Genomic DNA, 576,716 nt, shown 5'->3' on the forward strand with positions numbered 1-576,716 from the left:
GGATCAGGAGTCACATATCGGCCAGACCAGGTAAGGACGGCAGATTTCCTTCCTCAAAGGGGCATTAATGAACTCGATGGGTCTCTATGATAATGGTTTCATGGTCATTGTGAGACTTTTAATTAATCCCAGATTTTTATTGAATTCAGATTTCAACATCTGCGCAGGTGGGATTCGAATCTGGGTCCGGCTTGGCTCCCTGGATTATTAATTCAGTGACAATACCACTAGCCACTGCCTTCCCTTATGTTTGGTTGAATGGCCTCTTGATCTGTAATTATCTTGTGGATTCTGTGACGTCCCAATCGTCATTAGGAACTGGATTGAGACTGATCACTTCAAACCAGAGGACATGATCCAATATATAATTCCAACAGTCTACAATGTGGACATTGGGGTAGTGGTTTGTCTTGGGGTTGGGGGTGGCACAAAATAGGTGATATCGAATTAGTCAGCTGTTATACTCAGTATCTGCTATTTGCTCACATTGACTGTAATGAAATTGAATATTAGGAAAAGAGCATAATACTGCAGAAGCTGGAATTCTGAAATAAAAATAGAAAATGCTGAAAAAACACAAAAGCTCGAACAGCATTTGTGGAGAGAGAAACAGAGTTGACTTTTTGAGCAGGATATCAGGAGCAGTGTATAACAGATGGACAATCTGGGCCGGGATTCTCCAGCTGTTGGGATTCCCTGTTCCCGCCGGCAGTGCATCCCTGTCCACAGGTCTCCCGGCGGCCTGGGGTGGATCAATGGGAAATTCCTTTGGCAAGCGGGCGAGAGGAGTGAAATCCGCAGCCAGTGAATGTGCGCTGCCGAGAGACAAGTGGCTGGGGGATCGAAGAATCCTGGCCCACATGCTTTGCATCAGCAACAAAGATAATTTCTATCCCATTACTTTCGTTAGTTTTCACTGGACTGGAAGTTTAAGGCCAGTTACTAACTAACCAAACTGCCCAGCAACCCTTCAACTGTGCAACAAAAGAAAATGAGTGATTATTTACAATTGCTTACCTTACGCACCGAGTAGAATTAATTCCGACTTTGAAGCCCACCTTTGAAATAGCCACTGGAACTGATCATCTTCTGCTCGTGCTCTGAAACCTGGAGATTCAAACACTACTTTGCACAGAGAAAATAAATATTGTCAAGTAATGCAAAAATGGAATGAAAGTAAGATGAGCAAATTACTGACGTTTAATTAGCTAGCGGAAAGGAGAATAGCCTCGCCTACTTTGCCAATCCACAGACAATAGATGTTTGTATTACGGAAGTAGGCCTTTTGGCCCATCATGTCTGTGCTGGCCCTTTGCTAGAGCAAATTCAAACTAACTCCATCGTCCATGCTAGCTTCCCATAGCTCTGCAGCAATTATTGCTTCAAATATTTATCTTTAAATTGATGCAATAGTCTCTGCCTCGAGCAGTTCTTTGTGGCAAACCTCTAAATTGCCAATAATTCCGTAACATCACTGGGATTAAAAGAGATATATGGGCCCTGGAGCGTCCTCCCTTCTGTGAAGACGTCTGAAGAGAGTTAACCATTACTCACTGAACCAGTGCTCTGTGGAACAGGAATTAGGTCGTGGGAAAGTTCTGACTTACTCATTGGTACCCCCAGTTTAAAAAAAAATTCTGAAATCATTGTGCATTTTCTCAGCAACCACTAGGGTAGGATTCGAGAGATATCTGTTTTTGCTGCAATGTCTTCCAGCTGCATCCTGTTATACAATGTGAGGAGCCTCACAAAATGCTTGTTACATTTTCGACATGATTCCTAATGTGAGCAATCTGAAGTGCGGTTAAATCTTTGTTCCCCACCCCCACCCCATCATCCCCACCAAACTAAACATTCCCTGGAGGTACAACCAACTGATTTGAAGAGATTGCATTTCTTTGGGCTGTATAAGAGAACATGATTCCAGTGATTACAGTTTGACGTATATTTATTAAAAGGATGTTGAAAGGATGTGTTGAATAACTGCAACCTCTTTGCTACAAGGCTCCCTTTCTAATGTAAATTTAACTTGCTTCAATTGTTTTCTTTCCAACGTGCCACTTTACAAATGTTTTAACTTATACCCTTTCCTTCCCGTTTTATAAGCAGGATCTGTCTCATTTCTTATTGCTCAGTTCAACCTTTCAGCTCAAAGTGTAGCTCTAATGTAAATCAGAGATTCCTCTTGACCCTGAAACTTTGGGCTGAATGTTTCCGATCCCTTCATTGTCAGCTTCGAGGCAGTGGGGCAGGGAAAAACGGGGGAGTCACATCAGGATGACCCCCCGTGCAGTTCCCCTGCTGGGAATCTTTCTCGAGGCTGTCTCGGAAGTAAATTGGTTGCTTCTTCCTTGGAGGGTGGGCAATGATTTAAATTGTTTGGACAATTGCTCAGTGGAAGTGTAATCACTGGACTCATGCTCTTTGAGACAGTCCAAAGAACGAGAATCTCTTTGAACCAGTTGGTTGTACCTGCAGAACAGGTTCCGTTCAGTGGAGATGGGGGATTGGCGGGGTGGGTGGGGGGTGAGCGGACATGTGTCTGTGAAACCTGTGCCTTTGATTCGGGCAGAGGATTTCAGCAGCAGGAGAGATCATTGTGCTAGTCTGTACTGGTTCATACTGGAGTTGTAGACTGACTGGCACAAATGACAGAGGTTGGCTGGGACGGTTTGATTGAATTGGCCCAAAAGGCCGTGCTCTGCCCGGTAACAGATGGTGATTGGATGTGATCCCACTGGAATGTTTTTCAGAGCTCCAAGGGTTGAGTTTGGTTTCCGTTTTGATCTTGGCAGGCCAGGAAAGGACCTGCTATCCTCTCCTTCCTGTTTATCTCCAGTAAGGCTGTATTTCTGAACTGGCAGAGAGCCTGGATGAATCCATATACAGGCAGAGTGCAGAACCGACCAACACTCTCTCATGAAAGATAAAATGTGAACCTCGAGCTGAAGGCCTAAGTCTGCTGAGAAATAAGGGTCTGGATTCTACGCTGTCGGGATTCTCCGTTTCGCTGGCAGCGCACTCACGCCCAGGGATTTCCCAATGGTGTGGGGCTGCTCATAATGGGAAAATCCATTGGCCAGCAGGTAGGATGGAGAATCCTGTTGCCGGTGGGGCGCTTTGCACCAGAAAACTGGTGCGCTGGGACGGAGAATTGGCTGCAAACCAGAGGTTCTAGTCTGCAAGCTTGCTGTGAAGAAAGTGTACTAAAAGAACCACCATCTGGAGCAAAGACTATTACGTTTTGACATTCATACCTTTGTATTTGTCTGTCTTGTGTGTGTGGGTAGACAGTTAGAGGGGGTAGTAGGTATTAGCTTGTTGTTAACCAGTTGTGTTTACTGCATATTTCATGATACTTCTTGGTATAAATAACCAGTAATCGTGTTTAAATTTACAAACCAGGGGCGTCATTCTCCGACCCCCCGCCGGGTCGGAGAATGGCCGTTGGCCGCCGTGAATCCCGCCCCCGCCCCCGCCGAAGTCTCCGAAGGGAGAAAAGTCGGCGGGGCGTTAATGGCGCCGCTGCCGCGGAGAATGTCACGGGTCTGCGCAAGGCAGCCGATTTTCGGCCTGCCGATATTCTCCCTTCCGGATGGGCCGAAGTCCCGTCGACGTGATGACCGTTCACGTCGACGTGAATCAAACCTCCTTTTCATCGGCGTGACCCGGTGCTCCAGGCTCACGCCGACCAGCGAGGAGGTGAGTGACGGCCTGCGGGGTTGGCTCTGGGCAGGAAATGGCGTGGCCGCAGACTGATTGCGTGAGGAGAGGTGTGTCTCGGCTTGTGTGTGTGTGTGTGCGGCGGGGGGGGGGGGGGGTGGTTAGAGTAGGCTGGGCTCCGGGGGAGTGCCGGGAGGGGGTCCGTGCCGGGGTGGAGGTTGGGGGTTGTGGAGGGGGTCCGTGCCGGGGTGGAGGTTGGGGGGGGGGGGTCCGTGCTGGGGTGGAGGTTGGGGAGGGAGTCCGTGCCGGGGTGGAGGTTGGGGGGGTTCCGTGCTGGGGTGGAGGTTGGGGAGGGGGTCCGTGCCGGGGTGGAGGTTGGGGAGGGGGTCCGTGCCGGGGTGGAGGTTGGGGGGGGGGTCCGTGCTGGGGTGGAGGTTGGGGAGGGGGTCCGTGCCGGGGTGGAGGTTGGGGGGGGGGTCCGTGCTGGGGTGGAGGTTGGGGAGGGGGTCCGTGCCGGGGTGGAGGTTGGGGGGGGTCCGTGCTGGGGTGGAGGTTGGGGGTTGTGGAGGGGGTCCGTGCTGGGGTGGAGGTTGGGGGGGGGGTCCGTGCTGGGGTGGAGGTTGGGGAGGGGGTCCGTGCCGGGGTGGAGGTTGGGGGGGGGGGTCCGTGCTGGGGTGGAGGTTGGGGAGGGGGTCCGTGCCGGGGTGGAGGTTGGGGGGGGGGTCCGTGCTGGGGTGGAGGTTGGGGAGGGGGTCCGTGCTGGGGTGGAGGTTGGGGAGGGGGTCCGTGCCGGGGTGGAGGTTGGGGGGGGGTCCGTGCTGGGGTGGAGGTTGGGGAGGGGGTCCGTGCCGGGGTGGAGGTTGGGGGGGTCCGTGCTGGGGTGGAGGTTGGGGGTTGGGGAGGGGGTCCGTGCCGGGGTGGAGGTTGGGGGGGGGGTCCGTGCTGGGGTGGAGGTTGGGGGGGGGGTCCGTGCTGGGGTGGAGGTTGGGGAGGGGGTCCGTGCCGGGGTGGAGGTTGGGGGGGGGTCCGTGCTGGGGTGGAGGTTGGGGGTTGGGGAGGGGGTCCGTGCCGGGGTGGAGGTTGGGGGGGGGGGTCCGTGCTGGGGTGGAGGTTGGGGGTTGGGGAGGGGGTCCGTGCCGGGGTGGGTGATGGGAGGGCAAATGTGTTGGTCCACCTGGCCAGGTGCCAGCCTCCAACAGTTGGACCCATGCGGTCCATGCCACCTGGCTGGGGGGAGGAGGGGATATGGGCAATGATGACATGTCGTCGTTCCCCTCCCCCCCACCAGGCCGTCATGTTTTCAGACCATCCAGCGATGTTGGCCGCCGTGGTGGCAGCCGCTCATGTCTATGTTGCCCTGGATGAGGAGGAGGAGGAGGAGGAGCGTGCCAGAGAGGCGGCGCAGGCTGCCGCAGAGGGGCAGGCGGCAGCCGCCCAGGCTGGAGGGACACCTGACCGACAGGACGAGGAGGGGGAGGAGGACGTCGTGGCCCCACGGCAACGGAGGCACCCGAGGGCGCCCCGTGTGTACCGGCCCCGGCAGTCATACCAGGACCACACGGACCGGGAATGCAGGAGGAGACTCCGGATGAGCCGGGAAACCGTGGCACACATCTGCCACCTGCTGGCACACCTGTCACCGCGTGGCACTGGCGGGGGACACCCTCTCCCCGTGTCCGTCAAGGTTACGGTGGCCCTGAACCTTTATGCAACGGGGTCATTCCAGGCACCGAGTGGGGACCTGTCCGGCATATCGCAGACATCGGTGCATCGGTGCATCCGGGCAGTGACAGATGCCCTTTATGCCATGGCGCACCGCTACATCCGCTTCCCCGTGGACCGGGCCAGCCAAGATGCCCGGGCCGTGGGCTTCTCTGCCGTTGCCGGGTTCCCCATGGTCCAGGGCACGATCGATGGGATGCACGTCGCCGTGCGGCCACCTGCAGAGAACAGGGCCGTGTTCACTAATAGGAAGGGGACCTATTCAATGAACGTACAGGTGGTCTGCGACCACCGCATGATGATCCTGCACGTCTGCGCCCGTCACCCAGGCAGTGTACACGACTCATTCGTGTTGTCGCGGTCATCCATCCCCGGCATGTACGAGGGACACCATCCCCGGCTGAGGGGCTGGTTGCTGGGCGACAGGGGCTACCCATTGCGATCGTGGCTGATGACGCCTATACGGAGGCCACGCAATGAGGCGGAGAACCGCTACAATGATGCCCATGTAGCGACAAGGGGAGTGATCGAGAGGTGCTTTGGCGTGCTGAAGATGCGTTTCAGGTGCCTGGACCTCTCTGGGGGCGCCCTCCAGTATCGGTCAGATAGGGTCGGCCGCATCATTGTGGTGTGCTGCGTCCTGCACAACATAGCCCAGCAGAGGGGCGATGTGCCGCAGGCAGAGGAGGGCGGAGTGGAGGAGCAGCAGGAAGAGGCCCAGTCCTCCCCAGATGAGGGGGATGGGGGCAATGGTCAGGGCAGACGGGGTAGACACAGGCGGGTGGCTGTCCACCGTTACCGGCTGGCCCAGCGGGCACGGGACAGACTGATAGACGCCCGCTTCACTGACTAGATGGGCGTGGGAATCGGGTAGTATGGTCACAGACCGCACACCATGACAACAGCCGACCACCCACACCCCCCACCCATCCACCCACCCAGCACCCTCACCCCCTCCCCAACCCCACACACCCCACCCGCATGCACACCACCCCCCCACCCCCAATTGCCGATCCACCGGCGGCACAACGGGCCGGGCTCACCCAGTTGCGGGTGGACGCGTGTCTATCGCAGGCCATGGAGGATGATGACAACCCGCCTCCGATGAGCTCCTGGCTCTACATCGTTGGACTATGTCTGACCCATGGCCACAGTACCACCATCCACCCGGACCATCCCTGCATGCGGCTGTGACACTGCAGCGCACGGTCCCGTCCTCTGCCCGGGGGATGTTGATGGCGGCCCAGGGGGAAGGGGGCAGAATCACCTGGGGCTGAGGTAAGACCACCCATCACACACACACTTGCGCTCAACGTACATGACACGCCCGCACACTTTGGACAGAGCACAAAGGCAGCTTCGGTAGGTGTAACATTGACTTTAATAACCAAAGGAGTTCATGCACGTGCCCTAGCCCCTAAAACTCATCTGTGCCCTGCACCCGTGCCAACTTACTCAGTGTCTAATTGTTTGGCCTTACGGGCCCTTTGACTACGTCTACGTGGTTCCCCAGACGGTACAGCAGAACTGGAGGTGGACACCTGTGATTCCTGCCCTCTGACACCGGATCCCTTTGGCGGCCGTTTCCTGAGGCGTCCTGGCCTAGATGGGCCAGGCTGCGGCCCGGGCGACTGGGATGGCGAGCTGCCAGCCTGTCCTGCCCGTTGCCCACCCGATGCACCTGGGACGGAAGGGGGGGAGTCCGAGGTGTCGCGGTGTACCGGGACCTTCCCTACAGAGGGAGCCGGGACGGACCACACCACCTCCTCCTCCCTCGGGGTGCCCGATGGCCCCCAGGCCTCTACATGGGTGGGGGATGCGAACGGACTGGCCATCCGACGCGCCCCCGACATCTGGCGCTGCCAGTCCTGGAGGCCCGTGCTGGTATCGACAGGGGTCTGCAGGTTTGCAGCCATGGAGCCCAGGGGGTTGTCGAACCCTGTCTGCGACAGTGCGACGCCAGCTCGCACATGGCCACTGGCGCCGATGCCCTCAGCGATGGCCTGCTGAGACTGGGCCATGGCCTGCAGAGACTGGGCCATGGCCTGCAGAGACTGGGCTATGGCCTGCTGAGACTGGGCCATGGCCTGCTGAGACAGGGCCATGGCCTGCTGAGACTGGGCTATGGCGTTGAGCGCCTCTGCCATCTGGCGCTGGCACTGGCTCATGGCCTCCTGTGAGAGGGCAGCCATTTCCTGGGCCACAGACGCCGCCTGCACGGAAGGCCCCAGGCCTCGCAAACCGTTCCCCATGTCTGACACCGTCGCACCCATTGCCTCCACCGCGGACGCCACCCGTGCGGTGTCAGCCTGGGTGGCACGCATGACCGGGACCACTCCCAGCTCCTGGACGCGGGTGGACTCCTCCACCTGCGACCGCAGCCGCCGCAAGCCACCCGTCACCCTATTCGCTCGTCTCCGTGTCGGTGGTTGCATTGGATCTATGTGTGGGTGTGGTAACTGCAGGAACCCGGGATCCATCTGGGCGGCAGATGTTCGCTTGGCCTGGGCTGCCCTCCGACCGCCCGGTCCCTCTGCTGCTCCTACCTCCACCTGTTGTACCGGGACGGCTGTGTTGTGCGCACCAGTGAGTGTACCAGACGCCTCATCACTAAAGTGCCCAACTGTGGTGAGTGTTCCTGCGATGGTGGAGGGTGTTGGTGACAGCAGTGGCGTTGTGTCGTGCTCTTCGTCCCACTCTGAGTCCATGGCACTTTGGGGTGGGGGTTCGTCTCCACCCATCCACTGTGAGTCACTGTCCGGTATTTCGTCTTCCCGGGTAGGGGTGTCCTGGGTAGTGCTGTCCCGGGTAGTGCTGTCCCGGGTAGTGCTGTCCCGGGTAGGGGTGTCCTGGGTAGTGGTGTCCCGGGTAGGGGTGTCCTGGATAGTGGTGTCCTGGGTAGTGGTGCCCTGGCTCGGATGTGACGGGGGCCTGTGGCTGCCCCCCTCATCGCTGGGTAGTCGCTCCCGCACGTGACGGGGGTGTCGTCTCCCTGTTGCACCAGGTCTCTCCGTCTCCCGTGTTGTGCGAGGGGCATCCTGCGGGCGTCGCATGCTGGAGGGTGCGGGTCTCTCCATCTCCCGTGGTCTCCGAGGGGCATCCTGCGGGCGTCGCATGCTGGAGGGTGCGGGTCTCTCCGTCTCCTGTGGTCTCCGAGGGGCATCCTGCGGGCGGTGTGCATCTGCGGGGATGGGTGCCTGGACGTTTGGTCCTGCGATACACAATGAAGCATGCATGGTTAGACATCAGGCAGTGATCAGGTGATACGGGGGAGGGGGATATAGGGGAGGGGGGATATGGGGACGGGCTGTTGGTGGCTCACTTGCTCGTGGGGCCCCGACCTCTGCATCAGCAACCTCCCGGTCCTCAGGTCCGCCAGCCAGTTCCAGGGCCCTTTCCTCGTGTTCGGTCAGTGGCCTCTCATCAGCGGGCCCTCCTCCAGTCCTCACATGCTCCCTATTGTTGTGTGCGCGCTTCTCCTGTGGGGGGGGGGGGGGGGGTGGTGGCAGGGGTAAAAGGCAACAGTGTTAGGCAGGTATATGAATGCACGCCATCGGTTGCGCGTGCATTGCAGAGGTTAAGGTTAGGGCTGGATTCACTTGGGGATATGGGGGATATGGGGGAGGCGGGATATGGGGGAGGGGGGATATGGGGGAGGGGGGATATAGGGGATATGGGGAGGGGGGATATGGGGGAGGGGGGATATGGGGGATATGGGGGAGGGGGATATGGGGGAGGGGGGATATGGGGGAGGGGGGATATGGGGGATATGGGGGAGGGGGGATATGGGGAGGGGGGATATGGGGGATATGGGGGAGGCTCACCCTGCCTGCTCTGACGAGGTCGTTCACCTTCTTGTGGCACTGGATGCCTGTCCGTGGTGTTAGGGCCACAGCGGTGACGGCCTCTGCCACCTCCCTCCACAGACGCCGGCTGTGGCGTGGGGCAACTCTGCGGCCGTGCCCGGGATACAGGGCGTCCCTCCTCTGCTCCACCGCGTCCAGGAACGCCTCCACATCGCGTGACTCGAACCTCGGGGCTGAGCGACGGCCAGCCATCAAGTCGGGTGTTGCGGTCGGGTGTTCCGGTCGGGTGGGGGGGAGCTGCGCGGCCTTATGAGCCATCACGCCGTGCGGCGCGTATGACGCTGCACGGCGTGAACCACTGCGCAAGCGCGGATCCCGTTACGTCGCTGCTAGCCCATTTCGGGCCGCAGACTATCGGCCCATTTTTATGACGTGACGCAAGTGGGATTTGCGCCGTTTTTTGCGCCGATCGGCGGAGTTTCCGCCGATAACGGAGAATTTCGCCCCTGGTGACTGGGCGGCACGGTAGCACAGTGGTTAGCATTGTTGCTTCACAGCTCCAGGGTCCCAGGTTCGATTCCTGGCTTGGTCACTGTCTGTGGGGAGTCTGCACGTTCTCCCCGTGTGTGCGTAGCTTTCCTCCACGTGCTCCGGTTTCCTCCCACAGTCCAAAGATGTGCAGGTTAGGTGGATTGGCCATGCTAAATTGCCCTTAGTGTCCAAAACGATTAGGTGGGGTTACTGGGTAACGGGGATAGGGTGGAGGTGTGGGCTTAAGTGGGGTGCTCTTTCCAAGGGCCAGAGCAGACTTGATGGCCGAATAACCTCCTTCTGCACTGTAAATTCTGTGATTCTATGATTCTATGACTGAAAGAATTGGCCAGCCAAGGGCCAAAGACATCCGGTACTTTTATAATAGTTATTGGTTACCCTACTTGTGTTACAACTCCGGGTCGAGTGGGACTGGAACTGACCCCACTTCTCCAGGGTGACGGGAAGGGGGGGGGTCAAAGATTTAACCACAGCTCCCTGTGGTGGGTCAGGAACCATTCAAGCTGGAGGCTTCATGCTGCAAAGAGGGGACTGCATTAATGAAAGGATGCATTTGTGCCCGTGTTCAAACCAGTAGAGGGATATCCTCACCAGCCTGGTTCACCTCCTGGATCAGATTTTTAAAATTTCTTTTTTTTATTCCTTTCTTAATGTTACAAAGTCATTGTACAGAGTGGATAGGGAAAACCTTTAATCCATCTCATTGCTTGCTCCAAAATCCAATTCAAGTTCAAATTGAAGCCAATTCATAGCCTCCGTAAGAAAGACATACAAGATCCTAGCTGACAAGAAAAGGCATTGCGCCTCACCTTGGGCTTGATTCGACGCTTACTCTTAGCCCAACAGCCAAGAAGTGATACCTCCTCCTGGTTCAGAGGTCAGGTTTTAGATCATTGTTGCACAGGCAGCATGATCGGCGCCATATTGAGCTGCCCTCTCCAAAACTGACCTGCCTAGCAACACTCATTACTCCCATTGGGGCTTCTGAGGCTCCAGAGCTGTTGGCCCTTCAATTGGGCCGGCCTCGTTGAAAGGCAGCGTTGAAAGTGTGAGACTTAACTGATGTGTGTCCCTACGAGAATTGTGAGTTTGTCACTAAATCTCCATACCTTAATAAACCCAAATTCAAGGGGTCTAATAAGCATCCTATCATCACCACTTGATAGACTCCGGATGCCTCTAATCACTTTGCAATCAGTTGATTCCTTTTGAAGTGTGGTTATTATCGTAATGTAGGGAATGTGACAGCCAATAGGTAAAATCAAAGATCCCACAAACAGCAATGAGCTACATGTCATTTCCTGTGTGAAATAAGGACACCTAGTGCTGGAAACACACAGTAGGTACCGCAGCATCTATGGAGAAAAACAAAGTTAACGTTTCGTGTCATAGAACATAGAACAGTACAGCACAGAACAGGCCCTTCGGCCCCCGATGTTGTGCCGAGCATTGTCCGAAGCCAAGATCAAGCTATCCCACTCCCTGTCATTCTGGTGTGCTCCATGTGCCTATCCAATAGCTGCTTGAAAGTTCCTAAAGTGTCCGACTCCACTATCACAGCAGGCAGTCCATTCCACACCCTAACCACTCTCTGAGTAAATAACCTGCCTCGGACATCCCTCCTATATCTCCCACCCTGAACCTTATAGTTATGCCCCCTTGTAAAAGCTACATCCACCCGAGGAAATAGTCTCTGAACGTCCACTCTATCTATCCCCCACATCATCTTATAAACCTCTATTAAGTCGTGTCAATGACATTCATAAGAAAAAATGTCCTTTTGTCAGTCAGCCCTACTGTACAGATACCACTGGGGTGGTGGCGGCGGTGTGGGGGGGGGGGGGGGCGGGGGGGGGGGGGGGTAAGGGCCCTTCCAGTTGATTCCCTTATTTCCCCTCTCTTTATTTTTGCTGTTGTCATTTTGATCCATGGATGCTTAATGGACATATATCTTTAAGTTGAGCAGGGTAAGTGAGGAATTCAAAAGTTACAAAGGGGACACTACTACCTTTTGGACAGTAGAACCAGACTTTTTGGCACCCGTGAGATCGGTGGGGTTTGGTTCGATTGGTTGGCTGGTGGCAAATGAATTGGCTAAAAGGCCGTATTCTGCCTGGTAACAGGCGGTGATTGGGTCCTGCCTGAGTGGGCTACTTTTCAGAGAGCCGGGGAAGTTCTATTGGAGATCTGGACACTGAGAGACAAGGGCCTGCTGTCTCTCTCTGTCTCCTCATATTTCCTCTCGAAAAGCTGCATGGCTGCTGTATTTCTGAAATGCAGAGACCTGAATGAATCTACAGTGAAAACCATTACAGACTTGAAAGCAGAAATCATGAACTGAAAGCCTAAAGTGAAGGGAGCTGTTCTAGAAACAACCATCTGAAACAAAGACTCTTTTACTTTTATTATTTTACCCCCTCTTTTCCTCAACTGGGGTTGCCAAACCCATAACAATGTTAAGGGATATGAGTGCCAAGCCAACTGGAGAGGGATATGGTTTCCCTCCAGAGAGTTCAGTGAAAGCTACGGTATTAGTGAAGGGGATAGGGGGAGATTATATCCCGGTTCCATTGTATAAAGTACAATTGGAGTGTGACTTAATATCAGGTCCAGTAGTTGTCGGAGTGGTTAGGGAGTTACCAGTGGACAGGGTAGACTTACTTTTGGAGAGTGATTTGGTATAAGTGAAGGTTGTAGCTTCACCAATGATTTTAGAGAATCCGAGGGAAGTACTGTGAATAGCGCATGAGATACTAATGGCAGGACAGGTGGGAATTGGGAAAATGTATTGTGCATTAAATGACTCAAAGAATGGAATGCTGAAAGACATTAATCACACATCAAACGTTAAGGGTAGGGAATCTGATTCTGTTGATACTGATGAAAGTATCTCTATGAGAATGATTTCTCTTATAGGTTTGTCAAAGATAAAATCTAGTAGAAAGCCAGATTCTGAGAGCTCCAAGACTGAAGGCGATCTTAAGAAAAAGGGGTCTGAATCTACTAGTTATCACAATGGTGAAGGTGCCAGTGCCAAGCTCACTTTTCAGCCGATGCCAAATTATCCGCCCTACCGTATTTCACGGCATTGGCATCGCTGGAAGGAGAATCCCTCCTGTTGTCTTTGATTTTGAAGAAGAGTGAAAACAAGGCACAGTGTGAAGATATTAGAGGGAGTTCTAAAATCAAAGATGCAAATCTATCAGCAGAAGAAGAATGGGGAGAAGTTATAATAATGATACTGAATAAATGTAGACAGATTTGTAGGGACACACCAGGGTGCAAGTCCATTAACTAGTCATGATGTCGACACAGGAAACTCTGAACCAATAAAGCAACACTCATATCAGCTGAATCCATGACAACGGGCTCAGTTAGAAGTAGAGGTCCAATATATGTGAGAAAATGACTTAATTGAGCTCAGTTGGAGTAATTGGATCTCAGCAATAGTATTAGTGACTAAGTCTGATGGAACCACACGGTTCTGCATAGATTATTAGGGACAGAGTTCTAGGAATTTGGCCAAGCAACAGTGAAGGAACCTTGATATAGGATTGTATTCATTGACGTTCAGAAGAATGAGAGGGTATCTCATAGTAACCCATAAAATTCCAACAGGACTAGACGGAGTAGATGCAAGAAGGATGTTCCCGATGGTGGGAGTCTCCAGAACCAGGGGTCACAGTCTGAGGTTATGAGATAGACCTGCAGCACGATAAATAGGGCAGCACGGTAGCACAAGTGGCTAGCACTGTGGCTTCACAGCGCCAGGGTCCCAGGTTTGATTCCACGCTGGGTCACTGCCTGTGCGGAGTCTGCATGTTCTTCCTGTGTGTGCGTGGGTTTCTTCTGGGGGCTCCGTTTCCTCCCACAGTCCAAAGACGTGCAGGTTAGGTGGATTGGCCATGATAAATTGGCCTTAGTGACCAAAAAGGGTAGGAAGGGTTACTGGGTTACGGGGATAGGATGGAAGTGAGGGCTTAAGTGGGTCGGTGCAGACTCGATGGGCCGAATGGCCTCCTTCTGCACTGTATGTTCTATGTTCTATGTTTAGGAGAGAGATGAGGAGAATTTTCTTCACCCAGGGATGATCAGCCCGTGGAGTTCGGGACCACAGAATGTAGTTGATCCCGAAATATTTGTTTTCAAGTAGCAGTTAGATATAGGACTTGGGGCGAAGGGGATCAGAAGATAAGGGTGGGAAGGTGGGATCAGGCTATTGAGTTGGATGATTAGCCATGATCATAATGAATGGTGGAGCAGGCTCAAATGACCAAATGGCCTCCCCCTGCTGTTATTTTCTATGTTTCTATGCGTGTGATTCAACGACTGCATTGCGCCCAGCAACGATCCGTGCACACCAGGCTTTTGGTTGGTTCAATTGGCTCTGTTTTATAACCCTTGCTCTTGAGTCGCCAGGTATCTTTATGATACCGCCACGAGGTTCAAGTTCAAGTAATGATCAATAACTCAATACACCAATTAGTAAGATTCAAATCAAAGCACATTTATTATACACAGTAATCGCTACTCATGCACAAATTCTACGTCTAAGCTACTTCTACAACTAACAGGCCTATACTTAGCTTTGAACTGGCCCACCAGGTCAGGGGAACAAATGGTTTTTCGTTCGAGTTCTGAGTCTGCAGGATTCAAAGTTGGTACGGACTGGTAGCTAGGAGCGCCTATCTCGTAGCGAGCGTTGACTTAATACTTACTGGATCTTGGCGGCAGCTGAACCGGTCACTGTCAAAGGTTGGTTTGTGTTGCTGAGTGACCCGGTCAAGAAGAACGATTTGAACTTGGGGGTTTAACTTTATAGTCCCCAGGGGCTTCCCGCCTTTCGGGGCGGACCCTGTACCTGGTTCCAACTGATTGGACTTCGTTCCAATCGCTTGGTTCAATTTCTCCAATACGGGAGCGCTTCCCTGATCGATGGGCGGTCTTGAGGTGTCCGTTAACCTCTTTTGTGTTGGCTCCTGCTGGCGCCAAGGAGTCTGGCTTGGCCTTGTTTATCCCAAATGTTTCGATTGTTTCCGGGGATCGCTCATTAGTATGTAGATGGCTGCTATATTATTATGCAGATGGCTGCTTGTATCGATGCTGTCTGGGCTTTTGCAGAGTTTAATACACAGTAAACTTGCACCTGCTAGTTTCTGCCTCTGTTGGCTGTATTTCCCTTCAGCCTTTGCTGTTCTTCATTTTACGTCGGGAATTAGCCAACCCAGGTGGCTACACAGGTGAATAGTGGGATAGACCAAAATCGAAACTCGCACAGGACGTAAACCATTTTGAAATTCCCCCGGGCCGCTCCCGCTGGCGAGTTGCAGATCATGTCCAAATTTGCAAGCAGGCCATTCAGCCCAATCTCATTAGCGAGATTGAAGTTGAATGCAGTAGTGTCCTGGGAGTCACACAACTCTCCAGTGCTCCTTTACAAAAATGTAAAGCTGGCGAAATGACTACCATGGGGAAGTGCGGAGGTGAGCAACCCTTTTTATTTCCAGCACTTGGGGGTGGGGAGGATGGGGTGGGGGGTGGGGTGAGGTGAGGGGCTATGCATCCGTGAGGCCTTCAAGCCATCTTTAAATATTGTGGAGACCCGTAACAGGGGCAGCCACAGCTGCAGCCTGTCCACCCCCTCTCCAGGACAGAGCCATGCTGCATCTTCTCTCATTAATGTCAATTTCACCCCCTTTGACTATGAGCAGCCTCTAGTTTCACCGCTGAAGTTTATTTCAAATGAGGAATTAGCCTTGTTAGTTGTGAGAGCACTTCACACTCCTGAACTCTCAAGTGCCTCCTCAAAGGAACAGGTGCTATGTCTGGAAGGATGATTAGTGGACTGGATGTCCTGCAACCTTTGATGCCTGAATAATGTGCCTGTACTTTAGGAGTGTCAGCAACATAGAGGCAGCTGCCAACAAACAAACTCTAAAGAGCAGGGCTTCACCACTGAGGATTCCCTCATGGCGACAGGGTTAGTGTCTGGATGAGCAGAAGGCAGCTGAGCATGAGCTCCCTAATGTTGCTGGCAGGGATCTGGGGTCCAGGGGTTCCTGATCTGGCCAGGAGTGAGAGTGCAGAGTGAGGTTTGCCAGCACAACTGGCTCACTGGATGGCACTCTGAGAGAAAGTGGGACAGTCTTTGTAACAGTGGGTGTGGCCAGGGGGATTTGAGGGTCCCGGGATGGAACTGTAATAACCTGCACGGTACATTGTTTCCCCGTGCACTTTGAGGAGGAGGAGACCATCGAGGAGGGGCTGGAGGATGGAGGAGAAGTTGCGGCAAAGGTTTGACATGCCAGGAGGACCAGGGAGGCCTTCATTGTCTCCAGATTCTCCTAGATCAAAGCTATGTGTGTCAGCTCAACAGTACCCCCCAATCACACCGCTTCCTCTCTAACCACACTGGTCCCCCCTCCAACGGTCTGAGTAGCATCACTCCAGTATGATGAGGACTGTGGGAGGAAACTGGAGCACCCAAAGGAAATCCACGCAGACATGGGGAGAACGTACAAACTCCACACAGACAGTCACCCAAGGCTGGAATTGAACCTGGGTCGCTAGCATTGTGAGGCAGCAGTGCTAACCACCGTGCTGACCCGTCTTTCTGCCAATCACTTTGAATCTATCACCACTAGTCATTGACCTCTCTGCTAAAGTAATTTGACACTTCCATCCACTCTTGTAGCCACAGTTTTTCTCTAGCTGGTCCAGTTAATTTTCTAGCCTATGGTAACCCCAGGGTGTTGATAGTGGGGGATTCAGCTACAGTAATGCCACTGACTGTCAAGGGGAGATCTTTGGATTCTCTCTTATTGGAGATGACCATTGCCTAGCAGTTATGCGGTGTGAATGTTACTTGCAACCGGTCAGCCCCTAACCTGAATATTGGCTGGGTCTTGTTGCATTTGAACCCAAACTGCTTCAGTATCTGCGGAGCTGCGAGTCGTGCTGAACATTATGCAATCATTAGCGAACATCCCCACTTCTGACCTTATGGTGGAGGGGAAGTCATTGATGAAGCAGCTGAAGAATGTTGGGCTGAGATGATTGACCTCTAAGTACCACAACCATCTTCCTTTGTGCCAGGTATGACTCCAACCAGTGGAGAGAGTCCCCCAATTCCCATTCACTCCAATTTCTGTTAGAGTCGTACCCCCCCGTCTCCCCATTGGACCAAGGCTGCAATGAGGTCAGGAGCTAAGTGGCTCTAGTGGAACCCAAACTAACCAAACTAAGCATCAGTGAGAGGTTATTGCTGAGTGACTGCTGTTTGTTAGCACTATCAATGATACCTTCCATTACTTTGTTAATGATTGAGTGTACACTGGTGGGGTGATAATTGGCTGGGTCGGATTTGTCCCTGCTTTTGTGCACAGGACATACCTGGGCAATTTTCCACATTACCGGGTAGACGCCAGTGTTGTAGCTGCACTGGAACAGCTTCGCTAGGGGCTCAAGTTCCGGAGCACAAGTCTTCAGCACTATTGCCGGAATATTAGTCTTTGCAGTATCCAGTGCCTTCAGCCGTTTCTTGATACCACGTGGAGTGAATCATATTGGCTGAAGACTGGCATCCGTGATCTCTCAACAGCCCATCTTCCATTAGTGAGCTGGCTGACTGACTGTTCAACATGAGCAATGGCCTGGATACAGAAAGTTCAGGCATCAGATTCCAAGATTGATATAGAATATTGACTTGCTTCCAATTTTCCATTACCAAATAGGTCTCTTGGAACCAGTGTGATCCACACAAGATCCAGTTCACCTCCCCCATGTAGGAGACAAGCTAACAAAATGTTAGACACCAACTAGAAGGATTCTCTTCCAGACTGGCTGCTCTCTGTCATTTGAAAGGAAAGACTTGCATTTATGTAGCACCTTTCGTAACCTCAGGTTGCTCCACATCACTTTCCAGCCAATTAAATTTATGACATCTTCATAGTGGATAACATGGCAGGAGAGTGGAGCTGGAGACAGAACAGATGTCTCACGATTTTGATTCCACTATCTTCTGCCAGCTTAAATAACTTGGATAGATTGAACTAGGGCACTAAAAGGCATGTCAAAGTTTTCCCACATCATGAGTTCAAACTCCATCGACTGCAGTTTCAACATTGCATTTGAATATCTATATTTGTTTGACTGAATTCCAGGAAATGGGCACTATGCAGCAGAAATGTCAATGCCATTATGCTGTGAAGATAATTTGAGTTGATGCAGAATGTTAGCTGTGATAATTTATTTTTGGCACCTGTTATAAATATAAAAATCAATTGCACTGTAAAAAAATATTCATTCTTGGGATGTGGGAGCCGCTGGCTAAGCCAGCATTTATCCCTAATTGCAGTTGAGAAGGTGGTGGTGAGCTGCCTTCTTGAACCACTGCAGTCCCGAGGGTGTAGGTGCACACACAGTGCTGTTAGGGAGGGGGTTCCAGGATTTTGACTCAGCGACAGTAAAGGAACGGCGATAGATTTCCAAGTCATGACTGTAGCGCACAAAGACTCCATGAGACGAAAAGTGTGAAGTCGATGAGGCTTTATTAAGCGTGTCTGTTCCCCAGCAGCCCGATAGTAAACTGGCCTGCGGGGGAAGGCACCGGCTTCTTATACTTCGCCTTCAGGGCGGAGTATGAGGTCAACGGCCAACCAGGACCCGGGATCTGTCAGCCAATGACATTAGGGCTTCCAGTCCCACATGACCCCCAATACATACTACCACAATGACCATGGTATTTATATGGCTAGTCCAGTTCAGTTTCTGGTTAATGGTGGCCCCTAGGATGTTGATAATGTGGGATTCATCGATGGTAATGTTATTGAATGCTAAAGGAAATGGATACATTCTCCCTTGTTGGAGATAGTTATTGCCAGGCACCTGCATGGTGTGAATGTTACTTGTCCTTGTCAGCACAAACTTTTTTCAATGGTATTTCTTCTCAATTCATTATAAAAAGAGAACAGGTGGATGCCTGATGTTTCAGCAAGCAATCAAAGAAAAAGAGAGTGAAGTGCTACTGTCAATCCTGACTGCGGAGCTGCTATTGACACTGCTCATGCCAAGGAACCATGGAGAGACATGTACCATCCTCCTTATTTTTAATGGGCTGATATCATTGCCATTTCATATTTAGTGAGATTACCCCCGACAGCAATGAACTCTACTTGCTCTACTTCAATTCCCGGGACCAGATCCAACCATACTTTTATTCTTGTTGCACTGAAGAAATATTGATTGAGAAAGTTCTTCCATACACATCGCAGACATTCCTCTTGTTTCCTACCCATTGCACTGAAATAGTCTATATTAGGATATACAAAGTTTCTTGATATTACCAATCTATTTTTGTTATATGCATTTGATATTTGCTGACATGTGTTCATCTACCTCCTTCTCACTGGTTTAAGTGTTGCTTCCAACAATGTAATCGCTCCCTCTGATCCTCAACTCAAAACCGAATAGTTTCAGTTCTAGAACCATCTGGTATATCGTTCCTAATTAGAATTGTAACACCACCTTTAATCCACACTGCCAGTTCATCATTGGTGAGGAGGATACAATGAGTCTTGTAAGATTCTCTTTTAAATCCTTGACTGGTGCCTGTGTCTTTTTTAAAGCCTGATTTTAAAACTACAGCTTTTGGTTTTGAAACGGAACTCCCCCCCCCCCCCCCCCCCCCCCCCCACCCCTCCGCCCCACTGCAAGCTGCTATTGAACTGGCCCAGGCATGCCCCTCAATCCAGTGTGCTGTGTAGCATAGTCCTGTGATGCCATTTTGATGGACTTGGCTAGTAGCCAATCGACTCTTCTGAAATTCCGGGACATTTTCTGCTTTCGATTGGGAGTCTTTCGGAAGATTCTGGAACTGAAGGCAGGTTCCATTTTTGCTTTCAGTTTCATTCTGAGAAGGAGCTGGGCAGAAGTATTTTAAATATCTCTCCCAGAAACGCTGGAACTTCTTATCCCTCTGATACCTCGGCTAGAGTGAGCAGGTCTGGACACTATCAGTCCTGTGAAGGTTTAACTCCTGATTTAAATGCTGCAAACATTCTTTGCAGTCAGGCGTGTGCAAGTTAAACCAATGTGAGAAAGGCTGGGAAAAGCCCAGGTTAATATCTCTCCTGAGAATCCAAGAAGGGTCTTGATTCTCTCTAGGCCTTTTCTCTCTATGTATACTACAGCCAGAAACCCTGCACAAAGACCAACCAAGCAGCTGAAAGACAGAGTGGAAAGTCAACTCGCTGTAAACTCCCAGATAGAGAATTCTAATACTATCTCAGTGAGACTGAGAGTCAATCTCATGGAGGCCTGTACAAGTGAATGTAATTCTACAGAGGAATTCCTGCAGCCACGAGGTCTAATTGAAGACAGATTCTACAAGATCCAAACCAACAGATGGTTTTCAACACCTCACATTCTGAGAAGATCCCCGCCTACAAAGACCACTACCTCAACAGCAAAGAGTCTCATTTTTCATCAAGTTTAATCCCTGTTATTTTGAACCTTTCCTCCCCCTTTCACCATGTGTCTGTTTAATATGTGTCTGGGTGGAGGGTGGGATGGGGTTTGGGGAATAGTTAGATTAGTAGACCATTGTTCTATTATTTCTATTACATGTTTATCTCTTCTCTTATTATAAATAATCATTTAAAAAAAATGTTTTACTTACAAATCTGGTGCCTGAAGTCATTGGAGCAGTTGTGGGTCAAAAATCTAAGGAAAACATAGAAATTATTGGTTCATTCACTTATGTTGGAACTCCGGGCCTGTGGGGCTGGAATTGACCACGCACAAACGCAGAGTGTCGTAACAGTCTGCAAAGGGATATGGATAGGTTAAATGAGTGGGAAAAAATTTGCCAGATGTAAAATGTGAGGTTGTCGACTTTGGCTGGAAGAATAAAAAACAGAATATTTAACTGAAGAGAGCCTGCAGAATACTGCAGTAGAAAAGGATCTATGTGTCCTTGTACCTGAATCGTAAAAGGTTAGGAACAGCAAGTAATCAGGAAGGCAAATAGAATTTTGGCATTTGATTCAAGGGGTCGGAGTATTAAAGTATGGGAGTCTTGTTTCAATCATATAGCACATTGGTGAGATCATATCTAGAGTACTGTGAAAAGTTTGATCTCCTCATAGAAGGAGGGAACTATTTTTATTGAAGGCAGTTCAGAGAAGGTTCACTGGGCTGATTCCTGGGATGAAGGGGGTTGTCTTATGAGAAAAGGTTGAGCAGGTTCAGTCTACACTCATTGGAATTTAGAAGAATGAGAGGTGATCTTATTTAAAATGTGTCGATGCTGAGAGGATGTTTCTCCTCATGGGGAATCTAGAACTAAGGGGAACAGTTTAAAAATAAGGGGTTGTCCATTTAGACTGGAGAGGGAGGATTCTCTCTGAATGTTGTCTTCAGAATTCTCTTCCACAGTGGAGACTGAGTCATTGAATAACTCCAAGGCTAAGCTAGAGAAATTCTTGATCTAGCAGGATGCCTAGTGTTATGGGAGGGGGGGGGGCGATATGCAGGCAAATGGAATTAAGGCCACAATCCAATCAGCTTTGAACTTATTGAATGGTGGAGCAGACTTAATGGGCTGAATGGTCTACGCCAACCCCTATTTCTAATAATCTTATCAGGATATCTCTCTGCAACTGCATGTATGCACTCATCTTGGAATGATACAATACAGAATGAGTTCATTCAGCTCATCGTGCCTATTCTGGCTCTTTGAAAAAGCTATTGAATTAGTCCCAATATCCTGCCCTTTTCCTATGGTAATATTCCCTTTGGAAAGTTTATTTTTAGTATCAATGAACCTGTGACCCATTCAGACAGTACACCCCAGGTCATAACAATGTCGTAGCTTTGCTTTTCCTCATGCCACCTCTGGTTCTTTTGCCAATTGTTTTGGTATCCCAGCTTATCAACACTTTTACTAGTAGAAACAGCTGTTCCTTATTTACTCATTCAAAATTGTTTAATATTTGGGAGACCACTATTAAATCTGCCCTTAACCCCTCTGTTCTAAAGAGAACAATTTTCTAGTCATTCCACTTGACTGAGTCCTCATCCCTACTACCATTTATTTTGATCTCAGACCAGACCCCAACAGTGGCTAGGATACAGGACAGAAACCCCAATATTTTATTTTAATTTTGTAAGACTGTGAGGAAAGGAGTGATTTCACAAAGAAATTGGGCTGTGGTATATTAAAACAAACTTTGTTACTAACACAGTATTAAAATATCTTTAACATTTCCCCAGAAAATAGCTTACAATTACCTCTAAAACAATGCTACTCAATGCAGTGAATATAATACCCTTAACTGCCATCTTTATTCCTACTCAAACAACAAGGAAAACCATTTCAGCTCTCAATCCACTGTAAAATACCATTAGCACTCAGGAATACCTGCTGTACAGAGATGTTCTTTGAGAAGGAGAGATCTTGCGCCGCTGCTTTAAAGAAAAGCTCTGAATTCTGTCAGAACCATGCAGAGACTCTGGCTATAAGTCTTCAGAAGATGCTTCTCAGCTTGTTTCAGCCCCCTTGTTTTCAGACAAGTCTGCACTGCTTGGAAAGACTGTTAATCTATTTTAACTGGAATGCAGTGAGAGCAAAACTGCTTGACTTCTGGTTACAGTTTCATTTCACAACTGAGCTTTTCTGAAAAATGCCAGATACCTTAGCTCCACCCAGTAACAACATCATTTTACCAAGCTGCAATCTAATTAACTCCACAGGGAATCCCCTTAATCCAAACAAAACTGCATTAGCCCAAGCTTATTACGATGGTTTAATTGCACCCCTTGCTCCCAAAACTTTTGTTGTCTTTCAAAGTAGAATTCTTTTAAAACATGACTACAACAGTCAAATACTAAGTCAGACTTTTAATCCTTATTGCACCAAATACCTGTAACACAATACACCTGAAATTCCTACATTCATCATACATTCAATTAAATCTCCTTTGTTCTCTCTATGGGGTCTGAGCAGTGCTCAGTATTGAACAAACCAGCATTATCATAGTGGGTGCCTATTAAGTGAACAACTTGATTGACAGCACCAAATGGTTATCAGTCAGGAATGTCTGTTTTCATAAGAGATTTAACGGGAGGCAGCGGGGTAGTGGTACTGCCGCTGCACGAGTAATCCAGAGACCCAGAGACATGCTCTGGGGGCCCAGGTTCGAATCCCACCAAGACAGACAATGAAATTTGAATTCAATAAAGAAATCTGGAATTAAAAGTTCAAAGATGACCATGAAACCATTGCCAATTGTCATAGAAACCCATCTGATTCACTAATGTCCTTTAGGGAAGGAAATCTGTCGTCCTTACCTGGTCTGACCTACATGTGGCTCCAGGTCGAATCCCACAAAGACAGACAGTGAAATTTGAATTCAATAAAGAATTCTGGAATTAAAAGTTCAAAGATGACCATGAAACCATTGCCGATTGTCATAAAAACCCATCTGATTCACTAATGTCCTTTAGGGAAGGAAATCTGTCATCCTTACCTGGTCTGACCTACATGTGGCTCCAGGCCCACAACAATGTGGTTGACTCTTAAATATCGTCAGGGATGGGCAATAAATGCTGGCCCAGCCAACGACACCCGCATCCCACGAATGAATCAAAAATTGGTGAAGGAATAGGTATGCATAGATTTTGTTTTATCAATTAAAGTGATTTTGGGTTAAAATAGTGACATCATCAATAGACACATAACTTTATTTTATTTCAGCATGGCTGCTGAAGTTTGCCATCATGGATACAAGGTGAGTTGGCATGGAGTAGGTAATGGTGGAGATGAATGGGCGACGGTTGGCATGAGTTTGCATGAAGTTAGAATATGGGCTATAAAGGGCCAGGGGATTACAGGACTCATATGGCATAAGAGGGGCCTTGGGAGGTGGGTAGAGGGGCATGAGTTGGCATTGGGCATTAGGAGCCATGAGGTAAGTTGTTGGGGGCATAAGGTGGCACATTGGTTGACATGTGGAGCATGGAAAGTGTGTGAAGGGGCGAAGGGTAAGGGCTGGAGGGTTGTTTCTTCATTTACTCTTTTTAAATTGAATTGAACAAAGTGCCAAAACACAGAAGTTGGCCTTCCACCGAGCCCACCTCCACACTCTTCACTGGGACGGTGGGCTCAACCTCTAATCCAGCCTGTCCCCCCTTGCTCCCCCACCCCAGAACAAAAACTATACTGCAAGTGGCCTCAGAACAAAGATTAAACTATGGTTTGCCATTTTTGAAGGTCAGATTTGCAGAGTTGGGAATTCTCCCATCCCTGCGCACCCAACCCAGAAGCAGAAATCTGGGCCAAATTCTGTATGCCCAAGTCCAGATCATTGAAACAAATTGAAAAGTTCAGTGGTCCTAATACAGATCCCTGAGAAACACCGTTGAACGCTCTCCTCTCTGCCAAATACCCGTTTGCTAATTTTCTCTTATTCCTGTCCCTTAGCCAGTTTTGCATTCATCCAACAATTGTGCCTTTAATCCCCTGGGCTGCAATTTTGTTTAAAATGTCTATTATGTGGTTTTTTTTATCCAATACCTTTTGAAAGTCGATATACACATCAACTAAACTACTCTCATCAAACCTCTGTGTTACTTAGTCAAATAGCTCTTTTGATGTTCTTATTTGTAAAGGAAAAAGAACAGCCAAAACAGAAATGGGTTCTTTGAATAGTTAACCCAGGCTGATCCAAATTAACTCACTTTAGGTTTATAATTCAAGTCAGCACACATTCTTGATAGTCGGATGTTTTCTCCTCACACAGCCTCACCTGAAGGTGGCAACCCAACACAGGGACAACTCCATAGGCTGTCACTCTCCAATTCCTCACTCAAGCAGTTATTCAAAATGCTATTTGGCCATGAGGGTTATAATCGTTAACCTGGTCCATATTTGAAGGCCATGCATGCACCATTCTAAAAGTGATTGCTGAATAAACATCAGGAGGTTGGGGCAAAGCAATTGCTGATGTTTTATTTTCCTCCTTCTAGCCTGGCGACTCTTGAGACCAGCTATCGTTTGTGCACTCTCACTCCATCTGCGAACCTTCTGGCTTTTCATGACTGATGACATTTTACCAACCAAACCATTCAAGATAATGAGGGGAAACTAGCTAAATACATCAGGGGAAAATGAATGGAATAATAGTGGGAGGAGGCACAGGGCAGTTGGACCGAATGGCCTGTTTCAGTATATTTCTTTACGCAATTCCCTCTTGTATATCAGGTGCCGTTTAAGGTGCTGATGCAATGTTTTGTCATTATTAACCAGATGTTTCTCCTGAACAACACAGTATGAAAAGATTTATATCCCTGGATAACCCATCTTGGACATAGAGAAATCAAACAAGCCTGAGAAGTTGCTTTAAGGAATTTAAAGCAAAAACAAAGTCTGACTTTTACACAAACTATGTCAAAGAGAGAAGCTCCAGCTGACTTATTATTACATTGAAGTGCAATGTCCTAAATGTTCCTTCAGATGGCAACAAGAGCTCCAAATATTTAGTGGTGAATACTTCTCTATAACAAACAGACTATTGAAGTCCCAGGAAATCGAGTTAGCATCTTCCAAAATGCTTCCTTTTAAAGTGTAGTTTAATCAACAAAGCTAAGCTGCGGGTTTCTCTGTCGGCAGGATCCTCCGCTGGCAGCACACCTACACCCATGGGTTTCCCGACGACGTGGGTTGGCCACAATAGGAAAAACCATTGGTCAGCTGAGGGAACGGAGAATCTCGCACGTTCTCCCCTCGCCTGTGTGGGTTTCCTCCGGGTGCTCCGCTTTTCTCCCACAAATCCCAAAAGGCGTGCTTGTTAGGTGAATTGGTCATTCTGAATTCTCCCTCAGTGTACACAAACAGGAATGTGGCGGCTAAGGGATTTTCACAGTAACTTCATTGCAGTGTTAATGTAAGCCTACTTGTGACACCAATAAAGATTATTATTATTATTATTAAAACGGGGCTGGCTGGTTGGAGTATCCCACCCAAGGTTTGAGAATATCTGAGACTGTATAATTGTGTACCGTTTTGGGTGCCGCACTATAGGAAGGATGTGAACACATTGGAGAATGAAGAAGAGGTTTACAAGAATGCCAAGGATGAGAAACCTCAGTTATGAGGCTGGAGAAGTTGGGACTGTTCTCCTTGGAGGGAATAAGGTTAACAGGAGATTTCATAGAGATGTTCAAAATCATGAAGGGGCTGGACAGAGTAGATTGGGAGATACTGTTCCTGTTCTTAAAAGGGCCAAGAACAAAAGGGAACAGATTTAAAGTGATTTGCAAAAGAAGCAAGCGTAAGGTGAGAAAAAGATTTTTTCACACAACGGGTAGTTCGGGTCTGGAATGCATTGCCTTGAAGTGTGCGGGAGGCAGGTTTAATCGAGGCATTCAAGAGGGTGTTAGATGATTACTTGAATAGGAACAATGTGCAGGCGAACAGGGAAAAGGCAGGGGAATGGCACTAAGTCAAGATGCTCATTTGGAGAGCCGGTGCAGACACAATGGGCGAAATGGTCTTCTGCGCCCTAACACTTCTGTGACTCTGTACTTCAGTAGGATCCTACACTGGGCTAGATGTTCACCCATGGTGGGGTTTCGAACAGAATTGTGCTTGGATGTACATCTCCCATTGTTGTGGCCTTATCATGATCCCACCCAGTTTTCCTTGGGTAACTTTATTTGAATATTGTCAGTGGAGTTTAAGGCTATTTGTGCCCTCCATTTGGAGAGATCCTGGTGGAGGGAAGAGAAAATCCCATGTTGTTTCAGCATTGAACCAGGTGCAGTAGCTTAAGAGGATTTTGGCAGCCATTTCATGGTCCTATCCATGCCTTAGCGCAAATATAGAAAATATCTGAGGCTGTTGAGTTGTTGTTAGCTGTATTCTTCCGAAGTAGTAGCCGTCTTTTAGGCACTGAGAAGATACTCTAAAAAGGCATGGGTCAGTGGAAGGGGAAAGATTTGGCATCAAGTGTTTCCTGTGTCAACCCCTGTGTGGGACCTCAATGCAGGGAGAACTCCGATGAATTTACCAGGTCAGCCAAAGTAAGCGGAGGCAGATGGAGCTTGAACTAATGAAATGTTGGTATGTTAAATGGTTTGGCCCACATAGTCCTCCCGTATTGTCGAAGAAATTATAAGTCAGCACTTCGAGTTTTTACCAAAGGTCCTTTAATTAAACACGAAGTTCGTGGGGTGGGGGAGAGACCACAGTCATTCCAATTGTCCCCCCTTTACAGAGGTAAAGACAGGCAATTTATATGATACAGTAAGCAATATCTAGGACAGAAAGCATTCTTTAGATTAGCAAGAGACAGAAAACTGAGCAGGCCGGAGTTAGATTTTAATAACAGGCCTTGGGTTCCTTGCCTAAGAAAAATAATAATTATATGCTGTCAGTAAAACAATGTGCAGCTGTATGCTTGTTTACATTGTATGACCTTCTGACTATTTCATACAGAACTCTTGACTGAAATAAGGCTAAATATCCATCATGCTTTGCCAAGTGCCTATTTCCATGAAATATAGGCAAGCAGCTGGTTAAAATGAATACAGGGTATTAAGGCAACTAATCCGCCAACTAAAGTCCCTTCTACAATTCCCTCCTTGTTGATTTTATGATCAACACATTGTTAGTACATTACAGCGTCCTCAGCAGCAAAGGGTGGGTTATAATGTAAGGGGAATGGAGTTATGACAGGCACCTGATTGTTAAGTTGCTGGTACCACGGAGGCAATGCTGACATACTCGCCCCAATGCCCTGACAACATCCTGAGCAACATTTAAACAGTAACCATACGACAATCAGGATTACAACGATGATTAAAATCCAAATCACAATCCTCTGTCCTAATGTTCCCGACCACCCAAAGCCAAAGTCCCATCCCCCACCCGCATGCAATCGTGCTACCTCTCTACGAATGTGATCCACCAGGTTATCAATTTTCTCTGAGCTATCAGGGATGTATGTGCAGCAGTCACTGCCAATCGGGGCAGAAGTACCTCCCTTTTCAGCTAACAAGAAATCAAGGGCCATCCTATTCTGCAGGGCAACCGCTCTTATAGCAACCATCTCAATTTATATCTGGTTAACAACTTCTGCAGTGTCATTAGCTACCTGCTCAAGGATGTCTCGTAATTCGCATAGTTCGTATGCATTAGTGGCTATTCCTAATGGTGGTATCACTATTCCCAGCATTTGTGTCCATGTCATAATACTTAGTGTCGTCCTGTGATGGGGATGGTCCTGCAATTTCTGAACGTGATCTACATATCCCAAATAGCAGGAGCCTTCCCAATTTTCTGGTAACCACGGGTACAGTACGCCTTAGGCCCACAGATAAAATACATGCCAGTATATGCGGTCAGGTTTCCTTTACTATCAGCCATCATTAGTCTAATCGGATCCCCTCCCCAGGAGCCTCCACTAGTTTGATTTTCAACCGCTGACCAGTCAAGATGAATAGTCCTTTAACTGTAAGGCGGAGCATAGGGCGTTGCCAGTTCAAGGTCTGGTCGCACTGACTCGTGCCTACTGGGTAGTTCCCATATGTTTTATGTTTCCTAAAGCATATGCTACCCTTTGGGACTCCAGTATAATTGGGAAGGATCAAACAGGGCGGCTGGCGTGTCACATTAAATCTAGGCCATCACCATCCTTTAAACCTATTCATATCGTATCCAGCTGATCTCCAAACTAACATATCCTGTGTACCTTCCCCATGCCCTGTATTATTCCGTTGCAGGGCCCACTCTGCTATCCCGTTACTGGTGAATGGGATGGGTCGCACGGGGATGCCCTCCCCCGAGCATCTGGGGATTTGTGTACAAACCCAACAACTGGATTTATTTACCCTCTCTGCGTATGAGTGGGACATGTATATCAAGGTGTTAGTGTTCAGTTTACCCTCTACATGATGTTGGATTAATATGATAATCTATAAAAACATCAACGCCGTCATTCTCTTCAGGTCAGCGTTTCGCTGGTACTCTCAAAGTTCCGAATGATGTAGTTTACACCGAGTAGCGTGGATCCAATCTGGCCTTTCTTTTACTTTAATGACTGTTCGGGTTGTTAGCAGCACTTGGTCGGGTCCATTCCACCTAGGAGAAAAAGAATCTTTGTTTAGTGCTTTCACATATACTTTATCTCCAGGTTTAAAGGGTGTGTATTTCCCTCTTTTGGATGCATCTGAGCCTGTCGCAACTTTTCATGTATTTTTTTCAGCGGTTTCACACATGGCCTGGGTATATTTTAGTGATGCCTCATCTGCCCATATTAAGGCTATGGCCGCTGGAGTCATTGGGGGTTTAGTTCCAGTTGTCATGGGATGTTCCATTAATAGCTCACGGGGTTAAACCCGCATTACGATTTCTCTGATCTCTCAGGGCATACATTACTATGGGTATGGCATCTGGCCAGAGCAACCCATTTTGTTGACACACTTTTGTAACTGCAGTTTTAATTATTCCATCCGCCCTTTCCACCATTCCTGAGGATTGTGGCTGATATGGTATGTGCAATTTCCAATCAAATCCCATGGCTTCTGTTAGGGCTTTGGTCAATTTGCTAGTGAAATGAGTTCCCCTGTCACTGATAATACCCATTGGTATCCCAAACCTAGGTATTATTTCCATTAACAGAATATTTACCACCGTTCTAGCATCGTCTCTTTTGGTTGGAAAAGCCTCTACCCACCGGGAAAACATGTCCACTATCACCGATTATTCCTTTGACAAATCATAATGTGCGGGCTACTTTTTCAATTGTTACCGTAATACCTCGAGCATACCATTGTTGACATATGGCATGTGTCATTCCTCCTTTGCCCACCTGAGCCTGCCCATGGGCAAGGCGACATAGTAACAAAAACAGACTTCTGGGTCATACTGCGCAGGTATCTGGGTGGATCCAGGTTTGATGATTGTCATGATAGAAACCCACTTTTAGCCAAGAGCGATGCTCCTGTAGCAAGGCTTGCTCCTGTGCCTGTTTTAACTTTCTGTTATGGTGGACGGAAGTTCAACTGCAGAGCTTGTAGTTGTGGCTGCTGTTTGAGAGCCTCTTCCTTTGCTATTTTATCAGCAAATCTATTACCACATGAGACTTCATCGTCTGCGGGAGTATGCGCTTCACACTTTAAAACGGCTATCTTGCTGGGCAGCTGAACAGCATCTCGTAAATTTATAACCAATTTAGCATGTTTAATAGGTTGGTCGGAAGAAGTTATGAATCCCCTGTTTTTCCAGAATTGGCCAAATCAAGTACTACCCCAAAGCGGATCGGGAATCAGTATAAATATTGACTGTTTTATTCTTAGCTAGAATACATGCTTTAGTAAGGGCAAACTATTCGGCCGCTTGAGCAGACGTTCCCGAAGGCAGAGCAAAAGCTTATCATACATATGTTCTGTTTCCGAGGACGCGGGCAAGAGTGTAGCAGGGTTGACAGCTGGGGCTCGCTTGTAGGTAACGTTGGTTTTAGAGAGGATTACTTCGTACCCAGAGCGCCGAGCCGCAGTAAAATGCTGCGTTACGGATTAATTAAGCAGCAGCAAAATAGAGTGGCGAATCAATACTGTACAAGGGTGGTCGGGTACAAGGGGTACTGATTTTTCTACTGTGGCCGCTGTGGCTGCTACTGCTCTTAAGCAACTTGGCATAACCTTTACCACAGCACATAGGGCGACCGAGTAATAGGCAAGGGATCTTTTCCCTCCTCAGTGCTCTTGCACCAGGACCCCTGTTGCAAATCACCCTGCTTCATTCACATAAAGAGTAAAGGGCTTGGTGAAATTAGGAAGTCCCAAGGCAGGGGCGCTAATCATGGCTTACTTTCAAGTTACGAAATGCTTGCTCCCTCTCTGAGGTCCAGGTAACAACCGAAGGGGCGTCCTGTACGGTAGCCTTGCGCAGTACTGTGTCCATCTCTCTATATTCCGGTATCCACTGAATGCAATAGCCCACCATGCCGAGGAAGGTGAGGGTTTCCTTTTCGTACGCGGAGTTGGAACCCTTGTTACAGCCTGTATTCTTTCAGACCAAAGCCTCCGCTGTTCTTGCTGAAGCTGAAATCCCAAATATTGAACTATTTCCTGACAGAATTGCAGTTTGTCCAATGAGACCCTATGCCCTCTTTCTGCCAGATGTGATAATAACAAAAGGGTATTGACAAACTAGTCCTCCCTCTGAGACTATCAATAAATCGTCATCATATTGAGGGAATGTTGAGCCTACAGACAACTGGCACTCGTCCAAGTCTCTTTTAATACTGTTGATTCCGATATGTAAAGGCAAATAGATATGGACTTTCCGGGTGCAATGATATGGAGAAAAAGGCTGAGAAAGTATCCGTAGTTGGTGGTATAGAAGACAAAATGACATTTGTGTCTGGCACCAATGGAGCAATAGTTATAACAATTTTATTGATAGCTCTGAGATCTTGCACAAACCACCACTCGTTGGGTCTTCCTACCTTTGGAATAGGGAGTATAAGGGTGTTAAAGGGGCTTTATGTTCTCTTCAGCACCCCTTGCTATAATAGTGCATTGATCACTCCCTCTCTGGGATCCCTTTTTCTGCTTCCAGTGCCAACCTGTATTGTTTTAAGCAGGGCAGGGCAACGTTCTTCTGTAACTGCACCCTATGCACTGGGGCAGAATGTACCTTTCCAACATGATTTTTATGCTGGGCCCATAGATGTGCGGGTAGCTGGGCCAGGACTGAAGAGAGCAAATGATGGCTGTTTCGGGGAGGTTGGTGTCTTTCAAATGTAGCGGGCCATTGCTCCTCTTTCCAGGTCACTTTACCCTCCTCGTTGCCATAAAACTCTATCAGGCAATTTTGTCCGTCTATTTCAACATCAATCTGATGTATTACTTTTTTTTTCTCTGGCCTCTTTCATCAGTTCTCCTATTTGCTTTGCCTTAGCTGGATGTCTTACGGCCAATGTTAATTGGGGTTCTGAAGTTAAACTCATCCTAAAGAGGTCCCTCTGACTGGGTCAACTGTACTAACATTCCTAATCCCACAACACCGAAAAATAAAATGTTGTCTGCTTTCCCAGGTGACATTGCGCTTGTAAATTGTATGCCTGCTTATCCTCACAAGCATACCAAGCCGTGCAATGGGTCACTATATTCTCTTGTCTGGACTCTATCAGGTGTTTTAATACTTGTGCCCAAGGGTCATTAACCTTTTGTAAGACTTCCTGCAGTTTAACATTAAAAAAAAACATTTTTTTTAACAGTGGTACTGTAAGGGTTAACGTTCAGCTGCCAGCATACAACACAGACACAGAGTGATCGGGCGCAGGCTCAGAAGTTATTACATTTTGCAGCTGGTGAGCTCATATTTGAGACAGTTCTAGAAACATTCCATTATCAATGCAATGTATTACCGCTCCTAATTTGCAGAGTGTCTGCCTAATAGGGGAAGGTGTCACTAGGTGGGGTACATCCTTCCTGGGGGTTAAATGCTTCTTGGCCCCTTGCAGGATAGCCTCTTTCCCTCTAGTTGCTAACCAGTGTTCGAGGGACTCATTTCCTTCATTCAAATGATTATCATTATTGGGAACCCAGCCCCCATTTATGCCGGGTGGGACTGCAATCCCATCCTTCAAAGCTGGCCAAGGTGCACCATAAGAGTATGTTAGAAGCAGCAAAACATCTCCTGGGAGGGGGCTATAAATACCACACATTTAAGTCAATTTCCAATGATTGATTTTATAGGCATTAGCTATTCTTAGAGACGTATATTTTTCTTTGTCAATTCAGAAAAGGTCAACTGTCTGCTGAAATGGTTAATGTTTCCTGCAGAACCTAAGGGGGCGGAAAACTTGGAAAGATGCCATTTACGTCTTTTAACGTAATCTAAAAACTTATTCATATTCAATTACTTTTATTCGTAAAGGCACTTTCTTTCTTTTAAACTGATATTAATTTCCAATGTTTCAGTGCATTAGAGAAATCTCAACACAAACCACTTAAGTTATAATCTCGTACTCACAATGACAGATGATAAAAAATACAACCCACTTAGCACTTCATGCTTTGACTAAAATTAATTGGTTAAACAAAACACACAGATTCTCACAGCTCACAAATATCACAGTTAACCGTTAGCCTTATCACACGGCTACAGACAAATCTGAATTTCCTTCAGATAGGAACCCATCTGTTACGCTTTTACCTTAATCTTCTATTTACTTTTACTCCCCTGTATTTTTTTTGTTTTGAGAGGGGGTCAGCTTCATTAGATTCCTGGTCGAGATTCTCCGACCCCCCGCCGGGTTGGAGAATCGCCAGGGGCTGGCGTGAATTCCGCCCCTGCCGGTTGCCGAATTCTCCGGCACCGGATATTCGGCGGGGGCGGGAATCGCGCCGCGCCGGTTGGCGGCCCCCCCCCGTCGATTCTCTGGCCCGGATGGGCCGCAGTCCCGCTGCTGGAATGCCTGTCCTGCCGGCGTGGATTAAACCACCTCTCTTACCGGTGGGACAAGGCGGCACGGGGGGGGCTCCGGGGTCCTGGGGGCGCGGGGTGATCTGGCCCCGGGAGGTGCCCCCACGGTGGCCTGGCCCGCCATCGGGGCCCACCGGTCTGCGGGCGGGCCTGTGCCGTGGAGGCACTCTTTTCCTTCTGCCTTCGCCATGGTCTCCACCATGGCGGAGGCGGAAGAGACCCCCATCCACTGCGCATGCGCGGGGATGCCGTGAGCGGCCGCTGATGCTCCCGCGCATGCGCTGCCCGGCAAAGTCAGTTTCGCGCCAGCTGGCGGGGCACCAAAGGCCTTTCCCGCCAACTGGCGGGGCGGAAATCAGTCCGGCGCGGGCCTAGCCCCTCAAGGTTAGGGCTCGGCCGCTCAAGATGCGGAGGATTCCGCACCTTTGGGGCGGCGCGATGCCAGACTGATTCGCGCCGTTTTTGGCGCCGGTCGGTTGACATCGCGCCGATTGCGGAGAATTCCGCCCCCTATGTGGGACATATAGGTTTTCCTATCTCATTCCGTTGCTTTACGATTGTTTCTTTTCATTTTCTTACTCATTTTGACTCTGTCTTCTTTAAGGAGTTCACCTTCTTTCTCGCTCTGGATGTCTTTACCGAGGCTTCGGGATGACCTGTAAGGGGGCGTCTGAGTTTATTGCCCATCATGGCTTCTGAAAAATACTTTAGAGCATATACATATTACAACAAGGACTGTGGGAAATTATTAACAAATACGACAAGGTGTGCTCACTGTTGTTAGACCTTTTGTGAATCTCAAAGCCTGTTCATTGTTCAGTTGTTTTTTGGTCTCGAAGGCACCTTTGTTCTTCTCATGCAGCTATCATTAATTTACTAATTAAGATAACTCTCCAAGCATGAGTCACTGGCCAGTAATTAAGGCTGCCGAGCGGCAGACCCCCCCTTTCAGCTGGGGTCGCGCTATGGCTCTCTCCCTTTCAGCTGAGAGAGTCCTGTTTAGAGATTCGTTTTGGGGTTCACTTCCCATTAAATTAGGGAAATCGCACGACTACGCCAATTTGTCGAAGAAATTATAAGTCAGCACTTCGAGTTTTCGCCAAAGGTCCTTTAATTAAACACAAAGTTCGTGGGGGGGTTGGAGAGACCACAGTCATTCCAATTGTCGCTTTACAGAGGTAAAGGCAGGCAATTTATATGATACAGTAAGCAATATCTAGGACAGAAAGCATTCTTTAGATTAGCAAGAGACAGAAAACTGAGCAGGCCGGAGTTAGATTTTAATAACCGGCCTTGGGTTCCTTGCCTGAGAAAAATAATAATTATATGCTGTCAGCAAAACAATGTGCAGCTGTATGCTTGTTTACAATGTATGACCTTCTGACTATTTCATACAGAACTCTTGACTGAAATAAGGCTAAATATCCATCATGCTTTGCCAAGTGCCTATTTCCATGAAATATAGGCAAGCAGCTGGTTAAAATGAATACAGGGTATTAAGGCAACTAATCCGCCAACTAAAGTCCCTTCTACACATATTGATCACGATGCACTATATTCCTGAAATATCCATAACAGCGCACGAGGTTGAATGGATCCTCTTCACTCACCGCGCAATCAGAAAATCTATTCTTCTGTCTTTTATCTGTCGGGCTCCAGTGGTAACACATTCATTTATGAAACAGAAGGTTATGGTTTCATGCCTCCCTCCAGAGCAATGGCCACAAGATCCAGGCTAACAGTCCAGTAAGGGAGTGCGGCACTTATGAGGTGCCTGCTTTTGGATGAAATGTCAAACCAAGGCATGTTCCCCCCCCTTCAGGTAGATGCGAAAGATCCCATAGTGCTATTCTGAAGAACAGAGGAGATTCCCCTGTGGTCTGGCTAGGATTTATCTCACAATCAAAACCAAAAATATAAAGCCAATCTGGTCATTATCTTATTGCTGTTTGTGGGAACATAAATACAAGAATTGGCAGCTGTGTTTCCGACATTAAAACAGTGACTATCCTCCAAAATTGGCTGTAAAACACTTTGGAATGTCCTGAGCTTGTGAAAAGTTCTATACTAATGCAATATTTCCTTTTAAAGGATTGTTTCTGATACAACTTCAATGGAATTGGTACAATGTCACCAATTACAACTTCAGTTGCTCAGTAATCTTTGCTCTCAATTCTTTTTTTAACATTTTGGAGCACATTACTATGGCTCTTTATGCCTTTTCTGGTGAGTTCCCTGTTTTGGCAGTGGTTGCGATGACTGACAGTGACAGACAACAGGCTTCAGAAACACAATCATGTGAATTAAACTGAATTGTTGCTGGAACGTGTGACTTGATTCATATTAACATCAGTGATCAAGTCCCTGCAGATAATGCGCCCAAGTTCTCGTCTCTCCATTTAGGTCAAACAGTCTGTCAACATCTACAAAGTCACCTCTCATTATTCTAAACTCCAAAGGGTCTATCCAGACCCATTCTACTCAATCTCTCCTCATAGGAAACCTTCTCATCCCAGGATTAGTCCACCTTTGCTGTACTCCTTTGTAGCATGCAATGGACAGGACTAAGCGATCCAAGCTCTGCGGTCTTTCCGCATCCAGTCATGAATGACAAGTTCTTCCTTATGCATGGAGATCTAAATTGTACAAGGTACTTGAGGTATGGGCTCACAATTGCAGAAATACTGTCATACTCTTACATGCCAATTTCCTTGCAGTAAAGGCCACTTTTTCATAACCTTCTGTGTTTTGTGTGCAAGGGCACCCAAGTTCTTCTGAATACCAGCATTTTGCATTCCTTACCATTCACAAAATGTTTTGTTTTTCTATTTTGTGTACCAAAGTAAATAATCACACATTCCCCCACATTATTCTCCATCTGCCATCTTCTTGCTGCTTGCTTAGCCTATCTCTATCCCTCTCTGGACTCTTTGTATCCTCCTCACAACATAGGATTGAGGTGTTCCACTTATGAATGAAGACCGTGGAGCAAGAGCATGAACCATTAGAGGTCCTTCACCCGCTAACAGTCCAAATTAGTCTATCACATATCCTCCCAGTAATGCTGGCATCAGCTTACATGACTGACCAGAGGTCATCCACTTGTGCCTTGCTCAAAGGAGGAGGGGCCGGGAGATGGTGTGGAGGTGATCTAAACGTAGTCCCAGGTCATAACTCCTCCCGCCCACCCTAGATCGGTTTTCTGGAGGTTCAACATGGGGACAGAAGTAACAGACCACTTCCATAAGACCATAAGACATAGGAGCAGAATTAGGCCACTTGGCCCATAGAGTCTGCTCCGCCATTCAATCATGGCTGATATTTCTCATCCCCATTCTCCTGCCTTCTCCCCATAACACCTGATCCGCTTATTCATCAAGAATCTATCTATCTCTGTCTTAAAGACACTCAGTGAATTGGCCTCCACAGCCTTCTGCGGCAAAGAGTTCCACAGATCTACCACCCTTTGGCTGAAGAAATTCCTCCTCATCACTGTTTTAAAGGATCGTCCCTTTAATCTGAGTGGGTGTCCTCTGGTTCTAGTTTTTCCTACAAGTGGAAACATCCTCTCCACATCCACTCTATCCAGGCCTCACAGTATCTTGTACGTTTCAATAAGATCCCCTCTCATACTTCTAAACTCCAACGAGTATAGACCCAGAGTCCTCAAACGTTCCTCATACGACAAGTTCTTCATTCCACGGATCATTCTTATGAACTTCCTCTGGACCCTTTCCAAGGCCAGCACATCCTTCCTTAGATATGGGGCCAAATACTGCTCACAATACTCCAAATGGGGTCTGACCAGAGCCTTATACAGCCTCAGAAGTACATCCCTGTTCTTGTATTCTAGCCCTCTTGACATGAAGGCTAACATTGCATTTGCCTTCTTAACTGCCGACTGAACCTGCACATTAACCTTAAGAGAATCGTGAACAAGGACTCCCAAGTCCCTTTGTGCTTCTGCTTTCCGAAGCATTTCCCCATTTAGAAACTAGTCTATGCCTAGATTCCTCCTTCCAAACTGCATAACCTCACACTTTTCCACATTGTATTTCATTTGCCACTTCATTGCCCACTCTCCTAGCCTGCCCAAGTCCTTCTGCAGCTCTCCTCTGACCCAGGGACATCTGGGTGCCACTCCCCTTCCTCTTCTGGCTCCATTACCATCTCACTTTCCTCTGTGACATATGGCTCAGGGCTTTCTTCAGGCCTCCTTCCAACCTGGCTCCATCTCCAACCCGTACAAACACAACCATGCATTTGTCAGAAGGAGATATTTGCAGTGATGATTTACATTAATTTGTCACATCACAGAGGGTCAAATGCTAATACATGGCTTAAACATATTTTTTCATAAATTTAGAGCAATTGGGGAAAAAAAATCCAATTAACGGGCAATTTAGCGAGGCCAATCCACCTACCCTGCACATCTTTGGGTTGTGGGGGTGAAACCTACGCAGACACGGGGAGAATGTGCAAACTCCGCACAGACAGTGACCCAGAGCCAGGATCGAACCTGGGACCTCGGCGCCATTAGGCAGCAATGCTAACCACTGCGCCACTGTGCTGCCCTATGGCTTAAATATTTAGCTAATGGCTAAACAATCAGTCACGTCTTCACATTGCGGATACCCTTCATCATGTTACTAGACCATAAAACGTAGAAGGCCACTTGGCCCATCGAGTTTGCTCCGCCATTCAATGAGATCATGGCTGATCTGATATAATCCTCAGCTCCACTTTCCCACCTTATCCCCATAACCCTTGATTCCCTTACTGATTGAAAAATGTCTTATCTCAGCCTTGAATATACTTAACGACCCAGCCACTACAGCTCTCTCCGGTAAAGAATTACACAGATTCACACTATGAGAGAAGAAATTCCTCCTCATCTCTGTCTTAAATGGGTGACCACTTACTCTGAGATTATGCCCTTTGGTCCTAGACTCTGCCACAAGAGGAAACATCCCTTCAACATCAACCCTGTCAGCCCCCTGAGAATCCTATATGTCTCAATAAGGTCACCTCTCATTCCTTTAAACTCTAATGAGTACAGGCCCAATCTTCTTAACTTCTCCTCATAAGAAAATCTCTCCATACCCAGGATCAACCTAGTGAACCTTCTTGGACTGCCTCCAATGCCGGTATAATTGTTCCTTAGATTAAGGAGACCATAACTGTTTCCAGTATCCTAGGTGTAGTCGAACTAGTGCCTTGTTTTAGCAGGACTTCCCTATTTTTATACTCCATTCCCTTTGAAATAAAGACCAACATTCCATTTGCCTTCCCTATAACCTGCTGAATTTGCATGTTAGCTTTTTGTGATTTATGCATGGGGACCTCCAAATCTCTCTGTGCTGCAGTTTTCTGCAGTCTTTCTCCATATAAATAATAGTCAGCTCATTTATTCTTCCTGCCAATGTGCAGAACTTCACATTTTTGTACATCTTTTTCCATCTGCCAAGTTTTTGCCCACTCACCTAACCTGTCTATATCCCTCTGTAGACTCTTTATGTCCTCTTCAGTACTTTCCTTCCCACTTATTTTTGTGCCATCCGCAAACTTGGCAATAATGCATTCACTTCCCTCATCCAAATCATTAATATATACTGTGAATGATTGTGGCCCCAGCACAGGTCCCTGTGGCACTCCATTAGTTACAGGTTGCCATCCTGAAAATACTACTCTGATCCCAACTCTCTGTCTTCTATCAGTTAGCCAATCCTCTATCCATGTTAATATACTAGTAGCCTTTTGTGTGTTAGCTTATCAAACGCTTTTTGGAAATACAATTATATTACATCTACTGGTTCCCCTTCATCTACCCTGCTTATTACCACCTCAAAAAATTTGAATAAAATTGTTTCCCCTTTAAGAAGCCATGCTGACTCTGCTTGATTATAATATGCATTACTAAATGCTCTGCTATTACATCCTATATAATGGACTCTAAACATTTTCTCAATGACAGAGATTAAGCTAACTGGTCGATAGTTTCGTGTTTTTTGTCTCCCTCCTTTTTTAAACAAAGGGGTTACATTGGCATGACCATCGTGCTAAATGGGATAGATTTTTACCTGATCTACCAACTCAAAACTGAGGCATGTGCGCCATCAGCAGCAGCACAATTGTATATAAAAATAATCTTCAACCTTATGGCCCTGTATTACCCGCACTCAATCATTTCCATCAAAGCCAGGGGATCAACGCTGTTCAATAAACAGTGCAGAAGAGCAATCCAGGCACAATAGGTATACCGAAAAACGAGGTGTCAGCCTGGAGAATCTGCAACACAGGACTACTTACATGCATAACAATAGAAGCAGCACGCAATAGACAGAACTAAGCGATCCAACAACCAGTGGATTATATCTAAGCTCTGCAGTCTTTCCACATCCAGTCATGAATGGCAGTGAACAATTAAACAATTAACTGGAGGAGGGTCCACAAATATCTCCATCGTCAATGATGGAGGAGCCCAGCACATCAGCAGATTGACTTCCCCAGAATCACAGATGTCAGTCTTCAGTTAATTTGATTCACTCCACGTGATAGCAAGTAATGGCTGAAGGCAAAGACACTGAATACGGCAAAGGCTATGGGTCCTGACAACACTTCAGCAATAGTATTAAAGACATGAGCTCCACAACTTGCCACACGCCTAGCAAATCTGTTCCAGTCCAGCTACAACATTGACCTTACAATGTGACAAATTGCCCAGGTATGTCCTGTACACAAAAAGCAAAACAAATCCAATCCAGTCAGTTATCGCCTCATCAGTCTCCTCTCGATCATCAGCAAAGTGATGGAAAGCGTTGTCAACAGTGCTATCAAGCCACATTTACTCAGCATTAACCGTCCACCTGAAGCTCAGTTTAGGCTCAGTCAGGGTCACTCAGCTCCTGACCTCATTACAGCCATGGTCCAAACATGGACAAAACAACTAAACTCAAGAGGTGAGGTGACAGTGGCTGTCTTTGATATCAAGGCAACTTTTGATCAAGAGTAGCATTAAGGAGCCATAGGAAAACTGGAGTCAATGGGAATCTGGAGGAAAACTGTCCACTGGTTGGAGTTAAAATTAGCAAAAGGGAAGATGGCTGCTTTTTCACCACACGTGGCTAATCCAGAAAACATTGTCTTCCTTGTGGCTTACTTTCCCATTTAACTTTGTATACTCAGCAAATTGGATGGGTTACATTTGATCCTGTCATCTAAGTAATTCACACAGGTTATAAATAGCTGAAGGCCTCGCACTAATCCTTGTGGCACCCCATTGGTAATAATCTGCCAATGGACAATGACACGCTTACTGCTACTCTCTGTGTGCTTTGACGGATCCTGTATCCATGCTACTATATTACCCCAAACCCCATCTTCTGTAACAAACTTGGTGTGACAAATTATTGAATGTCTTTTGGCTGTCTTAAAATACTTTACAGGTAATGAAATATTTTAGCAATATAGTCACTGGTTCAGCATAGGAAACACAGCAACCATTTCCGCACAGCGTGATCCACAATCTATTAGTCGCGAATAGATTATCTAAATGGATAATCTATTCTGGACTAAAAACTGAAAATGCTGAATAAACTCAGCAAGGCTGATAGCATCTTTGGAAAGAGAAACAGAGTTAACGTAACAGATCTAATGATCCTTCTGCAGAACCGGATGTTGGTTGAGAGATAAACGTTAGGCAGGACAAAGGGAAATCTCCCCTGCTCTTCTTCAAAATAGTGCCATGGGATCTTCATCCATCAACTTGGGAGGGTCTCAGTTTAACATCACACCTGAAAGTGGTTCCTTCAACAATGCAGCATTCCTCAGTACTGCACTTGAGCACAATATCCACATTGACATACAAGTGTCTGATGTTGGATTCAAATGCATAATTTTTGGATGCACAGATGAACTATTACTGATATCTAATCGTCTTATTAAATTGGATGGAAGGAGGAAAGTTTTCACATCCCACACACTGCCAGTCCAGTAATGTTGCCAGTGGAAAGCTTCTGGGTGCGCACTATACGCCAAAGATACTGCCACATTGTTCCGGCTGTCTCATTTCTATCAAGGTTATTGTGCCTCATAGCACAGTGTCATAGCTCCCTTGGAACTCATAGTTCATACTGGGATGCATTAGGTGCCTTACAGAGATCTCAGATGTCTGCAGCTGTTAACATGAGAGGTGACCTGCCACTTTATTATCTGCTCTAACCATTATTACTGTTGGTAGACCTGTGGGGCCAAATCACCCCTGGTATTTGAAATAAAAAAAGAGGGGACTGGAAAAACTCAGCAGGTCAGGCAACGTTTGTAGGGAGGCATATTGAGCTCAAATTTCAGGTTGATGACCTTTTATCAGAACAGGAAGAAGTTGATTTTATTGCTATGCTTTCAGGGGCTGTGAGCATCGCCAACAAGGCTGGCATTTATTGCCCTTCTCCAATTGCTCTTGAAAAGGTGGTGGTGAACTGCCTTCTTGAACAGTAAATGCACCCACAGTGCTGTTAGGGAGCTCCAGGAATTTGATGCAGCAATGGTGAAGGAACAATGATATTGTTGCAAGTCAGGATGGTGTATGACTTTTGGGTGGGGGTGGGGGACTTGCATATGGTGGTGTTCCTTTGTATTTGCAGCTCTTGTTCTTCCAAGTGGTAGAGATTACGATTTGGAAGCTGCTGTCATAGAATCTTGCTGATTGGCTGCACTGCACCGTGTAGATAGTGCACACAGCTGTCACTGTCAGTGGTGGAGGGAGTGAATGTTGAAGATTGGTGGATGGGATGCCGATCAAATGGGTTGTTTGTCCTGGATAATGTCAAGCTTCCAAAGTGTTGTCGGAGCTTCACTCATGCAGACAAGTGGAGAGTATTCCATCACACTGCTGACTTGTGTTTTGTAGATGGTAGACAGGCTTTGGGGAGTCAGGAGATGAGCTATTCGCTGCAGAGTTCCCAAACTCTGACCTGCTCTTGAAGCCACAGAACTTATATGGCTGTTTGAACTAAGTCTCTGGTCAATGGCAACTCTCCCCCCAGGATGGTTCTCATGGGAATTCAGTGATGGTATTGTTGTTGAATGTCGTGGAGAGATGGTTAGCTTCTCTTTTGTTCAAGATGGTTATTCCTGTCAATTGGGTGGCATGAGTGTTACTTGTCATTTACGAGCCCAACCCTGAATGTTATCCAGGTTTTGTTGCATGTGGACATGGGCTGTTTCAATGCCTGAGGAGTTGTGAATGGTACTGAACAATGTGAAATCATCAGTGAGCATCCCAACTTTGACCTAATGATGAAGGGAAAGTCATTGATGAAACAAATGAAGATGGTTGAGCCCAGGACGCTACGCTGTGGAACACCTGCGGTGATATCCTGGGACTGAGATGTTTGGCCTCCAACAACCATAACCACCTTCCTGTGCACTAGGTATGACTCCAACCAATGGATAGATTTCTTACTGATTCCCACTGACTTCAATTCAGTTAGAATTTCTTGATGGAACGTTTTGTGGAATGCTGCCTTAAGTTCAGCCCTTTTGTCCATGTTTGATCCAAGGCTGTAATGAGGCCAGGAGCCAAGTAGTGCTATAGGTGCACAAACTGAGCATGAGTAGATTCTTACTGTGTTAGTGCACTGTCAGCCACCCATTGAGTCCTAGAGTGGGACAGTGGTTAGCACTGCTGCCTCACAGCACCAGAGACCCAGGTTCAATGCCAGCTTGGGTCACTGTCTGTGTGGAGTTTGCATATTCTCCCTGTGTCTGCGTGGGTTTTTCTCCAGGTGCTCTGGATTCCTCCCACAATCCGAATATGTGCAGGTTAGGTGTATTGGCCACGCTACATTGCCCCTGAAATGGTAAATAACTTATTCACACCAAAGAGTTGAGTCAAGTCAATTTATTGGCAAAAGCTTTTGGGAGAAAGCCAGGCACTCCGCAGTGCTCGTGGTCACCTTCTCAATTGTACAACGGCAGTTAGCCTCTTTTATACATGTACACTTGGTTAGTTCTAATTAGCTTGGGAGGTTACATACACGACCAATTAGAGCCCCCTAGCAACAATTAGCTTCCAATCATATTCCTCTGAAATCATTCGTTATCTAATGCTCGCAACTCCTTGTCTACAATTACAAGGATAACAGGTGTCTCAATAGTTAACGGTCAGTTTGTCAGTTACAGAATGACTCAGCAATTAATCGGAACGTGGCAGATGACAGACGATGACTGAGAGAATGACTCGCCAGTAACCGTATACTTATCAGGTCATTTCAGAATTAGATTGCTGTGGTAAGTAAGCTAGTATAGAATGACTCAGTCCACACTATTGCAGGCATAAGCTAATAATTAAACATAATTAAATAGAGAGATTCCTAATGAATAAATGAATAACCTCTAATGTAAATTTCCCTTAACACCCCTTTGTGTGCAGGTTAGGTTATGGGGTTACGGGGGTGGGGGTGGGGGGTTTGGATGAGTGGATATGGGTAGAGTGCTCTTTCGAAGGGTCTGTGTAGATCCGATGGGCCAAATGGCCTCCTTCTGCATCCTAGGGATTCAATGAATCACTTTGCTGATGATCATGAGTGAACCGATGAGGCTGATAATCCTTTCACAATTCCTGATGTGCTCCTCCCTTTCCAACTCTACGCGCAGTTTAAATTCCACATTACCCTGCAGCATGGATGCTGTTCCCCTGTTGCCCAGCTCTCCATGTTGTGTTAGATATCCAATCAGAGAAAATCAAAACAAATCCATTCCTTCTGACGACACCGAGAGTACAGCATTTAAAGGCATGTTGGAGAATCAAAAGCAAAAATTAGTATGAGGTAACAAGTATTTCATTCAGTTCCTTCATCCAGGAGATTTATAAATCCAGCCATCTAATCACCTAACCATCCAATCCTCAAGATTATTAACATTTCTATTTCATTCTTAAAACTGAAGTCAGTGACCAGTTAGATTTTCAAGGATCCCTCTGAAAGGGATTCATTTATTGTGAACGGTTTTACTCGATTCTGGTAACCATCGACAACAGCCCTCCAACTTTGCAAACCCATCCCCGTCATTGTTAGCTCCTCTCCCTTTCCGTGTTGTAAGGGACCCGTCTCACTGTGTGTGTGTAACTTTATTATCCACACTGATACGGGCAGAAGGACTGAAACTAGATTTAATTTTGCATTCACGAAGGGGCAGCACCAGCATGGTCAGACTCACTGGATTGATTTCAGCTACACGGTTAATCAAATCAAGCAGCAGAGGGCGAGTCCCTTCCCTCCTTATCTCCCTCTTTCTCTCCTCTTCCCCCTTCTCTTCTGCCCTCTCCCCTTCCTTTCGTCTCCCGCCCCCCTCTATTTTCGGTGGTTCTCTATCCTTATGGTCAGTTCACACGGGTCTCTCGCTCTCTCTCGCTGTCGTTGGGAGCTCTGAGAGAAGTCTCAGGGGGAAATCAGAGATCAGAGGGCAGGGGTGGAAGAGAGCCCGTTACTCAGCAGCGACTCGGCGAGGGAGCTGTGGAATTGACGTTAGTAGCAAGTGAAGCATCAACTCTGAATGAAACCCAATCAGATTAAAAGAGGATTTAACGTAGATAAAGCGCGTTTTTTTTAAAGCAGCGCCTTTCATGATCTGAAAGGGTTAATGGTAGCAGCCTTCATCATTTTCCGGATTTGCCTTTGGGAATGAGCAGGGTAGATCCTCCCATTTACGTCAGAAAGTTGGAGCCTGGATTCATATTGAAAACGGGCTGAATCTGTGGCCTCGGCTGCGTTGGACTGGTGGCGATAAAGAGGGTTATATCTCCGAGAAACTGCCAGAGTGTAAGACTCACACACACAGACAGAGGGGCATATCCCCGGGACTGGGTGTGTGGATGTGTGACATTGCCATCAGCGATGATTCTCTCTCTCAACTCGCTTCTCAAGTGGATCAGTTCAGCTCTGGGATAGCGGCACCGGGCAGCGTTGGGACAAATCACAGGAGGTAGCAGTCAGTGCCAGACATCCACTGACAGCTGGACACCGAGGCAGAGAGGGCAGGAGTGCCCAGAGCCCGTTAACCTGGGCAAAGAAACAGAGAGGGCAGGAGTGCCAATCGCCCATTAACGTGGACATCAAGACAGAGGGCAGAAGTGTCCAAAGCTGGTTAACCTCGACACTGCGACAAAGGAGGCAGGGGTGCTCAGATCTTGTTAACCTGGACATTGAGACAGAGAGGGCAGGAGAGCCCATAGCCCGTTAACCTGGACATCAAGACAGAGAGGGCAAGAGTGCCAAGTGCCCTTTCACCTGGACACAGAGACGGTGAGGGCAGAAGTGCTCAGATCCTGTTAACCTGGACACTGAGACAGAGGAGGCAGGAGTGTCCATAGCCCGTTATCGTGGACATAAAGACAGAGACGGCAAGAGTGCCAATTGCTCGTTAACCTGGACGCAGACAGAGGGCAGGAGTGCCCAAATCCTGTTAACCTGGACACTGAGACAGAGAGGGCAGGAGAGCCCAAATCCTATTAACCTGGACACAGAGACGCTGAGGGCAGGACAGCCCAAATCCTATTAACCTGGACACAGAGACGCTGAGGGCAGGAGTGTTCAGAACCTGTTAACCTGCACACTGAGACAGCGGAGGAAGGAGAGCTCAGATCTTGTTAACCTGGGCAGCAACACCAGGGTGAAGGCGCTCCCATTGAACAAGAGGCGCCAAGCTCCCAATTCCATCCGTGTAGCTGCAGGACAGGGAGAGATTCGAGCCTCCCCAACGCCCTCCCTGGTAAAGCCAGGACTATGTTCCCAGAATGTTGGCGAGGAAGAGCATCATCCCAGAGGAATATGTCCTGGCCCGGATCGCAGCTGAGAATGTCCGGCAGCCCCGCTACAATGTCCGGCCTCGTCAAGCTCGCTTCATCGCCAAGAACGGTTCGTGCAACGCGGCTCACAAGAACATTCGAGAACAGGGCCGCTTCCTGCAGGATGTCTTCACCACCCTGGTGGACCTCAAGTGGCGCTACACCCTCATCATCTTCACCATGTCCTTCCTGTGCAGCTGGCTGCTCTTCGCCATGATGTGGTGGCTGCTGGCCTTCGCCCACGGGGACCTGGACCAGGACCCGGACCCACGGCGGGGCGGCCCGGCCCCCGCCCCGGCCCCCGAGCCCTGCGTCACCAAGGTGCGCTCCTTCACCTCAGCCTTCCTGTTCGCCATCGAGGTGCAGGTGACCATCGGCTTCGGGGGCCGGATGATCACCGAGGAGTGCGCGGCGGCCATCACCGGCCTCATCGTGCAGACCATCTCGGGGCTGATCATCAACGCCGTCATGCTGGGCTGCATCTTCATGAAGACGGCGCAGGCCCACCGGCGGGCCGAGACCCTCATCTTCAGCCGCCACGCCGTCGTGTGCCTGCGCAACGGGAAGCTGTGCTTCATGTTCCGGGTGGGCGACCTGAGGAAGAGCATGATCATCAGCGCCTCGGTCAGGATGCAGGTGGTGAAGAGGAGCAGCACGGCCGAGGGCGAGGTCATCCCGCTGCACCAGATCGACATCGCGGTGGACAACCCCATCGAGTCCAACAGCATCTTCCTGGTGGCGCCGCTCACCGTCAGCCACGTGCTGGACCGGCGCAGCCCCCTCTACGAGATGTCGGCCGGCGACCTGCAGAGCCAGAACCTGGAGGTCATCGTCATCCTGGAGGGGGTGGTGGAGACCACGGGCATCACCACCCAGGCCCGCACCTCCTACATCTCCGAGGAGATCCTCTGGGGCTACCGCTTCGTGCCCGTCGTCAGCGAGGAGGACGGCACCTACTCGGTGGACTACTCCAAGTTCGGCAACCGCGTCAAGGTGGCCACCCCCCGCTGCTCGGCCCGCGAGCTGGACGAGAAGCCGTCCATCCTGATCCAGACCCTGCAGAAGAGCGAGCTCTCCCACCAGAACTCCCTGAGGAAGCGCAGCTCCATGCGGCGCAACAACTCCATGAGGAGGAGCACCTCCTCCCTGGCCATCCCCAAAGTCCAGTTCCTCACCCCCGAGGCCAGTCCCGACGTGGCCGACCAGTGACAGGCTGATTAGGCCAAAAGGCAGGAGTCCCACCAAGTACCGCTTCTCAGATGAGTTTTCTTACAAACTTTAGAGGGCTCGGTATATATGGGCGAATACTGAAACCGCTGGAATACCTATGGTGCCTTCATCCCCTACTTCCTTTGAGTTAAATCGAAGCCTGATTTAATCCAGAAGAACCCTGCTTTAAGCATCGTTCAGCCTTAGCTTATGTATAATTACCTTCTTATTCTTGGAATTGGCCTGGGCACACAAGTTTAGTGGTCTAATTCAAAGATACGTCTGCGTGGGTTGCTCCGGTTCCTTCCCACAGTTAAAAGATGTGCAGGTTAGGTGCATTGGGCATGCTAAAATTGCCCGTTTGTGTCCAAAGATGTGCGAGTTATGTGCATTGGCCATGCTAAAATTGGCCCTTTGTGTCCAAAGATGTGCAGGTTAGGTAGGTTTATGGGGATAGGATGCTCTTTCAGAAAGTCGGTGCAGACTCAATGGACCCAAAGACTTCCTTCTTCACTGTCGGAATTCTATGAAGCTGGGGTGTATTGATCGATCTCTGTATAGTGTCAAATATAACACTGAGTCTTGTCGGCTGTTTACAAATGAATATATACGATTTTGCGAAACTGTTGGTAGCATCAAATTGTGTTTACACTAGTTCACTTGATTTCATATACAGCAGCACTGTAGCACTAATAACATCAGCAGGTACTGCAGTAGAGTTTGACAGTTAACATTAATTTGTATTTTAAATCTTCCAGTGACTTTTTAACTACTTACCCAATTACTTGCCAAAGACTGGATGGGCAGGGACATGAAAACAAAATTAAAAATAGTACAATCCATAACCCAGTTAATTTCCAGAGCATATATGGGTTCTTTTAAATTGCATTCATACAGTGGCTATTGGTCAGAATCATGGTAACAAGTTTCAGCTCTGCAGCAGATTTCTCGGGTGGGACTTTGGTTCTTCTATCCGAGACAACCCCGCCGCCCCCCCCCCCCCCCCCCCCCAATGCTCTGAGGTGACTTGCATTCATTGAGCTCCTCTCTCAGCAGTTAGATATAAATGTTTAAATGAAGACTGTGTTGCTTACGTCCATTAAATCACTCCAGCCAAACTTCAGTGCATCCTGGAGTGCGAGGGTTAAACCAAGTTTGGCCCTGGACTAGAGTTACATTCTAATGTGAAACAGAAATGGTGAGAGATTAAATCCTCTTCCCCACTCTAAAAGTTTCACACCATATTCCTAACATTTTTAACTGCTGACTAATGGGAAACTGGTGCTTATCTATACAAGGTCCAGGCAGCAGCTGATTGAGGAGCTCACCCGGCCCAACTGTCTGCCCCTCTACGGTGGTTATATTTATGGCCGGGTGACCCTGGAGAGGAAACACACAGTGTCCGCCGGAGTGGTTGAGGCCTTCCAGTATATATGGCTACAGTCATGTGTGTGTGTGCGCATGTGTATGTGTGAATGTGCATGTATGTGTGTAAGTGGAGGGGTTGGAGTAGGTGGAAGTTGGGTGGGGGGGCCAGTGGCAAACAGGAGATGTTCAGCTATTGATGCCCCAGACATCCTGCAGCTTGATGGACTAACTGGTCCTTTCCTGCTCTTCAATACTGCTCATTCTTTCTGCTAACCTCTTACCTAATAAGTTTCAAGTAGTTATTTTTGTAAGTATTAAATATCGGGAAGACCAAAGTCATTACCTTCGGCCCGACTACAAACCTTGCTCCCTCGTCACTGGCTACACTCCTTTCCCTGGCAACTAACTGTCTTGAGGTTGAATGAAACTGTTCACAATCTTGTGTTATATTTGACCCTTAGAACAGCTTTGATCTACATATCCATGGCATCACATAGACAGCCAACTGCTAGCTCTATTGCATTGTCCAATGCTGTCCCTGTCTGAGTTCATCTGCTGCTGCAACTCACTTTCATATCTTTCTTATATTATTATCTCTGCACTTGACTATTCCCATGTACCCTTGACCAGCTTCCCAAGTTCTCCACCTCCTGTAAACTACCGCCCACATCCTAAGTTGCATCAAATGCCTTTCACCAATCACCACTATGCTCACTGACCAACATTGGCTCCTGGTTAAATATTGATATGATTTTAAAATTCTATTCTCATTTTTAAGTCCGTTCACCGCCTCAGTCCTCCTTACCTCTGTAATCTTCTCCAGCCCCGCAACCCTCCAAGGTATCTGTGTTTACACCTCTTGAGGATCCCTGATTTCAATCAGTCCACTATTGGTCGCTATTCCTTCAGCTGCCAAGGTCTTAAGTTCTGGAATTCCCTCTTTAAACCTCTCCGCCTCTCTATCTCTCATTTTTTCCTTTAAGATGTTCTTCAATACCTCCATTTTACCAAGCTTTTGTTCCTATATTCTAATACCACTTTTTGTGGCTTGGCGCCAAATTTTGTTTTACAGTTAGATCGTCTGATGCAACTTGGGATTTTCCGTATATAAATCATTGTCAGTGTTACATAACATTATTGGATCCTTGTCAATGAAAGTTAAAGGAAATTATCCGTGCATCATCATTTATTTACTTTCCTAATGAACAATTTGTCTTGCACGTCATGGTCATAAGAGTTTAACAGCACAAAAAAGAGGTCCTTCGGCCCTTCCTGCGGGGGCGGACATCAAGCGTCTTCTAATCCAATTTTCCAGCACTTGCTCCGTAGCCTTGTATGCTGTTGCATTTCAAATGCTCATCTAATTACTTCTTAAATGTTATGAGAGTTCCCGTTTCTACCACCCATTCAGGCGGTGAGTTCCAGATTCCCACCACCCTCTGGCTGAAAAAGCTTTTTCTCAAATCTTCTCTAAATCTCCTGATCTTCCTCTTAAATCTATCATACCTGGTTATTGACCCCCCCCCCCTAACTAAGTGGAAAGAACCCTGTCCCATCTACATCCTGTCATAGGAGCTAAATATTTAATCATTTGGAAAGCTGCAATAACTCTTCATAAGACTGTAATTGAGGGCAGCACGGTGGCGCAGTGGGTTAGCCCTGCAGCCTCACGGCGCCGAGGTCGCAGGTTCAATCCCGGCTCTGGGTCACTGTCCGTGTGGAGTTTGCACATTCTCCCCATGTTTGCATGTGTTTCATCCCCACAACTCAAAAAAAGATGTGCAGGCTAGGTGGATTGGCCATGCTAAATTGCCCCTTAATTGGAAAAATGAGTTGGGTACTCTAAATTTATAGAGAAAAAAAAATACTGTAATTGCATATAAATTGCTATATTACAGATGGGCAAAGTGGATAAAGTACAACACTGGAAGCTCTTGGATTGTATTTCATCTTAGCAGAACAGGGCAAATTGCATGTTTCCTTAGGACAGGACAGAAATTATTTCTCTGATCTGGTGGGACAAGATTTTTTGCCATGTAACAAAGATCAAACAAGATCCTAGCATTCTGAACAGTAATTGTCCCTCAACCAACACCTAATACAGATTACTGATTTATTCTCTCAATTCAGTTTGTGGGATCTTGCTGTGTGAAAGCTTGCTGTCGACTTTCCTACATTATAACAGTAACTTCAAAAGTACTTAATTGGCTGTAAAGTGCTTAGGGGCTAAAGTCGCTACATAAATGCAATTCTTTTTCTTGCCCTTTGAACAGGGTGAGCCAGTAATTTCTCCACTTCAGCTGTGTGTAATTTGATAATTTGATATCGAGATGGTTTTACATGACAAGGTTTACATGAAGCATTCTTCAATATCTGGACCCTAATCATTTTTCTGTTCATTTAAAACTTAAATGGTGCAATCTTTTCCTTGGTAGTCACCCACCCAATTTCAATGACTGGGTGAAGAGAAAGTTACCACCAAGATTTTTTACTACAATGATAGGAAATTTGTGTTTTGTCTGTTTTAGATTGTTTAATTTATGGTTCTGCACAACTAGAACCAGCATGTAAAGGGGTTTTAATCAATGCTACTCAAGGTTTCTGGGGTGGGTGGGGGTGGTGTCTGGTGACTGTAAATTGCAACTATTCAGCTCTGGAGATACCAGCCTCATATTGCTTATTTGTGCGAGATGATGAAGATGAGAATGATAGCAAGTTCACAAGGTTAACTAAAAAGAATGGTACTCAGTACTGATACTTGGTACAGTTTCCCTCTATAATCTTCCATTAGGGATTATTCACAGTAAGTGCAGTCGATGGTCACATTAATTGGAAAAGTTCAACAGATTTTCCTTAAATGAATCCTGAGGAGGGAACAGAGATTAAGATTTGTGTAAGGTTGTCCCAGTGCTTAATTGCTCTTGAGAAAAAGGAGCAAAAGAAGTATATTGAGGTGTATATTGTTGGAGCTGTTAGTTACAAACTCTTCGAGCACAATCACTTTTGGACTTGGGCCTGACTGCTCAGAAATATTTAATTGTCCTTTCAAAATTTTATCGAGGGATGTCAACCTGTAGGAGACCTTGTGGCACAGTGGGTAGCATCCCTGCCTCTCAGCCAGAAGCTCTGGGTTCGAGTCCCACCCCAGGACTTGATGGCCAAGAAAGTGCTTTCATAACGCGATCAAACAGTTTAGTGTGTCAACCTGCAAATACTCCCAAACATGCCAGTGGCTGGTAGTAAGAGCGGAAGAGACTCTTGGTCAGCCACGCTTGCTGTGGAGTGGCGCCTCTCAAGCTATAAGCACTAGCGTCAGACGAGGGATCTGTTCCAGGAATTACTAGCTATGGAAGCAGACAAAAGACTGCCTTACTGTGCCACTAGATGTGGGAAGAGAATTGGAATTGGAATGTCAACCTGTGGACTTTTCTTCAGTTTTGGAGACTGTGCCAGCACAACAAGGTGACCAATGAGGAGACACTAGTATCTTGCAAACTATTATTTGTAATGAAGCAAACTTGCTGTTGAATATTCTCTAATGGGTAATGCTTTTGGCAGTATATGGGTTCCAAAAGGCTATGCTGTACTCTCGATGTGGTCCAACCCATGTGTGGTACAACATTTATTGTAGTCGGAATGATTGAAGTGCCGTTCCATGAATCCAAGCATTTTCAGTGCCTTGGAGGCTGCATAAACTCCACTTTAAAGTGTTTTGGATGTGGATTCCTAAGTAACGGCATTTAGTAACTTCATCAGGAAATCATGATGTTGCCTTTCTCTACACATTCATTGAAATAGAAGTTGCTTCTAATCAATGTGTTGAAGAATAGCTGTTGTGACTAAATTACATCATGAGAGATATGTTGCCTACTTACAGTTCAAAGTCCATCTCCTAATGTGCAGCAGTCACTTTGATTGGTAGCTAAATTGGTGTCCTTCCTGGGAAAGGAATGATCTTTGAATGGATGCTTTCCTGTGGCAATGGCTGCTCAGTGTCCAGAGACACCACATCACTGACTTAAGGGGCAACCTCATGAATTGTTGCGAACAGCATGCAAAGGCTGTCTGTACTTTAAACCCCGAACCAACCCAGTAGGAGTCTGCAGAGTGATAAGAACAGATTAAAGATAATTTTCAAGAATTAATTTTCTGTGAAATTTGATTGCATTGGGAGGAGCAGCAGTGCTTCTCCCTTGACTAGGAAGCCTTACCTTCCCAGTGTTCAACTTCCAAAGCCACTGGCAATCTCTAATTTTATTCTTGGGCCTGTTCCTTGAATCCCAGTGTCTTCAAGCTCCCAACCCAGTTTTATTTCTCCAATCCAACAGTTTTCCTCCAGTTCCAGATGGGAGAGTTCAAATTATACCAGCTTCACTCTGAGATCCCAGGGCATTGTGGTATTTCCCTGTCAGCCACGCATGTCCCACACCTCTTGCCAGTAAAAATTGCCCCCCACACGCCATGTTCAGAAAGAGAGTTGTATATTTATTGTTCTTGAATGTCCAGGAGTATAATCCTCATTATGAAACCGCTGTACTTTTGTTTATGTATTTCATGTAAATAAAGCACTTATTCGTTCAAAACCTGAGTCTCACCTTGGTCGAGTGTTCATTTAGCCCACTTTTCATAAAGATACAAGAATGCAGTGATTTGTGTTATATTTCCAAAGGCTGGTTTAAACCATTAGCTTTCGCTGTTATGATTCCTGCATTGCGTTATTATTTATCTAAATATTGGGCTCAAGGATTTGCACTCCAGAGTATGTGGGACATCAGGGCAGGTTTATGACAATGACTGAACCACAAGGAAATATCTAGCATAAAATCTGAAAATTGTGCGAAGACAGTAATACCAGTTTCACAAGATATAGCAGAAGTGGTGCTGAGGCGAAAATCCGAATGGTTGCCAGCTGTTTTGTAACTTTGAGTTAGATACTGGTGAGTAAAAGTATGTATTTGTGGTCAAGTCTGCAAGATTGGAGCTGTGTTTCGTTTGAATGTTTCTTATAAATATAGCATATGGTGCTGAGAACTTGCATCAATTTAAAAACAAATGCTTGGTTTAATGCCTGCAGTATTAAGCAAGATTTTTTTTTTAACCATAGATTGTTTAAAAGAAACATCTTCAGAAAACAAATTTTCGGAATTTATTTTTGATAAAGAGATTCCATTAATGACATTTGTTTTTTTGATGAAAATTCCCATCTGTAAATGTTCTAAAGGAAGATAGCGCTTAAACCTCCTCCAGCATTAGAGCCCTCTCAGGTCCTCTGTATCTTGTCTCTTGGCATCTCTCATTCCCTTCATCTCACTATTGGTGACTGAGCCTCCGTCACCGAGGCCCCATGCTCTGGAACTACTATAAATCCATCCTCCTTGATGATGCGTACTAACCCCCTCCCAAAAAAAACAATTCTCTTTGACTCAGTGGCCATCTTTATAATTAGATAACTAATGAAAAGTAAGAAGTGGTAGATAAACATCTTATTTTGTGATCTTGAGTGGCGGTATTGGCTGTGAAGCGGGCTTATAGCAAATTGGCAGCTGATTTTTCACCAAATCAGTTTTTATTTTCCATTGATTTGAAAAATATTGCCGAGATTTTTAATTTCAGAACAGTTAAAAGTAATAGCGAGATATAATAAGCCTGTTCCGAAACAGTTTTAAATATTGTTTTGTGAACTTCAGTGGAAAGTAGGTTTGCTGCGGTGAGAAAAGTGGCTCCAGTTTTGTGCTGCAGAGTAGACCAATTTCACCCCCACTGTACCTATTGCTGCTGATTTCAAATAGAAAAGGAAGGAAGGCTTACATTTATATAATACTCAAGACCTACAGCCAATTTAGTTCTTTTGAAGTGCAGTCACAAATATAATATGGGCAACACATCAGGGGTGGAGGATGGCTGTTTGGTTGACAGCCAAGCATCATTTAATTGGGTAGTGAGTCATTTGCATTTCAATTTGTGTGGGAAGGCAGTGTGTTACCAGGATGGATGTGACTAACACTCGAGCTTGAGGGCAAGTTATGTGATTAAACTTCCAGGAATACATTTAATCACAATTGACAAACCTATCAATGACCTAGCCTCCACTGGTCTCTGTGAAAGAGGGCCCCAAAGATTCTGGGAGAAGATTCATACGCAGTCAGCTCTCAGACAGAAATTATATAATGACCAAATGATTTGTTTTAGCGATATAGGTTGAGGGATAAATATTTCCCAGGCCATAAGGGAAAGCGGAAAATCCCTGCCACAGAGTATTTTATAATCACCTGACAGGACAGATGGCACTTTTGCTTAACATCATCCCCGCTTCTGAAAGACAGCACTTTCTACAGTGCAACTCTCCCTCAGTACTACACTGCAATGTTAGCCTGGATTAATGGGGTTATGTCTCAGAAGTTGGACTTGAATCTTTGATTTCCTGAATCAGGCAACCGTTTAACCACTGACTTCTACCACATCTGGAATACCACACCTTAAGAAAGCTCTATTGGCTTTGGAGGGAATCTGCTCAGATTTCCTAGGATGATAACTGGACTCTATAAGATTAAGCTGTAAGGAGAGAATTAACAAACGGGTTATATTCCTTGGAGTTTAAAGATCATGGGGTAATGGTAGAAGTTTAAAACTCTCTCCAACAAATGGCAATGATGCCAGATCAATTGATTTTTTGATCAAAGCCAAAGTATTAAGGGATACTGGACGAAGACAGGCATTTGGACTTAAATCACAGATAAGCTATGATTTCATTGAATATGGAACAGCTCGATGGGGCTAGATGGCCTACTCCTGTTCCTTTGTTCTTGTGAACCAAGAGCTAAATAAGGTAACTTAAAGAAAGGCGATCCATGTGGCTGTTCTTGCAACAACCGCAAATTAAGGGTAAAATGGAGTCCAGTGGGACAAATGTGACCAGAGCTGGAATAGATAAACAGTGGATACAGCCCAGCATCTCACGTAAAGGAAGAGTTAATAGTTGCCCGACAGGTTTAATAGTGGAGATTAAGTGTCTAATTTGTATTGCACTTTTATTTTACAAGGACAATTTACAGTCTCACCAGTTTGTCATTTTTACAGTGGTCAAATTATGCTTCAGTCTTACTGAAAGTACATCTTGTAACTGTTTTTCAATTACGTATTGTATTTTATTCTTTTATCTCTGTGTTATTTGTAGCACTGACATCTTGAAGAGCACCACTGACTTTCCCTTTTTTGGGTTTGTTGCTCCAGTTTAATTTCTAGCTAAGTGTATGCTCCTGTGCAGAATGGAAAGGAATGGGATGCCACATCCTTTTATCTAGCAGTTACAAACACGCCCAGTTAGACCCTATGAAAACATGTTCACATTACTTTGAAGTAAAATGGATCATATTTTTAATCATACCACATGTTGTCAAAATGTCTTTCAGAATCAGTGACTCATTGAAGAAACTACAGATTTTTGTTTCAGTGGGATCGGTGTTGATAACTTTAGTTTGAGGGCAATTAGTGCTGCAATACTTTTGGGAATAAAATATCTTTCCTCTTTATAGAAAAATGCCAATGATGCACAGTTGGCTTCAATCGATTGACAGGTGATGATAATGGTATGAATTTAACAGTCACTTAGCCAGGTAAAGTAATGCATGAAATCTTAAATTGAATAATGAGTGAGTTTAACATAATCTCCCAGTGAATCAATATTTGGCTGTCAATTGGAACACCATCCTATAAAAGATACATTTTATGGCTCAATGTGGTGACCCATTCAAATTCCCAGGAGGAGTTAATTTCAAGGGATAAAAGGCATTGCCCTGGATTTAATGGCCAGCTGTGAAAAACCAGCATTCACCATTCACCTCCAAGAGGCTGCCCACAAAGCCTTAAGAGGGTTATAGGTCACAGATGTCCTTGTTTCTGTTGCCACGTTGAATTCGGCACCTTCCCTCAAGGATTTGTGATGTCAAAGAGCAGGAGAGATAGCAGGAAGACTGGTCAACCAATTTCTTTGAAGAATCCTCAAGTTGGCAAAGTTAAAAAGCTAGAAATTTAAATCATTGTGCCGAAAGCAAAATAAAAATGGGGACATACATATGGGATTAAGGGAGAAACAGAAGTAACAAACTCACTCTTTCAAAATTTATTCTTAGAAAATCCGCAATATTTAAGTTTTCTTTGAAGCAACAAAACTCTACATTTGTAAAATTAATTATTCAGGCCCAGCGAGGTTGTTCAGCAGTAACGGATTTACAACGTAGTTAAAAATTCCGTTATTCCAGATTAATAGAAGATTTAGGTCGTGACTTTCTGCTCCCATTAGCTTCAGGCAGCTTCGAAAACAGGAGAGGAATATATCACAAGATGGCCAAAGTCACGTTTTATGTCAGTATGAAAGGTTTCTGTGATTGCCTCGCCCCTGTCAGTGGTGGGCCACATTTCCTGTCGTTCAACATTGGAACCATCCTCATTAAAAGATTTGCATCTCATTATCGGATCCATGGGCTGGAATCATAAACCCCCTCAACCGGTCAAAAAATCCATCCACAGCAGCATGATGTCAGAACAGCACGAATCACGACTAGCTTCGAAAGACTTGCACCCGGCGAGCACCACTTTGAGGTGAGCTCGAAGGTGAGTGCAACATTCACAGAGCGGCTCATTATGAGGGCGGACTGAACTGTGACTGGGGCTGACCATCCTTTGATTCGGGGCTACAAACCTGACTTGGGAGTAACCATGCTGTGATTGGGGGTGACCAGACTTTAACTTGTGGGGCTGACTCCCGGGAACCTAGTTACAGGAGACCGGGGGGGGGTGCTAACTGCAGGGTACCAGGTACTAATCAGGAAGAATCTGGGGTAAAACTTGGGGGTGACCAGTGGGGATTGACTGCAGGGTACTGGGGGAAGACTCCAGGGTATTTGGGTCCTAGTCAGGGCAGAACGGATGGAAGACTGTCGAGTGTGCAAAGCACCATTCCTGAGGTTGCCTTCTGCTGCTGGGCTACAGGCATCTTGGAAGGGTCTCAGAGAGGGAAGGGAAGTTTGGGGCAATGTGGTGGGTGGCTCATCATGGACTGATGGTTATACTCCAGTTTGGTGGGTAGCTTCTGGAGGCAGGATGTTGACAAGGACAAAGCTAATGGAAAGACATGCCAATAATCATCACCTTGTTGCAACTGGGATCATTCAGTCATAACTCAATTGACATGCCTGGAGTTTAATTACTCACACAATTATGCCCACTCAAGCACCACCTATGTGTGTGAGTCACACTTACTGCTGCTTAGCACTTAACACTTGGCACACTGTCTTCCAAAATTGCTGACTTCCATAATGTGCCTGCAGCACTAGCTGACTGGAAAAGCAAATACATACCCTTAGAGAGTTGGAAATGGCACACTGCGAGGAGAACGCTTCTAGCTCTTGACTGAGTGAAGAGGTATGTGTTGACAAGTGCACCCCCAGAGACCAAGTTGAGTACAAGACCTTGGAGTGAAACTTGGGATGATTCCTGTGCCTGAGATGAGAGCTCAGGATGCATTAGAGTGGCCACTCGGTCATCTGGTGTTGGGCAAGAGTGGTGTGGACAACCAACATGCGAATAAAGGGCTGGGCTTCAATGTGGTGACCAAGACATGAGTCAGTGGGCGTTGAGAGGCAGCTTCAGATGATGAACGAGCAAAGAGTGGCCCAAAGGAGACAGAATGTAACCCCCGAGCCTCTCTCTTTGATACTGCAGTGTGGTGAACCTAAAAAACATGGAGCTGGGTAAATTTGCTGTCATTCTTCTCGCTCAGCAGGAGAGAAGAAGAAGATGATAATGACCGGCACCTGGCTCGCCAAAGGCAGGAGCAGAACTATGAAGGGGAAGGGGTGGCAGGGCCTGCTCTACATGCAGAGGGTGAACCCCGGAGAGCCGTCACTTAGAGGTGCCTCACTAAACCCAAGGTGTACGGATGACGCCTTACATACCTGCAGATGTCCGGGAACCAATGTCGCTGAAGACTATGCGTGTCCAGAGAACTGATTGGTCACATCTGCCACCTTCTCAGGATTTGACGTCCTGGGGACTTGGAGGGCATACACTTCCAGTGTTGTTGAAAGTTACTGCAGAGAAGGCTGGAGATGGCATCCTGTGTGGGCAGGAGTCTGAGAGTGCTGGTGACAGCACCACTGCCACTCCCGCCGACTAGGTACACCACAAGTCCGGTGGTGGCAGTGACTTTGAAAATTTGGGGGCAGTGGAGACGCCACAGGGATGAGGTAGAGGCTTCGGTTTGGTCCCCGATCCGAGAGAACCATCGGTTCATCCTGGGTAGAATGGATGGAGTGTTCCTGAGCTGGCACAGGGCAGGAATTAGAAGAACGGGGAACCTGTTTTTAGATGGGACGTTTGAGTGCCTTGGGGCGCTGGAGGAAAAATTCGGGCTTCCCCCCGGAAATGCCTTCAGGTACATGCAGGTAAGGGCGTTTGTAAGACGGCAGGTGAGGGAGTTTCCGCTGCTTCCAGCACGAAGGATCCAGGATAGGGTGCTCTCAGGGGTGTGGGTTGGAGAAGGCAAGGTCTCGGCGATCTACCAGGAGGAGGAGGAGACCTCGATGGAGGAGCTAATGGGTAAATGGGAGGAGGAGCTTTGGGAGGAGATAGATGAGGGTATATGGGCGGATGCCCTGGGTAGGGTTAATTCTTCCTCCACTTGCGCCAGGCTTAGCCTGATACAATTTAAGGTTCTTCATAGAGTGCATATGACAGGGGCAAGGCTGAGCAGGTTCTTTGGGGTGGAAGACAGGTGTGTGAGGTGCTCGGGGAGCCCAGAAAATCATGCCCATATGTTCTGGGCGTGCCCAGCGCTGGATGGATTCTGGAGGGGCATTGCGAGAACGGTGTCTACGGTGATGAACACCCGGGTTAAGCCGAGCTGGGGGTTAGCAGTATTTGGGGTATCGGACGAGCTGGAAGTGCAGGAGGCGAAAGAGGCCGGTATTCTGGCCTTTGCGTCCCTGGTAGCCCGGCGGAGGATTCTGCTACAGTGGAAGGATGCGAGGCCCCCAAGCGTGGAAGCCTGGATCAGCGACATGGCAGGTTTCATTAAATTGGAGAGGGTAAAATTTGCCTTGAAAGGGTCTGTGCAAGGGTTCTTCAGGCGGTGGCAACTGTTCCTAGACTTTCTAGCGGAGCATTAGGAGGTGGTCAGCAGCAGCAGCAACCGGGGGGGGGGGGGAGGGGGGTGTTTACTCCTGTGTTTATGTAGTTGTAAGATGTTTATTTATGCGTTCTTTGTTTTTCTTTTTTCTGTAAGGGGGGGGGGGGGTTGTTGAAAATATGAAAAATTTGAATAAAAATATTTTTTTTAAAAAGAAAGTTGCTGCAGAGCTCAATTTTTATGCCAGTGGCACCTCCACAGATGACCTCTATGGGATTTCACAAGACTCTACTTCACGTTCATCCAGGAAGTGACGGATGCAATCTTAGTGATTTCAATCAGGGTCAGGCAAGCAAGGATGCAAGAGCAATGGGCTTAGTGCACATCTCTGGCTTCTACAGGTGCATCAAGCAGTAATCCACTCATTGAATGTTCAGCTGGTCTGCGACCATATCAATTGTACTCAATTCCCAGGGAGTATGCATGGCTCCTACATTCTCCGGCACTCTCAGATCCCTGGCATGTTTCGGGCTTCACAGAAGCTGAAGAGTTGGCTCCTCGGGGACAAGATCTACCCACTGAGAATAAGGCTGATGAAACCTGTACACAGGCCACAAAGCACAACTGAGACAAGGTACAATTAGGCTCATGCTGAAATTTGCATTGGTGGAACAGAACATAGGGATGCTGACAATGAGATTCCAGTGTCTGGACTGTCTGGTGGAAACCTGCAATACAATCCATAGAGGGTGTCATGTATCACTGTCACCTGCTGTGCCCTGCACAACCTGGCGCTGCAACGTGGGCAGGACCTGCCTGAGGAGAGGATGGAGGAGTGGCACATTTCCTCCAATGAGGAGGATGTCGAAGGGGACAAGGCTGAGGAGATCTTCGAGGGAGAGGATGGCTGCCACAAGGCAATGGCAATGTCCAGATGAGGGAAATGAGGTCAGAACGTGTTTGCTGCCACTAGATTCAAGGAGGCTGATGAGTAGACCCCGTGAGGACATCCTGTTAACGTCATGTGGTTTCTATGAACATCACTCTCCCGATAGGCTCCTATCATGGAGTTGTGCACAGTCCCTACATTGCAGGAGGATGATGACGTCTTGCAGTGGGGACAGTGCATAGAAACTCATAGAGGTCCTGTGACTGTCTGGCTGATGGCAGCTCGCTTGTTCTTTAAAAAATGTTTTAAAAATAAATTGAGAGTACCCAATTATTTTTTTTCAATGAAGGGGCAATTTTGAATGGCCAATCCACCTAACCTGCACATCTTTGGCTTGTGGGGGTGAAACCCACGTAGACATGGGGAGAATGTGCAAACTCCACACGGACAGTGACCCAGGGCCGGGATTCAAACCCAGGTCCTCAGCGCCACAGTCCCAGTGCTATCCACTGCACCACATGCCGCCCTAGCTCGCTTGTTCTTAATGACTAGGGTCAAACTATGGCGAAAGTTGCACCTCTCCATGATCGAATGTCATCCTTTGTGAGCTGTACCCTTGAAGTTCAGTGTTACAGGAGGCTGAGCTATATGAGATAGGGAGGGGCCAACTGCAGATGGTGTAGAGAGCTGGCATTGACAATGACGGGAATGAGTGACATTACCCTGTGCATTGTGGGTGATGACCTTATTCCCTACGAGAAACAGGCATGACTGATATGTTCAGTCTCTGCGAAGGGGCACCATCAATGTGCTGGGGAACTTGCACAAAGCACACTGAAGAAGCCCTGAACTGAGCTCCCTGCTTGGGGCAGAAATCCAGTTTATAGGCCGGGACCAAAGGAACACCACACATCAGAAGAAGGAGGAAAGGGTGCAATGGTAAGGGGGTAAAAAAACATTCATGGCTAAACAAGTACGTCAAGGACAATATAAGGGCAAAAAACTATGGTATATCATATTGCAAAGGCCATTAGCAGGCTGGAAGATCGGGACACTTTCAAACATAAACAAAGGGATACTAACAAAGTAATAAAAAGAACTAAGGTAAATTACAAAAGAAAACTAGTGCAAAATATCAAAAAGGATAGCAAAAGCTTCTGAAAGTACATAAAAGAGAAGAGAGTTGCTAAAGTGAATGTTGGTGCCTTGGAAGATGAAACCGGAGAGGAAATAGTGGGGAACACAGAAATTACAAAGATGCTAAATCAATATTTTGCCTCAGTTTTCACGGTGGAGCACACTAGTACCATTCCTATAGGAATGGGCAATTCAAAGGTAATAGAAAGGGAGGAACTTAGAACAATCAACATCAATGAGGAAACATCAATATACTCAACAAACTATTGGGATTGAGGGTAGACAAGTCCCCTGTGCCTGATGGCCTACATCCTCGGGTGTTGAAGGAAGTGACAGTAGAGATAGTGAATCCATTGTTTATAATATTCCTAAATTCCGTGGACACAGGAAAGGTTCCAGTGGATTGGAAAAATGCTAACGTAACACCCTTATTCAGGAAGAGAGGGAGGCACAATGTGGGAAATTACATACAAGTTAGTTTGACATCTGTTGGGAAATTATTAGAACAATTATCAAGGAAGTAATATCAGGACATTTGGAAAATCAAAACACTATCCATCAGAGTCAGCATGGTTTTATGAAGGGCAAATCATCTTTGACTAATTTGCTAGAGTTATTCAAAAATGTAACAAGCAAAGTGGATAATGGGGATCCTGTAGATGCAGTATATCTGGATTTCCGGAAAGTTTTAAAAATTCATTTACAGGATGTCGGCATTACTGGTTAGGCTAGCATTTATTTCCCATCCCTAGATGCCCTTCACAAGGTGATGGTGAGCTGCCTTCTTGAACCGCTGCAGTCCTTAAGGTGTAGGTACAGCCACTGTGCTGTTAGGGAGGGCATTACAGAATGTTGCCCTAGTGACAACGAAGGAATGGCGATATATTCCCAAGTCAGGGCGCTGAGAGACCTGGAGCGGAACCGCCAAGTGGTGGGGTTCCCAGGTATCTGCTGCTCTTGTCCTTTTAGATGGTAGTGGTCGTGGGTTTAGAAGGTGATGTCTAAGGAACCTTGATGAGTTACTGCAGTGCATCTTGTAGATGGTACACATGGCTGCCACTGTTCATCAGTGCTGGAGGGTTTGAATGTTTATGGAAGGGGGAGCAATCAAGTGGGCTGCTTTGTCCTGGATGGTGTCGAGCTTCTTGAGTGTTGTTGGAGCTGCACTCAACCAGGCAAGTGGTGAGTATTCCGTTACACCCCTGACTTGTGCCTTGTAGATGGTGTACAAGCTTTGAGAGGTCAGGAGGTGTGTTACTCGCCATAGGATTCCTAGCCTTTGACTTGTCCTGGTAGCCACAGTATTAATGTGGCTAGTCCAGCTCAGTTTCTGGTCAATGATTGGGGATTCAGCGATGGTAAGTCATTGAATGTCAAGGGGCGGTGGCTAGATCCTCTCTTGTAGGAGATGGTCATAGCTTGGCACTTGTGTGGTGCGAATGTAACTTGCCACATGTCAGCTCAAGCCTGGATATTGACCAGGTCTTGCTGCATTTGGACATTGACTGCTTCATTATCTGAGGGGTCGCGAACGGTGCTGAACATTGTGCTGTCATCCACAAGCATCTCCACTTCTAACCTGGTGATGGAAGGGAGGTCATTGATGAAGTAGCTGAAGATGGTTGGGCCTAGGACATTACCCTGAGGAACTCTTGCAGTGATGTCCTGGAGCCAAGATGACTCCAAGTGTGTTTGATAATGTGCCACACAGAAGATCGCATGGGGTTAGGAATAATTTATTAGCTTGGATAGAAGACTGGCTGACAGAAGGAAGGCTGAGAGAGAGTCGAGATAAATTAGTCTTTTTCTTTATGGCAAGATGTAACTAGTGGGGTGCCACAGGGTTTGGTCCTTGGGCCCCAGCTATTTACAATCTAAATCAACGATTTGGTTACAGGGATTGCCAAATTTGCAAATGACACAAAAATAGGTGGGACAGTAAGTTGCAATGAGGAAATAAGAACCGTACAACTGGATATGGATAGGTTAGGAGAGTGGTCCAAAATGTGGCAGATGGAGTTTAATGTGGATAATTGTTAGGTCATGCATTCTGGTCAGAAAAATGAAAAGACAACCTATTATCTGAATGGGGAGAGACTTCGGGGTGCTCCAATGCAGAAGGATCTGGGTGTCCTCGTTCACAGAAAAGTAGCATGCAGGTACAGCAGATAATAAAGTAATGAAGAAAGCGAATGGAATGTTGGCATTTATAGCAAAAGGAATAGAGTATAAAGGTAAGGAAGTGTTATTGCAATTATTCAAAGCATTGGTGAGACCACACCTGGAGTATTGTGCACAGTTTTGCTCCCCTTATTTGAGGAAAGATGTAGTGGCATTGGAGGCAGTTCAGAGGAGGTTCACTAGATTGACTCCAGAGATGAGGGGTTTGTCTTATGAAGAGAGACTGAACAGTTTAGACCTATACTTTAGAGTTTAGAAGAATGAGGGAAGATCAAATTGAGGTTTTCAAGATGATAAAAGGCATGGATAAAGCAGACATGGAGCAGACGCTCCTTTTGTGGGGCATTCTCGAACGAGTTGTCATAATCTTAGGATACGAGGTAGCAAATTTAAACCGGAGTTGAGGAGAATCTACTTCTCCCAAAGGATTGTGAATCTGTGGAATTCGCTACTCCAGAGTGCGGTGGATGCTGGGATAATGAGTAAATTTAAGGAGGAGTTAGACAGATTTTTAATTGGTAATGGGTTGAAGGGTTCTGGAGAATAGGCAGGAGGGTGGTGTTAAGGCCACGATGAGAGCAGCCATGATTAAATGGTGGAGCAGACTCGATGGGCCAAATGGCCTAATTCTGCTCCTATATCTTATGAACTTAGTGAGAGTTTATTTACGCAGTGAACGTTATATACAATTGCTTAACACTTGTGCCCATGCTGTGTAACTAGACCTTCTTAACCTTTCTTATCCTGCTATTACATCTTGGTTCATCCCCAACATCCACAGCGGAGGCGCAGGCAGAGGCAGCCTGCTATCTGCTATGCCCTGTTGCCTGTGATGACCTTGATGAGCATCCTCTGGACATGACTCGCAGCACTACTGTCTGTTGGATGATGCAGTGCTGGATCCTCACTTGGTTGGTTGTCACCGACTTCATCATCAACACAGGAATGGTAGACGTCCTCCCCGGCGAGCTGGATGGTTCTGTCCTCAGTCCTCAAAGCCTGTGAGGACCTTGAGCCCTGGCATCCCTATTAGTAGCAGTTCTCACAAAGAATGAATTGGAAATACATGAACAGGCGAGAGCCATTCACCCCCTCAAGCCTGCACAGAAATTCAATGAAATCATAGCTGTTTTGTACCTCATCTCCATTTAGCTGCAGTTCCCCCAAATGTGCTGTGATGCTAATTTAGCAGAAATCTTTCCATCTCAATTTCAACAGCTCCAATTGACATAGCGTCCATCACCTTTTTTGAGAGAGAACTCCAGTTTTCTGCTTCCGTTTGTTCATAGACGTGTGGTTTTAATTGCTGAGAGGGGAAGTTAGTGTGTGTATTCAAACATGGTGTTATCTCCTCAACAAGGCAACTGGAATTTCAGCCCAGCAGTGTTGATGGAAAAGCTGGTATTGATGTCAATCTGATACTGGTAGCTGCAATAATATACAACATAGAACCAGCAACTCTATCCCAAAAGCAAAATTGCACATCAGCATTTTTGTCCACAGGCAGCTACAACATTTAATAATGCGCCTATAGAAAGGTCAACACCTCAGATTAAACCAAAATGTCATCATGACACTGCCGTCAAGAGACTTGGCCTCACTCAGGGTGAGATTGGGAACTCAATATTCCAGCCCTTAAAATCTTTACGAGAGAATGAAGTGAAAATAATGAAATATACGATTATTGCCATAGGAAGGAAAAGATTTGTTGCGAATGATGCATGCTTGGGTAGAGTTATTTTTAAAAAATGATCATTTGCCATGTTGGAGGTATATCATTAGCCTTAAGGTAATTGGAAGTAATTGAGGATTATATTTGTCAGCAGTTTAGAGATAGTTGCAAGATCAAGGTTGTAGTAAGGGGGAATTTTAACTTAAAGTGGGCTGGACTAAGACAAAAGTTTGTGTTGTAATATGCCTTTAAGGAATAGCAGCATGGCACCACTAGAAGGGAAGTGTGTCATGTGATCCAATCCTAGTTTCGCTTTTTGCTTTTGGGCAGAGCACACAAACACACAGCTCTTCTGCTAATGTCTTCAAGCTATCTACCTATGTGTAAATGTTATCATGTGCCTAGTCTTAATAAGTGAACCCACAATGTGTCTGCCCACTCCCTTAGAGTGATTGATGCCTTTGTATCATTATAAAAACATGACGGTTTGTAGTCAGAGTAGAAAAGGGTTTGTAGAATATATCCGAGATGAGTTGAATTCCAGCAAGGAATGATCTAGCACTGGATTTGGGTCCAGGATATTGAAGTGGGACAAGTAAACAATCTGAAGGTAGAAGAACAATTGAGAAAGAGTGACTATTACATAAGAAGGGTCACAATGGAGAAAAAGAAAAAGAGGAGTGCAAGGTTTAGGTATCAGGCAGACAGATAACAAATTTAACTGCCATGAAATTAATCCAAGCCCAGGTGAATTGGTTAGAAGTAAATAACTGGCCAAACAGCAGACCACAGTAGCTGATGACCCAACAGGGCCCAACCAGTGTGAATGTATGGGGCAAAAGCCAGGGGGCCATAGAGAAGATAAGTCAGAATAAAATGATGCTTGACTAAAATAAACAAATAATAGTGGATAATGCAGAAGAAAGGATGCCTGGCATACATGTGACTGCAGATCAATATAGTTGCCTCTTAATGCCATCTGAAATATGACCTAGCAAGCCATTCAGTTCAAGGACAATTAAAGATAGGCAATACATAGTGGCCCAGTCAGCAATACCCACATCCCATGAACGAATAAAGAGCAAAATTGGATTGTTAGCAATGTGATTAGCTGTTTTTGTGATGTTCATTGGGAGATGAATATTGGACAAGACAACTGGGATAACTCCGCTGCTCTCAGAAATATTGTAATTTTTTACATCCACCTGAGCATGCAGAAGGGCCCACGGATTAATGTTTCATGTAAAAGGACAGCATCCATAGAATCCCTACAGTGCAGAAGGAGGCCACATGGCCCATCGAGTCTGCACCGATCCTCCGAAAGAGCACTCTACTCAGGTCAACTCCACTGCCAACCCCACCCTATCCCTGCAACCTAACCTGCACATCCCTGGACTCCTGGAGGCAATCTATCTAACCTACACATCTTTTGACTGTGGGAGGAAACTGGAGCACCCGGAGAAAACCCACGCAGACACGGAGAGAACATGCAAACTCCACACAAACAGTCAGCCGTGGCCGGAATTGGGACTCTGTGCTGTGAGGCAGCAGTGCTCACCGCTGTGTCACCGAGCTGCCCCAACCGACAGTACAGCAACCCTGGAGTGGGACTTTAATCTAAAACCTTGCAATTTGGATGTGAGTCTTCTGCCAATTTAACCACGACTAAAACTTCAAAGGAGACCATTGAACCATTCGGGCAGCACGATATATTCAATATTTTGCCTCTGTCTTCACAGTAGAAGATAATAAAGATTTTCCAAAAACTACAGTTAATGCAGAGAAACTTGGAGCAATAACCAATAATAGGGAGATGGTATCGACTAAACTGATGGGATTAAAGGTAAATAAGTCATCAGGACCTGATAACCTGCACCTTAAGAGTATTAAGGGAGGTGGCAGCAGAGGTAGTGGGTGCATTGGTTATGCTATTTCAGAATTCCCTGAATTTTGGAAGTGGCCCGGTGGATTGGAAACATGGTAATGTGCCGTCCCTATTCAAAAGGGAGAGAGGTAAAAAGTAGGAAATTATAGACCGGTTAGCTTGACCTCAGTGGTGGAGAAGTTGCAGGGATCGATCATTAAGGAGGAGGTGACTGAACAGTTGGAAAGATAAATCTCAATCCACCATTGTCAGCATGGTTTTATGAAGGGTAAGTCATGCTTGACAAACTTGCTTGGGTTCTTTGAGGATGTGACCAGTAAAGTGGATAATGGGAATCTGTGGATGTGGTATATCTAGATTTCCAAAAGGCGCCTGACAAGGGACCGCATAAAAGACTGATCCAGAAGGTGAGATCACAGGGGATTGGGGGGTAGAGTACTATATTGGATTCAGGATTGGCTGACTGACAAAAAGCAGAGGGTTGAGATAAATGTGTTCTTTTCTGGCTGGCGAGCTGTGGTCCAGCAGGGGTCAGTCCTCAAACATCAACTGTTACAATCTAAATAAATGATCTGCAAGCAGGGATAGAGTGTTACATCGCAAAATTTACAGATGATACTAAAGTAGGTGGGAAAGCAGACAGTGAAGAGGAGATGAAGATTTTAATGATGGATACAGATGGCGAGGAGACTGGACCAAAATGTGGCAGATGGAGTTTAATGCAGATAAGTGTGAAGTTATCCATTTTGGCAGAAAAAACAGAAAGGCAATTTATTATCTAAATGGAAAGCAGATTCAAAATGCATCTGGGTCAAGGGATCTGGGTGTCTTTGTTCATGAATCGCAGAAAGTCGGTATGCAGGTACAACATTTAATTTAAAAGGCAAATGGAATGTTAGCGTTTATTGCAAAAGCACTGGAGTATAAAAGTAGAGAAGTGTTGTTAAAATTGTATAAGGTGTTGGTGAGACCACATCTGGAGTATTGTGTCCACTTTTGGTCTCCTTTTTTGAGAAAGCATGTGGTGGCATTGGAGGCAGTTCAGAGGAGGATCACAAGATTGATTCTGGGGATAAAAGGGTTGACGTATGGGGAGAGATTAAACAGTTTGGGTTTTTCCTCGCTGGAGTTCAGAAGGATGAAAGGGGATCTGATCGAGGTATATAAAATACTAAAAGGGATTGATAAAGTAAACGTGTACCAAATGTTCCTCGTTGTGGGGCAAGCTAGAATGAGAGGTCACAGACATAGGTTGAGAGGCAGTAGATTTAGAACTGAGATGAGGAGAAACTACTTCTCCTAGAAGATGGTGAATTTGTGGAACCAGCTGCCCCACAGTGCGGTGGAATCTGAGTCATTAAATGGTTTCAAGGAGATAGATATATTTTTGATTTTTAAAAATGGGTTCAAGAGATATGGGGAACAGGTGGGGAGATGGATTTGAGACCAGGAAGAGATCAGCCATGATCATCATAGAATCATAGAATTTCCAGTGCAGAAGGAGGCCATTCGGCCCATCGAGTCTGCACCGGCTCTTTTTTTGAAAGAGCACCCTACCCAAGCCCACACCTCCACCCTATCCTCATAACCCAGTAACCCCACCCAACACTAAGGGCAATTTTGGACACTAAGGGCAATTTAGCATGGCCAATCCACATAGCCTGTACATCTTTGGACTGTGGGAGGAAACCGGAGCACCCGGAGGAAACCCACGCACTCACGGGGAGAACGTGCAAACTCCGCACAGACAGTGACCCAAGCCGGGAATCGAACCTGGGACCCTGGAGCTGTGAAGCAATTGTGCTAACCACTATGCTAACCACTATGATCTGATTGAATGGTGGAGCAGGCTTCAAGGGCTGAATTGCCCACTTCTGCTCCTAATTCCTCTGTTTCTAAGTGTATGTCACATTCCCTTTTGAAAGTTGTGGTTGAGTCTGCCCACACCACCCTTTCAGGATAGGCTCAATAACCTTTTTCTGTGCCGTTGCTCAAGTCATTCTGGTGGGAAATTGGCAGGAAGCAGCAGAAAGATACACAGCTGGCAATTCACCCTTCTATCCCTCTTCCCACTCTAGACAAGAGGGTAGGTGGAAAGATATGCTACCAGCGACCATGCTACAAGGCTCTTGCGTCCCTCCCAGCCCATGAAGAAAGTTTTTAAAAATCCTTAATAGTTTAGACTTCTAGACCTGGATTGTCTTCTCACTGTCTTCACCTGGTTAAGAACGTCATTGCAATATCCCAATCAGTCATCATATTTGAATTGTGGCTAGATTCCAATGATATGGGGAGATGGTGGCGCAGTGCTAATATCAACGGGCTCGGAATCCAGAGGACAAAACTAATGTTCTGGACACAGGTTCAAATTTCACCATGGCCGTTGGTGGAATTGAAAAAGAGCTTTGCAATGCTGGACGAAGAAGGGTCAAGGACAGAATTGATCTGACTAGAGATAAGGAACAAATAAAAGATGCAATCACGCCACTCAGATTTATCTATGCCCCACCAATTAGTGGGAAGAATGCAGTGGGAGGAATCTGCAAGGAAATTACAGAGAGTTGCAAAAAGTATAGACTAGTTATAATGGCGGACTTTAATTATCCAAATAAAGACAAGGATAGCAGTATGTAAAGGGCAGGAATTCCTAGAGCGTGTGCAGCAGAATTTTCTGCAGCAGGATGTATTCAGCCTAGTGGGAAAACGAGCTTTGCTAGATCTGGTTCTTGGGAATGAGGTGGTCCAAGTGGATCAAATGTTAGCAGGGGAACATTTAGGGGACAGTGATCATCGTATCATAAGGTTTAGGATGACTGTGGAAAAGGACAAAGAAGAATCCAGAGTAAGAATAATTCACCGGGAGAAAGCCAACTTCAGTGGGACAAGTATGGATCTGGGCTGAATAAATTGAAGCCAAAGGTTGGCAGGAGAAATGGTAGCTAAACAATGGGCTACCTTCAAAGCAGAGATGGTTCGGGCGCAGTCAAGGTATATTCCCTCAAAAGGGAACGGTGGGGTAAACAAATCCAGATCTCCCTGGATGACGAAGGAGGTATAAGTTAAGATAAAGAAGAAACAATGTGCTTCCGACAGGTGTCGGGGAGGAAATACCACTGAGAACCAAAATTAATACAGAATGTTCGGGGGTAGGTGAAAATGCAAATAAGGGAAACAAAGCGAGGGTATGAAAAGAGGCTGGCAGTTAGCATAAAAGGAAGTAGCAAAATCTTCCATAGGAATACAAATAATAAGAGGGTGGTAAAAGGAGTAAGGCCAATTAGGGAGAAAAAGGGGGATTTACACATGGAGGCAGGGACATGGCTGAGATATTAAATGAAAACTTTGCATCTGTGTTTACCAAGGAATAAGAATCAACCCATGCCATGGTGAACGAGGAGGAAATTCAGTCCCTGCAAGGGGTTAAAATTGATGAGGAGGAGGTATTGGATAGGTTGTCTGTATTTAACATTGATAAGGCACCAGGAGCAGATGAGATGATACTGAGGGAAGCAAGAGTGGAAATTTTTCAATCTTCCTTAGATGCAGGGGTGGGGCCAGAGGAACGGAGAATTGAAAACGTTACACCTTTGTTCAAAAAAAGGGGGAAGGATAAGCCCAGCAACTACAGACCTGTCAGTTACATATTGATAGTGGGGAAACCTCTAGAAACTATAATTCGGACTGAATTAATCATCATGCGGACAAATATGGGTTAATTAAAGAGATCAAGCGTGGATTTATTAAGGGAAAATCAGGTTTAATTACTTGCTAGAGTTCTTCGAAAAGGCAACAGAGAGGGTTGATGATGGCAATGCTGTTGATGTGTTGTCCATGGACTTCCAAAAGGCAATTGGTACAGTGCCGCACAACAGACCTATGAGGAAAGTTATAGCTCATGGAGTAAATGAGACAGTAACGACATGGATACAAAATTGACTGAGTGACAGGAAACAGAGAGTGATTGTTAATGGATGTTTTTCGGGCTGGAGGAAGGTTTGTAGTGGAGTTCCCCAAGGGTCAGCATTAAGACGCATGATTTTCCTGATATATAATTAATACACCTTGGTGTGCAGGGAACAATTTCAAAATTTGTGGATCATACAAAATTTGAAAGTATTGAAAACTGTGAGGATGACAGTGTGGATCATCAAACGGACCTAGACAAGTGGGTGGAATGGGCGGATAAGTGGCAAATGAAATTCAAAGTGGAAAAATGCAAGGTGATACGTTTTGGCAGGAAAAACATGTAGAGACTGTGGTAGTATGTATTGGGGGTCATGTGGGACTGGAAGCCCCAATGTCATTGGCTGACAGATCCCGGGTCCTGGTTGGCCGTTGACCTCTAGCTCCGCCCTGAAGGCGGACTATAAGAAGCCGGAGTCTTCCCCCGCAGGCCAGTTTACTATCGAGCTGCGGGGGAACAGACACGCTTAATAAAGCCTCATCGACTTCACTCTATTCGTCTCACGGAGTCTTTGTGCGCTACAGAGACAATATAAAGTAAGAAGTACAGCTCTAAAAGAGGTACAGAAGCAGAGGAACCTGGGTGTACGCATGCATATGCCATTAATGGTAGCAGGACAGATTGAAACAGCTATTAATAAATACACATAGTATTCTAGACTTTATTAATAGGGACATGGAGTCAGGAGTCAAGAGCAAGGAAGTTATGTTAAGCTTGCGTCAGAACTAGTTAGACCTCAGCTGAAGTATTGCATTCAGTTCTGGGCATGGCATTTCAGGAATGATGCGAAGGCATTGGAGAGGATGCGGGAGAGGTTTACGAGAATGATTTTGGGGATGAGAAACTGTAGTTATGAAGGTAGACTGGAAAAACTGGGACTGTTTTCTTTGTCGAAAAGAAAGTTGAGAGGAGATTGATAGAGGTATTCAAAACTGTGAGGGGTCTGGACAGAGTAGATAGGGGAAACTTTTCCCATTGGTGGAAGGATCGAGAACCAGAGGAAATAGGTTGAAGGTAATTGGTAAAAGAAGCAAAAAGTATTTGAGAACAAAAGAATGTTCACACAAGCATTTTTAGGGTCCAGAATGCATCGCCTGAGAGTGGTAGAGGCAGATTCAATCAAGGCGTTCAATGATTATTTCAAAAGAAACAATGGGCGCAATTCAGCGGACTCAAGTTAAAGCCAGCTGACGGGCATGTTTAGTGTGGTGTTACTTGGCAGCTGCAGCGCTGAGAAACATCCCATTATCCAACGACACATCGCCGTTTTTTTGTTTGTCCTCGAGGACTTCCTACTGGCGAGTTGAAGGTTTCTCACAGATTATGGTTCCATTTTGTTCGGCAGCCATTATCTTTACCCTCCCCCCCCCCCATCAAGCCATCCCGCATTTATTTGACCCCCCCAAACCTTGGGGTGGTCCCCACAAAACCCCCTCACCCCCCACTCCTTGGGAAGCACCTGCCCTAGCCTGACCCCTAGCAGTGACATCCTGGCACTTGGGCACCCTGGCATTGCCAGTCTGGAACCCTGGACGTTCCCCTGGCACCCAGACACTGCCACCCTGGCAGTGCCAGGGTATCCATGTGGTGGGCGGCACGGTAGCACGTTGATTAGACTGTTACTTCACAGCGCCAGAGACCCAGGTTCAATTCTTAGCTTGGGTCACTGTCTGTGCAGAGTCTGCACGTTCTCCCCGTGTCTGCGTGGGTTTCCTTTTGGGTGCTCCAGTTTCCTACCACAAGTCCTGTTAGGTCATTTGGACATTCTGAATTCTCCCTCAGTGTACCTGAACAGGCGCCGGAGTGTGTCGACTGGGGGATTTTCACAGTAACGTCATTGCAGTGCTAATTTAAGCCTGCTTGTGATAATAAAGATTCTTATTATTATTACTGCCCGAGTGCTGTGGGCGTGCCAGGGGGCTACCCTGTCCTGTCCCAACCACCCAGGCGCAACGGGGGTCGCTAAATTGCGCCTAATGTGTAGCAGGTAGTACAGACATGATAGGCTGAATGGCCAACTTCTGCCTTGTAATGATTCTGTGATATCATACGGACCCAACATGTAGGAATGGACTTCTGCTTCATGTAGATGTGTGTCCTTGAAGACTGTTCAATTTCAGAAGAACTCATGCATGCAATACAGCCTCCTCTACACTTCCAAAAACCTGCCTTGATTGCAATATCAGAAGGGCATCCCCAACACTGACCAGTGTGGCATTTGCATTTATATTTTCCCCAACAATGAACATAGTGACAATATTAGAGAAATCAGAAGCTAACAATCAACAGATTGAGGTTATTTTAAACTGATACCTAATAGCAACTGGATTCCAAATTCAGGTGATACACCTGGGGCCAATTTAACATTTAACCCTATACACTATAAGCTCTTATTGTGTGAAGTAACCTTTGATGTGACACCTTATTGAATGTCTTTTGGAAATCCAAATACACCACACACCTGTTCCCTTTTATCCACCCTGGTTGTTACATTCTCAAAGAACTCTAATAAATTTGCCAAACGTGATTTACCTTTTACAAAACCTTGTTGATTCTGCCTGATTGTATTATGAGTTTTAAAATGCCCTCCACTATATATCCTTTATACTGAATTCCAGTATTTTTGCAATCACAGATGTTAGACTAATTGGCCTATAGTTTCCTGCTTTCTGTCTCCCTTTCTTGAATACATTTGTTACATTTGTGGTTTTCCAAACCACTGAGCCCCTTCCAGAAGCTGGGGAATTTTGGAAGATTGCAACCAATGTATCCATTATTTCAGCAGCTACTTCTTTAAATACCCTTGGGCTGTGAAAGAAAGTCTTGCATTTATATACACTTTCCATGACCCAAGCATGTCCCAAAACACTTACAACCAATTTAGGACTGTTAGTCAGCTGTAAGTGAATGTGAATCTCACAGTGACGGGCCAAAGACCTGTCTATGTTCAAAAAGTTCATGACAAGTTAACTAAGATGCGAAACTAGATTGAGGCTATTGCAAGAAAACTTGTTTTTAAGGTCAATGTTCAGGGAGAAAGTGTTCTGTGGCTTTAGTATTTTTACATAATCAAGGACATATCTACTTCACAATGTTATGCTGGCTTCTGTCTTCTGTTCATTTATCTGCCTTATGTAAATGTAACCATTCACTCATCCAAGGTTTGTACCTCGTTTTGGTGAGAATATTTCTCTCATTTGCTAGTTGGGCAGAAACAAGAATTTGGGTGATAACGTTTTCTATATTTCAGTCGCTAGTGTACAGTGTGAGGGTTATGATTAAGGAGTCTCTAATAAGGTCTTATGGGGCATGAAAAGGTAGGCTCCAGACCACAAAGAATATTAGGTCCACTTATGGAAGCAAAGAGTGACACCAGACCCCAGAAAATATTTTGCATAAAATCCCAACAGAGCACGACACCTGGCCTATAAGCCACCTTACCACCCAATGAAGAAAGAAGATTGCCTCTGTAACATATGAACTAACTTACAGCTAAAAAATATACAACAAAAATATGTATTTAATATTTTTGTTTTTTTAGGCATGGTTCAGCAAAAAGCTTCTGTAAGAACATTTCACAGGTGAACAATATAATGAACATGGATATAATTTTAACGGTTGGTCTGTAACCGCTATTTGGACATCAATTTATCCAGACTGTGGCAACATCTTAAAACACTGATTCTATTCAAATTTGGCACCAGTAAGATGTGTGTGCCACTAATTATTTCCTTTATTCAATCAATCTCAATTCAAAACTGTGCCAGAAAATTGTTTCAGACAAAGCTAATTTATCCAAAGAAATAGTTGCACACTAAACATTAATATTTTTCCAGTAAAAGGATCCAATTTTGTCAGGAATTTAATAAACCATTGAGATTTCTTTTGATGGAACTGTGGAATGCTACCAATTACATGAATGATTAGAGTTTCCCAATATCCCCAAACTTGACACTAGCAAGTAATTACGATCAGCAAAACAAGTTACTTGAATAAATACAAATATAATAGAAAGAGGCATTTTAATGTAAGAATAACATGGGGCGAAATTCTCCGGAAACGGCGCGATGTCCGCCGACTGGCGCCCAAAACAGCGTAAATCAGACGGGCATCGCGCCGCCCCAAAGGTGCGGAATGCTCCGCATCATTGAGGGGCTAGGCCGGCGCCGGACAAATTTCCGCCCCGCCAGCTGGCGGAAAAGGCCTTTGGTGCCCCGCCAGCTGGCGTGGAAATGACATCTCCGGGCGGCGCATGTGCGGGAGCGTCAGCATTCCCGCGCATGCGCAGTGGAGGGAGTCTCTTCCGCCACCGCCATGGTGGAGACCGTGGCGGAGGCGGAAGGGAAAGAGTGCACCCACGGCACAGGCCCGCCCGCGGATCGGTGGGCCCCGATCACGGGCCAGGCCACCGTGGGGGCACCCCCCGGGGCTAGATCGCCCCGCGCCCCCCCCCCAGGGCCCCGGAGCCCGCCCGCACCGCCTTGTCCCGCCGGTAAGGTAGGTGGTCTAATTTACGCCGGCGGGACAGGCATTTTAGCGGCAGGACTTCGGCCCATCCGGGCCAGAGAATCGAGCGGGGGGGCCCGCCAACCGGCGCAGCGCGATTCCCGCCCCCGCCGAATCTCCGGTGCCGGAGACTTCGGCAACCGGCGGGGGCGGGATTCACGCCAGCCCCCGCCGATTCTCCGACCCGGCGGGGGGTCGGAGAATTTCGCCCATGATTCCTATAGCCACAAAAAAGGCTTGAAAATCTCAGCGGGTCTGACAGCATATTTGGAGAGCAAGACCGGGTTTGAGTCCAATACGACTCTCCTGTTGGACTGGATCCTTTCTGAAAAAGTCATATATTTTTTTAAAACTCGGAGTACCCAATTATTTTTTTCCAATTAAGGGGCAATTTTAGAGTGGCCAATCCACCTACCCTGCACAACTTTTTGGGTTGTGGGGGCGAAACCCGTGCAAACACGGGGAGAATGTACAAACTCTACATGGACAGTTACCCAGAGCCGAGATCGAACCTGGGACCTTGGCGCTGTGTGGCATCATTGCTAACCAATGCGCCAGCATGCTGTCCTCCAGAAAAAGTCATATTAGACTTGAAACGTTAACTCTCTTTCTCTCCCCACAGTTGCTGCCAGTCCTGCTGTATTTTTCCAGCATTTTCTACTTTTATGTCAGTTTTCCAGAATCCACAGTATTTTTGCTTTTGTTTGATTAATATAGTGACATTTGTAAATGCAAAATATCCCAAAGCACTTTACACCAATAAATTATTTTAGAAGTGAAGTCACTGCCATAATATTGCCACAGCTTTGTTATTAATTAAGTCAATGAAACAAAGCAGGAGAAGATACTTTTGGACCTCATTAAAAGCAGTGTAAAAAATAAGATTTCCCCATAGCAAGAAACTCTACTTCAGAGTTGAGGATTGAACATACATACAACAAAGAAGTTAGGAGGAGTAGGCGACTCAGCCCTTCAAGCCTGCTCTGCTGTTCGATAAGATTGTGGCTGACCTGACTGTAACTTTCCGCCATACCCTCCGATAACCATTCACCCCCCCCCCTTGTTTATCAAGAATCTGTCTCCCTCTGCCTAGAAAACATTCAAAGATTCTTTAAGTGATCACGAACTTAACCAAAGAATTTTTTTAAAGACTTGAGAGTTAAATTTATATATCATTTCACAATCTCAGGGCCATCCAAAAGTGTTTTACAGCCAATGAAATGCTTTTAACATGCAACCACTGCTCCACTGTAAAACAAAAATTGGCAAACAATTATGCGTGGACAGGCCCCACAAACAATAATGTGATAACAATCAGATAATCTGGTTTAATGCCTGCTTTAGTGATGTTGGTTGAACCATAAACATTGGTCTAGATATCGGAGAGAACTCCCAAGCTTTGCTTTGAAAGAGTGCCATAGGATTTCTTAGATCCATCTGAGAGTACCGATGTAAAACGTTGATTTAGCATAAATCAGCATTTCCACACTGATATTTGAGTCTCGGTTTTGTGCTGAAGTGGGATCTGAATATAGAACATTCAGACTACAAAGCAGAGTTGCTACTACTTCGAGACGAAGCATGAAATGTTTACTTCTGCATGTATAAGAAAATAGGGGTAATTGAGGAAAATGTAATCATCCTACCTAGAAATGCTGTACAGACACTGTATAAACTATAATAACCTCATATTCCTAAATAAATAGATAAATAACATTAAATAGTGGTATTCTGACTAACACAGCGATAGCAACTTCTCGGCCACTGTCAAAAATAATTATAGAGCAGCACGCCGAAAAAATACTCCAAAGACTTCAAGCTTTAGCTTAAATTTGTTTGATTTTATTGTGAACCAAAAATAAAGAGCCGAGTGCCATAGTCCCAAGTCCTACCAGCATAATTCGAAAGAGCAAAGGGGTATTTGAGGTCAGCCATTGCATATTGACCAAATGACTCCTAGTTCAAGTTTTAAAAGATGTTGAGATTGTGGGATAGCGAAATAAGTACAAATTTCCACAGTTTAGGGATCTTGGGCGAGAATAAACAAGAGTAAGAGGCTATGCACTGTCTCGATTTGAACCCAGATATGATGCAGAGAGGAGGGGGAACACGTAAGATGGCATATTAGAGCTTAGAAGGATATTGTAAAGACATTTCTGATCATTGTAATATCAATAAATTAAAGAATGCTTGGGATTAAAGGAAAGATTAGAAGTTAGAAGTGAGGAGAAAGAGGCTAAAAAGTTTGCCCAGAGTATAAGAGAAGGCTCCAAGCCTTTATTGGCTTGGCTATTTGGACATTATGGAGATTTAGGACTTCTTCATGAAAAAAAGGATGGATTTAATAAATAAAACAAGGAAACCAAACTAGTTTGAGGCATTAAGTCCATTTTAGATCAAGGGAGAAAATGAAAGTCAGAGTATTAAGAGTTTAAGACTGAAGCCATCAAAGGTGGCTGCTGGCCAGACAAGTCAAGGACATGCAGGGACTGCAGCCTTGAGTAATGAAGAGAATCCAAAGTTTTATTGCTTGTTGGAGGTAATGGAGAAGATTGAGAGACTGAGGATCAAGTTTGTCCATTGGGAATAGTGGTCAGACATACCTGACCCGAGATGAAGAGGCAGCTGTGATTTTAAGACACTGCCCTCTTGTTACATCAGGCCGATAAGCTGTGGAGCACCTAATGAGCACCTCAACACAGCTGGCTAAATTGAGGCCTCCCATTATCAGGACTTCCAGGCTGCCAGCAAGGTAAGTGCAAAGGGGCACGGATCACAATTGTGTGGGGTGGGTGTTCCAATGCACCAGTGATCAGATTTGTGTTGCTGGGTCCAGAGGTGCACTACTATTCCCCTCAAAAATAGCCCCAAATATACTTTGGCTCGGTCTCTTTGGTTTCAACACCCATGGAATGGGTAGGATCATGGATGCCACAGGCTCTAACAGTTTCCAACCTTAAAATAGCAATTGGGACATTTCTCCTTTCAAAATATGACCAGGTGGTTTGCTAACTAAGTGGTAAGGATATCAACCTGATTTTGAGGCCGCTATCATCATTTCAATGTCAGGTGAGAAAAGTGAAAAACAGCAGTACTGCTTCAACAAGAGAGGAAAAGTGGTAACGGCACTGGCGAAAGACAATGGAGTCCCAAGATAATATCTGTTCAATACACCACATTTCAGCAGCACAATATACACCTATGTAAAAATTCACAGTGTTGGCATCAAAATTCAAAGTGACAAAACTACAGAAAAAGAAGAAAAGACAGTAATTTCTTCCTTTTTTTGCAACCTTGATGAGCAACCATGATGTTACATACATCTACTAATCTATAAGCAATTGGTCTCTAGATGACCTTCACAGCCATCTTATAGCTTCATATTAGCAGCATAACAATACATCCAGTGCTGCATTGTGTAAAACCTTCATACTTAAAGATCAGCTGATCCTCCAAATTATCACAACCAACTTTGGGAGATCTGCTAGAAGAGTGTTTTCAAGTTTTGTGTTAATGGAGTTATTTATAATCCCTGGGAAGAGGTATTTGAAAAGAATTGTATTTGAAGTATGACCATCATTGCAGTTTAAAATCGTAAAAAGCTATTTTGTTCAGCATGACATTTACATTTTGGTTTAGCATGTCTCAAACAAAGAGTCAGACAATTACAGTTTTTTTTTAATTTAGAGTACCCAATTAATTTTTTCCCCAATTAAGGGTCTATTTAGCACGGCCAATTCATCTATCCTGCACATCTTTTTGGGTTGTGGGGGTGAGACCCACGCAGACACAGGTAGAATGTGCAAACTCCACATGGTCAGTGACCCGGGCTGGGATTGAACCCGGGTCCTCAGCGCCGTGAGGCAGCAGTGCTAACCACTGCGCCAGCGTGCAGCCACTGACAATTGCTATTTTAATGGTGATATAGAAATGTTGTAGCTGGAAAAGTGCTGTCACACTTTAACATTTATAACTTTTTGGGGCAGCACGGTGGCGCAGTGGTAGCACTGCAGTCTCACGGCGCTGAGGTCCCAGGTTCGATCCCGGCTCTGGGTCACTGTCCGTGTGGAGTTTGCACATTCTCCTCGTGTTTGCGTGGGTTTCGCACCCACAACCCAAAGATGTGCAGGATAGATGAATTGGCCGTGCTAAATAGACTCTTAATTGGGGAAAAAATTAATTGGGTACTCTAAATTTTAAAAAAACTGCAAGATTGAACATGCTAAAATTGCCCCTTAATTGGAAAAAATGAATTGGGTACTCGAAATTAAAAAAAAAACATTTATAACTTTTAACATGCCCAGATATTATAACCAATTCTCCTTTATGCCAAATAACTATAGTTAGCATAATGATTTTTCAAATTCTACCTCAATAATAAATAGTGATATTGTTCTGTCTCTTCATGCACTAGTGCCTCTACTCCTATTTTGTATTGATTATATTTGAATGTCAAGAGTTACAGTGCAGGATAGTTTACATTCCACTTACTATAAACTTTGGAGATACTTCTCAGCATGTAATAGAAACACATAAACAACACTCCTGTTTCCGCTCAGGCAGCACACACGATGCATTACAACCTGGGCTTATTATCATAGAATTTACAGTGCAGAAGAAGGCCATTCGGCCCATCGAGTCTGCACCGGCTCTTAGAAAGAGCACCCTACCCAAGGTCAACACCTCCCCCCTATCCCCATAACCCAGTAACCCCACCCAACACTAAGGGCAATTTTGGACACTAAGGGCAATTTATCATGGCCAATCCACCTAACCTGTACATCTTTGGACTGTGGGAGGAAACCGGAGCACCCGGAGGAAACCCACGCACACACGGGGAGGATGTGCAGACTCCGCACAGACAGTGACCCAAGCCGGAATCGAACCTGGGACCCTGGAGCTGTGAAAGCCGGAATCGAACCTGGGACCCTGGAGCTGTGAAGCAATTGTGCTATCCACAATGCTACTGTGCTGCCCTGATTATTACCCCCAAAATTAACCATCCTTCACAATCTCAACACACGCAGTTACCTGCTCACAGTAATGCCTATCTTCCTCCCTTCTTCCATGACATTCTGCCTCCCTTCTTTCTTCCAAGAACATCTCCTTCCCCCCCCTCCAAGTCAGGCGCTGTACTCACTGGTTTGAGAGCACTCACAAAGAAATCGCATACAAAGGAGATCAGCAGTTTGTTTAGCCTATTTATTTCAGCAGAACTAATTAAAGGAAGATAAATGAAATTCCAATTTCATGAACTTCCACAGCTCTGCAAATCGAGAGGTCGGATAGAGGCAAGGCTGAGGGCTGAGCTCAGGGATGTGGGTTGGGTCTAGTGGAAGGTGTCACAGGTCAACAGTAGTGTAGGACAGGGTGAAGGTGCAAGGGGTGAAAAGCATGTCGAGAGGCACTTCGGCGAGTACAAGCTCCATAAGATATAGTGCCAGTGACAAAAAAAAGGTAAACGTCTGCTAGCTGTAATGCAACATGGCAAAATAACTATAAGATAGCTCCTTGCCAAGGAGTTGAGTGGTTGACCTCTGCCAAATCTTGCATCCCATTGGTCGAAACCCTTGTCAGTAACAGACCCGAGGATCAAGGGAACCCAAGGCAATCTGCTGCCCAGAAAACAGACACAATTCTGCAGAACATCCAACAAGGAACAAACTTTAGACGGCAGAATATATTGCCAGTCCGTGTTCTGCTGTTATCTGGACACAGACAGGGACAAGTGTCAAATTAAAGAACTCTTCAGTGAATTCCCAAACACTCCAGACAACTGGGTGGTCAATTGGGTCTCAAATCAGGTAGACTAACTAACCCAAAGGTTAGGTGGATTGGCCATGCTAAACTGCCTGCTTCTGCACTGTAGGAATTCCATGGTTCTATTCCCAAACACTGAAAAATTTCTTGATATTTTGAATTCCTCCCTCTAATTCCTGTGAGAATTCATCAATACTCTGTAGTATCGGAGGTAAAAAACTGTACTTTATTTAAGAAAGCCGGGTTGCTCCGATTTGTGGAGTTGTTGCGCCGCATGGAGCTGCGCTTCCTCAGGGAGTTCTGGTGGGAGAGCTCGCTCTTCTGCAGGGTCTGGACCAGGATGGACGGCTTCTCGTCCAGCTCGCGGGCCGAGCAGCGAGGGGTGGTCACCTTGACGCGGTTGCCGAACTTGGAGTAGTCCACCGAGTAGATGCCGTCCTCCTCGCTGATGACGGGCACGAAGCGGTAGCCCCAGAGGATCTCCTCGGAGATGTAGGAGGTGCGGGCCTGGGTGGTGATGCCCGTTGTCTCCACCACCCCCTCCAGGATGACGATGACCTCCAGGTTCTGGCTCTGCATGTCGCTGGCTGACATCTCGTAGAGGGGGCTGCGCCGGTCCAGCACGTGGCTGACGGTGAGCGGCGCCACCAGTAATATACTGTTGGACTCGATGGGGTTGTCCACCGCGATGTCGATCTGGTGCATCGGGATGACCTCGCCCTCGGCCGTGCTGCTCCTCTTCACCACCTGCATCCTGACCGAGGCGCTGATGATCATGCTCTTCCTCAGGTCGCCCACCCGGAACATGAAGCACAGCTTCCCGTTGCGCAGGCACACGACGGCGTGGCGGCTGAAGATGAGGGTCTCGGCCCGCCGGTGGGCCTGCGCCGTCTTCATGAAGATGCAGCCCAGCATGACGGCGTTGATGATCAGCCCTGAGATGGTCTGCACGATGAGGCCGGTGATGGCCGCCGCGCACTCCTCGGTGATCATCCGGCCCCCGAAGCCGATGGTCACCTGCACCTCGATGGCGAACAGGAAGGCTGAGGTGAAGGAGCGCACCTTGGTGACGCAGGGCTCGGGAGCCGGGGCGGGGGCCGGGCCGCCCCGCCGTGGGTCCGGGTCCTGGTCCAGGTCCCCGTGGGCGAAGGCCAGCAGCCACCACATCATGGCGAAGAGCAGCCAGCTGCACAGGAAGGACATGGTGAAGATGATGAGGGTGTAGCGCCACTTGAGGTCCACCAGGGTGGTGAAGACATCCCGCAGGAAGCGGCCCTGTTCTCGAATGTTCTTGTGAGCCGCGTTGCACGAACCGTTCTTGGCGATGAAGCGAGCTTGACGAGGCCGGACATTGTAGCGGGGCTGCCGGACATTCTCAGCTGCGATCCGGGCCAGGACATATTCCTCTGGGATGATGCTCTTCCTCGCCAACATTCTGGGAACATAGTCCTGGCTTTACCAGGGAGGGTGTTGGGGAGGCTCGAATCTCTCCCTGTCCTGCAGCTACACGGATGGAATTGGGAGCTTGGCGCCTCTTGTTCAATGGGAGCGCCTTCACCCTGGTGTTGCTGCCCAGGTTAACAAGATCTGAGCTCTCCTTCCTCCGCTGTCTCAGTGTGCAGGTTAACAGAATCGGAGCACTCCTGACCTCAGCGTCTCTATGTCCAGGTTAATAGGATCTGGGCTCTCCTGCCCTCTCTGTCTCAGTGTCCAGGTGAACAGATTCTGAGCACTCCTGCTGACTCTGTCTCAGTGTCCAGATAAACAGGTTTTGGGCACTCTTGCCCTCTCTGTCTTGATGTCCAGGTTAATGGGCAATTGGTACTCCTGCCCTCTCTGTTTCTGTGCCCAGATTAACGGGCTCAGGGCACTCCTGCCCTCTCTGTCTCTCTGCCCAGTTTAACGGGCTCTGGGCACTCCTGCCCCTCTCTGTCTCGGTGTCCAGCTGTCAGTGGATGTCTGGCACTGACTGCTACCTCCTGTGATTTGTCCCAACGCTGCCGGGAGCCGCTATCCCAGAGCTGAACTGATCCACTTGAGAAGCGAGTTGAGAGAGAGAATCATCGCTGATGGCAATGTCACACATCCTGGGAGGACCTGCCCCTCCTACCCAGCCTCCTTATTTAGCTCGTTACTCCAAAGGTCTAGCCCTAATCTTATGGCAGTCGGGTTGAATCGAGCCTCCTCGGAGCTCCCGCAGTACGCACTGCTTTGCGGGTGTCCATTCCCAGTTACATTCCTGGAGGGAATAAGGACGGAGAAATATCACCTCCTTAGCAATGGACCATGCCCCCAAATCCGGCTGTTTAATGTGATTTTTGAAGACAGGCACACACGAGAGGCTCTATTACCATCCCAAGTGCGAATCTGTTGCAGATGGAAAGTTGCTCGCTCGTCCCACTCAACGTTTTAGGGTGGGCATTGCGTTTGCAAATCAGCACAATCTGACGCGAATGGGTGGTCCTTCCAACTTCTGTTTCTTGCCTGGAGCAGGCTGCCTGAAATTAACACTCTCGAGTGGGGCAGGCGCGCCCCACGTAGAAGATTAAATCACAATTATAACCCTTCCTCTTCAACATAATATTGGCTCGGAGCCTGTCATATTTTAACAGCAAAACGCGATTGAACAAGACCTCATATGGCTTCAAAATATTGTCAGACCCTAATCCTCCTGTCGATTGTACCTCACATCGAGCTCAGCCACATCTCTGCACATGTATGCTTGGACACATGTTTTAACCTTAGGAGAGAGGGATAAGCATTCATGCTCCTTACTGCTACATTTCAGACTATGCAAAGTAGGACCTACTTATTGAATTTGTATGTTTGTTTTTTATTGGCCAGGCCAGCATTTATTGCCCATCCCTAATTGCCTTTGAGAAGGTTATGGTGAGCTGTTTTCTTCTTGAACTGCGGATCAAGCGGGCTTCTTTGACCTGGATGGTGTCGAGCTTCTTGAATGTTGTTGGAGCTGCACTCACCCAGGCAAGTGGAGATTATTCCATCACACTGCTGACTTGAACCTTATAGGTGGTGGTCAGGCTTTGGAGAGTCAAGAGGTGATGAGCTACTGGCTGCACAATTCCCAGCCTATGACCTGCTTTGACAACAGTAAGCTTGAATGTTATCCAGGTTTGCTGCATATGGACATGGACTGCTTCAGTATATCAGCAGTCACAAATGCTTTGGAACACTGTGCAACCATCAGTGAACATCCCCACTTGTGACCTGGCTTCATGCGAGACATAGACATTTTCCACTGAACACAAGATGAGTTTAGCCTAGTGAGAGTTTTTCTTGTTGGGGGAGTCTCATCACTCAGTATTATATTACAATCCTGGACTAGACCCCAACAGTTGCCGAGGTACTGGATAGAAACCCCAATTTTAAAAAAAAATTAATGCTGAGGAAAGGATACTTTGTTCCAGGAGTGATTCCACGTACAAATAGGGATATGGGCCGGGATTCTCCCTTCTGGGGACTAAGTCCCCACGCCGGCGAGAAAACCGGCGCCAATGACTCCGGCGTCAACGGGCCTCCAAGGTGATGAATTCTCATCTGTCTCGGGGGCTAGGTTGATGCCGGAGGGGTTAGCGATGCTCCAGCCGGCGGCGAAGGGACGCCGCGAATTTGCGCATGCGCGGAATGGCCGGCATATTCTTCACGCATTTGCAGGGTGTTCTCTTCTCCGTGCCAGCCCCCGGGCAATATGGCGGAGCCCTACAGGGGCCTGGCGCGGAAGGAAGAAGTGCCCCCACGGAACAAGCCCACCCACAGATCGGTGGGCCCTGATCGTGGGCCAGGCCACCGTGGGGCCACCCCCCCTAGGGTCGGATCCCCCATGCATACTCACCTGCCAAGTCCTGACGGTGCGTGAGGTGAGTGATTCATGCCGGCGGGACTGGCCAGAAATGAACAGCCGCTCGGCCCATCAGGGCCCGGACAATCGGCGGGGTGGGGGGGGCGCTGTCAACAGCCCCCGACTGGCATGGCAGCGGTCCCGCCCCCACCCGAAAAATGGCGCGGGAGAATACGGCAGCCAGCGTCAGGGCGGTGGGGCGGGATTCTCGCCTCCCACCTAAGATTCTCGAACCAGGCCGGGGGGAGGGAGGGGGGGGGGGGGCGGAGAATCTCACTCATTGTGTATTAAAACAAACTTTTTTATCAACACAGTCTTAGAACAAACTTTAACATCATAAAGAAAATGGCAGTTAAACAATGCTTAACAATGAAATGAAACACTAATTCCTAACTACTATCTTTTATCTCCACTCAAGCTAAACCCATCGCAGGTCAAAATCTACTTTTAAATACAATTCGCCAATCCAGGAATACTTGCTGGAGAGTGTTTTGGACAAACTGCTTTGAGAGAGAGAGATTCTTCAGGAACCAGCTGGCAGAATCTTGCCTGTGTCAAACTGCTGTTTAACCTGCCAGCCAACCTTTTCAAAAACTTCTGTTATGTTCACAGCCAAATAGCCGGACTCTCCGTCCCAGAGACTGATGCTGGGGCAGGTTTAGTGGTCTAGGACAGCAAAACTGATGCTGCGCCTGCAACAATTCAACACCGTTAAGGGGCTAGCACCGGCGCCGCATGGAACTCAATCGATTGCAATGAGAAACCGTGCCGGATTCACTTGGTTCAGGATTGACACTCAGGAGGCTGACAAGCTGCAGCCGCATATACAAACTTCACTCCCCACACACACCATCCCAGCCAACAACATGGCAGCAAGACACGAGGCCCTGAAATTTACCGACACAACATTGGAGACACAGCTGGATGCCGTGGCAGAGAGGCGGGCGACCCTATACCCTGAGTTAGGCAGGAGGCTGCCAGCCGCCGCCATTCACCTGGCTTGGGTGCAGGTGGCAGAGGTCGTCAGCGCTGTGGGCAACACAGTTTGGATTGGCCAGCAGTGCCAAAAGAAACTGTACAACCTTCTCAAGGTAGCAGGGTGAGTAGGCAGCATTGTGCCCCTGGCATTAATACCCACCCCATAAACCTGTAAACCCACCCCCCAACACTCCCAGGAGGATGGCTGAACACCCACCCTGCACCACTTGCCAGTACCTATACTGGTCGCGATGGCTGGTTGCCCTGGCAACTGAAGGCACCAGCTACGCACCCTCTGTGCTGCATGCAGACTGATTAACACTGTGCGTTTTCTGTTCCGTCCCACTGACTCCAGGAGAAGGCCATGCACAAGTGCCGACTGGAGGGGTCCACTGGACCGGCGGTCCCTCACCACAGCAGAACAGAGGGCACTGGGCATGACTGGAGGCCTGAGGAAAGTGCAGTCACCAGGGAGGAGGTCGGCATCGGGCAAGGAAGTGAGACCCCACTGATTTGCGGTTCCCCATGGCACGTGAGTCACCCCCCCACCACCTTACCAACACCCTTCCACCCACCCTCACACCACCCCCACACCACCCTGACACCAACCACCACACCATACCACCCACACATCACCCGACATCACCCCACACCACCTCCCACCCATGTAACCTCTATACTCAATACCATCCCCATACAAGCCCCAGCCCCCCTCCACCACCCTACTCCTATACCCCCTCCCCCCCCCCCCCCCCCCCCCCCGCCTCGCGATGCAATTGTGCGTTTTGTATTGTGTCTTACAGGAGCTGCTGGTGATGGCTCGGGCCTTTTTGGTGTCCCCCACCCCCATCCCAGCCACAACCAGAACCCCGTGTGTTGACCAGCGATGAAGATGAGATTGACATGGATAGGAGCCTTCGGTCCCCATCTCGAGACACCCCGGAGCTCGAGTCCGGGGAACACACTGACGTCCCATCACAGCTGGCTCCAACACCCTCCACCATCCCCAAGACACTCACCTCGGGCGGGCAATTTAATGAAGTGGCTCCTAGGGCACTATCTGGTTGCACAACTCAAACTCACAAGCTCCGGTACAGCAGGTGGAGGTAGGAACTCCTGAGGGGGCAGACCGTCGGAGGGTGGGCCAGCTCCAGAGACTAGCTGCCATCCAGACGTGGGTCTCAATGCTCGCAGCCATGGAACACAGGTACTGGGTCACCTCCCTCTGGGACTGTGCCACCTCCCTCTGTGACTGGCTCAGGTCAACCACCTCCCAGGTAATGTCATTTATGCCCGCAGCCATGACCTGGAGCAAGCTCTGGAGCGCTGCTGCAATGTCCAGGTGGCTCTGGTACATGGCTGCCTGTGACGGTGGCCGCCCTGTCATGTGCCTCGGCCCCGCCCGCTCAGAGTGTCCCAGGCCTTGGGCACCTTGGCAGGCGGTATGGGTGTTGGCATGTGATGCAGGGTAGTGTGTGCGCAGACTGCTGGCCATTGGGGTTCGTTCGCCCTCTGTGTGGGGAGAGGGGGAGGATATGGTTGTGTGGGACGGGGGTTGGTGCCAGAGGCACGGTGCTGGTTACTCACCCTGGTCGTCCTGAGGAAGTCATGTCACTTTTTACGGCACTCCTGGCCGGTCTTGACAGTGGGGCCTACGGTACTTATGTCCTCTGCCACCTGTACCCAGGCCCCGTGTACGGCAGCAAGTGGCAGCCTCCTTCCCACCCCGGTACAGGGTGGCCTGACTTTCTTCCATGGCATCCAGCAGGGTCCCGAACTCCGCATCAGCTAAACAGGGGGCCGATCTTCGAAGTGCCATCTTGTTGGCTGGAATGAGTGTATGGGGAGTGGAGTGCTTATACGCAGCTGCAGCTTGTCAGCGTTATATTACCATTCGTGGTTATATGTTGTGTTTTCGTCATTTCTTCCAGAATGATCTGATGTGTTGTTGACAAAGAATCCACCAATCAAAAGATTGAAACAAAACTAATTTATTATAACACAATTAATTAAATGAAGTTCACACACTCTACTGAGCTACAGATAATAATTAAGTAATATTGAATCTGTCTAGCAATACTCAATAATCTAAATAGTCACTAACTACGCTATGATCTAACCTCATGTTAATTCTGTCTAATCTAATCTTCTTCTAATGCTGTCACCATGCTTTCTCCTTATGCTACTCCCAGAATTCCCTCAGGGTATGACTTCAATACAGAGAAGTGGTAGCACCATCTAGTGTTTGATTTACACAGAGATGTAATAATTAACCCTTCACTAACCTGACTGTGACCCGGCGAATTGGATGCTGTTTTGCATTGGAATTACACTAGTTCCACATGGTGCCAGTGCTCGCCCATTATTGGATCCTGAATTGCTCCAGGACCAGTGCCGCTTTCGGGGTGTAGAACACCACAGATTCAGCCCTGGCGTCAGCACTTAGTCTCTCAAACAAAGAATCCCAGCGGTGTATTTAGCTTGGAGCAGATAACAAACCAGACAGACTGGAGAAGCTGAACAAATTATGCAGCTGGAATAAAAAGACTGCTAAAGCATCCAAGGCTACTAATTATACGCCTAATTCCGACAGGCAGAAAGAAGACAAAGCAAAATTGCCTTTGACGTTGGCTCTGATTTTGTTTTGAGACTCCAGGATCGCAGAGAGAGTTTCAACTTGAGGTGTAGCTGGTATTAGTAATGGCTATAATATTCCTAAATTTAACTCTCACAGCAGAAAAAAGAAAAGATTTCCATTTATATAGAGCTTTTCACAGCCTCTGGATATCCCAAAGTATGCTATGTACAGTGTAGTCACTGTTGTAATGTAATAATAATAATAGGCTTACATTGCAATGAAGTTACTGTGAAAAGCCCCTTGTTGCTACACTCCGGCGCCTGTTCGGGTACACTGAGGGAGAATTCTGAATGTCCAAATTACCTAACAGCACATCTTTCGGGACTTGTGGGAGGAAACTGGAGCACCCGGAGTAAACCCACGCAGACACGGGGAGAACATGCAGAGTCCGCACAGTCTGTGACCCAGCCAGGAATCGAACCTGGAACCCTGGCGCTGTGAAGTCACAGTGCTACCCACTGTGCTACCGTGTAAGAGACCTGGCAGCCAGTTTGTGCACAGATTAACTGTTTTTGTGACATTGATTGAGAGATAGATATTGGTCAGAACATCAGCAATAGCTCCCCTGCTCTTCTTCAAGATAGTACCATTGGATCCTTAACATCCACTCGAGCAGGCTCCTCTCATCCAAAAGACAGCACCTCTGACAGTGTAACATTCCCTCAGTTCTGCACTGGACTGTCAGCCTGGAATTTTATGCTCAAGCACCCCTGGACTGGGCTTCGTACCTGTAACATGTACTTCAGAGGAAGAGTGGTACCAACTGAGCTATGGCTGACACATTAAAACAGAACTGTTTTTAGAACTTTGATCTTTGGGATTTGGGCATTGCTGGCAAGGTCAGTATTTATTGCTTTGAGAAAGTGAATATGGATCTTCTTGAACTGCTACAATGCACCGGTTTGATACAACTGAGAGGCCTGCTTGGACTATTTTAGAGAACAAAGTTATTTACATTGGTATGCGTTTGGAGATACATATACACCAGATTGGAAAAGGACTGCAGGTTTTCTTCCCGAGAGGATGTTAATGAATCAGTTTGACAATTCAACAATTGCAGGTTTTAAAAAATTAATGCAATATCTCAAACTGCTATGGTGGGATTCTCTGGATCACTGGTCCAGTAACATAACAATGACACTCCCATGTCCTCAACAGCTCAAGGGTGGCAGGGTAGCACAGTGGTTAGCACTGTTGCTTCACAGCTCCGGGGTCCCAGATTCGATTCCCGGCTTGGGTCACTGTCTGTGCGGAGTCTGAACATTCTCCCCGTGTCAGCGTGGGTTTCCCCCAGATTCACCGGTTTCCTCCTACAGTCCAAAGATGTGCAGGTTAGGTGAATTGGCCATGCTAAATTGCCCTTAGTGTTCAAAAAGGATGGGTGAGGTTACTGGGTTATGGTGTTATGGGCCAGGGTTTTGAGAACCCCAAAGTGTATAATGGAGTTCACCTGACCCACAACGTTTAATAGATTGTGGTATGGGGAGCGCATGGCCCACTCTACAGGTGTGGTACAGCAGAAATGGAAAAGAAGTTTTTAAAAGCAAAACAATGTTTATTCTATGAACTCAAGTTGACCTTTTTAATACATACAGTGAACATCTTAGCAACCGCCAATTCAAATACAACCCCCAAAGAATACAACACTAAGAAATCCTTAATAACTTTCCAAACAACATCCAGAAGACAAAAGAAACACCTTTCAACAGAAGCACATTAGGTTTACATTCACTACTGAGGACATTTATAATTCTGACTTCACCAAATGATCAAGAGATAGTCTTTTCATGGCAGAGAGAACAGCAGTACACCTGCTTGGTCTGGCTTCAGCTCCAACACTGAAAACGAAACTAAAACACACTCTGCAGCAAACAGCCTGAAACAAAAGTAAAAAGCTGACAGACAGCCCAGCTCCACCCACACTCTGACATCACTGCAGTAATAAACAACCATTTCTTAAAGGTACTCTCACTACAGATATTTATAAACACACCCATTTACAAACACCCATTTCTTAAAGATACTCTCACATGACACCTCCCCCAAGAAAAAAACATAAACCATCAACTTCAAGATGGTTTCATTTTTCACCTTTTCACCATCCTTTAAGAAATGCACACAGTAAATATACTCTTTTGTTTCAAAAAACAACACACGCAAACAGGTATAATAATATAGTCCATTTTCTTTTGTTCCTCCAACTGAAATCCTTCTCAATTGACAGTCTCTTTGAACAAGAAGGTCTCTGCATGATCCATCCATTTCTCTATGCCTCAGCATTTCTCTTTAAAATCAGATACTTTAGTTCAATCTGACCACAGAGTCCCTTGAAATTCTCCAACACAGGAGCATTGGTTATCGCAGCTTTCAGGCAGTCAAATGCTTGTTGAAAGTCCGCTGTCCACTGAAATTTTCGACGTTTCTTCATCAAGTCCATCAGTGGAGCAATCATGCTACAAAACTTTTGCGCAAATGTTCGATCAAATCCACCCATGCTAAGAAATCACATTGTTTCCCTTCGTCTTGAGGGTATTGAAAACTCCTCAATAACTGTTGGTTTCACATCCCGTGTGACCATTCGACCCTGTCCGATTGTATCCATAACTTCTTTGAATAACCTTGAGGTAAAATTTGATCCTTGATCCGATTGTATTTCTGTGGGTAGTCCATATCTAGTAAAGAATTTAAATAACTCCTCCACAATCATTTTAGTTGTAATATTATGTACTGGAATAGCCTCTGGAAACCTAGTAGACACATCCATTATAGTCAAAAGATATTGATTCCCACTTTTTGTTTTAGGAAGCGGTCCTACGCAATCAATTAGGACCCTTGTAAAAGGTTCCTAAAATGCTGGAATGGGTATTGAGGGTGCTGGATTTATCACTGCTTGAGGTTTCTCTATCACTTGACATGTGTGACATGATCGACAAAATGTAACTATATCTTTATGTAGTCCAGGCCAATAAAAATGTTTCTGGATTTTAGCTTGAGTTTTCCTTATTCCCAAATGACCTCCCACTGGTACCTCATGTGCAACTCGCAACACCTCCTTTCTATACTGTACCGGCAATACTACTTGATGAACTTCTGCCCACTTTTCATCCGCCTACATATGTAAAGTTCTCCATTTTCTCATCAAGACATCACTTTTACGGTAATAACACACTGGTATACACTCAGATTCCTCTTCCATGTATGCTTTCTGATACATCCGTTTTATTTCTACATCTTTCTGTTGTAACTCCGCCAATGTTCCTGAACTAAAAGTATCTGCCTCATCCTCCACCTGTTCTTGTTCTTTTCCAACCATCTGATCAAAAATTGTTTCTGATAATTGCACTTCAACTTCATCTTCACTCTTTGATTTCTCCTCTTGTCTTAACCTGTGACTTTGCGACCTTGTTACTACACAATCCGGAAAAATCCCAGGATATTCACCCTTCATCAATTCAGTTGTCTGATTTTCCACTGGCTTATCCACCACAGTAGGCATTACTCCCATCTGCAATCCAGCTACATCATTACCCAAGATAAACTGTATTCCTGGACAAGATAGTTTCTCTATTACTCCTACTACCAATTCACCACTCTTCATTGGACTTTCCAACCTTATCTTATATAATGGAACACTACTCCTCTCACCCTGAATTCCACATATTACCATCTTTTCTGGCAACATTCTTCCCAAACTACATAACTGCTCATTTCTTACCATTAAAGATTGACTAGCTCCCATATCTCTTAAAATTGTGACTTCTTTACCTGCTTCTCCTGATACACAGGAGTAAACTTTACCCACACAAGTAAATTCTTCAAAGAGATCTGGCAACTTCTTTTCAATCACCTCTTGATCAGGCTGTACAATCTTTTGCATCCCCTTCGCTTCACTTGGGCTTTCCTCCACCACTTTAACAAACCCCACTTTCTTATCATGCTTTACCACATCAGCCTTCCCAGTGCTTTTCTTCAACCACCAACACTGTGACTTTACATGGCCTAGTTTATTACAGTGAAAACATTTGACATCTTTCTCTTCTTTTCCACCCTCCTGGATTTCTTTTTTAATCTGAGGTACACTCTCCTTATTATCATCCATCAGATCACCTTTACCTTTGCCAGTTGAGTATTTCTCATGTCCCCAGTTTCTATCCCTCACAGGCTGAAACTGATGTCGGAACCCAAGCTTTGATTTATGAACTAATTCATAATCATCTGCCATTTCTGCTGCTAAACTCACTACATCAGGAATTGAATTTTTAAACCCCTCCAAAAGGACAATTTCTCTGAGAGCTTCATACATTTAGTCTATTTTCAAAGCCCTTATCCGCCTATCAAAATTACTCTGTTTCAGCCTTTCAAACTCCATGTATGTTTGACCAAATTCTTTCCTTAAATTTCTAAACCTTTGTCTGTAGGCTTCAGGCACTAGTTCATATGCACCCAAGATGGATTTTTTCACCTCCTCATACATCTCAGATACCTCCTCCGGTAGTGATGCAAACATTTCACTAGCCCTACCTACCAGCTTTGTTTGAATCAGTAATACCCACATGTCCTGTGCCATTTCATTTGTTTAGCTACCTTCTGAAATGAAATGAAAAAGGCTTCTACCTCCTTCTCATCAAACCTTGGCAATGCTTGGACATATTTAAATAGACCCCTACCAAGCCTTCGACTTTGACGCTCTTTCTCACTATCCTCATCACTATCATCCAACTGTACATTTCCCTTTAGGTCTGCCAATTTTAACTGACTGTCATGTTTCATGGCCATTTTCTGAAGTTCAAACTCTCTCTCTTGATCTTTTTCCCTAATCTGTATCTCCCTTTCTCTTTCTCTTTGTTCTACTCGGGCTATTCTTTCTTTTTTCCTTTCTTATCTCTCCTTTTCTTTGTCCTCCCTATCTCTCTCTCTTTCTTTTTCTTTTTCCGCTCTCTCTCTTTCTTTTTCTCTCTTTCGTACTCAAGCTGCTTTAATTCTTTCTCATGTTCCATTTGTTTAACTTGTAACTGACTTTTTGCCATTTCCAATGAGTTAAAATGTATCTCAGGCAACTTTAAATGCTTAGCCACCGTCATAATTACCTAATCTTTCCGCATTTTGTCACGTAATGTTAACTGCAATGTTTTTGCCAAATATAACAGTCTGCTTTTAGTCTCTGTCCATAAGGTACTGCCTGTGACCGTCTCCACCCCCAAAAACTTCAGAGCCTCTGAAAGAGCCATTGTCCACAGCACACTCCCCACTCAAACTAAAATACCACACCTGAAAAGCAACCACAATATGCTCACCCCTCACTGTCTTTAGGTTCACTAAGCCAATCCAATAGATAGACTTTTATCACCCTTGAGACCCCAATTTGTTATGGACCAGGGTTTAGAGAACCCCAAAGTGTATCAAGGAGTTCACCTGACCCACAACGTTTAATAGATTGTGGTATGGGGAGCACACAGCCCACTCTACAGGAGTGGTACAGCAGAAATGGAAAAGTAGTTTTTAAAAGCAAAACAATGTTTATTCTATGAACTCAAGTTAATCTTTTTAAAACATACAGTGAACATCTTAGCAACCATCAATTCAAATACAACCCCCAAAGACTACAACACTAAGAAATCCTTAATAACTTCCCAAACAACATCCAGAAGACAAAAGAAACACCTTTCAACAGAAGCACATTAGGTTTACATTCACTACTGAGAACATTTATAATTCTGAATTCGCCAAATGATCAAGAGATAGCCCTTTCATGTCAGAGAGAACAGCAGTAAACCTGCTCGGTCTGGCTTCAGCTCCAACGCTGAAAACGAAACTAAAACATACCCTGCAGCAAACAGTCTAAAACAAAAGTAAAATGCTGACAGACAGCCCAGCTCTACCCACACTCTGACATCATTGCAGTAATAAACACCCATTTCTTAAAGGCACTCTCAGTACAGATATTTATATACACACCCATTTACAAACACCCATTTCTTAAAGGTACTCTCACATGACAATGGGGAGAGGGTGGATGTGTGGGCTTAAGTACGGTGCTCTTTCCAAGAGCCAGTGCAGACTTGATGGGCCGAATGGCTTCCCTCTGCACGGTAAATTCTATGGTTCTAACATGATTGTGGCTGGGCTAATACTTTTTTGCTTGTTTTCTTTATTACATATTATGTTGAATTATTTTGGATAGTTAGCTTGTTCTCAATTCTTTCCTCATTTGGCATGAGTAGTTGACAGAGTGTTCTGTCATCCTTAACCTGTTGCTGTCATCCCGGAGTCGAGGAACATCATGTCCTGTAAGGATTTGATATCTCATCTGAAGCTCAGCCGAAAACCTCCAATCTAGCTCTCAGTCAGATATGTATCCAGGTCCCTCTTTTCTCCAATGAAGCAGTTATAGTCAGTTAAGCAGGAACGTTTACGTTCCTTTTCTGATGAAATCTGACAAAGGTTTCAACAAGAAGCTGTTACTTATTAACAGCCTGAGAACACTCTAAAAGTGTCTGCGAGTCACATTACATTTTCAGTTCACGATATTGTTCGCATTTTCAGCCACCTGTTTGTACCTTTAAAAAAAAGAGAACTTGCATTTGTACAGTGCCTTCCATGACTGCAGAACATCCTACAGTGCTCTACAGAAAATGAAGTACTTTTGAAGTGTAGTCACTGTTGCAATTAAGAATAAATGCTTTAACAGAGCATCAATTGATTATTGCTGATGCAAACACTGAGAACTACAGAAATGTCTGAACCTCACTCACATACTACCATTCATCTGAAACATGTAGTCATATAAATAACTTCAATTAAAAAATATCTTCTGCATGATTGTAAAAGTACAGCTTCTATGTTATCTTGTGGTAAGCGGTTCTTGACACCGGTGATCTCCTCTAGGAAGCCAGGAAGTGAAGGACAGAACTGGAGCCTGAGCTTTAAACATTGTAAACATTTATTTGGAGACACACACATTACAAACATGCTACCCCAACAAGCACAATTGCAATCTGATTTTGTTTATAATAATGCTTTCACAGGGTGTGAGCGCCTCTGGCTAGGCCATCTGTAATTGCCCTTGCGAACGTGGAAGTGAGCTGCCTTCTTGAACCGCTGCAGTCCATGTGGTGTAGATACATCCACAGTGCTATTAGGGAGGGGGTTCCAGCATCTTGACCCATTGGCAGTGAAGGATCAGTGATCTAGTTCCAAATTAGCGTGGTGTGTGATACACAGGAGCTCAAGGGAATTCTCAGTCATTACCCAGCACCTGGATATAATAAAGTACCCAATTACTATCCAATTAATAATTGGTGATTGGGTTATTATATGAAATAGGTGTGATCTTTTTAATTCTTTCACTGCACAAAGATATAACCTCGATGTTCCATTACCAGTTTATTTTTCCTTGCATAATCATCACTTTTATTATTTAATCTCTCCTGTCCTCTACCCTATCACAGACCTTCTCTTTTTATCCTTTCACTGCCCTCTTTCCCCTGGCTCGACAGTTGCTTAAAATCTGCTCCTTTCTAATATCTTGCAGGTCTGATGACAGGTTATCAATGTGAAATGTGAACTCTGTTTCTGCATATTTTACCTGATCTCCAGTGTTTTCAGCTTGTATTTCACATTTCCAGCATCCGCAGTATTTGCGTCAATCTAGACCTCCTCCTGAAATAAATGGAAGATAAATCTTTTGTCTATAATTCATAGAAAGATGTGATCTTGCAGTCCAATGATAAACCTGACTGTTTGCTCCAGCTAATTGATACTTAAGACAGTGTGAAATGTAAAAGCGACCCAAATCAAATGACTTGTTAATAAAAAGCTATGTAGCAATATTTTTTAGCCAGTAGATGCCACTATCACATTCAGTTAGTTTATACTTGATTATATTTAAATGATATGCATTTGGTATCTGAGGAATATTAAACCAATTTTGCTTGCTCCACTTTGATTCCCAAAATGCACCTTTGAAATCTCAAATTACTCCATCTTTCAAAATCTTAAATATCGTTAAGGCCCAACAGATGGCAGGTTTAATAAACATTAAAATATAACATTCAATGATAAGTATTAAGAAACAGTTATGACAAAAGACATGAAAATAAATCCAAAAATGTGCATATAAGAACTTTATTGTTGTTTGCTAGTTTTAAAATTGACTTTCTGCTGGACGCAAAAGATGGCTGCTACAAGTCACATGACCACGGGATTGGCCTTTTGTTCTGGAAGGAGTTACAAAAAGAAATGTCCTCCTTTCATTATCATGGAATATCACTCCCAATTGTAAGGACATTATATTCACAAAAACAGGGAACACGCGGATCAAAACTTGTTATGCCTGCAGAGTTGTTAACAGACCGATCTTACACCTGGGGCTGTCCAGGTCCATTTTCAAAAGGAGACCACTGAGGGGCACAATCAACATGATTTGCATCTCGATAAGCTTTCCCTTTTAGCGGAGTCAAAGTCTCTGTCTGGACAATGGCTTCCTGACACAAGAACGTAAATCATAGAATTCCTACAGTGCAGAAGGTGGCCATTTGGCCAATTGAGTCTGCACTGATCCTGTATTATGGACAGAAGAGATACAAACTTGAAATCGTTATATTTCTTTTAAGGACTCTCGTGTTGTTCTCTACAACCAGAAACTCATCTGGACTGAACTCCGTCACGAAGGAAACTTCCTCTGGAGTCTGCCTTCTTGGACTTTGGAAATCATGCAAACTAATATTCATTTATATGGTTCTTTTACCCATTGCTGTAAATCTTCTTTTCTACCCCCATGACCCCATGTCAATATGTATGTGCATGTGTGTGAGGTTGTGAACATTTCCCACTCTGGTTTGAATGTGAATAAACTAACCTTCTGAATTAATCATACTGCACATTTGATCTGAGGGATTATTAAATTGGATCACACAAACTGAAGGATTGGGGAAACATTGCACAACCTACTTTTAAAACACCTCTGCTTATTGACAGATGGAGAGAGAATAAAGGAGTTCAGTTTGTCTCTCTCCTGTGCATAACACAGTTAATATTTAACTCTCAAAGCAAGAGTTTTCACCTGCCTGGCCATTATTTACTTGAATCATAAGTTATATTTTACAACTTGATCCCACTCAGATATATTTCACCCACACTGTCTTTCAACATATGGACTTTGTCTACTTTACAATTGACCTATTTCCACACTTTAATCTGTTAATTGCCCCTTTTCATCTCTCATCAGGTTCACTCATTGTTTTCCTATTTTGCTTTCTGAAGTGAAATCCCTCTCAGATGGGTGCACATGTCAGAAGAAAAGTATTTACCTCACAACATCTTGGAATACCATACGGGTTATAAAATATAATTTATGCATCAAATAGACTTTATTTTCATTCTCTCGTATATAAACTCTTATTACTTATAAATCACAGTGTTACAAGTGTATGGGCAAGTGTATGGTAATTCCAACCCCACATGCCCCGGCGTCACAACATAAGTGAATTAACAAATAATTTGTATGGTAATTCCCTAAGTCTTTGGCCCTTAGCTGCCAATGATTACAGTCACCAGGTTTGAAAGTTGAAATACAATTACTGCTTATAAGAAGAATAATGATGAAATTTGCAATAAATACAACTGGATAACAACAATCTTTTACCTACTACCCACTTTATAAGACCATAAGACCATAAGACATAGGAGCCGAATTAGGCCACTTGGCCCATCGGGTCTGCTCCGCCATTCAACCATGACTGATATTTTTCTCATCCCCATTCTCCTGCCTTCTCCCCATAACCCCTGATCCCCTTATTAATCAAGAACCTATCTATCACTTTAACTATCCCAACCTCTACCCATGCACACAAAACAGTCAAGCACAGAGCGGTGGAATGGGGTAAAAATAATAAGGATGAAGAATAAACGGTGAGAATTTTTGCATCCAGTTCTTTAGCACACTTTCCTCGCAAAATGCTTGCTGATTAAAGCCTCTGGTGTACAGCTGGCAAGGGTCTTATATGCAGAGTCATTCAGTAGTGTATGCGCAAAAGTATTCAAAAGCAACTGGCTTTTTGGAGAGGCACTTGGTTCTTATCAAACTGGGCCTTCCGCTTGAGGTTCACATTCAGGCCTATTTCTTTCTTAAAACAATTAATTTGACATCAAACTCTGCTTCCAGCTTGTGGTTTGACTTTAGGCCTTTGCTGTCACAAGGGAATGGCACCCAGACTGGAGAGAGAGTCAGCCCTCACAGTGGCCTTCTGAAGGGGATTAGGTTAAATATTTTTGGAGAGAGTTAGTTAGATCAGTTCATCCAGGCTGCCAGAATCAGAAGAGAAACCAAACTGGAACTTTGTGATTCTGAAAACATTCCCATGGGATCAGATCCAATCACCACCTGTTACTGGGCAGAACACAGTCTTTTGGGCCAATTCAGTGACCACCTGCTGAATCAATTAAACCGAGTCACCACTGATGTTGGCCTGTATGCAATCACCAGCCTGAAACAACACAGCCTGTTCCCTTCTGTTTGAATTAAAGATACAGGCCACTGCTTCCATCGGCTTGAATTAAAGATACGGGCTGGCTCAAAGACACATGTGCATAAATTATCCGTGGATCAAAATCACAACAGCAAAAGTAAAAAAAGGGAAATAAGGGGTATAGACAAAAAATAAATAGGAACAAACAGGAAGGACCCTTACAACAGTCAAAGAAGCTGACATGAATCAGAGCTTTACAGATTGTTGGAGTATTCTAAAGAGACAGCCCCCCTCCAACCTCTCAGTTTATGTTATAGAAAGACAAATCGCAAGCTTGGGGCTGCTTTGCGACACTCCATAAGGTGTTGTGCATGGAATTCTAATCCTTTGGTCAGGATTGATGCCGAGTGGCAGTTGTAGGCTGGTAACTGCTCCAAAACTAGTATGGTCCACAAATGCTGGGAATTCTCTATCCAACCTAAGTGAAATAAAAGGCGAGGAAGAGTTACTATTATCCCCTTTCTTTTATGAAATGAGTATAACATACCCAGTCCGCCACAACCCTCTTGTCACATTTTCACCCCATCTCTTTCACTCTGTTATTCTGTTGTGACGTGACCATCTATATTTCCTCTGGAGTTACCTTTAGGGCTGTGTTATTTTTTTGTGGGGCAGAGATCCAGTTAGATCCAGCTGGACAACATTGTAATTCATTTCTTCTTTTTCCTGCCTGACAGCAGGCCAAATTATTAGGCTTGGCTGGCTGTTGCATGGGGAAACCTATATCTGGAGGTCACAGGGAGCTGGGGGGTCAGTCCTGGGTAATCAGCCAGGATATTAGGTCTTTGGAAGGGGAAGGGGGTGGGCGGTGATCGTGGTCTGCATTGTAGGAGGGATCGGGGCAGTAAGGGAGGGGAATTTGACCACCATGCCAGGGGGACATAAAGGCCCTGAATGGCTCATGGGGAGGCCAAAGATTTCCTTGAGGAGCTGGTAGAAACATTTCTCTTCTTCATGGTCCACAGGGATGTTAAAGTCACCTTCTTGAGATAACAGAGCCACCTATGGCCCACTGACAGGTTTCGATGCTCTGGTACACCCAATCAGGAGCAGTCAAAATAAAATCAGCACTGTGTGGTTACAAAAATGTTAATGAAGTATCCTGCCTCGTACAACATTGAGGCACGATCAATTTGACTGGAGACGAAGTTGACTCCAAACTGAGGCTTTATTAGTATCAGATGTGTGGCCTCCCACAGCAGCTGACAAAATGGCTGCATAGTTATAACCCGGCTCCTGGGCGGAGCTAGCATGCAGGGGCCCAGGTGAACCTGTAGTGCAGGTTCTACCATACAACTTCTAATATCAGAACACAGTGGTTTACCACATTCACCCCCTGTTAAAATTGAGTCCGCGGGGGTGGTGGATAACTATATACAATTAGCAATTTTTAATATTTACAGAGCAGTAAAAAAAATGTCTCTGGTCATCCGGCGGGCCGGTCAGAAGTTCAGCCGGTCCGGCGCCTTGATCGTCCTCTGGGATTGACGAAGTGGAGCCGGAGATGTTGGTGCTGTCATGGTCGAAGTTGACTCCGGGAGCATGCCAAAATCCTCTTCATCAACAGAGGTGGGCAGGGAGAGGACGGACAGTCCTAGGGGGGGGTGATGTGGGTGGCGGGGGAGAGGAGGGTGGCGCCGGGGGTGGTGTGGGGGTGGAACCTGCTGGTGCCAGGTCCCTGAGGGAGACGGTATCCTGGCGGCCATACTGTGGGTTTGCGTGGAGCAAGTGCACCCTTTCCACTAACGGATCCGCCTTGTGGAGCCGCACATGTTTACGGAGAAGCACGGTTCCCGGAGCTGTGAGCCAAGTTGGGAGTGATACCCCGGATGTGGACTTCCTGGGGAAGGCAAAAAGACGTTTGTGCGGTGTACTGTTAGTAGCAGTGCAGAGTAATGAGCGAATGGAATGTAGTGCATCAGGGAGGACCTCTTGCCAGCGGGAGGCCGGGAGATTTCTGGACCGTAGGGCCAACTGGACGGCCCTCCATACCGTCCCATTCTCCCTTTCTACCTGTCCATTTCCCCGGGGGTTCTGCTGGAGGCGATACCCCTGCTGAGCAGGAACTGACGTAGCTCATCACTCATGAATGAGGATCCCCTGTCACTGTGGATGTCGGCGGGGAAGCCGAACAGAGTGAAGATAGAATTAAGGGCTTTAATGACGGTGGCAGACGTCATGTCTGGGCATGGGATTGCGAAGGGAAACTGGGAATATTCTTCGATCACACTGAGGAAATATGTGTGTCGATCGGAGGAGGGGAGGGGGCCTTTGAAATCCATGCTGAGGCGTTCAAAGGGGCGGGTGGCCTTCACCAGGTACGCGCGGTCCGGCCGGTTGAATTGAGGCTTGCAACTTCCGGTTCCGGCTATGCAGAGCTAAGTCACACTTTCGGCAGCTCCCGCTTGGAGGGACTTTTGGGCTCTTTTCAGGGCCCCCAACGGAATTTTTTCGGCATTTCCCGGTGTGGGAAAAGATTGCAATATTCCCTCGACAGTGTATGGCTTGGACCAGGAGCGGGGCGACTAAAGAAGTGGTGGTGAACCCAAAGAAAGTGCGCGGGAAGAAGAGCAAGATGGAGGCGGGCGGGGACCAGGCAGCGTGGATGCAGTGGGCGCAGGAGCAGCAGGAGGTTATCCAGCGCTGCTTCAGGGAGCACAAAGCCGACCTGCTGGAGCCGATGAGGGCTTCTATCGACAAGCTGCTGGAGACCCAGGCGGCCCAGGGGGTGGCGATCCGCGAGGTCCGACAAAAGATCTCCGACAACGAGGACGAGATCTTAGGCCTTGCGGTAAAGGTGGAGGCGCACGAGGCGCTCCACAAAAAATGGCAGGAACGGTTCGAGGAGATGGAGAATCGGTCGAGGTGGAAGAATTTGCGGATTCTGGGCCTCCCGGAGGGGCTGGAGGGGTCGGACGTGGGGGCCTATGTGGTCACCATGTTAAACTTGCTGATGGGAGCGGGGTCCTTCCAGGGGCCCCTGGAGCTGGAAGGGGCCCAGAGAGTGCTGGCGATGAGGCCCAAGGCAAACGAGCCTCCGCAGGCGGTGCTGGTGTGGTTTCATCGGTTCGCTGATCGGGTGTGCGTGCTCAGGTGGGCCAAGAAAGAGAGGAGCAGCAGGTGGGAGAACGCGGAAGTTCGAATATACCAGGACTGGAGTGCGGAGGTGGCGAAGAAGATGCCGGGTACAACTGAGCGAAGGCTGTGCAGCACAGGAAGGGGGTGAAGTTTGGCATGTTGCAGCCGGCGCGACTATGGGTTACCTACAAGGACCGGCACCATAATTTTGAGTCTTCGTAGGAGGCGTGGGCCTTTGTTCAGGCCGAGAAGCTGGACACAAACTGAGGGTCGGGATGGGTGGTCGGGGATTGCTGTTGGTGTTTTTGAGGGGGGGTTCTTTGCTCTTGTTTCTTTTTGGTTCGGTGTGGGTGGTTAGGGTGGGTGGGCACTGTTTTGGTTGGGTCTGTCGGGTGGGCTCTTGGAGGGGGGTAAGTAAATGGAATAGGGGTGGATGGCCGGTAGGGGGGATGGGGCCCTGCGGGGAGGGTGAGGCCCGAGTCGGGGGTGAGGGGACTGGGCCTGTAAAAGGAGCTGCGTCAGAGGTGGCGGGGCTGGGCAGGTGGAAAGCGCGGGCTTTTTCCCGAGCTGTAGGCTGGAGGGGACGGGGCCGGGGCGGGAAAGCGAGGGTTGTTTCCCGCGCTTGGGATGGAAGGGGGAGGCGGAGAGACTGCTGATGGGTAATGGCTGAGGAGGGTATGTGTGATGAACGGTTACTGCCTTACCATCATGTAAGGTGATGTCCCCTTTAAGACCAGGCTTGGAACCCTGGGGACTCCGCCTCTGGCTCCACCCATCTGGGAGCCATACATAAAGGGCTGCCTCATGGTCTGTGTAACAGTCAGCTCTCGTCTCTAGCTCTAGCATAGTTATTAGTCTAATAAAGCCTTCTTTACAGTTTAATCTCTAAGCGTCATTATTGAGGGTACCTCAATTTATTTGACTAAACTAGATTCAGGATGGACGCAGGCCTAAAACCAGAGAAGCTCAATCTGGAAGCACGAACGCCGGAGGCGAAGGAAATGTTAAAATACTGGCTGCGGTGCTTCGAGGCCTACCTGGACTCCGCAGAAACCCCCATCCTAGTGCCACGCAAGCTGCGTCTACTCCACGCCCGGGTGAGTCACAGAATCTCCGCCACGCTCGAAAAGGCGACGACTTATGATGAGGCGATCGAGTTGCTCTGCAAGCGGTTTGTCAAACCCATCAATGAGGTGCACGCCCAGCATCTGCTCTCTACCTGCCGGCAGCGCTCGAGGGAATCGCTCGACGAGTTTGTTGAAAAACTCACCGCGCTTGCCAGGGACTGTGACCATCAGGATGTGACAGGGGAAGTCAATATGAACCTGCACATCAGGGGCACCTTCGTGTCCGGCATCCGCTCGACCTACATCCGGGTCGAAAACGGGGTAAACGGCCTCCAGGAGATGCTAACGCTCGCCTCCTCGCTGGCGGTGGCCCGACATGACTTGGGTACGTACCCCACGGACTCTGCCAGCCCCCCGCGGACTTCCTCAGACTCAACCGTATTACAGGCCTGCACCACGCGGCGACCCACTCACCATGGGGGCACACCATGCTACCTCTGCGGGCAGAGCCAGCACCCACGCCCACGCTGCCCAGCCCGCTCCGCGATCTGCAGCGACTGCGGGAAGAAAGAGCACTTTGCGAGGGTCTGCCTGGCCAGACCCAGGGGCCAGAAAAACAAAGAACCCCCGGCCCGAAAATCAGGCTCTCGGGCCCGTAGGACTCGCAATGCTGCTGCGCACTGACCCGACACGCCCTCTTCTGACGCGTCATCAGCCTCGTGTGAATCATGGGAGCGGCCATCTTGACGGCGGCCATCTTCTCGACCTGACACGCGCAGCCTGCGGTGGCGGCCATTTTACGAGTCCGACTCGGCTCAGGACTCCGACTACCCGCAACTGGGTGCGATCACCCTCGATCAAACTCAGCCAAAACACCTGCAGAACTCCATGATGCAGGTCCAGGTCAACGGGCACGACACTGCATGCCTCTTCGACTCCGGGAGCAAGGAGAGCTTTATCCATCCTGAAACGGTAAGGCGCTGCTCCCTACGCACCCATCCCACATCCCAAACCATAGCCCTCGCATCTGGGTCCCACTCGGTACAAATCACGGGGTACTGTATTGTGGATCTCTCGATCCAGGGCGCCAAATACACCCATTTCAAATTTTATATCCTCCCTCACCTCTGTGCCCCCCTGCTGCTCGGACTGGATTTCCAGTGCAGCCACTGAAGCTTGACACTGAAGTTCGGCGGACCCTTGCCCCCCCTCACGGTGTGCTGCCTTGCGACACTGAAAGTCGCACCCCCCTCGCTATTCGCGAACCTCACTCCTGACTGTAAGCCCGTCGCCACCAGGAGCCGGCGCTACAGTGCCCAAGATATAGCTTTTATCAAGTCAGAGGTCCAGCGTTTACTGGGAGAGGGGGTCATCGAGGCTAGCACCACTTGGAGAGTGCAAGTGGTGGTAGCCCGGTCCGGGGAGAAGAAACGGATGGTCGTGGATTATAGCCAGACCATAAACCGATTCTCGCAGCTTGATGCGTACCCCCTTCCTCGCATCGCGGAAATGGTAAATCGGATCGCCCAATACCGAGTCTTTTCCACGGTCTACCTCAAATCCGCCTACCACCAGCTCCCCATCCGACCAAAAGACCGCCTCTATACTGCCTTCGAAGCAGCCGGCCGGCTCTTCCACTTCCTCAGGGTCCCCTTTGGTGTCACAAATGGTGTCTCCGTCTTTCAAAGGGCGATGGACCAAATGGTGGACCAGTACGGTTTGCGGGCTACATACCCGTACTTGGACAATGTCACCATCTGCGGCCATGATCAGCAGGACCATGACGCTAACCTCAAAAAGTTCCTCCAGACCGCCCGAGCCCTTAACCTGACCTATAACGAGGGCAAATGCGTTTTCCACACCACCCGGCTGGCCATCCTCGGCTATGTCGTGGAAGACGGGGTCCTAGGTCCCGACCCCGACCGCATGCGCCCCCTTAAGGAACTCCCTCTCCCCCGCAGCCTCAAGGCCCTCAAACGGTGCTTGGGGCTTTTCTCCTATTACGCCCAGTGGGTCCCCAAGTATGCGGACAAAGCCCGCCAACTCCTAAAGACCACCACTTTTCCCCTCTCGGCTGATGCTCAATTGGCCTTCAACCGCATCAAGGCCGACATCATCAAGGCCACCATGCACGCGGTGGACGAAACCATCCCTTTCCAGATAGAGAGCGATGCACCAGACATCGCCCTGGCTGCTACCCTCAATCAAGGAGGCAGACCAGTAGCGTTCTCCCGAACCCTCACCGCCTCCGAGGTTCGACACTCTGCAGTCGAAAAGGAGGCACAAGCCATTGTGGAGGCTGTACGGCGCTGGAGACACTACCTAGCCGGTAGGTTTACCCTCGTCACCGACCAACGGTCGGTCGTCTATATGTTCGATAATACGCAACGGGGCAAAATTAAAAAACGATAAAATTTTGAGGTGGAAGATCAAACTCTCCACCTACTCGTACGATATCAAGCATCGTCCAGGGGAGCTCAACGAGCCCCCAGATGCCCTGTCCCGCGGCACATGCGCCAACGTGCAGGAGGACCGCCTGCATGCCATCCACAATGACCTCTGCCACCCGGGGGTTACCCGGCTCGTCCATTTCATCAAGTCCCGCAACCTACCTTACTCAACCAAGGAGGTCAAGGCCATGGTGAGGGCCTGCCAAGTCTGTGCGGAGTGCAAACCGCATTTCTATCGGCCAGACAAGGTTCGACTCGTGAAGGCCTCGGGCCCCTTTGAGTGACTGAGCGTGGACTTCAAGGGGCCCCTCCCGTCCACCAACTGTCATGCCTATTTCCTCACCGTGATCGATGAGTTCTCCCGTTTCCCATTCACCATTCCCTGCCCCGACATGACCTCAGCCACGGTGATTAAGGCACTGCACAGCATCTTCACCCTGTTCGGTTTCCCCGCTTATATCCACAGCGACCGGGGTACATCGTTCATGAGCGATGAATTGCGTCAGTATCTGCTCAGCAAAGGCATCGCCTCGAGAGGAACGACCAGTTATAACCCACGGGGAAACGGGCAGGTGGAGAGGGAGAACGCGACAGTGTGGAAGGCTGTCCTTCTGGCCCTGCAGTCGAGAAATCTCCCAACCACCCGCTGGCAGGAGGTCCTACCCGATGCCCTACACTCCATTAGGTCACTCCTCTGCACGGCCACAAATGAGACCTCTCACAACCGATTATTTCTCTTCCCCAGGTAGTCTACCTCCGGGGTCTGGCTTCCACCTTGGCTGATGGCTCCGGGACCTGTTCTTCTCCGGAGGCACGCGAGGAGCCATAAAACGGACCCCCTAGTTGAAAAGGTCCGACTGCTCCACGCCAAACCCAGTTACGCCTATGTGGAGTACTCCGACGGCAGGCAAGATACGGTTTCCCTCCGGGATCTGGCACCCACTGGATCCTCCACCACAGACGCCCCTTCCCGCGCCGCTCCCCTGCAGGACCCGTCACCCCCTAAAACACACCCTCTTCTGGCCCTACCCCCGTTGGGGAGCCCCTACCATGCGCCCCCCTTTACACACCCCGCCGGCACCGGCACCGCTACCCCCGGCCCTGTCTACTTCCACAGCCCCGACCTGGACCGAAGCTCCGACCGCTGTGCTCCCGGATGTGCCCTCAACCGGGACGTCCGTGCCCGCCGCACCACCGCCCGAATTGAGGAGGACGATCCAGCCACCGAGACGGATGAACCTATGAAGGCACTTCACCCCCGCCAGACTCTTTTTTAAACAGGAGGTGAATGTGATGAACGGTTACTGCCTTATCATCATGTACGGTGATGTCCCCTTTAAGACCGGGCTTGGAACCCTGGGGACTCCGCCTCTGGCTCCGCCCATCTGGGAGCCATACATAAAGGGCTGCCTCATGGTCTGTGTAACAGTCAGCTCTCGTCTCTAGCTCTAGCATAATTATTAGTCTAATAAAGCCTTCTTTACTGTTTAATCTCTAACCGTCATTATTGAGGGTACCTCAGTATGTCCCACAATGGGAGGAGTCGAAGGAGAGGCGGGAGTGGCCGGGGTCAGCAGGAGTCAGCTGATTTGTGGGAGTGCAATAGGGGGAGCAAAGCAGCTAGGAGGGGTTCTAGATGGGGGAGGGGGTGGGGGGTGGGGGGGAACCGGGTTGCTGCTGGTATCGTCAAGGGGGAGCTGGAACGAGTAGAGGGGGTTGGGCTGAAGGCGGATTTGGTCATGCTCCAGGAAACACACCTGAAGGTGGCAGACCAGGTAGGATTGAGGAAGAGGTGGGTAGTCAGGTGTTTCATTTGGGGCTGGATGCCAAAAATCGGGGGGTGGCGATCTTGGTGGGAAAGAGGGTGTCATTCGAGGCGTCGAGCATTGTGACAGACAATGGCAGGTATGTAATGGTAAATGGTAAGCTGCAAGGGGAGAGGGTGATGCTGGTCAACATGTATGCCCCGAACTGGGACAATGCGGGTTTTATGCGGCGCATGTTGGGTCGGATCCCGGACTTGGAAGTGGGGGGGCCTGATAATGGGGGGGCGGGGACTTTAACACGGTGTTGGATCCGGCACTGGACCGCTCCAGGTCTCGGACGGGTAGGAAGCCGATGGCGGCTAAAGCGCTGAGGGGGTTTATGGATCAGATGGGAGGGGTGGACCCTTGCAGATTTTCAAGGACGGGGCTAGGGATTTTCCATTCTTCTCGCGTGTTCATAAGGCTTATTCCCGGATCGACATTTTTATTATGAGTAGGGCGCTGATGGGGAGAGTAGAGGATACCGAGTACTCGGCGATATCCATTTCGGTTCACGCCCCACTTGGGTAGACTAGAGCTGGGGGAGGAGAGGGACCAGCGCCCGTTGTGACGCTTGGAGGTGGGGCTGTTGGCGGACGAGGAGGTGAGTGAGCGGATCCGAGGAAGCCTAGAGAGATCTCTGGAGGCCAATGATAACGGGGTGGTCCGAGTGGGGATGGTATGGGAGGGGCTGAAGGTGGTGGTTAGGGGAGAGCTGATCTCCATTAGGGCCCACAAGGAGAGGAGAGGGCAGAGGGAGCGGGAAAGGCTGATGGAGGAGATGGTGAGGGTAGACAGGAGGTATGCGGAGGTGCCTGAGGAGGAACTGTTGAGGGAGAGGTGTAGCCTCCAGGCCGAATTCGACCTGTTGACTAACAGGAAGGTGGAGGTGCAGTGGAGGAAGGCCCAGGGGGCGATTTATGAGTATGGGGAAAAGGCAAGTCGGATGCTGGCGCATCAGCTTCGGAAGCGGGACGCAGCGAGGGAGATCAGGGGAGTTAAGGATAGGGGAGCGAGTGTGGTACGGAGTGGGGTTGGCATCAATGGGGTCTTCAGGGACTTTTATGAGGAACTGTATCGGTCCGAGCCCCCACTAGAGGAGGGAGGGATGGGCCACTTTCTGGACCAATTGAGGTTTCCGAAGGTGGAGGACGGACTGGTGGCGGGATTGGGGGCCCCGATTGGGCTGGAGGAGCTGGCCAAAGGGATAGGGAGCATGCAGGTGGGGAAGGCACTAGGGCCGGACGGTTTCCCGGTCGAATTCTACAAGAAATATGTGGACCTGTTGGGCCCGTTGCTAGTTAGGACCTTCAATGAGGCAAGGGAGGGTGGCTTTGCCCCCGACGATGTCCCGGGCACTGATCTCCTTGATCCTGAAGCGGGACAAGGATCCCCTGAAGTGTGGGTCTTACAGGCCGATTTTGTTGTTAAACGTAGATGCCAAGGTGCTGGAGAAGGTCTTAGCCATGAGAATTGAGGATTGTGTGCCGCAGGTGATCCACGAAGACCAGACGGGGTTCGTGAAGGGGTGGCAGTTAAACGCGAATGTGCGGAGGCTCCTGAACGTTATTATGGTGCCGGCGAGGGAGGGGGAGGTGGAGATAGTGGTGGCGATGCACGCTGAGAAGGCCTTCGATAGGATAGAGTGGGGGTACCTGTGGGAGGTGCTGAAGAGGTTCGGGTTAGGGTAGGGATTTGTCAGGTGGGTTTGGCTGTTGTACGTGGTCCCGATGGCGAGTGTGGCCACGAACAAGAGGAGGTCTGAGTACTTTTGGTTGCATCAAGGGACGAGGCAGGGGTGTCCCCAGTTCCCCCTGCTCTTTGCACTGGTGATTGAACCCCTGGCTATGGCACTGAGGGAGTCGTGGAACTGGAGGGGGTTGCTGCGGGGTGGGGAGGAGCATAGGGTGTCGCTCTATGCGGACGACTTGCTGCTATATGTGGCGGACCCGGTGGGGGGAATGCCGGAGGTAATGAGGATCCTCAGGGAGTTTGGGGATTTCTCAGGGTACAAGCTCAACATGGGGAAGAGCGAGTTGTTCGTGGTTAACCCAGGGGTCCAGGAGAGGGGGATTGGCGAGCTCTCGCTAAAAAGGGCGGAGAGGAGCTTCAGGTATTTGGGGGTCCAGGTGGCCAGGAGCTGGGGGCCCTGCATAGACTTAATTTCACGAGGCTGGTGGAGCAAATGGAGGAGGAGTTCAAGAGGTCGGACGCGTTGCCGCTGTCCCTGGCGGGTAGGGTGCAGTCAATCAAAATGACGGTGCTCCCAAGGTTTTTGTTCCTGTTCCACTGCCTCCCCATTTTTATCCCGAAGGCCTTCTTTAGGCGGGTCAACAGGAGCATAACGGGGTTTGTGTGGGCGCGAGGGACTCCGAGGGTGAGAAGGGTGTTCCTGGAGCGGAGTAGGGATGGGGGGGACTGGCACTGCCCAACCTCTGTGGGTACTACTGGGCCGCCAATGCGGCGATGGTGCGCAAATGGGTGATGGAGGGGGAGGGGGCTGCATGGAAGAGGCTGGAGACGGCGTCTTGTGAGGGTACGAGTCTGGAGGCGCTGACAACGGCGCCGCTGCCGCTCCCGCCAATGAGGTATTGTGACGAGCTGCGCCAGTTCCTGCTCAGCAAGGGCATAGCCTCAAGCAGGACGACCAGCTACAACCCCCGGGGGAACGGGCAAGTAGAAAGGGAGAACGGCACGGTCTGGAAGGCCGTCCTACTGGCCCTACGGTCCAGGGATCTCCCAGTTTCACGGTGGCAGGAGGTCCTCCCGGACGCTCTCCATTCCATCCGGTCGTTATTATGTACAAGCACTAATCAAACGCCGCACGAGCGTCTCCTTGTCTTCCCTAGGAGGTCCTCCTCTGGAACGTCGCTGCCGACCTGGCTGGCGGCCCCAGGACCCATCCTGCTCCGAAAGCATGTGCGGGCACATAAGGCGGACCCGTTGGTCGAAAGGGTTCACCTCCTCCACGCAAACCCCCAGTACGCCTACGTGGAGTACCCCGACAGCCGACAGGACACGGTCTCCCTGCGGGATCTGGTGCCCGCCGGCACCACGCACACCCCCCCCCGACACCATCAACCCAACCGCCCCCCTTCCTGTCACCGCCGCACCCCGCGACCGCCCCCTTCCCAGGAGGATCAGTTCCCCTCGCTTTTGCACCGACAGCTGAAACCGTGCGGCTCCCGGAGGCGACAACACTGGTACAAGCACCACCACCACCGCCGGGGCCGAGGCGATCGACACGGACGACCAGACCGCCCGACCGACTCGTGGCGTCGATGTAAAACAAAGATGGACTGTTCAATGAACATTTTGTGTTCCTATACCCTCTGTAAATAGTTGTAACAGGACGAAACTGTCCAATACTGTACTACCATGTAACTGTTCTATCCTCCGAGGACCAGCCCTGTAAACCCTTACCACCATACGAAGCATCACCCCGCCGGGTTCAATTTTGACAAGGGGTGAATGTGGTAGTATGTATTGGGGGTCATGTGGGACTGGAAGCCCTAATGTCATTGGCTGACAGATCCCGGGTCCTGGTTGGCCGTTGACCTCAAGCTCCGCCCTGAAGGCGAAGTATAAGAAGCCGGTGTCTTCCCCCGCATGCCAGTTTACTATCGGGCTGCTGGGGAACAGACACGCTTAATAAAGCCTCATCGACTTCACTATATTCGTCTCATGGAGTCTTTGTGCGCTACAGGTATACCACGAGCCATGTAGTGGCGGCTACCCTCAAAGTCTGGGGGCACTGGAGATGGCACAGGGGGGAAGGTGGGGCCTCGGTGTGGACCCCAATACGGGGGAACCGCCGGTTTGTCCCAGGGAGAATAGATGAAGGGTTTTCGGGGTGGCACAGGGCAGGGATAAAAAGGTTGGGGGACCTGTTTATGGATGGGAAGTTCGCGAGCCTGGGTGAGCTGGAGGAGAAGAATGGGCTCCCCTCGGGGAACACCTTTAGATATTTACAGGTAAGGGAGTTTGCCAGGCGGCAAGTGGTGGAATTCCCGCGGCTGCTGCCACACACAGTACAGGACAGGGTGCTCTCGGGGGGGGGGGGGGGGGGTGGCGGTTGGAGAGGGGAAGATCTCGGAAACTTACCAGGTGATGCAGGAGGAGGAGGCCTCGGTGGTGGAGTTGAAAGGTAAGTGGGAGGAGGAATTGGGAGAGGAGATCGAGGAGGAGACATGGGCAGATGCCCTTGGGAGGGTGAACTCTTCCTCTTCGTGCTCAGCCTCATACAGTTTAAGGTGCTGCACAGGGCACACATGACCGGGACAAGGATGAGCCGGTTCTTTGGGGGTGTGGACAGGTATGTTAAGTGCTCAGGGAGCCCAGCAAATCACATCCAAATATTCTGGGCATGCCCAGCGCTGGAGGAATTTTGGAAGGGCGTAGCGAGGAAGGTGTCGGGGGTGGTAGGATCCAGGGTCAGGCCGGGCTGGGGGCTCGCAATATTTGGGGTGGCAGAGGAGCCGGGAGTGCAGGAGGCGAAAGAGGCCGATATTCTGGCCTTTGCGTCCCTGGTAGCGCGGCGAAGGATTCTTCTTCAGTGGAAGGATGTGAGGCCCCCCAAGTGTGGAATCCTGGATCAACGATGTGGCGGGGTTTATTAAATTGGAGAGGGTGAAATTGCCTTAAGGGGACGGTGCAAGGGTTCTTCAGGCGGTGGCAACCGTTCTTGGACTTCCTGGCAGAGCGGTAGACAATGGTCAGCAGCAGCAGCAACCCGGGGGGGGGGGGGGGGGGGGGGGGGGGCGGGTTCGGGTTCTATTTTATTTTTGTTTGTTTACACTGGGGGATCTGAGGGGGTGTATATATTTGCTATGTTTGCTTTGTGTTAATTCGTGGTGTTAATTTATTATTTATGTATAGGGGGAGGGGGGCACGGGGGTTGTTTTATTTTGTTCTGTATTTAATTCTAATGGGTTCCTTTTTCATTCTGTTGTTGATATATTGTGAAAACCTCAATAAAAATTATTTAAAATAAAAAAAATTGAAAAAAGAATTGCGGCTTGCACTCCGCACAGACCTGGCAGTCCTTGGTGATTGTTCCTACTTCCTCGACGGAGTAGGGCAAATTTTGTGCCTAAATGAAGTGGTACAACCGAGTGACCCCTGGGTGACAAAGGCTGTCGTGCAGGGCCCGGAGTCGGTCTACCTGTGCGCTGGCACATGTACCTCGGGATAGGGCGTCTGGGGGCTCGTTGAGTTTGCCAGGGCGATACTTAATCTCGTAATTATAGGTGGAGAGCTCGATTCTCCACCGCAAGATTTTATCATTTTTGATCTTGTCCTGCTGTGTGTTGTTGAACATGAAGGCTACCGACCGTTGGCCAGTGAGGAGAGTGAATCTCCTGCCAGCCAGGTAATGCCTCCAATGTCGCACAGCCGCAACGATAGCCTGGGCCTCCTTTTCGACGGATGAGTGCCGAATTTCGGAGGCATGGAGGGTGCGGGAAAAGAATGCCACGGGCCTGCCTGCCTGGTTGAGGGAGGCGGCAAGTTCGACGTCTGATGCGTCGCTTTCTACTTGGAAAGGAAGTGTTTTGTCTACAGCGTGCATTCCAGCTTTGGCAATATCAGCTCTGATCTGGGCGAAGGCCTGTTGGGCCTCAGCCGTCAGGGGGAAATGAGTGGACTGTATGAGTGGGTGGGCCTTGTCCGCATAGTTTGGGGCCCACTGTGCGTAATATGAGAAGAACCCCAGGCAGCGTTTGAGGGCTTTGGGGCAGTGGGGGAGGGGGAGCTCCATGAGGGGGCACATGCGGTCGGGATCGGGCCCCAGGACTCCGTTCTGGATTACGCAGCCGAGGATGGCTAAGCGGTTTGTACGGAACACACACTTCTTTTGTTATATGTGAGGTTGAGGAGAGTGGCGGTGCGGAGAAATTTAGCGAGGTTGGCGTCGTGGTCCTGCTGATCATGACCGCAGATGGTCACATTGTCTAGATACGGAAATGTGGCCCGCAAGCCGTACCGGTTGACCATTCGGCCCATCTACCTTTGGAAGACTGAAACCCCATTGGTGACGCTGAAGCAGACCCGAAGAAAGTGATATAGCTGACCGTCTGCCTCGAAGGCAGTGTATGGCCGGTCCGATTTACGGATGGGGAGCTGGTGGTAAGCGGATTTCAGGTCCACCGTTGAGAAGACCCGGTACTGTGCAATCTGGTTAACCATGTCAGATATGCGTGGGAGGGCGTACGCGCGAGCTGCGTGTACCTGTTGATGGTCTGGCTGTAGTCCATGACCTTAAGGTTTTTCTCCCCAGACTTAACCACTACCACTTGGGCTCTCCATGGGTTGTTGCTGGCCTCGATGACTTCCTCCCGAAGCAACCGCTGGACCTCGGACCTGATGAAGGCCTTATCCTGGGTGCTGTACCGTCTGCTCCTGGAGGCGACGGGTTGACAATCTGGAGTTAGATTGGCAAAGAGGGAAGGGGGATCGACCTTGAGGGTCACGAGGCCGCACACAGTGAGGGGTGGTAAGGGTCCGCCGAATTTAAGGGTCAGGCTCTGGAGATTGCACTGGAAGTCCAGGCCGAGGATAAGTGCAGCGCAGAGGTTAGGGAGGATGTAGAGGCGAAAGCCGTGGAACTCTACGCCTTGGACTGTGAGCGTGACCGTGCAGTACCCCCGGATCGCTACGCGATGGGAGCCGGAAGCCAGGGAGATACTTTGATTGGTAGGGTGTACCTTAAGGGAGCAGCGCCTTACCGTATTCAGGTGTACAAAGCTCTCGGTGCTCCCGGGTCCAGTAGGTAGGAGGTCACATGGCCGTTGACTTTCACGCTGGTGGATGCGTTGGTCAGAGTATGTGGTCGGGACTGGTCGATTGCCATGGATGCGAGCCGTGGTTGATTGTCGGGTAGTGAGGAGGCTGTTGAGTTGGGGTCCTGAAATGCCGTTGGTATCCATGTGTTGCGGGGTGGATAAGTTGGCAGCGCCCATGGAACGCACGTTCCGGGGGTGGCGCAAGATGGCGGTGCCCATGAAATGCACGTGTTGTGCGGGGGAAAAGATGGCGGCGCCCATTGCTCGCACATGGCCTGGGAGCAGGGGAGGATAGCGGGCACCCATTGTCCGTGACCGGGGGGGGGGGGGGGAGGTGAGGGCAACCGCAGCCACTGAGCGGGCCTGGCACACTTCTGCGAAGTGGCCCTTCTTCCCGCAGGCCTTACAAAGGGCAGCGCGGGCCGGGCGGCGTTGGCGGGGGTGTTTTTGCTGGCCGCCAAAATAGCATTGTGGACCCCCCGGAGATCACTGGCTGGCACGTAGCGCAGGAGTATTGGGCAGGTAGCGCCCCCGCTGGGGTGGCGGCCTGTGGGGCCCATGATGCGTAAGAGGAGTGGGCCACGCGGTTGGGGGCGTAGGACTGAACATTGCGCAGGGCGACCGTCATGGAAAGCACTATTGTTTTAGTCTGTGTGAGGTCGCGCGTGGCCCCTTCGAGGAGCCGCTGCCTAATAACACCAGACCCAATCCCAGTTACAAAAACGTCCCGCATAAGGAGATCTGAGTGCTCCTTATCTGTAACGTCCTGGCAGTCCTAGTAGGACCAGGGCGCTCCAGAAGTCCTCAATTGACTCACTAGGTAGTTGAGTACACGTTGCGAGCGCGTGTCTGGCGAAGAGCGTGTTCGTCTTCTGCTCATAATTTTCTTTGAGTCGAGTCATGGCATCAGTGTAATTGGGCGCATCCTGGATCAGCGGGAAGACTTTGGAGCTGAGTCTGGAGTACAAGATTTGAATCTTCTGACCGTCTCGAACAGGGGTCGGCGCCGCGTTGATATACGCTTCAAAACAAGCTAGCCAGCGCTGGAAGTCCTTTCTGGCATCACTTGCGTGTGGATCCAGCTGCAGGCGATCTGGTTTAATCCGGAGGTCCACCTTCTGAATCTGATACTAATAAATTGAGGCACGATCAATTTGACTGGAGACGAAGTTGAATCCAAACTGAGGCTTTATTAGTATCAGATGTTTGGCCTCCCACAGCAGCTGACGAAATGGCTTCAAGCTGGAGGCCACGCATATTTACAACCCAGCTCCTGGGCGGAGCTAGCATGCAGGGGCCACAGGTGAACCTGTAGTGCAGGTTCTACCGTACAACTTCTAATATCAGAACACCGTGATTTACCACAAACATAAAACCGACCCCTATAAAAATGAGCACAGGTAAGCCATGGCGGGTTGAGAGGCATGCTCCCTATTTCAACATTTTTAATACATCTCCTGTCTGTCGTGACGGGATTAATATTGAGGCCTGTGTCTCTATGTCTGTTTTAATGTCAGGACATCTGGTGGTGGCCATGGAGCGAGCCATCACACATTTAGTGGCTCCCGCTCAGGGCGGTATTTTCTAGTCTTTTTCCCACCCAAAAGGGGACGTTTTTAATGGCAAGAGGTGCAGGAGTGCCTGGAGAAGGTGTTCCCCCTCTGGTGTGGTTGGTGGATGGATCCACGGACTAGGAGTTGAGCGAGATGAAAAGAGCTGCTGGAACAGGAGAGTCTTCGTAGTGCGCCACAGGATAATATGACAGAGGGAAATGGGGCTGTTCTGTCTGCCCAGTGGTCAACGGAGCAGCGAGTGGAGTTTTTGAATACAAAGTTCAGCCATCAGAGGATGAGGCCCTGGAAGACCTGGCCAAAGCGGTGATCAAATCGAGGATGGAGAGAGTGGACCAGAGGCTGGAGTCCCAGGGACAGGCAATCCAGAAATTGGAGGAGTCGGTGGGGGAGCATGAGGAGCAGTTGACCTCATTGGTGGCCGAGGTGGGGGTGATATGGGAGACCCAAAAGAGGCTGAAGGAGAAGGCGGAGGATCTGGAGAATCGCTTCAGAAGACAAAATCTGAGGATCGTGGGGATGCCCGAAGGATCAAAGGTGAGAAGGCCGGCACGTGAGTGGCCAAAATGTTGGAGAAGTTGAATAGAACTCTTGAACGGAGGACAGCCAAACTGCATTCAAACATTTGAAAACTGTGTTGACAACCAAGCCAATGTTAACCATACCAAACTAGTACAAACAGTTTAAACTAGCTGTGGATGCTCGTGACATTGGTGTGGGAGCTGTATTGTTACAAGAAGATTAACTTGGAATTGAGAAGCCTTTGGGATATTTCTCAAGGATATTAAATAATGTCAACAGAAGTATTCTACAATTGAGAAAGGGACTTTAGGTTTGGCATTGGCGTTACAGCATTTTGAGATTTATGTTGCCAATAATTCAGCAAAAAAAATCAGAGATACAGATCATAATCCCCTAAAATGTCTGGAGAGATTTTGCAATCGGAACACAAAGTTATTTCAATGGAGATTGTTACTACAACAGTTTAATTTGAAAATCATTAATATGGCTGAGAGGAAAACCTCATCAAGATTAATTCATCAAAGTGTAAAAGTGACTATTGGGAATATTGGGAACAGCGGATAGCGGGTCGAGTCTGCGCACGGCTGGTGCCATGTTATATGGTGCGACCGCTGCAGGTCATCAGCCGTGCGCATGCGCGGCCCAGAACCCGGCCATTTTCCAGCCGTTTTCGGCGTGGGAGGCAGGAGATTTGGTTGTTGCCGGGACTAGTCCCTCACTGGTACCGGAATCAGTGAGGGGTTCGCACCAATTTTTTTCGTGTAAACCTCCCGCAGATTCTCCATTCGAGCCGGCACTAAGCCGCAGAAATGGAGAATCCAGCCCATAGTTTCTAAACAGTGACTAAAGGAAGAGAATGGTGGGGATACAAACCAACAAATTTGATTAAATTGTCCAACAAATTTGATTGAATTTTTCGAGGAGGTGACTAAGTGTGTAGATGAGGGCAGTGCAGTTGATGTAGTCTACATGGACTTCAGTAAGGCTTTTGATAAGGTCCCACATGGCAGACTGATCAAGGAGGTAAAAGCCCATGGGATCCAGGACAATTTGGCAAATTGGATCCAAACAAGGCAAGGGAATACACAATGAATGGTAGGACACTAGGAGTACAGAGGATCAGAGGGAACTTGGGGTGCATTTCATAGGTCCCTAAAGGCAGCAGGACAAGCAGATCAGGTAGTTAAGAAGGCAAATGGGATACTTGCCTTTATCAGCTGGGCATAGAATATAAGTAAGAAGTCTTACCACACCAGGTTAAAGTCCAACAGGGTTGTTTTGAATCACTAGCTTTCGGAGTGCAGCTCCTTCCTCAGGTGAATGTCACCTGAATGTCACCTGATGAAGGAGCTGTACTCTGAAAGCTAGTGATTCAAAACAAACCTGTTGGACTTTAACCTGGTGTTGTAAGACTTCTTACTGTGCTCACCCCAGTCCAACACCGGCATCTCCACTTTGTAGAATACAAGAGCAGGGAGGTTATGATGGAGCTGCATAAAACACTCGTCAGGCCACAGCTAGAGTATTGTGTGCAGCTCTGGTCACCACGCTATAAGAAGGAGCTGATTGCACTAGAAGGGTTCAGAGAAATTCACCAGGATGTTGACAGGTCCGGAACGTTTCAGCAATGAGAGAGGTTAGTTAGGCTGATGTTGTTTTCCTTGGAGCAGGGAAGGCTGAGGGGGGACTTGATTGAGGATACAAAATTATGAGGGACATAGGTAAGGTAGATAGAAAGAAACCTTTCCCCTTCGTAGAGGGGTCAATAATCAGGGGACATAGATTTAAGGTAAGAGCAGGAAATTTAGAGGGGATTTGGGAAAAATGTTTTCACCGATGTTATGGGCCAGGGTTTAGAGAACACCAAAGTACATCGTGGAGTTCACCTGACCCACAACTTTTAAATAGATTTTGTTTATGAGGAGCACAAGGGCCCACTTTCCAGGTGTGATGCAACAGCGATCTTAAGTATTTTTAAACAAAACAATGTTTATTCTATGAATCCAGTTAACATTTTATAAACACACAGTAAATATCTTATCAACTACCAACACAAATCTGCTCCCCCCTCCCCCAAAGATACACTACTCTATAGGTAACTTAGTAACTTTCCGAACAACATCCATAAGGCAAACACCCTTTTTTTCCTACAAAAGCAGTAGGTTTACATTCCTTACGGTAACAAGTATTACTTTGAAATTATCAAGTGATCTGGAGACATTCTTTAGCATGCAGAAAGAGAGGCCAAAATACACCTTCTTGGTTTGGATGCAGCTCCCAACTGAAAACCGAAAGTAAAACTCAGAGCCAAAAACAGCTTCCAGCTCAAAACGAAAGTAAAAAGCCGAGTCAGAGCCCAGCTCCACCCACACAATGACATCACTGCAGCCACTTGAGAAGACAAATATTTCTTAAAGTGACATTCCCATGACACCGAGGTTGGTGGGAATCTGGAACTCACTGCCTGAAAGAGTGGTAGAGGTGGGAACCCTCACAACATTGAAGAAGCATTTAGATGAACCTTTGAAATGCCAGAGCATACAAGGCTCCAGGACAAGTGCTAGAAAATGGGATTAGAATAGATAGGTGCTTGATGGCCAATGCAGACACGATGGACCAAAGGGCCTCTTTTAGTGCTCTAAAATGCTGACTCTATGCAAAAATAACCCCGCAAAGCATCTGTATGCTGAAATCACACAATCCATCTGCCTGATTCGTGCTCATTTATCCTGTACCTGCTGGGTGGTCATTTGGTCTTGATTTTTTTTGTAGACTTTAATATTTAAACTGCACTTTTCCATTTGTAGGGCAAGATGGTGTAAGTGGCGGAAGCAAATCCCAATGCCAAACAGAGAGTGGACAGTACTGACCATCACTGACTGCAAACCTGTATCCCACTGCACTAGTTGCCAAGCATCCTATTGGCTGTGCAATGAGACACAGACACACCACTACACCCTGCCAGGCTCCCACTAACATCCAGCAGAGGTGTTTATTCCTGCCACTGAGGATTCAATTATCACAGCAACTTGCATTTATGGTAAACAGTACTTCAAATGTCAAATGTCCCAAGGCGCTTCACAGGCAAACTTTTGACACTGATCCACACAAAAAGGACGGGTGACCAAAGAATTGCTGAAAATGGCAGGGTTTCAATAATGTCTTAAAAAGATGGCAAGCGTTTAAGGAAGGAATTCCAAAATGTAGGATCTCAGCATTTGAACGCACAGACAATGGTGCTGGTGCTGAAAGTCATGTAAACACAGGAAGACATGATTACAGATGTGCAGATATCCCAGAGGATTGTGGGCGCAGGAATAGGTTACAGAGAAAGGGAGGGGTGAGATCATGGCGGACTTTTAACATGAGGATGAGAATTTTAATACTGAGACATTGGTGCACTGCAACTCAATGGATGGTGTTCAAGAAGGGACTGGAGAGCACACAACAATATACACTAACATCTCATGGAATTATCAGACCAACGAATGCCTGTGGATCACCCGATCTCAATTAGGGTGGCATGGTGGTGCAGTGGTTGGCACTGCTGCCTCAAAGTGCCAATGGCCCAGGTTCGACTCCGGCATTGGGTGACTGTCTGCGTCGAGTTTGCACATTCTCCCCGTGTCTGTGTGGGTTCCCTCCAGGTGCTCTGCTTTCCTCCCACAGTCCAAAGATGTGCAGGTTAGATGGATTGATCATGCTAAATTGCCCCTTAGCATCCAAAGATGTGCAGCTTAGATGGATTGCCCATGAACAATGTGAGGGGATTAGGGGTGGGGGTGCTCTTTTGGAGGGTTGGTGCAGATTCAATGGGCCGAATGGCCACCTTCTGTACTGCCTGCATGGGTTTCCTCCGAGTGCTCCCACACGTCTCGAAAGACGATCTGTTAGGTAATTTGGACATTCTGAATTCTCCCTCTGTGGACCTGAACAGGTGCCGGAATGTGGCGACTAGGGGCTTTTCACAGTAAGTAAGCCTACTTGTGACAATAAAGATTATCATTATTATTATTAGGGATTCCATGGATTTCCTAACCTCCCCTCTTTATTCTGCTGGAGACCACAAGGGTGAAGTTCATATTAGCTGATGACACAAGACAGGGAATAGTTAATTGGAGCACGCTGTTCCATTGTCCTCTTCATTTGTATTACCATTAATGAATGTGTGACCCCAACCAAGCCAAATTTCAATCCCTCTTTATAAAATTAATGCCTTCCAATGAATACCCACAGACCACTTGCCTTATCAAGCTCCCCCACAACGTCCCCACATAATATTGTACATCTCCAGTCGATCTCACCTTCATCCGTTTCCTCAACCGGTATGACTTCCATTTCTCCAGGGTGGATTGTTGAGAATCGGATGTTGGCGCTTCTGATATAACAGCGAGCCAGGCTGTATAGAATAAAGGTGGGTTGAGTGACAGTGGGCGTCATTCTCCGCCGGCGGGAGTCTCCGTTTTGCCGGCGCCCGGGGGTTTCCCGACGGCGTGGGGCTGCCCCACAATGAGAAACCCCATTGACCGGCCGGTGTTACGGAGACTCCCGCCGGCCGGTCGGGGCAGAAACGTGGCGGGGCGGGTAGGAGAATTTCGCCCAGTATTTTTCAACTTGCACACAATTTCTGCTTTGTGCCATTAGAAAAGGGGGAAAGTCAATTGGCGATGACTTTCCATAAAAAGTTACCGATGAAGCGGGGACACCGAGTTTAGCCAAGTGCTGTGCGATTCTTATAATTTACGTCAGTCCTTGTGCCTTGTAGCCCACTGGAGATGTGACCCGTTGATTCCAGTAACTGAGCAAGGTGTCGCATTGTCCCTCAATCTTTCCTTATAGAGACAATTTTTACAGATTAGTTATTTGGAAATTAGATTACCTCACTCATTATTATACCAATGGTTTATTTTGACGCAAAAAAAATACACAGTTTGTTAAAAATATTGGAAGTGAGGAAACAATGGTCCTCCAAAAACTTAACCCTTGTCTATTATTTTTTTTTTGAATTCCTTTCTCCAGGTTGGAAAGCCAATGTGCAGAGTGGACAGGGCAAGCCCTTAATCCATCGGTTTGCTTGCTGCACACAATCCAAATTCAAACTGAATCCAATTTATGTTCCTCACAGAAGGGACACGAAGCTGACAAGAGCAGGCCTGGTCTCATGCTTGATCCTACACTTGATCTTAGCCACGAGGTTTACTCACAAAATAAAGGCCTTCCAGCCATGCCATGTTACTCTCTTGTGCCTTCACTTGTCTTAAATCACATTGCCTTCCAGAATGACTTGGGTTTTTTTCTATATTTGGCTGTGCATTAACTCCTCCCCTACCTCCACTCCATATCCCACCTCCCTGTCAAATTAGTTTAAACCAAACCCCCCCCACCCCGGCAAGGATGTCGCATTCCGGTTCAGGTGCAACCCCTCCAACTTGTCCAGGTCCCACCTTCCCCAGAAACGGACCCAGTCACCCAAGAATCTAAAGCCCTCCCTCCGACACCATCTCTTCAGCCACGCATGATCTGCTCTATCCTCCTATTTCTAAACTCACTGGCACATGGCACTGCGAGTAATTCAGAAAACACAACCTTTGAGGTCCTGCTTTTCAATCTGCTACCTAGCTTCTTAAATTCAATATCACTGGAGTCCCCAATAGCACCCCACTCACTATCACAAACCAGCCTTCCCCATCCGCTCCCACACCTCCCTAGCCCCCGTAAACCTTGTTTTCTTATTCAGCAGTATGGCGAACCCCCTCGACTTTGAGTCGAGCTCCGAGTGGAACACTTGCCTCACCCACCTCTTCCTCAGCCTAATTTGGGATGGGACTCTCCATCCCGCTGCACCAGTTGGCTTATTGACCTGCATGTACACCTTACAACCTTCAGCTGATAGCCGGATTTCACATAACAGATGCCTGCACCACCTGCTGGTCGTAGATCGCACTGCTGAGTGCATGCAACATTGTCCACAGACATATCACCACAGGTACAACACCCTGCATCGAGTCTGGTACCGGTACAACACTGTCTTGGCCTTGATGAATCCCGTCCACCTCTTGGCCAGCTCAGCACCAACAACTTGATGAATCCAGATTCGGTTTCCTTCCCAATAGCAATCCCACTGCACTTTGGCCCACCTCAGAATCTTTTCCTTGTGTGGTGATTATGCCTGTAGATAATATTCCATGTATGCAGCAGTGTGACCTCTCATCAGCAGGTGGCCATGTATGCAGCAGTGTGGCCTCCCACCAGCAAGTAGCATCAGATATAGGTCAGGGCAGATCCGGTAATCCTCAGAAGGCTGTAAGAAGTACATGAGGACAGTCGTGCACTTGTGACACTAATAAAGATTATTATTAGGGGTAGTTCCAGGGGAGTCTAGAGAAACTCCATTATAATTTGCTCTCTATCTGATCGTTATCTTACCACGTGTACATTAATAGAAGTCCTGGTTTGGACACGTCACCAGCAGTTCTGTACATTCCTTGCTAGACAACGAACACCGAACACAACAAAGTGATGTGCTTTCCATAGAATTATCATAGAATTTACAGTGCAGAAGGAGCCATTCGGCCCATCGGGTCTGCACCGGCTCTTGGAAAGAGCACCCTACCCAAGGTCCACACCTCCACCCTATCCCCATAACCCAGTAACCCCACCCAACACTAAGGGCAATTTTGGACACTAAGGGCAATTTATCATGGCCAATCCACCGAACCTGCACATCTTTGGACTGTGGGAGGAAACCGGAGCACCCGGAGGAAACCCACGCACACACGGGGAGGATGTGCAGACTCCGCACAGACAGTGACCCAAGCCGGAATTGAACCTGGGACCCTGGAGCTGTGAAGCAATTGTGCTATCCACAATGCTACCGTGCTGCCCATTTTTTTGCTTCAACAAACAGAACATCGATCACCCCCTTGATGCAAGCATGAACTTCAGATTGACTGACGCTATCAATTTTCTCCACGGCAACTTGGAAGGGGCCAGATGCAAAGAACTCAAGGAGAGCAGGTGATCTTGACTGAAAGAGGTAAAGCTCTGGTAGCTGGGATACTTGCTGCAGGTTCACTGTAGGAGTGATACAGCTCTGTAGTGGCCTCCATAGAGCAGCAAAGCCTCTGCGCCAAGCCTGTTATTCCTCTGAGGTCTGCAACCACATTCTCCTGAACCTGTGATCTTTCTTTCATGGGAAGCTGAGGATCCCTGCAAGCATCATCGAATCCAAGATAAATGGCTCCTGTCACTTTCCACATCTTTACCCGAGGGCAGTCGAGGGGACCCAGGGCAAATGGGCCTCTTGTGGTTTGTGGGCAGAAAGAGGAACTAGTGGTTGCAGCGGTGGAGTCATAAATGGTGTTGAGATTTGTCACTATCTTATTTTACCCCCCCCCGATTACCATCTTTAATGAGATTCCCACTTGTTTCTCGTGGAAACTCTGGCCACTCACATTGAGGCCCAAAATCAGAGACTGGCAGTACATGCTATTTTGGTCTCAACATCACTTTTCTTTTTGAAATAAAAAAAACAGTGGCAGCAATGTATTGAGTTATGATAATTGAATGCAGATATTTATTACACCATCGGCCCAACACATTAGTACACTAGCACACTGCACTAACTTAGTCCAATCTGCTAACGTGAGAGGCATTTTCTTCTTCAACGCAACCTGGCAGTACTTGAGGACCAAGTGTGTTTGTCAACCCAACCAGAATCAGGGGCGAAATTCTCCCCCAACGGCGGGATGCCCGCCGACTGGCGCCAAAGCCGGCGCCAATCAGAGGGGCATCGCGCCGGCCCAAAGGTGCGGAAGTCTCCGCATCTTTGGCGGCCTAGCCCCAACATTGAGGGGCTAGGCCGACGCCGGAGGGATTTCCGCCCCGCCAGCTGGCGGAAATGGCGTTTGTTGCCCCGCCAGCTGGCGCGGAAATGCGGCGCATGCGCGGGAGCGTCGGCGGCCGCTGTCAGTTTCCCAGCGCATGCGCGGGAGCGTCAGCGGCCGCTGTCAGTTTCCAGCGCATGCGCAGTGGGGAGAGTCTCTTCCGCCTCCGCCATGGTGGAGGCCGTAGCGGAGGCGGAAGGGAAAGAGTGCCCCCACGGCACAGGCCCGCCCGCGAATCGGTGGGCCCTGATCGCGGGCCAGGCCACCGTGGGGGCACCCCCCAGGGTCAGATCGCCCCGCGCCCCCCCCCCCCCCAGGACCCCGGAGCCCGCCCACGCCGCCTGGTCCCGCCGGTAAATACCAGGTTTGATTTACGTCGGCGGGACAGGCAATTCCTGGGCGGGACTTCGGCCCATCCAGGCTGGAGAATCCAGCGGGGGGTCCAGCCAACCGGCGCGGCCGGATTCCCGCCCCCGCCCAATCTCCGGGAGCGGAGACTTCGGCGGGGGCGGGGGCGGGATTCACGCCGGCCAACGGCCAAATGACGCCCCAGGGTTTCTGCATGTTTTATTCTATAATTATACACACAATAACTTGACAATTGTACAATGCCTCAACCTTTTGTCCAGCAATTAATCATTTTAGTTGAACAGGCCACACAGCAAAGTTAAGCAAAGTTTGCACTTTATTGAATAGAAAATGTAAAAGTGACTGTGGCATACATTTTGGTGTTCTGTATTCAAAACTAATACAGAATCTTGAGATACATATTTACAGTAATGCAAACGTGGCTAGTGTTGCTCCATATTAAAATGGTAAATGCTACTTCATCATGGCATTGCATATCAATGGATTGGTTGAGTGCACATCATGCAATCTTATTTAAAATTAATGAAAATATTCCCAGATTTTCTGGCATAACACATGCTCACCCTGGTGTAATATTTCGACCAAGTTAAAAGTGATACAAATCTCCAAGACTACTTCAGCTAAATTGTACAATATCTTTCTTACCAAATACAGATGTCTGCATTTCAAAAACTCCTATCAACATACGCAGATTTGGTCTGACTTCTTGAAGTATTTATCAATTTTCAAATGGAAAACAATTAAAACATGACATTTTAAGTCTGTCAGTGTTTTGAAGTAACCGAATTGGAAAGAAGAGGCAACTTATCCGCTTTAATGTGATAGTTTTATCAGGGTTTAAGATTGCATATCATGGGTCTGAGAGTTCCTGTAAAGATACTCAACATGATAATTAATAATTTTAACAAAGACTAATGCTGTCTTGCACTTAATAATAATCTTATATCATTCATTAATTGTTAGTCATAAAGGAATGCACTATACATATGATTAAATATTTAATTCAACTCAATTTTTGTTATACCAGTTCATATCTCACTTTAATAAACATTGTAAAAGTATTTTCAAATTGTGTGCTAGGAAGCCAGGAAAGTGTAGAAAGAAAGGGCTGTAATGCAAGCAAGACAGAACTTGCATTTATATAACACCTGATCAGGCTCTCATGCCACCTCAAAGCAATTTTCAGCTGTTGAATTGCTTTTGGCAAAAAAGCCATCCTTGTTTTTTAGCAAAGGCAGAAGCTAATTTCCACAGAGCAAGGTTGCAGTTCTAAAGAATGGGCATATAGTATAAAGTACAGGGACTGAATTGGTGAAATCCATTGGCATAGTTGATTTGAATCTTACAAATGAACACATAAACTATTATTTAAAAATGTTGCGTGCAATAAATTTAAACGGATTGGTGAGAATGTGCAATCACAGAGAAGAATCCCGACAGTGCAAAAGGAGGTGATTCAACCCATCGAGCAGCACTGACCCTCTGAAAGAGCACTCTACCTAGGTCCATGCTTCCCCCTCCCCTCCCCATCAGGCCCATGACCCCACCCCATCCTTGTAACCTCACTGAACCTTTGGACACTAAGGGACAATTTAGCATGGCCAATCCACCTAACCTATACATCTTTGGACTGTGGGAGGAAACCGGAGAATCCGAAGGAAAGTCACACAGGCCAGGAGAGAAAGTGCAAACTCCACACAGGTAGTCACCCAATTTCGGAATTGAGCCCAGGTCCCTGGCGCTGTGAGGCAGTAGTGCTAACCACTGTGCCACTGTGCCGCCCATATTTTGCCATTGCTATTCATTTTACAGTAACAAACCTCTCACCTACAAGTCTTTATTTTAATGCTATTGTCCTGTCTGACCTATTATTTTAGCTTAAGATGCATGAGACAGTTTTTATACAGTGAATGGTAGAACCCTCAAGAGTATAAGCGATAATTATTATTACTTCAATGCTATTGATTTTAAGACAATAAGCGATTATTATTATTACTTCAATGCTATTGATTTTGTAAATTTCAACAGCAATTCAAAACAATTTTCCACAGTTTAGCTTATAAATATTAGCAAACCTTTCCAGAAATGCTGTTTTGGAATATCTTAGCTAACCTTTCAATCTTGGTCTTCCGATGTAGCGGGGCGGGAGGCAGCCGCACAATGGAGGGCTCCCGTTCGGGAACGGCATTTTCAGGGCTTTAAGTCCGGTCCCAGGGTCCACGGAGGCGGCAAAAGCAGGGAGAAGGCACGGAGGAGGCACAGTGAAGGCACAGTAAAGGAAAATGTCGAGGGTGAGCAAAACAATAGCCGTAAAAAAAACAGCTGAAGGACCGTCGGGGAGAGGAAAGGTCACCGCGGGGTCACCAATGAAAATGGAGGCTGGAGCACTAGGGGAGGCCGCATTGCTTACAGCTGAAGAAATAACTAAGGTGATGGCTGCGGAATTCGAAAGGCAGTTTACAAAATACATGAAGACAATGAGGAAGGGGATGAGGGAGGTTTTGAGTATGCTGGTGGAAGAGGCGATTTCCCCGGTGACGACGGTGGTGGCGAGTGCAGTGGTGGAGGTGCGGGAGCAAGAGGAGGAGCTGAAGATAGTGGAGGAGACATTATTGCAGCATGATGATTAACTTACCTCGATGGGGAAGGAGATGCGGAAGGTGATGGAGATTAACAAGGATCTGCGAGGAAATATGGAAGACCTGGAAAACAAATCCAGGCACCAGAATTTGAGGATTGTGGGGCTGCCCGAAGGAGTTGAAGGACCGAGGCCGACTGAGTATTTTGCCGCGATGCTGGCGAAACTATTGGGGGCGGGGGGAGGATGCCTCCCGATATGAACTGGATCGGGCTCATCGGTCGTGGAGGCCTGTACCAAAGGCGGGTGAGCCGCCAAGGGTAGTGACTCTGTGCTTCCGTAGGTACAGGGTGAAGGGGAAGGTCCTGTGCTGGGCCAAGCAGAAGCGAGTGGTGCAGTGGGCTGGAGCTGGTATACGTGTATACCAGGACTTTACGGTGGAGCTGGCAAGGAGGCGGGCTGCCTTCAACAGGGTGAAGAGGGCACTGTACATGAGCAAGGTGCAGTGCGGCATTGCATATCCAGCGAAGCTGAGGGTGACTTACAAGCTCAGGGACTTTTATTTTGGAACGGCGGAAGCAGCGGAGGAGTTTGCGAAGGCAGAAGGACTGTGGCAGAACTGAGAAATTGAGAAATGGCCATGTGCCGATGTGACCTCATGACTGTATTTTCTTCTTTTTTTGTTTCACTGTGTGCGGGTGTATGGGCTAAAGGAGCCAATGTTGTATATATTTGCACAAGGGAAGTGATGGGACTTTCACCCGAAATGAGGGCTCTTTGGGGTGTAGGTGGATATGCGGGGTTTGTGTGCTAAAAGGGCATTTCTGGGCTTTCCTAGGGCTGGACAAGGGGGCAAGGGACCCGGGTGGGGGCCTCCACGCTGGCCGGTTTAAGCCGGCCAGTGAACGGGAGTGAGGTGGGGGAGGGGCTGCGGCCATCGGAGCCTGACAGAACGGGGTCCGAGTGGTCTAGCCGGGGTGGAAAGTTGGGGGGGAAGGAACTGAGGTTGGGGGGAGGAGTTTTACAAGAGGCAGTGGACGGGAGGAGTTGGAGAGGAGGCGGTGTTTACAACTCTTGGGTATCATGTACGGTACTCTTTCAGAGGTTGGATGGCGTTGAGTGGGGGGGGGGGGGGGGACTCTATAGGTTATTCTCCTTAGTTTTTTGTTTCCACCATGGGAGCGTTTGTTTTATTGGATGCATATATTGACAGGTGGGCCGTTGTTTGGGGTGGTGGGAAGATGGGATCGTTGTTATTGTTAAGGGGATTGATTCTGGATTTGTTACCATTTACTGTTTGTGGGTGGGGTGTAAATTTTGAAGGAAAATATGAAAATGGAGAAAAACATTTTTTTAAAAACTTTTCAATCTTGTTCCTTCAAAACTGATCCTTCACTTTGTCTTTCATAATTTCCGAACCTGGGCTTGGTAAGTAAGGAATTCAATTATTCGGAGCGCGGACTGTTATTGCTTTGAAAGTGTGAGAATACAAGCGATATCAAGGATCTTAAGGAAGGTTTAAAAGTGTGAAGTGAGGGGTCTAGTCAGTTGAGACATGGTAGTGCATGAACAAAAAGTGCATCATGTGGAGTGAGTCAGGAGGCTGAAAGTGACGGGACTAATGGTCAACATCAGGCAGCCACGGCTAATCAACAAAACGGCAATGCCGCTGCAATAAAATGTTGCAACAGTGTTGTGATGCTGTTAAGTCTGAAATGTTAGCTTTGTTTTCCTTTACACGGATGCTGCTCCGTATTCCCCGCATACACTGTGTTTTGCTTTTGTAAGATGTTGTAGCTGTACTAAAGCTATGTGTCTCCTCAATGTGTATACAGTGGACATTCCTGTGATAAGGGATGCATTGCCATCTGAGTCATCATCAGGTGATCTGTCAGGTGATTCTTTGTCCTCTCTGTACATCCATGTGCATATGTATGTGTGCATGTACGTTTGTGTGTGTATGGTCTAGGAAAGCAGCAGACTTAGGAAGTTTCTGAAACAACTGGAAATTAACTTATTTGATATGCTGAAAAGAAAATGGAGAGGGTGCTATTTGTTTGTACTGTAAGCAGATTGGATGATATCCCTGAGGGCAGGCAACACTGTGGGACCCTACCTGCGCAACCCAATTCAATGAAATCGATGAGGAAATCCATGTAGGTTGTGTAGGTAGCAGCACGGGGCAATGCCTGCCCTGAGAGGATCAAATTAAGTATCTGTGGCAATGTTTGAAGCCGCATCACCTGAATGAATTTATCTTTGAACTTACGGCTGAGCTCACTATTTAAGGTGACATCATCACATGGTGGCGGCAGTGGTGGCGATTGTTTAGAGATTTTCACTATTTTGGTGGACATTTGGGCAGCTGGCACAGTTTTTAAAGTTGGTCGAAAGTTAAAGTGTGTACACAACAGTGTCAGATGGTGCTCTATCACCACCTCTGGTTCTCAAAATCCACGCTGCGGAAAAATGGAGGAGATTTTCATGGGCCAGGGAAAACAAAACTTAACCAGGGGTTGAAACAGCTGCAGGTGGTCACATTTAGGAAAGAACAACAATGACCAAGGCACATGGATCCACTGGGTTGTAGGTAGAGACAGGAATAAGATAAAGCTGCTGCTGAGGAATTTCTCTCAGTATTGCCAACCACACAGGAACATTCCTTTTCCGAGTCATTTGCTCAACAGGAGAATGCAACAAACTGGTAAAACATATGACCAGTACAGCACTGCAAAAGCTCACCAGATGTTGTGAGTTCACCATAAATGTTGATAAGATACTCCAAGGCCACCTTGTGTTGGGGACTGCAGAGTCAAGGGTGTGTGAGAAACTGCATTAAAAAACTAATCAAACCTTGTTAAAGGTGGTGAGGTTAGTCAAGCAGTTGCAGTTGGCGTTACAATTCAAAGTCATCAGGGATTTGGGGGGGACAAAAAATTGAGCGCGGTGCGTAAAGGCATGAAATCCAATGGTGCAACAAAGGCAAGCTTCAATAAAATGTGAAAGAATCCCCAAGGACCTGTGAGGGCTGGAACATTTGGTTGAAACATGGGCTCCATGAGAGACAGCTATGCCCAACCTTTGGAAAGATTTGCAACAATTGCAGAAAGGGCAAATATTTAGCAGCAAAATACCATGGAAAAGGATCAACGGATAAACTTAAGGAAACTTTGAATTTGCCTGGTCAGACAGGACAGCATAATTCCCGTGGCAACGACAATCTCGTGGGTCAGTTTGATGCTAGTCGTCTTTAAGAAGAGCTGTACACTCCACATTTGCTTTGATCTGAAAGGCTATTAAGCAATAGCATTATTCTCTGACTACTGAATATGTAAATATAAACCTACATGGTGCCTTCACGATTGTCAGCACAGTTCCCCAAGTAAGCAGCTATTACTACAGCATGAGATTATGACGAGGCTTTAGTGGAGGCTGATCTTTGTGAGTTATGTAACCATGCCCTGTTTGTTGTGTGTGACTATTACAGTGACTCTCTTTAGCTCACTTCTGTTAATATGCACAATGTCTTGAGAGATCTCCAAAAGATATGGGGCTGGATTCGCCAGTCCCCCAGCCGTGTGTTTCTCGGTGGTGGGATTCTCTACTCCTGCAACTTGTCAATGGGATTTCCCATTCAAGCTACCCCAATCAGCTGGGAAACCCGCAGGTGGGGGTGCGCTGCCGGTGGGAACAGGGAATCCCAACAGCTGGAGAATTCTGACTATGTTTTTGAGATTTGGTATATCTGTCCGAGCGATGGATGATCCACAATTTGTATCTGCCAAACTTGCTGTGTTTGTTAATGCATGGGGATTTGAACATGTGATGTAATTACCTCATAGCCGGCAATCTAATGGCAAAACTGAGAATGACACCAAGACTGTGAAGCAAATCCTCTCAAACTGCAATGAGTTTGGTCAATCAGAATTTGTAGCTCTATTAGATTGGTGTGACACACTATGTGAAGGGGGAGGTAGAAAGGTACAAACACAGAGATTTATGACTCCTGAATGCAAGGCCTTGCTTCCCTGTAGCAGGGACTCCCACAGCCTCAACATTCAACTGAAGATGATACTCAGGCGTTTCTCAGAATGGAGCAATGTTAGCAGTATCACCATGATGGGAGTACTAAAGCACGATACACCCTTCAGATAAAGTGCAGATGAGACTGCTAGGCCAGAGTACTTGGAGTGCTGGATTATGCATGAGTGTGCTGCATCCTAAGACTTAAGAAGGGCTGGTTTAGCACACTGGGCTAAATCGCTGGCTTTTAAAGCAGTTCAAGGCAGGCCAGCAGCACGGTTCGATTCCCGTACCAGCCTCCCTGAACAGGCGCCGGAATGTGGCGACTAGGGGCTTTTCACAGTAACTTCATTGAAGCCTACTCGTGACAATAAGCGATTTTCATTTCATTTCAAGTGCAAGTTGGAGACACATAACACCACAAGGAATTGGCGTCAGGTGGTTTATGCTGAGGAGCCACCTGTAAGCAAACTCCGGAGATTGTGTGGACTTTTCTGAACTGTCCACAGTCTCCAAAGCAAATAACGACATCACCCAAAACTCCAGGTAGTCAAACACCAATAAGGAGATATTGCAAAGATGGAAACAGCACCGGCCTCTATCGCAATTGAAGGGCAATTTCTTATTATAGTGCTTATTCATGCTTGTGTGTTTTGTTGTAGTTAAGTTTCAGAGTTTCTCCACGTGTTTTTGTTTAAACTCTAACTTTTTTTTGTTTTTGAGGGAGAGATGTGAGACTCATGTCGCTGTATGTCTGAGGTCTGATTCATTGTCATATGATTTCATCAGGGGGATTCATTTGTTCTTTTTGGGTGAGTGGTCCGAGAAAGCAGCAGACTTGTGGCTTTCCTGCAGCTCCTGAAATACTGCAACTGCAATTATTATTTTATATGCTGAACAAAACCTTGAAACTCTTTCTAACAATGCATAGCTATGCCAACTATTTAAAGGTACATAATCCCATTACATTTGAAGTGGAATGGCCACTGTGGCTGTTTAAAGGTGATCATTTTCAAATACTGCAAATTGGATAATGATGGGTTTGTATCTGGGGTAACATTTCGTCCTTTCCCACTTCGGATCGTCACCGTTTATATTTCTTAAAACAAGGATAGAATGGGGCTACCAGAGCTATTGCTATGGACTTATGTTTAATGTATTTATTTAACCAGGATTGAGTCTGATTTCATTGTCCTGTGCTGCAGCTACTACTGTCCAGAATGAATGTGACATTTTTGATTTCTAAGCCGAGACAATTTTCCCTCGTAATATGCATTCGTGTTCCCAAGTGACTTTATTTTATAACAAAATAAATAAATGAGTATTTGAAACAATATGATCCACAATAGGTATTGAGGCACAAATTCAAACTCGCACTGACCTCGATTACGTTGGCACGGTTGAAATATAAAAGCTATTCTGACATGATGCTGAAATACTTTCTAATCAATACTTCAAAACATATGTACTTCCGAAAAGTTTGAATAAAATTTCATGAACAGAGGTCATTTCCCTGCAATATTGCTTTGTATCCTGTAGCTCATCAAAATTGTAAAAGGTCACTTGTTTGAAGGTTAATGCTTGTGCAAGCTCAAGAATAAAAGGACTCTCCATCAGGTGAGGTGTGACATGCTTTGGGAAATGTTATGACTGAGCTAAAGCAAGACAGCAGTGACTTTGCTATTCTTTCAGACAGTGCATAAAAACACGTTCAGCTTTAAGGAAGACTGTAGTAAACTTGACATTAAAAAACTGTGGTTGCAGGAGGAGAGCTCAGGAAGATTTACATATCAGCCTTAACAAAAGATGCAAAGATGCCACCCTCGTGAGCCAGGAGATTTTCAGGTTTATCATATTCGAGAATGTTCCCCCGTTTCATCACGATAACCATGTCCGCAGTTAGTATAGTGTGTACACGATGCTGTAGGAAGACGAAGAAGATGTACAACAGTTTAGGATGTAGCCCAAGTCCAATAAACTGGCCGAAAATCGACAATGAGCCGCAAAGTGACAGCACTCACTGCTGACCTCGAAGAAAGCTGCCCACAAACATTTAGCAATCTCTGTGCTGTGGATTTCCATTTTCCCAATGTCAGTTTGAACCTGACATCAGGTAAAGCGGGTCCACAGTTGTCCAGCAACAGTGATGTCATGAAGCACTGTGAGCAGCCAATCAGATTGAAGTATTCTTACAAACAGCAAAAGCAGCAGAATACACTGAATTATTCACTTTTAATTTAAAAATTATAAAGAGTAAAATAAAAAAATAGGATATACTTATGGGATTAAGGAGGATGCTGAAATATTATAAACAGTTTAAAAAATTCCGTTCAAAGTTTTTTTAATTGCATTAGAGAATTCCACAAATAAAAAATTAGTTTTTCAGGGCCAGTGAGGCTGTTCACCAATAATCATTGAGTTAGTACACTGCTAAACAGTCAGTTACACCTTGTTCAACAAGGTGAAACTTTTTCAAATCATTTCTCCAGTGAAAGCAAGTTTTCGTCAGTTCAGCGATTTCTACTTTAGTGCTGTATGTGGGTGCTTCAACAGTGCACCTTATGCTGAAGCATAGAACCACTGACAGCAACTTTTAGATTTCCACATTTAGTTGTGCATGTGCAGACTTCAAAAGTTGCTGTCAGTTTCACAGGTATCATGAGAGTGAACACTGACAGTTTTGCCATCATTATTACCCCGTATTCTAGACAATTATTTACAATATGCATTGCAATGGTCAGTTTTAAGTCCCTTACTCATTTTGAAAATGGAACATCTAGGAATAGAATTGGGTTGTTCAGCCCATCAAGCCTGTTTTGCAATTCGAGTATATTATTGCAGTTCTGTATTTCCACCCTACTTACCTGGGCTTAAATGTATTGAAACACTTAAAACACGATTGTGGGAAATGCCTGGACTGTCCAACCAGTTTTACTGTGAGTTAAGGAGGAAAACGCAGCTCATGTATCGACAGTTCACAACAATCACAGATTTGTAAATATTATCAGAAAATGTTAAACTTTTAAGTAGAGGAGCTGAATTTATTTTGCCTGAAACGCTTCCAAGTCACACAGAAAATCTACCTCATGGCAACGTAAGGGCCGACTTTCTCAATGTGCTCTTCTGGCGAGGAACCTTTCTCAGCGGGTGCATACATTGGGGAAACCACAGGGCATGTTCCCTACCCAACGTGAGTGGAAAATCTGAGAGAAGTGCGTCTGCAATTTGCTGACAAGCACTCCCTTGGGGTGAGGCTGGGAGCCAGGAGCAGCATTGGGAAAATTGGTCCCCTTTTGTGCAATTATTCTGTACTTTATGTTTGTTAGTTTCACACCAGGTTAGTGCAGTAATATCTTGGCCCATATACACAAACGTAAGAAGAAATTACAAAATGCTAAGTGACAAAGCTTTATTTTCCTCGTTTGTATTACGAGGCAGAGCCTGTTTGTCGGATAGTTGCAGGGATGCTGCCTCCATTTTCAGACTTGACATCTCTGTGATTTCTCAAGGTATGTTTAGCGGCAGGCCACGCTTACCCCAAAATTGTGTCAATTAGCAAACTTGGTCCTTTAGACTTGATCCACTTATATTTTCCTCTTTTGCTTAAAGAAATATATTTTACCACTTGGAACACTGAGTGCTTCTAATATTATGTGAGCTAGTTTTGTCCAACTCTGGCAAGGCAGCATTTATTGTGCACCCTGAGGGTATTAAGAGTCAGCCACATAGCGTGGGACTGGAACCACATGTGGGTGGCTCAGGTAAGGCCCTTTCTCCTTATCTTCATGAAGCAGGAGGGTTCTTAATGATAATCCAGCAGTTTTTGTGTTTAGTTTCGACTTCCAATTAAGCTGCCAATGGTCAGATTTATTGGAATTCAGTTTCAGTTTGCTATGATGTGATTATTATCAACGTCACAAGTCCAGTTATCAAAACCACTAGGCTACCTTTCCCAACGTTTGCCTGTAATGTTGTAATTTTACACTTCTCGTGCATCAAGATTGGCATGAAACTGCATGAACTGGTCAATACTTCATCCATCAAGCTATGTGTTATCTGAAGACCTTAACTGAAATGTGTCAAGACAGCAGTTACAAATTTAATTTGATAGACCAAGTAATAGAGATTGTTTCAGATGCTTTGTTGAACCTTAATAGTCAGCTGTAATTTGCTCTTTGGTAAAGGGTTTTTAAATTTATTTTGTTTATATACCTTTGGAAAGAAAATAGCCATCATTAGCCATGTAGGTCCATATTGTCCATATCCAGCGTGGCTGATATCCAGCTGCATGTTCATTCAAGAACACGGGATGGCAGTGAGAGGTAAGTCATATGAAAGCCAGTTATGAAATGGGATCTGGTTGGGGCTGCTAACAGAAACCAACTGGAGTTGCCAGCAGGGATTGGACTGGCTCAGGGCTAGGTTCAGGGCTACCTGAATTTGCAAAAGATTTATTTTTATAACTGCAAGGTTCTTGAAATAGCAAATTTTCAATCTAAATGGGAGTTCAGAACTCAATTTCCATTTCCTCCATGTGAAGGTTGCAAAAGATTATTTAAAACGAAACACTGGTCAAAACCTTCACAATCTTTCTAAGTTGACAGAGTTGTGCAGGAAACAATGTTTTTGTCTATTTCCACTTAGAACCTTATTCTGTTTACTGAAGTCTATTTTCTTATTACACTTAGCGCCCAGAGGAAAATACTCCCCCCGGGGGACAAAACACTTGTGAATGTGGGCTCTGCCATGTGAATGCATCAAATAAATGTGAAAGCAGTATAATTAGTTAAATAGTGTTTGCTTACATAAATCACATTTTGCAATCAGCAAGCACGGGTGGAACAAAACAGTTGAAGAGCTGTCAATCTTAAAAAGTTAAGAGCAGATTAATTGAGGAGTCAAACAAATTCCAATCTGCACCGTTTGTGCCTGTGACCAACTTATATTTAGCTTGCAACATGGATGTTTAATAAAGAAGGTATCTGATGTATTATTAATGGCTATAATTAATGCCTGGATAGTCAAATACAAATGGAAATGCTTTCTTTCAATGACTGTGAATATCTGAAATAATATTTGAGGACTCTTTTAAGTTTAGAGGTTAACAGCTCACTTCTTCATGATCAGGTGAGGCTTTGCTTGGCGAACGAAAGTCAAAGCATATTTTGTTTTGCAAATAAAGGTTATTAACCAAGACCTTGAACTACAAAAGCTGCTCAGACCTCAAAGTACAAAAGCTCCGCAACAGCAGCACATCAACTTTGGTACTCGAGACGCAGTAAGCTTGCGTGTTTGTGTGAAGATTTCAGCAGGAAAACAATGAAAGAAGCTCAGAATTGCCATGGCAGATGCCAGTATCCATTAAGTCTACCAACCCAAAAGCTGGACTCTGTGCCAATAGAGTGCACTGGACTCTATCTGCAGGACTTCACCAGAGAGGCAAAGATGCTCTCCTCCTGGGAGAGCAGTTTTGAGGAAGCAGCACACTCCACTAAAATGCCCTCGCAAAAGTCTAACACTAGGTCTGTATCCAGAATGGAAGTCGCCTGATGCTGGAAGGAGAAACAGCAGAGAAAAACAAAAAGTGAACGGTGGAGATGGTGAAGGAGAGAGAGGCGAATAATCATATGAATAGAACTATAAAAGTAAGATTGCCAAAACATGGCAGAAACTTAAAGTGGCAATAAACACAAATGAAAAATCAGTAATGAAAAATCACGGAAAACCATCTGCTTCAGGGGGTCACGGCGATGTCAATCGAGCTGGTCCAACTTGCCGCTTGATTGTGGCTACCGCACTGAGAGAGTGCAGTTTTCTGATTCATTCTGGACTCTAAAGGTCTGCTTCTATTCTGTTGGCCCCATGACATTGACTGACAATGTGGGACTTCTGGTGGGGGCATGTAGGTGGAGGTCGCACGTTGGGTGACTCCTGCTAGAGTCTCTGGATTTTGGACTTTTATGCCCGGTTTCAGGGGTCGTTTGTGGATGAGTTGGTGTGGAAAGTCATAAGGAAGGCAAAGAATGTCGAAGCCCTCCAGAGGAAAGGTGCTGGAAAGAAGGAGCCAGCCAAAGGCCGCCAGCGAGTGTTGCTATGAGTCCTGCAGCAGGAGAGAGGCGGGGGCTGGGTCATCGGGCGGGGGCTGCGGCGTCGTGTGGGGCCGCTCCCCTCACGGTGGAAACTCTGACTGAGGTGATTTCGGTGGAGTTTGAGAGCCTTTTTCAGAGGGAATGATGGCTATGCTGAAAGAATGGGGGGAGGAGGAGATTGCCCAGTAAAGGTGGCAGTGATGAAGACGGTCGGTCGAAGTGCGGGAGCAAGGAGAGAAGTTGAAGGGGGTGGAGGAGGCATTGTTGCAACACAGTGACCAGTTCACCTCGATGGATGAGGAGATGCAGAGGATGGCAGAGGTCAACAAAGGGCTCAGAGCTAAGGTGGAGGACCTGGAGAACAGGTTGAAGAGGCAAAACTTGAGAATTGTGGACCTACCTGAGGAGGTGGAGGGGCAGAGGCCGACCGAGTACTTTGCGGAGTTGATGGTGGAGTTGGAAGAATCCTCCGGCTACGATTTGGACAGGGAACATTGGTTGCTCAGGCCGAAGTCTAAAGCAAGTGAGCCATCAAAGGCATTTATAGTCTGCTTTCAGTTACCACGTGATGGAGAAGGTTTTGAGTCCAAAGGTGTGCAGGTTAGGTGGATTGGCCGTGCTAAATTGCCCCTTCGTGTCCAAGAAAGGTGAGGTGGGGTTATGGGGTTACGGGGATAGGGTGGGTGCGTGGGCTTAAGTAGGGTGCTCTTTCCAAGAGCCGGTGCAGACTCGATGGGCCGAATAGCCTCCTTCTGCACTGTAAGTTCTATGATTCTATGATTCTAATTCTATGATGATTCCTGAGCTGGGCGAAGCGGAGACGAGATGTGAAGTGGGAAGGCGTTGGTATATGAATATACCAAGACCTGATGGCGGGAGGTGGCGAGAAAGCGGACGGCCTTTGGAAGGCCTTTGGTGAGGGCGGCATTGTATGGCAGCGGAGTGAGATTTGGAGTGTTCAACCCTGCGAAGTTGAGAGTGACTCACAATTCGAGGGATTTTTATTTTGAGATGGTGGAGATGGCGGAGGCGTTTATTAAGGCTGAAGGACTGGGACTGAGATGAGAGGTGAGATTTGGATTTGGTTGGTGGGGACGGGGATGGTGTTTTTCTTATTGAGGGTTTTCCATTTGATTGGGGTTTGTTTTCTGTCTCTTGAATGGGGGGGGGGGGTTTGTTGACATGTGTTTTGGGTTTTGGTTTTCCTTTTTCCTCATGGGTGCGGTACCGTATTGTTTCTTGGCTTATGGGAGGTGGGGTTTTGGGCATGTGGGGCCGGGTTACTGAGGAGGAGGAATGGGGGTCCCTGGCAGGGGTCAGAACCTACGTTGGTTAGTGAACAGGAGTGTGGTGGGGGGGGGAGGAGCCTTCGTTGTTGGAGCCTGGTCGAACAGATTTTGAAGGACCCAGGAGGTGTGAATGGTGGGGGGGGGGGGGGTAGGGGATCGATACTGGGTGAGGTGTTTGCAAGAGGAAGTGGATGGGGGGATACTGGGAGGGGGTGGAGGGGTTCGATAGGAACAAAGGGATGGGGTGGGACTTGCCGGATGGGCAGGATCTGGAGTAATGGTGATGGTGGACATGCGGAGCTGGAGAGGGTGAGAAACCCCCGGTAAGAATGGTGATATGGAACGTGAGTGGGTTAGGTGATGCAGATGAAGAGAAGGAGAGCTTTTGCACACTTGAAGAGTTTAAAAGCTGATGTGGGGATGCTGCAAGAGTCCCATCTGAGGGTGAAGGACTAGATGAGGCTTAGGAAGGGCTGGGTGAGCCTGGTGTTTCTTTCGGGGTTCAAAAGTAGGGCTCGGGGGTTGGCCATCTTGGTGGGCAAGAGGGTAAGGTTTCAGATGGTGGTGGCTGATCAGGGGGGCAGGCACGTGATAGTGACGGCAGGTACACAATAGTGACGGTAGGTACGTGATAGTGATGGGTGCATTGGAGGGGAGAATGGTGGCATTGGTAAACGTCTATAGCCCCAATTGGGACAATGGGGGTTCGTGAAGAGTACATTGGGTACCAATTCGGATCTGGATACCCATGAGCTGATGGTAGGGGGTGTTTGGAACATAGTACTGGAACCGAGGGTGGACAGGTCCCAGCCGCGACCGCTGACCCAGTTGGCGCAGGCAGGGTTTATAACTGAAATGGAGGGAGTGGACCCGTGGAGATTTTTACACTAAAGGGATCAGGAGTATTCGTTTTTCTCCCTGGTACACAAGGTGTTTTTGAGCATTGACTTCTTTGTGGTCGGAAAGGCTCTGTTGGCCAGAGTTAACAGGCCGAAGTATTCGGCAATTGTGATTCTGGATCAAGCTCCGCATTGGATGGATGTGGTATTGGAGAAGGGGGCAGCCCAGAGGTTTGGGGGGAGAATGGATGTGGGGTTACTGGCGGATCGGAGCTTCTGTGACAAGATAGGGAAGGTTATTGAGGAATATGTAGGGTTTAATTTCACGGGGGAGATCTCATAGTCGTTGGTCTGGGAGGCTCTGAAGGTGGTGACACACACATAACGATATACAAACAAGCAGCTAATGGACACAGAGAACAGGACATGACCAATAAGCAGGCAGGACACTCAGGGGTGGGATCTGACTATAAAAGGCACGAGGCACTCACACTCCGCCTCTTTCCACTGATGAACATCTAGAGAGTCAGTCAAGGGTGTTGTTATAATCTCACGCCTCCACCACATGGCTAATAGCTAGTCTGGTTCAGTCAGACAGAGTAACCACACTTAAGTTAGCAGAGAGTCGAACTCACAGAGAATTGTGCTAACTGTGCTATTAGTTCAATAAACCAGATTGAACTAACTTCAAGGTCTGGAGTATCTTTCTGATCTAAGCTGCATCCAGTTACAGCCAGTGTTAGACCAGTGTACCTAACAACTACTGGGCACGCATGCCTGCAAAAAGCTAAACCTGGTGCAGCGGGTTTATTCAACGACATCCTCCAACGTGGATCTTCAAGCTGGCATTGACGACATCCTCGCTCAGTATCCAGATGTGTTTGATGGGATGGGCACTTTGCCATATTGGTACAACATCCTACTGTGACCTGATGCCAAGCCAGTGGTCCATGCACCACGCCGGGTCCCGGCTCCGCTGAAGGAGTGCCTGAAGGAACAGCTCAAGGAGCTGCAGCATCAGGGGATCATTTCCAGGGTAACCGAACCGACTAACTGGGTCAGCTCGATGGTGGTGGTTAAAAAACCCTCTGGAGACCTGCGCATCTGCATTGATCCCAAGGATCTCAACCAGAATTTAATGCGTGAACACTACCCCATCCTGAAGCGGGAGGAACTCACCAGTGAGATGGCACATGCACGGTTTTTCACGAAGTTTGATGCGTCAAATGGATTCTGGCAAATCCAGCTGGATGAGTCCAACAGAAGGCTCTGCATCTTCAACACACCGTTTGGCAGGTACTGCTATAACCATATGCTGTTCGGCATCGTCTCGGCCTCGGAGCTATTTCATCGCATCATGGAGCTGATGATGGAGGGCATCGAAGGGGTTCGTGTGTACGTGGACGACGTCATCATATGGTCCACGACCCCTGACGAGCATGTTTCCCGTCTCCAGCAGGTATTCCGCCGTGTCCATGCCAATGGCCTGAAGCTGAACAGGGCCAAATGTTGCTTTGGCATGCCGACACTCAAGTTCCTAGGTGACCAGATCTCTCAGCAGGACGTGTGCCCCGACACAGACAAGGTCAAGGCCATCGCAGCCATGAAGGTCCCGAAAGACAAGAAGGCGGTATTGCGCTTCCTGGGCATGGTCAATTTTCTGGGTAAGTTCATTCCAAACATGGCCTCACACACCACGGCCCTACGAAACCTAGTGAAGAAGTCCACTGCCTTCGAGTGGAAGACAGCCCATCAGGCAGAGCGGTTGGAGCTGAAAGCCAAGCTCACCACTGCATCCGTATTGGCATTTTTCGACCCAGACAGGGAAACAAAGTTCTCAACAGATGCGAGCCAGGATGGCATCGGTGCGGTCCTGCTGCAACGCGATGACACTTCATCCTGGGCACCGGTTGCCTACGCATCAAGGGCAATGACGCCCACCGAACAAAGGTATGCACAAATCGAGATGGCATGCCTGGGGCTTCTCAATGGCATTCTCAAGTTTCCCGACTATGTGTACGGCCTGCCGACATTCACAGTCGAGACAGGTCATAGGCCCCTGGTCCACATTATCCACAAGAACCTTAATGACATGACGCCTCGGCTGCAGCGCATCCTCCTCAAACTCAGGAGGTACGACTTTGACCTGGTCTACGCGCCTGGCAAGGAGTTCATCATTGCCGATACACTGTCCCGCTCCATCACCGTGCCTAGTGAACCACCGAACGTCACCCGGCAAATTGAGTCACAGGTTGAGTCACAGGTGCAGCTGTGTGCTAGCACCCCCCTCCGACATCAGATGAGAAGGTGATTCGTATCCGTGAGGAGACAGCTAATGATCTCCTCTTGCAATGTGTTATGCAATACCTGGCAAAAAGGGCAGTGCCCTCAATTTTTCAATATAAAGGACTGACCTGATGGCGGTTAATGGTATCCTCCTCAAACTGGACTGGATTGTAATTCCACACAGTCTCCAGAGCTTGGTGCTCCGTCAAATCCATGAGGGCCACCTGGGTGTGGAAAAGTGCAGATGCAGAGCCAGGCAGGCAGTCTGCTGGCCCGGGATCAGCCAGGACATCGCGAACATGGTCCTTAACTGTGCGACCTGTCAACGCTTCCAGCTAGCGCAGAGTAAGGAGACACTTCAGCAGCATGAAATCAAAACCTCTCCGTGGTCCAAGGTTGGCATCGACCTCTTTCATGCAAATGGTCGTGATTACGTGTTAATCATTGATTACTTTTCCAATTAACCTGAAGCTGTGAAGCTCTCAGACCTCACATCTCGGACCGTCATCAAGGCCTGTAAGGAGATGTTCTCCAGGCATGGTATCCCACTCACTGTCATGAGCGACAATGGCCCGTGCTTCTGCAGCCATGAATGGTCTCTGTTTGCCCAGTCGTATGAGTTCAAACACGTAACTTCAAGCCCACACTATCTGCAGTCAAACGGAAAAGTTGAGAAAGGGGTGCACATAGTGAAGCAGCTCATCTGCAAGGCCGCGGATTCTGCGTCTGACATTCACCTTGTGCTGCTTGCGTACAGGGCGACCCCACTGTCCACTGGCATGTCACCGGCTCAACTCCTGATGAACAGAGCCTGCGAACGGCATTTCCAGCCATACACGTGCCCAACCTGGATCACCTCCTGGTGCTGCAAAAGGTGCAGCAAATCCGAGACCGGCCAAAACAGGGCTATGATGCTCATGCCCCCGATTTGCCAGTGTTATCCCCGTCAGACACTGTTCAGGTCAAGATCCCTGATGGAGGCTGGTCAGCTCCAGCTGTCGTTGTTCGACAGGCTGCCCCCCCGCTCGTATGTTGTGCGTCTGGCTGATGGTTCTGTTGTGCGACGAAACAGACGGGCACTGCGCAAAGTTGCCTGCCCGCAACCACATTCTTCTCCGTTTCCTTCTGTTGTTTTGCCACCTCCTGATACCTCGACTCACGAGGCCACCAGTCAGTCTTCAATCCCGCCCATCAAGGCGCTGTCGTCCCCACCACCACCTCTCCAGCGGTCGACCAGGATCAGACGCAAGCCACAGAGACTGGACTGATGAACATTTGTTCTGTTTGCTATGTTCTGTGTTCTCGCATTAGACAGCTGTTTTCACATGTACATATGTTCACATCCACTGCATGTATATTTGTTAATAGTGGCCTATTCTTGTAAAAACGTTCACATGTGTCATCCAAACATTAAAAAAAGGGGGAGATGTCATGATATGCAGACACACACATAACGATATACAGGCAAGCAGTTAATGGACACAGAGAACAGGACATGACCAATAAGCAGGCAGGACACTCAGGGGTGGGATCTGACTATAAAAGGCACGAGGCACTCACACTCCACCTCTTTCCACTGATGAACATCTAGAGAGTCAGTCAAGGGTGTTGTTACAATCACACACCTCCACCACGTGGCTAAGAGCTAGTCTGGTTCAGTCAGACAGAGTAATCACACTTAGGTTAGCAGAAAGTCGAACTCACAGAGAACTGTGCTAACTGTGCTATTAGTTCAATAAACCTGATTGAACTAACTGCAAGGTCTGGAGTATCTTTTTTATCTAAGCTGCATCCAGTTGCAGCCAGTGTTAGACCAGTGTACCTAACACGACAGTGGTGCGGGGGACAGTGATCTCGATTAAGGCTAAGATGGATAAGGGAGGAGAGGGAGGAACGCTGACGATTGATGGAGGAGACTTTGGAGGTGGATGGGAGGTACGCAGAAGACCTGGACCCGAATTTCCTAGCAAAGAGGAGGGAGTTGCAGCGGAGGTTTGACCTATTGTCCATGGGGAAAGAGGTACGTCAGCTGGGAAGGGCGAGGGAGGCTGTTTATGAGTAGGGGAGAAGGCAGTATGTATGCTGGCAGGTCAGCTCTATAGGGGGAGTTAGTGGTGGCTCTGGAACAGATTAATAAGTGTCGGTGATTAGCACAGATTAATAAGTGTCGGCACAGTGATTAGCACTGCTGCCTCACAGTGCCAGGGACCCGGGTCCAATTCGGGCCTTGGGTGACTATGTGAAGTTTGCATTTCTCCTAGTGTCTGCGTGAGTTTCCTCAGAGTGCTCCAGTTTCCTCCCACATGCCAAAGATGTGCAGGTTCAGTGGATTGGCCATGATAAATTGACCCTTAGTGTCCAAAAGGTTAGGTGGGATTATGGATTGGCCGGGGAAGTGGCTTAGGTAGGGTTCTCTTTCAGAGAGACAATGTAGACTCGATGGGCCGAATGGCCTCCTTCTGCACTGTAGTGATTCTATGATTCCATGAATGCTAAAGAACAAAACTGTAAACTTCAAATTTCCAAAAATATTCAAAAAGCAGCAACAGTCAATCTTTCATTAATGCGAAATAAAAATATGAAGATGAATATAAATTACAATAACACCAATACTCAACATCATCACTTGTACTTACTGCGATCGTCACCACGGTACAATTAGCAAAGGCAGTCATTACTACTTTCTGCAAAATGCTCTCCTGGAAAAGAAGGACAGAGTTAGCAATTACAAAGAATTAGTTGAGAACTGCCCAAACTTAGCCTAACTGTAAAGTTGTACAGAAATTTTTCTTTCAAAGAAACATGAGTTTTCTGGTGGCATTGGAAGACTGGAGTTGGGTCTTCACCACTGTTAGGTTTTTCCAGTGATTGCAATTCCAGGAATTGCTCTCGAGTGCAGGTCCGTTTACAAAAAGCAAAAACAGATCGGAGCCAGGCGGCCCCAGGTGAATCTTGCTGTTGGCTGGTTTCCACAATGCAAGCTATCCATTCCTTGGTATAGTTCCCTGGTGTAGGCCAACTCTTACATTGGTTTGGAGCTGTGGCCCAACCCTTTCTCTGTAGGTTGCATAGGAACATTATGTCGATATGTGCAATAAGACATTTAAAAGGAGAACACATCTAAGGAAAGCGGAATACTTTAAACAATTCCACTCTCCAACATTTTCCTTCTCTTTTAAATACAGAGAAAACAACAAAATATGGAGGGCGGGATTCTCCGGTCACCGTGTTTCTTGGCTGCGCGCCATTTGCTGGCAGCGGGATTCTCTCTTCCTGCTACTTGTCAATGGGATTTCCCATTGAAGCCAGCCGACGCTTCCGGGAAACCCATGGGTGGTGGTGCTCTGCCCGTGGGAAAAGAGAACCCCAATGGCAGGAGAATTGCGGCCATAATTTGTGGACTTTTGAGACTTCACGCAGAAGCTATGTCTTGTACTGTCTGAGAGTAAAATGCTGGTCTAGCTGAACTTACTGTGGCCATGTCAATGGAAGCTGTAGCCTCATCCATGATCAAAATGCTGCTCTTCCGTACAAAGGCTCGGGCTAAACTGAAGAGCTGTCTCTGTCCAACGCTGAAGTTTTCTCCACCTTCAGTTACCATGGCATCTGCAAAAAGGCGTATTCAAACTCCATAACTTGTTGGCCGTTCATTGGTTGCTAATACACAAATGATAGTGTCGGCAATTTACTCTGTTTTGAAAGGCTTCCCATGGTAAGGAATAGCTTGTATTTACACAGCTGACCAATTGTGACTACTCAGTGTCAAAAATGAATGACTTTTGAATTGTGGTCACTGGCATATGGGCCAATGCATCAGACAACCATAGAATGAGATAAATGCACAATTGGATTAATATTGGCCAGGACGCTGGGAGAGTTCCATTGCTGGAGGCCATGGGATCTTCTATGTTCACTTGAACAGGCAGAGTGGACCTCATTTAAAATGTAACCTGGACGATACAACTCTGGCAGCACAGCACTCCCCTCAGTACTTCACTGGAGTCTCTGCCTAGATTCTGTGCTCAGGTCTATACAGTACGTAAAGTTGTATTGTTTCTGTGATCCAGGACAGTACGTAAAGTTGTATTGTTTCTGTGATCCGGGACAATATATTGTTATCCTTATTGAATAATAAAGAATCATGGGAATAAAGAATGATACAGCACAGATGGGTGTCATTGAGTCCATCGTGCCTTTGTCAATCAATCCCACCATTCAGCTCTTACCCCATAGTCCTATTGATTCAATTCTCTCTTGAATATTACAATTGAATCTACTTTCGCTGCCCTTTCTCATTATTGCCAAATAGAATCTCACTTTCTCACATACATTTTGGGTGGAATTATCCATTCCAGCGGCTAAATGCCGGCGCCAACGGAGAATCCGTGGGTGGTTCACGCCAGAAAAATTGGCGTGAACCGCTAAACGATTCCAATACCGGTGAGGGGCTAGTACCAGCGGCACATGAACTACCCGCGCATCGCACAGAAAGCGGCCGGAGAATTAGCGGGTCCCGCGCCGCACTTGTGCAGGGCTGATGGCCTGCACCGGTTGCGCCGGAAAAAATGGCGTTAGTCGTTTTGGGACCCTAACCCGCCCATCCCGACCGCACAGCTCACCCCCTGGCCGCCCCCCACCAGTTCCCCCAGCCCGAGCAGAAGCCTCCCCGGCTAGCGGCACGGATCCTGGATGCGTCTGGTGGCATTGGACACTTTCCGCAGCCACAAAGCCAGGTTCCCGGCTGCTGGGACCACATGAAGCCCCAACGTTGGGAACTCGGCCCATCGGGGGTGGAGCATCGCGGGTGGGCTGGCTGAAGATTCGCCAACGGTCTTTTGTCTGCGTGCAATCCGCGTCCCGATGACGCCGATTTGGAGGGGGGCGGAGAGTCGCGAATCAGCATCAAACCGGCACCTGGCCCCAATCAGGTGCTGGAAGCCATTCTCCACCCGATCGCCAAACCCGATTTCGGCATCGGGCTACAGAGAATTCCGCCCGTTATCTTTGTTGATTCAGTTTATTACTCATTTTCTAGCTATCGAAAAGTGTAAAATTGGCAGACTAAGGAATGGGTCTACTCAATGATATGGAAAATCAGGCATGATGCAACAGATTGCTGATTCCAAAGGTGCAAATTTCACATTAAGGGCATGAGATTCACACATGAAGAATAGTCATTTCAGTGAGATAACAGAGCCTATAGTATGTAGTACAGTAATATGCAATATCGCACATAGGATAGCAGTGTGAGTCATATATGAGTAAAAACAGATATCAACAGAAGAATTCGGAGCAGGAATAGGCCACTCAGTCCTTTGAGCCTGCTCTGCCATTCAATAAGATTATTACTGATCTGTACACAATCTCAACTCCACATTGCCGCCTACCCTTGACAACCTATCAGCCCCTTGCTGATCCAGCATTTATCTAGCTCTGCTCATGGGCGCCATGGTTCGATCCCGGTCCTGGGTGACTGTCCGTGTGGCGTTTGCACATTCTCCCAGTGTCTGCGTGGGTTTCCTCCGGGTGCTCCGCTTTCCTCCCACAGTCCACAGTCCAAAGATGTGGAGGTTAGGCGGATTGGCCATGATCAATGCGTGGGGTTATGGGGACAGGCTGAGGAGTGGACCTGGTGCTCTTTCAGAGGATCGGTGCACACTTGATGGGCCGAATGGCCTCCTTCTGCACTGCAGGGATTCTATGTAGGCTCGGCTTCCACTGACTTTTGAGGAAGAGAGCTCCAAAGACCCATGACCCTCTGAGTGAACAGATTTATCCTCATCTCTGGGTTCTAGACCCCTAGTTTTAGATTATTCCACAAGAGGAGACATCCTCTCCACATCCACCCTGTCAAGATCCCTCAGGATCTTATATGTGTCAGCCAAGTCACTATTTCTTAGTTTAAAAATAAGATGTTACTATTGGAACAAGGAACATAATCCGTATCAAGCACTCAATGTCAGAAACAAGTACTTTCAGACCAAGTATGACATTATGATGTGCAGAGTAAAATCTGCTTTGCATTGGCCAAACAACATGTCATCCCCAAAATCAGAATAGTGCCCTCTACTGCTTCATTGCAGCATATTTTCCAATTTTCAAGCAAGCCATATGAAGTTTGAGGGCTGAATCTTTCAGCCTCCATAAGGACAGGAACAATGGTCAAGGATTGGGGAGGGTGGGGTCTGAAAATACCATGGGGTGGAAAAGCAGGAGGCATAGCTAACAATCAAATTGTGTGATTATCTGTCCAAAAGGAGGACTCCAGTCAGCAATGGAGGCCCGACTGTCAGATTTTCAGCCCAGTGGCAATGAGGGGGCAACACCCTCTGCAGAAAGGGCAGAGCAAAGAGGGCCAGGAGTGGAGGCCTAACCCTCAACACAGGATCTAACACTAAAGACGGAGCTACATGGAGCTGACTGATACCCAGTGCTCGTGGTGACTGTGACTCATCAGGCAGATTGTCACAACCATCTGTGGCGTTGTCCCTGAAGACTTCCATAGCACTGATCATGAATCTCCGCCAGTAGCCGTCACGGTCAGCGTGAACCTCCTAGCTCATTCCCTGGATTAGCTGTACACCTTGGTGGCATCTTGCAAGCAATTGCCCACCACTGCATCTCATTGTTCACTGCTAACCCCCTTTCTAGGGTTGGACAGTACATTCATTTCGCAAATGGCGTGGCCTTGTAGGGACAGAGGGCATTGGGTTTTGCTGCTGTTGCTGGATTTCTCACGTTCAGGGCATTATCGACTGCACCCAAGTGGCCATCAAGATACCGGGTGACTGGTCAGTTAGGTCCATTATGGAGGGATTCCATCCTCTCAACGTCTAACTTGGGCTGCGTCCACAAAAAGAGCTTTCTCCATGTGTGAGCCTGCTTTCCTGGCAGTTGCCATGACTCCTTGATCCTCCACCAGTCCAGGCTGTTTCAAGCCTTCAGTCCAATCACCAATGTCCTCGGATGGATGCTAGGGGACAAGAGGAATTCCTTGAGATGGCTACTCAACCCTCGATGAGAACCCTAGACAGAGGCACAGTGGATATACAACCAATGCCACCTGCTGAGCAGGCCTACCATTCAGCAGCATTGGGTTTCTGAAGATGAAATTCCAGTGCTTGAATCTGGCAGATGGCGCCATACAGAACCTTCCTGCCAGGACCTTGGGTGCTATGCTCTTCTTAACATGGTCCTCCAGAAAGGTGTGGATCTTGAGGAAATTAAGGCCCTTGAAGGAGAGAGCTCATCGGGGTGGGGGGAGGGGGAGGGGGGTGGGTGAGCAGGACGTGAGAGAGGAGGAGGTGGAGTTTGAGGGAGATGATGCTGAAAGGATATCAACACTGCACAATCAGGTGGCTCAGCACAGTTCTTTGTAAGAGGGACACAAGGGGATGCCATGAATCTCATAGAATGTTTCAACTGAGCCACTCTGACCCAGGTTTGAGGGCATGGCATGGTAGACAACCTGAGCTCCCTATATTAAATGTGCTTGGAAGATGCAGCCTGGAGTATCTCATTTGCTAAATGAAGAAATCACATCTGTCCAGAGCCCTTGCCCTCACTGCAGAGGGCCCCCGTTACCTCGTACCATACTTCCTGTCAAGGCAGCTATAAAAGGAGGCCCAGACCTCAGGCTTAATGTGTCATTCTTCTTACAGTTCAAGTTGAGGAAAATCATAGACACAGACAGTGAGAAGACACACAGTGACCCACTTAGTGCTCCATATCATGTGGCGGCCTCCTTCCTGCCGGGGAGAGGGCAACCCTCCTCTCCCTCAGCCTCCAAAACTAGATCCAGATTGGCATTGATGTTGGGGGGATGAGAGGGAGCCCTGGCCCGGGTGCAGGCCTCTGCCTCCCCATATCATACCTCCAGTTCTGTGGAAGGCACAATCAGCAGATTTCTCCATTCGCGCAACCAGCAGACTCAGAGATGGCTGCTGTGGGGGTGTCTAAATCACTTCACACTTCATCTGACCTGCCTCTGTTCAAGAGTTCCACTGGCCCCAATTGGACAGGCAAACTGCCTTTGTGTCAATGAAGGGTTTCAATCTCTCGGAAATCTTTAACATCAATCTGCTTTCCACCAGACCCGAAAACAATCTCAACTCCCTTTATCCGCCAGGGTGGCAAGAATTCAGCCTGCAGAGTGTGACGCCAGCAATTACTGCTAAATTAGGAGCAGTTCTGAGCTGTCGGCCAATGCCTCTTCTGAACCTGACGCTCAGATTTTTTCTACTTTGCATGTGGAGTTCATTAGCACAATGTGCAGAATCCAAAGGTCAGGAATTCCCTCCCCGAATCTCTTCTCCTCTCCACACGTCCGTCTCTACTTTAAAATACTGTTTAAAATTCACATTCCCAACTGTCCCTTATGCTTCTTCTTTGGCTTGATGACCATTTCCATCTGGCAGTGTTCCAGTGAAGCACCTTGGGATGTTTTACTACATAAAAGGTGCTATATAAATGCAACATGTTGTTGTTACGAACAGACCTTAACTTATTCTGCGTGAATGAAAATAACATTAAACATATTAGTATACAATAATGATTACATAAGTTTGTTATTCATTTTAACCTTTCACTAAGAAGGAGCATGAGAGAGAAAGAGAGAAACATCACTTGCTAAAAATCCTAAGAAAAATATCATCCAGGTTACTTGTTGGTATCTTTGATGATTAAGCCTTTACTTTGGTTCCATGATAGCAAAGGGTTAAAATGAAGCAGCAAAGTCAGTGAAGGGGCACTCTGTGGCCTCAAAAACCTATCGCTCCAACAGGGAGAATTTATGTCCTGTGAAAACAATGGGCAAGTGAAGGAAAAAGCCTACTTCGCCAAGACTATTTCCCGGATCATACGTATATAATTTGATGTTTAATGGTGAGAGACGGTTGAGTGAGAGTTACCCCTCAGCAGTCAGAATATAGCAGGGCTGCTTTATGAGATACTCGGTGGAGCAAGCTGAACAATGCCAGGGGCCTGTACCGTGAGAATCAGCATCAAAACATCAAACCTCATCCTTGACAATTTTAATTCCGGCGTCTTACGAAGAGTTTTATAGAATTGTGCAGACGTACTTAATCCTCCTGGCAGCGCTTTAACCATATTCTTTAGTTGAGCTATTTCTAATGCCTCCCAGAGTCGGTCATCAGTGCACTCGCACTCCGGGTCCAAGTTAAAGCTGGAAACAAAAAATAAAGGTTGGTAAAATGTCACTGTAATCACATTTTAATTTTTTGTATACTTTCTTTTTAAATGTCTTTCCCAGTATTGCAGCCCTGTTTCAACACCAAGGCCGGGATCCTCCGGGGCTTCCCGCCAGCAGAGGGAATCTTGATGGCCTGCTGAGTGGGGTCTTGGCCCATAAACGGGATTCGTATTGGGCGCCAAACCTTTTTCGAGCCTCCTGGCCTGCCCCACACCAACGAGAACATGCAAAGCTCATCCCCATTCATTTGAATTCTACCATTGGCTGAGGTTATTCATGAAGCCTCCACCTTCTCAACCCTGCAATTCGCCTGAGGAGTGGTGACCCTCAGGTTAAATCACCACCAATCAGCTCTCCCCCTCAAAGGCAGGCCTCCCACTGGCCACTCCCTTGGAGGTTCCTGCCTCCATCTGGTGGAATACAGCAGGTTCATGGAGCTCACCACAAAAAACTCCAGACGCCTGTCCGTTAACATGTCCCACTGAGGTGAGTGTCTCTGCGCTGGTGGAAGATGCTGGTGAAAGCAGTGCTGAGAAGTTGGTGTCCTCCCCGGAGGCCTGCTCTGGGTGATCTGAGGGTTTGGACGGGATCTGGTGGAGATCCTGGAAGTCAAAGGATATGGGGTCAGCCTTTGGAAATGACAGGGCTGTGGGAGATGAGAAGTTCACATGAGATAGGACATCTGGATAAAGTTGCAGTGGTCTCTCACTTCTTCTGCACAGGCCGACATCAAAGTCTGCCACTGCTCGCTCCTCGGCCTCCCCCTTGAGTTCCATTGCCTTCTCCTCAAAGGGGATGAGGTTGCATATCTTGGGCATGCCCCGCCCTCCTTCTTGTTATGTCCATCCTAGGGGACATGAAAATTACAATGTGAGGCGCCAGCAAGACAGTTTTGTGGGGGATTATAGTAGGTGGCATGTATGGGCAAGGTGCCTAGCCACAGAGGGGATGTATTGTGCTGGGAATTCCTGGGAGGGGTGGCTTTTGTGGGGTAAGCTGGTCGGTAGTGTGTCAGAGTGTTGCAAGGGTTTAGGGTCACAAGCCAGAGGTTAGGGACAAGAATGGTGCAAGGCATACAAGTGAGTATTCACTATGGCAGCTTGAAGGAATCATTAATCTACTTGCGGCAGTGCAGCCTGGTCCTCCTTGGTCATGCTGCCAAAACTCTGCCAACTCAACCCAGGCTTAGGACATGGTGCTTGGTGTCTTCTGCTCACCCTGGGGAATAGGATGTCCCTCCTCACCTCCAAATGTCTAGGATTCTGTTGATGTCGGCATCCAGGAATCTTGGGCGAAGCTCTTCTTGCAGCCATCCTCTTGGCTGGAAGGATAGCCTGTGCTGAGGGAGCATTTAAAAGCTGCTCCAGCTCATCAAGGAGGACATGTGAATCCCAAACACAAAGAGTCACACACATGGGGAATCGGGAATCTGGCGAGAATCACATGGGCTAACTCCGATTTCCCCACTGGCGCGAACACTTCGGGCGTGATTCTCCTGAATGTGGTAGTGAGTGGGAATTGCCGGAAGCTTCCCGACACTCGGCCCAGCGAGGCTGGCAAAGCTATTCAATGTTAATTGGTCCACTTAATAAGGCCTCATGGGCTTCTCGTCACAAATGAAGGCTCCCGCTCACAAGGTCGGGCAGACTTAAGCTGCACTTGCTCAGCCAACTCCAGCCAGCTCGCAACAATGGCGCCAAGGAGACCAGCCCCAAGATTCAGGGACACTGACCTATGGAGGCTTCTAGATGCAGTGGAGGCCAGGAGAGATGTCCTGTTCCCCCGAGGGTCACAGAGAGTCCGCCACAAGGCAGTCAGTGCTGCCTGGGACAAGGTGGCAGTGAGCTTGGGGAGTGTGACCAGGAGGACTGGCCTCCAGTGCCGAATAAAGCTCAACAACCTACACTGGGCAGCACGAGTGAGTAGACTCGTCTGACCCCCAACCCTCCCTCCAGCCCCTCCCCTTCAACCCCCCCCCACCCTGCTTTCACACCTCCGCCTCCCACCACTGTGAACCGCAGCGTGGCTAGCAATGCCCCCTCTGCATCTCCTCAGGAAAAACTCTCCCATAATCATCAGGAGAAGACTCAGACTGGCAGTGGCATGCCAGACTTAAGAATCCTCACCTCCTTTGAAGAGCATGACCTGGAGCTGTGGCCGAGGACAGATCTGTCACCCACGTCGAAGCTGGCGGATGCCAGAGAGATGAGAACCCCCACCAGGCTCCGCCCGGGGGACCTGTCAAATGTGAGTTGTTATTGCCTTACTGACTGACCCATCCCTCCCACTGACCACATATCCATTTTCACGCATGTCTTCCAGCCGACAGCACGGCCCATCCCAGGTGGCACCCTCTCCTGCCTCCCAGGAGACCACCTCAGAGGCAACACCATCGGGAGAGTGGGGAATTGTTACACGCAATAAACACCCTTATGCACACCCAGTATGATGCCTCTATCATGCGGGCCGACCTCCGAACTCTTGGCCCTTCTCTTCAGGCATCTCCCCTCCCCATGACACCCACCCACCCTCTGGCCGTGAACATGTCCCCGGAGCTGTGTCCCATCCACTTGGTACTCAGATGTTGGCTGTTATGTGTGTGGTATTGCCTGCCGCAGTGTTCAAACATATTGTCCAGGCATCAAAGTTGGGATGCTAGGCAATGACTCCCACATGCAACATAGCCCGTCAACCCAAAGGAATACACTTGGAAAGTGTGAAGTGCCCTCTTAACAAGAATAGCCAATTCCCGATTAGCGATTGCCTTCAGCCGCACGGCCAGAGGCCTCGGGGGTTATGGGTAGTGGAGAGAGCTCTGTAAACAAAGAACAAAAACAAAGAAAAGTACTGCACAAGAACAGGCCCTTCGGCCCTCCAAGCCTGCGCCGACCATGCTGCCCGTCTACAATAAAATCTTCTACACTTCCGGGGTCCGTATCACTCTATTCCCATCCTATTCATGTATTTGTCAAGATGCCCCTTAAACGTCACTATCGTCCCTGCTTCCACCAGCTCCTCCGGCAGCGAGTTCCAGGCACCCACTTCCCTCTGTGTAAAAAAGTTGCCTCGTACATCTCCTCTAAACCTTGCCCCTCGCACCTTAAACCTCTGTCCCCTAGTAATTGACCCCTCTACCCTGGGAAAAAGTCCCTGACTATCCACTCTGTCTATGCCCCTCATAATTTTGTAGACCTCTATCAGGTCGCCCCTCAACCTCCCTTGTTCCAGTGAGAACAAACCAAGTTTATTCAACCTCTCCTCAGCTAATGCCCTCCATACCAGGTTAACATCCTGGTAAACCTCTTCTGAACCCTCTCTAACACCTCCACATTCTTCTGGTAGTGTGGCAACCGGAATTAAACACTATACTCCAAGTGTGGCCTAAATAAGGTTCTATATAGTTGCAACATGACTTGCCAATTTTTATACTCAATGCCCCGGCCAATGAAGGCAAGCATGCCGTATGCTTTCTTGACTACCTTCTCCACCTGTGTTGACCTGTGGACTTGTCTAAATTCATCTGTTGCCCCCACCTCATCAATGCAATGAATCTGTGCAATTATCTGTTGCAAGAAGAACATCCTTTAAAATGGGATAAAGGTGCAGACATTTCATTGAGAATTACATGACAGGGCAGCACGGTGGCACAGTGGTTAGCATTGCTGTCTCACAGAATCAGAGACCCGGGTTCGATGCTGACCTTGGGTGACTGTGTGTAGTTTGTACCGTGTCTACATGGGTTTCCTCCTGGTTCTCCGGTTTCCTCCCACAGTCTAAGGAAGTGCAGGTTAGGTGGATTGGCCATGCTAAATTGCCCTTTGTGTGCAAGTTGCACGGGGTTACGTGGACAGGGCGGGGACGTCAGACTGGGTAGGGTTTTCTTTCAGAGGGTCAGTGCAGATTGGATGGCTGAATGGCTTCCTTCTGCAGTGTAGGAGTTCTGTGATTCCTCCCAAAGTCCAAAGGTGTGCCGGTTAGGTGGATTGGCCATGTTATATTGCCCCTTTGTGTCCAAAGGTTAGGTTGGGATACAAGTATAAGGCGGGGAAGTGGGCCTGTGTGAGGTGCTCTTTTGGAGGATCGGTGCAGACCCAATTGGCCAAATGGCCTGCATCTGCACTGTAGGGATTCTATGATTCTACGATAGATGCATGGCCTGCTGATCAAGCAACTCAGCAGTCAATGGCTATAACATAACATCGATTGTTTTTGTCCTCCATACCTATTCTATTCAAAATGATTTGATAAGCTTTTGACCTAAGAAAAGGGAGCATCCATATTAACTATTAATACTTCAAGAAATTTTGAGAAAAGTTAGTTCAAAGTTTATTTTCTTTTGCTGTGTCTTACCAGTGAGAGAACTGACTTTATTTCCACTGCCAAATCTCCATCAGACTTGTACTTAATTAATAGCCATGGCTCGAGGACATGGTCAGTGTGACAGAGATTGCAAGACCTCTGATAGTAAGGCTCCAACAGAAAAGATGACTTTGATTAGGCGGAGGATCTTAGTCTTGTGAAACACTAGGAAACAGCCAAGGAAGTAAAAGTGCACTCAGTTCCACAGACAGCTTTCTTGCTTTCTCCTCAACTTCTTAAACGTTTAACACTTCCAGACTTTCATCACAATGAGATTCCATGCTTAATTCAACTGTAATGTTCAGTCTGGCATATCGCAGCCAAGCAGACGTGCCATTGCTATTTATGGCATAATCTGGGCTGCCTTCCAAGACAAAACAAAGAATACTAATGGTCGCGGAGTCAGCACTGCTGCTCTAAGTGCTTGCTTACCGAATGGATCCACTAAAAAGTACAGGGTCTTGTAAAATAATGGAAAGTCTGGAGCGAAGAGTATGAAGAGGGAGCTTGCAGATGTCTATTCCATCAATGACGATTTTACCTATTATATGAATATAAAACATTGTAAGCAAAAAGTACAACAGGTTATGTTCTTCACAAATAGTGCTGTCCCCTTCTGAAATTCATTGTTCCTTAAGCCATTTTCTTTTCTTCCCAGTTAGATAAATCACGTTTACAGATTGATTAAATCCTTACGTCCTTCGATTGGGAATTTAACCTGGAGCCAGCCAGTAACAAAAATAAGCTGTTTAACCGTAAATCAAGATAACCAAGTGGCTCCCACCTGTGGAAAATAAGCCGTAAATCAGTGCCTGAGATAATATCCTGCTTTTTTGCACCAGTGAAATATGATGTTCACCAAACATTTTCATGACAGACTGCATGATCTATGGCAAGACTGACCTTCAAATATATCCACCATCCTGAAAAAAGCCAGCGACAGGGAAGATTTTCCACTGCCAGTGCGTCCGCATATCCCAACCTGGAAAAAGAGTACAACAGGCAGACAAACATTGATCATTGTTCATTCATGTCAACTGGGCTTTACTGCATGAACTATTAACAGTAAATTATAATTTACTCTCACACATCAGGGATAAAACAAATATCATCGTCGGAGCTAACACCGTTGCTAATTGTGCATTAATCTGTGGTAATTTGGGAGTGAACATTCATCTTCCGGTGCTTTTGTCCACTGCCCTCACCCCATTCAAGGTTCAGGAGTGAGAGTTTATTTAATAAGTGACATACCTCAGCAATTGTTATGAAACTAAATGTGTAGCAAAATGAAAAGGAACGTGGGGAGAATGGCACAAGAAAATGAGAAGAGTAACAAATGGCAAAATTGTGACTACAGTGAATAAAGGCTTTTTAGACTTTGGCGATGTCGAGTGCTCGCAACCTTACACTGTTGGGAAATCACTCGTTTGCATTTTGTATTTTGCAAGGCAGGATCTTTTTCTAAGATTATTATGAGGTTTATAAGATTATTAAGTTTTGGAACTACATCTTTAAATTTAACATAAATGGAAGTGGCTATGTCTGCCTGACAGTAAGCCTGGGTGGTTTTACTGAGAAACAGAAGCAAGATATTTATGCTTGGAAACAGTGGCAGCAGACTCTGAATTTATATTGAGTAGATTCTGAGTCTCCAAATGTCCCTGAAAGGTGTTGATTGTACAAGGTTGTTACCCCAGTTGTAAATTGTCCATTTACTTCTAAGATAAAAGAGAATTGGGATCAAGAATAGCTCATTAGCATTTTTATCAGGCTGCAAAGCTAATCTGCTTCATGTTTCCATGGGGAAGAGGGCAGAGAAAATCATTTTTGAGATCAGGTTACAGTCTTCTCTACAGTTCTTTGGATCTCTGACAGACAACAGATTTGTCTGGTCAGCAGAGGGAAGAGGCCCTTTGATCTTTGTGAACTATCAAAGCTAGATGTGGGTTGGAGATAGTCCTGAGTCGAAGAGATGATTCCTGTCGTGGCACGTGGGAAGAAGAATCACTGGAACAGGTTTTACTGCTGGTGGTGGACTTAGAAAAACTTTTAGAAAGCTGAGGAAATGCTTGGAGATGGTCGCTCGAAGTTACTACTCAGTGAAGTGAGGATACAGGAACCCATTAAATCCGGGAGCAACTGTGGACCTTTGCTATAAGGACTGTAATTCTGTGGAATGTGATGTGTGATAATTATAAAAGGGAAATGTTCCTCTCTGCAATTTAAAAATAATAGATACATTGTTTATAATCTTTGATGACACCATTATTCAAGAAACAAGGGAAGCAGGAAACTATAGGCCAATTAATCTGTCATCTGTCATTGGGAAATGCTAGAATGCATTATTAAGGAAGTAATAGCAGGACATTTCGCAAATCATAATATAATCAGGCAGAGTCAACATGGTATTGTGAAAGCGAAATCATGTTTGACAAATTTTTGGTGTTCCTTGACAATGTAACAAGTTGTGTGGATAAAGGGGAACCAGTAAATGTAATGCATTTGGATATTCATAAGGTGTTCGATAAGACGTGGCATAAAAGATTACTGCACATGATAAGAGGTCATGATGTTGGGGCTGAGCAACATCTCAGCCCCAACATATCAGCAAGGATGGGTGACTGGCTAACTAACAGAAAAGAGAGGGTCGGGATAAATGGGAAATTTTTCAGATTGCCAAACTATAACTAGTGGAGTGCCACTGGGATCAGTGTTGGGACCACAATTATTTACAATCCATATTATTGATTTGGAGGCAGGGACTGACTGTATTGTATCCAAATTTGCTGATGATATAAAGATAGGTAGGCAAGCTAGTTGAGGAGGATACGACGAGTCCTCAAAAAGAATTACAGATAGGTTAAGTGAGCAGGCAAATATTTGGCAGATGCAATTTAATAAAGGAATGTATGAGATTGTTTACTTTGGCAGGAAGAATAGAAAAGCAGAATATTATTTAAATAGAGATAGACTGCAGAATTCTGCAGTACAGAGGGATCTGGGTGTAGTTGTACAGGAACCACAAGAAGTTAGCATGCAGTTACAGTAAGTAATTAGGAAGACAAAAGGAATCTTGGACTTTATTGCAAGAGGGATGGAGTTTAAACGTGGAGGCTGTCTTACTACAACTGCACAGGGTAGTGGTGAGATCACACCTGGAGTACTATGTATAGTTCTGGTATCCTTACTGTCATGTGAGAGTACCTTTAAGAAATGGATGTTTAAGCAATGTACCTTTCAGAAATGGAGCTGATCATATTACTGAAGTGATGTCAGAAGGTGGGGGGAGCTGAGCTCACTTCTACTTTTTGGTTTCAGTTTGAGAAGGCAGCTGGGAGGCTCTGTGTGATTTGCTGAGAGAAGAAACACAGAACTGGTCTGTTGATGCCTACAATCCAAAGAGTATAAATATATTGAATGTAACCTAATGTGTTATTATTTTTGAAAGTTTGAAGTCTTTTGGATGTTTAAAGAAACAGTTTGAAGGATTATTTAGTGTTGTAGTCTTTTGGGGTTAGCTTTGAAGTAATGGGTGTTAAGATATTCAATGTTTGTTTTTAAAAGGTTAACTTGAGTTCATAGAATAAACATTGTTTTGTTTTAAAAACCATTTGTCCAAAATTGCTGTATCACACCTGGAGAGTACGCCGTGTGCTTCCCACACCACAATCTATTAAAAGTTGTGGGTCGGTTGAACTCCGTGAAACACTTTGGGGTTCTGTAATCCCGGACTCATAACAATTGGGGGCCCGAGGGGGATAAAAGTCTATCTATTGGATTGGCTTAGTGGACTTAAAGACAGTGAGGGGTGAGCATATTGTGGTTGCTTTTCAGGTGTGGTATTTTAGTTTAAGTGGGGAGTGTGTTGTGGACAATGGCTCTTTCAGAGGCTCAGAGGTTTTTGGGGGGTGGAGATGGTCACACGCAGTACCTTACATACAGAGACTAAAAGCAGACTGTTAGATTTGGCAAAAACATTGCAGTTAACATTACCTAACAAAATACGAAAAGATGAGGTAATTATGGCAGTGGTTAAACATTTAAAGTTGCCTGAGATACAGTTTAATTAATTGGAAATGGCAAAAATTCAGTTGCAAATTAAACAAATGGAACATAAGAAAGAATTAAAAGAGCTTGAATACGAAAGAGAGAGAGTGGAAAGAGAAAGAGAGAGAGAGTGGAAAAAGAAAGAGAGAGAGAGAGGAAAAAGAAAAGGCGAGCGAAGAAATGAGAAAAGAAAGAATAGCCCTAGCAGAACAAAAAGAAAGAGAAAGGGAGATACAGATCAGGGAAAAAGATAAAGAGGGAGAGTTTGGAATTCAGAAAATGGCCATGAAACATGACAGTCAGTTAAAATTGGCAGATGTAAAGGGAAACGTACAGTTGGATGATAGGGATGAGGATAGTGAGAAAGATTCAAAGTCGAAGGTTTGGTGGGGATCTATTTAAATATGTCCAAGCATTGCCAAGGTTTGACGAGCAGGATGTAGAAGCCTTTTTCATTTGAGAAGGTAGCTAAACAAATGAAATGGCCACAGGACATGTGGGTATTACTGATTCAAACAAAGCTGGTAGGTAGAGCCAGTGAAGTGTTTGCATCACTACCGGAGGAGATATATGGGACGTATGAGGAGGTGAAAAAATCCATCTGAGGTGCATATGAATTTGTGCCTGAAGCCTACAGACAAAGGTTTAGAAATTCAAGGAAAGAATTTGGTCAAACATACATGGAGTTTGAAAGGCTCAAACAGAGTAATTCTGATAGGTGAATAAGGGCTTTGAAAATAGACCAAATGTCTGAAGCTCTCAGAGAAATGATAATTTTGGAGGAGTTTAAAAATTCAATTCCTGATGTAGCGAGAACTCATGTGGAAGAGGGTTAAAACTGTGAGGTTAGCAGCAGAAATGACAGATGATTATGAATTAGTTCATAAATCAAGGCTTGGTTTCCGACATCAGTTTCAGCCGGTGAAGGATAGAAACTGGGGACATGGGAAATACTCAAGTGGTAAAGGTAAAGATGATCTGATGGGAGATAATAAAGAGAGTGTACCTCAGATTTAAAAAGAGATCCAGGAGGGTGGAAGAGAAATGAATAGTTTCAAATGTTTTCACTGTAATAAACTAGGCCATGTGAAGTCACAGTGTTGGTGGTTGAAGAAAAGCAGTGGGAAAGTGGATGTGGTAAAACAGGATAAGACAGTGGGGTTTGTTAAAGTGGTAAAGGAAAGCCCAAGTGAAGCGAAGGAGGTGCAAAAGATTGTACAGCCTGATCAAGAGGTGATTGATAAGAAGGTGCCAGATCTCTTGAAAGAACTTACTTGTGTGGGTAAGGTTTACTCATGTGTATAAGGAAGAGCAGGTAAAGAAGTCACAATTGTAAGAGATACAGGAGCTAGTCAATCTTTAATGGTAAGAGATGAAGAATTATGTAGTTTGGGAAGAATGTTGCCAGAAAAGTGGTAATATGTGGAATTCAGGGTGAGAGGAGTAGCTTTCCATTATATAAGGTAAGGTTAGAAAGTCCAGTGAAGAGTGGTGAAGTGGTAGTAGGAGTAATAGAGAAACTATCTTGTCCAGGAATATAGTTTATCTTGGGTAATGATATAGCTGGATCGCAAGTGGGAATGATGTCTACTGTGGTTGATAAGCCACAGTTTAAGACAAGAGGAGAAATCAAAGAGTGAAGATGAAGTGGAAGTTCAATTATCAGAAACGATTTTTGATCAGATGGTTGAAAAAGAGCAAGAACAGGTGGAGGATGAGGCGGATATTTTTAGTTCAGGAAAATTGGCGGAGTTACAACAGAAAGATTTCAGACAATTCACAGCTCGCCAGGTATCTGTTCCTCACCACAAACGTTCTGAATGATTTACACACTAATAATAGCGAACTCAGTAAAAATGGTACAAATACTTTCCAAAGCCTTGCTAATAACTTGTTAAGCACCAATTCAAGGTCATGACACTTTTGCTTTGGTCATAATAACACATAAATGGTACATTACATTATTGCATTTCAAAATAACTTTATTGGTTTCAAGTGCTTTGGAATGTCCTGAGGCCATGAACAACACTCTGTAAATCCTCTTCTTTCTTTTCATTAGAGAAGTAGACTCAATGGTGGGGGGTGGAATTTTAGTATCCTAAGGTTGGTTAGTTTGGGCCAGATGAGAAGTAAAAATGTCACAAAACTCAATGCGACCCACCTCAAATCTGCCCATTTCCAGTTTAATGGGACGAGACGCGATTAATCCATTCGCAGGAGTTGAATTGCTTTTTTGAATAGTTTAATGAAGCTGTGTGACACACATTTTAAAAATCTATTTTCCAGTTTATTATCTCTTGGCCGGGTTTCCAGAGTAATCCTGAATCTTAAGAGAGGCGAAGACTGTTGCTCAGAACAGGAAAGTGATTTTCCAGCATTGCTTGTGGACCAAGAGGAACAAGAGAGTTTCTCCGCACCCCCACCCTCCGATCCACAGGAAAACCTGTGAACACTTCTAACAATTGGATCACACCCATCCCCCATCACACTCTAATGCCTTCACAATGTCCTTTACAGCATGTGATCTGCATCCCCTTCCCCCACAATGTCCTCCCAATGGTTCCACCACAATCTTCTCCACTTTTCCCCTCACTATTCTCTGTAGATCCTCACGTTCTTCTCCGTTCATTTCCCAATCTCTCCAGCCCTTTTGAGATCTTCTCACTTGCCCCCAATCTCTCCGGCCCCTTCCACAATCCTCTCCCCAGGCTGCTGTATCTGCTCAGCTGTCCTACTGGCATTTTCAACCTCCAGCCTCCGATCTCCCCTGACCCTCCTCTCCAATCGATGGAACCCCTGACCTTTGATTTCTCCTGAATCCTATTGATGACAACCACCACCCCTGCTCTCACCTCGATCTCTCCCTCCCTCCGCTTTGCTCCCGAGTTCTGGCCTGGTTTTGAAGGCTGCAGCTGGGAATCAGGGTCCAATTCTGCAGTTACACTTGGTCGTTCCTGAGGAAAATCCAGTCAACCCACTGTCTTGATTTCTCAACTGCAAAGCTGCGTCCCCTGGCGCTCTCCCTCCCTACTTTCCCTTATAAACTGGGATGAACGCATCATCAGCAGTTGTACTCGTAGAGGAGGTGTACAGGCCTGAAATTGAAGGCTGTAGGAACACCAATCGGATCAACCATTGGTCCAGCCATGATGTGTACTGGCAGCAACAGAGCAATCTTTATTCCTTGAGAAGAAATGTATGATAAAGCTAGTGAGCTCAAGAAAGGCATAGAATGAAGAATAGAATTAGTGTCAGATCCTCGGATATCCGAAAGCACTTTCCACCAATGAAATACAATCATTATCGTAATGGAAGAAATGCAACAATTAAAATGTGCATACAGCAAGACCCCACATACAGCGATGTGATAATGACCACATTATTGGTTGAGATGTAAATGTTGGTCAGGGCGAAATTCTCTCCAAGTTCTTCGACGATTGCATAATTGCACGCTCTCTTTTCCAGAGGCGGCCCTAGGATGGAACACACAGCGCTGCAGCACGGGGCCCCAGCCATTGAGTGGGCCCCATTCTGAGAGGTAACTGTGTGGTGTGGAACACCAACTGGTGTAAGTCCGCCTCTGGTCTTGCGAATGCCCTCCGTGTAGCAAACAGAATCCACCACCTTCAAACATACCGATTTCATCGGCGTGTGATGGTCATACAGTGGGAGGAGCTGATTAAGAGAGAGGGGACTTTTTAAACCGGTCGGTTGCTCATGGGTATTTGCATGACATGAATTGGTCCTGGCTGGCGATCCTCGTGGCAGCACGCAGTTACCGTGATTCTCCACCGGCGGCAGCACTTAGTCTCTAGAACGGAGAATCCAGTCCTTGATTTTAAAATAAACGACTTGTTCAGATCTGAAACATGCAGCCAAATTCTTTGGTGGAGCCAGATTCATTTCTGGTTTCCAAAATGTGCCACTGGATAATTACCTCGCAAGAAACTCCCAGTCTGTGCTCCGAGGTCAGATCGAGAAGGAGCCACACAGGCTGAGGGATAAAGTGCGGGTGCTGGAACAACTCTGCCTCTGATGGCTCCGGCATCTAGTTTCTTTGTGTTTGCACTTTTGTCACATTTAATAGTGTCCTTCAGTAATCTTCTTTCCATTGGTGTTGTCTGAATGCTTATTACAGAATACAGATAGGATTGTTACAGCAAAGGAGTCCATTTGGAAGGGTTGTCATGTTTTGTGTTGGATCATTGATCGTAGCCACAATATTATAATCACAGGAGTCATCCCGAGAAGGATTCAAATCAAATGGATCATTCAACAAGCCAAAGCAAGGCCACAAAGTGGCGGGGAGTACAACTGGGACCATCCGAAGATACCGGTCTTCCCGGCCGGCTTTTATCGGTGGATTTTAATGATATCCGCAATTCAGCGGGGGAGCTCGTACATGGTAGCACAGTGGTTAGCACTGTTGTTTCACAGTGCCAGGGTCCCATTCCCGGCTTGGGTCACTGTCTGTGCGGAATCAGCACCTGCGCTCCGGTTAACTCCCACAAGTCCCGAAAGGCATGCTTGTTAGGTGAAATAGACATTCTGAATTCTCCCTCAGTGTACCCAAACAGGGGGCAGAGTGTGGCAACTAGAGGCTTTTCACAGGAACTTCATTGCAGTGTTAACGTAAGCCTACTTGTGACAATAACAATAAAGATTATTATTATTCCACAAGCCCACAAGGAGATCGAACGTGTCGTCCCGGTGGATCCTGTGGGGATTATTTCACATACAATTGATTATCTTTAGAGATGATTATCCAGTGGCACTTTTTGGAAACCAGAAATGAATCTGGCTCCACCAAAGAATTTGGCTGCATGTTTCAGATCTGAACAAATTGTTTATTTTAAAATCAAGGACTGGATTCTCCGTTCTAGAGACTAAGTGCTGCCGCTGGTGGAGAATCACGGTAACTGCGTGCTGCCACGAGGATCGCCAGCCAGGAGCAATTCATGCCATGCAAATACCCATGAGCAACCGGACAATTCCTGGCCCCACAGGCATCGGATTCGCTGGAGTCGGAATTCGTGTTCAGAGCCTGGCAAGCTGGAGCAGCTTTGAAGTGCTGTAAATAGTCACAATGAAGCACTTTTGTACCGCCCGTCCGATCTGACTCTAACATCTGGCGTGCGTGAGGAATGGGCTGTGGCTGGTTGTTGTGCAGTGGCCGGGTGGGCCGGGGCGGGTGCGCCAAAGACACATGAACGACCCATATGGTTACACCGAGAAGTGGCAGGACATGGGGGCTGGAGTGTGAGCCCGCCTTGCACTCCCAGTGAGTGAGCTCTAACCGTTCACCCTCTCCCACGAACACTCCTTCCCTGGCTACTTTGAGATGGTGTCATCCACACTGCATCTCTGTTCCCATCAATGACTTTCGCCCAGCCTGTGATGTAGGGAGCCTCTATCTTCACCACCCATCCCTGTCAACAGGGGTACCGGTGGCTGCTGCAGCCTGTGTAAGCAGGAGGCTCTTTGGCTTCGGTCCTGTTTCGCCAAGTGGGGTCTACTGTGTGTCACCTCACTAGGTGAGCCTTGCGCTCTCCCACCCGAAGAGTGACAACTGGTTGTATGATGGACGTGTTCATACTGTGTGAGCATGCGGTTCAAAGCTAAGAGACTGGCGCGCGGGCAGGATCTGAGCGAGGGATGTTGCGTTTGATGACACCTTAGCTGTAGTGTTATGTGGAGCCTGAGTTTAACACACAGGTTGTGATAGGGTGCTGGTCAGGTTTCCTGGCTGGGGACAGGACGTTCATAAATTCATAAGATATAAGAGCAGAATTAGGCATTTGGCCCATCGAGTCTGCTCCGCCATTCAATCATGGCTGATCTCATCCTGGCCTTAACTCCACCGTCTTGCCCATCCTCCATTACGCATTTCCAATTAAAAATCAGTCTAATGGATGAGGTCAGGGGCGTGGAGGCAGGCAGGGCTTGGAGACAGCTCATGGTTCTAAGGGGCGGGCTAGCTTACAGTTTCACTGCTGAGGCTTTTACTCTGAGAGGGGTTGTGTGCCAGAGAGGGTTCCAGAGGCAACGGAGCATGTGTCCTTTGTTTGGGGTGAGCTCTGCTAAACCCCTGCTTCCTCTGCTGTGGGGCTGCGCTTCTGAAGAGTGCACTGAGGAGTGTCAACACCTGGTGGGCTGGCGACTGAGCACGGCCATGGCTATCCCATTGATAATGCTGCTGAGGGTTTCCAGTGAGGCGGGCTGTGTGGAGATCCACATGACCAGAAGCCATCAGAGCATTTGCAGGATCTGTCAGCAGTCTCAACAGCCAGGAGCCTGGATCTCTGATCTCAGAACAAATCCAGTGAACCATACCTGTAACCTCTCCAATGCAGGTATATATTTCATGGCTTGACATTTCACCCAGTAAACACCACTTCCTTTTCCCACATGTTAAAAGCTATAACCAGGAGACCGTGATACAATTACACCTTCCATGGGCATAATTTTCCATAGCCCGACGCCGAAATTGGGATCGACGGCGGAATCGAAGCAGGCACCGTTTTGACGCCGGTTCTCAATACTCATCCCCCTCCAAATCTATCGCAACGCCATTGGTGTGTCATCAGCTGGTCCACTGATGCTCTGCTCCCGATGGGCTGAGTTCCCGATGGTCCATTTGGGAACCTGGCATGTCGGCTACGGACAGTGTCCTGTGCCGCCAAACTTGGCCGCGATCCGTGCCGCTGGCCGGGGGCTTCTGCTAGGGCTGGGGGTGGTGGTGGGTTGTGGCCGGGGGTGGGCTGTGGGGTAGGGGTGGGCGGGTATGCGGTCCAGCGTAGCCGGCGCCATGTTTTCCGGTGCGACCGGTGCAGCTAGCCAGCCCTGCGCATGCGCGGCCCGGGACCCGCCGATTTTCCAGCCCTTTTCCACGCGTTCCACGGGCGTTTCATGCGGCGCCGGCGCTAGCCCCTCAGCGATACCGGAATCGGTGAGGGGTTCGAGACGATTTTCCCGTGGATTCTCGGTTGACGCCGGTACTTACCCTCAGGAACGGAGAATTCCGCCCCATATTTTTATATCTCTTTCCATTATGTACACTGAGCTGAACTGAACTACTGCATTATTTATTTTGACTAAGTGGTTGTTTATTGCTCACCCAGCATTTTTTTTGCAGCATATTTTAACTTGGTAATTTATTTTATAACTTTTCCATTACCCGAACTGTACTTGAGTGTGAGCTAAATATCATGAAAAATGGGAACAACTTAACCTCCTTTTTCTATTCTTTCATGGGACATGGGCTGCTGGCTAGGCCAGCATTTGTTGCCCATTCCTAATTGCCCTTTAACTGAGTGGCATGTGAGGCTATTTCAGAGGGCAGTTAAGAATCAACCACATTGCAGTGGGTCTGGAGTCACCTGTAGGTCAGACCAGATAAGGATGGCAGATTTCCTTCCCGAGAGGACATTAGTGAGTGGGTTTTTACAACAACCTGTGATAATATCATGGCCACCATTGCCGAGACTAGGGCCTGGTCTATCTGGCCCCACCTGCACCTGGGATCGTCCGGTCCCACCGCAAGTCAACGGACCTACGGCTGGGCCGCCACATCCCTTATGGCGGGTCCCACCCTGGTGGGGCCAGAATATCCCTGCGCAGTTTTTCAACACCAAATTTTATGAATGAATTTAAATTCTATCAGGTGCCACATTGGGATTTGAACCCTGGATTGCTAGTGCTGTGACATTACTACTACACCACCATCTCTGCTAATTAACTGTCTGAACAATGTGAGTAACATTGAGTAGGGGAGGGGGGACATGTTAAAATCACGAATGTGACATTGTGTATTGAATGGAACATTTGCACACATTATTGCACACACAGGTGCTCCTTATGGTGAATACAATCAGTACAGATGCGGCACAGCTGTACGGCTTTTTCATTATTGCTTTCAACCTTCTGAGCTAATTAAACAGAAAATGAAGAAAGAGATAGCACTCTATTGGCCTGTCAAAATCAATTCTGTGCGGCTGTGGCTCCAATACAGCACAATAAACAAATCAATGAAAATGGCAGGCAAGAAAGATCGTCCTTGTCCAATTTGAGAATTAAAAGATGCCCTGTAGCGGAATAGACATTGGAGGACCAATGGGATTTTATGCAGCTCTGAAGTTTACATTTCAAATTTCTTAAAATCCGTTTGATAATCTGTCGGGATTACCCGGTTGATGTAATCGATCCATTTTCACTCTCACCTCCTCACCACAAGGGCAACACCTACCCCCTTGCTTGTGATAAGTTTGCAAAATCTCTCCAAATTCCTAAGAGCGCCGTTAAAGGACAAATCTTTGTCATACCCTCTTAATTACCTTTTGTCCGGGCGTGAAGTAAGCTTTGACATGTTTAAGGACCGGTTTGAGAGTTGGGTCATACCGAACACAGAGATCTTGAATCTTTATCTCTCCCTGCTGTGGCCAATCTTCTGGGATCAGGGACGGATCTGCATAGAATATGAAGATCCAGAGTGGGTGCATTATCTCAAACTGATATTGTTAACTCAAGCCTTTTTAAGGGTCTTCACAATTTGCTTTCATCTACTGCTCGTAATTCTAAATCAACCCACATAACATCAGCTCAAAGCAACTCATCTACTAACATTCGCTCCCTTCCTACGGGGGAGCGGACACACACTGGGTTCGGGAACTTGACATCTGGAGAATTGTAGGTGATAACCAGCACTGATAAAGTCCAGTAGCATCTTTGTGGATGTTCCAACTCATTGCACAATTTTAAAAATGTTTTTAGATCTGGAGAAATTCCAGCAAAACCCCTGGGACATCATTTCTCAGTGGGAAACTCATGCACATGGATCAAATGTAGGCGTTACACAGCACTTGCTTCTACTCTCCATTGACCCCAGAAAATGGGAATGCGATGAGGCCATTCAGCCCCTCAAGCCTGTAGTGCCGTTCAATTAGATCATAGTTAATAAGATACATAGTTTTTAAATTAGCCACATACCGCCCCCATATCATCTAACATACGCGACAACAGAAAACATGAACATATTTTAACTGACACACTACATGGAGCTAAGGGCTAGAGTTGACACATGAGCATTTCTGGAACAGACTGATATGCAAAGTGAGCAAATCATAGAATCTCTACAGTGCAGAAGGAGGCCATTCAGCCCAGCGAGTCGGCACCAACCATCTGAAAGAGCACCCTACTTAGAGCCACTCCCCCGCCCTAAACCCAGAACCCGTAACCCCACCAAATCTACACATTGTTGGCCTGTGGGACGAAATTGGAGCACTCGGAGGAAACCACGCAGACACGGGAGAATGTGTAAACCCCACAGAGTCGTCCAAGGCCGGAATTGGACACGGGTCCCTGGCACCTCGCTAACCACTGCGCCACTCGTAATATTGGAGATCACATCAGAATTAGCAGCGTAGAAATGGGGAGATCAAGTGGAAATATAAAATTTAGATTAATAAGATTTTTTTGTACAGTAAAATGACCATTTGACCTCCCCGTACCTCTGAGCCCCTACCTCAATAGCATTTTGATGACAGGCTTCCAAATTTCCACTAACCTTGACAATACTCATGACGGCTTAGCTTTAATTTTAAGGTTACTTTATTCTGGATTCCCCCAACAAAGGGATTATTTTCCCTCTAATCTACCCTAACAATTCATAGAATAATGCAGCAAGAGAATATTTGACCCATCAAGTCTGCACTGGCAATCCAATAAATCCCACTCTCTGGCTTTCCCCCATATCCCTGCAATTTCATAGTTATCATAGAATTTACAGTGCAGAAGGAGGCCATCGGCCCATCGAGTCTGCACCGGCCCCCGGAAAGAGCACCCCACCCAAGGTCAACACCTCCACCCTATCCCCATAACCCAGTAACCCCACCCCACCCAATTTATTCTGCTTCATGTATTTATTCAATTCCCATTGGAAAGCTAGGATTGAATCTGTATCCATCCACCAAGCATTCCCAACCACTACCAAGTATAAAAAGATAACTTTACAAACGGCAAAAGGATAACTAGGGAAAGAGTTGGGCCCAGTAAGGACCTTCGTGGTCATTTGTGTGTGGAGCCAGAGGGCATAGGTAGGGTTCTAAGTGAACAGTCTTCACTCGTGAGAGCAATGGTGTAGGTATAGAAATCAGGGAGAAGGACTGTGATAAAATTAAAGAGATTAACATAGACAGAGAGGAGGTTCTGCGTGGTCTGGCAGGCTTAAAAGTAGACAAATATCATGGGCCAGATAAAATGTATCCCAGGCTGTTGAGTGAGGCAAAGGAGGAAAGAGCAGAGGCACTGACAATAATATTCAATTCCTCTCTGGCCACAATAGCCATGGCAGAGGACTGGAGGATAACTAATGTGGTACCATTGTACAAGAAGGGAGGAAGGGTAAACCAGGAAACTACAGGCCAGTCAGTCTAACCTCAGTGGTGGGGAAACTATTGGAAGCAATACTGAGAAACAAAATTAATCTGCATTTGGAGAGGAAGTCAGCATGTTAAGGGGAGGTCCAACGAACTTGATTGAATTTTTCAAAGGGGTGATTAGGTGTGTAGATGAGGAAAATACATTTGACATAGTCTACTTGGACTTCAGCAAGGCTTTTGACAATGTCCCACATGGCAGACTGATAGCGAAGGTAAGAGCTCATGAGATCCAAGGAAATTTGGCAAATTGAATCCAGAATTGGCTGAGACACAGGAAGCAGAGGGTGATGGTCGAGGGGTGTTTATCTGACTGTAAGTTGTGTCCTGTGGGGTCCCGCAGGAATCAGTGTTGGGTCCCTTGCTGTTTGTGGTTTATATAAATGATTGAGACATGAATGTAGGAGGGTTGATCAGTAAATTCGCGGATGATATGAAAATTGGTGGGGTGGTAAATAGTGAGGAGGGTAGCCTTAGATTACAGGAGGCTATAAACGGGCTGGTCAGATGGGCTGATAAATGACACTTCAGTGAAATTGAATCTGGATAATTGTGGGGTATCAGGAAAAACAAAGCAAGGGAATACATGATAAACGGCAGGACCCTGGGAAGCACTGAGGATTAGAGGGACCTTGGTGTGCATGTACACTGGTCCCTTAAGGTAGTAGCACAGGTGAATACAGTGATTAAAAAGGCATATGGCATGCTTACCTTTATTAGCTGAGCTGGGGATTAGAAAAATATCAGCCATGATTGAATGGCGAAGCAGACTCGATGGGCCGAGTGGCCTACTTCTGCTCCTAAGTCTTATGAGGCACAGAGTTTAAGAGCAGAGAGGTTCTGCTGGAACTGTATAAAATGTTGATTAGGCCACAGCTAGAGTATTGTGTGCAGTTCTAGAATCCACATTATAGGAGGTTTGTGATAGCACGGGAAAGGGTGCAGAGAAGATTTACCAGGATGTTGCCTGGGCTGGAGAGTTTTAGTTATGAAGGGAGATTGACTACACTGGGGTGTTTTCCTTAGAGCTGAGGAGACTGAGGGGGGTGGGGGGGTGATTGAGATGTATAAAATTATGAGGGGCTCTAGAGCGGACAAGAAGAAACTTTTCTTCTTGGTGTAGAGATCAATGACCAGGGGGCATAGATTCAAGCTAAGGGGCAGGAGGTTCAGAGGGCATTCAAGGAAAATCTTTTTCACCCAGAGGGTGGTGGGAGTCGGAACTCGCTGCCTGAAAGGGTGGTGGAGGCAGAGACCCTGATAACATTTCAGGAGTATTTAGGTGCGCACTTGAGATGCCAAGGCATACAAGGCTCTGGGCCAAGTGCTGGAAAATGGGATTAGAATAGTTAGGTGGTTGTTTTTGACTAGTGCAGACACAATGCTTCAAAGGGCCTTTTCTGTGTTGTAAATCCCCAACCTGAGCTTCCCTGCCCAGTCCAAGCCCCCCCCCCAACCTCCCATGAAGGACCCCCCTTGGCACACTGGAGGCACGGGCAGGGAATGTACTCTCACCTCCTTGCCCTCTCCCCACCTCGGTGTGCAAATTGACAGTTCCCCGTTTCTCAGGACCTGCACCAATTCACGCTAGCACACTAGCAGGAGTCCTAGCTTGGCAGGAGCATCACAGGGGGTTGTTGATTGGGGCTTCCAATCCATTACTTACATTCAGTTGAGGATTTAGCATTTCCCACTGGGTCTGGGTGGGAAACCCAACACATCCAGCGGGACTGGCCGGGAGACTCACAACAGGTTTGACACCTGGCGTGAAACCCGTTTTTTGTCAGTCAAAGAACAAAGCACAAAGAAAAGTACAGCACAGGAACAGGCCCTTCGGCCCTCCAAGCCTGCGCCTACCATGCTGCCTGTCTAAACCAAAATCTTTTACACTTCTGGGGTCCGTATCCCTCTTATTGGGTTACGGGGATAGGGTGGAAGTGAGGGCTTAAATGGATCGGTGCAGGCTCGATGGGCCGAATGGCCACCTTCTGCACTGTATGTTCTATAAATGTTTTGGGCAGCACGGTAGCACAAGTGATTAGCACTGTGGCTTCACAGCGCCAGGGTCCCAGGTTCGATTCCCCGCTGGGTCACTGTCTGTGCGGAGTTTGCACGTTCTCCCCGTGTCCGCGTGGGTTTCCTCCGGGTGCTCCGGTTTCCTCCCACAGTCCAAAGACGTGCAGGTTAGGTGGATTGGCCATGCTAAATTACCCGTAGTGTCCATAAGGGTTGGGAGGGGTTATTGGGTTGCGGGGATAAGTTGGAAGTGAGGGATTAATGTGGGTCGGTGCAGACTCGATGGGCCGAATGGCCTCCTTCTGCACTGTATGTTCTATGTAATCTATGTAATCTATTCCCATCCTATTCATGTATTTGTCAAGATGCCCCTTAAACGTCATTATCGTCCCTGCTTCCACCACCTCCTCCGGTAGCGAGTTCCAGGCACCCACTACCCTCTGTGTAAAAAACTTGCCTCATAAAACTCCTCTAAACCTTTCCCTTCACACCTTAAACCTATGTCCCCTAGTAATTGACCCCTCTACCCTGGGAAAAAGCCGCTGACTATCCACTCTGTCTATGTCCCTCATAATTTTGTAGACCTCTATCAGGTCACCCCTCAACCTCCATCCTTCCAGTGAGAACAAACCGAGTTTATTCAACCACTCCTCATAGCTAATGCCCTCCATACCAGGTAAATCTCTTCTGCACCTTCTCTAAAGCCTCCACATCCTTCTGGTAGTGTGGCAACCAGAATGGAACACTATACTCCAAGTGTGGCCTAACTAAGGTTCTATACAGCTGCAACATGACTTGCCAATTCTTATACTCAATGCCCCGGCCAATGAAGGCAAGCATGCCGTATTCCTTCTTGACTACCTTCTCCACCTGTGTTGCCCCTTTCAGTGACCTGTGGACCTGTACACCTAGATCTCTCTGACTGTCAATACTCTTGAGGGTTCTACCATTCTCTGTACATTCCCTACCTGCATTAGACCTTCCAAAATGCATTACCTCACATTTGTACGGATTAAACTCCGTCTGCCATCTCTCCACCCAAGTCTCCAATCTATCTAAATCCTGCTGTATCCTCTTGACAGTCCTCATCGCTATCCACAATTCCACCAACCTTTGTGTTGTCTGCAAACTTACTAATCAGACCAGTTACATTTTCCTCCAAATCATTTATATATACTACGAACAGCAAAAGTCCCAGCACTGATCCCTGCGGAACACCACTAGTCACAGCCCTCCAATCAGAAAAGCACCCTTCCATTGCTACTCTCTGCCTCCTGTGACCCAGCCAGTTCTGTATCCATCTTGCCAGCTCACCCCTGATCCCGTGTAACTTCACCTTTTGTGCCAGTCTGCCATGAGGGACCTTGTCAAAGGCCTTACTGAAGTCCATATCAACAACATCTACTGCCCTACCTGCATCAATCATCTTTGTGACCTCTTCGAAAAACTCTATCAAGTTAGTGAGACACGACCTCCCCTTCACAAAACCATGCTGCCTCTCGCTAATATGTCCATTTGCTTCCAAATGGGAGTAGATCCTGTCTCGAGGAATTATCTCCAATAATTTCCCTACCACTGACGTAAGGCTCACCAGCCTGTAGTTCCCTGGATTATCCTTGCTACCCTTCTTAAACAGAGAAACAACATAGGCTATTCTCCAGTCCTCCGGGACATCACCTGAAGATAGTGAGGATCCAAAGATTTCTGTCAAGGCCTCAGCAATTTCCTCTCTAGCCTCCTTCAGTATTCTGGGGTTGATCCCATCAGGCCCTGGGGACTTATCTACCTTAATATTTTTCAAGACGCCCAACACCTGGTCTTTTTGGATCTCAATGTGACCCAGGCTATCGACACACCCTTCTCCAGACTCAACATCCACCAATTCCTTCTCTTTGGTGAATACTGATGCAAAGTATTAGTCGCCTGATTCCACGAACCTTCGCAAAACCCGCCGCTAGCTAGCGGACCCAGAGAATCCTCTGGAACCATTCATCACAACTCTGTCTTCTATCCCAGAGCCAATTGTCCACCCATGCAGTTATTGTCCCTTTAAGCTTTAGGCTTCAATTCTGCTAATTAGCCTGCTATCAAATACCCAGCACAAATGGTTCAGTATAATTTTACTCTAAGCCCACCGACTACCAAAGAACTTCTGACGAAAAGTCATTAATCCGAAATGTTAGCTCTGTTTGATGCTACCAGACTTGCCGAGTGTTTTAAAAAATTTTTTTTTTCTGTTTTTGTTTTCTCAAAACCTTTTGTAATTTATTTTATTCGTTCAGGGATGTGGACATCACTGGCTGACTAGCACTTATTGCCCATCTCTAATTGCCCTTGAACTGAATGGCTTGCTAGACCACTTCAGAGGCCATTTAAGAGTCAACCACATTGTGTGGGTCTGGGGTCGCAAGTCAGCCAGACCAGGTAAGAACGGCATATTTCCAGGTTTTTATTGAATTCAAATTTCACCATCTGCCATGGTGGGATTTGAACACTGCTCCCCAGAGCATTACCCTGGGTGACTGGATTACCAGTCCAGCGACAGTACCACTATGCCCCCACCTCCCGTTTACAAAACAACAACTGCATTGCCCTTATCTTCCTCTCTATTTCTTCATCAAAAAACTCAATCAAGTTTGTCAAACACAATTTGCCCTTAACAAATGCATATTGGCTCTAGGTCATACTTGTCCAAGCTGCTGCTCATTTTTCCAGTTGCAAAAGCTTCCCCACCATTGATGTTAAACAGACTGTTTTGTCATTGCCAGCTTTATTCATTTCTCCACCTTTTTTTGAAAAAGGGCGTAATATTTCCAATTTTCTAGTCCCCTAGAACCAACCCTATATCTTAGGAGAATTGGAAAATTGAGGTCTTTTACATTCAAATACCTCTACTCGATCATCCCTTCATGTTTTATACACAAGTGAAGCCTCTTTTATGTAACCTCTGCGTTCATAATTTAACCATTTAGGGCCCACTATCATCCTTGTGAATCTCCTGCACCCACTCCAAGGCCAAAACAAACTTTGAGATGCTGTATCCAGAACTGAATGCAACACTTCCGGGTGCGATCTGACCAGAGTTCCTTACAGCTGCAGCATAAACTCTGCCTCTTTATCTTTGTTATGGACGGGGTTAAAATACTCTCGCAATGAATCCCTCACACTCCCTCCTGAGAATGGAGTTCCTTGCTGGGCAGGAGGTTATGGAATTTTCCCCTCATGCACTGGAAGACCATGCCACATTTTGAATGACCTTCTGTGAAAGGGAATTGCTTTAAAAATTGCATTCAGACAAGTCTTCCGTTATTTGAGAAATGTGCTCACCCATTGGGGAACTGAGGCACAGGGACCAGAAAGTTATCATGTCTGACCCCCTGATCTGTGCAGCAGTCAACTCGAACAGGGTGGGGCTAGGGGAGGCAAGGAAACATCATGGAGCTCCTTTAAAAAACCTAGGGCAGCACGGTAGCATTGTGGATAGCACAATTTCTTCGCAGCTCCAGGGTCCCAGGTTCGATTCCGGCTTGGGTCGCTGTCTGTGCGGAGTCTGCACGTTCTCCCCGTGTGTGCGTGGGTTTTCTCCGGGTGCTCCAGTTTCCTCCCACAGTCCAAAGATGTGCAGGTTAGGTGGATTGGCCATGCTAAATTGCCCTTGGTGTCCAAAATTGCCCTTAGTGTTGGGTGGGGTTACTGGGTTATGGGGCTATGGGGTTAGGGTGGAGGTGTTGACCTTGGGTAGGGTGCTCTTTCCAAGAGACGGTGCAGACTTAATGGGCCGAATGGCCTCCTTCTGTGCTGTAAATTCTATGATCTATGCTGCTGGTTACTAGTCAGAGACTGCTGGAAAGGACAGAATTATGAGCCTACTTGGTTGACACTCATCAACTAGGCTCACAAATTAAAGAATTGCTAATTTAGCCGGGTACAGGATACTGACCATGTTGGATACACAAGCATAACAGAGGTGAGAAAATCAGAATGCCAAGGGAATTGTTTTCATGTACATGTATTGCACAGGTTCACCTGATGTGCTTAATGTCTAGACACCGGAGAATGTCCACATCCATCAGTTTTTATGAAATCCATCATTATTTTTAACAAGGATGTTTCTCCCTGCTATCTCTTTTCACTTCTAGGTTTACACTGAGATATGTTGTAGTTGTAAATCATACCAATGGTCCCTTCATAATTTTCACTTTCAATGCTCAGGAAACTGTTCACCTTCTTCACAGCTCCCATCTGTACTTCCAAATCGGCAAGGTTTCTCACTACCCAGTTAAGGTAATTACAAACCTGTGGGAAGAAAGAACTTGCATTTAAACAGCGTCTTTTAGGATATCCCAAAGTGCTTCACAGCAACAACTTCTATTTATATAGCACCTTTAACATAATGGAGCAGCCCAAGGCACTTGACTGGGGCATTATAAAACAAAAGTTTAATGACAATGTGGTAAATAGTGAGGAGGATAGCCTTAGATTACAAGAGGATCTAGATAGGCTGGTCAGATGGGCTGATCAGTGACAAATTGAATTCAATCCAGTAAGGGTGAAGTGATTCACTTGGGCAGGACAAACAAGGCAAGAGAATACATGATGAACCTCAGGACCCTGGGAAGCACTGAGGGGCAGAGAGACCTTGGTGTGCATTTACATTGGTCCCTTAAGTTAGCAGGACAGGTAGATAAGGTGGTTAAGAAGGCCTAGGTATACTTGCCTTTATTAGCTGAGGCACAGAGTTTAAGAGCAGGTAGGTTGTGCTGGAACTGTATAACCACAGTGAGAGTATTGTGTGCAGTTCTGAATTCCACACTATTGGAGTGATATGATAGCACTGGAAAGGGTTCAGAGGAGATTCACCAGGATGTTGCCTGTGTTGGAGAGTTTTAGCTATGAAGAGAGATTGGATATACTGGGGTCGATTTCCTTGGAGCAGAGGATACTGAGGGGAGACATGATTGAGACGGATAAAATTAAGAGGGGCATAGAGTAGACAGGAAGAAACTTTTTCCCTTGGTGAAGGGATAAATGACCACGGGCATGGATTTAAGTTAAGGGGCAGGAGGTTTAGAGGGGATGTGAGGAACAGCCTTTTCACCCAGAGGGTGATGGGAGTCTGGTGCAGCCTGAAAGGGTGGTAGAGGCAAAGACTCTCATAACATTTAAGAAACATCAGGGCCGAGACTCTCCGACCCCCCACCGGGTTGGAGAATCGGCGTGGGCCGTCGTGAATCCCGCCCCCGCCGGCCGCCGAATTCTCCGAAGGGAGAAAAGTTGGCGGGGCGTCAATCGCGCCGCACACCTCGGAGAATGGCATGGGTGGGCGCAAGGCAATGGATTTCGGGGCTGCCGATATTTTCCCGTCCGGATGGGCCGAAGTCCCGCCGACGTGATCACGGGTCACGTTGGCGTAAATCAAACCACCTATTAATTGGCGTCAACCAGTGCTCATGGTTGACGCCGACCAGCGTGGAGGTGGGTGACGGCCTGGCGGGTTGGCCGCTGGAGAGGCGATGGCGTGGCCGCAGTCTGTATGTGTGGGGAGAGGTGTCTGTACGGCAGGGGGGGGGGGGTGTTAGAGGGGGATGGGGGGGGTCCGTGCCAGGGAGGGGGGGGGTCCGTGCCGGGGAGGGGGGCGGGGTGGGTCTGTGCCGGGGAGGGGGACGGGGGATCCGTGCCGGGGAGGGGCATCCGTGCTGGGGAGGGGGACGAGGGGGGTCCGTGCCGGGGAGGGGGATGGGGGGTCCGTGCCGGGGAGGGGGACGGGCGGGTCCATGCCGGGGAGGGGGACTGGAGGGGTCCGTGCCGGGGAGGGACACGGGGGCGGGGGTCAGTGCCGGGGAGGGGGGGTGCGAGGGCAAGTGAGTTGGTCCACCTGGCCAGGTGCCAGCCTCCAACAGTCGGACCCATGCGGTCCATGCCACCTGGCTGGGGGGAGGAGGGGGAATGGGCAATGATGACAGCCGCTAATGTCCATGTTGCCCTGGATGAGGAGGAGGAGGAGGAGGAGCGTGCCAGAGAGGTGGCGCAGGCTGCCGCAGAGGGGCAGGCGGCAGCCGACCAGTCTGGAGGGACACCTGACCGACAGGACGAGGAGGGGGAGGAGGACGTCGCGGCCCCACGGCAACAGGGGCACCCGAGGACGCCCCGTGTGTACCGGCCCCGGCTGTCGTACCAGGACCTCACGGACCAGGAATGCAGGAGGTGACTCCGGATGAGCCGGGAAACCGTGGCACACATCTGCCACCTGCTGGCGCACCTGTCACCGCCTGGCACTGGCGGGGGACACCCTCTCCCCGTGTCCGTCAAGGTTACGGTGGCCCTGAACTTTTATGCAACGGGATCATTCCAGGCACCGAGTGGGGATCTGTCCGGCATATCGCAGACATCGGTACACCGGTGCATCCGGGCAGTGACAGACGCCCTGTATGCCATTGCGCACCGCTACATCCGCTTCCCTGTGGACCGGGCCAGCCCAGATGCCCGGGCCGTGGGCTTCTCTGCTGTGGCCAGGTTCCCCATGGTCCAGGGCGCGATCGATGGGATGCACGTCGCCGTGCGGCCACCTGCAGATAACAGGGCCGTGTTCACCAAAAGAAAGGGGACCTATTCGATGAACATACAGGTGGTCTGCGACCACCGCATGATGATCCTGCACGTCTGCGCCCGTTACCTGGGCAGTGTACACGACTCATACGTGTTGTCGCGGTCATACATCCCCGGCATGTACGAGGGACGCCATCCCCGGCTGAGGGGCTGGTTGCCAGGCGACAGGGGCTACCCATTGCGATCGTGGCTGATGATGCCTATACGGAGGACACGCAAGAGGCGGAGAACCGCTACAATGATGCCCATGTAGCGACAAGGGGAGTGATAGAGAGGTGCTTTGGCGTGCTGAAGATGCGTTTCAGGTGTCTGGACCTCTCTGGGGGCGCCCTCCAGTATCGGTCAGATAGGATCTGCCGCATCATTGTAGTGTGCTGCGTCCTGCACAATATAGCCCAGCAGAGGGGCGATGTGCCGCAGGCAGAGGACGGCGGAGTGGAGGAGCAGCAGGAAGAGGCGCAGTCCTCCCCAGATGAGGAGGATGGGGGCAATGTTCAGGGCAGACGGGCTAGACACAGGCGGGTGGCTGTCCACCGTTACCGGCTGGGCCAGCGGGCACAGGACAGACTGATAGACGCCCGCTTCACTGGTGTGGGAATCGGGTAGTATGGCCACAGACCTCACACCATGGCAACACCCGACCACCCACACCCCCCACCCATCCACCCACCCAGCACTCTCACCCCCCTCCCCAACCCCACCCACCCCACCCGCATGCACACCACCCCCCCATTGCCGATCCACCTGCGACACAACAGCCGGGCTCACACAGTTGCCAGTGGATGCGTGTCTATTGCAGGCCATGGAGGATGATGACAACCCGCTCTGCGATGAGCTCCTGGCTCCACATCGTTGGACTATGTCTGACCCATGGCCACAGTACCACCATCCACCCGGACCATCCCTGCATGCGGCTGTGACACTGCAGCGCACGGTCCCGTCCTCTGCCCGGGGGGATGTTGATGGCAGCCCAGGGGGAAGGGGGCATACTCACCTGGGGCTGAGGTAAGACCACCCCTCACACACACACTTGCGCTCAACGTACATGACACCCCCGCACGCTTTGGACAGAGCACAAAGGCAGCTTCTGTAGGTGTAACATTGACTTTATAACGAAAGGAGTTCATGCACGTGCCCTAGCCCCTAAAACTCATCTGTGCCCTGCACCCGTGCCAACTTACTCAGTGTCTAATTGTTTGGCCTTACGGGCCCTTTGACTACGTCTACGTGGTTCCCCAGACGGTACAGCAGAACTGGAGGTGGACTCCTGTGATTCCTGCCCTCTGACACGGGATCCCTTTGGCGGCCGTTTCCTGGGGCGCCTGGCCTAAATGGCCAGGCTGCGGCCCGGGCGACTGGGATGGCGAGCTGCCAGCCTGTCCTGCCCGTTGCCCACCCGATGCACCTGGGACGGAAGGGGGGGAGCCCGAGGTGTTGAGGTGTTCCGGGACCTCCCCTACAATGGGACCCGAAATGGGCCCCAGCACCTCCACCTCCCTCAGGGTGCCCGATGGCCCCCAGGCCTCTACATGGGTGGGGGGTGCGAACGGACTGGCCATCCAACGCCCCCCCCGATAGTTGGCACTGCCAGTCCTGGAGGCCTGTGCTGGTATCGACAGGGGTCTGCAGGTTTGCAGCCATAGAGCTCAGGGGGTTGGCAATACCTGTCTGTGACTGTGCGACGCCGGCTCGCACATGGGCAATGGCGCCGATGCCCTCAGCGATGGCCTGCTGAGACTGGGCCATGGCCTGCTGAGACTGGGCCATGGCCTGCAGAGATTGGGCTATGGACTGCTGAGACTGGGCCATGGCCTGCAGAGACTGGGCCATGGCCTTCAGAGACTGTGACACGGAGTTGAGCCCCTCTGCCATCTGCCGCTGGCGCTGGCTCATGGCCTCCTGTGAGAGGGCAGCCATGTCCTGGGCCACAGACGCCGCCTGCACGGAAAGCCCCAGACCTCGCAAACCGCTCCGCATGTCTGACACCGTCGCACCCATTGTCTCCACCACGGACGCCACCCGTGCGGTGTCAGCCTGGGTGGCACGCATGACCGGCACCACTGCCAGCTCCTGGACGCGGGTTGACTCCTCTACCTGCGACTGCTGCCGCCGCAAGCTGGCCGTCACCCTCTTCGCTCGTCTCAGGTTCGGTGGTTGCATCGGACCTATGGGTGGGTGTGGTAACTCCAGGAACCCGGGATCCATCTGGGCGGCAGATGTTCGTTTGGACTGGGCTGCCCTCCAACCGCCCGGCCCCTCTGCTGCTCCTACCTCCACCTGCTGTACCGGGACGGCTGTGTTGTGCGCACCAGTGAGTGTACCAGACGCCTCATCACTAAAGTGCCCAACCGAGGTGAGCGTCTCTGCGATGGTGGAGGGTGTTGGTGACAGCAGTGGCGTTGTGTCGTCCGCCCCGTCCGAATCTGAATCCATGGCACTTTGGGGTGGCGGTTCGTCTCCGCCCATCCAATCTGTGTCACTGTTCTGTATTTCAGTTTCCTGGGTAGGGGTGTCCTGGGTTGTGGTTTCGTGGCTCGGCTGTGACGGGAACCTGTGGCTGCCCCTCTCGTCGCTGGGTGGCACATGCCTGCATCGCCGCACCCGCATGAGACGGGGGCGCCGTCTCCCTGTTGCTCCAGGTCTCTCCGTCTCCCGTGGTCTCCGAGGGGCATCGTGCGGGCGTCGCATACCAGAGGGTCCGGGTCTCTCCGTCTCCAGTGGTCTCCGAGGGGCATCGTGCGGGCGTCGCATGCCAGAGGGTCCGGGTCTCTCCGTCTCCCGTGGTCTCCGAGGGGCATCATGCGGGCGGTCTGCATCTGCGGGGATGGGTGCCTCGACGTTTGCTCCTGCAGTACACAATGAAGCATGCATGGTTAGACACGCAGGCAGTGATCAGGTGATATGGGGGAGGGGGATATAGGGGAGGGGGGATATGGGGGAGGGGGGATATGGGGACGGGCTGTCGGTGGCTCACTTTCTGGTGGGCCCCCGACCTCTGCATCAGCAACCTCCCGGTCCTCAGGTCCGCCAGCCAGTTCCAGGGCCCTTCCCTCCTGTTCGGTCAGTGGCCTCTCATCAGCTGGGCCTCCTCCAGTCCTCACATACTCCCTGGTGTTGTGTGCGCGCTTCTCCTTTGGGGGTTGGTGGCAGGGGTAAAAGGCAACAGTGTTAGGCAGGTATATGAATGCACGCCATCGGTTGCACGTGTATTGCAGAGGTTAAGGTTAGGGCTGGATTCACTTGGGGATATGGGGGAGGGCGGATATGGGGAGGGGGGATATGGGGGATAGGGGATATGAGGGATATGGGGGAGGGGGGATATGGGGGAGGGGGGATATGGGGCGGGGGATATGGGGGATGGGGACTATAGGGAGGGGGATATGGGGGAGGGGGGATATGGGGGATATGGGGAGGGGGGATATGGGGAGGGGGATATGGGGAGGGGTGATATGGGGAGGGAGGATATGGGGAGGGGGGATATGGGGGAAGGGGATATGGGGGAGGGTGGATATGGGGAATATGGGGAGGGGGGATATGGGGGAGGTGGGATATGGGGGTAGGGGGGATATGGGGAGGGGGGATATGGGGAGGGGGGTTATGGGTGATATGGGGAGGGGGATATGGGGGAGGGGGGATATGGGGAGGGGGGATATGGGGGAGGGGATATGGGGCAGGGGGATATGGGGAGGGGGGATATGGGGGAGGGGGGATATGGCGGAGGGGGGATATGGGGATATGGATATCGGGCAGCGGGGGCTCACCCTGGCTGCCCTGACGAGGTCGTTCACCTTCTTGTGGCAATGGGTGCCTGTCCGTGGTGTCAGGGCCACAGCGCTGACGGCCTCTGCCACCTCCCTCCACAGACGCCGGCTGTGGCGTGGGACGACTCTGCGGCCGTGTCCGGGATACAGGGCCTCCCTCCTCTGCTCCACTGCGTCCAGGAGCGCCTCAATGTCGCGGGACTGGAACCTCGGGGCTGTGCGGCGGGCGGCCATCAGGTCGGGTCTTCTGGTCGGGTGGGGGAGCAGCGCGTCTTATGAGCCGTTACGCCGTGCATGACGCCGCACGGCGTGAACCACGTGAGCCAGCACGGATAGCGTCACATCGCTGCTAGCCCATTCCGGGCCGGAGACTTAGCGACGTTTGGGGCGGCATGATGCAGGTGGGATTTGTGCCGTTTTTGGCGCCGGTCAGCGGACATCGCGCCGATAACGTTGAATTTCACCCCAGATGTGCACTTGCAATGCCAAGACATACAAAGCTATGGGTCAAGTCCTGGAAAATGGGATTAGAATATTTAGGTGGTTGTTTTTGATTGGTGCAAACACGATGGGCCGAATGGCTTTTTCTGTGCTGTAGATCTCTCTATGATGCTGAATCACATAGGAACTGATTAGTTCAGATTATCAAACATTTGGTCAAAGAGGTTTTAAGGGGGGTCTTAAGGAGAAAAGTGAGATGCAGAGGCCAAGGTAATGCAGGGAGGTAATTCCAGAGCTTGGGGCCTAGGCAACTGGAGGCACGGCTACCAGTGGTGGAACACTTGTAATTTGGAATGTGCAAATGGCCACAATTAGAGAAGCATAGATATCTCGGATGGTTGTGGAGTGAGAGGGGATTACAGACATTGGCTGGAGAAAGCTCATGGATGGGAATTGTAAAGTCAAGATGCTGCTTAACCAGGAGCGAAGATAAATGAAGGAGAACAAGAGTGAAAGGAGAACGGGACTTGGTGCGAGTTAAAACACAGTCAGCTATGTCTTGAATTACCTCAAGTTTATGGCAGATGGGATGTGGGAAACCAACTGGGAGTGTGTTGGAATAGTTGAGTCATGAGGTAACAAGGGCATGATTGAGGCTGTCAGCCACAGATAAGCTGATTCAGGCATTGTTATGGAGATGGAAACAGACCATCTTACTGATGGCAAGAATATGAGGTCGGAAACACATCTCAGGATTAATGAAGCTCAATTAAATTCTTTATTAAAGTGTGGTTGCTGTCATAATATCGGCAAATGCATCTGTTCTAATGATGATGGCTAAGGGATAAGAACGCTCCTGTTCGTATTTATATTGTGTCATATGAACTCTGCACGAAAGGACAGAGAGGGTCGCAAAGAACATAGGAACATTAGGCACAGGAATATGGGGAAGGTGAGGTAATGTCACTGGATGGGTAATCCAGAGGCCCTGGCTAGTGCTCTGGAATCATGGGTTTAAATCCCGGCAAAGGTAGCCTCAGTAATGGTGACTGTGAAACTATTGTCAATTGTCATAAAAACCCATCCGGTTGACCAATACTCTTTAGTAAAGGAAATCTGCCATCCTTTCCTGGTCTGGAATACATGTGACTCCTGACCCACAGCAATGTGGTTGACTTTTAAATGGCCCAGCAAAGTCACTCAGTTGTATCAAACTGCCATGAAATCTGAAATAATGAAACTAGACAGACTGCCCAGCATCGACCCCTTCACCATCACTGGGTCAAAATCCTGAACTTCCCTTCCCAACAGCACTGTGGGTGTACTGCAGCGGTTCAAGAAGGCAGCTCACCACCGCCATCTCAACGACAATTAGGGATGGGCAATAAATGCTGGCCTTGCCAGCGAAACCCACATGCAGTGAATAAACGTTTAAAATGTCACTGAGCTCATTTCAGCCTTTGTCACTATCCAACGAGATCATGGCTGACTTCTGACAAATCTTATGCCTGCATTTCTCAAATCCCTTAATACGTCTGAATAACAAAAATCCATCAATTTCAGCTTGAAACGTTACAATTGATTTAGCATCAATTATCATTTGTAAAAGAGAAATGTAAACTTCTGTCATCCTTTGTGATTAGAAGAGCTTCCTAATTTCACTCCTGAAAGGCCTGGTTCTAATTGTTAGACTACGTCTGGATGATAGCACAGTGGTTAGCACTGTTGCTTCACAGCGCCAGGGTCCCAGGTTCGATTCCCACTTGGGTCACTGTCTGTGTTCTCCCCGTGTCTGCGTGGGTTTCCTCAGGGTGCTCCGGTTTCCTCCCACAAGTCCCGAAAGACGTGCTGTTAGGTGAATTGCACATTCTGAATTCTCCCTCTGTGTACCCGAACAGGCGCCGAAGTGTGGCGACTAAGGTGTTTTCACAGTAACTTCATTACAGTGTTAATGTAAGCCTACTTGTGACAATAATAAAGATTATTATTATGTCCCTCGTTCTGCACTCCCCAGCCAGTGAAAACATTTTCTCTCTATCGACCCTTAATATCTTGAAAACTTGGATAAAACTTCTCGATTTTGAGGATTTCAACTGTAGTTTGTCTAATCGCTCCTTGTAATTTAACCCTTTGGGTCCAGTTTAATGTTGCATGCAAAATTAAATTGAATCAAAGTCAAAACAGAAAGGGCTCTCACATATTTCATGAGAGACTCCCATATAAAGTAAATGTATTTAACAATTCCCTCTTCCATGCTGCATACTGTTTAGTGGTTTTTAATGAGGCTTCATTTACTTTTGTATTTGCTTTCAATTATCTATTGGATTCTTGAAAACCAGGTTACGGCATTCTTCAGTTTTATCATTTGTCATGCAATTGACAGATACAACCATTGGTTTTACATTGAACACAAATCTAGTTGACACACATTGGAAATGGGTGGCTTGATCCTGAGTTCCAGCCAGGTCAGAGATGGGGTGCAACGTCAGACAGGATCCCAGTGCAACTGAGTACCAAGGATTTGGAGGATCAATACATTTGACAAAGATAAACAGGTCTACTTACCGTTAATGCATGGGTAAGACCAAATCCCACAAAACCAGATGTAATATTATTGGAATATGATATGGAGGCCAGAGCAGCAGTGAGGACAATGAAAGCACCAAGATAGTCCTGTTTAAATCAATAGGAACAAACGTGTCAGTTTATTGCAATGTGAGAAGTTGTCGCCAATTAACCTTCCAAAGATTATAGGCGTGACTGTTTAGTGGTTGAATGCAGCACAAAGTGCGGCACTAAGCCATTAAAACCAGGTTTGCTTTGAGCAGAGTTAACTGTCCCATTCAGCCCAGTAGTTGGGGATGCCACCATTACATCGACATCCCTGGAATCGCGGAGCAGAATAAGCAACATCCCGTTTTGGACTACAGTACAATGACTCCTACACCTATGTGAATCATGACTCGGGGCAGGCTCAGAGTTGATTTTGATTGCCCTCTAGTGATCGATCGCTTGATGATGCGCACTGTCTTGGACACACAAGATCAGCAGAGACAGCGCAGTAGCCCAGTGGTTAGCAGAGTTCACAGCTCCAGGGTCCCAGGTTCAATTCCCGGCTTGGGTCACTGTCTGTGCGGAATCTGCACTTTCTCCCTGTGTCTGCATGGGTTTCCTCTGGGTGCTCTGGTTTCCTCCCACAGTCCAAAGATGTGCAGTTAGGTGGATTGGCCACGCTAAATTGTCCTTAGTGTCCAAAAAGGTTAGGTGGGGTTACTGGGTTATGGGTATAGGGTGGAGGTTTGGGTCAGTGCCAACTCGATGGGATGAATGGCCTTCTTCTGCACTGTAAAGTCAATGTCTATGTCTATAAACAGGACGTCACCCATTGAATTGTCTCCCAGTAAGAATCAATGGATTTTCAGGGTGGAGGACTCTAGTACCATCCCAATAATAACACGTAATGCAGCTGTAATATAAAGGGAGGAACACAGAACAATCATCATCAATAGGGAAAACGTACTAAACAAACTATTGGATTGAAGGAAGACAAGTCCCCAGGGCCTGATGGCCCACATCCTGGGGTCTTAAACAAAGTGGCAGCGGAGATAGTGGATCCATTGCTTATAATATTCCAAAATTCCCTGGATGCAGGAGAGGTTCCAGTGGATTGGAAAAGGGAGGGAGGCAGAAAGTAGGAAATTATAAACTAGTTACTTTAACATCTATCATTGGGGAATTGATAGAATCCATTATTAAAGAATTAATAACAGGACATTTAGAAACTCAAATCGCAATCCATCACGGTTTTATGAACGGTAAATTGTGTATGAATAATTTGCTAGAGTTTTTGAAACGTAGCAAGCCAAGTGGATAATGACGAGGGGGTCATAGTTTTAGGGTAAGGGGTAGCAGATTTAAAACAGAAATGAGAAGAAATTACTTCTCTCAAAGGGTTACGAATCTGTGGAATTCACTATCCCAGAATGTGGTAGATGCCAGGATATTCAGTAAATTTAAGGAGGAGATGAATAGATTTTTAATCAGTAATGGGTTGAAGGGTTATGGAGAAAGTGCAGTAAAGTGGAGTTGAGGCCAAGAGGAGATCAACCATGATTGTATTGTATGGCGGAGCCGGCTCGAGGGGCTGAATTGCTGTTATAGACCCAGGGGGCTGCCCCGATTGATCTCCCAAGGGGCTGGGAGTACGAGCCCCCCTGCTGAGGGGTGGAGGCTTGTTAATTCCCGAGATAAAAACCGTCCAGCGATGAAGCCAGCATCTCAGGATGGTCCCGGCTGGGACTTGGACTGTTACTTTGTTATTGTATTTCCTAGCGTGAGTAGGAAATAGACTATTTTTGACTCTCCTTTTCGGGACTCCAATTTCCATCTTCCTCTCCGGTCTGGCTTCGACTTGCTGCATACCAGATGGAGTCAATTATTATATCGTGTTCCACAAACGTCACTGGTGGTCCCCAGTCTGCTCCCATGGAGATCACAGCACACACTCAGGTAGTGCTCAGCATGAGCAGCTTGCTCGGAATAGGTGCATGAGATGACTGTCTCCCTGGGCAATACAGTAACCGGCGAGCAGTCAGGACAAGCCAGCCTCCTCAGCAATGAAGTGCCTACAGAGCTATCCCTGGACACCACTGTGTACACAATAACAGCTATCTGCTTCTGACTAGTCTATCACTCTGCTTCTGTCGATGTTGCTTTGTATCAGCCAGCATTTAGGACCCATTTTCTACTTAAATAGTAATCCTATCAATATCTTTCCACTGCTTTAAGAAGTATGTCTCTCATATCTAATCTCATTATTAATGGCAGATTAATTGCCCTCTGTGGTCACATGGATATAGGGGCCATTACAAATTAATACCTGATATGATGCAGTGTCGGCCAAATAAAGTAATGGTAAGGGATTTTTTAAGGTGCCACAAATAAGAAGGCCTTCATCAGGGAAGGCGTTAATATATGGAGGCAACATTTGTAAGGTTGTCTTTATCTGAAATCTTGATAATTCAACTGTAAGGTACAGTAAAAAAAACACAATGTAGTTCTGCATTGTAATCAAAACGGAAATAGCTCCACTTGGCACAGCTGGAATGTTTTGTTCAAATTTTCCCTGTGTGGCAATGTTGAGTAGCAATGGGAATTGTTGGCGTCTGAACTGTCGGAGGTGCAGAATGTTTACTCACATCCTACACCAGCTCCTGACAAATTTCTGCTTGAGCATGAACGGGGTAAAGGCAAAATGCTTTTTGCAACGGGGTTAATCTTCGACACCTTCTGAAGAAAACAAGGCGCCTTTCGGTGAAGTCGCAGTTCATATTTGCAATAAAAAGAGAAACAGGTCTGACAATCTGCAACTGAGAGCAGTTTGGACCGTTGCGAGGCAAACGTTCACTGACTGAGCAGTGACTCGTACACTGACATAAAAGGGCACCTGCGCTATTTTAAGACACTGACATCATTGACACACATTTGCTTTCATTTCTTATGGCTTCTCACACCAGCCGTCTGTTTACTTTCAATTGTGAACACTTAAAGGGTGTAAATTCTTCCCCTCGTACCGTTCTGACCTCCAACCATCTGTTGGCTGCTGACAGGAACAAGTAAGCAATGTTGTTGGCATCTGTGAGTTCAAGCATACGCTGTTTAAACCTGGCTTCATGTCTGCAATAGAACAGATTAATGTCTTCAGTCCACTCTGTGATTGCAATGTCTCTAAGCTCCATATACAGGCTACACCAGTTTTGTACCCATTTTAAATTGTTTCGCTTGCTGTGATAATAGATAAGTGCTTGAATTTCCCACTCGTCCTCCAGGGTGTTCTTTCTCCTAGCCCTTGCACAGTAAAATATTCTGTTCCGGAGTTCGGAAAATTCCGCCCAGGGCCAACATAATAATAATCTTTATTGTCACAAGTACGCTTACATTAACACTGCAATGAAGTTACTGTGAAAAGCCCCTAGTTATCACATGTTAACTAATGGGTTAAGAGACATTCCAATTAGTTGTCACATTTATGTTAAGTATCCAATAATTGACACTGATATGTAAAGAGGCTTCAGGTGGCCTTTGTGTCAGGTGATGGGATGTTAGAGTTTTGTGCAGAGTCTGTTGAAGTAAATTAAAGGTGTTTGTGGAAAAGGAGCAGAACCTTTGACTCTTTATACAACAGCAGCTAAACATCTAACATCACATTCCGGCGCCTGTTCGTGTACAGAGAGGGAGAATTCAGAATGTCCAAATTACCTAACAGAACGTCTTTCGGGACTTGTGGGAGGAAACTGGAGCACCCGGAGGAAACCCACGCACACACGGGGAGAATGTGCAGACTCCACACAGACAGTGACCCAAGCCGGGAGTCGAACCTGGGACCCTGGAGCTGTGAAGCAACAGTGCTACCACTGTGCTACCAGGCAGATGACCTTCTGCGAGAACAGAAGCGAGACAGATTATGTATGAGTTTTTTAAGCTAGTAGAAGATGGGGGCGGGATTCACTTTGGAAGCTTAAACCTGAAAATTTCCTGAACCATAGTCCATAGTTACCGGGTTATTCTCTTTGATTCAAGGTGCATCTTTAAGCCCCCCACCCCCACCCCACCCTCTCCCTACAGCCCACCATATGCCCTCCGTCCTCCTCTTTCAGAAGCTTCACTCTCTGCCTCGCCTGATATCCTACCCTCCCAAATACCATGGGGCGGCATGGTAACACAATGGTTAGCACTATTACTTCACAGCGCCAGGGACCTGGGTTCGATTCCCGCATTGGGTCTGTATGGAGTCTGCATGTTTCCCCGTGTCTGTGTGAGTTTCCTCCGGGTGCTCCGGTTTCCTCCCACAAGTCCTGAAAGACGTGCTGTTAGATGAATTGGACATTCTGAACTTTCCCTCAGTGTACCTGAACAGGCGCCATAGTGTGGCAACAAGGGGATTTTCACAGTAACTTCATTGCAGTGTAACGTAAGCTTACTTGTGACACTAATAAAGATTACTTTATTTAATTATATTTAAATTCCAAGCAGCCTTTGATCAGTCGGATTAGTGCTGACACTGCACCTCTCCAATGCTAATGTACCCTGCCCACCACTAGTCCGATCTGCATCACCCCAGAAAGTCAGCCCCTATGGTTACTGGTGTGAGTAATGACACATCTGGGTGGCTGTCACTCAAAGCCTTTTGCAGATCGTGACAAATGTGGTGCCCAACAAAAAGTGGGAAGATCACAATGTGGCACTCCCACCCCAAACATGAAATTACCATCTCACCGGAATGCTCGGATCGTTGTAAGTCCTTCTGTGGTTTCGGAGAAGTGGCACAGTAGAGGTAATTGTGTGCTGTCATCTAGTTCTTGAAGATCCCTTCACAGATATACATCGGAAAAAAAGGGTTAAGAAAACGCAAGACTTTTCACCGATAACTGCACATGGTTATCAGTCATTTCAGACAAAGAAGATTAGACAATCATTTAACAAAGGCTGAGTTTCTTTAATGGGCAGTTTAACTTTCAAACGGATTGGAATAAGCAGACTAACATTTGTCAAAACTTGGTGAATTCCCTGAGAATGTCTCGCATAGTTTTCAAGCAACAAAACTGATCGGAGCAACAAAGGGGCATATCATGGTCCATTTTGTCATGGATCAATTGTGTGCACCCTTGCCTCTGTCTCAGAAGATTGTGGGTGCAAGACTATTGGATAAACGATGCTAACCTCTCTTCTGCCAGATAAACAATATACAGTTGTACAGTAACTGGTGCATTGTGCTGGCTGGAGGCTGGAAATATAGAGGAGAAGGGACCATGGAATGAAGGGTGAAGTGAGGATCCAGATCTTGGGGAGCGATTAGGCACTGGGGGAATGTTAAAGTTAACAGAAGCATCTTCATTGCATGAAGAGGCTGACATATTTGTTCTGAATTATTATATATATTTAATATATATGTGTGTGTGTGTTATTTTTGTAAGTTCTCTTTTACATATGTCCAACACATTTGTCAATGGGAAAATTGGCCAGTGAAAGATTTTTTGGGAAATATTGAGTAATTTTATTGGTTTTCCCTTTGGATTTTATTGTTTGGGTTTTCTCAGTGTGCATAGTTACAGAGGTATCTTTATTACCATCCATCTATTTACCAGCTCCATTAACTGCTACAGTTCAACCATGAGTCGGGCATAAATGAAATGCTAGTTAGGCATTGGGAGAAACCTCTCCCAGCAATGTGGATCAAAAATCTGTCTACCTGCTCCTTAAATTTACTCAATGTCCTGACATCCACTGCACTCTGTGGTAGAGAATTCCACAGATTCAGGACCCTTTGCGAAAAGTAATTTCTCCTCATCTCATTTTTAAATTTGCTACTCTTTATCCTGAGACGATGGCCTCTCGTTCTAGAATGCACCACAAGGGGAAACAGCAACCCCACATCTACTTTATCAATACTTTTTATCATCTTATATATCTTAATTAAATCTCATCTCATTCTCCTAAACTCGAGAGATCATAGGCCTAAAGTGCTCTATCTCTCTTGGGCCCGGTGACACAGTGGTTAGCACTGTTACCCCACAGCGCCAGGACCCGAAATCATAGAATCATAGACTTTACATTGCATTAGGAGCCCATTCGGCCCATCGAGTCTGCACCGGCTCTTGGAAAGGGCACCCACACTTGAACCCACACCTCCACCCCATCCTTATAACCCAGTAACCCCACCTAACCTAAGGGCAATTTAGCATGGCCAATCCACTTAACCTGCTCATCTTTGGACTGTGGGAGGAAACCGGAGCACCCAGAGGAAACCCACGCAGACACGGGGAGAATGTGCAGACTCCGCACAGACAGTGACCCAAGCCGGGAATCGAAACTGGGACCCTGGAGCTGTGAAGCAACAGTGCTAACCACTGTGCTACCGTGCCAGATTCAATTCCAGCCTTGGGTGACTCTCTGTGTTGAGTTTGCATTTCATCCCCGTGTCTGTGTGGGTTTCCTCTGGGTGCTCCAGTTTCCTCCCACAATCCAAATATGTGCAGGTTATGTGAACTAGCCATGCTAAGTTGTCCCTTCATGTCCAAGGATGTGCAGGTTAGGTGGGGTCATGGAATTATGGGGATCAAGTGGCTTCGGTAGGGTGCTATTTTAGAGGGTCAGAGCAGACTCGAAGGTTGAATGGCCCCCTTCTGCATTGTAGCTATTCTATGGTTTTATAAGACAAACCCTTCATTTCTGGAGTCAATCTAGTTAACCTCCTCTGGTCTACCTCTAATGCAACTTCAACTTTCCTCAAATACACATTTCCAAAAATCTGTCCTGGTCCACCTACGTCGATGCTACCACCAAGAAAGAACAACAGAACCTATACTTCCTCAGGAGACTAAGGAAATTCGACATGTCCACATTAACTCTTACCAAATTTTACAGGTGCACCATAGAAAGCATCCTGTCTGGCTGCATCACAGCCTGGTATGGCAACTGCTCGGCCCAAGACCTCAAGAAACTTCAGAGAGTCGTGAACACCGCCCAGTCCATCACACGAACCTGCCTCCCATCCATTGACTCCATCTACACCTCCCGCTGCCTGGGGAAAGCGGGCAGTATAATCAAAGACCCCTCCCAGCCGGCTTACTCACTCTTCCAACTTCTTCCATCGGGCAGGAGTTACAGAAATCTGAGAACACGCACGAACAGACTCAAAAACAGCTTCTTCCCCGCTGTTTCCAGACTCCTAAACGAACCTCTTATAGACTGACCTCATTGGGCTAGACAGCTGGTTTGTGATGCCGAACAAGGCCAGCAGCGCGGGTTCAAGTCCCGTACCAGCTGAGAATTCTGAATTCTCCCTCTGTGTACCTGAACAGGTGCCGGAATGTGGCGACTAGGGGCTTTTCACAGTAACTTCATTGCAATGTTAATGTAAGCCTACTTGTGACAATAAAGATTATTTATTTATTTATTGACACTACATCCCTGTATGCTTCACCCGATGTCGGTGTTATGTAGTTACATTCTGTACCTTGTGTTGCCCTATTATGTATTTTCTTTTATTTCCTTTTCTTTTCATGTACTTAATGATCTGTTGAGCTGCTCGCAGAAAAATACTTTTCACTGTACCTCGGTACACGTGACAATAAAAAAACAAATCCACAAATAAGGGGACTAAAACTGAACACAGTACTCCAGGTGCGGTCTCACCAATGCCTTGTACAGTTGGAGCAACAAGTCCCTGCTTTTATACTCTATTCATTTAGCTATAAAGGCCAAAATTCCATTTGCCTTTCTTATTACCTGCTGTACCCGCATACTAGTTCTCTGAGATTCATGCATGAGGACACGCAGATCCCTCTGCACTGAAACACTCTGAAGTTTCTCTCCATTTCGATAGTATATTGCTTTTTCATTTTTCTGACCAAAATGGATAACCTCACACTGATCCATGTTAAATTCCATCTGTCAAACTTTGGCCCACTCAGCTAGCCTATCCATAGATCTGAAATCTTTCTTTGTGATGGATGAATAGCACAATCAAAGTCATCGAAAGGGACATGCTCACTGCGAAACTGGGTGAATCTCATCTGTGTGAGGTCAACTTGGGTGTCTCATTATATTGTATGAGTCTTAAACAATAAGGAAAGGTTTAGATCTGGTTCAGAAAATAACAAACTTGATTGTTACTTACTTTGAGGCAACCCGGAAGTACTTCTGTACAAAGTAAAAGGTAACAACAAAGGGCAATAAAGCCGGAAGGAATATGGGTGTGACGTACACGATCACACCTATTGCTGACAGGCAGAGGAAGGTTGATCTCGTTAAGGATTCCAGCGTTGGTGGAATATGCTAAAATAAAGAAAGACTTGCATTTATACAGTTCAGTTTGTGATCGCCAGATGTCTCAAAGCACTTTCTTAGCCAATGAAGTACTGCTAAAGTGTAATCACTGGTGTAATGTAGGAACTGTGGCAGGCAATTTGTGCACAGCAAGATTCCACAAACACCAAAGTGACCATCTCTTAATGTTCTTAATGTCTATATCGGGATAAATATTGACCACGACACCTGGAATAACTCCCCAGTCTTTAAAATGGTACCCACGGAATGGTTCAAGCCCACAGTCGAGAGCAGGCAGGGCATCGCTTTAATATCTTATCCAAAGGACAGCCCCTCCAACAGCGCAGCACCGCACTTGGGTGTCAGTCTGGATTCGTTGCTCAGTTCCTGGAGTGAGACTAGGCCACACAACAGTGGCTGTGCACAAATTGGCTGCTGCATTTCCGAGATTACAACAGTGACTACATTTCTCTCCATCTACCCTATCGAATCCTTAATCATCCCAAATACCTGGATTAGATCATCCGCTAATTTGCTGTACCCAAGTCTTTACATGGCCAGTCTATGCAATCTGCCAAAATACCAGCATAAAATGTATTTAACATTCACACCTGAGCTATTACCAAGCCACTTACAAATCTCATCTCACAAGGTAGCATTTCTGGCCATATTTTATATTTTGAACCATTTCATCGATGGTTGAATGGGATGCATCCAATCCCTTACAGCTCCCGGAAAATCATCAGCGGTTGGATTTTTCAGTCCCCCAGCTGCCTGTTTCTCAGTGGCACACTGTTCGCTGGAAGTAGGATTCTATCTTTCCACCGCTTGTTAATGGGATTTCCCACTGAATCCACCCCATGACACTGGGAAACCCGTGGGCGGGGGTGCGCTGCCAGTGGGAAAAGAGAATCCCAATGGACGGAGAGTTCCGGCTCAGACCTCTTGAGGCAAAGAGGGCAGCAGAGGGAGCAAATACCAAACGGTAACATCAATAGTGAACGGGTTAATGGTTGGCTCAATCAAATCAGATGAATTCTGCTTCAATGGGGGACGCTGCAGTAACAGTAATGAAGTTACTTCCAATGAACATCACAGATATCAAAATCTCATGCGGTCTAGAACAGCTGTTTCTGCTCAGACCATGCAGAGTTTCTCTTATCAACAGTCCTTTTGTTCTTCCTGATTGCTGAGTCATATCTCTGGCTCCTTCGTTTTATGTCCTTCTTACAGTCAGCTGAAGTCTGTGATCTCAAATGTGGTATCAGTTTTGGCTGACCGGGTGATTGGCAATCTCCTTGGTGCGAGTATGGGCATGGTTTTGAGGCACGGGATCTGGTTGTGGGATGCCAAATGGACATCCCAATGCAGCTCGTTGGATTGAAGCCCACCAATATTGGACTGCCCTCAGTCACTAGTAAGGAAAGTACAGGGTGGAGGGTGGTCCAGAATCAAAGAGGGGCAGAGGTCCCAGGCAATGCTTCCTCTAATTTTCGTTTGCCATACATGGTGTAGCGCACAAAGACACCGAGAGACGAATAGAGTGAAGTCGATGAGGCTTTATTAAGCGTGACTGTTCCCCCGCAGTTCAGTAGTAGACTGCCTGCGGGGGAGGACTCCAGGTACTTATACTCCGCCTTCAGGGCGGAGCTAGAGGTCAACATCCAACCAGGACCCGGGATCTGTCAGCCAATGACATCATGGCTTCACAGTCCCACATGACCCCTAATGCATACTACCACATTCACCCCTTGTTAAAAATGAACCCGGCGGGGTGATGCTTCACATGGTGATAAGGGTTTATAAGGCTGGTCCTGGGAGGAAAACTTTCGCATGTTATTACAGTATGTACAAGGTTTTTTTTTTGTTTCAAACTAGTTACAGTAATCGTCAGGAAAAGACAAAATGTTCTCGTTAAAAGTCCACATATTGTACTGTTAGATCGACGCCACGAGTCGGTCGGGCGGTCTGGTCGTCCGTGTCGATCGCCTCGGCCCCGGTGGTGGTGGTGGTGCTTGTTCCGGTGTTGTCGTCTCCGGGAGCCTTACGGTTTCAGCTTGGGCTTCATTCCTGGTCGGGCCTGGGAGGAGGACTGATCCTCCTGGGAAGGGGGCAGTCGCGGGGTGCGGCGGTGGCAGGAAGGGGGGGGGTTGGGTGATTGGTGTCGGGGGGGGGTATGTGTGTTGCCGGCGGGCGCCAGATCTCGCAGGGAGACCGTGTCCTGTCGGCCGTCGGGGTACTCCACGTAAGCGTACTGCGGGTTCGCGTGAAGGAGATGAACCCTTTCGACCAACGGGTCCGACTTGTGCGCCCGCACATGCTTTCGGAGCAAGATGGGTCCTGGGGCCGCCAGCCAGGTCGGCAGCGACGTTCCAGAGGAGGACTTCCTGGAGAAGACAAGCAGGCGCTCATGGGGCGTTTGGTTAGTGCTAGTACACAGTAGTGACCGGATGGAGTGGAGGGCGTCCGGGAGGACCTCCTGCCACCGTGAAACTGGGAGGTCCCTGGACCGTAGGGCCAGTAGGACGGTCTTCCAGACCGTACCGTTCTCCCTCTCTACTTGCCCGTTCCCCCGGGGGTTGTAGCTGGTCGTCCTGCTCGAGGCTATCCCGTTGCTGAGCAGGAACTGGCGCAGCTCGTCACTCATGAAGGAGGACCCCCTGTCGCGGTGGACGTATGCGGGGCAACCGAACAGTGTGAATATGGTGTTCACGGCTTTAATGACTGTGGCTGCGGTCATGTCAGAACAGGGGATGGCGAATGGGAAGCGGGAGTACTCGTCCACCACATTAAGGAAGTATATGTTGCGGTCGGTGGAGGGGAGGGGTCCTTTGAAATCTAGACTAAGGCGTTCAAAGGGGCGGGAAGCCTTAATCAGGTGCGCACCATCCGGCCTGAAAAAATGCGGTTTGCACTCTGCGCAGATGTGGCAGTTCCTTGTGACTGTAAGGACCTCCTCTAAAGAGTATGGAAGGTTGCGGGACTTAATAAAGTGGTAGAACCGAGTGACCCCCGGGTGGCAGAGGTCCTCGTGGAGGGTTTGGAGGCGGTTAATTTGTGCGTTGGCACATGTGCCACGGGATAGGGCATCGGACGGCTCGTTCAGCTTTCCGGGACGATACAAGATCTCGTAGTTGAAGGTGGAGAGCTCGATCCTCCACCTTAAGATCTTGTCGTTTTTGATTTTGCCCCGCTGTGCATTATCGAACATGAAGGCTACCGACCGTTGGTCCGTGAGGAGAGTGAATCTCCTGCCGGCCAGGTAATGCCTCCAATGTCGCACAGCTTCCACTGTGGCTTGGGCTTCCTTTTCCACTGAGGAGTGGCGGATTTCTGAAGCGTGGAGGGTTCGGGAGAAAAAGGCCACGGGTCTGCCCGCTTGGTTAAGGGTGGCCGCTAGAGCTACGTCGGAGGCGTCGCTCTCGACCTGGAAGGGGAGGGACTCGTCGATGGCGCGCATCGTGGCCTTTGCGATATCCGCTTTGATGCGGCTGAAGGCCTGGCAAGCCTCTGTCGACAGAGGGAAGGTCGTGGTCTGTATTAGGGGGCGGGCCTTGTCTGCGTACTGGGGGACCCACTGGGCGTAGTATGAAAAGAACCCCAGGCAGCGTGTCAGGGCTTTTGAGCAGTGCGGGAGGGGAAATTCCATGAGGGCGCGCATACGTTCGGGGTCGAGGCCTATTATCCCATTGCGCACTACGTAGCCCAGGATGGCTAGCCGGTTGGTGCTAAAAACGCACTTGTCCTCGTTGTACGTGAGGTTCAAGGCTTTAGCGGTCTGGAGGAATTTTTGGAGGTTGGCGTCGTGGTCCTGCTGATCGTGGCCGCAGATGGTTACATTGTCGAGATACGGGAACGTGGCCCGCAACCCGTGTTGATCAACCATTCGGTCCATCTCTCGTTGGAAGACCGAGACCCCGTTTGTGACGCCAAATGGGACCCTTAGGAAATGGCATAATCGCCCGTCTGCCTCGAAGGCTGTGTACTTGCGGTCACTAGGGCGGATGGGGAGCTGATGGTAGGTGGACTTGAGGTCCACGGTGGAGAAGACTTTATATTGGGCAATCCGATTGACCATGTCGGAAATGCTGGGGAGAGGGTACGCGTCTAGTTGTGTGTACCTGTTGATGGTCTGGCTATAGTCTATGACCATCCTTTGCTTCTCCCCTGTCTTTACTACTACCACCTGTGCTCTCCAGGGACTATTGCTGGCCTGGATTATGCCTTCCTTTAGTAGCCGCTGGAATTCGGACCGAATGAAGGTCCGGTCCTGGGCGCTGTACCGTCTGCTCCTCGTGGCGACGGGTTTGCAATCCGGGGTGAGGATTGCAAACAAGGACGGGGGTTGCACCTTGAGGGTTGCGAGGCCGCAGATAGTGAGTGGGGGTATTGGGCCGCCGAATTTGAAGGTTAGGCTCTGTAGATTGCACTGGAAGTCTAATCCCAGTAATGTGGGGGCACAGAGTTGGGGAAGGACGTAGAGCCTGTAGTTTTTGAACTCCCTCCCTTGCACCGTTAGGGTAACTATGCAGAAGCCTTTGATCTGTACGGAGTGGGATCCTGCAGCTAGGGAAATCTTTTGTGCGCTGGGATGGGTGGTCAAAGAACAGCGTCTTACCGTGTCGGGGTGGATAAAGCTCTCCGTGCTCCCGGAGTCGACTAGGCATGGTGTCTCGTGCCCGTTTATCAGCACCGTTGTCGTCGTCGTCTGGAGTGTCCGGGGCCGAGCTTGGTCCAGCGTCATTGAAGCGAGACGTGGTTGTAGTAGTTGAGCGTCTTCTTCGAACCCCGTGGAGCCGTCGACACTGGGGTCCGTTGTTGCCGTCCAAGATGGACTTTTTAGTGCTGCGAACGCCGTCTGGAAATCCTCTGCGTCTTCGATGAGAGAGAAAATCTCCGTGCTTAACCTCGAGTGCAGGACCTGTAGTTTTTGGTCTTCTGTGACCCGGCCGGTGGCCGTTCTGAGGTAGGCCTCAAAACAAATCTGCCAGTGCTTGAAAGCTGCTGCCGTGTTCACTGCGTGGGGGCTGATCCTCAGGCATTCCGTGATGATCCTGAGCTCCATAGTCCTTTAGTCACGCTTAATAAATTGTAGCGCACAAAGACTCCGAGAGACGAATAGAGTGAAGTCGATGAGGCTTTATTAAGCGTGACTGTTCCCCCGCAGTTCAGTAGTAGACTGCCTGCGGGGGAGGACTCCAGGTACTTATACTCCGCCTTCAGGGCGGAGCTAGAGGTCAACGTCCAACCAGGACCCGGGATCTGTCAGCCAATGACATCATGGCTTCACAGTCCCACATGACCCCTAATGCATACTACCACACATGGTTTGCTTGTTGAACAGCCGAGTCCCTTTCCGAATGCCACATGGTCATGAATACGCACATCGTAAAGGGTCTGCAGCTCTGTGCACAGGTCGCTTGTCCCAAGGTGGTAAATTCCAGATTGCTGTACAGCTGACACACCCGCACATCTTATGGGGAACATTGATCCCAAGGCAACAGTCGCCATTAAATATTCCTTTAATGGGCCTAGGAGGGACAGAAGTGCTAATTTCAGACTTATCTTGTTGGGGCTCTTGGCTCCATTGCCAGCAGAGCTGGGTGGAATGTGTCCAGTGCAGCCCAAAATCAGTACAAGCCTGAAATTAGGTCCTGAGCGCACATTAATGCCCACTCTCTGAAACAGATAGCTATCTAAAGGTCACCAGCCCTATCGTGAGGCCTTTATTGGCTCATTAATAGCAAAAAGATTTTGAACATTTTCTACCCTGTATTCCTTCATCTTCTTTATTTAAACTACCTCTATCTAAGGCAGTGATTCACATTACACAATAACAAAACACTTGAAAGCAATTCACAAAATGTTAACGCAGATGCAATTCAATACTGAATTAAGGCCATTTTTCTACATGACTCAACCCATTTTTAATGCTTAACCTTCAACATTGACATTTAAGAACATTTTCACTTCAAATCCCATCTTTATACGGACAGGCATTGGAAGGCATTAAGTGATCTACTGAAAGATTTCAATGGAGAAATGCTCAGTACAAATCAAAACTAGGAGCTGAATAATGTCAAGGAATTCCAGGAAATTATTAACAACACATCATCAGGTTGTGGTGATCTAGGTTTTCAGTTTGCAAAGCAATATAGAGGAAGATGTAAGTATTTGAGACTGTAATAATATTCTAGGCTTATAGTGCTAGCATTTGCATACCAACAGTTCTTGTTGGGGCTAGATTTAGAAATACATTAAAAAAATTTCTGCAAACCCCAATTACACATTTGATCGTCATTAAAATGGACCCTTTGACTGTGATTTAATCTGAAGACGAGTGGACAAGGAGGTGATCTCCAACCAAATGCTATTTCTGAGAGTGCTTATATTTACTTTGAAGCCCAAAGTAAAGTCAGGACAGCAGCTGTTCTCACGTTCCACAGTTTCATGCCTGCAGTGAACTCTTGAACATTGTGTCCCAATAATATCAGTTCATCCCATTTGTTTTGGGTAGCTTGAATATTACTAATGAACAGGCAACATTCAAGGCACAAAATAACATGTCTAGAGATTTTAACTGATTTGACCTTTCATGATTCCTACACGGCCATGTTGAATTAGCCATGGTTCAAATGCATGTTCCATTTTATTAAGGGCGTAGTGCTTCCCAATTGGAACAGGAGGAGGCCATCCTAAAGTCTGCACCACCATTCAATTGGATCATGGTTGAACTGTATCATAGCTGCATTTACCCAGACTGGGTATGCCACTTTATTGTTCTGGAAATCTATCTACCCTGCTAAATCCTTAATCATCTCAAATACCTTAATTAGATCACCCTTCAGTATTTCATACCCAGTTGTTGTCAAGTCCCCCCTATGTAACCACAGTATTCGCCAAATATTTAACGTTCATACCTGATCTATTATGTTTGTGTCGGCAGAGAAACGATTGAGAATTTGACCCAGAGGCGTTGAGTCAAAGAACCTGAAGAATTGGAAAACAAAGCTGACATAAGTAAACTATGCGTAAAAGCAAATTACCGCGGATGCTGGAATCTGAAACGAAAGAGAAAATGATGGAAAATCTCAGCAGGTCTGGCAGCATCTGTAGGGAGAGAAAAGAGCTAACGTTTCGAGTCCGAGGACACTTTGTCAAAGCTAACAGACAGACAAAGTGGGAAATATTTATACTGTGGAGTGAAAATGAAAGATGAGTCATAGCCACAGAAACCCAGGGAAACCGGGTGATAATGGCCACAGAAACCAAGGGGAAAGAGTGCTAATGGCAGTCCCCAGAGAGAACAAAAGATGTGAAAGGTCAAGCAGCAGGGAAACTAACATCAGGGGATGAACTGTAGATGTGGGTGGAGGGGAAGAGGGAAGCAAAGAGGAGAAAGGTGAAGGAAAGGTGGATAAGATTGGGTGGGGGGGGGGGGGGAATTAAATATATATTAAGAAAGAAAGAAATGGTAAAAGACACTTAAAATGAAATGGGATGAAAACAAATGGGTCGAGGTGGGGTAGAGCTCATCATCTGAAGTTGTTAAATTCGATGTTCAGGCCGGAAGGCTGTAGCGTGCCTAACCGGAAGATGAGATGTTGTTGCTTCAGTTTGCGTTGAGCTTCACTGGAACATTGCAGCAGGCCAAGAACAGGCATGTGGGCATGGGAGCAGGGTCTTTTGTTAAAATGGCAAGCAACAGGAAGGTCAGGGTCCTGAATGTGCACAAACCGCACAATGCGCACAAACAATGCAAAGCTCAAAGTGTTGATAATTGCAAATATACAGCCTCAAAATGCATAGATATATAGATACATAGAAGATAGGAGCAGGAGGAGCCTTTTGGCCCTTCGAGCCTGCTCCACCATTCATCACAATCATCCCTGATCATCCAACTCAATAGCCTAATCCTGCTTTCTCCCCATAGCCTTTGATCCCATTCTCCCCATGTGCTATATCCAGCCGCCTCTTGAATATATTCAAAGTTTTAGCATCAACTACTTCCTGTGGTAATGAATTCCACAGGCTCACAACTTTTTGTGTGAAGAAGTGTCTCCTTATCTCTGTCCAAAATGGTTTACCCTGAATCCTCAGGCTGTGACCGCTGATTCTGGACACACCTATCACTGGTAACATCTTCCCTGCATCTACCCTGTCTAGTCCTGTTAGAATTTTATAAGTCTCAATGAGATCCCCCCTCATTCTTCTGATCTCCAGCAAGAACAATCCCAACCTAGTCAATCTCTCCTCATATGACAGTCCCGCCATCCCTGGAATCAGTCTGGTAAACCTTCGCTGCACTCCCTCGAGAGCAAGAACATCCTTCCTCAGTGAAGGAGACCAAAACTGCACACAATACTCCAAGTGTGGCCTCACCAAGGCACTGTATAATTGCAGCAACACATCCCTGCTTCTATACTCGAAACCTCTTGCAATGAAGGCCAACATACCATTAGCCTTCTTTACCGCCTGCTGCACCTGCATGCTTACCTTCAGCGAATGGTGCACAAGGACACCCAGGTCCTGCTGCACACTCCCCTCTCCCAATTAACAACCATTTAAGGTGGTAATCTGCCTTCCTGTTTTTGCTTCCAAAATGAAAAATCTCACACTTATCCAAATTATACTGCATCTGCCATTGGTTTGCCCACTCGCCCAACCTGTCCAGATCTTGCTGTAGGATCCCTCATCCTCGTCACAATTCACCCTCCCACCTAATTTGGTATCATCTGCAAACTTTGAGAGGTTATATTTTGTAACCCAAATTGCAGCACGTTAACACTGAAACTGATCTGAAAGTTAGTTCTGTGAAATCAAATTTTCATCCAAATCATTAATATATATTGTGAATAGCTGGGTCCCAGCACGGATCCCTGTGGTACCCCACTGGTTATTGCCTGCCAATTTGAAAAGGACCCATTAATCCCTACTGTTTGTTTCCTCTCTGCCAACCAGTTTTTTATCCACCTCAATACATATCCCCCAATCCCATGCGCTTTAACTTTGCACAATAATCGCTTATGCGGGACTTTGTCAAATGCCTTCTGAAAGTCCAAATATACCACATCGACTGGCTCCCCCTTGTCGACTGTACTGGTTACCTCTTCAAAGAATTCCAACAGATTTATCAACATGATTTAACCTTCATAAATCCATGCTGACTCTGACTGATCCTGCCACTGCTTTCTAAATGTTCCGCTATAAAGTCCTTGATAATGGATTTAAGCATTTTCCCCACTACCGATGTTAGGCTTACTGGTCTATAATTCCCTGCTTTCTCCCTACCTCCCTTTTTGAATATCAGAGTGACGTGAGCTACCCTCCAATCTGCAGGGACAGTTCCAGAGTCTATAGAATCCCGGAAGATGACCACCAATGCATCCACTATTTCCAGAGCCACCTCCTTAAGCACTCTGGGATGCAGATTCTCAGGCCCTGGGGATTTATCCGCCTCCAATCCCACCAGTTTTCCCAACACTATTTCTCTACTAATGTTGATCTCCCTCAGTTCTTCCCTCTCACTAAACCTTTCATTCTCCAACATTTCTGGGATCTGATTTGTGTTCTCATTTGTGAAGACAGAACCAAAGTATGTATTTAATTGCTCAGCCATTTCTTTGTCCCTTATTATGCATTCCCCTGTTTCTGTCTGCAGTGGGCCTACATTTCTCTTTACCAATCTCTTTCTCTTCACATATCTGTAGAAACTCTTAGTGTCAGTCTTTATGTTCCCTGCAAGCTTCCTTTCGTACTGTACTTTCCCCCTTCTTACTCAATCCCTATGTCCTTCTTTGTTGAATTCTAAACTGCTCCTAATCCTCAGACCTATTATTTTTCTTGGCCAATCAGAATGCTTCTTCCTTAGATCGGTTACTATTTCTAATTTCCTTTGTAAGCCATGGATTGGCCCTCTTACTCCCTCTGCTTTTGTGCCAGACAGGAATGAACAGTTGCTGTAGTTCCTCCATTCGTTCCTTGAATGTTTGCCATTGTCTATCCACTGTCATCCCTTTAAGTAACTCTCCCCAATCTATCAAGGCCAACTCATGCCTCATATCCTCAATAGTTCCCTTTATTAAGATTCACACCCTAGTCTCCGAAGCAACTACTTCACTCTCTATCCTGATAAAAAATTCTATCATGTTATGGTCGCTCATCCCCAAGGGGTCTCTAACAGCCAGATTGGCAACGATTTCCTTCTCATTACACAGTACCCAGTCTAAGGTGGCCTGCTCTCCAGTGGTTCCTCCACATATTGGTCAAGAAAACCATCCCGGTTGCACTCCTGGAATTCCTCCTCTACGGCATTGAGGCTAATTTGATTTGCCCAATCTATGTGAAGATTAAAATCACCCATGATCCCTGATATTCCCTTATTACATGCATCATTAATTTCTTGTTTCATGCCATTCCCAACCTCACCAGTGTAGTTTGGGGGTCTATATATGACATCCACTTGGTATTCTCAACTCTACCATACAGATTCCACATTGTCAGAGCTAATATCCTTTCTCACTATTATGCTAATTTCCTCTTTAACCAGCAGTGCCACGCCACCACCTTTTATTTTCTGCCTGTCCTTCCTAAATACTGAGAACCCTGGGACATTCAGTTCCCATCCCTGTTCACCCTGCAGCCATATCTCCGTAATCCCAATTATAGCCTACCCATTTATATCTCTCTGCGCAATTAGTTCATCCATTTTATTGCAATGCTAAGTCATTGCAACAATAGTTACAGAGTGAAAATTGCAGCATGTTAACATTGAAACTGCTCTGAAAATTAGTTTTGTGAAATCAGTTCCCGAAATGTCCAATAAAGGTTTTAGCATCACTCTTACAGCAATGATTCGCACAGATGTCATTGAACCGAAATACTAAACCACACAATATATTTTAGTTAAGACATTTAACCATGGGTGGAACTGTCCCTCCTCCCAACTGGTGGGTGCTATGCGGGAGGGAGCGGACAATCCCATGAGAACATGAAAACCAGTTTCCCAGCAGCAGGATTTGACGACAGAACTTGCGGTCCAGACCGTCATGGTGGGTGATGGCGGGATCACGGCGTACCGTTCATCCTGCCGCAGACCATCGGGAAGCCGTTTTGTATCCCCTTGACCCCATTCAAATTAACCCCTGACTGGCATTCCCTCCCCCACCATGTCCAATCATTGCCCATAGCGTTGGGATATCGTAGTGGACCGAAACACATCTGGACCAGTGTGGCGTGCATTTGTGGGGACTTACCTGGATGGAGGTCTGGGATAGCTCAGGGATGCTGGAAACGATGGAGGACACCAAAGCTGATTGGTCCCTAAGCACGACGTTGCCCATCGATAATGTAGGCCATCGACTGGGGGGAAAGTGAGCGGCAACATATGGTTGTGGTGCAGCGATGGTCTTTGTGTTGTGTGGGCAAGAAGATGGGGAGTAGAAGGAAGAAGAAGTGAGGCATGGGCGAAGGCCAAGATGGGAGGGGCAGGGGGTTATAAATGGGGAAAGAATTAAATGCTGCAGGGGGCTGAGATAGATGAGGTGGCTTATGGAGTGGGAGCATGCGTAGGGCAGTGGTAGAGTAGCGGCAGTGGAGTTGGGGGGGGGGGGCAGTAAGTGTACACAAGTGTGAACAGGCAGTGGGTGAGGAAAGAAAGGGTTCAGAGGGAGGGGTTTGTGATATTTACTACTGATTCCTAGGGGGCAAATTGAGGCAATTTGTGATTTGAAGGGATGGCAAGGGTTAAAGAGAGCATTGGGATCTTGTAGGGTGAGAAGGTGAGGGTCCTGTGATGGTGGGTGAAGGGGTGTCGAGGATTGTTGGAGGGCAGAGGGGAATAAATGCAGTTAATGGGGTTGGCAGGATAAGTGTGCATCTCTACAGTTACTGGGGCGTGTTCCTAGGCAAGGAAGGGGATGGTAACGCCAACCTGCACTGGACGAATGGTGTTGGCCAGGGTTGGGGGGTTAGGATGCCGGCATGGAGATCAAAGTTGATACCAGAAGGGCCAATGGTTATGAGGGGGGCCGGGGGGTGGGGGGGTGGGGGGGAGGGGTGGAGGATGCGTGTGAGGGGAGAGGGTGAAAGGTATTGGACTGCACCTCAAAAGTGACTTGCACCGTGGCTGCTCACATCTATCCAGTGCCTCCGGGTGGAGATGTCAAATGCTGGATGGGGCTTGGGTCGACTGGTGAACAGAGTGAAGGTCATCTCAGCTGGACAATTGAAGCATATAGTTCTCCTGTAACAAAGGCTTGGATGCTGAGGAGGGTGTAAGTGGCAAAGGTGCAGCTGGCAAGGCTCTTGGCAAAGATCGATGCCTCCCTGTTCAGGGGACATAGACTCAGCCTGGGTTTTTCTCTGAGAATATATGACTTTGATGGGTGCCTGAAATGTCTTCAAGACCTGGAGGGCTCTGGCTTATTTGGGTCTCCTGCTCTGGTGTATTTTCACCCTCTGTGGTCACAGAGGCCAAAGCTGAAGGAGGTCATGGACAAAGGAGAATCCAAAGGGCCGCACACCCTCAGAGTCCCGAGTGGAGATCCCAGGGGTCCCTGCTGCTCATCTTCCTTTTGGGTGCTTGAGGGTCCCTTGCTGACTACTTGAGAAGAAGGGACACCCAGATTGAGGTCGAGGTGCCCTGTCCTCTTGTATTGCCACTGTGATACCTCACCCCTAGATCGTGTAATGGGGTGCATGTCTGTACACAGCTTGGTCAAAAAGTGGCTGTTATGCTGGACAAGGGTCTCCATGGCATCTGCCACCCTCCCCATGGAGACCTCAATGCGCGTACATGTCAGTACCACCTCGTCACTCAGCAGGTGGACAGACAACTCATTATTATGTGTCATTCTATTGAGGGTGTCTGAAGCCTCTGCCTGATGCTTCCCCGCCTCTTGCTGCATCTCAAGCATCTTTCCTAGGAATGCTCCCAGAGGCTCATCATCTAACTCAGAATTTGCAGGGGCCTCTTTCCCAGCAGTTATCTGAGTGTCCATGAGTTTGGCTGTCCTCGTCTCCTCCTGCTGCACATAGGTGGCTGTGTGGTGACCACCAGAATGTGAGACCCTGTCTAAACTAGTTCTCATGCCCATTCAGTAGTGAATCTCTGGGCTGGTGCAGGGCGCAGGGGAATGTGGTGGCAGATCTACAAGTGCAATCTTGTTGTCACCCTCATCATCCTTGCTCTTCTGCAGTCTGGAGCTGATGGTGGAGTCGGACTCGGGGTTCGGTCTCACCCTCTTCTTGCTGGCACCTGAAATTGTGAGAGGAGAGAGTGAGTGGCGAAGGAATTGCCTCCAACATGACACCATGCCTGACTTTCTGGGTAGAGACATTAAGCATTGATCCTTACTGGATGGGGGCCGGTACCAACTCATCATCTCCCCATGCCTGGTCCCACTCTTCTCCTGCCAGCTTGGTAGCCCTCTTCGTTTGTGGTGTGAGCTGCCTGAGTTGAGCCAAGACCCCTCCCACCCTCTCTCTCTCATGCTTGTGCACTAATATATCCTGCGCAAGGAGCTTGCACGTTCTCCCGTGTCTGTGTGGGTTTCCTCCGGGTGCTCGGGTTTACTCCCACATTCCAAAGACGTGCAGGTTAGGTGGATTGGCCATGCTAAATTGCCCCTTAGTGTCAAAAGGTTAGGTGGGGTTACAGGGTTCCGGGGGAGTGGGCCTAGGTAGGGTGGTCAGAGGGCAGGTGCATTTCCGATGGGCCGAATGGCCTCCTTCTGCACTGTAGGGATTCTATGAGGAGAGAAAATGGTTTAGGAGCATTTGAGATGCTGGTGGCATATACATGCTGCCAGATCCACTGGCATACTGTATATCATGTAAAAGACACAATGCAGCTAGTCCACTAAGGTTCTTTGGCAACACCCACCAGAGCGATAAGCTCATGCAGGTGGAAGGGTAAGGCATAGGAGGCATAGAATCACCTCTTCCTTTGCAACCACAATATGAGTTGTCTGTGTGGCAGGGTTAATGAAGTGCAACTGCCTCTCTAACTGCAGACTACCTGGACTGCAGCATGGCTATGAGGCATCAATGCATCACATTGCATCTTTATGCCCTTTATGCATGGGCAATACAGGTGGTGGCCTGGCCACTGAGGTCCATATTCTAGTTCCCACCCTGTGAGCTGAGTTTGAGCAGTAAAGAATTCACTTACCCTGGCGGCACTGTTGTGGTCGTTCATCCTTTACCCCCACTTCAGGGCTGTCTTCTGGTGTCTGATGTTCACACTCATCATCCTGGCCACAGTGTGGAATAAAGCTGTAGCTGTTCAGGCACCTTTTAAATATGGCACCCAGATATGCCAATGGGGCACGTGACCTCTTGCCCGCTCCCCTTCTAAGAAGGTCAGAATACTATGACTGCATAATTAATGAGCCCATGCGATTTAGTGTGATTTCCCACTGGGCTCCATGAAGGGACATACTGCCTCTTCCTACCCCCACCATGGGACTTAGGTGCAGAGCCCAAAATCCCAGCCCTGAAAGCCAGGGTACCATTTTCTACCACGGGTGGGAAACTGGTTGAATGGAGGTCAACAGAAAGGAGAGTTGGTGTGTTCTATTTCAGGGCCGGCGCAGACAAGACGGGCCGAAGGTTTCTTTCTGTGCTGTAAAATCCTATTATCTATAATGGGTTCGACCCAGGCATCTGATCCACTGCCAGTTTATTGACAGAGAGGTAGATTCTGATTTTGTGTGATGGTGTAAAATGGATGACAATAAGTTGGCAGCCTGCTTTATGTCTCTTTTACTTCCATTGAAGACAATAGGAGTGGTGCAAGTCAGGTTACTGACCCACATTTTACACTATCTACTGTCATGATATCCACATCAGCATATCATGGTGCAATCACACACACACTGATGGACAGGTAGTTGGACCAAGCAACACACACATAACATCGCAGCCAATCACCAGTGAGAGCACACGCACCATAAAACAGGGAACACCACAGTTCCCGCTCATTCTACCAGGAGATAGCTCAGAGCACAGAGCTCACAGCGTGCCACTCAGACATAGACCATGTGCTGAGTGCCTCACCAAGATAGTGATAGGGCTGGGTCCACAGGTTAGCTGGTGAAGCACGAACCTAAACCAGCAGTTAGTAGTTGTCATTGTTTAAGACAATAAAACAGAGTTGTACCATCTACAGCCATGTTGGATCATTTGTGTATCAGACCACCCAACACGACACATACCTTGTGATGAAAACTAAAATTCCCATCCCCCTGCCTCCCTCCTTGTTTTTGACTATTGTATCTCATATTTAAACAGAACTAAGTTCTGCTAAAGCTAGAAATACATTCACAGAGGTACAATTTGGGAAGCACTGACACCTTTCTTCGGGTGTAAACTGGGAGCAACCCTGGCAAATGTAGCATTGGGAAAGCTATTTAGGCCCTTGTATATATTAATGAGGGGCGAAGGCCCATTTCATTGCCACGCTGGGAGATTTGCTGGACTTGCCCCACTCAGGAGTTTTCAATGGCCACCAACAAAAGGTAATTTTTTATTTTTAAGTATGTCTTTTTACGCATTCATGCTGGGCCAGGGGAAGGGGGCATTCTCTCCTGACTACAAAGACCCCCCCCCCCCCCCTCTCACATTGCTAGTTCTAACCCTCCCTCAAAGGACTTAACTTCAGGCCATTGTCTGCAAGGCAAATGGCCAAACACTCATCCTTTGTAAGCTGCCTGTGGAGGCACAATAGGCTTGGATAGATTGGTCAAATGATGGTAAAAAAAGATTGTGGACCAATCACCGTCCAGCCTTTGGCCTTCCTGTTGGAATGTGCCTTAACAACAACCCGTAACTAATTTCCTCCACCACCATCCTAGTGCTACAGTATATTGCTACTGTTATTTCAGTAAGAAAACCTGCAATATAGAGCGACAGAAACAAACGAAGGGGCAATTTGCCCCTGGTTACATTCGTATGATGACTTTATTGTGAAATGTCCTGAGCACTAAACAGGAATGCAATCAGGCAAAATTTTACACTGAGTCAAAAAAGCAAATAATAGGACAGGTGATCAAAAGCTGAGCTTGCTAACTTTGATTGGATGTATTCCTCGATGGGCTGAATGGCCTACTGCTGGTCCTAAGTTCCGAAGCTTTAAGGATTTCAAAGTTGCTAAAACTGATTTGCCTTGTGCCAGAAATGAAAAGGACATTTAACTGAGTTGTCTCTGGTAATTAGGCAGCAATTTAATAGAGATTGTGACTTACAGAACTCGGGGTTGAGGCTAGGTGGTGGATACATCAATATATTAGAAGTTAGATGCAAAGTGGATGGAGAAAGGTTTTCCATTGACAAGATCTTTGTTTTTTCCTCTTTTCTTTCATGGGAGGTGGGCATTGCTGGCTGGGCGAGCATTTGTTGCCCACACTAATTGCCTTTGAACCGAGTGGCTTGTTGACCGTTTCAGAGGGCAGTTAAGAGTCAACCACAGTTCTGAGAGTCTGGAGTCACATGTAGGCCAGAACGGATAAAGATGGCAGATTTCCTTCCCTAAAGAACATTAGTGAACCAGATGGTGTTTTAATTCAATGAAAGATGGTTTCATGCTCACTAGAAGACTAGCATAATATTTGAATTAATTGAATTCAAATGCCACCAGTTGCCAGTTGATTTGAACCGCTGGCTACAGCTCTGGAGTACTAATCCAATGATGTTAGCACTATGCCACGATCTCCCTCTTGCTGTAAATTCTACTTTCAAATAGTGCATGAAGCACACCAGATTGTAAAACTGATGTATTCTTGGAAGTCAGTTTAAGTCTCTCAAACTTTGGTCTAGATTTGAGATGACGAAGGACTTTTGGATTCTTTCCACTGTGTTCTACCAGATTTTTTCCTGATTTAAGCATGGGCCGCAACTCTCCGGCAGTTTACTGGTGGTGGGGTTCTCTGGTCCCGCCAACAGTTCATCCCCGCCCGTGGGTTTCCTGGTGGCATGCGGTGGTTTCAATGGGAAATCCCATTGATAAGCGAAGGGAATAGAGAATCCTGCCGCCAGCGATTAGCGCGCTGCCTCCCGTTGCCGGGAAACCAGGAGACCAGAAACTCCCGAGAATGGACAGCACGTGTAGCACAGTGGGCAGCACGGTAGCACTAGTGGGCAGCATGGTAGCACAAGTGATTAGCACTGTGGCTTCACAGCACCAGGGTCCCAGGTTCGATTCCCTGCTGGGTCACTGTCTGTGCGGAGTCTGCACGTTCTCCCTGTGTGTGCGTGGGTTTCCTCCGGGTGCTCCGGTTTCCCCCCACAGTCCAAAGATGTGCAGGTTAGGTGGATTGGCCATGATAAATTGCCCTTGGTGACCAAAAAACATTAGGAGGGGTTAGAGAGTTACAGGGATAGGGTGGAAGTGAGGGCTTAAGTGGGTCGGTGCAGACTCAATGGGCCGAATGGCCTCCTTCTGCACTGTAGGCGTCGAACGAGGGAACCGTGGTTTACCAAGGAAGTGGAATCTCTTGTTAAGAGGAAGAAGGAGGCCTATGTGAAGATGAGGTGTGAAGTTTCAGTTGGGGCGATGGATAGTTACAAGGTAGCGAGGAAGGATCTAAAGAGAGAACTAAGACGAGCAAGGAGGGGACATGAGAAGTATTTGGCAGGAAGGATCAAGGAAAACCCAAAAGCTTTCTATAGGTATGTCAGGAATAAGCGAATGACTAGGGAAAGAGTAGGACCAGTCAAGGACAGGGATGGGAAATTGTGTGTGGAGTCTGAAGAGATAGGCGAGATACTAAATGAATATTTTTCGTCAGTATTCACTCAGGAAAAAGATAATGTTGTGGAGGAGAATGCTGAGCCCCAGGCTAATAGAATAGATGGCATTGAGGTACGTAGGGAAGAGGTGTTGGCAATTCTGGACAGGCTGAAAATAGATAAGTCCCCGGGACCTGATGGGATTTATCCTAGGATTCTCTGGGAGGCCAGGGAAGAGATTGCTGGACCTTTGGCTTTTATTTTTATGTCATCATTGGCTACAGGAATAGTGCCAGAGGACTGGAGGACAGCAAATGTGGTCCCTTTGTTCAAAAAGGGGAGCAGAGACAACCCCGGCAACTATAGACCGGTGAGCCTCACGTCTGTAGTGGGTAAAGTCTTGGAGGGGATTATAAGAGACAAGATTTATAATCATCTAGATAGGAATAATATGATCAGGGATAGTCAGCATGGCTTTGTGAAGGGTAGGTCATGCCTCACAAACCTTATTGAGTTCTTTGAGAAGGTGACTGAACAGGTAGATGAGGGTAGAGCAGTTGATGTGGTGTATATGGATTTCAGCAAAGCGTTTGATAAGGTTCCCCACGGTAGGCTATTGCAGAAAATACGGAGGCTGGGGATTGAGGGTGATTTAGAGATGTGGATCAGAAATTGGCTAGCTGAAAGAAGACAGAGGGTGGTGGTTGATGGGAAATGTTCAGAATGGAGTACAGTCACAAGTGGAGTACCACAAGGATCTGTTCTGGGGCCGTTGCTGTTTGTCATTTTTATCAATGACGTGGAGGAAGGCGCAGAAGGGTGGGTGAGTAAATTTGCAGACGATACTAAAGTCGGTGGTGTTGTCGATAGTGTGGAAGGATGTAGCAGGTTACAGAGGGATATAGATAAGCTGCAGAGCTGGGCTGAGAGGTGGCAAATGGAGTTTAATGTAGAGAAGTGTGAGGTGATTCACTTTGGAAGGAATAACAGGAATGCGGAATATTTGGCTAATGGTAAAGTTCTTGAAAGTGTGGATGAGCAGAGGGATCTAGCTGTCCATGTACATAGGTCCCTGAAAGTTGCCACCCAGGTTGATAGGGTTGTGAAGAAGGCCTATGGAGTGTTGGCCTTTATTGGTAGAGGGATTGAGTTCCGGAGTCGGGAGGTCATGTTGCACCTGTACAGAACTCTGGTACGGCCGCATTTGGAGTATTGCGTACAGTTCTGGTCACCGCATTATAGGAAGGACGTGGAGGCTTTGGAGCGGGTGCAGAGGAGATTTACCAGGATGTTGCCTGGTATGGAGGGAAAATCTTATTAGGAAAGGCTGATGGACTTGAGGTTGTTTTCGTTGGCGAGAAGAAGGTTAAGAGGAGACTTAATAGAGGCATACAAAATGATCAGGGGGTTGGATAGGGTGGACAGTGAGAGCCTTCTCCCGCGGATGGAAATGGCTGGCACGAGGGGACATAACTTTAAACTGAGGGGTAATAGATATAGGACAGAGGTCAGAGGTAGGTTCTTTACGCAAAGATTAGTGAGGCCGTGGAATGCCCTACCTGCTACAGTAGTGAACTCGCCAACATTGAGGGCATTTAAAAGTTTATTGGATAAACATATGGATGATAATGGCATAGTGTAGGTTAGATGGCTTTTGTTTCGGTGCAACATCGTGGGCCGAAGGGCCTGTACTGCGCTGTATTGTTCTATGTATGTTCTATGTTCAATGGAGTTCTTTAGGGAAAGTGATCTAGGATCCAGGTCACTTTATACACATTGCTCCCTATCTGGGACTCTTGGATTACACTGTTCCTGAGGTGACATGCATGGTTGAGGTGACATGCTTGAGATAAGATTTTGAGTCCAGTCTTTCCATTATGATGCTTCAAATGCTTCTGGCCGCTACTCCTACCAGAGGATCTGCTGTCATGGTGAGTCACGCTCGTCTGTCTCACACCATCCTCACTAATCCACTGTAGCTCATCTGCAACTGCATCATCCCAACCACACTTTGTCCTCCAGAAGAGATTTCTATAGCTTTTCAGCTCTGAACAAATGGCTGAAATACTGCCTTTTTTTTCTGGAGTTCTTTTCACTCTTGCTATTTCAAGCACCGCATCCTTTGTTTTATGGTCTGCATGCAGATTTTTAACATATGCCTGCATCCACATTTCAGAGGGGAATGTTAAAGATCCCATAAGAGTGTCTGAAGAGCAGGGAGTTCTTCAAAAGTAATTCCTCAAATTCCGAAGCTAACATTCCTTCCAAAAAGAGAATTACCCACTTTGTTTTTAAAACTTTGCTTTGAGTCTTAGCATTTCAAAGTAATTCACTGTCTTTGTTTGCACTGAGTGCTGAATTTGGGTGCATTTGAGTGCTATAGTGAGAGTTTGGAGACTGAGGGATAATAAAGGTTCATTTTTATCTGAAGTCTAGTCTTTCTTTTATTTAGTTAATTAACGTAAACGTTGCTGTTTGGTTTAGAAGAAGGTGAATTTTCAATCAGCTTTAAACATAGGTTCTACTTGTAGCTACTTGCAGCTGGAGCTTGTTAATTAGTTAATTGGATTAGGCCAGTTTTCAGAGGCTAGATTCACAGTATAAATGTGAGCCAGCTACAGTGCAGACTTTGTTTGCACTGAGTGCTGAATTTGGGTGCATTTGAGTGCTATAGTGAGAGTTTGGTGACTGAGGGATATACGCGAGGAGGGAGTAAGGTGCTCCTTTCATTTCATTTCTTACATTTCCTCAAAGAGCGCGAAGAGAGCCGGGGGTTTACAGAGAGTGCAGCTGACTGGGAGCAGTGTCGTAGGGCGGAGTTCCAGTTGGTCCACAGGGCAGCTGTATTCTGGAAGGTAAGAGGAGATGGAGGCTAGGGCAGTTGCATGCTCCTCCTGTAGGATGTGGGTGGTGAGGGATACCACCGGTGTCCCCGCTGACTATACCTGCGGGAAGTGCACCCAACTCCAGCTCCTCAGAGACCGTGTTAGGGAATTGGAGCTAGAGCTGGTTGAACTTCGGATCATCCGGGAGGCAGAGGGGGTATTAGACAGGAGTTACGGGGAGGTAACCACACCCAAGGTATCGGACAAGAGTAGCTGGGTTACAGTCAGGGTAAAGAAAACAAACGGGCAGACAGTGCAGGGATCCCTCATGGCCATTCCCCTTCAAAACAAGTATACCGTTTTGGATGCTGTTGGGGCGGATGACCTACCGGGGGAAGGCCCTAGCGGCCAGGTCTCTCACATTGAGTCTGGCTCTGGGGCTCAGAAGGGAAGGGGGGGAGAATAGAAAAGCAATAGTGATAGGAGACTCAATGGTTGGGGGAATAGATAGGAGATTCTGTGGTCGCGATCGAGACTCCTGGAAGGTGCCACAGCCAGGGATGTCTCGGATCATGTATTCAGGATCCTTAAGGGGGAGGGAGAAGCAGCCAGAGTTCGTGGTGGACATTGGTACCAACGACGTAGGTAGGAAAAGGGGTGTGGATGTAATAAATGAGTTTAGGGAGTTAGGCTGGAAGTTAAAAGCCAGGACAGACAGAGTTGTCATCTCTGGTTTGTTGCCGGTGCCACGTGATAGCGAGGCTCGGAATAGGGAGAGAGTGTAGTTGACCACGTGGCTGCAGGAATGGTGTAGGAGGGAGGGCTTCAGGTATTTGGATAATTGGAGCGCATTCTGGGGAAGGTAGGACCTGTACAAGCAGGACGGATTGCATCCGAACCAGAGGGGCACCAATATCCTGGGAGGGAGGTTTTCTAGTACTCTTCGGGAGGGTTTAAACTAATTTGGCTGGGGAATAGGAACCGGATTTGTAGTCCAGGAACTAAGGTAGCCGATGTTCAGGACGTCAAAGCGTGTAGTGAGGCAGTGGGGAAGGTAACACTGACAAAGGAGAGTACTTGCAGGCACGGAGATGGGTTGAAGTGTGTATACTTCAACGCAAGAAGCATCAGGAATAAGGTGGGTGAACTTAAGGCATGGATTGGTACTTGGGACTACGATGTGGTGGCCATCACGGAAACCTGGATAGAAGGGGGGCAGAAATGGTTGTTGGAGGTTCCTGGTTATAGATGTTTCAATAAGATTAGGGAGGGTGGTACAAGAGGTGGGGGGGTTGCATTGTTAATTAGAGACAGTATAACAGCTGCAGAAAGGCAGTTCAAGGAGGATCTGCCTACTGAGGTAGTATGGGTTGAAGTCAGAAATAGGAAAGGAGCAGTCACCTTGTTGGGAGTTTTCTATAGGCCCCCCCAATAGCAGCAGAGATGTGGAGGAACAGGTTGGGAAACAGATTTTGGAAAGGTGCAGACGTCACAGGGTAGTAGTCATGGGTGACTTCAACCTCCCAAATATTGAGTGGAAACTGTTTAGATCAAATAGTTTGCAAGGGGTGGTGTTTGTGCAGTGTGTCCAGGAAGTTTTTCTAACACAGTATGTAGATTGTCCGACCAGTGGGGAGGCCATATTGGATTTGGTACTTGGTAATGAACCAGGGCAAGTGATAGATTTGTTATTGGGCGAGCATTTTGGAGATAGTGACCACAATTCTGTGACTTTCACTTTAGTAATGGAGAGGGATAAGTGCGTGCAACAGGGCAAGGGTTACAATTGGGAGAAGGGTAAACACGATGCTGTCAGACAAGAACTGAAGTGCATAAGTTGGGAACACAGGGTGTCAGGGAAGGACACAATTGAAATGTGGAACTTGTTATGTATGTCCCTGTCAGGCAGGGAAGAGATGGTCGAGTGAGGGAACCATGGTTGACAAGAGAGGTTGAATATCTTGTTAAGAGGAAGAAGGTACTTATGTAAGGCTGAGGAAACAAGGTTCAGACAGGGTGCTGGAGGGATACAAGATAGCCAGGAGGGAACTGAAGAAAGGGATTAGGAGAGCTAAGAGAGGGCATGAAAAATCTTTGGCGGGTAGGAGCAAGGAAAACCCCAAGGCCTTTTACACATATGTGAGAAATATGAGAATGACTAGAGCGAGGGTAGGTCCGATCAAGGACAGTAGCGGGAGATTATGTATTGAGTCTGAAGAGATAGGAGAGGTCTTTTCTTCAGTATTTACAAATGAGAGGGGCCATATTGTTGGAGAGGACAGTGTGAAACAGATTGGTAAGCTCGAGGAGATACTTGTTAGGAAGGAATTTGGGCATTTTGAAAATCTTGAGGATAGACAAGTCCCCTGGGCCTGAAGGGATATATCCAAGGATTCTATGGGAAGCAAGAGATGAAATTGCAGAGCCATTGGCAATGATCTTTTCGTCCTCACTGTCAAAAGGGGTGGTACCAGGGGATTGGAGAGTGGTGAATGTCGTGCCCCTGTGGCTCCTGGGTCCCAGGTTCGATTCCGGCTTGGGTCACTGTCTGTGCGGAGTCTGCACATCCTCCCTGTGTGTGCGTGGGTTTCCTCCGGGTGCTCCGGTTTCCTCCCACAGTCCAAAGATGTGCAGGTTAGGTGGATTGGCCATGATAAATTGCCCTTAGTGTCCAAAATTGCCCTTAGTGTTGGGTGGGGTTGCTGGGTTATGGGGATAGGGTGGAGGTGTTGACCTTGGGTGGGGTGCTCTTTCCAAGAGCCGGTGCAGACTCGATGGGCCGAATGGCCTCCTTCTGCACTGTAAATTCTATGAAATCTCCCTTGTTAAAAAGTGACATGGGACATAACAGGAGAAGTCAGTTGTTGGGAGCCAAGTCCAGAATAATGTTATTGATTTGGATGTTTAGGTGTAGATGAGTGGAAAGATCTTGCTTCATCCAACGGTCGCTGTAACCTCCTCCACATTTATAAGCCTCCCAGGATCTCGGCCTTCCTCTAATTCTAGCTGCCTCAGTATCCTTAATTTCCTTACAGCACCACTTGTTGTCATGCTTTCAACTGTCAGGACCCTAGACCTTAAAATTTGCTTCTTAATCCTCTCCAACTCTGTGTTTTTCTATATTTTTCAAAAGTCTACCGCTTTGACCAAACCTTTAATCATCTACCCATATGCCGTCTCATGTGGCATAGTGATTGTTTTTATAACAATTGGGAAATACTTATTCATGTATTAAATATATAACAGATATATGTTAAAGGTGCCATCTAATAGACAGTTACTCTTCTTACAGCTCCACTCGTGAAGATTTATAAATAAAATTGCAGATTAGGTTTCAGTTTACCTCACTGGTGCTAAGATGATCTTGTTTAGAAGATTACGGTGGAGATTTTTGGCCGCTGTTAGGCCCATCCATTCCACGGTTAGAGATGTGATGAGGCACAGTATGACGCCAATACTGCACAGGATGCTGTACCATATTTTGTAGTAATTTTGATCCTTTTGAGGGGAAAAGGTTTGTGGATTATAAAGTCAGTAAAGTGCAGGATAGTTTTGACCTTTCAGTAATTCATCCTGATCAGTGAGTCTGACAATCTGATCATCTAGCGGCAAAATTAAGTTCTGGATTGTCAGATCACATCATCAGGATCTAAACCTTGGCGGCAAACATCTCCGGTCCTGAGACTAAGTGTTGACACCGGGGCAGGATGTGCGGACTACCACGACAGCAAAACTGGCACCGCACCTGGACTGATTCAGCGATTGTTGAGAGGCTAGCACTGGCGCCATGTGGAACACAATCGATTTGTGATTATTTTATATTTAAGGCCCCTAGTGTTGGATTCTGCTGCAAGTATACCATATATAGTAACACAAACATCTGAAAATCATCTGGACACTACTGCTTTCTCAAATAAACTGTCTAATTATTCTGAACGTACAGAAAGGGCCTGGAAAGTTCCAGTTGCTCCATCAATCCTGTCCATCTGGATGGTGATGCGATCTCCACGTTCATCATCAGGCCCATTCCCACATTCCCTTGGGAGAGACAAATAGCTAAACAGGAAATCTCATGCCAAATCAGGGGGAAAAAAATGCTGAAAAACTGCCCCCCCTCTTAAGGTTAACGTGTAGGTTCAGTCGGTAGTTAGGAAGACTAATGCAATATTGGCATTCATGTTGAGACGGCTAGAACACAAGCGCAGGGATGTACATCTGAGGCTGCATAAGGCTCTGGTCAGACCCCATCTGGAGTATTGTGAGCAGTTTGGGGCCCCGTATGTAAGGAAAGATGTGCTAGCCAGAGAAAAGGTCCAGAGGAGGTTCACAAGAATGATCCCTGGAATGAAGAGCTTGTCGTTTGAGGAACGGTTGAGGACTCTGGGTCTGTACTCATTTGGGTTTAGAAGAATGAGGAGGGGCTCTTATTGAAACTTACAGGATACTGCGAGACCTGGATAGAGTGGACGTGGAGAGGATGTTTCCACTTGTAGGAAAAACTAGACCCAGAGGACACCATCTCAAACTAAAGGAACGATCCTTTAAAACAGAGATGAGGAGGAGTTTCTTCAGCCACAGGGTGGTGAATCTGTGGAACTCTTTGCCGCAGAAGGCTGTGGAGGCCAAGTCACTGAGTGTCTTTAAGACAGGGATAGATAGGTTCTTGATTAATAAGGGGATCAGGGGTTACGGGGAAAAGGCAGGAGAATGGGGATGAGAGAAATATCAGCCATGATTGAATGGAGGAGCAGACTCGATGGGTCGAGTGGCCTAATTCTGCTTCTACGTCTTTATGGTTTTATACAGGCTGCACTTTGAGACAATTAATGGGCACATTTCCGAGTATGATCCAGTTGATTCATTTTACCTTTCCGATGCAAATGTTGCGAAACCCTGAAGGGCCAGAACATATGCAAGCTCATGTAAAATGACATATGCTGTTTGCACTCTTTCCAGAAGCCACCAACCTCGGGTGGAAGTCCTTCCTGGGAAGGTAATACACCCCGGAAGTCTCACATTGGCCACTTTCTGTACACCCTGCCAAAAATTCAATTCAGTGGAAATAAATATCAGGCTGGACACATAACTTGCGGTTTATGGATCACCCATCGGGCAGAACCTCCGCCATGATGAATTTCCACCCTATCATCGTTATGCATTCCAGATGAAGATTTAGACATGTAGGGGGAGGACATTGGGTGGTGGTGTGGGCATTTGCCGAGGTAATTGAATTTAAAGAATTGAGAGCCATTAAAGGCATTAACATGGAAGCAGGGAATCATTCTGGAAATAATTCATAAAAGACTTAGAAGATATTTCAAGGCATTAGCTGGTTTTTCAGTTGACTCTGCCTACGTATTAGGTCACGTAGCTTGGGGTGGGTGTAGACCAGGTGGCACTTTTGCCAAACCAGGTAACCATCTTCGTAGGTCAGCATTGCAGCATGTCAGAAAGGAGATTGAGGCAAGGAGCCGCAGATTGGTACAGTCACTGGCTGTGCCAGCTTTATGGTAATATGAGCTGCAAATAAATGTCCTTGTCGCAGATGGTCTGATAGCTCAAGAAATTTCTCAGCATCCCTGCTAACTCTAGGAAGACAATTCCTCATGGCCATTGTACAAATGTGTCACTATTTTATTTCGACAGCGCCTTTCATGATCTTAGATAGACCCAAAATGCTTTACAGCTAATGAAGAACCTCCGAAGTATAACCACTGTTGTAATGCAGGAAGTACAGCGGCCAAATTGTGCACAGCATGATCCCAGAAGCAGCCCCTTGATAATGATCAGATAACCTGTTTTTTTTATATTGATTGAGGAATTTATTTTTAATTACCTCACCACATCTGGGCTTTGCTGGCTAGGTCAACATTTCTTGCCCATCCCCAATTGCCCTTGAGAAGATGGTGGTGAACTGCTTTCTTGAACTACTGCTGTCCATGTGGTGTAGGTACACCTATAGTGCTGTTAGGAAAAGAGTTTCAGAGTTTTGACCCAGCGACAATGAAGGAACAGTGATATAGTTCCAAGTCGGGATGCTGTGTGGCTTGGAGTGGAACTTCTAGGTGGAGGTGTTTCCATCTATCTGCTGTTCTTGTCCTTCTAGGTCATAGAGTTTGGAGGTTTGGAAGCTTCTGTTGAAGAAGCCTTGGTGTGTTGCTGCAGTGCATCTTGTAGATGGTGCACACTGCTGCTACTGTGCCGCAGTGGTGAGGCAGTGGGTACTGAAGGCGGTCGATGGGGTGCCTAGATAGTTTTGATTTGAGGGGAAAGTAGGCAACATCCATAAAGAAAATAAACAATAAGTCTGGAACTTCTTCCCTAAACCGGCAGACATGGCGGCACAGTGGTTAGCACTCCTGCCTCACAAAGCAAGGGACCCGGGTTCGATTCTGACCTCGGGTGACTGACTGTGAGGAGTTTGCACTCTCTCCCCGTGTCTGCGCGGGTTTTCTCCGGGTGCTCCGGTTTCCTCCCACAGTCCAACGATCTGCAGGTTTGGTGGATTGGCCTTGCTAAACTGCCCCTTAAGATGTGGTTTCAGAAATGGGGTGTGGGATTGGTCCGAGGTAGGGTGGTCTTTGGTAGGGTCGGTGCAGACCCGAAGAGCCGAATGGCCTCCTTTTGTACTGTAGGGATTCTATGAAACCCCTGTAACTTACTATCTTCACTCTCCTTCTCAAAGGGTTCTTGACCAAGCCAAACTTCAATCCTTCCTAATTGCCCCTTACTCAACTCATGTACCAATCTATCTTTTGCCTGTGCTCAATCTATTTCGCTGCTTTTCGATACGAAAGACACTGGGCTAATTTTGATATTGTCGCTGAGGCGCATAGTTAGTGTTGCGTATCGCTCAGCCAAGAAGAAACGATGTGGTTTTCATTTTGTGCGCTGTTTACAACAAGAAGCCACTCTACCTGTATTACACCAGGTTCGCAAGCTGAAAAAGTAATGGGATTTACCGACCACCCCGCTCGGCAGGGGAGGTGGCCTGCCAGCAGGATTACCAGTCCCGCCGTTGTCAAGAGAATTTCCTGTTTACATCATGTCTCGCCGCCGGAGAACCTGTGCACCGGCATGGGGCTGGAATTTCACGCCAGCATGAACAGCCGGTAAATCCTGCCCAGAATTCCAGGTATTCAGTCAAGTTCCTACCTTGTTAATCACTGTGTCATTTTTTTTCATTTTGTTTGAGCTTGTCCACTCTGCAAGCCAATAGTCAATGGCCACCATGAAGGAATGTTTTAGCAACTTGGAGAAAATCAGCAAAAAGAGCAGAAAGAACCCTCCGGAGGTCAGATATCTCCAGAAAGCTCGCCAGGGCATTTTTGTCCGAAGCCTCATCACTGTCGACATGTTATCTTCATCATCATCCTCTTCATCCTCCTCTGCAGTCAGGGAAATGAAAGACAGAAGAAAATCATTCAATTTGGCTGAAATTACACCAGTATCTTCAGTATGTCTGTAAACGGCCAGTTTCCCACTGTATGCTTCTTTGAAGTTATAATTACATAGCAGTGAATGAGCATTCTGGAAATGTTAATCATTGGAAACAGATAACTCAATAATTTGATAACATGTTATATGTTACCTTCACAACAGTGGAGGATTAGAAGGAGAATTTCACTTTCACATCCCTTATTTATTTTATTTATTTATTTCTTGCTGGGGGGTTTTCCTGTCCTGCCGAAGTTAATGGGACTTTGAATGGCTCGCTGCAATTTCGGCCCTGCCTACTACTGCGATGGGACCATACATTCCACCAAAAAATTTTGAATTGATGACTTTGGTCAGAATTGAAAGAAGCTTTTCCATAGAATTCCTGCAGTACAGAAGGAAGCTATTCGACCCATCGAGCCTGCACCGATCCTCTGAAAGAGCACCCTACCTAGGCCCATTCCCCCGACCTATCCCCATAACCCCACCCAACCTGCACATCCCTGGACACTAAAGGGCAATTTTAGCGTGGCCAATTCATCCAACATGCACATCTTTGGAATGGGTGAGGTAACTGGAGCACTCGGAGGAAACCCACACAGACACTGGTAGAAAGTACAAACTCCAAACAGGCAGTCACCAAGGCCAGAATCGAACCCGGGTGCCTGGCGCTGTGAGGCAGCAGTGCTAACAACTGTGCAATTGTTTCGCCTACGGAATCATAACGTTTTTACAGGACAGAAAGAAGCCCTTTGACCCATTGTATTCTCGTCGAGCATCAAGCACCTATCTACCCGAATCCCATTTTCCAGCTCTTGACCCGTAGCCTTGTATGCTATAGAGTTTCGAGTGCTCATCTAAATACCTCTTAAATGTTATGAGGGTTCCTGCCTCGATCACCCTGTCAGGCAGTGAGTTCCAGATTCCAACCACCCTCTGGATGAAAAAGTTTTTCCTCATCTCCCCTCTAAACCTCCTGCCCCTTACCTTAAATCTATGCCCCCTGGTTATTGACCCCTCCAATAAGAGGGAATGTTCAATCCTATCCGCCTCATCTTTCCCCTCATAATTTTATATTCTTAATCAGGTTCCCTCTCAGCCTTTTCTGCTCCAAGGAAAACAACCTCAGCCTTTCCGGTTTCTCTTGATAGCTGAAACACTCCAGTCCAGGCAACATCCTGGTGAATCTCCTCTGCACCTTCTCTAGTGCAATCACCTTCCTCCCTAAAGTGTGGTGATCAAAGCTGCACACAGTACTCCAGCTGGGGCCTAACCAATATTTTATACAGCTCCACCTTAACCTTATATTAGCTCTTATATTCTATTCTAGAGATGTTGCAAGTTTTAAGCAAGTACAGAGGCAGGGTAAGGGCCAAGCAGATAGGCGGAGGTGTGTGTTGGTGTGGATGGCAGGAGAGCTTAAATAATGGTGCAAGGCTAAAGGAGATGGAGATGGGACAAGTAAATAAATAAATGATGGGCCCGGAGGTGATGTAAAAGGGAATGGTAGAATATTAACAATCATTGCTGTTGAAAAACAAAGAAAATAAGAGAGGAAGAGGTTCTGATCGGAAGTTGTTGAATTAAATCATGGATCCAGCAGACTGTAGAGTGCCTAATCGAAAGGTGAGATGCTGTTACTCAAGTTTACATTGAATTCCACTGAAAAAGGCGAGGAGTGTGAGAACAGATATGCCTGATGAGAGTGTGGTAGAGGCTGAATGTGACAGGTCACAGGAATCTCAGTGTCATGCTTGCAGACAGAGCAAAGATATTCTGCTGAGTGGTGGCCAATGTGTGTTTGATCCTCAATGTAGAGCGGTCCACAATGTGAGCAGAGAATCCAGGGTACTAAATTGAAAATAAGTACACAAATAGACAATTGTTTGAGGCCCTGGACTGCAGGGGCAGGAGATGAATGGACAGGAGTTGCATCTTCTATCCTTGCGTGGAAAGATGCCACAGGAAAGCGACAGGGTGTGTGAGATGATTGAAGAAAATGAAGATGTTTTGGGCTATCAGTCCCCTCAGAATGCTGAAAAGGAGGGAAGGAGGTGTTTCCTGGAAGTGGTGAAAATGAGTGTGATCTATTGAATGCAGAGGTTGCTACGGGGTGGGGGGAGGGAGGCTGAGGACAACGGAAGCCCTATCATGGATCAGGAAAGGTGAGGAAGGGATTTAGCATTAACGGTGAAGAGGAAATGGTTCGGAGCAGGAAATCAAAAACTGTTAAAATGGCAGAGGGCATCGATAAAAGCATGGGAGAGACTGTGCAATGGGAGAAAACTAGAATCCAGATAGAAAGAGGTCAGTTCCTTGGGGAAAGAACAGGCTTGAATATTGGGTCTACCAAGACAATCCTGTTTTCTGGATCTTTGGAAGGAGTTAAAACCAAGCTATGTGGGGTTTGGGGAACCATGATATTGGAGGAATGGAAGGAATGTCTCCAGAGAGCCGAGGTTAAACAATATAGGAAATAATGGCTTGAGGTTCTGTGTCGATAGGTGATCCAACCTTGGATTGGCAAGATGTCCACTGAATACATGGGGGTCCAAGCCTACTCCTGGACCTAGCCAACATTTCTATGCCTAGGTCCAGTTTGCATAGAATTGCGTGGGCAACAGGTCTATTTTTGAGGCCTTGTACTCACAGGTGACCCCAGAAAGAAGTCACACAGTGTCCTCTGGTACCCTTGAGACCTTCTCTAACTGGTGGGCGTCATAGGATACAGACAGGTAAGGAGGACAGGATTGGTATTCTTTCCTAAGCTTCTCTTAGATTGCATCGTTTGTGAACATGTTTTATTGGTTGTGACCTGGAGTTGAAAAAGAGTAGGGGTACTCAGTGATGTTATTAGTTAAATGGCACTGGAGCCAGAGCCACCAACCTGAAAAGGGAAGATGGAAAGAGGGAGTAGCAGTGAATAACCAAGTAAGGACAGAAACTCTGACCTTCATCCTCATCCTCCATTTGAGCTTTGGCTTCTCGAGAATACATTGCTCTTCGCAACGTTTTCCTTTCCTGAATTGTCTGGCTTTCACCTTCAGTCTCCTTCAAAACCAGAAAGAAACATTGCGTTTAGCTGAATTCATGAACATCAATTCTTTTAAGAAGGCCGGTTTCACACAAAATCAACACTGCTATTTTAAGGTTGTGTATTCCTTTGCTCTCACGTTTTAATTATTCCACAACATTTTCCAACCGTTTTCTGTTCTGCTCCAATGCATCAAAATTAATTGAACACAATTTTAACTTCAGGTGATCATGTTAAAAGGCAGGCACCCAGGCGGGCACCCATTGTACACATCTCGCCATTTTCACTTCCATAGAAACCAAATTTGGAGGTATGTACACAAGAATTCTGATCTGATATCACACATTTCACATTGTTGCCTATAGCTAACTGGAGCCCCCCCTCGTGCCCCAGCCCCACCAATTAGACAGAATTTCACATTTCAACAGGGAGATAAAACAGCCATTATGAACCCAGCCTCATTTTTCTCCGTTGTTAATTGAGAGAAAATTTGAGCAGCGTGTGCAACGGACGTCAACTTTCCATCTCCATGTGGCGATCCCCTAAAAAGTGCATTTCCACCCCATCGCTTTGGAGAGAAATTACACTGATTTCTCAAATGAGGATGAAGGGGTAACAGAGTCTGTAAATGTCCTGACATACACCCTTCTGTCTGCAGATACTCACTGAATCCATCACATAGTCAATAGCAAATAACTATTCAGAATTTACACAACTTGATATCTTTCTGAATAATTCAGAGTTTTGTGATTTCTCAAATGCCCTTCTCCTTCAACACTGGCCTCATGACACCCAGGGTCTGGCTGGTAAGCCATCCTCTGATGTAGGTCGGGGGGAGGGGTGGGGTGAGTGTGTTCTGGATGCCAAGTGATTAGCGTCCACATTGTATTGTCCTTTGTATTTTGATTCTGTCATGACACCCAGTCCCCATACCAATGTCTTATTGATCACATTGTTGAGGTTCAATGGCAATCACTTTGTTAAGGCAATTGCATTGTTAAGGCATTGGTCGACCTATAAATGGCGACACCTGACCAAGTTGGCCATTAACAGGTCCAGGCATTGGGTGATTGAGGGGGTTGTCCAACTCAACTGCCTGCCCATCTACAAGGCTATATTCATGGCCTGGTGTCCCTGGAGAGGGTGCACGCAGTGTCAGCTGACACGATTGAGACCTTTCATGCCCAATGAGAATCGTGGAGACGGGCGTTTTATCAACCCCTTTAATGACATTTTGATTGATATTTTAAATTTTTTTTGCAATTTATTTTTTGTTGATACAATATCCCTTTATGGGATTGCTCTTTTTATTTGTCCCTTAGTTTATTTTAATTTAGGTTAATTGGGTCAACCCAAAAGCATATAAATGGGAACACCTGGCTAATGTGGCCATTAACAGGTCCAGACAGTGGGCAATTGAGGAGGTTGTCCATCCCAGCTGTCTGCCCCGCTTCCATGGCTACGTTTGTGGAGAGGGAACATGCAGTATCTGCTGGCACAATTGAGGCCTTTCATGCCCTTTGGGCATTATGGGGTACTTTATTAAACCCCACAAGCACATTTTGATTTTATGTTTAAGTTTTCTTACTGATTCTGATTTTTATTGTAATTCCCCTTTAAGGGGCTGCCCCTTTAATTTGTTGATTTGATCTTTTGTTAATTTATGCCCATTTCTTCTTGGCTTAATCACAACAGGAACCTCAACAACAACTTACTTTGCTGTCTTGGAAATAAGCCTGTTTTAAAGTGCAGGTTGGCTTCAGACTCAACATACAATGAATGGGACTAATATCCATGCTGTGATCCATGCAGCTTGGGAAAGCAGTGAAGCTCGACAAATGCTATACAGCCCTCCTTCCTGAACCAGTATCAATGTTGTAGACACTATTCCACCTCACACAGACCAGAAATGTCCTTTTAGGTGTTCACAGGGAAACAATAACTTTGAGACAAAAGAACAGTGAATAACACATTTCATGTGCATCCTATAGGTTCAGTAAAACAGTAACTAAAATCAGTTCAAAAGCAGGGAAGGTATGCTGAATCTGAAGGAGATGGGACGGTGGCATGATGGTTTGCACTGCTGCCTGATAGCATCAGGGCCCTGGGTTCAAGTATGTGTGGAGTTGTACATTCTCCTTGTGTCTGCATGGGTTTCCTCCCATTGTCCATGCAGGTTATGTGGATTGCCATGCTAATATTTCCCCTTACCGTCCAAAGATGTCCAGGTTACAGGGATGGGATGGGGGATTGGACCTAGGTAGAGTATTCTTTCAGAGGGTTGGTGCAGACTTGATGGGCTGAATGACCTACGTCTGCAGAGTAGGAATTCAGTGATCTTTCTGAAACTTTGGTTAGGTCCCAACTGGAGCATTGTAGCCAGTTCTGGTCACCACACTTTAGGAAGGAGTTTACAGTCCATGAGGTGTTACAGAGGGATTTACCAAGCATGGGGGGATTTAGTTACAAGGTGAGGTTATAAAAATTGGGTCTGTATACCTTGGAGCAATGGAGAGTGAGGGAAGAATTGATAATGCTGTCCAAGATGATAACAGATTTGGACAAGGTTGACAAGGAATAAAGTCTTCCCATTAGCCATTAGAACGGGACTGGGGAGAAGGGGGGGGAGAGCACAGATTTGAGGTTTAGGGAAGAGGTACAAGGAGAATGTGATGATCACCATTTTTATGCAAGTAATGATAATCAGTGATTTCAAAAGGAAATTGGATAAGCACTTGGAGGAATTAAACGTGCAGGGCTATGGGGATTGAGTAGGGGAACGTTACTGGCTGGACTGCTCTGAGGAGAGCCAGCATGGGCTTGACATGCCAAATGGCCTCCTTCTGTGCAGTAAATGACTCTATGACAAAACTAGTTTTGATTGTTTCAAAGCTACTCCCCATAGACCACAGAGATTTAATGCATGAACTCAATTAGGGGCAGCAATAAATGTATATTTAGCATGGTCCATTATTTCAATAGCATCAAGACTCTGGTGTATATTCACCATCCCTGCTGTTCTCTTTGAATGTGCGAAAGGGGAGAGGAGGGCAGCACGGTTGCACAGTGGCTAGCAGTGCTGCCTCACGGCACCGAGGTCCCAGGTTCGATCCTGGCTCTAGGTCACTGTCCGTATGGAGTTTGCACATTCTTCCCGTGTTTGCGTAGGTTTCGCCCCCATAACCCAAAGATGTGCAGGCTAGGTGGATTGGCACGCTAAATTGCGCCTTAATAGGCAAAAATGATTGGGTACTCTAAAAAAAATTTAATAAGGAAGTGGGAGAAGAGAGTATGTTGGGAAGCAATTGACTTGTAGCCTGTATTTTTCTCCCCATGAAAATAAATAGAGAGAAATAGGGGGCTTGACAGGGTAAATGCTGAAGGGATGTTTCCCCTTGTGGGAAAGTCTAGGACCAGACCTCAGAGTAAGGGGTCACCCACGTAAGATGGAGATGAGGAGGAATTTCTTCTCTGAGGGTAATGGATCTGTGGAATTCTTTAACACAGAGGGCTGTAGAGGCTGGGTCGTTAAGTATGCTCAAGGCTGAGAAAGACAGATTTTTAATCAGTAAGGGAGTCAAGAGTTATGGGGATAATGAGGGCAAGTGGAGCTGAGGGCTATCATATCAGATCAGTCATGACCTCATTGAATGGTGGAGCAGACTCGATGGGCCGAATGGGCTACATCTGCTCCTACGTGTTATGGTTTATGGTAAATCTTGCAGCAAATTTGTGAGTTGCCCAATAGCTCCTGTCGGCCCATAGATTCACGTCTTACTTTTTCAAATTCCTGATCCTGTCGGTTCATGAGTGTTTTCCATTGCTCATACAATTCTACATCATGGTTCTGAAAGTCCTTCAGCGTGCCTTCCCTTATAATGCTGCCATCTTTCATAGCAATTATCTGAAAAGTTGAGGAACAGTCAGTTGCTTAGCCATCCTGAGTCAGAAAATCCTCATTTTCCCATGCACAGTCCCAGGCATCAACACAATGGGCCAAATGAGCTCTTTCTGTGTTGTATCAATCTATGATTTTACGATTTGAGCAGGAGATACTTGTATGGGGCGCACATAGATGTGTCATGAGGGGGATGGCCTGCAATGGGACAATAAGTTATCCCTTCACTATGGTATATTGTACTCATATGCTCCTACCTATCCAAAGGCAATAAATACCACAATTATCATGTTCAGGTTAAACCTAACCATCAGATTTATTTTCAAGTAACGTGCAACATAGAAGCAAAGAAATACTTCAAGCGACAAATGTTACAATGCTTGACTTACATAATAAAGAAACTGCTTTGAAACAGGAGTCTTTCCTTAAACGTTTACTTGGCTGATTCCTGGTATGTAAGTATTGTCTTATGAGGAAAGGTTGACCAAGTTGGGACTATGCTCATTGGAGTTTAGAAGGACAGGGGAACTTATGAAACGTAAAAGTCTCTGAGGGGGCTTGGCAGAGTTGAATCTAGAACCACGGGGCACAGTTGAAAAATAAAGTATCTCCTATTTAAGATGGAGATGATGAAACATCTGCGCCTCCTTGGAATTCTCTTACCCAGCAGTGGGGGCTAGGTCATTGAATATATTCAAGGCTGATCCGCAAGGGAATCAAGGGTTATAGGGGGGGGGGGGGGGAGTGCAAACAGCAAAGAGTTATGGCCACAATCAGATCAGCTGTGATTTTTATGAATGGCGGCAGAACAGGCTTGATGGGCCGAATGGCCTACTCCTGCTCCCATTCCTTATAATCTTTTGAACTTTCAATAGGTCTTGCCTGAATCTTTGATGTAATGTTAATTTGTACTGATTTCTTGAGCCTTAACTATCTCTTGTGTGAAGCAGGGAACTCAATATAACAAGCCTGCTAACTACGTGTATATCTGTGTTCACTTCAATTGCTGTTACAACATGTTTATTTCAAGATGAAATTAATCAATCTCAATGCCGGGCGGCAAACACTACAGGAATCATCACTAAAACGTAAGTAGGTAAGGTGTGAGCAGTCATCGCCTGGCCATTTAATGATCATATTGCTTTTGACACCCAGCAGAAATTGAATTCATTTCTTCATATTTCACATTCCTGCCAATTCTTTTAAATACGACTTTCAGCGGAATAAAACTCTATTGACGGTATGGCTGCCGAGGATAAAGGATTAGATTTTGACATTATCCAATAGTATAAATCCAGGTTGTGTCAAGTTGGCAGCCCATATCACATCTCCCCTGATTTGTATTTAATTCCAATTCAGTTATGGGCTAGATTGGAGAAGCTGGCGTTGTCCTCTGAGGAGAGGAAGTTGAGAGTTGATTTGATCGAGGCGTTTAACATCAGGAGCTCTCTAGACAGAGTAGGTAGTAGATTGGCAGAAGGTTTGAGAACCAGAGGATACTGAGTGAAAGTGATTAGCAAAAGAACCAAGTGCTTAGGGTCTTGAATGCGCAGTCTGGGAGTATGGTGGACGCTGATTCAAGTCATGGCTTTAATAAGGGAATTAGGTAAGTACAAGAAGAGAGTGATTTAGAGAGAGAAGTAGTGGTGGTGGTGGTGGTGGGGTGTGGAGGGGGGGGGGTTTGGTTGGAGGAGCTGCAGTGGTCTTGCCAGTGGTATAACAATCCAGAGGCTCAGTCAATGCTCTGGAATCATGGGTTCAAAACCCACCGCAACAGCTTGTGGAATTTAAACTTAAATCTGGAATTGGAAGCCAATCTCAATAGTGGTGACCATCAAACTATGGTGAATATCTGATTCATTCATGTCCTTTAGGGAAGGAAGTCTGCCCTACATGTGACTCTAGGTCCACATAATGTGGTTGACTATTACATGCCCTGTGAAATGGCCCAGCAAGCCACCCAGTTCAAGAGGAATTAGAGATGGGCAACAAATACTGGCCTTGCCAACGATATCCACATCCTAGGAAAGAAAAAAGAATTGCTGTGGGACGGGGAATTGCTTTGGCAGTGACCCAAGCTGGATTGCTTTTACAGAGAGGCAGAATGGGTTTGATGGGCTGAATGACCGCCTTTTGTGCTGTAATCATTTTGCAATTCTATGCAAAACGGGCTGTCCACTCGTTATCACCTATTGTGCCATTTTACATTGTTGTACACAGTCAAGGTGCATCCTGAAACCCCAGCTGCAAGATGCTCTGGCCTTGTTTGGTCACTCTTACATACCCAATCTGCATGTGTCAGATACTGCAGCTTATGTGTCACCAGGGCTATAGTTCGTTTGTCTTCACGAAGAAACTTGAGTATTCCTTCCTGCATGAGGTGATCACTCAAGTGAATATCTAGTGCAGAGAATGGATCATCCTGGTTTGGCGGTGGGGGGGGTGGAAGGTGGAGAAAACAATGGAAATTATTTGCTTTTATATGAATCAACAATTGCTTTAATCAAGGACTAGATAGTTCCCTCTTCATTGCTGAAGTCAATGAAATGGTTGGTGTCACTACAGAATGGGACACTACTTAACGGCTGCATTTATATCTAAGGATGCCAAAGCTGAATGGATGTGTTCCAGGAGGTTTCATCACATGACCTCTAACTGTTCCAACCAACACTCAGACTCCTATTTATCAACTACAGCTCAGCCTTCAACACCATCATTCCTACGAAACTCATCTCCAAACTCCATGGCCTTGGCCTCGGCTCCTCCCTCTGCGACTAGATCCTGAACTTTCTAACCCACAGGCCACAATCATTAAGGATAAGCAACAACACCTCCTCCACAATCATCCTCAACACTGTGCCCCACAAGGCTGTGTCCTCAGCCCCCTACTAAACTCCTTATACACCTATGACTGTGTGGCTACATTCCCCTCCAGCTCGATTTTCAAATTTGCTGATGACACCACCGTAATGGGTCGGATCTCAAACAATGACGAGACAGAGTACAGGAATAAAATAGAGAATCTGGTGAACTGGTGCAACGACAATAATCTCTCCCTCAATGTCAACAAAACAAAGGAGATTGTCATCGACTTCAGGGAGCGTAGTGGAGAACATACCCCTGTCTACATCAATGGGAACAAAATAGAAAGGGTCAAGAGCTTCAAGTTTTTAGGTGTCCAGATCACCAACAACCTGTCCTGGTCCCCCCATACCGACACTATGATTAAGAAAGCCCAACGACTCTACTTTCTCAAAAGACTAAGGAAGTTTGGCATGTCAGCTACGACTTTCACCAACTTCTACAGATGCACCATAGAAAGCATTCTTTCTGGTTGTATCACAGCTTGGTATGGAGCCTGCTCTGCCCAAGACCGCAGGAAACAACAAAAGGTCGTGAATGTAGCTCAATCCATCATGCAAACCAGCCTCCCATCCATTGACTGTCTACAATTCCCACTGCCACGGAAAGGCAGCCAGCATAGTTAAGGACCCCACGCACCCCGGACATACTCTCTTCCACCTTCTTCCGTCAGGAAAAAGATACCAAAGTTTGAGGTCACGTACCAACCGACTCAAGAACAGCTTCCTCCCTGCTGCCATCAGACTTTTGAATGGACCTCCCTCGTATTAAGTTGATCTTTTCTCTACACCTTGCTATAACTGTAACATTATATTCTGCAGTCTCTCCTTCCTTCCCTATGTATGGTATGCATTGTTTGTACAGCATGCAAGAAACAATACTTTTCACTGTATACTAATACACGTGACAATAATAAATCAAATCAAACTCTTGCCATTGGCCACCTGACATGTTATTCCTCACAGTGGTCTTCTGATGCCAGTTACCTCATTGGATAATTCTTGGCTGTCAGTAATACAGCTGCTTTAATCCATGTTCAATTCGTTATTTTATCTATCCCTGTGTTTTTTCTCCTGGGTTTCTCACTGTAGTGCCTGGGAGAGTAATCCTTATTTCCTGGAGCAAATGGGAGGATTGCCGACTCAAATATATCTCCAGTTTCAGAGATAAAAGCTGCTCTCTGGAACAAAATATGCCCTATCTCGAACACGGAAATATATGAACAGAAGGAAACCTGTCAGCCCGCCAATCCCTGCCTCCACCACCACCCAGCTCTGTATCTGAAGTCCATTTGATCCCTTGATAACCTTTACTCAGAAAAATCTATTAATTCCAGTCTTGATAGCTCAGCCTGTCCTCACATTATGGCCTTTTGAGGGAGAGCCTTCCAGATTTCCACTAATCCTTGGGTGAATAGTTTTGATCTGATGTTACTCCAGAATAGCCTAGAGGCGAGATCTACCAGCTGTGTTATGCCCGAAAGGTAGCACGGTGTGGCACGGCGCAACACAACCGGTAGATCCCAGCTCGCCATGCCTCGTGAGTTCTAACGCGATCTCGCGAGACGTTGCGATGTGAATCCTGCCATTGCCTTGAATGTTTCACAACAGTTGGTTCTGGAAATATCAGAGTGGCTAACGGACTTTTAACATTGTTATAACTACAGTGTTTTGCACTGTTAAATGTGGTAATATCTTGTTACAGAAACTAACTATGCGTAATAACTGCATAACCAGCATTTGAAAATGGCGTCCCGATCTCATCCTGCTCCGAGCTCCTCAATGCAGAAAACAGGACTAAGTGTGGCATCAGCCGCACGTTCTCTGCTGAAGCCCCCAATCTACCTGAATGGCCATTCTATTGCATGGCGTTTCTCGCCGCTTCGAGCGCCGGGAAACACTCAGCCAATTGCGCACACTACAGGACACTGTTCCCATCCGGGTAGATCGCGTCTCAGATCTACTCTTAAGGTTGCATCTCTTTGTTCTGGATCCCCCCACCAGAAGTAATAGCTTCTCTGCATCAACTCTAAGAACGTTATATCAACTTAAACACCTCAGTTAGATCATCTTTCAACCATCTAATCAGAAGGGAACGTAAACCAAATGCATGCAACCTGTGTTTAGAATGTAACCCTTTTAGCTTCAGTATTTCTTTTTTTCAACCTATATCTAGTGCAGAAGCCTTGTTCCTTAGTTCATTCAGGACCTCCAGAGCTTTGTGTTGTTTTTAAGCATATTGTTGAGCACTGCCCAAAGATAAACACATAGTACTGAAACACTGCAATTTTGGCACTGTTTTTTAAACAGATAAACAAATGGCATTTTCAAATGCTGGTTTGCAGTTGTTACGCATAGTTACCACATTAAACAGTGCAGAAGAACTGTCACAATGTAGTTACAACAATGTTAAAAGTTCATTAGCCTCTCTGGCATTTCCAAAACCAACTGTTGTGAAACATTCACGGCAATCTTCCATTTGTCACCGAAAGGCCGCAATTGTAATATTCCCAGACTTCCCAAAGATAGTGAAAAGCTGGCTACTGTACTTATGTTTTTTGTTGAGCCCAGAGGGCTCAGTGTGAGGTGATAGCTAAATGTGCCACAGCAACTGTGAGAAAAAAACAATGACACATATATTTTGTTCCCACTATTGTTGACAGAGTTGTATTAAGAAGTATGACAGTTGATGCCCAAGCAACAGGTGAAAGATTTCACGATCCAAGGAGGAGCAGGGCGCAATCCAAGAGGAGACCTTGCGTTCCCTGACAGGATTCTCACACTTATTGGAGGCAGCACTGTTGAAAAACTATCCAACAGCTGACTGGGGAATTTTGTCAAAAACACAGCACTGAACAATCTGTTTAATTTTCACCGGATCAACAAAGAAGTTGGAAAAGACTCAACGTGGAAAAACGCCCAAAATAAGGCATGATTGCTTACCAGGAACACCGTACTTGTGTTTTGATACAAGGCTCGGGCAACACAGATTCTCTGTTTCTGCCCTCCACTCAGATTAATCCCCTACACAAGCAAAAAGATTACGTTATTCATAGAACCATTTTTTTTTAAGCAGAATCTCTGAAAAGAACTCCACGTATTGTATTGCAAAATGCTTCTTCTCCGTGCTTATAGAATTGTTAAAATGAGACTACCTGTCACGGTTCCATAAGCATAATTGGTGGATTATGCCAAATGGAAAACTAAAAAGGACCGAGGCGAGTTACTGGATGATCAGAAGGAAATTTCAAAACAGGAATGGGATTGCGGATCTTGAAGTCATGCTTAGGTACAGTGCCCGATGTCCATTCTCCAGAACAACTGCAATGTATACAAAACAGAATTTATGTCTTGATGGTCAAATCACAATGATAGTGATTATGCCTAAGAGCCTTACAACGGAGAGGCAGTGAACAAAATAATAACACGAGCTACCACATAATCACAATGTCTGTCATCCAATCAGTTACCGGCAACCTTGTTCTTGCCCACCCTTATGTAGTCTCGCCATTGCAACTGATCATTTGTCATTGCAGTTATAAAAAAAGTGTAACTCTAACCACATCAACCCAGCAATTGCTGTAAATAAATCCATCCAGCATTCACTTGCACAGAATAAAGTGATCCTGTAATTCTGGTCGTTCCCGCTCATTTATTTTACTTCTCTAATCTTCATTCAAATTTCAGATTTACAAATCCACTGTATCCAGTAGGATTATGTGATAAACACATGCTTTTTCAAGTGCTTTCCACGATCCTTCCAAAATAGACGAAGGTTCCACACTTGGATTATTTTCTGGAATGAATTGCTGATCCAACGACAAAACCCAAGAATTGTTAGGTTCTGACTCCATGACGGTGAAATGCACTTTTGGTGGTAGTGAAGAACAGGGCAGCCATGAATTAACAGGCAGTTTTACACTCCGCTTGAGCTCGATAGGTATCAACGGACACTACTGAAAATAAGTTTGACCTCAATACAGTCTTGATATGAATTCGTAATTCAAGTACAAGATCATTTGGGGCTGGATCCTCCGTAGGCGAGATCCTCCGTTTCGCCGACAGCGCACTCACGCCCGCGGAGTTCCCAACAGAATGGAGGTGCCCACAATGGGAAACCCCATTGGCCGGCTGGCGGGACAGAGGATCCCACTGCCGGCGGGGGCGTGCTGCACCAGACAGCAGGCGCGGCGGGACGGTGAATCCCACCCTTGCTTTTTGCTTTCCTCCATTCACAACCTGAAACAAATTTGTGAATGAAATGTTTTGGCAAAGATAACACATTTTCCAGCGTTTACCCTCTCTCCAATCTCGGTTTGGTCTCCAAATGGTAACAGATCAATGTCAGGCTGAAGGGAGCAGGCATCAATGACAGCTTTGTACCTGAGAGGGTGATAAATGAAGATGTGAATGCAACAGAATGATTCAGACTCGATTAATGTAATTATCCAACAGTGCTTACAATTGTCAGAGGAGGGCAGCACGGTGGCGCAGTGGTTAGTACTGTTGCCTATGGAGTCGAGGTCCCAGGTTCGATCACTGTCCATGTGGAGTTTGCACATTCTCCCCGTGTCTGCGTAGGTCCCCCCCACCCAAAGATGTGCTGGGTAGGTAGATTGGCCAGGTTAAATTTCCCCTTAATTGGAAAAAATGAATTGGGTACTCAAAATTTATTTAAAAAAATAATTGTCAGAGGAGTGCATGGCATAAATTTTGGGGACTTTACAAACATCAGCCTGGAGTGGCTAAAATGAGCATTACCATACAGGCGAGAGCAAAGCAGAAAGGCAGAATGGTAACAAAGAGGTTTTCATGAATTTTGTTTTAATCTAGCAAGAAGATGTTAAGTTAAATGCTTGTTGAACAGAAATATTTTGGAAATGTTCGATGTTTTCAGAAGGACAAGTCTCAGATCCAATCAAACTAGTTAAGAAACATAATTAAGCCATGTAGAGAGCAAGAGGATGTGAGGTACATCTGAGAGGTAAACGTTACTGTACAAAGCTTCGCAAGAGAAGCATATGCCAGAATACTGAAAATGAGGGCCAGTGTGCTTACATGCCACATAAGGGAAATACAACTTTATGACAGGATCTCTTACCTCTATCCCAAAGTGTAATGAAGATTCCATGTACACATAGCCACACAAGACCACCTGAACACATGGGATATACTTGCAAATCCGAAAGCATTTTTCATTCAAAGGCAAGTGAAAATTTGGAACTCCCTCCCCCTCTGAATGTTGGGGGGTCAATTAAAATTTTCAAGCCTGAGATTGATAGATCTTTGTTAGTTAAGGGTCTTAAAGGATATGGAACAAAGGCAAAGCAAGCACAAGGTTTTATTTCCAGATAGAACTGAATAGAACTGCAAAGTAGGGAAGTTATGCCAAGCCTGTATCGAACCTTGATTAAGCTTCATTTAGAGCACTGGCCTTATTGTGAAAGGATATAAGGTCACTGGAGAGAGTACAGAGAATATTTACAAGGATGATACTAAAAATGCATAGGCATATTGATCAGTGAAGTATTGACAAGCTAGGTCTATATTCTCTGAAAAAAAGTAGGCTGAAAGACAACCTAATAGAGGTCTCTAAAATTATGAAATGTTTTGACTCAATGAATACAGAGAGGATATTGCCATTTGTAGGAAAGAGCTTAACTAGAAGTTGTCAATTGAAGGTAGTCACCAAGAAATCAAATGGGGAGTTGAGAAGAAACTCCTTTACCTATGTTATGGATCAGAGAATACATGCCTGCTGGTGAAGCATCATGTGATTTGTAGTGAAGTCAGCAGAGTGTTTGTGCGGGCTTCAGTTCTCCATCTTAGATTGTATGAGCACCATCTCCTAATGAAACCTCTCATCGCGTTTGTGGGAATTGTAGGTGTTTGTAAGCAGCTCCATTCCTTTTGCCTTTGTGGCAAACTCAGAGATATAACAAAAGAGAAAACTGCCGATGAGGATTAAGGCAAGAAAACAAAACTGGTAAACAAAAATTGTCAACAAAAAGAGGGGAGACGGTGTCGAGAGCGGAGAAGGATTCTCGGGACCAGACTCACATCAGGCGAAGCAAGCCGCCGATGTTGAAGGTTTAAAAATAATAATAAAACACAACTGTGAGTAATAAGAACTACAGTCCACAAAACTTGCTTGCCATTGAAATGGGTATAATCTGGGATACAGGGACCACGCAGGTGGCAAAGCTAAATGGGCTGCGGGAATGGAGATTTAGAAGTCTTCTGACGCAGCACAGGCCACTACTCGGGGCGGTGGGGTGGGGGGGGGGGGGAGTCAAACCACAGTAAAGCACCAAGAAAAATTCTAAGTTGCCTTGGTGATAAGGGGATCATTTGTGCCAAACATCCAAAAGAATTGGAAAGGAGGAAGTTGTTTGAAGTATAGACCCTAGGATCGGTATCTGGAATGGTGGGGAAAATGAGGCACAATGGAAGAATTTGATGAAAACTGGGAGACTTGGAACTCCTATGAGGAAAGATTCCAATTATATCTCATAGCGAATACTACACTGGAGAACCTAAAGGTCACAACGTATGTCAGTTTGGTAGGGCTAAAACATTTATGTTGCTACAAAACTTAGTTCATCCAGAAAAAGGGGGAGATAAGTCCTATAGCAAACAAATTAAAATTTTAGAAGGACAGTTCTCACCTTGACTGCTGTTAATCACAAAAAGGTTTTGGTTCCACTGCCGTGGTGAGAAAGAAGGTGAAACCATTTTACAATTCGTAGAGACTTTAAGAAGGTTAGCAAAATACTGCAAGTTTAGTGCAACACTTGATGACACTCTTTGTGATAGGTTGGTATGTGGGGTCCATAGTGCAGATATTCAGAGGAAGCTGCTTACTGTAAGTGATTAACACTAAAGGCTGCTGTGGAGATTTCCACGTCTAGGAGCTAGGAACGAAAGACATTTCACAGATTAGGGATGGAGTGAAGATCCACAAAATGGATACCACAAGGAACAAAGCTGCAAGGGTGCAACCATCTCACCGATGTACACAGGTTGGACATGCAACGTGGAAATGCTGGGGGAGAGACAATAATTGCAAGAACTGTGACAAAAAGGGCCATATTGCAAAGGCATGTTGGGCTCAGAGAAATTTTCCAACACCAAGGATGTGCAAGAAAAAAAGCAGACTAGTTGTGTCTATAAGTTAATAGACAAAGTTCGAGAAAACGACGTACGCGAATAACCTCAGGAGCTGAAACTGGATGTTTTGTCGATGCAGGGTGATCAACAACATTTCTGGGCATTTCCAAAATGTGATGGTCACAAAATCAAAATGGAAGTGGTCTTGGGCACAGCTGTATCGTTAATACCTGAGACAATTTTGAATAAAAGGTTGAAGCATCTGCCTTTAAAACCATCAAATGATACCCAAGGACATACACAGAAGAGGTTGTGCCATTAAAAGGACACATTATGGTAAAAGAAGAAGTAAATTGACAAACAGCAGAGTTGTCTCTTCACGTTGTCTGTGGATATTTTCCTTGCGTTATGACAGGGCATGGCTGGCAACGGTTAAACTCAACTGAGGAGATGTAAATCAACTAGCAGATTCAAAGAGCAATCTACAGCAACTTCTGGAGAAGTATGAGAAGATATTTGAACTTCACTAGGATCAATGACTGGAGTTGAAGTGTAATTAAAGATCAAGTCATATGCCAAACAGGTATGGCACGTGTCAGAAGAATGCGAAAATGCATACAATGAGTAAAAGATGTCTCACAGAGGTCAGAGCTGCTGGTTCACTATAATCCCAAGCTGAATTTATAACTTGCTTGTGATGCGTCATACTCTTACTAGCGCAGAAATGAATTACACTCAACTACAAAAAGAAGCTTTGAGCATCATTTTCAGGGTAAGAAGGTTCCACCACTACTTTTATGGGCATAATTTTACTCCATTGATGGATCATCGACCCTTGTTAATAATCTTTGGGCTATATAAAGGTTTTCCTTCTTTAGCAGTTAGTAGGTTGCAAAGATGGTGTTTGATATTGTTCGCACACAGTTACAATATCCAATATCGTAAGTCAGAGCAACATGCAAATACCGATGCTTTGCCAAGATTGCCGTTACAAGCCACGCACGAACCTGAAGAACATTTTGTCAACATCCTGCATTACTCACTAGTGGATAATGTACCTGTGACTTCATCTCAAGTTCAGAGATACACAAGGATCGATTCAGTGACGGGCAAGGTGATGGACATGGTTCAAAAAGGAATGCTGTCAGACATTCAAAGGAAAAATCCAGACATCATCACACAAAGACTTAAGTTGACAGTCCATAATGGAGTTTTATTATGGGGAATCCCAGTCATTACTCCTCCGTGCTTGTGTATTAAAGCCCTTGATCAGCTACACGAGGGACATCCTGGTGTGGTGAGGATGAAGGAACCGCCACACAGTTATTTTTGGTGGCCAGGATTAGATGCTCAAATCAAGGAGAAAGTGGAACAATGTCAATCCTGTGAAAAACTAAGGACCACTCCACCATTACAACCATTTCATCCATGGGAATGGCCAACATAGCCATAGCAGAGAACACACATAGAATATGCTGGTCCAGTGGAGGATGAAATGTTCCTCGTGATTGTGGATGCACACTCTAAATGGTCGGAAGTCATGATCATGAAATCCAAGGTGACAGAACAGATCATTGAGAGGGTAGACAAAATATTTGCAAGTTTGTCAGTGAGAATGGTATTCAGTTCACTTCGAAGGACTTCAAGTATTACCTGAAGGGAAACTGTACACAGCACATCAAGTCAGCTCCATACCGTCCTGCAACAAATGGGTTGGCCGAACGTTTTGTTCAATCACTGAAGCATTCCATCAAGGCACTGAAGGGCCAAGGTACATTGGCAAGAAGAGTGAACAAATTCTTGATGTTTTATCAGAACACCGCACACTCAACGACACAGAGTACACCAGCAATGCTGCTGTTCAAAAGGAAACTGAGAACACAGTTTGATCTACTGATACCACCTGAAACTAAAGAGAGCGTCAAACGACAGCAACAAGCACAGATAGTGAGGAGGAAGCAAAACTCTAAAAAGCTAGTATTCAATTAAGTGCTAGCCAAAAGCTACATCACCAGCAAAAAATGGGTACCTGCTGTGATCCTAGCAAAGACAGTTCCAATATCGTACACGGTACAGACGGGCGATGAAAGAGTTTGGTGACGGCACACTAATCAGCTTCTTGCTTTACAAAATTAAATCACTGGAATTTCTCAAGAAGTATTTACCGTGGAAAGTTTAAACAGTGATACTTCAGAACAGAGGCCAAATGGCAAGACAAGTTCACATTCTGTTTCTGAGGACTTCCCAATACCTATAGATATGGACACTGGAGTAACTTCCCAGGAAGTATCACCTACTAAAGGAACAGAGGGCACTTCCAAGGTTGCGAGTAGCCAAGTTCCAAAACATCGAATACAACCCTATATTTTATATATATATATACATTATATGTATATAGATCATGCATAAGTGGGTTTGTTATGTAAATGTTAAATCGTTGTCATTGCACTAATGAAGTAAAGGGGAGGGATGTTATGTATTAGGGAGTACATCACTGCTGGTGAAGCATCACGTGATGTGTTGTGATGTCAGCAGAGAGTGTTTGTAGGGGCTTCAGGTCTCTATCTTAGATTGGATGAAAACATCCCTAAATAAAACCTCTCATTATGTTTGTTAGAATTCATAGAGTGGCACCTCCCTACCTTTTCTCATTGCAGCGAACTCAAACATATAGCAACCTAAAGAGTAATGAGAATGTGAAACTCGCTCCCACAGGGAGTGACTGAAGTGAATGGTATAAATGCAGTTAAGAGGAAGGTGGACAAGCAAAGGAAGGGGAAGGGAATAGATTGTTATGGATAGTAGAGTTAGATGGGGAAAGATGGGAGGAGGCTTGAGTGGAGCATTAACACTAGCATGGACTGGTTGGGCTGAATGGTCTCATTCTGTACTGTATATCCTATACAATTCTATGATGTGGTGAGCATGGGGAGCTGGTGATATAGTAGCAATGTCACTGGCCTAGTAATCCAAGAGCCTAGGGAAAGGTACTGGGGACATGGGTTCAATTCCCATTGTAGCAGCTCGTAGAATTTAAATCCAATGAATCAAGCTAGAATATAAAAGCTGGTCTCAGTAATGACAACTATCACTAATCGTTGTTAAAAACCCATCTGATTCACTCATGCCATACAGGGAAGGAAATCTGCCGTCCTTACCTAGACCGGCCTCCATGAGTTAATGTTATTGACCCATAATGACCCCCTGAAATGGCTACTCAGTTCAAGGGCAATTAGGGATGGGCAACAATGAAAGAAAAAATGAATTGCAATAGGAGGAAACAAATGTGATTTTGGACTTGTAAAATAACTTTCCAATAAAGGGGCAATTTAGTGTGGCCAATCCACCTCCCTGCACATCTTTGGGTTGTGGGGGTAAGACCCACACAGACACAGTGCAAATGTGCAAACTCCACATGGACAATGACCCGGGGCCAGGAGCGAACCCGTGTCCTCGGAGCTGTGAGGTAGCAGTGCTAACCACTGCGTCGCCGTCCCACGCCACGATTTTGGACTTTAGGGGTAGGAATTTGTCTTGGAAGGTGGCAAAACACATCAGTATCTGATTAGTCGACCACTATACTCAGTCAATGATACTCAGTCAAAGCAAGCAAATATCGGGTATTGTTTCTGAAGGGCATCCAATCCAACATTGCCTGTTTAGTGTCATTGCCCAATATGATTTTCTACCCCATGACTCCCAGAGCACTCCATGGCTAGGATTTTCCTTATACTGTATCATATGTTGCAGACTAATTGATAACCACGAGTTGACAACAACTCCATTAACATTGCAATAGCTAGGATAGTGGGAGGTAAATGAGACCACACTTATTGTTTACTTCATCTAGAATCTCCCATGTTCTGTGAAAAGGTTTCCGCCGCTCCTGTTCAAGACGCAGCTGCTTCTGTACTTCATGGATTGAGAATGCTGGTACATTTGACATATCTAATTTGTCATTCTTTCATTGCCTTCCACGGACCAATGAAACAAACTCCACGATGGGGTTAAAATATCCTCGGGATCCACTTGTACCTTTTTCTTCATTCCTCTCTTTATTTTTTTTCTGTTTCTAATTCACCATGTTGCCTCCTCTGCCATTCACCCTGTTCATTTTACAATCCTTCTCTTTCATTGTTTAAGTACATAGATAATTGAACAGAATATTCATGAGGCCCCAGATGCATCATTGGATATTACTGTACATTTCCAGTAATCTGAGGTGCAACTCTAGTGTGATGCGAATTTATTCATGTGATGTGGGTATGACTGGAATTGCCCTGAACTGAGTTGTTTACGAGGCCATCTCAGTGGGCTTTATTTAATGGGCGGGAGTTTTTGAATTTCACCATCTGCCATGGTGGTATTCAAACCCAGGTCCCCGGATGATTACCCTGGGTATCTGGGTTACCAGTCCAGCAACAATATCACTGCGTCACGGCTACCCCCATGGTGAAGGTCAAATTCCAATTCACTTTACTTGCCCTGAGGTGCATCATGGCAGGATTTTCTGACCATTCTTTTTACACCACCCAGACATGAAACAGCCATAATTACCTTTGCTTTATGAAGGGACTCCCAAATGTGATGTTTTCCTCCACAGTTGTATTGAGGAGCCAAGATTTCTGAGCAGAATAAGCAACAGAGTTTCGGTTTCTGCTCAAAATGAAAGTAAACACAGTCAAGGAGCAATATAATTTCAACAGAGCACAGCAACTTAATCATGTATTTTAAAAAAACAGAAAGTAATTAGGATAGCATGGCCCTAATTCAAAACAGTCCTATCCTCCTTCACATTATATTTTATTCATATTTTGCACCATATTGCATTGTGACAGACAAAATAGAGCTGGGCCCAGCACTTACATAAGAGTACCTCTTTTCCACAAATTCCTTTTTGTTGACATTCCCACCACCCGCCCCTTCCCCACTTTATATTCTCCGCTCTATCTCTCCAAACCAATCTGTCTTGTGCTTTTTGCTTAAATTCTCTATGTGAGAATTCCGGGGGTCAGGAATCCAACGTCCAGTTCATTTTCGGGTCCACACCAGTGTCCAGTGGCGTACCACAGGAATCTGCGCTGGATCCAGGGGCGGATCTACTATGAAACTAATGAAGCTTAAGCTTCAGGGCCCCTAATCCCGGAGGGGCCCCAGAAGAGACTTTAGTCCACATCGCTTAAAAATTTTGGGTCTACTGTATGAGAAGGGGTTTTAAAAAAAATAATAATATTAATAATATAGTGTAATTCAATACAAAATAATAATTAAAATAACAATTAAAAGGTTATTAAAGTATCATGTAGGCTAGCCGTAAACGGAAACATGTTCAAATTAAGGGTGTTTCATTCTAAATATATATAATATAAAATAATTATAAATAATTTAAAACACTATTAACATTTATGACAGAAATACAAACAGTAGATGACGTGTCGTAACAAAAAAGAGGAGCCATTGAAAAGGCAATCACAATTCTCTCGTGAATTTTCAACGTGATAGCACTCGTGATAGCGATCTAGACAAGAATTTTTTTCAATAAAGTGTTTATAAGGATACAATATTTTAATTACCCCTACTCAAAAATAAATGTTATATTTAGAAAAGTAAGGTAAGTAATAAAGGTGAAATAGTGTTAGATTAGCCTAAGCCTTGTGTTTTTATGAAGAGATGAACGGAAGGTAGGCTACGACCGCATAGCCTAGGCTAATACTATATTACAAGTATTTATGAAAAAGTAATAAAACGGTGAATTTGTGTTAAATTACAGGTGTTTATTATGAAAAGTGTTCAATTATGGTAAAATTGTGTTACATTACCTTAGCCTATGAGTTTTGGTGGCCTAGTCTTGCCTAACTTAGTCTAGCCTAGCGTAGGTTAGCTTGAACATAGCCTAGTTTAGTCTATTTAGCTTATTTATTATAAATCTTAAAAACTGGCACTTTATTTTCTGAAAAGGTTTTTTTTTAAAAACCCTTTCTCAGAAAGTAGACCTAAATTTGTTTCCTTTCAAAGCATGCGACAATAGTCGCACGACTCAAATTGATTAATTTTTTGTTGTATACATTTCAACAATCCCAAAGTTTGAGAGCCAGTAGCACAGATGTTGTAAAGGTGGAGTGTCGCGGTAAGTTGGCTGTTCTGCTGTGAAGCAGAAAGGAATTTGTCAAAGCTATCCTTTATAAAGAACAAATTTTGGTCTACCATGACCGAAGAGCGCTGAAATTCTTTATGCATATTGTCTCTAGAAAATGACATTGCAAGGAAGCTCTCATATGATAAAACTGTACGTGAATATGTTGTTCGAAAAAACAGAAAAAGAGTATTTTGTAAAATGTGCTTCATGTAGTATGTATTCTCAAAGGTGTCTAAAATAAAAGATTATATTGACTGTGGCCTTTTCTATGTTTTATTTCATCATTCTATGATGCATCATGCATGTATATAACATTTCCCTAATTTTCATCCCCCCATAACTCAAAAACTATAAGGCACAGGAAATTTTTATTCACACCAGTGACTTTGACATGTGAGATAATCCAGTACAGCAATTTTGATCAAAATCTGAGATGTAGTGGTTTAATTTGTGTTGATCTGTCGTGGAACAACTCCATTGAAGAAAATAACAGTGGTTACCCAGACCTCGTTGCTGGTTGCGAAGGGACCCCCATAACAGTTCAAGCTTCAGGGCCCCAAAAATGTAGGTCCGCCACTGGCTGGATCCCCTATTATTTGTCATGTACATGAATGACATAGATGACCATGTGGGGAGTAGGATCAGTAAGTTTGCAAATGACACAAAGATTTGTCGGGTGATTAACAGTGAGGTTGAGTGTCTTGGGTTACAGGAAGATATAGATAGGATGGTCAAATGGGCAGATAAGTGGCAGATGGAAGTTAACCCTGAAAAGTGTGAGGTGATACACTTTGGAAGGAGTAACATGACAAGGAAGTATTCAATGAAAGGCATGACACTGGAACGTTCTGAGGAAGACCTTGGCCTTTGTATCCATAGATTTCTGGAGGCGGAAGTGCAGGTTAATAGGGTGGTGATAAAGGCATTGCCTTTATCAATCGAGTCACAGATTACAAAAGTCATGTTGGATTTGTGTAGAACTTTGGTGAGGTCATAACTGGAGGTCATGTTGGATTTGTATCGAACTTTGGTGAGATCACAGCTGGATTCGGTTGCCACATAGGTGCAGAGGAGATTCACCAGGATGGTGCCTGGGATGGAATATTCAAGTTATGAAGAGAGATTGGATAGGTTTGGGTTGTTTGCATTGGAGCAGAGAAGACTGAGGGGCGACCTGATCAAGGTGTACAAGATTTTGAGGGCATAGGCAGGGTGGATAGGGATCAGCTGTTCTCCTTAGTTGAAGGGTCAGTCACAACGGGACACAGGTTCAAGGTGAGGGGCAGGAGGTTTAGGAGGAAATGTGCAGAAAAACCTTTTTACCCAGAGGGTGGTGACGTTCTGGAATGCACTCCCTGGGAGGGTGGTAGAGGTGGGTTGCCTCACATCCTTGAAAAAGTACCTGGATGAGCACTTGACACATCACAACATTCAATGCTATGGGCCAAGTGCTGATAAATGGGATTAGGTAGGTGGGCCAGGTGTTTTTCATGGTTTGGTGCAGACTTGAAGAACCTCTTCTGCACTGTGTGATTCTGTGACCTAGTTGGCTGAATGGCCTGTTTCTGTGCTACAAGTTACATGTGCCTCCTTGCATCATATGCATCTTCTGTCAACAATTGGTAGAGATTGATTGCCACAGTTGCTTAACAACTCACTTGCAACGGTATCCTGCAACTGCCAGAATGCTAGAAGCTGAATTAGGTGCATCTTAGTCTTATCTCTAGCAGGGCCTATATTCCTATGTTTTAGATGCTGCAGAAACATCCCTTGTATCCTCCCTGTTGGCATTTTTGTCCCATTCATTTTTCTATCTCTTTCATTATCCCATCCCCTCTCAGCAAATGATCTATCCAGGTCATTTTCCTTTTTCTTATACACCAAACAGGTTGCAGATTTTGCAGTCACTGCTGGGGAGACTGGACATGCGGGATCCTGACCACATGCTCATTCCAGTCTCAATTTATCAACCCGAAAGCCATGGTTGAATTTCTCCTCATTATCCGCATGGCTTCCTTCGGCAGCACCTTCCCAACCCATGGGGCGGGATTCTCGAAACCCGCGGCAGAGTGTTCACGCCGTCGTAAATGCCGTCGTGTTTTACGACGGTGCGAACGGGCTGCTCCCACGACTAATTCTGGGGCCAGCACGGCGCTGGAGCGATTCGCGCCTCTCCAACTGCAGATCCCGGCGCGAACTGTGTGCACTTGTGCCAGCGCCAACGAGGACATGCGCAGTGGCGCTGGGGCCAACGCGCGCATGCGCAGTGGCGTCCTTCAATGCGCCGGCCCCGACACAACACGGCACAGGGCTACAGGGGCCGGCGCGTAGGAAAGGAGGCCCCCAGCCACAGAGGCTGGCCCGCCGATCGGTGGGACCCGATCGCGGGCCAGGCCACATCGGAGGCCCCTCCCCGGGGTCGGCTCCCTCACTCCCCCCCCTTCCCCCCCACAGGCCGCCACCTGACCCTTACATGCCGAGGTCCCGCCGGCCCAGAGCAGGTTAGAACGGCGCCGGTGGGACTCGGCTCTTTTCTTACAGCCGCTCACCCCATTCGGGCTAGAGAATCGGTGGGCCGGCCATGTAGAGCGGCCCGCGACCGGCGCCGCGCCAACCACGCCGGCTCTGCGGAGAATCGCATACCGGCGTCGGGGCAGCGTGGCCCATTCGCGGGGATTCTCCGGCCCGGCCCAAACCTGGAAGAATTCCGCCCATGATCTCTGGAAGGACAAGGGCATAGATGCAACGGGGAACACCAAGTTTCCTTCCAAGCCACACACGTCCTATATTGCCGTTCCGTCACAGCCACTGGGTCAAAATCCTGGAAACCCCTCCCTAATAGCGCTGTGGATGTGCCTACACCACATAGACTGCAGCGTTTCAAGAAGCTGGCTCACCATCACATGCTCAAAGGTAATTAGGGATGGGCAATGAATGCCAGTGACGCCCACACGCCATGAAATAAAAAAACTAACTGAGGCCTTACAATAGGGATAGGTCGAGCACAACCTCTATATATAATCCGCAGGGCTTTTTAAATTTCTTTATCAACTTGTCCTATCACTTCTGGGTGAGCCTATAATTTGCTGGTGGGTCCCTGCCTCTGAGACAGGGACCTACGCCATTATCCTACGCCATACACCGCCAGCAATTGGAGATGAGAGCTCCAGTGCTGAATCCTAGGCTGTCTTCCAGGGAGATACACATGTTTAATAATTATTAATACACGTGTAGAATGATCACTGTTTAAGTGCTTAACTGTGTGCTTTTTGTAATAAAACTGATGAATTTGATAACTGCAAAGAAAAGAAGAATTTGCGTTTTAATAGCACATTCCACAACTTTGGAATTTCCCAAAGCGCTTCAGAGCTGATGAAGTAATTTTGAAGTGTAGGCGGCGAGATTGTGATGTTGGACATGTGGCAGTCAATTAGTGCACAGCAAGCTCCCCCAAACAGCAATATGATAATGACCAGATAATCTGTTGCTGTCCTGTTGGTTGAGGGGAAAATGTTGACCAGGACACCGGGGAAGAATAAACCTTCCCTCCTTTATCATAGTGTCATGGCATTTGTTACATCCACCCGAGAGGGCAAACGGTTTAACGGTTCATCTGAAAGACAGCAAGCACCTTTGACAGTGCAGCACTCCCAAGTGTCAGCTTGGATCATGCCCTCACGTGTTCAAGTTTTTGGAGTGCTGTTCCTGACGAGTCAGAGAAGGTCCTTCTGTTTCCGTGGGAAAGCTTTATTTTAATAAAATACACAGATTTTAAGCGAACCTTTGGTTGGTGGCCGCTGAAGAATTCTTCACTGGGTGGCAGTAAGGAATCCTTCAACAGGTATTAAGTTGCTAATTTACATACTTAATGGGACTAACCAACTGTGTTAGGTGTCTACCTATGGCACATGTAAAAAGTCCCCACAATCTAAATGGTGGGACTGAGGCCTGTGAGGTTTGGCACAGACTTCCCCAATGCTCTGCCTTGTACCCATTTTATACCTGAGAAAGAGATTCATTGCACATGAATTTCTACACCAAGATATTTGGGTTTAATATTTGGAGGGATATAATGTTTTGTGCGATGGAACACAGCAAACTGCCAAAGTAAAGTTTAATTACAAACTTTTCAACTTGCCAAAAAGCTAAGAATTGTTCCAATCACCGTCGGAATTAGCTTAATGAGAAACGTTATGGGTATAGAAAAATACAGCACAGAACAGACCCATCGGCCCACGATGTTGTGCTGAACCTTTGTCCTAGTATAAATGGCTAAACTTTCCAAATCCAATCAATGGTAATAAATAGTTTCTCATTAGATAGGCTGTTGATGCAGAGACTGTTTGAAAGGGTGTAAATAATTATTTTAAAAAGAAAACAAAGGAACAGGCAGGGAAATGAGATCAAAGATCTTCTTAAAGAGCTAGCACTGGTTGTGATGGGCCAACCAACCTCCGTTTGTACCATACTTGTATGTAAAATTGAGCTGGGAGTGAGGCCAAAATTAAACATGGAACAAATTTTCTAACTCATAGAAGAGTTCCTCAATTTCAGCCCAGCCACAACACTGGCACCTATCTACCCATCAATGTGGAAAATTGCCCAGGCATGTCCAGTCCACAAAACACAGGACAAATACAACCAGGTCAATTACCGACCCATTGGTCCATTGTTAATCATCGGGAAAGCGATGACCGATGTCTTTGACAGTGCTACCAAGTGTCACTTATGCAGCAATAATCTGCTCACCAATGTTCAGCTTGGTTTCTGCCAGGCTCACTCAGCTTCAAACTCAATTACAGCCTTGGTTCAAACATGGACGAATGGGTTGAATTCCAGAGAATAGATGAGATGAGATGGACTGTCCTTAAATTCAAGGAAGCATGTAACCAAGTGTGGCATTAAGGAGCCAAAGCAAAATACAAGTAATTGGGAACAAAGTCCATTGGATGGAGCCATATCCAGCGCCAAGATGGCTGTGGTTGTTGGGGGTCAATAATCTCAGTTCCAGGACATCACTGCAGGAGTTCCTCAGAGTAGTGTCCTAGGCCCAGCCATCTTCAGCTGTTTTATCAATGACCTCCCTTCCATCATATGATCAGAAGTGGAGATGTTCGCTGATGACTGCACAATATTCAGCACCATTCATGACTCCCCAGGTACTGAAGCCGTCTATGCCCAAATGGAACAAGATATGGACAACATTCAGGCTTGGGCTAATAAGTAGGAAGTAACATCTATGCCATACAAGAATTCTCTCTCTAACAGCACTGTAGGCCAGGTGGACACAAAATGGATGGCAGCACTTTAAGATGGTGGCTCACCATGACCTTCTCAAGGGCAATTAGAGGTGGGCAATAAATGCTGGTCTTGCACTCAATGATCACATCCCAGGAACAAATAAAAAGAAAATGTAGGCCTTGGCAGTTTGAACTCTTACCTGTAAGGGTCTCACACATGTACTAACTGGAGTTAGTTGACACGGGTAAGACCACCAATGCCATTACTGTCTCTGCCCATCCACTTCCTGTTGCCCACCACGAACCATGGGCGGGACAAGTACAGTGGTGACTATTGTGATTGTAAATTAAAGAGTCCCTCACCTGCCCTCAAGGAAAACTAGTTAGAGGATTAGAACTCATTTTTGTCTGTCGTTGGTTGATTTTGAGCCTTAAAGCTGCCAATTTTAATTTTCTGCTGCATCTTCTATAAAAGAGCTACCTGCCTCTCTGAAGTGCAATTTGTTTTCCCTCTGAACGTTTGCCCCAACCCCCTCCCACCCCTCCCCTTTAAGGTGGTGCCAAAGCTCCTTCACCTTGGGCCATCCCAACTGATTGCTCATCTATCTGTTGGGGAATGTTTTTTTACACTGTCCATGTTTTAATGATGACCCAGAGATAAAATGGATCAAGTTATCTGCTGATCTTTGAGAAAAGGGGCACGGAGAGAGGATGGTGTGGCATCTACACCCTCCTCAATGCCCACTGCCCATCACATTCCAGGCTGCAAACTCAGATTTGACAGAAATCAAATTTGCTCAGGTCTGTAATTCTTATTGTGGACCATCTTCCCCTGGTCGAGTGTCCTCTGTACATCTGCTTGACTTTAAAAGGACTGCTGGAGCTGTCAAAGGTGGAAGCTGAACGTGGTTGCCATGCGGATTAATTTCAGGTTGGGCTAATCATGATTAAAATTGAAAAATGTTGCATGCCAAGGCGCACTGGTGAAAACAGAAGCGGCCTTTCACTGGATGTCAGTAGTGGTTTATGACAGAATCAGAGCCATGCTAGCCAAGCGACATGACAACACTGCTCTTAGAAACAGAAACAGAGGAAAATGCAATGATTAGTTCCAAGTGTAAAAAGCATTACCACTGGTGTGATGGTTATCAGGATGAAGTGTCACTAGAAATTAAAACAATACATCACACAATTAGTAAACTGGCAAAGAGTAAGAAAGAGTACCTCCCAGTCACCTCGAACACAGGGTCAATCTCATGTGCACTGAAATTTATGGTAAAACCAAGTTAGACAAAAGAAATGATTGAGGCAATAGATGACTTACTTAGTAGCCCAAAGTTTTTTAGTTTTGTTTAATCGCATGCAACAGAAAGTTTCCTCTCACTCACATGGGCTTGGTGCTTTTTAAAGGTAATCACAGAATAAGAGAAAGCGAACAAGAAATAACATCTATGGCCAAAAGAAAACCCTCTGGTAATGACCTGGAATGTTTCCGTTCATCTCAGGAAATGATTATCAAAGAATGTAATAGTTCTTCTCCCACACACTGTCACCCCTCCCAGTTTTAGTTTTTAAAGACCATCATGAAGTCAACGGCCTCAGATTTCTGAAAAGATTTGGTAGGGTAGGCAATGAGAAACTAATTCCTCTGTTAGGGGAGCCCAGCACAAAGGTGTAAATGTTGTGGGTTCCCTGAATCACTGACAACAGGGATTTTCAACAAGAGGTATTTTATTCACTAGCTCAGCAGCTGCTCCAACACTTGTGCTCTGCCCACGCTCCCGGGGATGACTCCCATGCTTCCATCATGTGACCTCTTTTGTAGCCATGTCATCACGTTCTCACATGACCACTCGGTCTACATCTTCCCCATTTAGTTGGGACACCCGCTGACATGAGATGTAACAGTGTGAACGATAGGAAACTATGTACAGACCATTGTGTGATATACAATTAAAGACAATAGCAATGCATAACTAGTTGCGTATATATACTGAGGCACGGATTAGACTGTAGCAACTGGTGCATAGCCCATCACATCTCCTTCCCCCCCCCACTGCACATGACCATGACATGCCCTCACTGGTAAAAACATGGGATGTTTCATCTGTGTGTTCATCAGGGGCAGGATTTGCTGCATTTTCCTCTGTAGGAGTCTGGAGGTCCGCTGCAGCAGGGGCCTGGTGCCATAGGCCGGAAGATTGAAGTGCTGTGACCTGTTGATGCTGGTTCTGATAGTCGCAGAAGATGACGGCGATTGTTTACATAGTGGGACACCCCTGAGGCTACCAAGTATCTGTTCAGTTGTGCAGCATTGCTGTGTACCAACACCAACCCATCATGGTCACGTGCAGTCTGAGTCCTGATCATTTGCCCACGTGTTAGAGGGCTGAGTCTGTGGGCATTGTGATCAGAGTGCGTTTTGTTTTTTAATCTGTGTTGTATGAGGGCATCGTTCACATTGGTTTGGGCTGCAGCAGTGCCTGAGCAGTCGGAATCATGGTGCGCCTGGAAGAGTCATTGTGCTGACGAGAGCAGACCCTGTGTGGGCTGAGGAGTGTGCAGAGGGCTCCGTGCGATCCTGAGCATATTCCTCAAGAAGATGCTTTGGGGTCGGCTCGGGATATGTTCAAAACCCAATGTGTGTGCAAAATTTCAAAATTCAGCAGAGATGAATTGGCGAGCGCCATCTGTCAAGAGTGTCTATGGGGATGCCGTGCATGGCAGTGTCTCTTGAGCTTGATGATGACTGTGTTACTCATCATGTTTGACAGGTAGTCAAGTTCAAACCACCCAAAATACAAATCAACTAAGACTAAATGTTGTTACCATTCCACTCGAAGATGTCAGCTGCTGTGAATGGCTGCTCGCAGAAAAATACTTTTCACTGTACCTTGGTTCACGTGACAATAAACCAATCCAAACCCATGGGAGGTCTGGGACTTCATGTAAATGCAGTGGTTCTATTACTGAAGCGGGTTGAGTGCTTTATACAGTGTACATCTGGATATTTCCCTTTTTCCATGTCTGTGTGCATAGAGGGTCAATATAGTGATTCCTTGGCCTGTAGCTGGTTGCTTCCAACCTGAGGTGCAGTTTTGTGTGTGTGGTACCTCTGGAGCACAGTAGAGATGACGAATCACTGGCCATGAAGTTTCAGTCCATCCCCATCGCTGATGGTGAAGAGTGTGCAGAGCTCATGGGCAATCTCCCTTGAGGAGTCTGGCCAGCCCCTCATGATGATGTCATGCAATTGTCTGCACGTGATGTCCGCTTGTAAGGCATCTTTGAGTTCCAGAATGTGACTAGAGGACAGCACCTCTATTGTCATACTGTCTATGTCTTCCTCATGATCTAGCTGGTCTGTGGTGGGTAAAAAGTACCTGGAGAGGGCATGAGCCAAGTACAGTTCCTTGCCACGTTTGTAGGCGATGCTAAGATTGTAATGTTGCAAATTTAACATCATGTGTTGCAGCATGTAGACGCCATGTGAAGAAGTTTTTTTAAGATAGTTATGAATAATCAGTTTCAACAGTTGCAAGAAGACCATATATGAAGTCATAACATTTCTGGCAGGCAAAAACTAAACCAAGAAGTTCCTTTTCAATTGTGCATAGCGTGTCTCAGTGTCAGTGAGGCAACTTGATGCAAAGGGCACCATTCTGTATGCAGACTGTGCCAAATCCGTGCTGGGAGGCATCTGCTGATACAAGTATGGGTGATCGAAGGTCAAAGTATTATGATACCGGTGGGGCTGCGAGCACTTGTTTGAATCTGTCGAAGGCTGCTCTGTGATACTCTTGCCAGCACCATTCGATGTCCCGGTGGAGAAGTTGACAAAGAGGTCTGATGACCTCACTATAACACGGATGAACTTAGAAAGATCACTTTTCATACCAGGAAAGTTCTGAGAAGTGTGCTTGTCCACAGGAATGGCCACCTGTCATATATCCATTGTCTTGTCTGGATCGAGATTTACACCATCGGCTGTAAGTAAATGGCCCACGTAAGGAACCCGGTTGATCCTCAGTCTGCATTTTGCACGGTTAAGCTTTGTTCTGTCAAGGGCGAGCCAAAGACGTACATCATGTTCTTGCATAGTATGACCCCAGACCAGAATGACATTGATAATGTTGTCCTGCAAAGAATTGCTCTATGTACCGTTGGAAAACCTCACTGCCAGGGGAGGTCCTATCGGGCTTACGAAGAACACAATCTCTGCTTATCAGAGATATGAATGTGGTTAGCTTTGAGGATTCCTCATCTAACGGGATCTGCCAGAACCCACATTTCACATCGGGATTGTTGAACTCCTTGGCATTTGGCATGTCTGCTATCATCTGTTTACGGTCTTCATCAGGTGACGAGGTCTGAGCAGCACCCTGTTCAAGTGCACTGGGTCAAGTGACTGTGCTGTCTTTCTTTACTGCAGCCACTATTGCTGAAAACCATTCCATGGCCTCATCTGTAGGAGTAATGGCACCTAGTGCTGCCATCTGATGCAGTTCATTAATCATCGCTGCTTCATGGCTTTCGGTATACTTCTGAAGTCACAGACTGTTAGTGTGGCAAATCATCTAGTTTCATGTGGTATGGAACTGTAGCTTACCAATGGCATCAGAGTTGAAAAGGTCTCCATCTGATGTCATCTTTGGAGCTTGAGGTTGTAGAGCATGCACATCTGGATCAAACTGAATGAAACCCAATGCAATGCTGCCCCGAATCCCTCGCAGTAGCTTTACATTCTGGTCAGCTATATAGAACTTGAAATCTCCCTGTGTGCAGTGGAGGGCAGCTATACCTTCAGTGTGGATTGTGTGTCCATCATAAGCCACAAGGTGTGTCTGGGTGCTGGGATCTGATGCTGCACACGAGTCTGTTTCTTGTAGCCTTTGGCTGGATAGTAGGTTATCTTTCGCTCCAGTGTCAATTTTACTTTAAGTCTGGTGTTTCTGCTGATGATGTTGAGGATGGATAGATCTCAACTCTTTCCTGTGATATTGTCATCACTGTTGCAATAGAGTGTTGTTGGATCCTCACTACTTTTGTTGAACTCCAATTCATTCACCTCACTGACTATCCCTGGAGGATCGAGCAGCTGCCATGTTGCTGATGACAGAGGAGGGCTGCAAGGTTTGTAGCTGCATCACTCAGCGAAGTGGTCCCATTTCCCGCATTTGTTGCATCTTTTGCCATATGCAAAATAAGCTGTTCTGTTCTGCTGAAGTGGGAACAGGGCATCTCTGTACTGCGAATACTTTGGTTTCCCACCTAAAATCTCTGCTTCTTTTCTCTGATTGTTCACTTAACGTACAAATATTGATGACCACTTGTTCTGTTGAGTCTCTCTCGCAGTACCTGCTTGCGGACAAAGTCGCTATTTATTCTACAAACTATTTGATCCCTGATTAAGATTTCAGTGAGAGCTCTCAATGCACATTTCTTTGCCAATATTGTGGATTGTATTGACTTATCTGCTCTTTGGTTTGTTGAATTGAATGCATGTTTATCAAGGGTTATGTTGTTCTCGGGAGACAGATGTTTTCGAACTTTTTCAGGATAATCCCAAGGTCTTCTTTTTCGTCATCTGTCTGGGAAACAAAGGACTCAAATTTTTCGACGGCTTTGAGGCTGGAGGTTTAATCGGGTAAAAGTCTGTACCTTTTTCGACTTGTCAGAGAGTGCAGCACCACAGTAAATACACCACTCCTTCTGGAACCTTTCCCAACTATCTGCAGTACTTTCATCAAAGGCGAGTGGGTAAATGCGATAAAGTCCTTGTGCCATACTGCCAACTTCTGATACCATGTAAATGTTGTGGGTTCCCTGAATCACTGATGACAAGGACTTTCACAAAGTATTTTATTCATTAGCTCAGCAGCTACTTGAACATTTGTGTTCTTCCTGTGCTTCCTGGATAACACGTCATGTGACTTTGTCTGTAGTCATACCATGAAATGAAATGAAATGAAAATTGCTTATTGTCACAAGTAGGCTTCAAATGAGGTTACTGTGAAAAGCCCCAAGTCGCCACATACCGGCGCCTGTTCGGGGAGGCTGGTACGGGAATTGAACCGTGCTGCTGGCCTGCCTTGGCCTGCTTTCAAAGCCAGCGATTTAGCCCTGTTCTAAACCATCATGTTCTCGTGTGGCCACATGGTCTAAAAAAGGGACATCACATTAAAATTAGGGGTTATAAAGGATGATATAAAGAAATTCTTCTGCATGAAAAGGATAGTGGAAGTCTGAATTCTCTCGCCTTCAGAGATTCAGTCAATGCAATCTTTGCCATTGCGATTTGTAGCTTTTTGTTCGGCAAATTTAAGGAATACAAAACCAGGGAGTTAAGATACTGATCAGAAATGATTTAATTGAATGGGGGGACAGGCAGGAGGGAGTGAATGGCCTCCTTCTAGCCCTTATGTCACTGTGTTTCCTGTGGTTCAAGGACCAGGAAACCCAACCTTAAAATCTCGGAGTGAAACCGGGAAGCAACATGTTCACACAAATGGCCGTGGAAATCCAGAATTCTGTTCCGCAAAAGGTTTTGGATGTTGGGATATAATTGGAGCTTTCAATTTTACTAGGTAGATATATGCAGCAAAGGCTCATGCATGAAGAATGAGAGTAAGGGACAGACACTTGTCGAACTGTATCTGAAAAGAAGGCAAGGGAAGAAGCCTGGAGGGAAAAATTAGTACCAGTTACAGAAAGAGTGCTCAGGCATATAAAGATAGGCCGGAAACCCCACCCTCAGAAATAGGGTGGTTCACACAAAGTGAATCAACTAGCATTCAGAACACTTCAATAAAGCTCTTATCAACAGATGATTCTGTTCATTGATGCGAGTTAAAATAAAGTTGCAAAGTAGCTCAAAATACCTTAATGTTGTGTCCTGACTCATCTCATTTGCAGGCTCTCTATAATTTGCACCAAAAACAAAAACATAGCCATCTTCAAGATTAATGAGCATTGCAAAATACAATGACCATGCGATCAGACATTGCTGGTCTTGATATTTAACATTTGAACATTGTTCATTTAGGTAATTGATTCTTCAGCAATTTCCTGAATAATAAATTAGCAGGGTTAATGATGTAAATTTCCTCTGTAGACTGCTCAGGACACAATTAATATAACTACACCAGAAATAAACAAACATCCAGATTCCAAAAGCTTACGGGACAGTAAGTTACGGATGTGGCATTACAACCGACTAGCATTTTCACCCTATTGTGTCTTTGTGAGCCTTATGCGACAATTCAACAACCCCCCCTACCTCAGTAATAATGCTACTCACTCAACATAATGGCCAACTATTGCTGAGGGTAGTCTCTGCTAGCAAACCAAAAGTATTACTGAGGCGTTTATGTCAGCAGTAGCGTATAGTCACAGTTATCCTCTCCTTCCAAGACATTTATTTCACATGTGAGAGGTGATGAAGCAGTGGTGTAGTGGTACCGTCACTGGACTAGTAATCCAGGTAATGTTCTGGGGACCTGGGTTCAAATCCCACCACGGCAGATGGTGAGATTTGAATTCAGTAAAAATCTGGAAAAAAAGTAGAATGATGATGACGATCATGAAACCATTGCTGATTATTGTAAAAAAAAAACATCCTGGTTCACTAATGTCCTTTAGGGAAGGAAATCTGCCCTCCTTACCTGGTCTGGCCTATGTGCGACTACAGATCCATAGCAATGTGGATGTTCAAGGGCAATTTGGGACGGGCAATAAATTATGGCCCAGATTGAGATGCCCACATCCCATGAATCGAGGGGAAAAAGATAAATCAGTTCCCATGTGAGTCTTTGGAACTCCTCTTCTTCAAAAGGCGGTGGACGCTGAGTCTTTGAAAGGTTATCGGGAGTAAGTGGAATTCAGAGTTGAGGTTACAATCAGATCAGCCGATGATCATATGAAATGGCAGAACAGCCTCGAGTGGCCGGGTGGCCTACTCCGACCTTTAATTAGTATGTTCGTATCTATAGTGATGTTTTCAGAGAGCTCCTGTTAGCCCTGATCGACTTGATTCGATCCCACAGCACCCGTTTTCTAGTGTGGCGCGCCCCTGCCGGCAGAGGGATCCTCCGTCCCGGCAGCCAGCCAATGGGGGTTTCCCATTGTGGGCACCCCCACACTGTCGGGAAATCCACGGGCATGAGAGCGCTGCCGGAAAAATGGAGGGTCCTGCTGATTGAGAATCCAGCCCATTGTATTTTATGGCACCTTTAACGTGGAAAAAAGTTACAAAGAACTTCAAAAATCTCTAAGCATGGCTACAAATGCCAATGACCGAGTGCGGCATCAAGGAGCCCTAGCAAAATTGAAGTCAATGGGAATTGAAGTCAAAGGGCAGTGCGGTAGCACAGTGGGTAGCACTGTAGCTTCACAGCTCCAGGGTCCTAGGTTCAATTCCCGACTTGGGTCACTGTCTGTGTGGAGTCTGCACGTTCTCCCTGTGTCTGCGTGGGTTTCCTCCGGGCGCTCCCGTTTCCTCCCACAAGTCCCTAAAGACGTGCTGTTAGGTGAATTGGACAATCTGAATTCTCCCTCAATGTACCAGAACAGGCGCAGGACTGTGGCGGCTAGGGGCTTTTCACTGTAACTTCATTGTAAGCCTACTTGGGACAATAAAGATTATTTTTAAAAATTAAATTAAATTAAGGGGAAAATTCTCCACTAGTTGGCACCATAATGAGAACAAAGGAAAATAGAGGTAAATCATCTCAGTTCCAGAACATTTCTGCAGGAGCTTCTCAAGGTAACTCAAGGCCACTGCCATCTTCAGTTGTTTCAGCAATGACCTTCCTTCCTACATAAAGACAAAGGGGATATTTGCTGATGATTTGAACAATGTTCAGCACTATTGGTGACTCCCCAGGTGCTGATGTGGGCGAATACATAGGAAATAACAATCATGTTGTACAAATGTCAGGCAATAGTAATCTCCAGCAAGAGAGAATCTAGCCTCTTCCTTGCAATGGTATCATTACTGATTTCCCTCACAATCAACATTCTGGATATTACCATGGACCAGAAAGTTAACTAGATAAGCCATATAAACACTCTAAGTGCCAGAGCAATTTCAGAGGCTGGGGCCAGAATTCTCGGGCTGTTGGGATTCTCTTTTCCCGCCGGCAGCGTACCTTCGCCCGCGTGTTTCCCGGTAGGGTGGGGTGGCTTAAATGGGAAATCCCATTGACAAGTGGCGGGAATAGAGAATCCCGCCACCAGCGAATGGCGGATGGCTAAGAAGCACGGGCTGGATAACCGGAGAATCCTGTCCTTGGAATTTAGAATGAGTAATTATCTTGTGATTCCCCAAAATATGTCCACCATCTACAAGGCAAAAACAGGAGCGTGATGGAATATCCTCCACTTGTCTTGAAACTCGACATTATCTAAGACAAGATAGTTTACTTGATCGGCACTCCATCCACAATTTCAAATATTCACTCCCTCCATTGCCCAGTGGTAGCAGTGTGTACCAGAAACAAGGGGCAGGGTTCTCCGAACTCCCGCCCCCGCTGGCCGCCGAATTCTCCAGCACCGAAAATTTGGCGGGGGCGGGAATCGCGGCGCGCCGGTCGGCGGGCCATCCCCGCCGATTCTCCTGCCCGCGACGTGAATCAAACCACCTACCTTATCGGCGGGACTGAGGGCGTGGGCAGACTCCGGGATCCTGGGGGGGGGCGCGGGGCGATCTGGCCCCGGAGGGTGCCCCCACGGTGGATTGGCCTGTGATCGGGGCCCACCGATCCGCGGGCGGGCCTGTGCCGTGGGGGCACTCTTTTCCTTCCGCCTCGGCCACAGCCTCCGCGATGGCCGATGCGGAAGTGACCCCCCCCCCCTGCGCATGCGTGGGGATGATGTCAGCAGCCGCTGACGCTCCCACGCATGCACGGACTTCCGGCGACTGGCGAAGTCCTTTCGGCCCCGGCTGGCGTGGCGCCAAAGGCCTTTCCTGCCAGCTGGCGGCGCGCCAACCACTCCGGCGCGGGGCTAGCCCCTCAAGGTGAGGGCCTGGCCCCTAAAGGTGGGAAGAAATCCGCACATTTGGGGCGGCCCGACAACGGAGTGGTTCACGCCACTCCATCCTGCCGGGACCCCCCGCCCCGCCGTATAGGAGAGAATCCCGCCCCTGATAGAACATAGAAGTAGAACATTACAGCGCAGTACAGGCCCTTCAGCCCTCGATGTTGCGCCGACCTGTGAAACCACTCTAAGGCCCATCTACACTATTCCCTTATCGTCCATATGTCTATCCAATAACCATTTGAATGCCCTTAGTGTTGGCGAGTCCCCTACTGTTGCAGGCAGGGCATTCCACGCCTTACTACTCTCTGAGTAAAGAACCTACCTCTGACATCTGTCCTCTATCTCCCCTCAATTTAAAGCTATGTCCCCTCATGCTAGACATCACCATCCAAGGAAAAAGGCTCTCACTGTCCACCCTATCTAATCCTCTGATCATCTTGTATGCCTCAATTAAGTCACCTCCTAACCTTCTTCTCTCTAACGAAAACAGCCTCAAGTCCCTCAGCCTTCCCTCATAAGATCTTACCTCCATACCAGGCAACATTCTGGTAAATCTCCTCTGCACCCTTTCCAATGCTTCCACATCCTTCCTATAATGCGGTGACCAGAATTGTACGCAATACTCCAAATGCGGCCGCACCAGAGTTTTGTACAGCTGCAACATGACCTCATGGCTCCGAAACTCAATCTCTCTACCAATAAAAGCTAACACACCGTATGCCTTCTTAACAACCCTCTCAACCTGGGTGGCAACTTTCAGGGATCTATGTACATGGACACCAAGATCTCTCTGCTCATCCACACTACCAAGAATCTTACCATTAGCCCAGTATTCTGTCTTCCTGTTATTCCTTCCAAAATGAATCACCTCACACTTTTCTGCATTAAACTCCATTTGCCATCTCTCAGCCCAGCACTGCAGCTTATCTATGTCCCTCTGTAACTTGTAACAACCTTCCGCACTGTCCACAACTCCACCGACTTTAGTGTCATCTGCAAATTTACTCACCCATCCTTCTACGCCCTCCTCCAGGTCATTTATAAAAATGACAAACAGCAGTGGCCCCAAAACAGATCCTTGCGGTACACCACTAGTAACTGGACTCCAGTCTGATCATTTCCCATCAACCATCACCCTTTGTCTTCTTCCAGCTAGCCAATTTCTGATCCAAAATGCTAAATCACCCTGAATCCCATGCCTCTGTATTTTCTGCAGTAGCCTACCATGGGGAACCTTATCAAACGCTTTACTGAAATTCATATACACCACATCAACTGCTTTACCCTCAACCACTTGTTTGGTCACCTTCTCAAAGAACTCAATAAGGTTTGTGAGGCACAACCTACCCTTCACAAAACCGTGTTGACTATCTCTAATCAAATTATTCCTTTCCAGATGATTATACATCCTATCTCTTATAAACCTTTCCAAGACTTTGCCCACAACAGAAGTAAGGCTCACTGGTCTATAGTTACCGGGGTTGTCTCTACTCCCCTTGTTGAACAAGGGGACAACATTTGCTATCCTCCAGTTTTCTGGCACTATTCCTGTAGACAAAGATGACTTAAAGATCAAAGCCAAAGGCTCAGCAATCTCCTCCCTAGCTTCCCAGATAATCCGAGGATAAATCCCATCCGGCCCAGGGGACTTATCTATTTTCATACTTTCCAGAATTGCTAACACCTCCTCCTTATGAACCTCAAGCCTGTCTAGTCTAGCAGCCTGAATCTCAGTATTCTCCTCGACAACATTGTCTTTTTCCTGTGTGAATACTGATGAAAAATATTCATTTAGCACCTCTCCTATCTCCTCGGACTCCACGTACAACTTCCCACTACTGTCCTTGACTGGCCCTACTCTTACCCTCGTCGTTCTTTTAATCCTGACATATCTATAGAAAGCTTTAGGGTTATCCTTGATCCTACCTGCCAAAGACTTCTCATGTCCCCTCCTGGCTCTTCTTAGCTCTCTCTTTAGGTCCTTCCTAGCTAACTTGTACTCTTGAGCGCCCTAACTGAACCTTCATGTCTCATCTTTACATAAGCCTCCTTCTTCCTCTTGACAAGTGTGTTGACTGCTTTAGTAAACCACGGTTCCCTCGCTCGACCACTTCCTCCCTGCCTGACAGGTACATACTTATCAAGGACACGCAGTAGCTGTTCCTTGAACAAGCTCCACATTTCCATTGTGCCCATCCCTGCAGTTTTCCTCTCCATCTGATGCATCTTAAGTCTTGCCTCATTGCATCATAATTGCCTTTCCCCCAGATATAACTCTTGCCCTGCGGTATATACCTATCCCTTTCCATCGCTAAAGTAAACGTAATCGAATTGTGGTCACTATCACCAAAGTGCTCACCTACCTCCAAATCTAACACCTGTGCTGGTTCATTACCCAGTACCAAATCCAATATGGCCTCGCCTCCCATTGGCCTATCTACATACTGCGTCAGGAAACCCTCCTGCACACATTGGACAAAAACAGACCCATCTAAAGTACTCGAGCTATAGCGTTTCCAGTCAATATTTGGAAAGTTAAAGTCCCCCATAAAAACGACCGTGTTGCTTTCGCTCCTATCCAAAATCATCTTTGCAATCCTTTCCTCTACATCTCTGGAACTTTTCGGAGGCCTATAGAAAACCCCTAACAGGGTGACCTCTCCTTTCCTGTTTCTAACCTCAGCCCATACTACCTCAGTAGACGAGTCCTCATCAAACATCCTTTCTGCCACCGTAATACTGTCCTTGAATAACAATGCCACCCCTCCCCCTCTTTTCCCACCTTCCCTGAGCTTACTGAAATATCTAAACCCCGGCACCTGCAACAATCATTCCTGTCCCTGCTCTATCCATGTCTCCGAAATGGCCACAACATCGAAGTCCCAGGTATCATCCCATGCCACACGTTCACCCACCTTATTCCGGATGCTCCTGGCATTGAAGAAGACACATTTTAAACCACCTTCCTGCCTGCCGGTACACTCCTGCAACTTTGAAACCTTACTCATGACCTCACTACTCTCAACCGCCTGTATACTGGAGCTGCAATTCAGGTTGCCAATCCCCTGCTGAACTAGTTTAAACCCTCCCGAAGAGCATTAGCAAATTTCCCCCCCAGGATATTGGTACCCCTTTGGCCCAGGTGTAGACCATCCCGTTTGTAGAGGTCCCACTGACCCCAGAATGAGTCCCAATTATCCAGAAATCTGAAACCCTCCCTCCTGCACCATCCCTGTAGCCACGTGTTCAACTCCTCTCTCTCCCTATTCCTCGTCTCGCTAGCACGGGTAACAACCCAGAGATAATAACTCTGTTTGTCCGAGATCTAAGTTTCCACCCCAGCTCCCTGAATTCTTGCCTTACATCCCTATCCCTTTTCCTACCTATGTCGTTGGTACCTGTGTGGACCACGACTTGGGGCTGCTCCCCCTCCCCCTTAAGGATCCCGAAAACACGATCCGAGACATCACGGACCCTGGCACCTGGGAGGCAACACACCAACCGCAAGTCTCTCTCGTTCCCACAGAATCTCCTCTCTATCCCCCTAACTATGGAATCTCCAATGATTAATGCTCTACTCCTCTCCCCCCTTCCCTTCTGAGCAACAGGGACGGACTCTATGCCAGAGACCTGTACTCCATGGCTTACCCCTGGTAAGTCCCCCCCCCAACAGTATCCAAAGCAGCATACTTGTAACTAAGGGGAACAACCACAGGGGATCCCTGTACTGACTGCTTCCTCCCAGCCCCTCTCACCATCACGCATCTATCTTTATTCTTTGGAGTAACTACATCCCTGAAGCTTCTATCTATAACCACCACTGCCACCCGAATGATCCGAAGTTCATCCAGCTCCAGCTCCAGTTCCTTAACGCGGTTTCTGAGGAGCTGGAGATGGATGCACTTCCCACAGATGAAATCAGCAGGGACACTGACGGCGTCCCTCACCTCAAACATTCTGCCGGCGGAACATTGCACTACCTTCCCTGCCATCCCCTCTAGATAATAAAAAGATGTAGTTAATGCAGATGTACTGCATTAACTTATCAAGGCTCTTTCGACAGCACCTTCCAAAACTACAAACTCTACCACCAAAGAGGGCAAGATTAGCACGTGCATAGGAACACCACCACCTGCAAGTTCCCCTCCAATCCACACACCATCCTGACTTGGAATTATATCTGGGTTTTTTAAAAATGTGTTCTTGGGATGCGGGCGTCGCTGGCTGGGTCAGCAGTTGTTGCCCATCCCTAATACCCTTGAACATGAGTGGCTCGCTAGACCATTTCAGTAGGGGCAGTTAAGGGTTAACCACATCGCTGGGTTGGTCTGGAGTCATATGTAGGCCAGATCGGGTAAGGAAGGCAAATTTCCTTCCCTGAAGGACATTAGTGAGCCAGTTGGATTTTTATGACAATCGGTAACGATTTCATGGTTATCATTAGACTTTTAATTCCAGATATTTATTGGATTCAATCAAACCCAGAACCCCAGAGCATTACCCTGGGTCTCTGAATTACTAGTCCAGTGACAATACCAATATGCTATTGCCTCCTTCACTGTCTCTTCACTATTGCTGGGTCAAAATCCTGGAACTTTCTCCCTAACGGCACAATAGGTGTACCTACACCACATGGACTGCAGCAGTTAAAGAAGACAGCTCACCACCACCCACTCAATGGCAATTAGGGATGGGCAACAAATGCTGCCCGAGCCAGTGAAGCCCACAATCCAAGGAAAATAATATCACAAATGAAAATTTGGATGAACCAGAGGCTAGAATCAGAGAAATACAGAGTTTGACACATGTTGGTGGCTGTTTATCTACATTTCACTGCAAGGACATAAAATTAGACTATCTTTTTATTGTTGCTAAACGTAGTTATTTTACTTACTTGCTCCAGTAAATCTTCCCACAAACTTTCAGCATCTCTCCAAGGGTAGCAAGGAGAAGTGAAGATTTTCCGCACCCAACCTGCCCTACAATCATTGTCAGCTGGCCTGGAAATTAATAAACATCAAAGAATCTTTCATCAGTTCTGTGTTAAACACTTTGTTCAGAAACCTTTTCAGAAATTCCATTTAGGCGATATGAGCCGCAATGCAGAAATTGTCCAATGGGTTTGCTTCAATTGAGGCTGAAAAAAGCCAGTCTGAGAGATTGTGAAAAAAATTGTTTGGTTTTTTTTTTGCCACTTGGGAGTTATAAACACAGCCTCAATGTTATAGATCTATTCGTTTCCTCTCTCTTCCACCCAATCATGTCCTCATCTGCATGCAAGGCCATTTATTCACAATGAAGGAAACTGCAGAAATATTACAATTTCACTTACTCTTAAACCACCAACGTGAGAGCCACATGAAATGGAGAAAAAAAACACCCAAAAGATTCAGAACTCCACTCTCTAATTTAGCAGTTTAGTAGATGTGGTTTTCTTATCCAAATAAGCTTTGCGTCAGTTTAGATCTGAGTCATGTCAGTGCTAATTGGTGACATTAAACACCCACTGTTGAACGTTTCTCAATTTGTGCATGTCTCATATCTCAGAGGACTAAGTGTAAATGTCTTGTTCTATGAATCTGGAAAGGTCAAACCTTCCAGGTCGATCACTGAAACAGCTTACATTTAGATAGTGCCGTTTGCCTATTAATTCAGTCGCTCGTGCTTTACAGGAACATTATGAAACAAGATCTGACACCAACTGTCAATAATGAGATAGGAAAGCACATGGACTTGGTCAAAAGGCAGATTTTAAGGAACATCTTAAAGGAAGAAAGGATAATCGGGAGGGTCTTCTTATGCCATATAAAAGGTAAATTGTGCATACAAGTGGGAGGTTACCAAAGGTTGGACAAAGAGAACAGAGGAAGCAGGGAATAGTAAAAATTGAGCGGTACTGTCACTGGCTCCCATGGAAATAAGGGAAAATGCTCAAATTGCCTGACTTTCATCAACCACTTTATAATGATGAGATGCATTACATGCTTTCCACTTGAAAATCAGGGGATCACATTAATACTCCTCATCATGCCAGTACCGTTGGTTATCATATTTTAATAAAACATGTGCATATTTTGAGGAAGAGCACATTACACCTAACACAAAGTTTCAGCGAAAGATTGTTTGCCGCACAATTCACGTAACAGGATTCTTCCGAAACAAAAGCAGTCAGAATGTTTTACCTTTTGGAACCCTGATGCTGATGTTACAGAGTGTCACCATGCCATTACCCCAAGAGAAAGATCCATCAGTAACCTGTGATTTGAAAATATTTAAGGTGAGAAAGTATTTCATACATACAGAAAGCAGCAAGTTATTTTTAAGGTATGACTTCTATATATTTCCTAACTATTTGAAATGATGTCGCCCGCTCGAAGTCTCCTTTTTAAAAAAATATTTTTATTGGTGTTTTACAGTTTTTACAGAGTAACAGCTCAAGTACATCTAGTATTTACAAACAGGTTTGTGTTTTATTTACAATGGTTTTTACATGAGGTCCCCCCTCCCACCCTCCCCCCGTTGGTAGTTTAGTTCCTGTCTTAGTCTTGCCATCTGCCCTGGTGGCCGGGCTTCGTTTTGCGCTTCCCTTGGGTTCCCTTCCCTCCCCTCCCCCATCTGCCCCTTTCTCTTGTGTGTGCCTCGCCTTATCTTCGTCCCTCGCTCTCACTCCCCCCCACCCCCACTCTTTCTAGTCGCTGTTGGCCTTGACCAGGTCTTGGAACAGGCTGATGAATGGCCCCCATGCTTTGTGGAATCCCTCGTCCGACCCTCAATGGTATACTTGATCTTCTCCAGGTGTAATCGAAATGTATCATTTCACACTCCTCAGCTCCCATTTGTCTGCATCTCTCCTCATTTTAAAAAATAAATTTCTGCCTTTAGTATCAACTTTGGAATTATGCCATGCATACTGAGTACAGATCATTAATATATATATCAGAAATAATACTGTTCCAATTACAGTCCCCTTGGAACTCCACTGTATTCCTTCAGGTTGTGAAACAACTTTTTACCACTCATTTCTGTCACTTAGCTAGTTTTATAACTATGCTGCTACTGTCCCTTCAATCCACGGCCTTTGATTTTGCTAATATGTCTATTGTGTAATTCTTTGTCAAATACATTTGGAAATGCTATATACATAACACCAACCATATAGTCAACCTCTTCATCAGCTCAAAGAACATGACCAAGCTAGTCAAACCCGATTTTCCCTTAACAAACCTGGAGTGACTCTCAGTTATACAGGGCACGCGATAGATTTTCTCGCCGTTCACACTGGCAAGGTCTTACGGTCCCGCCGATGGTGCACCCCCGCCGTGAAAAAGGGGTGCATTCAACAGGAAACCTCATTGACAATGGCGGGACCTGAAGATCCTGCCACCAGCCATTGGCAAGCCGCCTCCCGACGTGGCAGAACACACCGTGGAGTTGGGAGGAAAATCCCGCCGCACACCTGGAGTATTGTATATAGTGTTGGTCACCTTATTTAAGGAAGGATATAAATTGGAAGCAGTTCAGAAAAGGTTTACCAGACTAATAGCTAGAATGGGCGTGTTGTCTTATGAGGAAATGTTAGGCTGGGGTTTAGAAGAGTAAGAGGTGACTTGATCGAAACATATAAGATCCTGGGGGGTGTTGACTGGGTGGATGTGGAGAGAATGTTTCCTCTTGTGGGAGAATCTAGAGCTAGGAGGGGTCACTGTTTAGAAATAAAGGGTCGCCCAACCAAGACAGAGGTGAATTTTTATTCTCTCAGACGGTCGTGAGTCTTTGGAACTCTCCCTGAAAAGGAGGTGGAGGCAGTCTTGGAATAATTTTAAAGCAGACGGGAATTGATTCTTGGTAAGAAAGGGGGTGAAAGGTTATTGGGGTTAGACAGGATGCAGATTTGAGGTTACTATCAGATCAGCCATGATCTTATTTAAGGGCAGAACAGGCTCGAGAGGCCAAATGGCCTGCTCCTGCTCTTTGTTCGTTTGTTCGTAAGAGCCTATACTTTACTGAGTGACAATTAATTTTGAACTGGATTATTGTCTCTAACTGTTTTCTCATGTTAAGCTAACTGTCTTGGAGTTGCGAGGCTTTTCCTTCTCATTTTCTTTGCTGGTACAATATTTCTGATCCTCCAGTCGACTGGCACCACTCTCATATATTCCAGCAGGGTTGGAAGATTGTGGCCAGAGCCTCTGCAATTTCCACCCTGACATCTCCAGGATGGATTCCATCTGGACTAAGTGACTTCTCTATTTTGAGTACTACAAATCTTTTAAGTATCTTCTTTTTACCTACATTTATTCTATCCAATTTCGCTACTATCTCCTCCTCACTGCGACATTGGTAGCATCCTCTTCTTTAGTGAATGTGTGTTCAATTTAGTGTGTCAGACATGTCCTCTGTCTCTATAACCAGAACTCATTTATGATCTATGATCAGCCCTGCTCTTCACTTGACCACTCTTTTACGACTTGTGTATTTATTAAAGATATTAGAATTTCCTGTTTACTGTTGATTTTTCTCAAACTCTGTTTTTGTGCTTCTTATTCCCTTTGTTTAGATCTACTCCATGTTTTCCACCTTCCTCGAATGTATTCATTTTTTTCATGTTAGTTTAGCATTGTGGGAGGTCCAATGTCACCAGGGCTGGTTCACAGGAATAATTTACATATTGGCCAGAATTCACTGGACGTTGGGATTCTCTCTTTTCGCCGGCAGCGTGGGGGCCTTCAATGGGAAATCTCACGGCTGGGGGGACCAGAGAACCCCACCCCATTTTTTTTAAACAGACAAGGCCAAGGAAGTCCCAGGTTTAGCCCTGGGTTTTGTGCTGAGTTACGTGTGTGTGTGTTCCTTGTATTTGTACGTGTACATGATGACAAAATAGCAGGCATGCTTCATTCGGCTTAAGAGCCATCTTTGTAAGTGGTCCCTATGACGACGACAAATAGTTTGCCCAATGCAGCCAACAGTTCGGGGTAAAGGGTGTAAGTATTTGGGACCGCAAATGGAAAATAAGAGCTTCCTTTTCGGCCCTGGACCGGCGAAAGATTGCTTTTTATCTTGATACAGAAAAAGCTTTTCAAAGCAATTGCCAGTTAATGCCCAGTGAAATTTTTTTTTTTGTTGGATTATAATTTTATTGAAGTGATTAAAAACAGGAAATGAATACTCTTACACAATCTGACTTCTGCACTGACTGTGGGAAAGGCCGGTTCCACCTCATTTATACCTCACAAGTCATGTGTCAGGACTATTCTTTCCCTTTTGTTCCCATGTGCACAGAAAGGCAGGGATTAGTCACATGAGAACCACAGCTGTACAGTAGGAAACAATTACAAGTTATTGACCTTGACTGTCACATCTTCTGTCTCTCTGGACCGAATGAATCTCCTCAGAGGCTGTTCAAAACCTTCCAGCTGGTCCTTCAGGGGCTGCTTCCTGTTGAAGGCCTTAGTGTGCTGTATTGTAAATTTAAAAAATACATCTCATTATGATTATACCAAATTCAAGCTAATCAATTCATGTTTTTGATTGGATTTCACCCTGGGGCTCTGATTGTATCACTGGGTTCTTGCTTATTGTCTTCTTCCCATTCTCCATTTACAACCAGGGCACATCTATCCTAACCCTGCCATGCCAGAGTTCCCCTATGTCCATTTGTTGAATAATTTGGCTTCTATATCAAACCCATTGGGGGCGATTCTCCAATATTGAGGCCAAGTGTTTGCACCGTCGTGAACACCGTCGCGTTTCATGATGACGCAAACAGGGCCCGGACATGACCTATTCTGGCCCTCACAGGGGGCCAGCAGGGCGCTGGAGCGGTTCACACTGCTCCAGCGTCCTTACGCGGTGCCGCGCCAACCCGCGCATACGCAGTTGGGCCGCGCCACCCTGCGCATGTGCGAGGAACGTCTTACGCACACCAGCCCCTCGCCAACATGGAGCCGGTGTTCTGGGGCCACGCGCAGAAGGAGGTAGGCCGGGGGGGGGGGGGGAGAGGCCGGCCCGCCGATCGGTGGGCCCCGATCGCGGGTCAGACCCCATCGGAGGCCACCCCGGTGAAGGAGCCCCCCCACAGGCCCCCCCCCCCCCCCCCAGCGCACATACACACACACCCCACCTGCCCCCGGGGGGCCCACAGGAATGGACCTTCCTACACTGCTGGTTCAGCAAATTCGATTCCCTCTTAGATAAGTCCACAACCTCCCTCTGTGCCTTTCTCGTCAAAGGCCTCCATGCACGTCACAACCCAACTCTTCCCATCCATCGCCATCCTCCGCACCCGGCACATCGATTGCAGGCCTCCTCTCCCACCATTTAATGCAGGGACTCTGGAAGTTGATCAATCATCACTCCCATGTCTCTACTTCCCTCCACAATATCCTTGTGAAGAAGCCTTGCTTTCCACGACCCGATGGTGTTCAATTGCGTTGACATCATGCCAATGATGGAAACTTGGTTCAAGCATGACAATACCTCAGCCCTGACTGAGGCCCCATTGTGTCTATACCATTTACCACCCTGATCAAACCCAAAGGCAATTCTATGGTTATTATCTCTAAACTTCATATTTGTCTGTTCCCTTATTACTGTAGCAGCTTTTTTTCCTTTGAACATCTCAGCTTATTCCACCTCTTTCTTCTTTCTGTTAACATCCTTGTTCTCTTCACTCACTCAAGGCCCATGCAGGGTTCCTCACTGAAACACCCTTCCCTCAGTTCTGCACGAAACACTTCTCACCTTTGATGATTTCAACTCATGCGATCCTCTTCCTTATGAGTAAGCACAGAAAAGTAAAGGCAGGAGTAGGTTTTATGGCCTGTTGAGTATGCTCTACCATTCATTAAAATTATAGAGTCATAAAGCCATGACAGCACAAAGGGGGGCCACTTGGCTCATCAAATCCATGCCAGCTCTCTGTCGAGCAACCTACTCAATCCCACTCCCTCACTCTGGCGGGATGCTACTCATCTCCTGGCTCCCCAAAACCTGTCCACTATCTATAAGGCACAGGTCCAAAGTGTGGTGAAATACGTTCCACTTGCCTGGATGAGTGCAGTTCCAACAACACTCAAGAAGCTCAACACGATCCAGGACAAAGCAACCCACTTGATTGGCACAGCATCATCCACCTTCAGCATTCAATCTCTGCACCACCAATGCACAGTGGCAGCAGTATGTACCATCTACAAGATGCACTGCAGCAACTTACCAAGGCTCCTTTGAAAGCACCTTTCAAACCTGAAGCCAAACCATGTAGAAGGTTAAGGGCAGCAGATGCATGAGAACACCACCAATTGGAAGTTACCCTCCAAGTCACTCACCATCCTGGCTTGGAACATTATCACCTACTACTGGGTCAAAATCCTGGAACTCCTTCCCTAACAGCACTGTGGGAGTACCTACACCACAAGGACTTAGCGGTTGAAGAAGGCGGCTCATCACCACCTTCCCAATGGCAATTAGGAATAGACAATAAATGCTGCTCTAGCCAGCCATGCCCACATTCTGTGAACAAATAAAGAAGCAAAAACCCCATTGTCTCAATCACAAACAAAGCCAAATCTGATCACTTCCTTGTCTGAAAGGTTCTGGACACTCTTTATGGTGGGATCTTCCCATCCCACCGAAGTCAATATATTTTTGACTGGCGCGTCACATCTGCCACGGTGAGACCTGCAAAACTGAGGCCGGACAATCCCGTGTATTTATTACTGCTTATATCTTCCTTTCCCCTTCAAAACCCTCTTCCTTATACCACTGTTTAAAGCTCTCCGGAAAGTCAATTACCAATGGAACATTTTTTTAATTAATTGATGGGATGTGGGCATCGCTGGCTGGGCCAGCATTTATTGCCCGTCCCTGAGGGCATTTAAGAGTCAACCACATTACTGTGGTTGCTGAGTCACATGTAGGCCAGACCAGGTAAGGATGACAGATTTTCTTCCCTAAAGGGAACCAGATGGGATTTTATGACAATGGGCAATGGTTTCATGGTCGTCATTTGACTTTTAATTCCAGATTTTTATTGAATTAAAATTCCACCATGTGCCCTGGCGGGATTCAAACGCAGGGTGGGATTCAAACCCAGTTCCCCAGAGCATTACCCTGGATCTCTGGATTACCAGTGCAGTGACAATACCGCTCTGCCACTGCTTCCCCCATAACTGTCATCACCCATTCATCTGGCCTTTTAACCCTTTGCTGATTGTCTCCATTCAGTTTGCAAATATGGTTGTAGTCACCTGCCATTTTAATTCTACACTGCCACTTGACCTCTCAGTTCTCGGCCCCTGACACACGCCCAATGAAACTCAATGGAAACTCATCTTGCAATTCAGCATTTTACAACATTCCCGACTCAACAACCAGGTCAACGAATTTAGATTGTAACCACTGTTCCTACTTTTTCCAGGCAGCAATTGCAGCTAAAGTTTATACTACTCCCATTTACACCTCCTCTGGACCCATCTTCTATTTCTTTGCTTGACCATTACCCCTTTTGCACCATCACCCCTTCTCTCATTTAATTACACCTTGATGCACGATCAAGGACCACTAATGCAAGGTTGTAGTCCAACTGAAGGCTTTAATAAGCTAGATGTTTCCAGCAGCTCAGTTACAGAATGAAGGCTGCTGGGGCGGCACGGGCTCTTATACCCCACCTAGCAGGGCGGAGCTACCATACATCTTAACCAATAGAAAGCATACAGTTTCCACCACTGGTGCTCCAGCCTATCAGGTACTGTAATACCTCCACTACCACATTCACCCCTTGTTAAAAAAGAGTCCGACGGGGGTGGTGGCCTGATACTACAAACATAGCAACGTGGTAGAATTAGTTATGGAGGTACCATAATATCTCCGTACAGCGTTTTGTAACTATTTACAATTCTGATAGCTATTTACAATTGATGATTTTAATTTACAGTTTACAGTTTACAAGTTAAAATGAAGCAATCAGTCGATCGGGGGCTCTGGTCGTCCTCTGTGACCGTCGGAGCTTCGGTGGTGAATCCGGTGGAGGCTCGGGCGTCTGTGACTCCGGGAGCGTGGCTTCGATCTCCATGGCAGCTTCAGCACCCCTAGACGGTGCTGGTGGGGAAAATGGTTGATCTGGGAAGGGAGCGCCTGCGGGGTGCGTCGGTGGGTGGGGGGGGCTTAGACGGGGCCGGCGGAAGGACCGATCCTCCTGTAAGGTGCCCTGGTGGAGGTGAGGGTGGGACTTGTGGCCGGGGTGTGCGTGGGGCTCCAGCGGGCGGCAGGTCTCGTAGGGAGACCGTATCTTGTCGGCCGTCGGGTTACGCCACGTAGGCGTACTGGGGGTTAGCGTGGAGCAGATGGACCCTCTCGACCAACGGGTCCGACTTGTGCGCCCGCACGTGTTTTCGGAGCAGGATGGGTCCGGGTGCTGCCAGCCAGGTCGGGAGCGAGGTCCCGGAGGAGGACTTCCTGGGGAAGACAAGGAGACGTTCATGAGGTGTCTGGTTGGTGGTGGTACAAAGAAGTGACCGGATGGAGTGGAGGGCATCCGGAAGGACTTCCTGCCAGCGAGAGACTGGGAGATTCCTGGACCGTAGGAATCTTCCAGACCATTCCGTTCTCCCTCTCTACCTGTCCGTTACCCCGGGGGTTGTAACTGGTCGTCCTGCTCGAGGCGATGCCCTTGCTGAGCAGGAATTGACGCAGATCGTCGCTCATAAAGGAGGACCCCCTATCGCTGTGTATGTAGGCGGGGAAACTGAACAGTGCAAAGATGCTATGGAGGGTCTCGATGACGGTGGTTACGGTCATGTCAGGGCAGGCGATGGCGAATGGGAACCGGGAGTACTCGTCAATCATGTTCAGGAAGTACGTGTTGTGGTCGGTGGAGGGGAGGGGGCCTTTGAAGTCCATGCTGAGGCATTCAAAGGGACGGGAAGCCTTTATCAGGTGCGCTTTCTCTGGCCAGTAGAAGTGCGGTTTGCGCAGATTTGGCAGTCCCTGGTGGCTGTCCTGACCTCCTCGATGGAGTAGGGCAGGTTGCGGGTCTTGACAAAATGGAAAAAGCGAGTGACCCCTGGGTGGCAGAGGTCCTCGTGGAGGGCTCGGAGGCGGTCCACTTGTGCGGTGGCACATGTGCCGCGGGACAGGGCGTCAGGAGGCTCATTTCACTTCCCGGGACGATACAAGGTCTCGTAGTTGTAGGTGGAGAGTTCGATCCTCCACTGCAAGATCTTGTCGTTTTTTCTCTTGCCCCGCTGTGCATTATCAAACATGAAAGCAACCGACCATTGGTCAGTGAGGAGAGTGAATCTCCTGCCGGCCAGGTAATGCCTCCAATGTCGCACAGCTTCTACTATGGCCTGGGCCTCCTTTTCGACTGAGGAGTGGCGGATTTCGGAAGCATGGCGGGTACGTGAGAAGAAGGCCACGGGTCTGCCCGCTTGGTTGAGGGTGGCTACGTCGGACGCATCGCTCTCGCCTTGGAAGGGGAGGGACTCATCAATGGCGTGCATTGTGGCCTTTGCAATGTCTGCTTTGATGCGGCTGAAGGCCTGGCGGGCCTCTATCGACAGGGGAAAGCTGTGGATTGGATCAGGGGACGGGCCTTGTCCGCATAGTTGGGGACCCACTGGGCGTAGTAACTGAAAAACCCTAGGCAACGTTTCAGGTCCTTGGGGCAGTGAGGGAGGAGGAACTCCATGCATTCAGGGTCGGGGCCTATAACTGCATTTCGCACTACGTAGCCGAGGATGGCTAGGCGGTCGGTGCTAAACACGCATTTATCCTTGTTGTATGTAAGGTTAAGGATTTTTGCGGTCTGGAGGAATTTTCGGAGGTTGGTGTCGTGGTCCTGCCGGTCGTGGCCGCAGATGGTGACATTATCGAGATACAGGAATGTTGCCCGTAAACCGTACCGGTAAACCATTCGGTCCATCTCGCGCTGGAAGACCGAGACCCCGTTGGTGACACCGAAGGGAACCCTTAAGAAGTGGTAGAGCCGCCCATCTGCCTCGAAGGCAGTGTATTTGCGGTCACTCGTGCGGATGGGGAGCTGGTGGTAGGCGGACTTAAGGTCCACCGTGAAGAAGACCTTGTAATGTGAGACCCTGTTTACCAGGTCGGATATGCGGGGGAGAGGGTACTCGTCCAGCTGCGTAAACCCGTTGATGGTCTGACTGTCGTCGATGACAATCCTAAGCTTCTCCCCGGTCTTTCCAACCACTACTTGAGCTCTCCAGGGGCTGTTACTGGCTTCAATGACTCCTTCCCTCAATAGCCTTTGGACCTCTGACCTAATAAAGACCCGGTCCTGGGAACTGTACCGTCTGCTCCTGGTGGCGACGGGTTTGCAATCCGGGGTGAGGTTCGCAAACAGGGAAGGCGGGTCGACCTTAAGGGTCCCGAGGCCACAGACAGTAAGGGGGGGTATAGGGCCGCCGAATTTGAAGGTTAGACTTTGGAGGTTACACTGGAAGTCTAAACCTAGGAGTGTGGGCGCGCAGAGGTGGGGAAGGACGTGGAGACGGACATTTTTGAACTCCCTTCCCTGGACTGTGAGGTTTGCGACACAAATCCCCTTTATCTCCACTGAGGCCAGGGAGATTTTTTGATTAGCGGGGTGGACGAGGAGAGAACAGCGCCTTACCGTGTCGGGGTGTATGAAGCTCTCCGTGCTCCCAGAGTTGATTAGGCAGGACGTCTCGTGCCCGTTGATAAATACAGTCGTTGTAGCAGTTGAGACTGTTCGAGGCCGGGACTGATCCAGAGTCACCGAGGCTAATTGCAGCAGTTGAGTGTTCTCTTCGGGCAGTGTGTGGTCAGCCGAGCTGGGGTCCTGGGGATTCATCCAGGATGGCGGCTCCCATTGATCGCACATGGCTGCGGGTGCACAAAATGGCGGCGCCCATCCATCGCACGTGGCGTCCACGGGGCAAGATGGTGGCGCCCGGGGGCCGCACATGGCCCTGGAGTAGGAAGATGGCGGCGACCGCTGGCCGCACGGGGACCGTGGAGAGGATTGTGGTGACGGTCCGCATTCATGGCAACCGCACGGGCCTGACATACCCCCACAAAATGGCCCTTTTTGCCGCATCCCTTGTAGGTGGATGCGCAGGCCAGGCAGCGCTGGTGGGGGTGCTTGGCCTGCCCGCAAAAGTAGCAGCAGGGTCCCCCGGGTTGCCAGGCCGCCTTGCAGCGCAGGCTTGTGGGGGTATGGGGATGTCTCGGGGTCGGCTGCGGGTTCCACGCTGCCCAGGGGCTGCCGCGCAGTCGGCAACGTAAGCGCAGGCGTTTCTGGAGGTCACGCCCAGGGAGCCTGCAAGGGCCCGTGCCTCCTTGAGACCTAGAGTGTCTTTTTCTAGCAGTCGCTGGCGGATTTGTGAGGATAGCATACCTGCCACGAAAGCGTCCCGGTCCAAGAGTTCAGTGTGTTCCCTCGCCGAAACTTGCGGGCAGATGCAGTTTCTCCCCAACACCAGGAGTGCACGGTAGAATTCTTCCAGCGACTCCCCAGGGGTTTGTCGCCTCATTGCTAGCATGTGCCGGGCGTAGACCTGGTTTACCGGGCGAATATAATGTCCTTTTAGCAGCTCTATTGCTGCATCGAAGTCTTCTGCTTCCTCAATGAGGGTGTAAATCTCCAGGCTCACCCTAGAGTGCAGGACTTGCATTTTCTGTTCTCCTGTGGGTATGTTTTCGGCCATCCCGAGATACCCTTTAAAGCACGCCAGCCAGTGCTTGAAGATTGCTGCAGAGTTCGCCGCGTGGGGGCAGAGTTGCAGACACTCCGGCTTGATTCGGAGCTCCATCCTTTTTTTAAAAAACTAGCTTATTAAATTGATGCACGATCAATGACCACTTGTGGTAGTATGTATTAGGGGTCATGTGGGACTGGAAGCCCTAATGTCATTGGCTGACAGATCCCGGGTCCTGGTTGGCCGTTGACCTCTAGCTCCGCCCTGAAGGCGGAGTATAAGAAGCCGGAGTCCTCCCCCGCAGGCCATTCTACTATCGAGCTGCGGGGGAACAGACACGCTTAATAAAGCCTCATCGACTTCACTCTATTCGTCTCACAGAGTCTTTGTGCGCTACAATTTATTAAGCGTGTCTGTTCCCCCGCAGCTCGATAGTAGAATTCGTCCATCGATTCTCCGGGACTTTGCCGTCTCGTCGCGAGCTGGTAGCGAGCGTAGATTTGGTTAACTGGGCGGACGTAGAGACTTTTCAGTGCTGCGAACGCCGTCTGGAAATCCTCCGCGTCTTCGATGAGGGAGAAAATCTCCGTGCTTAACCTTGAGTGCAGGACCTGTAGTTTTTGGTCTTCTGTGACCCGGCCGGTGGCCGTTCTGAGGTAGGCCTCAAAACAAGTCTGCCAGTGCTTGAAGGCTGCTGCCGCGTTCACTGCGTGGGGGCTGATCCTCAGGCATTCCGGGATGATCCTGAGCTCCATAGTCCTTTTTAGGCACATAAGCATCACCCCGCCGGGTTCATTTTTGACAAGGGGTGAATGTGGCAGTATGTATTAGGGGTCATGTGGGACTGGAAGCCCTAATGTCATTGGCTGACAGATCCCGGGTCCTGGTTGGCCGTTGACCTCTAGCTCCGCCCTGAAGGCGGAGTATAAGAAGCCGGAGTCCTCCCCCGCAGGCCATTCTACTATCGAGCTGCGGGGAAACAGACACGCTTAATAAAGCCTCATCGACTTCACTCTATTCGTCTCACGGAGTCTTTGTGCGCTACACCACTAAAGCGAGGTTGTCGTCCAACTGAAGGCTTTAATAATCTAGATGTTTCCCCCAGCAGCTCAGGTACAGAATGAAGGCTGCTGGGGCGGCACGGGCTCTTATACCCCGCCTAGCAGGGCGGAGCTACCATACATCTTAACCAATAGAAAGCATACAGTTTCCACCAATGGTGCTCCAACCTATCAGGTACCGTAATACCTCTACTACCACACACCTGTCTTCCAACCAGTCACGCGCTTGCCCTTAGTTCTTTCACCTTTACAATGTGCTCCCGACAACTAAGCTGCAACGTCTTCAGATTCCATCTCCACTTACCTCTTGCTGGACTGTTTATTTTAGACGATAATTTTGATAAGATAATTCTGAAAAAAGCAACACGCTATCAAAGCTATTCATTGCGCAGTCATCAGGACAGACGCAAGAATGCCAATTTTCAAAAGGAGTGACAATTGTACTACATGAGAAGAGGATGCTGAATGGTTGGCAAGTTGACTCTGATTGGTTGACGTGGCGCCATGGCAAATTCATCAGGGAACTGCTGTCCCGCAAGCTTTTGTTTAATTTTTTAAAAACGTGAAATGTTCCTTTTGTCTGCAGAGGTCCGACCCCTGCGCACGAATACATGTAACGTCTTCCATGTATAAGTGAGCTGCGTTGTAAGCCCGACTATTTTGAATTAAACAGAAGTGTGGGGGCAATACAACAATCAAAATGACTGTCAAATAGCATGCCAAATTGGTGATAAGCAATACAAATAACATTTGGATGACCTTACTATTTTAAGTTTAGTGAAAGTTGAATTTATGACTTCATGGTTTGTCATTTTTCAACATTAGGTCAATACTTCACAGACTATTAACCCACTTAACACTGTAGCAGGGCCCATAGGAAATATAGGGCCTTCTGACAATTAATCAGTGGGTAGAGATTTATGGTTAACTTTGAGAACCAGTGTTTGATATTATGCTACAATTACAAGATTTATGTTTTGGGACTGTCCCTCTACATTTTGGGGAAATGAAAGCTGATAACGTGTCCTGTTCCAGTGAGCTACCACAGTCAGGTGCAGGAGAGAGATGGTCTCTAGACAAAGGGGCACATCATACTGCCATCTGAGGGTTCTGGAGATTCATCCTGACATAGTCGAGGGGAGAAAAATCAACATAACAGGCTTTACTGCTGCTGGTGGATTTAAGGAACTTACTGAAAACTGAAAGTTACTACTCAGCAATACAGAGATACAGAAACACATTGGAAACTGGGAGCAACTGTGGACCGTTTACTATAAATAATGTAATTCTAAGGGGATTGTGGTGTATGATTAGTGTACAGGGGGAGATTTCCCCTTTGTGGTTTAAAGTATGATTTGCCTGCAGAGAGAAAATAGCGTTTAGTCAATAGTGTTTTTAATCATTTGAGACGGTAAAGATTCAAATCACTTATTAAACGTTATAGGTCTCCATTGAGAACGTAACAACTGCACAGGGTAGCACGGTGGCACAGTGGTTAGCACTGATGCCTCACATGCCAGGGACCCGGGTTCAATACCGGCCTTGGGTGACTGTGTGGAGTTTCCACGTTCTCCCCGTGTCTGCGTGGGTTGCCCCTGGGTGCTCCGGTTTCCTCCCACAGTCCAAAGATCTGCAGGTTAGATGGATTAGCCATGCTGAATTGCCCCTTGGTGTCCAAGGATGTGCAGTTTGGGTAGGGTTATGGGGATGGGGTGGGCCTGGGTGGGATGCTCTTGGGGGGGGGGGGAGGGGGGTCAGAACAGACTCGATGGGCCTGAAGATCTCCTTCTGCACTGTAGGGATTCTATGGTGCACCTAATAATTCTCTTTTATTGTGAGTTTTAGAGCCATGTCCATCTCTATTAAACCAATACAAAGAGGACTTTAATTTTAAGCAATTTATGCAAAGTCACCTTGGTTTGATTTGGCTCTGCACAAGTTGCAATTTTTCTTTCAAGTGATGCAGTTTAGTCAACATTGGTCACATCAGTATTGTGTACCTGTATCTACTGACATTTACTTCGGGGATAAAACTTATCCATCTATTGTAATCAATGAGGAGCCCCGAAAAGGTAAACCAAAAGTGGTTTATTTCCGACTCAGTTAGGAAATGCAGCAATAAGCAACACTCCAAGTCCCAGTCGGGACGATCCTGAGATTCCGGTGCTCTCTTGGGCTGGCTTTTATCTCGGGAAAGTAACGAGCCCCGCTGTTGGGCCTCTGCCCCTCAGCGGGGGTGCTCGTACTCCACGAGCCCCATTGGGAGGTCAATCAGGTCACCCTGTGGATCTCGTGGCGGTTATAATACCATGCTTCAGCACAATGTGGCCATGGTTTTATTACTTACCACTCCTGAATGTTTTTTGCACGTCTCTACATTCAATGAGGTCTCACCACCCCGAAATCCATCATCTGAAATCTCGTCGCTTGTCAGAAACTCTTTTAACTTCTGCTGGCTGGTGAAAGAGTTGATAAAAAAATATAGTTTCAGCATCACCCAGGGAGGCCAGCAAATCATTTCCGCAGATTGTAACATCAGTTCAAAATCAGCAAAGAAGCCTCAGACTAACCTATCTACTGCGCATGCACAAAGTCAGAGAAGGCCTTGCACCAATGCTGAGCTTGTGAGGCCTAGCAGGCCAGAAATCCCTGCACAAACTCGAGACTATGGCCTTCAGGGAACCCTACCGCCAACCCCTGCAAACTTTCTGCGGTCAGGAAAAGGTTCTCTTATCTGTCTACCCACCATACAAAACAAAACCAGAAAGCGCCATCTAAGGCCTCAAGCACTTACACTTATCCGCACATAAGCATTGGCAACAGTCCCACTTTGGGTTTCGAAGCAGTCACCGCCCCCACTATCTACCAGATTAGGATAACGAGGAGCAATGATCTAAACTGGCTACAGTCCCTGTGGCAAAGATGGTTGGGAGGTGATAGGATTGTTGTTCTTCGGAGTCAAAAGGAACTAGATAATGGTGACCGTTTCAAGCTTTTCACCTGGGCTAGAACAGCACAACCTGAATTGAAAACTGATGCGTAGGAGACCCAGCATGGGCCAAATCATCTTGGAAAGTAAAGTTAATGGCACAGTCAGCTAATGCATAATTGGTCAGCATGAGCAGGGGAAGAAAAGATTAGTGGTGAGTTGCAAATTTCCAGAGCTTGCCACTCTCTGTACACCACTCTACCATTTGCTTCTCACAAATGGCACATCACCTTTGGCCTCCCAAAATTTTTAAGAATTTGCTGGATTTGCCTATCAGACTCATCAGAGAAGGGCTTATCAATCTAACTGTTCTGGAAGCAACGTGATAACTATCAATACAGTGTCAATCAACCTCACTGGTCTCGAAAGAGAAGAATTTAAACTGTTATAGCAAATTGTGCGAAGACGTTTTCAAAAGTGAATGTTTTCCATTCTATACTTTTTCCTTACTTTTCCTGTGTCTTCTGTTCCCTGTTTTGCTTTCTTCAGTAACTTGAGGAAGGCAGCGGTAAGAGAACAGAGGTTTATCTAACTATGTACAATATTCTGCTCAAGGTAACAAATCACTCCCGGTACAGCTGGGAGAACTAACCACACCAGGCCCTGCTTAGGGCCAGCTTTCATGTTCAGTTGTAACAAGTTCAAGCTGGATGGCCCCCCAGCTCCTATCTGGGAAGCTCATACTCCACGAGTCCTATGGGATGATCAACAATGGTTTCCCCGTGATCCTTGTGGGGGTTATAACACCCCTCCCCCCAAAATCTGAAAGTCCTGCTTCAGCCGTCAACGGTAGGGGCCTTCTGCACCTATTTGCCCATGGCTGTGCTTTTGCCTGTGGCAGCTTCGGGTCGGGTGGAGTGTATCACTTTGCTGCCCGCCGTTTCCTGATCAACCTCCGGAGAGTTATTGCCGGGACTTCATTACCAGGCACGACGTTGTCTGCTGGTATAGACACTTTGGCATCCATCTCTGATCTAGAGTCAACCTCCTCCTGTTGGACCAGGTGCTATGACCCAGACGGCTAAGTCCCCAGGCTGAGGGGCGGTCCCTGGCATGAAGGAGATGCCAATTTTGCTGGTTGGGTGTCATGTAGTGCGGGTTCTCGCTTCTTCAGGTAGTCCAAGTGCTTTGGCTGAACTTTCCCCTGAACCTGAACTTTGTGCGAAACCGGACCTAATCTCTCCAGCACTACGCCTGGGAGCCCGGGTACCCCATCACCAAAACTGCGAGTGAAATTTCTGCCTTGGTATCCTCAGGTTGTGGTGCCTCTTCTGCATCTCCTGCTGCACCTCTACTTTCCTGCTGACGCTCAGAAACGTGAGGCCCAACCAGGCTCTAATTCGCCGACCCATCGACAGTTCCGCAGGGGCGATTCCCATTATCGCATGTGGCGCTGAGCAGTAATTAAAAAGGAACCGTAACGGTAGTGTGTTCATGGAAACTGGATTGTTTTTTTATGCCCCTTTTGAAGGTCTGGATCGCCCTTTCCACCAGGCCATTGGAGGAGGAATGATACGGTTTGAATATGCCTAATTCCGTTTCGCTTCACAAATGTGGAAAATTCTTTGCTAGTGAATGGCGTCCCAGTGGCTTGTGGTCTGTCACAATGGAGAAATGCCGCCAATAAATGTATTGGTGGAACTTCCTGACACCAAAAATTACTGCCAAGCCTTCCTTCTTGATTTGAGCGTAATATCACTCTGCGTCCATCAGGGTCCTTGAAGTGAAGGCAATGGGGTGTTACGTGCCATCGTCCCATTGTGGGACAGCACCGCCTCTATGTTATAGAGGGACGCGTCACATGTCAAGATCAGAGGCCGGGCTGGATCATAATGCATGAGAAGCTGCATGGACGACAGACGCTTTTTTATTGAGGTAAATGTTTTGTCCTGTGAAGCACCCCAGAACTCCTCCTGGTCCTTCCTCAATAATACATGGAGCGGATCTAATAAAATGCTCAGGTTTGCAATGAACTTCCCATGGTAGTTAACGAGGCCTAGGAACGACCGGAGCTCAGTGGCGTTCTTTGGTGTCGGGGCCCCTTTTATAGCCCGAACCTTGGGCGAAATTCTCCACCAACGGCGCGATGTCCGCCGACTGGCGCCAAAAACGGCGCCAATCAGACGGGCATCGCGCCGGCCCAAAGGTGCGGAATGCTCCGCATCTTTGGCGGCCTAGCCCCAACATTGAGGGGCTAGGCCGACGCCGGAGGAGTTTCCGCCCCGCCAGCTGGCGGAAATGGCGTTTGTTGCCCCGCCAGCTGGCGCGGAAATACGGCGCATGCGTGGGAGCGTCAGCGGCCGCTGACAGTTTCCCAGCGCATGCGCGGGAGCATCAGCGGGCGCCGACAGTTTCCCGCGCATGCGCAGTGGGGAGAGTCTCTTCCGCCTCCGCCATGGTGGAGGCCGTGGCGGAGGCGGAAGGGAAAGAGTGCCCCCCACGGCACAGGCCCACCCGCGGATCGGTGGGCCCCGATCGCGGGCCAGGCCATCGTGGGGGCACACCCCGGGGTCAGATCACCCCGCGCCCCCCCCCCAGGACCCCGGAGCCCGCCCACGCCGCCTGGTCCCGCCGGTAAATACCAGGTTTGATTTACGCCGGCGGGACAGGCAATTTCTGGGCGGGACTTCGGCCCATCCGGGCCGGAGAATTGAGTGGGGGGTTCCGCCAACCGGCGCGGCCCGATTCCCGTCCCGCCCAATCTCCGGTACCGGAGACTTCGGCGGGGGCAGGGGCTGGATTCACGGCGGCCACCGGCCATTCTCCGACCCGGCGGGGGGTCGGAGAATGACGCCCCTTATGTTCCACGAGGCGCAGACCATCCCTGTCCACCCTGTAACCTAAATAAGTCACTGCTCTAGCCTAGAACACACACTTGTTCCTCTTTGGCTATGGGCCTACTTGAGAAAGCCGCCAGAGCACTTCCTGTAAATTATGCTTATACTCCTTCTTTGTGGTGACCGTGATGAGCATATCGTCCAGATAGACAGCTACCTTAGGCAGGGCCTGCAAGATATTTTCCATTACCCGCTGGAAAATCGCCAGGGCCAAACAATCCCCGATGGGTGTTTAAGGTTGCAAATTTTGTGGACACTGGGTCTAGCTCGACCTGTAAATAAGCATGGCTCATGTCACGCTTTTCGAAGGAGTATCCGCCAGCCAGTCTTGCATACAAATCCTCCACCCTAGTGTCGTAGGGGCTGGTTTAGCACACTGGGCTAAATCGCTGGCTTTTAAAGCAGACCAAGGCAGGCCAGCAGCACAGTTCAATTCCTGTACCAGCCTCCCTGAACAGATGCCGGAATGTGGCAAGTAGGGGCTTTTCACAGTAACTTCATTTGAAGCCTACTTGTGACAATAAGCGATTTTCATTTCATATCTGTATCTGTCTGATTCAAATACTTCGACTAGTGCATTAATCAAAGGTTTTACCACGTGCCCTTATTTGCGAGAAGAACAAAACAGGTACATGGTTTGACACAATTTATTCACAATTCTCTCACAATTCACAATGTGTACTTAGACACACAGCTTTACCGCACTTAGTGAAGGAGGCTGGCCAGGCTTCGATTACTCAATGTGGATATCTTCTCTGGGCTTCGAAACCCAGGGTCCCTTCTTCTTGCGATGGTTGTGCTTGAGGGACTCCCAGGTTATCACTGAGGATCAGTTCCGATGTTCCTTCCTTTATACGGGTATGCTAGCATTGAGTCATGGGTATATGCCTGTAACTGGCCATTGTAACACCCAGACCCCAACTGGTTAACGGGAAAAACAGGATACTCCTGTTTACCAGGTTGATTCAATCAAGACCCATTGTCCTTTGAAACACTCTCGTTTGACCAGCCATCAGCCCATTATGGAGTCTGATGCTTCTTTTGTCTGTCCTTCGTCCTGTTAAATTGATCATCTGTGTCTGGAATTTTGTTACATATTCATAGCATGGTCTTATTCTTTTGTGTAGATGTGAGTGGGTAATCACAAAATCCATATAGCGATAATACGTTTATGTTGACTTGAGTGCTCTTGCAGACAGCTAGTATCAAATACAGCCAGGGCCTCATGTGACAGCTTCTGTTCCTGGCCTATGTGTCTGTTTTCAGTACCACTCTAGACACCGCGTACTGGTCCAGGCGTGAAGCTCTGTTTGCGGTGAGCTTGAAATCTCCGCAGAATGGGACAGTTTAGTCAGGTTTCATTACCAGCACCATGGGGGCAGCCCATTCCGCAAACTGCATTAGTTTTTATCCCCAAATGCTGAAGGCGTCGAAGCTCTACGTTGACGTTGGCAAGCAATACATAAGAAACAGGCCTTGCCCTAAAATACCGGGGCTGAGCATCAGGATCCACGTAGATATGGACCTTGACCCCCTTTATCCTGCCCAAACCCTCCTGGAACACTTTGGGGTATTTGCCCAGCATGTCATACAGATTCCTGGTGCCCATCTGAAAAACCTGTTGCCAGTTGAAAAGGAGGACTCGCAACCAGTCTTGTTCCAGAAAACTGGGCTCCGGTCCCTGCGCCACAACCAAGGAAAGACAGATCAATTGCTGCTCCGGTTTCCTCCCACAAGTCCCAAAAGACGTGCTTGTTAGGTGAATTGGAGATTCTGAGTTCTCCCTCAGTGTACCTGAACAGGCGCCGGAGTGCAGCAACAAGGGGATTTTCACAATAACTTCATTGCAGTGTAATGTAAGCCTACTTGTGACACTAATAACGATTATTATTATTATTATTTTATATAACATTGATGAGCAAGCTATAGCCTAGACATTGCAATACACAGACGAAAGGCCATCTTCAGGCCATGCCAGGAACAATAGAACTATCCTGTCAATCTCAGGTTCATTGCTGCACCACTTTAGAATCTCTCTCTGCAGCAGCGCGCAACAGAAATGAAACAATGGTGATCTTCACTGGCCATGACGAAGAGGACCGTCACGCCACCAAACAGAAGGAAGACCAGATCCAGAGCATCAGACCAGACCAAGGTCCGAACATTGAGGACTACCGAAGTCGAATAGAGATACAGGCCTTTATCTGTCTGGGTACTTGCTAGTCACTCCTAAAGTTAAGTTAAGGTCTAGTATGAACTTTAGTATTCTGTAAAATAACTTGTGTTGGATGGTGTGATTGATTAACTGTAACCTTACATGAGTGAAAATAAATACTATTTGATTAAACGAAGCTGGCTCGCAGTCATTCGTCCACCGCATACGGGTTAAAGACACTGTGGTAGCAACAGTATGATACTATGTCAGGTTGCATCTTGACTAGTTGGCACAAGTCCCCAGTAAGGAGGGCTTGGAATTATAGAATCTCTACAGTGCAGAAGGAGGCCGTTCGGCCCATCGAGTCTGCACCGACACTCAGAAAGAGCACCCTACCTAGGCCCATGCACCGATCCTATCCCCGTAACCAAGTAACCCCACCTAATCTTTTGGACACTAAGAGGCAATTAATCATGGCCAATCCACCTAACCGGAACATCTTTGGACTGTGGGAGGAAACCAGAGAACCCGGAGGAAACCCACGCAGACACGAGGAGAAAGTGCAAACTTCACACAGACAGTCACCCGAGGTCAGAATTGAACCCAGGTCCCTGACACTGTGAGGCAGCAGTGCTAACCACTGTGCCGCCCTTTGCAGGATTGACAAGGCTGCAATTATTGTTGACATTTCCGGTGCCTAGGTCAATGCCGGGTGGTCTATCCTGCCCTGTTTTTAGTGACTTGATACAACTGAGTGACTTTTTCAGAGGGCATTTGGAATTACTGAAAGAGAATTAATGAACCCAGAATGGTTTCAATGACAATCGGCAATGGTCTCTTGGTCATCGTTAGCCTTAAATTGCAGATATTTTTTTACCATGGTGTGATTCGAATCCCAGTCCCCAGAACCTTATCCTGAGCTTCCACATTACTAGCCCACTGACAATACCACTACGCCAGTGCCTCCCATAAAGTTTACTTCAGAAAACTATACCTCAATACATTGATAACTGTTCTTTCATCTTTCTTCATTTTATATTTCCTTTCTTAGTGTCCGTTTCTAACATTAGTATTTCCTTCTCTTGATGAAATGAAAATCGCTTATTGTCACAAGTAGGCTTCAAATGAAGTTACTGTGAAAAGCCCCTAGTCGCCACATTCCGGCACCTGTTCAGGGAGGCTGGTACGGGAATTGAACCCACACTGCTGGCCTTGGTCTGCTTTACAAGCCAGCTATTTAGCCCACTGTGCTAAACCAGCCTCGATCTCATAACCTATCCTACACAGCGCTTACTGTGAAGCATGTCTTTCTATTAAGTTGCCCACCTAAGGGTTAAAAAATACTGCAGCTCAGAATTGTTGAACAAGTTACCAGACAAGGACATTAAAGGAGGCACTATAAATAGCTCCAAGGGGCGTTTTGGGAAGGAGTAGGGATTGATGGATACAATGAGAAGGTGATTAAATTAAGTTGATTTATTTTTTTTAAAGGGCCAAGTTTTATTGGGTAGAACAACCTTATCCTTTCATTAAATATTCATATGTTCCTATGTTTTAGAAACGTTGCCTAGACAACTAACATTGGCCTTAGGGCAGAGGACCGTAATTAGACAACATACAAATGTAGAAGTCTTTATTGCTGCTCATTAGGCTAAATACGTGGAAGGGACATGGATCCAAATTATTTGGCATTCGCTCAGTTCTAACTTTCAGTTAAAAATATTTTAAGTAAGCTCTTCAGCTTGTGTGCTAAATAAAACTAGAATGGGTACGTTTTTCCACCCAGAATTATCTGAGGTAAATTCAATATTTTAATCGGTATTTAGAGATTATTATGTCTGAGAAAATAGCATGAGATAGTTGAGTGAAGGTGCGAAATCATGTAGAGCGCAAAGAAGAACAGGGAAACTGGAAAAGGGCAAGATGCATGGTTGGGGCAGGATTCCTTCCTTCGGTCTTTCCAGTCTTCTTCACCCTGAAAAGTGAAGACTCAATTCTTGACCAATCATGGACTCACTGCAGTACATTGGCAGGTCCTTAGTGTTTTGTTATGTTTCCTTTGTAACATAAGCGGCTTCCTTGTGTTGCATTTGTCAAGGAAGGTCGAGACGTGTAAATAACTTCAACTCATTTATTTACACTATGTACACTTTTATAACTTGAGTTCGACACTACTGCTAATCCTATTATAGCTACCTAACTGACTAACCATCTGCTGTCTTCCACGTGGTGGGTGTGATAATGAATCAACCCTGTGCCTCTCCTCCCTGACTGTCTCCACTGGCCAAAGGGGCTGATCATGTGCGTGGTGTCCTTTATGTATGGGTTGGTGTAATGCCCCCCTGTGGTCGTGTCACCTCCTTGTGTATCATGAATGTCCATTGGTCGCCTCCCATCTAGCTTATCTATTGGTTGAGTGTGTGTGTGTGATGTTTCTGGTGCTCCCTCTAGTGTCTGTCTAGCTTACATGTATTTACAGTGATGCACATCACCACATCCTCCCCTTTTTATATGTTCATATTTTCTGTACACTTTAAGAAAAACTGAACGAAGAACAGGTAGAGAAAGTAAGGTATATAGAAGTCATGGGAACGGTGATTAAACAATAAGTCCAAATCATTCATGTGAGTCCATAAACCATCAAACATCATGGTCAAATGTCTCTCTTGGTTATGAACGCCATCAACAGGAACCAAGAAGTGGTCGATTTGGAGTCTTTTTCTTTTTTCTTTTTATGTTCGTGGTGGTGCTGTCGGGTGGCATCTTGTAGCTGATAGGTCGTTGACATTGAAGAGGTACCATCAACAGTATCATTCGAGGTCATGGATGTGCCAGATGTTGAAGTCGGATGAGACTGTGCATACTGGTTCTGGCCACATGCTGCTCTGGAAGGGTGATTCTGCTGAGAAGCGTTGAAGCATGTCGATTTGGAGACAGAATTGCTGCTCGCATCAATGTCTGGTGATGGTGTGAAACTAGAACCTTGCATCTGATAGGAATATGCTGCCTGGCCAGGTTGTGGTGTAGCAAATACTGGGCAGTAACTAAGGCATCCAGTCTGTAGTGCAGATTGCGTTGGCGGTAGTCCTCCTTCGGTCTTGATTCCATTAGTGGGCAATCCGTAGTGCTGGCCTGTTTGAGAATATGCTGCATAGACTGCTGGCTGCTGCAGGCTTGAATACTGGGTTTGTCCAGCATGAGCTGTCATTGGCCGCACTGTTGGTGTGGAACAAATGTGTGGACATAGCTGTGGTGAAAATTGGTGTATTCCTCTTGAACTGTAGCTGCTGCTTGTTATTGCTGACCCAGTGTGATTGTCACGTGATCCATCTCCTGTCGTTGTGGCATCTGCTGTCACCCTGAGCGTGCCATCATTGAGGTTGCGACACTGCCTGTCTGGAGTACAGTCTGGCTTACATAAATCAGAGTCGGCGTTTGGTTGCTCCCCATCTGGAGTCTGGTCTGTTTTTTGTTGATGCTCCCCGTCCGGAGTCTTAGCAGGTTCACTGGAGTCAGCTGAGATTTCTTGAAGCTGCACGTCTGGAGTCGGAACATGCAGGAATGCATTGACTAGTGGAGAGGTTCGAGCAATTGAGGGTGGAAGTAGTGTGGTGTCACCGGAGTCACCAGTGGTCTCACCGTGATCGTCGAGTGCCTCTGTACGCACTAGCTGAGGTCTGTCACTTTGCACCTTTTGCATGGGAAGTGGGATACTGTCGTCACGCGTTTAATATACCGTGGGTAGATCCTCAGTAGCTGCTTGCTGTTCACTAGGGTTGGGTAAATTGTCAGAGTTTTCATCTGGTGGTGCAAACAATGTGGGTGGACTGTCATTGTCTTGCCGTTGTCCTTCATTTGGGCTTTTCTTCTTTGGAATTTTAAATCTTCCCCCAGACATTGCAGAACCTTGTTCATTTCCCTCAATTTCTCCCATATGTAGGGCATCAAATGTTAGATCCAATGTTTCTTTCGTCATTGTACTAGTTTCCAAAGAACAGTCCATTTCAATTTTCTTCTCAGTTACTTCATATGCATCCTTTTCTAATGTACATGCCTTCATAGTCTCTGGCTCTGATTTTGCTGGGACTGGCACAGTCACAGTCTCTCTTTTACTGTTCTCAATTGCCCACATTCTACTCCCCAGACATAAATGCTTAATCTCTGGAGTTAATGTGGTACAATGGATAATCGGGTCAACCTTATCTGCATCTTCATCATCACTGGAAAGCACAATTGGTTCACTTGAAACTGCTGCGGGTTTTAAGTGCTTTATCTGGCTACTCGATGTCGGTGTCCTCAGGATTCTTGCTCCAATGTTCTGCGCATTTATCAGTGGAGTGTGCAGAGGTACAATGCGATTAATATGCCCATCAGGGGTTGAAGAGTCATTACTGACTAACTGCTGGTCTCTGTAGTTGGGACTTTGCGGTTTTGTGTTGAAGGGAGACAGTTGTCCCTGCTGTAGATATGATTTAGGTTGTGTTATTTCCATTAAATGAGGATCAATGTCTTGTCCATTTTTTCGATCTGTACTAAAGCAATGGCAATTTTCAGTCTGCTCCTTGCAAGTGAGACATACAAGCAATTTCTTTAGCAAATCCTCAGCATCCTTCTGTGACTGTGTAGCATTATTAATATCTTTTCGGCTAGAATGATCTTGAAGATCAGCGCATAATCATTTTTTCTTCGGGCTTGGAAGAGGCGATTCCTTTGGCTTGTCTTCATTTGGGCTTGAACAGTCATCAGCGCTGTGCCCTTCATTGTCGCATGATAGACCGTCATGGTCGTCCTGCTGTGCAGTGGAGCGTGGTAGACTGTTATAGCCTTCTTGCTGTTTACGTGAGCATGGCAGACTTGCATCGTCTGCTGCTAGTTGGTCAGAGGAGGTTGCTAGACCCTCATGGTCTTGTTCCTGCAAGGACTGCGCATCGGAGTCATGCGTTTCTGCAATTGTGGAGTCTGTCCACGAGCTTGCTGTGGAGTCTTGTGACACTGGAGTCACGTCTTCTTCCTGCAAGGACTGCGGTGTGGAGTCTTGCATGTCTTCTTTCGTAGAGTCGGGAACCCTGAGCGGGGCGTGGACCACGCTCCGTGTGGCAGCAGGCTGCTCTCTGTGGGCTTGTACCGCTTTCTGTCTCTTAATTTCAGGCTGCAGCATCATCCTGCACTGATGAGTTGGGACGTCATATCTGCTGGGTTGAAGATCCTCAAATCCGAAAAATGAATCTGCATCTGCGTCGGATTCAATGCGGGGGTCGCCAATGTGCAACATGAAAGGTTCATCCGAGTCGTAGTCGTCTAGGACCATGGAGCTGTCATTGGGCTCGCGAGGTCCAGAAAAAATGTAAAGGTCGGTATCGAAGTATTCGAGGTCGGAATCATCGGTTTGTGCGTAGGTAACTGCTTGTTGCAGGGTTCTTCGGAGGTTAAATTCATTTCCTGTTTCAATTTGAGGCATTGTGCTGTCATTCCAGGTGAAGAAAGGGTGTTTTACAGCTTTAAAAGATTTTTTCTTTGATTTGGGACGTTTCGCCTTTAAATTGGATTTGGGACGTTTCCCCTTTAAATTGGTGCGGTCTGGGGCCTCTGACGTCAGTAGCACGTAGGAAGCGATTGTGCATGCGCAGATCGCTGTTCCTTTACCGATGGCCGTTTTCCTGATTGCGCATGCACGGCGTCTCGCTGATGCGCAAACAAACCTTCCGGTTCTGCGCACTTCTCGCGCAACTGCGCTAGTGTAGTCCCTTTAGCAAGATGGCCGCCGACCTCGACCCAAATCGCTCTCTGGTCCTGGATTTCGGCCTCGAGGTGAGTACTGGCGCTTCTCTTACCTTTCCTTGCCGATTGGAGTGTGTTTTCCTCACAGTATTTGCCGAATTTGTCCAGGACTGCCTGGAAATCGTACCTGTTTTTCCCCTTGGCGAACTTGAATTTTTAAAAGATTTCTTCTGCTCTGGTACCGGCGATGGTGAGGAGAAACTCTATTTTATCATTATCGGCCAGGTCTTTAAGTTCGGCTGCCACCAGGTCGAGTTCAAATGTTTGCCGGAATCGCTGCCAGTTTTTGCGGAGATCGCCGTGGCACTGGAGCGGCTGCGGAATCGGGAGCGCGTACATCTTGCCTGGGTATTGCTGGTTGTCACTGTACGCTGAGGTATGGCTATCTGGATTTAAGCAGTTCACTCGTGGTACCATGTTTTGTTATGTTTCCTTTGTAACATAAGCGGCTTCCTTGTGTTGCATTTGTCAAGGAAGGTCGAGACGTGTAAATAACTTCAACTCATTTATTTACACTATGTACACTTTTATAACTTGAGTTCGACACTACTGCTAATCCTATTATAGCTACCTAACTGACTAACCATCTGCTGTCTTCCACGTGGTGGGTGTGATAATGAATCAACCCTGTGCCTCTCCTCACTGACTGTCTCCACTGGCCAAAGGGGCTGATCATGTGTGTGGTGTCCTTTATGTATGCGTTGGTGTAATGCCCCCCTGTGGTCGTGTCACCTCCTTGTGTATCGTGAATGTCCACTGGTCGCCTCCCATCTAACTTATCTATTGGGTGAGTGTGTGTGTGTAATGTTTCTGGTGCTCCCTCTAGTGTCTGTCTAGCTTACATGCATTTACAGTGATGCACATCACACTTAGGATTTGCGCCATCTTGTGTAAGGCCTTTCAACATGTGGAACCATATAATCCCTACAGGGCAAAAGGAGGCCATTTGGCCTTTATAGTCTGCACCGACCCTCTGAAAGAGCACCCTACCTAGGCCCACTCCCCCGCTCTATCCCCATAACCCCACCTAACTTGACCACCTTTGGACACTAAGGGGCAATTGATCATGGCCAATCCACCTAACGTGCACATCTTTGAACTGCAGGAGGAAAGCGGAACAACCGGAGGAAACCCACACAGACATGGGAAAATGTGCAAACTCCATACAGACAGTCACCTGGGTCCCTGGCGCTGTGAGACAGCAGTGCTAACCAGATGATGGTCTGGTTTATAACTGTTGAGGAAACGCGACGGTCTGAGGCTTCTATCTTCAGCTAACTTGATCGTGCCCTCACTTTCCAAGCGTATCACTCCACCTCATTCAGGAACAAGAACTCTGGTAGATCCAATTTTCCTGTTCTATCCTGGTGATATCGAGAGCAGCGAATCCATCTTCACTGGTGTTCCAAGTGTAATCAGGCAATTCAACAGACATTGAAACCTTTTCTTCATTTGTGTGGTTCAATAAGATACCAGTTACATCATTCACCAAGTGAATCACGGAGGAGCTCCATATTTTGAGATAATGTTCTGACAGGTTGCTAACTGTTGCTCAGTGGGTGTCAATCCCATTTCTAAGTTAGAAAACTGTGGTTTCAGGTCCTACCCAAGGGACTTAAACACAAAATCTAGGACGACATTCGATTGCTGCACTGAGAGGATTCTGTACTGTCAGCATCTCTCAGATAAGATATTTAACCACCAACTTCTCAGGGCGACTGAGCTGATGCTGGGACACCATTTTGAAGAAGAGGAAGGGAATTCTTTGTGTGTTCCAGGCCAATGTGTTCCTCAACCAACACCACTAAAACTGATTGGTCCAAATCTGTGTGCCCGAATCGCTGGAGGCTGAATGTGCGACTGAAGACAAGCAGCAGGCGGCAGGACCAAGCGAAAGCCCGAATGCACAGACCTATGTGGGAATTGCCCAGAAAGTTGAAACTTCTGATGAGCAATTTTCCTGCTCCCTAGAACCTCCTGTGAATGTCTCAGCTTTGAGTTAGAGTCAAAGACTTCAGACCGTTCCATGGTACTCACCATCCAGGAAATGTTAGCCTGATTAAAACATAGCCCAACATCTGGATAACTGCACAACTGACCTGCTCCCCGACCCCCTGACTGCACCCTCAACCACTTGACTATTCCCGGCATGTCTAATTATCCTCTGACCTGACCATGCTCCTGACAACCCGGCTACCCCACCCCAATCCAACCTGACTACCCCAAGTCCTAACCATGCGACTCCCCTCAAAACTACATACTAGCCCTCAACTATCCAATCATAGGACTCAATTGTCCCCAGACTATCCAAAAAAAACCCTGACCTAACTATCCCATCTATTGGACCCAGCCACACCCCAGACCACCCAACTATCCCCTCAGAGCCAACTATCCTCTCTATAGGACTCGATTATCCCCCGACCAGGCTACACTCGATTCAACTACCCATTCATCCACCTACCCACCTATCAACTCACCGAACTACCTCACCCACCCAACCACCTCATCCACACACTCACTTTACCCAGCTTACCCACCTAGCTACTTACCCACATATCCACCTCCCCCCTCACCTATCTACCCTTTCACTTGCACAGCCAACCCCATTCAGCTTGCAGTCATGGCGCTGAGACTCCCGGCCCCAAGGTTTGGAGACGCGGACCTGGGGAGGCTCCTAGATGCGGTGGAGGCCTGGAGGGATATCCTGTTCCACCGTGGGTTCTGGTGGGTGAGCCACAGGGTAGCCTGTGTCGCCTGGGTGGAAGTGAGAGTGGCTGTCATCTCGGGAAGCTTGACCAGGAGGACTGGCCTCCAGTTTCACAAGAAGGTCAACGACCTACACTGGGCAGCATGGGTGAGTTGACACCAATGCCCCACCTCCCCACCCTCGAGACCTTTCTGCCCCCGCACGAGCATCCACCCCCCCCAACATTCCATGCAGCCCCCAATCATCCCTTCACACCCTGTCTCCCTTCAGCACCCCCAACCCTTCACCACCCACCCCACCACTGTGAACCATGCATGTGGCTAACAATGCCCTCTCTGTGTCTCTGCAGGAGAGGCTCTCCCACAATTGCCGGGAGAGGGCCCAGACTGGCGGAGGGGTGTTGGCCATAAGAATCCTCACGACCTTCGAGGAACAGGCCCTGGAGGTTACGGGGGTGGCCGAGGACAAAGTGGTCACCAATGCGGACGTTGGTGCACGTCGCGGAGGTAAGGATCCATCGAGCCCCACTTGGAGGACCTGTCATACATCAGTTGTTATTGCCATAACTGACCCATCCCTCCCACTGACTACATATCTATTCTTCTGCATTAGCGGTGGCCCGTGTGGTATTATCATAAATTTAAGAACTGCAAGGGTTAATGAAATATCTAGAATAGCCACAAGAGGGAGCTACAGTTACAAGTATATAAGGCATTGATGCTAAGCCTTGTGGGGAGAGAGTAGTGCAGGAGTTAGCTAGAGACAGACTGAAGTAAAGTCAGTGTGAGTAAGAACAGATAATAGTTTATAACAGTATAATGATTAGTTGTAGATGAGTGTAGTTTATATGTTAATTATTAACTGTGTATTATTTAGGAATAAGTATCGAATCCAAATTAGTAGTGTTAATAAATTGAGAGCTTTGTTTAAGTTCAAGCTATTTTGTGGTCTTTGTGAACACTATGCCAGCCATCCTGAATTTAGCAACACAAAGAACACCACAGCCCCCTCCCCTGCCTCCCATGAGACCACCTCGGAGGAGAGCTACGAGGTTGTCACAATCAAAGCCTCACAGCTGTGATCCCCACCCTCCACCAGCGCAAACGCACACCTCGGTGGGACATGTTAGTGGACAGGCTCCTGAGGCACAATTTGGTGAGCACCACGCAGTTGCTGATGTACGTCAGTTGGAGGCAGGATCCCCCAGGTCAGACAGCAGTCGGAGGTCTGCTGGATCCCAGGTCCCAGCTGAGTCCCAGCCAGATGCTAAGTCTGTGGAACATGCTATCCTGGAGCTAATGGAGACGTTAGGGAGCGGCCGCGACATTCAGAGGGAGATGTCAGCGACACCTGCAGGTCCAGAGCCGATTGAAGGAGTCCCAGAGGCTACTGGCGCTAGAAATGTTGCTGGCATTGCGTGGCACTGACTCCAACACTGCTAGAGTGGCGATTGCAGTGGAGAGCCTACTGTACAATGTCGGCAGAATGGGTGAAGGTAAACAAGGTGTTGCACAGTCGGTGATGGCCATGGGTGAGGTCCGACTCGCTGGGGGATGTAACCCTGCACCAGGTTGACCTTGATGAAGTGCTGCAGGACACGTACCACTCTTCGATAGGAATGGCCGAGGCGCAGTGGAGCTTGTCCCAGTCGCAGGTGGGCATTGCTGAGGCACTGCAGAACATGTCTCGATCACGGAGGAGCATCGCCGAGGACCTCGGGGAGCCGCCAGGGATGGCAGAGCCAGATGATGCAGGGGCAGCCGAGGCTCGAACAAGCTGCCCCTCCATCCCGAGGTGACCCCAGGGCACCAAGGGGGAGGACGGGGCCCTGGGTGCCAACCTGGACCCATCCCATGGAGTGGGGATGGATGCCACCAGCTCCCCCACGTTCCACCCGTCTGGTAAGACAATAAGACATTGGAGCAGAATTAGGCCACTCGGACAATCGAGTCTCCTCCGCCATTCAATCATGGCTGATATTTTTCTCTTCCCCATTCTCCTGCCTTCTTCCCATAACCCCTGATCCCCTTATTAATCAAGAACCCATATATCACTGTCTTAAAGACACTCTGTGATTTGGCCTCCACAGACTTCTGCGGCAAAGAGTTCCACAGATTCACCACCCTCTGGCTGAAGAAATTCCTCCTCATCTCTGTTTTAAAGGATCGTCCCTTTAGTCTGAGATTGTGTCCTCTGGTTCTAGTTTTTCCTACAAGTAGAAACATCCTCTCCACATCCACTCTATCCAGGCCTCGCAGTATACTCTAAGTTTCAATAAGATCCCCCCTCATCTTTCTAAACTCCAACGAGTACAGACCCAGAGTCCTCAACCATTCCTCATACGACAAGCTCTTCATTCCAGGGATCATTCTTGTGAACCTCCTCTGGACCCTTTCCAAGGCCAGTTCATTCTTCTTTAGATTCATGCCCAAAAGTGCTCACAATACTTAAATGGGGTCTGACCAGAGCCTTATATAGCCTCAGAAGTGCATCCCTGCTCTTGTATTCTAGCCCTCTCGACATGAATGCTAACATTGCATTTGCCTTCCCAACTGCCGACGGAACCTGCATGTTAACCTCAAGAGAATCCTGACCTAAGACTCCCAAGTCACTTTGTGCTTCTGATTTCCTAAGCATTTCCCCATTTAGAAAATAGTCTATGCTTCCATTTCTTCTTACAAAGTGCTTTACCTCACACTTTTCCCCATTGTATTCCATCTGCCACTTCTTTGCCCCCTGATGAGGCCACATCTCGAAGTCAATACCTGGGACAGGGTGGTACGGCTGTGCATGTGCCGCTGACAATTGCGCCGGGGCCCTCGGGCCCCAGAGCCCCCAAAAGATGCCCACCAGAGGCATTGAAGGCCACAGGATGTGGTAAGCAGCTGGCTGCCTCCACGTCCGTTGTGCATCCTGGGGACACACCTAGGTGTAGTGGTAGAGCAAAGAAAGCTAAGCACGTTGAGGATCACTGAGGACACTGCGAGAGGTGGGGGTATGTGGGGGTACATAGGGGGATGGGGTGTGAGGGGGTGATGGGGAGAGTGGGATGGCCCCATTGAGAGAGTGGGCCATTGTTGGACACCTGCGACACATTAAAAACTCTTCACCACAACCAGTATGACCCCTCTGTAACTTTCTTTTGCAATGTAGGCCGACCTCCGAACCCTTGGCCCTCTCTCCAGGCATGCCACGCCTCTCTGGGCACACCGCATGTAGATGATGGGTGTGAGCGAGCACTCAGCAGGCAGGCAGGGGTCAGACTGTGGCATAGAATGAGGAGCACCGTCGCTCGGCTCTTTGCGGGTTATCATCACCCCCCGGCCCTAGACAGTGACCCGCGGGTAGTGCTGACGCAGTCCCAGCACCCTGGAGTGATGTAACACAGACTCTGGGAGGGTGTGAAATGGGGGTGTTGGTGGATAAGGTAGTGATGATGGACCAGCCACATTTTAAGTGAAGCGAGCAAGTACGAGAGCCTTCCTGGCCCTCTGGGCTTGCCGGACCCTCGCCACTGCCGTCTGTCCTGCAGCCTCTAGCTGATCCTCTGGTTCATCCGTGGGCTCGATCCAGCCCCTGCTGGACCGGCGCCTCCTCATCGTCCTCGTCGTGCTCCTCCTCATCCTCAGAGGTAGGCACTGTTCCTCATCCGCAACCTCCAGCACGTCGCCCGTCTTCTGCTCCAGATTGTGGAGGACACAGCAGACTACCACAAAGCGGGCGACCCTCCGCGGGGTGTACTGGAGAGCGGGCGAGGCATCGGATCCGCATCTTGAGGAGTCCAATGCACCGCTCAATGACAGCCCAGGTGGCCACATGGGCCTCTTTGTACCAGGTCTCCGCTTCGGTATCCATCCTCCATACTGGCGTCATTAGCCAGGTCCTTATCCCCCAAGAGCCAGCTGCCCATTCTGAGATGGTCCTCGAGGAGGCCGGGGATATATGACTGCCCAGGATGTAGCTGTCATGTACACTCCCTGGGATGCGTGCACACACGTGCATGACCTTCATATGATGATAATACATGGGGCTGTATGTTCAGGGAGTGTAACCCCTTCCTGTGAACACAGGGCGCTCCCAGATGGCCCGGTGAGCGCAAGGTGACTTGCGTGCAGTCTAGGCCTGGATCTGGGCCATCCTGGCGATGGCAGAGAAACCTGCTGCCCAGGCATCCTGTTGGGCTTGGTCCATGTTATATAGTTCTCTGTCCAGGAAAACAGGGCATCCATGTCCTGCCGGATGAACCTAAGGGTTGTGGTCTGTGAGATGCCACACATGTTCCCGCTCGAGACCTGGAAAGATCCCGAGATAAAAGTTCAGAGCTGCAGTGACCTTGACGGCCACTGGGAGCGGGTGTCCTCCTCCTCCACGTGGTGCCAAGTCTGCAAGGACATGGCACAGGTGTCACACCGCCTCCTTGTTGAGGAGGAGCCTCCTGCGGCATGCACTGTCCGTCATTTGTTCAAAGGACCAGCGACGCCTGAACACCCTGGGCCATCGTGGGCCTCCCCCTCTGGGTCCCTCTCTGGCCCGATGGGTGGCCAGGTCCTCAGGGTGTAGGGCAGGTCCCTGCATGTGGGCTATTCTCTCGAGCATCTGCAGACACTGCTGCTGCCGCCGTTTCTGGTGCCTGGCCACCCAGCCTACTAGCTGCACCACTAGAGCCTGTTCTGCAGGGTCCAAAATACCATTCATAGCTTTCAATATCTGAAATGGGAAAGGGTGTTAGACTGACAAACAGCAGTGGCTCCCACCCAGGGACCCTCCATTCCTACATTGATTCCCCCCCCCCCCCCACTTCCCACAATCCACTTGGGTTGTGTGAAACAATAGCCTTCAGCCGCGTGGCCAGAGGCTTTGGCAGTTCTAGGGGTTATGGGTGGTCGGTGGGGCACAGGCAGGGTTTGGGTTTCCCCTGGATAGGTACACACTATCCAGGGGTTGGCATGGTGGAGCCGCATGCAGATGCCCCCCCCAGCGGTCCCCCTCACCCACCCCCTCCCATGGTGGCCCAACCCTGCAGAGGGTGCCCCCAGCCGACGGTGCCCACTCCCTGCCGAGCACTGGGGCGGCAGGGTCCAGCTCCCCCCAGTCTCTTTGCCTGTGACCTCCTCGACTCACCACAGAAGCTCTTCCGCCAGGTTCACATTTTAAAAAATGAGTACTAATTGGCGCCAGCATGACTACTGGCTGGGGAGGGCGCTGAATCACTGGAGGCCGTTGGATAAGGGATGGCTCCTGTTAACTGTATGGAAATAGGACTTAAGTGGTAATAACTGGTTTCTCACCGCGCTACGGCGGGATCCTGATTTCGCTTACGGAGCGGGCCGGTTGCACCGCAAACTGTTTGGTGCCTACGCGGTTCTCATTTTCTCCCTCTCCCACTATTCACCGGCCTCGTTTCGCTTGAGCGAGAGAGCAACAAGACCAGAGAATCGCACCTTAGGCCTTTAAACTTACCATCAGGTAGCAAGTGCTGCAAAAAGGGGCCATGTCCTATCATTTCCTAGCTCTGGTCCAATTCAGTTCCTCAATGGATGCTGTGCCATGCATTTCTTTGACAGCTGGGATCAGAAGATCCCGAAATAAATGCACAGCAGCTTCGGGTTGGGGAGGACCTTCGAGCACAGCAGCAATCCTTGCTACTTGGAAGATTCAGTCCATTTATCGCATTGTTCTTTACGGGATCTTGCTGTGTAAAGATTGGGTGCTGCATTTCCCACAACAGTGCCTTTACATCAAAGTAGTTGTCCTGCTGTTGAGCATTTTGAGACGACCGGATTCTGTGAAAGGCATTATAGCAATGTAAGCCATTTTATTTAACCGTTTGTTGCTGGATTTTAGAGGTCACGGTTAATCCTGTTGATTTTCTGTTTGAGTAGTTTGTTTTAAAAAATGCACATCACCCAGCTGACAACCGTAGGAATGGACCCCTGAAACCCTCATGTACATAGTCTCCTGTCACATAAAAACATCAGAATATATTAAAAAGCTACCCTTCAAGAACAAGTGGTCAACTTTTAGCAATTATATGGGCAGTGAATAGAGAAAATTTAAGAAGATAATTTTTTTAATTACAGAAACTACATAAGCAAAAATGCAGCTCACCAACTTCACACAATGGAGAAAATCCAAGAAATACAGTCAATTAGATAAATAAATTCAGTGTTTGAAACAAGATGTGATAAATTTATTTTTTGTTCTCTCACACAGTGCTGATAATGATCTGTATAAAATGTCTCTAATATCATTTCAGCTGAATGCTCTTTGCTTTCTCAGCCCGCTGTCACCAGGCTCAATATTGTTCAGGCTGACATTTAACTGGGAGGCCTTTGAGAAAACTAAAAGCGTAATGTGTCAAAGTTTGCAGATGCCACTAAGATGAGTGGTAGAGCAAAGTCTGCAGAAGGATACAGATAGTTTAAGTGAGTGGGCAAGACTCTGGCAGATGGAGTACAATGTTGGTAAATGTGAGGTCATCCATTTTGGCAGGAATAACAGCAGAATGGACTATTATTTAAATGGTAAAAAATTGCAGCATGCTGCTGTGCAGAGGGACCTGGGTGTCCTTGTGCATGAATCGCAAAACATTGGTTTGCAGGTGCAGCAAGTAATTAGCCAGGCAAATGGAATGTTGTCCTTCATTGCTAGAGGGATGGAGTTTAAATGCAGAGAGGTTATGTTGCAGCTGTATAAGGTGCTAGTGAGGTCACACCTGGAGTACTGTGTCCAGTTTTGATCTTCTTACTTGAGGAAGGATGTACTGGCACTGGAGGGAATGCAGAGGGGATACACTAGGTTGATTCTGGGGTTAAGAGGATTTGCTTACGAGGAGAGATTGAGTAGTCTGGGACCATGCTCATTGGAATTTAGAAGAATGAGGGGGGATCTTATAGAAACATATAAAATTATGAAGAGAATAGATAGGATAGAAGCAGGGAGGTTGTTTCCACTGGAGGGTAAAACTAGAACTAGGGACAGAGCCTCAAAATAAGGGGGAGTAAATTTAGGACTGTGTTGAGGAGGAACTTCTTCACCCAAAGGGTTGTGAATCTGTGGAATTCCCTGCCCAGTGAAGTAGTTGAAGCTATCTCGTTGAATGTTTTTAAGACAAAGATAATAATAATAATAATTGCTTATTGTCACAAGTAGGCTTCAATGAAGTTACTATGAAAAGCCCCTAGTCGCCACATTCCTGTGCCTGTTTTGGGACGCCTGTTCGGGGAGATAGGTAGATTTTTGAACAGTAAAGGAATTAGGGGTTATGGTGAACGGGCGGGTAAGTGGAGCTGAGTCCACAAAAAAGATCAGCCACAATCTCATTGAATGGCGGAGCAGGCTCGAGGGGCCAGATGGCCTACTCCTGTTCTTAAGACTCTATTTTTCTGTTCATTAAATTGGATATCAGGACATCTAAGCTGAAGAAAACTTGAATTATACCATCTAGGTTGAAATTCTCCAGTTGCCGGGTTTCAAGATTCCCGCCCGCAGCGCACCCCCACAGTGGGTTTTGTGGCAGCATGGGTGGAATCATCTGGCTTGTGAAGAAATTGAACAGTTCCTGAGCTCAAAGAACCAAGTTCAGAATCAATGGTGCAAAGTGCACTGCCCGGTATCCAATGACCAGGATCTTCTCAGCAGTGGCAATGATCGTTGGATTGCACTGCGCTCATTAAATTCCCTGACTCAATGCTCCTGCGCATTTCTACTGGAGTCTTTCGAGCCTGGCTTCTGCAGAAATGTGCCGCATTCCTTGGGGAACTCGGCCGCCGTGGAGTAAAGTTAGGACACGTCAACTTTTTTACAGCATTAACTGATGTACGGTAAGATTAAATATCCGGTTTAAATGCGAGTGAACGGATGCATGAATGCGTGATTGAGTAAATGAGAATGTGGGTAAGTGGGTAGGCGGTTAAGGGGTAGGTAGCCGAGCTGGGTAAATGTGTGAGGTGGGTAAGTGGGTAGGTTCGTAGGGCGGTGAGTGGGTAGTCAAGTTGGCCGCTGGATCAGTTCGGGATGCTAGTCTAGTCAGGTGGGGAGGGTAGTTGGGTGGTAGTCGGACGGCACGGTAGCACAGTGGCTGGCACTGTTGCTTCACAGCGCCAGGGACCCAGGTTTGATTCCCAGTTTGGGTCATTGCCTGTGCGAAGTCTGCACGTTCTCCCGTGTCTGCGTGGGTTTCCTTCAGCCGCTCCGGTTTCATCCCACAAGTCCCGAAAAACATGTTTGTTAGGTGAATTGGACATTCGGAATTCTCTCTCAGTGTACCCGAACAGGCGCCGGAGTATGGCGACTAGGGGGTTTTCACAGTAACTTCATTGCAATGTTAATGTAAGCCTACTTGTGACACAAATGAAGATTATTGTTATTATTAGTCAGTTGGTTTGATGTGAGTGTTGAGCCAGGGATGTAGTCAGGTCGGGAGGTTTGAGTATTCATGTCAGGGGGGTGCTTGGATAGTCAGGTTGGGGGTGTAGGGCAGATGGGTTGGGCAGTAGGGTAGATGGCTCGGGAGGCAGGGGAGTAGGGTAGTTGGGCCATGGAGTAGTAAGGTTAGGTTGGCGGGATGGTTGGATTCAGGGTTTAGTCTGATCACGGTGAGTAGTCAAGTGGTTGGAGGGCTAGTCAGGTGATTAGCGTGTAGTTGGGTGGTTGGGCTGTGTACTTGGGTTGGGGGGGGGTGGTGATTAGGAGGTCAATTGTGGCATTACCCAGATGTTAAAGAAGGTTTTCATCTGTCTGATGTTGCCTGGGTAAACACCTCATAACTGTCTCAAATCTCCGATTTGAACGTTCGTGGAGGGTTGCAGGGAGCAGGGGAATTACCTATTGGAAGCTGAAACATCCCAGGCAATTTCCACACAGATCTGTGCGTCAGGACTTCCACAGGGCCCAGGTATACATCTTCAGTCATATGTTTGGTCTCTGATGATCAGGAGATTGGAAGATCTGGCCCGCTTAGTGTGGTAGTAATTAAGTTGCAATGTGTTCCATTACGCATTGCAGTCTTCTCTGATCACAGATGCACAAATGATACAGTACCTCTTAGTCAATGAGTCAGTTGTGTCCTGTCAGAAAAAAATAAACTGTAATCTGGCTCACCTACACATTCAGTTACATATATCACAACTCCTACAGCAGTGCAGAATCTAGGCCTGTGATGTGTCTGAGATGACAGCTATCCTACTTGAAGCAAAGATTAAATCAAAACAAAGTTAGAAGTAAGGACTTACATTTTGAAAATCTCTGAGTATTGTTACAATACCCTGGGCTAGTGCGCAAGCAATTCCCATTCCACTTGTCCCGGAGTCACATCACAATTGAAATTAACTATTCATTTTTAGAAATACCATGGGCGGGATTCTCTGTTGCCCGATGTCGAAATCATGTTCGGCGATTAGGCGGAAATGGATTCCAACATCCAAATCAGGGCCAGCGCCAGATTGACGTCGGTCGGCCATGCTCCACCCACTTCAAAATGGCGTCATCGCATCGCGCGCCAACGCCGTGGCCCCATGACCCCACGACCCTCCTGTGACGCTCCGCCCAAGATGGGCCGAGTTCCTGACGGCGTGGTGGGACACTTTTGGTCTTAGCCGTGCGGGAACCCTGCATGGCGGCTACGGGTTGTGTCCAGCGCCACCACACGGCTGGCCGGGAGGGCTGGGGAGACCAGTGGTGGTTGGCCAGGGGGTGGCCAGGAGGTGGGCTTTGGGGTTGCGGATGGTGGGTCGGGTCCGCACAAGGCTGCCGCTATGTTGTATGGCGCGACCGCTGCAGGTCGTCAGCCATATGTATGTGCAGCGCGGGACCCGGCCATTCTCAGGCCATTTTCTTCGTGGGAGGCAGGAGTTTCACCCGGCACCGGTGCTAGCCCCTCACCGGTCCCGGAATCGGTGAGGGTTTCACGCCGATTTTTTGGTCATAAAAGACCACATATGCTCCGCTGGCACTGGCACTTAGCCGCTGAAACAGAATCCAGCATCCAGTCTTTGGCAGCCAAGTAACTACAGTCACCAGGTTTGTAAATTTAAACACAATTATTTATTATTATTAACAATAATTGCAATTAAATAGATGAAAATACAACTGGTTAGCTATTATCTAATTCCTAACCCTCTTCTTTAACTCACCCGAGCACACACACACATAAGACAGACAAATACAGAGGGTAAAGAAGAAGAATACAAAAAATCTGTTTCAGATGGACATCTTCGAGTTAGATTTCTTGGGCGGGATTCTCCGAGCCTCCGCGCCAAAATTGCGATAAGCCGCGGGCGCGGAGAATGGGCGTTGATGCCGAAAACCGGTGCGGCGACGCTCCCACGATTCACCGACGAAAACTGGCCGAGTTTCCGACGGCGTGGTTCCAACCACGTTTTGCCTATCGGGAACGGCCAGTGGTGGCTGCGGAGTCAGTCCGCGGCCACCCTGGTGGGGGGCAGGGGATCCTTCATTGTGGGGGGGGGGGGGGCCTTTAGGGACGACCAGGCTAGCGATTGGGGGCCACTGATCTGCGGGCACGCCCGATCTCGGGGGGACCTATATTTTCAGGGCCGGTCCGCGGCGTGAGTCCGCCTTGTCGCAAGGGGCATGCATGCGCAGACCCCCGACTGGAAGTGCAGGGCCCTGTATCAGCAGCCAGAGCTGCGAGGAGTACTCCGGAGCCCTGCTAGCCCCCTTCAGGTAGGAGAATCATTCTGGACTTTCTTCAGGAAAATATCCCCACTCCAGCGTCAAAACATGGGCATTTCACTCTGGACTTTCTTCAGGAACATAGCCCCATTTTTGGAGAATCCCGCCCCTTTAGTCTAGTTAGGTATTCCTTGCTTTCAGTCTGTAACGGTTTTCACTCTAGATTCATCTAGATCTCAAGACTTCTCTGCAAATTCGGAAACAGCAAGCAGGAAACATTTTTTTGGAGAATGAGAGCGACCAACTCACAGCTTCTTCCCTCAGCATCCAGGACCTTTCTCTCTGGGTTCTCAGAACCCCCCCCCCCCCCCCTCTTGGCTGAATAAGGTCTTTGGTCAAAAAGTCTGAGTTCTCCTGTTCAAAATCTAAATCTTCATAATACAATGTACTATTCTGTAACTTAAGATATATGTTCATTAAATATCCATGGATCAAAAATGATAATGACAAAGTAAAAGAAATGGGAAGCAAGGGAATCAACAAGAAGGGTCCTTACAGTATAACATACGTTGGCAGGTTCGCCAGACACTTGGACACCAGGATTTTATGGCATCTCACATTCATATTACGCTCCCGTCAAAGTAAGCGGGAATTTAAATGACTGGCCGCATCCGCTTGCTGGAGATGCACCATGGTGAGGCCTGAAAATCCCGACCCTGAATTTACAAGCCTATGTCAGAACATTAATTCTCACACTGCAAAAATATTTTGAAGAGCTCTAAATATAGACAGAAATCATTAACATGTGTTTCTTCGTGTTACCTGACTGAATTTCTTATCTCCACAACACACCTGGTGGAATCTTCCGGTTCAGCCAGCAGTGGGGCGGGCTGGGGAACCTAATTTGGCGGGAGGCAAAAAATCAGTTTCCCAACAGCAAGGAAAAAGTTTGGAATTTTGCCCTCCTGACTTTCAAGGCCGGCCGAGTTTCCCGACGAAGAATGTCGGGAAGTCCTTTTGTCTGCATTGCATCTCATGCATGCCTATTTAAAGACCACCGCGCCAAAGTAAACTTCCCCATCAGCGATATTTTAGAACATTCAGTATTACGACTGTACATAAGTGGCGAGCACCTACCGAGCTTCACTTTTCCTGTGACTTTGAGGTTAGTAGATATTGTTTTCACCGGACTGTTCAGAACCTCAGTCATTTTGGGGGACGGTCACAGAAGCTGGGCATGGGAGGCAGGCGATAGTTGGACAGGGTGTGGGAGAGAATGTCTGGGGAAAGGCCGGGAAGGAGGAGGAAAGAGTCCATGGAAATGTGGGTGGAAGAGTGTATGGGGAAAAGGGATGAGACAGAGTATTTGGTGAAGTGGGGGTCAGAGGGTGCGTGTGTCTGTGGAAGGGTACGGGGCAGAAATTGTCTTGAAAAGGAGCCCTGGCTGGATCTTCTCACCTGCAGTGAGTGAATGGCTGTCTGCGTGCTCTTTAAACATGGCACCCAGATCTTCAACGCTATGAGGTAACGGTGAGCTGGGTTACAATGTGCCCGCCTTGCCATGAGATGAGCTGTGCTCTTCTCAGATGCACAATTAATTAATTCAACAGCACAAGGTCTCACGTGCTCAGCATCCCCCAATATTCTTAAACATCAAGCTTTGATTGACAGCTTTTGGACCACATCAAAGGGGGTTAAGTGTTTTCTGCTTGAGCCAGCAGAATTTCACAGAAACATTATCAAACAACATTTGGCAGAGGCACAGCAGCAGATCAAGCTTGACCCCAGCCAACAGCTTGACCAACGAAATGAGTTTTAAGATGAAGGAGAAGGTAGAGCTATAGAGGAGAAATGATGTATGGAGAAAATTCCAGAGCTGAGGTCCAAGGCAGCTGAAGGCGCAGCCGCCAATGGTGGCATCTGACCATGGTAACGAGAGTTAGCTTGTATATAGAGCATTGACCTTTCTATGCAACATTCTCTGCACCAACAAAATAGTCGTGCAGCTAGCAATTTGAGATATTGAAACACAATAGCTACAAATAAGTGTCAGCTTCAATATTCTTATGTCATCTGAGCAGTTCTGGAAGAAGGACATTGAACTTCCAAAATGACAATGGCATTGGATCATCAGCGGTGAACAAATTTATTGCAGTTCCAAAACAAACACTGCATTCGAAAGTATAAATGGTTACTATACCTGACCAGGGCTTTAACTGTGAATCTGATCACCGTGGAGAGCAGAAAGAGTGGCGTCACCAAGATGTTGAACAGAGACAATGAAGTAAAGGCCACAGCAGAGGACAGTTCCATCTCGTTGTTTTGGGTATAAACCAAAAAGGTCTGGCGGGCAGCAGAAAATTCCTGATTATTCATCATGTCAAACGTAATATTCCACACCATCTCACATTAAAGCAGCACGCAATGATCTCAGTTCCCAAAATCAAAGAGGAAAGGTGTTTGACTTATTTCAGTCACTCAAATTTCCACTGCCTGAACAGCACCTCTCTCTGAAGGTTTTTTCCTTTGCTTTCAGCCCAGTTTTTCTTCTTAATAGCTGCTTTTAGCATTGCAAAAATTATACTGGTGATTTCAGAAAAGTTCCTTGGAATCTCCCTTCAGCCCAACTGAAAACAATAACATTGCTCACTTGAGGTCTAGCTGTCGGTATTTTTTCAATATGCCCCGTCATCAAGCTCTCTTAGCTCCTCTGCATTGACAATACAAGCTACTGCTTCACATGTCTTGAAAAGCTTGAAGTTGACATTTGCCAAGTTTTCTGGATACCCCTCCCTCTGGCAGGATCTTCCGGTCCTGCCAAAGTCAATGGATGTTTGAATGGCTCGCCGCTACAGGTGGGATTTCCCGGTCCTTGACAATCAGTGGGATATTCTGGTCCCTGGCAATGGGGCAGGCAAGCCATGAAAGATGCGGTAGGCTTTGGGGGGGAAAGGGAGATGACCAGTGAGGAAGCTGCCTCTGGCACAGGAAAACATGCCACGCGGGAAGGGCTGGGAATTCCCAGCCTATATGTTTGCTTTCCCAGTTGCAATCTTCCATTATTGTGTCGGCTTCCACCCAGTAAATTAATGTGGGAGAAAACAGACAAAGGGTGAAAATAAAATAAAAATGTCCAGCTGTCCTGCAGCCTGATGCATGAATTTGAATCCAGGACTGTAGAAAATGGTTTATTTTTTTAGTGAAGGCAAAACCTCGGAACCAAGTCATAGCCACCACATTTACAAAGTTTAAGGTGATTAATCTGCCACTTAGCCTGTACTCTGCTCAGTAACTGCAGCATTGTTTGCATTTTTAACACTTTGGGATACAATATAGGAGTAATTTTGTCCACAACTTGTAGCATGCTTGGGATGAAAAATGTGACCATAGTCTCAACGATCCTTATATCTTCACCACTGGCTTTTTCTGCATGGTTATAGATTATATGTGGTAGATTTCAACTTTCTACTGAAGTGTAAAATAAATGATGACTGGAGAAATAAAAATTGGGAGAAATGTGAAAGAGGCTATTGGTTTGTTATCGTCTCTTTTACACTATCGTACAAAGTCAAGATTTACCTCAGTGACATTGATTATCATAAGTAAACAATTCCACTATCATTGTAGGCGCTGAGGAAAATAAGGCCAAACTAAAGACGACCTGGTGAAGTACATTTGCGGAGAAGCTTCAAGCACAGGACAACACCTGGGATGGAGCAAGGGATAAAGGGATATTGTGATGAATCAGGGCCAGTGGTGGGGACTTGCTGCCCATTGTCCCACATGGGACTGAAGGAATTAATTCGAAGTCCAAGTCAATGATCTGACTAGCAAGATGGTGGATGGACCTTTGTCTTTTCTCAGCTAACAATCCTATGCTATGGAAAACATGGGTTTTGACATACATATCAATGCGAAAGATTGACTTGATGAACAATGAGGTATAAATGCAGTTGGGGCAATACCATTAAATGGGCAATGATTTAAAAAAAACACTTTTTGCCATTGCCGTTAACAGAATTAAAATTAGTTGGAGTGCAAATCAGGTGGCCAATTTGTAATCACCTGCATTGTGCCACGTTTCAATTCGACTTTATACCTCAATGATATAACACAGGAGCTTGGCTACACATAAAATCTCATTGGTGCTGGTCAATAGAATAGGTCTTCACAGAGTTAAATATCTCCATTTGTGAATCTTTGTCATTCATAACTGGGCTGTTTGCTCTTCTATTTATTCAGTCACAGCTGGAGTTACTGGTGGTGGGGTAGAATTCAGAATTGTTGAGCATGTGTTTTTGTGCCAAAAACCAATCTTGCGATGACCAATTTTGGGCCACTGACTCCCATGTTCCACTTTCGTTGTAAATAGGTCTGTGGCCAAATTGGGAGGCTGGCGAATTCGAAAGGAGCAAGGCACCCACTTCATCCCACTTCAAGACCAGCCCCCACTCAACTTCATATCCATCACCCCACTCGGGCCCCCAACTCCAATATCTGCAGGTCAGCTCAGTGTCGGATCTTGTTTGAACTGGGCAGGCCCTGGTCAAGTTGCATCGAGGCACTCGACTGCCCACTGCAGCTCACTGAACCAATACAATTGACGCCTGAGACTCAATTTCAATTGGGCCTTGGTCCAACAGGGATCAGCGGCATTTAAATGAGACCCAATAGCCAAACTTTGGCTCGTTCTGTCCACTTTTCTGAATTTCTCCCTCACATTAATATAAAGAGAAGTCTTTTTCACACCAGCAGTATCTGACGATGAACCGTATTGCGTAGATAATCAGCATAGAAGCAAGGTTAACTTGTGTAATGTGAATATGCCATTTTATAACCTGACAATTCGAAGCTCATGTTTTCCATTAGGATTTGCGTCTACGCTCCAACTGCCGATCAAGCAGGAGCTGAGCAATTTGATTTCAAATTGTTACAACGAACTGTTCTAAAATGTAAACATCTGGCTGATCGGTGTTCAGGAAGCTACGTGACAAAACTCTCTGCTCGGTAAATGGCAAGTTTTGATTAAATGTGTTCTTACCGCTAATACTGCTGCTATTGGTATCGCTGCGTTCATAAATACTGGAAAAACAAAGTGGACAAAACAGAGTGAAAGGAGACCAAGTGGCACTCAGAATCATCGCTATAACTTATACACTACGGAGCAAGAGTTTCTCCCCTGGTTGGGAAGAAGACCCATTCCAGCAGGGTTTCCAGAAAAATGACTGGTCGGATTACAGATTATGGGTGGGCATATATGGACAGGCATAGCATTAACAAAAGGGCTTGCATTTCTATTTCAGGACCTCAGAATCTCCAAAGCACTCTACAGCCGATGAAGCACTTTTGCACTGTTGTAGTGTAGCAAATACTCACACCAAGTGCCCACACATTTCAATGAGATAAATGGTGAAATAATCTGATTTAGGTGTTGGATTGAAGGATAATTGTTGTCCAGGAAGCGAGGGAGACCTCCCCTGTTCTCCTGTGAAATAGTGCCGCAGGATAGTTACAACTGCCTGAAGAGGCAGACAGACAAGGGCATGGTTGTATGTCTCAAAGATGGTATCTGCCACAGAAACAGCTTAGATTTTGCTCCCTCTCCCTCTGGATTGGGGCTTGAATGCACAACAATCCAACTCTAAGGCCAGTTTAGTTGGTTTGCCGCTACCCACGGTCCATGCTGCTTTGGCATCATTCAGCAGTCTTGTAGAAGTTATAAAGAAATCCTTACTAACATTACTTTTTAATGATGTGGAGATGCCGGCGTTGGACTGGGGCGAGCACAGTAAGAAGTCTTACAACACCAGGTGAAAGTCCAACAGGTTTGTTTCGATGTCACTAGCTTTCGGAGCGCTGCTCCTTCCTCAGGTGAATGAAGAGGTATGTTCCAGAAACATATATATATAGACAGATTCAAAGATGCCAGACAATGCCTGGAATACGAGCATTAGCAGGTGATTAAATCTTTACAGATCCAGAGATGGGGTAACCCCAGGTTAAAGAGGTGTGAATTGTGTCAAGCCAGGACAGATGGTAGGATTTTGCAGGCCAGATGGTGGGGGATGAATGTAATGCGACATGAATCCCAGGTCCCGGTTGAGGCCGCAATCACGTGTGCGGAACTTAGCTATAAGTTTCTGCTCGGCGATTCTGCGTTGTCGCGCATCCTGAAGGCCGCCTTGGAGAACGCTTACCTGGAGATCAGAGGCTGAATGCCCTTGACTGCTGAAGTGTTCCTCGACTGGAAGGGAACATTCCTGCCTGGCGATTGTCGCGCGATGACCGTTCATTCGTTGTCGCAGCGTCTGCATGGTCTCGCCAATATACCACGCTTCGGGACATCCTTTCCTGCAGCCTATGAGGTAGACAACGTTGGCCGAGTTGCACGAGTATGTACCGCGTACCTGGTGGGTGGTGTTCTCACGTGTAATGGTGGTATCTATGTCGATGATCTGGCACGTCTTGCAGAGATTGCCATGGCAGGGTTGTGTGGTGTCGTGGTCACTGTTCTGAAGGCTGGGTAGTTTGCTGCAAACAATGGTTTGTTTGAGGTTGCGCGGTTTGAAGGCAAGTAGTGGGGGTGTGGGGATGACCTTGGCAAGATGTTCATCTTCATCGATGACGTGTTGAAGGCTGTGAAGAAGATGTCGTAGTTTCTCCGCTCCGGGGAAGTACTGGACGACGAAGGGTATTCTGTTGGTTGTGTCCCATGTTTGTCGTCTGAGGAGGTTGATGCGGTTTTTTGCTGTGGCGTGTTGGAACTGTCGATCGATGAGTCGAGCGCCATATCCCGTTCGTATGAGGGCATCTTTCAACGTCCGTAGATGTCTGTTACGCTCCTCCTCGTCTGAGCAGATCCTGTGTATACGGAGAGCTTGTCCATAGGGGATGGCTTCTTTAATGTGTTTAGGGTGGAAGCTGGAGAAGTGGAGCATCGTGAGGTTATCCGTGGGTTTGCGGTAAAGCGAAGTGCTGAGGTGACTGTCCTTGATGGAAACGAGCGTGTCCAAGAATGCAACGGATTTTGGAGAGTAGTCCATGGTGAGTCTGATGGTTGGATGGAACTTATTAATGTCATCATGTAGTCGTTTCAGTGATTCTTCGCCATTTTTCAATTAAGGGAAGAATTCTCGTGGCAAATCCACCTATTCTGCGCATCTTTGGATTGTGGGGGTGAGACCCACGCAAACACAGGGAGAATGTGCAAACTCCGCACGGCCAGTGACTTAGGGCTGGGATCAAACCTGGGTCCTCGGCACTGTGAGGCAGCAGTACTAACCACTGCGCCACCGTGCCACCCTCTTCCAAGCATTACTGACTATATATTTACTTCCAGTAGCGAATACAGATAATGGAGAGGATGCGATGGCATGTCCTTACATGTTGCCTCCTAGTTTTACACTGCTGACCTAAGCTCTCGGTCAGGTGCCTTCTTACATCACCGGTGGGGTATACTGTACTCAGTCCCAGGTTAACCCTGAATGTACCGAATCCTTCTCTTATACCACCTACTTTAAATTAAGTGCAAATGGAAGACATACTTAATATTTCAAATTAAACTGCAGCCTATTGGAGCAATGAATGCCATTGTCTTTCCAACCGTAGTGTGGACCGGGGAGTCAGAGATTAAATTTTAAAGGGACCAATTTTCCAGGTCCAACTGTTGACTGCAAGCTTGCCCTCCTCTCCATGCAAGACAGGTAACAGCAACAATGTGTATGAGCGTAACACTGTCAACATAGCGACACACACATAGCAAAGGCAACCGGCAATGATGTCACAGGATCCAATGCTGATCTGGATTACAGATCCTGAAAAACTACCTGGCCAGTGAAAAGCCCAACCCGCCGAAGATCCATCGCATTTGCAAGATGAGGAAACTCCGCACCTACCAATTCTGCTTTCCGAAAATATCGGAAGTATTTTAATTATCACGAAGGCAACGCGTGCATTCTGGCAAATACATACTGGATAAGGACGTGTAAAGTGCAAAACTCTTGAGACTGGTTAACTCCTGCATTCTAGTCTTTTCCACATTGTTACAGAAAATGTGCTCCCAGGCATAAAGTTTCAGAAGTTTGATCCCCTTTAAGATCTCGTTGGTATTCTTCAATCTTTCTGTAGAGTAGTCCTGTGAAATGATTAGAAACAATGGTGCTTTTAAAAAAAATCATCGTCATTTCTGAGCTGCGAAACTATGCTAACTACGAGACCAGGAAATGTAATGATACATTTGGAGCAGCCGTTAATTGTAATTGAGAAGACTCTGTTTACTTTAAGATGCAATAAAGAGTAGATCTGCTTCGGAAGACACCCAACAGTAGGGCAAGGCGGAACTGCATCGCACTGTGAAGGGAGGACCTATTTCCCCATTGCTTTTCACCCTCTGGGCCAGTGGCATGGCCTTGGGGAAATTGAGGCACAGGTCTAGCCCCTGGCTGCACAAGACTCGCAGCTAACAACCAGACCGGAGAGTTGAGTGGGGCAGGGCAAGGGCTGCACGTGTAGCAGGAACGAGTGCTGCAAGGTAGATGCTGTGGAATGTGCAAACCTTTCACCCGCACCCTGGTCTCTGAGATCAGGGTTCTCTTTTTGAGGTTAAGGATAAGTGTATTGGAGCAGCATATTGGTGGCAGAGTTGGATTTAAGTACAGGCAATGCAACTCATATATCCAGTTAAATATTGGACCCCCCACCCCCACCCCGCCTCCCCACCAAACAAACATATTTTGGCATACTTTGTTCTATTATTAATGCGGTGTGTAAACATTTTTAGGGCCCAGAGGGGTTCTGCGTTACGAAGTGCAGAAAGGACCAAAGACATGGGTAGCACGGTGGCAGAGTGGTTAGCACTGCTGCCTCACAACTCCAGGGACCCGGGTTCAATTCCGGCAATGCATGACTGTGTGGAGTCTATACGTTCTCCTCATGCCTGTGTGGGTTTCATCCGGGTGCTCCAGTTTCCTCCACAGTCCAAACATGATTTAGCACAGTGGGCTAAGCAGCTGGCTTGTAATGCAGAACAATGCCAGCAGCGTGCGTTCAAATCCCGTACTGGCCTCCCTGAACAGGCGCCGGAATGTGGCGACTGGGGGCTTTTCACAGTAACTTCATTGAAGCCTACTTGTGACAATAAGCGATTATTATTATTATTATTGTGTGCAGGATAGGTGGATTGGACATGCTAAAAATTGTCCCTTTGTGTCCAAAGATGTGTAGGTGAGATAGAGTTATGGAGATAAGGCAGGGGAGTGGGCCTAGGGAGGGTGCTCTTTCAGAGGGTTGGTCGAGGCTTGATGGCCTGAATAGCTTCTTTCTGCACTGTAGGGATTCTATGAATTTAAGAATTCTTAATTTGGTGTTTATTTAGCAATACGTTCTACCCTGATCTGTTAGTGTTTTAATCTGGAAACAGGAAGTTGAAATGGAAAGTATACACCTCTGCTCCCTTTGAGCACAACCCAATATATAAACCAAGACCCACAGATTGACTTGACATAACCAGTGAATTGTATCACACATGAAGCTGGGGTTGATTTCCTGTTTGAAAACACTCAGTACTTACCAGTGTACTTTTCTGTGCATCTGTGAACTTAGTCGCTATGAAATACTGCAGAGGAGCAAGGAGGGCTATGACAGACGCACCAATCAGGGCACTCTTTCCCAGCATGTAATATAACAAAATCACGCCCATAATAATCTGTGATGAAGAATAAAGAATTCACATTGTAGGAGAGTAATCAAGGGAACAACATTAAGTGAAATATTAAGGGTTAGGAGTGTCCTTGCCAAATTGGGAGTGCAGGGTGGGAGAAAAGTCCTGATTCACAACCGGAAAGAGCTTGGAAGCAATCACAGGGTCTGCCGGTTGTCAATTTTAGAAAAAACAGGTCCCTTTAAGCGTAAACCAGGCCTTGCTTCACAGTGAATTGAGATAGGGTTCTTCACTTGTTGGGGAACAGGGAGAGGATCGAGAAGTGAAGAGTGGAAACCAGTGCTTGTACTGAACTGCAGTGTCACAATAAATCAATTATGAATCAGCAGAATGTCTTCTGTAACTTAGTTTGGTGGTTATTCCACCGATTTAACATCAGGTGGTGAGGGGTGCTGCTTAAAAGGCCTGCCTTGGTTCTGGGGACGCCATCCAAGTTTCAATGCAAACAAGAAAACAGAAAACAATCTCTCAAGCCATCACCCCTCAGCCCTCCCCACACACTTCCCATGCCCCATTCATGCCACCCCATGCCCCTCATGAATCCATGCCCACTATTCCAAACCACTTCATTCTACCATGACTCTTTATAGCCCCTATGCTAACCTAGTGCCAACTTACATCAACCAATAATCCCTCAGCCCTCCACACCCTTTTCCCATACACCCTCCATGTCAAATCACCCGGTATGCACCATGGGAATACCTCAGGAACCATGGTGACTTCATGGTTACAAAACACTCTCATTCATAAAAATCTATTTGATATATTAAAATTATTTTCAGTATTTTAACCCATTATAACAGCAAACATGTCCTTCAAGTACCCAATCACCTATGGAAACAGACATTTTTTATTCATAGCCCCACATCAAAGGATTTATAACCACTTGGAACTGTGAATCAAACTATGAATTTACAGAGCCCCCTACTGTGATAACAATAGGTTGTGGGATCAGCCATGCATCACTATTCCTATAATGATAACTATCCAGCATATGTCCAGAGACAGCAATTGAAACTGCAGGCAACCGCAGCTGGCAATTATTTTTTAAAAATTAACGGGTTGGGGATTTGATGAGTTGGCTGGGAGCCAGACCAGCAGAGCTATTATCATGGAGGCGGCCTCCTAATTGGCCACCTCCATGCTTGCCAAACTATTAAGGACAATCGGCGGGTGGGCTCGCCATGCTGCAGACCCAGTCAAAGGGCTGTGATGGATCTCTATATCTATTCGTGTAACCCTGGATATGCGTTAAACCCTACTTAGTCTTGGTTACGACACAAACGTAGGTCAGATTGATTGTCGTAAGCAAATACAGTGGTTGAGTTTAAAATACAACTCGTGGTAACCCTTCAAGCCATAATACACAGTACAAAATTCCGGATTGATTTTAAACAAAAGAAAAATGGCGATAGCAAAGGCAGCAGCAAGACATAGGTTTCAGAAAGTGATAGACTGATTCCGGAATGAGTTTTTCCATCCGACAATTGATTTTTAAGGAGATCCTTATCTTAAAGTTTTGCCTTCTTTACAGCTGTGATTGGCTTCAACTAATTTATAATTCACTCAATTTGACCAAACTGTCTGTCTGTCAATTTAAGAGATAAATGTCTTGGTATCATTTTGTAATTTTCCATACCCTGGCTTGCCAATTATGCCTCTAACATTAATTAGATTAACACAGTTTTCGAAAAGTCATTGTGACCCTGACTGACTGTTATCATGGAAACGGATCTGTCCAGGCCTAGGAAGGCATATGCCTACAATTAAGTATTTTGTCACTGGCCTTAGATTCTGGTCAGTCTTGAACAACTTGCAAAATATGAACATTTCAAGTCTTATCTGATTAATTCCTAGCTGGTCAGCTTTTCTTACTCTCATGGTTAATATGATTTAGTCAATTATCTATAATGATTTCTTAATCAAACCTTTTATCTACCTCATCTATAGCTAACCAGAAAATCTGATTTCTATCAGGCTGGCATCTCTGGAGCATCGGCAGCCCCACTGGGAGAGGTAGGTACTGCTGAGGCTGGGTCTGGGAATATGAGGACTGCTCAAAGTGGAGGCACACTCAGAAAGAAAACAATAATTCAATATTTTAGTGGAGGGGAGACAGTGGATGGGTTAGTCTGCTGGGGAGGATCATTGGGACACAGAGCAACCTTTCCTCTTTGTGGTCTATCAATGGGTCATGGAGCTTTCGGCTCTGATAATCACTCTGCCTGCTGCAGAGAGGATGCCTCCATTGAGCACTTGGCCTCCTCACACTGGGAAGGGGGAACTGATCCACTGCTGGCAAAATGCTAGCAAGCTTAAAAACTAAATCGCCCCTAGCTGGAGCCATAATTATTTAAATTGGCTGCCCATCTTAGTGGAAGCATAAGGCAAAGACAGGTTTGCAACATACTGCTGGAAACATGGTCACTTTCTAGCATGAAATAAAAGGGGTCAGGATTAGAATACTTTCAGATGGCAACCTCTATACATTGAACCAATGTCTATCATAAACAGAAGTCAGAAGTTCATGCATCAACTCCGACATAACTACATAGCAGGAGGAGACTATTTCTGAGGCAATGCAAAGTTTATTTAACAGCAGCATTGTAAATGAATATTGGGGAACTAATGGGGGGAAAACAGGAGCAGTATGGTATGGAAAAGTCTGGATCACCCACCATTTTGTTTTATTGTTTTATAGGAGATGGACATCGCTGGCTAGGCCCATCTCTAATTGCCCTTGAGTAGGTGGGGGTGAGTTGTGTTCTTGAACCGCTGCAGTCCATGTGGCGTTGGTACACCCACAGTGCTGTTAGCGAGGGAGTTCCAGGAATATGACCCAGCAACGGTGAAGAAACAGCAATATAGTTCCAAGTCGGAATGATCTGTGGCTTGGAGGAGAGCTTGGTATAACAACCGCTTGTGTCGTGTTATTCACCCTGGGGTAACACAGACTGCAACTGGATGCAGTTGTACTTGAAAGTAGTCTCCAAACTGTGATGTTAGTTCAATACGCTTTATTGAACTTGTTAAGCAGTGCACACAGTTCGCTGTGGATTTGACACTCTACTAATCTAAGCGTGCTTACTATAACTAACTAGAGCAGACTAGCTCTGAGCCACGTGTAGAAGGTGCTAACTGATACATACACCCCGACTGTCACTACAGTTGTCACCAGTTGAAAGAGGCAGAGTGCTGATGCCTCGTGTGTTTTATAGTGGGAGACCACCCTCTAGTGTTCTGCCTGGTGATTGGTTGTGTTCTGTCCTGTGGTTGATTGGCTGTACTGGATGTCTGTCACTGCCTGTCTGTATCTCATTATGTGCATGAGTGCATATCATGACACTCCTGCCAGTTATAACTTGAGTACCAAGTAATGGAAGTGTGGGAAAGACTTCTGGAGATCTGGTTGACTAACAATTACACAGAATCATTCCTCAGGAAATTATACACAGTAGGGTCTAGGACAATGGTGGGCAATGTGCAGCCCGTGGGCGATATGTGGCCCACCTGAGTTCTGAGTGCAGCCCACAAGACATTTTGTTGAGTGTTGCCCAGAAGCAGAATAGTCACAACCGCTGGTTTCCACTGTGTTTTTTTTCCTACCGATATGACTGAAGTGATTTGCATGTAAAGAGAGGGTAAGTGAAGGGAGAGTAAGTGGACATATTGGAGGCAGATAGACGGAGGATCTTGTTGTAGATCATAGCCTAAAGACAAAGCAGACTGAGAGATTATTTTTACTGAGAACAGGCAGGTTTCATAAATGGGAGGGAGAAATTATCAATTCAGGTGTAATCAATGTCATGATATTCAGGTAAACATTATGGTACAAACATACATACATCCTTATGGACAGATCAACGGACCAATCAACACACACACAGCACCACAGCCAATCACAGGCAAGAGCATACACACTACAAAACAGGGAACACGACACTTCCCGGGCATTCCAGCAGGAGACAACGCAGAGCACAGAGCTCACAGCAAGCCACTCAGACATCCACCATGTGCTGAGTGCCACTCCAAGATAGTGTTAGGAATAGGTCCACAGATTTTAGGGTTATGATCGAACCTCAGTCACTAGTTTACCACTGTAAATAAATGTTAGTAATAAAACTGAGTTGTACCATTCGCAACCGTGTTGGTTCGTCTGTGTAGCAGAGTACCCAACACATCATAGTACCAGGAGTAACTGTGGGACCTACCTACAAATCCTCCGGAATCTGCCATCCTGCGCCATGGACAGCGTCAGCACGCCGCAGCCGCTACAAGTCGCTGGAAACCTCGACGTCAATTGGAAGCTGTTCAAACAGCGCTTCCAGCTCTTCCTGGAAGCCAATGAAAATGAGAGCGCTTCGGACACCAGAAAGATCGCCATCGTCCTCTCCACGGCAGGTCAACACGCCATCCATGTCTACAACTCCCTGGTGTTCGCGGAAGGTGAGGACAAGACCATGTACAAGACGGTCCTTCTCAAACTCGTCCAACACTTCAACGTTGAGGTCAACGAGAGTTTCGAGAGGTATCTCTTCCAGCAGCGCCTGCAGGGTAAGGATGAGCCCTTTCAATCCTTCCTTACGCACTTCCGTATCCTCGCGCAGTCCTGCGGTTATAACACCACCTCCAATTCAATGATTCGGGACCAGATCGTTTTTGGGGTCACCTCGGGCACCCTACGCCAGCAGCTATTAAAAATTAAAGGCCTCACCCTAGCCTCCGCAATCGAAGCCTGTGTCCTGCATGAAAACGCGACTAGCCGTTACTCCCAATTTCAAGCGGCCGAATCGACGCGGCAGGTGTCCTACGCGGCCGGATCGGTGAGGCAGGCATCCTACGAGGCCGAACGGGTCCAGGCGATCGAGTTCCTCCCGGACGTGGGCGCCCATTTCGCACGCTTTCCAGGGCCTCCCGCGTTTGTGCGCGCCAATAAAGACGTCGACACAGTGGGACGTGATGCGCAGGCGGGCTCGACGCAAGACCGAACTGCGCATGTGCAGTGGCGCAACAAACGCCATGACGTCACGACGTGCGGCAACTGCGGAGCTGCGCATTTAAAGCGGCAATGTCCGGCAAGAAACCGACAATGCCTCCGCTGTGGCAAGATGGGCCACTACGCTGCCTGCTGTCGAGCAGCTCAACCTGCCAATGTTCCCCAATTCCGACAACCTCGCAGGGACGTGCGGACCATTCAGCCTCCTTACTACGAGTCGTGCCCAGACGATATCCAGACCAGTGACACAGACGACCGGGACGCCTTCCGTGTTGCTGTCATTGATGGGAACCGGATGTCTCAAGCCAGGACCCACCAGCCGTTGCAAGTGAACACTGTCAATCCGGGTGATGAATGGTGTGCCACCCTAACGGTCAACCGATCACTGATAACATTCCGTCTGGACACTGGCACCTCCGCCAAACTCATAGCATGGTCAGCCTTCTACGCCATGAAGGTCAGACCACCAATTCGGCCATCCCGTTGCAAGATGGTCAACTACAATGGGAACGTTATCCCGGCTATGGAATCCTGCCAGCTGCAGGTGATACACAACACACACACGGCCACACTCTCATTCGAAATAGTCGGATCATCAAAGGACTCCCTGCTAGGCACACAGTTCTCCACCTCGTGCAATGACTCCATGCTCTGTCTCCAGAAGGCACATCTGACTTCCCAGATGCAGAATTCAGGGCACAGTTCCAATCGCTCCTCGCCCACAACCAGGAAGCATTCGAGGGCATGGGATCACTGCCCTACACCTACAGAATAGGGCTCAAACCGGACGCCACCCCGGTCATTCACGCACCTCGCAGGGTCCCAGCGCCACTCAAAGACTGCCTCAAGCAGCAGCTGCAGATCTCCAGGACCAAGCGGTGCTATCCCGGGTCACGGAGCCCACGCCATGGGTCAGCTCCATGGTGTGTGTTAAGAAGCCCTCCGGCGAGCTCCGGATCTGCATTGATCCAAAAGACCTCAGCAACAACATAATGAGGGAACACTACCCCATACCCAAACGGGAAGAGATCACGAGCGAAATGGCCCGAGCTAAAATCTTCACAAAACTGGATGCCTCGAAGGGTTTTTGGCAGATCCAACTGGATCAGTCCAGCCAAAAGCTGTGCACCTTCAACACCCCTTTCGGCAGGTTCTGCTATAACAGAATGCCATTTGGCATCATCTCGGCATCCGAGGTCTTTCACAGGATCATGGAGCAGATGATGGAGGGCATCGAAGGGGTGCGCGTCTACGTGGACGACGTCATCATCTGGTCCACCACACCACAGGAGCACATCAATCATCTCCAGCGCGTCTTATCGCACATACGGGAAAAAGGCCTGCACCTCAACCAAGACAAGTGTTCTTTCGGCCAAACCGAGCTGAAGTTTCTGGGGGACCACATATCCCGGTCAGGGGTCCGTCCGGATGCAGTCAAGGTGAGCGCCATTACAGCCATGCCGCAGCCGGCAGACAAGAAAGCAGTGCTACGCTTCCTAGGCATGGACAACTTCCTGGGAAGTTCATTCCCAAACTTGCCTCCCACACGACGGCTCTGCGCCTAGTCAAGAAGTCCACGGAGTTCCAGTGGCTGCCCACACACCAGAAGGAATGGGAGGAGCTCAAAATTAAGCTCACCACAGCCCCGGTATTGCCGTTTTTCGACACATCTCGTGACACTAAAATTTCAACTGATGCCAGCCAGTCCGGCATTGGGGCGGTACTCCTGCAATGGGATGACACTGCGTCATGGGCCCCGGTTGCCTATGCCTTGCGGGCCATGACCCACACAGAACAGCGCTACGCACAGGTCGAAAAGAAGTGCCTGGGTTTGCTGACCGGAATAGACAAGATCCATGACTACATGTATGGTCTCCCCTAGTTTACCTTTGAGACTGACCATTGCCCCCTGGTCAGCATCATACATAAGGACCTGAACGAGATGACCCCTCGCCTCCAGCGCATCCGACTTAAACTCAGGAGGTATGACTTCCAACTGGTCTACACCCCGGGAAAGGACCTTATCATTGCAGATGCCCTATCTAGAGCAGTGAGCACACCGCCCGATTCGGAGGGGTTCGTCTGTCAGGTTGAAGCGCAGGTGGCCTTCACATCGGCAAATCTGCCAGCTGACGACTCCAGTCTGGCCCGTATTCACCGGGAGACTGCAGCTGACCCCCTTCTACAACAGGTGATGCGCCACATGACGGGAGGGTGGCTCAAAGGACAGTGCCCGCAGTTCTACAATGTCCGAGACAACTTGGCCGTCATTGATGGTGTCCTAAAACTGGACCGGATTGTGATTCCGCACAGCATGCACAAGCTGGTCCTCGACCAACTACACAAAGGCCATCTGGGGGTCAAGAAGTGCAGACGGAGGGCCCAAGAGGCAGTATACTGGCCGGGCATCAGTGATGACATTGCCAATCTGGTGCTCAACTGCCCCACCTGCCAAAGGTTTCAACTGGTGCAACCTCCTGAGACGTTTCAGCCCCATGAGCTGGTGACATCCCCCTGGGCGAAGGTGGGTGTGGACCTTTTTCACGCGCTCGGCAGGGACTATGTAATCGTCATTGATTACTTTTCAAACTATCCAGAGGTCATACGTCTGCATGATTTGACATTGTCTGCTGTCATAAGGGCCTACAAAGACACCTTCGCTCGCCACGGCATTCCGATTACTGTCATGTCGGACAATGGGCCCTGTTTTGCCAGCCAGGAATGGTCGTCCTTTGCTGCTTCATATGGCTTCACACACGTGACGTCCAGCCCTCTGCATCCCCAGTCCAATGGAAAGGCGGAGAAGGGCGTTCACATCGTCAAGCGGCTCCTCTGCAAGGCTGCTGCTGCCGGATTGGATTTCTGCCTAGCCCTGCTGGCCTATCGCTCGGCCCCTCTAGCCACTGGCATCTCACCAGCCCAGCTGTTGATGGGTCGCACCCTCAGGACCACTGTGCCATCCATTCTGGTACCCACAACCAACCATGCTCCGGTACTACACAGGATGCAACAGCAGCGCGTTCGCCAGAAGATGGCAGATGACACACGGGCAACTGATCTTCCCGCCCTGGCGCCTGGAGACGACGTCCGCATCCACCTACCAGAAGGTGGCTGGTCAGCACCTGCCGAAGTTCTCCGACGCGTGGCTCCCCGCTCGTTCCTGGTTCGCATGCCTGATGGATCCATTCGTAGGCGCAATCGCCGGGCTCTTCGCCTGCTTCCACGCTCGCTACGGGAACTTACACCGCGCCCTCCTGTTGTTCCTGATATCGACTTTGTGGAGCTTCCTGCCACCATGCCCCTTCCGTCGTCGCCCGTGGCCAGGCCCATTCCTCAGCCGGTGGATCCAGACCCACCCTTGAGGCGGTCAACCCAAATTCGTCGCCCAACTACTAGACTGGACTTATGAGCCTGTTTGTACATTGAACTCATAATACCACTGTGTTAATATGTTTCTGTTCTTCCTTGTCATTACAGGAGTTTGTTTTGTAGTTCAACATTTCCCCGTTCTTTGTTTATGGTACAACCTCGTTGCTATGTCGCACCTGACATCGCCCCTTGTATATAGTTTAGCCCCATGTACATGCTGTAGATATTGCACACACACGCATCCAGCTGCACTCAGTACACATCTCTATTTATAACCACATAGGCACATGTTCTTGTAAAAAAGGGGGATTTCATGATATTCAGGTAAACATCATGGTACAAACATACATACATACTGATGGACAGATCAACGGACCAATCAACACACACACAACACCACAGCCAATCACAGGCAAGAGCATACACACTACAAAACAGGGAACACGACACTTCCCGGGCATTCCAGCAGGAGACAGCTCAGGGCACAAAGCTCACAGCAAGCCACTCAGACATCCACCATGTGCTGAGTGCCACTCCAAGATTGTATTAGGAATAGGTCCACAGATTCTAGGGTTATGATCGAACCTCAGTAACCAGTTTACCACTGTAAATAAATGTGAGTAATAAAAATGAGTTGTACCATTCGCAACCGTGTTGGTTCGTCTGTGTAGCAGAGTACCCAACACATCAATCAAGGGGGGATAATTTAAATTTTTTAAATGGCCGATATTCTCAGCGGACCTTTGGCCACTCTCCTTCTCTCCCACGACGGTGCCAATTGCTGGTGAGATTGGAAAATCCCCCCCAATATAATCCTTTGCGTCCAAAGTATAAACATGTATTTTGTTTTTACCACTTGAAGTTGATGATAGTTCTATTAATATATAAATGATTAAGCATTTTCTGTAACTTGTGAAACATTCGACATGTGTCAAATGTGTTCAATGTTATTCAGGGGTTATAGTTAGTGAACGTGCCCAATTTCAATCTTACGCCATTAAAGATGAAGGAGGGCCACACACGTTACCCACTCACTAGTCACTGGTTTAGAGCCTATTGAAGGAATTGGATTGACAGCCCAATAAGACATTTTTCAGTATTTGCTTTCCTTCGTTCTTCAGGACTAAGCATAAAATGTGCAGTGACAAATCCGTAGCTTCGTTGCTTTTGAAAGCCTTTGTTACATTTTACTCCAAAGAAAGATTGTTCTGTGAAATTAATCCTTTTGTATCGTGGAAAACATTAGTCAAGTGCCAATGCAAAAACATAACAGAGAACTGAACTAACATGGATATACTTGACTGCTCAAATTACTGCCTTGAGTTGCCCAATAAGTTTCCAAAAGTCTGCAACATGTTTGTGCCAACACAGAGAACACAATTCAATCCAGGACATTCTCTTAAGCAAGCTAACTGACTCAGTGTACAAGTATATTATATTAGTTAAGTAAAGCAATCTACTTTCCACTGAACAAGGTACAGTCGGACTCAATTTGACTTTCAAAAGTAGCTTTTCCATTTGTAATAGTCTACCTGTTTGACATTTCGGGGCTGTCGGTAAGATTAGGCTTGAGAGCTTTACCTGAACTGGCATGGCCCACAGATTTGGACAGAGGAATACGAACCACATCAACTGGTTTGTTTCTATGGCAACAAGGTTATTGATTTGACCCAAGGTCACCTCTCCCGTTGACATATTGGAGGCGGATAGACGGAGGATCTTGTTGTAGATCATAGCCTAAAGACAAAGCAAATTGAGAGATTATTTTTACTGAGAACAGGCAGGTTTCATAAATGGGAGGGAGAAATTATCAATTCAGGTGTAATCAAGGGGGGATAGTTTAAATTTTTTAAATGGCCGATATTCTCAGCGGACCTTTGGCCACTCTCCTTCTCTCCCACGACGGTGCCAATTGCTGGTGAGATTGGAAAATCCCCCCCAATATAATGAATGGTCCCAATGGCCTTCTAAGCCATTTAAGTCTCATCTGAGATTAAGGAAATTTCTGACAAAGATACAATAAGCTGAATGGTCTTCTGTTTTGTGAATATTCTGCAATTCAATGTTACAGTGGGTGTTCTGAACGTGACGATGATTCATTTCGAGGCCAGGAATTTCCTCAAACAGTGTAATTGGCAAGTTACGCCAAGACCTACGCCAGTCTTGTCTGATGGTATTCACATTAACATTTCCTGCCAATATCATGAGCATACTCCGTATGATCAAAATCAGCATAAGCAATCTGTGCCCAAAGAAAATGCAGAACTTACTCTGTATTCCTTAAGTCATTCTTTATACATGGGAATTAAAGTTCCAACATCATGTGGAAATACGATAGGGTTTTCAGTTTAGAAGCAACTTTATCTGAGACGCGATAAATGCTTTCAAAGATACAGAAGAAAAAGTGAAAATCTCAGTGAGGAGAGTTTTTAAAAAGAAATCACCAGGAATATTAAATGTTGGGCACACAGTTCACAGGACAGGTGTAAATGCAACTCGAACAAACTGGTCTTTTGCACAAAGGGTGCAGAAATGTTAATGAACGTCACAGGGTTTTGGTGAAAGTTTACTGACTCAGTGCAAAAGATGAAGGAAGCTCAGATGTAGGGTAAAACCAGCAAAAGTCACTAGTTCATGAAATTCCATCATATTTTGTGCTGAAAATCAGCATTAATACCTTCTTATGCTAATGTTACTCAGAAGAACACAACAAAATGGGAGGATAAAATGTTTTGGACCCATTAAATCAAGTGGAAGAAAGTTTGCTTGTTCATAAGTAGAATACTGCAGGCAACTGTGATGTTTTGGCAATTAGCCAGGCATTAATACTAACAATAACATTGCATTTATACCATGCCTTCAACTAGGAAAATGTCCCAAGGCCTTTCACAGGGATATAATCACTCAAAGGTTGATGCCAAGGCAAAGGAAGGAAGAATGAGGACTAAAATCTTGGTCAACAAAGTAGATTTTAATAAGCTCCTGGCCTATGTTTATCCTTCAATCAATATCATTAAAACAGATGCTAATGTCATTATCACAATGTTACTTGTGGGACCTTGCTGTGCACCATTTGCCTGCTTTGCTTACATCAGTGACTATTCTTCAAAAGTACTTGATTGGTTATCAAGGGCTTTGGTTGTGGAAGGTGCGACAAAAATGCAAGCTCATTCATTAACAGAAGTGTAAGGGGTGGAGAAGAGCAGAGGTTTTGTGAAGGAATTCCAGTATTAGGGCCTGGATATCTGAAGGGACAGCCTCCAATGGCAGGACAAAGGGAGCGGGGAATACTTAACAGCTACAAACACATGGACCTAAAAGGCTTGTAGGAAATATATGGCTAATCATACAAAGGGATTAATTAATATGCTTTTGAAAAAAAAAACTTGTTGAAAGCAAGTTTGTTAGGGTGTGTATTATTTATCTAAAAGCCAGTCAAAGAAATACACAGTGTGGCTTTGTGATCTGTCAGAAAAGGTTTTGCAAATATCATTACCCTGTGATAAAAAAGATATTTGTTAACAAGTCAGAAAAGTACACGTCAAACGTTCACATTGTCTACACCATTTGAGGTTTAAGTACTGGTAGATAAGCAGGAAGCATCAAGGAGGCAAAGAAGATTCAGCATTTATTTTGAAGTGTGCTGTTATGAGGTGCATAGGTCATAGCTGGATTATTCAATGATATTATCACATTCAGGAATCTGAAGAATCCCAAGGGAGCAGAGCACCCCTTCCACCGACCATCACCTCACCCTCCCCAATTCACTTGAGGGGGCACCCACTAAATGAAGCGCAATTTCATTGATTGAATCATCAGCACTGACGGTGACTGACGGCTAAGGTTACCTTGAACTAAATTGAATACTTTTTATGCCCCCGTCGTAGCACTTTTACCTAGAGTCAGACGGTTATGGGTTCAAACTCACTCCAGTGGAGCTGAACCCATAAACTAGGCGGGTCCTTAAATGAGGGAGTGCTGCATTGAGTGAGGTGTCACCTGTTAGGTAAGATATTAAACTGAGGCCTTTTGCCGAGATATAAAACCTAAAATGGAGCTATTTCAAAGAAGGGCAGGGCACTTTGCCCTGATCCTGGCCAATATTTGTCCCTCAACCAGCACCTAAAAACAAATAATCTTGGCATTATCGCATAACTGTTTGTTGGATCTTACTGTGTGCATCTTGGCTGCTGTGTGTTTTCTATGTTGCAAAGGTGAGTACACTTTGAAAGTGTCTGATTGGCTATTAAACATGTTGGAATATCCCAAGCACTATATAAATGCAAGTCCCTCTGTAAGACAAGCAAATATCCACTATTAAAAGATCTTAGTCAATCCCTTTCAGATTTTGCTACATTACTTGGGACAGTTCCCACACAGCCCTCTGAGATGGGCTACAGATGCTGCAGCATTTACTGAAGCAAACAGCCTTATGGCAAAACAAAAGCATTACTCGAAATGAGCAGCAGGAATCAGGGTACAACACGACGCAATTTGATATCTCACACACCAGCAAGGCTCCACGTAAATTGATGCCGGTTTCAATGGCCACATAGTAGGAGGCTTGTAGAAATGTCCTCTGTAGTATAAGGGCGAGGAAGAGCAGTACTGCCAGAACATGAACGTTCTCCAGAAACTCCTTCGACGACACAAAATAAACGTCCATGAGTTTTTCCTAAAAAAGGAAAGAGTTGAGACGGCGGTAGAAAAGAGAGCCATTACCTTACAGCCTGACGACTCTCAGATACGTGCAAAGTTAGTAAAAGGATTCTCTGCCAAAGAGAAGTCCATTTGATTTATTTTGAAAAGGATAACATTTCAAAGAGGAAACATTAATTGTATTTGTTGCATACACTTTCCGAAGTTTGTTTCATTACAGATATCTGGATGAACGATGAAAGGTGGTTTTGATTAGTCTAACCTCCAAATGCATTTTCCACACTTGCTGCGCTACCCTGTAATGTCTACAGGTCGGCTCTCGAAACGAAACAATTGAGTTGTCAGCTGAATCAGTTTCTTTTTCCATATAGTAATGGCATGCAAGTAACGATAACAACCCATTTTACTGCAGTGCTTCATGTGAAGGGAACCATTTAAGACTTGGTTTTAGAGGTGTAATTATGCAGTATTTTAAACATTTGCCAGTTAAGAATAGCATTACATCATGGGTGTCAGACATAGGGCTACATTTTTCCCGTGGCCACTTTTTGTTGCTCAAGTCTTTAAGCTGTCAGCTAAAACCATATTCCCTGAGAGTCATGATTCATAAATAAAGGAATCGAGCAAGGCTGACCAGGCAATGGATAAGGACGAGGTGCAAAATTCAGAATATATTATAAATAGATGTGCTGGAGCAGGTCCGGGAGTGAGAGTAGCATGGAACTTTCTTATTTCTCATTGCTCATGCCATTTATTTATTTATAGAAGCCAATTATGATTACTGCTCGACCTCAGCGAGCTCCCATTGGGCCCTGTTCAGCCCACTCAGCATCTTCCATCTGAGTGTTATTGCCTTTGGCAGAGGCTGATTCCCCCAATAACAAGTCTCCAATGGACATGTGAGATAGTGGAATTGATAGCTGGGTCATAACATGCAAGTGAAAGGGAATAGCCAAGCAGGAATATGGTTAATACTCAGGTACCATGGTGGACTAATTTCCTGCTCCGAATGCTAAGAAGCAAAGGGGCCACCAACATTTGAATGTATTATTCTGAATTGAGGTGGTTTCATTTATCTCTCCTTCATTGGCAGAGGTATTGAATGTAAAAGTAAGGATATAATGTTGGAATTGTATAAAACACTGGTGAGGCCACAACTGGAGTATTGTGTGCAGTTCTGGTCGCCACATTACAAGAAGGATGTTATTGCTCTGGAGAGATTGCAGAGGAGGTTTACACGAATGTTGCCAAGGCTAGAAAGGTGTGGCTGTGAGGAGAGATTGGACAGGCTGGGGTTATTTTCCTTGGAACAAAGAAGGCTGAGGGGTGACTTAATTGAGGTGTACAAAATTATGATGGGAAGAGATAGGGTGGACAAAATAAAATTGTTTCCCCTGGTGGAGAATTCTAGAACCAGGGGACATACATGCAAGATAAGGGGCAGAAGGTGCAGAGAGGACATGAGGAAGAACCCTTTTACGCAGAGGGTAGTGGGAGTCTGGAATTCGCTGCCCGAGTTGGTGCTGGAGGCAGAGACTTAAATTTGTTTAAAAAGTACCTGGATCTACACCTTACGTGCTCTAACTACAGGGCTGTGGACTGGGTGCAGGAAGGTGGAATTAGAAAGGGCACCTGTGTGTCCTCGGGCTGGTATGAGCAAGATGGGCCGAATGGCCTCCTTCTGTGCTGTAACTTTTCTATGATTCTATGAGTTTATCTGTGATGATTCTTTTTATGGATAGTGGGAGGAGTTCATCGTTGGTGGCACTTAATAAATACCTGCCTTAGCATTTGATTCCATTACTGTAACGGGAATCCATTTTAAGTTTTTATTAATTCTTGGGATGTGACGTCGCTTGGAAAGCCAGCATTTATTAGCCATCCCCAGTTGCTTTGAAGAGGTGCTCTACTTGAATGACTAGTCACACTTTGATAAAGGAAAGTGGCTTTTTAGGTCAGTTTACAAGGTATTATAGGGACTGGAGTCACATAAGCCAGGCCAGATAAGGATGCCAGATTTTGTTCCAACTGAATATTACTGAACCAGTTGAGCATTGACAACAATCCAACTGCTTCAGAGCCATTGGAATAGATTCCCTGTCCTCCCCGGATTTCTCAGTGGGAGGTGGCCTGTCATTGGCCGGCGGTGAGATCAATGGGATCTCACATTGATTCCACCCCACGCCGCTGGGAAAACCAGCTTTTTAAGCTTTTTTAACCAGCTTCTTCCATCGGGCTGGAGATACAGAAGTCTGAGAACACGCACGAACAGACTCAAAAACAGCTTCTTCCCCACTGTTACCAGACTCCTAAATTACCCTCTTATGGACTGACCTCATTAACACTACACCCTATATGCTTCATCTGATGCCAGTGCTTATGTAGTTACATTGTATACCTTGTGTTGCCCTATTATGTATTTTCTTCTATTCCCTTTTCTTCCCATGTACTTAATGGTCTGTTGAGCTGCTCGCAGAAAAATACTTTTCACTGTACCTCGGTACACGTGACAATAAACAAATCTAATCCAATTCAATCCAAGTTGAGATTTTTTTTAAAACCTGAATTCATAGTTGCAAAATGCCCTGGTAGGATTTGAACTTGTCTTCTCTGGATTAGTTGTCCAGAACTTTCTAGATTTGCAGAATCATAGAGCCATTATAGCGCAGAAGGGCCCATCGCATCTGCACTGGCTCTCCAAATAGCATCATGACTTAGGACCATTCCCATGCCTTTTCCCCTGTATCCCTGCACATTGTTTCTATTCCAGTAATTATCTAATGGCCCCTCGAATGCTTAGTTCACTAACATCAGCATAGCACTGCAGCCTCACAACGCCAGAGACCCGGGTTCAATTCCGGTCTTGGGTGACTGTCAGGTTTGCACGTTTTCCCCGTGTCAGCATGGGTTTCCTCCGGGTGCACCAATTTCCTCCCACAGTCCAAAGATGGGCAGCTTAGGTGGATTGGCCATGCTAAATTGCCCCTTAGTGTCCTAAAATGTGCAGATTAGGTGGGGTCATAGGGTTACCGGGAATAGGGCGGAGGAGTGGGCTTCGGTTCGGTGCTCTTTCAGAAGGTTGGTGCAGACTGGATGGGCCAAATGGCCTCCTTATGCACAGTAGGAATTCTATAGTTCTATGATTCTACAAAAACATCCCCATATACACACCAACATGCCCATATACCATCATAGATGTGTCAATTCATCTGGTCTTATAACTGCAAATCGGTTGGATCTTGCCCATTTACCAAGTTCCACGTACATCATCTAAACTGTTGGATGCATGGTTAAGAAAGGGGGGAAAAGGATCAATGATACTTACTTTCTCCATCTGATTTGTGCTTTCAATGGTGATATTGGTTCCATTACCCTGAGGAAAGTCAGATTTTTAATGAGCAACTTTCACAAGCAACGTTTTGCCTTTTTTAAAGCATCGGAATTGATCAAGCAAATCAAGTAAAGGAAGAGTTTACCACGCGTACGCCTGCTGACACAGTGTGAGACGAGTGCACATGTGCCGCTCCTGATTCATGCTTGATCGAGTTTCGATATCTCTGACTTTTAGCATTGAGGAAATTAAGCATTAATAATTTGGGAGTCTTTTATGACAATTAAAACAAGGTGGCAGAGAAGCGGCAGAAAAGACCCATCACTGCAAGCGGATCTTGCTGAAAGCAACACTATCTACAGCTGGGGAGGTGGCAGCATCCTTCTGATTTTTAAAGAGATTTTTAAAAATCTATTTTGAGCCTTTACTGTTTAATGAAGGCTGATTCTGAGAGCCTTTACAATTCTAACCGTAACCGCGGCGTTACCCTATGCCACATGACATCCCAGCCTATAGTGTTGATTCTCGAAACCCACAAGTTATGTATTCGCAACAAGGTTTTGCTCATAATCTACTGTGAATGTAGCTGCAACCAAAATTAAATATTTTACATTAACTCAAAGTCATAAAAGCCACCAATATTGTGGCATTACAGTTTCAGGATATGGAGTGAGATGAGGAGAAACATCTTCACTTAGAGGCTGCTGAAGCTGAGGAATTCTCGACCACAGAAGGCGGTGGAGGCCAAGTCACTGAATGTATCTAAGAAGGAAATAGATAGATTTCTAGACTCTAAAGGTACTAAGGGATATGGGAGATCGAGGGAGTATGGCGTTGAGATAGAGCATCAGTCATGGGCATAGTGAATGGCGGAGCAGGCTCGCAGGGTGGAATGGTCTCCTCTTGCTCCTACTTTCTGTGTTTCTAAAACCAGGGATGAGAAACTGTTCCTGATAATAACTGTAAGGTTGAAAGGAACAAGGGGAAGGGTTTGTATTTGGGAAGCCACATCACTGCATTGGCATCTTTCCCATTGGACGGCCTCCAATTGGCTGAAAGATGCTTCATTCAGCTGGATGGAACAGTGGGGGCTGTAAGTGGATTGCTGGTTCCATCTCCTCGCCCTGCCATATCGCATAAGCTGCTATAAACTGTTGGATAGAATGACCAGCTTTTCTCCATTTGGGAGTGCTTGGCTAATCGTTAGAAAGTAGAACTGATCGCTAAGGGAGAAGCTGCAATCAGATGTAACGGTATTACAATTAAATAAGGGAAACTACAAAGACATGAGGGAGGAGCTGGCCAGAGTTGATTCGAAAAGGAGCCGAGCAGGGAAGACAGCGGAACAGCAATGGCAGGAGGTTTTGGGGGATTATTCGGGTGGCACAACAGAAATTCATCCCAAGGAGGAGGAAACATGCTAAGGGGAGGACAAGGCATCCATGGCTGATGAGGGAAGTCAAGGACAGGATAAAAGAAAAAGAAAAAGCATACAAAGTGGCGAGGATTAGTGGGAAGCCAGAGGATTGGGAAGCCTTTAAAAGCGAGCAAAGGACAATAAAAAAGCAATAAGGGGGGAGAAGATGAAATATGAGTGCAAGCTAGCTAGTAATATAAAGGCAGATAGGAAGAGTTTTTTTCAATATATAAAAGGTAAGAGAGAAGCAAAAATAGACATTGGACCACTGGAAAATATGGTTGGAGAAGTAATAATAGGAAACAAAGAAATTGCAGAGGAACTGAATAGTTACTTTACATCAGTCTTCACGGTGGAAGACACCAGTGGAATGCCAGAGCTCCAGGAGAATCAGGGGGCAGAGGTACATGCAGTGACCATTACTAAGGAGAAGGTTCTGGGGAACCTGAAAGGTCTGAAGGTGGATAAATAACCTGGACCGGATGGACTACACCCCAGAGTTCTAAAAGAGATAGCTGAGGAGATTGTGGAGGCATTGGTGGTGATCTTTCAGGAATCATTGAAGGCAGAAAGGGTCCCAGAGGACTGGAAAGTGACTAATATAATATCGCTTTTTAAGAAGGGAGGGAGTCAGAAGATGGCAAATTATGCACCAGTTAACCTGACTTCAGTCATTGGTAAGATTTTAGAGTCCATTATTAAAGATGAAATCGCCGAGTACTTGGAAGTGCATGATAATGTAGGACTGAGTCAGCATGGCTTCGTCAAGGAGAGGTCATGTCTGACAAATCTGTTCAAGTTCTTTGAAGAAGTAAAAGGAAGTTAGACAAAGGAGAACCAGTGGACGTGATTTATTTAGATTTCCAGAAGGCTTTTGACAAGGTGCCGCGTAGGAGACTGTTAAATAAGTTAAGAGCCCATGGTGTTAAGGGTAAGATCCTGGCATGGATAGAGATTAGCCGATTGGCAGAAGGCAGAGAGTGAGGATAAAGGGGTCTTTTTAAGGATGGCAGCCGGTGACTAGTGGTGTGCCTCAGGGGTCAGTGCTGGGACCACAACTGTCCACAATATACATTAATCATGGAAACATAGACTTTACAGTGCAGAAGGAGGCCATTCAGCTCATCGAGTCTGCACCGGCCCTTGGAAAGAGCACCCTATCCAAGCCCCACAGCATCACTCTACCCCCGTAACCCAGTAACCCCACCCAATGTTTTTGGACACGGGCAATTTAGCATCGCCAATCCACCTAACCTGCACATCTTTTGACTGTGGGTGGAAACCGGAGCACCCAGAATAAATCCAGGCAGACACGGGGAGACCGTGCAGACTCCGCACAGACAGTGACCCAAGCCGGGAATCGAACCTGGGACCCTGGAGCTGTGAAGCAACTGTGCTAACTACTATGTTACCGTGCTGATCTGGAAGTAGGAACTGAAGGCACTGTTGCTAAGTGTGCAGATGACACAAAGATCTGCAGAGGGGCAGGTAGTATTGAGGAAGCAGGCGGGCTGCAGAAGGACTTGGACAGGCTAGGAGAGTGGGCAAAGAAGTGGCAAATGGAATACAATGTGGAAAAGTGTGAGGTTATGCATTTTGGAAGAAGAAATGGAGGCATAGACTATTTTCTAAATGGGGAATGCTTTGGAAATCAGAAGCACAAAGGGACTTGGGAGTCCTTGTTCACATTTCTCTTAAGGTTAAAGTGCAGGTTCACTCGACAGTGAGGAAGACAAATGCAATATTAGCATTCATTTCGAGAGGGCTAGAATACAAGACCAGTGAGGCTATATAAGGCTCTGGTCAGACCCCATTTGGAGTATTGTGAGCAGTTTTGCGCTTCGTATCTAAGGAAGGATGTGCTGGCATTCACCTGAGGAAGGAGCAGCGCTCCGAAAGCTAGTGACATCGAAACAAACCTGTTGGACTTTAACCTGGTGTTGTAAGACTTCGTACTGTGCTGGCATTGGAAAGGGTTCACAAGAATGATCCTTGGAATGAAGAGCTTCTCGTATGAGGAACGGTTGAGGACTCCGAGTCTGTACTCGTTGGAGTTTAGAAAGATGAGGGGCGATCTTATTGAAACTTACAGGACACTGCGAGGCCTGAATAGAGTGGACATGGGGAGGATGTTTCCACTTGTCGGAAAAACTAGAACAAGAGGGCACAGTCTCAGACTAAAGGGACAATCCTTTAAAACAGAGATGAGGAGGAATTTCTTCAGCCAGAGGGTGGTGAATCTGTGGAACTCTTTGCCGCAGAAGGCTGTGGAGACCAAATCACTGAGTGTCTTTAAGACAAAGATCGATAGGTTCTTGATTAATAACGGGGCCAGGGGTTATGGGGATAAGGCAGGAGAATGGGGATGAGAAAAATATCATCCATGATTGAATGGGGGAGCAGACTTGATGGGCCGAGTGGCCTAATTCTGCTCCTATGTCTTATGGTCTAAGGTTCATCTGATTTTTGCATTAAAGGACAGTGATGCCCTTGTATAGTGCATAGTTTTCATGCACAAAATATCAGAGGGTTTATTAACTGCACTGCATTTAGTTCTACTTTGCTAAACGTTAATCCTTCTTCAAGTATTCGAGAAATATTAATACAGAGCTTTTGCAGGTAGTCCAATAGTCTTTTTTTTAAATGAATTTAGAGTATCCAATTCTTTTTTTCCAATTAAGAGGCAATTTAGCGTGGCCAATCCACCTACCCTGCACACCTTTTTTTGGGGGTGACACCCACGCAGACACAGAGAATGTGCAAACTCCACACGGACAGTGACCAGGAGCCGAGACTGAACCTGGGTGTTCGGCACCGTGAGGCAGCTGCGCTAACCAGTGCCCCACCGTGCCATCCACTCAATATTCTGTCTTGACTTAAACTCAACCGTGGTGACACAAATATATTACAGAAGAAAATGCATTCCAACTTTTTGCATGCCGACACAGTGGCCCAGGATTTGTGGAGTTCCTGACCGCTGTCAACGTTTGTCATCATTACCCCTCTGAATCTGACACCAACTTTAGAACTTAACACAGGATTTCTGGGCCAGGATCGTTATGATAGCGGAGTTTCCCTTCCCGCCATTTGAATTGTTGGCCTAAAACACATTACTGGCTGGTCTCCATGGCATTTCACGCTCCAACAAGTGGCAATTGGCTGGAGGTGGAACCTAATCGGATTGGCCAGCAGCTCTCTAGTTCCTGCCGCACCAGGAGCTTTCAGTGAGCAGGACTAGGGCTAACCCCTCGATACTAAGTCCTGGGGGTTCAGGGAAGTGTGGGGGTCTCAGGGCAGGGGGGTGGTGAGGTGAGGCTGTTGGGCTATCCTGCCCGAGGTCTAAACACGGTTCATTTTCCGGCTTCCCCATCACCTTTCTACTACTCCCAGGAGCTTGACAATTTAGGTTGGGTGGGAAATGGTTCTGAACTGGTCAGTAATTGGCCACTAATGGGTTTCAAACGAGGCAAGGGTGGGTGGGCTGGACTAGGCCTCGCCTGTTCAAGCGTAAGGCGGCAGAATCCCAGTGGGAAGGGCATCCAAGAAATCGTATGGTTACCCTCCACCTCTGCCCTCTGGCTAGGCGGCACGATGGCACAGTGCTTAGCATTGCAGCCTCACAGCATCAGAGACCACTCACACCTTCACCTCACACTAATCCCACATCAGAGCCAATAATCTATAGAATCAATTGATCTGGCAAGAACGTACTCTTTTCTTCTCTTATATTGCTGTTTGATCTGCATAAAAAGATAAGCTTTGTTAATAAGACGCAACTGTTTTTTTTATACACTGACCTGAGTAATGACTACTGTTGAATGACTGATCTGACCATGAAAAATAATGTTATATTTATGGAATGCTGTTAATTCCCCTCATTATAATTAACTAGTGGATTTTTAATCTAGCCCTTTTCATTTTATTTTTTAACTTATTCATGAAAGTTCAGCTTCCACCTTGACTCCATGTGGATGCCTCCATCTTTATTTTGCTCACTGTAAAATATCAAAATGCAAATTGATCATTTGTGCTTTTCATTTCCTGGTTGGCTGTCTGTGAGAATCCTTTAATATAATTGGCTGCTTGGACAACTTGATCCTATCACAGCAGCTCAACACTGAGAATTGCTATTGAAGAGGTCACTCAGCATCCTGACTTGGAAATATGTAACCATTTATTCACTGTCGCTGGGTCAAAATCCAGAATTCCCTCCCTAAAAGCACTATGGGTGTACCTGCATCTCGGGGACTGCAGCAGTTCAAAGAGGCAGCTCACCACCACTTTCCCACGGGCAACTTTGGATAGGCAATAAATGCTGGAGTGGCCTCCTTCTACACTATAAATTCTATGATTCTATGACTTGCTAACGGCACCCATATCTCGTAAAATGATTTTTTTTCTAAAACACTAGGATTGGTTGCACGTTGAAAGAGTTCTGGTTCTCTCCAGATATTGCTAGATAGGATGGCACGGTAGCACAGAGGTTAGCCCTGCTGCATCACAGCGCCACAGACCCGGGTTCGATTCCCGGCTTGGATCACTGTCTGTGCGGAGTCTGCACGTTCTCCCATTGTCTGCATGACCGGATGCTCCGGTTTCCTCGCAGAAGTCTTGAAAGACGTGCTGTTAGGTGAATTGGACATTCTGAATTCTCCCTCAGTGTACCCGGACAGGATCTGGAGTGTGGAGCCTCAGGGATTTTCACAGTAACTTCATTGCATTGTTAATGTAAGCCTACTTGTGACACTATCTGTTAGCCAGACTCTCTTCAAAGTCATTGAACTCAAAATCTAGGCCATTCTCCCAGCTCTGGGTGCAACAAAATAAAAACTCCTCAGTCTCTTTGAAATTAATACACAGTATGAAGCAGGATAAATGGGCCATTCAGCCCAATTGTTCTCTGCTAGCGTTCCGCACTGGCCTTGTGGGTAATTGAAAGGCCAAAACACAGCAGTTCAGACCAGATGAGACTAGAAAAACACATCTCAGTCTGGAGTTCTGCTTAACATAAGAACACTCAATTAACAGCCTTGCCTACCAACAAACAGAGCAACATATTAAATCACAAACTCACAAAGCTGCTTAATTTGCTCGTCTTGCTAAGATGGTCAACAATTTTGAAGATGCAGAGGGGACCAGCAAAACCCAAAAGGTCGGCCAAGTAGCGGAACGTGCTGCTAAGGAAGATCGGTCGACCGTAAGCCCTGTACATGGAACGCCATATCGAGGGAGGCCGATCCCCCGGGAAGGGCGCATTTTTCTGCAGGGGAGAACAAACACCAACGGGATGATTCAAACTCGAGTAACTCAGTACAAAGAAAGAAACAAAAAGTACAAAAGATGCTCGGGGCAACAGTGAGCAGTTCGTTAACAGACTTAATTTTCAACAGTTTTGCTTGCTAGTAAAATGGGCATGACTGTCAGTAGCTACTCAAGATGAAGCAAACAATGGAAGTACCTTCAAAATGTGCACGGTTTCTGGTGGTTTAGGTTAGTTTTTGTTTTTAAGTTAATTGGGTGTGATTATTTTCCTTTTTATTTGTTTCTGTTTGATTGTCTCGGGTTGTATTGATTATTATGAAGAATTACTTAATAAACATTTTTTTTTTAAAAACGTGCATGGTGCAGTGCAGACTCCAAAGCAAATTAGCAGATAATGTTATGGGTTAATTCATCAGATTCAAAATCACTCATATGTAGGAAGACCATTCTTTCTCCCATTTTAATACCTATTGTTTCTTAAGAAAGTCAAGATTTCTATCTCCATTATTGTTGCTGGAGGTCTATTCCATATTTGATGCACTCATTGGGTGGGATTTTCCGTGCCCCTCGCGGCATGTTTCGTGGCGGGGGAGGCGACTCACCATTGGCTGGCAGAGGGGCGGGGTTTCCTGTTGTATGCTCCCTCCGGCACCGGGAAACTCATGGCGGGGGTTCCCTGTTGGCAGGACCGGAGGACCTGCTGCCAGGAACAGCCGGAAGATTCCGGCCTTTGTGTATGAAGAGATTTCCAAAATTTGCCTTTTAAGTTTGAACCCGTGTCTCCTGGTATTACTCTCAACTTGGATAAAAATATTTGACAGCCTTGGAAAACATTCTATACATGGGTGTGGGACCTTTGATAGTCTACAGTGTTGATGGTTGATAGCCTGCAGTATGGGACTGTTGGCGCTGGGGTCTGGGACTTATGGTTCTCCACGTTGAGGGCTCACTGACGGCCCAGGATGCCAAATACCCGAGTTAGTGTTAACACACTACAGTAAGAGTGAAGATATTCTACGTCTTGGTATGATACTTACAGAAACAAACGGTTTTTGGAAAATAGTAATAGTGTGGACGACTTTTAGATTTATGATGAAATCTTCCCAAAACTGCTTCAAAATTTGACTTAAAAGCAACAACTTAAAAGTTGTCTTCATCAGGGCAAAATATTACTAAATGCTAAGCAGAAGAAATCACTTGTATTATTCAAGTTCATGATTCTGATCTGTTTTTCTGTCCTAATCCCAAGGGACTGAACTACATACGTTTGATTTGAAATTACACAGTTTCATGGTTTTTTTTTCCTTCATGGGATGTGGGCATCACTGTTCCCATCCCTAATTGCCCTTGAACTGAGTGGCTCGCTAGGCCATTTCAGAGGCCCTAGTGGTGGGAAGGTGGTGGACTAGTTGCATTGTCACTGGACTAGTATTCCAGGTACCCGGGGTAATGAATCCCATTCCAGATGACAACATTTGAATCCGATAAAAGCAGGAATTAAGAGTCCACCGATGACCAGAAAATCATTGTCGGAAAAACGCACTTGTGACTCTGTGAAAACCCCTCTTAATGTCCTTTCGGGAAGGAAATCTGCCGCCCTTACCTGGTCTGGCCTACATGTGACTCCAGACCACAGCCATGTAGAATCATAGAATCATAGAATTTACAGTGCAGAAGGAGGCCATTCGGCCCATCGAGTCTGCACCGGCTCTTAGAAAGAGCACCCTACCCAAGGTCAATACCTCCACCCTATCCCCATAACCCAGTAACCCCACCCAACATTAAGGGCAATTTTGGACACTAAGGGCAATTTATCATGGCCAATCCACCTAACCTGCACATCTTTGGACTGTGGGAGGAAACCGGAGCACCCGGAGGAAACCCACGCACACACGGGGAGGATGTGCAAACTCCGCACAGACAGTGACCCAAGCCGGAATCGAACCTGGGACCCTGGAGCTGTGAAGCAATTGTGCTATCCACAATGCTACCGTACTGCCCGTTAAATCTTCAGTTCAAGGACAATTAGGTTTGAGCAATAAATGTTGGCCTACCCACATCCCATGACTGAAAATAAAAAGTTAAGAGTTTCATGATCGCCATTACTGAGACTAACTTTTAATTCTAGTCTTTTTTTATTAACTTAATTCAAATTTCTCCAGTGGCTGTGGTGTGATTTGAACCAATGCCCACAAAGGATTTGCCCGGGCACTTGTTACTCATCTAGTGATGTTACCACTGCACCACTGCCTCTATGTCATGCCTAGCAAACCCTAAATGGTGTCTAATAAAGAGAGAATTTGTTCAGATAATTCATTATCACATATTCAGATAAACCCCAGGATTTTCCAATCCCAAGTATTGTCATGGGCGGGATGGGAAAATTTGCACTTTTTTCCTTTCGTTAAACTTTGCCACCCCACCCTTGACGAGCCTGGCAGGACTGGAAAATCCTGCCCAAAGAGTAATGGAAGGTACCTTTTGGTGTTGCTACCATCAAGATGAGATACATATACATTCCATTGGATTCATACCTTCTGCTCCTCATAAGCTTCTTTCAGACGCATGTAGTTGGTGAGAGCCCTTGTGGCTATGGGTAACTTGCCAATGGTTTTCAGGTCTATTGGCCTCTTGTGCGCTGAAATGATGAGCGTGTTCATCCACCAGTATGTTGCTTTTGATAGTAAATTCACAAACGGCTGCAGGAATCTCACACCCAGATCTTGTAAGTCTTCAGGTGGTTTCACTTTTTTAGGGTTTGCAAAGAACACATATTTCTAGCAGGAGTGAAAATGAGGCTGCTTAACCAGATGTTGTTTGAATAACTTGCATCAGTTTTAGTTTGCATTGAATTAGAGCGTACAGCATAGGAAGAGGCCATTTGGCCATTCGGTCTACAAGGGTGTTCATGGACTCCCATCCCTCCTTCTCCAACCCTATCAGGATATCCTTCTTCAAGTCTGCCTCATGTGTTTATCTAGCTTTGCCTCAAATGCATTTAAGCTATTTGCCTCAACTACTCATTGAGCTAACAAGTTTCACATCAGACTCTGGGTAAAGAAGATTCTCCTGAATTCTCTTTAGATAGATGAGTGACATTCTTATATTCATGGCCCTAGTTTTTGTCTTCTCTTTTCTAGGGAAAACAGGCCTAGCTTATTTAATCTTTCTTGATGGGGTATGCATCAATTCTTTTACCGAACTATCTGCCATATACAGACCAGAAAAGTTCCAGGTTTGATGCTTAATCTTGTTCTATTGACTGTTTTAGTAGTTGTGTACAATCTAACATTTGTAGCATTTTGCATCAAGAAAATTCTGTTCCCGATGTCCACTGAGCCCGAAGATTCAGATCAGAGAGTGCACAAGGAAAGAAGACAGGCTTAAAAAAAATAACCACTGGTTATGCTTCAGCTGAAATTGCTTCCAATTCTGGGCCACACAATTTAGGAAGGTGCAGAGAAGATTTACTAGCATGGTAACAGGGAGGAAGTACTTCAGTCCATAAGACCATAAGACATAGGAGCGAAAGTAAGGCCATTCGGCCCATCGAGTCCACTCTGCCATTCAATCATGGCTGATTTCAACTCCATTTACCCGCTCTCTCTCCATAGCCCTTAATTCCTCGAGAAATCAAGAATTTATCAACTTCTGTCTTAAAGACACTCAACGTCCCGGCCTCCACCGCCCTCTGTGGCAATGAATTCCACAGACCCACCACTCTCTGGCTGAAGAAATTTCTCCTCATCTCTGTTCTAAAGTGACTCCCTTTTATTCTAAGGCTGTGCCCCCGGGTCCTAGTCTCCCCTCTAATGGAAACAACTTCCCTACATCCACCCTATCTAAGCCATTCATTATCTTGTAAGTTTCTATTAGATCTCCCCTCAACCTCCTAAACTCCAATGAATATAATCCCAGGATCCTCAGACGTTCATCATATGTTAGGCCTACCATTCCTGGGATCATCCGTGTGAATCTCCGCTGGACCCGCTCCAGTGCCAGTATGTCCTTCCTGAGGTGTGGGGCCCAAAATTGCTCACAGTATTCTAAATGGGGCCTAACTAATGCTTTATAAAGCTTCAGAAGTACATCCCTGCTTTTATATTCCAAGCCTCTTGAGATGAATGACAACATTGCATTTGCTTTCTTAATTACGGACTCAACCTGCAAGTTTACCTTTAGAGAATCCTGGACTAGGACTCCCAAGTCCCTTTGCACTTCAGCATTATGAATTTTGTCACCGTTTAGAAAATAGTCCATGCCTCTATTCTTTTTTCCAAAGTGCAAGACCTCACACTTGCCCACGTTGAATTTCATCAGCCATTTCTTGGACCACTCTCCTAAACTGTCTAAATCTTTCTGCAGCCTCCCCACCTCCTCCATACTACCTGCCCCTCCACCTATCTTTGTATCATCGGCAAACTTAGCCAGAATGCCCCCAGTCCCGTCATCTAGATCGTTAATATATAAAGAGAACAGCTGTGGCCCCAACACTGAACCCTGCGGGACACCACTCGTCACCGGTTGCCATTCCGAAAAAGAACCTTTTATCCCAACTCTCTGCCTTCTGCCTGACAGCCAATCGTCAATCCATGTTAGTACCTTGCCTCGAATACCATGGGCCCTTATTTTACTCAGCAGTCTCCCGTGAGGCACCTTATCAAAGGCCTTTTGGAAGTCAAGATAGATAACATCCATTGGCTCTCCTTGGTCTAACCTATTTGTTATCTCTTCAAAGAACTCTAACAGGTTTGTCAGGCACGACCTCCCCTTACTAAATCCATGCTGACTTGTCCTAATCTGACCCTGCACTTCCAAGAATTTAGAAATCTCATCCTTAACAATGGATTCTAGAATTTTGCCAACAACCGAGGTTAGGCTAATTGGCCTATAATTTTCCATCTTTTTCCTTGTTCCCTTCTTGAACAGGGGGGTTACAACAGCGATTTTCCAATCCTCTGGGACTTTCCCGGACTCCAGTGACTTTTGAAAGATCATAACTAACGCCTCCACTATTTCTTCAGCTATCTCCTTTAGAACTCTAGGATGTAGTCCATCTGGGCCTGGAGATTTATCAATTTTTAGACCTCTTAGTTTCTCTAGCACTTTCTCCTTTGTGATGGCTACCATATTCAACTCTGCCCCCTGACTCTCCGGAATTGGTGGGATATTACTCATGTCTTCTACTGTGAAGACTGACGCAAAGTACTTATTTAGTTCCTCAGCTATTTCCTTGTCTCCCATCACAAAATTACCGGCGTCATTTTGGAGCGGCCCAATGTCAACTTTTGCCTCCCGTTTGTTTTTAATATATTTAAAGAAACTTTTACTATCATTCCTAATGTTACTGGCTAGCCTACCTTCATATTTGATCCTCTCTTTCCTTATTTCTCTCTTTGTTATCCTCTGTTTGTTTTTGTAGCCTTCCCAATCTTCTGACTTCCCACTACTCTTTGCCACATTATAGGCTTTCTCTTTTGCTTTGATGCATTCCCTAACTTCCTTTGTCAGCCATGGCTGCCTAATCCCCCCTCTGATAACCTTTCTTTTCATTGGGATGAACCTCTGCACTGTGTCCTCAATTACTCCCAGAAACTCCTGCCATTGCTGTTCTACTGTCTTTCTCCCTAGGCTCTGCTCCCAGTCAATTTTCGTCAGTTCCTCCCTCATGCCCCTGTAGTTACCTTTATTTAACTGTAACACCTTTACATCTGATTCTACCTTCTTTCTTTCAAATTGCAGATTGAATTCTACCATATTATGATCACTGCCTCCTAAGTGCTCCCTTACTTTAAGATCTTTAATCAAGTCTGGCTCATTACATAACACTAAGTCCAGAATGGCCTGTTCCCTCGTGGGCTCCATCACAAGCTGTTCCAAAAAGCCCTCCTGTAAACATTCAATGAATTCCCTTTCCTTGGGTCCACTGGCAGCATTACTTACCCAGTCCACCTGCATATTGAAGTCCCCCATGATCACTGTGACCTTGCCTTTCTGACATGCACTTTCTATTTCGTGGTGCATTTTGTGCCCCCGGTCCTGACCACTGTTAGGAGGCCTGTACATAACTCCCATTATGGTTTTTTTTGCCTTTGTGGTTCCTCAACTCTACCCACACAGACTCCACATCATCTGACCCTATGTCATTTAGTGCTATTGATTTAATTTCATTCCTAATTAACAAGGCAACCCCGCCCCCCTCTGCCCACCTCCCTGTCTTTTCGATAGGTTGTGAATCCCTGGATGTTTAAATGCCAGTCCTGAACCCCCTGCAACCATGTCTCTGTGATGCCTACCACGTCGTACCTGCCAGTCACAATCTGGGCCACAAGCTCATCTACCTTGTTCCGTACACTGCGTGCATTTAAATATAGCACCTTTAATTCTCTATTGACCGTCCCTTTTTGTTTTCTTAGTGTGGTGGACCTTGGTTTACTGAGCCTTTCCATACACTGTGTCATATTTTGTGGGATGGGGACTATCGTAACCTCTCCTGAGTTTTGTCTTTTCATGCTTTTTTGTATTCCTAAGCAGCTACGCTTCCCACTGATTACTTCACCTCTTGGTTCCCTGACTTTCCCTTCCCCCCCAATCTTTAGTTTAAAGTCCTATTGACCACCCTATTTATTCTTTTCGCCAGAACACAGGTCCCAGCTCGGTCCAGGTGGAGACCATCCCAACGGTATAGGTCCCCCCTGTCCCAAAACTGATGCCAGTTTTGATAGGCAGTCATGTGGAGAGACTGGAGAAATTGTTCTCCTTCTTACAAAGAAGGTTAGGTGAGACCCAATAAAGGTGCTCAAAACTAAGAGGGGTTTTCACAGAGTCACAAATTTGTTACAGTGCAGAACAAGGCCATTCGGCCCACTCTGTCTGCACCAACGCTCCAGTTAGCAATCCCTTTAATGCCATTCTACCACCTTCGTCCCGTAACCCTGCACATTCTTCCCTCAGATAACAATCTAATTCCGTTTTGAATGCTTCAATTGAACCTGCCTCCACCACATGATTGCTGCATGAAAAGTTCGTTCTCATGTCCCTTTTGCTTCTTTTGCCAATTACTTTGAATCTGTCCCCTCTCGTTCGTGATCCTTTCACGAGTGGCAACTGTTTTTCCAAATCTACTCTGTCCCATCCCCTCGTGATTTTGTATACCTTTAGCAAATAATGTGAAAATGCTTCCATTAGAAATGTGGATGGAGATATTCCGGATGGAGAAATCAGACTGTCACAAGGTAATTAGACATTCCCTGCTATTGCAGTGCTTCAGTGACACCACCTGCAGGAGGGTGTAATTTCAATGTGACATGTTTACATAGGCAATTTCCATTGTAATGTGGAACTTTGACAAAGTCGAAAGAGAGGCGCTGTCTCCACTGGTAACAGGATCGATAATCAGCACACAGGTTTAAGATAGTTAGCAAATTAAGTTGGGAGGAGGGGGGGGGGGGGGGGGGTGGAGGGAGATCAGCCTTGTATTGAACTGAAGGTTTGAATCAAATTCATGTAATTAAGAAAGCAAATGGAATGTTGGCCTTTATTCCAGGCGGATTTGAATATAGGGGTAAGGATGTCTTGATCCAATTATATGGAGCCTTGGCGAGACCATGCCTGGAGTATTGTGTGTAGTTTTGGCCTCCTGATCCAAGAAAGGATATACTTGCAACAAATGTTCACTGAATAATTTAGAAGAGCCAGTACAGGCTCAAAAAGTTGGGCGTGATCTATTGCCGTAATCGGCGCGGGGAGCGGCCAGGAGATCCCGGGGGAGGCCTCCTCCAGGATTCCCAACGACCGTTACACCTCGTGAGATCTAACCAGATCTCGCAAGATGTCGTGATCTGGTCCCGCCCAGTCTTGCACGGTTGAGTGAGTTTGAAAATCCACTTAGCCGTGCTGAGGCCGAATGGAGCGGCCATCCGCAATCTACCGACCTTGCCGAGGAGATCCCAGCCGAGCGCCGATTAGTACTGGTCTCCACAAACGGGGACCAGGTATGTTAGCACTTGAGGTCTCCCAGGCAATTGGAGGTCCTTTGGCAGTCGGCCTCTGGCCAGGCTGGCAGCTTGACATCGCGAGTGTCACCCAGGCACCTTGGCACTACCACACTGGTACCCTGGCCTGGTGGCAATACCAAGCTGACAGAGGCATTGCCAGGGTGTCAATCTGGTAGTACCAAGTGCCAATCTGGGATGTTGCACCCAACAGGGATCGGATCCGGGGGGGGTGCCCTGCCGGTATGTGGTGGGGGAGGGGGGGCTCCAGGACCCTCAGCAGTAGTTGGGGCATGAAGTGAGGTCCGGAGATCACATCGATTGGGGGGGGGGGGGGGGGGGGGGCGGGACGAGAGATTGGGGCCACCATTTAAAAGTGGCATCCCTATCTCTTCCTCTACTGAAGAGCTCCATCATCGGAGTGCGGGCTTGGGAGGGGGGAAAGAGGGTTGAGGGGGGGATGCTGTGCTGCTTCCCACTGGGGCCCTAAATAGCAACAGAGTGCCTTTTGGATAGCGGGGTTGTAGTGCCGGGAACGACCCTGTTAATCTCGCCCAGAATGGACTCTGATTTTCTTTTGGTTAGATCGTGGTATATTCTGTTTCTCTCTCCACAGATGCTGCCAGACCTACTGAGTTTATTCAGCATTTCCTGTTTTTATTTCAGATTTCCAGCATCTGCAGTATTTTGCATCTATTTTATTCAGTAAATTAAATCCTGGGATGGAGAGATAGTACACTATGAGGGAAGGTCAAATAGACTGGGCCTTTATTCTCTGGAGTTTAGAAGAATGAGAGGTGATCACATTCAAACAGACAAAATGCCGACAGTGCTCCACGGGGTAGAGGCAGATACACTGTGCAGCCACATAAATAGAATCATAGACTCACTGCAGTGCAGCAGGAGGTAATTCGACCCATCGAGTCTACACTGATCCTCCGAAAAAGCATCCTGCCTGGGCCCGCTCCCCTGCCTTACCTCTGTAACCCCTAATCTCACCCAATCTTTGGACACTAAGTGACAATTCAGAATGGCCGGCCGACCTAACCTGCACACCACAGCTACTGTAGCCTGTGTGGGTGCTCCGCCTCATGGCCTAATTGCCCAAATTCTCTCTCCCTCAATAAACCTCAAATCAGGAATTGGATGGACTACTCTCCATTTGCCTGGAAAGATGCAGGGGCAAAAATATTCAAGGCGTTCCACTTCATCCAGGGCAAAGCTGCCCACTGGGTCAGTAGCCCACCCACCACCTTAAGCACCCACTCCTTTTACCTTGTGCGTGCCACTGATCTTTTAGTTTCAATCAGCCCTGTGTGAATGCTGCCAAGGTCAAACTGACACATATAGGGCAGCGACATGCTCTGAATTTGCTGGGACAAGATTCCCTCGATTCTTGTGAAGCTAGCATTAAAAATTCCACTCGTTTACATAAGGGAAGAGGAACGACTTACCCTGAATATGATCACGTTTATTTCAATAGCCATCAATGATCCATAAAGAAAGACCAACATGAGGGTAATACAGAATCGAAGCTCAGATATGCTCACTCCGTGATGACAGTACTTCACCAGTTTAATGGTTTTGGTGATAAAAGCCAGGACCCAGTAGATAAAAAGGGCTGTGAAAACAAACATATTTGATCAGCAACAGGATACGGGATTTATACAGTGACGTTCATGTTGTAAAATCAATCAAGGTGTTCCACAGGAGTGTTTTCAGATGGAATTTGGCACTGAGCTATGCAGGAGATGTTATAGCTCGATCAAAGAAGCAAATCTTACAAAGGAACATGAAGGAAGAGAGAGAGTTGGAGAGGCAACAAAGCTTAAAGTGGAAATTCAAGAATTTTCCAAATGCATGTCTGCCGGTGGTGCAGCAAAGGAAATTAGGGGGTGCTCAAACTGTCCTTAGCGTAACAAAACTTCTTTATTCACAGATTCAGGTATAAAATCCAATCTTTGGCTCCAAGCTCCATTTTGCTTCTGCAGGACATTTTCTTTCAGAATGTTAGGACTATTCTCGTTTCCAAGAATTGCCGAGATCTTTCCCATCTCTTAAATCACCCGTGGCCATTTGTGTTTCAATCCGTAACAGAGCCACAAGAATCGCCTTCACTAACTGATCTCATATACCCAAGTATGTGGGGCCCAAGGGGTGCCACACTTCATGGCGGGCACCAATGCCACCAGGAATACATCAGCCTCACATTGCAGAAACGTTAGTGCTGGACTGGCATAAAGTGAGCGCCCAGGCATCACCCTGCTCCTGCCAGAGACTACATTCTGCCTGTTACTTGAGCTCCTGCCTTTAATTGTCCCTAACCTGAAGAGTCTAAGTTGCTCTTTTCACCAAGACACATTGCCCAATGAGGTCCACTTCTGCCCATCAAGAAGCTGGAACATCGAATAGCAAATGGCAAACAAGCCGCCTGGTGTTACACCAGGTACCTAATGGGCCAGGGAATGCGGAAACTTCCTGCAGCCGCTTTGATTCCCCACTTTTGACTGCTGCCCCCTTAGAAATGGTTCACCCTGTAAGGATGTGGGCTAAGGGCAGCTAGGAAACGTGAAACTAAAGGTCTCAGCATATCCAGTCCTACCTATATTTATGACAAATCCCACATTGGAGGATGTTCAGGACAGGTGGGTCTGTCAATTATCGATCGTAAAATTACTTTTGCTATTCCCAACAACAAGGCACTATGAAGAGAACTGTAAATCAGCACTAGCTTTGTCCAGCAGAAATTGGAAATGCACTCTCACCTAATAGTAACTTTGGAAAGTTGGACGTTTCGATATTATGGTAGTATACGATAGATGTAATTCCAGCTATGAATCCCATGATAGCAGGCATAAATAGATGAAGGTGATGAGTATCCATTTTTCTGTTGCAGCAAAGGAACAGAAAACAAAATGAGCGTTTGATTGAAACATAGGACTGTTATTTTGGGGGTAAGCATAAGAGCATAAGAGACCATATTAAACAATTTTGCAGTGTGCAAATCATAGAATTATACAACACTGAATGAGGCCATTTGGCTCACCAGGTCTATGATGAAACTATTCACTAATTTATCCCGCTCTCCTGTTCTTTCCCCCAAATCCTTCAAATTTATTTTCTTCACAAATAATCTTTCTTTTGAGAAGTTACTACATAATCGGCCTTTCAGGAAGCCCATTCCAGATCACAACAACTTGCCGCATTGAAAAATAAGCCTTGTCTTGTATTCAATCAGCATGCTCTGGTTACTGAGCCTTAGACCAGTTGAGCCATTATTTTCCTACTAAAAATTGTTTAAATTGAGGAGTGGTCAAGGGAGGAGAAGCAGCCATGGTGACGGTCGATTGTTGAGGTGAGCTGGTTAGAAGGTCCGTCTCAGTTGTCTGGGACTTTGTTCCAGTTATGTTAGATGATTTTATGTCCCTTTTAGCTTCCATACCAACTCATGCCCCCACACCAAACACGCCGATGCCAACTCATTCCCATTCATTCAGTGCACACTATATATGTAACCAATGAGTTATTTCATAACAATGGCACGTATAGGACTGCTAATTTAGGGAGGGGGGGGGGTGGGGGGGAAATTGCAAATCTTCTTTTGAATGGGGCATTAACATTTGAGTTCCAGGAGAAGTGTATCTGAGAGAGATACGCCTCCCAAAGATGCACTGGGGAACACCCACAACCACCCCCTCCCACTACCTCCCTGAGGTGCCCCGGATTCAAATCACAAACTTCAGATGGTTCTAAGTATCAATTATCAATCGTATCAGAAAAAAACTGAACCACTTCTAACTCCTGGGTAACTATAGCACTGACCCATCCTGCCCCACCCCCACTGAGGATTACAGACCCGCCTTCACTACCACCACCCTCCTTCCCCCAAGGGACTTCCCACCTGTCAGCAATACTCCTCCCAGATCCCCACTGAACTACTCCCCAAACTCCTTCAAATTCCCCTGCAGGCCTGACCCTCTCTCCCAGTACCACCCCCTGACTAACCCTCTGATCGGCCACAGGACACCCCCCCATTACCACCACCCAATACCCATGGGACTCCTCCCGACCCTCAATAACCCCAACTTTCCCCCTACCAAGCCAACCTGACCTGACACCCCAGGCAGACCCAGCCCTACTTGGCCCAACTCCTGTCCCCCTAACCTATCCCACACCAGCCCTGCACCCTGAACCCCCCTTGCCCCCGCCACTCCAAATCCTACTCACTTACCATAGACTCTTACCTTCTCCCTGGCTTGTCAAAATGGCTGGACCTTGATACTTACCTGCTTTACGGTAGATAGTGCAGTAAAGAAGCAGACTTGGTTTACTTACCTTCGACTGAGCTGCCCTTCACTATCGGCCTTGGGAACCTTGAGACAGAAGGTTGAGCACGATAGGAGCGGCTGGATTTCAAGGTAAGTAATTATAGGCGGAGTGGCAATCCCACTAAATTTTCTGGCGTAGGTGTAAGATATGAACATGGGTAAAGGATTGTTAGCTCACAGGAAGCAGAGAGTAGGGGAAAAATGGGTATTTTTCTAGTTGCCGAACTGTAACTTGTGGAGTGCCACAGGGGTCAGTGCTGGGAGATCGATTACAAAGATATGCAGAGGGACAGGTGGTATTGAGGTAGCAGGGGGGCTGTGGAAGGACTATGACAGGCTAGGAGAAGGAGCAAAGAAGTGGCTGAAGGAATACAACATGGAAAAGTGTGAGGTTATGCACTTTGGTAGGAAGAATGGAGGCATAGACTATTTTCTAAATGGGAAAAGACTTAGGGATTCAGAAGGACAAAGGGATTTAGGCGCCCTCGTTCAAGATTTTCTTAAGGTTAACGTGCAGGTTCAGTCGGCAGTAAGGAAGGCAAATGCAATGTTAGCATTCATGTCGAGAGGGCTAGAATACAATAGCTGGGATGTACTTCTGAGGCTGTATAAGGCTCTGGTCAGACCCCATTAAGAGTATTATGAGCAGTTTTGGGTCCCGTATCTACATAAGGATGTGCTGGCCTTGGAAAGGCCCAGAGGAGATTCAAAAGAACGATCTCTGGAATGAAGAGCTTGCCATATGAGGAACAGTTGAGGACTCTGGGTCTGTACTCGTTGGAGGTTAGAAGGATGAGGGGGGATCTTATTGAAACTTGCAGGAAACTGAGAGGCCTGGATAGAATGGATGAGGAGAGGATGTTTCCACTAGCATGAAAAACAGAGGCCACAGTCTCAGACTGAAGGTACGTTCCTTTAAAACATAGATGTGGAGGAATTTCTTAAGCCAGAGGATGGTGGAACTTTTTGCCGCAGAAGGCTGTGGAGGCCAAACCACTGAGTGTCTTTTAGACAGAGATAGATAGTTTCTTGATTAATAAGAGGTTCAAGGGGTTGTGGGGAGAAGACAGGAGAATGGGGATGAGAAACATATCAGCCATGATTAAATGGTGGAGCTTGCCATAATATACATAAGTATATCATGGTGCAGACACACACTGATGGACACACAGTGGGACCAATCAACACACACAACACCGCAGCCAATCACCAGTGAGAGCACACGCACTATAAAGACTGGGGGCATCAGAGTTCCCGCTCATTTGAGTAGCAGCTAGCTAGGAGTACAGAGCTCACAACCTGCAACACAGACATTCACCATGTACTGGGTGCATCGACTGGTTAGGACAAGGCAAAGGTCTTTAGTTAAAGCCAGTATCGTATTAACCCAAAGACTGAGTATGTTTAAACGGTTAATGATTCAATAAAATAGTGTTGCACTATTTCAAGTGTTGGTGACCTGTATGTGATCCAGAACACCCAACACATCATGATACCAGGAGTGGTTGCATACTAGCACTTCTTAGACCTACCTGCAAGTGATCTGCCTTCCGCCAGCATTCCGTCATCCTGCAACATGGACAACATCAGCCCGCCGCCGCCGCTCCGCATCGCCAGCAACCTAGGGGCCAACTGGAAGATATTCAAACAGCGCTTCCAGCTCTTCCTCGAAGCCACAGACAGGGAGGGCGCCTCTGATACCAGAAAGATTGCTCTTCTCCTCTCCACGGCCGGGGACCATGCCATCCACATTTTCAACTCTCTCACCTTTGCGGATGATGAAGATAAAACGAAGTTCAAGACGGTCCTCCTCAAGTTTGACACTCACTGCAGCGTAGAAGTGAATGAAAGTTTTGAGCGCTACGTGTTCCAGCAGCGTTTTCAGAGTAAGGATGAACCTTTCCAATCCTCTCACGCACCTCCTCATCCTCGCGCAGTCTTGCAGCTACGGGCCCACCTCCGACTCCATGATACGCGACCAGATCGTTTTCGGCATTCAGTCGGACCCCCTGCGTCAGCAGCGCCTCAAAGTAAAGCAACTCACTAGCGACCGCCATCGAGACCTGTGTCTCACATGAAGACGCCACGAGTCGGTATTCCCATATACAAGCGGCTGAAACGGCGCGGCGGAATGGGTCCAAGTGATTGAGCACCTCCAGGGCCTCAGCCTGGATGAGGGCAGCCATTTTGCGCGCTTTTCATGGACTCCCGCGCTTGTACGCACCAAACAAGGGGACGGCGATGTTGAGGAACGTGATGCGCAGGCACGCACGACCACACCGCGCATGCGCAGTAGTGCAGCGAACGTGCTGACATCACGACATGCGGCAACTGTGGCTCCGCCGATTTAAAGCAGCAATGCCCCGCAAAATCTCGACAATGCCTACGATGTGGCAGACTTGGCCACTATGCTGCCTTCTGCCGAACAGCTCAGCCTGCCAATTCATATCGCTTCAGCCAGCCTCGCCGGAATGTTCGGGCAATTCAACCCACGGTCACCGAGTCCGATGCGGACCTCCCACACAGCAGTGACACTGAGGACCCGAAGGCGCCTTTTCGAGTCGGTGTCATAACGAAAAACAGGCTGTCCCCGAAGCAAAGACACCAGCCGCTGTCGGTACACAGCATCGATCCAGACGATGAGTGGTGTGCCACCCTGACGGTCAACCAGTCCCAAATACGATTCCGCCTGGACACTGGTGCCTCCGCCAATCTCATGGCATGGTCTGCTTTCCAAAGCCTTCGTGTCAAACCAGCTATCCTTCCATCAGCCTGCCAGCTATTGGATTATGATGGCAACGTCATTCCTACTAGCGGCTCGTGCCAACTTGAAGTGATGCACAGGTCACGCAAAGCCATCCTTCCCTTCGAGATCGTGGGCTCCTCGAAAGACTCCCTGCTTGGCGCACAGGTATGCAAGCTATTGAAACTCATTCAGAGAGTGCACTCTCTCTCTCCTGATGACACGTCTGCCTTCCAGGACGCTGTCTTCAGGGCGCAACTCGACGCCGTCATCGACCAGCACCGCGACATCTTCGAAGGCATGGGCACGCTCCCATATACTTACAAGATCCTACTCAAACAGAACGCCACACCTGTGGTGCATGCACCTCGCAGGGTCCCAGCATCCCTTAAGGACTGCCTCAAGCAGCAGCTGCAGGACCTCCAGGACCAAGGAGTGATCTCCAGAGTTACGGAACCAACCGACTGGGTGAGTTCCATGGTGTGTGTAAAAAAGCCTTCCGGCGAGCTGAGAATTTGCATTGATCCCAAGGATCTGAATCGCAATATCATGAGGGAGCATTATCCAATTCCCAAGCGCGAAGAGATCACATGCGAGATGGCTCGCGCCAAGCTCTTCACCAAACTCGACACCTCGAAAGGATTCTGGCAAATCCAGCTCGACAAATCCAGCAGGAAACTGTGTACATTTAATACCCCCTTTGGCAGATATTGTTACAACAAGATGCCGTTTGGGATCATATCTGTTTCAGTTGTGTTCCACAGGATCATAGAACAAATGATGGAAGGCATTGAAGGTGTTCGCGTCTATAACGACGACATAATCATTTGGTCCACCACCCCACAGGAGCATGTCAGTCGCCTCCAGCGCGTGTTCAAATGCATACGTGAGCAGGGCCTACTCCTCAACAGAGCCAAATGCTCATTTGGTCAGACGGAACTCAAGTTCCTAGGGGACCACATCTCCCAGTTGGGTGTGCGGCCGGATGCGGACAAGGTGGCTGCTATCACAGCCATGAAAACGCCAGAGGATAAGAAGGCAGCCCTCCGATTTCTGGGCATGGTCAACTTTTTAGGGAAATTCATCCCTAACCTCGCCTCTCATACCACGGCGCTCAGGAACCCGGTCAGGAAGACGACAAACTTCCAATGGATTCCTGCCCACGAGCGCGAATGGAGAGAACTCAAAACCAAACTGACCACGGCCCCGGTCTTAGCTTTCTTTGATCCAGCGAAAGAGACAAAAATTTCAACCGATGCCAGCCAATCCGGCATTGGGGCAGTGCTCCTGCAATGCGATGTGGCCTCATCATGGGCCCCCGTTGCATATGCGTCACGCGCCATGACCCCCACGGAACAGCGCTATGCGCAGATAGAAAAGGAGTGCCTGGGCCTTCTGACCCGAGTCGTCAAGTTTCACGATTATGTGTACGGCCTTCCTCAATTCACCGTCGAGACCGACCATCGCCCGTTGGTCAATATAATACAGAAAGACTTGAACGATATGACGCCTCGCCTCCACGTATTCTTCTCAAGCTCTGGCGATACGACTTCCAGCTGGTATACACCCCAGGCAAAGACCTCATCATTGCCGACGCTCTCTCCAGGGCAGTCAACACTCCGAGTAACCCAGCGGGATTCGTCTGCCAGGTTGACGCCCATGTGGCCTTCGTGGCCTCCAATCTACCTGCCACGGATGAACGCCTCGTCCAAATTTGCCGCGAGACGGCGGCTGACCCTTTGCTACAATGTGTCATGCGCCACCTAACGGACGGGTGGCTCAAGGGCCAATGCCCGCAGTTCTATAATGTCAGAGATGATCTGGCGGTAGTAGATGGTGTTCTACTGAAACTGGACCGCATTGTCATCCCGCATAGCAGGCGCCAGCTCGTCTTGGAACAGCTACACGAGGGCCATCTTGGCGTGGAAAAATGCCGCCGACGGGTCTGAGAGGCAGTGTACTGGCCCAGCATCAATGACGACATCGCCAACACAGTGCTCAACTGCCCCACTTGTCAGCGCTTCCAGCCGGCCCCATGAGTTGGTCATGTCCCCTTGGACCAAGGTAGGCATCGACCTATTCCACGCGCTGGGCAGGGACTATGTCCTGATTGTAGACTACTTTTCAAACTACCTGGAGGTGGTACATTTACACATCACACCGTCTGCAGTAATCCGTGCCTGTAAGGAAACCTTTGCTCGACATGGCATCCCACTCGCTGTGATGTCGGACAATGGCCCCTGCTTCGCAAGCCAGGAATGGTCCAACTTTGCCAGGAGGTACAACTTTGTGCATGTGACATCCAGTCCCCTGTACCCCAATCCAACGGCAAAGGGAGTACACATAGTCAAACGGCTCCTCTGCAAGGCTGCCGATGCTGGGTCCGATTTCTACCTCACATTGCTGGCCTATCGCTCGGGCCCACTGTCCACTGGCCTGTCGCCAGCCCAGCTGCTCATGGGTCACACCCTGAGGACGACACTGCCGTCCATTCATGCCCCAGACCTCAACCATGTTCCGGTCCTTCAATGAATGCAGCTGTCTCGTGCACAGAACAAGGCGGCTCATGACTCCCTGCTCTGGCTCCAGATGACAACGTCCGCATCCATCTTCCGGATGGTGGCTGGTCTGCAACCGCTGTGGTTCTTCGGCAGGTGGCCCCCCGCTCGTTCCTGGTTCGTCTACCGGATGGCTCCATTCTGCGCCGCAATCGACGTGCCCTTCGTCTCGTTCCGCGCTCGCTATGTGATCCTCCACCATTGCAACGCCCTCCTGTTGACCCTGACCTGGATCATGCAGAGATTCCGGTCACTCTGCATCCTCCTCACTCTGATGCAGTCCAGCTCGATCCTCAGCCGGCGGCTCCCGACCCACCCTTGAGGCGGTCAACCAGAACTCGTCGCCCACCTCAGAGACTTAATTTGTGAACTTTGTGGACTTATGGACTTTCTGATTTGTTCTGTTCTTCCGTTTAATCGTTCAAGTGGTTTGTATAGAGTGCTCATCTCGGTATTCTTGTGACACACTGTTTTTCTGCACCAGGCACCTTCCCATGTAAATAGCTTAGTTTTCATGTACATAGTCCTGTAAATATTTCGCACACACGTAGTCAGGAACATTCACCATACACTATTTATTGCCACGCAGGTACATTTTTTATAAAAGGGGGGATGTCATAATATATACCAGTATATCATGGTGCAGACACACACTGATGGACACACAGTGGGACCAATCAACACACACAACACCGCAGCCAATCACCAGTGAGAGCGCATGTGCTATAAAGACAGGGGGCATCAGAGTTCCCGCTCATTCGAGTTGCAGCTAGCTAGGAGGACAGAGCTCACAGCCTGCAGCACAGACATTCACCATGTGCTGAGTGCATCGACTGGTTAGGCCAAGGCAAAGGTATTTAGTTAAAGCTAGTATCGTATTAACCCACAGCCTGAGTATGTTTAAACAGTTAATAATTCAATAAAATAGTGTTGCACTATTTCAAGTGTTGGTGACCTGTATGTGATCCAGAACACCCAACACATCAGAGCTGACTCGATGGACCGAGTGGTCTAATTCTGCTCCAATGTCTTATAGTCTTATTTATTATTTATATCAGTGGCTTGGATGAAGAGATCGAAACTATGGGAACTAAATCTGCCAATGACACCAAGAGAAGTCGGAAAGAAAGTTGTCAAGAAGAGGTAAAGAGTTTACAAAAGAATATAGATAAGATAACTCAGCCCTGTCAATCCTGCAAGGTCCTTCAAGGTACATCTGGGGGCTTGTGGCACAATTGGGAGAGCTGTCTCACAGACTCATCAAGCAACAGCCTGACATAGTCATATTCACAGAATCATATCTTGCAGGTAATGTCCCGGACACCACCATTGCCATCTCTGGGCATATCCTGCCCCCCCCCCCCCACACCCCCCCCGCACCACCCCCCCCCCCCCCCCCCCCGCCACCCCCCCCCCCCCCCCCCCACCCCCCAGCAGAGGTGGTGGCACAGCCCTATACAGTCAGGAGGGGGTTGTCCTCGGAGTCCTCAACATCAGCTCAGGGCCCCATGAAGCCTCACGGCATCAGGTCATAAATGTGGAAGGAAACCTCCTGCTAATTACCACGTGTTGTGGGATAGATTCCAAACAGATCTTGCAACTCGAAGCAGGGAATCCTTGAGGCGCTGTGGGTCATCAACAGCAGCACAATTGTAGTAGCCACCATGTATAACCTCATGGCCTTGCATACCCCCCATGCTAGTATTACCATGAAGCCAAAGATCAACCCTGGTTCAATGAAGAGTGAAGGAGGGCATGGCAGGCGCAGCAGCAGGCATCCTAAAAATGAAGGGTTAACCTGGTGAAGCTACAACACAGGACTACTTCCATCCAAACAGCATAAGCAACAAGCGATAGACAGAGCGAAGCAATTCCACAACCATCGGATCAGATCTAAGCTCTGCAGTCCTGCCACACCCAGCCATGAATGGTGGTGGACAATTAAACAACTCACTGGAGGAAAAGGCTTCACACACAAATATCTCCATTTTCTTTTTTTTTAAAATATATTTTATTCAACTTTTTCGGCCATACAAAACTGTACAAAGGTTTTTCCCCTTTTTACAACAGCAAAACAATATAAATAACCGTGACCGTATTTTAACAAATAAATAAATAATATATAAACTAAATGGCAACTGCCATAACAAAAATAATAGCTCTCCCAAATAATAAAATCAGCAATTCAATATACATAACCAAGTACCAATATCTTTACAAAAACACCCCTGAGGACCCACCTGAGCCCTCCCCCCTGGGTTGCTGCTGTTACCTTCCCATTTCCTTTATCGTTCTGCGAGGTAGTTAATGAACGGTTGCTATCGCCTGGTGAACCCCTGAGCCGAACCCCTTAGTGCAAACTTTATCCGTTCCAGTTTTATAAACCCTGCCATGTCATTTATCCAGGTCTCCACGCCCGGAGGCTTGGCTTCCTTCCACATAAGCAGTATCCTTCGCCGGGCTACTAGGGACGCAAAGGCCAAAACATCAGCCTCTCTCGCCTCCTGCACTCCCGGCTCTTCGGCAACCCCGAATATAGCCAGCCCCCAGCCTGGCTCGACCCGGACCCCCACCACCTTTGAAAGCACCTTCGCCACCCCCAGCCAGAACCCCTGCAGTGCCGGGCATGACCAAAACATGTGGGTGTGGTTTGCTGGGCTTCTTGAGCATCACCCACACCTATCCTCTACCCCAAAAAATTTACTGAGCCTAGCTCCGGTCATATGTGCCCTGTGCAAAACCTTAAATTGTATCAGGCTAAGCCTGGCGCACGAGGACGAAGAGTTTACCCTACGTAGGGCACCTGACCACAGCCCCTCTTCAATCTCTTCCCCCAGCTCTTCCTCCCATTTTCCCTTCAGCTCATCCACCATGTTCTCCCCCTCTTCTCTCATTTCCCTGTATATATCTGACACCCTACCATCCCCCACCCATGTCCCTGAGATCACTCTGTCCTGAATCTCCTGCGTCGGGAGCTGCGGGAATTCCCTCACCTGTTGCCTCGCAAAAGCCCTCAGTTGCATGTATCGAAATTCATTCCCTTGGGGCAACCCATATTTTTCCGTCAGCGCTCCCAGACTCGCAAACGTCCCGTCCAAGAACAGATCCCTCAGTTGCACAATCCCAGCTCTCTGCCATGCTCCAAATCCCCCATCTATTCTCCCCGGGACAAACCTATGATTATTTCTTATCGGGGACCGCACCAAGGCTCTCGTCATTCCCCTATGCCGTCTCCACTGCCCCCAAATTTTCAGTGTTGCCACCACCACTGGACTTGTGGTGTATTTCTTCGGGGAGAACGGCAGCGGTGCCGTCACCAGTGCTTGTAGGCTGGTTCCTTTGCAGGACGCCATCTCCAATCTCTTCCACGCTGCTCCCTCCCCTTCTCCCATCCACTTACACACCATTGAAACATTGGCGGCCCAATAGTACTCACTTAAGCTCGGTAGTGCCAGTCCCCCCTCTCCCTGCTACGCTGCAAGAACCCCCTCCTCACTCTCGGGGTCTTCCCAGCCCACACAAAACTCATAACGCTTTTCTCGATCTTCTTGAAAAAAGCCTTCGTGACCATCACCGGGAGGCACTGAAACACAAAACGGAATCTCGGGAGGACTACCATTTTGACCGCCTGCACCCTCCCCACCAGTGACAGGGGCACCATGTCCCATCTCTTAAAATCCTCCTCCATCTGTTCCACCAATCGTGTTAAATTAAGCCTATGTAAGGTTCCCCAACTCCTGGCTATCTGGATCCCCAAGTACCGGAAATCCCTTGCTACCCTCCTCAGCGGTAAATCCTCTATTCCCCTGCTCTGCTCCCCCGGATGTACCACAAACAACTCACTCTTCCCCATGTTCAATTTGTACCCCGTGAATTCCCCAAATTCCCCGAGCGTCTGCATTATCTCAGGCATCCCCTCCACCGGGTCCGCAACATACAGCAGTAAATCATCTGCATACAATGATACCCGGTGTTCTTCTCCTCCCCTGAGTACTCCCCTCCACTTCCTGGAGCCCCTCAGTGCTATGGCCAGGGGCCCAATTACCAATGCAAACAGTAACGGAGACAGGGGACACCCCTGCCTCGTCCCTCTATAAAGACGGAAATAGTCAGACCTCTGCCTGTTCGTGATCACACTTGCCACCGGGGCCCTATATAGCAGCTGTACCCATCCAATGAACCCTTCACCGAAACCAAATCTCCTCAACACTTCCCACAGGTAGTCCCACTCGACCCTGTCAAATGCTTTCTCGGCATCCATCGCCACCACTATCTCCGCCTCCCCCTCTGGTGGGGGCATCATCATCACCCCTAGCAGCCTTCGTATGTTCGTGTTCAGCTGTCTCCCAGTTTGATCCTCATGGACCACCCCCGGGACACAATCCTCTATCCTCGTCACCATTACCTTGGCCAGGAGCTTAGCATCTACATTCAAAAGGGAAATGGGCCTGTAGGACCCACACTGCAGCGGGTCTTTATCCTTCTTCAAAAGTAACGATATTGTCGCCTCCGACATAGTCGGGGGCAACTTCCCCCTTTCCCTGGCCTCATTAAAGGTTCTCGTCAAAAGCGGGGCCAGTAGGTCTATATATTTCCTATAAAATTCCACCGGCAACGCATCCGGTCCCGGGGCCTTCCCCGCCTGCATGCTCCCAATCCCCTTTACCGCCTCCCCACATCAATCTGTGCTCCCAGTCCCGCCCTCTCCTGCTCCTCCATCTTCGGGAATTCCAGCTGATCCAGGAAATGCATCATTCCCTCCTTCCCTTCCGGGGGCTGAGCCTTATACAACCTCTCATAGAATGTCTTAAACACCCCATTCACTCTCTCCGCTCCCCGTTCCATCTCTCCCTCCTCATCCCTCACCCCACCTATCTCCCTCGCCGCTCCCCTCTTCCTCAATTGTTGGGCCAGTAACCGACTCGCCTTCTCTCCATATTCATACTGCACTCCCTGTGCCCTCCTCCACTGTGCCTCTGCCTTACCCGTGGTCAGCAGGTCAAATTCCACATGTAACCTTTGTCTTTCCCTGTACAGTCCCTCCTCCGGTGCCCCTGCATATTGCCTGTCCACCCTCAGAAGTTCTCTCAGCAATCGCTCCCTTTCTTTACTCTCTTGCTTCCCTTTGTGTGCCCTTATGGATATCAGTTCCCCTCTGACCACCGCCTTCAACGCCTCCCAGACCACTCCCACCTGAACCTCTCCATTGTCATTAAACTCCAAGTACCTTTCGATACACCCCCTCACCCTTAGACATATCCCCTCATCCGCCAACAGGCCCATATCCATTCTCCAGAGTGGGTGCTGTTCCTTTCCCTCTCCTACCTCCAGATCTACCCAGTGTGGAGCGTGGTCCGAGATGGCTATGACCGTGTATTCCGTCCCTGTCACCTTCGGAATCGGTGCCCTTCCCAGGACAAAAAAGTCTATCCGTGAATATACCTTGTGAACATGGGAGAAGAATGAGAACTCCTTACTCCTCGGTCTGCTAAATCTCCAAGGGTCTACTCCTCCCATCTGCTCCATGAAGTCCTTAAGCACCTTGGCCGCTGCCGGCCTCCTCCCGGTCCTGGACCTCGACCGGTCCAGCCCTGGATCAAGCACTGTATTGAAATCTCCCCCCATTACCAACTTTCCCGCCTCCAGGTCTGGGATACGCTCCAACATACGCCTCATGAAGTTTGCATCATCCCAGCTCGGGGCGTACACGTTCACCAGAACCACCGCCTCCCCTTGCAGTCTGCCACTCACCATCACGTATCGACCCCCACTATCCGCCACTCTGGTCTTTGTCTCAAACAGTATACCGTTTCCCCACTAAAATAGCCACCCCCTTATTCTTTGCATCCAAACCCGAATTAAACACCTGTCCCACCCATCCTTTACGTAGTCTGACCTGATCTGTCAATTTCAGGTGCGTCTCCTGCAACATAACCACATCTGCCTTTAATTTCTTTAGGTGTGCGAGTACCCGTGCCCTTTTAATCGGCCCGTTCAGCCCTCTCAGGTTCCACGTGATCAACCGGGTTGGGGGGCTCTTTACCCCCCCCCCCCCTTGTCGACTAGCCATCCCATTTTTTACCCCAGCTCCTCACCCGGTTCCCACGTACCCGTATATCCCCCCGACGGCGCCCTCCCGCCTCGACCCCCCCGCCCCATAACAGCTCCCCCCTCCCTTTAGCAGCAGCAACCCAGTTAGCTCCCTCCACCCCCTCTCCCTCCGCTAGATCCCCCTCTAGCATAATTACACCCCCCATGTTGCTCCCAGAAGTCAGCGAACTCTGGCTGACCTCGGCTTCCCCGTTTGCCTTCGGCCTCTCACTGTGCGAGGCCCCCACCTTCCTGCGTCCCTGTTCCCGCCATAATTACCATAACGCGGGAACGAGGCCCGCGTTTCCCACTCAGCCCCGCTTTCCTACCCACCGGCGCCCACAGTTCCTCATACTCCCCCCCCCGCCCCCCCCCCCCAAACGAGGGGAAGAGAGAAAATTTACAGGATTAAAGAGTTAACAATTGAAAAATCATCCCCCCCCCCCCTTCCTAGTCCCACATAGTCACCCCACCACATTGTCCCAGAAGCTCTTTCTCTCGCCAGACTATTCCAGCTTCTCGTCCACTATGAATGTCCACGCCTCTTCTGCCGTCTCAAAGTAGTGGTGCTTCCCTTGGTGTGTGACCCACAGTCTTGCCGGTTGCAGCATTCCAAATTTCACCTTCTTTTTGTGAAGCACCGCCTTAGCCCGATTGAAACTTGCCCTCCTTCTTGCCACCTCCGCACTCCAATCCTGGTATTCACGGATCACCGCGTTCTCCCAACTGCAGCTCCGAATTTTCTTCGTCCATCTTAGGACCATCTCTCTGTCATTATAGCGGTGAAACCTCACCACTATGGCTCGAGGTATTTCTCCTGCCCTTGGTCTTCGCGCCATAACTCGATAAGCTCCCTCCACCTCCAAAGGGCCCGTCGGGGCCTCCGATCCCATTAGCGAGTGAAGCATCGTGCTCACATATGCCCCGAAGTCCGCCCCCTCTGCGCCCTCGGGAAGACCTAAGACTCTTAGATTCTTCCTCCTCGAATTATTCTCCAGGGCTTCCAACCTCTCCACACACCTCTTGTGCTGCGCCTCGTGCGTCTCTGTCTTCACCGCCAGGCCCTGAATTTCATCTTCATTTCCAGCAGCCTTTGCCTTCACGACCCGAAGCTCCAGCTCCTGGGTCCTCTGCGCCTCCTTTAGCCCTTCAATCGCCTGTAGCATCGGGGCCAACACCTCCTTCTTCAGCTCTTCCACACAGCGCCGCAAGAACTCTTGTTGCTCCGGGCCCCATATCGAACGGCCACCTTCCGACGCCATCTTGCTTCGAGCTTCCCTTCTTTGCCGCTGCTCCGAAGGATCCACTGCAATCCTGCCGCTATCCTCTCCTTTTTCCATCAGTATCCGGGGGGATTCCCTTCTATTTCACCGCACAGTGATTTTGGCCGTTTAAAATTGCCGTTGGGGCTCTTATCAAGAGCCCAAAAGTCCGTTCCAACGGGAGCTGCCAAAACGTGCGACTTGGCTGGTCATCACCGCACCCGGAAGTCAAAATATCTCCATTTTCAATGGTTGGGGTGCACATCAATGCAAAATACAATGCTGAAGCACTTGCAACCATCTTCAGCTAGAAGTGCCAAGTGGATGATCTTTCTCAGCCTTCCTCTGAGGATCCCAGCATCACAGTTACCAATATTCAGCCAATTCAATTCATAGAATCCAAAGAATTCATAGAATTCCTACAGTGCAAAAGGAAGCCATTCAGCCCATTGAGTCTGCAGCAACCCTCCGAAAGAGAACTCTACCTAGATCTACTTCCCACCCTTTCCCCGTAACCTCGAACATTGATCCACTTAACCTCACATCTCAGAAACTAAGGGGCAATTTAGCATTGCCAATCCACCTAACCAGTACATCTTTGGACTGTGGGAGAAAACCGGAGCACCTGGAGGAAACCCGCGCAGACACGGGGAGAACCGACAAACTCCAGTCACCCAAGGCTGGAATCGAACCTGGGTCCCTGGCACTGTGAGACAGCAATGCTAATGACTGTGCCACCGTGCCGCCCAGATTCACTCCACATGAAAACAAGAAATGTCTGAAGGCACTGGTTACTGCAAAGGCCATTGGCCCTGACTATATCCGGCAATAGTACTGACGGGTTGTGCTTCAGAACTTGCCGTGCCCTGAGCCAAGTTGTTCCAGTACAGTTACAACACTGGCATCTATCTAGTAATGTGCAAAATTGCCCGACTGTATAGCGCTGTGCCACCACCTCTGCTGGGGGGCGGGGGGTGCGGGCGGGGGCAGGATATGCCCAGAGATGGCAATGGTGGTGTCCGGGACATTACCTGCAAGATATGATTCTGTGAATATGACTATGTCAGGCTGTTGCTTGATGAGTCTGTGAGACAGCTCTCCCAATTGTGCCACAAGCCCCCAGATGTACCTTGAAGGACCTTGCAGGATTGACAGGGCTGAGTTATCTTATCTATATTCTTTTGTAAACTCTTTACCTCTTCTTGACAACTTTCTTTCCGACTTCTCTTGGTGTCATTGGCAGACTTAGTTCCCATAGTTTCGATCCCTTCATCCAAGCCACTGATATAGATAATAAATAAGACTATAAGACATTGGAGCAGAATTAGGCCACTCGGTCCATCGCGTCAGCTCTGATGTGTTGGGTGTTCTGGATCACATACAGGTCACCAACACTTGAAATAGTGCAACACTATTTTATTGAATTATTAACTGTTTAAACATACTCAGACTGTGGGTTAATACGATACTAGCTTTAACTAAAGACCTTTGCCTTGTCCTAACCAGTCGATGCACTCAGCACATGGTGAATGTCTGTGCTGCAGGCTGTGAGCTCTGTCCTCCTAGCTAGCTGCAACTCGAATGAGCGGGAACTCTGATGCCCCCTGTCTTTATAGTGCGTGTGCTCTCACTGGTGATTGGCTGCGGTGTTGTGTGTGTTGATTGGTCCCACTGTGTGTCCATCAGTGTGTGTCTGCACCATGATATACTGGTATATATTGTGACATCCCCCCTTTTATAAAAAATGTACCTGCGTGGCAATAAATAGTGTATGGTGAATGTTCCTGACTACGTGTGTGCGAAATATTTACAAGACTACGTACATGAAAACTAAGCTATTTACATGGGAAGGTGCCTGGTGCAGAAAAACAGCGTGTCACAAGAATACCGAGATGAACACTATATACAAACCACTTGAACGATTAAACGGAAGAACAGAATAAATCAGAAAGTCCATAAGTCCACAAAGTTCACAAATTAAGTCTCTGAGGTGGGCGACGAATTCTGGTTGACCGCCTCAAGGGTGGGTCGGGAGCCGCCGGTTCAGGAGCGGGCTGGACAGCGTCAGAGTGAGGAGGACGCAGAGTGACCGGAATCTCTGCATAGTCCAGGTCAACAGGAGGGCGTGGCAATGGTGGAGGATCACGTAGCGAGCGCGGAACGAGATGAAGGGCACGTCGATTGCGGCGCAGAATGGAGCCCATCCGGTAGACGAACCAGGAACGAGCGGGGGGCCACCTGCCGAAGAACCACAGCGGTTGCAGACCAGCCACCTTCCGGAAGATGGATGCGGATGTTGTCATCTGGAGCCAGAGCAGGGAGATCAGCTGCACGGGCGTCATGAGCCGCCTTGTGCTGTGCACGAGACAGCTGCATTCATTGAAGGACCGGAACATGGTCGAGGTCTGGGGCATGAATGGACGGCAGTGTCGTCCTCAGGGTGCGACCCATGAGCAGCTGGGCTGGCGACAGGCCAGTGGACAGTGGGGCCGAGCGATAGGCCAGCAATGTGAGGTAGAAATCGGACCCAGCATCGGCAGCCTTGCAGAGGAGCCGTTTGACTATGTGGACACCCTTCTCCGCTTTGCCGTTGGATTGGGGGTACAGGGGACTGGATGTCACATGCACAAAGTCTACCTCCTGGCAAAGTTGGACCATTCCTGGCTTGCGAAGCAAGGGCCATTGTCCGACATCACAGTGAGCGGGATACCGTGTCGAGCAAAGGTGTCCTTACAGGCACGGATGACTGCAGACGGTGTGATGTCGTGTAAACGTACCACCTCCAGGTAGTTTGAAAAGTAGTCTACAATCAGGACATAGTCCCTGCCCAGCGCGTGGTACAGGTCGATGCCTACCTTGGTCCAAGGGGACGTGACAAACTCATGGGGCTGTAGGGTCTCACGTGGTTGGGCCGGCTGGAAGCGCTGACAAGTGGGGCAGTTGAGCACTGTGTTGGCGATGTCGTCATTGATGCCGGGCCAGTACACTGCCTCTCAGGCCCGTCGGCGGCATTTTTCCATGCCAAGATGGCCCTCGTGTAGCTGTTCCAAGACGAGCTGGCGCATGCTCTCAATCATCAGTAAATTGGTGGAAGGAGTCATCAACAGTGCCAACAAGAAGAACTTACTCAGCTCACTGATGCTCAGTTTGGATTCTGCCAGGATCACTCAACTCCTGTCTGCATTTTTGCCCTTGGTTCAAACATGGACAATAGAGTTTATCTCCAGAGGTGAGCGTGACTGCCCTTGACATCAAGGCAGCATTTGACTGAGTATGGCATCAAGGAGCCCTAGCAACACTGGAGTCATTGGGAATTCAGGGGAAACATCTCCAATGGTTGGAGTCATTCTTGACAATAGAAGATGGTTCTACTTGCTGGAGATCAATCATCTCAGTCACAGGACATCATTGCAAGAGTTCCTCAGGGTAGTGTCCTAGGCCCAACCATCGTGAGCTCTTTCATCAATGACTTTCCTTCCAACGTAAGATCAGGGGCGAAATTCTCCAGAAACGGCGCGATGTCCGCCGACTGGCGCCCAAAACGGCGCAAATCAGCCGGGCATCGCGCCGCCCCAAAGGTGCGGAATGCTCCGCATCTTTGGGGGCCCAGCCCTAACCTTGAGGGGCTAGGCCCACGCTGGACGAATTTCCGCCCCGCCAGCTGGCGGAAAAGGCCTTTGGTGCCCCGCCAGCTGGCGCGGAAATGACATCTCCGGGCGGCGCATGCGCGGGAGCGTTAGCGGCCTCTGACGGCATTGCCACGCATGCACAGTGGAGGGAGTCTCTTCCGCCTCCGCCATCGTGAAGACCGTGGCAGAGGCGGAAGGGAAAGAGTGCCCCCACGGCACAGGCCCGCCCGCGGATCGGTGGGTCTCGATCGCGGGCCAGGCCACCGCGGGAGCATCCCCCGGGCCCAGATCGCCCCGTGCCCCCCCCAGGACCCCGAAGCCCGCCCGCGCCGCCTTGTCTCGCCAGTAAGGTAGGTGGTTTAATCTACGCCGGTGGGACAGGCATTTTGGCGGCGGGACTTCGGCACTTCCGGGCCGGAGAAACGCGGGGGGGGGGGGGGGTGCCCGCCAACTGGCACGGCGCGATTCCCGCCCCCGCCGAATATCCGGTGGTGGAGAATTCGGCAACCGGCGGGGGCGGGATTCACGCCAGCCCCTGGCGATTCTACGACCCGGCGGGGGGTCAGAGAATCTCGCCCCAGAAGTGGGGATGTTCGCGGATGACTGCATAATGTTCAGCCCCATTAACAACTCCTCAGTTACTGAAGCAGTCCATCTCCAAATGCAGCAAAAACCCGTACAACATTCAGGCATGGGCTGACAGGTAGCAAGTAACTTTTGTGCCACAGGAGTGCCAGGCAATTAACATCTTCAACAAGAGAGAGTCAAACCATCTTCTTTGACATTCAATGCCAATACCATCCTGAATCCCCCACTATCAACATCCTGGGGGTTACCATTGACCAGAAACTGATCAGGATCAGCCATATAAACACTGTGGTTACAAGAGCAGGTCAGAGGCTAGGAATCCTGTGGTGAGTAAATCTCCTCCTGACTTTCCAAAGCCTGTCCACAATCTACAAGGCATAAGTCAGTACAGTGATGTAATAATCTTCCCTTGCTTGGATGAGTGCAGCTCCAACAATACCTCAAGAAGCTCAACACTGTCATGATATACACCAGTATATCATGGTGCAGATACACACACGCACCAATCAACACACACAACACCGCAGCCAATCACCAGTTAGAGCACACTTACTAAAACGATAGGGGGCATCAGAGTTCCCGCTCATTCGGGATCCAGCCTCCTACAAGGACAGAGCTTACAGCTTACAGCACAGGTCCTCACCATATGCTGAGTGCATAGACTGGTTCGGACAGGCATAGGTCTTTAGTTTAATCTAACATCGTGTTAACCTACAGTGAAAGTATGTTTAACAGTTTCTAACTTCATAAAATAGTGTTGTACTATTTTAAGTGTTGGTGGCCTGTATGTGTTCCACGGATCCAGAACACCCAACACATCATGATACCAGGAGTTGAGGGATATTAGAACGTCTTAGACCTACCTGCAAGTGATCTGCCTTCCACCAGCATACAGTCATCCTGCAAAATGGACAGCGTCAGCCCGCCACCGCCGCTCCGCATCACCGGTAACCTGGGGGCCAACTGGAAGATATTCAAACAACGCTTCCAGCTCCACCTGGAAGCCACAGACCGGGAAGATGCCTCGGACACCAAGAAGATTGCTCTCTTCCTGTCCAAGGCCGGGGAACCTGCCATCCACATTTTCAATTCACCTTTGCTGATGATGAAGATAAATCAAAATTCAAGACAGTCTTCCTCAAGTTTGACACTCACTGCAACATCGAGGTGAATGAAAGTTTCGAGCGCTATGTATTCCAACAGCGTTTACAGGGTAGGGATGAACCTTTCCAGTCCTTTCTCATCCACCTCCGCATCCTTGCGCAGTCCTGTAATTACGGGCCCACCTCCGACTCCATGATACTCGACCAGATCATTTTTGGTGTTCAGTCGGACCCCCTACGCCAGCAGCTCCTCAAAGCAAAGCAGCTCACCCTAGCGATTGCCATCGAGACGTGCGTGCTACACGAGCACGCCACTAGTCGGTATTCCCACATCCAAGCAGCTGAAACTGGACGGCAAGGTCCCCATGAGGCAGAACGGGCCAAGCAATCGAGCAACTCCAGGGCCTCAGCTTGGATGAGGGCGGCCATTTTGCACGCTTTTCGCGGACTCCCGCGCTTGTGCGCACCGAACGAGGGGATGGCGATGTCGACGAACGTACTGCGCAGGCGCGCACCACGTACGGCCGCACCGTGCATGCGCAGTGGCGCAGCGAACGTACTGACGCTACAATGTGTGGCAACTGTGGCTCCGTCCTCTTAAAGCAGAAATGCCCTGCCAAATCCCGACAATGCCTGAGATGTGGCAAACTTGGACATTATGCTGCTTTATGCAGATCAGCACGGCCTGTCAATTCGTATCGCTCCAGCCAGCCTCGCAGGAATGTCCGGGCCATTCAACCCACGGTCACCGAGTCCGATGCGGACCCACTACCCGATATTGACATCGAGGACCCGAAGACACCTTTTCGAATCGGTATCGTTACAAAAAAACAGGGTGTCCCCGAAGCAAAGAATCCAGCCACTATCGATATACAGCATCGATCCAGACGATGAGTGGTGTGCCACCAATATGGTCAACCGGTCCCAAATACGATTCCGCCTGGACACTGGTGCCTCCGCCAATCTCATTGCGCGGTCTGACCTCCAAAGCCTTTGTGTCAAACCAGCCATCCTCCCATCAGACCGCCAGCTATTTGATTATAATGGCAATGCCATTGCTGCCAGCGGCTCGTGTCAGCTCGAAGTGACGCACAGGTCACGCAAAGCCATCCTTCCCTTTGAAATTGTGGGCTCCTCGCAAAACTTCCTGCTTGGCGCGCAGGCATGCAAGCTGTTGAACCTAGTTCAGAGAGTTCACTCTCTCTCTCCTGCTGACGCGTCTGCCTTTCAGGACACCGACTTCAGGGCGCAGCTCGACGCCATTATCAACCACTACCACAACGTCTTTGAGGGCATGGGCACGCTCCCGTACACATACAAGATTTTATTAAAACCGAATGACACGCCTGTGGTGCACGCACCTCGCAGGGTCCCAGCACCCCTTAAGGACCGCCTCAATCAGCAGCTGCAGGACCTCCAAGACCAAGGAGTGATCTCCAGAGTCAAGGAACCAACCGACTGGGTCAGTTCCATGCTATGTGTAAAAAAAGGCTTCCGGCGAATTGAGAATTTGTATTGATCCCAAGGATCTAAATCGCAATATCATGAGGGAGCATTATCCAATTCCCAAGCGCAAAGAGCTCACATGCGAGATGGCTCGCGCCAAGCCCTTCACCAAATTCGATGCCTCAAAAGGATTCTGGCAAATCCAGCTCGATAAATCCAGCAGGAAACTTTGCACATTTAATACCCCCTTTGGCAGATATTGGTACAACAGGATGCCCTTCGGGATCATATCTGCATCGGATGTGTTCCATAGGATTATGGAACAAATTATGGAAGGCATTGAAGGTGTTCGCGTCTATGTTGATGACATAATCATTTGGTCCACCGCCCCGCAGGAGCATGTTAGTCGCCTCCAGCGCGTATTCAGACGTATACATGAGCATGGCCTCCGCCTCAACAGGGCCAAATGCTCTTTTGGTCAGACGGAACTCAGGTTCCTCGGGGACCACATCTCTCAGTTGGGTGTGCAGTCAGATGCGGACAAGGTAGCTGCCATCACAGCTATGAAAACAGCAGAGGACAAGAAGGCGGTCCTCCGATTTCTGGGCATGGTCAATTTTTTAGGGAAATTTATCCCTAACCTCGCCTCTCATACCACGGCTCTCAGGAACCTGGTCAGGAAGACGACAGATTTCCAATGGCTCCCTGCCCACGAGCGCGAATGGAGAGAACTCAAAGCAAAACTGACCACGGCCCCGGTCTTAGCTTTCTTTGATCCAGCAAAGGAGACCAAAATTTTGACCGATGTCAGTCAATCCGGCATTGGGGCATGCTCCTTCAACGTGATGAGGCCTCATCATGGCCCCCCGTTGCATATGTGTCACGTGCGATGACCCCCACGGAGCAGCGCTATTTGCAGATAGAAAAGGAGTGCCTGGGCCTTCTGACCGGTGTGGTTAAGTTTCACGATTATGTTCTACGGACTTCCTCAATTCACCGTCGAGACCGACCATCGCCCGCTGGTCAATATAATACAGAAAGACTTGAACAATATGACGCCTCGCCTCCAGCGTATTCTTCTCAAGCTCCGGCGATATGACTTCCAGGTGGCATACACCCCAGGCAAAAATCTCATCATTACTCACGCTCTTTCCAGGACAGTCAACACTCCATGTGACCCAGCGGGATTTGTCTGCCAGGTTGACGCCCATGTGGGATTCGCGGCCTCCAATCTACCTGCCACGGATGAACGCCTCGTCCAAATTCGCCGCAAGGTGGCGGCTGACCCCTTGCTACAGCGTGTCATGCGCCACCTAACGGACAGGTGGCTCAAGGGCCAATGCCCTCAGTTCTATAATATCAGAGATGATCTGGCGGTAGTAGACGGGATTCTTCTAAAACTGGACCGCATTGTCATCCCGCATAGCATGCGCCAACTTGTCCTGGAACAACTACACGAGGGCCACCTTGGCGTGGAAAAGTGCCGCCGACGGGCCCGAGAGGCAGTGTACTGGCCCGGCATTAATGAGGACATAACCAACACAGTGCTCAACTGCCCCACTTGTCAGTGCTTCCAGCCGGCCCAACCACGTGAGACCCTGCAGCCCCATGAGTTGATCACGTCACCAGGGACCAAGGTGGGCATCGACCTGTTCCACGCGCTGGGTAGAGACTATGTCCTGATCGTGGACTACTTTTTGAATTACCTGGAGGTGATACGGTTGCACGACATCACCTCGTCTGCCGTCATTCGTGCATGTAAAGAAACCTTTGCTCGACACGGCATCCCGCTCACGGTTATGTCGGACAATGGCCCCTGCTTCGCCAGCCAGGAATGGTCCAACTTTGCCAGACGGTACAATTTTTCCCATGTGACATCCAGTCCCCTGTACCCCCAATCTAACGGCAAAGCGGAGAAGGGAGTACATATAGTCAAACGGCTCCTATGCAAGGCTGCCAATGCTGGGTCCGATTTCCACCTTGCCTTGCTGGCCTATCTCTCCGCCCCGCTGTCCACTGGCCTGTCGCCAGCCCAGTTACTCATGGGTTGTACCCTAAGGACGACGGTGCCGTCTATCCATGTCCCAGACCTCGACCACGTTCCGGTCCTTCGCTGGATGCAGGTGTCTCGTGCACAGCACAAGGCGGCTCATAACTCCAGTGCAGCTGATCTCCCTACTCTGGCTCCAGATGACAACGCCTGTGTTCATCTTCCAGGTGGGGGCTGGTCTGCGACCGCTGTTGTCCTTCGGCAGGTGGCCCCCCGCTCGTTCCTGGTTCGTCTACCGGATGGCTCTATTCTGCACCGCAATCGACACGCCCTGTGTCTCGTTCCATGCTCACCACGTGATCCTCCACTGTCACCTCGCCCTCCTGCTGACCCTGCCTTGGACTATGCAGAGCTCCCTGTCACTCTGCCTCCCCCTGACTCTGACGCAGTCCAGCCCACTCCTGAACCGGCGGCTCTCGACCCACCCTTGAGGCGGTCAACCAGAATTCGTCACCCACTTCAGAGACCTAATTTATGAACTTTGCGGACTTATAGACACTCTGAATTGTTTTGTTGCTTTATTTGATCGTTTCCCTGGTTTGTATATAGTGTTGATCTCGTTATTCTTGTTGCATACTGCTTCTCGGCACCAGGCACCTTCCCATGTAAATGGCTTAGTTCTCATGTACGTAGTCCTGTAAATATGTAGACCTGCAAATATGTCTTCGCACCCCACACGTAGTTAGGAACATTCTCATCATACATTATTTATTGCCACACACATACATTCTTTTATAAAAGGGTGGATGTCATGATATACACAAGTATATTGTGGTGCAGATACACACACACTGATGGACACACAGCAAGACCAATCAACACACACAACACCACAGCCAATGACCAGTTAGAGCACACTCATTATAAAGACAGGAAGCATCAGAGTTCCCGCTCATTTGGGATGCAGCCTCCTACAAGGACAGAGCTTACAGCTTATAGCACAGGTCCTCACTATGAGCTGAGTGCATAGACTGGTTCGGACAGGCATGGGTCTTTAGTTTAATCTAACATCGTGTTAACCCACAGTGAAAGTATGTTCAACAGTTTCTAACTTAATAAAATAGTGTTGCACTATTTTAAGTGTTGGTGGCCTGTATGTGTTCCACGGATCCAGAACAACCAACACATCAAACACCATCCAGAAAAACGCAGCAAGTCATCTACAAACATCCTCCCACCATCGATGCACAGTGACAGCCATGTGTTCCATTACATGATGCAGTGCAGGAACTCACCAAGGCTCCCGAGACAGCACCTTCCAAACCCACGACCACTACCATCTAGACGGACAAGTGCAGCAGATACATGGGAACACACAACCTGGATGTCCCCTCTGAGCCACTCATCATCCTGACATGGAAACACATCGCTGCTCCTTCACTGTTGCTGGGTCAAAATCCTGGAATTCCCTCCATAAGACCATAACACATAGGAACAGATTTGGGCCATTAGGCCCATCGAGTCAGCTCCACCATTCTGATATGTTTCTCACCCCCATTCCCCTGCCTTCTCCCCATAACCCCTGATCCTCTTATTAATCAAGAACTTATCTATCTCTGCCTAACAGCATTATGGGTATACTTACACCTCATGGACGTTTCAAGAAGGCAGCTCACTATCACCTTCTCAAGGGCAGTTAGGGAAGGGCAATTAATGCTGGTCGAGCCAGCAAAGCCCATCTCCCATGAATTAATTAAAAAAAGTAATTGAGCAAAAACTTGGCAGATGGTGTGGGTAATGTGGACTTGTCCACTTTGGAAAGCAAGATATTATTTAAAAGAAGAGAGGTTACAGAACCCGGTTGTGCCGAGCAATCTGGGTGTCCTGGTACATGAATCACAAGGAGTTAGTACGCGGATACATCAAGTGATTAGGAAGGCAAATGGAATGTTCGTGCTTATTGAAAGAGAAATGAAATATAAAAGTAGGAAAATTACACTGCAGCTATACAGTGCCTTGGTGAGACCACATCTTGAATACTGTGTGCCGTTTTTGTCTCCTTCACTGAAGAAGGATATAATTGCATTAGAAACAGTTAAGAGAATGTTCAATCAACTCATTCCTGAGGTGAGAGGTTAACTTATGAAGGAAGGTTGAACAAGTTGGGCCTGTATCCATTGAAGCTGAGTAGGTTGAGAGGTGGTTTCATTGAAACATACAGAATCTTGAAGGGACTTAATGGGGTGGATGCAGGAAGGATGTTTCTTCTTGTGGGGGAGATGAGAATTGGAGGACACAGTTTAAGAATAAGAGGTTTAAGGCATGGATAAGGAGAAATCCTTTCCCTCAGAGGTTCGTTAGTCCGTGGAATACTCTTCCACAGAAAGCAGCGGAGGCCGGGTCATTGAATATATTCAAGGCGGAGTTAAACATATTTTTGATCATCAAGGGAGTCAAAGGTTATGGAGTTGAGGCCACAACCAGATCAGCCATAATCTTACTGAATGGCAGAGCCAGCTCGAATAACCGAATGGCCTACTCCTGCTCCTAGGTCCACACGATGGTGCAGTGGTTAGCACTGCTGCCTCACAGTGCCAGGGACCCGGGCTCAATTCCGCACCTCAGGTGTGGAATTTGTGCATTTTCCCCGTGTGTGCGTGGGTTTCCTCCGGGTGCTCCGGTTTCCTCCCACAGTCCAAAGATGTGAAGGTTAGGTGGATTGGCCATGATAAATTGCCCCTTAGTGTCCAATGGTTAGGTGGGCTTACCCAGTTGCGAGGATAGGGTATGGGTATGAGCCTGGGTGGGATGCTCTTTTTGATGGTCGGTGCGGACTCGATGGGCCGAATGGCCTCTTTCTGCACTACAGGGCTGCTATGATTTTATAATTCCTGTGTTCCTATTGGTCTGGGCACTCACCAGGCCTCATTCTGTATGCTTGGCTGGGATTGCGGATTGTAATCAATATTATTAACCCTTCAACCCAACCTAATGCAGTTGCTCTGGGAGATTGTGCACGCAGAGGTGGGAACTGATCCTGTGAAGTCTCCTCAGGAACCTGCTTCCCCTTGTATTTTCATTCTGTCAGAACACCAGTCGCGGGCAAAATGTGGCAAGGCATCAAGGAGGGCAGTGTCAGTGCAAAATCGAGGGTCGGGGAGGGGAACTGAAGATCAATCCCAGAGTTAACTGGGGAAAGAATTAGAGCATTGCGTGAGGATAAGCCAGAGCTGGCGAACTGGGGACAAGAGTAAGGATGTGGGAGAGGAGTGTCAATATAAACTTAGGGAAAGGGGAAAAGAAGAGGGTTGGCATGAACTGTCAGTGTGTGGGGGAGAGGAGCAAAAGTGTAACTTCATGTCACCCATAAAGTACATAGTCACATTTGAAAGGAGAGTAGCAAAACAGTAAACAATGGGCACGATTCTCCCAAAAGGGAGCAAAGTCCCCTAACGAGCAAGTTTAGCCCCGTGTTACCTGGCGCTCGCAGTGCTGAGAAACACATGGCTATTCAACGCGGGAAAAACATAGTCCCATTTTGTATACTGGGGGTCTCCACTCACCGGAACTCCCCAGTGTAGCGCAGACTGGGATGCCATTTTTAAATTGGCTTACTCAGGAGGCCGGAGCTGCTGGAATAGTTTACAGGATAGGTTCGCTGGAAGGAAGCTGGCTGTAATGGGGCAGCAGAGCAGAAAAAGCTCTCGGATGTGGTGCTGGAGGGTTTAGTAATGGAGGTGGAAAGTAGGAGACAGGCCATTATTCTTTGATGGACCAGGAAGACTTTGAGACACATCCTCTGAAGGGAATAGGAGCAGGTGGCCATTGAGGTCAATGGTCAAAATCTGGCCTGGTTGCAGATCCACAAAAAATGCAAAGACCTCCCACAGGTGGTCACGATCAGTGAATGCATCTTTGCATGGCATCACCCACACAATGCACCACTAATCTCTCACACTGCTCAATCACCAAAGCCCTGACATTCACCTACCAAATATCAGGACTCTTGCCTAACATTCAGATTATTCACCTGACCTTCATGCATACATCAATGCTGCCAGTCTCACAGACATCTCCCACAACTACAGTGGAACCTCAAGACTTAGGCCATGAGACTTGTGCTAGTCCCCATGCCAGCTCAGATTGCTACTACCATGGCTGAGGGTCAGACTATTGAAATAAAGCATGCCAGGCTCAAACAGGAGTCAAGGAAATCTTGCACCAGCAAATTATTAGGGTTGCTGAGTTACCAACCCAAGGAATGGCGATTTGTTTGTGGAGCACAGACCTGCTGTCCTCTCTCAGGGGTGACAACATTCAGCCTCCCACATTAGGCAACAGCATGAGCACTGGAATGAGCCACCCAGGTTGAGGTGATGCAGTCCGAATAATGGCCCTCAAGGCCCAGAACTGCTTGTGGGCATCTTCCAAGACCATCTGCCGTCTCCCCCCCACTTTAAGTCAGCAGCCCTCTACCAGTGATGGTGCAGCCACTGGAGTAACACCTTGTTGGAACATAAAGTCAGGCAATGGCAGCCTGTAGAACAAGCCCAAGGGTGAAAAATTCAGTTTTGTATGAATGATCGGAGGTGTTATTGGGGAATATCGCTATGGAATAGTTTTTTTTGCCAAGAATATGCTGTAATGCTACGTAACGGAGGGATGAAATGATGGGATATTATAGAACAATGGTGATGTGGATAGGATCGCAAGGAAACCAAAGTCCGGGTATCTGTTTTAGCCCAGTCCACCTGAAGTGAAATGTTCCCAGATACAATCTCCTATTCCTCCTCTGGAGCTGTCCCAAAATGCCTGATGGCAAGTTTTTGGAAGACACAGCAGCCCACCACAATCTTGCAGACACATTCTGGCGAGTACGGGCACAAACCAAACCCTCCAGCTGTTTGTTGGGATTCTCTGGCTCTGCCAAAAGTGGACCCCTGACTGCTGGTTTCTCGATTGCATGGGGTGACTTTACTGGGAATTCCCATGGTCAGCAGCGGGAGCAGAAAATCCATCCGCCAGCGAACGGCGCATTGCCTCCCACCCTCAAGAATCAGCTGGGAGGCCGGAGAATACCGCCCCTGATTCTTTCCCTGTGGTAGAAATTGTTGTGAAAGTTTGATATTTGTCATTCTTGCATTTGTCCTGATGAGTGCAAGATGGAAAGCTTCAGTAACATGTTTGTCTTTTCAGTAATGATGCCGTAGTTCACTCCAGTTTGAAATAAAAATCCTACAAAATGTTCATGAACCCTCGTTCAAATATTTAACAGGATCATTTTCAGAATGAATTGGATGAGTATTTGTTTGGAGAATACTGTAAGCCCACTTCACAACAAGCTGGTATTCTAAACATTTTAATGAGGCTATTTTTTGAACGCCCTTTAACTCCTTTGAGATTAAATATCTTTGAACCGTTACTATGATGGGATCACCAGGTCAAGAGAGAAGACACTGCAGAACTGAACATCTTGTACTAGGTCAGATCGCATCACCTATATGGGCTGACTAATTGATGTGAGAAAGAGGGAGGGATTGAGTTTCCATCATAACTTATTTTAATTATTAGATATGTTCAGCAATTTTACATGTTCTAGTATACAACAAAGTCTAGGTTAGCTTTTACCTAGGGTTTTCTGCCCATTATTCAGAGTGTTCTGAGATGACAGCAGACTGAAAAGGGTAGAATAGCATTTCTGGGACTGAGAGCTCAACTGATATCATGCCACAGGCCAGAGGAATAATAAAACTAAGGCAAAGGATTAGACATTCCTCTAATTTGTCCTGTTCACCAGTCTGTTTCTCGATCTCTGTTTGGTGGCGGGGGAGCATTTAATTGGGCATGAGGGGGAGGATCTGGCAACCCCCCCCCACCTCCACCCAGCGTTGACAAAGAACCATCCAGACTCACAATGCGAGCTCCCTTCTCTCTCCACTGATGCTGTCAGACTTGCGGAGATTGTCCAGTATTTTCTGTCATTGTTTCAGGTTCCAGCATCTGCAGTAATTTGCTTTTATCCACCCAATTCAGTCTAAGGTGGGAAGGCCCATGGACAGCCCTCCTGCCCCACTGCCAATCAAGGCCCTTAAGTGGGTAATTAATGCTCACTAAGGGCCTCATCGCCGTCACTGGCAATAACCCAATGGCTGGTGCGGGCTCGCCATGCAAGGAACATGACAAGAAACATCCAGTGCATTTGCCTGCGGGCTCCCAGCAAGGATAGATTGTAGTGCCTTATTGAGGGGCCCAGCATCTAGGAGGGGATGCCACTGAAAATCAGCCCCTGCAGACCACCTCCCTCCACCTTCCCAACTCCGATCCCACTATTACCCACCCATGCCGGGGTATCTCCTCGATCCTATGTCTCATGTGGGTGTAGCACCGGCAGCAGCCACCACCTCCCCACTGCTGCGGCCGAGCACAGAAGAGTTGATGGCCAGCAGTTCTGGATGGGCAGGATTTGTGCCTTCGGGGTCCTTGATCCTGGAGGAAGGCCCATTGATGGCCTATCAAGTGCCAAGGTGGCACAAGAGCCCCCGGTCGAGATCCCCGTCTCCTCCACAAAATTCCACCTGACATCTTTGCTGCACCAAGAATTCTCTAATGGAGTACTCAGTTTTTCCTGATGTTAAGATTCAATAGGGATTCACTGACACAGCCTGGGATTGATTTCCATTCAGGGAGCATGACGTTTTCTCACTGACATGTACAGGGAATTAGTTAAGAGTCAGGAAACAGTGAGGGGACCTGAATGTCCACTCCAAATTGTGAGGTTGTTACTATAGTGCTGTCCCCCAAAGACCTGTATTGGAATGTCAGCCTTTCGCTATATTTTTAATTACTGAATCAGATGAAAGAAGAGAGCCTTGCATCCAGTGGCAGGGTTTTCTGGCCCTGGGATCATCCGGCCCAGCCAGACGTCAGTGGACTTTGTGGGCTGCTGCAGTCCCTATGCAAGGTGCCATCACAGTGGAATGAAAAATCCCAGCCCAAGTTTGCTGACAGCACTAAATTTGGTGACACATTGTTACTATCCCAGATCAGACCCCCAAATTTGGTTAAGGTCCGGATTGGGACCAATAACCTTTTAAAGTAGACAGTAAAAAATTGATTTAATTTCACAAATGTAATAATATAGACAGTTGGCAGACAGTTGCAAAGAGATTGGGCAGAACTGTGGCATATAGAATGCAATGTGGAGAAGTACAAGGTCATCCACTTGGATCTAAATATCTTGGAGCATTGTCTAAGTGATGAGAAAACAGGAGATGTGGATGAGCAGAGAGATTTAAGAGTCAACATGGAGAAATCTCTAAAACTAGGAGACAGGTACAAAGCCATAATTTCAAAAGGCTCAAGAGATGTTAGCCTTTACTTCAAGAGGTCTGGTATACAAACGGGTGGCTATCATACTCCAGTCATATAAAAAGCTATGGATAGACTCCATTTAGAACACTGTGTTCAATTCTTGCACCGCAGGAAAGAAGGATTGGGTTGGATTGGTTCTCCAGCCGCGCGTTTCTCGGCCGTGCGCCATTCTCTGGAGGCAGGATTCTAACTTCCCGCCACTTGTCAATGGGATTTCCCACTGAAGCCACCCCACACCACCAGAAAACCCACGGGCGGGAGTGCGCTGCTGACAGGAAAGGAGAATCGCAACGGCCAGAGAATTCTGGCTATTCACATCGGGGGGAGTGCAGTGTCGATTCACCAGAATGATTCCCAGGGCTAAAAGAGTTAAATTAGGAAGACAAGACTTGTTTCCCTCAAGAAGTTTGTTTTAGTTTTTTAAAATGTTTCCAATTAAGGGGCAATTTAGCATGGCCAATCCACCAACCCTGCACATTTTTGGGTTGTGGTGGTGAGACCCACGCAGACACAGGGAGAATGTGCAAACTCCACACGGACAGTGACCCGGGGCAGGAATCAAACGGGGTCCTCAGCGCCGTGGGGCAGCAGTGCCACACTACCACTTAGTTGTCCCTCAAATATAAAGCGAGATCTAATTGAGTTGTTTGAGATGATTAAAGATTTCGATAGGGTGCATAGAGGGAAGTTATTTTCTCTGCTGGTGGAAGCATTAGGGGAGGTGATGGCGCAGTGGTTTTATCACTGGACTAGTAACCCCGAGACCCACTTCAGTTTGAATCCCACCACGGCAAATGGTGAATTTGAATTCAATTAAAACAAAAATGCCTCATGGCATGTCGATTATTGTAAAGATTCACTAAGGGAAGGGAATCAGCTGTCCAGCCTACATGTGATTCCAGACCCTCAACAAAGTGATTGATTGTTAACTGCCCTCTGAAATGGCCTAGTAAGCCATTCAAGTCAAGGGCAATAAGGAATGGGCAACAAATGTTGTCCAGTGCCCAGATCTCATGAAAGAATTAAAAAACAGAACAAACTTAGAACTAGGTCATTCAGCGGCAATGTCAAGTTGCTCTGACAGTCTGAATTTGTCAATTTACTTCTGGGTATGGACTAAATCCAATATCAGATAATTAGATAAAAATGTCTTCAGTCTGCTGGCGATGCACAATGCGTTTGAACAATCTCAATCCAATCACTAACAGGCAGGTGCCTTTACAGCACATAGAGATTGGAAAGACTGGTGCAGTAATTCCTCTGAGATTGGAGCTGGAGCACATCTTTGAGGATAGATTACAGGGAGCTTTACTCTGCATCTGGGTGTGGTAGACTTGCTGTGAGTACTGACAAAGGGAACCATAAGCCCCCCATTCCCAAGCACTGGCTCGTTCCCAATTTCAGATGCTTGAGCAGAAAAATCTAGGCTGACACTCCAGTGCAATACTGAGGGAGTGCTGCTCTGTCAAAGGTGCTGTCTTTTAGACGGGATTTAAGACTGAGGCCCTGGTCTGCCCTCTCAGGAGGATGTAAAAGATCTATTTTGCTCTGGTACTGTTTCAAGAAGAGCAGGAGAGTGGCCTGGTCAATATGGTTAGCTACTATCCTTTAGGGAAGGAAATCTGCAATTCCTTACTTGGTCTGATCTACGTGTGACTCCAGACTCACACAGTAATGTGGTTGACACTTAACTTTCCTCTGAACTGTCCAAGTAAGCCACCCAGTTCTTGGAAATTAGCGTTAGGCAATAAGTGTAGGCCTAGCCAGTGGCGGCCACATTCCATGAATGAATTTTTAAAAATGTAAACCTCAGCCACCATCACTAAAAGACATTGAAAAGGATTTCTCTGTCTAACATTTCCTGGGTCATTATACAGGTTATTCCCACAAAACTGTCCAAAGTCTCCAATTCTAACTCCGAGTCGAACACTTTTGCGGAGTGTCACAGGAGGGGCGGGGGGAGGGTGGGGAGGGGGAATTGCCAATCGGACGTTCAAACGTCCCAGGTAATTAGCCTCGGAGGTTAGAACATTGGGACTTCAGCCCAATATCTGGTCTTTCATCTCATGCCTATTTATGGGACCCTGTTGCACAAAGATTAGCCAATGCACATTCAGACTTCTAGAACTCCCAAAAGGACGATCTGAATGCAAGTTCTTTCCTTCTTAGCATCCCTCACCTTAATCACAACTAAAATCATGCAGGGTGTAAGTGAGCAAGTGTACTGGAATGTTACAAATGTTCCAAGTGTTTTGTGAGAAAGGAACTGCAGCTCTATAAGCATGTTTTCTCTAGACACACAAAAGAAAACAGGAGGCGCGAATTAATGGCCACGTTGCGCTTAAGCGACAGCATGACAAGGTGATCTAACTAGCCCTCTCCCTTTGGCGAAATCAGAAATCCACCGTAGTGCCCTTGCCTGTCTGCCCCACAATCAGCTGTAGCTCCCGCTGACCATGGCAGCCTCTGGCATCGCAGCTGAAGGCTATTGCTCATCGGGATTTGGCAATTGTAGTTAAGTGAGCATGTCACAGCTCCCAGGTGGTTCCCCTGGGTAGGCGTAACATGTAGCATGTGGTGTTATTGCCTAGCATCCCAATCAGAATGTGATGCCTGGACACTGTGCCTGAACAATACAGCAGGCAGCACCACAGACACAGCAGACAACATTTGAACACCCAGGGGCTGGGTCCCTGCATTGGGAACTCCTTGGTGACCAGAGGGTGGATGTGTGCACAGGGGTGTGGACCAGCACCCGGTCCAGCTACCGTTACGTTCGGGTGCCTGGGGTACAGGGCCTAGGGTCCGGTGACCAAGGACCAGCACTCTGGCCGGAAGCCCCTGGCAGGGTGTGTCGGATGGCAGGAGGTTGGGGGGGTGTTGGGGGGAGGGGGGGAGCAATGGGGGAATGGAGGGTCCCAGGTTGGAAGACACCGCTGGTTGTCAGTCTCGCACCCGCTCCTAATCCTTACAGATATTACACGAGAAATCGCTGGCTTTGAAAGCAGACCAAGGCAGGCCAGCAGCACGGTTCGATTCCCGTAACAGCCTCCCCGAACAGGCACCGGAATGTGGTGACTAGGGGCTTTTCACAGTAACTTCATTTGAAGACTACTTGTGACAATAAGCGATTTTCATTTCATTTCATATCTTGGACCGTGCGGAAGCTGCCCTCGTGGTGTTGCTGGCAAACTAGGCAGCCAGATGTTGGAGGAGACGGCAGCGGCAGCAGCACGACAGAGGCTCGAGGCAGCGAGCCATATGCAAGGCCCCGCCCCAAACCCTGAGGACCCGGCCGCCCATCAGGCCAGGGAGGGATCCAAAGTGGGAGGCCGGCGACAGCCCAAGGTGTACAGGCGTCGCTGGTCTTTCGAACAGATGAAGGACACCATGTGCCACAGAAGGCTGTGCCTCAACAAGGAGACAGTGCGGCACCTGTGCCATGTCCTCACGGATTTGGCACCACGTGGAGGAGGAGGATACCCGCTCCAGGTGGCTGTCAAACTCACCGCAGCCCAGAATGTTTGCGCCTCAGGATTATTCCAGGGCTCTAGCAGGGACTTGTGTGGCATCTCACAAGCTACAGCCCACAGGTGCATCTGTGAGGTCACGGATGCCCTGTTTGACCGGACCGGAAACTATACAAACTTTGACATGGACCAGGCCCAATAGAATGCTCGGGCAGCAGGATTCTCTGCCATCGCCGGGATGTCCCAGGTCCAGGAGGTAGTGGATAGCACGCACGTCACCTTGCCATCTGGGAGTGCCCTATGTCAACAGGAAGGTGTCCACCCCCAGAACGTCCAGCTTGTCTGTGACCACCACATAAAGATCATGCACTTGTGTGCATGCTTCCCAGGGAGTGCGCATGACAGCTACATCCTGGGGCAGTCGGATATTCCCAGCCTCTTCGAAGACCACCCCAGGTTGGCCGGTTGGCTCTTGGGGGATGATGGGTACCTGCTGAGGACCTGGCTAGTGATGCCAGTACGGAGGCTGGTGACCATTGCAGAGACCCGATACAACGAGCCCCATGTGGCCACCCGGGCTATCATTGAGCGGTACATCGGACTTCTCAAAATGTGGTTCCGATACCTTGACTGCTCTGGTGGTGCACTCCAGTACACCCCCCGGAGGGCTGCCCGCTTTATGGTGGTCTGCTGTGCCCTCCACAACTTGACGCATCAGCGGGGTGACATGCTGGACGTGGAGGAGGAGGATCATGTGGTCACCTCAGAGGAGGAGGAGAACGAGGAGGAGGTACTGAACCAGGAGGGGCTCCCCTCCGAGGTGTTCTCATGGAAGGCAGGGCGGGGGACCACCCAGATGGCCGGCACTGATGGGTGAGGATCCTGCGGGAGAATGGACATGTAGTCAGGGGGAGGGAAGGGTCATTCTATATGGCATTAACAACCCACGTGTGACAGGTCATCTGGGTGGAGGGCAGTGATCTGGGTGGTCATCTGGGTGGAAATGGTGAGTACAGGAGGTGGGGGGGGGGAGGGTGGAAGGGGGTATTGGGGGGAATAAGATCATAAGACATAGGAGCAGAATTAGGCCACTCGGCACATCGAATCTGCTCCGCCATTCAATCATGGCTGATATGTTTCTCAACCCCATTCTCCTGCCTTCTCCCCACAACCCCTGAGCCCATTATTAATCAAGAACCTATCTATCTCTGTCTTAAAGACACTCAGTGATTTGGCCTCCACAGCCTTCTGCGGCAAAGTGTTCCACAGATTCACCACCCTCTCGCTGAAGAAGTTCCCCCTCATCTCGGTTTCAAAGGATCATCCCTTTAGTCTGAGATAATGTCCTCTGGTTCGAGTTTTTCCCATAAGTGGAAACATTCTCTCCACGTCTACTCTAACCAGGATGAGGAGTATGGGGGCCTGATAAGGAGTATGGTGAGTATGGGAGAAGGGAAGTATGGGGGGATGGGGAGTATGGGAGGGAAGGGGAGTATGGTGGGGGAAGGAGATTATAGCGGGGATGGGGATTACGGGGGGATTGGGATTAGGAGAAAGGGGAGGGGAGGGGAGTTTAGGGGGTGGGGAGCATGGGGGGGATGGGGTGTATGGGGGGACAGGGGCGGCACTGCTGGATATGGGTGGGCCAATGCATGGAACGGTGCTGGGTGGGGCCAGTGCCAGGTGCATGCTCGGGGGGTGTTCGGGGGTGGCGGATGGGGCTCTACCAGGGGGCCTGTGCCAACCCACCATGCGGCCCGGTGGAGGTCATTGCCCTTCTTTTGGCACTGGGTACTGGTCCTCCCCGAGCTGATGGCCGTTGCTACTTCCTCCCAGGAGGCACTGGCTGCCTTGTGGCTGACCATCCGAGACCCTTGGGGGAACAGAGCATCTCTTCTAATTTTGACCGCATCCAACAGTCTGGCCAGGTCGGCATCCCCGAATCGTGGGGCTGGTCTCCCCCGTGTGCCGTGTGGGGCTGACTGTGCAGAAGTGGTGTGGTGCTGCTCTCCCTTGTTAGCGGAGGACTGGTGAGCACGGTCCCGGATAATCAGTCGGCGGGACAGTCATTTGCGGCATGAAGCCCATGGGGCCTTGTTAAGTGTTTTATAGCAGTGATAGCCTCGCCGGGCCGAGCGTCGGGAAGCTAGCGGCAGTTCCCGCTCGACACCACACTTAGAAACTTTTCCATTAAATCGTGCCCCAGTGAAAGCACTATGATGTAGAGACAAGAGCCATTTTCACTGGAATAAAGCCAGCTTAGTGGTACAGCTTGAATACATAGTTGATATTCTGAGATGATTAAATAATTTTAGTCTTTCTCATGGCGAAAACTTGAAAATACTTGCAAAACTATCCTGCAAACGTACTTAGTTTTATGCTCCAAATTGACAGTAAAATACAAGTGCTTCATAAAACTATTTCCCTATTGCCTCGGCTATCTCTACAGTGTTGCCAATGTTTGATATCTCAGCCAATCCTAGAACCATGACTTAACAAATAACCTTCTTATACATTGCTATTGTGTATATCTGCCAAGCTTCCTAAGTTGTTCAAGAAATGCGACAATGCTATTGGCAAGAGGTGCACTCCATTCCCTCAAACATAATTTTTAAACTGGTAAATAGTTTGCCTTCGGAAAGCGTTGTCCAATGAAAATCATTGGCCAGCAACCAGGGTACTTAGGGCATGACTACTTTAACCACACGTGTTAATTTTAGTAGAAAATCTCTTACACGTACTCACACAATACAGGTAAATGGGTTTCACATGTGCATATTTTACACAACAAACATCTCCCACTGTTCAGTAACCAAGAAAGCGCTCACAATGAACAAACTACCCTTGCACACTCTTCTTTTCTGTCTTACTATTTTGCCAACAAGAGCACAAAAGGGTTAAAATTCACATACATATGAATATTGAGATCACAGGCCCAACGATTATGCATTTAACATTTATGAAGCAAAAATGCAATTGCCCATGTCTGGATTAAAAAGAGATTGAACATTGCCCTAGAATGGGTGGTAAGTTAACACAGTTGATTTTGTGCAATTGTGGTGAGGTATTATTCATAGGACTCCACTCAGTCTCATTGCCTCAAAGTCCCATTAGCAGGTTGGAAGAGGGAGTGCACAGTCCACGGGAAGATTTAGGAAACTTTGAAAAATGGAGGAAAGGTAGATGGATAGTGAGGAAGATTTTCAAGCTGGCAAAGGAACGCTTAAATGAGTGGCTGTCGTGAAGAGAAGATTGGAGTAAACAATTGGAGGAGGTTATCTGCGGTGACATATAGTTGCAGGGCTCATAGGAGGAAGAGGCTATTGAAGGGTTGAAAGGCCAGGTGAAGGTTTTAATTGTGATTAGTAAATTGCAGGTGGATAACTGTCTCTGCAGGTTGTCATAGGCAAAATGTTATGAGCCACAAATCCCATGGTGAACCTGTCCCAGCTTGTTCATTGCTTCTTGCCATGTCCAGACAGCTGATTCTTGTGGACGTTCAGGGTAAAGCCTACTGGACTCATGTTCTCTGAGCTCCTCCATCTCCCCTTTGTTTCCAGTTCCACAATGATGTAATTAAGTAAAGTCGCCATAGTCCCAGAAGGCCATGGGCTGCTTTCCCTTTGGCAGGGGGTGGAGGAAGGGGGGACGGGGGGGACGGGGGGGGGACGGGGGGGGACGGGGGGGGGGGGGGGGGAGAGCTGACTGGTGATGATTTGACCAAAGGATCACTACATCTCAGGTGATGGGCAAGGTTGAGAAAGCAGGGCCTTCATGAATAACCTCAGCCGGTACGGGTATTGAACATGCACTATTGGCCTCGCTCTGAAGCAAAAACCAGCCGTCCAGCCAACTGAGCTAAACCAACTGAGCTAAAGGTGAGAAATGGGTACACCAATCGAGATTGCTACTGTATAACATCCCCCATATAATGTGATGATCACTTATAATTTTTCCAAGTCATTAACCTCACTCAAGGCAGATGCGACCAAGACAGGTGATTTATTCATTCTCACTTTCTACTGACATGCTATCACTTTTATTCTCATGTCAACTCTCACGAAATTGAGCAAAAGCAGGAATTTTGGCATTGAAAATTTCCTTTCGCCAACTCTGAGAGGTCAATGCAGTTAAAACAGTGGCTCCATACTTTTTGGTCTTATGATCACATTTTCAATATTCCAGTTGCCATGCCACAATGTTTCAAAGATGTTAAATTTTAATAAATCCATATCGTACCGATTTGAAACCATTCCTTCTGCAATTTCGCAGACGAGTACAAAGAGAAGTATAAATGTGAGAATCCAGCGAAAGCTGTGTCCAGGGAAGTGCAGCCATGTGTTATGGTGGATCTGAACCTTTGAACTTTGGCTTCCCCAACCTGAAATTCAAAAATTCAATTTATTTTCAGAAAATAGATAATACTTTAAGACTTGAGAATAAAAGAAACCTGAAATATGCTTTCAAAAGTAATTGGATTTTAAAAAATCTTTAATTGCTGGTAAGGCCAGCATTTGTTGCTCATCTCTAATTGCGCTGTGAGGCCAGTGAAGAGTCAACCACATTGCTTTGGGTCTTGAGTCATATGTAGGTCAGACCGGGTAAAGATGGCAGATTTCTTTCCTTGAAGGGACATTAGTGAACCAGATGAGTGTTTACAATAATCAGTTATGGTTTCATGGTCACCATTACTGAGACTAGCTTTATATTCCAGATATTATAAATTCCATTAGCTGGCCTGGTGGGATTTGAACCTGTGCCACCAGTGCATTAGTTTGGTCCTCTGGATTACAAGGCTAGTACCATTACTACTACATCACCCTCTCCTCCAAGTTTGACTTTGGACAAGAGTGTACAGAAAGCATCACAGGACCAATTACCTGTTACACATCCCTCCATTCACATTGGCTTCAGTTGGGAGAGTTGATTAATGGGCAGCTTTAATATTACTCAATGTACCCCAATGCCCAAAGTCTGAATTCTCCCCATCAAATCTAAACTGCAATCTGCATCTTCAGCATTACTCAGCAGAACACAACCACCTGCTAGAAGAATATTATTTACAGTCTAAGGGAAAGCAACAACAAAGCTTGACTTATTAAAATATTAGTCACTGATCATTTCAATGCCCTAAAAAAATACTGCTGTTGATGTATTTAACACATTTTCCAAATCTGTTCAATGGTAAAATAGATCAGAGCATCATCAGATATGATAGTTATTCATTTATTAAACAGCCACATCCTTAACATTAATAACAGCTCCTCACACTTCGCTGTACGATAACATATGGGCTTTGTTTTACAGTGTAAAAGTACTTTTCACCGAACATGCTCAGGCTGTAAAATATGAATTCATTACACGGATGTCTGCAAGTAGAATTTTTGGAGCAGGCTTAATCTTTTTGTGACCTCCATAATCTTTCCATTCAAGGTGTAGGAATAATTATTCATGGAGAAATTCATAACAACCCAACCAAGAAAAGACATAAACCTTCTGTGGGAAACCAGTAAGGGATAGAGGATCAAACAGCTTGGTTTAGAGGTTCAGATAGTTTTATTGTGAAAATGTTCCCCCGGTGACAATGTCAACCCTCTTTCAGTCTTCGACAGCAATATTTTTTTCCCAGTCCTTCATTCTTAGTTATTAGCATCAAGAAGGAGACAGCATTGCCTTTAGAACTAGCATGCTGTTCCGTGTCTTATACCTTGAACTTTTTACAGTGAGACTCTGGATTTTCAGCATGAACCCTTCTCGTGTTATATCTTGGACAGGTCAAGTGATGAAGAACTTCTTATCCTCCTCATTCTTTTAAAGGGGATAACTGACTATTATGTTCACAATTCCAATGTGTTTAGGGAAATCTATCCTATTCTTAGTGGATTAAGACGTGAATGACTTGAGCTCATTATCATCCCCAAGGTTTAACTTTACCAAAGTTTCTGAATTAGAACATAGCTTAAGTTCAAAGCAAGAAAAAAAATCTTCAGTGTCCCAACAAGTCAACTGTTACGAAACTTATTGTACAATTTCCTTATTGTGTACTCTACAAAGCTAACCTAGGGCTGAATTCACCGATTTTGAGGTTATGTCCGGAGGAAGTGTCTAGTTTTACAATGAAAATTCAGCGCCGCCCCCACACTGATGTTCCGCCCAATGGGGGGCTAAAGCTCCCGGCGTTCCTGACATAAAAGGCCAGGTCTGTGGCCGCGCATGCGCACGGCGACGACCTGCAGCAGTCGCGCCGTAGAGCATGGCGTCGGTCGCGCACGGACCCGGCCGGCCAAATAGTGTCCCCCTGTATCCCCCCTCACCATCCCCCACCAGTACCCCCAGCCGTCACTGAAGCCCCACCCCTCAGCCACCGGAACGGCTCCCCTGGGTTTATGAAAACCCAGACCACACCCAACCCGCGTGGTTGTGAACACAGCCCATTGGGGGCGGAGCATCGGGGAGAGCCTCTAAGCGATACGCTGACGCCGTCACAACGGCATGTGGTGCGCTCCTAGATGACGCCGATTTGGAGGGGGTGGAGCATCCAAAAAACGGCACCCGCCCCAATTCGATCGCAAACGGGGATTTTCTGCCTGACCGCTGGATACGATTTCGGCGTCGGCCAACGGAGAATCCCGCTCCTAATCTCCTAAAGGGAAGCTCTGTTTAATTTCATCCCAACTATTGGAGCTGTTGTGAAATAACACAACCTCTTCCAACCTTTCAATTATTTTACTTCTAAACTATTTGTATCTTTCAGCATTTCCAACAGTTGGATTATGTCCACTTCTTTTGCCAACTGAGCAGGTTCAAAATTGCTGAACAGAGAGTCAAGTTGCTGAAATTTTTCATCTTGCACTCATCAGAACAAACAATAGAATGCCAAATGATCACAATAATTTATGCTGCAGGAGAAAGGGAAGCTGATTGGTGGGTGGGAAAGTCAACACTAATTGGCTGAAGCATTGCAATGGAGAAATCAATGTGAACTATAAACTCCCCAAGCTCCCAGGTAATTCCAAAAGACACAAGGTTTGAACATACTCCTTTTGTTTACATAGAATAAGCCCCTGCTTATGAACGTGTGTCCAGTGAGCCTAAATGACTCACTTTATGAGCTAGATTGATTATCTTAAACTGGTTGTTAGTGTAGCTGTTGGTTCACTCAGGATTGCTCAGCACGTGCTGCCTAATTGCAGAAACACATCTAACAGTGGGCATTTTGGTTTGGGATTTGCAATCATGGGCTGGTTAAGCATAGCATGTTATTTGCCTATTATGACCAATTGAAGGTACATGCTGATTCACTCATTTGTCTGCATACCTGGCATCACATTGGTCTGCATACCTAGCATCACACCAGCACTGAACTTCATACACAATGTGGCTCAATTGTGTGGTAGGCAGAACATTTCATGGACTGCTGGCAGCATCCTATTAGTGGAAAATGCTACTCATGTAGCCACTGCATATTAGCTGCGTTAATAAATGTTTCCAAGGTGCGTCACAGAAGCATTATAAATTTGACTGTGATAAATGTCAGAATTTTTATATAGATTGTATTATACATATATCTGTCACAGCAATGTTATTAAAAGCCTGGGTTAAGGTATATATATGTATCTGTTGCAGTAATATATATTTTTTAATCCTGGCTTAACATGTAGGCAGATGGTGTGTCTGCAAAAGCTGCAATTAAGATGCAGTAAAAGTGAGATAATCATTCATTCGAACCATGTACTTGCTTACAAAGTGTTGCCTCATGGAACTTCGTTGTGATTGCTGGAGATTCCATGGAGAGTAGATAATTTGAGACATTGAACTGAATTCTCTGGTTCCCCAGCAATGTGTTTTTCGGCGGCATGCCGTTCGCTGGCGGGGGGATTCAATACTCCCACCAGTTGTCAATGCAATTTCCCACTGAAGCTACCCAATGCCGCCGGAAAGCTGTGGGTCGGGATGTGCTGTCGCCGAGAAAAGTGAATTGGAGCTGCCGGAGAATTCTAGCCATTGTGTTTAAACTGAGGTTAAAAAGGGCAAGAGATCTGAGTGGGATTTGAATAGTGTAATTATTGGCAGGAGGGACTTCTGGTGGCGGCCATGGAGTAAACGATCACACATTCAGCAGCTCTCGCCCTTAGTGTTTTTTTTAATAGTGTTTAAGCCGGGTTTATCAGAAAATTTCTCAACAGAAGTTGATCGAAGGGAGAGGAAAAGGAGGTGACCCTCAATTTATGGAATCGTGTCCAAATAAGAGTCGAAAAAGGAGAAACCAAAAGATGAGTGAAAGCAAGAATCAGAGGTCATCGAGCTCAATGGTAACGAGACAAAGCCTGTCCACGCCAGCTCACTGGTCTATGGAGCAATGGGTCGAGTACCTGGATGAGAAGTTCGCCCGGCATCGTGAGGAGTGTACAGAAGACGTAACCCAGATGATAGCCTCGATTAAGGAGGTGGGTGACCGGGTGGAGGAGAAAATGATGACCCAGGAACAGGAAATTCAAAGGTTGCAGGAGCTGGCGACTGAACGAGAGGAGGAGTCCAGAAACGACTGCTAGGTAAAGTGGGAGATTTGGAGAACCGATCTCGCAGGCAAAATATCCGAATCATCGGGCTGCCAGAAGGGAAGGAGGGATCAGATGCAGGAGCGTATGTGGGGAAGATGTTGCAGGAGATGGTAGGGGCCGGTGTGTTTGACAAGCCGCTGGAGGTGGACCAGGTGCACAGGGTGCTCGTACGTAAGCCTCAGGGTCGTGAGCCCCCGAGGGCCATGGTGGTGAGGCTGCATCGATTCCTCGACAAGGAGCATATCATGAAGTGGGCCAGGCAGACAAAACGGTACATGTGGGAAGAATCAGAGATCCTGGTGTACCAAGACTGGGGACCAGAACTCACAAAGAGGAGAGCAAGTTTCAACAAAGTTAAGGCGGCCCTGTTTAAGAAAGACATTAAATTTGGACTGTTATACCTGGCACGTCTTTGAGTGACCTGCGAGAACCAGGAGCTGTACTTTAATTCTCTGGAAGAGGTGGCTACTTTTATGAAAGACAATGGCCGGGATTCTCTGCTATCAGGCGGGGCGGGCCGTACCGGCGCCGAGGAGTGGCGTGAACCACTCTGGCGTCGGGCCAGCCGGGAGGTGCGGAATCCTCCGCACCTTTAGGGGCTAGGCCGGTGCCAGCCGACGCCGGCGGGGTTGGCACCATGCCAAACGGCGCCGAAGGGCCTCTGCCAGCTGGCTCAAGTTGGCGCATGCACGGGAGCGCCAGCGTGTTCTGGCGTGATCCCAGAGCATGCGCAGCGGGGTTCTTCTCCGTGCCAGCCATGGGAAACAGTGCCCCCACGGCACAGGCCCGTCCACAGATCGGTGGGCCCCGATCGCGGGCCAGATCTCCCCCCCCCCGAAGACTCCGCAGGTCGCCCGCAGAGACAGGTCCCACCGGTAAGGACCTTGTTTGACTTACCCCGGCGGGACTGGCCAAAAACGAGCGGCCACTCACCTCATCGCGGAGAGGAGAATCGCCGGGGGGGGGACTGCTGCCAATGGCCCCCGGCCGGCGCGACGCGATTCCCGCCCCCGCCAAAAACCGGTGCCGGAGAATCCGGCAGCCAGCGTCGGGGCAGCGGGGTGGGATTCACGCCGCCCCCCGGCGATTCTCCGGCCTGGCGGGGGGTCGGAGAATCCCGCCCAATAATCTGGCTTAAAGATTTTCAAATTCTAACTGTGGTGTGCTGAGTTTGGGGGAAGGAATGGAGTGGCGGGGAGGAGAGCAAAATGGTTCTGTGTTCTGCATTGTCTTGTTTAAAATTTCAGTCTTTTAATTCTGTGAGTTAAGTTGCGATGTTCAGGAAGAAAAGAGTGTTTTTTTGTTTTTTTTTAAATGTTTTTCTCTCTTTTCCTTTCTTTCGTCTTGTGTAATTTGATTTTGATTTATTCTCTGTAAAAATTACGGTTGATACTTGCATGCATAATTTTGATTAAGCTGCTTGAAGCTTTTTCTATTGTGTTTGATTCTCTTTGAAGGTGATGTAAATGATAAGATTCGGTCAAAGGGGGAGGGGTAGAACCTGGCGATCTGGTGTAACGACTTTTAAACTCAAACTATGGTGGTCTGAGTTTGGGGGAAGGGACAGGACGGCGGGGAGGTGAGAAAAATGGTTATCTGTTTTGCTATGTCTTGTTTAAATTTTTAATTCTGTGAGTTAAGTTGCGATATTCGGGAAGAAAAATGTTTTGGTGTTTTATTTATTTATTTTCTCTTTCCTCTCTTCTTGTGTAATTTGATTTTGATTTATTGCTTTATGTACTGGATCTCAGAGGGAAGAACTTTTAAGATGTGATGGGGTGTTTTAGTTTCTGCAAGAAGGGTGGTTGATTCTTGCATGCATAATTTTGCTTAAGCTGTTTGAAGCTTCTTCTTTTGTGTTGGATTCTGTTTGAAGGTGATAGGACTGATGAGAATCGGTTAAAGGGGAGGGGTTTGCCTCGTTGCCTGCGCGTTGGGGGATGGTATTTTTGCTTTTTGGGATTGTTGTTACTGTGTTGAGTGCTCGTGTTATTGCTCGGTGTGATAGAATCTGGCAGTCGGCAGGCTTTTTGACGCCAGAGGGTGGGAGTTCCGAGCTAGCTGGGTAGCTGGTTCACGGGAGCAAAGTGGGGGGAGAGCTGAGGAAAGACGAAGTGGGGGGGAGGGGGGGGCGGTAGGGGGGTACTGCTGATGGGTAAAGGACAGTTAGGAGATTGGAGATGGAGATCAGATGGCGGTCGCCGCCGAGGGGCGGATCAAGTGAGGTGCAGAACACAGGCTAGGAGCTGGTCTCGGAAAGGTCATGGTTGACCGACAGGGGACGGGGGCAAAAGCCCCCCCCGACCAGACTGGTTACATGGAATGTTCGTGGACTGAACGGGCCGGTTAAGAGAGCTTGTGTGTTCGCACACCTGAGACAGTTAAAAGTGAATATGGTTATGTTACAGGAGACACACTTGAAGCTGGGAGACCAAATTAGATTAAAGAAGGGCTGGGTCGGGCAAGTGTTTCGTTCAGGACTTGACTTTAAAACAAGGGGGGTGGCTATCCTGATTAATAAAAGGGTGACATTCGAGTTGGGGGGGATAGAGGTAGACCCAGGATTCAGATTTATTACGGTTATCATGAAGCTAGAGGGAATGGCAGTGGTGCTGGTGAATATATATGCTCCAAACTGGGATGATGTTGCGTTTGTCAGGAAGGTGCTGGGGAAGATCCCAGACCTTGACTCGCACCGGCCGATCATGGGGGGTGACTTTAATACGGTCCTGGACCCGAGGTTGGACCAGTTGAGTGCTAGGTCGGGGAAGCTATCAGCAATGGCAAAGGAACTGCGGGGGCTCATGGAGCGATTGGGAGGGGTGGATCCGTGGAGATTTGAGAGACCAACGAGCAGGGAATATTCATTCTACTCCCATGTACTCCATAAGGCGTACTCCAGGAAAGATTTCTTTGTGCTAGATAAAACACTGTTAGCAGGGGTTGAGGACACTGAGTACTCAGCAATTGTGGTCTCAGATCATGCACCACACTGGATAGACCTACGGGCAGACATGGGGATGTCCCAGCGCCCACAGTGGAGACTAGATACAGGGCTGTTAGCGGATGAGGAGATCTGTGAGCGAGTGAGAGAGGCCATTCGGGGGTACATAAAGATCAATGATACAGGGGAGACTGCAGCTGGGGTGTCTGGGAGGCACTGAAAGCGGTCATTAGAGGGGAATGTATTTTGATTTGAGCTCACAAGGATAAAACTGAGCGGTCGGAGCTGGTCAAGTTGGTAGGAGAAATCTTACAGGTGGACAGGAGATATTCAGAGTCTCCTAAAGGAACGTCAGAGACTTCAAATGGAGTTGGGCTCCTTTCCACAGGAAAGGCGGAGGGTCAGCTGAGGAGGGTAAAAGGGGCAATATATGAACATGGGGAGAAAGCTAGTAGGATGCTGGCACATCAGCTGAGGAAACAGGAGGCAGTGAGAGAAATAGGGAAAATAAAGGGTTTGAGGGGGAAGACGGTGATGGACCGAGGGGCGGTGAATGAAGTGTTCCAGGAATTTTATAGCCAGCTATACGAGTCAGAACCCCCGGTTGAGGAGGAGGGCATGAATCAATTCCTGGGGAGGCTAGTGTTCCCGAAGGTAAATGAGGAGCTGGTGGAGGCCCTGGGGGGCCCAAATGGGCTTGGGGAGGTGATAGAGGGACTGGGGGCGATGCAATCGGGTAAAGCCCCGGGACCTGATGGGTTCCCAGTGGAATTTTATAAGAAGTTCTCTAGGTTATTCGGGTTGCTCCTGGTTGAGGCTTTCAATGAGTCCAAGGAGCTGGGAGTACTCCCCCCAACGTTATCACAGGCATCAATTTCTTTCATCCTGAAGTGTGACAAGGATCCGGAGAGCTGTGGATCGTACAAGCCAATCTCCCTCTTGAAAGTAGATGCCAAATTATTGGCAAAGATCCTGGCCACTCTAATAGAGGATTATGTCCCGGGGATAATTGGGGAGGATCAGACCCGATTTGTAAAGGGCAGGCACCTGACATCCAACATTAGACGGCTTCTTAATGTAATTATGCTGCCAGCGGAGGGGCGCAAGGCTGAGATGGTAGTTGCCATGGACGCGGAGAAGGCTTTTGACTGAGTAGAGTGGAAGTACCTATGGGATATTTTCGGCAGGTTTGTGTTTGGGCAGGTATTTGTGTAGTGGGTCCGGCTACTGTACCAGGCCCCGGTGGCAAATGTAAGAACTAACCGAGTTCGGTCCGAATACTTTAGTCTTTATCGGGGGACAAGGCAGGGATGCCCGCTCTCCCCATTACTGTTTGGCATGACCATAGAACCCTTAGCAATGGCTCTGAGAGCAGTGAATACCTGGAGGGGTATAATGAGAGGGGGGGTGGAGCACAGGGTCTCTCTCTATGCGGACGATTTGTTGCTTTATATCACGGACCTGGTGGGGGGGATGACCAAAATCATGGAGATATTAGGAGGATTTGGGCGGTTTTCAGGCTGGAGCTAAATATGGGAAAATGCAAGATGTTCGTGTTCAAAAACCTGTTAATTTTTTGAGATATTAATGTGGTTACTTCTGTGTAAATAAAGTTTGTTTTCTTATAAAAGATCCCTATTTGTTTTACAAATTGAAAAATTGTTGGGGTCTTGTCCGGTTTCCGAATATAAATTGGTGTCTGCTTTGGTACAACATGACACTGAGACACATAAGGAGCTATTAGGGTAGATGGCTGGAGGTAAATTTTAAGGAGTATCTTCAGAGGAGGAGAGAGAGGTGGAGATGTTTAACAAGGGCATCATACGTTGGCAACAGAAGGCAAATCCTTCTTTTGGGTGGTAGAGGTCACATGTTTGGAAGGTGCTGCCGAAGGACCCTTGTCAAGTTAACTCTGTGCATCTTAAATAGATGTACACTGTTTCCAGTGTGTACTGGTGGTGGGGGGGTAGTGAAGGTTTAAGATGGTCGATGTGTAGTATATTGCAAGACCTAGCGATATGTGCCCCCTCTGTTGGGGAGGTACAAATAAAGTTAGTTCAATAAAGGTTGCCTGCAGCTGCACATGTGCTATTACTGTCACGATCCACGGATCAGACCCCAATTTATATTAGGAAATCGGACAGGACCCCAACAATTTTTCAATTTGTAAACTGTGAGGAAAGGATACTTTGCTCCAGGAATGATTCCATGGCCAACTAGGGATCTTTAAATTAAAACAAACTTTGCTATTAACCCAGGATTAATCCCATTAACAACCAAGGAGAAACAGCTTTTCAATAACAGTTCAACAGTTCTAAAAGAAAATAAAGAAAGGTCTTTGAACTTACTTTCCCACCTACTTCTAAAATTTCAATTAAGCAAAGTCCACACACCCAGATCAAATGCCACTTAGTGATAAAGTTAACACTCAATGGCTTACAGATTTATTCACAAAATCCTTGGGAGAGAAGCTTTCAGAAGTCAGTCTGAGAAACACACCTCCTTCTCGCAGAAAACCAGAGCAGAACTAAAAATGAAACTAAAAACAAGGCAGAGGGCAGGGATGGGATAGACTTCAAATCGATCAGGCAACTCAAGATTGGGCAACCACAAGGTGTTCTGGGCCATTAGCAGCAGCAGAATTGTACTCAGCCACAATCTGTAACCTCATGGCCCAGCATATCCCCCACTCTACCATAATCACCAAACCAGGAGATCAATCAAGAGTGCAGTAGAGCATGCCAAGGGCAACATCAGGCATACCTCAAAATGATGTGCCAATGTGGAGAAGCTACAACACAGGACTACTTGCATTCCAAACAGCTTATGCGATAAAGAGAGCTAAGTGATTCCACAAGCAACAGAACTGATCTAAGCCCTGCTGTCCTGCCACATTCAGTCGTGAATGGTGGTGGACAATTAAACAACTCAGTGAGTCATAGAGTCACAGATGTTTACAGCATGGAAACAGGCCCTTCGGCCCAGTTTGTCCATGCCGCCCAGTTTCTATCATTAAGCTAGTCCCACTTGCCTGCATTTGGCCCATATCCCTCGATACCCACCCTGGTCATGTAACTGTCTAAAAGCTTTTTTTTTTAAGCAACATTTTATCGAGGTATTTTTGGTATAGTAACAACAACCAAATAAACAATATACATGAAACCATAACATAGTGCAAAAGCCATTTACCACTCGTACAGTGGTACCTCCCTTATTGACCTTCTACTCTAATCTAAACTACTCCCCCCCAACCCAACCCCCCACCCCCACTGTCTGCTGCCGATTAATTTCCCGCAAAGAAGTCGACGAACGGTTGCCACCTCCAGGTGAACCCTAACAGTGACCCTCTCAAGGCAAACTTGATTTTCTCCAAACTGAGAAAGCTCAGCCATGTCCGATAGCCAGGTCTCTGACTTCGGGGGCTTTGAGTCCCTCCAAGCTCATTGTATCCGCCTCCGGGCTACCAGGGAAGCAAAGGCCAGAACGTCTGCCTCTTTCTCCTCCTGGATTCCTGGGTCTTCTGACACCCCGAAAATCGCCACCTCTGGACTCAGCGCCACCCTTGTTTTTAACACCGTGGACATGACGTCCACAAACCCCTGCCAAAATCCCCTAAGCTTTGGTCATGTCCAAAACACGTGGACATGGTTCGCTGGCCCTCCCGCACATTTTGCGCACCTATCCTCCACCCCAAAGAATCTGCTCATCCAGGCCACTGTCATGTGAGCCGTCTAACTGCTTTTTAAAGGACAAAATTGTACCCGGCTCTCCCGTTCCAGATGCTCACCACCCTCTGTGTGAAGAAATTTCCCCTCTGGTCTCTTTTGTATCTCTCTCCTCTCACTTTAAACCTATGCCCTCTAGTTCTAGACTACTCTACCTTTGGGAAAAGATGTTTATTATCTACCTTATCGATGCTCCTCGTTATTTTATTGACCTCTATAAGATCACCCCTAAGCCTCCTACGCTCGAGGGAAAAAAGTCCCAGCCTATCCAGCCTCTCCTTATAAAGAGGAAGCTCCACAAATATCCCGATCCTCTATAATGGGTGAGTCCAGCACTCTGTGCAAAAGATAAGGCTGAAGCATTCGCATCAATCTTCAGCCAGAAGTGCCGGGTGGATGATCCACTTTGGCCCCAACAAAAGACCCCAACATCACAGATGTTGGTCCTCAGCTAATTCGATTCACTGCATGTGATATCAAGAAACAGCTGAAGACATTGGATACCGTAAAGACTACGGTCCCTGACAATATTCCGGCAATAGTACTGAACACTTGTGCGCCAGAACTTGCCGCACCCCTAGCCAAGCTGTTGCAGTACAGCTATAACACTGGCATCTATCCAGCAATGTGGAAAATTGCTCCGTTATATCCTGTACACAAAAAGCAGGACAAATCCAACCCAACCAATTATCACCCCACTAGTCTACTCTTTATCATCAGTAATATGAGGGAAGAGGTCATTAACAGTGCTGTGAAGCAACACTTGCTTAGCAATAATCTGTTCACTGATGTTGAGTTTAGGTTCCACCAAGGTCACTCAGCTCCTAATCTCATTACAGTCTTGGTTAAAATATGAACAAAAGACTGATCTCCCTGGGTGAGTTGAGAGTGACTGCCCTTGAAATGAAATGAAATTGTGCCTTGACATCAAGGAACCCAAGCAAAACTGGAGTCAATGGGAATCGGGGGAAAATTCTCGGCTGGTTAATCATACCTGGCACAAGGGAAGATAGTTGTGGTGGTTGGAGGTCAATCATCTCAGCTCCAGGACATCACTGCAGGAGTTCCTCAGGGTAGTGTCCTTGGCCTAAACATCTTCAGCTGCTTCATCAATGACTGCCCTTCTATCAGATCAGAAGTGGAGATATTCACTGATGCACAATGTTCAGCACCGTTCGTGACTCCACAGATACTGTAGCAGTCCATGTCCAAATGCAGCAAGACCTGGACAATATTCTGGTTTGGGCTTATGGTGGCAAGTTATATTTGTGTTACACAGTGTCAGGGAATGACCATCTCCATCAAGAAAGAATCCTACCATCACCCATTCACAATTAATAACATTAGCATCACTGAATCCCCCACTATCAACATACTTGGCGTTGCCATTGACCAGAAACTGAACTTTACTAGCCATATAAATACTGTGGTGACAAAAGCAGGTCAGAGGCTAGGAACCTTTGGTGAGTAACTCACCTCTTGACTCCCCAAACCTGTCCAAGTCAGGGGTGTGATGGAACTTGCCACTTGTCTAGATGAGTGGAACTCCAACACTCAAGACGTTTGACACCATCCAGAACAAAGCAGCCCGCTTGATTGGCACCTCATTATATTCACTCTCTCCACTACTGACTCACAGTGGCTGCAGTGTGCACCAACTACAAGGTGCACTGCAGGAACTCTCCAAGTCTCTTCAACAGCACCTTCTAAACCCACAACCACTACCATCTAGAAGGATAAGGGCAGAAGACATGTGGGAACACCACCACCTTCAAGTTCCCTTTTTAATTTTTTAAAATCCCATTCTTTAAGTTACAACACCACTGCTCGGAGTGGACAGGGATAGCCCTGAATCCAACTCATTGCTTGCTCCGTAAACCAATTCTAATTCAAATTTGTCACTGGATCCAAATCCTGGAACTGCCTTCCTAACAGCACAGTGGGTGTACCTACACCACATGGAGTGCAGCGGTTCAATAGGCAACGCACCACCACTTTCTCAAGGGCAATTAGGGATGGGCAATAAATGCTGTCCTAGCCAGTGAAGCATCCCAAGAATGGATAAGAAGAGAGGATGACCTGATTCAGTCCTGGTTACTTTTCTACTTTAAGTACAACCAGCCTAACAATAACTTTTCTTTATCAATTTGTATCCCCTCCAGTGTTTCAACTACCTTCTCCTTCGCTATGACTTTGGCAACATCCTCTTACTTGATAAAGACAGTTTCAAAGTACTCATTTAGTACCTTAGCCACACCCACTGCCTCTATGCATAAATCCCCTTTTTACTCCTTATCGGCCCAATCCTCCTTTTACTAATTATATGGCGATAGGAGACATTCGGATTCCCTTCTCTTTTTGCTGCAAGTCTCTTCTCATACTCTCTTTGCAGCTTTTATTTAATTTCTCACTTCTGTTCTGAACTTTCTATTTTCAACCTGAACCCCACTTGTAGGGTGGGATTCTCCAATCTCCCAGCTGCCTGTTTCTCGGCGGTCGGAGGCGGCGCGCCGTTCACTGTCGGCGGTATTCTCTGCTCGCGCCACTATCAATGGGAATTCTCATTGATGCCACCCCACGCCATCAGGAAACCTGCAGGCAGGACTAGCGAATACTGCTGCCAGCGAACAGCTGGAGAATTCCGGATATTGGGCTGGATTCTCCGGTCCCCCAGCCGTGTGTTTCTTGGCCCCGCACCACTCACTGGGGTTAGGATTACATCTTCCCGCTGCTTGTCAATGGGATTTCCCATTGTAACCATCCCACACCGCTGGGAAACCCACGGACGGGGATGCGCTGCAGGAGGGAATAATGAATTGTAATGACCTGAGAATTCGGGCCATTATCAATCAGACATCTGTCATATCCATCCTTTTTTCTGCTCTCTCTCTCTATTGTCATCCGGGTGGTTCTGGTTTTGTTTGTTAGCTTTCCCCTTGTTAGAATGTACCTGATGATTTAACTTCTCTTTAAAGTCAGCCCATTGTTCTCTTGACTTCTTGAGTTTTATTGGAGCTGTAATCATCCAGTCAAGTGGAGAGAATTTGATCACACTCCTAACTTGTAGATGGTGAAAAGGCTTTAGGGGAGTTACTTACCACAGAAGTCACAGCCCCTGACCTGCTCTTGTAACCACAGTGTTATGTGTACCAGTCCATTTAAATTTCTGATCAATGGTAAGCCCCCAAATGGGGGATTCAGCGATGGCAATGTCATTGAATATCAAGGGGACATACTTACATTTTCTCTTGTAGCAAACGGTCATTGTCTGCCACTTGTGTAGCACAAATGTTACTTGCCACTTATCAGACCAAGCCTGAATGTTGTCCAGGTCTTGCTGCATGCAGGCATGACCTGCCTCAGTATTCGAGGAAGAACAAATAGGACTGAACAATCATCAGTGGACATTTCCACTTCTGACCTTATGATGGAGGGAAGGTCATTGATGAAGGAGCTAAAAATGTTTGGATCTCATGTTGTGTGGAATGCCTACAGCCATGTCCTTCCCTGAGATGATTTCCCCCCAACAACCACAACCATCTTCCTTTGTGCTAGGTATGACTCCAATCAATGGAACCTTTCCATCTGATTCTCATTGGCGTCAATTTTGCCAGGGCTCCTTGATGGCACCCTTGGTTAAATTGTGCCTTGAGGTCAAGGGCAGTCACTGTCACCTCACCTCTGATAATTAGCACCTTTGTCTATGTTTAGACTAAGGCTATAATGAGGTCAGGAGTTGAGTGGTCCTAGTGGAACCCAAAGTGAACATCAGTGAATAAGTATCGCTTGATAGTACTGTCAATGACAACTACTATCACTTTGCTGATGATTAAGAGTAAGCTAATGGGGCGGTAATTGGAAGATTACATTTGTCCTGCTTTTGTGGACAGGACATCATAGAATCGTAGAATCCCTACAGTGCAAAAGGAGGTCATTTGGTCCACCGAGTCTGCACCGACCATCTACCTTTTGGACACTAAGGGGCAATTCATCATGGCCAATCACCCTACCCGGCACAAATTTGGACTGTGGGAGGAAACCAGAGCACCCAGAGGATCCCACGCAGACACGGGGAGGATGTACAAACTCCACACAGTCACCCAAGGCAGGAATTGAACCCGGCACCCTGACGCTGTGAAGCGCTGTGAGATATACCTGCCAATTGTCTACATTGCCAGGTAGATGCCAGTATTGTAGCAGTACTGGAACAGCTGGGCGAGGGGGGCATAGCAAGTTCTGGTGCACAAATCTTCAGTACTATTACAGAATGTAATTTTGAGTACAGAGTGTTCTTATAAGCCTTTCTCCTGTGTAATTGTTTCTCTGGAGTCTGTTGAGGGTTCTGAGCATGTGCGGGCTTTTGTGGGTGTTTCAGTCTACAAGAGGGTGTCCTGTAAGTAAGACCTGTTTTACTAGAGTTCCTGTTTTCATAGTCATTACTCTTATTACTATCCTGCTGTAGGGCAGCAAGGTGGTGCAGTGGTAGTACTGCAGTCCCACAGCACTGATATCCCAGGTTCAATCCCAGCTCTGGGTCACTGTCCACGTGGAGTTTGCACATTCTTCCCATGTTTGCATGGGTTTTGCCCCCACAACCCAAAGATGTGCAGGATAGGTGGACTGATCACACTAAATTGCCCCTTAATTGGAAAAAATGAATTGGGTACTCTAAATTTTTTTTTTTTAAATTACTATTCTGCTGAGTTACTGTTTGTGGTATTATCAGGTATTGCAGTACCCGAGAGGCTGTAGACCATTGGGTAAACCTAGGAGTTTACCATTGGCTGTTTGGTATGTAGCTCCGCCCTGATAGGTGGGGTATAAGAACCGATGCCGTCCCAGCAGCCCTCATTCTGTACCGAAGCTGCTGGGGAACAGATCTAGTCTATTAAAGCCTTCAGTTATGTTACTACCTCGTCTTTAATAGTAATTGATCGTGCATCAATTTAATAGACTACTCTTAAGCTGAAAGTATGGACCTCCGAATCAAGCCGGAGTGTCTACAACTCAGCCCCCACGCGGAGAACTCAACGGCGATCTTTAAGCACTGGCTGGCGTGTTTTAAAGGCTACCTCGAGACCGCCAGAGGCACACCCTCAGGAGAACAGAAACTGCATCTCCTGCACTCAAGGGTAAGCCCTGGAATCTTCTCCCTCATTGAGGAGGCGGAGGACTTTGATGCAGCGATCGAACTGTTGAAAGGACATTATATCCGCCCTGTAAATCAGGTCTACGCACGTCACCTGCTTGCAACTAGACGGCAGAGCCCCGGGGAATCGTTGGAGGATTTCTACCGGGCGCTACTGGTGCTGGGCAGAAACTGTGGCTGCCCGCAAGTTTCGGGGAGCGAGCACACGGAACTCCTAATCTGGGATGCCTTCGTAGCAGGTATGAGCTCCTCAGAGATCCGCCAAAGACTCTTAGAAAAAGACACCCTGGGACTTAGAGAGGCACGGGCCCTGGCAGGGTCCATGGATGTTGCCTCCAGAAACGCGCGATCCTACGCGCCCGACCGCGCGGCGGCCCCCTGGGCTGCGTGGCATCCCGCAGCGGCAACCCCACAGACCTTCCCTGTGTCCCGGCAGGCCTGCGCTGTAAGACGGCCCACAAATTCCGTCGGGCCCCGCTGTTTCTTCTGTGGGCAGGCGAAGCACCCCCGCCAGCGCTGCCCGGCCCGCACCTCCACCTGCAAAGGGTGCGGCAAGAAGGGCCATTTTGTGGGGGTCTGCCAGGCATGAGCCGTGGCCGCGGTCTCCAGCGACTCCGGACCGCCGCGGCAACCTTCTCTTCGGGCCCCAGGCGGCCAGCACTCACCGCCACCCCCCAATCCTAGGGCCACGTGCAACCCACGGGCGTGGCCATCTTGCCTCTCGGACACCACGCTGGACGGATGGGCGCCGCCATTTTGTCCACCCCGCCGCCATTTTGTCCATCCCCAACCACCATGTGCGACCCATGGGAGACGCCATCTTGGATGGGGCCCCAGGACCCCAGCACGGTCGACTACACGCTGCCCGATCAAAACCTGCAACTACTTTATCTGGCCTCGGTGACTCTGGACCAAAATCGACCTCGGACACTCGCAACAGCAACGACGACGGTCTTCATCAATGGCCACGAGACGTCCTGCCTGATCGACTCTGGGAGCAGGGAAAGCTTTATACACCCCGACACGGTAAGGCGCTGTTCACTTGTTACCCACCCTACAAAATGAAAGAATCTCCCTGGCCTCCGGGTCACACTCGGTGGAGATAAAGGGGTTCTGCCGAGCAAAACTCACTGTCCAAGGCAGGAAATTCAACAACTTCCGCCTTTATGTCCTGCCACACCTCTGCGCGGATACACTCCTGGGGTTGGACTTCCAATGTAACTTGCAAAGCCTGACCTTGAAATTCGGCAGCCCTATAACCCCCCTTACTGTCTGCGGCCTCGCGACCCTTAAGGTCGACCCGCCTTCCCTGTTTGCGAACCTCACCCCGGATTGCAAACCCGTCGCCACCAGGAGCAGACGGTACAGTGCCCAGGACCGGACCTTCATCAGGTCAGAGGTCCAAAGGCTACTGAGGGAAGGGGTCATTGAAGCTAGCAACAGTCCCTGGAGAGCTCAAATAGTGGTGGTAAAGATCGTGAAGAAACATAGGATGGTCATTAACTACAGTCAGACCATCAACAGGTTCACGGAGCTGAATGGTGTCACTAACGGGGTCTCGGTCTTCCAACGCGAGATGGACCGAATGGTTGACCAGTACGGCTTACGCGCAACGTTCCCGTATCTTGATAACGTCACCATCTGCAGCCACGACCAGCAGGACCACGGCACCAACCTCCGAAAATTCCTCCAGACCGCAAAGATCCTTAACCTAACGTACAATAAGGATAAATGCGTATTTAGCACTGATCGTCCAGCCATTCTAGGCTACACAGTGCGAAATGGAGTTATAGGCCCCGACCCTGAACGCATGCGCCCCCTTATGGAGTTCCCCCTCCCTCACTGCCCCAAGGCCCTGAAGCGCTGCCTCGGGTTTTTCAGTTATTACGCCCAGTGGGTCCCTAACTACGCAGACAAAGCCCGACCCCTAATCCAGTCCACAACCTACCCCCTGTTGCCGGAGGCCTGCCAGGCCTTCAGCCGCATCAAAGCAGACATTGCAAAGGCCACAATGCGCGCCATCGATGAGTCCCTCCCATTCCAGGTCGAGAGCGATGCGTCCAACGTAGCTCTGGCCGCCACCCTCAACCAAGCGGGCAGACTCGTGGCCTTCTTCTCCCGTACCCTCCATGCTTCCGAAATTCGCCATTCCACGGTCGAAAATGAGGCACAAGCCATAGTAGAAGCTGTGCGACATTGGAGGCATTACCTGGCCAGCAGGAGATTCACTCTCCTCACTGACCAACGGTCGGTGGCGTTCATGTTCGATAATGCACAGCGGGGCAAGATAAAAAACGACAAGATCTTGCGGTGGAAGATAGAACTCTCCACCTACAACTACGAGATCTTGTATCGTCCCGGGAAGCTAAACCAGCCTCCTGATGCCCTGTCCCATGGCACATGTGCCACCACACAAGTGGACCGCTTCTGAGCCCTCCACGAGGACCTCTGCCACTCGGGGGTCACTCGTTTTTTCCACTTCATTAAGACCCGCAAACTGCCCTACTCCATCGAGGAGGTCAGGACAGCCACCAGGGACTACCAAATCTGTGCGGAGTGCAAACCGCACTTCTACCGGCCAGAGAGGGCACACCTGATAAAGGCTTCCCGTCTTTTTGAGTGCCTCAGCATGGACATCAAAGACCACTTCCACTCCACCGACCGCAACACGTACTTCCTGAACTTGATTGACGAGTACTCCCGGTTCCCATTCACCATCCCCTGCCCAGACATGACCGCAACCACCGTCATCAAGGCCCTCCAGGGTATCTTTACACTGTTCGGGTTCCCCGCGTACATACAGTGATAGGGGGTCCTCCTTTATGAGCGACGAACTGCATCAATTCCTGCTCAACAGGGGCATTGCCTCAAGCAGGACGACCAGTTACAACCCCCGGGGTAATGGGCAGGTAGAGAGGGAGAATGGAACGGTCTGGAAGACCGTTCTACTGGCCCTACGATCCAGGAATCTCCCAGTCTCCCGCTGGCAAGATCCTTCTTTTAAACAACGCGTTTGACTCCCTGTACTAGTGTTGGAATATTGTCAGGGCAGTATCCAAAGCGTTTTCTTAATATCACTTGGACTGAATTGAGTTGGCTGAAGACAGGCAACTGCCTGATGGGACCTTGGGAGAAGACCAAGATGGATCATCCATTTGGCACTTCTGTCTGAAGATGATTGCAAACACTGACATCCTGGAATCATAGGGGAATCAAGGGTTATGAGGATATAGCAGGAAAGTGGAACTGAGGATTCTCATTTCAGATCAGCCATGATCTCATTAAAGAGCAGAGCAGACTCGATGGGTCACATGGCCTACTTCTGCTCCACTGTCTTATGGTCTTATTGGGCTCCCTCATCAACATAGGGATGTTTGTGGGACCAGTTAGCACTTGGGGCAAAGGGAATCAAAAGACATGGGGGGAAGGTGGGATTAGGCTATTGAGTTGGATGATCAACCATGATCGTGATAAATGGCAGGCTCGAAGGGCCAAATGGCCTCCTCCTGCTCCTATTTTCTGTGTTTCTACCTCCTGTTCTTGTTTGTTTTTTAGTTGTCCACCACTAATCATGACTGGGCTTGCAGGACTATAGAACTTTGATCTGATCCATTGTCTGTGGGATCACTTAGCTATGACTGGACCATGCTGCTTCCGTAGTTAAGCATGTTTTAATTCCTGTGTTTCAGCTTCACCATGTTGGAATCTCATTATTATACATGCCTGGTGTTGCCCTTGTTATGTTCTCCTGCACTCCTCATTGTAGCAAAGTTGATCCCTTGGCTTGGTGCTGATGGTAAAATGAGGAATATGCTCAGGTGCGAGATTACCTATTGTGGTGGAGTTGTTATGCCACATGGAGTGCAGCGGTTCAAGAAGGTGGCTCACCACCACCGTCTCAAGGAAAATTATGGATGGACAATAATTGGCGGCCTTGCGAGTGACGCCCACATTCCACAAACAAATAAAAAATTGCTGCTGCTGTTTACCAAGAGAGCCTCATAGATTCCCAGCTTTGATCTGTTAGAACTGATCTGAGTCTATCCTACGTAGCACATTCATAGTACCACGCAACACAATAGAAGGTATACTCAGTGTGAAGATGGGACTTCTACTCGACAAGGAGTCTGCGTTGATCTTTCCTACCAATACTGCCATGAACTGATGCATCTGCAACAGTTCGGGTGGTGAGGACGAGGTCAAGTAGGATTTTCTTGGTATTGTTTTCCTCACCACTTGCTGAAAGCCATGTTCAGAGAACATAGAACATAGAACAATACAGCGCAGTACAGGCCCTTCGGCCCTCGATGTTGCACCGAAACAAAAGCCATCTAACCTACACTATGCCATTATCATCCATATGTTTATCCAATAAACTTTTAAATGCCCTCAATGTTGGCGAGTTCACTACTGTAGCAGGTAGGGCATTCCACGACCTCACTACTCTTTGCGTAAAGAACCTACCTCTGACCTCTGTCCTATATCTATTACCCCTCAGTTTAAAGTTATGTCCCCTCGTGCCAGCCATATCCATCCGCGGGAGAAGGCTCTCACTGTCCACCCTATCCAACCCCCTGATCATTTTGTATGCCTCTATTAACTCTCCTCTTAACCTTCTTCTCTCCAACGAAAACAACCTCAAGTCCATCAGCCTTTCCTCATAAGATTTTCCCTCCATACCAGGCAACATCCTGGTAAATCTCCTCTGCACACGCTCCAAAGCCTCCACGTCCTTCCTATAATGCGGTGACCAGAACTGTACGCAATACTCCAAATGCGGCCGTACCAGAGTTCTGTACAGCTGCAACATGACCTCCCGACTCCGGAACTCAATCCCTCTACCAATAAAGGCCAACACTCCATAGGCCTTCTTCACAACCCTATCAACCTGGGTGGCAACTTTCAGGGATCTATGTACATGGACACCTAGATCCCTCTGCTCATCCACACTTTCAAGAACTTTACCATTAGCCAAATATTCCGCATTCCTGTTATTCCTTCCAAAGTGAATCACCTCACACTTCTCTCCATTAAACTCCATTTGCCACCTCTCAGCCCAGCTCTGCAGCTTATCTATATCCCTCTGTAACCTGCTACATCCTTCCACACTATCGACAACACCACCGACTTTAGTATCGTCTGCAAATTTACTCACCCACCCTTCTGCGCCTTCCTCTAGGTCTTTGATAAAAATGACAAACAGCAACGGCCCCAGAACAGATCCTTGTGGTACTCCACTTGTGACTGTACTCCATTCTGAACATTTCCCATCAACCACCACCCTCTGTCTTCTTTCAGCTAGCCAATTTCTGATCCACATCTCTAAATCACCCTCAATCCCCAGCCTCCGTATTTTTTGCAATAGCCTACCGTGGGGAACCTTATCAAACGCTTTGCTGAAATCCATATACACCACATCAACTGCTCTACCCTCGTCTACCTGTTCAGTCACCTTCTCAAAGAACTCAATAAGGTTTGTGAGGCATGACCTACCCTTCACAAAGCCATGCTGACTATCCCTGATCATATTATTCCTATCTAGATGATTATAAATCTTCTCTCTTATAATCCCCTCCAAGACTTTACCCACTACAGACGTGAGACTCACCGGTCTGTAGTTGCCGGGGTTGTCTCTGCTCCCCTTTATGAACAAAGGGACCACATTTGCTGTCCTCCAGTCCTCTGGCACTATTCCTGTAGCCAATGATGACATAAAAATCAAAGCCAAAGGTCCAGCAATCTCTTCCCTGGCCTCCCAGAGAATCCTAGGATAAATCCCATCAGGTCCCGGGGACTTATCTATTTTCAGCCTGTCCAGAATTGCCAACACCTCTTCCCTACGTACCTCAATGCCATCTATTCTATTAGCCTGGGGCTCAGCATTCTCCTCCACAACATTATCTTTTTCCTGAGTGAATACTGACGAAAAATATTCATTTAGTATCTCGCCTATCTCTTCAGACTCCACACACAATTTCCCATCCCTGTCCTTGACTGGTCCTACTCTTTCCCTAGTCATTCGCTTATTCCTGACATACCTATAGAAAGCTTTTGGGTTTTCCTTGATCCTTCCTGCCAAATACTTCTCATGTCCCCTCCTTGCTCGTCTTAGCTCTCTCTTTAGATCCTTCCTCGCTACCTTGTAACTATCCATCACCCCAACCGAAACTTCACACTTCATCTTCACATAGGCCTCCTTCTTCCTCTTAACAAGAGATTCCACTTCCTTGGTAAACCACGGTTCCCTCGCTCGACGCCTTCCTCCCTGTCTGACCGGTACATACTTATCAAGAACACGCAGTAGCTGATCCTTGAACAAGCCCCACTTATCCAGTGTGCCCAACACTTGCAGCCTACTTCTCCACCTTATCCCCCCCAAGTCACGTCTAATGGCATCATAATTGCCCTTCCCCCAGCTATAACTCTTGCCCTGTGGTGTATACTTATCCCTTTCCATCATTAACGTAAACGTCACCGAATTGTGGTCACTGTCCCCAAAGTGCTCTCATACCTCCAAATCCAACACCTGGCCTGGTTCATTACCCAAAACCAAATCCAACGTGGCCTCGCCTCTTGTTGGCCTGTCAACATATTGTTTCAGGAAACCCTCCTGCACACACTGTACAAAAAACGACCCATCTATTGTACTCGAACTATATCTTTTCCAGTCAATATTTGGAAAGTTAAAGTCTCCCATAATAACTACCCTGTTACTTTCGCTCATATCCAGAATCATCTTCGCCATCCTTTCCTCTACATCCCTAGAACTATTAGGAGGCCTATAAAAAACTCCCAACAGGGTGACCTCTCCTTTCCTGTTTCTAACTTCAGCCCATACTACCTCGGAAGAAGAGTCCCCATCTAGCATCCTCTCCGCCACCGTAATACTGCTCTTGACTAGCAGCGCCACACCTCCCCCTCTTTTGCCTCCTTCTCTGAGCTTACTAAAACACCTAAACCCCGGAACCTGCAACATCCATTCCTGTCCCTGCTCTATCCATGTCTCCGAAATGGCCACAACATCGAAGTCCCAGGTACCAACCCATGCTGCCAGTTCCCCTACCTTGTTTCGTATACTCCTGGCATTGAAGTAGACACACTTCAAACCACCTACCTGAACACTGGTCCCCTCCTGCGACGTCAAATCTGTGCTCCTGACCTCTATACTCTCATTCTCCCTTACCCTAAAACTACAATCCAGGTTCCCATGCCCCTGCTGCATTAGTTTAAACCCCCCCAAAGAGCACTAACAAATCTCCCCCCCAGGATATTTGTGCCCCGCAGGTTCAGATGTAGACCATCCTGTCTGTAGAGGTCCCACCTTCCCCAGAAAGAGCCCCAGTTATCCAGAAATCTGAATGCCTCCCGCCTGCACCACCCCTGTAGCCACGTGTTTAAATGCTCTCTCTCCCTATTCCTCATCTCACTATCACGTGGCACGGGCAACAACCCAGAGATAACAACTCTGTTTGTTCTAGTTCTGAGCTTCCATCCTAGCTCCCTGAAAGCCTGCCTGACATCCTTGTCCCCTTTCCTACCTATGTCGTTAGTGCCAATGTGGACCACGACTTGGGGCTGCTCCCCCTCCCCCCTAAGGACCCGGAAAACACGATCCGAGACATCACGTACCCTTGCACCTGGGAGGCAACATACCAAACGTGAGTCTCTCACGCTCCCACAAAATCTCCTATCTGTGCCCCTGACTATAGAGTCCCCAATTACTAATGCTCTGCTCCTCTCCCCCCTTCCCTTCTGAGCAACAGGGACAGACTCCGTGCCAGAGGCCCGTACCCCATGGCTTACCCCTGGTAAGTCCCCCCCCCCCCACAAGTATCCAAAGCGGTATACTTGTTTCTCAGGGGAACGACCACAGGGGATCCCTGCACTGACTGCTTTTTCCCTGTCCCTCTTACAGTTACCCACCTATCTCCAATCTTTGGTGTAACTAATTCCCTGAAGCTGCTATCTATGACCCCTTCTGCCTCCCGAATGATCCGAAGTTCTTCCAACTCCAGCTCCAGTTCCCTAACTCGGTCTTGGAGGAGCTGGAGATGGCAGCACTTCCTGCAGGTAAAATCAGCAGGTACGTCCTTCAGGACTGGGTGAATGATGCGCAATCAATTGCACAAAGACGCAGATTGGATACAACTGTGGCTTTATTGCAGTCAGATGCATGGCCTCCTGCTGCAGCTGGCGAAATGGTAGGGCAATTGAGGTCACGCATATTTATACAGATCTTAGTGGGCGGAGCCAGCCGGCAGGGGCTACCGGCGAACCTGTAGTACAGGTCCTACCTTACATCCCATAATAGTGGTTCACCACATTCACCCCCTGTTAGAAATGAGTCTGGCGGGGGTGATGTGAAACTATATACACATAGTGCAATTATGTACAGTTTAAGAATGGGGAAAACAAGGAAGAAAAAAAAGAAAAGTCCATGTTGACGGTCCGACGTCTGTCAAAGGTTCAGCCGATCCGGTGCTTTGGTGCTTCATTGGGAGCGGCGTAACGGTGGCGGCGAGGTCGGTGCTGGCGGTGGTGGCGGTGGCACCGATGGCGGTGGTGGCGTTGCTGATGCTGGCCAGTCATCGGGGAACTACCCGAGTGTGCCAAAATCCTCTTTGTCCTCTTGTGCGAGAAGTGGGTGGGGTTGGTCTGGTGGGGTCAATGTTGGCAGCACGGTGGGAGGGGGGGGCGCATGGATGGGGGAGTGTGTTGGGGTGGAACCTGACGGTGCCAGGTCCCTGAGTGAGACAGTATCTTGGCAGCCGGTGGGGAACTCAACGTAGGCATATTAAGGGTTGGCGTGGAGCAGGTGAACCCTGTCCACCAAGGGGTCCGCCTTGTGGAGTCGGACATGCATACGGAGAAGGAGGTGTGAGCCAAGTCGGGAGATACACCCCGGATGTGGACTTCCTGGGGAAGGTAAAAACACGTTCATGGGGTGTGGTATTAGTGGCGGTGCACAATAGTGACCGGATGCAGTGCAGAGCGTCAGGGAGGACCTCCTGCCAGCAAGAGGCTGGGAGGTTCCTAGACCGTCGGGCCAGCTGGACAGCCCTCCAAACCGTCCCATTCTCCCGTTGTACTTGCCTGTTTACCCGGGGATTGTAGCTGGTCGTCCTGCTGGAGGCGATACCCCTGCTGAGCAGGAACTGAAGCAGCTCATCACTCATGAATGAGGATCCTCTGTCACTGTGGATGTAGGTGGGGAAACCGAACAGAGTGAAGATGGTGTTGAGGGCCTTGATGACAGTGGCAGACGTCATATCGGGGCATGGGATGGCGACGGGGAATCTGGAGTACTCATCGACCACACTGAGAATGTACGTGTTACGGTCGGTGGAGGGGAGGGGCCCTTTGAAATCCACGCTGAGGCGTTCAAAGGGGCGGGAAGCCTTCACCAGGCGCGCACGGTCCGGCCGGTAGAAGTGAGGCTTGCACTCCGCACAGACCTGGCAGTCCCTGTGACTGTCCTTTCTTCCTCGACGGTGTAGGGCAAATTGCGAGCTTTGACCAGATGGTACAATCGAGTGACCCCCGGGTGACAAAGGCTGTCATGTAGGGCCCAGAGTTGGTCTACTTGTGCGCTGGCACATGTACCTCGGGAGAGGGCATCTGGGGGCTCCTTGAGTTTACCGGGGCGATACAAAGTCTCGTAATTATAGGTGGAGAGCTTGATTCTCCACCGCAAGATTTTATCATTTTTGATCTTGCCCCGCTGTGTGTTATTGAACATGAAAGCTACCGACCGTTGGTCAGTGAGGAGAGTGAATCTCTTACCGGCCAGGTAATGCCTCCAATGCCGCACAGCCTCAACGATAGCTTGGGACTAATTTTCGACGGATGAGTGTCGAATTTCAGAGGCATGAAGGGTGCGGGAAAAGAATGCCATGGGTTTGCCTGCCTGGTTTAGAGTGGCGGCAAGGGCGACGTCCGATGCGTCGCTTTCTACTTGGAAAGGCAGTGACTCGTCCACTGCGCGCATCTCGGCCTTGGCGATGTCTGCTCTGATGCGAGCTAAAGTGAGTTGTGACGCGACCGCGAGAGGGAATTGGGTGGACTGAATGAGAGGGCGGGCCTTGTTTGGGACCAAATGGGCGTAGTAGGAAAATAACCCCAGGCAGCGTTTGAGGGCCTTTGGACAGTGGGGGAGGGGGAGCACCATGAGGGGGCGCATGCGGTCGGGGTCGGGCCCGAGAAGTCCATTTTGGACTACATAGCCGAGAATGGCTATCCGGGTCGTGCTGAACACACACTTCTCTTTGTTATAGGTCAGGTTGAGAAGAGAGGCAGTGTGGAGGAATTTATCGAGGTTGGCATCGTGGTCCTGCTGGTCATGGCCGCAGATGGTGACATTATCTAAGTACGGAAAGGTGGCCCGCAAACCGTACTGGTCGACCATTCGGTCCATTTCCCTTTGGAAGACCGAGACCCCGTTTGTGACGCCGAAAGGGACCCTAAGGAAGTGATAGAGCCGACCGTCCACCTCGAAGGCAGTGTATGGATGGTCCGACTTCCTGATGGGGAGCTGGTGGTAGGCGGATTTGAGGTCAATTGTTAAGAAGACCCGGTACTGCGCAATCTGATTGACCATATCAGATATGCGTGGGAGGGGGTACGCGTCGAGCTGCATGTACTGATTGATGGTCTGGCTGTAGTCCACGACCATCCTGTGTTTCTCCCCAGTTTTAACCACTACCACTTGGGCTCTCCAGGGTCTGTTGCTGGCCTCGATAATACCCTCCTTAAGCAGCCACTGGACTTCGGACCTGATGAAGGTCTTGTCCTGGGGGCTGTACCGTCTGCTCCTGGTGACGACGGGCTTGCAATCCGCAGTTAGTTTGGCAAAGAGGGAGGGGGGGGTCGACCTTGAGGGTCGCGAGGCCGCAAACGGTAAGGGGGGTAGGGGCCCGTCGAATTTGAGGATGAGATTGCACTGGAAGTCCAGGCCCAACAAGAGTGCAGCGCAGAGATTAGGAAGGACATAGAGGCAGAAGTTACTAAATTCTACGCCCTGGACTATGAGGGTGACTGTACAGAAGCCTCAGACCGGGACGGAGTGGGATCCGGAGGCTAGGGAGATCCTTTGATTGGCAGGATGGACTGCAAGGGAGCAGTACCTTACCGTATCTGGGTGTACGAAGCTTTCGGTGCTCACGGAGTCCAGCAGGCACGAGGTTACGTGGCCGTTGATTTTCACTGTTGTCGACGCGGTGGCCAGGTTGTGCGGGCAAGATTGGTCCAGCGTCATCGAAACGAGCTGCGGGTAGCCATCAGATGCTTCGGGTGGCGGGCGGGTGCGGTTCCAATCTCGGGATGTCCGGAGACCCTGTGGGAACAAAATGGCGGTGCCCATGGTGTGCACATTGCAGGGTCGGGACAAGATGGCGTCGCTCATGGGGCGCACGTGGCCGAAGGGGGACAAGATGGCGGCGCCCATTGGTCGCACATGGCCCCGGGAGGAGAAGATGGCGGCTCCCATTGTGCGTTTGACATGGGTGAGGGGGCGATAGCCGGCGCGATCGCAATGACTGCGCAGGTCTGGCACACAGCCGCGAAGTGGCCCTTCTTACTGCAAGAGGTGCTTCTGCTGACCGCAGAAGTAGCAGCAGGGTTCCCCCGGGGTGCACGGATCGGCGTGCGGCACAGGCGTATTGGGAAGGCAGGGCCCCAGCTGAGGAGATCGTCGGCGGGGACCAGGAGGGGTAGGAAGGGGTAGAAGGGTGGGCAGCGCGGCGGGAGGGGTAAGATTGTACATTACGGGATGCGACCGTCATGGAGAGCGCCGAGGTTTTCGTCTCCGCTTGTTCGAGTGTGGCCCCTTCCAGTAATCGTTCTCGGATGCGGTCCGACGCAATCCCCATCACGAAAGCATCGCGCATGAGGAGATTAGCGTGTTCAACGGTCGTAACGGCCTGACAGTCACAGTCCCGGACGAGTGGAATTAGGGCGGGCCAGAAGTCTTCGATGGACTCACCAGGTAGTTGCGAGCGGGTGGCGAGTACATGCCTGGTGAAGAGCGTGTTCGTCTTTTGAGCATAGTGTTCTTTAAGGAGTGCCATTGCTTTCGCGTAAGTCGAGGTGTCTTGGATCAATGGGAACGCTGGCGCTCAGTCTGGAGTACAGGATGTTTATCTTCAGAGCCTCTGTTGGCGCAGGGTCCGCAGCGTTGATGTAGGTCTCAAATCATGCTAGCCAGTGAGTAAAGTCGTTTCTGGCGTCAGGCGAGTGCGGATCCAGCTGCAGGCGATCTGGTTTGATTCTGATATCCATTTTGTGGAAAAATCTGACTGCAATAGATTGATGCATGATCAATTGCACAAAGACGCAGATTGGGTACAACTGTGGCTTTATTGCAGTCAGATGCGTGGCCTCCACCTGCAGCTGGCGAAATGGCAGGGCAATGGATGTCACGCATATTTATACAGATCTTAGTGGGCGGAGCCAGCCGGCAGGGGCTACCGGCGAACCTGTCGTGCAGGTCCTACCTTACATCCCATAATACAGTGGTTCATCACAGTCAGCTCAGTCAGTAGTGGTGCGACTGGAGTCACTCTCGGACAGAGTACATTCTGCGCCCTTGCTACCCTCAGTGGCTCGTTCAAGTAAGTGTTCAAAGTGGAATAGCACCGATTATGGAGAGAGAGAGGCATGAGGCCATGGAGGGATTTGAAAACGAGGATGAGAATTCAGAAATTTTAGCATTGCTTCACCGTGGGCCAGTATAGGCCAGTGAGCACGGCCGTGATGGGTGAATGGGACATTGTGCCCAAAAGAACACGGGCACCAGAGTTTTTGATGACTTCAGGTTTATCGAGGGCAAAATGTGAGAAGCCGGATGGGAGATTCCAGGAGCCAACCTGAGCAATTTGCAGCCCTCGCTCTTCAAATTCACTTCAATTCCCGCAGCCATTTGGCTCGCCTGCTGTGTTTGGTGGAAAGATAGGTGTGAAAGTGACCATGATGTTCAACAATCATGGGCTCCATGAGATAGAGAACCTGAATTTCAGTATTCAGACCTCCCTTCACTTTGTACCACATTTGAATGTCACACAGTTTAAGGTTCCCTGTTAGAGAAACTCAATAACGAACAGAAGACATTGAATATAATCCACGCATCCCAATGGTGCAGCATTTGGAGCTCACCAGATTCACCAGCTGTAACTCTTCGCTGGTTACAATCCATAGAGTCACCTCCTCATTAGCTGCTGTGTGACCATTTGGTTTACCTTGTTATTGTAAGGGCACTAAGGCAATCTCAAAGCTTAATCCACGACTTTGTTTCCTCCTGTAATAACTCCAAGAGGCGTGGATTGAAAGGCCAAACTGGTTTATTTTTAAATGAAAATAAAGCCGCTACCACGGCAAACAAAACAAACGTCCCAGTCCAGGACTATCGAGAACTGACGGTCTGGGATCTACATTTAAAGGTCCCGCTAATGAGCCTCAGATGAGTGGTCCTCTGCCCGCACACCACGGGAACTCGTATTCTACAAAGTCTGCAGGAAGATCAATCAGCGATTCCCCCGCGATCCTCTTAAGGGTTATCACATCCCCTTTTTCTGTTAATCCAGTTGGCTCTGTTAAAATGGGCGGCGTGGTCATACAGTGGTTAGCACTGCTGCCTCACAGCACCGGGGACCCGGGTTCAATTCCTGCCTTGGGTGATTGTCTGTGCGGAGTCTGCACGTTCTCCTCATATCTGCGTGGGTTTCCTCCGGGTGCTCCGGTTCCCTCCCACCAGTCTCGAAAGACGTGCTTGTTAGGTGAATTGGACATTCTGAATTCTCCCTCAGTGTACCCGAACAGGCGCCAGAGTGTGGCGACTCGGGGATTTTCACAGTAATTTCATTGCAATATTAATGTAAGCCTACTTGTGACAATAATAAAGATTATTATTAAAAAAAGATGTGTAGCTTAGGTGGCTTGGTCATGCTAAATTGCCCCTTAGTGTCCACGGTGTGCAGGTTAGGTTGAGGGGACAGGATGGGGTGGGTGGGTGAGTGGGCCTAGGTAGAGTGTTCTTTTGGAGGATCGGTGCTGACTCATGGTCCAAATGGCCTCTGTCTGCACTGTAGGGATTCTATGATTTACAAAATTGCACAAAAATGCTTTTTGCAAAACCTGGGGCAAATCCCAAACTAACACACTCAGAGAGGAATGAGTTGGGGAGGGGTGTTGCTTTAAAATAACAGCATTCAGTCTTTCCACCTTTATCCTGCTGGTATTCCATTGATCCCCATTTCAACTGCTCACGAAAGTGCAATGGCTGAAGCACCTACCAGAAGCAGGCAGGCACCTTAATTTATACTAAAATGAGTGCAGGTTATGTCAGTGCGACAGTGATTGGATTTAAACTCGCGTTTCAATTCACCATAACTTTCCAGACAGGTGGAAGCAGGTCAACAGCAGGAGGTGGGAGGTTGTGGGAGCGAGGGGGGTTGAATAAGTCATAATCCTCCAGCCACCCATATCAAGGACTCTCATTCCTCTTGTCTCCCACAAGCCCATCCTGAAACTTTCTCCCCGCCACTTACCTGCTCACTGGCAGACCTTCCATTGCTGCCGGGCAGCTCGGAGACCCCCTGCTGGCCAGCTGCAGACATTCCATCTGCTTCAAGCAGGTAGCTGACCAGTGACATTTATTGAGGCCCAGGAACTAAACTAGCCAGGGCCTGACATCTGAGTCGCCGAGTGTGTTTCGCACTCATTCCCTCTTCTTGCCTGCCTGAACCTGCTGGGAGTTAAAATAGACGCCTTCATTTTCAATCATTCCCAGAAAATTGGAAATTCAGAAAATTTCCTGTTCATTCAAATGCTGCTGCTGGTCTTGATTTATGCATTAAACTGATGGCGACGCCTCTCTGACTATTGTCATTTTTGAAAAAAATGAAGAACCTTAAGCAGGATTCTCCGACCCTACGCCAGGTCGGAGAATCGCTGTGGAGTGGGCCCGAATCACGCGACGCCGATTCTCCGGTCGCACGGCACCGGATGGGGGGCCCCCAAACGCCCCCCCCCCCCCCGCCCCCCCGGTGATTCTCCACGCTCGACGCGCCAAATGCCCGCCGAGTTCGGCCGAGTCCCGCCGGCGACGTTCACGTGTGGTCCTACCCGGCCGGTCCTCGGCTTTCATGCTGCGGGGGCTGTCCTGGTGGGGGGGAGGGGGGATCCGAATCCGGGGGGGCTCCACGGAGGCCTGGCCCGCGATCGGGGCCTACCGATCGGCCGGCGGGCTTATCCCGGGGGGGGGCCTATGTTCCTCATCGCCGGGCCCCTGTAGGGCTCCGCCATGTTGCTTCGGGGCCGGCATGGAGAAGGCAACCCACGCACATGTGCGAAGTCACGCCGGCCGTGCTGGCGCCCATATCGGCAGCTGGAGCTGCATGAAGCGCTCCAGTGCCGTGCTGGCCCCCTGTGCGGCGCAGGATTGCTGATCCTAGGGGAGAGATGCCGCCATCGCAAAACGCTCCGGCGTTTACGACAGCGTCAACACTTAGCTCCAGGATCGGAGAATCCCGCCCTTATCTGTTTCATAAATAGATTAATCTGTGGTCTTTTCATTATCCCAGCTTGAAGGCAATGACCCAGTACAATCCTATCAATTGGACACTGCTTTCTTCTCCTGGTCTGCTTACAGCCACACAACACCTTTGGGGTCTCCTGATGGTGCTACAGAATCTTTTTTTTAAATACATTTTATTCCAAACACAGATACAAACAGCAAATACTAATTCAAAATAAACATGTTTGTCAATTTTCCCTAGTTTTCACCCCTAAACCCCCTCAACCCCCCGCCCCAACCCCCGCCACATCAACCAGCCGCGACCCCTGGCGATGCTGCCGATCTCCAACTCAGTAAAATCTGTCACCGGACAATCAGAGAAGCAAAGGTCACAGCATCGGCCCCCTTCCCCTCCAGCAGCCCGTCAAGTCTGACACCCAAAAAATCGCCACCAAAGGGCACGACATCATCTTGACCCTTACTATCCCCGACAGAGTCTCAAACACCGCCACCCAGAAATTCTCCAGCTTCGCACACCCCAGAACATATGAGGGTGGTTCACCTGACCCCTCCCACGCCTCTCGCATACATTCTCTACTCCCGGAAAAACCCACTCATCTGGGTCCGTGCCATATGGACCCTGTGTACTACCTTGAACTGTATAAGGCTCTTCCTCACACAAGAGGTCAAGTCGACCCGATGCATTATTTCACTCCAGACACCCCACCCAAACCCGATCCCCAGCTCTTCCTTCCACTTCCGCTTAATCCCTTCCAGTAGTGCATTCTCCTTCCCCCCAACTACCCATATATGTCCCCCATCCTCCCTCCCCCCACCCCACTCCAATCTGGCAGCAACAACTTTTCCAACAACGTATACTTAGGTCACCGAGGAAACGAGGGTAAATCCCTCCGTGAAAAGTCCCGCACCTGCAAATATCTAAACTCACTCCTCCTTGGCAACGCAAACTTATCCTGCAGTTCCTCGAACTCCGAAAATAACCCCTCTACATACAGGTCCCTCACCCGCTCTATATCTTCACCACACCACCTCCCATACATTGCATCCATCCCTCCGCGCATAAACTTATGGTTCCCCCATATTGGCGCCAATACTGACATATGTCCAAGCTTAAAATGCCTCCTCAACTGGTTCCAAATTTTGATTGATGACACCACAATGGGACTGCTCGTGTAGCTTCCCAAAGAAAACGGTAGTGGAGCTGTCGCCAGGGCCCTCAAACTTGTCCCCCTGCAGGAGGCCTCCTCCGCCCGCATCCATTGTGACCCCCCTCCCCATCGTCTCACCTCAGTATTTGCCGCCCAATAATAATGCCACAGGTTTGGGAGGGCCAGCCTGGCCACCCGCCTCCCCCTCTGCAAAAAGGCCTACCCTCAGCATCTTGCCTGCCAAAGAAATCAAATTCAGTAATCAAGTTATCCACCCTTTGGAAAAACACTTTGGGAAAGAAAATTGGAATGGTTGAAAGATAAATAAAAATCTTGGCAACACATTTGTTTTCACTGTCTGTACCCTTCCCGCCAGTGATAGCGTTAGGACACCCCACCTCTTCAAATTGGCACGGTGGCACAGTGACTAGCGCTAGTGCCTCACAGCACCAGGGACCCGGGTTTAATTCTGGCCAGAGGTGACTATCTGTGTGCAGTTTGCACGTTCTCCCCGTGTCTATGCGGAGATCCTCCGGGTGCTGCGGTTTTCTCCCACAGTCCAAAGATGTGTAGGTTAGGTGGATTGGCCATGTAAAATTGCCCCTTGTGCAGGTTAGGTGGGCTTATGGGGATTGGGGTGGGCCAGGGTGTGGTGCCCTTTCGGAGGGTCGGTGAAGACTCGATGGGCTGAAGGCCTCCTTCTGCACTGTAGAGTCTATGAAATCCCCTTTGACCTCCTCTACCAGACCAGTCAGATTCCATTTATACACAGTTGCCCAGTCATGAGCCACCTGGATCCCCAAATACCGAAACCTTATCCTTGAATGGCAAGGCACCAAGATACACACTTCTCCCCGAGGCATTCACCAGGATAACCTGGCTTTTTCCTATGTTCAATTTATACCCAGAAAAGGCCCAAAATGTCCCCAGCAAGTCCCTAATTCTCCAGTGGATTTGCAATGTAAAACAATAAACCATCGGTGTACAACACCCTTTGCTCTCTACGCCACCCCCTCACAATCTCCTGCTACTCATTCGAAGCTCAGAGCACAATCGCCAAAGGCTCAATAGCCAACGCAAACAACAGACACAACGGGCATCCCTGCCTTGCCTCCTATGCAACCTAAAATACCCTGAATTCATCACATTTGTCCACACACGCCGTGGGAGATGCATATAACTGCACCCATGCAACGAATGTCGGTTCAAACCCAAACCTCCTAAGAATCTCGAACAAATATCGCTGCTCAACCCAATCAAAGACCTTCTTTACATCCATTGATATGATCCCCTCCGGCACTCTACTCCGCAATGGGGTCTTAACCGCATTCACTAACCTCCTGATGTTATTTGACAACTGCCTCCCATTAACAAACCCCATCTGATCCACACCACCCTCCAACCACCTCGCAACAGCTTGGCCAATACCTTCACATCTGTATTCAATAATGAGTTGGGCCTGTAAGACCCACACTCCATTGGATTCTTACCCGTCTTTGGGATCAAGGAGGTAGAAGCCTATGTCAGCGTAGCTGGCCACTACCCCCTCACCAATGATTCATTAAACATACTCAAAAGATGAGATGCCAACTCTGCCAAAAACAGCTCAGAAAATTCAACCAGAAAGCCATCCAGCCCCAGCGCCATCCCCATTGCATCAACCCCTTGTACTCCTGCAGCCCCAATCATGCCTCCGATGCCTGTCTCTTCTCCTCTTCCATCTCTGGAAACACCAACCCATCCCATATCTGCGTTCTCCCCCGAGGCTCAGATCCACACAAGCCCCGGTAAAAGGCCTGAAATGTCTCCTTGATTTTCTCCAGCACCGTCACCAACTAGTCCCCTGCCGCCCTCACCTGCGTAATTTCCCCTTTCGCTGCCTGCCGCAGGGAGGTTTCTGGACTGATGAAATACTGCTGGTGGTTCCTGTGTTATCTATGAATATGTTACACCATCACTTACAGTCTTCACTTCCATCTCATATTTCATACATTACAAAAGTACAACCCTTCAAAAGTACTTGGTTATCTATCAAGTGCTTTGGAACATCCTGAGATTGTGAAAGGCGCTATATAAATGCGATTCTTAGGGCAGTATAGTGGTGCAGTGGTTAGCACTGCTGCCTCACGGTGCCGAGGTCCCAGATTCGATCCCAACCCTGGGTCACTGTCCGTGTGTAGTTTGCACAGTCTCCCCGTGTCTGCGTGAGTCTCACCCCCACAACCCCAAGAGATGCACAGGGCAGGAGGATTGACCACGCTAAATTGCCCCTTAATTGGAAAAAATGAATTGGGTACTCTAAATTTACTTTAAAAAATTTATTTAATTTTTTTAAAAAAATAAACGCGATTCTTTCTTATTGTGTAGTCATGTCCATTATGTACAGTTACAGACATGATTTTCTATTGGATTTATGCCAACTGTTTGGCATAGCTCCAGGAGGCAAGGCAAGAGGTCACTCCTGGCATTACTATGCCAGCCCTGCATACTCCTCAGTGAGTCTAAGATTTTCAGTCATGCATGGCAAGAACATAAGGTATATCGGCCCAATATGGCTGCTCACAGTCTAATCGGGCACAAATAATGAACACACACCAGCAGATTTCTTTCCCATAATTTGCATTTGACGAGTGCTGGTGTAGACCTTGGCATCCAGGATTGTTAAGGCAGCAGGGAAAGCCTTTGAAAATTGAAGCCAGTGCCATAGCCTGCACCAGTGATCACATAACAAATCCTTGTCTTGTTTTAGGTAAGATTGGTTTTCCTTTCCTTACCTGTCTAATCCTTTGGCTGCCAGATGCAATGGATGCTAATGTACGATGCTTACCCTGGTCATCTTCAATCCATTACCAGGCATGTTTGCAAGGGCCTTGCCTAAAATATTCTAAACTTGATGCCATAAAATTCCCTGGGTTAGGCTGATGAAGAGCAGATGCCAAGGATGCCACATGAGATTTCGCCAGGATTATATAAAAGCCAAAATACCTGTCTGACACATCCAAATCTGACCATTGCTAATAACCTATCAAACGGGGAGGTGGTGGTATTGTCACTGGACTAGTAATCCAGAGACCCAGGGTAATGATCTGGGGACCCGGGTTCGAATCCCACCATGGCAGGTGTTGGAATTTAAACTGAATGAAATGCCTGCAATGAAAAGTATAACAATGACCATGTTGATTATTATAAAAACCCATCTGGTTCAAAGGAAATCTGCCATCCTTACCTGGTCTGGCCTACATGTGACTCCAGGCCCATAGCAATGTGCTTGACTCCTAAATGCCCTCTGAAATGCCCTAGCAAGCCACTCAGTTGTATTAAATCACAAGAAAACACAAAAAAGGATTGAAACTGGACGGACCACCCGGTATCGACCCAGGCAACGGCAAACTCATCCCTGTTGACCCTGCAAACGCCTCCTTACTAGCACCTGGGGGCTTGTGTCAAAGTTGGGAGAGCTGTCTCACAGACTAGTCAAGCAACAACCTGACATAGTAATACTCACAGAATCAGACCTTACAATGTCTCAGACACTACTATCACCATTCCTGGCTATGTCCTGTCTCACCGACAAGACAAACACAGCAGAGGTCGTAGCACAGTGATATAGACTCGAAGATGCCATGGGAGTTTTCATCATCGACTTTGGACCCCATGACGTCTCATGGCTTCAGGGTAAACAAGGCCAAAGAAACCTCCTGCTGATTACCATGGTCCGGCCACCATCAGCCAATGAATCAGTACTCCTCCATGTTGAACACCACTTGGAGGAAGCGCTGTGGGTGGCAAGGGTGCAGAAAATTTTCTGGGTGGGGACGTCAAAGTCCATCACCAAGAGTGGCTCAGTAGTGCCACCACAGACTGAGCTGGCTGGGTCCTACAGGATATAGCTGCTAGACTGGGACTGCAGCAGGTGGTGAGGGAATCAACAAGAGGGAAAAACATACTTGACCTCATCCTCACCAACCTCCCTGCTGCAGATGCATCTGTCCATGACAGTATCAGTAAAAATGACCGCCGCACAGTCCTTGTGGAGACAAAGTCCCATCTTCACATTGAGGATACCCTCCATCATGTTGCGTGGCACTACCACCCTGCTCAATGGAATAGACTTCGAACAGATCTAGCAACTCAAGACAGGGCATCCATGAGGCTCTGTGGGCCATCAGCAGAATTGTACTCAACCAAATCAGTAACTTCATGGCCCGGCATATCCCCCACTCTGCCATTACCACCAAGCCAGGAGATCAGCCCTGGTTGAATGAAGAGTGCAGGAGAGCATGCCAGGAGCAACACCAGGCATACCGAAAAATGAGGTGTCAACCTGGTGAAGCTACAACACAGGACTACTTGTTTGCCAAACAGCATAAGCAGCAAGTAATAGACAGAGCTAAGTGATTCCATAACAAACACATCAGATCTAAGCTCTACAGTCCTGCCACATCCAGTGACAGGTGGTGGACAATTCACTGGAAGAGGAGACTCCACAATTATCTCCATCCTCAATGATGGAGGAGCCAAGCACATATGTGCAAAAGGCAGGGCTGAGGCATTCACAGCAATCTTCAGCCAGTAGTGCCAAGTGGATGATCCATCTCGGTCTTCTCGGAGGTCCCCAGCATGACAGCCGTCAGTCTTCAGCCAATATGATTCACTCCACATGATATCAAGAAATGGCTAAAAGGCATTGGATACTGCAAAGGCCCCTGACAACATTCCGGCAATAATACTGAAGACTTGTGCTCCAAGACTTGCCTCACCATTAGTCAAGCTGTTCCAGTACAGCTACAACACTGGCATCTACCAACAATGTGGAAAATTGCCCAGGTGTGTCCTGTACACAAGAAACAGGACAAATCCAACCATGTCAATTACTGCCCTATCAGTCTACTCCCCAGCATCATCAAAGAAATAGACGGGGTCATCAACAGTGATATCAAAGTGGCATTTACTCAGCAATAACCTGCTCACGGAGGCTCAGTTTGGATTCCGCCAGGATCACTCAGCTCTTGACCTCATTACAGCCTGAGTTCAAACATGGACAAAAGACCTGAATACTACAGGTTAAGTGATAGTGACCGCCCTTGACATCAAAGCAGCATTTGATCGAGTATGGCATCAAGGGGCCCTAGCAAAACTGGAGTTAATGGGAATCAGGAAGAATATTCTCTGCTGGTTGGAGTCATACACAAAGGCTGTGGTGGTTGGAGGTCAATCATCTCAGCTCCAGGACCTCCCTTCCATCATAAGGTCAGAAGTAGGATGTTTGCGGATGACTGCACAATGTTCAGCACCGTTCGCGACTTCTCAGATACTGAAGCAGTTCATGGCCAAATGCAGCAAGTCCTGGACAATATCCAGGCTTGGGCTGACAAGTGGCAAGTAACATTAAAGCCACACAAGTGTCAGGCAATGATTATCTCCTATAAGAGAGGATCTAACCACTGCCCCTTGACATTCAATGGCATTACCATCACTGAATCTCCCATTCTGGGGTTTACCATTGACAGGAAACTGAACTGGAATAGCCACATTAATACTGTGGCTACCAGAGCAGGTCAAAGGCTAAGGATCCTTTGGCGATTACCTCCCCTCCTACCCCCCCCAAAACCTGTCCACCATTTACAAGACATAAGTCACTTGCCTGGATGAGTGCAGCTCCAACAGTGCTCAAGAAACTCGACACCATCCAGGACAAAAAAGCCCACTTGATTGCTACTCTTCCACAAATATTCAAACCCTCCACCACCGATGAACAGTGGCAGCCATGTGTGTCATCCACAGTGTACCAGTAACTCACCAAGGTTCCTTAGACTGCACCTTCCAAACCCACAACCACTACCATCTAGAAGGACAAGAGTAACAGATACCTGGGAACGCCACCACCTGGAATCTCCCTTCCAAGCCATTGACCACCCTGACTTGAAAATATATTGTCGTTCTTCCACTGTGGCTGGGGCAGCATCCTGGAACTCCCTCCCAATAGTACCGTGGGTGTAGCTACACCTCAAGGTCTGCAGTGGTTCAGGAAGACAGCTCACTGCCACATTTTGAAGGACAACTAAGGGATGGGGAATAAATGCTGGCCTAACCAGCGACACCTACAGCCTTTCAATTAGTTTTTTAAAAAAGAGGTGGCGTGATTTCATTTTATGCATGACTAGTTTTACTTTGGTGGATAATACTGAACATTAAAATGAAATAGCCATAACCCCCGATGACCATCGGCTGCTTTCCCCTTTGATGGGAAGAGCTGACTGATGGTAATTTAACCTGAGGATGACCACACCTCAGGCAAGGGGTATGGTGAGAAGGCAGGCCTTCATGAATAACCTCAGCCCATGTGGGAATTGAACCCACACTCGGCCTCAGTCTGTATTACAAACCTGTTGTCCAGCTAACTGAGCTAAACCAGCTATTAAAATAGATTTCATATACAATCAAACATTTCACTTCAAAGAAATCCGTCCATTTGTTCCTAAATTCTTGAGAAATCCTATTTTTAAAAAAAAAATTTTAGAATACCCAATTATTTTTTTTTCCAATTAAGGGGCAATTTAGCGTGGCCAATCCACCTACCCTGCACATCTTTGGGTTGTGGGGGTGAAACCCACGCAGGCATGGGGAGAATGTGCAAACTCCACACGGACAGTGACCCAGGACCAGGATTTGAACTCGGGTCCTCAGCACCACAGTCCCAGTGCTATCCACTGCACCACATGCCACCCGAGAAATCCTATTAATGGGCCAGGATCAACTGACCATATCATTTTATGAATGTCTTGAGCTCAGTAAGGAGTTAAACAGTTTTGAATAATTTGAAATCGCTATTCTGTTAGCTGCTAAAGTGATTTATACCCTACAAAATCCTTCTGTTTCTCTCGTAATGAGATGTTAAAAGAAATCAGAAATCCAGCTATTTCGGCTTCCAAGCTTGTCTGATGGGGTTATCAGGTCACATAATGTGTATATTTATTCTCATTGCAGTTAAATGTTTTGGTCAAAATTCTTTAAAATTCCGTAGGGAATAAAATCTGGTGACCCCAGGAGGAAAGTTCTAACTTATAACAAGGAACAAGACTAAAACATGGAAGCAAAATTACCCGGAAGGGTAAAAAAAGTTAAGTTGCTCATGATGATATAGTAAGTAATCACTTCCTCTCATGCCATCATACTGATGAATCATGATTAAGATTTCCCGCGAGGGTCTTTGAAAGAACCAAAAGAACATTCTGCATTTGCAGAGCATCTTTCATGACCTCACCACTTTACAGCCAATGATGTGTAGCCACTGCTGATATTTGGGCAAAGCGGTAGCCAATTTACACACAGGAAGCTCCCACATACAACAACTTGATAATGAGCGCACAATATAACCGGGATCTCCGTTGTGGGTCTGCCCCGCTACCACTGCGAGCAAGTGCGGAGAATTCGGCGTGCTGTTCATAGGCGACGGGATTGAAATCGCCCCACGTCGCCGGGAAACCCGTGGGCAGCTCAGGGATGGACATAGGTCAGAACACCAGGGAGAGAACTCCCCTCCTCTTTTTCAGAATATTACCTTTTGCGGTCGCCCAAGAGGCAGAGAGGGCCTTGGTTTAACAACACAATCAGAAATGAAAATGCAGCACTCCCGCAGCACTGCACTGGAGCATCGTTTAGATTGTGTTAACACACCTCTGAACGGGATTTGAAGCATCAACAAAAGCTCAGGAGTGAGTTTGTGTCCAAGTGAGCAACAGCCAAAGGCCTAAACAAAAGGAATAAATCAAGAAAAGGGCCATTTATTCCATCAAGCCTTTTTTTTCTGCAAGCGTGATAATTCTTGCATTAGCCACATAACCCTTTTTTTTATTTTTGTGGTTGAGGTGGACAACATTGCATGTATTGCACATCCTGATGGCGCCAGCTTCTCCTTTTATTGCCACTGCCAGAAGGTCTGAGTGAGTCGCCAGGCCACTTTGAGGGGGTATTAATATTCGACCACAGAGTTGGTTTTCGGCCACTCACTGACTTGGCAAGTGCATGGGTTCCTTCCCCCTCCCTGAAGGGCATTACCGCTTTGATTATGCCCCAGGAATGAGCACTCCAGGTTTCTGAACGGATGAGGACACCGTCTCTTTAAGAGATCTCACAGGGAGGAAGCCAGGTTCCAGTGCACCCAACAAGCAAAAGTGGCACAAGACTGCAGTCAATCTGTCAAATCAAAGCTGCCCGTGTCACCATGGGTGGGATCCTCCATGACCCCAGCTTTCCATTCCCGATCACTGCGCTCTTAATAACGTTTCATTTACTCACCGATGAATAAGATGGGCAAAGTGATGAAGAGGAGAAAGACATGAGGGACGAGATTGAGGGCATCCACGAAGCAGCCGTTGTTCAGGACTCCCTTGTCGACGTTGTACGCGTCGGCTGTGTCATTCCCACAGAAATACATCATGTCTTTGATCAGCAGCCCTCGGTAACTCAAAGAGGGGGGGGGGGGGGGACCGTCCTCCAGTCAACCCGCGATCCTCAAGTCATTCATTCCCCGTTAGTGCAGAGATTAAGGCAGCTGAGCCCCAGTGTTTATATAGGCATAGTCCAGATGACGTGAGGGGGAAACCGACCACAGAGTGCCTCGCCCCCTCCTGGAGTGAACACACACACACTGGTCCCATCCAAAAAAAACTATTGCAAACATACACAATATTCGATAGTAATTACCTACGTGTAAGTCTGCTCGATCTTTGATTATTTTATTGCTTTGCAAACAATTGCAGAAAAGTCTCGCCTATTTGTATGATCTATTAGGAGGTTCCATACAGCACTCCTTCCTGTAACGAATTTAAATAGCTCGGTGATGATACTTTGTCACTGTCAGACAAATAAAGTAAGGGTCGCTTTGCCCCCAGCGTCTGTCCAAGAGGATGCAGAATGATGTGTCGTCCGCAAGGTCCAGGTTAAGGAGTTGTATTTTCAAGTTATGTCTTGCAGTTGTCTTTGTGGGGAGGGGTGAGGGTGTGGGGTGAGTTATCTGAAGTCTTCATAATTTAGCATTTTAAATAACCTAACTGCTACTTTAAATCAATAATCGAATCATAAAATGGTCACAGTGCAGAGGGCCATTCAGTCCATCGTATCTGTGCTAGCCCTCAGAAGGAGCATTTCACCTCCTGTCACTCGCCCACCTTCTTCTCACTCAAACATATTCTTCCTTTTCAGATAATAATCCAGTTCCCTGTTGCCAGCCTCAATTGAACCTGCCTCCACCACACTCTCAGACAGTGCATTCCAGATCCTAACCTCTCGCTGTGTGAATCTGTCTGCACCACACTCTCAGACAGTGTATTCAAGATCCTAACTGGATAGAAGAGGGGCAGAAATGGTTGTTGGAGGTCCCTGGTTATAGATGTTTCAATAAGATTAGGGAGGGTGGTAAAAGAGGTGGGGGTGGCATTGTTAATTAGAGATAGTATAACAGCTGCAGAAAGGCAATTTGAGGAGTATCTGCCTGCTGAGGTAGTATGGGTTGAAGTCAGAAATAGGAAAGGAGTTTTGTTGGGAGTTTTCTATAGGCCCCCCAATAGTAGCAGAGATGTGGAGGAACAGATTGGGAAACAGATTTTTGGAAAGGTGCAGACGTCACAGGGTAGTAGTCATGGGTGACTTCAACTTCCCAAATATTGAGTGAAAATTCTTTAGATCAAGTAGTTTGGATGGGGTGGTGTTTGTGCAGTGTGTCCAGGAATCTTTTCTAACACAGTATGTAGATTATCCGACCAGAGGGGAGGCCATATTGGATTTGGTACTTGGTAATGAACCAGGGCAAGTGATAGATTTGTTAGTGGGGGAGCATTTTGGAGATAGTGACCACAATTCTGTGACTTTCACTTTGGTAATGGAGAGGGATAGGTGCGTGCAACAGGGCAAGGTTTACAATTGGGGAAGGGTAAATATGGTGTTGTCAGACAAGAATTGAAGTGCATAAGTTGGGAACATAGGCTGTCAGGGAAGGACACAAGTGAAATGTGGAACTTGTTCAAGGAACAGGTACTACGTGTAGCGCACAATGACTTACACGAGATGAGAAGCGATGAAGTCTATCTAGGCTTTATTAAGCGAGACTAGTTCCCTAGCAGCTCAGTAACAGAATGAGGCTGCGGGAAGAACTCAAGCTCTTATACTCCGCCTTCAGGGCGGAGCCAGAAGTCGTCAGATCCAACCAGGACCCGGGACCTGTCAGCCAATAGCCTCTCGGCTTCACAGGTACCATATTACCCCTAATACATACCACCACATTCACCCCTTGTTAAAAAGGAACCCGGCGGGGTGGTGGTTTGCATGGTGGTAGGGGTTTACAAGGCTGGCCCTGGAACAAATTTCGGACTGTGGCTATACATATTTAGCCCAACATTTAGCTATGTACAAGTTTGTCAGAACTATTTACAATAAGGAAAAAAACATTGTTTTACAACAAAATTCTTGCTTTCTTGGTGTCACGCGGATTCCACGAGTCGAGCGGGCGGTCTGGTCTTCCTCGTCGATCGCCTCAGCCCCGGTGGTGGTGCAGGTGCTTGCTCGGGCGTTGTCGTCTCCGGGAGCGTTTCGCTGTTTGTTCCTGTTTTACTCCTGGGCGGGCACGGGAGGAGGACCGATCCCCCCGGGAAGGGAGCGGTCGTGGGGTGCGCCGGTGGCAGGGAGGGGGTGATTGGTGTTGGGGGTGTGTGTGTTGCCGGCGGGCACCAGGTCCCACAGGGAGACCATGTCCTGTCGGCCGTCGGGGTACGCCACATAGACGTACTGCGGGTTCGCGTGGAGAAGGTGAACCCTCTCGACCAACGGGTCCGATTTGTGCGCCCGCACATGTTACCGGAGCAAGATGGGTCCTGGGGCTGCCAGCCAGGTCGGCAGCGACGTTCCGGAGGAAGACTTCCTAGGGAAGGCAAGGAGGCGCTCGTGAGGCGTTTGGTTAGTGGTGGTACACAGCAGCGACCGGATGGAGTGGAGAGCATCAGGGGGGACTTCTTGCCACCGGGAAACTGGGAGATCTCTGGACCGTAGGGCCAGTAGGACGGTCTTCCAGACCGTGCCGTTCTCCCTCTCTACCTGCCCGTTGCCCCGGGGGTTGTAGCTGGTCGTCCTGCTCAAGGCAATGCCCTTGCTGAGCAGGAACTGACGCAGCTCGTCACTCATGAAGGAGGACCCCCTGTCGCTATGGATGTATGCGGGGAAGCCGAACAGTGTAAAGATGGTGCCCAGGGCTTTAATGACCGTGACCGCTGTCATGTCGGGGCAGGGAATGGCGAAGGGGAAACGGGAGTGCTCGTCCACCACGTTCAGGAAGTATGCGTTGCGGTCGGTGGAGGGGAGGAGCCCTTTGAAATCCAAACTGAGGCATTCAAAGGGGCGGGAAGCCTTGAGCAGGTGCGCTCTATCCGGCCTGAAAACGTGCGGTTTGCACTCTGCGCAGATGTGGCAGTTCCTGGTGACTGTACGGACCTCCTCCACAGAGTAAGGGAGGTTGCGGGACTTTACGAAATGGTAGAACCGAGTGACCCCCGGGTGGCAGAGATCCTCGTGGAGGGCTTGGAGGCGGTCTATTTGTGCGTTGGCCCATGTGCCGCAGGATAGGGCATCGGACGGCTCGTTCAGCTTTCCGGGACGACACAAGATCTCATAGTTGTAGGTGGAGAGCTCGACCCTCCACCTTAAGATCTTGTCATTCTTAATTTTTGCCCCGCTGTGCATTATCGAACATAAAGGCTACCAACCGTTGGTCGGTGAGGAGAGTGAATCTCCTGCCGGCCAGGTAATGCCTCCAATGTCGCACAGCTTCCACTATGGCTTGGGCTTCCTTTTCCACTGAGGAGTGGCGGATTTCTGAGGCATGGAGGGTCCGGGAGAAAAAGGCCACGGGTCTGCCCGTTTGGTTAATGGTGGCCACCAGAGCTACATCGGATGCGTCGCTCTCGACCTGGAAGGGGAGGGACTCGTCGATGGCGCGCATCGTGGCCTTTGCGATATACGCTTTGATGCGGCTGAAGGCCTGGCGGGCCTCTGTCGACCGGGGGAAGGTAGTGGACTGTATTAGCGGGCGGGCCTTGACTGCGTACTGGGGGACCCACTGGGCGTAATATGAAAAGAAGCCCAGGCAACGTTTCAGGGCATTGGAGCAGTGGGGGAGGGGAAATTCCATAAGGGGCGCATGCATTCGGGGTCGGGGCCTATCACGCCATTGCGCACTACGTATCCCAGGATGGCCAAACGGTTTGTGCTAAAAACGCATTTTTCCTCGTTATATGTGAAGTTCAGGGCATTAGCAGTCTGGAGGAACCTTTGGAGGTTGGCGTCGTGGTCCTGCTGATCGTGGCCGCAGATGGTTACATTGTCGAGATACGGGAACGTGGCCTGCAACCCGTGCTGGTCAACCATTCGGTCCATCTCCCGTTGGAAGACCGAGACCCCATTCGTGACGCCAAATGGGACCCTTAGGAAATGGTATAGCCGCCCGTCTGCCTCAAAGGCGGTGTACTTGCGGTCACCTGGGCGGATGGGGAGCTGGTGGTATGCGGACTTGAGGTCCACGGTGGAAAAGACCTTGTACTGGGCAATCCGATTGACCATGTTGGATATGCGGGAGAGAGGGTACGCATCTAGCTGCGTGTACCTGTTGATGGTCTGACTATAGTCTACGACCATCCTTTGCTTCTCCCCGGTCTTCACGACTACCACCTGGGCTCTCCAGGGACTATTGCTGGCCTGGATTATGCCTTCCTTCAGCAACCGCTGGACTTCAGACCGGATAAACGTCCGGTCCTGGGCGCTGTACCGTCTGCTCCTAGTGGCGACGGGTTTGCAATCCGGGGTGAGGTTTGCAAACAAGGACGGCGGTTCAACCTTGAGGGTTGCGAGGCCGCAGATAGTGAGTGGGGGTATTGGGCCGCTGAATTGGAATGTTAGGCTCTGGAGGTTACACTGGAAGTCTAATCCCAGCAATGTGGGCGCGCAGAGTTGGGGAAGGACGTAGAACCTGTAGTTCTTAAACTCCCTCCCTTGCACCGTTAGGTTTGCGATGCAGAACCCTTTGGTCTCCACTGAGTGGGATCCTACAGCTAGGGAAATCTTTTGCGTGCTTGGATGGATGGACAGAAAACAACACCTTACCGTATCTGGGTGAATAAAACTTTCCGTGCTCCCGGAGTTGATCAAGCATGGTGTCTCGTATCTGGAAAGACACTGCTTGATTAGGGATAGTCAGCACGGATTTGTGAGGAGGTAGGTCTTGCCTTACAAGTTTTATTGAATTCTTTGAGGAGGTGACCAAGCATGTGGATGAAGGTAAAGCTGTGGATGTAGTGTACCTGGATCTTAGTAAGGCATTTGATAAGGTTCCCCATGGTAGGCTTATGCAGAAAGTAAGGAGGCATGGGATAGTGGGAAATTTGGCCAGTTGGATAACAAACTGGCTAACCGATAGAAGTCAGAGAGTGGTGGTGGATGGCAAATATTCAGCCTGGATCCCAGTTACCAGTGGCGTACCGCAGGGATCAGTTCTGGGTCCTCTGCTGTTTGTGATTTTCATTAATGACTTGGATGAGGGAGTTGAAGGGTAAGTCAGTAAATTTGCAGACGATACGAAGATTGGTGGAGTTGTGGATAGTGAGGAGGGCTGTTATCGGCTGCAAAGAGACATAGATAGGATGCAGAGCTGGGCTGTGAAGTGGCAGATGGAGTTTAACCCTGAAAAGTGTGAGGTTGTCCATTTTGGAAGGACAAATATGAATGCGGAATACAGGGTTAACGGTAGAGTTCTTGGCAATGTGGAGAAGCAGAGAGATCTTGGGGTCTATATTCATACATCTTTGAAAGTTGTCACTCAAGTGGATAGAGCTGTGAAGAAGGCCTATGGTGTGCTAGTGTTCATTAACAGAGGGATTGAATTTAAGAGCTGTGAGGTGATGATGCAGCTGTACAAAACCTTGGTAAGGCCACATTTGGAGTACTGGCGACAGTTCTGGTCGCCTCATTTTAGGAAGGATGTGGAAGCTTTGGAAAAGGTGCAAAGGAGATTTACCAGAATGTTGCCTGGAATGGAGAGTAGGTCTTACGAGGAAAGGTTAAGGGTGCTAGGCCTTTTCTCATTGGAACGGAGAAGGATGAGGGGCGAATTGGTAGAGGTTGATAAGATAATCAGGGGAATAGATAGAGTAGACAGTCAGAGACTTTTTCCCCGGGTGGAACAAATAATTACAAGGGGACATAAATTTAAGGTGAATGGTGGAAGATATAGGGGGGATGTCAGAGTTAGGTTCTTTACCCAGAGTGTAGTGGGGGCATGGAATGCACTGCCTGTAGAAGTAGTTGAGTCGGAAACATTAGGGACCTTCAAGCAGCTATTGGATAGGTACGTGGATCACGGTAGAATGATATAGTGTAGATTAATTTGTTCTTAAAGGCAGCACGGTAGCATTGTGGATAGCACAATTGCTTCACAGCTCCAGGGTCCCAGGTTCGATTCCGGCTTGGGTCACTGTCAGTGCGGAGTCTGCACATCCACCCCGTGTGTGGGTTTCCTCCGGGTGCTCCGGTTTCCTCCCAAAGATGTGCAGGTTAGGTGGATTGGCCATGATAAATTGCCCTTAGTGTTGGGTGGGGTTGCTGGGTTATGGGGATAAGGTGGAGGTGTTGACCTTGGGTAGGGTGCTCTTTCCAGGAGCCGGTGCGGACGCGGTGGGCCGAATGGCCTCCTTCTGCACTGTAAATTCTATGATAATCTATGATCAATCTGGGACAAAGGTGCGGCACAACATCGTGGGCCGAAGGGCCTGTTCTGTGCTGTATTTTTCTATGTTCTATGTTCTAACCATTCGCTGTGTGAATCTGTCTCCATCACACTCTCAGAAAGTACATTCCAGGTACTACCACTCGCTGTGTGAATCTGTCTCCACCGCACTCTCAGATGGTACATTCCAGGTCCTACCACTCGCTGTGTGAATCTGTTTCCACCCCACTCTCAGAAAGTACATTCCAGGTACTACCACTCGCTGTGTGAATCTGTCTCCACCGCACTCTCAGATGGTACATTCCAGGTCCTACCACTCGCTGTGTGAATCTGTCTGCACCACACTCACAGAAAGTACATCCCAGGTACTACCACTCGCTGTGTGAATCTGTCTCCACCGCACTCTCAGAAGACACATTCCAGATCCTAACCATTCGTTGTGTGAATCTGTCTCCACTGCACCCTCAGGCAGCACATTCCAGATCCTATCCATTTGCTGTGTGAATCGGTCTCCACCACACTCACAGACAGTGCATCCCATATCCAAACACCTCGCTGTGTGAATCTGTCTCGATCACACTTGCAGACAGTGCATTCCAGATCCTAACCACTAGCTGTGTGAATCTGTCTCCACCACACTCACAGTCAGTGTATTCCATATCCTAACCACTCCCTGTGTGAATCTGTCTCCACCACACTCACAGTCAGTGTATTCCATATCCTAACCACTCCCTGTGTGAATCTGTCTCCACCACACTCAGAGACAGTGTATTCCATATCCTAACCACTCCCTGTGTGAATCTGTCTCCACCACACTCACAGTCAGTGTATTCCATATCCTAACACTCCCTGTGTGAATCTGTCTCCACCACACTCACAGACAATGTATTCCATATCCTAACCACTCACTGTATGAATCTGTCTCCACCACACTCGCAGACGGTACATTCCAAACCCTAACCACTCGCTGTGTGAATCTGTATCCACCACACTCTCAGACAGTACATTCCATATCCTAACCACTCCCTGTGTGAATCTGTCTCCACCACACTCACAGACAGTGTATTCCATATCCTAACCACTCACTGTATGAATCTGTCTCCACCACACTCAGACAGTACATTCCAGATACTAACCACACGCTGTGTGAATCTGTCTCCACCACACTCTCAGGCAGTACATTCCAGATACTAACCACTCGCTGTATGAATCTGTCTCTACCACACTCTCAGACAATGCATTTCAGATCCCAACCACTCGCTGTGTGAATCTGTCTCCACCACACTCACAGACAGTGCATTTCAGATCCCAACCACTTGGCAGTGAAATTTTTTTCTTATGCCATGAATGCTTTTTTTGCAAATTACCCACAATGGGTAACCCCATTGGTCGGCTGCCTGGACAGAGAATCCCACTGCTGCGGGGGCGGGGCACGCCGCACCAGAAAGCGGGCGCGGCAAGACAGAGAATCCCCCCCTTAAATCCGGTTATCTATCCTTGTACCAATGGGAACAGTTTCTCCCTATTGGCTCTGTCCAGATCCCCCATGATTCTGCACACTTTTATTAAATCTCTCAACCTTCTCTTCTCCAACAGAAACAGTCGCAATTTCTCCAATCCACATAACTTAAGTTCCTCATCCTTGGGACCATTGAGTTGTTAATCTTTTCTGCACCCTCTCTAATGCCCTCACATCCTTCCTTCATGAAGTGTGGTGCCCAGAACTGGAGACAATATTCCAGTTGAGTCTGAACCAGTGTTTTTGTCCGAATTAAACATAACCTCCTTACTTTTGTATTCTATGGCTCCCAGCATACCGTATGCTTTATTAACTATTTACTCAACTTGACTTGCCGCCTTCAATGATTTATGTATATATGCACCAAGATCCCTGTGCTCCAGCTCCCCTTTTAGAAGTAAACCTTTCATTTTGTCTTGTCCCTGTATATTCTTCCTACCAAAGTAAATTACTTCACAATACTCTGCGTTAAATTTCATCTGACACTTTTACATCCATTCTGCCATCCTGTCTATGTCCTTTCGCAGTTCTACACTATCCTCCCCATGGTTCACAAATCCTTTCAAGCTTTGTATCATTCACAAATTTTGGAATTGTACGCTATACACCAAGGTGTAGACCATTATCATATATATCAGGAATAGCAAGAGTCCCAACTCTGACCGCTGGAGAATTCCTCCAGTCTGAAAAACAACCTTCAACCACTGCTCCATTTACCTTCCATTACTTTTTTATATGCCAAGAGAAGACTTTTAGATTCCCCTTTGCATTAGCTGCCAGTGTCTTCGCATACTCTCTTTTGGCTTCTCTTATTTGCTTTTTCAATTCCCCTGTGAACCTTCTATATTCAACCTGGTTCTCGGTTATATTATCCACCTGATGTCTATTATAAGTGCACGTTTTTTTCTGCGTCTTCATCTCTATTTTGTTTGTTATCCAAGTAGCTCTTTGTGAGAATAAACTTTGACTGTGCCTGAACTCTCTCTTCTTAAAAGTAGTCCATTGTTCAGTTACTATCGTACCTGCCAACCTTTGATTCCAGATCCATTCTTACCCCAATGAACCTGGCTTTCCCCCTCTTAATTATTCTTACTCTGTATTGTTTCTTATCCTTTTCCACAGTCAACCTAAACCTTATGATACAATGATCACTGTTTCCTAAATGTTCGGCTCCTGCCGCTTGATCCACTTGACCCACCTCATTCCCAACAAGTAAGTCCAGCAGTGCCTTACTTCTCATTGGAGTGGAAACATAATGCTGTCGAAAATATTCCTGAACACACTACAGGAACTCTTACCACTCTCTACCCTCTACACTACTACTATCCCAGTCTATATTAAGATAACTAAAGTCCACTGTTATACCTAGGTTAGAACTCTTGCACGTCTCTGTAATTTCCTTGCAAATTTGTTTCTCTGCATTGTTACAGACTACATTGAACAAAATCATTCCACCTTTTTTGTTCCATAGTTCTAGACTTGCAAAATTGCTGATACCTTTAGGTGAAGGCCTTTCCTTCATCAAATGCTGGAAATACTCAGCAGGTCAGGCAGCATCCCTTTCTGTTCTGATGAAGGGCCATTACCCTGGAACATTAACTCTCTTTCTCCTTCCACAGGCGCTTCCACCACAAACTTGATGGGCCCAATTCTTTATGCTGCAATCCCATAACATCCATGTAGCGGCGGAAATCTATGGCCCGCTGATACTGAGATAGAAAAGGGCCCATTTATCAGCACTCAAAAATCCCGACAAACTTTCCGACTCCAGCAGCAGCCTCAGGCCTTCAGCAGGACATTCTGCGCAGGCTCAGCGCGGTGCAGTTTGAATGTAGCCACGCCCGCTTGTGGTGGGGAAACGAAGGGAATGCCTACTGAGGTTGGGATTTAAACTGCAGGTTTATATTGAAGACAACAAACAATAAGTTTCATAGCTGTTTTAAAAGTTTGATAAAGTTTATGTACAGTTTTTTTGTTCTTGTATACAGGCATTGCTACTGTAAAAAGTAATTATTAAATTTCTTTATTATGATTGAAGATTAATATTATTTAATATTTATAAGTGAAACGAGTTTTTGTTATTTGTTTTGAATCTGTGAAACGACTATTTAAATCTGCACTACATTATTATATAACTTTACGTGCGACCTGCTTAAAAGTATTCGGTTGTTTTAATTTATAATCTGACAACTGAAAATTTAGTTGGGAAAAAGAGAAGTCAGAACTTCTCGGACCACTAACGATGGAGATTCTTGAAGCAGGACAAAATGTAAATAACACCGTCTCCTTACAGACCTGCAGAAGAGATCATAAAATGTTGTTACAAGACGGTTTTGACCTGCTCATAAGATTGAAAAAGTGCCCCCCAGGGATTTTGCTTTTAGCTGTCCATAATACCATAAGACAGAGGAGCAGAATTAAGCCATTCGGCCCATCGATTCTGCTCCGTCATTCAATCATGGCTGATATGCTTCTCATTCCCATTTTCCTGCCTTCTCCCCATAACCCCTGATCCCCTAATTAATCAAGAAGCTATCTATCTCTGTCTTAAAGACACTCAGTGATTCGGCCTCCACAGTCTTCTGTGGCAAAGAGTTCCACAGATTCACCACCCTCTGGCTGAAGAAATTCCTCCTCATCGCAGTTTTAAAGGATTGTCCCTTTAGTCTGAGGCTGTGCTATCAGATTCTAGTTCTTCCTACGAGTGGAAACATCCTCTCTACGTCCACTCTATCTGGACCCTTTCCATGGCCAGTGTATCCTTCCTTAGATACAGGCCCAAAACTGCTCACAATACTCCAAAAGCCTTATACAGCCTCAGAAGTACACCCCTGCTCTTGTATTCTAGCCCTCTCGACATGAATGCTAACATTGCATTTGCCAGTCACTGTCTTTGTAACATCTGATTTTCTTTTCATTTGTGTTTATTATTATTATATTTCTGCCTTGTTTACTTCAATTGTCTTATTCATTTATAGTTATCTCATAATTAAATGTTGTGTTTTGATATTTCAATAAGACATCTATAGAAGTTTGTAAAGTTTCATGGGGAAATCTATGAACAAAAATAATGTTGTAAATACAAAACTTTGATATCATGCTAACATTTAACTTAACGTTTAACATTTACAGCTGCTGAATGACATTTCATTTAATAACTACCTCAATGTTTCAAAATGTCTTTCATATAGTTTTTCACTTTAACACAATCAATAAAATATATTTTTTAACTTGAACACGACAGTCCTGTTGTCTTTCTGTAAATAATGGAGGAAGGGGAGGGAGGCGAGGGGTGGAGAGGGGGGAAAGAGGGAAGGTTCAATGTCTGGAACTGCCCTTGCATCACCTGGAGCCTGGGCTTATACACTTGCACCCAAAGGTATGCATCAGGCTCCATATTGCCCTTCTCCTGCATCTCTGGTGGCAAGTCATCTTCCAGGTGAATGCGCAGTCCATGCTGAAGGGCAAAGTTGTGCAATGATCACTAAAACTGTTGTGAGTTTCATCTTCACTGTTAAGGTGGTGCAGCAGTTAGACTTCAGCTTCAGGTTCAGGCCTTCTTTCAACATTTCACAAAGGCGCCTCATTGCTTCCTTGTTGAAGCACAGTCCACTGGCACACATCTCCTCGGAGATAATTTTGTATGATGTCTTTTGCCTGTCCCCTCTCGGGGGTGGGGAATTGATTCGCTTCATCACCAGTTCAGGCATGTAGCCTAACTCCAAATTTTGAATCTTCACTGGAGTCTGTAATACCTGTCAGAGAGATAGTTCACATTAGCTTACAAGACGCTTGCATACGTCAACTAGTCAACTAAGGTATTAAACTTTGCCAAAGCATTTGAAGTAACCACTGAGGCTTATAACATTACATCATGGAGACTTTAAAAAAAATAATTTTATTAAAGGCACTTTCATATATACGTAGAAATAACAGAAAACAAAAAAAACACAGATAGAAAAACACAAGCCACTGATAACAAGCCCACAACTCACCCACCCCTCCGTAAGGCAAAACTGACCTTTTCCAAGTGCAAGAATCCTGCCAGGTTACTCACCTACACCCCCACCTTTGACGACACTGAATCCCGCCAGCGGCACGGAATCCGTCTCCGGGCTATCAGGGCCAAGGCTTCGGCCTCTCTCCCCAACTGGACTCCTGGCTCTTCCGACGCTCCAAATATTGCCACCTCCAGATTCAGGGTCACCCCTACACCCGGAATCGCGAACATGACAGAGCCCCCTCAGATTTGGACATATCCAGAACATACGGATGTGGTTCGCAGCTCCGCCCCCCCACGCACAGCCCACACCTATCCTCTACCCCTGCAAAGAACTAGCTGAACCTCGCAACCGTCATGTGGGCATCGTGCACCACCTTAATCGTTCACCCTCTGCAGGGCTTCCTTCCATAGCCCGGCCTTCAGCTCCCCACCCTACTCCTCCTCCCATTTACACCTGATCTCCTCCAACGGCGCGCCCTCCTTCTCCAACAGCACCCAATAAATGTCTGCCATTTTCCCCTCCCAAATGTCATAGAACATCGAACATAGAACATTAAAGCGCAGTACAGGTCCTTCAGCCCTCGATGTTGCGCCAACCTGTGAAACCACTCTAAAGCCCATCTACACTATTCCCTTATCGTCCATATGCCTATCCAATGACCATTTGAATGCCCTTAGTGTTGGTGAGTCCACTACTGTTGCAGGCAGGGCATTCCACACCCTTACTACTCTCTGAGTAAAGAACCTACCTCTGACATCTGTCCTCTATCTATCTCCCCTCAATTTAAAGTTATGTCCCATCATGCTAGGCATCACCATCGGAGGAAAAAGGCTCTCACTGTCCACCCTATCTAATCCTCTGATCATCTTGTATGTCTCAACTAAGTCACCTCTTAACCTTCTTCTCTCTAACGAAAACAGCCTCAAGTCCCTCAGCCTTCCCTCATAAGATTTTCCCTCCATACCAGGCAACATTCTGGTAAATCTCCTCTGCACCCTTTCCAATGCTTCCACATCCGTCCTATAATGCGGCGACCAGAATTGCACGCAATACTCCAAATGCGGCCGCACCAGAGTTTTGTACAGCTGCAACATGACCTCATGGCTCCGAAACTCAATCCCTCTACCAATAAAAGCTAACACACCGTACGCCTTCTTAACAACCCTCTCAACCTGGGTCTTTAGTGCTATCTTGTAGCACCAGAGGTGGCAGCCCAGGAAAAGAAAGCGCCTCTCTCCTCACAAAGTTCTCACTTGCAGGTACCCAAAATCCAGTCCCCTTAGACAACTGATACTTTTCCTCAAGCTCTTCCAGGCCCGTAAACCTCAGGCCCGTAAACTTATCCCCAACAAACAAGCCCCTGAAGAACTCTATTACAACCTGTTGACACCCCCGGAACCTCGCAACCAACTCCGCCGGCACAAACCTATGATTTCCGCATATCGGCGCCCACAGAGACATGCCTTCCAACCCAAACTGCTGCCTGCGCTGGATCCAGATTCATATCGCTGAGGCCACCACCGGGCTAATGGAATACCGGGCCGGCAAGAATAGGAGGGGCACCACCAACAGTGCCCTCAGACTGGTCCCCTACGTGACGCTGCCTCCATTCACTCCCAAACCAACCCCTCCTCCGCGACTCATTTCATGACCAATGTGATGTTTGCCACACAGTAGTAATTCAGCAGAATCGGCAGTGCCAGCCCCCCCTCCCCACACCATCTCTAAAAGCACCCTCCTTACCCACGGGGTTTTCTTTGCCCACATGAACCTCGTAATTATCCCATTCACTTTCCTGAAAAAGGACTTGGGAACAAAGATGTGGAGGTTCTGGAACATGACCAGGTACTTAGACAGCACCATCATTTTAACTGTCTGCATGCGCCCAACTTACATCAAAGGTAATACATCCCACCATTTAAAGTCCAATTTCATACTCCCACCAGTCCTGCCAAATTCAATTTATGCAGCTGGGCCCAGCTCCGCGCCACCTTTATCCCAAGAGACCGAGAACCCATGCCCACCACCCAGAACAGCAACTCTCCTAGCCTTCTTTCCTGCTCTGTGGCATGAATCGGGAACACCTCACCTTTCCCCATGTTCAATTTATACTCAGAGAAACGGCCAAATTCCCTTAGGATTTCCATAATCCTATTGAAACTCTCCATTGGGTCTGAGATATACAGCACAATGAAACTCTATTCTCGATGACTCCCTGCTCAACGTCTCGAGGACCATTGCCTCGACGTCTTGAGGACCATTGCCAACAGCTCTATCGCCGGAGCAAAACGCAGTGGGGAGAATGAGCACCCCTACACATCCCTCGATTCAACCCAAAGTACCCCAAACCCATCCTTTTCAACTGCACACTCGCCTTCAGCGCCCTGTACAGCAACCGAACCCAAGCCCTGGCCAAACCCAGACCAGCCCAGCACCTCAAACAAATACGCCTACTGAACCCAATCGAAAGCCTTCTCCATGTCCATTGCTACCATCACTTCTACCTACTGCTCCTCCAAAGGCATCATGATAACATTGAGCAGCCCGTGCCCGTTTGTCTGCACCTGCCAGCCCTTCACATACCCCGTCTGGTCCTCCCCTATCATCCGCGGCACACAGTCCTCTATCTGTGCCGCGAACACCTTCGCTAACAACATTGCATCCATATTTAAAAGCAAAATCGGGCTGTACAACCCACACTGCTCCGGGACCTTAACCGTCTTAAAAATCAATGAAATGGACGCCAGCAACAATGTGGGGGGGGGGGGGGGGGGGGGGAGCACCACCCCCCCCTCCCCCTTACATTTGACTCATTATACATCCTCCCTAGCAAGGGCCCCAGCTCCACACCAAATGTCTTAAAGAACTCGCTTAGAAAACCATCCGGCCCCGGAGCCATCCCTGCCTGCATCGAGCCTATGCATCCATCAGGGAGAATCTTAAACAACACTGCTGGGAGGACAGTGTTACTAATGTCAGCATCCTTGAAGGAGCCAAGAGCACCAGCATCAAGATAATGATCATCCAAATCTAATTCTGCTGGACCGGTTACGTGCTTAGGATGTCAGAGTTCCGTATGCCCAGCTGAAGGAAGGCTCCCAAGCAAGAGGACAAGGGAAATGCTCAAAGACACGCTGAAGGCTTACCTCAACAAAATGCAACATAGATGTCAATGCCTGGGAGACCATTGCTCAGATGAGACCTACTTGGAGGAACCTGAAGAATTGTCGGGATACAATTCTTCAAGGACACCTGACGGCAAGAGGACGCCCAGAAAAGGAGCCTAAGAAAGGAATATCAGCAATCTAGAGTCCAAGGGAAAGGAATACCAGCGATCTAGAGTCCAAGAGAAAGGAATATCAGCAATCTACAGTCCAAGGGAAAGGAATACCAGTGATCCAAATTCCAAGGGAAAGGAATATCAGCGATCTAGAGTCCAAGGGAAAGGAATATCAGCGATCTAGAGTGCAAGGGAAAGGAATGCCAGCGATCTAGAGTCCAAGGGAAAGGAATATCAGCGATCTAGAGTCCAAGGGAAAAGAATATCAGCGATCTAGAGTCCAAGGGAAAGGAATGCCAGCGATCTAGAGTCCAAGGGAAAGGAATGCCAGCGATCTAGAGTCCAAGGGAAAGGAATATCAGCGATCTAGAGTCCAAGGGAAAGGAATATCAGCGATCTAGAGTCCAAGGGAAAAGATTATCAGCGATCTAGAGTCCAAGGGAAAGGAATATCAGCGATCTAGAGTCCAAGGGAAAGGAATATCAGCCATCTAGAGTCTAAGGGAAAGGAATATCAGCGATCTAGAGTCCAAGGGAAAGGAATATCAGCGATCTAGAGTCCAAGGGAAAAGATTATCAGCGATCTAGAGTCCAAGGGAAAGGAATATCACCGATCTAGAGTCCAAGGGAAAGGAATGCCAGCGATCTAGAGTCCAAGGGAAAGAAATATCAGCGATCCAGAGTCCAAGGGAAAGGAATATCAGCGATCTAGGGTCTAAGGGAAAGGAATATCAGCGATCTAGAGTCCAAGGGAAAGGAATGCCAGCGTTCTACAGTCCAAGGGAAAGGAATATCAGCGATCTAGAGTCCAAGGAAAAGGAATATCAGTGATCTAGAGTCCAAGGGAAAGGAATATCAGCGATCTAGAGTCCAAGGGAAAGGAATATCAGCGATCTAGAGTCCAAGGGAAAGGAATATCAGCGATCTAGAGTCCAAGGGAAAGGAATATCAGTGAGCTAGAGTCCAAATGGAAGGAATATCAGCGATCTAGAGTGCAAGGGAAAGGAATGCCAGCGATCTAGAGTCCAAGGGAAAGGAATATCAGCGATCTAGAGTCCAAGGGAAAAGAATATCAGCGATCTAGAGTCCAAGGGAAAGGAATGCCAGCGATCTAGAGTCCAAGGGAAAGGAATGCCAGCGATCTAGAGTCCAAGGGAAAGGAATATCAGCGATCTAGAGTCCAAGGGAAAGGAATATCAGCGATCTAGAGTCCAAGGGAAAAGATTATCAGCGATCTAGAGTCCAAGGGAAAGGAATATCAGCGATCTAGAGTCCAAGGGAAAGGAATATCAGTGATCTAGAGTCTAAGGGAAAGGAATATCAGCGATCTATAGTCCAAGGGAAAGGAATATCAGCGATCTAGAGTCCAAGGGGAAGGAATATCAGCGATCTAGAGTCCAAGGGAAAAGCTTATCAGCGATCTAGAGTCCAAGGGAAAGGAATATCAGCGATCTAGAGTCCAAGGGAAAGAAATATCAGCGATCTAGAGTCCAAGGGAAAGGAATATCAGCGATCTAGAGTCTAAGGGAAAGGAATATCAGCGATCTAGAGTCCAAGGGAAAGGAATATCAGCGATCTAGAGTCCAAGGGAAAGGAATATCAGCGTTCTACAGTCCAAGGAAAAGGAATATCAGCGATCTAGAGTCCAAGGGAAAGGAATATCAGTGAGCTAGAGTCCAAGGGGAAGGAATATCAGCGATCTAGAGTCCAAGGGAAAAGCTTATCAGCGATCTAGAGTCCAAGGGAAAGGAATATCAGCGATCTAGAGTCCAAGGGAAAGAAATATCAGCGATCTAGAGTCCAAGGGAAAGGAATATCAGCGATCTAGAGTCTAAGGGAAAGGAATATCAGCGATCTAGAGTCCAAGGGAAAGGAATATCAGCGATCTAGAGTCCAAGGGAAAGGAATATCAGCGTTCTACAGTCCAAGGAAAAGGAATATCAGCGATCTAGAGTCCAAGGGAAAGGAATATCAGTGAGCTAGAGTCCAAGGGAAAGGAATATCAGCGATCCAGAGTCCAAATGGAAGGAATATCAGCGATCTAGAGTCCAAGGGAAAGGAATATCAGTGAGCTAGAGTCCAAGGGAAAGGAATATCAGCGATCCAGAGTCCAAATGGAAGGAATATCAGCGATCTAGAGTCCAAGGGAAAGGAATATCAGTGAGCTAGAGTCCAAATGGAAGGAATATCAGCGATCTAGAGTCCAAGGGAAAGGAATATCAGCAATCTAGAGTCCAAGGGAAAAGAATATCAGCGATCTAGAGTCCAAGGGAAAGGAATATCAGTGATCTAGAGTCCTAGGGAAAGGAATATCAGTGATCTAGGGCTAAATTCTCCATTATCGGGGCAAAGTCCGCTGATCGGCGCAAAAAACGGCGCAAATCCGACTTTCATCACGCCGGCAAAAACGTCGGGAAGTCTCCGGCCCGAAATGGGCTAGCAGCGACGTGATGGGATCCACGCTAGCTCACGTGGTTCACGCCATGCAGCATCATACACGCCGCACGGCGTGACGGCTCATAGGACACGCTGCTCCCCCACACCCGACCGGAACACCCAACCGGATGGTCGGCCGCCGCTCAGCCCCGAGGTTCCAGTCCCGCGATATTGAGGTGCGCCTGGACGCAGTGGAGCAGAGGAGGGAGGCCCTGTATCCCAGGCACGGCCGCAGAGTTGCCCCTCGCCACAGCCGGCATCTGTGGAGGGAGGTGGCAGAGGCCGTCAGCGCTGTGGCCCTGACACCACGGACAGGCACCCAGTGCCACAAGAAGGTGAACGACCTCATCAGAGCAGGCAGGGTGAGCCTTCCACCCCCCCTGCCCGATATCCATATCCCCCATCCCTCATATCCCCCCTCCCCCATATCCCCCATATCCCCCCTCCCCCATATCCCCCTCCCCCACATCCCCCCTCCCCCATATCCCCCCTCCCCATATCCCCCCTCCCCCATATCCCCCCCTCCCCCATATCCCCAAGTGAATCCAGCCCTAACCTTAACCTCTGCAATACACGCGCAACCGATGGTGTGCATTCATAGACCTGTCTAACACTGTTGCCTTTTACCCCTGCCACCACCCCCCACAGGAGAAGCGCGCACACAACAATAGGGAGCATGTGAGGACTGGAGGAGGCCCTGCTGATGAGAGGCCACTGACCGAACACGAGGAAAGGGCCCTGGAACTGGCTGGTGGACTGGAGGACCGGGAGGTTGCTGATGCAGAGGTCGGGGGCGTACTAGCAAGTGAGCTGCCGACAGCCCGTCCCCATATCCCCCCTCCCCTATATCCCCCTCCCCCATATCACCTGATCACTGCCTGCATACGACGCCCCCATCTCATGCGGGTGCGACAACACAGACGTGTGCCACCCAGCGACGAGAGGGGCAGCCACAGGCCCCCGTCACAGCCGAGCCATGACACCACTGCCCAGGACACCTCTACCCAGGACACCAGCACCCAGGACACCCCTACCCGGGACACCCCTACCCAGGACACCCACCCCTACCCGGGACACCACTACCCAGGACACCCCTACCCGGGACACCCCTACCCGGGACACCCACCCCTACCCGGGACACCACTACCCAGGACACCCCTACCCGGGACACCCCTACCCGGGAAGACGAAATACCGGACAGTGACACAGATTGGATGGGCGGAGACAAACCACCACCCCAAAGTGCCATGGACTCAGAGTGGGACGAAGAGCACGACACAACGCCACTGCTGTCATCAACACCCTCCACCATCGCAGAAACACTCACCTCGGTTGGGCACTTTAGTGATGAGGCGTCTGATACACTCACTGGTGCGCACAACACAGCCGTCCCGGTACAGCAGGTGGAGGTAGGAGCAGCAGAGGGGCCGGGTGGTCGGAGGGCAACCCAGCCCAAGCGAACATCTGCCGCCCAGATGGATCCCGGGTTCCTGGAGTTACCACACCCACCCATAGATCCGATGCAACCACCGAACCTGAGACGAGCGAAGAGGGTGACGGCCGGCTTGCGGCGGCTGCAGTCGCAGGTGGAGGAGTCCACAGGAGCTGGGAGTGGTGCCGGTCATGCGTGCCACCCACGCCGACACCGCACGGGTGGCGTCCGCGGTGGAGGCAATGGGTGCGACGGTGTCAGGCGGGGAACGGTTTGCGAGGCCTGGGGCTTTCCGTGCAGGCGGCGTCTGTGGCCCAGGACATGGCTGCCCTCTCACAGGAGGCCATGAGCCAGCGCCAGCGCCAGATGACAGAGGCACTCAACGCCGTGGCCCAGTCTCAGCAGGCCATGGCCCAGTCTCAGCAGGCCATGGCCCAGTCTCAGCAGGCCATGGCCCAGTCTCTGCAGGCCATGGCCCAGTCTCTGCAGGCCATAGCCCAGTCTCTGCAGGCCATAGCCCAGTCTCTGCAGGCCATAGCCCAGTCTCTGCAGGCCAAAACCCAATCTCAGCAGGCCATGGCCCAGTCTCAGCAGGCCATGGCCATGTCTCAGCAGGCCATGGCCCAGTCTCTGCAGGCCATGGCCCAGTCTCTGCAGGCCATGGCCCAGTCTCTGCAGGCCATGGCCCAGTCTCTGCAGGCCATAGCCCAGTCTCTGCAGGCCATAGCCCAGTCTCTGCAGGCCATAGCCCAGTCTCTGCAGGCCATAGCCCAGTCTCTGCAGGCCATAGCCCAGTCTCAGCAAGCCATATCCAAGGGAAAGGAATATCAGCGATCTAGAGTCCAAGGGAAAGGAATATCAGTGATCTAGAGTCCAAGGGAAAGGAATATCAGCGATCTAGAGTCCAAGGGAAAGGAATACCAGCGATCTAGAGTCCAAAGACCGATCCTACATTCTGGAAAAATCTGCCAAGTGAGTGATTGAAGATGCGGCTCTAGGATCAGGATCAACAGACACACAAGCATCCACATGACCAAGGAGTATCTTAGGTGAACAATATACTCATTAGCGAGAGATTGCCGAAGATTATATACACTCCAAACCCACTCTGTCCATTATAGTTCTTTAATGGAATTAACGTCCTCATGACAAACCAAAGTTTTTAAAATATTTTTCTTTCACTTTCTGTGACTCCAAACTCACTTTATACAGTAAAGTACTTTCTAATGGAATGAACAGCCTGATGACAAACAAATGTTTTAAGAAAGAATGAAAATATATGCTTTTTTAACTTTATGTACATTTTGAACATAGTTATAAACACTATTATAAAAGATTGACCCACCAAAAATGCACCTCGATATCTCCTGCCTCTGCTCGAGGATTCTGGACGGGGTGGGAAAAGTGCAAATAAACCAGTGTAAAAACGTATCTAATGTGGGGACAAGCAGACCGGGTCCGCCCTGTCCTGAGATTTCACATTCAGCTGCTTCAGCGCTGCGCTCTCAGCAAAGAACTTGAAAAACATAGGACCGGAAGTTTGAACTTGCCGCACTTTCATCACACATGCGCGTGCATTGGGACTTCTGCATAGTCCTGATTCGCATGTGCGCCGTCCGCACTCCGTACGGCAGAAGATTCAGCAGAGGTTACGGGCCGATGATTTTATATTTGTGTAAAATGTACAAAACGTAAACATCATCATTTTTAAATTTTAAATTAAATTTCTTTCATGATATATTAAAATTCTTCCATATCTATATTACACAGTCATTCATCGACATGTGATCCCATCTTAACTTTTTTAATAAAAACTCCTTCATCCACATTTATCATAGAAGCTGCTTTTTAAAGCTGTAACTATCCTTTCTCATTATTGATGGCGTTATAGCTTCCCTGCAGGCAGGATGATACAGTTACAATCTGGCAGGTTTACACAGATAGTTCCCCGTTATAAATGTGGACAGCATAAGTTGTAATGAAAATATTTTTTCAAAAAAGAATGTATGACTTTAAACTAGGGACTGAAGTATAACGGTACCTGTAGAGGTACTGGGTTGCAATAACTGGTAACCAAGAACTAGCAAAAATAAATGTGTGTCTGCCTGTGCCCAGGGGAGAACTCTTTTGTGCCCAACACATGACCCCATTTATACCTACATCATCCCAGCGTCCACATGACCACCCGACAGCCCCTACTTCCCCTGAAGTTTACTCTTAGTCTTGAATCAAGATCAACTAGTGACACATTAAAATTTTGCTTTCTCCGCACATTTCTTTTCTGCCCAAATGAATTCCTGTTATCATGTCACATGCTGTGTGGCAAGTTGTTCCCATAATAAATTATTCTGTGCATACAAATAAGATCAAGGCTTTTGTTCTGCAAATCCATCACCCTGCCAGTTTACAACCTGGCCACCTGCTTCCTGCAAATTGTTCATATTACTTGATTTTGTTTCGCAAGGTGCCATTTTATTTCTAAGCAACTATAATTTCTGGGTCCAAATTAAAGATTTAATTGTAATTTATATGTTGCACAAGACACATAATCTGACGATCACACGCTATGGGGACGGAGCAGGGTCATGGCATTAATTAATCAGCTTTTTTAGAGAGGGCCGATGTGCTGATTAACTTCCTTATGTGCTGTAAGGATTCTGTGAACATGAATAAATGTATCCCTTAAATTGTTATTTGTGTCTTGTGTCACGTGAGAGTACCCTTTAAGAAATGGGTGTTTAAGAAATGTACCTTTAAGAAATGGAGCTGTTCATGTTACTGCAGTGATGTCAGAGTGAGGGTGGAGCTGAGCTCTGGTTCTGTTTTCTATTTTCAGTTTGAGAAAGCTTGGGTGTGTCTGTGAGCTGCACTACTGTTAATCTATGCCACGAAGGACTATCTCTTAATCATTTGGTGAATTCAGAATTATAAATGATCTCAGTATTGAACATAAATCTAATGTGCTCCTGTTTGAAGGTTTGTTAAGTCTTTTGGATGGCAAAAGGACAGCATACAGGTTATTTAGTGTTGCATTCTTTTGGGGGGGGGGTATATTTGATTTACTGGTTGCTAAGATGTTCACTGTTTGTTTTAGAAAGGTTAACTTGAGTTCATAGAATAAACATTGTTTTGTTTTAAAAACCACTGGTCCATTTTCTGCTGTACCATACCTGTAGGGTAAGCCGTGTGCTCCCCATACCACAATCTATTAAAAGTTGTGGGTCAGGTGAACTCCATGATACACTTCGGCATTTTCTAAACCCTTAACACTTTTGAAAACTTTGAGTAAAGTTAAAATCACTCGTGGCACCACTGTGCCAACCCTTAGATTGTGTGCAACCATTCCCAGGGCATCCGTTGCCCCTGCCCGTCTGCCCCACCAATCACCCATAACCCCACCGACTGCCAGGAACTGGCTGCACGGCTGAAGGCTTTTGCTGATAGGGAAATGGCAATCATGGTTAAGTGAGCACTCGCACACGTCAAGTGGATTCCCGTGGGTGGGCGGGCCACGTAGCATGTGGGAGTTATTGCCTAGCATCCCTGATGCCCGGGCACTATGCTGGAACTATGCAGGAGGCAACACCACACACGCAATATCCGAACACAGATCGGGGACATGTCCATGGCCGGAGGGTGGGTACGCGCCAGAGGGAGATTGCTGGAGAGGTGGGCAAACGGTTCGGAGGTCAGTCCGCATTGTGGAAGAAAGTGATGGAGGCATCATAATGGTTGTGCAAAAAGGAGTTTAATGTGATGTACAATACCCACTCCCGGTGCTGCCGCCCCCCCGCCCTCCCCACCCCCCAATGCCCCTCTCCTTAACCACCACTCATCTACCCCCTCCCCCGCTGCTCAGAGTGATCCTCAATGTGCTTGGCCCTCCTAGCTCTACCACTATGCCTAGGTGTTTCCCCAGGATGCACATCTGAGGTGGAGGCTGCCAGCTGCCTACCTCATCCCATGGCCTTTGATGCCGTTAGCGGGCGTCGTCTGGGGGCCCCGACTCACTTGTCAGCAGCACATGCACAGTGTGCCGCCCTGTCCCATGTGCTGACCTCGAGACACGGCCTCATCAGAGGGGTGGAGCTTGGGAGACTGGTGCCCACCGTCGCCACTTGATGGGATAGATCCGAGTTGGCACTCCTTCAGACCGGTGCTCTTAGGGTCCTGGGATCCACCTTGGGACAGAGGAGCAGCTGGTTCGAGGCCAGGCTTCTCCTGCATCATCTGGCTCTGCCAGTCCTAACGGTTCCCCATGGCCCGCACCATCGTTTCGACCCCCTTGGCGATGCTCCTCAGTGACTCAGCCATGCTCACCTGCGTCAGACACCAGCTCCACAGCGCCTCGGCTATGAGAGCGGGACATGTCCCGCAGGATCTCATCAAGGTCGGCCTGGTGCTGGGTGACAGCCCCCAGAGAGGCAGACATTCTATCAAGGCCCTCAGCCATGCCCGTTACCGACTGCACAATGCCTTGGACACCTTCACTCACGGTGCCAACGTCGTGCACCACGCTCTCCAATGCGGTCGCACCCTAGCAGTGTTGGCCTCGGCGCAAGCATTGCTAGTGTCATCTCCTGTGCCCATAGCTTCTGGGACGCCTCTAAGCAGGTATGAATCTGCGGGAATGATGCTGGCATTACGATAGCACAGTGGTTAGCACAGTTGCGTCACAGCCCCAGGGTCCCAGGGTCCCAGGTTCAATTCCCGGCTTGGGGCATTGTCTGTGCGGAGTCTGCACGTTCTCCCTGTGTCTGCGTGGGTTTCCTCCGGGTGCTCCGGTTTCCTCCCACAGTCCAAAGATGTGCAGGTTAGGTGGATTGGCCATGCCAAATTGCCCTTCATCTCCAAAAAGGTTGGATGGGGTACTGGGATAGGATGGAAGTGTGGGCTTAAGTGGGGTGCTCTTGCCAAGGGCAGACTTGATGGGCTGAATGGCCTCCTTTTGCACTGTCAATTCTATGATCCCCCTCTGAACGTCCCAGCCGCTCTTTATCGTCTCCATGAGCTCCGGGTAAACCACTTCCACAGGCTCAGCATCAGCCTGGGACCCAGTTGGGTCCTGGGACCCAGCAGCCCTTTGACTGCTGCCTCGCCTGGGGGTCCTGCCTCCACCTGGTATACATCATCAGCAGTGTGGTGCTCACCAGGTTGTGCCCCGGAAGGCTGACCATTAACGTGTCCCATCGAGATGTGTATATCTGCGCTGGTGGGGGTTGGGGATGATAGCTGAGCCGCAACTACAGTGGCATCCGAGGAGCTCTCGTCCGAGGTGTTTTCCTCCGGGTCAGGAGAGGAAGCGCCCATGATGGTCTGGCTCCATTGGCTGGAGGGCCTGCGGGAGAATGGGCATGTGGTCAGTGGGCGGGATGGGTCAGTAAGTCAGTAAGGCAATCACTACTCACGTTTGGCACTGCTGCCTCATGGCGTTGAGGACCCGGGTTCAATCAGGACCCGGCCCTGGGTCAACGTCCGTGTGGAGTTTTCACATTCTCCCTGTGTTTCTGGGGGTCTCACCCCCTCAACCCAACGATATGTAGGGTAGATGGATTGGCCACACTAAATTGCCCCTTAATTGGAAAAAAAGAATAATTGGGTACTCAAAATTTATTTTGAAAAAACTACTCACGTTTGACAGGTCCTCTGGGTAGAGCCCTGTGGTTCCTCACCTCTGCGACGTGCGTCTGCCTCCGCATGACTGACCGATCTATCCTTAGCCCGCCCTCTCCTCGAAGAAGGTGAGGATTTTTATGCCCGGCACCCCTCCGCCAGTCTGGACCCTTTCCCGCCGATTGTGGGAGAGCTTTTCCTGCGGGGACACAAAGAGGGTATCGTTAGCCACACATGTGGTTCACAGTGGTGGGAGAGGGGGTGTGAAGGCGGGGTTGGATGGGGGTTGTAGGGGGTGGGAGGGCTGGGGGTTGCATGGGGAGTTGGGAGTCCAGGAGTCCATGGGGAGTTGGGAGCCCAGGACAGTGTCCCCAAATCTTGGGCCTGGTCTCCCAGGCGCCATTGTTGCAAGCTGGCTGGGGTTGGATGAGCAAGTGCAGCTCGATCTTGTTAGCGGGGGGCTGACAGGCGCGGTGCCGACGATTCAACTGCCGAGCCGTCATTTGCGGCAAGAAGCCTGTGAGGCCTCGTTAAGTGGACCAATTAACGTTGAATTGTGTAAACTGGCATTTTATGGTTAGCGGTGTCCTGGAAGGAGCATCGGTGGTGCTTGTAAATACATACACCCCTAACTAGAATGATGCGGACTTCATAAAAAAATTCATGGTGGAGAACCCGACCTCGACTCCCATCAGCTCATCGTGGGGCAGACTCCAACTGTGTGCAGGACCCAATGACAGACAAGTCCAGCCCCAAATCAGGGAGACAATCGGAGGTGGCGATGGAACTGAACTCCTTTATGCAGCAGATGGGGGTAAGGGGAGGTGGGGTTAGGGGTGGGTGGACCCGTGGAGGTTTAATCATCTAAAGGAGAAGGAGTTCTCCTTCTTCTCCCAAGTCCACAAAGTATACTCCCGTATCGAGTTCTTTGTAGTGGCTAAATTGGTGCTTCCAGGGGTAGTAGGGGCGGAATGCTCCTCAATAGTAATCTCCAACCATGCACCACACCCCATGTGGATGTGAGATTGAAGACAGGCCATGCCCAGCAACCCACATGGAGGCTGGACACAGCCCTCCTCACCGACAAGGTGTTCTGTGAAAGATCACAAGCTGTCGACGGGTATGCAACCTGCAACCACAATAGGGAGGTCTCACCCTCCACATTCTGGGAGGCACTGAAGACTGTGATAAGGGGGGGAAATAATATTATAGAGGACACTTAGGGACAGGAAGGAGAGGGCGGCTAGGCAACGGCTGATGGACTCCATATTGGATGTGGATCAGCGGTTCTCTATTGCCCAACCGTGGGACTACTGGCAGAGAAGAAAATGCTACAAATGGAACTTGACCTGCTCTCCACCAGGAAAGCAGTGAACCAATTCCGCCAGACATGGGGGGACCATTTCTGAACATGGAGACAAGGCCAGCCCCCTACTGCTCACCAGTGGAGAAAGCAGGCAGCCACGAGGGAGATAGCGCATGTGAAGGACAGGAACGATAAACTAGTCACAGCACCAGACAAAATCAATGAGGCCTCTGGAACCTCCTAACAGGGGCTGCACACATCCAAGCCCCTGGAGGGAGTCTCAAAGATGATACAGTTTCTCGACGGACTGGACCAGCTGTGGGGAGAGAAAAAAGCAGGGACTGGAAACACCATGAGAACTGGGGGAAATCATGGAGAGTATCAACTCCACTCCATGCATTCAGGGAAGGCACCGGGTCCAGACAGATTCCCGGTGGACCTCTATAAAACATTTGCAGCAGCACTGGCCCTGCACCTGCGGGAGATGTTCATTGATTCTCTAGCAAAGAGAACCCTGCTGCCTCAGGCCTCGATAACACTGCTCCCTGAAAAGGACAAAGATCCAACGGAGTGTGGGTCATACCGAACAATCGCACTGCTAAACACTGATGCCAAAGTATTGGCGAAGGCCCTGGCGAGGAGATTGGAGAGTTGTATGCCAGAGGGAGTCACGGAAGTTCAGACTGGCTTTGTCAAGGGCAGATAGCTAATGGCGGACATCAGATAACTGCTGAACATGATTATGACCCCATCTGGGAGGGGGCACCAGAAGCGATCATCTCCCTAGACGCAGAGAATGCCTTTGACAGAGTCGAATGGAGGTACCTCGGAGCGGACTGGATTTGGCCCAGGGTTCACCTCATGGGTGAAGCTACTATCCAGCGCTCCCATGGCGAGTGTACGGACAAACACCCCCAGTTCTGAATAATTCTGGCTGCACAGAGGGATGCCCACTATCCCTGCTGCTATTTTCCCTGGCTATCACTCTCAGATCAGTGAAGGACTGGAGAGGCATCCAGAGAAGAGACAGGGAGAATAGAGTCTCACTCTATGCAGGTGACCTGCTCCTCGATTTGTCAAAGCCCCGAATCAGCATGGGAAAAATAATGGAACTCCTAAGGGAGTTCAAAGCCTTCTTAGGTTACAGACACAACCTGAGCAAGAGCAAAATCTTCCCCGTGAACCCGCAGGACAGGGAAATCAGAGCTGGGGAACCTGCCGTTCAAGTTGGCCCAAACTACATTCCGATACCTGGGGATCCAGATATTCCATGACTGGACACGGATCAATAAGTGGGACCTATCGAGCCTAGTGGAAGAGATAAAGAGAGACCTGCAGAGGCGGGACTCGCTCCTGCTCTCCCTGGTGGGAAGGATGCAGATAATCAAAATGGACGTGCTGCCAAGATTCCTTTTCCTGCTCAGATCACTCTGATCTTCATCCTCAAGGTTTTGTTCACCAAAGTAAACAAACTAATCATGGCATTTGTGTATAGTGGTGTGAAGGTGGGGTTGAAAACCCTAGGATATGTAAAAGCGTCCTATAAAGGAGGAGGAACATGGGGGTTGTTGTCCCTTCTGAACCTCCTATTCTACCACTGGGTGGCCAACGCAGAAAGAGTAGGGGGGTGGATCAAAAACCGGAGGTGAAATGGATGAGAATGGAAGAGACCCCCTGCAAGCAGACGTCCTTCTGAGCACTGGCCATGACCCCACTCCCATTTCCCCCAGCCAAGTACTCAAGGAGACCAGTGGTAGGGGCCACGCTGTGGACATGGAATCAACTCAAGCACCATTTCAAGAACCTTAGTTAGGCCACACTTGGAGTATAGTGTTCAATTCTGGTCGCCACACTACCAGAAGGATGTGGAGGCTTCAGAGAGGGTGCAGAAGAGATTTACCAGAATGTTGCCTGGTATGGAGGGCATAAGCTATGAGGAGCGATTGAATAAACTCGGTTTGTTCTCACTGGAACGAAGGAGGTTGAGGGGCGACCTGATAGAGGTATACAAAATTATGAGGGGCATGGACAGAGTGGATAGTCAGAGGCTTTTCCCCAGGGTAGAGGGTCAATTACTAGGGGGCATAGGTTTAAGGTGAGAGGGGCAAGGTTTAGAGTAGATGTACGAGGCAAGTTTTTTACGCAGAGGGTAGTGGGTGCCTGGAACTCACTACCGGAGGAGGTAGTGGAAGCAGGGACGATAGGGACATTTAAGGGGCATCTTGACAAATATATGAATAGGATGGGAATAGAAGGATACGGACCCAGGAAGTGTAGAAGATTGTAGTTTAGTCGGGCAGTATGGTCGGCACGGGCTTGGAGGGCCGAAGGGCCTGTTCCTGTGCTGTACATTTCTTTGTTCTTTGTTCAATCTGAGTGCAATGTCCACTATTGCCCCCATCTGCAAAAACCATAAATTCACCTCTGCAACAATGGATGCTTCCTTTAAAAGGTGCAGACAGGACCGAACGGGACTGACGTAAGGGGACCTATACATAGACAGCAGATTTTCGACCCTGGGGGAACTAATGGACAAGCTCCAACTCCCAAAAGGGAATGAGCTCCGGTACATTCAACATTCTTCTGCAAGGAGACCACAGTATTTCTCCAGCTACCCCAACACACCTGACTGGACAGACTTCTAACATCGCACGAACTAGGGGACATTAACTGCGCTGTCATGTACGGACGAGTGCTAGAGGAGGTAAGAGCCATGCTGGACAAGACATGGGGAAAGTGGGACGAGGAGCTGGGTATTGAGATAGGGGGAGGACTCTGGATCGAAGCACTGCATAGGGAAAACTCCACCTCCTTATGCGCAAGGCTGAGCCTAATGCAGCTAAAGATAGTGCACGGGACGCACTTGACCAGATCACACATGAGCGGGTTCTTCCTGGGGGTGGAAGACAAATGGGAATGGTACCAAGGAAGCCCGGCCAACGACATCCACATGTTCTGGTCATGTTCCAGATTTTTCAGGTATTGAGGCCATGTCCAAGGTTGCGGGGTGAAGGTGGAGCCATGCCCACTAGTGGCCGTCTTCGGGATATCAGAACAGCCAGAGCTCTTTGCGGGGAGAGGGGCAGACACCCTGGCCTTTGCCTCCCTGATCTCCTGCTGGAGACTCCTGCTCAGCTGAAGATCAGCAGTGCCACCCAAGGCTGCAGACTGGCTGTCCGACTTAGAGGAATTCCTCAAATTGGAAAAGATAAAATTCACCATTTGAGGATCAGAGAAAGGCATCCGCAACACATGGAAGCAATTGACCAACCTGTTCGAGACCAGCAACCAAGAAGGGGGGGGGAAACAGGGAGGGGTGGAGATAAGAAAGAAAGAAGAAAAGAGAAGGGGGAGGGGCATAGGAAAAGGAGGAGGGGAGACACAACCCAGAGTACAGGGGAAGTAAGGCAGAGAAACCACAGGATACTGAGGGAAAGAAAAATCCCTGGATACCATATTCACTTAGAGATCAACCGGAACAGACGTGGTAGGTTCCTTCCCCGTAAGGACATTACTGAACCACATAGATTTTTCGAAATACCTGGAAGCTTTTGCGATATATTTTCTTGGTGCCCGCAGAAACAATTGATTGCACAGGAAAATATTTGCAGGTCCTGTAGATATGAAATGAAATAACACACAATGCTGGAAATCACTCAGGGCAGTTCACAGGAACAGATAAGTTAAATGTTCAGGTTTGGACTCTTTCTCGGGCATAGACCATACTACAGATGTACAGCATTTAAAACGGAATCAAACCAGAGGAAGTTAGGCAAAATGGTTCAACACCATTCATATAGTGTCGAGTACAGCAACCTCTACATCAAAAAAATAAGCCTGTGCTGATGCATTTTTGTTAACCTTTAGTATAGTTCCTGGTGGCTCAGTGTTGCATTTCTATCTCTGAGTCGGAAGGTTGCGAGTTTGAGTCCCATTCCAGAGATTTGCGCAAAACCCAGGGTGAAACTAACATGCGGTACTGAGGGAGTGCAGCACTGCCTGAGGTGCAGCTTTTTTTTGGGATGAGACATCAGGAAGACAAGCTCCGTAAAACTCTTGTGGCACTTACTGAACAGGGGGAGGGGACTCCCGACTAATATTTATCCCTCAACCAACATCATTAAAGCAACTTATCTGGCCCAGTGCTGTATTGTCACTTGTGGGAGCTTTTGCACAAAATAACAGTCTTGTGATATAACCGTAACTAAATTTCAAAAAGTATTTCATTGATTGACGTACAGTTCAGGTTGCAGGAAAAACGTGGAACATTCTAAGGTTAAGAAAGTTGCTACATGAATGCAAATCATTCTTTATTGCCCAAATTTCCGCTGTGCGTTTTCAATGCCACCCCAGACAATTCCTTTGACGTAGCCTCTTGAGGGAATCTATGGGCGCGATTCTCCAGCCTCGTTGCACTTGAGCGAGAGCGCAACGTGGCCGGTGAATAGCAAGAGAGGCCGAAAATGAGAACTGCACCGGTAATCCTTGGCTGAAGCTTCATTATTGGACAATTTGTGCCTATCAAGGGACCCAGTATCAGAAAAGGGGACGGAGGCCACTGAAAGCCAAACCCCTCTGCCTTTGCCTCTAATTCTCTTCCCTCCCTTCTGTGGCCCGCACCCGGCAATCCCCCACCTCGCCTTCGCTCACCCTTGGTCTGGTTTTTCAATGATGATCCTGGGCCTCTGTTGGGTGCATTGTCGCTAGCAACCACCAGTGGCAATGACGGGCTGCCGTTGTTTGATTGGGCTGGCAGCTCTCATGGGGGCGAGACTTCCACAGTTGGGAAATCCCAGGGAAGGCCCAACAGTGGCCATTTAAGCACCTGAAGGGCACCTGATTCCATCAGGCCTCTGCCATGGAACTGACAGGAGTTCCTCACTGGCATCCTGACCAATGAGCAAGAACCCCGGTTGACCCGACAGAACTGCCGCCCTTTGGCTCGACTTCAGCTGGTCTATTGTGCTCAACTCTGGGCACCACAATTTAGAAAACATTAAAAGACATTAGAGAGGGCCCAGGAATGATTTACTGAGATGGTTCCAGGGATGGTGGTGGTGATGGGGGGGGCGGGGGGGGTGCTTCATCAGTTACATAGATTGCGAAAGCTGGGACTGTTCTCCATTAGAAAAGAGGAGATCAGGATAGGATTTGATCGAGGTGCTGAAAATCATGAAGGAGTTGGACAGAGTCGATGGAGAGAAACTGTTACCATTGGCGGAAGGATCAAGGGCCAGAGGTCACAGATTTAAGATGACTGGCAAAACAACCAAAAGCGCCACAGAGAAGATCTTTTTCAGGCAGTGGATGGTAAGGATCTGAAACACACTGCCTGAGAATGTGATAGAGGCAGTTTCAATCGTGGCCTTAAAAAGGAATTGGATCATTATCTGAAGAGAAAAAAACTGCAGGGCTACAAGAAGAAGTTGGGGGCTGGGTGGGGTGGTTGTCCTTGTGTGTCGTGGGACTATCTGTGCTGCTCTTGCAGAGACTTGGCACAGAACCCAAGGTCGCAATTGCCTCCTCCTGTGCTGTTACCATTCGGTGATTCTAAATTTCTTCTTCCCCAGATACGCCAATAAGTCAAGCACGGATAAACATGGACATCACTCTATTAACATATCTATGATAGGATGACTAAATATTAAGGAATGCATGAAACAGTTGAATAATTAGAGTTCAATAATTGCAAACATAACTTAAATGCATGAGCAATTGGGGTCGACTTGATAGAGTTACAATTACGATACAAGGTGCCTTTGTCAAAAGGTTATGATTTACTTGGCTGACTGGATAACACCCTTGAATATCTAGCTTTGCTGAAAGTATTTTTCGGCATGTTTGATAATATAAATTCTGAATGATATCCCAGTATGTGCTGACAGTGGCAAGGTTGGTTCAATCTGCCTTCCTCTGCTCATTTATTTGTACTCTGAGGACATATGGAATCATAGAGTCATAGAATTTAGAATCATAGAAGCCCTGCAGTGCAGAGAGAGGCCATTCTGCCCTTGGAATCTGCACCGACTCTCCAAAAGAGCATCCCACCTAGGCTCACACCCCCACCCTATCCCCGCAACTGGGTAAGCCCACCTAACCATTGGACACTAAGGGGCAATTTAGCATGGCTAATCCACCTGCAAATCTTTGGACTGTGAGAGGAAACCGGAGCACCCGAGGGAAACCCAAGCAGACACAGGGAGAAAGCGTAAACTCCACGCAGATAGTCACCTTTTCATCTCTGGCCAGAGCCCTGATATTCTTTCCCCTTGATAGATCAAACCTGGTACCTTAAAATGCATCTTCATGAGTAATGGTGATAACTGCTGTGCAATTGTCCTCGTGAGACATGAACTGTTGCATAACAAGTGATATACACTGTAGCATATGCTTACTCTTAAAATTTCCATTCAGAACACTTTCTTGGCATGGAAGACTGCCAAAAATAGAGAAGGCTGGAATAAACCCAGTAGGTTTGGCAGCATCCAGAGGGAGAGAAAGCAGAATTAACGCCTGTGGTGTCGTAGTCCTTTAAGGGGCGTGTCCCTGAAAGGGTCATGTGACCCACTGGTCCAATGGGGAGTGGAGGTGGAGAGACACTCCGACTTACCTGGACATGTTTGAGCAGTCAAAGTATTGGGCCTGTGGCGATAAGACATTTATTTCCTTACCATGTTATGTGCACAGTCATTCTGATAACAAACCTTTGTTAATTCACCAACAGGAGTTCGAGCCTTACCTCACTACACTACATATTTTGAGTCCGCAGAGATGGGCCATGTTTCATGTGGTGTTCTCCAGACATCTCTCAATTTCAGGCTCCATTAACGTTTTAAGCAATTAACCTTGAATAGGGTATGGCACCTTTATTTAGATGTGCCATCAAGAGGACTCATTTTATCGGATAAAGATTCATCTTAACATTGATGTGGAGATGCCGCCATTGGACTGGGGTGAGCACAGTAAGAAGTCTAACAACACCAGGTTAAAGTCCAACAGGTTTGTTTCGAATCACTAGCTTTCGGTGCACAGCTCCTTCCTCAGGTGAATGAAGAGGTTGGTTCCACAAACACATGTATAGACAAAGTCAATGATGCAAGACGATACTTTGAATGCGAGTCTTTGCAGGTAATTAAGTCTTTACAGGTCCAGGCGGAGCAACTGGAGAGAGGGATAATCACAGGTTAAAGAGGTGTGAATTGTCTCAAGCCAGGACAGTTGGTAGGATTTCACAAGTCCAGGCCAGATGGTGGAGGTTGAATGTAATGCAACATGAATCCAAGGTTCCGGTTGAAGCCGTACTCATGTGTGCGGAACTTGGCTAAAAGTTTCAACTCGGCGATTCTGCGTTGTCGCGCATCCTGAAGGCCACCTTCCAACCCGGCCCTTAACTTTGCCAGTCTCCTCACAAAGCACTTGGCTCAGATTTAAAACAAGCACATGTATATAATAATCTTTATTGTCACAAGTAGGCTTACAATAACACTGCAATGAAGTTACTGTGAAAAGCCCCTAGTCGCCACATTCCAGCGCCTGTTCGGGTACACAGAGGGAGAATTCAAAATGTCCAAATGACCTAACAGCACGTCTTTCGGGACTTGTGGGTGGAAACCGGAGCACCCGGAGGAAACCCACGCAGACACAGGGAGAACGTGCAGACTCCACACAGACAGTGACCCAAGCCGGGAATCGAACCTGGGACCCTGGCCCTGTGAAGCAACAGTGCTAATCATTGTGCTACCGTGTTCTGGCCAGTTAGTACATTAGTTATGATTCCAGAATTGGACAGCACAATGCTGGCATCTCCCGGAAAATTGCCCAGTTATGTCCTGTACTCAAGAAACAGGACAAATCCAACCTGGCCCATCAGTCTACTCTCATTCATCAGCAAAGTGATGGAAGAGTCATCAGTAGTGCTATTAACCGGCACTTTAACAGAAATAACCTGCTCACAGATGCTCAGTTAGCGTTCTTCCAGAGTCACTCAGCATCTGACTTTACAGCCTTGGTTCAAACATGGACAAAAGAGCTGAATACCAGAGGTGAGGCGAGAGTGACTGTCCTCGACGTCAAGGCAGCATTTGACCAAGAAGCCCTAACTAAACCGGAAGCAATGGGAATCAGGGGAAAACTTACCCACTGGTTGGAGTCATACCTAGTACAAAGGAAGATGGTTGGGGTGCTTGCAGGTCAGTCAACTCAGCTCCAGCGCATCACTGCAGGAGTTCCTCGGGGTCGTATCCTCAGCCCAACCATCTTCAGCTGCTTCATCAATGGCCTTCTTTCCATCATAAGGTCAGAAGTGGGGATGTTTGCTAATGATTGCACAATGTTCAGCACCATTTATAACAACATAGATATTGATGCATTCCGTGTCCAAATGCAGTAAGACATGGACCACTTCCAAGCTTGGGCTGACAATTGGCAAGTTACATTCGTACCACACAAGTGTCAGGCAATGGCCATCTCCAACAAAGGAGAATCTAATCCTCACCCCTTGATATTCAAGGGCATTACCATTTCTGAATCCTCCACTATCCACATCCTGGGGGGTTATCATTGACCAGAACTGGACTAGCCATATAAATAATGTGGTTACTAGACCAGGTCAAAGGTTAAGAATCTTGCAGCAGGAAACTCACCTCTTGACTCCCCAAAGCCTGCCCACCACCTACAAGGTGTACAATGGAATACTCTCCACTTGTCTGGATGGGCGCCGCTCCAACAACACTCAAGAAGCTCAACACCGTCCAGGACAAAGCCGCCCTCTTGATTGCTCCTCCTTCCACAAACATTCAAACCCGCCACCACCGACGGACAGTGGCAGCCATGTTTACCATCTACAAGATGAACTGTAGGAACTCACCAAGGTTCCTTAGGCAGCACCTTTCAAACCTATGACCACTACCATCCAGAAGGATAAGGGCAACAGCACCACCTGGAGGTTCCCGTTCAAGTCACGCACCATCCTGACTTGGAAATATATCGCTGTTCCTTCTCCGGTCAAAAACCTGGAATTCCCTCGCTAACAGCACTGTGGGTGTGCCTACATCACAGGTACGGCAGTGGTTCAAGAAGGCAGCTCACCGCCGCCTTCTCAAGGGCAACTAGGGATGGGCAATAAATCTTGGCCAAGCCAGCAGCACCCACATCCCATAAATAAATTTTTAAAATGTTAAAAAACAGTTGCAGAATAATCCCTAGAGTGCAAAGAATTACACTAACAACTCGTTTAAGATTATCAGCTAGGTTTGCAAAGTGTGTTGGAAACTGCAGGCATGATTTACCGGCTCGTCGTGCCTGACTTGGTGATGTGGCGAGGCCGTTGAATTTCTCAAGAGGCCTCTCACGAGATTTGCGTTGCTCGAAGCGTCTCGCGAGATTCCCACAGGGCCTGATGGCCGTGCCTGGAAGACTTTAGTACTGGTCCACACAAACGTGGGCCAGGCATAACGGCACCCGAAGGGGGGGGGTCTCCCAGGCCAGTAGGCACTGTCAGGCTGACAGGGATACCGCCAGGTTGACAGACTGGCAGTGCCAAGGTACTAAGTGCCCAGGTGCCAGGTTGCCCATGCCAGGGGTCATGCCAGGGATGTGTTGCCCATAATAGGTGGGGTGAGGGGGGGGGGGGGCTCGAGTACCCCGTAAGAGGTAAGTTGGGTGCAGTTTGGGAGGATCTGGAGATCGCGATGAGATCCCTGAGGGGGGGATTGAAAGATCGGGGCGGCCTTTAAAAAAGCCGCCCCGACCCACGAGTCATCTTCCTGATCTGGCAAGCTGTGCAGGAAATGATATTGGGCTGGAATTTTCGGCTGCGCCTGCCGCAAGATTGCCACGGACGGGTCGGGGACCATGGGCGTTGATCTTGGATGGGAATTTCCGGTCGCCGGGCTGCCTCTATGGGGCGTTCCCCGCCGAGGCCAAAATAAACATCAAAATGCCATTGCATAGCAGGGTCTTTCTCAGTGCTGCAGGTGCCAAAATACACCCTGCTCAACATTCCCAAAACGGGTCTCTGTTTTTGCCCCGTTGAATTGCACCCAACATATATTCATACACTGGAACCAGCCCTCTGCAAAGAGAAAGGGCGCGATCTTCCAGGCACGCTGCGCCGGGAAAAACATCTTACCGGTGAAGCAACGTGGCCGGTGAAAGCCGGGTGACCCCGCTCCCGGGATCCGCCTGACTTGCAACGCCTCGCGAGATTCAATGCAATCTCACGAGGCGCTGCAAGGAGAATCCTGCCACAATGGGCGGCATCACTTTTGCCAAACCTACATATTAGAGCGAGGCAGTGAGCCTTCCTCTGATGTGCAGATTTCCAAGATACCTGAGGTTTTGGGATTCAATCCCTTTGCCCCGGGGACCTCAGGCGAGTGTTGTTTATCACTGGTCCCCACAGACAGGGATGAGATGGAATGGCACTCGTAGGAGTCTCCACGGGGACAGGAGGCCCCAGCTGCATGCCCTTTGGACAGGGTGGTGCCTGGCACTGCTGGTACCTTGGCAGTGCTAGCCTGACACCCTGGCAATGGTACATGGGTGCCATCCTGGCACTGCAGCACTGCCAGCTGGCAGGGTGGTGCCAGGTTGTCACTCTTAAGATGGCGTTTTTTGCGCATGTGCGATTGGGCTGGGGTTACTCACCGTGGGTGTTTGGAGGTGTGAGATGGGGGGGGGGGGGGGGAGGGCTCGTGTGGTTCCTTCCCATGTTGTGTTTGTGTGGTGCGAGGTCGTGGGGGGGTGGTTTGTGGGCCTCGGAGAGAAAGGTCGGGACGCCATTTAAAAATAGTGTCCCGACCTCTCGCACAACGGGCAATTCTGGCGAGCGCAGTGCCCCATTGTAAAAATTGGGGCTAAGTGCGTCCTCAGCCGCGCGGTTCCAATTTAGGCCCCTTATTCAACACGAGTTGCATTGAATAACCACTTGGCTCAACGCGTTCGCTAGGGAACTTTGTTCCCTTTTAGGAAGATCGCACCCAAAGACTATCCAAACATTGCTTCTTTTTCAATTAAACAAAAGCTCGGGGGACAAATATTCCCTGGTGAACCGCCAATGGAAAGCCTCAAAAAAAAATCAAAGTTTACTTGCCAACTGTAATAATCCACAGGAGGCAGGGGTTCCGTCACTACACCAGCATTTATTTGCAATAACTTATATACAAGAGCAGCTCCAAACAGTGCTGCTAGCATTCCAGTCAACCTAAGACTGCCTCACAAAGCCTACACAGGTACTTATATGGGCCCCCTCAATGGGCTATCATTGAGGGAGCTCATACTCCAATTGGCCAACCAATAATGCCAATTGGAGGTCATTACACCCCTCCCCCCCCCCCCCCCCAAGGTCCGAGGAATTCCTGCCAGCTGGCATTCCTCTGAGCTTCTTCCTCCTCATCCTGTCCGGGTCTGTCACCTCTGTGTCGTCCGCCGGGTCATTCTCCGACGTGGGTGGGGTGTACCTTATAGGTGCCCGTCTTTTCCTTGACGACCTCCTTGGAAGTTGTACTTCCTCCTCCTCCTCGGTGAGAGGTGTCGCGGCGGCCTCGTCGTACGTGTCCATCTCCGACTCTGACGACTGGATGACGGGGTCTGGAGAAATTGCTCGGGGCTGGGGTGTGTTGTACCATCAATATGACGCAAGGCAGGTTGAGGTAACGTCAATTAAAGGCTTTATTAAGCAGAACTTGATCCCCAGCAGCTTGGTTACAGAATGCAGCTGCTGAGGGAAATGGAGGGAAATGCCTGGTTCTTATACCGGCATTTCTGGGTGGAGTCCAGTAGGTAGCAGATCCTATCAGGACCCAGCATCCCTCCACCAATAGCCTGTCGACACGTGGTGTACCGTATTACCCCTAATACATACCACCACATTCACCCCTTGTTGAAAAAGAACCTGGCGGGATGGTGGTTCGCATGGTGGTCGGGGTTTACAGAGTCGGTACTGTGCCGTAACTTTGAACAAGAAACAAAATTGTCGCTTTAACTGGGCCAACGGGCCAAACAGGGTCGGCATGATGCCATAACTAGAACAAGACACAATAACTGAAAACGTTGAGAATTAAAGTGATTCGATGAGCCGGATGGGTGCCCTGGTCGTCCTTTCCGATCGTCTCGGGTGTGGTGGTGATGGCACTGGCTCGAGTCCCGTCGACTCTGGGACCGTAGCGCTGTCCCCTGTTTCCTTACTCCTGGCCGGGTCTGGGAGGAGAACTGAACCCCTCGGGAAGGGGGTGGCTGTGGGATGAGCCGGCGGGAGTGAGGAGGTGGTGATTGGCGTTGGGGGCTGTGGGTAGCTCCGGCGGGCGCCAGGTCTCGCAGGGAGACCGTGTCCTGTTGGCCATCGGGGTACTCCACATTAGGTGTATTGCGGGTTCGCGTGAAGGAGATGCACCCGTTCCACCAACGGATCTGACTTGTGCGCCCGCACATGTTTCCGGAGCAGGTCGGAAGTGGCGTTCCAGAGGAGGACTTCCTAGGAAAGAGAAGGAGGCGCTCGTGAGGCGTTTCATTCGTGGTGGTGCACAGCAGGGACCGGATAGAGTGAAGGGCATCCGGGAGGACTTCCTGCAGCGGGAAATTGGGAGACTCCTAGACCGGAGGGCCAGCAGGACGGCCTTCCAGACCGTTCCATTCTCCCTTTCTACCTGCCCGTTCCTCCGGGGGTTGTAACTGGTCGTCCTGCTCGAGGCTATGCCCTTGCTGAGCAGGAATTGACGCAGTTCGTCACTCATAAAGGAGGACCCCCTGTCGCTATGGATATAGTCGGGGAAACTGAACAGTGTAAAAATGGTACTGAGGGCTTTAATGACGGTGGACGCTGTCATGTCGGGGCAGGGGATGGCGAAAGGGAAACGGGAGTATTCGTCAACGACGTCAGGAAGTACGCGTTGCGATCGGTGGAGCGGAGGGGGCCTTTGAAATCCAAACTGAGGTGTTCAAAGGGTCTAGAGGCCTTAACCAGGTGCGCTCTATCTGGCCTGAAAAAGTGCGGTTTGCACTCAGCGCAGATCTGGCAGTTCCTGGTGACTGTTCAGACGTCCTCGACGGAGTAAGGGAGGTTGCGGGCCTTGAGGAAGTGGTAGAAACGAGTGACCCCCGGGTGGCACAGGTCCTCGTGGAGGGCTTGTAGACGGTCCACTTGTACGTTGGCACATGTGCCGCGAGATAGGGCATCGGATGGCTCGTTCAGCTTTCCGGGACGGTACAAGATCTCATAATTGAAGGTGGAGAGTTCGATCCTCCAATGCAAGGTCTTGTTGTTCTTGATCTTGCCCCGCTGTGCATTATCGAACATGAAGGCAACCGCCCGTTGGTCAGTGAGGAGAGTGAATCTCCTACCGGCCAGGTAATGCCTCCAGTGTCGCACAGCTTCCACTATTGCTTGTGCCTCCTTTTCCACTGAGGAGTGGCGGATTTCTGAAGCGTGCAGGGTTCGGGAGAAGAATGCCACGGGTCTGCCTGCATGGTTGAGGGTGGCCGCCAGAGCTACATCTGATGCATCGCTCTCGACCTGGAAGGGGAGGGACTCGTCGATGGCGCGCATCGTGGCCTTTGCGATATCCGCTTTGATGCGGCTAAAGGCCTGGCATGCCTCTGTCGACAGGGGAAAATTAGTGGACTGGATTAGTGCACGGGCCTTGTCGGCGTATTGTGGAACCCACTGGGCGTAATAAGAAAAGAAGCCCAGGCAGCGTTTCAGGGCTTTGGCACAGTGGGGGAGAGGGAACTCCATGAGGGGGCGCATGCGTTCAGGGTCGGGGTTTATCACTCCATTACGCACTATGTAGCCCAGGATGGCTAGACAGTCGGTGCGGAACACGCATTTTTCCTTGTTGTAAGTGAGGTTCAGGGCGTTAGCGGTCTGGAGGAATTTTTGGAGGTTGGCGTCGTGATCCTGCTGGTCGTGGCCGTAGATGGTGACGTTGTTGAGATACGGGAACGTGGCCCGCAAACCGTGCTGGTCAACCATTCGGTCCATCTCTCGTTGGAAGACCGAGACTCCGTTCGTGACGCCAAATGGAACCCTTAAAAAGTGGTATAGCCGCCCGTCTGCTTCGAAGGCAGTATAGTTGCGGTCACCGGGGCGGATGGGGAGCTGGTGGTAGGCGGACTTGAGGTCCACGGTGGAAAAAACCTTGTACTGTGCAATCCGATTGACCATGTCGGATATGCGGGGGAGAGGGTACGCATCTAGCTGCATGTACCTATTGATGGTCTGACTATAGTCGATGACCATCCTCTGTTTCTCCCCGGTCTTAACGACTACCACCTGGGCTCTCCAGGGACTGTTGCTAGCCTGGATGATGCCTTCCTTCAGCAGCCTCTGGACTTCGGACCGGATGAATGCTCGGTCCTGGGCGCTGTACCGTCTGCTCCTACTAGCGACGGGTTTGCAATCCGGGGTGAGGTTCGCAAACAAGGAAGGCGGTTCAACCTTGAGGGTCGCGAGGCCGCAGACAGTCAGTGGGGTTATAGGGCCGCCAAATTTAAAAGTTAAACTCTGGAGGTTGCATTGGAAGTCCAACCCTAGGAGTGTGGGCGCACAGAGATGGGGGAGGACATACAGCCGGTAATTTCGGAACTCCCTCCCCTGCACCGTTAGGTTAGTGATGCAGAACCCTTTGATCTGAACGGAGTGGGATCCCGCGGCAGGAACATTTTCTGGGTGCTTGGCCAAATTACGAGGGAACAGTGCCTTACCGTGTCTGGATGGATGAAACTTTCCGTGCTCCCAGAGTCGATAAGACACGGCGCCTCATAGCCATTCACCAGGACCGTAGTGGTTGCAGTCTGGAGCGTCCGAGGTCGCGACTGGTCGAGGGTCATCGAAGCCAAACGTGGTTGACGAAGTTGGTCATCGTAGTCAGGCAGTATGGGGCCGTCTGTGTCGGGGTCCTTTCCTGACAGCCAAGATGGCGGCGTCCACGGATCGCACGCGGTGGGAGGTGGACAAAATGGCGGCGCCCATCTCGCCCTCGTGGAGTCCGGGGTCCAAAATGGCGGCGTCCGTTGGTCGCACGTGGGCTGGGGGGGCTGGGTCTGTGGTCCCATTTCTTCCCCGGAGATAGCGGCGACGCCGCAGGACTTGCACACCGTGGCGTAGTGGCCCTTCTTTCCGCAGCTTTTGCAGGCCGGGCAGCGCTGCCGAGGGTGTTTCGGCTGGCCGCAAAAATAGCAGCGGGGCCCCCCCGGTTGGTCTGATGTTTTGGCCGCGCAGGTTTGCGGGGGTGGGGGGGGTGCCGGAGCGTCGATCGCAGCGGGGGTCCACGGAGCCCAAGGGGCTGTAGTGCGGTCGGGGGCGTAGGCGTGGGCGTTACGCGAGGCCACATCGAGGGATGCCGCCAGGTCCCGAGCTTCTGAGAGACCCAGAGATTCTTTCTCCAGAAGCCTCTGGCGGATCTGGGAAGAGGCCAAACCTGCCACAAACGCATCGCGGACCAGGAGCTCTGTGTGTTAATTTGCGGTTACCGCCGGGCAGTTGCAGTTTCGACCCAGGATCTGCAGGGCGTTATAAAACTCGTCCACCGATTCCCCTGGAAATTGCCGTCATGTGGCGAGCTGGTAGCGAGCAAAAACCTGGTTGGCGGGCCGGATGTAGATATCCTTCAGCGCGGCGATGGCATCAGTGAAACCGTCCTTGTCCTCGATAAGGGAGTAGACATCGGGACTCACCCTGGAATAGAGGACCTGCATTTTTTGTTCGTCTGTCGGTTTGCCGGGGGCCGTTCGGAAGTAGCCCTCAAAGCATGCCAGCCAGTGCTTGAAGATAGAGGCCGAGTTAGCTGCTTGGGGTGCGATGCGCAGGCACCCCGGGGTGATGCAGAGCTCCATATTCCTACGTCGTTTATCTTCTATTTAAGTCTGCTTAATAAATTGTTGTACCGTCAATATGACGCAAGGCAGGTTGAGGTAACGTCAATTAAAGGCTTTATTAAGCAGAACTTGATCCCCTGCAGCTTGGTTACAGAATGCAGCTGCTGAGGGAAATGCCGGGTTCTTATACCGGCATTTCTGGGTGGAGTCCAGTAGGCGGCAGATCCTATCAGGACCTGGCATCCCTCCATCAATAGCCTGTCGGCACGTGGTGTACCGTATTACCCCTAATACATACCACCATAGGGTGTGGGTATCTTTCCCAGCTTGAGGCGGTCCTGCTTCGACTGCCTCCAGGTGTGGTTCCACTGCCCTTATTTGGTTTAGGTGTTTCTTCAGCACCTTACCTCCTATCGAAACTTTATATGATATGGGCCCTGTTTGGGACTCTACTGTGCCTTTGACCCACGTTGGTCCATTCCCATAATTCTTGACACAAACCGGTGTCCCCACCTGGAAATGTCTCTGCTGCCGACTATTATCATGCCCCCTGCGTTCGACCTCCTGTTGTTTCTCCACTTTCCCCATTAAATTTGGGAAAAGGAGACTCAGCCTCGTTCGCAGCCTCCTTCCCATTAAGAGTTCAGCTGGCGGTATGCCCGTTGTGGAATGCGGTGTGGTCCTGTAATCAAACAGCCAGCAGGAGAGCTGTGTGTCCATTGACGCTGCCGGCTGCTTCTTGAGTCCCGCTTTTAGTGTCTGGACCGCTCTCTCTGCCAGGCCGTTGGACGCTGGATGGTAAGGGGCCATTTTGATGTGGCGGACTCCATTTCCCTTTAGGAATTTTCTAAATTCCCCACTTGTGAATGCCGTTCTGTTGTCCGACACCAATACCTCCGGAGGTCCATGTGTTGCAAACGAGGCCCTGAGTTTTTCAATTGTCGATGCTGTGCTTGCCGCATTTACCCGGTGGACGTCCAACCATTTGGAGTGGGCGTCCACTATCACCAAAAACAACATTGAGCCCATGAAAGGGTCGGCGTGGTCAATATGCAGGCGGGTCCACGGTCTGCCTGGCCATTCCCACGGGTGCAATGGCGCAGCTGGTGGCACCCTTTGCCCCTGTTGTCACACCTGGCACCGACGTACCAAGGCTGCTATGTCTGTGTCCAATCCTGGCCACCAAACGTAGCTTCAAGCTAGCATCTTCATTTTAGACACCCCTGGGTGTCCGTGATGTAACTCGGTTAAGATTGCCCGACGGCCCTGAGCTGGTACTATTACCTGGGCTCCCCATAATAGGATACCGTCTTCTACGGTTATTTGGTCCCTTCTGCTCCAGTATGGGTGCATCTGGGGCTCCACTGGTCTCTCCAGTTCCCCTGTTAGCAGTAAATGCTTCACCTTGGTTAAAACTGGTCTTTTTGCGTCCACAACCGAATATGTTGTGCGTCCACTGGTAGGGTGTCCAAAAAATTTAGAGTCATTACTGTCTCCTCTACTTTCGGTATTAGCGGTGGGGTGTCTGGGAGGGGACGTCTGCTCAAAGCATCCGCATTTGCTACTCGTGTTCCCGGTCTGTGCTCCAGAACATATCTATACGCCGCCAGTAGCAATGCCCAGCGTTGGATTCTGGCTGATGCAATCGGGGATATTGACTTGTCTTATTTTAATAACCCTAATAACGGCTTATGGTCCGTCACTATGGTGAATTTCCGCCCGTACAGATGCTGGTGAAATTTTTTTACTGCAAATATCACCGCCAGTCCTTCCTTCTTGATTTGGGCGTATTTTCTCTCAGCCATCGCCAAGGTCCTCGAAGCATAGGCTATTGGCCGTTCTTCCCCATTCCTTCCTCTTTGGGCTAAGACGGCTCCTTCCCCGTAAGGTGATGCGTCACATGTGACCACCAACTCCTTCCTTGGGTCATAATGCTCTAGGACATTTTCGGATGACAGCTGTTCCTTAATGTCCCTAAATGCTCGGTTTTGGCGGGCGGACCATTTCCATTCTTGTCCCTTTTTTAGTAACTGGTGGAGGGGTTCGAGGATGGACTCCCTATTTTCAATAAATTTGCCATAATATGTTACCAATCCTAGAAATGATCGTAGCTCCTGGACCGTGGTGGGAGCTGGGGCTTCTTTTATTGCCCTTACTCGGTCTTCCAATGGGTGTAAGCCCAACTCGTCTACTTTATATCCCAGGTACATCACATGTGGGGCCAGAAAAACACATTTTTCCCTTTTCAGCCATACGCCTGCCTTTGTGAAATGCCTGAGAACTTCCTCCAGGTTCCTTAAGTGTTCCCTGTTTGTCCTACCCGTGATTAAGACATCATCCAAATAAATCGCCACCTGCGGTAGTCCCTGCAGAATATTTTCCATCGTACGCTGGAATATAGGGCAGGCTGATGACACTCCGAAGGATAGCCTAGTATAACGAAAAAGTCCCTTCAGGGTGTTGATCGTAGCGAACTTCTGGGAGTCCTTGTCCAGTTTTAACTGCAGGTAGGCGTGGCCCATGTCCAGTTTCGTGAACAAAAGCCCACCTGCCAATTTGGCATACAGGTCGTCTATTTTCGGGATCGGGTATTTGTCCAGCAGTGTGTATTTGTTTACCCTCTGTTTGAAATCTCCACAGAGACGTATCGAGCCGTCTGGCTTCAAAATTGGTACCACCGGCGCTGCCCATTCCGAGAACTGTACTGGTCTGATAATGCCGTCGCGCCGTAACCTTTCTATTTCGACATCTACTTTCTTCCTTAATGCAAAAGGTACCGGCCTGGCCTTAGAAAATTTCGGAAGGGCTTCTGGGTCCACGTGCAAAGTTGCTTTGGCGCCTATAATTTCCCCCAAACCTTCTTGGAAGACCTCTGGGTATTTTTGGAGTACTCCACTCAACTGCCTGCTTCCACTCTGGAAAATTTTTATCCAATCTAAGTTTAGGTCTTTCAGCCAGTTCCATCCTATTAAGTTCGGTCCGGAGCCCTCTTCTATCGTCAATGGTAATCTGAGCAATTGTTTGTCATATTCCACGGGTACATGAGTCGTGCCTAGAACTTCCAGGGGTTCCCCCGTGTAGGTTTTAAGTTTTGTCGATGTTTTTGTTAGGGTTAGTGGCTGGAGTCCATCTTTGATTTTTTAAAAAATGCTGCCACTCCCATTACTGATACGGCCCCACCCGTGTCTATTTCCATTATTGTCGGCCGACCGTTCACCCGTGGGGTAATCTTAATAGGTTCTGCATTCTTCATCGCAATATTATATAACTGTTCCCCTTCGGAGGAGGATGGGGCATCTAGGTTGTGTACTTCCCTGCGTCCCCACCCGCTATTCCTCTTTTGCCACCTCCTTCTAGGGTTTCTGTCGCTGTTACCCCACTCTGTCTGGTGCCAGAAACAGTCCTTCTCTGTTGGGGGAGCCTCAGCCGGTAGTTCCCTCTGTCCCCAGTTAGTCCTAGCAGACTTGGGGGCAGTTCTGGGGTTTTCCTTTGGCCCTCTGTTCCTCAGGCTTTTCCCGAGGGCAGCTATCTGGTAGCTGGACCCATTGTGGTAGTCCCTCTCCTAGGCATCTACCTCCATTGGCGTGCCCTGTAGTTCCTGCGCCCCACTTGCTGCCTTTTCTAGGGACAGTGCGAGCTGTAACGCCCGCCTGCAGTCTAGCTGCGTTTCCGCCAACAGGCGCTTCTGTATTTGGAGGTCATTTATGCCACACACTAACCGGTTGAAGCATTTCATTTAGCGTCGGGCCGAACTCACATTTTTCCGCCAGCCTTCTCAGGCTGGTCAAGAAATTTGTGACTGACTCTCTGTCTTCCCGCTTCGTTGTGTAGAATCTGTACCTACGCAAAATGAGGGGTGGTTTTGGGTCATAGTGCACTTCCACCAATTTCTTAATTCTTGGAAAGGTATCGTGTCCGGCGTATCGGGATAAGTTAGACTACGTATAAGGGCGAAGGCTGAGGGTCCGCACGCCAACAGCAGTATAACCCGTTTCCTTCCGTCCTCCATTATCTCATTGGCCTGGAAAAAGTAACACACTCTCTCCACATACTGGGACCAGTCCTCAATAGTCGGGTCGAATGCATCCAACTTCCCAAAAAGAGGCATTTTTGAAAGAGCAAGGCTTACCCTCCGAGTGCGGCAGCTGGTCTCCGCAAGGTTCTTTGATTACCTCATCGCCACTGTAATAATCCACAGGAGGCAGGGGTTCCGCCACCACACCAGTATTTATTTGCAATAATTTATATACAAGAGCAGCTCCAAACAGTGCTGCTAGCATTCCAGTCAACTTAAGACTGCCTCACAAAACGTACACAGGTGCTTTTTTGGGCCCCCTCAATGAGCTATCATTGAGGGAGCTCATACTCCAATTGGCCAACCAATGATGCCAATTGGAGGTCATTACACCAACCAATCAGCATCCTTTTCTCATGCAGTTTGAATTATTGTTGCCTTTAAAAAATGGCATTCTTAATGAATGCAAGACAAAGCGTTTTGACAGCAGCACTCTTCTTTCAGAAATGTTACGAGACTGTAAGGAGGGATTTCTGTTTTGCCCAGTTAAAATAGTACTGAGGTCCCAATGAGACCGTTGGAGTCAATTTGAGGATATTCATCAGCCATCTGCTGGTTTTCAGCTTGTGCATTTCCCACCTCATGTCAGTTAAAATTGTGAGAGGGGAGTTTCTGAGGGGAATGAGGTGGGTGAGTGCCCTCTTCCCAGAAAGAAAAACAATAATATGGGCAATTAGGAATACTGCTCTGAACTGGTCTTGAGTATTGTCATGTGAGAGTACCTTTAAGAAATGGGTGCTTAAGAAATGTACCTTTAAGAAATGGGTGTTTATCAGTGATGTCAGAGTGTGGGTGGAGCTGGGCTGTTTGTCAGCTTTTTACATTTGTTTTAGGCTGTTTGCTGCAGGGTGTGTTTTAGATTCATTTTCAATGTTGGAGCTGAAGCCAGACAAAGCAGGTGTACTGCTGTTCTCTCTGCCATCAAAAGACAATCTCTTGATCATTTGGTGAATTCAGAATTATAAATGTTCTCAGTAGTGAATGTAAACCTAATGTGCTTCTGTTTAAAGGTTTTTTAAGTCTTCCGAATGTTGTTTGGGAAGTTATTAAGCATTAGTTAGTGTTGTATTCTTTGGGGGTTGTATTTGAATTAATAGTTGCTAAGATGTTCACTGAATGTTTTAAAAAGGTTAACTTGAGTTCATAGAATAAACATTGTTTTGCTTTAAAAAAATACTTTTCCATTTCTGCTGTACCACACTTGTAGAGTGGGTCGTGTGCTCCCCATACCACAATCTATTAAAAGTTGTGGGTCAGGTGAACTCCATGATACACTTTGGGGTTCTCTAAACCCTGGCCCATAACAGTACTTTAAAATGGAACACCAGTAAAATGTGGAAATAAGGATACTGGTTTGAACTGGTCTTGTGTAGTTTAAATTATCAGTAAAATGTGGAAATAAAGATACTAGTCTGAACTGGTCTTGTAAAAATTAAAATGGAACAGCAGTAAAACGGGGAAATAAGAATACTGGTGTGAATTGTTTTTCTTTTCTGGGTTGCATTTTATATACTGACTTGCCCACTTTTCCGCTAAGCGGCTGGAATTAAAATGGGAGCCCTGCAATTACCAGCAACTGCAGTTCTTAAAGATCTGGCGACGTCACTATTAGCTCCAAACTGTCAGCAGCCCAAAGGAAACATGATTATTTTCAATAGGTGAAACTCATGCTGAATTGCACAACTGCTCCCACTAGGGAAGGTTCAAAGTCCTGACATCGAACCTCGGTATTTCTTTGAAGCATCACTTCTCCTTCTTCCTTCTGTTCTCTGAGATACGTGCAGACTGAAGCAGCCACAAGCCGGTCATTAACGGAGACCAGCTGTCTCCAGGCAGTGACCTTCGCAGTATGATGTAAAACATCTATCGCTGTGAAAGACACTTGCTCCACGCAGGGCGCGAGAGCAAAGAGAACTTTCCATAAGGAAGACACATGAGCAATGCTATCCAGGGCAGATAACTCAAATGTGAAAGATTTCCCAGCTGAGACTTTATGACAACAGTCCGGGAGTGATGATGTACGGTTTGAACTATCAGTGGCCCACTGTGATTCCCATCCCCGGCAGCACTGCTACTGTCAGGATGAAGATGCAGTACGTGTTTTGTGAAGGGGTTGTTCTGAAGGCCGAGACATAGAGTTAGACCACAGAACTGAGTGCAGAATGTAATTCTCACAATTGCTGCTCCACGTTTTTATATGTCAACTTGGGACAATTTTGGACAACTCTCAAATGGTTTTTCAGCATGCAGAAGCTTCTTTTTTTTTTGCAATTCATTTAAAAGAACACAAATAATTGAAGCGGAAACTCAATTGCTAAAAGAATGAGACAATTGCAATTTATTAAGTGTTAGCTCTTTAAAGATTCATTCTTAAAACTATGCATCTAGAATATTTGATTCCCTATAATGCAGAAGGAAGCCATTCGGCCTATTGAGTCTGCACTGACCCTCTGAAAGAGCACCTCAGCCAACCTGCACATCCCTGCACACTAAGTGGCAATTTTAGCATAGCCAATCCACCTAACCTGAACATTTTTGGACTGATGCCCTTTTCCCCAGTGTTGGTTTGTATTAATAATCAAGATATATAAGTCGGTGGCCAATTATTTTATTTGGCTAAATGACTCAGAATAATGGCAATAAGCTAGGATTTGATTCTCATTCCGTTTGAGGCAGATCCTGGGCCTGCAACTTCACCCTGCCCCATAGTACAAAGAACAGTGTGGTGTTCTTTGTGATGCTGCTTTCAGGATGGATGTCGTAGTGTTCACAAAAACCACAGAAGCTAAGTTCATTAACAAAGCTAACATTTATTTACACTACTTAAATTATGTTTGACCACTTACTCCTATAGTAAACAATAATTATAGTAATTTATTCTAACTCTAACTGTACTCTATCCTCTCTAGATCTCTCCTATGCACTCTATTCCAACCTTCACTCTCTCCCCCAGAAGTCTGAGAGTCAGTGTCTTCTATAGTACTGCATCTAGCTCCATCTAGTGGTTAATTGTAACATGACATTAACTCTTTGTATACTGAACATTTCTACAATGTCTCAAACAGTGCAGCACAGGACAGGCCCTTCGGCCTCCAAGCCTGCACCGATCATGATGTCTAAATTAAGATCTTCTGTACTTCCGGGGTCCGTATTCCTCCTGTCCCATCCTATTCATGTATTTGTCAAGATGCTTCTTAAATGTCGCGATCGTATCTGCTTCCACCATCTACCTTGACAGTGTATTCCAGGCACTCACCACCCTCTGTGTAAAAACTTGCCTTACACATCTCTTCTAAACTTTGCCCCTTGCACCTTAAACTTATGTTCCCTAGTAATTGATTTTTCCACCCTGGGAAAAGTTTCTGACTATCCACTCTGTTCTTGCTACTCATAATTTTGTAAACTTCTACCAGGTCGTCCTTCACTCTCCCTCGTTCCAGTGAAAACAATCAAGGTTTATCCAACCTCTCCTCATAGCTAATACCCGCCAGACCAGGCAATACCCTGGTAACCCAGTAAGTGGAAAACAATGACAAACCACCACTGACAGCCAAGCAAACGGTCTTGGATGGAACATAAATAAGCAGATAATGAGCCAAGGAGCTGCCTTCACTCACTCTCATTTATGAAGCCTGATCAGGTTCAAACTGGAAATTGCACATTGATTACAACATGGATCCATTCGGATGTGTCTAGTGGAAATAGTAGCTGGACAATTGCATCCCTCTTGGAGTGCGATGAGTTTGAGGGAAGAAATTGGAAAACTGTTTCTGGTGGGTTTCCACACACACCCATCAGAGAAAATGCTCATTGCAATCTGGGCAGAGGAGCTCTTTCCACCTACCCCAATTAATATTCAGCAATATGTCTTGGGTTGTTCACAGGAAATCCCAGGAATTCCACCTCAGGCTAGACTTTACCCTTCTCTGTTGAGAATAAGCATTGATGACATTCCAAACTTCAAATGCTTTCCAGGTTATTTGTAGCCTTCTCACATTAATGGAAGCCGAAACATTTAGAATTGCCACCATCTTCCAGCATGTCCTCCTTACTGCTGCTGGATTGGCTGCAGTATTAATAATAATAATCTTTATTATCACAAGTAGGTTTACATTAACACTGCAATGAAGTTACAGAGCAGGCTTGTCACTGGCAATGTTCTGATTTTCTTAATGGGCAGGTGGCACATGCACCTTCCTCATTGTCGCTGGTATTGAGTCAATTCAAAGAAGCAGATACAAATCATTCTTGACACACTTCTAGCAGTGCAACCATTTCCCGGTATCACAGCCTTAAGGCCTTAAACATATTTGCATATAAGACCTTAAGACATAGGGGCAGAATTATGCCATTCAGCCCATCGAGTCTGCTCCGCCATTCAATCATGGCTGATATGTTTCTTATCCCCATTCTCCTGCCTTCTCCCCATAACCCCCTGATCCCCTTATTAATCAAGAACCTATCTATCTTTGTCTTAAAGACACTCAGTGATTGGCCTCCACAGCCTTTTGCAGCAAAGAGTTCCACAGAGCCACCCTTTCTGGCTGAAGAAATTCCTCCTCATCTCAGTCTCAAAGGATCGTCCCTTCAGTCTAAGGCTGTGGCCTTGGGTTCTAGTTTTTCCTACCCATGGAAACATCCTCTCCACGTCCACTCTATCTAGTCCTTTCAGTATTCTGCAAGTTTCAATACGATCCCTCCTCATCCTTCTAAACTGCAATGAATACAGACCCAGAGTCCCCAACCGTTCCTCATATGGCAAGCTCACTCATTTCAGGGATCATTCTTCTGAACCTCCTCTGGACACTTTCCAAGGTCAGCACTTCCTTACTTAGATACGGGACCCAAAACTGCTCACAATATACATCTATTAGCAGTAGTTTATTTTTCTGTTTCTGTTTTGAATCTCTGGTTGCACATTCACAAGATTTATTATTTAACATTTATTCAGCCAGGTAAGACAATTGAGAACCAATTCTCATCCACAATAATAACCCGGCCAAGGTGCTAACATCGCAGCAACAGCAATTACACAACAATACAATCCATTAAAACACTAAAACGATGACATACAAAATAGCCGTGAACTGGATATGTTCAAAGCCAAACATATAACAAATTAACCATGACAAACAAACCAAAGCTGCTCTCATTCGCCACCCTGGAACCCTCACAGGCGGAAAAGTCCCATCAACTCTCCATCGATGCCATCGTTCTTCGGAGCAGCCGATAGTGCCAGTTCCAGTCCCATTCCCAGTTGCAACGGCCGCTCCCAGTGCTGGTCCTGATCCTGTTGTCTGATGTGAGGCTTGACGGTGCCCGACAAGAGCAGACAACACATGTGTGGGTCCACTCCCTCACCCTGCTGGAACTAATGCCTGTGTAGAGTATTAACTAATGCAAGACTACCTTGTTACTTATTAATTGAGATGCTTTTAACTGTCTAAAGGCAAATACATTTTCACTAGATTCAACTAATGTATATCTTGATAAACCTCTGCAGAGTACAGATTTCACTAAAACTTTATGCTGTTGGCATAGGTCCTTGCAAAATTGCTGTTTCGTGTCCCTCCAATCTATTGGTGTATGTCATAATGGATTGGTAAAAAGAAAAGGCTCTGATAATTGTTAACTAAACTAATCAAGGGACTCAATACCCCTCCTGACACGGGGTTATTGAGAAAAGGTATTTGATGGATAGCTGTCCAAATACTTAGTCAGAGGTTAGACTGAAGGGACATCTTAAAGGAGAGGATTGGGAGGAATTTTGGTGCTTTAGAGCCTTGACAGCTGAAACATTACAATCAGGGATGTTGAAGGTGCCAGAATTAGAAGAGCGGGACATTTCACAGGCTTATGGGGCTGAAGGAAGTGGCAGAGATGTGGGGGTGTCGATGCCACTGTTGAGGCCACTGAGGGATTTGAAAACAAGACAAGAATTTTAACAATTGAGGCACTGCCCGACTGTGAGTCAAGTGAGCACAGGTAGAGGCAATGGGTGAACTGGGCTTGAGCGAGTTGGAAAAGAGAAAACAGAGTTGCGAATGAGCACAGGTTTAAGTATCGTGGAAAGTGGACTGGTGGCCATAGAGCAGTGGAATGGTCAAAACAAGAGGTAGTAAAGACTGAAGACGAATGAGAAGGTGATCAGATGATGTTCCAGTGGTTGGAAATACATTGCAGTGTCAAATAATGCAGCCAGGCTAAGAGGGTCTAGTTCAGCCACGGACAAGTGTCAGGGATGGAGATGGAATTAAGGCTAGGGAATGGAGATTCTGACAAAGACACTAGTTTTGGTTCAATTGGAGGAAGTTTCTGCTCATCTAATGCTAGACATGGAACAAACAATGCAACAATATGGAGACAATGAAGGCGTCATGAGAGATTAGTGATGTATCAGAGCTGAATACAATCAACCTAACATGGGGAACCTAACATTTTGTTTTCTGTTGATTCGCCGAGAGGCAGCAGAAAGATAAGTAATGGGAAGGGGATAAATATTTATCTTTAGAGGCTCCAAAGTTAATGTTGTTGAAGTGAGAGGGAAAAAAAAGCAATTGCAGGTGATTTGCTGACCTGACTGAATAGATAAGAATAGAATGAGGTGAGGGCTAACCCACACGGCTGGACAACAGAGGAGAATAATAACACCAACCGTGCCAAAAGCTGCAGACCTGTTGAGAAGGTCAAGGAGGGACATTGGACCATGATCAGGGTAAGGGTGGACACCTGATTGGAGGGAATCAAACATGGATTTTCGGGAAAGATGGCCATGGATAAGGGATGCGGGATCATCTTCAAGAACATCTTCAAACACTGAGGCACATCCAGGAGGGGGAGACTTACCTGGACACTGTGTTTCAGGAGGCAGTCACACCTGTCAGAGTAAGTAGTTTAAATCCAGCCAGTGGCCAGGGACAGCAGGGTGTGACTGCAAGTCAGGCAGGTAAAGGGAACCAGCAGTCAGGAACTCAGGAGCCTCAGCCCTTGACCCTGTCCAACAGGTATGAGGCACTTGCTCCCTGTGTGGATGGCGAACAGGGCTGCAGGAAGGATGAGTCAGCTGACCAAGGCACCATGGTTCAGCAGGCCATTCAAGGGGAGGGAGTAAATAGGCAAGTTGTAGTTGTAGGGGATTCTATTATCAGGGGGATAGATAGTATCCTTTGTGAGCAGGATAAAGAGTCCCACATGGTATGTTGCCTGCCCGGTGCTAGGGTGCGGGACATCTCTGACCGGCTTGAAAAGATACTGGAGAGGGAGGGGGAGGATCCAGTTGTTGTGGTCCATGTCGGTACCAACAACATAGGCAAGTCTAGGAAAGAGGACCTGTTTAGAGATTATAAAGAGCTAGGATTCAAATTAAAAAACAGGTCCTCAAGGGTCATAATCTCCGGATTACTGCCCGAGCCACGTGCAAATTGACATAGGGAGGCAAGAATAAGGGAAGTTAACATGTGGCTGAAAGAGTGGTGTTGGAAAGAGGGGTTCCTTTTCATGGGACACTGGCATCAGTTTTGGGACAGGGGGGACCTATACCGTTGGAATGGTCTCCACCTGAACCGAGCTGGGACCAGTGTTCTGGCGAAAAGAGTAAATAGGGTGGTCAATAGGACTTTAAACTAGAGATTGGGGGGGAAGGGAAAGTCAGGGAACCAAGAGGTGAAGTAATCAGTGGGAAGCGTAGCTGCTTAGGAATACAAAAAAGCACGAAAAGACAGAACTCAGGAGAGGTTACGATAGTCCCCATCCCACAAAATATGACACAGCGTATGGAAAGGCTCAGTAAACCAAGGTCCCCCCACACTAAGAAAACAAAAAGGGACGGTCAATCGAGAATTAAAGGTGCTATATTTAAATGCGCGCAGTGTACGGAACAAGGTAGATGATCTTATGGCCCAGATTGTGACTGTTGTAGTGTTGGGTGTTCTGATGTACAGATGAACCAACACGGTTGTATTTTGTACAACGCTGTTTTATTTCAACTTGTTATTTACAGTTCTGTCTTGATACTCTGCACGTGGTGACTCCCTGTGTGTGATGTTAATCAGGTCCTGTCCTTGTCCTGGTCTCCAGATCTACTGGCCACCAGGTGTTGTGTTTCTTCTCTTATACTGTCTCTGTCCTTGTCTATCATTGGTTGTCGTGTTGTGTGTGCTGATTTGTCTGTTGGTGTGTCTATCATGATGTGTGTGTTTGAATATCATGACATCCCCCCTTTTTTACAAAATTATGTGCCTACGTGGTTATAAATACGAATGTGTCATGAGTGCATCTAAAAGTGTGTGTGTGTGATATTTACAGCAGGTTCATGTGGCGTAACTATATACATGGGGCGATGTCGGGTGTGTCATGCTAACGAGGTTGTACCATAACAAAACAGGAAGACGAAAAACTTTGAAGTGTGGTCCGGTGAAACGATATCTGGAATGATAAAACAGTAACATGTTACAATACAATAGTGTTTCAACTTTAACGTGTGAACAGTCTCATAAGTCTAATCTAGTAGGTGTGCGACGAATTTGGGTTGACCGCCTCAAGGGTGGGTCGAGAACCACCGGCTGAGGTGCGAGCTTGGCCACGGGTGGCGATGGAAGGGGCATGATCTGTGGCAGCTCCACGAAGTCATCCTCGGGAACCAGTGGAGGACCCGGCGTGTGTGCGCTGTTCGGTTGCGAGCGTGGAAGGCGGCGAAGGGCTCGCCGATTGCGGCGACGCACTGATCCATCCGGCATGCGTACCAGGAACGAGCGGGGAGCCATACGTCGGAGAACTTCGGCAGGTGCTGACCAGCCACCATTTGGCAGATGAATGCGGACTTTATCCCCGGAGGACAGGGGGGGAAGATCAGTCGCCCTTGTATCGTACAGACTCTTCTGGCGATCACGCTGCAGTTGCATCTTGAGCAGTACCTTAGCATGGTCCGTTGTTGGTGTCAGGATGGAAGGCACAGTTGTCCTGAGGGTGCGACCCATCAGTAGCTGTGCTGGCGAGAGGCCCGTGGCTAGCGGGGCTGATCGATAGGCCAGCAGGGCGAGGTGAAAGTCTGATCCGGCAGCAGCAGCCTTGCAGAGGAGCCGCTTGGCAGTGTGAACACCCTTTTCCGCCTTTCCATTTGACTGTGGATGTAGAGGGCTGGATGTTACGTGTGTGAAACCATATGATGCGGCAAAGGACGACCATTCACGGCTGGCGAAACAGGGCCCATTGTCCGACATGACAGTCATCGGAATGCCGTGGCAAGCAAAGGTGTCCTTGCAGGCCCTGATGACTGCAGACGACGTCAGATCGTGTAGGGGTATGGCTTCTGGGTAATTGGAGAAGTAGTCTATGATGATAACATAGTCCATGACAAGCGCGTGAAATAGGTCGACACCCACCTTCGCCCAGGGGGACGTCACCAGCTCATGGGGCAGAAGCGTCTCAGGAGGTTGTGCCGGCTGAAACCTCTGGCAGGTTGTGCAATTGAGTACCATGTTGGCAATATCGTCATTAATGCCCGGCCAATATACCGCCTCTCGGGCCCTCAGTCTGCACTTCTCGACTCCCAAGTGGCCTTCGTGTATTTGATTGAGAATCATCTGGCGCATACTGTGCGGAATGACAATCCTGTCTAGCTTCAGAAGGATCCCATCAATGGTGGTTAGGTCATCTCGCACATTATAGAACTGCGGGCACTGCCCTTTGAGCCAACCTTCCGTCATGTGGCGCATCACTCGCTGTAGAAGGGGGTCGGCCGCTGTCTCTGCGCGTATGCGGGCCAGACTGGAGTCGTTAGCCGACAGATTTGCCGCTGTCAAAGCCACGTGTGCCTCAACTTGACATACGAACCTCTCCGCATCTGGCGGTGTACTCACTGCTCGGGATAGGGTATCCGCCACGATGAGGTCCTTCCCTGGAGTGTAGATCAGTTGGAAATCATACCTCCTGAGTTTAAGTAAGATGCGCTGGAGGCGAGGGGTCATGTCGTTCAGGTCCTTGTTTATTATGTTGACCAGGGGGCGGTGGTCAGTCTCGACCGTGAATCGTGGAAGACCATACACATAGTCGTGGAACTTGTCCAAACCAGTTAGCAAGCCCAGGCATTCTTTTTCAATTTGCGCGTAGCGCTGTTCCATAGGGGTCATGGCCCGTGATGCAGAGGCAACCGGGGCCCATGACGACGTGTTATCTTTCTGCAGGAGCACTGCTCCAATACCAGATTGGCTGGCATCAGTTGAGATTTTGGTGGGACGAGACGTGCCGAAGAACGCCAACACTGGTGCCGTGGCAAGTTTGTGTTTGAGCTTCTCCCATTCCAGCTGGTGTGTGTGTTGCCACTGGAACTCTGTAGATTTCTTTACGAGATGGCGCAGAGCCGTTGTGTGGGAAGCAATGTTGGGAATGAATTTCCCGAGGAAGTTGACCATGCCCAGGAATCGTAGTACAGCTTTCTTGTCGGCCGGCTGCGGCATGGCTGTGATGGCGCTCACCTTGTCTGCATCGGGACGGACCCCTGATCGGGAGATGTGGTCCCCCAGGAACTTCAATTCGGTCTGGCCAAAGGCACACTTGGCGCGGTTGAGGCGCAGGCCATTGTTTCGTATGCGGGCGAAAACGCGTTGGAGACGATGTATGTGCTCCTGCGGAGTGGTGGACCAGATGATGATATCGTCCACATATACGCGTACCCCTTCGATGCCTTCCATCATCTGCTCCATTATTCTGTGGAAGACCTCGGATGCCGAGATGATGCCAAATGGCATCCGGGTGTAGCAGAATCTGCCGAAAGGGGTGTTAAAAGTACATAGCTTTCGGCTGGACGGGTCCAGTTGGATCTGCCAAAATCCTTTAGAAGCATCCAGTTTGGTGAATATTTTGGCTTGGGCCATCTCACTGGCGATTTCTTCTCGTTTATGTATGGGATAGTGTTCCCGCATAATGTTATTATTTAGGTCTTTAGGGTCTATACAGATACGGAGCTCGCCAGAGGGCTTCTTGACACACACCATGGCATGGGCATGGGCGTGAGCTGACCCATGGCGTGGGCTCCGTGACCCTGGATAGGACCCCTTGGTCCTGGAGATCCTGCAGCTGCAACTTGAGGCGGTCTTTAAGTGGCGCAGGAACCCTGCGAGGTGCGTGAACGACCGGAATGGCGTCCGGTTTGAGGCGAATTTTGTATGTGTATGGCAGTGTCCCCATGCCTTCAAATACCTCCTGGTTGTGAGCAAGGAGGGATTGGAGATTTGCGTTGAAGTCAGCATCCAGGAAGTCGGATGTGTCGTCTGGAGAGAGAGACATAATTCGCTGTACAAGGTGAAGAGCCTTACATGCCTGTGCGCCCAGCAAGGAATCTTTCGATGAGCCAACAATTTCAAAGGGGAGTGTGGCCGTGTGCGTTTTGTGTGTCACCTGGAGCTGGCAAGATCCCATGGCCGGGATGACGTTCCCGTTATAGTCAACCATCTTGCACCGGGATGACTGGATAGGTGGTTTGACCTTCATGGCATGGAATGCTGAATATGCTAGGAGGTTGGCGGATGCGCCAGTGTCCAGGCGGAAAGTGATCTGCGATCGGTTGACCGTCAGGGTGGCACTCCATTCATCGGCCGGATTGATGGTGTTGACCCTGTTCACATCAATGACTGAAACCCGGAAGGCATCTTGGTCATCTGCGTCATTTGGCTGGATGTCCTGATGTACGGGCTGGACGGTCCTGACGTGTCTGCGAGGTTTTCGGAGATGTGTAGGATCCATCGGTTGAACCGCTCGACAGTAGGCAGCGTAGTGGCCCATCTTGCCACATCGTAGGCATTGTCGGTTTTTAGCAGGACATTGCCCTTTTAAATGTACAGCTCCACAGTTGCCGCACGTCATGACGTCACGGCGTTCGTTACGCCACTGCGCATGCGCAGTTCGGTCTTGCATCGGGCGCGCCTGCGCAGTGCGTCCCTCGATGTTGCCGTTGGTTTTGGCACGCAAAAGCGCGGGAGACCGCGAAAAGCGCGGGAAACGGCCGCCCTCTTCCGGCCGGGGGCCGGGAGATAATCAATTGCCTGGATGCGTTCGGCCTCGTGGGCGGCCTGGCTTGCCGACTCGACGGCTAGGGACTCCCTCCGTGCCGATTCGGTCGCCTGAAATTGGGCAAAACGGCTGGTTGCATTTTCATGGAGGACACAAGCTTCCACCGCAGACGCTAAGGTCAGGCCTTTAATTTTAAGAAGCTGCTGGCGTAGGCCACTGGAGGCAACGGCAAAAACAATCTGGTCCCGGATCATGGACTCTGAGGTGTTGCCGTAACCGCAGGACTGCGCGAGTATGCGGAGGTGCATCAGAAAGGGTTGAAAGAGCTCATCCTTACCTTGCAGGTAAGATATACCTTTCAAAACTTTCATTCACTTCAACGTTAAAGTGCTGGTCTAGCTTGTGGAGGACCGTGTCATACTTGGATTGGTTCTCGCCTTCCGCGAACACCAGTGAGTTGAATACATCGATGGTGTGCTGACCTGCGGTGGTGAGGAGCATCGCAATCTTTGTTTCGTCCGAGGCACTCTGTTTCTCGTTGGCTCGCATGTACAGTTCAAATCGCTGCTTGAAAAGCTTCCAATTAGTGCCAAGGTTCCCAGCGACTTGCAACGGCTGCGGTTTGTTGGTGATGTCCATATCTCAGGATGGCAGGTTTGCCGGCAGGTATCGATCCATTCCTGTACCATGTAGTGTTGGGTGTTCTGATGTACAGATGAACCAACACGGTTGTATTTGGTACAATGCTGTTTTATTTCAACTTGTTATTTACAGTTCTGTCTTGATACTCTGCACGTGGTGACTCCCTGTGTGTGATGTTAATCAGGTCCTGTCCTTGTCCTGGTCTCCAGATCTACTGGCCACCAGGTGTTGTGTTTCTTCTCTTATACTGTCTCTGTCCTTGTCTATCATTGGTTGTCGTGTTGTGTGTGCTGATTTGTCTGTTGGTGTGTCTATCATGATGTGTGTGTTGGAATATCATGACAACTGTCAGGTATGATGTGGTAGGCATCACAGAGACGTGGTTGCAGGGGGTTCAGGACTGGCATTTAAACATCCAGGGATTCACAACCTATCGAAAAGACAGAGAGGTGGGCAGAGGGGGCGGGGTTGCCTTGTTAATTAGGAATGAAATTAAATCAATAGCACTAAACGACATAGGGTCAGATGATGTGGAGTCTGTGTGGGTAGAGTTGAGGAACCACAAAGGCAAAAAAACCATAATGGGAGTTATGTACAGGCCTCCTAACAGTGGTCAGGACCAGGGGCACAAAATGCACCACGAAATAGGAAGTGCATGTCAGAAAGGCACGGTCACAGTGATCATGGGGGACTTCAATATGCAGGTGGACTGGGTAAATAATGCTGCCAGTGGACCCAAGGAAAGGGAATTCATTGAATGTTTACAGGAGGGCTTTTTGGAACAGCTTGTGATGGAGCCCACGAGGGAACAGGCCATTCTGGACTTAGTGTTATGTAATGAGCCAGACTTGATAAAAGATCTTAAAGTAAGGGAACACTTAGGAGGCAGTGATCATAATATGGTAGAATTCAATCTGCAATTTGAAAGAAAGAAGGTAGAATCAGATGTAAAGGTGTTACAGTTAAATAAAGGTAACTACAGGGGCATGAGGGAGGAACTGACGAAAATCGACTGAGAGCAGAGCCTAGTGGGAAAGACAGTAGAACAGCAATGGCAGGAGTTTCTGGGAGTAATTGAGGACACAGTACAGAGGTTCATCCCAAAGAAAAGAAAGATTATCAGAGGGGGGATTAGGCAGCCATGGCTGACAAAGGAAGTTAGGGAATGCATCAAAGCAAAAGAGAAAGCCTACAATGTGGCAAAGAGTAGTGGGAAGTCAGAAGATTGGGAAGGCTACAAAAACAAACAGAGGATAACAAAGAGAGAAATAAGGAAAGAGAGGATCAAATATGAAGGTAGGCTAGCCAGTAACATTAGGAATGACAGTAAAAGTTTCTTTAAATACATTAAAAACAAATGGGAGGCAAAAGTAGACATTGGGCCGCTCCAAAATGACGCTGGTAATCTAGTGATGGGAGACAAGGAAATAGCTGAGGAACTGAATAAGTACTTTGCGTCAGTTTTCACAGTAGAAGACATGAGTAATATCCCAACAATTCAGGAGAGTCAGGGGGCAGAGTTGAATATGGTAGCCATCACAAAGGAGAAAGTGCTAGGGAAACTAAGAGGTCTAAAAATTGATAAATCTCTGGGCCCAGATGGGCTACATCCTAGAGTTCTAAAGGAGATAGCTAAAGAAATAGTGGAGGCATTGGTTATGATCTTTCAAACGTCACTGGAGTCAGGGTAAGTCCCAGAGGATTGGAAAATCGCTGTTGTAACCCCCCTGTTCAAGAAGGGAACAAGGAAAAAGATGGAAAATTAGAGGCCAATTAGCCTAACCTCGGTTGTTGGCAAGATTCTAGAATCCATTGTTAAGGATGAGATTTCTAAATTCTTGGAAGTGCAGGGTCGGATTAGGACAAGTCAGCATGGATTTAGTAAGGGGAGGTCGTGCCTGACAAACCTGTTAGAGTTCTTTGAAGAGATAACACATAGGTTAGACCAAGGAGAGTCAATGGATGTTATCTATCTTGATTTCCAAAAGGCCTTTGATAAGGTGCCTCACGGGAGACTGCTGAGTAAAATAAGGGCCCATGGTATTCGAGGCAAGGTACTAACATGGATTGACGATTGGCTGTCAGGCAGAAGGCAGAGAGTTGGGATAAAAGGTTCTTTTTCGGAATGGCAACTGGTGACGAGTGATGTTCGCAGGGTTCAGTGTTGGGGCCACAGCTGTTCTCTTTATATATTAACGATCTAGATGACGGGACTGGGGGCATTCTGGCTAAGTTTGCCGATGATACAAAGATAGGTGGAGGGGCAGGTAGTATGGAGGAGGTGGGGAGGCTGCAGAAAGATTTAGACAGTTTAGGAGAGTGGTCCAAGAAATGGCTGATGAAATTCAACGTGGGCAAGTGCGAGGTCTTGCACTTTGGAAAAAAGAATAGAGGCATGGACTATTTTCTAAACGGTGACAAAATTCATAATGCTGAAGTGCAAAGGGACTTAGGAGTCCTAGTCCAGGATTCTCTAAAGGTAAACTTGCAGGTTGAGTCCGTAATTAAGAAAGCAAATGCAATGTTGTCATTTATCTCAAGAGACTTGGAATATAAAAGCAGGGATGTACTTCTGAAGCTTTATAAAGCATTAGTTAGGCCCCATTTAGAATACTGTGAGCAATTTTGGGCCCCACACCTCAGGAAGGACATACTAGCACTGGAGCGGGTCCAGCGGAGATTCACACGGATGATCCCAGGAATGGTAGGCCTAACATACGATGAACGTCTGAGGATCCTGGGATTATATTCATTGGAGTTTAGGAGGTTGAGGGGAAATCTAATAGAAACTTACAAGATAATGAATGGCTTAGATAGGGTGGACGTAGGGAAGTTGTTTCCATTAGCAGGGGAGACTAGGACCCAGGGGCACAGCCTTAGAATAAAAGGGAGTCACTTTAGAACAGAGATGAGGAGAAATTTCTTCAGCCTGAGGGTGGTGGGTCTGTGGAATTCATTGCCACAGAGGGCGGTGGAGGCCGGGACGTTGAGTGTCTTTAAGACAGAAGTTGATAAATTCATGATTTTTCGAGGAATTAAGGGCTAAATCGAGTTGAAATCAGCCATGATTGAATGGTGGAGTGGACATGATGGGCCGAATGGCCTTACTTCCGCTCCTATGTCTTATGGTCTTATGGTCTAACATTGGAGTGGAAAGAGAGGTTGGAGATTGGTGAGTGGGTGGGTGGGTGGGAAGAACATGGGGGGCCAAGGTTTGTGTTTTGAGGGGACTGATTATGATCAACATTCCTTATCTTTTCTTTGAGTCCATGGCAGTTTAAAAAAATTACTTTGTGCTGCCACACACAAGTGATAAAATTTAAAGAGAGTCGATTTGGGACTTCAGAGTTCTTAGCGGGAATGTTGATGATTTTAACAGATTTAATGGGAATGGAGACAGTAGAGTCATAGAGTACATGTGGAGATGGAATCATTCACAATCCTAGGTGTCACTGCTATTTGATCAAAAGCCACAGCAGTCATTGATCCAATAACTTTAATTACTGGCGACTGTCGGATGATTTACCAGTGAGGCAGCCTCAATCTGTGGAGTACATGCCTCAGTGGCAGACACTCTAGCCTCAACATCGACATGAAAAGTGATATTTGTAATTTGCAGAGGTTAAAGTGGATGACCAGCTATTTCCAATATTTAATTGGCTAAGTGTCCCTCCTAATTGTAAAATGAGAAGCACAACTCAGACAAGTTAATAAAAAGATTGAAAGAATATATTCAAAGCATAAATATACTTATGGAGTCCTGGAAACAATATACAGAGCCAAAAATATTTCAGACCACGACAATAAATTAAGAGAACCTTCACAACTTAAAGACAGGGCAATCAATAGATCAATTTACCCTCAGTGCATTATTAAACCTATTTACCTAATTCTTAAACAACATTGTCAACAATGATTAATCCGCTCTTTGTTGCATGCATTATATCTGCGCAGAGTCTTCCTGACAGAACTTCTGTTTGCATAAAATTGTTTTGAGCATAATCACGCACCCATATTTGATCATTACTGCCCCTCAAGTAAATGCTACAGTAATTACGTTTAGGCGATTAGTGCTGAGAAAGAGAATTGAATTGAATTTTACCATTCACTATCAACACAGAGCACCAAGTTAAATATAGTGGGGGGCAAATGTAAGGTTTCTGCTATTTGGTTCCACCTATAATTTAATCCAAATGGTCTCTCTAAATGCTCCAATTTGATCTTCCACTGCAATTGCAAATATTGCTTCCTTGAATAAGATTTCTAATTTAATGAAATTTACACCAAGTTATGGGTAGTTTGTGCTGGTGTTGAGACCGCCCGCATTAATTTTACATTGGATTCTTTTGGTATTCATCCCATCAGTCATTGAGAAATTGGAAGGACAGTCTGTTAACTTACTCTGCTCTCTGTTTAATGTAATATTTCTATCATTTCTCTGTACCTAATCTAAATCTACCTTTGTTATTTGAGATTTCCACTATTTCAGTGCGCAGTAATTGCAGAGGCCCCCCAACCCAACATCCCACCACCAGTCTGCACTCAGGGGCTGGTTTAGCACACTGGGCTAAATCGCTGGCTTTTAAAGCAGACCAAGTCAAGCCAGCAGCACAGTTCAATTCCTGTACCAGCCTCCCTGAACAGGCGCTGGAATGTGGTGACTAAGGGCTTTTCACAGTAACTTCATTTGAAGCCTACCTGTGACAATAAGCAACTTTCATTTTCAACTGACCATAACACGGATCAATTTTCACTTTGCTACCCTTTCTCTTGGCATGATCCTCTTTAACTTATGATTCTCCGTGTCCGTTCCTCTTTCTCTCTCTGATTTTCTCATCTGTCTATTATGAAATTAGATTTGTCGTTAAGTACAGTCTTACTGAATTTAGCTCAGGGAACCATTATTTTCTGGATTTCGGCACACATTAGACAATTTTAAACTTGAACTCCTTTTACAGGTAAAGAAAACGGTGAATTAGACGTGTAAACTTAAAAGAGTTGAAGTTTGTGATTCTCACCACATGGACAAATAACTCCGTCAGGTTATCCTACTAGCATTACAATAGTAATTAATCATCAGTCAGTCATTAATTAGCCTTGTTAAGAGGCTAACAGTGAACCAAGACGATCGAAGAATTTGAGTATTGTCTCACAGCTGGTTTCTCATGAATGCTGGCAGTTCAGTTCTCATCAAAGTAAGAACTATTGCAATTTAAAACTTGAGTTGCAGCCAAGTGTGTGTATCTGTTTAAGGTCACTTACATCACTGGCTCACATCGTGAGAAAGTTGTATTGGTCATACTGTCCTGGAGAAGGAAGCTGTCCTGAGCCACAGCTGTGTATGTTTAAATTTCCCAATGGATTATCAGTACAACTTCAAATTGTTCCTCTCGTCTTGTCCCATAACTGGAACCAGACTGCTCTCTTTCCTGAAAGCCACAGTATAACGCTCAATTTAAAAAAATAGAGAGAGAGAGAATAGAAAATGGAATGGATGATTTATGGGAAAATCTGAAGCAACTTCAGCATGACCTGCAACCTTCAGTCTGTTGCTGGCTCTACTCCTGAATCTAGGCATCTGAAATCAACATAAAATCAATTAACATAATGCACTGGGAATACATATTAAAAGCTCTATATGTGCTTCAGGCAGCCATGTAAGATTAAAGTAACTGTAATACTTTTTAAGGAATACAATCATTTGAAAGAGTTTCGCAATCTATTGATATTCTTAACTTGCAACAAGTTCCACTCAATTGTTACTCCATGCTCGCTGACCTGCATTGGCTCCCGGTTCAGCAATGCCTCCCCAATTTTTTTAATTGTCAACCTTGTTTTCAAATCTTCTCTTCTCTTCAGGGTCGAGGATGACTTGCTTTCATGCTAAAAGTTAGTTCCCAGGTGACTGAGGAGTCCGATGTGCAACCTACAGTCTCTGTCACAGGTGGGGCAGGCGGTGGGTGGAGGAGCAGGTGAATGAGGTGCCCAGTTTGCCATGTGCTCCTTTTTCTGCGAAGCTTGACTTCAGCTTGTTATTGGCGATGAAACTTTCGATGGTCTTGGGCCGGGGATTCCCTGGTGTCGGTGAGAATGTACTTTTTCCGAGGAGCTTTTGAGGGTGTCCCTGTAATCTAAAAAATCCTCCAATTCTGGCCTCTTGTCCATCTCCGACTGTGATCACTGCACATTTGGTAGCCATGCTCTCAGCCCCACTAGAATCCCTTCCTAAATTTCTCTCCCTATCTGACTACCACATTAAAACCTATCTATATCATAGAATCATAGAACCCTTACAGTGCAGAAGGAGGCCATTCGGCCCATCGAGTCTGCACCGACCCTTCAAAAGAACACCATACCTAGGTCCACTACCCCACACTTTCCCTGTAACCCAGTAACCCCACCTAACCTTTAGTACACTAAGGACAATTTAGCATGGCCAATCCACCTAACCTGCACACCTTTGGACTGTGGGAGGAAACCGGAGCAGCCGGAGGAAACCCATGCAGACACGTGGAGAACATGCAAACTCCACACAGATAGTGACCCAAGTCTGGAATTGAACCGGGGTCTCTGGCATTGTGAGGCTAACCACTGTGCCCCTGTGCCGCCCCACGACAAATGTTTTGGTCATCTATGTGGACCGGCCCAATTTTGTTTGACAATGCTCCTTTGAAAACACCTTAGGACATTTTACTACATTTATGCACTACATAATTACAAGCTGCTCTCATTATAATTTCCTATTCTCACGTAAAACAAATATTTGTTCATATCTTTCTGAATTTTGTTGCCTGGCGAAGATAAATGTGTCAAATAAAATGTAACATAAACTATTTTGTAGGACCGTAGTATTTCTTTGAAGTATAGCATCCATTGCACAACAGGAATGTGCCCAATCATGATTGATCCGAGAATTTTATTCTTGTTTGGGATCAGCACATGCGACCATCTGCACTTGCTGTATGAAGATTCATGATGTATGCCAACGTTCAGTCATTTTTAAGCTACACAACATTAACAACAGCTTCCTCGAAAACCCCTTCACTGTCAAACAATAATGGTCCTAGTAGGGCTTGAGGAGCTAGTTGGTTGGGATCATCGTGCTTGAGCGATGCCATCATATGAAATGAAAATGGCTTATTGTCACAAGTAGACTTCAAATGAAGTTACTGTGAAAAGCCCCTAGTCGCCACATTCCAGCACCTGTTCGGGGAGGCTGTTACAGGAATTGACCCATGCTGCTGGCCTGACTTGGTCTGTTTTCAAAGCCAGCGATTTAGCCCAGTGCTAAACAGCCCCTTATGAAAGATGAAGATTCTTCAAGGTAGGCAATCTTTTGTTTGTCATCATTCGGGTACCTTTCACATCCTGTCAGAATCACAATAAATTGACTAACATATCTGAAGGAGAGAGGGCCAGTTCTTGTTGCAGAAACAGATGTGTTAAGTACAATACCCTGGAAGTCGCCCAAATGTAAACAGTAATGTCTGGTAAATGTGTTTGCCATTTGGCTGCCTTACAGACATTGCTATTAGAATTATAAAAGTAGTCCAATTAAGGCCTATTCAACGAGTAGAATGACTAGGGTGTTAATTGCTTTAATGATGCAATGGAAAAGATACTCCATTGCCCATTTTGCCATTAATATTTTTCCACTGAGCTGCCTAAGTTCGTCTTTCTGTAAGACACAAGTAAATGTGGGGGATTTCCTATAATCTTGAATTTGATTACACAAAAATGAAGTGTTCCCTGCGCAGTGAACTAATTGAATAATAGGCAGGGATAAAAAGGCATAACACACAGAGACTCATCTAGTACTAAAGCCTGAAGCTCGCTAGTATTACATATTGAAACTAGTGATAAATAATACTGTCTTGAATTAATTTAAATACTGTCTTAAATTAAAGGGCATTTTTATTAATAGGGACTCTGGGCTACATTTGCCAATCATTGAGTAAGAATGGTTGTAAACTCTTGCTCTGGTTTAGCTCAGTGGGCTAAACAGCTGGTTTGTAATGCAGAACAAGGCCAGCAGCGCGGGTTCAATTCCTGTACCAGCTTACCCGAACAGGTGCCGGAATGTGGCGACTAGGAGCTTTTCACAGTAACTTCATACTTGTGACAATAAAAGATTATTATTATTCAATACCTTTTTTTTGCAACGTGAAATTATAGCTTTTATTTATTCTTTGGGTTAGATCCTGGTGGATCAACTCTGCTTTGGCATAACTTGATAGAAATTTTAAACTTCCTTGCAATTGAACAAGCCATGGTAGAAATGAATGCCCTTTGGTCAGTGTAAGTGCTTTTTCTCTAATTTAACAAAAATGAAAGAGTGATGAAAACATAGGCAAAATTCCAGCTTAAGTGTGACCGAAAATAAACGCTGAAAATCATTAAAATTCAATCCTAGAAATGGTAACTTTACAAAACTGCCATTCAGAATTTAGAAGGTGAATCCATTACAAGCTCTGGTTACATGTGTGCTTTTAGACCCATCCCAGAGATTTGACCATGGCGCCCATGTTGACACTCCAATGCAGTGCTGCACTGTCGGAGACAGTTGGAGACTAGACCAAGGCCGTTTGCCATTTCAAGTCGAAGTAAAAGATTCCATGGTTCTATTTCTAAGAAGAGCGAGGGAACTTCTCCTCGGCGTTGTGGCCAATGTTTATCCTTTAACCAACATTACTGAAACAGATTAGCTACTGTAGCCGGACATTGGAGTTTGTGGGATTCACTGTGAGCAAATTAGCTGCAATGGTATTTACATTACAATGATGACTACATGTGAAAAGTACATCATTGACTGTGAAGAACTTTTGGGACACCTTGAGGTAACAAAAGGCAATGTATAATTGCGAGTCTTTCTTTCCGTGGTAACGTAAAAAAAAATCTCAATCATTTAAATTGCCACTCTTATTCTCTGTGGCTTCAAATGAAGTTACTGTGAAAAGCCCCTAGTCGCCACATTCCAGCGCCTTCCCAGCCTCCCCGAACAGGTGCTGGAATGTGGCAACTAGGGGCTTTTCACAGTAACTTCATTTGAAGCCTACTTGTGACAATAAGCGATTCTCATTTCATTTTGTTTTTTCTCTGCTAAAGCTATGTGAGAATCTGCAGGTGTTATTATTGTATAAAATAGCCTCGACTGCAATTCTAATGGGGGCAGGTCAATATTAAAATGACAACCAGTTGGTCTCTTACGCTTCTTGTAGCAAGGCTAATAAAAACAGACTGAGCATTTTAAATAAATGCTCAGTCAGAAAACCGCTAAATGAGTTTACCCGACATGTCCTGGATATTTGTCTTTGTTTTGAACTCATGCCTTTCCCTGATCTTCAAGGTCAAACATGCACAATGAGTGCAAGTTTTAATCCAAGCTTTCTTTAGAATTCTTGCCAATTTCACTCATGTGACTTGGGAGGGATGAGATGCAGAACATTCAAGTTAATATACAAGATGAGTTGATACATACGTCACATTCAACGCTCTTGGTAATGGAAATTTCTGGCTGTTCTTAATCTGACCGTTGAACTAAGCAGTGATATGGAGGTGGTGTAACTGCGGAAGGGTTTCACTTCCCTGCACATCTGTCTAAAGATGTGTAGGGAAGTGAACCCCTTCCATGCAGTTGCGCCATGTCCATATCACTGTTTAGGTCAACGGTCAGATTAAGAACAGCCAGAAATTTCCATTACCAAGAGCGTTGAATGTGACGTACGTATCAACTAGTCTTGTATGTTAACTTGGATGTTCTGCATCTCATCTCTCCCAAGTCACATGAGTGAAATTGGCAAGAATTCTAAAGAAAGCTTGGATTAAAACAAGAGTGCACATGATTTTTTTAAATTGAATCCATTAGCCCTTGTATTATACAATGGCAAGCATCAAAATTAAGAGGGAAAGTATGCACAACAGCCTGAATTTATATGGTGCCTTTTACATAGCAAAACATCCCAAAACACTTCGGAACAGTGTTATCAAATTACATTTTGTGACAGAACCTCAGAAACAGGTATCAGGATTGGGGACCAAGATCTTTGCCAAAGAGACGGTTCTCGAGGAGGAAAGAGAGATATCGAAAACCTGAAAGAGGAAGAGTGTGTAACAGGCTCAATGTTCACAATGGCAAAGTGAGTCAGGGTGAAGCTCCTCATGGCCAGAGCAAAAATAAATTCCTTTCTTTATTCATAAAAAATAATCTAATCTTACTTTGCAGGTGGAGGCCATTCAGCCCATCGTGCCTGTGCTGTCTTAGTGAAGGAACTATCCAGTTTATCACACTTCCCACCCCGTGGCCCCTTTTTAAAGTATTTATCTAATTCCCTTTTGAAAGTTTCTATTAAATCTCCTTCCACCTTCCCAGGCTATGTGTTCAAGTTTATAATACTTGGCTGAGTCAAAAAGACAATCTTTAGCTCCCCGCACAACATATTTGTTGTCACTGAACAGCTAAAAAGAGCATGTTGGGACAAAAATTAGTGGTGGTGTTATTAAGCGTTGAACACTGGTTTAAATGAGTCAATCGCTCTTTTATTTTCAATGTGTTCATTTATGCAGGTTAACTTTGATGAAAGCAGTCGATAGAAGAAGGTCATGATATTGAACATACGCCGAATAATATCACTGACATTAACTTTTGACTGCATTATTTCAATGCTTGTGGCAGTTGCAACAGTTTCAAAATTAAGAGCACTTTAGTACTATGGCGACACCATGTGGTAGATAGTGTTCATTCCTCTTAGCTGCCCTCTGAGAGGTTTGGCATTGGACACTAAAAGGCAAGGTCCACAGTGGGTTCCTTTTAAAAGGGTAAGGCCTTTGACTGGATACATCTGTACTCCATGGGGAGGGAGGGGGGAGTGGATGGTTGGGGGGAGGCATTGTGGTTTTGCCACTGTGCTGGTAATCAAGAGACCCAGGGTATTACTCAGGGGATTCAGGTTTGAATTCCACCACAATTGTTATGTATCAGAGAATACATCCCAGCTGGTAAAGTATCACAGGATGTGTAGTGATGGCAGCAGAGTGTTTGCATGGGTTTTGTGAGGGCCACAAAGAATCCAGCACGAGTTTTAAGGATACAAAGTAATAACATTTATTTACAATAACATACATATATATATATATATTAACAGCAGCAACTTCCCTTGCTGCACACTCCTTCCTGCTGGTTCCAAACTGGCCAGCTTTATTTATACATGGAGTTTACTAATGGTTTCTCCGCCCCCCCTCATTGGGGAAGCTCACACTCCCACAGGATTGTGGGATTGTCATTAGTCCCCAGCCAATGGTAAACAGGCAGGTTATAACATCCCTCCCCCCCCAAAGTCCAAGGAATCCACCGAAGACCCTGGCGAAGGAGGGCATCGGACTCGTTTTGCCGCAGGCCGGACACCATTTGCACGCGGCGCTGGATCAGGCGGCGTGTAACGAGACGGAGACCGGCGCTTCCGTGATGAACGGCGTAACGGTTGTACATCCACGGCCCGTGGACCCGAGGATTCCCCCACTGATGCGTCCTGTGTCTCCATCTCGGAGTCAGAGTCTGCTGCCCCGTCATGTCAGCGTCTCTATATCCATTCGGTTCTGTAACGACCTGTGCAAGCTTTGAGTGAGGCACCAGAGGAAGATTATGAGGACTACCTTCCATTGTCTTCGGTCTCTGCTGCTGTAGAAATGAGCTCCGGGGGCGGGGAATCTTTGGAGGGGATAGTCTTCTGGACCGAACGTGGTCTACATGTTTGCGCTGGAGACGACCCTGGGCTTGCACCTGGTAAGATATAGGGCCCGTATGGCAAAAAATTATGCCAGGAACCTACTGGGCACCACCAGCAAAATTCCGAATGAACACTTGGTCACCGGGCGCAAACTGCCGAATCGGCCGATGCCAAGAAAATCCCTGTCCCTGCCGTTCTTGTGAGCGGCGTACTTTTGTGCCAATGTCTGGGAAAACCATACTAAGGCGGGTGCGAAGTCTCCGGCCCATTAGAAGTTCTGCCGGAGCTACCCCAGTCACCGCATGGGGAGTGGTCCTATACGTAAACAAACAGCGAGCCAATCTCGTGTCCATTGATCCGGAAGACTGCTTCTCTAGGCCTCTTTTGAATGTCTGCACTGCGCGCTCTGCCAACCCATTTGAAGCCGGGTGGTAAGGGGCAGTGCGGATATGGCGTATGCCGTTCATCTTTATGAACCTCACAAACTCCTCACTCGTGAATGGAGTGCCGTTATCCGTGACCAGCACCTCAGGGAGGCCATGCGTACTAAAAGACAAACGCATCTTTTCAATTGTTGCGCAGGACGTTGTCCCCTGCATCTTATGCACCTCTAGCCATTTAGACTGGGTGTCGATTAATAGAAGGAACATGGATCCTTGAAAAGGGCCTGCGAAATCTGCATGCAAGCGCGCCCAAGGCCGCCCTGGCCATTCCCAGTGATGTAGGGGCGCGGTCGGCGGAAGCTTCTGATGCTCCTGGCAAATGGAGCAGTTTTGGGCCACCTTCTCAATGTCGGTGTCGAGGCCTGGCCACCAGACATATCTCCGGGCAAACATTTTCATTTTGGTCACACCTGGATGCCCATTGTGCAAGTCTCTTAGTATCAGCTCCTGGCCTTTTTCCGGGACAATCATGCGCGTCCCCCACAAGAGGATGCCGTCTTCCACGCTGAATTCTGACAGCTTGGAGGAAAATGCCCGCAACTCGCCTGGGAGCTGTCTATGCTGCCCACCATAGAGGACTATGTGCCGAACCTTTGACAGGACTGGCTCCGTCTGGGTCCACTCATGGATCTGTGATGCCGTGACAGGCAAGGTGTCCATAAAATTTAGGGTTGCAACCACCTCACCGGTCGTGGGGGTCGACATGGAGCCGGTCGATAAAGGCAATCGGCTCAGTGCATCGGCATTTGCTATCTGCGTACCTGGTTTGTGCTCCAGAGAATACTCGTATGCAGCAAGCAACAAAGCCCAGCACTGGACCCGTGCGGACGCAATGGGCGGTATTGGCTTATCCTCTCTGAAAAGTCCCAACAGAGGCTTATGACCAGTCACGATAGTGAAATGGCGGCCATACATGTACTGGTGGAAGTGATTCACCGCAAAAACCACTGCCAGGCCCTCCTTCTCGATCTGCGCGTACTTTTTCTCCGCTGCAGTCAATGTGCGGGAGGCGAAAGCTATCGGTCGCTCGGCCCCGTTCTCCATTTTGTGGGACAGGACGGCCCCAATACCATACGGGGATGCATCACATGTGACGAGCAAAGGCTTTTCAGGATCATAGTAGGTTAGTAACCCAGACGACGACAATTGTTGCTTTACCCGCCGGAAAGCAGTTTCTTGCGGCTGACCCCAAACCCAGGTGTGATTTTTCTTTAGCAGCAGGTGCAAGGGGGCCAGCGTAGTTGCCAGGCTGGGGAGGAACTTCCCGTAATAGTTTACAAGACCAAGAAAAGAGCGAAGATGCGAAGTGTCAGTCGGGGTGGGAGCCTGTTGAATCGCACGCACCTTTTCTGCGACGGGGTGCAAACCTTCGCGGTCCACCCGATAACCTAGGTAGACTACTTCCTTTGCCTGAAATACGCACTTTGTGCGACGTAAACGGACTCCAGCCTCCGAAAAGCGTCTAAGGACAGCCTCCAGATTTTCCAAATGTTCCTGCTCCGAAGTCCCTGTAATCAAAACGTCATCTAAGTAGACAGCGACACGTGGTAAACCTCTTAAAATGCCCTCCATAACACGTTGAAAAATAGCGCAGGCAGAGGATACTCCAAAGGGCATCCGTGTATATTCATACAGGCCCCGGTGTGTATTAATCGTTACATATGGTCGGTAGGCAGGGTCCAGCTCCAACTTTAGGTAGACGTAACTCATATCTAATTTTGTGAACGAGAGTCCGCCTGCAAGCTTCGTGTAGAGATCCTCTATGCGAGGCATTGGATATCGGTCGAGTCGGGAAGCCGTATTCACTGTAAGTTTATAGTCGCCACACAAGTGAACTGTGGCATCTGGCTTCATTACAGGTACAATTGGTGCTGCCCAGTCAGCAAAATGGACGGGCCTGATAACACCCAAACTCTCCAAACGAGTGAGCTCCCCTTCTACCTTCTCGAGCAAGGTGTAAGGCACCGGGCGCGCCCGGAAATAGCACGGCGTGGCTCCTGGTTCGACTTGGATACGGGCTACGGCCCCTTTTATTTTCCCCAAACCAGGCTGGAATACATCTGGGTTTCGTCCTAGCACCTCAGTCAACCCTTCAGAAACTTGTTTGGAGGATGTGCTGCCATTGCAACCGCAAATGGCGCAACCAGTCCCGACCCAACAGGCTGGGCCCATGGCCGCGCACCATGATAAGTGGGAAACGTCCCTCCTGGCATCCATAAGCAACAGGGGTCATTGTAGTTCCTGCAATGTCCAGCGGTTCCCCCGTGTAGGTGGCCAACCTGGCCTGTGAATCGGTTAATGTAAGGGTCTGTATACCCTGCTTGATGCGGTCGAATGTCCTCTGGGCGATCACGGAGACCGCTGCACCAGTGTCCAACTCCATCTCAAGCGGGTGACCATTGACCCGTACTGTCACCTTAATGGGGGCCACACGGGGAGCTGCCACACAATGCAGCTGCAGGCAGTCGTCCTCCGTCTCCACGTCCTCAGGAGTAGTCGCCGCAGGTTCATCCACATGGAAGGTACAGCCCCTGTGCTGGTCCCAGTTTCGGTTGGAACGACGGCGCCTCTGGTGCCCCCAGGACCGGCGTCCGCGACGGGGTCGGCGCCTACAAGTCTGACACGGACATGGCTCCTCATCCATTAGTTCTGGAGAAGGCTCCCTTCGGGGAGGAATGTCCGACGGCCACTGGCGTCAGTCCGGACGTTGCCTCGCCCTAGGTACCGCAGGAGTGCGGGGGGACGTTTTCGGACAGAAGGGGTTGCACCCCAAGGCATGCACTTCCATTCCCTGTAGCTCCTGCACTCCTCGTTCTGCGCTCTCTCGGGACAATGCTATTTGAATGGCCTGTTGAAAAGTCAATGTTGGCTCAGCTAACAACTCTCTCTGGGTGGCCGCATTGTTAATACCGCAAACCAAACGGTCGCGTAACATTTCTGACAAGGTCTCACCATAGTCACAGTACTCTGCAATCCTGCGTAGCCTGGATAGAAAATCGGCAAGGGATTCTCCAGGGGTCCTCTCAGCGGTATTAAACCGGTAATGCTGGACTATCGTGGACGGGGTTGGGTTAAAATATTGCCCCACTATATTCACAAGTTCATCAAACGTTTTGGTGTCCGGCGCAGCTGGGTACGTAAGGCTCCTAATCACCCCAAACGTATGCGGGCCACAGACGGTGAGCAATATGACCACCTGGCGTTCGGTGATATTGTTTGCCCGGAAATAGTAACGCATCCGTTGTGCGTACTGGTTCCAGCTTTCCAGTGGAGCATCAAAAACACCCAAACATCCGTACAGAGGCATGGTATAATAGAAAACAACCTCCAACCTGTATCCAACAAAAATCCAGGGAGGTGGCTTCAGCAGTGCAGACAGCTATTCACTTTAACCCTCGTCGCCAGTTTTGTGAGGGCCACGAAGAATCCAGCACGGGTTTAAAGGATACAAAGTAATAATATTTATTCACAATAACATATATAACAGCAGCAGCAGCAACTTCCCTTGCTGCACACTCCTTCCTGCTGGTTCCAAACTGGCCAGCTTTATTTATACATGGAGTTTACTAATGGTTTCTCTGCCCACCTCATTGGGGAAGCTCATACTCCCACAGGATTGTGGGATTGTCATTAGTCCCCAGCCAATGCTAAGCAGGCAGGTTATAACAATGGGCTTTGCAGTTTTTCCGAAAAGCGTCTAAGGACAGCCTCCAGATTTTCCAAATGTTCCTGCTCCGAAGTCCCTGTAATCAAAACGTCATCTAAGTAGACAGCGACACGTGGTAAACCTCTTAAAATGCCCTCCATAACACGTTGAAAAATAGCGCAGGCAGAGGATACTCCAAAGGGCATCCGTGTATATTCATACAGGCCCCGGTGTGTATTAATCGTTACATATGGTCGGGAGGCAGGGTCCAGCTCCAACTGTAGGTAGACGTAACTCATATCTAATTTTGTGAACGAGAGTCCGCCTGCAAGCTTCGCGTAGAGATCCTCTATGCGAGGCATTGGATATCGGTCGAGTCGGGAAGCCGTATTCACTGTAAGTTTATAGTCGCCACACAAGTGAACTGTGGCATCTGGCTTCATTACAGGTACAATTGGTGCTGCCCAGTCAGCAAAATGGACGGGCCTGATAACACCCAAACTCTCCAAACGAGTGAGCTCCCCTTCTACCTTCTCGAGCAAGGTGTAAGGCACCGGGCGCGCCCGGAAATAGCACGGCGTGGCTCCTGGTTCGACTTGGATACGGGCTACGGCCCCTTTTATTTTCCCCAAACCAGGCTGGAATACATCTGGGTTTCGTCCTAGCACCTCAGTCAACCCTTCAGAAACTTGTTTGGAGGATGTGCTGCCATTGCAACCGCAAATGGCGCAACCAGTCCCGACCCAACAGGCTGGGCCCATGGCCGCGCACCATGATAAGTGGGAAACGTCCCTCCTGGCATCCATAAGCAACAGGGGTCATTGTAGTTCCTGCAATGTCCAGCGGTTCCCCCGTGTAGGTGGCCAACCTGGCCTGTGAATCGGTTAATGTAAGGGTCTGTATACCCTGCTTGATGCGGTCGAATGTCCTCTGGGCGATCACGGAGACTGCTGCACCAGTGTCCAACTCCATCTCAAGCGGGTGACCATTGACCCGTACTGTCACCTTAATGGGGGCCACACGGGGAGCTGCCACACAATGCAGCTGCAGGCAGTCGTCCTCCGTCTCCACGTCCTCAGGAGTAGTCGCCGCAGGTTCATCCACATGGAAGGTACAGCCCCTGTGCTGGTCCCAGTTTCGGTTGGAACGACGGCGCCTCTGGTGCCCCCAGGACCGGCGTCCGCGACGGGGTCGGCGCCTACAAGTCTGACACGGACATGGCTCCTCATCCATTGGTTCTGGAGAAGGCTCCCTTCGGGGAGGAATGTCCGACGGCCACTGGCGTCAGTCCGGACGTTGCCTCGCCCTAGGTACCGCAGGAGTGCGGGGGGACGTTTTCGGACAGAAGGGGTTGCACCCCAAGGCATGCACTTCCATTCCCTGTAGCTCCTGCACTCCTCGTTCTGCGCTCTCTCGGGACAATGCTATTTGAATGGCCTGTTGAAAAGTCAATGTTGGCTCAGCTAACAACTTTCTCTGGGTGGCCGCATTGTTAATACCGCAAACCAAACGGTCGCGTAACATTTCTGACAAAGTCTCACCATAGTCACAGTACTCTGCAATCCTGCGTAGCCTGGATAGAAAATCGGCAAGGGATTCTCCAGGGGTCCTCTCAGCGGTATTAAACCGGTAATGCTGGACTATCGTGGACGGGGTTGGGTTAAAATATTGCCCCACTATATTCACAAGTTCATCAAACGTTTTGGTGTCCGGCGCAGCTGGGTACGTAAGGCTCCTAATCACCCCAAACGTATGCGGGCCACAGGCGGTGAGCAATATGACCACCTGGCGTTCGGTGATATTGTTTGCCAGGAAATAGTAACGCATCCGTTGTGCGTACTGGTTCCAGCTTTCCAGTGGAGCATCAAAAACACCCAAACATCCGTACAGAGGCATGGTATAATAGAAAACAACCTCCAACCTGTATCCAACAAAAATCCAGGGAGGTGGCTTCAGCAGTGTAGACAGCTATTCACTTTAACCCTCGTCGCCAGTTTTGTGAGGGCCACGAAGAATCCAGCACGAGTTTAAAGGATACAAAGTAATAATATTTATTCACAATAACATATATAACAGCAGCAGCAGCAACTTCCCTTGCTGCACACTCCTTCCTGCTGGTTCCAAACTGGCCAGCTTTATTTATACATGGAGTTTACTAATGGTTTCTCCGCCCGCCTCATTGGGGAAGCTCATACTCCCACAGGATTGTGGGATTGTCATTAGTCCCCAGCCAATGCTAAGCAGGCAGGTTATAACAATGGGCTTTGCAGTTGTCCATCTCAGATTGCATGAGCAACTCCTCTTAATAAAACTGTTCATTGCATTTGAAAGAATCCAGGGTGTGGGCACCTCTGTTCCGTTTTCTTTGCGGCTAACTAGAGATATAACAAAAGAGGAAACTGGCAACGAGGATTGAAGCAAGACGGACTTTCCGAAGATGAAATTCATTGAGAAAAATAGTGGAGACGGCGTCAGGAGCAAAGAAAGATTTTTGGGACCAGGTCATTCACACATACACGTCAGACGAAACATCTTTTTTAAAGAATTCAGGCTACAACCGTGAGTGAAGAAGAACAACAGTTCGGGAAACATACTCACCATTTAACTGAGTAGAGTCTGGACTGCAGGAACCCTGCACATGGTGAAGCTTAGCGGGCTTCAGGGAATGGGGATTCTACCGACTCTGCACAGGCCACTACATGGGGAAAGTCAGACTACAGTCAGAAAAAAGGAAAACAATTCTAATTGCTTCTGAATAAGAGCATCATTTGTGCCATATTTTCCAAAGAATCAGAAGGACGGAAGTTGGTTGAAGTATAGACCCTAAGGAGCCAGGATCCGGAATGGCGGGAAGAACAGGTGCCATGGATGCCTTTGATGAAGACTGTGAGACTGGAACTCATATGAGGAAAGATTCCAATTATACTTCATAGCAAATCAAACACCAGAAGACATAAAGGTCACAACATTTCTCAGTTTGGTAGGGCGGAAAACTTTTACGCTGCTACAAAAGGAGAAAAGACTTATAGAGAATTAATGAAACATTTAGGAGGGCATTTCTCTCTTAGACAGTTATTAATTGCAGAGAATTTTCAGAAAGTGATGATCATAATTTAGAGGGGTAGCTAAGCCAGAAACCTAGTGCTAGGAAACATATAGTTAACAGTAACTTTTTAAAAAATTATTTTTAAATTTAACTTATTGATTAGTTAACGCAATGTCAATTAGAAGGGTGCAGTGCTCTGACTGTGAGATGTGGCAGGTCCGGGAGGCTTCTTGCGTCCAGGATGGCTACATCTGCAGAAAGTGCACCCAACTGGGGCTCCTCACAGACCGCATGGTTCGGTTGTAGCAGCAGTTGGATGCACTTAGGAGCATGCAGGTGACTGAAAGCGTCATAGATAGCAGTTATATAAATGTGGTCAAATCCAAGGTGCAGGCATGAGATGGATGACCACCAGAAGGAGCAGGCAGTCAGTGCAAGAATGCCCTGTGGTTGTCCCCCTCTCAAACAGGTATACCGCTTTGGATACTGTTGGGGGGAATAGCCACCACAACTCTCTTCCCTTGTGCCAGGTATGACTCCAACCAGTTGAGAGGCTTCCCCCTGATTCCTATTGACTCCAGTTTTGCTAGGGCTCCTTGATGCCATACTTGGTCCAATGTTGCCTTGATGTCAAGGACAATCACTCTCACCTCACCTCTGGCATTCAGCTCTTTTGTCCAAACTCGAACGAAGGCTGTAATGAGGTCAGCAGCTGAGTGTCCCTGGCGGAACCCAAACTGAGCATCCATGAGCAGGTAATTGCTGAGTAAGTGCCGCTTCATAGCACTGGTTATTTTTATAAATGTTTTTTATGGGTTTTTGAACAAAGTATATTTACCGTTCTGTACACAGAATAAGATATATATATCTATATATATGGAGAGAGAGAGAGAGAGAGAAGTGAAGGGTACACACAAACATAACCCAAAAAAAAAAATAATAATAAAAAATAAATAAAAAATTAAATAAAATAACTGGTAAGGTATTATGCACCAGCTCAACAGCAGCAACTCTGTACAATTGGCAATATTATTTACAACACATAAGTAGGCAATACTCGAATGGATCTGGTGTTGGTGGTGTCACTTGCTTCTCCCGGACGGGTTTCGCTGCCGTTGTCGTCTTGCGCTCACCTCCGCTTCAGCCGTTCGTCCCGTCTTTCGCCTGGATTCTCCTTGCTCTCTATTCCTGTAGATGCCAAGTTTGTTATCGTTTCCGTGCCCTCCTTCTAGCTATCATTCCCCTGCCTCCCCCCCCCCACCCCCCTGGTTCTCCTCTATTGTTCCCTGTCTCTTCACTCTTTCCCCCCTCCCCCCCGCTTCTCCCCCCTCCTCCCCTCCTGTGATTCGCCTTTCTTTCCTCTTAGGTTTAGCTGTCCCTCCACCCCCTCTCCCAGTTTATCTCTCCCTCTCATGCCTTGGCTACTTTCCCCTGATTCTTGGCTACCTGGCTATTCTTCTGCTTGTTCGTTGGCCACAAGCAGGTCCCAGAACAATTGGGTGAATGGCTCCCATGTTCTGTGGAAGCCGTCGTCTGACCCTCGGATGGCAAATTTGATTTTCTCCATTTGGAGAGATTCTGAGATGTCGAACAGCCAGTCTGCAGCTTCGGGTGGTGCTGCTGACCGCCAGCCGAACAGAATTCTACGGCGGGCGATCAGGGAGGCAAAGACAGCCGCCCTCGTCCCCAGGAATAGATCTGGCTGGTCTGATACCCCGAAGACCGTCACTTTTGGGCATGGCTCCACCCTCATCCCCACCACTTTGGACATTGCCTCGAAGAAGGCTGTCCAGTACCCCGCAAGTCTGGGGTAAGACCAGAACATGTGAGCGTGTTTGGCCAGGCCTCCTTGGCATTGTTCACATCTATCGTCCACCTCCGGGAAGAACCTACTCATACGGGTTGTTGTTAAGTGGGCTCTATGTGCCACTTACAGCACTGTTGATGACTCCTTCCATTACTTTGCTGATGATGGAGAGTAAACTGATAGGGTGGTAATTGGCTGGGTTGGATATGTCCAGTTTCTTGTGTACAGGACACACTTGGGGCAATTTTCCACATTGCCAGGTAGATGCCAGTGTTGTAGCTGCACTGGAACAGCTTGGCTAGGGGTGCTGCAAGTTCTGGAGCACATGTCTTCAGTACTGTATTGCCAGAATATTGTCAGGGCCCTTAGCCTTGCAGTATCCAGTGTCTTCAGCCATTTCTTGATATCATGTGGAGTGAATTGTATTAGCTGAAGACTGACATCTGTGCTGCTGGGGACCTCTGGAGGAGACCGAGATGGATCATCCACTCGGCACTTCTGGCTGAAGATTGTTGTGAATTCCTCAGCCTTGTCTTTTGCACAGATGAGCTGGGCTCCTCCATCATTGGGGAAGGGAATATGTGTGGAGCCTCCTCCTCCAGTGAGTTGTTTAATTGTCCACCACCATTCGTGGCTGGATGTGGCAGGACTGCAGAGCTTAGATCTGATGCTTTGTTGTGGAATTGCTTCGCTCTGTCTATCGCTTGCTGCTTATGCTGTTTGGCACATAGGTAGTCCTGTGTTGAAGCTTCACCAGGTTGACACCTCATTTTTAGGTCTGCCTGGTATTGCTCCTGGCATGCCTTCCTGCACTCTTCATTGAACCCTTGGCTTGATGGTAATGTTAGAATGGGGGATATGCCAGCCATGAGGTTGCAGATTGTGGTTGAGTACAATTCTGCTGCTGATGATGGCCCACAGCGCCTCATGGATGCCCAGTCTTGAGTTGCTAGATCTGTTCGAATCTAACCCATTTAGCATGGTGTTAGTGCCACACAACACGATGGAAGGTATCCTCAATGTGAAGACGGGAATTTGTCTCCGCAAGGATTGTGTGGTGGTCACTGCTACCGATACCGTTGAAACAGATGCATCTGCAGCGGGCAGATTGGTGAGGATGAGGTCAAGTGTGTTTTCCCTCTTGTTGGTTCCCTCACCACCTGCTGCACTCACAGTCTAGCAGCTATGTCCTTTAGGACTCAGCCAGCTCGGCCTGTGGTGGTGCTACCGAGCCACTCTAGGTGATGGACATTGAAGTCCCCACCCAGAGCATATTCTACGCCCTTGCCATTCTCAGTGGCTCCTCCAAGTGGTGTAGGAGTACTCATTTAACAGTTGATGGTGGACAGTATGTGGTAATCAGGAGGTTTCCTTGCCCGTGTTTAACCTGAAACCATGAGAGTCCAGAGCTGATGCTGAGGACTCCCAGGCAACTTCCTCCTGACTGGATACAACTATGCCACCACCTCTGATGGGTCTGCCTTGCCGGTGAGACAGTACATACCCAGGAATGATGATAGTGGTGTCTGGGGCATTGGCTGTAAGGTATGAGTCTGTGAGTATGACAATGTCAGGCTTGACTAGTCTGTGAGACAGCTCCCCCAAATTTGGCACAAGCCCCCAGATGTTAGTAAGGAGGACTTTGCAGCGTTGACATGGCTGGGTTTGCCGTTGTCGTTTCCGATACTTGGGTCGATGCCGGGTGATCCGTCCGGTTTCATTCCTGTTTTGTGTTTTTGTAGTGAGTGGCTTGCTAGGCCATTTAAGTGTCAACCACATTTCTGTGGGTCTGGAGTCACTTGTAGGCCAGACCAGGTAAGGATGGAAGATTTCCTTCCCTAAAGGACATTGGTGAACCAGACGGGTTTTTACGACAATCGTCAATAGTTTCATGGTTATTATTCGACTTGTTCCAGGTCAAGGGCCTTTCAACAGATACTTAAGGTTGCTGAGTAGGACAGAAGTCGAACGTTGCTGAAAAGAGAGACATGTTGCCAATACTTGCACTCATCAGGACAAATGAAAGAATGCCAACTTTCAAACAATCACAACAATTTATACTTCAGGAGAAAAGGGTTTCCAGAATCCGCAGTATTTCGCTGTTAGATGTAAGTTAAAGGAGTTGGCTGTTGGAGAACTGGAATTGTCAGAATCAAATGCAGATGTACAAAAGCTGCTTCCTTCTTCACTGACATCTCCCCAGGATATGCTACAAGAAGCTGGAGAAAGATCTTGACCCCTAAAAATGGGAAGAAGAAGGCTGCAGCTGAGAACCTGCAGGTATGATTGGAGGTAACCGAGGAGGGAGCATGGTGCCATGCTTTTGGATTCAGGGCAGGAGGAGCTGTAATAGTCTGAGCAGGTGAGGAAAGGGGAGGTCAGTTGCATCTTCACTTACATCCTTCTGTGCACAACACTCAAAGACTCATTCTGTCTTCAATTGTCTATCCATCACATGACTTTTTACACCCACTGGCAGTAAAGTTAACCCCATCTTTCATTTTCTATGGACCACCTCACACCCACAGTTATCTAGCCATCACTTCCACTCAATCCTGTCCTTTTGAAGTTTCATACATTGTCTTCATCATCCTCTTCTTCCTCTGAATCATCAAAGAAGAATCTGATCTCTTCACCTTGCTCCAGGCCTCGAGAACAAGGTTAACCAGAACCATTCTGGAGCCCACGTCTTTTCAAGCAGGGGATACGCATCTTCAACATGCTGCTAGCTTGTTTAGTCACACATACTGTGGTGAGATGGTATTCACTATAATGTTGTTGGGCTTCAGTGATGGGGTTTCTGTGACAGGTGACGTGAGCCAACTGTGCCATGGGTGCTCCTTGTTACCTAGCAGACATCCCTAAAGTTTATTTACAGGTCCGAAGAGATCAGGAAGCTTGGACTTCCGCAGGATAAGCGCATCTTGGCAGCTACCTCAGAATACTTCTATCTAAATCTCATTGAATGGGAAGAGACTTTTCCTCATAGAAGTTTTCAGCGAATCCCTACAGTGCAGAAGGAGCAATGTAGCCCATCGAGTCTGCACCGACCCTCCGAAAGAGCACTCCACCGAGGTCCACTTCCCTGCCCTATCCCCTATAACCTGCACATCCCTGGACACCCAGCGGCAATTTAGCATGGCCAATTCACCTAACCTGCACACCATTGGATTGTGAGAGGAAACCAGAGCACCCGGAGGAAACTCATGCAGACATTTGGAGAACATAAAAATTCCACACAGTCACCCCAGGACAGAATCGAACCCGGGTCCCTGGCGCTGTGAGGTAGCAGTTCTAACCACTGTGCCACTGTGCCATCCTGAATCTCAGCCTTCCCTCAACCTTCTCTGTTCTAATGGAAAGAGTTGCAGTTTCTCATTGAATCATAGAGCTTTAGAGCACAGAAAGAGTCCCTTCGGCCCATCGTGCCTGCGCTGACCAACAAGAACCAATGTACTCTAATCCCATTTTCCAGCACTTGGTCCCTAGCCTTGTGTGCTTGCCCTCCAAGTGCTCATCTAAATGTTTCTGAAATATTGTGAGGGTTCCCGCCTCGACCACCTTTCAGACAGTGAGTTCCAGATTCCCACCACCCTCTGGGTGAAAGAAAATGTCCTCAAATCCCCTCACAATCTCCTGCCCCTTACCTTAAATCTAGGGCTGGATTCTTCGGCCGTGCCTGCTGCAAGATCATCACAGACAGGACAGGGACCATGTAAATGTCTGTTGACCTCAGGCGGGAAATTCCAGTCGTTGGGCGGGCGCAGCTTAAAAAACCCACCCTGAGGGCCCCAGTTATTGGCCCCTCTACTAAGGTGAAAAGCTTCTTCCTATCTACTCTATCCTCATCCCTCACAATTTTGTGCATCTCAATCAGGTCCCCCTCAGCCTTCTCTGCTTTAAGGAGAATAACCCCACCTTAACCAACCTCCCTTCATCATTGAAATGCTACAGCCCAGGCAACACCCTGGTGAATCTTCTCTGTGCCCTTTCTTATGCAATTACATTCTTCCTGCAGTCTGGTGATCAGAACTTCACACAGTATCCTGGCTCAAGAACATTTTATGCAGCTCCATCATAACCTCCCTACGCTTATATTCTTTGCCTCAGCTAATAAAGACAAGGATCCCATATGTCTTCTTAACCACCTTATCGACCTGTCCTGCTGCCTTCAGGGCTCTATGGACATGCACTGCAAGGCCCCTCTGGTCCTCTGTACTTCCTAGTGTTCTGTTGCTCATTGTATATGCGATGGACGCTTCACATAAAGAAAGCCTCTCAGCCTTGTAATGCCTGAGTAAATCTCTTCTGTATGACAGTACGGCTCTAAAAGCAGGATACAAGGATGAGGTGTTTGCTGTTAGCAGTGAATGAAGAGCACTTACCTCACTGGGCTGTTACACACAATGGATGTGATTCACCCAAAACATTTTGGGTGAGTTTGACAGGTTGATTTGTGGCAGCTTTTTTGGTGAGATCCAGATCAGTAATCACCCACACTCTTAGAATTTACTTTTGCAATGGGGAACCAAACTCGCTGGCAAGATTGGTTCCTCCGAGATCGGGGCACCATTTGGAGAGGGTCCCCAGATGTCAAAGTGAGGTTGAGGGTCCCCCACACACTCCCCCACAGACAATGCAATACCCAGCAGACATGAAAACACCCCCGAGGGGCAACCTCCCCCATCACTAAAAGTTAGTGTGATCAGTCACCGCACACCACCCCCTCTTCCCCCCTCCCCCCAACCATCCAGGCATGAGTGTGACCCTGCCCCATACCCATCCATCTTCGTGAGCATTGGGGCATCCCTGCCCCCGCAAGTGAGCATACCTTGCTTTGGGTTGCTGTGAGCTCCCCACTTTTAGGGCACACCATTTCAGTCCCTCTGATTCAGGACCATCCCCCTTTCAGGATCTCCCACTTCACCCCCCCGCCCTTCATGACCCCCCTTCATGTTAAGCAATGGGTTAAGAGACATTGCAATTAGTTGTCTCATTTATGTTAAGTATCCATTAATTGACACTGATTATGTAAAGGGGCTTCAGGTGGCCTCTGTCAGGTGATGTATAGTTAGAGTTTTGTGCAAAGGCTGTTGGAATGAAATAAATGTGTGCTTGTGAAAAAGGAACAGAACTTTAGACTCTTCATATCACAGCAACTAAAACGTCTAACAATTGGTAGCAGAGGATGGTTGCTGTGTAAATGTGAAGGGTTGAAAGATACAACTTTTCCAGATCAAACCAAGGAGTGAGTGAGAAAAGAAAAAAAAAGGGATATATGGGCAGCACGGTAGCATTGTGGATAGCACAATTGCTTCACAGCTCCAGGGTCCCAGGTTCGATTCCGGCTTGGGTCACTGTCTGTGCGAAGTCTGCACGTCCTCCCCGTGTGTGCGTGGGTTTCCTCCGGGTGCTCCGGTTTCCTCCCACAGACCAAAGATGTGCAGGTTAGGTGGGTTGGCCATGATAAATTGCCCTTAGTGTCCAAAATTGCCCTTAGTGTTGGGTGGGGTTACTGGGTTATGGGGATAGGGTGGAGGTGTTGACCTTGGGTAGGGTGCTCTTTCCAAGAGCCAGTGCAGACTCGATGGGCCGAATGGCCTCCTTCTGCACTGTAAATTCTATGAAATTCTATGGCTGAACCGAGGATAAAGATGGCTGACTATCCTCCCTTATTTTCTGAAAGGGAATCATACGACCAATGGAGAAGTGCAGTAGTTATGTGGACTAAGGTAACTGCTTTGGGAAAGAGAAAACAAGGTATGGCATTTGCTCTTTCTCTACCATATGGAAGTAAAATCCGAAACAAAGTGCTTTCTGAGCTGGAATTGGAAGAGTTATACTCAGAAGACGGTCTGGAGACTTTATTACATTATATGGATAAGATTTATAAGAAAGATGACTTGTTAAGTGCGTATGAAGCATGGTCGGATTTTGATAAGTTCCGGAAAATGGAGGATATCTCCATGGAAGACTATATAATGGAATTTGGCAGACTGTATAAAAGGCTGCAGAAACACAACCTGGAATTTCCACAGTCTGTGTTGGCCTTTAAATTACTTGACTGTGCTACAGTGAGCAACATGGATAGGCTCCTGGTTTTGACAGGATTTCAGTTTACTGATAAGGATACCTTATTCGAACAGATAACAAAAGCTTTACAGAAGTTTCTGGGGAAACATTCGATTCCGATGGCTCTGATGACCCAAATAGGTCAGCCTACAATAAGGCAGAATACAGAAGATACACTACTAACAGGATGGCGAAATCGTATGGCTACGAACAGGGCTCAAGACTATAGAAGGAGACCGAGACAAGGAAATTATGAAGACAGAAACCCAGTTAGAACCTAAAACAGGAAGATGAACCCCAGAAATGCACGGGGCATGATAAATCGATGTTTTCGATGTGACTCTCAATACCATTATGCTTTCAACTGTCCAACTCGTTATGATAGAGTGTTTGAAGCGACACATGACACGGAAGAGGAAAACGATAGTGACCAGAAAGAAGGCATTGTCCTATTGACAAGCAGTTTTACGCCGGTAATGAGGGTGTTGGTTGCAGAATCCTTCAACTGTGCTGTATTGGACAGTGGCTGCATATCTACTGTGTGTGGAATTGACTGGTTAAAATGTTACCTGGACTCCGAATGCTGAAAATCGTAAGAAGGTTAAGGAATTTGAAAATTCCACAAGTTTCAGGTTTGGGGATGATAATACTCTGAAGTCGCTGAAAAGAGTGGTGATCCCTTGCAATATTGCCGGAGTGAATCATTTCATTAGCACGGATGTTGTATCAAGTGAGATACCTTTGCTTCTGAGCAGACCGTCGATGAAGAAAGCACACATGAAACTGGATATGGAACAGGATAAGGCAACAGAAAGACGGTGGACTTACAATTTACACAGTTGGGACACTATTGTATTCCATGACTGACAAATAATATTTCAAGTAGAGTGGTTAAGGATGTGTTAATGGCAGTTGAAAATGGGACTTTAGCTGATAAAAAGCTTGTGGTATTAAAACTGCATAGGCAATTTGCACATCTGTCTCCTTGGAGGCTGAAAAATGTATTAAAGGATGCAGGGGTAAGGGATGACGACTATACTAAACTGATAGAACAGGTTAGTGACCACTGTGAAATTTGTAGGAAGTACAGAAGGCCACCAGCACGACCGATAGTAACCCTACCTTTGGCCAGGAATTTTAACGACATTGTGGCCATGGACCTTAAGATCTGGGATAAAGCAAATAATATATTTATTTTTCATTTTGTAGATTTAGCAACCCGATTTAGTCAATCAACGATTGTACAAAGTAAAGAAAAGAGAGTAATTCTGGATCAAATCGTGGAAAAATGGATAGGGACAGGAATGGGTCCACCGGCAAAATTCCTTACGAACAATCTCCCCAATTTGCTAATGATGAGTTTAGGAGTATGTGTGAAAACATGAATATCAGAGTTATGAATACGGCTGCAGAAAGCCCATTTAGTAATGGTGTCTGTGAAATAAATCATGCTGTCATCGATGACATGCTTCGGAAAATTTTGGCAGATCGACCAAATTGCAGGCTAAATTCAGCTTTAGCATGGGCAGTACATGCAAAGAATTCATTGCAGATGGTTGGGGGCTATAGTCCTTTTCAATTAGTGTTTGGTAGAAATTCAAAAATTCCGTCCATTTTGGATGACCAGCCTCCAGTTTGGGAGGGGACTACAATTAGCTCTGGTTTTGCTGAACATTTAAATACATTACATAGCAGTAGAAAAGCTTTTTTGGAAGCAGAAGTCTCTGAAAGAATTCGCAGAGCTTTAGGACATAACGTATGGCCATCAGATGCCATTTTCAGCAAGGAGGCATGGTATACTATAAGAGAGACCATTTGAATGAATGGAAAGGCCCAGGGAAGCTCATAGGCATAGATGGCAAAACAATTATTTTGCAACATGGTAATCAAACATTCAACAAGGATAATGGGTACAGATTACACATTTTCAAATTTAGACAGAGCAGACAGACATGACGAGGAACCAGAGTCATCTTGTACGCATGTGTTACAGAACTATGAGGACCAATTAACTGATATAGCCAGGGTTTCAGGAACACAACACTTCTGATGAATTAGAACAGGCCATTTGTCCAAAAGGGCAACTGCCAAAAGTTGGTACAAAAGTGACATACTTGCCTGAAGTGTCTAGTCAATGGAAGGGTGCAACTGTTATTAGTAGAGCAGGGAAGGCCACTGGAAAGTATAAACATTGGTTGAATGTATAGCATTCAGGGGAAGGAGTCAAGACAATGGATTGGGAAAACAAAGTTCAAAAATGGAGGGCACAGAAACGCAGTGCCAGTTCAGATAGTACATCGGATAGTGAACAGGTCCGCAGGAAAAGGTCGAGAACTATTGAAAGGACATCCCACAGCAGAAGGGAAAGATCAAGCAGTAGCAGTACAGAACGAGATACCAGGCGGGAGAGGGGACGCAGTTTATCAAGATCTCGGAACATGAGTAAGACTACGAATACTAATAGGAGTAGAAGCCCACATGCACGTGAGACTTTGGTGGCTTCAAATAAATTAGATGAAAAAGTTATCAAAGAAGCTAAACAGCAAGAATTGCATAGTTGGAGTGAATTTGGGGTATCCACGGAAGTACCGGATAGGGGACAAAGAGCTCTATCCCACAAATGGATTTGCACGGAAAAGGTTCTTCCGGATGGAACTTATAAGGCAAAGGCCAGGCTTGTGGCAAAGGGATTTGAAGAAAACTTAGAAGATCAGGATTTAAGGGTAGATTCACCTCCAGCAGGAAAGGTTATTTTAAAGATCTTCTTGGCTCTATTAGCCACAAAGGCATGGGCGTGCAAATCTATAGATGTAAAAGCAGCCTTTTTGCAGGGGCATCAGCTCCAGAGAGACATTTTTCTCCGTCCTCCTAAAGAAGCAGCTAACACAGAAGGGGAACTCTGGAAGTTGAACAAATGAGTATATGGATTAAATGATGCATCTAGAGTCTGGTATTTTTCAGTAAGGCCAGTTTTGTTAAAGTTAGGCTGTTGCCAGTTGAAAGCAGATCCTGCAATGTTTTACTGGCACTATAAAGGAAATCTTTCTGGCATTTTTATGATGCATGTCGATGATTTTTTGTGGGGTGGGACTAGTGATACCCCCTTTCACCCCCCCCCCCCCCCTTGATCGGCATGGCCCCAGCAGGACCTGCCCCTTGGCAGGGCCAACCTAGCACTGCTCCTGGAACCTTGACAGTGCCAACCTAGCGCTGTCACAGTGCCCAGGTGCCAGGTTAGTGGTGCCAGGGAGCTGGGGCAGTGCCCTGTCCTGTCCTCAACCACCTGGAGGGGCTCCAGTGGCCTCCAGCCTCTGAGCCCCCCTGTCATGGCCATCATGCCTGGTCTCAGTTTGTGGAGACCAGTATTAATCTGCGCCCAAGTGAGGCTCGCCAGTGCGGTCGTGAATGCAGCTTCAAATGGGCTGCACATATTTAGATGAACCATGATTATCTGGATCACGGCCTGCAGGGGTGTGATGCAGATCGTGCTGGGCATAATGAGTCAGGTGACTTGCGATCGGTTCGGCGCCCGGCACGAAACCTGCCCCGCAATGAACCCAGTGTAACGCGGTGGAAAATTCATGCCCAACGAGTTATTCAGCTCCTAAGCAAAGACTTGCTCTAATCCAGCATCTGCTGCAGGTCAGCTCCCTCTGTGGGGGATCTGAATAATAACATCTGAAATAAGAGCAGGAGAGCATCCAGCCCTTCAGGCCTGCTTTGTCATTCAATATGATCGTGGCTGACCTAATCTTGGCTTGTACTCCACTTTCCTGCCTGTTCCTCACTACCCAACAGCCCAAAACCTTGTCAATCTCAGTCTTGAATACATTCCATCATAGTGCCTCCAGCTCTCAGGGATAGAAAATACCAAAGATTCACAACCCTCTAACAGAAGATCTCCCTCCTCATTTACATTCGTGACCCACTTATTCTGAATTTCTTATTCCTTGGCATCCCTGTGCAAATTGCTGGCTGTGTTTCTTACGTTACAGCAGAGATTCCACTTAAAAGTACTTCATTTGCTGGAAGGTGCTTTTAACATCCTGAGGAATTTTTACCAGACAAAATCACCTTGTACTTTGAAAGCTGCTGCTGCTGCCATTTAAATGGTTGTAGAAGTCCTGAAACTCCCAATCCACCCATATCACCTCCCCACTTGATGCCACACACAAGCTTCCAGTCATTGAGAGGTTTAATACTGAAGAGGCCATGCGGGGAATGGGTGCAGGTGACCCTCGTACCCTGTCGACCAACAAAAAAGGGATGATTTTTGATGTGTCCTTCTTCATCAAGAACCACCAAGGTGACCAAGATGGGTTCCTAAACTGAAACACCAGTTTGGCTCATATTCAGCACAAAGGTCCATCTTAAGCTTGCAATGTGTGTGTGTGGGGGGGGGGGGGGGGGGGCGCTTGGAAGGATAACATGCAGAAGGCTGTGCAAACTAAGTTGCTCTGGAACTACCCGATGTGCGACTGTCCTTGTGCACGCCTTACCACCAACTGATGAGGCTGCCACATCATGTGACCAAGATCTGATGCCACCAGCTGGTTGGAGGTCGCATTGCTATCTGCATACAATCTTATTCACAGACATATCACCACAGGGTATTCCTGGGCTTAGGATCTAGACAACTGAAGATGTGTCTCACAATGGGGGAGTGATTAAAATGGAGGATGTTCAAGTGGCCAAAATTAGAGGGACATAGATGTTTCAGAGGGTTGTGGAGTTGGAGGAGATTACAGAGACTGCAGCTCACAGAGAGTGAGGTCATGGAAGGATTTGAAAACAAGGATGAGAATTTTAAAGTAAAGACATTGCTCGACCTAGAGCATCAGGGGCAACTGGTAAATTAGAATCAAACATGCACTTGTCCAATTATTTTAATTTCCTGAACTAATGATACATTAATTTTCAATTCCTTTGCTCTGGCTCTTTGATGCTGAGGATAATATAAAACTTGTAATAAGGACACGGGGAGTCCACACCTAGTAAGAATAAAGAACTTTGGTTTATTTAGTTACGTTAAATACAACTCCCGGTAGATACCGGGTTTCTCTACGGTCGGTGCCTTACTGGCCGACTTTTTATACATAGCTGAATGGAGATCCCCGCCCCTCAGTGGGGGAGCTCGCACTCCATGAGAACCATGGGGAAGATAATCACTCCCACCCCATACGTTCTGTGCGGGGTCTGACAAAACTTATTACCTCCAATATAATAACCGGATGTTTGCTCATGTGAGTTGCAGTGAAGTGGCCTGACGCCATGAAATTTTATCCCAGTGAGGTCATTAGCAGGATTTTGTAACAGCAAAGAGCATTTCTTTTTCAGCCTTTGCCGACTGACGTGTTCCTTAGATTTTACAACAAAGTGTTGTTCAATTCAAAGTCGCAGAAGAATTGTGAAACGTCTGCAAGAGCCATTTACGCTAGCTTCTTTTTACTTACATTAGTTATTTTTGGCACTCATGATATTTGCTCTCACACTGAGGTACAGGCAGTGCCTAAAAGAGGCAAAACTGGTTTCTACACCTTCAGCCAAAGTGCCTGACTGAAAGATGACCTATTGGAATGTCAGTGCTATCAGATTTTATTGTGGGAGTGGATATCAAAGCAGCAGGTTGAAATGCTTCACAAGTCCATGTGCAATTCTATGAATGTTTATCGGTATTCAGGCATTTGGCTTCACCAAACCTTAACTTTCAACTAAACGAAACGGTGCAAAGTACTTCTGAAACATTGTAAAGTGCTTCTTCGCAGATGATTTCTCTAAATGTTTGAGGGGTTCTGTTGTCCCCAGCTGCAATAATTTGGAATAACAAAGAGCTGCTTAAACCATGACGCATGCAACACAATAGCAGGTGGCTATGATACTTGGAGTTCTTACTCACGGGTAGAAAGTCCACGGATGTATTTACAAAGTTCAAAGCAATTTACTCATCCGAGGCTCTGTGCTTGCCAATATGTTGGCTCTCAGTCTAGCGGTACCTTGATTTTAAATTTCTCACCCTGTGTTCGAAACGTCCCATAGTCTCATCCCTCCCCATCACTATAACCTCCTCCAGCCCAAAACCTTATTCCGTGCCTCTCTTCATTTCTGGCCTTGTGCATCATCAACGTTCCTCATCCCATTGACACCAATGCTTTCGACTGTCTCGACCCTCCCTCCAAATAGCTCCCCCTCTCCTCCTCTTTCCCTTCCCTAAAGACATTCTTTAAAACTGACCTCCATGAACATGCCTTTCACCACCTGTTCTAATATATCCTTCTGTGCTTATAATCTATTGCTTAAAGGGAATTGGCAATCATAGTTAAGTGGGCACTTTACAGCTACCAAGTGGGTTCCAGTGTTTGGCGTGCCATGTGGCCGGTGTGAGTTATTGCCTCGCATCCCAATCAGGCCATGAGGCCTGAACACTGCAGGAAGCAACACCACGGATGCAGCAGCCAACATCTGAATACCCAGGGGCTGGGCTCCAGCACTGGGGATATTTCTTCAACCAGAGGATGGGTGTGTGCACCAGGGAGGGGACCAGCGCCCGGTCCAGATAACAACACTACGAGCAGGCATCTGGGATACAGGGTCTGGGGTCCGGTGACCAGGGCCCCCTGCTGCGGCCAGGGGTGAGTGGGCAGGATGTGGTGGATGACGCCCTGAGGGATGGTAGGGGATATGAGGGTAGGTGTGGGAGAGCCATGGGGGACTGGAGAGTCCCGGGATGGAACACACCGCTGGTTGTCTGTCTCTCACTCTCTCCAATTCTTTACCGATATTACACAAGATAGATAATATCTTGGATCCCAACGGAAGCTTCCCTCACATTGCTGCTGGCCTGATGCCAGGGAAGGCAGCAGCATGAGCATCGACAGAAGCTCCAGGCGGCTGCCATTTGCAGGGCCCTGCCCCACACCCTGAGGACCCAGCCACCCACCAGACCAGGGAGGCACACAGGGTAGACTGGCAACGGCCCAAAATGTACAGGCGTCGCTGATCCTTTGAACAGTTGATGGACAACATGTGCAGCAGGAGGCTCCGCCTCAACAAGACCATGATGCGGCACTTGTGCCATGTCCACATGGACCTGGAACCACGTGGAGAAGAAGGATACCCGCTCCCGGTAGCCATCAAGGTCACCGCAGCCCTGAACTTCTACACCTCAGCATCATTATAGGGCTCGAGCGGGAACTTGTGTGGCATTTCACAAGCTACAGCCCATAAGTGAATCCATTAGGTCACTGATGCCCTGTTTGCCCATGCAGCTAACGATATAAACTTTGACATGGACCAGGCCCAACAAGATGCCCGGGCAGCAGGATTCTCCGCCATTGACGGGATGCCCCAGCTCCAGGGGATAATAGAAGGCACACATGTCACCTTGCGCGCACCGGGGCGTCAGGGAGTGTCCTACATCAACAGGAAGAGGTTACACTCCCTGAAGGTCCAGCTCGTGTGCGAACACCACATGACGATCATGCACTTATGTGCATTCTTCCCATGGAGTGTGCACGACAGCTACATCCTAGGGCAGTCAGACAACCCCGGGGATGCCTGCTGAGGACCTGGCTAATGATGCCAGTACAGAGGCCGGTGACCGATGCCGAGACCCGATATGAGGCCCATGTGGCCACCTGGGCTGTCATGGAGGGCTCAAAATGCGGTTCAGATGTCTCAACTTCTTGGATGGTGCACCACACTACACCCCCAGAGGGTCGTCCGCTTTGTGGTGGTCTGCTATGCCCTCCAGAACCTGGCATAGCAGTGGGACAACGTGCCAGAGTTGGAAGATGAGGAACCTGCGGCCAACTCTGAGGAGGAAAGGGCAGCACGGTGGCACATTGGGTTAGCCCTGCTGCCTCATGGCACCTAGGTCCCAGGCTCGATCCCGGCTCTGGGTCACTGTCCGTGTGGAGTTTGCACATTCTATCCGTGTTTGCGTGGGTTTCGCCCCCACAATCCAAAGATGTGCAGGTTAGGTGGATTGGCCCCACTGAATTGCCCCTTAATTGGAAAAAATTAATTGGGTACTCTAAATTCATTTTAAAAAATTTTTTAACTCTGAGGAGGAGGATGAGGAGGTGCCGGACCAGGAGGGGCTGGAGGACAACCATCACCTGGTATGTTTGAAGGGTCGGTGAACTCCAGGAGCACCATGCCAAGGGGGGCTGGAGCAGTGGATTGGAGGTTGGCCCAATTTGTGGAATAAAGTACCAGAGGAATCATATTTCTCTTTTGCAATGTGTTTTAATGCTGTACATATGTGTCCCCAACTGCCCCCCTTCCCCACCCCTCCCAACCCTTCAACTCCCCCTTACTTCCTACCGCCTTCCCCCCAGTGCCCTCTCAGTGATCTTTGACTTGCTTAGCCTTCCGTGCTAGGCGCAGCAGCATGTGAGTCACTGCAGCTAGTACAGCGATTATATGATACAAGCACTGTAGGCATCTCAGATGGCCACCTGCAAAGGACCATGGGAATTATGGGCAACCCAGGACTCAGACACACTCAGAGCTTGTGTGTGTATTTGCAACCCAGATAGCTAGACGCAATCGAAACCCCCGCTCGTTTGCATTCTCATGGCCCATTTCCCCAGAACAAAAGGACTGTACTCAGGTAACCGATGCAGATGCAGACTAACCGGCGCCGCTCCCTTTGCTAAGAAAGCCCAAACAGCCATGGTCAATGACCGCTCAGGACACGCCCAGCCATCAAGGCACCAGTCCCTTTATTGGCCAAAATCGAAGGCAGTGATTGAAGCCTGTCGAATTATTGGGTCCAAAGCTAAGGACCGCCCCAAAGAGCGCAAAATCCCAAAGGGATAAAAAGAGAGACAGCCATGTGTTCGGTCTCCCTTGGCCCCGGCCTACGCCTAAAACCTAGTGTAGCATTACGACCAGAAGACAAGTTCAAGACCAACGATCGCTACCAGACGGATGAGCCCAGCAGAAACTAAGCCACTTCTTCTACCCAGCCACGCAAGATCCAAACAAAGGCCTTGTCCATCTGCACAGAGCCAGTTGCCCTAAAGTTAAGTATAGGTTATAGTAGTTGTTAGGTGTAGTTTAACTTGTAGTGTTTTATGTTGCATGTCGAAGTAATCCTTGTGTGTAAATAAACTATCTTTGAACTTGAACTGACGAACTGGTTGTTTGGTCTTTGGTCGATATCCGGTAAAGCCTTGTGGTGGTATCATTTGATAGCTGGCGACAGTGGGACAGACTGGAGGAAGACAACATGGAGTTTGCAGAAGTCAAGAATCAGGAAGTAACAATAAAAGCACTTAAAGAAAAAATCAACAAAAATCAACAATCAAGGAGCAGACCTTGAGCAGCAAAGCAGAAAGCCGTGCTCTTGGGAAAGAGCAGAAATTACAGAATGACTTTCCGGAAAAGGAAAGGAAGTTGCCGGAGACACATACATTTTTTGCCTCTAAATTTGAGGATGCTGATCACAAGGTTCAAGTGTTACAGACAGCCCTGGAATCAATTCAGACTGAGCTATGTGAATTAAAAGCAAAGTATGATGCAAAATCAACTGCTAAAGTGGATGAATTTGAAGTTATCAGGATAGATCTGGAACGAGCCAATCAGAGGGCAGAGGTGGTGCAAAGCTAGACAGAGACCTTGGGCTGGATTCTCCGCCGGTGTGGGGCTGCCCCACAATGGGAAACCCCATTGACCAGCCGGCGTAACGGAGAATCCCGTCGGCGGGTCGGGGCAGAAAAGTGGCGCGGCGGGACGGAGAATCCAGCCCAGAATGTGAGCAACTTTCCTCAGCTAACAAATCCCTGCAGCTGGCCACCCAGATCCAGAAAGCTCCTGGTGGGAAACAAGCTATCGAAGTGTTAACACGATGAAGTCAGGAAGTTGAACTGGCAGCAAAAGACCGTGAGATAATACAATTAGTTGAGAATGTATAGAGATTACAGGCAAACCTAACAAACCTCTGTGAAACCTCAGCAAGTCAGGTCTCACAACTCGACCAGTTCACGCTCAAGAAAAATATAGATCAAGGTGCCCATATATACCAAGCTTGTCTTGAGAGAGAAAACAGAAAAGAACAAGATTTCTTCATGCTTCAGCAATAGATCTTTCAAGAAGCAAGAAGTTAATGGTTCTTCAAAAATAGAGCAAAGAAAACAAGAAGTCAACACATATTTCAATGCAACAAACACAGGAAAAAGACCACTTTAGGCAACAAAGGTGGTTCAGCAGCAGAATCAATCGGAAGCCTGATCGATTGAACTGATGAACTGTCACGTTTGCATGCATGCAGTTTTACATGACTAAAATCAATGTATATGTGTATAGTTTGAATGTCATGATTATGATTCAAAATCATTTTGAAAGAAAGGAGGATGTGATGATAGGTAGACTATCATCTGTACAAAATATGAGTAGATCATCATCATCTGTATGTGCATTATGAATTATATGCTCAACTATTGTAGTTCTAGCATCCGACCAGCATGTGGTGCGTTTATACAGGCATGTGACCCGGAAGCACCATGTGTTACAGAAATAGGTATTAGTAAGGACTTCATAGCAGTCACATTTTAGAGTAACTCTGTAGTGTCTTAGTATAAGTTAATGTAAGACCATTATTTCCAACTGTATTAATCTTAGACATTATAGTCATCCTTTAGAGTAGTATTAGTAATAAATAGTTTTGTTGAAAAACAAAGTCTAATGTTCTTTGTTAACACTACCACATCAAGATTCAATATCAGCATAATCAAAGAACATTACAGGGACCAGGGGCGGGATTCTCCCCTACCCGGCGGGGCGGGGTTTCCGGTGTAATGCAGTGGCGGGATCCACTCCGGCGTCGGGCCGCCCCAAAGGTGCGGAAGTCTCCGCACCTTTAGGGGCCAAACCCTCACCTTGAGGGGCTAGGCCCGCGCCAGAGTGGTTTCCGCTCCACCGGCTGGCGGGAAAGGCCTTTGGCGCCACACCAGCCGATGGAGGATCGTGCCGATGGAGGATTCGAGCACTGAGGCAATATGCGTAGAGCTAAGAAATAGGAAGGGTGCACTAACATTGTTGGGACTTTACTACAGGCCTCCCAAAAGCGAGCGTGAAGTAGAGGTACAATTATGTAGACAGATTATAGAAAAATGTAGGAGCAATAGGGTGGTCGTGATGGGAGATTTTAACTTCCCCAACATTGAATGGGACCCATGTAGTGTTGGAGGCGTAGATGGAGCAGAATTTGTAAGGAGCATCCAGGAGAGTTTTTTAGAGCAGTATGTAAATAGTCCAACTCGGGAAGGGGCCATACTGGACCTGGTATTGGGGAATGATCCCGGCCAGGTGGTTAAAGTTTCAGTCGGTGATTACTTTGGGAATAGCGATCACCATTCCGTAAGTTTTAGAATACTCATGGACAAAGATGAGAGTGGTCCTAAAGAAAGAGTGCTAAATTGGGGAAAGGCCAAGTATAACAAAATTCGGCAGGAGCTAGAGAATGTGGATTGGGAGCAGCTCTTTAAGGGTAAATCCACATTTGAAATGTGGGAGTCTTTTAAGGAAAGGTTGATTAGAGTGCAGGACAGACATGTCCCTGTGAAAATGAGGGATAGAAATGGCAAGATTAGGTAGGGAACCATGGATGACGGGTGGAATTGTGAGACTAGCTAAGATGAAAAAGGAAGCATACATAAGATCTAGGCGACTTAAATCTGATGAAGCTTTGGAGGAATATGGGGAAAGTAGGACAAATCTCAAACGCGCAATAAAGAGGGCTAAAAGGGGTCATGAATATCTTTGGCTAACAGGGTTAAGGAAAATCCCAAAGCCTTTTATTCGTATATAAGGAGCAAGAGGGTAAATAGAGAAAGGATTGGCCCACTCAAAGACAAAAGAGGGAATTTATGCATGGAGTCAGAGGAAATGGGTGAGATTCTTAATGAGTACTTTGCATCGGTATTCACCAAGGAGAGGGACATGACGGATGTTGAGGCTAAGGATGGATGTTTAAATACTCTAGGTCAAGTCGGCATAAGGAAGGGGGAAGTTTTGGGTATTCTAAAAGGCATTAAGGTGGACAAGTCTCCAGGTCCGGATGGGATCTATCCCAGGTTACTGAGGGAAGCAAGGAAAGAAATAGTTGGGGCCTTAACAGATATCTTTGCAGCATCCTTGAGCACGGGTGAGGTCCCGGAGGACTGGAGAATTGTTAATGTTGTCCCTTTGTTTAAGAAGGGTAGCAGGGATAATCCAGGGAATTATAGACCTGTGAGCTTGACGTCAGTGGTAAGCAAACTGTTGGAGAAGATACTGAGGGATAGGATCTATTCACATTTGGAAGAAAATAGACTTATCAGTGATAGGCAGCATGGTTTTATGCAGGGAAGGTCATGTCTTACAAACCTAATAGAATTCTTTGAGGAAGTGACGACATTAATTGATGAGGGAAGGGCTGTAGATGTCATATACATGGACTTCAGTAAGGCGTTGGATAAAGTTTCCCATGGCAGGTTGATGGAAAAAGTGAAGTCTTACAGGGTTCAGGGTGTACTAGCTAGATGGATAAAGAACTGGCTGGGCAACAGGAGACAGAGAGTAGTGGTGGAAGGGAATGTCTCAAAATAGAGAAAGGTGACTAGTGGTGTTCCACAGGAATCCGTGCTCGGACCACTGTTGTTTGTGATTATACATCAATGATCTGGACGAAGGTATAGGTGGTTTGATTAGCAAGTTTGCAGATGATACTAAGATTGGTGGAGTTGCAGATAGCGAGGAGGACTGTCAGAGAATACAGCAAAATATAAATAGATTGGAGAGTTGGGCAGAGAAATGGCAGATGGAGTTCAATCCAGGCAAATGCGAGGTGATGCATTTTGGAAGATCTAATTCAAGAGCGGACTATACAGTCAATGGAAGAGTCCTGGGGAAAATTGATGTACAGAGAGATCTGGGAGTTCAGGTCCATTGTACCCTGAAGGTGGCAACGCAGGTCGGTAGAGTGGTCAAGAAGGCATACAGCATGCTTGCCTTCATCGGACGGGGTATTGAGGTCATGTTACAGTTGTATAGGACTTTGGTTAGGCCACATTTGGAATACTGCGTGCAGTTCTGGTCACCACATTACCAGAAGGATGTGGATGCTTTAGACAGGGTGCAGAGGAGGTTCACCAGGATGTTGCCTGGTATGGAGGGTGCCAGCTATGAAGAAAAGTTGAGTAGATTAGGATTGTTTTCGTTGGAAAGACGGAGGTTGAGGGGAGACCTGATTGAGGTCTACAAAATTATGAGAGGTATGGACAGGGTGGATAGCAACAAGCTTTTTCCAAGAGTGGGGGTGTCAATTACAAGGGGTCACGATTTCGAGGTGAGAGGGGCAAAGTTTAAGGGAGATGTGCGTGGAACATTTTTTACGCAGGGGGTGGTGGGTGCCTGGAACGCTTTGCCAGCGGAGGTGGTAGAGGCGGGCACAATAGCATCATTTAAGATGCATCTAGACAGATATATGAATGGGCGGGGAACAGAGGAAAGTAGATCCTTGGAAAATAGGTGACAGGTTTAGATAAAGAATCTGGATCGGCGCAGGCTGGGAGGGCCGAAGGGCCTGTTCCTGTGCTGTAGTTTTCTTTGTTCTTTGTCCTTAATCCCATATAAAAAAACATTTGTATTCATAGTCCCATATCAAAGGCTGCCAGTCTCTTTATAAACATCTGCAGCTGCAAATAAAACTGTAAATATACAGACCCCTCAGGGTGGTAATGACAGGTTGTCGAAGCAGTCAGGCAACATTAATCTTCATGTCAACAAACAGTGAAACAGCAAGCACCGGATGACCAGAGAATCCCGCCCGAGGTCAATGGACTTCTCCATTGTCCGCGCCTCGCCCGTGGCATTCTTGCGGCGGGCGGAAGAATCCAGCCCATAATTTTGAAACATTCTGCATTGATTTTGATAACCTTTCCAAGTTTATTTCCCGATTTTTTGTTTGGAACTCTTACTGTTTTGCCACCCCTTGCTGCTCTTTGTATCTTTTCCATTCGGTTGGCGTCTCACATCATGTTTACTTAACCAGCACTAATTTTTTAAAAAAAATATATTTTATTGAAATTTTTTTTCCCTGAGCAACATTTTTCCCGCTTACAAAACAAGCGAAATGATAACAATAACAAAACAGAAATTTTTTAACTTTTTAACAATAATAATAATAATAATAATATACAAGTGACAAAACCTTGTACTCTATTGACCTATACTCAACTAAGCCTCCTCCCCCCCTCCCCCCCCCCCCCCCCCCTCCCCCCTGGGTTGCTGCTGCTGGTCATCTGTCTTCCCTCTAACGTTCCCCTAGGTAGTCGAGAAATGGCTGCCACCACCTGGTGAACCCTTGAGCCGATCCTCTCAGGGCAAACTTTATCTGCTCCAGTTTAATAAACCCCGCCATATCGTTGACCCAGGCCTCCAGTCCGGGGGGTTTCGCCTCCTTCCACATGAGTAGGATCCTGCGCCGGGCTACGAGGGACGCAAAGGCCACGACATCGGCCTCTTTCGCCTCCTGCACTCCCGGCTCTTCCGCAACTCCAAATAGAGCTAGCCCCCAGACTGGTTTGACCCGGGCCTACACCACCTGCGAAATCACTTCAGTCACTCCCTTCCAGTACCCTTCCAGTGCCGGGCACGCCCAAAACATATGTGCGTGGTTTGCCGGGCTCCCGCCACACCTCCCACATTTGTCCTCCACTCCAAAGAACCTGCTCAATCTTGCCCCCGTTATGTGTGCTCTATGTAGCACCTTAAATTGAATCAGGCTAAGCCTGGCGCATGAGGAAGAGGAATTTACCCTGCTTAGGGCATCAGCCCACATACCCTCCTCTATCTCCTCCCCTAATTCTTCTTCCCACTTTCTTTTTAGTTCGCCCACCGACTCCTCCCCCTCTTCCCTCATCTCTCTATAAATCTCTGACACCTTGCCCTCTCCGACCCACACCCCTGAAAGCACCCTGTCCTGTATCCCCTGTGTCGGGAGCCGCGGAAATTCCCTCACCTGTTGTCTAGTAAACGCCCTCACCTGCATATAGCACAAGAAATTCCCCCGGGGTAACTTATACTTTTCCTCCAGTGCTCCCAAGCTCGCAAAAGTCCCATCTATGAATAAATCTCCCACCTTCCTAATTCCCAACTGGTACCAGTTCTGAAATCCTCCATCCATTCTTCCTGGGGCGAACCTATGGTTGTTCCTGATAGGGGACCCCACCAGGGCTCCCCGCACCCCTCTCTGTCGCCTCCACTGTCCCCATATGTTCAGTGTTGCCGCCACCACCGGGTTCGTGGTGTACTTTTTCGGTGAGAACGGTAGCGGCGCCGTCACCAGCGCCTCTAGACTCGTCCCTTTACAGGACCTTCTCTCCAGCCTTTTCCACGCCGCTCCCTCACCCTCCATCATCCATCTACGTATCATTGCCACATTGGCGGCCCAATAATAATCTCCCAAGTTCGGTAGTGCCAGTCCTCCTCTGTCCCTACTGCTCTGAAGGAACCCCCTCCTTACTCTCGGAACTTTCCCTGCCCACACAAAGCTCGTAATGCTCCTATCTATTTTATTAAAAAAGGTCCTGGTGATTAAAATAGGGAGACATTGAAATACAAATAAGAACCTCGGGAGGACCATCATCTTAATTGCTTGCACCCTGCCCGCCAGCGATAAAGGCTGCATGTCCCACCTCTTAAAGTCCTCCTCCATTTGTTCTACCAGCCGTGTCAGATTAAGTCTGTGCAAGGTTCCCCAGCTCCTAGCGATCTGAATCCCCAAGAATCGGAAGTTTCTTTCCACTTTCCTTAGCGGTAAGCCTTCTATCTCTCTATAGGACCCACACTGCATCGGATCTTTGTCCCTCTTCAAAATTAGCGATATCGTCGCCTCCGACATTGTCGGCGGTAGTGTCCCCCCTTCCCTGGCCTCATTGAACGTCCTCGCCAACAACGGGGCCAACAAGTCCACATATTTTCTGTAGAATTCCACCGGGAACCCATCCGGCCCCGGGGCCTTCCCTGCTTGCATGCTTCCCAGTCCCTTAATAACCTCGTCCACCTCAATCGGCGCCCCCAGGCCTGCCACCGCCTGCTCCTCCACTTTCGGGAACCTCAACTGGTCCAGGAACTGCCGCATCCCCTCCTCTCCCTCTGGGGGCTGAGACCTATACAGTTCTTCATAAAAGGTCTTAAACACCTCATTTATCTTTCCTGCCCTTCGCACAGTGTCTCCCCTTTCATCCCTAATTCCTCCTATCTCCCTCGCTGCTGCCCTCTTTCGCAGTTGGTGCGCCAACAGGCGACTAGCCTTTTCCCCATATTCATACCTCCTCCCCTGTGCCTTCCTCCACAGTACCTCCGCCTTTCTGGTGGTCAGAAGGTCAAACTCGGTCTGGAGTCGTCTCCTCTCCCTGTACAATTCCTCCTCCGGGGTCTCTGCAAATTCCCTGTCCACCCTTAAAATCTCCCCCAGTAATCTATCCCTTTCCTTGGCCTCTGTTTTCCTTTTGTGGGCCCCAATAGAGATCAGCTCTCCTCTGACCACCGCTTTTAGTGCTTCCCAGACCACTCCCACAGGGACCTCGCCGTCGTCATTGACCTCCAGGTATCTCTCAATACACCCCCTCACTCTTGCACACACTCCCTCATCCGCCATCAGTCCCACATCTAATCGCCAGAGTGTTCTCTGCTCCCTGTCCTCTCCTACTTCCAGGTCCACCCAATGTGGGGCATGATCCGAAACCGCTATGGCTGAGTACTCAGCTTCTTCCACCCTAGCGATCAACGACCTTCCGAAAACAAAAAAATCTATCCGGGAGTACACTTTATGGACGTGGGAGAAGAAGGAATACTCCCTAGCCCTGGGTCTAAGAAATCGCCATGGATCCACTCCCCCCATTTGGTCCATAAACCCCTTAAGTACCTTGGCCGCTGCCGGCCTTCTTCCAGTCCTTGAGCTGGATCTATCTAGCCCCGGGTCCAGCACCGTATTGAAGTCCCCTCCTAAAATCAAATTTCCTGCCTCCAGGTCCGGAATACGCCCCAGCATCCGTCTCATGAACCCCGCATCGTCCCAATTTGGGGCGTACACATTAACCAACACGACCTCCATTCCCTCCAGCCTACCACTCTCCATTACATATCTACCTCCACTATCTGCTACGATGTTCTTTGCTTCAAATGCTACCCGTTTCGCCGCCAAAATGGCCACCCCTCTGTTCTTTGCGTCCAGTCCTGAGTGGAACACCTGTCCCACCCATCCTTTCCTTAGCCTAACTTGGTCCGCCACCTTTAGGTGCGTCTCTTGGAGCATAACCACGTCTGCCCTTAGTCCTTTCAAATGCGCGAGCGCTCGGGCCCTTTTTATCGGTCCATTCAGGCCTCTCACGTTCCACGTGATCAGCCTCACTGGGGGGCTACCTGCCCCCCCTCCCGTGTCGACTAGCCATTACCTTCTCTAGGCCAGTCCCATATCCCGCCTCCGCGCTCCCGCTCGCTCCCCCAGCGTCGCATTCCGCCCCCGACCACCCTCTCTTTAGCCATTTCCTTTTGGATTTCCGCAGCAGCAACCCAGTTGTCCCCCGCCCCCTATCTCTATCTAGCTTGATTGCTCCCCCCATGTCACTTCCGTAAGTCAGCCGACTTCAACTGACCCCGGCTACTCCTGCTCGCTCCTCGACCCCCCCCGGTGTGAGGGAACTCCCATCCGCCTTGCGCCTGTTTTCCCGCCTTATTCTTTCTGGCACGGGAACATCCCTTTACCTGACCCGCCTCTTATGGCGCAGCTCCCTTTCCCCTCCCCCTCTCCTTCCCCATTCTCCGACTATGTCCCGCCTCTCCCCCCTCACCGGCACCCACATTTCACCAGTGTCCCCCCCTTCCCTATTTACTTCTCGATTAACTTTCACCATCCCATTAACAAAAACAATAATAACAACAATAACAGTTCCCTGCAGCATCAGTCCCTCAGTTCCGGTCCAGTTTCTCTTCATTGATGAAGGACCATGCTTCCTCCGCCGTCTCGAAATAATAGTGTCTCTCCTGATGCGTGACCCATAGTCTTGCCGGCTGCAGCATCCCAAACTTCACCTTCCTTTTGTGCAAAACCTCTTTGGCTCGGTTGAAGCTCGCCCTCCTTCTCGCCACCTCCGCACTCCAATCCTGGTAGATCCTTACCACGGCATTCTCCCATCTGCTACTCCGCACCTTTTTAGCCCATCTCAGGACCTCTTCTCTGTCCTTAAGGCGGTAGAATCGCACGATTATCGCCCTCGGTGGTTCTCCCGCTTTTGGTCTTCTCGCCGGGATCCGATTTGCCCACTCCACCTCCATGGGGCCCGCAGGGGCCTCAGCACCCATCAGAGAGCTCAGCATCTTACTTGCATACGCTCCACAGTCCACTCCTTCCACACCCTCCGGGAGACCTAGTATCCTAAGGTTCTTCCTTCGCGCTCCATTTTCAAGGGCCTCAATCCTGTCAGCACACTTTTTATGAAGTGCCTCGTGCGTCTGAGTCTTGACCGCCAGGCCCAGGACCTCGTCCTCAATACCTGACACCTTCTGCTCCACCACGCGAAGTTCAGTCTCCTGGGTCTTTAAAGTCTCCTTAAGCCCCTCAATTGCCTGTAACAACGGGGTCATTACCTCCTTCTTCAGCAGGTCCACGCACCGTCTCACCACCTCGTCCTGCTCAGGCCCCCATGTCACCTGTGGTTTCTCCGCCGCCATTTTGTTCCACTCCCTCTGACCTTCTGGTTGCAGATTCTTCGGGCTGCAGCCGCCGCCGCCGGTTTTTCCCTCCGTCGTTCGGGGGGGGAACTCCCTTCCCTCGCGCCTCGCACCGGTTTTTTCAGCCGTCAAAGTTCCCGTTGGGGCTCTTAAAAGAGCCCGAAGTTCCGTCGGAGCTGGAGCCGCCGAAACGTGCGGCTAGCTCATCCCTGCCGCAACCGGAAGTCCTCCTTAACCAGCACTAATGATTATGGAAACGTGCTTTGGACTGGAAACAACTTGCATTTGGAATCCTGCTAACTTTTGCATAGATTTGGTTGAGTTTGGCTGAGTTCCATAAGACCCGAGTCTGAAAGTAACATGTGTAATCAGGGACAATGGAGGCAAATTGAGAAATAAATAATTTAAAAAAATCATGGGCGGGATTTTCCGACCCCCCCGCCGGCCGCCGAATTCTCTGGCACCGTAAATTCGGCGGAGGCGGGAATTGCGCCGCGCCGGTCGGTAGCCCCCACCCGGCGATTCTCCGCCGAAGTACCGCTGCTGTCATGCCAGTCCCGCCGACGTGAATCAAACCACCTACCTTGTGGGCGGCACTGGCGGCGCGGGCAGGCTCCAGGATCCTGGGTCCTGGGGGTGGCGTGGGACGATCTGGCCCTGGGGGTGCCCCCACGGTGGCCTGGCCCACGATCGGGGCCCACCGATCCGCGGGCGGGCCTGTGACATGGGGGCACACATTTCCTTCCACCTCGGCCACAGCCTCCGTGATGGCCGATGCAGAAGTGACCCCCCCCCCGTGTATGCGCGGGAATGACGTCAGCAGCCGCCGACCGGCGAACTCCTTTTGGCCCCTGCTGGCATGGCGCCAAAGGCCTTTCCCGTCGGCTGGCAGTGCGCCAACAACTCCGGCGCGGGGCTAGCCCCTCAAGCTGAAGGCTTGGCCCCTAAAGGTGCAGAGAAATCCGCACCTTTGGGGCAGCCCAACGCCGGAGTGGTTCCCGCCATTCCATCTCGCCGGGACTCCCCGCCCCGCCGGGTAGGGGAGAATCCCAGCCCACATATCAAACATTGGGAATTAATTGTGGAAATGTGATTTAAAAAGTGACAATTTAAGGATTATTACTAGATAATATACAGGTATTCATAAATTGCTTTAACTTGCTACATTGCTGGCTAATAGGTGCAACCCAAGTCACAAAGACTAGCACAACATGCATATATTCAGATTTTTAAACGAATTTGGATATAGTGCCACACAAATGTTTGATGACTTCACACGTTCTCGATGTATCTTGAGCTGCCATAGCCACTTGTGTCAGACTCTATTCAAATCGCCACAGCCTCATCACTAATCAAGCAACAAGGGCAGCATGGTGGCACAGTGGTTAGCACTGCAGCCTCACAGCGCCAGTCCGGTCTTGGGTGACTGTCAGTGTGGAGTTTGTCCTTTCTCCCCGTGTCTGCACGAATTTCCTCCAGGTGCTGTGGTTTCCTCCCACATTCCAAAGATGTGCAGGTTAGGTGGATTGGCCATGCTAAATTGTCACTTAAGTTTCCAAAGATGTGCAGGTTAGGTGGGGTTACGGGGATAGGACAGGAGAGTGGACCGAGACAGGACCGAGTTGGGGTGCTCTTTCTGGTGGTCGATGCAGACTCGATGGGCCGAATGGTCTTCCTCTGCACTGTATGGATTCCCATGCATGTGCCTGCTGAGAAAGGACAAGACCTGCCTGGTTCCGATTTTTAAAATTGGTTAGGCCAATGCGCAAAATCTAAATCCTTTTCCAGCTGGTGCATGCACGGGAGACTCCAGGTTCCTCGCGACTTGGAGATGCCAGCCACAGAGCTGAAGAAAAAGGCCCTGTGCACCTGTGCAAAAAGCAAAAGCACATACAGGATGAGACAAACTTGGGAGAAGCGAGGGAGACAGGGAGAGGTCAAAAACATAACAGGAGTGAAGACAGGAAGAAGTAAAATATCAAAATTCTCAGTAAGAAAAAAAGACAGATGTAAGAAACAGGAAGCAATAAAACATTTTTAATAAACATTTTGTTGAATTATCAAATATAAACAATAATGTACAGATAGACAAAAATATACAGATAAAATCGATTTCATAAACAATAAAATAAAATAGAAAAGGATCAATTTGAATCAAAAGTAGGAAGGCAACTAATGAGTGCAATGGAACAAGGAACCACTATTACTAAACTACCCCCACTAACTCATCCCCCACCAACCCTTTAACATGTTCAGATCTCTAAAGAAAGAAATGAATAGGGGCTGCATGTGGCACAGTGGTTAACATTGGGACTGCGGCGCTGAGAACCTGGGTTTGAATTCCGGCCCTTGGTCACTGTCCATTCTCCCCATGTCTGCGTGGGTTTTACCCCCACAGCCCAAAGCTGTGCTGGTTAGGTGGATTGGCCACACTAAATTGCCCTTTAATTGGTGAAGAAAAAAAAATAATTGGCTACTCTAAATTTATTAAAAATCGGAAAGAAATTAATGGCTGCAATCTCTGGTACAACCTTCCACTGAGCCTCTAACGGTATACTTGAGCTTTTCCAGATGCAAGACCGATATTATATCTGCCACTAATGCAATGCCTCGGGTGCTGAGGTAGATCTCCAGTTGAGCTATAGACATCGCCTGGCTATTAAGGATGCAAAGGCAAGAACACCCGCCCTCACCACGAGTAGAAAGATGGGGAGTCCCAAACCCCAAATATTGCAACCAGCGGGCAAGGTTCTAGGGTTCTCTGCAAAATCTTGGGTATTGTGTTGAAAATGGAGGCCCAGTATCCAGCAAGCTCAGGACAAGACCAAAACACATGCGTGTGGTTAGCCGGTATAAGTAAACAGCTTGTTCTCCACGTCTTGAAAGAATCCACTCATCCTTGCCTTTTTCCAATGCGTTCTATGTAGCACTTTGAACTGAGCCAAACTCAATATGGCACAGGATGATGTGGAAATCACCCTGTAGAGAGCTTCTCTCCAAACCTCCTCAGTAAGCACAGAGCCTAGTTCCTCCACCCAATTCTCATATACTCTATCCAAAGGGGCTGGTTCTGAAGATAAAATGAGGTTGTACAGATTAGAAATTGATCCTCTCCGCTGCTATGGCAAGGCCAATATGTTTTCCAGCAGGGAAGAAGGAAGGGCTATGGGAAAGAAGAAAAGAACTTACATGAGAAATTATCTGAAGTGAGTCTAAATCGGGGATGATGTTTACTGGGGAGTTTATGAAACTCGGGACATCCCAATTGGGAGAATAAATATTCACCAAAATAACCGTAATGTTTTCCAGCGAACCACAGACAATAATATAGCAATCATTGGGATCATCCAAAATCCAGGAGGGTGTAAATTGTATTTTTTTATGATTAGTACTGCAGTGCCTCTGACCCTACCATTAAATCCTGAGTGAAAGACTTGTCCCACCCAATTTTTGCAAGGCCTTACCTGGTCCTTCACTCGCAAGTGGGTCTCCTGTAGGAACACAACACCTGGGTCTAGACCCTTCAAGTGTGCAAAGACCCTTGCCTGCTTCACTGATCCATTCAAACCTCTCAAGTTCCAGGTTATAAGGTGGAGAGGAGAACCTCTATTGCCTCTCCCACCAGGGTCAGCTATTACATCTCTAGTTCAGCAAGCAAGGAATCCTGTAACGCCACAGTGAGGAGATCCCACTAAGACAGCGGTCTGGTCCGAAACAAAACCGGACATATACTAATTAGTGCACAACATTAGACTACCATCTATAACCCCGTTCCTCCCCAAATACCCCCTAATCCCTCAACCCCCAACAAAAACATCAAATTTGAATAAAATCTGAACCCTGTAACACTATAATCTAAGCTCTCCTTTGCTGGGTGTTTGCGAGTGGGAGCTGCTGAACATCCACATTTGTAACTTCCCTTCACTAGACCCATCTCTAACTATAGCTGAGAGGCTCTCCGACCGACTCTGTGCTAAAAATTGAGAAAAATCATCAACAATATTAAAAGAATATTCACTTATATCCATCCAGTAACAACGACAGCACAGGAAGAGCACTAACATAACAAAGAAACACTTCAACAGTAATAGTAATTTCAGTGTAATTCCACCATATAAACAACAATTATTTAACTACCGAACATACAGCAATTTAACTTTTAAACAAAACTAGAGAAAGGTTTATGCAGAATTCAAACCAAGTTTCCTATCAAAAGTGTTTGCATTGTCTGGGCAGTCAAAGAAGTGACCTTTTAATTCGACAGAGATCCGAAGGCAGGCTGGGTATAGTAGCCCAAACCAGATACCCTTCTTGAATAGGGCAGATTTCTCCCCGTTAAATGCTGCTCTTATTTCGCCAACTCAGCAAGAAGAATAGCCGGATCGAATGACGCCCACCCCCCCCCCCCTCAGCCCCCCACCCCACCCCCATTTAAGTCCTCTGTACCCTGTGGCCCATTTGCTCTTTTTCTTTAAAGTTATGGGACCTTAAGATCGTTGCTTGAGGGGGTTCCTCTGCACAAGGTCTAGGTCACAGTGTGCAATGAGCCCGATCGAGCTCCGGGGGGGATTTGAGAACCTTCTTGCCCACCATCTTAAACAGCATGCTGGCTATGTATTCTGGCGGGGGGGGGGCTGCCCTCGGTCCTCTCCGGCAACCCCACGAGGCGGACGTTTTGTCTTTGAGACCTGTTCTCCAGGTCACTTACTTTATTTTTCAACAACTTTTTCGATTCCAGGACTGAAGTTTTGTTTCGAGCACCATGATCCCCTCGCTGTGGTCGGAGAGGGCCACCTCCATATTTTTGACCGTGTAACCCCAATCTTCTACATTTTTCTTCATCCCTTCCAATTGGCTTGAAATTTGGTTTAGGGATTCACCCACTGACCTTGTCACTTCTCTGGCCAGTTCCCGTTGGTACTTTTTCAACTCCAGCGCCATGATGCGGCTGGTGAGCCGGGATCATTGTCAAATCGACTAAGCTAATTCCTGATGACACACAGGAATAAAACGCACTCAACAATCCAAAGTTCTCTGGCAATACTCATGGCAAAACGTCAGTTATGTACAGCGTTTTATTTGCTGAAGCCGCCTAAGACAAGAGAAATTGATGAGAGGAAACAATCAAGTCAGGTTTTGTGACGTGAGAACAGGGTTAAATGCCGTGTTTTTCAGAAAGACTAGGAAGTATTGGCAAGGAACAGTACCAACAGTGAGAAGTGTCTCCTACCATATTATTAGCACAGACAGGACCAGTCTCGTACACTGTTCAAACTTGGGATGACATAATGTGGGGAAAACAAGCCAACCAACTTTTAGTGGCCAGAACAAGGTTGCCAAGGACAGAATTAACTGAGAGTGCAACAAACTGTGCCAAGTGAAGACCTCTAACCTGAGAACCCGACAATACCGGCGGAAATAGCTGTGGAAGACAGTTCCTCAGTTGAGGACATTTCAACACTGAGTAAATCTCCAAATCCCACATCGACGACTCCGGTTGAGACAACACCAAAAACATAAGAGAATACAGTCAACACGAAAAAGCAGGGCCTCCCGCCGGGTCGGAGAATCGCCGGGGGGCGGTGTGAATCCCGCCCCCGCAGGCTGCCGAATTCTCCGGCGCCGGGGATATGGCGGGGCGGGAATCGCGCCGGTCGGTGGCCGCTGGCAGCGGCCCCCCCGGCGATTCTCCGGCCCGCGATGGGTCGAGTGGTTGCCCGTTTTCGGCAGGTCCCGCCGGCGTAAATTAGAGTAGGTCCTTACCGGCGGGATCTGGCAGCGCGGGCGGCCTCCGGGGTCCTTGGGTGGGCGGGGTTGATCTGGCCCCGGGAGGTGCCCCCATGGTGGCCTGGCCCGTGGTCGGGGCCCACCGATCTGCGGGCATGCCTGTGCAGTGGAGGCACTCGATTCCTCTGTGTCAGCTGCTGTGGTCCTCCGCCATGGCTGACGCGGAGAAGATCCCCCCTGCGCATGCGCTGGGATGACGCCAGCACATGCTGGTGCTCCCGCGCATGCGCCAACTCACGGCGGCCGGCGGAGGCCCTTCGGCGCCAGTTGGCATGGCGCCAAGCCCCTTCTCCGCCGGCTGGCATGGCGCAAACCACTCTCGCGCCGGCCTAGCCCCTGAAGGTGCGGATTTGGGGGCTGCCCGATGCCGGAGTGGTTCACGCCACTCCTCGGCGCCGGGACCCCCCGCCCCGCTGGGTAGGGGAGAATCCCGCCCCAGGTGCTTGAGGTTCGTCAACAACCACTGTATAAGAAATTGTCATATTTTATTGTTTGTGTTTTTGCAGTAATTTATTAAAACCGAGGTTAAAATGCTTACAGACAATATGTCTGCTAGAGGTGTGATTAAAAGTAAGGTAATAAGTGATTTTTGCAGAGGAAGTGTTTTGCTAATAGATATTAAAAGCCATTTTAACTCTTTGCAGATAGAGAGCTAATGTAATATTGTAACAGTTTGAGGCTGGCTAAACAAATCAAGGTACATCTCGTAACCGGAGACAAAATAGTTTCTGTGCAGCTGGTGTAGCTAATAGGCAGGGCCAGGTCTGTCTGGACAAAGGAGTTGCCAAGCTGAGCAGACGGTTTCAACTTGGTCCTAAAAAAAGGTTTTCTCTCTCCAAGGACCCAGCACCAAGATAAGCAAGTGAAACCTGGTTGTTAACTTTATACATAAGTAGTATTTGAAATATATCACAGAATCACAGAATAACATCCTGCTGAAGAGGCCCTTCAGCCCAGCAAGCCTGCACTGATGCATGAAAAACGCCTGACATGCCTACCTAATTCCATTTGCCAGCTCTTGGCCCATAGCCTTGAATGTTATGATGTGCCAAGTGCTCATCCAGGTACTTTTTAAAGGATGTGAGGCAACCCACCTCTACCATCCTCCCAGGCAGTGCATTCCAGGCCATCACCGCCCTCTGGGTAAAAACGTTTTTTCTCAAATCCCCTCAAAACCTCCTGCCCCTCTCCTTGAATTTGCGTCCCCTCATAATTGACCCTTCAACTAAGGGGAACAGCTTCCCCCTATCCGCCGTGTCCATGCCCCTCATAATCTTGTACACCTTGATCAGGTTGTCCCCTCAATCTTCTCTGCTCCAGTGACAACAACCCAAACCTAACCAACCTCTTTTCGTAACATAAATATTCCATTCCAGGCAACATCCTGGTGAATCGCCTCTACCCCCCCTCCGGTGCAGTTACATTCTTCCTATAATGTAGCGACCAGAATTGCGCACAGTACTCCAGCTGTGGCTTCAGCAAAGTTCTATACAACTCCAACATGGCCTTGCTTACTTTTGCAATCTATGCCATAATTGATAACGGCAAGTGTTCCATATGCCTTTTTCACCACCCTATTAACCCGCCCTTCTGTCATCAGAGATCTATAGGCAAATACGCCAAGGCCCCTTTGTTCCTCGGAACTTCCCAGTCTCATGCCATTCATTGAATACTTCCCTGTCACATTACTCCTTCCAAAGTTTATCACCTCACACTTTTCAGGGTTAAATTCCATCTGCCACTTTTCTGCCCATTTGATCATCCCATCTATATCCTCCTGAAACCCAAGACACTCAACCTCACTTTTAACCACCCGGCCAATCTTTGTGTCATCCGCAAATTTACTGATCCTATCCCCTACATAGTCATCTATGTTGCTTATGTATATGACAAACAATAGGGGCCCCAGCACAGATCCCTGTGGTATGCCACTAGAGAGTGGTTTCCAATCATTAAATCAACCATCTGTCATCATCCTGTGTCTCTGACAACTAAGTAAATTTTGAATCCACCTTATCAAGTTGTCCTGTATCCCCCTTATCAAGTTGTCCTGTATCCCATGTGCATTTGCCTTCTTTATAAGTCTCCCATGTAGGACCTTGTCAAAGGCTTTGCTGAAATCTATGTAAAATACATCAACTGCACTACCCTCATCTACACACCTGGTCACATGTTCAAAACATTCAATCAAATTGTTAGCCATGACCTCCCTCTGACAAAGCAATGCTGAGTATTCCTGATCAAACCTTGCCTCTCCAATGGGAGATTGAATCTCCTTCAGAATTTTCTCCAATAGTTTCCCTACCCCACTGGCATGAGACTCACTGGTCTGGCTTATCTCTACAACCTTTCTTAAATAGTGGGACCACATTAGATATTCTCCAGTTCTCTGACATCTCCCCCGAGGCCAGAGAGGAATTAAAAATGTGAGTCAGAGCCCCTGCAATCTCCTCCCTCGCTTCCCACAGCATACTGGAACACAACTCATCCGGACCTGGATATTTGTCCACTTTTAAGCCTGTGGATACCTCCAATACCTTGTCACTCCCAAGACAATTTTCTCAAGAATCTCACAATCTCTCTCCCCGAGTTCCATATCTACCTCCCCATTCTCTTGGGTGAAGACAGATGTGAAATATTCATTCAACACTCTACCAATGTCCTCTGGTTCCACCTACACATTTCCCCATTGGTCACTAATGGGCCCTACTCTTTCCCTGGTTATCCTCTTCCTATTGATATACTTATAGAATATCTTGGGATTTTCCCTACTTTTACCAGCCAAAGCTTTCTCATATCCCCTCTTTGCTCTCCTAATTAATTGCTTTCTTAAACTCTATCCTACACTTTCTGTACTCCACTAAAGCCTCCGTTGATTTGCTCCCCTTGTGCTTGCTAAAAGCCTCTCTTTTCCTTCTCATCATGTCCTGAATGCCTCTGGTCATTAATGGTTCTCTGGACTTGTTATTCCTTCCTATTACCCTAGAGGGAGCATGTTGGGGCATATTGACCCTCCCCATTTCCTATTTGAATGCTTCCCACAGCTCTTTTGTAGATTTCCTCAGAAGTTACGATTTCCAGTCTACCATGGCCAGATCCTGCCTTATTTTACTGAAATCCACTCTCCCCCAACTTGTCCATAACAAACTTTAATTGTACCCATGTTATGGTCGCTATCACCAAAATGCTCCCCACCAACACATCAACCACCTGTCCGGCTTTGTTCCCCAGAATTAGGTCCAGCACTGCACCGTCCCTTGTTGGACCCTCTAACAACCCTCTAACACCTCCCATAACAGCCTCCCCGAACAGGCGCGGGAATGTGGCGACTAGGGGCTTTTCACAGTAATTTCATTTGAAGCCTACTTGTGACAATAAGCGATTTTCATTTTCATTTCATATATTGACCTAAAAGGTTCTCCTATATACATTTTAAGAACTCCACTCCATGTAAACCCTTAACACAGTGACTATCCCAATTAATGTTGGGAAAGTTGAAATCACCTAATATAATTATCCTATTATTATTTTTACACACCTCTGAGAATTGCGCACATATCTGCTCCTCAATTTCCCACTGACTATCTGGTCTATAATAAACACTTATCAATGTGGCTGTCAATTTTTGTTCCTAAGCTCTACCCACAAAGGTTCATTTGATGTCCCCTCCAAGATGTCATCTCTCCGTACTGAAATAACTGACTCCTTAACTAATAATGCAATGCCTCCTCCTCTTTTACCACTCCTCTATCTCGCCTGAAGATTCTATATCCCGGGATGTTTAGCTGTCAATCCTGCCCCTCCCTCAACCACGTATCCCGTGATGGTCACTAGATCACAATTCCACCTGCCAATTCTCACCCTTAACTCATCCGTTTCACCTGTAATACTCCTGGCATTAAATAGAGGCCATCCAGCCTTGTCTTACTGCCTTGAATCCTATTGCCACTGTAGTCCCTCTAGCTGATTGCTTTTCTGTGTTATGCACACATGGGTTTACTAAATTGGAATGTAGAGGCAGGTATCAGGAAACAAGATGTTGTAACTGTTAACTATAAAGTTATTCCTTTGTTGCTAATGTGCTTAACTCTGTGTTCTAATTAAAGTTTGTTTTAACATAATGCGATCGACTAGTCAGTGTTATCACTCCTGTGGCGGAGTAACATTTTCTAACAGCTTTAACAAAGGCAAATAGTTGGTTTCTGATCAGGACCCATGACACCATATAGAAATCAACGTCCTCTGAAACATCTAACTTATTGACTGTTGTGTTTGTTAATTGTTCATATTGTACATTTTGATTGTTAATGTTATATTGTGTTTCATTGCAGGAACCTCTGATGTAAAGGGGGAAGTATTCATGTTTGTTCCTGGTTGGAACAAGGTCACTTTCAGAGTTCAATCATTTGCATAATGATGATATCATCAGCAGTTTGGGCAGACTAACAGTCAGTCTGTATTTACAGCCTGTTGAATAAACACCTTTCCAATAAAGCTTTTGTTTGTTTTGTACCTTTGTGATCTGCAAGCCTATCCTTTAAAATACCACCATTGTGATCCTGTGGAGTTGATTCAGTGGATATGATCATGTAAACAGTGATCCTGTGGGGTTAAGACAATTGATGGAGATCCTGTGGGGTGATCCAGTAGGTGAAGAGCCAGTGAGTGTGATCCTGTGAACAGTGATCCTGTGGGGTTGAGACAGTGGATGAGAATCCTGTGGGGTAATCCAATAGGTGAGGAGCTGGTAGATGTCACCCTGTGAACAGTGATCATGTGGGGTTGAGACAGTGGATGATGACCTGTGGGTGATCCAGTGGGTTAGGATCCAGTGGGTATGATTATGTGAACAGTGTCCCAGTGGGTTGAAACAGTTGATAAGGATCTTGCGAAGTGATCCAGTGGGTGAGGATACAGTATGTGTGATCCAGTGGGATTTAGACAATGGATGAGATCCTTTAGGTGATAATCCAGTAGGTTTGATCTTGTGAGGTTGAGTCAATTGATGAGATTCTGTCGGGTGAGCCAGTGAATGAAGACCCAGTAGGTGAGGGTCCAGTGGTGTTGAGACAATGGGTGAGATAATTTGGAGGAAATAGTAAACTGATCTAGTAAATGGGGGATCCATTGGGTGTTTTCCAGTGGGTGAGGATCCAGTGGTGTTGAGGCAAGTAGTGAGAACATGCGGAGATCCAGTGGCCGAGGATCCAGTGGCCAGTGATTTATGTCCGGGCAGAAACAGCAACAATGTAACAAGTAGCGGATGTGGATGAGAAACAAAGTATCAAGAGCGCCAGCTCCGAGCGGATAGGCGGAGCCTGAGACCGGTTCCAGCTCCAGGCTCTGGCCGGCACCAGACCCAGCTTGAGCCCCGCTCTGGATTGAGAGCTGACTCTAATGCAGAGGCCTCCCTGGGCCGAGGAGGTGATTCGTTGCCCTGAGCCGGTCCGGCGGGACTCAGCTTCGGGTCGCCTCGATGAGCAAGAATACGGACCGTCCGGTAAGGCCACGGCTGCCGCTAAAGCGACGGCTGCCAGAGCCGCAAGAGCAGCCGCAAAGGAGACACGTTGCAGCCCTGGTGCTGGCCCGGGGAGGCAGCAAGGGAATCCCGCTGAAGAACATCAAACTGCTGGCGGGGGTACCCCTCATAAGCTGGGTGCTGAGAGCCGCCATAGACACCCAGCAATTTGACAGGTGAGGGGGGCGCGAAAGCGAGGGGGGTGAGGGTGGGGGCAGTGAGGGGGGGTGAGGGTGGGGGCAGTGAGGGGGGGTGAGGGGGGGTGGGGGCAGTGAGGGGGGGGTGGGGGGGGTGAGGGAGGGGGGGGGCGGTGAGGGTGGGGGCAGTGAGGGTGGGGGCAGTGAGGGGGGTGAGGGTGGGGGCAGTGAGGGGGGGTGAGGGTGGGGGCAGTGAGGGGGGTGAGGGGGCGTGAGGGTGGGGGCAGTGAGGGGGGTGAGGGTGGGGGCAGTGAGGGGGGTGAGGGTGGGGGCAGTGAGGGGGGGGTGAGGGTGAGGGAGGGGGCAGTGAGGGGGGATGAGGGTGGGGGCGGTGAGGGGGCGTGAGGGTGGGGGCAGTGAGGGTGGGGGCAGTGAGGGGGGTGAGGGTGGGGGCAGTGAGGGGGGTGAGGGTGGGGGCAGTGAGGGGGGGGTGAGGGTGAGGGAGGGGGCAGTGAGGGGGGATGAGGGTGGGGGCAGTGAGGGGGGTGGGGGGGTGAGGGAGGGGGCAGTGAGGGGGGTGGGGGGTGGGGGCAGTGAGGGGGGTGAGGGTGGGGGCAGTGAGGGTGGGGGCGGTGAGGGTGGGGGCAGTGAGGGGGGGGGGGTGAGGGTGGGGGCAGTGAGGGGGGGGGGTGAGGGTGGGGGGGGTGAGGGAGGGGGCAGTGAGGGGGGGTGAGGGTGGGGGCAGTGAGGGGGTGGGGGTGGGGGTGAGGGTGGGGGGTGAGGGAGGGGGCAGTGAGGGGGGGTGAGGGTGGGGGCGGTGAGGGTGGGGGCAGTGAGGGTGGGGGCAGTGAGGGGGCGGTGAGGGTGGGGGCAGTGAGGGTGGGGGCAGTGAGGGTGGGGGCAGTGAGGGGGGGTGAGGGTGGGGGGCAGTGAGGGGGGTGAGGGTGAGGGTGGGGGCAGTGAGGGGGGGTGAGGGTGGGGGCAGTGAGGGAGGTGAGGGTGGGGGCAGTGAGGGTGGGGGCAGTGAGGGGGGGTGGGGGCAGTGAGGGGGGTGAGGGGGTGGGGGCAGTGAGGGGGAGTGAGGGGGGGTGAGGGTGGGGGGGTGGGGGTGAGGGTGGGGGGGTGAGGGTGGGGGCAGTGAAGGGGGTGAGGGTGGGGGCAGTGAGGGGGGTGAGGGGGGGTGGGGGCAGTGAGGGGGGGTGGGGGGGGGGTGGGGGGTGAGGGTGGGGGCAGTGAGGGGGGGTGAGGGTGGGGGCAGTGAGGGGGGGTGAGGGCAGTGAGGGGGGGTGAGGGTGGGGGCAGTGAGGGTGGGGGCAGTGAGGGGGGTGAGGGTGGGGGCAGTGAGGGGGGTGAGGGGGGGTGGGGGGTGAGGGTGGGGGCAGTGAGGGGGTGTGAGGGTGGGGGCAGTGAGGGGGGGTGAGGGTGGGGGCAGTGAGGGGGGTGAGGGCAGTGAGGGGGGTGAGGGTGGGGGCAGTGAGGGTGGGGGCAGTGAGGGGCGTGAGGGTGGGGGCAATGAGGGGGAGTGAGGGGGGTGAGGGTGGGGGCAGTGAGGGGGGGTGAGGGTGGGGCAGTGAGGGGGGTGAGGGGGCGTGAGGGTGGGGGCAGTGAGGGGGCGTGAGGGTGGGGGCAGTGAGGGGGGGTGAGGGTGGGGGCAGTGAGGGTGGGGGGGTGAGGGTGGGGGCAGTGAGGGGGGTGAGGGTGGGGGCAGTGAGGGGGGTGGGGGCAGTGAGGGGGGGTGAGGGTGGGGGCAGTGAGGGGGGGTGAGGGTGGGGGCAGTGAGGGGAGGTGAGGGTGGGGGCAGTGAGGGGGGTGAGGGTGGGGCAGTGAGGGGGGGTGAGGGTGGGGGCAGTGAGGGGGGGTGAGGGTGGGGGCAGTGAAGGTGGGGGCAGTGAGGGGGGTGAGGGTGGGGGCAGTGAGGGGGGTGAGGGTGGGGGCAGTGAGGGGGGTGAGGGTGGGGGCAGTGAGGGGGGGTGAGGGGGCGTGAGGGTGGGGGCAGTGAGGGTGGGGGCAGTGAGGGGGTTGAGGGTGGGGGCGGTGAGGGGGGGTGAGGGTGAGGGGGGTGGGGGGGTGAGGGGGGGTCAGGGTAGGGGCAGTGACGGGGGTTTGGGTGGGGGCAGTGAGGGGGGTGAGGGTGGGGGGGGTGAGGGTGGGGGCAGTGAGGGGGGTGAGGGTGGGGGCAGTGAGGGGGGTGAGGGTGGGGGCAGTGAGGGGGGTGAGTAGGGGTGAGGGTGGGGGCAGTGAGGGTGGGGGCAGTGAAGGGGGTGGGTGGGGGTGGGGGCAGTGAGGGTGGGGGCAGTGAGGGGGGTGAGGGTGGGGGCAGTGAGGGGGGGGGTGAGGGTTGGGGCAGTGAGGGGGGGTGGGGGTGGGGGCAGTGAGGGGGTGTGAGGGTGGGGGCAGTGAGGGTGGGGGCATTGAGGGGGGGTGAGGGTGGGGGCAGTGAGGGGGGGTGAGGGGGCGTGAGGGTGGGGGCAGTGAGGGGGGTGAGGGTGGGGGCAGTGAGGGGGGTGAGTAGGGGTGAGGGTGGGGGCAGTGAGGGTGGGGGCAGTGAAGGGGGTGGGTGGGGGTGGGGGCAGTGAGGGTGGGGGCAGTGAGGGGGGTGAGGGTGGGGGCAGTGAGGGGGGGGGGTGAGGGTTGGGGCAGTGAGGGGGGGTGGGGGTGGGGGCAGTGAGGGGGTGTGAGGGTGGGGGCAGTGAGGGTGGGGGCATTGAGGGGGGGTGAGGGTGGGGGCAGTGAGGGGGGGTGAGGGGGCGTGAGGGTGGGGGCAGTGAGGGTGGGGGCAGTGAGGGGGAGTGAGGGTGGGGGCAGTGAGGGGGGTGAGGGTGGGGGCAGTGAGGGGGGTGGGTGGGGGCAGTGAGGGGGGGTGGGGGTGGGGGCAGTGAGGCGGGGTGGGGGCGGGGGCAGTGAGGGGGGTGGGGGTGGGGGCAGTGAGGGGGGTGGGGTGGGGCAGTGAGGGGGGTGGGGCAGTGAGGGGGTGGGGGCAGTGAGGGGGTGGGGGCAGTGGGGGGGGTGGGGGCAGTGGGGGGGGTGGGCAGTGAGGGGGGTGGGGCAGTGAGGGAGGGTGGGGCAGTGAGGGGGGTGGGGCAGTGAGGGGGGTGGGGGTGGGGCAGTGAGGGGTGGGTGGGGGTGGGGGCAGTGAGGGGGGTGGGGGCAGTGAGGGGGGTGGGGGTGGGGACAGTGAGGGGTGGTGGGGGTGGAGGCAGTGAGGGGGGGTGGGGGTGGGGGCAGTGAGGGGGGGTGGGGGCAGTGGGGGGGGGGGGGTGGGGGGGCGGTGGGGGGGGGCGGGGGCGGTGGGGGTGGGGTGAGGGCGGTGGGGGTGGGGTGGGGGCGGTGGTGGGGGCGGTGGGGTTGGGGTGGGGCGGTGGGGTTGGGGTGGGGGCAGTGGAGGGGGGTGGGGGCAGTGACGGGGGGTGGGGGTGTGGGGGCAGTGAGGGGGGGTGGGGGGGTGGGGGCAGTGAGGGGGGTGGGGGCAGTGAGGGGGGTGAGGGTGGGGGCAGTGAGGGGGTGAGGGTGGGGGCAGTGAGGGGGGGTGAGGGTGGGGGCAGTGAGGGGGGTGAGGGTGGGGGCAGTGAGGGGGGTGAGGGTGGGGGCAGTGAGGGGGGGTGAGGGTGGGGGCAATGAGGGGGGGTGAGGGTGGGGGCAGTGAGGGTGGGGGCAGTGAGGGGGGTGAGGGTGGGGGCAGTGAGGGGGGGTGAGGGTGGGGGCAGTGAGGGGGGCTGAGGGTGGGGGCAGTGAGGGGGGGTGAGGGTGGGGGCAGTGAGGGGGGGTGAGGGTGGGGGCAGTGAGGGGGGGTGAGGGTGGGGGCAGTGAGGGTGGGGGCAGTGAGGGGGGGTGAGGGTGGGGGCAGTGAGGGTGGGGGCAGTGAGGGGGGTGAGGGTGGGAGCAGTGAGGGGGGTGAGGGTGGGGGCAGTGAGGGTGGGGGCAGTGAGGGGGGTGAGCGTGGGAGCAGTGAGGGGGGGTGAGGGTGGGGGCAGTGAGGGTGGGGCAATGAGGGGGTTGAGGGTGGGGGCAGTGAGGGGGGTGAGGGTGGGGGCAGTGAGGGTGGGGGCACTGAGGGGGGTGAGGGTGGGGGCAGTGAGGGGGGGTGGGTGGGGGTGGGGGCAGTGAGGGGAGTTGGGGCAGTGAGGGGGGTTGGGGCAGTGCGGGGGGTGGGGGCAGTGCGGGGGGTGGGGCAGTGAGGGGGTGGGGGCAGTGAGGGGGGTGGGGGCAGTGAGGGGGGTGGGGGCAGTGAGGGGGGTGGGGGCAGTGAGGGGGGTGGGGGCAGTGAGGGGGGTGGGGGCAGTGAAGGGGGTGGGGCAGTGAGGGGGGGTGGGGCAGTGAGGGGGGTTGGGGTGGGGCAGTGAGGGGGGGTGGGGGTGGGGGCAGTGAGGGGGTGTGGGGTTGGGGGCAGTGAGGGTGGGTGGGTGTGCGGGCAATGAGAGGGGTGGGGGTGAGGGCAGTGAGGGGGGATGGGGGCAGTGAGGGAGGGTGGGGGAGGGGGCAGTGGGGGGCGGTGGGGGGGTGGGGCAGTGGAGGGGGGTGGGGCAGTGGAGGGGGTGGGGGCAGTGGAGGGGGCAGTGAGGGGGGTGGGGTCAGTGAGGGGGGTGGGGGCAGTGAGGGGGGGTGAGGTTGGTGGCAGTGAGGGTGGGGGCAGTGAGGGGGGTGAGGGTGGGGGCAGTGAGGGGGGTGGGTGGGGGTGGGGGCAGTGAGGGGGGGTGGGGGTGGGGGCAGTGAGGGGGGGGTGGGGTGGGGCAGTGAGGTGGGGTGGGGCAGTGAGGGGGGTGGGGGCAGTGAGGAGGTTGGGGCAGTGAGGGGGTGGGGCAGTGAGGGGGGGTGGGGGTGAGGCAGTGAGGGGGGTGGGGGTGGGGCAGTGAGGGGGGTGGGGGTGGGGCAGTGAGGGGGTGTGGTGGTGGGGCAGTGAGGGGGTGTGGTGGTGGGGCAGTGAGTGGGGGTGGGGCAGTGAGGTGGGGGTGGGGGCAGTGAGGGGGGTGGGGGTGGGGGCAGTGAGGGGTGGTAGGGGTGGAGGCAGTGAGGGGTGTGGAGGTGGGGGCAGTGAGGGGGGGTGGGGGCAGTGAATGGGGGTGGGGGAGGGGCGGTGAGGGGGGGTGGGGGAGGGGGCGTGGGGGGGTGGGGGCAGTGAGGGGGGGTGGGGGCAGTGAGGGGGGGTGGGGCTGTGGGGGGTGGTGGGGGGGTGGGTGGGGGCAGTGGAGGGGGGTGGGGGCAGTGACGGGGGTGGGGATGTGGGGGCAGTGAGGGGGGTGGGGGCAGTGAGGGGGGTGGGGGCAGTGAGGGGGTGGAGGTGGGGGCAGTGGGGTGGGGGCAGTGAGGGGCGGGCGGGGGTGGGGGTGGGGGCAGTGAGGGGGTGGGGGTGGGGGCAGTGAGGGGCGGGCGGGGGTAGGGGGGGTGGGTGGGTGCAGTGAGGTGGGGGGGGTGGGTGCAGTGAGGTGGGGGGGTGGGGGCAGTGAGGGGGGGCCGGGGGCAAGGGGGGCGGGGGCAGGGGGGATGCGTGGGGGCAGTGAGGGGGGCAGGGGGGCAGTGAGGGGGGGTGCGTGGGGCCAGTGAGGGATGTGGGGCCAGTGAGGAGGGGGTGGGTGGGGGCAGTGAGGAGGGGGTGGGTGGGGGCAGTGAGGGGGGGTGGGTGGGTGGGTGGGGGCAGTGAGGAGGGGGTGGGTGGGGGCAGTGAGGGGGGGTGGGTGTGTGGGGGTGGGGCAGTGAGGGGGGGGTGGGGCAGTGAGGGGGGGGTGGGGCAGTGAGGGGGGGGTGGGGCAGTGAGGGGGGGGTGGGGCAGTGAGGGGGGTGGGGCAGTGAGGGGGGGTGGGGCAGTGAGGGGGGTGGGGCAGTGAGGGGGGGTGGGGGTGCGGGCAGTGAGGGGGGGTGGGGGTGGCGGCAGTGAGGTGGGGGTGGGGGCAGTGAGGGGGGGTAGGTGGGTGGGTGGGGGGATAGGTGGGTGGGTGGGGGCAGTGAGGGGGTGGGGGCAGTGAGGGGGTTGGGGCAGTGAGGGGGGGTGGGGCAGTGAGGGGGGGTGGGGCAGTGAGGGGGGTAGGTGGGTGGGTGGGGGGTAGGTGGGTGGGTGGGGGCAGTGAGGGGGGGTGGGTGGGTGGGGGTGGGGCAGTGAGGGGGGGTAGGTGGGTGGGTGGGGGCAGTGAGGGGGGGTGGGGCAGTGAGGGGGGGTGGGGCAGTGAGGGGGGGTGGGGCAGTGAGGGGGAGTGGGGGGGTGGGGCAGTGAGGGTGGGGTGGGGCAGTGAGGGGGGTGGGGCAGTGAGGGGGGGTGGGGCAGTGAGGGGGGGTGGGGCAGTGAGGGGGTGAGGCAGTGAGGGGGTGGGGCAGTGAGGGGGTGGGGCAGTGAGGGGGGGTGGGGGTGGGGCAGTGAGGACGGGTGGGGGTGGGGGCAGTGAGGGGGGTCGGGCAGTGAGGGGGGCGGGGGTGGGGCAGTGAGGTGGGTGGGGGTGGGGGCAGTGAGGGGGTGGGGGCAGTGAGGGGGTGGGGGCAGTGAGGGGAGGTGGGGGCAGTGAGGTGGGGGTGGGGGCAGTGAAGGGGGGTGGGGGCAGTGAGGTGGGGGTGGGGTCAGTGACAGTGAGGGGGGTGGGGGCAGTGAGGGGGGGTGGGGGTGGGGGCAGTGAGGGGGTGGGGGTGGGGGCAGTGAGGGGGGTTGGGGGTGGGGGCAGTGAGGGGGGGTGGGGGCAGTGAGGGGTGGGGTGGGGGTGGGGGCAGTGAGGGGGGGGTTGGGGTGGGGGCAATGATGTGGGTGTGGGTGGTGGCAGTGAGGGGGGTGGTGGCAGTGAGGAGGGGGTGGGTGGGGGCAGTGAGGAGGGGGTGGGTGGGGGCAGTGAGGAGGGGGTGGGTGGGGGCAGTGAGGGGGGGTGGGTGTGTGGGGGTGGGGCAGTGAGGGGGGGTGGGGCAGTGAGGGGGGTGGGGGTGGGGGCAGTGAGGGAGGGTGAGGCTGAGGGCAGTGAGTGGGGGTGGGGGTGGGGGCAGTGAGGGGGGGTGGGGGCAGTGAGGGGGGGTGGGGGTGGGGGCAGTGAGGGGGGGTGGGGGCAGAGGGGGGTGGGGGCAGTGAGGGGGGGTGGGGGTGGGGGCAGTGAGGGGGGGTGGGGGCAGTGGGGGGGGTGGCGGCAGTGTGGGGGGGTGGAGGTGGGGGCAGTGAGGGGGGGTGGCGGCAGTGTGGGGGGGTGGGGGCAGTGAGGGGGGTGGGGGCAGTGATGGGGGGTGGGGGGGGTGGGGTGGGGCGGTGGGGGTGGGGGCAGTGATGGGGGGTGGGGGGGGTGGGGTGGGACGGTGGGGGTGGGGGCAGTGAGTGGGGGTGGGGGTTGGCGCAGTGAGGGGGGGTGGGGGTGGGGGCAGTGAGGGGGGTGGAGGTGGGGGCAGTGAGGGGGTGGGGGCAGTGAGGGGGGTGGGGGTGGGGGCAGTGAGGGGGGTGGAGGTGGGGGCAGTGAGAGGGCGGGGGCAGTGGGGGGCGGGGGCAGGGGGCGGGGTCAGTGAGGGGGGTGCTTGGGGACAGTGAGGGGGGGTGGGGGCAGTGAGGAGGGGGTGGGTGGGGGCAGTGAGGAGGGGGTGGGTGGGGGCAGTGAGGAGGGGGTGGGTGGGGGCAGTGAGGACGGTGTGGGTGTGGGCAGTGAGGAGGGGGTGGGTGTGGGCAGTGAGGAGGGGGTGGGTGGGGGCAGTGAGGAGGGGGTGGGTGGGTGGGGGCAGTGAGGGGGGGGTGGGTGGGTGTGGGCAGTGAGGGGGGGGTAGGTGGGTGGGTGGGGGCAGTGAGGGGGGGGTGGGTGGCTGGGGGTGGGGCAGTGAGGGGGGGGTGGGGCAGTGAGGGGGGCTGGGGCAGTGAGGGGGGTGGGGCGGTGAGGAGGTGGGGCAGTGAGGGGGGTGGGGGTGGGGGCAGTGAGGGGGGGTGGGGGCAGTGAGGGGGGGTGGGGGCAGTGAGGGGGGGTGGGGGCAGTGAGGGGGGGTGGGGGCAGTGAGGTGGGGGTGGGGGCAGTGAAGGGGGGTGGGGGCAGTGAGGTGGGGGTGGGGTCAGTGAAGGGGGGGTGGGGGTGGGGGCAGTGAGGGGGGGCTGGGGTTGGGGGCAGTGAGGGGGGGTGGGGGTGGGGGCAGTGAGGGGGGTGGGGGTGGGGGCAGTGAGGGGGGGTGGGGGTGGGGGCAGTGAGGGGGGTTGGGGGCAGTGAGGTGGGGGTGGGGGCAGTGGTGGAGGTGGGGGCAGTGGGTGGGGGCAGTGGGTGGGGTCAGTGGGGGGGGGTGGGGGCAGTTGGGGGGGTGGGGGCAGTGAGGGGGGGTGGGGGCAGTGAGGGGGGGTGGGGGCAGTGAGGGGGGGTGGGGGCAGTGAGGGGGGGTGGGGGCAGTGAGGGGGGGTGGGTGCAGCGAGTGGGGGTGGGGGCAGTGAGGGGGGGGTGGGGGCATTGAAGGGGGGTGGGGGCAGTGAGGTGGGGGTGGGGTCAGTGAGGGGGGGTGGGGGTGGGGTCAGCGAGGGGGGGGGTGGGGGCAGTGAGGTGGGGGTGGGGGCAGTGAGGGGGGGGTGGGGGTGGGGGCAGTTGGGGGGGTGGGCGTGGGGGCAGTGAGGGTGGGTGGGGGTGGGGGCAGTGAGGGGGGGTGTGGCAGTGAGGAGGGGTGGGGGTGGGGGCAGTGAGGGGGGTGGGGGCAGTGAGGGGGGTGGGGGTGGGGGCAGTGAGGGGGGGGTGGGGGCAGTGAGGGGGGGGGTGGGGGCAGTGAGGGGGGATGGGGGCAGTGAGGGGGGGTGGGGGAGGGGGCAGTGGGGGGCGGTGGGGGGGTGGGGCAGTGGAGGGGGGTGGGGCAGTGGAGGGGGTGGGGGCAGTGGAGGGGGCAGTGAGGGGGGTGGGGTCAGTGAGGGGGGTGGGGGCAGTGAGGGGGGGTGAGGTTGGTGGCAGTGAGGGTGGGGGCAGTGAGGGGGGTGAGGGTGGGGGCAGTGAGGGGGGTGGGTGGGGGTGGGGGCAGTGAGGGGGGGTGGGGGTGGGGGCAGTGAGGGGGGGGTGGGGTGGGGCAGTGAGGTGGGGTGGGGCAGTGAGGGGGGTGGGGGCAGTGAGGAGGTTGGGGCAGTGAGGGGGTGGGGCAGTGAGGGGGGGTGGGGGTGGGGCAGTTAGGGGGGTGGGGGTGGGGCAGTGAGGGGGGTGGGGGTGGGGCAGTGAGGGGGTGTGGTGGTGGGGCAGTGAGGGGGTGTGGTGGTGGGGCAGTGAGTGGGGGTGGGGCAGTGAGGTGGGGGTGGGGGCAGTGAGGGGGGTGGGGGTGGGGGCAGTGAGGGGTGGTAGGGGTGGAGGCAGTGAGGGGTGTGGAGGTGGGGGCAGTGAGGGGGGGTGGGGGCAGTGAATGGGGGTGGGGGAGGGGCGGTGAGGGGGGGTGGGGGAGGGGGCGTGGGGGGGGTGGGGGCAGTGAGGGGGGGTGGGGGCAGTGAGGGGGGGTGGGGCTGTGGGGGGGGGTGGGGGTGGTGGGGGGGTGGGTGGGGGCAATGGAGGGGGGTGGGGGCAGTGACGGGGGGTGGGGATGTGGGGGCAGTGAGGGGGGTGGGGGCAGTGAGGGGGGTGGGGGCAGTGAGGGGGTGGAGGTGGGGGCAGTGGGGTGGGGGCAGTGAGGGGCGGGTGGGGGTGGGGGCAGTGAGGGGGTGGGGGTGGGGGCAGTGAGGGGCGGGCGGGGGTAGGGGGGGTGGGTGGGTGCAGTGAGGTGGGGGGGTGGGTGCAGTGAGGTGGGGGGGTGGGGGCAGTGAGGGGGGGCCGGGGGCAAGGGGGGCGGGGGCAGGGGGGATGCGTGGGGGCAGTGAGGGGGGCAGGGGGGCAGTGAGGGGGGGTGCGTGGGGCCAGTGAGGGATGTGGGGCCAGTGAGGAGGGGGTGGGTGGGGGCAGTGAGGGGGGGTGGGTGGGTGGGGGCAGTGAGGAGGGGGTGGGTGGGGGCAGTGAGGGGGGGTGGGTGTGTGGGGGTGGGGCAGTGAGGGGGGGGGTGGGGCAGTGAGGGGGGGGTGGGGCAGTAAGGGGGGGTGGGGCAGTGAGGGGGGGGTGGGGCAGTGAGGGGGGTGGGGCAGTGAGGGGGGGTGGGGCAGTGAGGGGGGTGGGGCAGTGAGGGGGGGTGGGGGTGCGGGCAGTGAGGGGGGGTGGGGGGTGGCGGCAGTGAGGTGGGGGTGGGGGCAGTGAGGGGGGGTAGGTGGGTGGGTGGGGGGATAGGTGGGTGGGTGGGGGCAGTGAGGGGGTGGGGGCAGTGAGGGGGTTGGGGCAGTGAGGGGGGGTGGGGCAGTGAGGGGGTGTGGGGCAGTGAGGGGGGTAGGTGGGTGGGTGGGGGGTAGGTGGGTGGGTGGGGGCAGTGAGGGGGGGTGGGTGGGTGGGGGTGGGGCAGTGAGGGGGGGTAGGTGGGTGGGTGGGGGCAGTGAGGGGGGGTGGGGCAGTGAGGGGGGGTGGGGCAGTGAGGGGGGGTGGGGCAGTGAGGGGGAGTGGGGGGGTGGGGCAGTGAGGGTGGGGTGGGGCAGTGAGGGGGGTGGGGCAGTGAGGGGGGGTGGGGCAGTGAGGGGGGGTGGGGCAGTGAGGGGGTGAGGCAGTGAGGGGGTGGGGCAGTGAGGGGGTGGGGCAGTGAGGGGGGGTGGGGGTGGGGCAGTGAGGACGGGTGGGGGTGGGGGCAGTGAGGGGGGTCGGGCAGTGAGGGGGGGCGGGGGTGGGGCAGTGAGGTGGGTGGGGGTGGGGGCAGTGAGGGGGTGGGGGTGGGGGCAGTGAGGGGAGGTGGGGGCAGTGAGGTGGGGGTGGGGGCAGTGAAGGGGGGTGGGGGCAGTGAGGTGGGGGTGGGGTCAGTGACAGTGAGGGGGGTGGGGGCAGTGAGGGGGGGTGGGGGTGGGGGCAGTGAGGGGGGGTGGGGGTGGGGGCAGTGAGGGGGGTTGGGGGTGGGGGCAGTGAGGGGGGGTGGGGGCAGTGAGGGGTGGGGTGGGGGTGGGGGCAGTGAGGGGGGGGTTGGGGTGGGGGCAGTGATGTGGGTGTGGGTGGTGGCAGTGAGGGGGGTGGTGGCAGTGAGGAGGGGGTGGGTGGGGGCAGTGAGGAGGGGGTGGGTGGGGGCAGTGAGGAGGGGGTGGGTGGGGGCAGTGAGGGGGGGTGGGTGTGTGGGGGTGGGGCAGTGAGGGGGGGTGGGGCAGTGAGGGGGGTGGGGGTGGGGGCAGTGAGGGAGGGTGAGGCTGAGGGCAGTGAGTGGGGGTGGGGGTGGGGGCAGTGAGGGGGGGTGGGGGCAGTGAGGGGGGGTGGGGGTGGGGGCAGTGAGGGGGGGTGGGGGCAGAGGGGGGTGGGGGCAGTGAGGGGGGGTGGGGGTGGGGGCAGTGAGGGGGGTGGGGGCAGTGGGGGGGGTGGCGGCAGTGTGGGGGGGTGGAGGTGGGGGCAGTGAGGGGGGTGGCGGCAGTGTGGGGGGGTGGGGGCAGTGAGGGGGGTGGGGGCAGTGATGGGGGGTGGGGGGGGTGGGGTGGGGCGGTGGGGGTGGGGGCAGTGATGGGGGGGTGGGGGGGTGGGGTGGGACGGTGGGGGTGGGGGCAGTGAGTGGGGGTGGGGGTTGGCGCAGTGAGGGGGGGTGGGGGTGGGGGCAGTGAGGGGGGTGGAGGTGGGGGCAGTGAGGGGGTGGGGGCAGTGAGGGGGGTGGGGGTGGTGGCAGTGAATTGGGTGGGGGTGGGGGCAGTGAGGGGGGTGGGGGCAGTGAGGGGGGTGGGGGCAGTGAGGGGGGTGGGGGTGGGGGCAGTGAGGGGGAGGGGGTGGGGGCAGTGAGGGGGTGTTGGGGGCAGTGAGGGTGGGTGGGTGCAATGAGGTGGGGGCAGTGAGGGGGGGCGGGGGCAGGGGGGGCAGTGAGGGGGGGCGGGGGCAGTGAAGGGGGCAGTGGCAGGGGGGGCAGTGAGGTGCGGGGGCAGGGGGGGCGGGGGCAGTGAGGTGCGGGGGCAGGGGGGGCGGGGGCAGTGGGGGGCGGGGGCAGGGGGCGGGGTCAGTGAGGGGGGTGCTTGGGGACAGTGAGGGGGGTGGGGGCAGTGAGGAGGGGGTGGGTGGGGGCAGTGAGGAGGGGGTGGGTGGGGGCAGTGAGGAGGGGGTGGGTGGGGGCAGTGAGGACGGTGTGGGTGTGGGCAGTGAGGAGGGGGTGGGTGGGGGCAGTGAGGAGGGGGTGGGTGGGTGGGGGCAGTGAGGGGGGGGTGGGTGGGTGTGGGCAGTGAGGGGGGGGTAGGTGGGTGGGTGGGTGGGGGCAGTGAGGGGGGGGTGGGTGGCTGGGGGTGGGGCAGTGAGGGGGGGTGGGGCAGTGAGGGGGGCTGGGGCAGTGAGGGGGGTGGGGCGGTGAGGAGGTGGGGCAGTGAGGGGGGTGGGGGTGGGGGCAGTGAGGGGGGGTGGGGGCAGTGAGGGGGGGTGGGGGCAGTGAGGGGGGGTGGGGGCAGTGAGGGGGGGTGGGGGCAGTGAGGTGGGGGTGGGGGCAGTGAGGGGGGGTGGGGGCAGTGAGGTGGGGGTGGGGGCAGTGAAGGGGGGTGGGGGCAGTGAGGTGGGGGTGGGGTCAGTGAAGGGGGGGTGGGGGTGGGGGCAGTGAGGGGGGGCTGGGGTTGGGGGCAGTGAGGGGGGGTGGGGGTGGGGGCAGTGAGGGGGGTGGGGTGGGGGCAGTGAGGGGGGGTGTGGGTGGGGGCAGTGAGGGGGGGTGGGGGCAGTGAGGTGGGGGTGGGGGCAGTGGTGGAGGTGGGGGCAGTGGGTGGGGGCAGTGGGTGGGGTCAGTGGGGGGGGTGGGGGCAGTTGGGGGGGTGGGGGCAGTGAGGGGGGGTGGGGGCAGTGAGGGGGGGTGGGGGCAGTGAGGGGGGGTGGGGGCAGTGAGTGGGGGTGGGTGCAGCGAGTGGGGGTGGGGGCAGTGAGGGGGGGGTGGGGGCATTGAAGGGGGGTGGGGGCAGTGAGGTGGGGGTGGGGTCAGTGAGGGGGGGTGGGGTCAGCGAGGGGGGGGGTGGGGGCAGTGAGGGGGGGTGGGGGTGGGGGCAGTTGGGGGGGTGGGCGTGGGGGCAGTGAGGGTGGGTGGGGGTGGGGGCAGTGAGGGGGGGTGTGGCAGTGAGGAGGGGTGGGGGTGGGGGCAGTGAGGGGGGTGGGGGCAGTGAGGGGGGGTGGGGGTGGGGGCAGTGAGGGGGGGGTGGGGGCAGTGAGGGGGGGGTGGGGGCAGTGAGGGGGGGTGGGGGCAGTGAGGGGGGGTGGGGGTGGGGGCAGTGAGGGGGGTTGGGGGTGGGGGCAGTGAGGGGGGGTGGGGGTGGGGGCAGTGAGGGGGGGTGGGGGTGGGGGCAGTGAGGGGGGTGGTAGGGGCAATGAGGGGTGGAGGTGGGGGCAGTGAGGGGGGGTGGGGGTGGGGGCAGTGAGGGGGGGTGGGGGTGGGGGCAGTGAGGTGGGGTGGGGGCAGTGAGGTGGGGTGGGGGCATGTGGGGGTGGGGGCAGTGGGGGGGGTGGGGGCAGTTGGGTGGGGGCAGTGAGGGGGGGTGGGGGTCGGGGCAGTGAGGGGGGGTGGGGGCAGTGAGTGGGGGTGGGGGCACTGAAGGGGGGTGGGGGCAGTGAGGTGGGGGTGGGGTCAGTGAGGGGGGGTGGGGGTGGGGTCAGCGAGGGGGGTGGGGGTGGGGGCAGTGAGGGGGGGGTTGGGGGCAGTGAGGGGGGGGATGGGGGCAGTGAGGGGGGGTGGGGGTGGGGGCAGGGGCAGTGAGGGGGGGTGAGGGCAGTGGGGTGGGGGTGGGGGCAGTGGGGGGGGTGGGGGTGTGGGCAGTGGGTGGCAGTGGGGGGGGGGGTGGGGGCAGTGGGGGGGTGGGGGTGGGGGCAGTGGGTGGGGGTGGGGGTGGGGGCAGTGGGGGGGGTGGGGGTGGGGGCAGTTGGGGGGGTGGGGGTGGGGGCAGGGAGGGGGTGTGGGGGTGGGGGCAGTGAGGGGGGGTGTGGCAGTGAGGAGGGGTGGGGGTGGGGGCAGTGAGGGGGGGTGGGGGCAGTGAGGGGGGGTGGGGGCAGTGAGGGGGGGTGGGGGTGGGGGCAGTGAGGGGGGTTGGGGGGTGGGGGCAGTGAGGGGGGGTGGGGGTGGGGGCAGTGAGGGGGTGGGGGCAGTGAGTGGGGGTGGGGGCAGTGAGGGGGGGTGGGGGTGGGGGCAGTGAGGGGGGGGTGGGGGTGGGGGCAGTGGGGAGGGTGGGGGCAGTGAGGGGGGATGGGGGCAGTGAGATGGGGGGTGGGGGTGGGGGCAGTGAGATGGGGTGGGGGCAATGAGGGGGGGTGGGGCCAGTGAGGGGGGTGGGGGTGGGGGCAGTGAGGGGGGGGTGGGGGGGCAGTGAGGGGGGGGTGGGGGGGCAGTGAGGGGGGGTGGGGGGGCAGTGAGTGCGGGTGGGGCAGTGAGGGGGGGTGGGGGTGCGGGCAGTGAGGTGGGGTGGTGGCGGGCGGGTGCGGGGGGGGCGGGGGCAGTGAGGGGTGGTGCGTGGGGGCAGTGAGGGGGGTGGGGGCAGTGAGGAGGGCTGGGTGAGGGCAGTGAGGAGGGGGTGGGTGGGGGCAGTGAGGAGGGGGTGGGTGGGGGCAGTGAGGAGGGGGTGGGTGGGTGGGGGCAGTGAGGAGGGGGTGGGTGGGGCAGTGAGGATGGGGTGGGTGGGTGGGGGCAGTGAGGAGGGGGTGGGTGGGGGCAGTGAGGAGGGGGTGGGTGGGTGGGGGCAGTGAGGAGGTGGTGGGTGGGTGGGTGGGGGCAGTGAGGGGGGTGGGTGGGTGGGGGCAGTGAGGTGGTGGGTGGGTGGGTGGGGGCAGTGAGGGGGGGTGGGTGGGTGGGGGCAACGACGAGTGGGGTGGGTAGGTGAGTGTGGGCAGCGAGGAAGGGGGGTGGGTGGCTGAGTGGGGGCAGCGAGGAGGGTGGGTGGGTTGGGCAGTGGGAAGGAGGTGGGTGAGGGCAGCGAGGAGGGGATGTGTGGGTGGGGGCAGTGACAAGGCGATGTGTGGGTGGGTGGGTGCGCACAACGAGGAGGGTGGGTGGATGTGGGCAGCGAGGGTGGGTGGGGGCAGCGAGGAGGGCTGGTGGGGGGGTCTGGGTGGGGGCAGTGAGGTGGGGGGTGTGGGGGTTGTGGGATGGGCAGCGAGGAGGGGGGTGGGTGTGTGAGTGGGGCCAACGAGGTGGGGGGGGCAGTGAGGAGGGGGGTTGGTGGGTGGGTGGGGGCAGCCAGGAGGGGGTGGGTGGGAGGGGGCAGCGAGGAGGGGGGTGGGTGTGAGGGGGCAGCGAGGAGGGGGGTGGGGGTGGGGGCAGGGGCAGTGAGGGGGGGTGGGGGTGGAGGCAGTGAGGGGGGGTGTGGGTGGGGGCAGTGAGGGGGGTGGGGGTGGGGGCAGTGAGGGGGTGGGGGCAATGAGGGGGGTGGGGGTGGGGGCAGTGAGGGGGGTGGGGGAGGGGGCAGTGGGGGGGGTGGGGGCAGTGGGTGGGGTGGGGGTGGGGGCAGTGAGGGGGGGTGGGGGCAGTGAGGGGGGTGGGGGTGGGGGCAGTGAGGGGGGGGTGGGGATGGGGGCAGTGAGGGGGGTGGGGGCAGTGAGGGGGGGTGGGGGTGGGGGCAGTGTGGGGGGGTGGGGGTGGGGGCAGTGTGGGGCGGTGGGGGTGGGGGCAGTGAGGGGGGTGGGTGTGGGGGCAGTGAGGGGGGTGGGGGCAGTGAGTGGGGGTGGGGCAGTGAGGGGCGGTGGGGGTGGGGATGCGGGCAGTGAGGGGGGGTGGGGGCAGTGAGGGGGGTGCGGGGGCAGTGGGGGCGGGCGGGGCAGGGGGGCAGTGGGGGGATGGCGGGGGCAGTGAGGGGGGTGCGTGGCGGCAGTGAGGGGGGGTGGGGGCCGTGAGGAGGGGGTGGGTGGGGGCCGTGAGGAGGGGGTGGGTGGGGGCAGTGAGGAGGGGGTGGGTGGGGGCAGTGAGGAGGGGGTGGGTGGGTGGGTGGGGGCAGTGAGTGGGGGGTGGGTGGGTGGGTGGGGGCAGTGAGTGGGGGGTGGGTGGGTGGGGGCAATGACGAGTGGGGTGGGTAGGTGAGTGTGGGCAGCGATGAAGGGGGGTGGGGGCAACGAGGAGGGGGGTGGGTTGGGCAGTGGGAAGGAGGTGGGTGAGGGCAGCGAGGAGGAGCTGAGTGGGGGCAGCAAGGAGGGGATGTGTGGGTGGGTGGGGGCAGTGAGGAGGGGATGGGTGGGTGGGTGGGGGCAGTGACAAGGCGATATGTGGGTGGGTGGGTGCGCACAACGAGGAGGGTGCGTGGATGTGGGCAGCGAGGGTGGGTGGGGGCAGCAGAGAAGGGGGCGGTGGGTGGGTGGGGGCAGCGAGGAGGGCTGGTGGGGGGGTCTGGGTGGGGGCAGTGAGGTGTGGGGGTTGTGGGATGGGCAGCGAGGAGGGGGTTGAGTGTGTGAGTGGGGCCAGCGAGGTGGGGGGGGCAGTGAGGAGGGGGGTTGGTGAGTGTAGGCAGTGAGGAGGGGGGTGGGTGGGTGGGGGCAGCGAGGAGGGTGGGTGGGGCAGCGAGGAGGAGGGGGGTGGGTGGGTGGGTGGGGGCAGCCAGGAGGGTGTGGGTGGGAGGGGGCAGCGAGGAGGGGGGTTGGTGTGAGGGGGCAGCGATGAGGGGTGTGGGTGGGTGGGCGGGGGCAGCCAGGAGGGTGTGGGTGGAAGGGGGCAGCGAGGAGGGGGGTTGGTGTGAGGGGGCAGCGAGGAGGGGGGTGGGTGGGTGGGCGGGGGCAGCGAGGAGGGGGGTGGGGCGGGGGCAGCGAGGAGGGGGGTGGGTGGGCGGGGGCAGCGAGGAGGGGGGTGTGGGTGGGGGCAGCGAAGGGGGGATGGGTTGGGCAGCGGGGAGGAGGTGGGTGGGGGCAGCGAGGGGGGGATGGGTGGGTAGATGGGGGTAGCGAGGTGGGTGGGTGAGTGGGGGCAGCGAGAAGGGGGGTGGGTTGGGCAGCGGGGAGGAGGTGGGTGGGTGGGGGCAGCGAGGGGGAAATGGGTGGGTGGGGGCAGCGAGGGGGGGTGGCTGGTTGGGGGCAGCGAGGGGGGGTGGCTGGGTGGGTGGGGGCAGCGAGGGGGGGATGGGTGGGTGGGTGGGGGCAGCGAGGAGGGGAGTGGGTGGGTGGGGTAATCGAGGAGGGAGGGTGTGTGGGTGGGGGCAGCGAGGAGGGAGGAGTGGGGGTTGTGGGTGGGGGCAGCAAGGAGGGGGTCTGGGTGGGTGAGTGGGGAGGAGGTGGGTGGGGCAGCAAGCAGGGGATGTGTGGGTGGGTGGGGGCGGTGAGGAGGGTGGGTGGGGGCAGCCAGGGTGGGTGGGCAGCAGAGAAGGGGCGGTGGGTGTGAGGGGGCAGCGAGGAGGGGGGTGGGGGTGGGGGCAGGGGCAGTGAGGGGGGGTGGGGGTGAGGGGGGTGGGGGCAGTGAGGGGGTGGGGGCAGTGAGGGGGGTGGGGGCAGTGAGTGGGGTGGGGGAGGGGGCAGTGAGGGGGGTGGGGGCAGTGGGTGGGGGCAGTGAGGGGGGGTGGGGGTGGGGGCAGTGAGGGAGGTGGGGGCAGTGAGGGGGGGTGGGGATGGGGGCAGTGAGGGGGGGTGGGGGCAGTGAGGGGGGGTGGGGGTGGGGACAGTGTGGGGGGGTGGGGGTGGGGGCAGTGAGGGGGGTGGGGGTGGGGGCAGTGAGGGTGGGTGGGGCCAGTGAGGGGGGGTGGGTGTGGGGGCAGTGAGGGGGGTGGGGGCAGTGAGGGGCGGTGGGGGTGGGGATGCGGGCAGTGAGGGGGGGTGGGGGCAGTGAGGGGGGTGCGGGGGCAGTGGGGGCGGGCAGGGCAGGGGGGCAGTGGGGGGATGGCGGGGGCAGTGAGGGGGGTGCGTGGCGGCAGTGAGGGGGGGTGGGGGCCGTGAGGAGGGGGTGGGTGGGGGCAGTGAGGAGGGGGTGGGTGGGGGCAGTGAGGAGGGGGTGGGTGGGTGGGTGGGGGCAGTGAGTGGGGGGTGGGTGGGTGGGTGGGGGCAGTGAGTGGGGGGTGGGTGGGTGGGGGCAATGACGAGTTGGGTGGTTGGTGAGTGTGGGCAGCGATGAAGGGGGTGGGGGCAGCGAGGAGGGGGGTGGGTTGGGCAGTGGGAAGGAGGTGGGTGAGGGCAGCGAGGAGGAGCTGAGTGGGGGCAGCAAGGAGGGGATGTGTGGGTAGGTGGGGGCAGTGAGGAGGGGATGGGTGGGTGGGTGGGGGCAGTGACAAGGCGATATGTGGGTGGGTGGGTGCGCACAACGAGGAGGGTGGGTGGATGTGGGCAGCGAGGGTGGGTGGGGGCAGCAGAGAAGGGGGCGGTGGGTGGGTGGGGGCAGCGAGGAGGGCTGGTGGGGGGGTCTGGGTGGGGGCAGTGAGGTGTGGGGGTTGTGGGATGGGCAGCGAGGAGGGGGTTGGGTGTGTGAGTGGGGCCAGCGAGGTGGGGGGGGGCAGTGAGGAGGGGGGTTGGTGAGTGAAGGCAGCGAGGAGGGGGGTGGGTGGGTGGGGGCAGCGAGGAGGGTGGGTGGGGCAGCGAGGAGGGGGGTGGGTGGGTGGGTGGGGGCAGCCAGGAGGGTGTGGGTGGGAGGGGGCAGCGAGGAGGGGGGTTGGTGTGAGGGGGCAGCGAGGAGGGGGGTGGGTGGGTGGGCGGGGGCAGCCAGGAGGGTGTGGGTGGAAGGGGGCAGCGAGGAGGGTGGTTGGTGTGAGGGGGCAGCGAGGAGGGGGGTGGGTGGGTGGGCGGGGGCAGCGAGGAGGGGGGTGGGTGGGCGGGGGCAGCGAGGAGGGGGGTGGGTGGGCGGGGGCAGCGAGGAGGGGGGTGTGGGTGGGGGCAGCGAAGGGGAGATGGGTTGGGCAGCGGGGAGGAGGTGGGTGGGGGCAGCGAGGGGGGGATGGGTGGGTAGATGGGGGTAGCGAGGTGGGTGGGTGAGTGGGGGCAGCGAGAAGGGGGGTGGGTTGGGCAGCGGGGAGGAGGTGGGTGGGGGCAGCGAGAGGGGAATGGGTGGGTGGGGGCAGCGAAGGGGAAATGGGTGGGTGGGGGCAGCGAGGGGGGGTGGCTGGGTGGGTGGGGGCAGCGAGGGGGGGATGGGTGGGTCGGTGGGGGCAGCGAGGAGGGGAGTGGGTGGGTGGGGTAATCGAGGAGGGAGGGTGTGTGGGTGGGGGCAGCGAGGAGGGAGGAGTGGGGGTTGTGGGTGGGGGCAGCAAGGAGGGGGTGTGGGTGGGTGAGTGGGGAGGAGGTGGGTGGGGCAGCAAGCAGGGGATGTGTGGGTGGGTGGGGGCGGTGAGGAGGGTGGGTGGGGGCAGCCAGGGTGGGTGGGGCAGCAGAGAAGGGGCGGTGGGTGGGTGGGGGCAGCGAGTAAGGGTGGTGGGGGGGTCTGGGTGGGGGCAGTGAGGTGGGGGGTGGGGGTTGTTGGTGGGGGCAGCGAGGGGGGGGTGGGGGGTGTGTGATGGGCAGCGAGGAGGGGGGGTGGGGGTTGTGGGATGGGCAGCGAGGATGGGGGTTGGTGTGTGAGTGGGGGCAGCGAGGGGGGGGGTGGGTGGGTGGGTGAGTGGGGGCAGCGAGGAGGGGTGGTGTGAGTGGGGCAGTGAGGAGGGGGGTGGGTGGGTGAGTGGGGGCAGCGAGGAGGGGGTGGGTTGGGCAGCGGGGAGGAGGTGGGTGAGGACAGCGAGGAGGGGCTTGGTGGATGGGTGGGTGGGGGTAGCGAGGAGGGTGTGTGTGAGGGGAACGAAGTGGGGGGGTGAGGAGAGTGAGGCTGGGGGGTCCAAAAAGTGGAGGGGAGGGTGGGGGGTGAGGTGAGTGGGGGGGTGAGAGGGCGGGGAAGCAGAGGGATGGGTGGGGGTGAGGTGAGTGGGGGGGGGTGAGAGGGCGGGGAAGCGGAGAGATGGGTGGGGGTGAGGTGGGTGCGAAAGCGGGAGGGGTAGGTGGGGAGTGAGGCGGGTGGAAAAGCGGAGAGGTGGGTGAGGGGGTGGGAAAGCGGGAGAGCCAGGTTGGGGGTGAGGCAGGTGGGAAAGTGAGAGGGGTAGGTGGGAAAGTGGAGGGGGGGGGTGTTAGGGGGTGGGGTAAGCAGAAGGGTGGGTGGGGGTAAGAGTGGGTAGGAAAGGTGGTGTGAGGGGAGTTGGTGGGGAGGGGTATGCAAGGGTGTGTTGGGTTGAGAGGGAAGGAGGGATGGTAGTGCAGGAGGGGGGGGGGGACTGGAGAGGGAGTTGAATGGGGGATTGTTGCTATGCGGGGAGGAGTAATGAGTTTGGGGTGGATAAGGTGGGAATTGTGTGTTGGGGAGATGTGGGTATGTATGTTTGTGCGGAACATGATGTGATGAACAATGAAGGCTAGAATGACTAGAGCGAGGGTAGGTCCGATCAAGGATAGTAGCGGGAGATTGTGTATTGAGTCTGAAGAGATAGGAGAGGTCTTGAATGAGTACTTTTCTTCTGTATTTACAAATGAGAGGGGCGATATTGTTGGAGAGGACAGTGTGAAACAGATTGGTAAGCTCGAGGAAATACTTGTTAGGAAGGAAGATGTGTTGGGCATTTTGAAAAACTTGAGGATAGACAAGTCCCCCGGGCCTGACGGGATATATCCAAGGATTCTATGGGAAGCAAGAGATGAAATTGCAGAGCCGTTGGCAATGATCTTTTCGTCCTCACTGTCAACAGGGGTGGTACCAGGGGATTGGAGAGTGGCGAATGTCGTGCCCCTGTTCAAAAAAGGAACTAGGGATAACCCTGGGAATTACAGGCCAGTTAGTCTTACTTCGGTGGTAGGCAAAGTAATGGAAAGGGTACTGAAGGATAGGATTTCTGAGCATCTGGAAAGATACTGCTTGATTCGGGATAGTCAGCACGGATTTGTGAGGGGTAGGTCTTGCCTTACAAATCTTAGTGAATTCTTTGAGGAGGTGACCAAGCATGTGGATGAAGGTAAAGCAGTGGATGTAGTGTACATGGATTTTAGTAAGGCATTTGATAAAGTTCCCCATGGTAGGCTTCTGCACAAAGTAAGGAGGCATGGGATAGTGGGAAATTTGGCCAGTTGGATAACGAACTGGCTAACCGATAGAAGTCAGAGAGTGGTGGTGGATGGCAAATATTCAGCCTGGATCCCCGTTACCAGTGGTGTACCGCAGGGATCAGTTCTGGGTCCTCTGCTGTTTGTGATTTTCATTAATGACTTGGATGAGGGAGTTGAAGGGTGGGTCAGTAAATTTGCAGACGATACGAAGGTTGGTGGAGTTGTGGATAGTAAGGAGGGCTGTTGTCGGCTGCAAAGAGACATAGATAGGATGCAGAGCTGGGCTGAGAAGTGGCAGATGGAGTTTAACCCTGAAAAGTGTGAGGTTGTCCATTTTGGAAGGACAAATATGAATGCGGAATACAGGGTTAACGGTAGAGTTCTTGGCATTGTGGAGGAGCAGAGAGACCTTGGGGTCTATGTTCATACATCTTTGAAAGTTGCCACTCAAGTGGATAGAGCTGTGAAGAAGGCCTATGGTGTGCTCGCGTTCATTAACAGAGGGATTGAATTTAAGAGCCGTGAGGTGATGATGCAGCTGTACAAAACTTTGGTAAGGCCACATTTGGAGTACTGTGTACAGTTCTGGTCGCCTCATTTTAGGAAGGATGTGGAAGCTCTGGAAAAGGTGCAAAGAAGATTTACCAGGATGTTGCCTGGAATGGAGAGTAGGTCTTACGAGGAAAGGTTGAGGGTGCTAGGCCTTTTCTCATTAGAGCGGAGAAGGATGAGGGGCGACTTGATAGAGGTTGATAAGATAATCAGGGGAATAGATAGAGTAGACAGTCAGAGACTTTTTCCCCAGGTGGAACACACCATTACAAGGGGACATAAATTTAAGGTGAAAGGTGGAAGATATAGGAGGGATATCAGAGGTAGGTTCTTTACCCAGAGAGTAGTGGGGGCATGGAATGCACTGCCTGTGGAAGTAGTTGAGTCGGAAACATTAGGGACCTTCAAGCAGCTGTTGGATAGGTACATGGATTACGGGAAAATGATATAGTGTAGATTTATTTGTTCTTAAGGGCAGCACGGTAGCATTGTGGATAGCACAATTGCTTCACAGATCCATGGTCCCAGGTTCGATTCCGGCTTGGGTCATTGTCTGTGCGGAGTCTGCACGCCCTCCCCGTGTCTGCGTGGGTTTCCTCCGGGTGCTCCGGTTTCCTCCCACAGTCCAAAGATGTGCGGGTTAGGTGAATTGGCCAATGATAAATTGCCCTTAATGTCCAAATTGCCCTTGGTGTTGGGTGGAGGTGTTGAGTTTGGGTAGGGTGCTCTTTCCAAGAGCTGGTGCAGACTCAAAGGGCCGAATGGCCTCCTTCTGCACTGTAAATTCAATGATAATCTATGATTAATCTAGGACAAAGGTTCGGCACAACATCGTGGGCCGAAGGGCCTGTTCTGTGCTGTATTTTCTATGTTCTATGTTCTAAACACGTGCTGCCCCGCTCCCTGGCTACTGCTCCCAATTTTTTCCTGGGCCCCCTCCCCATTTGAGCCCATCCAAAAATCTGCTGCCTATATACAAACTTGCACTTCGTCCCACAGCCCAAGAGGTCACTGAGACGCTGCCGGACTGTGAACCAGTTCTAAAATTTCCAGCTTCATGGTGTTCATCACTTTGAAGATGGTTCCTCTTTGACCAAGCTTTTGGTGGTAGGGGGAGGGAGACGATGTATGTTACATGGAGTTCGGAACAGTGGCTCAATGTCTTTTTGACAACATTTTTTTGTAGCGCCTTGCGCCTTTTATCACTTTAAAGAGAATATATAATTGCAAGTTGGTGTACTGTCATTGTTTTTGTTAAAGTCTTTGAACCAAGTGAGGTTATGAGTTTGCATTGTCCTGTGAAACATGAAATCAAGTTGCAAATATGGTGATGTGCCTGTGCACAGTTCTGTATATAGTTAGCAATGCGACCTCCAACCAGCTGGTGGCGATAGAGATCTATCACGTGACTCAATGCACCCGCCAGTTGGTCGTACGACATACGAGAGGTTAGTTGCACTTAGAATGAAATGAATGAAAATCACTTATTGTCACAAGTTTGCTTCAAATGAAGTTACTGTGAAAAGCCCCTAGTCGCCACATTCCGGCGCCTGTTCTGGCTACTAAATGAATTCCATGTGTTTGTTAATAAATCATCTTTCTAGTAAAGCAACTATATGTTCTGTGTACATCATTACAATGGTTATATCACAGAACACAACAGCAGACAATGCATGCTGTATCAGAGGGGCTCAGCCAGCTACATTCATATTGTCAGAATTGTCTTTTGCCTCCATGCTCTTCGAACGGTCTCCCGAGCCCAGGTACAGTTTTTATCACCTCGAGCAATTTGGTGCGTTCGACTGGGAAGGGCGTTGTGGGCTTATTCAAAGGGTTTTACAAGAGTGAGACACCAAATATAGCCAAGAGAGCTTTCCCTCTGTTTCTTAATTTATGGGTGTGCTGAATCTGTGAGTAGCTCAAAGGTGTTGACAGGTTAGTTATTCCCACCTGCAGTTTGTGTGCCAAAAGCAGGTGCATGTGATGACGTGTCCCTTGCATAGTTGTTTTGCTGCCAATACAAATGCCAAAAGGCACCCGGTTCTATTATAGTAAAGCTCTTAGAAAAAAAAATCTTTTGGGGAAGGGCTGCAAGAATTTAAATAGTTCAGTGTGATTACAATTCCCTTTTGCATTTGAAAATATAATAGGGAAATATGAGGAAAGTCAGATTTATGTCCAGCCAGGAACAGATAGGAGTTATGTTCTTTGTCCTGAGCCCACCTGTTCAGTAAATCCTCCTACTTCAACTGCCATGCTCCGGAGCGAATGTTGGCAACATAGACTTGGTCCGTGATTATGCTTGGGCAAAGTACTGCAGTGGTTTGTCATTGCCTTCTGCAGTACGGCTGACCAGGAAGCTCCCCCGCTCTTTACCGTCTGGCATCAGGCGTGCAGTAGGACAGGGGGGTGAATTTCTGCCGAGTGATTTTGGGGAGCTGGAGTCCAAATTATTAAGTGGAACTCCGTAGCTCAAACAGGTTAGATTGAGCGTGCTTGAAAAAAAGATGTATAGGAGTCGAGGGCTTTGAATTATAGAATCTCTACAATGCAGAAGGAGGCCATTTGGCCCATCGAGCCTGCACCGACCCTCTGAAAGAAAGAGGCTCGCTCCCCCGCCCAATCCCTGCAACCCAGCCTACATTCCTGGACACGACAGAGTAATTTTATCCTGGCCAATCCACCTAACCTGCACATCTTCGGACGATGCGAGGAAACCGGAGCACCCGGAAGAAACCCACACGGGGGAAAGTACAAACTCCACCCAGACAGTCACCCAAGGCCAGAATTGAGCCCAGGCCCCTGGTGCTGTGAGGCAGCAGTGCTAACCACTGTACCACCGTGCCACTCATTATGGGTACAATGTTAGGACTATAGCAACCTTCCTTGCAATGACACAAGCCTTATCAGTGAGGGTGAGCGCTGCCACCAGTCGGATGGGAAATCAGTGCACATGGGAGGGACTTCAGGGTGATGGGACATTATAATTGGCCATAATCATCACCATCCTTGAATCGATTGACTCTGAACACATTCCGAGCTCTTCTGGCCATCGCTATTGCCTGTGGCCGACCTCTTCTCCCTCCAGGCATTCTCTTCATCAGAGGAGCTCATCCATCTCCTCCTCAACAGCTCTTCACCCCGGTGAAGTGCAAGGTGTGCAGGACGTAGCCGATGACAATGATCTGCAGATTCTATTGCAGGGCTCCACCAGACACGTCCAGGCCCCGGAAGCCACATTTTCAGTATTCCAGTGGTCTGTTCCACCGAAGTGTGAGTTGCTGCATGAGCCTCATTATGTTTGGCCTCAATCGCATTCTGTGGCCTCCACACAGGCGTCATCAGTGACCTCCACGGGTTATCCCTTATCCCCGAGGAACCAGCAGTGTAGCCACTGTGGTTGAGATTGGTTAAGGGTGAAGCTATCCCCAACACTCCCCAGGAACCTAGCACACACCTGGAGAATGCACTTTGTGTGATCGCAGAATAGCTGAACATTTAGAGAGTGGAGCCTTTGCCAATTGATCAACTGTACTCCCTTGATGCCATGGGGATCGAGAGCTACGCGAGTGCGGTCAATGGCTCCCTGCACTTGTGGGAAGTCTGTTCTCTGTGCAAACTCCAATACTCATGCCTCCTGGCTAGCCTGATCCCAGTCAGTGAATATAATTGCCACCCCTTGAGAAGAGAGCGTCTGTCACCTCTTGGTTGCATTTATGAGCAGAGGCTTGTGAGATGCCACAAAGGTCACTGATGGAGACCTGGAAGGAGCCAGATGCATCAAAGTTGAAGGTGGCTGTAACATTCAAAGCCACAGGCAGTGGATGCTCTCCAAATCCATGTGGCGCCAGCTATAGGAAGACTGACCACTATGTGTGCACCCTGGGTCGTAGCAGGTGCCTCTAAATGGCCACTCTATGTGTACCTGAGTCCCTCCTGTGGCAGCAGAGCAGGCCCTGAATTCCCTTTCCTCGGATTCTGCTGCTGCTTCTGGAAAGCCAGGCGCTTCCTTTGCCCTTGCACACCTAGCTGGTTACCCCGACAAATCCTTGCGCACATAGCCGATTACCACTCCACGAATATATATACACATAACTGGTTTACCACCCGAACCCATGCACGTATACTCGATTACCCCCCCCCTCCCTCCCCCACAAACTCATGTACACATATCCAGTTACCCCGTCTGAACCCGCACACATCTGAACACCACTTTTGCACACAGCTAGCTCATGCCCCCCCTGCCAACCACACTCCCCGGAAACCACAAGGTCCAATGCCAGAGACCCCTCTCAGACACTGAACCCCAATGCCGGAGACCCCCTCTCAAACCCCGAGCCCATAGCCAGTTCACCCCCGAAACTTCAAGTGCCCTCTCTCCCCTCTGAAGAAGCGGTGGCCCATCGTGAAGTGTGTGCTCACCTCTGAACTCCCTTCTTGAGGTAGGCTCGCCAGCTTTACATTTTTTAAAAGCAGACTTGACATCACATCACCATAGGCGGACTTTCCAGCGTGGTGGGAGGACTGCTGTTGGGAGGCCCAATGATTAGATGTTAATGAATGCAAATGGAGTTCTGCCATTGTCGGAGGCGGGGACAATTGCTTCGGGAAATCCCATTCGTATGAATCTTGTTTTTGGGCCCTCGTAATATTTTGTGCCCTTGTCGACATTTACACCAACTGCAAATAGGTGCAAAATCCCGGCCAAAAGTGGGTTCAGGTGTGACAAAATATATAAACCTTAATAATGCAACACCTATTTAAAGACGTGCAGGAATGTTATAGAAAACACTGAATATACTGTTTATATTTGTATGTTTGCCTAACAGCTACCACCCTCCTTCTTCGACAATCACTTGCGAGCGAGTATGATTGTTCACCTAAGATACTCCTTATTACTGGTCATGGGTTCTGTGAGTTCTTGCATGGCTGATGAACCCAATGTTCGACTACACGCTTGGCAGGTATTTCCGGGAGGTGGGATCGCTCCTTGGACTCTAGATCACTGGCATTCCTTTGTCAGGCTCCTTTTCCGGGCCATCCATTGCCATCAGGTGTCCTTGAAGAATTGTGGCCCTTCAATCAAGAAGTTCCTCCAAGTAGGCCTCTTCTGAGCAAGGGTCTCCAAGGCATTTCTTGGCGCCTTCAGGATGTCTTTGCAGTGCTTCCTTTGTCCTCCTCTAGTTTGGGAGCCTTCCTTGAGCTGGGCGAAGATGATTTGCTTTGGTAGTCAGGACTCTGACAGCCTAAGAACATCGTCAGCCCAGCGGAGTTGGTTTCAGATGATCATGGCCTCGGTGCTGGCGCTCTTGGCCACTTCAGGACACTGATGTTAGTTCGCCTGTCCTCCAAGCTGATGTGGAGAATTCGCCTCAGGCAACATTGATGGTACCTCTCCAGGGCCTTGATGTGGCGTCTGCATGTAGTCCAAGTTTCTAAGCCATGTAGAAGAGATGGGAGAATGACTGCTTTTCACACGCAGACCTTGGTTTTAGCACGGATGTTGCGGTCGTCAAAGACTCTCATCCTTGGCATCCAAAGGAGGTGCTCGCAGATTGGATACAATGTTGGATGGCTGCATCGATGTCGGCCTTGGAGGAGATGTGGCTCCCCAGGTAGGGAAAATGTTCCAGGTTTGGTAGGGTTTCTCTGTTGACCTTGATGGAGGGAGAGAGTGGATCTTGCCCTGGGGCGGGATGGTAAAGGACTTGAATCTTGTTGAGGCTGCGATTGATGCTTTGGTGTGCTTCTGTGAAGGTGTTGAGCATAGCTTGGCGATTTTCTTCTGAGAGTGGAGATGGCGATGTCATGTGCATGCTTACCAGCTACCACCATCCATTAAACAAGTACAGCACCTAGTCATGATCAAAGAAACATCCCTGTGCTCTACATTTTGTTCTTTTAAAAATTTATTTCATGAAAGTGGGCTTCGCTGGCAAGGCCAACATTTGCCCATCCTAACTACTCTTGAATGGAGTGGCTTGTTAGGCCATTTCAGAGGGCAGTTAAGAGTCATCCATATTGCTGTGGATCTGGGCTTGCATGTAGGCCAGATCAGATAAGGATTTCCTTCCCTGAAGGACACTTGAGCTAAAACATACAAATTCTTTGAGTGGATTTCAGTATTGGACTCCCACTTGCTTAAGTTAATAATTGGTTTCTTTTTTTAAATAAATGTAGAGTATACAATTATCTTTTTTCCCAATTAAGGGGCAATTTAGTGTCCACCTACCCTGCACATCTTTGGGTTGTGGGGTTGAGACCCATGCAGACACGGGGAGAATGTGCAAACTCCACAAGGACAGTGATCCAGGATCGGGATTGAACTTGGGACCTCGGTGCCATGAGGCAGCAGTACTAATCACTGCGCCACCTTGCCGCCCGTTAATAATTGGTTTCTACCGTGCTACTTCCTAGTAAAATGGAAAAATACATTTTTAAAGTTCTGTATTGTGTGAAAATGCGTACTGGAAGAGGTTTTGTATAATTGTCAGAATTTCAAGTGCACTACTTAAATATAATTAATTGTGCAATATCTTTGTTTGACTTTGCTTTGAAACTGTCTTGCTTTTGTTTCTCAGTGTATGGGTGTCAACTGACCATGAAGAGATTGCGAAGGTGTCAAAAAAATTTGGAGCTCAGGTGCACATTAGAAGCCCTGAGGTGTCGAAAGATACATCAAGTTCATTGGAAACCGTCTTGGAATTCTTGAAGAAACACCAAGGTATGTAATTCACATAAGTTCACCAGTTAACAGTGATCTAAAAAGAGTGCTGCTGCAAATGCGATCAATCATGCTTTGCGTGTAAAGTTCAGATAGGTGGAGACGTCTTGGATGCTTTACCCTACATTGGAACTCGGGCCTCTGAGATGAATAACCTAAGAATGTGAAGCATAGAAACGGACTATACTATCTAAATGGTTCATGCCAGTAATTATACTCCACATGAGCCCACTCTCCCTCTCTCTCTCTCTCTCTCTCTCTCTCTCTCTCTCTCTTCCCCCCCCCCCCCCCCGTCTCTTCTTCTAACCCCTTCAGCATAGCTTATGATTTCTTTCTCCCTCAGGCATTTATTTAACTTTCCCTTAAATGGCCTTTTTGGTGGAAGCTTTCACATTCTAAATCCCTTCCTGGTTAAATATGGTCTCCCTAAGTTCGCTGTTGGATTATTTTAGTGACAACTTGATATTTTTGGCCTTTGGTGTTAGTCCCTCTAAAATAGGAACATTATCTCTATTCCTATAAAGAATGATTGGAAAAAAGATAGGAGCGGGACAGATGTCCAACAGATCCACCAATCACAAAGGATGGGTTAAATTACTTGAAGACAGCTTTATAGAAAATAATTAGGTATTGTCTATTTTTTTATTCATTCATGGGGTGTGGACTTCACTAGCTAAGCCAGCATTCATTGCCCATCCCTAATTGCCCTTGAGAAAGTGGTGGTGAGCTGCCTTCTTGAACTGCTGCAATACATGTGACATAGGAACATCTCCAGTGCTGTTAGGGAGAGAGTTCCAAGACTCCAGGACCGGGAAGGAACAGCAATATACTTTCAGGATGGTGAGTGGCTTGGAGGGGACCTTCCAGGCAGTGGTGTTCCCATGTATCTGTCACCCCTGACCTTCTAGATAGCAGCCATGAGTTTGGAAGGTGCTGTCAATGGAGCCGTGGTGCAGTGCGTCTTGTAGATGGTACACACTACTGCCAGAGTGTGGTGAATCTGTGGAACTCTTTGCCGCAGAAGGCTGTGGAGCCCAAATCACTGAGTGTCTTTAAGACCGGCGTAGATAATCTTGATTAATAAGGGGATCAGGGCTTATGGGGAGAAGGTAGGAGAATGGGGATGAGAAAAATATCAGCCATGATTGAATGAGGAGCAGACCCAATGGGCTGAGTGCCTAATTCTGCTCCTATGTCGAATGGTCTTATGGGCATCAGTGATGAAGGGGAGTGAATGTTTGTGGATGGATTGCCTGAAGACTAAATATTAAATACAGGATTAAATATGAAGAACTCGCCTCACCGAGTATACCTTTTGGGTTAATACAAGTGACCAGGATGAATTGTCAACCTTGGAAACAAAAGATGGAACAACCTCAGGACAGTTCAGAAACTCTGAAGTAAAACGCCTGCTCTCATCTAACCCACCACTGGGGGAGGTGGAGACGCCAATAGTAACCCCAGAGACTCAGGGTAATGCTCTGGGGCCCTGGATTCAAATCCCACCATGGCAGATGGTGACATTTGAAATCCATACAAATCTAATGATGACCATGAAACCATTGTAGATTGTTGTAAAAACCCATCTAGTTCACTAATGTCCTTTAGGGAAGGAAAGCTGCCATCCTTGCCTGGCCTCCATGTGACTCCAACTCCACAGTAATGTGGTTGGCTCTTCTCTCTGAAATGGCCAAGCAACCAACTCGGCTCAAGGGGCAATTAGGAGTGGGCAATAAATGCTGGCCCAGTCAGCCACACCCACATCGCAAGAATGAATGTGGAAAAAAAAGGCCTGTGGGAATCTGAAATGTGGCATGGTCTTCATCTTGAGGGTGCCGGATTTTGGACATCGGAACTGTTATCGGTTGTTTAAAAAAGTAAATTCAAAGAAAAGAAAATGGGGGATTATAGGTGTCTTGAAATCGATGTGCCAAAATGATACTGTACAGAGTGTGATCCACCTCTCAAATCCATATTTGGCAAATATTAGGGAGCAAAGGAAATGGAAGAGATGATTTGTCTCAATGTAATTTATGTCCTTATTTTTCCATTCTGTTCATCAAGGAATGGCATTCTTTTATAACTTACATGTAAAAGGTTGTTTTCACTTGTGACTTTTCACCTTGTATTTAGCTGAATGTCTTCGTAACATGACACGTGTAAATGTTTTGAATGATTGTCTGCTAGTGAAGTAGAAAGAAAAATGCAAACTCCCTGTAAAGAAAGAGTGAGCTTCTCCATCATTGTCTTCTAATGCTTTGCAGTCGATATTCATTGATAACTCCTTGCCCTGTATGTATTAATCTGTGTGCATATAGCTGCAACGTAATGGGACTGGCAAACCTCTGGTACCTTCATTGAAAGATCTCCTTATAAGTCACTTCCTATCATGGACTTTAAAAATCATAACCATTCTTGTGCTCATTTCATTGGCAGAAATTGACGTGGTAGGTCAAATACAGTGCACTTCTCCTTGCCTCCAACCACGTCATCTGAAGGATGTGATAATGATGATGAAGGAAGATGGGTACGATTCTGTCTTTTCTGTTGTGAGACACCATCGTTTTCGCTGGAAGGAGGTGCCAAAAGGTAGACCCATGTGCATGATTACTTATAAGGGTACTTTAGGCCATAGCCCTCGAAATAGTGGATCCTTCTAATCGTCCAAGATTCTATAAGACTCCGGAACAGTTTCTACAGTTTGGAGGGTAGCTAATGTAACCCCACTATTTAAAAAGGGAGGTTGGGAGAAAACAGGAAATTATAGACCTGTCAGCCTGATGTCAGGAGTGGGGAAATACTAGATTCCATTATAAAAGATTTAATAGCAGAGCACTTGGAAAACCATGGCAGCATCGGACAGAGTCAGTATGGATTTACAAAAGGGAAGTAAATTATGCTTGACAAATGTACCGAAATTCTTCAAGGGTGTAAGTATAGTACAGGTGACAACGGTGAGCCAGTGGATGCGGTTTGTTTGAACTTTCAGCAAAGAAATTAGCGTGTAAAATTAAAGCGCATGGGATTGGGGGTAGTGTATTGAGATGGATAGAAAACTGGTTGGCAGACAGGAAATAAAGAGTAGGAATAAACTGATCTTTTTCCAAATGGCAGGCAATGACTAGTGGGGTGCCGCAGGGGATCAGTGCTAGGACCCCAGCTATTTATAGATATATGAATAATTTAGATGAAGCACTAAATGTAATATCTCCAAATTTACAGATGACACAAAGCTGGGTGGGAGGGTGAGCTGTGAGGAGGATGCAGAGATCATTCAGTGTGATTTGGACAAGTTGAGTGGGCAAATGCATGGCAGATGCAGTATAATGTGGATACATGTGAGGTTATCCACTTTGGTAGAAAAACAGGAAGGCAGATTATTACCTGAATGTCCAAAGATTGAGAGAGGGAAATGTGCAACAAGACCATGGTATCCTTGTGCACCAGTCACTGAAAGTAAGCATGCAGGTGCAGCAGGTGGTAAAGAATGCAAATAGTATGTTGCCATTCATAGTGAGATGATTTGAGCACAGGAGCAGGGATATCTTGCTGCAATTATAAAGGACTTTGGTGAGACCACACCTGAGGAAGGATGTTCTTGCGATATAGGGCATGCAGCGAAGGTTTACCGGACGGTATGGTGGGACTAGTGTATGAGGAGAGATTGAGTCGGTTCGGATTATATTCGCTGGAGTTTGGAAGAATAAGTGGGGAAATCTCATAGTAACTATAAAATTCTAACAGGACTAGACAGGATAGATGCAGGAAGGATGTTCCAGAACCAGGGGTCACAGTCTAAGGATACAGGGTAGACCATTTAGGACTAAGTTGAGGAGAGATTTCGTCACCCAGAGACTGGTGAGCCTGTGGATTTTGCTACCACAGAAAGCAGTTGAGGCCAAAACATTATGTTTTCAAGGAGTTAGACGTAACTCTTGGGACCGTGGGGATCAAAAGATATGGGGAGAAAGTGGGAACAAGTTACTGAGTTGGATGATCAGCCATGATCATAATGAATGGTGGAGCGGGCTTGGAAGAGCTGAATGGCCTCCTCCTGCTCCTATTTTCTATGTCTCAATGATTTAATCGTCTTTGAATAAAACATGGACACTAAGCTAGATTTTTAGACCTGATATTTTTGTTTTACTGGTTGTAACCCTCCTAAAATAACTTTGATTGGGAAATCTAAGTTCATTAGTTGTGAATTGGAAATGGAAAAGACACAAATGCTGCATGGCCTCTGTTGCTTCCTCTGCTGTGACCATGGCCGGGATTCTCCAATCCCGTGGCCAAGTTCTGACGCCGACGTGAAAAGCGACGTGAACCATTCCGGCATCAACAGTCCTCGATTGTCAGATATGCACCCCTTCCTAGGGGGCTAGGTCGGCACCGGAGTGGTCTCTGCGGCTCCAGCCGGCGCATGCACACCGCGGCTGGCGCGACTTCGCGCATGCGCGTGGGTTCTTGTCTCTGCGCCGGCTCCCGCGCAATGTGGCGGAGCCCTATAGGGGCCCGGTGCGGAGGAACATAGGCCCCCCAAGGAACCAGTCCGTCCGCCAATCGGTAGGCCCCGATCGCGGGCCAAGCCACCGTGGAGGGGCGCCCCCGGGGTCAGTCGGATCCCCCCACCAGGATGTCCCCCGCGCACACAACTTCCAGGTCCCGCCGTGTGGGACCATAAGTGACCCACGGCGGCGGAACTCGGCAGGCATTCGGCCCGTTGAGGCCCGGAGAATCGCCAGGGGGGGCGCTTTCAACGGCTCCCGACCGACGAGGCGGCGATCCCGCGGGCGCCTGAGAATCGGCGAGCAGGCGTCGGAGCGACCTGGCGCGATTTCCGCGCCCCCCCGGGGATTCTCCAACCCGGCGCGGGGGTCAGAGAATCCCGGCCCATATCTCTACCCATCAGTTATTGCAATTATCAAAGACATCACATGTAGGCTTACATTAACACTGCAATGAAGTTACTGTGAAAATACCCTAGTCGCCGCACTGAGGGAGAAATCAGAATGTCCAATTCAATTAACAAGCACGTCTTAAGGGACTTGTAGGAGGAAACTGGAGCGCCCAGAGGAAACCCATGCCGACATGGGAAGAAAATGCAGATTCCGCATAGTCTGTGAC

The 576,716-nt window shown here is 48.7% G+C and overlaps 3 protein-coding genes and 1 pseudogene across 5 annotated transcripts in view; 2 read left to right on the forward strand and 2 right to left on the reverse strand.

The window, feature by feature from the left end:
• Positions 1-44,764: 44,764 nt before the first annotated feature.
• LOC140388116 (ATP-sensitive inward rectifier potassium channel 8-like) lies at positions 44,765-53,249 on the forward strand. The gene is made up of 2 exons (XM_072471778.1): positions 44,765-47,674; positions 47,728-53,249. Exon 1 carries the CDS (start codon positions 46,034-46,036, stop codon positions 47,291-47,293), a length of 1,260 nt encoding a protein of 419 aa, XP_072327879.1. The 5' UTR covers positions 44,765-46,033; the 3' UTR covers positions 47,294-47,674; positions 47,728-53,249.
• Positions 53,250-80,763: 27,514 nt separating this feature from the next.
• On the reverse strand, positions 80,764-84,145 carry LOC140388117 (ATP-sensitive inward rectifier potassium channel 8 pseudogene; annotated as a pseudogene).
• A 44,871-nt stretch (positions 84,146-129,016) lies between these two features.
• LOC140388118 (ATP-binding cassette sub-family C member 9-like) lies at positions 129,017-428,118 on the reverse strand. 3 transcript variants are annotated; one of them, XM_072471780.1, is made up of 41 exons: positions 427,951-428,118; positions 386,836-386,977; positions 348,784-348,905; positions 347,473-347,639; positions 340,559-340,801; positions 337,837-338,022; positions 331,340-331,387; positions 327,866-328,030; positions 324,937-325,092; positions 314,841-314,975; positions 313,244-313,406; positions 310,314-310,354; positions 307,473-307,615; positions 280,519-280,627; positions 269,776-269,886; positions 266,611-266,683; positions 265,323-265,428; positions 257,269-257,307; positions 251,612-251,650; positions 243,569-243,667; positions 236,200-236,284; positions 234,845-234,925; positions 231,325-231,462; positions 228,921-229,046; positions 225,060-225,159; positions 221,827-222,059; positions 218,015-218,169; positions 201,037-201,106; positions 193,968-194,125; positions 190,565-190,657; positions 188,863-188,965; positions 185,855-185,962; positions 176,657-176,777; positions 168,366-168,496; positions 156,889-156,967; positions 156,418-156,526; positions 151,496-151,599; positions 145,888-146,021; positions 145,052-145,114; positions 137,288-137,464; positions 133,703-133,833 (listed from the first exon to the last, which is right to left on the reverse strand). In XM_072471780.1, the coding sequence occupies exons 1-40, from the start codon at positions 428,090-428,092 to the stop codon at positions 137,327-137,329; spliced, it is 4,758 nt and encodes a 1,585-aa protein (XP_072327881.1). In that variant the 5' UTR covers positions 428,093-428,118; the 3' UTR covers positions 133,703-133,833; positions 137,288-137,326. The 3 variants fall into 3 exon arrangements, with proteins under 3 accessions (XP_072327880.1, XP_072327882.1, XP_072327881.1); XM_072471779.1 differs by lacking the exon at positions 137,288-137,464 and having other exon boundaries at positions 129,017-133,833; XM_072471781.1 differs by lacking the exons at positions 137,288-137,464; positions 251,612-251,650 and having other exon boundaries at positions 129,017-133,833.
• Positions 428,119-542,445: 114,327 nt separating this feature from the next.
• cmasa (cytidine monophosphate N-acetylneuraminic acid synthetase a) overlaps positions 542,446-576,716 on the forward strand; it is a 93,313-nt gene continuing 59,042 nt past the window's right edge. Inside the window, exons 1-3 of the mRNA XM_072471782.1 lie at positions 542,446-543,479; positions 571,450-571,592; positions 574,029-574,181. Coding sequence (XP_072327883.1) covers positions 543,262-543,479; positions 571,450-571,592; positions 574,029-574,181 — 514 coding nt within the window. The 5' untranslated portion in view covers positions 542,446-543,261. The remainder of the gene's footprint in view (positions 543,480-571,449; positions 571,593-574,028; positions 574,182-576,716) is intronic.

Source organism: Scyliorhinus torazame, chromosome 13, assembly GCF_047496885.1.
Source record: "Scyliorhinus torazame isolate Kashiwa2021f chromosome 13, sScyTor2.1, whole genome shotgun sequence".
Lineage (NCBI taxonomy): Eukaryota > Metazoa > Chordata > Chondrichthyes > Carcharhiniformes > Scyliorhinidae > Scyliorhinus > Scyliorhinus torazame.

Coding starts and splice junctions, on each gene's coding strand:
- LOC140388116 (XM_072471778.1), top strand. CDS start 46,034: ATGTTGGCGAGGAAGAGCATCATCCCAGAGGAATATGTCCTGGCCCGG.
- LOC140388118 (XM_072471779.1), bottom strand. CDS start 428,092: ATGATGTATTTCTGTGGGAATGACACAGCCGACGCGTACAACGTCGAC. Junction 243,668..251,611: donor GTGTTCGAGGTGACTGGGAG/GTACTCTTTCTT, acceptor CATTTTGAGCAG/AAACCGAAACTCTGTTGCTT. Junction 146,022..151,495: donor AGCGCTGCCAGGAGGATTAA/GTACGTCTGCAC, acceptor GCCTTTTTGCAG/ATGCCATGGTAACTGAAGGT.